At 41.8% G+C, this 481032-nt stretch overlaps 4 protein-coding genes and 1 pseudogene across 14 annotated transcripts; 1 reads left to right on the plus strand and 4 right to left on the minus strand.

Moving 5' to 3' along the window:
- Positions 1-8636: 8636 nt before the first annotated feature.
- Positions 8637-265012, minus strand: FBN1 (fibrillin 1). 6 transcript variants are annotated; one of them, XM_061595358.1, is made up of 66 exons: positions 264993-265012; positions 263985-264356; positions 229370-229452; positions 225955-226053; positions 216716-216811; positions 213210-213305; positions 170844-171041; positions 167542-167667; positions 163263-163388; positions 151900-152058; positions 149453-149596; positions 148586-148738; positions 147737-147856; positions 139242-139367; positions 136951-137073; positions 131583-131705; positions 130198-130350; positions 125658-125711; positions 124927-125052; positions 123402-123527; positions 122283-122402; positions 121395-121532; positions 120669-120719; positions 116500-116625; positions 114912-115139; positions 113625-113750; positions 113315-113443; positions 111359-111484; positions 106840-106965; positions 105367-105489; positions 101299-101424; positions 99200-99325; positions 78665-78787; positions 77199-77321; positions 75146-75271; positions 70772-70894; positions 68782-68904; positions 67591-67755; positions 66809-66877; positions 66563-66688; positions 65377-65499; positions 62137-62295; positions 60278-60349; positions 59352-59477; positions 57281-57403; positions 53362-53487; positions 51956-52072; positions 46844-46972; positions 45863-45982; positions 45078-45203; positions 39934-40083; positions 38155-38220; positions 36329-36445; positions 36005-36124; positions 35080-35202; positions 34195-34326; positions 32665-32790; positions 31836-32042; positions 30017-30142; positions 27723-27845; positions 25631-25747; positions 23899-24027; positions 21358-21477; positions 16111-16342; positions 13116-13293; positions 8637-9915 (listed from the first exon to the last, which is right to left on the minus strand). In XM_061595358.1, exons 2-66 carry the CDS (start codon positions 264194-264196, stop codon positions 9526-9528), a joined length of 8643 nt encoding a protein of 2880 aa, XP_061451342.1. In that variant the 5' UTR covers positions 264197-264356; positions 264993-265012; the 3' UTR covers positions 8637-9525. The 6 variants fall into 6 exon arrangements, with proteins under 6 accessions (XP_061451342.1, XP_061451339.1, XP_061451341.1 ...); XM_061595355.1 differs by lacking the exon at positions 264993-265012 and adding an exon at positions 264801-264924; XM_061595357.1 differs by lacking the exon at positions 264993-265012 and adding an exon at positions 264704-264776.
- Positions 265013-267855: 2843 nt separating this feature from the next.
- LOC133370092 (5S ribosomal RNA) lies at positions 267856-267974 on the plus strand (annotated as a pseudogene).
- Positions 267975-294458: 26484 nt separating this feature from the next.
- On the minus strand, positions 294459-357965 carry CEP152 (centrosomal protein 152). 3 transcript variants are annotated; one of them, XM_061595449.1, is made up of 28 exons: positions 357766-357965; positions 354855-354967; positions 347781-347872; positions 347497-347566; positions 347001-347330; positions 346278-346443; positions 345222-345362; positions 342924-343063; positions 341052-341252; positions 331397-331544; positions 329549-329640; positions 326180-326331; positions 324256-324454; positions 320211-320318; positions 319727-319857; positions 318683-318811; positions 318417-318552; positions 316203-316394; positions 315486-315731; positions 314705-314836; positions 309163-309816; positions 306440-306614; positions 299609-299788; positions 298727-298817; positions 298459-298562; positions 298021-298177; positions 296534-296637; positions 294460-296277 (listed from the first exon to the last, which is right to left on the minus strand). In XM_061595449.1, the coding sequence occupies exons 2-28, from the start codon at positions 354939-354941 to the stop codon at positions 295286-295288; spliced, it is 5349 nt and encodes a 1782-aa protein (XP_061451433.1). In that variant the 5' UTR covers positions 354942-354967; positions 357766-357965; the 3' UTR covers positions 294460-295285. The 3 variants fall into 3 exon arrangements, with proteins under 3 accessions (XP_061451435.1, XP_061451433.1, XP_061451434.1); XM_061595450.1 differs by lacking the exon at positions 357766-357965 and adding an exon at positions 357742-357755; XM_061595451.1 differs by lacking the exon at positions 314705-314836 and having other exon boundaries at positions 294459-296277.
- Positions 357966-359919: 1954 nt separating this feature from the next.
- Positions 359920-421796, minus strand: SHC4 (SHC adaptor protein 4). Of its 2 annotated transcripts, XM_061595010.1 has the most exons (13): positions 419725-419768; positions 405064-405204; positions 394050-394120; positions 379978-380041; positions 377223-377342; positions 375663-375716; positions 374987-375038; positions 372081-372207; positions 370852-371026; positions 369399-369459; positions 365808-365969; positions 363943-364196; positions 359920-362422 (listed from the first exon to the last, which is right to left on the minus strand). In XM_061595010.1, the coding sequence occupies exons 3-13, from the start codon at positions 394115-394117 to the stop codon at positions 362273-362275; spliced, it is 1287 nt and encodes a 428-aa protein (XP_061450994.1). In that variant the 5' UTR covers positions 394118-394120; positions 405064-405204; positions 419725-419768; the 3' UTR covers positions 359920-362272. The 2 variants fall into 2 exon arrangements, with proteins under 2 accessions (XP_061450994.1, XP_061450993.1); XM_061595009.1 differs by lacking the exon at positions 405064-405204 and having other exon boundaries at positions 419725-421796.
- Positions 421797-436470: 14674 nt separating this feature from the next.
- On the minus strand, positions 436471-479365 carry SECISBP2L (SECIS binding protein 2 like). 3 transcript variants are annotated; one of them, XM_061595181.1, is made up of 18 exons: positions 479192-479365; positions 465236-465414; positions 461740-462061; positions 460222-460354; positions 457666-457889; positions 457556-457580; positions 456671-456786; positions 454959-455090; positions 453870-453953; positions 452224-452391; positions 451637-451778; positions 449268-449437; positions 447733-447874; positions 446744-446906; positions 444451-444671; positions 443136-443290; positions 441521-441737; positions 436471-440388 (listed from the first exon to the last, which is right to left on the minus strand). In XM_061595181.1, exons 1-18 carry the CDS (start codon positions 479318-479320, stop codon positions 439727-439729), a joined length of 3384 nt encoding a protein of 1127 aa, XP_061451165.1. In that variant the 5' UTR covers positions 479321-479365; the 3' UTR covers positions 436471-439726. The 3 variants fall into 3 exon arrangements, with proteins under 3 accessions (XP_061451165.1, XP_061451164.1, XP_061451166.1); XM_061595180.1 differs by having other exon boundaries at positions 460222-460357; positions 479192-479364; XM_061595182.1 differs by having other exon boundaries at positions 460222-460357; positions 479067-479283.
- Between the last annotated feature and the right edge of the window lie 1667 nt (positions 479366-481032).

The following is a 481032-nucleotide window of genomic DNA, read 5'->3' on the forward strand; positions in this document are numbered from 1 at the left end:
TAGAAAAAGAGGAAGGCTAAACAAGAAATGGGTTGATTCCACAAAGGAAACCACAGACCTGAGCTTACAAGATCTGAACAAGGTGGTTTATAACAGATGCTATTGGAGATCACTGATTCATAGGGTCGCCATTAGTCGTAATCGACTTGAAGGCGCATAACAACAACAAATTTCTGAACTGTCATACCAAACGGTGGTTGCCTTAGAACCACTGTGCAGTCTTCCTCAATGATTTTTAGCCATACGAGGAGCCTAAAATTAGAGCATTACATTAGAAAATTGACCATGATGTAAATCACACAAAACTAGTAGAGCAAAAACGAAAAGAAATAAATGATTGCAAGATAACAACAAATTAAATATGCCCTTTCTTTTTAATCATTGACATTAGGCAAGTGCCTTCGTTACATTCTTTTCGGCGCCTGCTTAAAACTTTTTTGTTTAGGCAAGCCTATCCAGATGCTGATTGTGGTTTTTTTTTTGTCTGTTGCTGTTTTTAATTCATTTAAAATGTTTTTAAGTATTTTTAACTGTTTTATCGATACTTTTAATGTGTTTTGTAAAACTCTTAGAGGTTTCTTACAATCTAGCTGTATATAAATTTTTAATTAATAAATAAATACATTCATCAGGATGGAAGTTTTCAATAACTATCAGGGTTTAATTACACAGATTAAAGAGAAATTTGCTAGTCTTAAAAATTAATTGAGGTATGCTTGACATATATGACCTGGAGACTTGGTTTTTTTTAAAATGAATAATAATTCTGCCACTAACATAGGATATTGACATTACTTCTTGTAGTTCTCCATTTTCCTTTCTCTAGCAACTCAGTCCAATAATAGGAAATGCACATGCAAATGCATGCTACATGCATGTTTTCCATCAATCATAAAGTCCAATAATGAAGCAGTCAGGCTATGCTTGGTACCACTTATCATCCATTTAGGGTGGTGGGGGAGGAAGGGAAAGACTAAATCTAGACTTCCATAATGTCCTCTTCTCTGAACTGATGTTCAACACTATTTAACATAATAGCTTGTATCCAATGTATTGAGTTATGGTCCCATCAGTGCAAAGATTTTTGCTTGAGCGATAGGATAGGACGTCCCCCCTCTCCTTCCCCCATTCACCCTCTAAATTTGTTGTAGGGGTTTCCCCAACCCTCCAGAACACATTTGAGAAAGGGGGATATGCAGAGGGTTGAGGTGGAGTATTGTTGTGCGAATGAAAATCCTTGCATTAACAAGATGTGTAAACTGAATACCACCCAATATGATGGCTTTTGAAATGGGCTTCTAAGCAAAGGGAAACACACCCATTTCATCCTATTAGTACTGGAATTATTTTTCTTGTACTGTTTCTAGGGAAGGGGTAGCCAATATGGTGCCCTCCAGGTGGTGTAGACTACATCTCCCATAAACCCTGACAACTGGCCGTGCTGGTTGGGGCTCATGGGAGTTTTAGTCCAAAACAATGAAAAGGCACCGTGTTGGCTAGCCCTGTTGACAGACCCTAGGGGGACTGTCAAAATTACTGTTTTCAAACAATAGCCAACGTCATTTAAATAGTTAGAAACCAGAACCATTAGTTCTAGAAACCTGCCCTTTTAAAAAAAAAAAATGCTCTCAGTTTATCAAGATTATTTTAACAGCCCCTAGATTTTGCTCTCTAGTTCTGGCAATATTCCACAATCCCAGCACAATTGCAAACCATGCACATTTCCATTGCATGACTGGCCCAGAATGGTTAAAAAAAGAGTCCTGTATAGCACAACATGACAAAGTACATGAAAAGAATTGCTGCCATCTCAAAATGAATAATGCTAATCACTATAATTATATTTTTTAAAACTACACAGCTGTGTCATTTGTAGCCCTACCCCAAAAAAGGCAGAAAACAAATTTGGTGTTGGGGCAGGTCAGCAGTGATTACAGGACTTGCTTGTTTCATTATTTCCCAGTTTTCTTGCGCTGTTGACAGAAACAGAGCGGGGGGCGGACAGGGAGGCGAAAGAGCGGGGGTGGGGGGGCAGTAGGACAAGTGCAAAGTTCACCCCTGCAAGCCGGAAAGGGTAACACACACACATACATCATTTTCACTTACCTCCACAGCTCTTTACTTCTATTCTGCAGCTGCGTTCTCCTCTGGCTGGTAGCATTTTTTCCCTCTCTCTCCACTTCCTTCCTCGTGCCTCCTAACATAGAGCACGAGGAAAGAGCGACGCTGCCCAGCAACAGATCGTGGAAGTTACTTCTTTTTGAACTACAACTCCCATCAGCCCCAGCCAGCATGACCACAGGATTGGGCTGATGGGAGTTGCAGTTCAAAACAAGTAACTTTTCCAAGCTCTGCCCAGAAGCCTATGCTTCTGGCACATGCCTTTCGTCCACCAATCAGAGGAGCAGAAGACTTCCCCTGCTCCCTCTGTTAACAACAGGCTCGCAAAATTCTCGAAACTTTTAACAATTGGCTCTCGCAAGCCCGTACGAGGCAGCTCCAGCACACCACTGCCTAGAGATCTACAGTGAACAGTAAGAGCAAGCAGATGTTTTGGCTCTGTTGCTTAAAAAAAAACAACAGACAATGTAGCTGTCTTCAAATAGAAAGGGGACGCAAAATGTGTGCTTCTGTGGTCTTGCCTGAAAGACCAGCATTCATGCAAGAGTTTGAGATAGTTTTACACACAGCTAACTTGCAATGTTTAAACTGAAAACTGATAGGAATCCATGTAGACACATTAAAAATCCATGCTGGCACATTTCAAGTTCTACCTCACTAAAAAAAACAAAAAACCCAGCATATTTCCTTACTATAAAGTATGGATAGAATTGCAGACAGGAAATCCTGCCTCACTCTAGCCTTAGCCACTGCCGTTGGCAGATATGGACTAAACTGCTCTATTTTGCCATCACTTGAATTTGTGCTTCTGTTGCATATGTAAAAAGATACAACTGTCCAAGTGTGCTTATTTTGTACTGGCATCATAGGAGGATTTTTTGTGATGTGTTAGAATGCAAAAAATCAGCTTGAAATAGTTGTCATGTTGCTTCTGCATCTTTGGAATTCTTCCCAAAGGAGGGTTTTTTCTTTCTTTTAAGGACTATGTAGATAATTCTCATATGCATCCTGGGCTAGCATCTTTACTTGAGCATATCAATGAGGCATCTTGGAAGAAGAAAATGAAGGCCTCAGTTGCAAGCAAACCTGGACAAATCACCATGCACTATGTATGCAATTATGCACTATCCATTCAATGTAATACTGTACCTCAAAATTGTAGGTGGACAAAGTACCGTATATTCCGGCTTATAAGACGACTTTTTAACCCCGGAAAATCTTCTCCAAAGTCGGGGGTCGTCTTATACGCCGGGGGTCGTCTTATACGCCGGAATATACGGGTACTTCGCCAACTGAGGCATTGCTGTCTTCTACAAGAAACAAAAGTGGGCAGGCCGAGGAAGGGCTCCCAAACTGACCCCGGAGACGCTTGGCGGGCACGTGAGTCTAAAACATTAAGTCTACGGCCGCAAACGCCGCCGGAGTATCACTGCGCCTTACACCCTACGGGTGGCGCAGTGGTCCAAACACAACTAAGGGAGGAAGAAGCCAGCCAAGGAAGGAAGGAAAGGAAGGAGCGGAAGTGGTTCGCACGCCTGCGCATAGGAGGCGGAGGGGCAGCTTGTGGCTGCCTGTGGTAGGGAGTTAAAAAAAAAAACCAACCACAAACCGGCTCGCCGCTGTGAGGGAAAAAAGCACCAGGTGCCTTGGGCGGCGGTGGCGGAGCCTTCTCCTCCTCCTCCTCCCCGCTTCGGCCATGAGCATCGCAGCGCTGGTTTCTCCCGCGCTGCCGCCGCCGGGGCCTCCGCCCCCCGCCGCCGCCGCCTCCGCTGCGCTGCCCGCCGGCATGGGCCCCGCCGCCGCCGCCGCCACCGCCGCTGAGAGCTTCGAGGAGGAGGAGGAGGAGGAGGAGGAGCTGGACAGCCCCACCGACGAAGAGGATGGAGAGCGCAGCGGCCACGCGCGGGATTCCGACGAAGGTGAGACTTTCTCCTTGTCTCTTTCCCGCCGATGACTGGTGGCCCCGATCCGGTGTCGCGCCGGCCTTCTCGGGCCGAGTTCTACCGGGCTTGCTGCCCGAGTCAGTGTGCCTGCAGGGGCGCCGTTCGGCCCTGCTTCGTCCTGACTTGAGAGTAGCCCCATGGAAACTAGTAGAGGTAGCTGGCTTAGTTGCACCAATTTCAGTGGGTCTATTCTGAGTAGCGTCGGATGCAGCCCTAAGCACCGCCCGGTACCATTGGGTTTACTCTTGAGTCAGTGCGCACATAGGATTTTATCCAGTGTTAGTTCTACCCAGAGTAGACCCACTGAAACCAATGGGGTCTGTCTAACTGAGGCCCTTCAGTTGGTTTATGCCAAGTAAGGGCCGAACCCAGGAAAATCTTCTCAAATGTTGGGGGTCGTCTTATACGCCCAGTCGTCTTATACGCCGGAATATACGGTAGGTACTTTCTGCACCATACATGTCAAATATTTTGAAGTTCAGGGTTCAGGCTGGCCATGGCTGTTTACTGACAATTTTCTCAGTGAATAACAGACCAACAGAAGCTGAAATTGCCATTCCTTGTAAAATATGGAGGTTCCATGTGCAACACAGTAGGACATAATGATGCATTTTAGACTTCCACATAATGACTGGAGGGGAGGAGTGCTCAGTTGACATGGTGCATGTGTCAAGAAAATTGCATACACAAGGGCTTGCTCTGTTCTGCAAGCACAAAGCATTACTACCTTGGCATCCTTTGCACATGCACAATTGGCTAGTGTGTAAACTGGACCTCTCCTCTCCACTTCTAGAACAGGCTGCAGGGATTTGGCAGTCTGATGTATTACAAATGCTTCTAAGGGCTGGTTCACACAAATATAGTCATCATTTGATAACATTTATGTAAGTAATTGCAAATGGGCCCTCAGGTATAAAGACTGCATACACAACTTACATAAACTCCTCAGCTCAAATGCAATGCTCTTCAATAAATTTCCACATGCAGATGCAGTAGTGAAATGTACAGCGAACAAGTACAGAGAAATCAAGTTATTTCCATGCAGGCTTCACTATTTCAAAATCACTAGGCAGACACGTCCAAATCCACTCTGACATACACAATATAAACAGTCAGAACCACATCAGAATGCTAACCTGTGAGCCAGACACAATGCTAAATGATAATCAGTTATTGTTCACCTGAGAAAGGCAAGTTAAATTTGTCAACACGGTTATTTATAGTTAAGCAATGTGTGGAAAATATGTTTTTCACAGTTTTGGTACTGTAACAAATACAATCCATATGCAACATATATGTTTTTAAAAAGCAACTCAGTATATCTCAAATCCCTTTTATACTGTTGAATTTGTTACATCAAATAGCACATTAAATAAAATGTTTCTTGAAAATTATATCCTGCTGATTGAATTTTCAGAGAACATCTCCACACCACAAATTACTGTGGAATGGAATTTAATATCCTCTTACAAATAGCATTGCTGTTCTATAGTTTTGTTCTGAAGAGGTTTAAACACAGTTAGGTCTGGGGCTTTGTCTGGGGATGGGGAGTTATACAGCTCCATAACATAATATTTTCCCTTCTGCATATCTCTTTCTGTAAAGGCATAAACACAGGCGCCATCACATTGCATAGTTCATAGCAAGACAACTTGCGTTTAAAGCTGATTTTAATGGATTATCCCTCCACAATCAGCCTCAATGTATCAGACAATCGCTACTAGGCATGGCATGGACTAAAGCACCTTGAAAACGGTTTTAATATGCAGTTCATTTGAAATGAAATGTACACACTTTTCAAAACATCTTTATCAAATATCTTACTCATCTGAGTTGTTGATTCACAGAGTTATTCCATTAAAATAAGTTCAAATGATATAAAGCTCTGTTCAGTGTTGGGACTCAGGCAGAGATTATAGGGGGAAAGACCTTTGAAATTACCTATTCATTTCACAACATTCTATCACTGATTCAGGTGGTTCTGCCATATTTCTCTAGTCAAAATGAGTAAAGTGTGTCTTGGGGCTGTTATTTTCTGGAAACTTTGCAATGTTAATTTACAGAGATAACAAATGAGTGAATGGTTGATAGAACTGGAATTCCCAACATTAGTGAAAGGCCACTATCAAATTCCGGAACATACATTGTTGACTTCTGAAATCACCTGTCTGAAATCCATTGACATAATAAAGCACATTTACATTTATCATACTCTGTAGTAGCCTTCCCTAAAAGGCTCACTTAGTGCCAACCTTGTCATTGTCTCACCAGTTAAAGACATCTTTGTTTTCCCATTTGGGCAGCATTCTATTGTTTTAAATAGGTTTTTATAATTTTATTACTGTATTCTTTACTTTTTTGTAAATCACTTTGGGACTTTTTAGTGGGAAGTGATATATAAATTTAATAAATCGAAGTAAATTCACTGCTAAATTGTAATTCTGTTGATGGATGTTGTCTAATGGCAGAATTAACCTGTTTGTGTTTGGAAGAGTATAAATTTTTAATTGTCTTTATCACTAATTATTGCTAATGCTGATCTTATCTTTCAAATCTTAGGAGTAGCTATATTTTGCTTTATGATGGTAGCATATTTATAGAAAATATGGAAGGGAGGAAATATTGAGGAGGGAATAGGAACTTAGTTAATTAAACTGCAATTAAAAAGATGGTTTTACTGATGTGAGAGATCTTAAAATGTGTAACTGTATACACATACATTACAGTGCTTGCATTGCAAAGCAAAATATACACAGGGCCTGCATAAATCCATCCCCTATTTTATTTCCAGATGCAGGTTGAGGCAAAAAAGTCTCCATCCTGACTGTCTTTTCCCCTCCCCCCAGCCAATCAGCACTGAAGCAGATAATCAGAGGGCAGAGCAAACTAACAGTGACTTCGGCTGTGGGCACACTAGTTGCCTACAGCAAAGCATTTCCATTGGCTACACCTGGAGGGGCAACGGGTTGATCTGCCAATCAGTTGCAAAATCTGTTTGAAGCTGAATTTAAAAAATGCACTCAAGCTAATCAAACCAGGTTTTAGAGTAAAAAGGGGCAGAGTTTGACCAGTATTGCATGGCCCTGTTTTCAGAAAAGAGAGGTGAGATGCACTGGAACCAGCAGAACAGTAAGTGTGTCTCTACCCTAACAGTGGGCTACCATTGTTTGCACCCATCCACTCTTCCCTAGTTCACACCAGGCACAAAGAGATGCCTCTAGTGGAGACTAGGGAAATAAGCTTATGAGAGGAATTCTCTTAACAGTTCCACTTAGACATTTAGAAAGAAAGGCTGCTTATAAATACAAACTTTCCAATCTATAGAGGGTTTCTTATGCAGACAGCTGATAAAAGGAATGGAATAGCCCAAGGGGTGTTGTATGCCAAATTCCTATGCAAGGACCCAAGTCCAGCCCCCAAAGCTCTCAGCCCTTCCAGTCACTAGATTGGGACCATCCAGGCAGTGCTAAACAAAAGTGGAGCGTTGCCAGTGTTGACTGCATCAGTCATCCAGTTTAGGGGCGGGTGATGAATTGACTGAAGTTGGATCTTGTGGAGCGCTTCACAATATCCAACAATTAGATGATTGTCAGGTCTTGCAAGCCCTTTTGCCCAGCTTTGCAGGCACAGCCAATCGACAGTGCCTGTAAACGTCATTCGACAGAGCCAGGCCTTTACCTAACATCAGGTGTACAGCATGTGGGCATGACATGGCTAAAATGGCTTCATGGGGCAAATGGAAAGGCTTGGTGGGTTTAATTAGACCCACAGGCTGGAGGTTCCTTACCCCTACAATAGGTTATTGGCACTATCAAAGGTGACACTGTTGGACAGAGACATGGCTGCAAATCCTTGCATGCTGCTGTACTTGAGAGATTTTTAGATCAGGATGAAAGAACTGCTTGGTAACTTGCTCACTGCTACCAAACAGTAATATCTAGGAGGATGGAGAAGCAACAAGAGGACATCCAAAACACAATGGTTATTGAGAATCTGGAATATTGGAAGAATGATACAATTAGCAGCACATTTCACAATTGGAGAAAGTACAACAGGTAACTTTTATATAGCTGGTCATGCTTTGTCTCTTGCTGTAATAACAGAAATTATGGTTTCTAACAGGACTACTTATTTTAACTCCTATAATAAACCAATAATAATGTTGGTTCCTAACATGTTGTTTGGAGGAAAAATATTAGCATACACTTTGGAATGGCTCTGTTGTCAGCTATAGCAAGGCTACCCATATCAATCTGAATTTGTATATATATTTTTTGATTAATAGATATATTTATTCTTAACTGCAAATGATTCAGTTCTGGAGATAAATTGTTATTTTATATTTTTACAAAGAATAATGGCATACAGGTTATTTTACTAAATGCAGTATTTACAGTAAACTGCTCTCTCTCCCTCCCCCCCCAACTGCAAACTGATTGGTCCAGGTGGGTTTTGTAGCTTTTATTAATAATTGTTTTCAATGTAAACACAAAAAATGAATATTACGATGAACAGGAATCTAGCTCCTCATATGGTTTTGTGTAACTTTAGCAAGAACATGAAATCACAGAATGAACTAAAAAAACTGTTTTATTGTGACATTTGACATTGAACTCTTATTGATATGAATGATGGTAGGTACTCTTTGACATGTGTTACATTATGTCATGGTGTAACTGTGGATGGCACTGTGTCATGTGACTTCTGAGAATGTTTAATGGTCCCCACTAACCCCAGTGCACTTTGATTGTCACAGAAATGTTATGACCAAATTTGTGTATACATTTAAGTAGTTGATCTTATAAGCACCATTATAAACCCTCACGTCAAGGGTATTATTATTCTAGTTTACAAATGTTTCATGGATAAAAATAGCGTGGTTACAGTATACACACACTTAATTTACATGTACTGTATTATAGATATAACTGAGATAAACTACTGAGATAAACTTTGGTTGGCTGATGTATTTAGATGGAGTAATTGCAGTTTCTTTGGTTTCTAAGTTGTGTATATATTACAGTGCATTTATAAAATCTAGGTTGGACATTTTCTAGCACCAAACTGATATCATAAACGGCTGACCTAATAAGTTGTAGCTGGAGAAGCGGATTTTAAGATTGTTTAAAAAAACAAAACAGAAGAATCCAAGGATGGAACTTCCTATCACTGCTGATAGGATATTGCCTTGGCATCAGTGGCCAACTTCCAACAGCAGTCCAGGTATTCAAGATTCAGCATATCAAGGTAAGTATACTTACAAGAAGCCTGAGAAAGTGGTTGTTGTGAGCTACAGTTTTCTCCCTGTACCTTGCTTATTTCAAAATGGAATAGTGCTCACATATTCAAATGTATTCATGAAAGGTTGTACCTGTGATATGGAGAACCTTATTGGGAAATAAAACATTCAAGTCTCAAATAGCTATCTTTGGCTTTAATTATTTGGTCTCTGTTTGGTGAATTAATGAAGCAAAATTTCAATTTTCATTTTCAGGTTGTCTCCTAGCTCACCACTGAGGTAGTCTTTGTCATGTTTATCTTCAAGCTGACTGAGTTCCTTCTTTTTATAGAGTGGAACACTACTAATCTGTAATGAGTAGGTTCCAGGCACTGGCTTCTTCTTCGTTAAGTGAAGGAAGCTTACTCCTTCTTTCTGATTTATCCTAAAGAAGCCATCTTCATTCCCGTAGTCTATTAAATATCGGTTGTGATTTGTTAGTGTTGTAAGAGCAGGGATCAGTTTCAAGATGCGATCTTTGTTATTAAGATCAGAGATGTTGAAAGAAAGGGTGGCTGGTTTTTCAATATCCCAGCTGGCAAGGCTAACTTCTGCCTCCACCTCAGGCTGATCCTGTAAAAGAATAGACTGTTTTAATCTCTCCCTTCTTGCTTTTTCATGCACTTAGATGCATAATAACCAACACAGATATTCAGATAGTGGGCTGCCTAAAATATTCCGATACTTAGAATACTTATGCAACACAGAAAGTTATAAATTTAGGAATGTGATGTCTTTTGTTGGATTCAGCTTCTGGTGGTACTTCCGTTGAACTGACACGAAAACACCCCATGAATCTTGGTTGGTAATTTCAGATAAATGGTATTGTCACCTTTATACATCAATTGATACTTTCCGCTGGTTTGATCATTGTTCATTGGAATAAGGATGAGATAATTTAGACCAAGGCAGAATATGTGTCTTAAAATATGAATAAAATATGTCAGGTCTGCTTTAACTTGGATTCCTGCACTGAGCACAGGGTTGGACTCCATGGCCTTAGAGGCCCCTTCCAACTCTACTATTCTATGATGCTATGAAATACAATTAAAGGAAATACAAGCTTTTAGCTATTGGTAGTTAAAACTGCTAGAGAAGTACTCCACCATCCAACAGGCTGATTACTATGCTTCGTTCTCAAAAGTGTTGATAAGGATCAGTTCCAGGCGCCTGTAAAGTTTGTATCTGATTATATCTAAAGAATGCTGGAAGAACTAAACAGTTAGAACAGCTTCCACAGGAAAATCCCTAACAGTGGCCAAATTGCTTTAATCTGCAAAACTCAAAGGATTTTTATTGCCATCATTTGACAAAATAAGACGCTGGGAAGAAAAAGGGAACTGTTTGTGTGCTGCAGCAGATTTTTATCTGTTTACTTTCTTATTTTAATTCTTTGTCACCTAAGCTCTGCTGCTCTTTCCAATTAGCTCGTGGTGAGTTCCTGCTGGCCTGAGCTTCCAGGCCATGTTGAGCTAAATCCCCCCACATTTGGTACTTAATTTCCAGGTGAAAAGCATATTATTAGACAAAGGCCACCTTAGGGGAAGAAGCACCCTAACTGCATGTGCCCCTGACAGAAACTTCTTAAAAGACTAAAGAAATTGCTTGAGTGTGCAATCTACATCTAATACAATGAGACATTCTTATTGCAAAGCTGGATGGTACTTTAAGTTTTAGTGCTGACATGACACAGGAAATGAGCATGTAAGTGAAAACCTATGAAAGCTGACCCCTCTCAACAACTGGCAACAGCTTCAGAGGAACCCCACTGATAAATGCAGCTGCCACAGCATCCAAACTTCATTTTCACATACACAAACCCTTTTCAACTGTTTCTCAGAGCTACAGCTTAAAGTCATATTGGTTTAATGTGGTATGAGTTTTACAGACCACAGCAAAATTCATCAAGCTTAATGCATCTGAGGAATTAGGCTTCTAATTATAAATGGTCACTCCACAGTAAAGCAGTGAGACTGCACCTGTACAAACATGAATCTATGGGTCAGATGCACAACAACCCTGTGTCATCTACACTACATATCTTAGTGGGCTAGATAGACCAGTGCTATCATAGCTTTAGGGCAGAACTAGCTATGAACCAAAAATGATTCCCTCACTGCCCTCCCCCCGTCCCAGCAGCCAATAATGTGGAGAAGAAGCAGGGAAGCACAAAATCTAACTGAGTCACATCATGTGTTTCCGTAGTTATATGTCTTGGGAGAGAGGAGGAGGACCTTGACATGGGGCTCATTCACACGGGAGCTGAACTCCGTTTTAAAGACGAAGCTTTTTTCATCGCGATAAGAGTTTAAAGGTTCACACTTCTTACCTTATATGAGCCCTCAATCCGCTGTTTTGCATTTACACTGAAGGGAAAGGGTCAATCACACAGCTTCCTAATGATCACACCCTCTTAAGGTCAAACTACCACTTTCTTTGGTTACCTTGGCAACCGAGCATGCTCAAGTTTGCTCCAGAGTAAGTTTCATTTAAAAGAAGAAAAAATCCTCAAGTGCCATTGTTTGTATTTTCAGAATCCAGCAGAAATACAAATATTTGTTTGAACAGTGTTATGCTTTTTGCACAAGTTAGGGGGAAAGAAAAAAAAAGCACCATTTCCAGCAGGCTTGCAGAATGGGAGTCAGTAGGAAATGACATGAACAAAGGGAGCAGGAGGGAGTGGGCGCGGACTCACAAAAGCATCGGAGCTAAGCGTCAGCAAGCCCTTAGAGATACAAAGCACAGATGGCTTTTCCTTCCCTTTTCGGATTAAAATTGGATTGATTTGCTGCAGATTAAAAGGTAAAAGCAGCTGCTTATGTTCGCCTTGCCTAAAACGTCATGTAAATGCTGCAAATTAAATGGGTCTGCAATTAGTGCCAGATTCACACTAAAGCTTCGTGTCAACCAGCCCATGGAGTTGTCATTTACCATGTAAGGGTCAAATTACTTTTTAATGAATTTCCCTCACAAGTACATGCCAGATCTCATATTGGCCGTGTTCACACACAACGCTAAGCCATAAAGCTTGATTTAGCAAGATATACTGTACACAAACTGCATTCTTGTGCATGCAGTTTGAGTGCTCTCATTTCACTCCTCCCTTCAGATGAGTAGGTAAACAACCCACAAAGGTTAGCTCAATGCAATGTCTGAACTGAGTGTCATGGTTTTGCCCTAAGAAACCACAGCTGCATAATATGGTTTACTAAACCAAGCATTATGTGTTAATAGAGATGTGGAAGAAGTTTGATTCAGTTCATATTTAAAGGTGAAAGCTGAAACATGAAAACCGAAACACAGCCATCCTTTACAATTTACACCTCTCCAAATTTTGCAGTGCTATGCTCCAGCTGAGTAATGTGTACAAAAATGTGTATTCTTGGGCATAGTGCATACACTTGCATAAAATGCATACATTAGTGAAAATAACAAAATGCATTTATGTATGCATTAGGAGAAATTTGCACTAAAATGCTAATGATTTCATGAAGGCTTTTAAAACATAAATTTACAAACTGACACGAAATGTGGAGAACTAAACTTGAGTTGAAAAACGAGAAACTGAGGGAAACTGAAATTGATTCACTCATCCCTATGTGTGAACGTGGACATTGCGAGAACACATTCAAAACATATTTACCACATGAATCTGAAGTGGTAAAGTCACCTCATAGTAATTTTACCCAAAAGTTAACAAAGAAACTGGGCTCAGAAAGACTCTTGGGAAGATACATTAATCCTACTGATCCCAGAAAGGTTGAGTAAGTCACCTCTGCATCAAGGGCATCTGTTTCATTTGTGCTTCGCCGTTTCCTTCCTCTTTTAGGATAGCCGTTGATTTTACAGTCATAGCATGCTTCTGGAGAAAGTGAATTGTCATCTACTTCACTGCTGATTGACAGATCTTGGCCATGACCCTTGCCTAGTCCCATTCCAGAAACACAATGTCTAAGAAATTGAAAGGACAGAAGTCAGCCACAACACTTTCAATACACACAGTCATAAAACAGTAGGAGCAAAATCTATTATGGCATAAGTGTTAATGGACTAAAGTGGACTTCATCAGATGCATGATTATCCTAAGTTGCATGTATATTGCATACATGGTTGGGGAGGGGCCTTGAAAACAGTGAAGTCAGAAGAAAATATAATGCAGAAAAGTGCAGATGGTGTTACCAACAGTAGCCATCGATAATAATGTAATTATCATTGTCTGTACTTTTCTGTGTCTCATTTCCTTCTCATCTCTCAGTCTACAATCCCCACCCCACCCCAACCATCCATTCGCAATAGGATAACACTTCATGCATCTGGCAGTAGTCCATGAAAGCTTATGCCGAAATAAATGTGTTAGTCTTTAAGGTGCCACAAGACTCTTTATTGCTTTTGCAGTAGAAGATTAGCATAATTGCTCCTCTTTAGCTGCTCTTTGAAATTTAGTGGGCGGCCTTTGTATTCATATTGACCGGACCACTTTGATTTCACACATTATACCTTCCATACAGTAAATAAATGGAAAGTATGCTTGAAAACAGAGTGAATGATTTGGATGGTAACAATCTGGAAGTCACAACAGTAGGTTTTCAGATGGCAGCCTCTATTTATTGGACATTTAGGCTGCAATCCTATGGCCCCTGGGAGAATGTCCCAGATCTCTTTCTCCAACTTTTGCAGGAGAACTCTTGACATCAGAGAAGGAGATCCTATGTTGGATCCTATCGAAACATCCCTGTCTCTATGACATTGGAGAGGTGTGAGTTGGGGTGATTTGGAGATCTGCTGGGGCAAACCAGGAAAAGACACGGATCCAAATGATTCATATCATTTTCAACCCCTTGACAAGCCCCTGCACCAGGGATAGATTTATATCAGCTCAGGAGCTACTGGAGAGATTTACAGCAGCTCAGGCACTGCCATAAATCTATCCTATTAATTTTTGTCCCTTTGCTTCCAATGGAAGGGGGGGGAAACAGGTGAAAGAACAGACTACTTCCTTGCTAGAGAAAGTCCAGCAGGGCTTTGGATCACACAGTTAAACCTCCTTCAGCTCTCTCCATCCCATCTGCCTTAGGATTGCAGTCTCAATGTTGCTCATCTGGGCATGCAAAAACTGAGGATATACACTAAAGACATCATTTTTAACTTTTCAGTTAAAGAATCTCATTCCACATTTGGAAGGCAACCAATGCATGTATGCTGTTGGTAACAGTTGCTTTTCATTTGTTGCAGTCTTTTCATCTTCACTCTTGTGGGGACAGAACATTTTCTCATTACTGGGACTGCAATATCTTACCAGGAAAAATATCGGTTTTCTGACACTGAGCCCATTTCCCCCCCTTTCTTTTTATACGTATACTCAAGGCAAAATACATGTGCAATTCATTAAGTAGGAAGGCTACATTTATGTAGAATTAGGCACATACCTCTTTTTTAAACATTGGAAATAAAACCCAGTCCCTACCATTCACTTCATAGCTTAATCTCCAGAATATGATCCCAAATATTCTCACTGGCACATTTCCCTACCATCCTTGCATGTTATGCTTTGTAACAATGCATTCACACAGGCCCAGTTCAGGTGCTCTAAAATCTTTCATGTTAGACAGCCCTATGGCTGCACCTGCAAGGATGGAAAGAAAGCATGAGCCACCACGTATCACAAATATACTTCCCTGCAGGAATTCGCATGAGCCCTTAACCCCTCAGTGCTGCATAAGTAACTATGAGTGGCTCTTCTTGTTTTCCATCAATCAATGACTTGTGTGTTTCACCTAAGGATGCAAACCGGTCTGGGACCAATGCTTGTTTTCAAGGATCGTGACTCAGCTACTGACATGCTTCTCATCTCCAGAAGGCCTTGGTGCAACTTTATACCTGCATAACACCTAAGCAGCCTCATTTGAACATCTGCTCCCTCATCCCCAATTCCATTTTAAGATTATAAGCAGATGCAGACTCCATGGCTTCAACATCAGCAAAACATTTTTTTAAAAACGTTTCCCCCTCACTTGCCCCACCCACGGATCTGTTTATCACCTATCCTGATGAAGAGGGTTTTTTTGTGATATTTTGATTGACCTAATAAAAGTGTTTACCTAATATGGACACTGGAAATTTTCTTATGGGACAACACTGCTACCTTTATTCTTTTATGTGTCCTCTTGTTATGCTGCTTGAATATGCAGAGAACCAATGGAATGAGCATTTGCTTCCCTGAGGCCTTCCATAGTATGAGTTCATAAATTACTCCACTGACCTTCAAAGATGTTCCCTTTCTGCTTCAGTTCTACTGGTCCAGTTTCTAAATAGCCACAGCCTGCTGAACCATATGATTTAGGTATACTTTATGACCAGTTCACACATACACGTCCCTCACTTATTGATCATAGTTACAAGTGATGACTTGTATGTGAGATTCAGCCATAACAAATTAAATCATTGTAGGCAGAACTTTCATTAACATCCACTCTCTGCTGAAACACAGTACTTTTCAATAGAGGTAGTTTACACATTTACCTGAGAGCCATAACAGATCATACATACATTAGTGAACCAGACCATATTATACAAATTCTTTCATTGTCCTCATGGCTGTGCCTCACCACTGCCGTGGACACAGCTTTGATTAAAGCATTAGAGCCTCTATAGTCTGTCTTTGGCTTATTCAACTGCAGCATCTGCTGATACATTAAACTCAGAGAAATTTTGTAGCTCTATTGCTGCTATATTTAGAACCTGCACATTTCTAAGTAAAATGCTTCTTACCCTTGTCCTATTCGGAAGTACCCAGGTGGGCATCCACAGACATAACCACCTTCTGTGTTTGAGCAACCATAGCTACATGGGGCTTGTGAGGATCCACATTCATTGACATCTTGGCAACCTCCACTGAACTGTTCAAAATGATATCCAGTAGGGCACATGCATTTGTAGCTCCCCAAAGTGTTGTGGCAAGATGCTCCGCCACAAACATGGGCACTGAGGCATTCATTTTCATCTGGAACAGAAGCAAAGCAGATAAGACAGTCACCTTTATAGTCTTGGGAAGCACACTTCTCACACAAAGCTACTGTGGAAGATTTGGAGTTTTCTGGTATAGAAGGTTTATTTATTTATTATTTGATTTATATCCTGTCCTTCCTCCTAGCAGGTTGACCCAAACATCCTTTTCACTAGAAACCATAATAGCCTAGATGGGCTGCATTAACTTGACTGTGTCATGAATTGCTTTATTATTTATTTAAGACAGATATTAGCACTCTTCATCTTCTATGGTACTGAAACTAGCATACAACATTAAAATAAAATATTTTTGTAAAAAATTAGTGACATTTGGTTACTCTAAAATATTAGCATTCAAAGCGATTCACACACATTATCTGGTTCCCCATCCATCCCCAACATGCCTCTGAACTACTCCCTTTTTGGCCCAACCAACATGAAGCTCTGATGATGGTCAGGCCAGAGCATTGGAGGCGTTGGCAACAGGAAGGGAGGATGACATTGGAGCCCTGTCTTCAGTGTTGGACAGGAAGATCCAATCTGTCCTTTGGTCCCTGGGATACCCTACTAGGGGGCATAGGATTGAAGTAAAGTTAGCACTGATTTGCAAAGCAAGATTCATATTTGTTTTTCACCCAATATGGCCAAATACAAAATTGCCTTAACTTGGTGATGGCAAAATCCTTTGGCATGTGCTAAACAAATATTGGCTTCTGATAATAATTTAGGACACATCACATACAATGCTGAATTTAACACTACAATTTCACAAAATATCTAACATATTGACTACATTTGTAATACTTTTCAGAGATAGTCATATGACAGAGCGGTGTCGGAAGGCAGAGCTGGGGTCCCAATCCCGGGGAGCTGGATCCCGGAGAGTTGGGAGAAGAGTATTCGGATGGATGGCAGAGGGAAGGGGGAGGAACTTCCCCCCTTTGGAGCGAAGACGAAACAGAGGAACTGCCAGTGATAAGGTTGCTTAGCAACGGGGAGCCTGAGCCCTCCCTGGACATTCTCACGCCTCCCCCTCTTTCAGGCTCAGAGCAAGAGGGGAAAGAGGGAGGGCTGCTCACAGCCGAAAAGCGGGGAGGCAGTTTACCATCAGCCCCTCCCCTATCCCCCATCCTGGAATCGGAAACTTCAGAAGAGGAGGGGGTGATGCTTCCCCCCTCACCGCGCACACGCAGACAGCTGAAAAGACAGGAGAGAAGGGGGGGAAGGCGGGCAGTACCTGAGGGGCAGTTAAGGAGGAGCGAAAGATTGCCCGCCCGTTTGGCCCCTTCTTAAAGAACAGGCGGGAAGAAGTCCCTTGCTCTGTCAACTTTCTCCCAATGCCGCAGGACCTGTATCCCTGTATTGCTTCATGAGAAAACGCAGTCTTTGTTTGGACATTACCCTAATAAAACACGAATTAACTACAGCCGTTGGTCTGGTTCCTGAGTCACATCCTGGGCCTGACAAGCATATGCAAATTCCTTAAAATGCTTATAACAGGATTTATTCAAAATATGCTCAACTTGTGGAAAATTACAAAATTCAATGGGACTTGCATGCAAGACAATCCTAATGGATCGTGTCCCATTTCTGTGAGCCAGAAACCGTGTCATGATTTGCTTTATTATTTATTTATGAAATATATTAGCAGTCTTCCTTGTCTATGGTACCAAAACTAGTATACATTAAAATAAAATATTTTTGTAAAAAATTAGTGACATTTGGTTACTCTAAAATATGAGTGTTCAAAGCGATTCACAAACATTATCTCAATTTCTGTAACAACACTGTAAAGTACATCAGTATTATTATTGCCTTGTTATCATTGAGAGGCTGAGGTAGCAGCCTGTATAAGGCTACTTAATGAGTTTGTGGCAGAGGTCTGAAGCAACGACAGAAGGTCTAACTCTAGATCAACATTCATGGACAGCCAAAAGAACTGAAACAACCACAACAATTGGAGAAGCCAACTTCATTTTAATTTCTCCTGATTTTTATGACTTAAGCATGCATATTTGAGGAGAAATGTGAGCAAGTACAAAGAGAACATTCCATGAAAAAGCAGATAGCAGTAAATTTACCATATAAGAAGGCTACATACTTGTCTCTGGTTTTAAAACAACAACAAAAACAACACTGTTTTAGCTATATAAAGAAGCTTTTGCTGGTCTAACAGTATCATCCTGGAAAATATCAGGTTCATTTAAAAGAACAGAAGAATTTTGAACTGTCCAAAATAACTTGAGAAGCTCACAATGCCCCCTTGTTCTTTGGTGCTCCCCTATTCCCAATGATAATAAAATCAGAAAAGCATGAAAAGGGCAAATTAAATTTTTAATTTAAATCATATGTCCCCTCCTAATCCAATCTTTCCAAAAATAAAAGCAACTTTTGAGTAATTGGCAAATTCCCCCGTTGGAGCTGAAGCATCTACATTCCCGAATGGAGGATTGTGTAAAAATGTCAGCAAGTTTTCTTAAGCATAATTAAAAGCAGAGACCTCCCTTAGAGCAGCGCAATGATAACATGGAAAGGCATTTTTATATGCTTTTGAAAGCAAACAATGGCAGGCACATGGTAGATTAGTATGAGTCACTATATATTTCTCCAGGAAAGAACTGCATCTCCAATGGACCAGTTATATTAGATACTGGAAATACCTCTAAATGGATTTCCTAATGTCAAAAATTGGTACTGGGATATTCATGCTGCACTGCAGCAATACAATGAAAATAAAAAGTGGTTTCCCACGACTTTCGAGATACATAAGGACCCAACCCTTCCTGTCCTACACTTGAAGTAATCAGTAACTTTCTCCATGAGCAACATTATTGGCTGAGGTGCAGAGGCAGAGATCACCACAAAGGGTTGTATAAGGAACAAAAATGCCTTTGGTTTGAGCAGATGAAATTGTTTCTTACCACAGAAAAAAAAACCCAAGGGCATTTGGAATACATGATAAGAAACAGTGGTAGGTTTGCTGTGAAATTAAAGGAAAGCTTTTTCTGTCCGATATTAATATGCCTGGTGACTACTAACAGACCTACTTGCATTTACGCAATTCTAAGCTCTGCTGAAGATTAGGTGGAGAGTGAGAACCAGCAACATTTGCTTTTAAATAGAGACATCCAACATAATAAGCCATCCATCCATTGCGTCTAAGGGGTGGATTTGTCAAAGTTTTGTTATTCATAAAAACATGAAGATAAAAAGGATTAAGAATTCAGTTTTAAAATTCATATAACCCCTGTTCTAAAACAGTTGGATTGATTGACTGTTCGTTTCCAGGTTCAATTCAAGGTCCCCACATTAGCATTTAATGCTCTAAACAACTTAGGGCCCAACTATCTCAGAGACCATCTCCTCCCTACAGACCCTTTCGGGTATTAAGATCAACAGAGGGGCCTTCATGCTAGTTCCGCCACTCTCAGAAGTTCAAGGAATGCTGGCCCAGGAGAGAGCTTTCTCTGTGTCATCCCCTAAGTTGTGGAATTCCATCCCTACAGAGGTGTGTCTGACTCCTTCGCTATACAGTTTTCAGTGAATGCTAAAGACACACTTCTTTACCCTGGCCTTTGGCTCCTGAGATGTATGATTTCAGAAACCACCCTAATCTTATGACTGAAATGTGTTGCAACTCTTGCTAATATATTTTAGATTTTGTAGCCCACCCTGAAACAATTGGTGAAGGGCTGGCAATAAATTATTGTTATCATCGTCATCGTCATCATGGTCATCAACTACTTCTCAGTACGGTCTGAATGGTGACAGGCTATAGTTCAGTGGTAGAGCACCTGCTGTGCATGTAGAAGGTCACAGCTTCAATTTCTGGCATCTCCAGGGCTGGGAAAGGCACCTCATCTGAAACCCTGGAGAGCCACTGACAGTCAGCGCAGACAATACAGAGTTAGATGGACCAGTAATCTTATTCAGTATAAGGCAGCTTCCTATGTGTATCTGTATTAGGGTTGCCAGGTTCCTGGCCTGAGACTGATCCTGTATCTTTAGGAGAAGAGAAAGTTAGTCAAGTGCAGGTGTTCTTGCAACCCTGTAATGGGAAAAACCACAAGGTGGAATTCTCCCTTCTTCCTCCACAATTTTTAAAGATACAAAAGACCTCTTGGAGGCTGGGTCTGGCAACCAAGAGGTCTTCTGTATCTTTAAAAGTTGTGTAGGGGGAAGGGAGAATTCCACCTTGTGGTTTTTCCCATTACAGAGTTGCAAGAACACCTGCACTTGGCTGCCTTTCTCTTCTCCTAAAGATACAGGATCAGTCTCAGGCCAGGAACCTGGCAACCCTAATCTGTATTATATGGGATGTGTACAGCTGACTTGCACAACCTTCACTGTGCCAATCAGTTATATATTGGATGCATAAATAGCCTATGCAATCTGTAATGCAGATGAGCACAATTTTGGGGTACAATTATGGTGTTTCATTTGCATTCTGTCAGGGGTGTTTTTGGCACTGGATTATACCATCTAAAAAGGTATGTTCTGTCACTGAAATAGTTCCTCTGAAATGGCAGTTTCAAGTTCATATAAAGTATAGCTGAGGAATGAGTGACAGATAAATAATGATGCACTGCCTTTTTTCAGCTGAGTAAAGGAGTTGGCTCTTTTACTTCCAACTAGTCACAAGGACTCCTAGCACCCTGTTGCCTTTTACAGGACTGCACATGTCAAGGGTCGCCAACAGAGCAACTGCAGGCACATCTACACCAGCAGAGGCCTTCCCTGGCAGCCACAGGGTCCCTTCCCTTCCCCTCCTGGTGAAATTATGTTTGAAATAAGCATTTTATTGTATCAAATAGAACAAGTTGCAGTGTGTGTGTGTGTGTGTGTACGCCCTTCACAGTTTCTCAACAAAAAAAGTTGGTGACCCTTGGCATACAGAACGTTTCCCTGAACCTACAAAATCAAGATGCACCCAGTAATCAACAATACCAAAATCTTATTGCTAATTCAGTAACGGTCTTATTTGCTCAGACAATAAGAAATGAGACTTGCCGACACACTGGTTCCACTGGTAATGCTGGAGATATCCCTGCGGGCAACTGCACCTGTATCCTCCAATTATGTTCTGGCAACCATGTTGGCATCGATGATTTCCATCGCACTCATCAACATCTATAAAAAGAAAACACATTTCTGAATTATTCTCTAGTCACTGGGAAAATCTGTATCATAACCAGAGCTCTGAATATACTTTGTATCTCTTTGTGCGCAGCGCAGCCATCCCTGTATACATTGATTTAATTCACAGTGGGGAAGATCATCCTTTAAACAGAATGCACGTGCACTTGAATGACAAGGTGTCATACCCTTGTTACTAAAGGCAGCACTGAGAATTTCCTACATGGGAAGCACAAACATGTGAAATCTGCATGTAGAGGCTGCTGAAAGCAACACATTTCCTCTTTTACAGTCTATAGGCAACTCTGGGAAAAAACAAGGAGGGCCAAATCAAAACATTAGGCTTATGACGAAGGCCACTCTGTTTGGTCATAAGAAGGTATGCAAGGGGATTTTATAGTCCCTCCTACTGCTTGGCAGGCAGCAACCATGTCATAAAAATAAACTGCTGTAGCCTTCCCTCCCTAGCGGAGCTCTGGTTCCATTCCATGTCTGAGCTGATAAAAGAATCTTGGATAAAACAAAACAACTGACAGATAAAGGGGCTGAAGATGCCAGACAGAGAGAAGTAAGGCAAACAAAAAATATGAGGCCGAAATGAGTGAAGCTTGGCTAGGACTGGATGCCTGGCAATGTGTTGGATGGGACTGAGAAGCATGCCTACTTGAGTGTTGGAAGGTTTGTATAAATGGTGTAGCCTTGAGTACCTCCTTAAACCCAGTAAGAAGAAACCTTCAGTCCAGTATTTTCTGTATTGGTCATAGGAGATAGCCAAGTGAGATATGCTAAAGCTAACCTGAACCAGGGGGGCGGGGGGACCAAACAAAGAAGGCAGCTGGACATCCATCTGTCGGGAATGCTTTGATTTGGATTCCTGCATTGAGCAAGGGGTTGGACTTGATGGCCTTATAGGCCCCTTCCAACTCTACTATTCTATGATTCTATGAAACTGTAAGCAGCCTAGAATGGGGGGGTCCTAACCCACTGTCCATACCCAGCCCCCCAACAGCTTTTTGTGCCCCTCCCAAAAATGTGCCATTTTTATTTGCTATTTTTTTAATTTAAAAAAATGACTGACTGCTCCCGTTGGTGCACCTCTGTGATGCCAAAAGGTTTTTTGTGCCCCCTGACAAAGTTCATCCTTTTAAAAATAGCAGTAAGTTTTAAAATAGTGTTTTTGAAACTGACAACTACTGAAGTGATTCCAAAAGGTTATTGTGTAACCTCAAGACCCCTCCCCATATTTGTCCTTTAATTGAATTAATTTTATGCTTGCTAAACTGTTTATTTTTGTCTTATTGGAATGTATTGCTATGTTTTGTAAACTGAGTTCTCTCCCCTACCCCGGTGCTTTTATTTTGAGTGTTTGTTGTAAGCCACTGTGGGCACAGGTTACTGTGGAAAGGTGGCATATAAGTAAACCCAATCAATCAATTTAAAAAAGAAAAAATTTGGCCATGCCCACCGTGACATGTGTCCCCCATAAAACTGACCATCAGTCAACACAGGCCTTGGCTCCCAAAAAGATTAGCCACTCCTGGCCATCAGGGATGGGAGGACATACTGTATTACTCTCCTCTCAAAGGTGGCCTTGGCTGATATGTACACATCAACCTTGTAGCGCTGTGTGAACATGCTGAATGAGGATCAAGTGGTCGCATAAGAGATTTCAGATACTGGTTCATTGGTGGAAAATGCAGCCATTATATTGAACTGCATTTGCCATTTTACTGCCCATGTAGCCAGTTTGGAGAGATCCATTTGGATCTCCTCACAATCCTTTTTTATTTTATCCACCTTGAACAATTTGGTAACAGCAGCAAACTTGGGTACCTCACTGCTCACCCCTAATTCTACATCATTTATGAATAAGTTTAAAAGAACAGCTCCCAATATTGATCCTTGGGGAACTCCACTTTCTACATCTTTCACTGGGAGAATTGTCTATTTATTCCTAGTCTCTGCTTGACCTCTCCTCTTATTCCATGACTGCTTACTCAGGAGTCTTCCGCGAGGTACTTTCTCTGATCAACAGAGGTCCTTCCAACACTGCTACCTGCCAGGAACTGAGCGCTATGTCTTGTGTATGAAAATAGTGTGCTCCACCATTGAACCTTATACCCTTCCACTTTAAACTGAAATATGAGTGCTAAAAGGCAATGTAACACCTGAGAGAGGGCATGGAAGGCTCTTACATATAGCTGGGCAAAGTCAAACCAGAATCCACAACAGGTGTTTGTTTTTTTTTAAAGGTGAACCAACTCAGAGGGAAGAAACCTGGTTACCATATCTTTTGTGAGAAACAGGGATATTAGATCTATTACATTCGATCTGTGTGATTAATACGTGGGATCCATTAATAATCACACAGTAACAGATAAAAAAAAGTAGAACATGGGAGTCAAACATCTGTACCTTCACAGCTGGCACCGGTTTGGTCAAGTGAAAAGCCACGCTGGCATTCACAGGTAAAGCTTCCAGGTGTGTTTTGGCAAATACCCTTAGATCCACAAAGATTAACATCAGTAGCGCATTCGTTGTTATCTAAGAGGATTACAGATGGACAAGTCAGCTGGTGTGCTCAGTTTTTGTTCAGCTTAAAAATGACTACTAAAGAACCTCTATGGTGAAAAGCTTTGAATAAAGCTCAGATTAAAGATTTATCTCATGAAAAGATTCCATTATTCATCTTTCATTTTCAAACCCTAGAAAACAAATAGTATACAGGATTTATAGCAGATATTATCTGAGAATACCTTTTCATTCGATATTTACTTTGACAACAACACATAGTGAGTATGAGGCTGGATTCAAGATCCATCTTATAGTACTGGATAGACTTCAGTGAGAAACAGCTATGCATTATATTAAATGGCATGTATATAAAGCAAATGTTTAGAATTGATATTTTGCAAGTGGGATCAGCAACAAAAAGTTCCAGTATGTAGTGTTCCTCTTTGGGGTCTCAGCCAGACAACCATGCCCTTTCCCAGATACGCCGTTCCATTTGTCCTTTTCCTCAGATTTCCACCCTCCGCTTGGTATTCTGTGGCCAGTTAGGAACCTGTGGTCAGATCTAGCTTGCAGACAACTGACAGCTGGCCTGCGATTTACCTCTGCCTATGGGTTCAGAAATCCACTTGCTATGTTGCCAATGGCAACTACCCATGTCCTGAACAAAGTTCCCCTCCTCTGAGTTCTCCACAAACTGCCATCAACTTGGGATAGGGTGGATCTCTAGCCCTTCTAGGATTTTATAGAAGCCATTCAGGAAGCTGTTTCTGCCTTCCACTAAAGTCAGCGGTGTCACTAGCAGGAGTGGGGGGGGTGGACCTCCAGCGCGCGCCCTCCCAGGGGCATGGACGAGGTGGCTGGGCTTGCGTGTGCGCACGCTTGCACACACACGCTCAAGGCCAGCCACCCCCAGAGGAGCACCCAGCCGGAGAAGGCCTGGGAACGCCGGCGCACCTCCCTCGCCCCGCTGACGCTGCTCACGGTCTTGCCCGCCTCCAAGGAGGAGTTGGAGCAGCCTTGCCGGGCAACAGCGCGGGGCGGCTCTGGGTGTCACCTCCCTCATGGTGACACCCGGGTGCGGGCCGCACCCTCTGCACCCCGGTAGTGACGCCCCTGACTAAAGTCCAGTATAAAAGCAGATTATCACCTTTCCTTTTCCTAAGTCCTTTGACATTCTCTGAAAATTTGTAGGACAGGGTTTCCCCAAGTGCTCTGCATATGCCACAGGATTTGGAGGAGGGGAAGGGCTGGTGGTGACCATAAATAATAACTGGCTATTTAGGCAAGCCAAAATTTGTGGAGCTCTGACTTTGCCTATTGAAAGTGAATCCTCATGTGCCTCCGTTCAAGTGAAAAATGCCAGACACATCTGAGCTTTATCACAAATGCTTTTTTTGTAGTTCTTTCTTCCTTGAAAGCACAAGTGGTGCTAAAAGATCCAGACCAATCATCAGCCAGCTATGAATAAACTGGAAGAAACATGTAACGGGGAAATTCAACCATGTATTCTACTCTAGACTGGCCCTGTGGGCAATCTTGTTGCCAGCCACTGTCATACATTACGATATTGTTGTGTGTGCAGCAGCAGAAGCCCCGAAACAGAAAAAAAATCTCCATCTTCCTTGTTACTCACCAATACATGCTGAATGATGTTGAGTAAATCCAGGAGGACATTTACAAGTGAAGCCCCCAATGGTGTTGACACAAAGGAATTGGCAGTTGTGTTGCTTGGTTGCACACTCATCAAGATCTAAAAGGAAAATACAGTATATGCATTTTCATTTCTGTTCTTTACAAAGGCAAAGGAGCAGAGTGTCAATTTGCAGGACCATAAGAGGTACATCTATCCAAACAAGAGGCATTCAGGAGCATTGCCCTTGCTATATTTGATGGGATATTCTTTCTATTCTTCTGGGCCTGATAGAATTTATTTATTTATAAAACATTTCTATGCTGCTTTTCAGTTCTAAAAAAGAGTCCTCAAGATTATTTACAAATGCAAAGCCAAAACAGGGGGAGTGTGACCCTGTTATTCTTACTTGATCTCTCAGCTGCTTTTTATATCATTGACCATGGTATCCTTCTGAGCTGGCTTGGTGAAATGGATATAGGAGGCACTGTTTTACAGTGGTTCTGATCTTATCTCTAGGGTCATTTTCAGAGAATAGATGTGGGTGATTGTCTTTCAGCCCCCTGGTAGCTGTGCTGTGGGGTGCCGCAGGGTACCATCTTGTCCCCAATGCTGTTTAACATCTATTATGAAGCTCTTGGGAGAGGTCATCAGGAGATTTGGGGCAAGGTGTCAGCAGTACGCTGATGATACCCAGCTCTATTTCTCTGAACATCTGAATCAGGTGAGGGTGTGCAAGCCCTGGACTGTGGTGGGCTGGATGACAGCCAATAAACTGAGTCTGAATCTTAGCAAGATGGAGGAGTTGTGGGTTGATGGCTCCTCAGTTCAGATAATTGGTCAATTGCCTGCTTTGCGTGGGGTCGTACTCCTTCTGAAACAGCAGGTTCGTAGTCTGGGTGTGCTCTGTTGCTAGAGGCCCAGGTGACCTCCGTGGCTAGGAGTGTATTTTACCAGATATAGCTGGTAAGACAGCTGTGTCCATTTCTGGACCGGGATAGCCTGACCACTGTTGTCCATGCACTGGTAACCTTCTGGCTGGATTACTGTAATGTGCTCTAATGAAGTTGGTCCGGAAGCTGCAGCTGGTGCAAAATGTGTACAAAGCCCTGTGCAGCTTGGGACCAGGATACCTGACAGATTGTCTTACCCCTTATATACCCAGTTGATCACTGAGCTCTGCAGGCAAGGGCCTCCTGCAGATATCATTTTATCAAGATAACATGCATGTTATGCATAACATAAGAAGCGGACCTTTAGTGTTGTGGTACCAACACTTTGGAATTCCCTCCCCTTAAATATTAGACAGACACCATCTTTTTAGCACCTATTGAAAACCTTCCTCTTTCAACAAGCCTTTTAAATTGAGACCTTATCCCAGTCTGCATCTGTGCCAGAATTGCTTTTTAATAAGTTTTTAAAGATGTTTTGCTTTAATATGTTTTAAAGTCTTTTGTTTTTAAGATGTTTTAAAGTGCTTTTAGTGTTTTTGTTTGCCACCCTGGGCTCCTTCTGGGAGGAAGGGCAGGATATAAATTTAATAAATAAATAATAAGCAAACAATGCACTTGCACACTGGCACATTTATCTTGGGATGTGTGTATTCAATTAGTTGTGAGGTTATTCACACTCAAGATTGCTTCACATTATTCTCTTAACATGTACTCAAATATTAGCAAGTTAGGGGAGTAATCCTGACTTTTTCACCATACATGTGGGTAATCCACACACACAAACACACACACATGTGTTTGTCTTCTATAACATGAAGACACAACCCCTGCAGGTGCTTGGGTAGTTTTATGACTATGCTTAAGGTTAGCAACTGGACATTCCTGGGCCAAATCCAGACTCTTGAGAAGTTCTGTCTCTTCTCTTACTTGCCAACTGGAGAGGAAAAGTGGTGTGGAGAAAGTGGAATCTGTGGCAGTAGAACTTGCTGTCAGCCACTTTAGTAAGTGAGAGTTAAAATATTGTCCCATCACCACTTATTCCCTTCTCAAAACAGACTTGCAAAAAAACAAAAAACCTAGCTCTGGACAAGAGGTATGGATACATCTTTCAAACACTATTTCACACTTAGAGCAGTTTTTACCTTTGCAGCTTCTCCCATCATCCTGCAAGATGTATCCTTTTGGACATGAGCACTGATAACTACCCTCTGTATTTTTGCAAATAAAATTGCAAGGCTTTGGAGACAGGTTGCATTCATTCAGATCTAAAGTTAAACAAAACGAAGACTTTTCACTGATATTAATAAAACTGTGGAATTAATAATTTCACCCCCCCCAAATTATATACTGTCCTTCAGTGTAAAACTATCAGGCCAATTTACAACATAAAAATAAGAGAATCATCAAAATACAGTAATAACCAACAATCCATAACACTGCAGAATAAGAACATCAGTACAAGACATGAAAAATGCCTCATATGGTAAAAACTTGGAAATGTCTTTTAAAATGTTCATCAGGCACCAAAAATACATTAAAGTGGGCACCAGATGAATGATTTCTACAAATAAATGAGAAGGCCCTCTTCCCAGTTGTCACTCACCACACAACTACCTAAAAAAGAGTTCCTTCTACATTTTAGAATTAAGAAAAGGCCTTTACTAATTTTACATTTGCATATTCACTCCTCAATGGCTGCACCATGAAGTGATGACTTGAATGTGTGCAACATCCATTACAGATTACATACCACTGACAGAGCATTTTGTACCAACTTACATCACCTGCACCTGATAAGCAGGCAGTCCACGCTTTCAGCTACATGAAATCAAAGTAAATGGCACGGGGTGATGTACATGCATGTGTGCATCAGCTGGCATCTCTACTCTCCCTATAGTAGTTTCACTTGAGACTACTCTACTTTTCATTAGTTTTTATTTCCTTACTTGTGCTCTCTGCAATCCCCACAAGTTCAGCTTCTGTTGGTTTCTTATGTTCTTTTGCTGACTCTTGTGACTTCCTGCTATGTTACCTAGGCAGGACATAACTTTCTTCTTCTTCTCTACATGTGATTGTTGTTTGGGGCGGCTCTCCATATGTTGCTGGACTACAAGTCTTACCGTCCACCATTGACCATGCTGGCTAGGGCTGATTGAACCTGGAGTCCGGCTACATCTGGAGGGTCAATCTTCCCCACCCCATTTTAGAGAATTCCCCCTCCGACCCTATAAAGCACAGTTCTTTTATAAAGCTTTCTCTCCATCACCACTCTCACATACAAATCTGCTATCAATTCCCTCATCGCAATCTCCCATATCATCCTCACCACCACTTTTTCAGGCCTTGTCATTTCTGCCTTAGGGCTGGCTTATACAATATGGCCATCACTAGAGAGCCACCTTAAAATTCATTCATGTGCCAGCTAACCCCCCAGATTGGACACTACAAAAGTGGGGAAGATTTGTGGTGAAAACCGGCTAATCTGCACAGCAAGCCACTCACAACAGACATGTACGATTGCGAGATCATGGCTGGCACATGATGCGACTTAAAATGGCCTCTGCATGTAGATCTGCAGAGCAACTTCCAGTTCAGCACTTTAGTCCTAAAAAAAGGGGAAAGTGTGGCAAGTGGACCTTCAAAAGAGAAGGTACAATGAGGTGAAGGGGATTCTTCCCATTGTATGCTGCACTGCTGTGCGCCACAACCCACAATTCCCAACTCTAGTGCTGTGAGTATATCTAATCCCTGAACATCAGGGAAGCACCTTTATGTCCTCTGGGAAGGGGCCATGTATTTCTATGGTAAACTGCAGCAATACTAAGTTGTTAGAGCAGCCTTTTAAATAAGCCCACTATTAGCCTACTAAGAAGCTAGTTCAGAGGGTGGCCACCTCCAGTCTGCAGGCCTAATTCAGAGGGCCAGGCCTCTGAATGCAGCCTTCACATCCATTTTGGGCAAACCACATCCACCCGTCAGTCACCTGATGTCATATGACGTCAAGTGGGGATGTTATCTTCGATCTAAGTGCTAAGATCACAGACGAGGATTCTCTTATCTTCCATCTTAACACTAAGCATTACAGTGCTAAGACTGGAGCTAAGCCTCTGCCTGCTCTTCATCAGTGAACTGCTCTGTGAAATGTGGCACACCCAGATAAATTTACTGTCGCTGCTGGTGGTCATATCACAAGACAGAAAAGGTATGGAATGTGGCAACTGATATTATAACAGGAAATACCAACCTAAGAATCTCTAAATGTTATTGTTAAGCTACTTGAGTGACGTCATCTTAGAACTGGATTTAGAATTTAGCGTGAAATAATTCAAAATTGCTTCACGATGGCATTCAAATATCCCCACATAAATGGATATGGATATGGTGGAAATGGTTAAATTGATAAGCTGAAGCATATGATACAAAAGCAGAAACCTACCAATACAGAGTGTGCCTGTTATATCTGTAGTGTAGCCCTCTTTACAATGACAGCGATATGATCCTCTCTCATTGATGCATTCTCCATTCCGGCACACATCATGAATAACCTTGCACTCGTCAATATCTGCAATTCAATAAATAGGACTATAGAGAAGGCAAAACAAAAGAAAAAAACAGCATGCCTGGGTTCAGTGCTACTCTTGTGCTTTCGTAAGAAACAATAAACAGCTTATCAATGAAAGGAAACATTGATCCTTCGATTTAGGAGGCTTGTAAAAAGAAATTACTGAAGATTTTATGCCATTTCACAATGAAAGAAGAAACTTTGAAATGAGATGGAACAAACGAAGCAATAACAGACTCAGGAGTTGTCACTGAAAGTTTGGCAAATGCTGACCTGTCCGCTTGGCTTGCATCCTGAATGATGCGTTGAGCCATAGCCATGAAATCTCTTCTCCCAGCTAGACTTGGGAATCACACTGTGTGCTCAGTGATTATGCTCTGACCCTTAAGGCCATATTTTCACTTCCTCCTGCTGCCAGTGTGAACAGCAGGAAGGCAGGGGAGGGGGCACAATGTGCCTCAAAGAGCAAAGAACATTATTGTAAGGGACATTCCAGCATGTGTACTGTTGCAGAACCCAGTGATTCCCTAGCTTAGATGTACATAGTCACAAACACCCAACAGAAATAAGCTGAAGGAGGTAACAATTATAAAGGGTTCTGCATCCTACCATCCTATATACGTTTGCATTGTGATCAAACTGTGAAGATGGCATTCCATCGTCACACTTGCAGTGAATCTTGGAAGCCCTAAATCTGGCCGTGTAGCTTCTAAGGTTCCACTAAGGCTTCCTTCACAGTCCTCCTCGCATTCCAACATCTATGTGAGCCAAGCCCTCCAACATATGTGCTTGCTCTCTCAGCTCTGGTCACCACTCCCAAAAGTCTCCTATTCCTTCACCTGTATCTGACACCACCAGCCCCCGGCTCACTGAATTCATTGCTTTGCCCTCTCCTGCTACTTTCAGATATACACCGCCTATTGCTTGACTGTTCCCTGGTTCTGTACCGTTGGACAATCTATTCTTCCTTTAGCCTTTGCTGTCCCTGAGCTACCAACAGCATGTAAAGCACGGTGGCACTAGGGAAGGAAAGCCTCTTTCATTGGCTGCTGCAGGACAAGCTATCACACAGTGTTAGACCTTGAAATGGAAATCACCCTTTCCAATCATTTTTCTTGCCCTAAGAACAGCTTAGATTGTATGGAAGAAGCAGTCCTATCTCTCTTCCCTCAAACCTCATTCACTTGGCTCCCAAATATCAGCACTCATCTCTGAATGGGCAGGCAATGCTTAACCCAAGGAGTTCTTTCATGGCTAGCATTTGAGTTTTATTTATTTGATTTATACCCTGCCCTTCCTCCCAGCAGCAGTTCTTGGACTAGTGTCACCTGCTACAACTTGGGCCAAACTACATGTCACATACAAATGTGACCTTTTATTTAGAAAAATAAAGATAAAGCCACTTTAGGAAGCAATTTAGGGTGGGTAAACAGCAGGCATGGAAAGGATTAAACACACCATTAGCTTCACTGCTCTCAGCTGCCCCTTCTCAAAACAGTTTAGAAAACAAAATAGGCTGGCATGTTACAATCTGGCCCTGTGTATGCTACTCCTGTGGCCCATATCACCAAGCTAAATTAAAGAACTGCTACATTAAGAAATGTCTGGTTTAATCAATATTTTGGGTGCTTCGGTTCCTTAAACAGTCTTTGTTCTGCTGATTTCCCCCACAAATTTTACTGAACAGTTATACCTTCTCCAGTGGTCGTATATCCGTGGCCATGAGGACAAAGTTTTTTAAAGGCTACAGTGCCCAGGAAGGGGCAGATCTCACAGTTGGGTCCCCATCCTCGCCCACCATCACAGCAGCATTCCGATTTGGTCACGGGGTTCCTGTTGCTTGATCCAATCTGACACATACTCTGTAGCACTTCAGTGAAGCAGTAGCCTTCTCTGTTGTCTGCAAAGCAAGTTAATGTTACTTGAAAATGTCAGCATTGAGGACATAATATTGGGGAGGAGGGGAAGACAAGGACTGAAGCAGGATTATAACAGAAAGAAGAGCATACTTAGCCATATTTACGGACTGTAACAGAGAGAATGAAAACCAGGCAGCAGTAAGAAAGAGGGCATGATTTCTGAAGGAAAGAAGCAAAAGACAAGAAAGAAAGGATGAAGAAATGAATAATCAGAGTTAGAATATTCTGAAAAACTGTTAGATAACAACAGAGTAATTCAGTGATGATATAAAAACAGAAGCAGATTAATGGCTAGATTCAAATAATCCTGGCCCTCCTAAACCTATCCACATTAATGTTTGAAGGAGTCCAAACACTGCTCTGGCACTCCACTTCCCATAATTTTTCCATCATTTAGGGGCCTTCACTAGTTCAAGGGCCCCTTCCTCTACTGTTCCCATAACAACCCAGTAACGCATTTAGCTACATAATGAATTTCAGTTCAATTTAATGTGCTCAGTTAACTCAATTTATGTGACAGCAAGAGATGTCACAAACAAGAGATCAAAAATATTTACTGCTGTCACTCCCTCCACCATACTTTTATGTGATCCTAACACCTACCTATGCATTCATTCTGAGCTTCATTGACGGTGAAACCATCCTGGCATTCGCATCGGAAACTTCCTTGTGTATTTAGGCATCGTCCATTTTCACACAATCCGGGTTTAGTTTGGCATTCATTCTCATCTGCATATTTTGAAGGATATGACCCAATATTATTATCATTAGTTTATGTATTGCCACATTTACCTAAAGAAGCATAAAACTGTTTACTTGATTCCAAAGCAATATATATTTATAGAGAGATTTAAAAATACAATGAAAAGATCTGTTAGAATATTAATTAAAATAAATTATTTCAAATTACCATTACATTTAATTTCTATTGCTTTCTGAAGCACAATCTGTAGTGATGTTTTGTTACCTTAGGGCCAAATCAAATGAGTTGTTGACAATCTGTAATCAGATCTCTTGTCTCTTTTAAAATCAACTGCCTAGGGCAGATGGGCAGAAGCTGAACTGGATCTTTCCAATTAGCATACTACCAGCTACTTTGAAAATGAAATTAAGAGAAATGGTCATCTAGTTTTACTCTGGAGGATCTTAACTCATTCGTTTTGTGTTTATGTGGCATGTTAAAGTGTATATTTCTCCCTGACCACTGGAAACTGCTCGGGTTCCTTCATAGAATCACAGAAAGAGAATAGTAGAGTTGGAAGGGGCCTATAAGGCCATCAAGTCCAACCCCCTGCTCAATGCAGGAATCCAAATCAAAGCATTCCTGACAGATGGCTGTCCAGCTGCCTCTTGAATGCCTCCAGTGTCGGAGAGCCCACTAATTCTCTAGGTAATTGGTTCCATTGTCGTATGGTTCTAACAGGCTTCCTGCAACTGGAGCCCATTATTCCATGTCCTGCACTCTGGGACGATTGGGAAGAGATGCCGGCCCTCCTCTGTGTGGCAACCTCATCCTTCTTATACAAGCTTCACTAGTAATTGCTCTAATGTGTTTTATAGGTTTCTCTCAACACAATAAAGTCTGTCTGCCTTTCTTTCTATCTATCTAAAGAAATGTAAGCTTCTGTAGGTGCCATATGCCAGATCACATGAGAGAGAAAATCTCATAGATAGGGTGAACGCACCTGAGCTCTGGATACATCTTTCAATTGTGGAATTATGAGCAACTTTCTGTCCAAATGTGAAAGGATGGCACGTTTACAAGTATAGCAAGGAACAAATTCCACATATGAGCTGTTTACACATAATATTTGCATCTGAGAGGGATCATCCTCCGTCTGGAAGTGAAATTATATAAACTGGCCCTTTAGGCTTGGGGACTTTTATGAAACACTTTGTGTTGTATCCAGATGAAGTTAGTTGCAGTTAGGTTCCATGATTTCAATGGGATATGAAGCCACGACTTAAATCCCACTACTAACTATCTTAACTTGGATCCAGCCCCTGTATCTACACAGCCAGACAAGAAAGTATTTTTCTGAATTCCTTTACTGTTAGTTATATTTCCACCTGGACATGAATCTGAAATGAACATTGACCAGAGGAATTTGTAGAAGACTCATCTTCACTTACCCATGCAACCTTCACCATCTGGTCTAGGCTGAAATCCTGGTCCACATATACACATGTATGTGCCTATCAGGTTTTTACATATCATTTGCTTTGAGTCACAGTCATGAATTCCATCTTCACACTCGTTCTGATCTGAAAGCATCATACATACATTGTTGGTAAAACAACTGAAGTAGCTGGTTCTTACTAATAAGCTTATCTCTGTAATCCTTTGAAAGGATTTGTGTACATCAGAAAAACTGATTATCATTTTTATACTGCTGATTCTGCATAGAGGTACTTATGCTCCACTCTGCTTCCAGAATGGCACATGTGGCTGGCACCTTGAACAGCAGTGCTCCTGTTAGGGGGTGATGACAACAACAATATATTTCACTGCAGGTCTCACTTGCATTCAGTAATTACTGTATGGCAAACTTTGTTGAAAATCTTTAGAAAAACAATTTCCCAACACAAATTTGGAGGAGGATGTGTATTTCCAATCTTGGTGAAATTGGATTGTACCCAATGTTAGTTCTATTTGGAGCAGACCTGTTAAAATTAATAGACATAAGTTACTTAGGTCCATTAATTTCAATGGGTCTACTCTGAATAGAACTTAGTTGGCTACAACCCATTGTGTTTTAAAATAGCAATGGTGAGAAAGGGAAGATGTGTTTGTAGTATTTCCCATTACAATCTACATTTAACAATTAATGAGCTAGCTTTTGTATTTATTAGTCTTCTCATCTGCATGTACGGAGAAACTTTGCATGATTGTGCCAAACTAGGAATAGTTGGTCTGGAAGACAAAAATAGTTCATCTTCACATACCCACACAGGTTAAGAGGAGATTTTAACTGATTGGCAGTATTGTATAATTAGCAGGTTTCTGAGGAATCTTACCTTTGCACATTCGCTTGTCTTCTCTGAGGATGTAGCCTGCAGGACATTTGCATTCATATGATCCAAACGTGTTCACACATCGGAAGGCACAAAGAAGATGATTCTGAGCACATTCATTTATATCTGCATAAACAAACAGATAAACAAACATAAAACCAGATCCAAAATGAACCACTCATGTTGGTTCATCTAACAATTGTTCATCAGCGTCTAACAATTGCTGTACCCCTTCATGCCTTCTTCCCTGCTCTAAAAAACGGCAACAGTTCCAGGTTTTAATGAGACCTTTCTACCAAAGGATCTGAAATGCTCCCTCTCCTTAAACCTTTCCGGCAAGCAGTGAGGAGGCTGAATTGGGGCTCACACTGTGCCCTGCTCCTGGCTCAATGTGCCCTTCAACCATCCAGGGCCCCCAGGAACAATACAGCTCTGCAGAGTGCTACTGCCACTCATTCTTTTGATATCTCTACTCTCTTAAGATTGCCTTTGCTAAAGTAATATCTTTGTCGTCACTCATCTGCCCACTCCTCTCTCCAAGCTCAAGAGAGTTTGCCTATCACTACCATTAAAGGCTAAAAATCTGAAATCTAATTCTCACATTTCCCTTTGTCCCCTTTCTCTTTCCACTCCGAGCATTTGCTGTCTGATTTGTTTCCCTCTATACCCATGCTGTCCTGCTTCACATTATGCCTAGAATGGACTATAGGGCTTACTGATATCCTACTAATGAGAAGAGAATTCTGTAAACCCAGGGGACTATATGTGCTAGTGACAAGAATGATCTACCCCCCCACTTTTGTCCTAGAGACAGCTATCATTAAAAAAAAACCATGGTTCCCTTCATGATGACAACAGAAGATTGAGAAGCATGGATGTCAGGATTGAACATGCCTTCTGAAGATCTCTACTCAGTCCTTCTACTCACCTTCGCATGTCACCATTGGTCCTGGCTCAAACCCTTCCTCACAAGTACATTCAAAACTTCCAATAATATTCGTACATGTTCCATTTCCACATGGGTTTCCTACAGAGCATTCATTAGTGTCTGGGAACATCAAAAACAAAAGAAAAGCACAGCATGTGTTAAAACAGTCTGAAACCTGCAAGTCCAGCAACTTGCTGGATATTGAGAATCACAAATATTCATTTGAAAACAGGAAACGTAATTTTAAACTAGATTTCCTTAGCGCTTATAACTTGGCATCTAAGCAATACCAATGGCAGAATAAAGAGTGGTGCCGTGACTTACCTACACATTCAGATCCCTGCAGTAGGTAACCAAAGGGGCACTCACAGCGGAAGGAGCCATCTGTGTTGATACACTGTCCATTCTTACAGTTATCTGGATCCAGACACTCATTCGCATCTTAGCCCCAAAATTAACCAAACAGAAAGATGGAAGAAACATTTACAGATGAATCCTGTACTGAATCAACCCAAAATTGCATTATATCATCAATAAATGCAAGATGAAAAGCAGTACAAGACAACAAGGTAAAGATCAGATAGGTACTTAAGTACTGGACACAGTTCTCAGTTATGGATGAAAAGAGTCAGACTTACACTCATCTTTGAGTCTAATATACATAAACAATATGTCTGTCTTATGCATTAATAACAGGCAAACACAACAAATTATTTAAGTTATTACAATGAACAACCAACACCCCCCACATACAAATTACCCAACCTCAAATCAATGTAATTATGTGACACAACATCAGTAAACACCAGCTTCTTTCACAGTTCTTTTATGCTGCAATTCTATGCACACTTAATTGGAGGTAAGCCCCAATGAATAAACAGGCACAGGATTGTGCTGCCATTCTACCAGCACTATTGTTTTGTGACCATTTCTCCCTTCTTTCTCATGTCTTGTTCATCCACATTCTTCTCTTCTCCTTCAGGTCTCCATTGTTCCTTGTCTTCAGCTCTTCTCCCTCCCTTCGAAAGTGTACCTTTCCCCAACTTCCCTCCTCTGATCTCTCTGTTGTGTCCCAGGTTTCATGGACTCGGGTCCTGCTTGCGGGCTTCCCCCAGGCACCTGGTGGGCCACTGTGAGAACAGGATGCTGGACTAGATGGGCCACTGGCCTGATCCAGCAGGCTCTTCTTATGTTCTTATGTTCTTATGTCTAGGCTGTAAGCCCCCTGAGGCAGGGACCTTATTCTCTTTCTTTGGAAAGCACCATGTATATGAACAGAGCTAATCTTTGGCCCTCCAGATGTTGCCCAACTACAACCCATCATCCCTGACTATTGGCCATACTGGCTGTGGTTGCTGGAGTCCAACAACATTTGAAGCGTCATAGGTTAGTCACCTCTGCATTATGCTTACTGGTGCTCTTCACGTGATTATCTGTGCAATCATACATATGCATTCTGCATCCTCTCCTGTATCCTATATCAGAAGATGCTTCCCAGGGATTTTTAGTTCATACACACTAAAGGACATAAGAAGGTCTCTGCTTGATCAGACTAGAGATCAGTCTAATCCAGCACCTTGTTCTCCATAATGGACAACCAGATGTCCGTGGGTGGGAAGCCCAGAGATATGCCATGAAAACAGAAACTGTTAGGAAAGACCTTTTGATATAGAAGGATTTTCAGTTGTGACCCCTTATTAAGTCCATTTCGAAACACACCATGCAATTCATTTGCATCACTACGTTCTTCTCCGCCATTTGCTTGAAGTTCACTTCTCTCTTTTTGAGAGGCAAAAAGCTTTGAGAGTACCTTCTCAGAGCTGCTGTTGTCAGTGGGAAGAAGAGAACTGAGCAGGCAGGTGCTCACTTCACCCTTCAAGACATTGTGCAGAGAGTCAAGCATCACTCCTAGCAGAGAGGGGGCAGGGATGCCAGCTCCCAAACTAGAAATCTAAAAGTTTCAGTGAGATTATCCTGTGCAAAACCCACACATCTTGATCCAGCAGGGTATACATTAAAAAAAACAAAGGAATTGCACAGAGACTACAAAGAAGAACAGAGATTTTATCTGACAAAAAGGAACATTCTAAAAGAAGAAAAGTGAGGGAAAGCTCTAGGATGCAATAATGCTCCAAGCACTGATTACTTACCAACTGGTTCGCCAGCAGGGCCAACCAGAATGCCAGATCCGAATGGGCATATTTGACTATAAGCTTCTATAAGACAAATCAGAAGAACAAACTTGTTTTGCATTGTTACTCTTTGCCATTTGGTACATAAAGATGCTTATAAATTTGATCAAAACCTTCCAAAGCAGGGGTTGGGGTTTTTATTCTGAATTTCCTCAGGGCTGAATTTCCTCAGGGATAAAAGTTCTACATCAGGAGTGGGGAAATGGATCTGACCAGCAGGCAGACCATCTTTGACAAGTGGCTGCAGTTGTCACTTGTCACTTATGTGATATCATTATCACGTGATGTGGACCCTTTAAAGGCAAGCTGACAGTAAGCCTGTCAGTATATTGGCACTGAGAGAGTGCCTTCAAAGGGGCTTGCTGTAACTGCCAATCAGGTGATAACAGGTGTGGGGGAGGTGGGCATGGTTTTGGGTGAAATAGCCTTGTGGTGCAAACTGGGAACCATGCTTGGCCTAATTCCCCACATTTCCATGTAGGAATTTCACTCATCTGCGGAGCACTTATATTCCAGTCAAGGCACATACTGGGGGTTTCAGGAAATAATTTATCTGTTCCTTGGCAATTGTCTGTGCCTTATTCTTTGAGAAAATGTTGATACTGACTGAACCATTTACAGTTTTAAAAAAATTGCTTTGCCACATAAAAACATTTCTGATGAGGACATGAAAATCCTCTAAAGCAGCAATTGGGAACCCCATTTCTCTCAAGGGCTACGTTCCCTCAGTGTCAGAGGTGGGTGGGACCAGAGCCAAAAGTGGGCACAGTTTGCAGCACTGCATAGCTTGTTCTTTCTGAGCCATCCCATCTCTACCTCTCTCTACCTCACAGAGGCATGGTGTGGAAGGGAAAGTTATATCCAGAGAGATAGCTCAGAGAGCAAGAGTAGACTCACAGTACTTGGAGAGCCACATGAAAGTAGGTCACATCTGCACCATGCATTTAAAGCAGTATTATACCACTTTAAACAGTCATGGCTTCTGAGCATATGAAGTGCTATAATAGGAAGGCTCTATAGCAGTTCTCATGCCTTCACTTAAGCAGGCAGAACATCGCCTTCGAATTAAGTTTCATTTTTTCTGGACAACAGTCTAGCATGGGTATAAAACAGATTTCTCAGACAGAAGAATGCCTCCTGCATATGGAAGGGCAGCTTTGGATTCAGCCCAATGTTCAAGGAGGCCCTAAATGGTGACTTCTATATATCCCAGTGGCACTGCCTATATCTGGGTAGAAAAGTGACAACTGTTCTGTGGGGAAATGAGCTGCAGATGTTAAAGCACATTATTACTAGTCTATATTTAAAGACAAGATAACAACTTTACAAATCACCACTCCCCGCCTGCATTATTATTTTTTGTTTCTCAGAAAATCATTTATTTCTCATTTCTCTTACAGACAGGCATTGCAACTATCATTGAGGTATTTTCTTTTTCAACAAGCCTTTTAAAAGTTGAGAGCTATCCCAGTCTGTGTCTGTGTCAGAATTGCTTAATATGTTTTTTAATAATGTTTTTAACCCTTTTAAAAAAGTTTTTAAAATGTTTTTAACGCTGTTTTGTCTTAATATATTTTAAGATTTGTTTTTATGATGTTTTAAAGTGTTTTTGGTGCCTTGTTTGCCGCCCTGGGCTCCTGCTGGCAGGAAGGGTGGGATACAAATCAATCAATCAATCAATCAATCAATCAATCAATCAATCAATCAATAACAACAATAACAACAACAACAACATACCTTCTCCTTCTTCTGGGCATAGTTCACATGGGTCACCCCACCCTTCCCCACGCATATTGCAGCAGCACTCTTGCTTAGAATGGTTTCTGGATTTTGGAACTGAACATTTCCCATCTTCAAATTTAGTAAAGCAGTAGCTTACTCTCAAATCTAAACAAATAAAAACATGGTATATGTTAAGAATTTTTGTTAAAGCTTGTTGAATGTACTCAAAAAGGTCATGCAAGTAGCACAGCAAGTTTTGATCAATACATAGGTTTGAGATGTCAGTACTAAAGATTTGTGTACATATTATGGATTGTCTCGAATGCTAAATCCTACTCAGAGTAGATCCACTTAAATTAATGAACATGACTAACTTAGACACATTAATTTCAGTGGCTCTTTTCTGAGCAGGATTTAGTTGGCTACAGTCTTATGCTACAGTCTATGATATTTAGCCAGAAGTCTTCTGGTTTCATGCTACAATAGAGGAAATGTTTGCTTAACACTCAAATATGATTGTTTACTGAATTGCCTCTACTTATTTCGTACAAGTAGATTTGCAGCTACCTAGAAATTAATGAAGTAGATAACTCTGGTACGGTATTCAAGTAGACAACATAATATGTGCAAGGCCTAAGGGTGTAAACTGATTTTTAAAGTATTATCTAGCATTTACTCACATGCACAGAATTCATTATATTATAGAAAGATAAATGGAAGAAAAAAGGCTGAACTCATTTAAAGTCATATTCTGAAAAATTATACTATAAATATTAATTCTAAAATATTATGAAAGAAGACCATATAATTACATAATCTGCACATCTTAGCATGCATTCTCTGGTTCTGATTAAGCAAATGAGTTACTTTTTTTTCAGCATTCCAAAGCTTTAACAATCCATCCTCAACAGCTGAAATATTATGCAGTTTCCAAGTAAATGCCGGTTCTAATTTTGCTGTAGTATCTGATATACCTGAAAGGTACTTCCAATTGAAACTTTAAATACACCAGGCCAAAGCGGAAAGAACTGTAGCAGAAACTACCTTACCTACTTTGGCAATTTTACTTCTTAGGACAGGCCGTGTGCCTTGTCATCTGCATTGACTAAGAATTTCCTTGAACAAGCAGGGAAGCTTTTATAAATTGGAAGAAAGATACATTTCTTTTATTTCAGGCTTTCAGTGCTCTACTGTGGAGACGCAGCATTGTCACTTTGCCAAAGTCCCCAAATAAGGAAACAAGGTCCACAAGAGGGAAGGCTGAGTGGGGAGAGGAGCAGGAGGGAAACCATAGCCCGGGGGGGGCAGCGGGGGGGGCTTATTCCCTTGAGCCAGAAGAAAAACAGCCTGTGTGTGACATCAGCAACAGCCTGTGTGTGACTAAAAGCTTACTCACAAACAATCAAGGCAAGTGAGGTAGGAAACAGGTGTATAAAGAGCAAAAAAAGAAAGGTACTCTGTGGTTCTCTTTGGACAGGGAGAGTACAAGGAGCAGGGTCTGAGTAACTCCCTTCTCTAGTTGAGGCAAAATGGATCTAAACCTTGTCCCATGCTCAGCCACAAATGACTGACATTAGCATACGTGGGCTGGTGAGAGACCGTGTCTGAGTGTGAGAGAGAGACTGACTTTCAACCTTATTTGGAAAGTTGATTTAGGCTGCAATCCAATACACACTTATCTGGGAGTAAGTCCCATTGAACCCAATGGAGCTTACTTCTGAGTAGACATGTATTGGATTGCAGCCTTAGGGTACTTTTATAGAAGGTAAGACCCAGTCTTACTGTCTGCATGATTTGCAAAATACATTGAACAGGGAGCAAGAGGGGTCAACCTGACATGTTTGCTGCTATTTCACATATGAATGTAATATCGCAGACATGGATAAGTATAATTAATCTCTCTTACTTTAATTCCTTGATATTTCTTTAATTTGTTCCTAGTCTATTGATATAATTCTGATTGATGTAATAATATTGATACTATTATCAATATGAAAATATTGACATTTATATGATATTATAACATATATGATATTAACACTATTAATATTATTACTATTACTAGTAATAGGAATACAATTAATATTAAGTATTATTGATAATTAATATTAATAATAAATATTAATATTAATACTATTATCACTATTAATATTATTACTATATTACTATATTGCTATAACTATTATTACTACTACTATTACTCTAATATTGACTTTAAAATATATATAAATACTACTGATGTAATAATATTGATGTTGTAATGACAACAGAAGATTTATGTAAGTTTAAAGTTGACAATGAGGACACTGAACTTGTCAAGGATTATCAGTCATTAACCAAAATGGAGAAAATAGTCAAAAAATCAGAAAAAGGCTAGGACTGGAGAGGGCAGCTATGAGAGAACTAGAAAAGGTCCTCAAATGCAAAGATGTATCACTGAACACTAAAGACAGGATCATTCAGACCATGGTATTCCCAATCTCTATGTATGGAAATGAAAGTTGGGCAGCGAAAAAAATGGATAAGAGAAAAATCAAGTCATTTGAAATGTGGTGTTGGAGGAGAGCTTTGCACATATCATGGACTGCAAAAAACACAAATAATTGGGTGTTAGAACAAATAAAACAAGAACTATTACTAGAAGTTAAAATGATGAAACTGAGGTTATCATACTTTGGACACATCATGAGAAGATATGATTCACTAGAAAAGGCAATAATGCTGGGAAAAACAGAAGGGAGTAGAAAAAGAGGAAGGCCAAACAAGAGATGGATTGATTCCATAAAGGAAACCACAGACCTGAACTTGCAAGATCTGAACAGGGTGGTTCATGACAGATGCTATTGGAGTTCGCCGATTCATAGGGTCACCATAAGTCATAATCGACTTGAAGGCACACAGCAACAACAACAAAGTCTGTTGCCAGAACAAGGCTTGTTAATGAAAGATCAAATCAAAGCTAAGGGACAGGTTTTCAGAGAGAAGACCAGAGCTTGGAAAAGTTACTTTTTTGAACTACAGCTCCAATCAGCCCAATCCAGTGGCCATGCTGGCTGGGGCTGATGGGAGTTGTAGTTCAAAAAAGTAACTTTTCCAAGCTCTGGAGAAGACAATGCAATACAGAAAAAGAATATTGAAATGGCAATTGTCAGTCCTGTCCTTTTATCCCTTCAAAGGAGTTTGCAAACTGCCTGAAGTTAAGAAAGAACATTATTGGTTTTGTATCACCATACTGTGCTATTCTATGTTGAGTAATCTAAGCACTGGAGCAGAATGGAAACCACAAGCATCTAAGAGACAGACAGCTGGCAGCTTCTCTTACTGGCAAAAGAACAGTCTGAGTGTCAGCTGCAAAACCAGCTGCTCATCCAGTTTTGTTGAATGGGAGATTCACACCGAGCAACATCCCAGGCTTTATAAAAGCTTTCAGTAAAGAAGAAGTATAACCTCCAGGACTATTAATCTTGTTATTTATACTGAAACAATTACATACATTTAGTTAACTAATATTTTTCCATTTAACAAACTGATTAATTTTTAATAAAATTGATATTACCATAACTGCAATGTAGCTTTTTTGTGAGATACAGAAGAAGTGTAATATACTTTAAAATTTAATAAACAAAAGCTACCACTCTTAGTTATGAGAGGCCAATCCATTCTCCATCATAGGAACACACTGGAACCAAATGTCCTCAAAAATAAACTTTTACCCATCATTTGTTGCCACACCAATTCAAATTTACTAGCACCAACAGATCATTAAAGCTTTACTGATTAAAGCCTACAGTCTAATTTGTGCATCAGTTATAATCCTGCTGCTGCCATAAGCTCAGAGATAGAGATAACAAATTTTTAAAAATCAGTGGAACATCTTTTTTAAAATACACGCAGACTGTGTTAAAATGGATCATAAAAGATTGAAGAACTTTACTAGCTGTGCAAAGAACTGGATACCGAAACAAATATCAAAGCAGAGGATCTAAAATGGATTGGCCACCTTTTAAAATGCTTTCTGAACAACAAGCTTGACCAATTTTAGAAGGATTAAAACAGAAAACCTCCTTGACAACTTGGATGAAAAGGCATCCACAATTAATTTAGAAAGTTGTTGTCACATTTACAGACTGGAAGAGACTCGAGTATGTCTAAAAAGGGAAGAATGGAATAGATGGTTACTATAGCAGGAAGGTGCTGTATGGTTATTTCTTATTACTACAACTAATGAAGATTTACTCAGAACATTTATCCAGGACATGATAGCACTCTTCAAATACTTGAAGGGCTGTCACATAGAAGAGATCAAAGATGTGCTGTCCCAGAGAACAGGCCTAGATCTAATATGAGCACAAGTTATAGGCAGGTACTTTCAGATGAACTTGAGAAAAAACATATTGATGGTAAGAGACACTTGTTTATGGAAACAATTACCTAAAGGACTGGGGGCTCTTCAAGCACAGGCTGGACAGCCATCTGTTGGAGATGCTTTAGCTGTGAATTTCCTGCATAAAGCAGAGAGTTGGACTACAAGGCCTTCAAGGGCCCTTCCAACTTTGTAATTCAGTGAATTCACTGGTTGTTGCACATCTTTATTCCCACTTTCACACTTGAAAGAGTTGAAACCATTTAATAAATCTGCTTCTGAATAAAAAAGGAAATCATGGATTCCTTAAGCAAAGCAAATGAAATTATTTTGAACAACTTTCTTTAGGGGAGTAGCAATTTCAATAAGGAAAGGCTAAAGCCACAAGTATAAAAGATATGACATATCTAATTTATACAGTTACAAAAATTATACCACAAACACTCCTCCTTTTTTTTTCTTCACCCAAGTAAAGGATGCCAAACCACAGAGTGGTTTTAGAATTCTGATAAATGCTTGTTCTAGGCAGAATTAATCACACTCTCTATGGGAAGAAGGAATCATAAGCAGCTAGCCCCAAGCATGGCTCCACTGCTTTCAGAATTTTAAGGTGGAGTCAACAGTCCAAGTTCCTGGAAAGAGTCATGGCTTCTCTTCTACATCTGCAAGAGCAGGAGGCAGAAAGAAGGCCCATTTGCAGTTCCTCTGTGAAAGAACTACGACTAAAATCTAGAATTAACATCAGAGGTGTAGCATCTATTTTAAATAAAATAATCAAAATATTAGAAAAGCTTACCTTGACATCTTCGTCCAGTTGAGGATACTATAAACCCTTCAGGGCACAGGCAAATGAAGCTGCCTGGAGTATTGCTGCATGTGCCCAAGACACAGAGCTCTGCCTCTTCCACACACTCATCAATATCTGTAAGGAATTTATACTTCAGTGCTATAAAACTGAGGCATGAACTACAAAACATACTATGAAGGAAGAGTTTTGCACTATACACCAAACCCATTGTAGTGCTGCAGGACATTGGTTTACAGGTTGGCAGTGAGCTCCACTCACACACCCATAGGGCATGAGAGTCACTTCTCAACTGCACACCTCTGAGAATTGTGTAGCTTCCATGCCACTGTGGATGCATGTGAAGGGGACCATGGCTTATACCCCCTGAACTAGGAATAGTGCAGTGCACAAAGCTGATATAGGAAAAACAATCTGGGGGAGACCTAATCAGTTGTCATCCAAACATACGTTACCCAAAACTGTTCTCACTTGAACACTATTAGTGGATACAAATGAAAATGCCATGAATTACCACAGAAATTCTAGCTTTCTTCTGGCATGATTTGATATTTGAATGTTATTCCTTGCTAACAATTTCTGATATTTTATTAACATATGAAAATATATACCAATCAGTTGTGACTCTTTTGGTCATGATGTATATTTGACAAATAAGTTTCTCGCCACTGATTTAAAAGGAACGGTGACTGTTACTCTTTGTCCTATCAGGTATCCTACCCTGCTCCTCTTTTTATTTAGAATTCCATTGTGGTGCATGAATTATCTTCACATACCACTACAGCTGTCATTTTGTAGGATGTATCCAGGGGGACAGATGCATCTGTATGAGCCATCCAGATTTTGACATGTACCGGGTGAACATTTACCAGGATGCAGTGCGCACTCATTGATATCTGTAAGAAGATACAAAGAAAGTGATAATTGGTTTTCACATATCCTAACCCTGCTTCTTTTATTTAAAAGTTTATATTTAATTTTAAAATTAAAACAACGGGAAGACATTTTTGAACTATGTATGGCCTACGGCAGGGGCCTTCTCTAATGTGTGGCCACAGAGGCCTTCCCTGGTGCCCATAGGCCCCCCCACACACACTGAAATTAGGCTTGAAAGCAGCATTCTATTGTAACCAATAGAATAAATTGTGTTGTGTGGTGCCCACAACTGGTTTGCACATAGCCCATGTGCTCAAAAAGGTTTGCAGCCCCTCAACTAGAGATCAAAAGGTTTTAATATAATGATATAAAATTATAATGCACCAAACAGAAGGTTGCTTCTTACTAGGTTTACATCCTCATAGGAATATGTTGAGGTAGATTATTAATATTAGGAAGGATCAGGGATCATTAACTTTCATTAAACAATGCAATCAAAGATTGTGCTTGTGTCCTTTTTGCCTCAAATTGGAAAATGTCCTAAAACGTTCTGATTAGAAAAGCTCTAGTCTGCAAGTTATTAGTAAAGCTCAAAAATGATTGATGGTATTACTTTCTTTATGAACAGAATTCCCTAAAGCCCTAGCTTGAAAGTTTAACAAATAAGCACAGCATATCCACCCAATAACATGAAGGAGAAATTTGAGAAGATAATCAATTGCATTCCACAATGAACTAGTTTCTATAAAGATTTGCGGTTTCAGCAAAATGTCCAGTCTACTCTATGTCTTCCACACCATTACACACAGTATCACCAGCTACCTCATAACATATTAAAAATAATATGGCAATCAAATACTGCCATTAAGTTTGTGACATACCAACACAGATCCTTCCATCTCGAGACATCTCATAACCATCATTGCAGACACACTGGAAAGACCCAACAGTGTTGATGCATCGGCCATTTCTGCACAGATTTCCATTTCCAGTGGCACATTCATCAACATCTAAAAGGGAAAAAAATATAAGAAACGCAAGGGTCAGGGAAGAGAAAGAGAGAGAAAGGGGGACAGAATGGAACACTGGGTACTTACTGTAAATATTCTCTTTGGGGAGTGTGCAGCAATAAGCCAGGGAGAGTGGGTTATCAGTCCCCACTACCCAGGCTAGGCTCTGCTCAAGTTCTGCCCATAGCAGAGCTGGTCCCAGAGCATTAAACCTGCACACAGAAAGAGAAAACCAGAGAAGGAAAAAAACCCTTCCTCCTAAGCGGGCATAGCAGGCAGGCAGAGAAAGTGAAAAAAGCCTAATCAGATTATATCCCTCTCAGCTATCTGCAGAGATATGCAGCTGGCTTACTCTAACATACTCCCTGGAAAGAACATTCATGGAAGGATTTGGTGGAGCATACTCTGCTCAAAGGCAGCCTTATTACTTATCAATTTTATAATACCATAGAAAGGAACAAGCCAAAGCCCCAGTGTCCAGCCTACAAATATCCTCCAGAATAAGTCACCATGTAGCCACTGCTCTAGTAGAATAAGCCTGAATATGGAGTGGAGAAGAAAGTGTCTATACAAGCTCTAAACTACCTAGCTAAGGTAGATCGGTACACCTTCTTGCCCAAGGAGGTGGGGTTAAAGGAAACAAATAGCATGTCAGATTTTCTGAAGGACTTAGTACATCTAATGCACATTTTAATACCCTCTAGAAGTCAAGTCTGTGTCATGTTCACTCAGAAAGAAATGGTGGATCAGAGCAAAAGTTGAGTTCTTGAGACCTGTGAGTCCAAATTTACTTTGGAAAGAAAAGAAGGATCTAACCGAAGCAGCATGGTGTCTTTGTGAAAGATGCACAAATGTTCCTTAGTAGAAAGTACAGCTAGCTCCAATAACTTCCTAGCAGAGATGTCAAACTTGTTTTCATATTTTAGATCCAAGGTGGTCCTCCAGCCCTACCTTTATTAGGGGCCACAAAGAAAATGGAATAAGTGCCACAGAAGTGTTCTGGATTGTCTACAGCAGCCTTTCCCAACCAGTGTGCCTCCAGATGTTGTTGGACCATAATTCCCATCTCTCCTGACCATTGGCAATGCTGGCTGAGGCTGATGGGAGTTGTGGTCCAACAACACCTGGAGGCACACTGGTTGGGAAAGGCTGGTCTACAGGAACACAGGAACTGGGACCCCTGTCCACACAGTCCCTGAAAAGGATATCTGTTGTCTTGTTGTCTTTAAAAAAAAAAAGGTGGGCATTGCCTTCTTTTTAAATTTTGTTTCAATCAGGACATCTTTCAGGGACGCCTCCCCAAATAGATGGGAGTTTCTAAAAGGTATGGTTGCCAAATTGGAATGTGATGCCACATTGATATTCCGGTGCTTCAATCAAACAACTCTGTAGTCCACAGTATTTGCTGCTAAGGCCCAAGCAACAATGTGGAAAGAGCTATAGAATCTAGGGAATTAGCTAGGCGAAGAAGAGTCCTGTACAGGAAGCCCTCCTGAAGGGAGGGGTCAGCCAGTAAATCTTTTACTGACAGCAATTAAGCCTGGTGAAAACTGAGGAAGTACAGGTGGCTCTAACTGAAGGGCCTCAGACTCATGTGTCTTTTTTAATGCTAGGTCAGACCAATGTTCCCCAGCCTTAGGAACTACAGCACCAGACAAAAAAGAGCAACTGGGGCAGTAACTAAAGGCACCTTAAGCCAATCCATAGTTTAGTCTAGTAACACACCGAACTTACATGCTATCCAATAGTCTTATTTCCTTGAAGAGGGACAACCCATTCAGATTTTATCAGATCCTTGAGCAGTGGGAAAAGATACCTCCCTTATTGCAGTCTTAAATAAAAAATAGTCTCCTACCCCAAGTGGTAGGTCTATCCAGAGGCTTCTGCCTTAAAGACTACTGAAGACTAATATTTATTTACATATTTATAATCCACACTTTCATAAGAATATATCAAGGCAAAATCAGTAAAAACAAGTGTAAAAACATCATTAAAACCATCCAATATCAATAAATACAGATTGGTTAAAAAGAGAAAATTCAAACTGCAACGGCCTGTTTAAACAATATAGTTTTCAAAAGATGTCTGAAAGAAGAGAGAGTTTCTGCTGAACATCTACTGGTAAGGAGTACCACAGAGCAGGGTCACTCACACCAAAGGCTCAGTCCCTGGTGAAGGCAAACCAAACCTCAGGGTCATGGGGAACCACCAAAAGTGCCCCATCAGAAGATCTCAGTGATCAAGGTGGTGCTTGTGGAATCAGATAGTCCTTAAGGTACTTTAGGGCCAGGTTGTTTAGGGCTTTGTGAATTAATACAAGCTATCAATGGCACATAATCATCAGCATTAAGTAGGATGGATGAACCACAATCCTCCATAATAGATGATTCTGAGAACTCCCCCTCCTCCCTGTCCAAAACAGATGATGGGGGAATCCACCTGTGCAATGGGAGGAGAATCCCTAGAAGATCAAGATGGCCCAGAGCCAGCACGACTATGTTAGGATATGAGTTGTCTACTCACAAGGAGATAGGAGTCAAGTGAATCCCCATCCAATTCCTCAGAGGAGTACCTAGGTACATTCTGTGATGCTTTGGTTCCTTCTGTTTTGTTCAGCTTGCTAAAATCTCCTTTCTTGTTTTTTGAAATCTTAGCAACCTGCTTTAGGGGAGATGGCATGAAGTAAGATGAAGCTTAAGGCAGTCTGATACACTTTTGAGCCCAGGAAGAAAGGGAACGGCTTATATACTAAGGGGTGGCTTTCTGCAAGAAAAACCCTGCTGCTACAAATCAGCCAACAACACATCTTTCATCTGCAGAATAAGATGATCACACAGAACTGTAAGCACAGCTAGCTATAAGGGATATGTCATGTGGCACTTTCTCAAACTTCTTCTCATCCTAGCTCCCTAGCATGGTCAAAACAAAAGCTGGTCTCTTCAAGGCCACAGTCTGAAACAAAGAGGGCGGGATGGTTCTCCTCTAATGGCTGCTGCCGTCTGTGGACTTTGTGAGGGAGGGCAGGTGGGGAAAAGGTCTTCTAATGGCCACAAGATGGGATCATCACCAACTACTCCATTCAAAATGGTGATGCCACATTTCGGTGGAAATCTTCCATTCTTCCAAAATGGCCACCATTGCTGAGTGAAGCACCAATGTCCCATGGGAAGCCTCTGCTGTTTTCCACATACCTACTTGAAGGAATGCAGTGCAAATTATGGCAGGCACTCAGATTTAAAGGCGGAGGCTCATGTGATGACAAGGTGAATTCCCTTCAGGCTGCAAAAGAACCCAAAAGGCAGCCTGTGCTGGCTTGCAGTGGAAAGGGAGAGACCTTTGTATTCTCCACAGTCCAGGGTTTCTCTTGGTTCTGGGAAGAGCAGATACTTATAGCGTTGGCCACTGGTATGGAAGGGGTGCAAAAGTGGATCCATCTCCCTGTCAGGGCAAGGCTCCTCAGAAAGCAGGGACTAATCAGAGTAATTGTGCTCCAGAGAGGAATCATGCAAAGGAAGTTCCTGAGAACGTTTTTCTCCTTTCTACTTCTCTTAGCACAGATCCTTTTACCCCACTGGTGCCTCAACCTCACAGAGGGAAAAAACAGAAAAGGAAGGAGGCAAAAGGGAAAGCAAATGACACAGAAAAGGGTCTTTAACAAACAAAAACAGACCTACAGGAGAAATACCAAGAGCAGAAGAAAAATACAAATAGGAGCTAGGGGAAAATAAATGGGTGCCAGTTTCCAAGTGAGACAAAAGAGCAATAAAAGGAAGAGCAAAGCTGAAGTGCTCTGACCCAGGAAAGGCAGGAGAAAGCAACTTGTTAAGTCAAATCTGTGTCACATGATCCTGCCTTGTGTCACATGATTCTGATAACCACTCTTCCAGGCTTACTCCTGCACACTAACTGGGGAAGTAAATATTTTTTAATAGAGCATCCAAGAGGCTGAAAACAACAATTGTCCTTATGAAAAGAGGGCTCCACCAACATCACAATACTGCAACAGGTTAGGGTTGGCACCTATATTTCTTTCTCCAGTATCAGACTCTCCAAATGCTGTCTTAAACCCTCGAGAAAGGCATTCTTGATTTCGGCTATAAGAGCTTGCAAATTCATCCTAGGTTATGGATGGAGATACGTCACAATTCATAACCAGAATAAGCACATTCAGAGTAGAGCAAATGTAAGTCTGTGCTGCCTCTGTTTGTTTCTGTGTGCTATCCTGGGGTTGGCAACAAAAAAAAAAGTCTTAGAAACTACTAGCAGAAAAACCAGGAGTTGCTTACCCTAAATTTGAATTCTGGAAGCCTAAACAGATTAGTGGTGTAGAGTTCCTTCAGGACTCTGCCTCTCTGGCATGAAGCAGAGCCACTCCAGGGGCTCAGGACTCTTCCACCAAAGGAGACAATAGGTAGTCCTGTCTCCTACTGTTTGAAAGGCAATCCTTGAAGGATTAAGAATGCTCTCCTGTCAACCAAAGAACTCAAATATTTGTTTATTTAATTGTGTACTATATTACAATATATAGTAGTGGTCCTATTCTAATAGTTCACTATACATAATTGCACATGTAGGCAATCCTATGTGTGAGGCTGCATATCTGGCTAGCTGAGTGTCTGCACAGATTAAGGCTATAATCCAATACATGTCTACTCATAAGTAAGCTCCATTGGGTCCAATCTGATTTACTCCCAGGCAAGTGTGTATTGGTTTGCAACCTCCATCACCCAACTCTAGCCTCCATTTTACCCAATTCTGTGCTAGCTATATTTTGCATGATGCAGCATGTGATGTAGGCTATTTCCAACTTAGAAGCTCCATCTTAGTCTCTTCTGCCCAGATAAAACTGGGCCTGCTCATAAGACATCACCATGAGGCCATCATATTGCACTTTCGACCTTCTCAAACAGCCAAGCAATTAATACTGCTGCACTGTACAAAAACCAGAAGAGTCTCGGCTGCATTACTGGAGGGCTTCCTTACCTATGCAGTCATTATTGTGAGAGAGTATGAATCCTGTATGACAGCGGCAGTTGAAAGAACCAACCGTATTCATGCATGTGCCATTTCCACATGGGTCTCGTTCACATTCATTGATATCTGTAAACAGAATAAGAAAATCAGCAAGTGTCTTTCATTACTTATTAAGAAACACAAACCTACGTACATCCCCAAGTCACGTTAAAAGAAAGAGGATGAGGTAAAGAGCAGAGTCATTCAGGACCACCAGTTTCCCAGAAAACAGGCTGTGAGGAAGGACATGACCATCCATGATATAGAGAGGTTTGTTACCTGGACCAATCAGGACCCAAAATGGAGCTGAAAGAGGTAAAGGACCGTCATTGATAGGGATGCGCTTTGAGAAAAAATCCAACTTGTCTTGGTCCCACACAGGACAGAACTAAAGTTAGTCTCGGTCCTGTTCAGGTTTTTAAGGATAAGTCCACATAAATCCTAAAAAGCCCGCAGGGAAAATATGTATTTTACAATTTTTATTTTTTTTTAAGAACACAAAGTCATCCAAGGCCTGAACTGCTGCTACAGATATATGGCGTGGTCCAAGGGCTGTCTCTCTTTTCTCTTGCAATGTATTTTTAAAAAGGATCCAGCCACCTGGACAAGTTAGCTAGCTAGCTTATGGAGCTCCTGCTGCGGCACACATTGAAAAGGCTGTAGCAAGTACCCCCAGGAATGACAGGACTTGATGACATACTGTCACTTTCAAGAAGATTTATACAGGAAAAAAAACTGAGGGGGAATGTATAAAGCAGTCCATCACTGAGACCCATTGCTACCAGAGGGACTCACTGCAGACTTTCCAACATGCGCTGCAGCAAGAGTTCCATAAACTAACCAACCACTTATTTGGGCAGCTAGAACCTTAATAAACTGTAAGAAAAGAGAGAGAGAGGCAGGTCTTGGACCACCTTGTATGAAAATCCATTAAGTGATGGGGAAATCCAGGAATGTGCAGATTCTGGAGCGCCTCTCTGATTCAATGTGGATATTGACCTGGGTGGGTCACATCAGGTGAGCCCATTTCAGAAACCAAGTTTGTCAGATTCCTAATCATCCCTAACTACTGATAACTGTCCATGCTTTCTTAGGAAGACCTATCTCACAAAGAGATCTATAGCCCTCAACTGGCTGTGAAGCCAAGCCAAGCAGAGGGACAATGAGTAAAATCAATGAAATAACTTGGCATGACATCATTAGAAATATTAGCAATTCCTCACCAGCAGTGAATCAAGGCCTCAAAGCATTTTTGCATGGATGGAAGGTGTCCTGAAATATTTTTGCATTAGACTAAATGTGCGTATCACATTTTCAAATACACACCCTTTTTCCTTTTATTATTCAGAGAGGTAAGAATCTTGTTTCATACATACCCATACACATAGTTTGGTCTTCATTGGTTTTGAATCCAGTATGGCAACGACAGATGTAACCTCCCTCTATGTCTTGGCAATCACCATGACTACAAATATTGGGTATCTCTAGACACTCATTGCGATCTGAAAATAACAGAAGTTTTGAAAATTACTACATAAAACTACATAACTGTATGAACCTATCCATTACTCCATTTAGCTCAGTAATTTCTACTCTGACTGACATTGGCTCTTCAGGGTCACAAGTAGGGGGTCTTTTCCAGCTTTGTCATCTGACATCCTTTAACTGGACATGTAAAGGATTGAACATGGGATCAAAGCCATGGGCCCTCCTTTAAAGAAGAAAGATTTGGACTTCCTACTGGGGAATGGGTGAATCTGTGAATTTCTATTACTCTTCTCAGTTACTCATTTTTACAATTTTCAGTTCTCCATATTTCCACATCAGTTTGTGAATTCTTTTTTTAAGTCCTCCTAAAAATCAATCAACATTTTTGTGCATATTTCTCCTAATATACACATTCTGTATGCAATATACACATTTTTGCAAACTGTTTCCCCTACTATACACATTATTTGGTTGGAAAACAAGCACTGCAAAATGCAGAGAAGTGTGAATTTTGAAGGACAACTGCATATTGATTTGCATATTATTTCAAGAAGTGCAAATTAGGTAGAATCACTTTTAAATGCAAGCTGAATTGAATTTCTTCCCCATCCCTACTTGCTACTAAATGTCACACCTGCTTTCATCACAAGCAGATATTCCAGCTCATGGGTTTTGCCCTCTCCTTATAGTTGCGAGGCTCACCTTTGACCTTTAGTTGGAGAAAGTCTCCAAGCTACACTATTATAGCATATATCAAACAGTGATATGGGTTTATTGAGGAAATTTCCAATGACCTAAATCAATTGGAATCTGATGTAATATGTTTGCCTTCTATTTAGTAAACAAAAGTAAAGAAGTACATTACTGGTAATTTTATATAAATAAACTGATTTGCCCTTAATAACCAAAAGTAGCATGACTAAAATATTTGACTAGTAAAAATGCAAGAAAGGACACATAACGTGGTTTAAATGTTATATTCAAATTTAGAGGTTTGCTTTGAAAGCTTTACTTGTAATACATAAAGACACGATAACCCGATATTATAAACTGTACTTACATAATTCCTTCTACTGGGAGGAAGGGTGGGATATAAATCAAATAAATAAATAAATAAAATTATAAATTAAAAAAAACAAAAAGGCACAAAAAATAGTTAGCTTACTAATTTTAACATCCCCAAAGAGATGTGTACTGATATAAAATCACTAACAAAATAAATACTATTAAGTTGGGACTGTAAAAGATGACCCCAAAAGTCTCTAGGTCATTTGTTATAGTTTTTATTGTTTTATACTGCATTTGAATGTTTGGTTTTTAAAATACTTTTTGCTTTGTGAGCCACCTAGATACCTTATAGCTGGCAGAGAGAAGCTGTACTGTGGACCTGGCAGTGGCATCACAGCTACATACCGGGACAGTGAGGGGGCACACCAGCTGCAAAGTCAGGGTGGCTTATCATCCTTCCCCACCAGTCAGTCCTGGCAGTTATATAAATACAGATTTATTTACTTTTTACATGAACTAAAGTACTCAGGACTGAGACATCAAATTATGTGCATGACTATGGGAAGAAGCTGGCACCCTGCAGTTTCTACTTAATGCAGGATAAGAATGAATGGACAAAAATGTCTGTAAGAATGAAGGAATCAGTCAACTTTCTTCAGCATGCCTATTGGCCTTGAAGGGTGAGCACGGCTTGTCAGATTAACAAAAAGGAATTAAAGATGAGATTGATAGCCATGGGCACAATCCTACTTGCACTGTGCATGGAGACCACAGCATAGAGTAAATCAACTGTGTCAGCATAGCCCTCCCACATAATGACCAGCTACCATTGCTCACTAATATGCCACATCACAGTTAGAGCTTTCACTTTCAGAGGATTCTTCCTTGTACCTCATGCAGACATATTCAACAACGTATGTGAGTATACAGAGAAAGCAACCTTGTATATCTGTATCTTTCCTGAACATGGAGGCATGCATAAAATCTTCTTATTTTACACTTTATAATATAGGATAGATTTGCTTTTCCCAGCTTAAAGCATGGGCCCTGTCACTGTAACTTTCTCCTAACTGTCTTTGTCAGTCAGGAACACGACGGCTAAATAGGTTTTAAATTTGAGGACGGCATTAGGAAAGAAATAAAATAACAGTATTTGCCATCTGAAGAGCTCCATGAAAGTATTACAAAAAAAGAAACAGCTCGAGCAACAGTTATGGCAGATTAAGGATTTATGTGTCCACAATGTACTATATGTTTTTCAGTGTGTTTTACTTAAAATGGCACTCTTATCAACTGGCTAACATTTGCATCTTATTTTATCTTCCTATGAAAGCCAAAGCAAAATTCAGGGAAGTAATATTTGTGCCAACATACATTAGGGCATTGTTGTTCATATCAGCACCTGCCCTGGATCTTCCTGTTTCTGTTTCAATGAAGGTCTTTCAAGAACAATTATGTTAAGAACATGCTCAGTAATTATATGTGCCCAAGCAAAACAAGACTTTTATTCTAAAAGTGAAATTTCACTTCTGCGTCTACACCCTTTTCCCCCAAGGACCTCATAAAACAATGTAAACCTGTACTATAGGAAAATGTGCTCTTCCAAAAACTCAAATCTGTGGAACAGAAAATCCCAGGAAAACATTGCTAAAGTCCTTTCTAATTGCTATATTATACAGAAATGTACAGTTTTTGCATTTGTGCACATAGGGTTGTAGCCAGCTAAGTTTTACTCAGAGTAGATCCCACTGACATTATGTCCATTAATTTCAATTGGTCTACTCTGAGAATGGCTAACATTGGATACAATCAACTCATACTTTTTTAGGGGAAGGGCAATGTTTCATATAATTTAGATTTAATTAATCCTTTTGTTTGATAATGTCATTTTGGATAAAGCGAGGTTGATGGCAGCCCTAGAGATCACTAGTCACCCAGGGACAGAAGAAGTTGAAGTGGCCAGTAAGTTGGATTGTGAGTCCTTCGCTGTGTGCCTCCTTCAACAGATGTTTGGAGGGAGGCAATGAGGAAACGGCCCTTTTCTGTGGTAGTCTCCTAATTATAGAATCTCTCCTCCAGGAAGATTGCATAGCATCAACATCTTTTGGGCGCCAAAAATATTTGTATTTTTCTGAGCATTTGAACAGTATTAATGGTGTGGCTTTTAGTGGCCGGTTTTGGTGTTAGTTCCTTTATTGAATAAGAGTGGATATTCTTGATTTTGGTGATCTTGGGTAAACACTTTTAGTATGTATGTATTGTTTTTATTGATATTTTATTATAATTTTGTATTTTACTTTTCACGTAAATCACTTTGAGAATCATTTCAGTGGTGTGAAGTGATAGATAAATTTAATAAACTAAACTAAACCTTCAAATGTGCATTAACAAAGCATTATGAGGCTTGAGCTATAAATTAGGTAAGCCACATTGCTCTAGGGATAAACACATTACCATGTTTATACAAAAGTTCCTAAAACAGCTTATGCTGAAGAGCATGCCTGCAGTACAATTAGCAAAAGAAATGGCTTCTGTTATGGCTAGATTGTTCTTGAACTTTCCAGATCAGAAAAGTTCACAATTTTAAAATGTAGGAAGTTTAAGTTTCTCTAGCATCTTCATGAGGAAAAAAAATATTGCGGATTCAAGGTCAAAATATAAGACATTTTTGGTAACATATCTTCTCTTTGTTTAAGTAAGTGCCAGTAGTATGTCTTTGCAAAAGGCAACCTTGTTTCAGCAATTAATCAACGTAACCACAAATTTAACAGGGTGGTGCATTGGCTTGAAAGTACTTACCAACACACCGGCCTACTGGTGTGAACCGATAACCAGGCTTGCAATCACAGCGGAAACTGCCAGGTGTGTTGACGCATTCTGCATTTTGTTGACACACATGTGCATTTTGGCATTCATCAATATCTGTTAGAAAAAAAGAACAAAATCAGTTTTAGAATTATTTGGGAAAAGAATGCTGGCAATGTTGAATTTATCTGCATTTTTGGTATACACTTAAAAAAAAAATTTAAGTATACACCTAAAGATATAAGCTATGAGTGAGATTAACATGTTTGGAAAAATTATGCATCATACTCAGTGGAGAGCCAAAATTGGAAGCAACCCCCTGCTAAATATACACTCAGTGGCAAGCCCAATTTTGATCCAATGTAATGTATGTACAGGCCCTATAACTTGCTCCTATCAAGGAAGCTACCAGAGATATCCTTAAGTTTCAAGCTTGTTTGTTTTTCAATAGTAGACAATCTGCATTTGAGGGTTCAACTTAGAAAAGATCTGCATTTTCTCATTTACCTTTAATAAAGGAATAGAGTCTTAATGGAAGTATTGGGACCTTGGAACCAGGTGATTGCTTGAGCCTTGCCTCACTTGGCATCACTGGGATAGTTTTTTGCTATTTATGTGAACTATGGTGGCCTCGCCTGAAAGTCAGCTCTGACTCTGCCATTAAAAAATCACCTTGTAGAAAGCTGTAACCTTGTTCAATGCCTTTGGAGACTCTCAGCCTCTGATGGCTCCAGAGGTTAGGCCATTATATCTCATCCAGACAGCACAGGCAAGGGCTATACAGAAAACTGCTATCTGTGATGAAATGTGTGAGCACTACAAATATTTGACACTCAAACATTAACAGATGCTCAGGTCAATATACTACTGCTGTTGTTTCTTCCTCCAGATGATTTGGACTACACCTCCGATCAGCCCCAGTCAGAATAGCCACTGGTTAGGGATAATAAGAGTTGAAGTCCAAAACGTCTGGAGGGCGCCTGATTGGGGAAGCTTGCTGTAAACTATCCTCCTCACCACTCCTTTAGTATGAGAACTAATAAGCTAAATACCGTAAAACAACTTTGCCCAATAAAATAATTTACAAGTCTATTATGCAATTATTTAAAGTTCAGAAATCCATTTTTAATAAGCCCGTTGAGACAAAGTTAGCATATCCATTGGTTCTAATTCAGAAGTGTTACTTTTTGAAATACATTTCCCCTTCTTTTTAAAATTTTAGTTCACAGCTCATTATAAGGTCCTATTAGCATTACTTTTATTTGACCTAGTTTTCTTTCCTGCTGACTGGGAGCACAGCATATGACCAAACGGTACTTTTTAAGTCTAGCCCACAGTAATGCATTTTAGTAAAACTCCTCCATTTATTACCACAGATAGAGGCATGCCAATTTAAAACAGCTGCACTCTCATACATAGAACTCCTAGAAGTAAGCAAGAGCTGACAACTTGTTTCGGTGAAGAGAGACATATTAGTCAATCACAAGGATGCTAACTGAGCAATGACTGTGGAAATTTTTTAAAATACTATGATGATCCTGTTGCAGTTTATAACAAGTTATCAGAATTAGACATTAATAGGCTTTACTGTGAGCTTTTAAATTTGCTACTGTAAACAAGTGTATGAAGACAATACATGTGAAGAGGAAGAATAAGGAATCAGATATAGGCTGATGAAAGAGTTCAGAAGATGCACTGAAATATCTTTGTCCAAGTCTTTTGTTCAAACAGTGGTGTTCTCAAAAAGTGTGTGGGGAAGAAACACTGGAGGTCTGTTCGTACACTAGCCTCCTCTACTTTGTGGCTACAGCATCTGTAACTGCACGTCAGCTCCACAAGCAGAGCTTGCAGGGATCATGGAAAATGCAAGAGAGCTCTTATCTCAACACAAAATGTTTGCTGGCTGTCAGAATGATGCTGGGAGGTACAAGAAAGCAGCAAGAGCCAGTGCAGTCTCACTGTGCCCCTGAAGCTATCTGCTCGCATGCACCAGCACACATGTTCAACAGGCCACTCTATCACCTTATCTACCCCATGGGCTTAGCCCTGAGAGGAAGCCCCTCACCTTCACAGATCAGTAACTTGTCATTATAGAAGAACCCCCCTGGACATTCGCATCTGAAACTGCCAACCAGGTTTATGCAGATTCCATTCTCACACACACCAGGGATCTCACGGCATTCATCGATATCTGCATTAAAAAAGTAAGAAAGGTTGGGTTGCGTGAAGCAGAAGTTGACCCAATTAAAAAAACAATAAAAAACAATCACTTTTAAAAGACAAATCAGACTTCCTTTTAATCTCTGTTCTTGAACATATTGTACAAATCTGCTTTCTGTACTATTTAATGCTCCAGTTTGCTCTTCATGTGAGTAAAAACAAGAAAGGGACAAAAGGAATTCCGCCTAAGAATACTTGGCTCCTTCTCCATAAATCCCTCCATTTTTTCCTCTTTGGGACTGAAGTTTCGAAATCTTGGCTATGAAACACCTACACACTTTCAGCGTGTGAAAAACATTCAGACTGAATTCCTTCCCTACCTCCTCTTAAAATGCACAGAAACAAAAAGGATTTCCCCACCCCCTTAAATTTAATACCCAGGAACTAGCGTGAAATGTCAGATAAAAATCTGTACTTTAGCACACACATGAAAAGCCTCCCCTTCAAAGCCATTGCCGATTGGCGGCCATCCCAGAACCTTTCCACCCTTCAATACCCATGGTCTAACTAACTGAAGTTTAATGACAACGTCCTCAGAACTTTATGTCGTCATCTTCATCCCAAAGAGTGGTCATCACAGCTTTAAGCTCAGTGGACCCAGGAAGAAGCTTGGCATAATCTGAGCAATTACAAGGTAGAAGTTGAGTTCTCCTGCATTGTTTAGTCTTCATCACTTCCCGGGAAAAGACAAATCATGAAAACAAACATTCCCTTTCCCCTAATACATACCATATGGAATTAAAAATAAATAGAAATAGAAGTTTAACTCACCAACTGGTAACCCTGTAAAAATGTCTATGAGGAAACCAGGCCTTTGACTTCCACAGAGGGTTGAAAATTCATCTGAAAAATGAAGTAAAGTATAGAAAAAGTTAAATTTCACTGAAGTCACAAAGTAAGAAGACTGATTCAAACTTGAAGACAATGTGGCCATTTTACTGTTTTAATTTTTAAAATTCATGTAACCTGCTCTCAGAACTATGCTGAAATTGTAACAAGGCTTAAAATACATAAATAAATAAACAACCTAGCCTCAATCTTTAATCTATGCCTCTTGAAGGCCAGGTTTTCTGAGTGGCGCATATCATAAGATTGTAGGTTGCATTGGTGGGATAAACTTCTTTGTTTGTAAATTTTCATCCCAAGTTCACCAATATCCTTCCAAGAAGTGTATACTAACTATCAGAGCAATCCAACTCATGGGAAGCTGGAAGAAGGTGTGCCAGCAGAAGAGGAGCCAGTAGGAAGGTCTGCGGCATCCAATTGCCATTCAGGAGCTTCTGGGCCAGTTGAATGTGAGTTCAGCTGGGAGCTGTGCACAGGAACCAGAAAGTAAAACCCAGCTCTCACAACTGGGGAGTAAGCGCTCTCCATTGACTTTCCATTGAAATTATTTTCTTAGACCGACCTTTTTTGTGCCGTAACTTTGGCCAGGATTGGGACCTGCAGGAGTACTCCAAACACAAATAGGATGTGGCCTTAGTCCCACCTCATGGCCCCTCCTCTGACATGCCCATGGAATGCTCTTTCCAACAGCTTCCAACAGGTCCCCTTCCACCAGGCTGGGCTTCCCCACTGGACCTCTGGGTGAGCTGGCAGGGTCCCAGCTCTTCCACGGCTGAGCCAGGATGAGGGGCTTCTGCCAGCAGAGCTCGGCTGCGCTGGGACCCTGCCAGCTCCACCGTGGTCCACCAATTTCAATTCCCCTCAGCCTGGCGTAAACAGCAGTTGGATTGTGATCTAAGATGTGCTCGCAAACAGTATAATATGTATACAAATATGCAGATGTGTGTTTAAAACTAAACTAGTCAGATAAATGTAAAAAGACATGGCAAAATGTATCTTTTAAAATAATCTTGGTCAAACCTGAGATGTTATGTTGGTTTAACATTTATGGTTCTCACCTAATAGAAAACAAAGTTATATCTGTGGATACAGCTGTCAGATATTCTCCTATGTAAAAACATATCCTGTGGATGTCATAACAACGATGTTTTCTTATGCTGTGTTTGTTATAACTGGGTTTTTTTGGTAACTTTTAGAAAATTGAGTTATTGTACACCACAGAGGTGATTGTGATTAAGCAGTATTTATTTATTTATTTATTAAATTTATATCCCACCTTTCCTCCCAGAAGGAGCCCAGGGTGGCAAACTGTTAAAATAAATAATAGTTATATATCTACTATGAGACCAACTTATTGATATTTTTGGAAGAAAGAGAGAATGGTGGAAGAGTCCCAAAGGCCCTCTGCAGCCATAAGGCAATATGAAGGAGATTTGGCCATGGAAGAGCCTACGCATTCCATGGGGTTTAGCACTGGTTTTTGAATCAAATCATAGCTTAGACAATTCACTGTCACCTAATCACATCTCTACATCATGGGAATTACATCCAGTTGTGCTAGATAAAGAAAAATAGTTTATGGTAGTAGGATCTAACAAACATAGCATTAGCGCAGCACTGGGGACTTTGCTGACACATTTGTGTATATGCATATGTAGCAGTCAAACAGGGTTCAGAATCAAGGTCAAGCTGTATAAAAAGCCTTGTGCCACATTTTTACACAACACCTTTGGCAACACACTCTGCTAATAGCTTTGATATTTTCCTCTAACAAAAATACAAACCAGTTTTTGGGATTGGGCATTGTTCACAAGGCCTATTCCAGGCTCGACCAATGTTGTAGGAACAGCAGCACATTTTTTTGGTCATGTTAAAGAGAAGCTCTCCATCACAGGTCTGATTGTCAGCATAAAAGTTTCTGTAGCATAGACTCCTCCTCATATCTGCAATGGGAAAAAAGAAAGACGTCAGCATCTTGGCACAATTTCATCATGAATCTCCTTTGCACCAAGGGATATAAATCAAATCATCATCATCATCTGGCAAAGAGAGAAGACCCCCTGTTGTGCCATTAAGAGCAGAAGAATTGGACTACTGAGGCCCAATTCACCACTTTTTAAAAGAATATTTTTATTGTGGCTTTAACATTATAAGGAACAAAGAAAGAGGCAGGGAAAACATCAGACAAAATGCTTCATATCAGACAAAATTACAAACAATATTCAATAAATTGTAAGAAGAACTAATAAAACAAGGTAGGACAGGAGTTACTAGGTATATAACCTAAAAACCAAATTAGAAAGAGAATCAGGGTGTATAAAAGTAAACAAGCTTCAGCGATTTTGTGTTACTTTACACTGCCATGTCCAACCTTCAATTCCAATGAAAGTATCATACATTATCTAATGGAATGGAGAGAACCAATCTACCATTGTTGATTTAGTGTGCATTTGAGGAGTATTAAAATATCTTGGCCAGACTTTAGGCAGATATTGAGTGCTATGAAGGTTGGTGAAGACAGGGACAAAAACTGAATGGAGCACAATCCTCTTGGAAGATCTCCTTTGCAAGCCCCACTGAAATAGCACAAGAGTAGTGCCCTTGTGCAGATCCCACTTGTTTAAATGAGATTTGCACAGGGGATTTCCCCAGGGGATTTGTTAATCAGGCCATTGCTGGACCCTATATATTTACATATGGCAGTTGGGTTAGAAGTGGATGCACAGAACAGAGCACCCAGAGTGAAGCCATGATGAATCAAGGTGGAGGACATTTCTGAGCTGTGTGTGTCATTTCTGGTTGAAGGCTACTTGTAGTTCTGTGAGCATTGCACTTTCTGCTGCCAGAGAAGAGCAGGTAGATAAGGAGTTGGTACAGAGATGCCAGACAGCCAGAACAATATCGAAGTGAAAGAATAATACAAATGTGTTATTGAAACTCTGCCAAAGGTGCCAATGAAAAATCACTGATGCAAGGGTCTCAGGTACTCATTTTATTCCCCTCCCAGACAGATTACAGTGTTTCATGCCCTGTATATTTTGGAGGTCCATCCTCAATTACTAAAATTCATGTTCAGTTATTGGATAATTCCAACCTCCTGATCCAAGTTTGCTGGGTGATATCAAGGTATGTATTTACATTTAGAAAAAAGCTGTTCTTCAGCGGGCGGGTGGATTGCCTTTGGATTACATTTTCTTGTTTTCTTGCTGCTATCTGCTCTGCTCTGCTTTCACATGCTTTGCCTAGCTGAAGGCTTCAGGCCTACCCACTCGCAGGTAACTATGTCTTTCTTTAATTAATATTCCAGGAAATTTAGAGTACAGTAGGGCCCCACTCATACGGCGGGATACGTTCCGGACTCCTGCTGAAAAGCAAAAACCACTGAAAAGCGGAACTCATTGAATAGAATGGCACATGACACCCAAAAACCGCCGTAAAAGCAGAACAAGAGCCGTATGAGTGTGGCTTTAGTCTAATTGCATCTAACTGAGACCGCCGCATTAGCGAAGTGCCGTAAAGCAAAGCGCTGTAAAGCGGAGCCCTACTGTAAAAGTATACAAGTAATGAGCTGGAGGGGGTTAAGAGCAAAATATATGATTTATTCTGTTAAACCGTATTTTTATTGTTTTCATTAATTAGTTTATGCAAATGTATACATCACATGCTTTAAGATGTTTTCTACATTATTTTAAGTTGCTGTAGTTTCAGATATCTTTGTTTTATTTTCCATCAATGCTGTAACATTATTAAACTTTGTACATCAATACTATGCATTTGTTTCAGCTATAATTTGGAGTTTGTGATTTTTAGGAATAGACTGTGTTTTCTCCCTGTTCTACTGGGTTGCTGCTGAGCAAATAGAACCAGGGTGATGAAGTGGCAGTGTATGCATTGGATCCATTAATTTAGAATTTAGAACTTAATTTTAGGATTCTGCTCCATGTTAATTTGGAAGGAGGGAAAACATTTGGATTTCTCATTTTTTTAATTTTAAGGCACCAAAGCGTCTTCAGTTACCCCTGCTTTTAAAGACAGAATATGCTATCTCTGTGTTGTAGTAGTAAGGTATTTGTCTCATGCCTCATTTTCTTTTTGGAAGGAGTTCTTGAAATCCAGTGCTCTTATGTTACAAAGCTGACAGCTATTGTGAAGTTGCATCTTCATCTATGGAAAAATATCTTGCAGCATTGTCCAAAATCCCACGAATCCCACTTGGTTTCATAACTGTAAAACCCAGAACATATTCATCAAGAGCTTTGGCAGCAGTTCACATGCTAACCTCAACCAGTCATGGGTTCTTACTTAAAATCTTGTTAAATGTGTGATTTTATATCATCCTGTTGAAATACTGGAAGATGATGCCCCATTCTTTTGACTTAGTTATACTTAGCATTTTGAGTTCATTTGAGTTTGGAACCTCAGCAGCAATTCAGCAGGGGAATGGGACTGATCTCAGGCCCCATCTGCACTGTGTATTTAAAGCAGTTTTATGCCACTTTAAAAAATCATGACTTCCCCCAAAGAATCCTGAGAATTGTAGTTTGTTAAGGGTGCTAATAGCTATTAGGAGACCCCTATTCCCCTCAAAAGAGCTATTATTCCCAGAGTGGTTTAACAATCAATCCCTCTTCCCAGGAAACTCAAACTGAAGATAAACCCTGGAATGGTACATCTACAAAGTTGCTGAGTACTATGCACTATAGCCGCTACAAAACTGTTCAAAAGGTCGATTCCAAAGCCCCTGATTTATATTAAGAGGTGTGCTACTGAACCAGCTTTCCTTTTGCCCTAGCTTGCACCAGTATTAAATTTATAAAATAAAAAGCACTCAACCCTTTCCAGAAGTCATAACCTCCAATCCTTAAACTTTCATTTTGCATATGCTACCTTTGCTTGAGTTAAGTTCAACTGTGCTGCCTGTTCCCAGTTCAGAACTGGTATGTCATGCAAACAAGACTGTAAAAAAGTTCATTTTGGTGTGGAAAGGCAGGTTAGAAAACATTTGAATAAATAAACCAACTTACCCATACAATTATTTCCTCCATTGACTTGCATGTAGTCAGGAGGACAAATGCATGTGTAGTTTCCAATGGTGTTGTAACAAGTACCAGGCCCACAGATGCCAGGTGTAGTACATTCATCAATATCTGCAAGAAAAATACACATCAGGGAAGTTATTATCAAGGAGATATATATATATATATATATACAGTTGGCACGGAAGCTATGATGTTTAATCCCAGATGTGTATGGGTTGAGAGTATGAGGAAAAGCCATCTGCACATGCTCAAGAGATGCTTTCTTCTTTTTTATTGCACCTCTGAGTAAAGCCCCGGTATTGGCAACAGGGCAGAGCTTTAGTTAGCTCTGAACAAACACAAGAACAATAGGGGTTTTTTAACAGATTTATTTGGTCCGGCATTTGAGTTAAAGCTTTCTGAATATCACCTGGGAATACACTTGCTGAGGCCATTTAAAAGATTAGAGGTGTTGGATATGAAGAGAAGCATGTGGACAAAATGGACTAGTCTGTAGGCAAGCCTCACAAGTTGAAGTTCACAGGAATAATTACTACCATCTTTCCATCTATTTAAAGTTTGCTTAGTGCAGTCAATGTGCTAGGTCTTATAGAGATTATTATATGGTCTCAAGTCAAGAAGGCTTACAGACTACATTAGAAGGAAAAGGTAGCATTTAATGAGAGGGAAAGGTTAACAAAATGGGTACAGGCAGCTGAGGCTGGTCCATTATGGGGAACAGGACATTGCCCTGCCAACCTCAATTTGCTCTCAGTCAGCCCCCCTCCACCTGCCTGCCTTCTTACTTACAACCAATCCAGGGGATAGCCCTGCCTGTTAGCTTCTTCCTCCTTAGTCTCAGTGTTGCCTTTGCAGAACTCATCAGGGAAGAGGATGAAGACAACAACAGAATTGGCTTTGGCTCTGCCTATCATTGGCCTCCATGCTTCCCATCCTACTAGGCCCTAAGGACACTCGTCACCACTGGGTACAGGTGATATGGGAGACTGCTTGAAAAGATACGTAATTATGCACACAACCTTCAATTAACTGTTGCTTTCTACACCTATACCTTATTGTGACTCTAGTGTATTCTGGAGAGGGACCGTATGGTTTGATGAATTGCATTCTTCTTTCCTATAAAAATAAAAACAACAATTCGCAATACCGAGTAAACCTGAGGCTTACTTACCATCGCATACTCGGGTGTCTTCATTCAAATAGTAGCCAGATGGACACTGACACTGAAAGCTACCAAATGAATTGATACATTGTCCCCCTTGGCAAAGTCCAGGTAGTTCTTGACACTCATCAATATCTATCCAAAGGAAAATGCCAACAGTATATTGTTAAAGAGGACTGCAAATGAACTAAGTTCATCAAATTGATAATTTACTATAACGTTACAGTAAGTAGAAATGCCACAAATATGCATTACCCTCCAAAATAACTGTAATAGGATTTGGTCGGAATCCTTCTCCTCCAGGACACAGCATCTTGTAGTCAGCTGAAAAGTGAGATAAATTTTATGAGCCTGTAATGGTGAAAAGCTTAGCAAAAAAATTAACACGTGGGCAGAGCAAGCCAACCCCTCCTTACACTGGGCTGAGAAGTGGGGGGTTGGATAAGGTGGAGGTGTCCCTACACCCAGTTGCCTGGCTCAGCTGCCCTGCCAGCTGCCATATATGCAGGCAGATGGCCCGCTGGTGAAATCCCCAAAGTCAGAAGCCAGCAGAGCCCCAAAATGCTGGATCCCAAGCCCACCTCACTCCCATCACATAACAGCATCAGCCCCAATCTGGAACCAATCATCCTGCCCCCCCCTTTCCACCACAGAGTTTGGATTGCACCATGTTCCTTTGCAATCTTCTTCCAACTGAGATCCCTCAATTTTGAGATTCCCAGAATGAAATTAACATTGCAATAAAGTTGTCTATGTGTAATCTACCCCCTGTAAAATGTATGGCATTTAATTCCGACTTTATACCAAAAGCAAGTTGAACATTATTATTTTTCAAAAACAGACATGCACTGTTTAGCTCTGGGTGTGTGATGCAATTTCAAAGCCAGCGGATTTCTACAATATAGCACAATCTCCCAGCAATTTAGCACATGACTGTGCTCTGTGGATGATCCCACTAGGCTTAATACACTCTCAAAGGATGCAAATGGACTGAGAAACAAATTGGCCATCATCTTGTATTGCTCTGTCTCACTTACTTGAGTTCACAGCTGGGCACTGTTCACAGGGAATCCCCCAAGCTTTACCAAGGGAACAGCAGCATGATGCTTTAGAAACTCCAACCCCAATTTCATTGCTGCAAGCTGTATCTCCATTATCTCCCCGAGGTTTAATTTCCAAGTAACAGTAGCCAGAGCGTGTATCTAATGGGTAAAAGAATAAGATGTTTCAAGCACACTAGTGGTCTTAGAATTTTAGTATAAAATAAAATTTCCCAACTGATGATGATGATGAAATTACCCGCCCTTCACCAGCAGGTCGTAGGGCAGGTTACAACAATTTAAAATTCAATATTAAAAACAGTTAAAACAATTTATAGTCACAGGAATAGGGTAGCCCCTGAAAACACACGTCTTCAGATGTCAAAGGCTAGGGTAAAGAGGTCCATCTTCAGCACTCACTGAAAACTGTATAGTATAACGAAGGTGCCAGACTAAACCTCTGTGGGGAGGGGATTTTGTAACTTAGCAGCTGTCACATATAATACCCTCTCCCAGGCCACACACACACACATACTCAAACTTCTGAGGATGGCAGAATTACCAAGAGGGTCCCCTCTGCTGATTTCAACACCCAAGAGGGTCTGTAGGGAAGGAGGTGGTCTATCAGATATTTGGGGCCTAAGTCATTTAGGGCTTTAAATACTAGTGTGATACACGCCAAGCCAGTGTTGACGTTAGACTGAACACTCCTGTTTGTGTGAAATTGCATTCTTCAGCTGCACCTGTGCAATCTAACACTTTTTCCTGATGTTTCAAACTGCCATCTCTGTATTTTTTATCTCAATAGCTAAGAGGGTTCAGCACCAAGACCTCAAAAATATCCATTCCAGTTTATCAGTCAATGTCTAGATCATATTTAATTGTAGAGGGTTTTCACTTAACCTCATGGACCCATTTAACCCTAGTTCCACTTAACTTTCAGTCGTACAAAAAGTCTCAAGTTCAATCCCCAGCAACTCCAGGCAGGGCTGGAAAAGACTTGTTCAACATCCTAGAGAGTTGCTGCCAGTCAGTGTAGACAATACTGAGCTAGATGAATCAATGGTCTGACTCTCTATAAACCAGCTTTCTATGTGACCCAAACATACATAAAACAATTGAGAAGAGTCACATGTGTTGTCTTAGGAGGGCATACTCTTGTGATTAGTAAAAGGAAACAATATTTACCAACACATCCAACACGAGTGGGGTTCAGTTCGAAATCTGGAGGGCACTCACAGGTGTAACTGCCAGGTATATTGAGGCAAGTGCCACTGATACAAGTTGTGGGGTCTGCACACTCGTTGATATCTGGACAGGAAACATCCAAGAAAAAACTGAGAGTGAGCAAGCACCCAAAGACTCCAAGCAAATCATCCAAAAATCAACAACACAAGAAAACCAGTTATGCCCATTTCCACAGGTCTTTCTACTAACCTCAAGAGACGAATATGAGGGAATGCCCACCTATGCATTTAAGCATCAACAAACTTCAGTGCTTTGTTCAATACCCACATCCTACAACCACCCTATGATCTAGACATCTCCTTGAATTAATGTTCTTGTCATTACTGTTCCCTTCCCTTAGTAGCCAACCTAGTATTTCCTGGATATGAATTAAATACTCTCCTTTTTTAACATGTGTAGGTTTTTTCTTTAAAAAAATGAACAAAAAAAGAAGAGAAAATGGCAGTCTGCAAAAGTAGACACAATGGCCTCAATCCCAAGGGTGGTGGATGGAATTTTCATCTACACAGCTGGTCCTCTGAGCCTCTTCACCACCACTTTCTTCATGCCAACTTGAGAAGCTGCTTCCAAAATACAGGAGGCATTCAGAATGCCCTGCAAAGCAGCACATGAAGCTGACGCTGACAGAAAAACACATGTATATATAGAAGTGCTTGTATATAGCTAATAACCTCTTGGGTCCTGTCCAGTAGGGCCAAGATACTAAAGCTCATACTGAGCTACAGACTAGACACATCTACTTCACATATAATGCTTTTACATGCAGCAGGAAGAAGTGGTCAGTCCAGACTCCTAAGACTATATTACTGTGTGATAAGAAATATGTACCCACGTTATTGTTTTAGAGCAGGGATGGGGAACTTTTGGCCCTCCAGATGTTGTTCAACTACATCGCCATCATCCCAGGCCATTGGCCATGCTGGCTGGGACTGACAGGAGCTGGTAGAGTCCAACAACATCTGGAAGGCTACAAGTTCCTCATACCTATTTTATTTTATTTTTAAAAAAATTGAAGTACAAAAGACAAACAAACAACCCCCATGAACTATAATACAAAGGAGTTGTATTATAACTTATTTAAGTTATTTGTTTAACCATCAGATAAAATAAACTTCTATATTCCTCTGCATATACATACAAGGTTCATAATATATTCCTCTGTGTATATATACAATATATACAATGTGTATATATACAATATATATTCCTCTGAATATATATACAAGGCTCATAGCATGCAGTTGTATGCTATCTTGAACTTCTTCACACCAAGACACGACTAAGAGACTACATCTTTCAATAAACTGATTATCTTGATGCCTGCCTTCTCTGACTCTTATCAAATTTGTAAGCCTTACCATATAATGTCCCAAAGTTTTATTATCACTCATTAATTTTTGTAGTTCTGACTTTTTTTCCAATTCAGTGATATAACCATCCTAGCCATTGTTAAGAGGTGAATAACTATCTTTACTAATAACTAAAGTACCATATCTTTAACATAACAAAACAAAGGATCTAGGAACAGTCTATAGTTATCATACCTATATTATTTATTTATTTTACAGAATAAATGTTTTGCATTTATATGTAACAGACAAAAAAAAGTAAAGTGCCTGTCAGATTGCCTCAATTTAAGACTGTGAGAATAACATGTGGAAATTCCCATTTCCAAATTTATTTCATTTTCCCAACCCAACAGAAGAGGTAATATAGTTGGCAAGTGGGTTAACTGAATGTGGCCATCTTGTGTAAAGTGAAACTCACAGCACCAGGTAGCCTTTGCCACTCAAGAGAACTTAATCCTGAACACATTTCAGAGAAAACATGAGCAGTGAAGGAAAGAGGCCTAAGGCTAAATCTCTATAATAAATTGCTCAGAACAACACAAGCAATGCTAGCAACCAGATTGGCCAAGCCACATCCTTACCTGTGCAATTACCACCACTTCTGTCCAATTCATATCCTGTCTCACACTGGCATCGGAACAGGCCAGGGAGATTGTGGCAAGTCCCATAGACACATATGTTGGCAAGGGTGCACTCGTCAATATCTTTAAGAAAAGGGAGGGAGTGAAGCGGCAGGCAATGACAATTATTTTTATAAGAACAAGAGTATGACTTTCAGCATTAAGTATTCAAAAAAGTGAAATACAAAACTGGGTGACAAAAACACCTGCATGTTCTTTAACAACATATGTAGGCCTGTACAAATTCAGATAACATGGAGATTGCTCCTGCCCTCTCTGGTGGTGACTGTTCCGTTCCCTAGATGGCCAAGCACAAAGATCCTTTCTCCAGGTTCTTCATGAATGACTGAGGATTCAAGGGGCAATCTTTCACTTAATGCTCAGCTTTTGTGGAAATAGCAAGAGAAGTAGGTGCTTCTGTCTTCTGCAAAAGGTATGCAAGTGTGAGATAAGACCCCTGAGGGTTCTCCCACACACATCTGCACTTTGGAAAAGGAAAAATGACAGGAGTAGAACCACTTGTTGTTTCTTCCTTCCCCAGATACAAAGTGACTCTCTTTCTCAAAGAAGCAGCGTGTCACCTTAAAGGCTAACAAATTAATTATGTCTATGCTTTCATGGACTAGATATCACTTCAATATCAGGCACTGGCGAAGGAGAAACCAACCAGGGGGCTCTTGGCACTTCTCTTTCTCCAAAGCAGAGAAGTTGGCATCTTTCAATGAAGGTTCAAGATGTTCCTATTAGGGCTATGCACCAGATTTGGCCAAAGCCTGAACTGAATCAGGCAGCTTCAGGGTTTTCCGAGCTTCAGGGAGACAGGCCTGGATTGCCATGGGTTGGTTGGACAGCCCAGAGCAATCCAGGGTTGTCAGGGGATGGTGTGTTGAAAAACAGGCTTCAGGCAAGAAAAAGGAGAGGTTGGGCGGGAAGGAGGAGAAACAGCGAAACAAAAGGCCTAGGAGTGTAGGTGGGACCTACCTAGAAGGTAGGGGTAGTGATGGTGGATGCCTTTGGGTGTATGGTGCTCCTTTCCTGCCAAGGCCCTATCCATTGAAGCAGTACCCTGCTGGAGCAATTCCTCTGCTAAAAAAGCTGTTATGTGGACGACTGGATTCTGCTGGGTGCAGGGCATTCAGCACCCAGCAGGATTGATGCCTCCATTGCACAGGTGTTGCACAGAGGCATCAATCCTGTGGGGTGCAAAGTGCTCCTCCACAAGCACACCTTCCCTGCAGGGAAGCTGCTTGCGAAAGAGCAGCCTGTAGAATTGACAACCCCCTCTCCCACTCTCAGAGGAGATGCAATGTCTCCTTCCCCAGCTCCCTTCTCAGCCATATGTTTCATTAGGGTTTTTTTGTTTTTTGTTTTAAAACTAATTAAACATCAGTCCCACCTCCAAACTCATTTGGGACCAGATGCAAGGTGAGGCAGGTGGCCCCCAGGATGGCCCAGGGCCAGGAGGCCTGACCTGGGGGGCCTGGATCAGGGCTCTGGGGTGGGGAAAGCTGTGTTCAACCTTAGTTCCTGTTTATCCAGGCATTTGGAACATAAATTGTATTGTTTTGTCATTATTTATTGCTGTTTATTGTAATCTTGAGATTTTATTGATATTTTATTTGTATGGACTAATAGTTTTCTGTCTATGTTAAGCCACTCTGTGCTCAAATATGAAGGGTGAGGTTTAAAAACATTAAAATGCATAAATAAATAAAGTGATATAAGAGTCCTTCCCTCTCATGAGTCCCCATTAGAGATGTGAAGGCCTGGAAAAAACCTGGGAAAATTCAGAAGTGGGGGGGGGTTCTGTTTTTTCCCAAAGCCTTTCTAGTTTTGTTTTTCTGAAAAACTGTGTGTGTGTGTGGGGGGGGAACAACATGTTTTCCCCCTACTATTTTTTTCCCCAGGCCTTCACATCTCTAGTCCCCATTCTTGCCAGAAGGCATGGGAGGGAGGTCTGTTATGTCAAATCCCACAGGGCTTTTGCAAGTCCCTCTCAACTGTTAAGCTAATAGCAGACTCTGCCACTTCCTGCAGATGGATGACGGGTGGGGAAAGAGTGACCACAAATGATGGTTACTAAGCCAAGCCTGCATTTGTGGAACCCTGAGAATAAAGTGATTATCATTATGATGATGGGCAGGCCCTGGGTGGAATCAAGAAGAAAGGGTCTGCATAAGACAGGAATCCCTGGAAGAGGGTGGTGGAATGGATCTCAGAGATACTGTGCTTCATACCAGCCCCTAAGTAAACTGCATTCGGTTTTCTCCTTGAGGAATGAATGACAGCTGTTCAGTTATCTGGGAGAAAGTAAAGATGTGTACTCAAAAGCACTGTGGAAGGCTAACCCGTCCCTTGTCTCTATCGATGCCAGTTTCTGGGGGAGAGTAGGGTTTGCTCCCCCCATCAGGTTTCCTGACTACAGCTTGCTTGCTTTGTCCCACAGAACTTAATATGAGCCACTGAAAATGACTGTGTACTTTGTATTTTAATTATGGATGTTTATGTTTTAAAGCTAGGTCATTGGTTTTTATACTTGTAAACCTCTCAGAAGGCAATTCTGAGATTAAGCAGTATCTAAATTAATAAACAATAACAACAACACTTAATCCAGCTCCTATCTGTAAAACCTCATCTCATTATCTCCATAGTCCCATCCTGGGTTCAGTTTCTTGATCACAACTGAGTGTGATGCTTTTATGTATTATGTATATGATACTATTCACAGAGGCTTAGCATCACTATGAACTGGCAGTACACTGTGACAGAGAAATCAGCCTTCATAATCAACTGTCTGCTGAAGCTTCTCACAATTTTTTCTCAATATCTTTATAAGCTAGAGTCAAACAAGAATTTAGCCAGAATCAGACTTGGGACTGGACTTCCTGATAGTCCGCATGTCCACTCTCTTTGCAGACCAATCCTGAAGGGTTTGAGTGTCTGCAGCTTTTCTCAACACCGGAGGATTTTCTTTGCAGTGACTTCAAAAGCTTCAGTGAGATATCTCTCTAACTCTCCCTGTTTACTTTATCTCTGGAGCTAGGGGAGGGCAGAAGCATCCAATGAGATTGATATGAGGCAGGGCTATAGGATGTCTCCACCAGCCTCCTGCCTGCCTTCCCCCCTCTAGCACATGCTAGGGACTTCTATAGAAGGCATGGGAGGGCTTCTTAAACCTCTCCCAAAGTGTTGCTCTTGAATTTCCAAGGAATGACAACACATGACATTGCCCTGTTCAACTACAGCTTTGCTGGGCTCTCAATAAATGCATGCAAAATGGTGTTGTTACAACACACACGACATTTCTTCCTTGTGCAAATGTGACTCAAGAATGGGCAGCAACAAAGCCCAGTTCCAGGAAGTGAGGCAGCTGCATGTGGGAGACTTGGCAAGTCAGGATCTGGGAACTCTGTGTGTGTGTGTGCGCACGTGCCTTATGGACTGACTACTCTGAGCTTTATTTGCATTTATTTTTCAACTTACATCTTGCTGCCTTCTCAGTCTAAACTGATCAGCGAGAGGCTGGAAGCACAACATTTAAAAAGGTAACACAACATAGAGATTAAAGAGGGACTCTCCTTTTCATCTCTGTAGCATTAAGCATTTAAATGTCCTTATTTATTTATTTATTTATTTATTTATTTATTTATTTATTTAATTAATTAAGCTTATATACCGCCCGACTAGCGAACAGCTCTCTGGGCGGTGAACATAAAAACATACACAATAATAAAATTACAGGATCTAATACAACAAGTATATAAAAGTACACCATCTAAAATAAAATTACAACATTTACTCAAAGTAACTTAGATTAAAATGCCTCAGAGAAGAGAAAGGTTTTAACCTGGCGCCGAAAGGATAATAGTGTCGGCGCCAGGCGTACCTCCTCGTAAACAGAACCCGATGAAAGCAAAACTTTGCAGAAACAAAGGCAGGATAGGACTGCAATCCAGTTTGTCGGAATGCAATCAGATTGGACCAAGTGGGTCCCAACCCTATTAGAACCCATTAAATATTTCAGAATTATGTATTAAGATGGGCCACATTCTATTGTTCAATTAGTTTGGAAGTGCAAGCAAAATAAGTGACAATATTAAAAGTAGCCAAGAAGAAAGATGCCAGAAGCACCTTTTGATCATCTGTCATGCCAAACAATAGAAAGCCAGAAATTCCCAAGTTGGCCCTTCTTATTGTTTCCTTGGGAGACAGGCCTTTGAATTGTTCTTTAAAAAAACCAGGAGACCTGAACCAAAAAAAGGGCAAACAATTGCCTAATCACATTGGATTGCCAAATTAAGGTGAGTGCTGCTTATATATAATGCACTGAATTACCTTCACAGGCTTTCCCATCTGCGCTTGGCAAAAATCCCATATCACATTCACAGCGATAACCTCCTGGGGCATTGAGGCACTGACCATTTTCACAGAGATTCAAGTTTTCCGAACATTCATCAATATCTGAAAAGAAAAAGAAGCCACATTAATGTAATCGTGCTCCCCCCTGTTTCTGTCTTTTATGCAACAATATGTATATCTCCCAAGGCCTGAAATTCTACATTATCTACAACAGAAAATAAAGTATGGGCATATGAACAGTTGCAAAATGGAAAGGGAGAGAGCATGTTCCCTGCTTTGGAAGATATAAAGAGGTAGGACCATAGCTCGGGGGGGGGGATAGATAAATTCTCAGAAATCCTTAAAGCAAAGTGGGACAAATCGTTAAAGAAAAGTGGGACATGCAGCAAAATGCTGCCGTGTATCCTCCCTCTCCAGCCAGCCATTCACAACTAAGTAGAGCATTCCACTCTGCCTCTCTGCTCCCCAGTGTCTTTCTTTCTCAGCTACTATGGCTACTGGGCATTTTCAGTCCTCTTGGGGCTGTTCCTTCCTTGGGCCTGTGACCCTGGAGAGATCACAATAGGTGTGGGCTTCCCAATATGGCACCCGAGGACACCACCATACCTTCAGACACACCCTTAGCACCTGGTTAAGGCTCCCTGCCCCTCCCATTTTTTTAAAAAAATTGGGGGGGTTTGGAGGGTTGCTGGTTTTGGGGAGGTGTTTCTGGCATTTTATTTGTGTTTTATTTGTTGGGGGGTATTTCGCCTGCTTGGGGGGAAGTTATGAATATTAGCATTTTTTCTTCTGTGAAATGAATATTTTTGTGGTGCCAATTAAGTTCCTTAGATTTCCAGATGTGCCCCCACGCTCAAAAAGTCCTTGAATAGACAATAATGGGCTAGATGGGCCAACAGTCTGAACCGATGTAAGCAGATTCATACTTCAAACTGTTAGCCATAACACTATTAGCATATGAGCAGTACAACAGTATATCACATCTCACATTTTAAGATCATTTGGTGTGATGATTTCCTTTATATATATATATCTCACAATTATTATAAAGGTGTTCACACTGCAGGGAAAATGTTAACCTTGCACCCCACTAAAATAAAAAGATTTGGGTGCTTTGGCATGCATGCCATGTATATAGGGATGCTTGAGGAATTTGATTTCTGTGAATTCCCATGTGAACTAATCTGTTTCACATCTCCTGGACTAATGTGCAGATTGGAATGTAATTATCTTTTGGATTTCTCATTTCTCCAAAATTTGCAATACAGTTCCTAGCTCAAAAAAAGCACCACAAAGTATTAAAATTGATATTTTAGGATAAAAGATGTTAAGAAATAGATATGTATTCATTTATATTGTGGATGGAGGAGAAATTTGTTTCGTCTGCATTTGTAATTGAAGTAATTCGCACTTCCTAGACAGATCAGACCACAACCACCTTTGAGATTTTGCACTTCCCCAAATTCTGCAATGCAGTTCTCAACTCAAAACACAGAGCAGAATGCATTAAAAAATCAGGATTAAATACATGCATTGAGATAAAATATGTATTTCAATATGTATCTTGTGATAAAATACTACTCAAGTACATATTTAATTATGAATTTTCATACACACGTTTTAAAAATGCAGATTAATGCAGAAACCGAATGGAACATATGTAATGAATAAACACATGTGAAACTGACATGGACCATCCATCCCTAATTTAAATATGTGTATTTGTGCTTTTTTTTTAAATGTAGATTAAAATGGAAATGAGATGGAACAGAATTATGCTCCATCGAAAAACTGGCACAGAACAGAGAGATCCATCTATCCCTACTTACCATTTAATTGTTTCTAACAATAGCCACACATTAAAACCAGTCAGATGGCCAGACAGATATGTATTCCTGAAAAACATGTTCATATGGTCAAACACTGAGCTGGGGGGGGGGAGGAGGAGACAGCCTAAACAGCACCACTGCAACCTATAAGAAGTATGGGAGGATTACTTTCATGTGTGTATCTTCAAAGGAAAGCTCACCTGTACATGTGAATCCATCCCCAGTGTACCCTTCTTTACACAGGCAACGGTATGATCCCATGGTGTTTTTGCAATCAGCATGTGGGCTGCACATGTGCGTCCCATTGGAGCATTCATCGATGTCTGAAGAGAACAAAAAGCGCATTAATAAGAACACAACTATTTATCATTGCAAACTTAAAAGCTTAAAGGCTGTGGGGGGAAATGGCAGACAATTCATGGGACAATTTGAAAGGTGTAATATAACACAAACTAAATATGACACTACAGCCCTCCGTGGCGCAGAGAGGTAAGCGGCGGTAACGCAGCCGAAGCTCTGCTCATGGCCGGAGTTCGATTCCAACAGAAGGAGGAAGTCGAATCTCCGGTAAAAAGGGGTCGAGGTCCACTCAGCCTTCCATCCATCCGTGGTCGGTAAAATGAGTACCCGGCATATGCTGGGGGGTAAAGAAAGGCTGGGGATGGAACTGGCAATCCCACCCCATATATACGGTCTGCCTAGTAAACATCGCAAGACATCACCCTAAGAGTCGGAAACGACTCGCACTATAAGTGTGGGGACACCTTTACCTTTAAATATGACACTTAGCAATGAATCTGATGGAAAAACAAAAGGTGGGGGGTTGGAGGAAGACTGCTGTCCAGAGGATGCAGAAACATTATATTCAGCACCCTGAAAGAAACAGTGCCACAATATAGCATATGGATTAGGTCTAAAGCATGACGTACAGGGAACTGAAGATCATTCAAGGAAGAGTAATGAGCCTAAGGTTCAAAGAGTTACTTAAGCTGCACCAAAGGCCTTGTGCAATCCCAGTTAAAGCTTTTAAAAAACACCATACATTCATACCATATCAAAATTCTGCTCTGAGAGTAGATTTATACAAAATTCCCAAGTCTAACTAAATTCAGATAAGTACTTAAGATGAAGACTACCAATTGCTGTATCAGCCAGCTCATCACCCAAACATTGCAGTAAATGAAAAAGTTAGAATTGATATACCAGGAACTTAAATCAAAGATACTTAAAAATAAGCTTATGGAAGTTACTATAGGTTAAAAATAGCTGCTATGGTACATCCAAATACTTCACAAATTGTTATTACAAAAGCTGTAATAAAGACTGAGAAGAATTGTTTATGCTCCCAGGAAGGGAAACCGAAGTTATTTTAGGTTGGGAAAATAAAAAATTTAAAATCATCTGGGCAACAGTACAAGAGGTCTAAAGCAGCAGCAAAATTTCCTTCTCTAGAAGTTTTCAAGGAGCAGTTAGATAAAAAACTATAAGAGGTTGCTAAAGTCAATGAGATGTCTGCACTGGTGGATAAAGTTGGATTTAGTAAGTACAAGGTCACTTCCAGATAAAATGAAGCCAATGGATAACAAAATGATTACTGTACTTTCAGCACTGACATAGATATATTTCAAAGGTTAAAAAAAAACCATCCAGAGTTCCTCAAACTCACCTGTACATTTGATACCATCTCCAAGCCAACCTGGGCTGCAACTGCATTTGAAACTTCCAGCTGTGTTTGTACAGATAGCATTCCGGTCACAATTATGGGCTCCAATTTCACACTCATTAATATCTGCGGAGAGAAAAAGTAAAGTCTAAGGCATGCATGTCATCATTTTCTCAGAACTTCCTGGACAAACACTTTTTTCTTTAATTACTTTATTTTCTAATAAACAACTGGCAAATCTGTGAGCACAGTATTCAAGCATCTAATAAACAGATTTGAACAGCTGGAATGATTCCACAGAGAGCATCACCATCATCTTGTCATTGCATGGTTTGATTGTGCATAGATGAGACATTTGGTCTTACCGTGAAATGTTCTGTTTAAAGTTTAAACTTTACAGTTCTGTTTCTTGTGGCTATTACCTCAGCTCAAAGAGTGTTTGAGTTGAGTCTGATTCAGCCGGCCAAGATAGTGGCACGTTCCACAAGGGCAGCAGCCACGGCAGCCACTTTTTCCCTCAATGCTTCTCTAAAGGAGATATGCAGAGCAGCAACATGGGCTAGTCCTAACACATTTATATAGCATTACAAAATTGATGCTTATGCGTCGGCCGAGGCTGCATATTTTCCCATGACATTAATGTAGTACAGCCCAGCTAATTCCAGCCCTACATGGATCAGGTTTGGTATGTCCACCTGAGATCATCTTTCCATGCATCTTTCCATGCATCTTTCCATGCACAGGAGAAGAGACATTTGGTCTTACTGTGAAACGGTCTTCTCTGCACGTCAATATGATCTCAGGGCCACCTATGGGGTGCTGGGTTGCCAACACTGATTCTAGCTTTCTCTTATTAGCAGACAGTGTGTAAGTGCTGTTCTGTTTTCTGATTTCTTTGGTCGCTGTTATGTACATTTTCTCGTCTAGTTGGCTTGTTATCAAAGAGCTGTAGCAAGTAGCTAGGGAGAGTGAGAAGTCCCTGCAAAATCGAACAGCACTTTTTCTGCCTTCAGCCACTAGGTGGAGCTAGTTACCCCACCTGAGATCATCTTTCCATACACAGAATACCCGCAGAACAATGAAATGCCAGGAAGCCGGCAGAGAGAGGGCTGGGGGAGGAGCTGGCAGAAAATGCCACGGGATCCTCCTCCTGCTTGCAAGCAGCCGGCTTGCCTGAAGCGCCGGCTCCTACAAACAGCCTCCCAGGGAGTAAGCACTCCCTGTAGTCCATGGAAAATGGAAATGGACTGCCTTCAAGTCAATTCCAACTTATGGTGACCCTATGAATAGGGTTTTCATGGTAAGCGGTATTCAGAGGGGGTTTACCATTGTCTTCCTCTGAGGCTGAGAGGCAGTGACTGGCCTAACGTCACCCAATGAGCTTCATGGCTATGTGGGGATCTGAACCCTGGTCTCCCAGGTCATAGTCCAACACTCTAACCACTACCCCACACTGGCTCTCCACAAAAACAAAAAAGCCTGCCTAAACAAAACTGTCTTAACAATGGAAACTAAAACTTGTTTGCGGCAGGATTGAGACCAGGGGGAGGGCTCTGAACCCGAGGAGGATCTTGCATTAAGTCCCCCCATGGCTCCTCCCCACCACACCCCTGAACACCCTGTTTTCAGGGCTTCAGCTGGTCCTCTGTCTGCTCAGCTGTCTGTCCCCAGCGGACTTGCACAGAGCCCAACACAACCAGGAGCCTACCGACATAGCCCAGGCTCCTTAGCATCCAACTCACCCAGTCCAGTGGAAAGATGAGTTGGATTGCACCCCAAATCTTTTAGATTACTTACACTTTCACTCACAGCAACCTGTATAAATCAACTTCTGTATTACCAAATGACTGCAGAACAGGTGAAGACGAGGAATGAATGAGGAATTTTATTTCTGTGAATTCTGATGTGAAGTAATCTGATCCATACTTCCCAGACTATCTTGCAGATCTGAATGTATTGATTACAAGACCTTTCATATGGAATCTTGACTGGTTTCAAAACCTTTCATATGGAGTTAAATCTGCATTAATTTTCCTTCTCTAGGTTTTTTTTATAAAATACCTTAATTGAAAATATTGATACCATTGAGATCTGTAAGTTCAGTTACTGTAACAATTCTCCCATTCTTCAAAATGTCTCTCTTGAAATATAAATCCACATTACCCAATATATAGAAAAAAGATTGCAACTTTGTTGTGTCAATACATTTTTAATAATTATTTCATACTCAAAATGTAGCTTCAATACTTACATTGGATTTTGAAAGATGTTAACTAGTACTCTGCTTTCTTACAAATGCCCATGGGAAATATTCATGTGATATTTTAGTATATGTCTGCATCAAGCTTCATATTGGAATATCATGTTCTCTATCTTTTCATTATGCGATCAATTTAATCCGTATGGCATCATAATATAGAATTAAATCAAGGCACTTCATGTGTCCCTTATTACAAGGTTTTTGTAACATTATAAATGATACTCTAGGGTGGTTATTTTCCGTTAGACAAAAAAAGATACCAACAGCTTTTGCCACTTCTTCAAAATTGTTCGTGATGTTGATACAGTTACATTTTCAAACCAAAACTTTGGTATTATATTCATTTTCAAAATGGCAAATCTACCCACCCAGGAAGTTACTAGCTTGCTCCATTTTTTAAATCTTTTTTTTCCAAAAGGAATACAATTTGCCCAAAAAAGCTCTTCAACAGGTGAAAGTTACATGCATTCCAAGATACCTCATAGAATGATACAATCATAATTTCTTGTATAGTTTTATTGTCTCTCATCTTAAATTGCTAAAGATTCAATGGCAAACAAGATTACCCACAATGGACAACTGTCATGTACTACAAGCCATTTTTAAAAAGCTAGAATAAATTTTAGGTTAAAAATAAAAATTGACCATTCTTTGGGACTTCTGCTGTGATGTCATGATGCCAAAAAAAGTTTTTGTGCCTCCCTTCCAAAGAATTTTGTATGTATTTTTTTTATTTTAATTTTAAAAAACTTTTTTTTACTGACTGCTCACATACATCCCTCCCATGTTGTAATTCTGTGATACCAAGAAGTTTTGTACCCAAGAGACAAAACCCTGCCCGTTTGTTTTAACTGAATTTAATAACACAAACTATTTAACACAGTGTAGAATATCTGATGGGAAAGCCTTTTGGAAGTCAGCTGTGAGAACTGCAGTTCTCACCATGCCCTCCTTTTATACTTTGGCCACATCCACTTTGACTTGTGGTCCCCAAAGGCCTGATCATGGGTCAATGTGGCCCTCAGCTTGAAAAGGTCTACACTAAAAGTGACTAACCAATCTAACAAAGCTTTGTGTAGCTATTCTTTGCAACACACTGGATATATTTTTTAAATGCTTAAAGTAAACCTTCAGGAGAATGCACACACTCAAAGGCATGCTTCCAGATTTGATTTGATTTTTTGCTCCTGACTAAAACAAACGTTTCAGGAATTTCTTGATACAGAAACCCATGCATTTTTAAAAATATATATATATCCCTTTTATTGGTGTATGTCCTTCATTCTGTTAGTTCTTCCATCAAATAAAAATCATACTCAATTCATCACAAGTTGTTCTAGTCCCTTTATCTAGTACATTTTTTACATTGCTCATGCTTTCCTGCTAAGGCTGGTCCCAGGAATAACAGCTGGCTGGGGAGGCAGGGGGAAACAATATGTGAGTGACTGAATTTGTAGTTGCAGATTTAGTAGACCACCCAGGATGAAATTCAGCCAAAGTCAGTGCTACCTGATGTGAAAGTACCCCAAAGAGTTCCACTTCCTATTCAGCTCAAGACCGTAAAATACACAGATATTTTCATAGGTTCAGCTGATCCTAAAATAGCAGAATTATCTCCCCAAAGGCTCAACCCATGAAGGGACAGATAAATACTGTAGAGCCATATATATCTGTATATTTGTTTAGAAAATGTGACATCTTGACCTTCAGTGCAATTTCAACTCTTGGGGTAGCTTACAGTTATAAAACAAAATCAGCAAGGGCCGGTGAGGTGGTTCATGGGGTGAAACTGCAGGAGGTCGCTGCATGGTAACAGAGCAGGGAACATAATTTCTGCTCTCACCTTTCAGTTCCAGGGGGTGGGTGTGCCACAGCTAGCATGGCACAAGTACACAGGGTTGTATCCAATCATATTCTACTCCAGGTTGGATTACTGTAATGCGTTCTATGTGGGGCTGCCCTTGAGGTTGGTCCAGAAGCTGCAGCTGGTGCAAAATGTGGTGGCACAACTAATCGCTGGGGCAGGGTATCGCCAATATGTCACCCCACTGCTGAAAGAATTGCACTGGCTGCCCATTAGCTACTGGGCCAAGTTTAAGGTTCTCGTTTTGGTATACAAAGCCCTATACAAGCTTGGCACCAGGATACCCGAAAGATCATCTTACCTCTTATAAACCCAGTCAGTGAGGGCCTCCTGCAGATACCATCTTATCAGGAGGTCCGTTCTGAATAACATAGGAAGTGGACCTTTAGTGTTGTGGCACCTACCCTTTGGAATTCCCTTAAATATTAGACAGGCACCATCTGTGTTATCTTTTTGGTGCCTACTGAAGACCTTCCTCTTTCAACAAGCAGAGACCTTATCCCAGTCTGTGTCTGTGTTGGAATTGCCTTTTAAGATGTTTTTGATGATTTAAAAAAATGTTTTGTTTTAATATGTTTTTAAGTCTGTTTTTAGATGTTTTACAGTGTTTTTAGTATTTTGTTTGCTGCCCTGGGCTCCTTCTGGAATGAAGGGAGGGTCATCAATTTAATAAATAAAAATAAATAAAAATAATACTCAGAGTAGACCCACTGAATTAATGGACCTACATTAGTCATGCCCATTAATTACAATGGCTCTAATGTGAGTAGGAGTCATACTGGATGCAACCCACAGTTGCTTAATGGATAGTTGGCTCAACATGGATATAAGCTGCTGAAGTCATCAAGGGCAACCATCCAATCAGCAACCCTACACTCCGTGCTGGCTGCACCATACACATACATGTCCAATGGTGACTCCCAGCACTGGAAGCTCTATTATTTTATTTTAAGAAAGCACCAAAAGAGCTGCTGAGGGGAGAAAGAGTAGAAGGAGGACACAGTAACAGTCTTCAGGAGGACATTCCACACTGTTCCAAAGCTGTCATTTTGTGCCCTGAACATTTTTTGAAGGAAACTAAGTTTGCATAGCTCTAGTTTCAGTAAGAAGAAAGAAGGAGCCTTAACACAGTGGTTTTCAAACTGTGTCAATTTGGTCCCCAGATTATGAAATCAAAATAAAATTAACTTTCAACTTTCCAGCAATACAAAGAGACCAGGGGTTGTTACCCTATCAAGTCTCTTGAATTCCTGCAGAACCACTGTGAAGCAAGCTGCTACGCAGCATGACTAAAGATAACCAGCACTGGCTCTAAAAAGAAGAGCAAAATATTCACTGACTTTACTAAAAGCAAGAGTACAGTGTCAAGACTGTATAAACATTTTCTCTATCTATCCCCTACTTTTCTAATCTTGTTTCCTTGCAAAGTTTCCCTTTGAGTGCAAAGTTGTGGCAAGCCAATAAAAACAAACATTCTAGCCCAAGGCTGACCCTGCATCCTCAGCCAGTCTCACTGCTTCTTCTTACTAGAGCACATGTCTTCTTATCTCTGCAAGTAACTTCGATTAACATTATGTGAGGGCTCTGCTTTATTTTTTCAGGCCAGTTTGCATCACACACATAGGAAGCAAGTTTGCCTTGGCTAATAAGTTGCAAGCACAAATCACAATTCATTTCACTCTAAGAAAGTTTGTAGTGGCCTGCGACACTCTCTACAAACTATGAGCATGATACAATCCAAGATTAACTTCCCTGTTTTTAAATTTTTTAAATATTTTATTCTATCTAAGACCTATACAAAGTTCAAACGAAAACAAGACCAAAACTATATTAATGAGGCAGAACACACAAAGAGGTCATGTGAACTGGTCGCAAGACTGCAGTATTTAAGAGCAGACACTGAAAAAGAGCTACATTCTGGCTCTCACACTGAACTTATTTTATCTCATTGAACTAAAGAACATAAATCACTCTTGAGGGCCATCAACCCAACAGCAACTATCTGCTCAGCCTGTGGTATCCATATACATTCCAATTATGTCTGGGTAGGATTCATATTGTTGTGAATACTTGAACTGAAGGAAGGCATGTAAATAAATAAATAAAATGTAAACAGCAGAAACAGATGGTGGTGCATTTGATACGAACGCACAGAATCCAGTCTGATTCTGTGAGGAAATGCACTGTTTAAAGTTATGGACTGACCCATATCCTAGGTCCCCACACCTCTGTGACTTGTAGGTCAAATTCCTGCTGCTATTTGCTTTTTCTGAAGGCTGCTTTGCACATTCCACAGGGGCAGCAAGGGAGAAAGAAGTAGAAAGAAGTTAGCAACTTGCACTTCATCTGTCCCCCAGCCCAGAATCTTGGCGAACGGAAAATGAGAGAACAGGTAGCAGCCAGGAGATCAGCATGGGCAGGGCATTGCTCACTTGGCTTCCCAAATGCCACACACTGCAGCCAGTTATCAAGAGAGAGAGGGGCAAGGCAGCAGAGAGCTTGGCACAGGAGTGTTGGATTGGCTCCACCACTGGGCCCATACTGCACCAAGCACCCTGCTGCCTTGTCCTTCTCAGTAACCGGCAGCAACAATGGCAATGGGAGGTCGGGTGAGCAATGTGGGGCCCCTTCCCACTACTGGGGAAACATTTATCTTTGTAGGGTTGTGTATTCTGTCCAAGTCAGCCTTGATATCTAGGATGATATTTTACATGATGTAAAGTCAGGATCATTCAGACCATGGTATTCCCGATCCCTATGTATGGATGTGAAAGTTGGACAGTGAAAAAAGTGGATAAGAGAAAAATCAGCTCATTTGAAATGTGGTGTTGGAGGAGAGCTTTGTGCATACCATGGACTGCGAAAAAGACAAATGATTGGGTGTTAGAACAAATTAAACCAGAACTACTACTAGAAGCTAAAATGATGAAACTGAGGTTATCATACTTTCGACACTTAATGAGAAGACATGATTCCCTAGAAAAGACAATAATGCTGGGGAAAACAGATGAGAGTAGAAAAAGAGGAAGACCAAACAAGAGATGGATTGATTCCATAAAGGAAACCATAGACCTGAACTTATAGGATCTGAACAGGGTGGTTCACGACAGATGCTCTTGGAGGTCACTGATTCATAAGGTCGCCATAAGTCGTAATCGACTTGAAGGCACATAACAACAAAAGTTGTGTCTAGTTTTTCTCTCTCAAAGTTTGTTTTTAAAAAACAAAATTTGGCCTCAGAGGCTGTTGGCTGAAGTGGAAAACCCACTGGGGAGAGGATTTTAACCTTCCCTTTTCAGGTGGTTTTTCTACTGAAAATGACCCCCCCCCAAGCTTTTCCCCATGACAGAAAACATACATGTATCCATACTTAATTGTTCATGTTTCCTCTTGGCGCTGAGACCTTGGAGAGTTGCTGCCCGTCAAAGCAGTCTTGTCATAGGCAGCTTCCTATCTTCCTAGCAGAAATGTAAATGAGTTGAACCTGGGAATTTGTTGTTGTGTATGGCTGCACCAAGAGCCGTTAAAGAAATATTCTAGGAGGGGCCCAAAAGCCTCTACCTGCTGAAAGGGTAAATGATAAGACTCAGGTCAGGATGGGGTGGCCAAGAAGACAGCCCTTGAACCAAGTCCAACTCTCACATTGGATACCTTGGAACTCTTCCAATAAAGTTCCAAAAACAGGGGGGGAGAGCTTCCTTTTGGGATCATGCTGGCTTGTGCTTCCTGCAAAGTCTTTACTAATCCAAACGTAGCTAAGGAGCAGGGTATGGGGAGAGGTGGCAAAGACAAGGGATCTAGCTAAGTTGAAGAGAGGTTTTCTCTTGGCACAGTAGGGCAGGCTTGAAGAATAGAAGCATGGATAGAAGCATGAAGCACATCACTGAAAGGACTGGACAAAATGAGACTGACAGTGGTCACATTTAGTACAGAGCTGGACAGAAGGGACATTCAATGACAAAGGAGCAGAGCTTGGAAAAGTTACTTTTTTGAACTACAACTCCCATCAGGCCCAGCCATGCTATGCTGGCTGGGGCTGATGGGAGTTGTAGTTCAAAAAAGTAACTTTTCCAAGCTCTGCAAAGGACACAGGCTATGGTCTACAGGTACAATACAACTTTCCTGCCACAGAGCTGCAAGGTTAAGATGTAGCTATTTTGCACAAGGAGGCGGGAAATAAACAAGCCAGACACATGTATGGGGTAAACTAGGGCCACTTTATTAACTACAGCTTAAGAACATATGAAGTCACGAACTTATAAATCTCTGACTTCTAAAATGCATAGGGAATTGAAACATGTGTGGGAAATCCATCAATCCTTGTCAGGCTCCTAAGCCTGTCATGCCCGGGCGAGCCAATTTTCTCAGGCATTTATGAATTGTTAACTCAGTTGTGTAATAAGGGAATCAGATTTTTGTTTTTATTTATGGTTTTATTCGCTTTTGTTTTGTTAATGGAACATATTGTGGTAGCCTGCCCTGAGACCAATTTAATATAGGCCAGGTCATAAATATTTTAATTAGTAATTAAAAAAAAATAAAACATGTTGTTCACAATGAGCCTCTGGCCAACCAGAACTTACACCCAAGTGACTGAGGTGTCACTTTTGGGAAAAGGTGAAGTTGTTTTCCAAGAAATGTACATTTAGATTTAACCCAATTTCCAGGGAGAAGATGTTTGCTGGAGGAAGCCTTTTTTGTCGTTCCCCCCCCGCCCCCAGCTAATGAATAGCTAAATACAGATATAGAGGTACATACTTGCATTATATATGGCAAAGGATCTGAAGACTAATCAGGCCACTTATGTTGTGGTCAATATAAAAGATACAGCTATGGGAGTAGGGTTGGCTTAAACCACTATTGTTCCCTATGATTCTTCTGCAATGGCACAGCACTCATTGCCCACAGCAAAGTCAAAATATATAGTTCCAGGGCATGTGCAGAGTTCCAACTGAACCAAGCTTCTCGATAACAGACGCTGGAAGGAATATTTTGACATTTGCCAGTGGAGGATGGGTAAAATTCATTGAGGATCAGATGTCATGAATACACGAAATCCGAAGCTTTGATGACATACAACTCGCTGGAATTGGGGCAGGGTTTTTATGCAGCGCTGCTCTGGACTCCCTGCTCCCAACCTCCTTCTGTGTTGTATTCCTCAGTCATGCAATATATGCACATAGCTCAGCTGATCCAACTCACTTTCTTTTCCAGATAATTAAAGATAACAGCATCAATCCCACCCAGATTTCTGTCATTGGTAATGTATATCTTTTCATAAAACCAAATATTTCCCTAAACTCTACCCACATTCTTACTGAGAACTGAAGTGAAAACAGATTAACATCTGCATAGAATGGGACTGCATGTCAGTGGGTGGGTTATGAACAAAGTTAAATGACTGGGGGGGGTGAGGGGGGAAAACATGTTTACTTGTTCAAATGGAAACAATCAGTCATGACCAAAGAGATGAAATATGTAGATGCAACTGTCAGAGGACATTATGTAGTTGTTCTCATGAACAAAGAACTTACTCTTCAAAGTTGTGTTCACATTTTTGCAATTTCTAAAGAAGAAGAGTGTTGGGACCTTTGGCATGGCTACAAGACAGTGCATCCCCCATTGTCAAGCTGTTCAGCCCAAATGCACACATTTTTAATACTGTCACTAAATACTGTGTCACTGGGGTCTCCAGTCTGGCAATAGGAAACAGAGCTCTTGGCTCGGTCTGAGCAATAAAATAGGCACAGACATTTTAACAAAGGAATTTGGAGAACTGGAATAAGAGGATGACCCCTGTTCTGCTTCCAAGGGCAGCTGCCAATACTGTGTTAATGTTTAGGTGAGCAGTAAAAGGAACACATACTTCACACTGCCTGCCAGAATTATAAACTTATGATCATTTCAATATACTAATGAAAAAACAGTCACATTCTCACAACTGAGATCCTCAATTCATCCTATCCGTTGGGTCCCATTACACTACTGCTGCACGCTCATGCTGGCCTTACAGATGGCCACACGTCCACTGCACTTCTTGCTATCCCATCCTTATGTCCTTGGGCTCTCCTGTCAGTTTTCTGATCCCTTCCTGGTATCATCAGATGCTCTCTTCTTCCTGTTCCTGAGTGGCAGAAGTGCACCAAGGCAATACAAGGAAGACAGGAAGGCAATGCCACCTTCATTCTCAGTTGCAGCAAACGAAGGTTACAAGTTCCCATTCCTGAGAATCTATAGATATAATATTTTTGTAAGCCATCATGCAGCATTCCGGGGGGGGGGGTGAGGCAAGCAAGGACAGCAGACCAGTGGGCAGGTGAGGCAGGCATGAGACATGCAAGCAAGGTGGAAGAACGAGGCGCCTGGGTGAGCCACAGAGGAACAGTCATGCCAGCCTGGGGTACCTCCTTATCAACTGCCTTGCTGTATTGTTGTTCCCCCGCACCTCACCAGCAGCCTAAGTGGCAGAAGGCAAGGAGGAGGCAAGTGGCAAAAGAGAAAGACAGTTGCTAAGATGCTGCCCTGGCCAAACCCCACTGTTCCTGTATCGTACACCTTGGCCAACCACCTCCCTTCTCCTTGCAGAAGAAAGTCAAAAGGGGAGGAGAAGAGGAAGCTTGGTGATGCTTGGGGGGGAAGGGTGACCCATTTGGGAGTCCCTGTGTATGTGTTTGGGAGTCCCATGGAGGATGGAAGTTTTTGTGTGTGTGTGTGTGTGTGTGTGTGTGTGTGTGTGTGTTGTGGAGTCCTTGGCTGGCAAGCAGAGCAGCACAGCCCCCCTCTTTTTATTGTCAAAGACATGCAGCTTTATTATGAACCCTGTTCTCTGGGCTAATTACACACTTGGAAAAGCATGGGGTCCAGTTCTTTTGGGCTGTTCCACTTTAAAATGCAGTTGGGGGCTGTGTGAGAGAAATATTCCCGTGTCAAAACCTTTCTACCCCTGGAAAGCTAACATACAGGAGGAATGATTCTGGCCTACTATTCTCCCTGACATGCTAATTTTTCTACAACAGCCTTCGTGTGCACAGTAAATCAAAAATTAAGGTTAGTTCTTGAGCTGTGGTTTGTTTGGAGTGAAACAAACCACCATCCATGGTTTGGATGTAGTAAGTCAGGGATCATTTATTGCTTCTGTTGTGAAGAGAGTAGGATACGGTTACCCATGACATGTGAAGTGTGCCTTTGTGTAGGAAGCTTTCTGTGGTGGAGAAGGAGCATGTGATGTTCCTATATATTAGTGTACATATGGTAAGTGCTGGTTGTTTAGAGATACATGGTAAGTGGAGTGAAAGAAGGGGAGTGAATGGGCAATAGAATGCTTGATGATTGGCTGAATGTTTAAAATGGCTGACAGTATAAATGAAAGGATGACAGGTAAATCTGGGTGAATGTGAGGGAGTGGGAGTGGAATAGGGGGGAGAAGAGAAAGAGTGGATTGCTTGGTGGGGTTTGAGAGAGTTGTTTGCCAGGAGAGAGTGAAGAAGGAGGGAGGTGGAGTTCGGATTAGTATTGAGTAAAACCATATGCTTATGTGCCTTAAGAAGAAATCTTGTTAATCTTGTTAGCTTTGTTATCTGTAATAAATACTTAATTTGGTTTACCAAAGGCCTGATCGTTGGCTGGGGTTTCACAGACCAGAAGGGAGGGTAAGGTAATGACCAAGGCTGAAGGGGAACTGTAACAAATGGTGGCAGCGGTGAAGAGAATAACAATACCAGTATTCAGAGTCTCTGGGAATACTAGTATTGGGACGTTACTGGTAGTTGCCTAGCAGGGGGATCTGTTGAGATCTGTGCTAGAGCGGATAGGTAAACCATAAGAGAGTGCAGTCCAGACTGGTGGAGTCCCTGGTGGTGCCTAGAGACAGGCAGTAACCACGAGCAGGTAGGAACCTGACAGGGAGAGCCAGGGAAGGACGCATCACATGTGGTGGCAGAGGTGGGATACGAACAACAGAGAATCCAGATACGAATACTAGAGAATCCAGAACAGTGGTGTGGCAAACAGAAATAACAAAACAAGATTTCTTGTGAGAGTGACTGGCAAAGAGTGTGTGGCAAAGAGTGAGTGAACTCAAACACCATGGCTGAATACATAAAAATGAAAAGAGAGGAGCTGGTGGAGAAGTGCATAACATTCAATTTACCTCATGAGGGTAAAGGGGTAGATGAATTGAGGGTAGCACTGATAGGATTTGCTACTGCCCAGCAAAAACAACCTGTCAGGGAAGAGACCCCAGAAGGATATTTAAGCAATCCCGCTTATATAGAGTACTTGAGAGAGAAGTTAAGATGGGAGGCTGAGGAAAAAGACAAGCAGAGAGAGTTGGAAGCTGAGAGATTGAAGATGGAAGCTGAGAGATTGAGGATGGAAGGTGCAGAGAAGGAAAAACAGAGGGAGTTGGAAATTGAGAGAATGAGATTGGGGTTTGAGGAGAGGGAGAAGCAACGAGCATTGGATGCTGAATTACAAGTAGAAAAGTTAAAATTTGATAGAGAGAAATTTCACTCTGAGGAGACAAGGAAAGACAGAGATGGAGCAAAAATAAAAATTACTCCAAAGGACTTTGCTGTCCATGAGCCTGGTCAAGATCCTCAAATTTACCTTAGCACCTTTGAAAAAGCAGCTCAGTGGTGGGGGCTACCTGAAGATAAATACATGCAGTATTTATCAAATCTGATTAAAGGGGAATTGGCTGAGGTATACCAATATTTCCCCTCAGACAGGCCCGTCACCTATGCTGAGTTTAAAGAGGCAGTCTACAAAAGATTCAGACTGGGGTCTGATCATTTTAGAAAGCTTTTCAGAAACTGCCAGATACAGACAGGGAGGTCTTTTGTGGAACTGGGAGCAAAGTTGATGGATATATTTGGAAAGTGGATGAGTAGTGCCAAAGCTCAGTCAGTGCAAGAGGTGAAAAGCCTCATGATACTGGATCAATTATACCATCAGTTACCACCAGAAATAAGGCTCCTGGTCAAAGACCGTTCCCCTACATCTGTGCAGGAGGCCACAGAGTTGGCGGATCACTTCGCCTCCAATAGAACTGGCTGGGTGGGGAAAACATCAAGAGAGTTTAAACCCAGACCATATAGTGCTGGCAGAAGGGATGTGGTACCACAGCGAGTGAGTCCTCCATTAAAATCTGAAGGGCACAGGACACCCCAGAGTGGATCTGTGTACCCTAAAAGTGAGGAGAAATTATGCTACAAATGTGGTAGACCGGGGCACCTACGTTTTCAGTGTGAGGTTGCCAACCCCATTAGTAATCCTGCTCAGACAAGGGCAGTGAAAACAGAGCCCAAGGCTTTAGAAGCAGCGAAAAAGGTTCAGTTTTGCCAGATAAACTGGACAGAAGTAACAGACCTGGATTCAAGTCTGAGAGAGGAAGTGAGTGTACAAGGGGCAACTTATTGGGCATTGCTTGACACTGGTGCCGCTCAGACGTTACTGAGGCCAGATTTAATAAAATCTGAAGAAATATTACCTCAGGAAACAGTGACTATCCAAGGAGTGAGGGGTCAACCAGAGAGTTTGCCTGTGGCCCTAGTGAAAATGGAATGGAGAGGCCGAAAGGGCCAATATAAAGTTGGTATTAATGCCCAGCAACAAGAACCAGTAATACTGGGAAGAGATGTTATGGGGGCACAGGGGAAAATATATGTAGTGACCAGACAGCAAATTGGTAGAGAAAAAGAAGCCATATTAAGGGGGGCTGAAACAAACAGGGTGGAATCTGTTAACCAGCCTCAGGTCACCATAGCAACCACTAGCAGGCCTGCTGAAGAAGACAAACTGTATCAAGTGGTCTCTGGGGAAGAAGCAGATCAATTCAGGGAAGAGCTGCATAAAGATATAAGTCTGAAGCAGATAAAGGAACAAGCGCTGACCCAACAGATTCCTTTCACTGACAAACTGAGGAATCAAGTTGTGTGTGAGAATGGGATTTTATATAGACTGTGGATGCCTGCTGAGAGAAAGGATGAATGTGAACCAGTGAAGCAATTGATAGTACCTAGCAAATACAGAACCAGATTGCTAGAGGTAGCCCACGATGTCCCATGTGCAGGACATCTGGGAATAAAAAAGACCAAGAGGAGATTGGCTGCACATTATTATTGGCCAAATATCTCCAAGGATGTAAAACAACATTGTCTATCTTGTGGAATATGCCAAAAGGTGGGAAAGAATGGAGTAAAGACCAAGGCACCCTTAAAGCCCCTTCCTATAATTGGACAACCCTTTTATAGAGTGGGAATAGATTTGGTGGGCCCTTTTTCCAAACCCATAAGGCATGGCAAGAAATATCTAGTGGTGGTGGTGGATTTTGCCACCAGGTACCCAGACGCAGAAGCACTGAGATCTGTAGAAGCCCCTGTAGTGGCAGAGGCTTTATTAAAAATCTTTATGAGGCTGGGTTTCCCTCATGAAGTGCTGACAGATCAAGGCAGTGTATTCATGGGAGAAGTGATGCAATGTATGTGGAAATGTTGTGGTCTAAAACATCTAAAGACCACTACTTACCATCCCGCCACTAATGGGCTAACTGAGAGATTCAATAGAGTTTTGAAGGGCATGATAAGAAGCTATGTTCAAGATCACCCACAAGACTGGGATGAACGGTTGGGATGCTTCTTATTTGCATACAGAGAAGTCCCTCAGGAGTCAACAGGCTTCTCACCCTTTGAACTCATGTTCACTAGAAAAGTGAGGGGACCTTTGGAACTGCTAAAAAATTCATGGGAAGGAACTCTGGGAGAGTACAAAACTTCTGTAGTAGATTTTGTATTGGAATTCCGCAATAAATTAACATCAATGATGGAGGTGGTGAAAAAGAATTTGAGTCATGCACAGGAGAAGCAAAGTTACTGGTATGACAGAACAGCCAGAGAACGTGTGTATGATGTGGGAGATATGGTTATGGCGTTCATACCCAGGAAACATGACAAATTACAGGCTAACTGGGAAGGACCATATACCATTAGAGAAAGGCTTGACACAGTGACATATGTAATCACCACAGACCAATTAAACAAAAGCAAAGTGGTTCATGTAAATATGTTAAAGCCTTACCATACCAGGGATGCAAAGGTGTTGCAAGTTACCTTATTCCCTGAGGGAAGTGGGCCTGAACTTCCAGATTTGGTACAGGAAAGCAAAGACAAAGGAGGGGTAGATCAAGTGGAATGGTCAGAGGAGGTGAAGGAGGAAGTAAAAGAGGAGATTCTGAGAGTTTTGTAAACCTATAGGAATCTCTTTAGCAACAAACCTGGCCGAACCAGTATAGTTATACATTCCATTGATACTGGAGATCATGCCCCAATCAGATCTGTTCCGTACCGTGTGAATGGGAAAGTTTTGAATGAGATCAAATAGGAGGTGGAAGAGATGCTGGAATTAGGAGTGATCAGGGAATCCATCAGTCCCTGGGCCTCAAGTATTGTCCTGGTTCCGAAAAAAGATGGAACGACAAGGTTTTGCATTGATTATCAACTAATCAATAAAATTACTGTCCCAGATGCGTATCCTATGCCTAGGGTAGACGCTATGTTAGAGTTATTGGGGGCAGCAACCATTATCTCTACACTAGATCTCTGTAAAGGATTTTGGCAAATGGAACTAGATGAGCAATCCAGAGCCAAAACTGCCTTCAGTACACCAGATGGGTTATATGAGTTTGTGACCTTACCCATGGGACTAAGGAACTCACCAAGTTCATTTCAGAGGCTAATCAATACTGTGTTGCGAGGCATGTCAGATTTTGCAGTGGCCTATATCGATGACGTGGCCATTTTTAGGAAGTCGGTGCCTGAGCATGTCCAACACCTGACAACAGTATTGGAGGCCTTAAGAAAAGCAGGCCTCACAATAAAAGCTAAGAAATGCCAGTTTGGACTAAAAGAAGTAATCTATTTAGGACATAAGGTGGGGAGTGGGAAAATCACCCCCTTATGGAGCAAGGTGGAGGCAATACAAGCGTGGCCGATCCCCTTAACCAAAAAACAAGTAAGGGCATTTCTGGGTGTGGCTGGATTTTATAGGAAGTTTGTGAGAAATTTTGGGGAAATAGCAACCCCCTTGCATGAATTAACAAAGAAGAAGTGTTCTGAGCGTGTGGTATGGATGGTTGAATGTCAGAAGGCTTTTGATCTACTGAAGCAAGCCTTGTGCCAAGGACCCACATTAATAGCACCAGACTATGAGAAACCATTCATCGTGGCTACAGATGCGTCGGACCTCGCGCTGGGAGTCGTCTTGCTGCAGGAGAGAGAAGGCACCAGACATCCAGTGGCGTACCTGAGTCGCAAGCTGACGCCGAGGGAGAAAAACTATTCGTCGGTCCAGAAGGAGTGCCTAGCGGTCGTGTGGGGACTGAACAAGTTGTGCCCATACGTGTGGGGATGAAGATTCACAGTGACTACAGATCATCGGGCCTTGTTATGGTTGCAGACTATGAAAAACCATAACACTATGCTGCAGAGGTGGTCCTGGGCCCTACAGGACTATCAAGTGGACTTCCAGTTCATAAAAGGCAAGGACAATGTACTGGCCGATGGACTTTCCAGGCAAGTGGATGGGACTGCAGTGACGTGACCAGACAGAGGAACAAAGAAAGACATTTTCCCCATAGAGACTTTTATTTGTTAACGCGACGTATAAATCCTGGAACAGGAATAATACTCTGCAGTTGTTTAAGGGGGGGGGAATGTGATGTTCCTATATATTAGTGTATATATGGTAAGTGCTGGTTGTTTAGAGATACATGGTAAGTGGAGTGAAAGAGGGGGAGTGAATGGGCAATAGAATGCTTGATGATTGGCTGAATGTTTAAAATGGCTGACAGTATAAATGAAAGGATGACAGGTAAATCTGGGTGAATGTGAGGGAGTGAGAGTGGAATGGGGGGGAGAAGAGAAAGAGTGGATTGCTTGGTGGGGTTTGAGAGAGTTGTTTGCCAGGAGAGAGTGAAGAAGGAGGGGGGTGGAGTTCGGATTAGTATTGAGTAAAACCATATGCTTATGTGCCTTAAGAAGAAATCTTGTTAATCTTGTTAGCTTTGTTATCTGTAATAAATACTTAATTTGGTTTACCAAAGGCCTGATCCTTGGCTGGGGTTTCACAGACCAGAAGGGAGGGTAAGGTAATGACCAAGGCTGAAGGGGAACTGTAACAAATGGTGGCAGCGGTGAAGAGAATAACAATACCAGTATTCAGAGTCTCTGGGAATACTAGTATTGGGACGTTACTGGTGGTTGCCTAGCAGGGGGATCTGTTGAGATCTGTGCTACAGCGGATAGGTAAACCATAAGAGAGTGCGGTCCGGACTGGTGGAGTTCCTGGTGGTGCCTAGAGACAGGCAGTAACCACGAGCAGGTAGGAACCTGACAGGGAGAGCCAGGGAAGGACGTTTGGATGTAGTAAGTCAGGGATCATTTATTGCTTCTGTTGTGAAGAGAGTAGGATACGGTTACCCATGACATGTGAAGTGTGCCTTTGTGTAGGAAGCTTTCTGTGGTGGAGAAGGAGCACTCCCACGTCTATATTCTAAAATGGTACCAACCCAGAAGGACTTTTTTGAATGTGTATATCTATCTACAGAATGCTGGAAGGTTAGTCCAAAAGGGAAAAAGTAAGGATAGCTTAGATCTACATTAATTCATGTATTTGTATAGAGGAAGACAGCTGTTACTAATGAACAGAAATACACGATGTTCCTACACTGTTCTTACCTAGAATCATTTTCAAATATTTTGATGTGAGCTTTACAACATCAATTTTAGTTTCCTTGCAGGTGACTTATTGGCTGATGTACTTGTCTCAGTTCGGACTGTGAGAGTTGCGCTTGTTCTAAACTTGCACTAAAAAAATAAATTAACCATATGCTTGTGTTATATTTTAGACAATAGCTATGATTTGGAACCCTATCACTCAAATACCAACATTATGTGTTATTAATGCAACTGGCCTTTCAGCTTATAAGTTTGAAATTCAGTGCTTTGGGCTGGTAGATGATATGAAAATCGTGTACATTTTGGTTTTGCTGATGTATCTTGATATAATTCATTTAAATCAAGGATCTGTACTGCTGTCATGTTAAAAGCAGCAGAAAAAAATATTTAAACATATACTATTTGCCAAAACAACATTTGGAAAAAGAGTCTGCTATTTGCAAACAGAGTGTAGAGTTACCAAATCCAAATCCAAAATGGTCTTGTTGATGTGGTCCATGGTGGTCTTGTCATGATGCAGTGAATTACATGCTGTGTACGCTAGCCCAGTCTTGCTTACAACATGGAATTCTGCCAATAACTTAGGTGGAATAAAACTTGACATGAAAACTTCGCTGAAGTAAAGCACGGTTCTCATATTACAACCTTCCAGATGCAGGAGACATTCCTAAGTTTGTATACACAGTGACTTTGTTAGGCAAAACACGAGTCTGATTCAATGGCCCAGTTCACATGTAACAGCAAACCATACTTAAAAAGTCAGGAGCGGGAGAGCAGTGAAGCAGGGACTTTTGAGCATGCTGATCATTCACAGTTATCCATATTTAATGTTTAACTATAGTTTAATGATAGTGAAAACCAGGCTAATATATGCAATCCAGGATTACAAAATAGGCTCAGGATTTTATGAATTTCTCAGACAGCTTAATCTGTTCATTATCAAATCACACAATGGATCCAATCAAAAGACACCAGGAGTTTTGGTGTGCAGTTGATGATCCTATTTATCCAAAAGCATCTTTAGTCATGTTAATGACAAAGGCCATTCAAACATGGCATGTGGACAGATACAGGAGTGTTTCCTGCTTTTACAAATATGCAACTTGGGACCTCACTCTGAAAATCTGCAGTCCAAGACACAATCGAGCATGGGCAAACCTAAGCAATGTTGATGGTTGTTAAACATAACTGGGTGCAGGATCGTGGCAAGCAGACATGCCATTTCTAGACTGCAAACACTTTAGAACCAAGAGCAGCCTCTAATCCCAACCTAGAATGTGGCAATTTTATCATATATATCCATCTTCTCTTAAAAATAATTAACCAGAGAGAGAGAGAGAGAGAGAGAGAGAGAGAATATGCAAACTACCCTAGATCAAGCAGTGATTCACCAACTGAACAATCTTTTAAAATCTTATCAATGATTATTTTATCTTATTTATTAACTTTTTATCCCACTATTCCTCCCGTAGGAGCCTGGGGAAGCGAGCAGATGGTATTTTGAAGAGGGAAGAAGCAAAGTATTGTTATGGGTTTGGGGCTGAGATGATTTCTATGGGTCCCTTTCCAGCCTCTGATTTGGAACCCTGCACTTGGAGGTGGGCTCTGCGGCAGAAAAACCTGCTCTGCTGGTCAGATGAATCTCTTTCTGTTAATCTAATAGAGTGGCTAGGTGGGTCTATCAATACCCATTAACTGGCAAATGGGCCAGGGAGATCCTATTGTTATTTAAACTCTTCAGGAGAGCCCCCCCCCCCGAGGCTTAAGAGAAGCTTGTGTTTTTAGTTGAGTCTGTGGAGAGGCTTGGAACTGGAGACACGCAGAGAGGCTGGCTCCCTGCACCATGGCTTTAGGGTGCCTCCTGTAAGCCTGATGGAAAAGAAAGATCTATTGGACTGCTGATGCTTTGAACCTCTCCATCTTAAGCTCAGGCTGGGATGTGTGTATATAAATACACATATTTCATAAAGATAACACAGTCTCAGCTGACCTTCTTTCCAAGGAAATCAAACCCTGGGTAAGCACAGGGACCCCTGAAGATCTATCACCACTCGGAGATTGGAGTGGTGCGCAACAGTATTTAAAAAAACTCTTTTGTACTCATGTCAGATACTGGAATACAATTGATGACTCTCAAATCACTCCTAGTTGCAAAATTCACCATCTATGCAACCCATCCTAGATCAAGCAGTGATTTATCAACTGAACAATTATCATTCTTATTAATGATTTTTTAAATTTTGCTTTATTTATTAATTTTGTATCCTGCTCTACTTGCCAAAGGAGCATAGGGCAGCAAGAAGATGGCATTTTGAAGATGGGAGAAGCATTTAAAAAACCTCGTTTGTACTCATGTCAACAATTGGCAACTCTCAAATCACCCCACAGTTGCAAAATTAACCATCTCTGTATAATGTAAGCAGCCAGTTTGTTGAGCAACTGCCTGGCTAAACGTCAGCTAATAAAGGTCAAAAGATGCATCTTTCTCTCTCAAGTTACCTAATCTTAATTGGGTGCCACAAAGAAATGTGTGACACAAATAATGTACATGGGAGTTTGGTAAAGCATGGTACCATGTTTTACCAAATGAACAGACAGCTATTCTACTGATGACTCTTTACATGTAGTTTTAAATGAATAAGACAACTACTTACATATAAGCATAAAACACATATACATACCCGTGCAACCAGTTGTTCCTTTTTTGCCAGAATAGCCCATATCACAGTGACAGATAAAGGAGCCTTTTGTATTCTCACAGCTTCCACTCAGACAGATGTTTGGGTTCAGGTCACATTCATTAACATCTGGTGGAGGGAATGAATTTATATTTGTAAAGTCTTTAAGAAACTGCTATTAACATTTCACTCTAGATGTAAGTATTGCTACTATGGCATTTTTGGCAGCAGAAGGATATTGTTTTGGAAACAGATCCATATAGCGCTGTGAAAAGGCTGGAGTCTAGGTCTGCTACCATTTGGAAAGTTGATACTGGGATGCTGAATTCCATATCTGAACCTTGCCAAGTAAGAACTTGTCAAGCTTAGGATGGTATTGTATCCAGCTCCTTGAGGATAAACTCAAAAGTAGTCACCTGGGACTATGCCTCATGGAAGGTTTCCCCCCTCACCTCGGAGTTTTGATGGGAACAGAAACAAGCCCTGAATAACTTCAGAGGGATCTATCTACGTCGACCCTCTGATGGCTGTCCCTTATGCAATTGAGTATGAGCATTCCTTCTACTGCTTTTCTCTAACATTGGCTCTTAATTCATAATTTCCACTTTCATGAGCCCCACATTTCTCATGGTGAACAAATTTGGCTTATGTTTTCTTACAATATATTCTTAATGGATTTTTTCACCTACTACCAAGGTCTTCTGCTATTGGAGGTTGCTGATTCATTGGGTCTCCATAAGTCGTAATCGACTTGAAGGCACATACAACAACAAACCAAGGTCTTCATGTTCTGCACTGTCTATTTGTGTGGAACATCTGCAGATTTCTCCCTCCGTAGGGTTTGAAATGATTCCACTGGAATTCCAGCCCTTTTTATAAGCCTTCATTTCTGAAGATTTGCACTTCAACTTAGGCTTTCTTAGACTGTTTTATATTAGCCACCTTATCAAAGCACTCTAGAAATGCACAGAAAAGATTTTCACTCTTGATAGGGATCGCATGCATGAAATCTATAGCTCTATTCAGGAATTCTGAAAAGGGCTTAACTAAACAAGAGGAGAGGTAGCGAGTGTGCTACCTCTGCCCGTCATCCCAGAGGGGCATTCGTGTAATAGTGGTGGTGGGGCTGCATTGCTGATGTGGCTCCCCAATGCTGCATGTTGCTCCTGGTTACTGAGAGGGAGAGGGACAAGGCAGCGGGCAGCCAAGAGCAGTGCCATGCCAAGCTCCCTGCTGCCTTGCCTCTCCCTCTCTCACTAGTGGGCAGCGCCATGCAGCATTGGGAAGCCAGGTCAGCAACAAAGCCCCATGCTACCCTGCCGGCCACTACTGCCTCTGCATGCTCCAAGGCAAGTGTATGCAGCTGGGAAGCCCTCACATGTTTAGGAAACCTGGAAAATCAGGGTTCCAGACATGTGAAAGCTTCCATGAGTAGCAAGGAGGCTTCCTTGCTGCAGACAGTCACCCTGGGACATAGGAAGCTGTCTGTTATTGAGTCAGAGACTGTTGGTCCATCTAGCTCAGTACTGTCTACACTGACTGGCTGCAGCTCTCCCAGGGTTTCAGGTAAGGGATACTTGCAGCCCCACCTGGAGACACTAAGGATTGCGCCTGGGACCTTCTGCGTGTAAAAAAAGATGCTCTGCCATTGAGCTATGAGAGGAAGGGAGGCAGAGGTAGTGTGTTCATACACACACTCTTCTCTCCTCAAGTGTTTAGTTATGCCCTATTCAGAACACCTGAACAGGGCTTACATGCCCTATTCAACAATTACCTAAAAGAAAACAAAGTATGTTTTTAACATTTTGTTTTATAACAAAAATAAAACAGAAATGTTGCTATGTCTTTTGAAGGCAATGCCAGAATGGAAATTCTCATTTACAGCCAACACCTTCCAAATATCATTAAAACCAAACAACTGACATTAAGTGATCTTGATATGTAGTGACAAAACAACCAACTGATTACAGCCTATCATCCACATTAGTAACATTTCATAAATATTATTGCTTGCTTTCACATTTTAAACAAATCACCATCTCCTTTATTTCCATCACAGACAGGTTTACCAACAAGATTAGGATAACAGACTTTTCACTTGCCTAAACAAGTCTTCATATCTTCAGATGTCATGAATCCATCATAACAAAGACACCTGTATTCTCCAGGTATGTTAGTACACTGTCCCCCATCACAGATGTTAGGATTGTCTTCACACTCATCAATATCTATAAGGAAATATAACAAATTCAGAGTTAGTTGACTCCCAAAGCTATCCTTTCTAGTTGAGTATCGTCTATTTCTAGACTAAAGTACATATTGTCACAACACACCTATTAAAGATCAGAAAGTACACATGTAGATAATACCTTTCACATAATAATATTTTATTATAATATAATATTTTAGACAAGTTTGCATCTGCCATCTCTGGTGGAAATAACTTTGCAATATTTAGCATTTAAAATTTATCCATACCCCTGCTTATTATCAGTGACTGATTTAAGATACTGGAAAAGTCTATTCTTTTTTGCCTAAATTTATTGTACGATATCCAATGATAGCCATACTCAGAGGAGACTCATTGAAATCAATGGACTTAATTCCACTGATTTCAGTAGGTCTACTCTGAGTGTAACTTACTTGGATATCACCCATTATATATATATATTCAATCTCAGTGTGTTTTATAAATTTGTTTTATAAATTCTCATGGTTTTTTTGCTGTCAAATACACCACATACCAGCTTAAGATCCAAAACTTTGCTTGGTTACTCAAAGGAAATGTTTGCAAAACAAAGAGCTGAGCTGAGAACCTCCTCTCTTTGGAGAGAAAGGGTGTAACTCATCAGGAGATGAGTCTATTGTGGCTTTTAGGAATTATGCAGCTGCAGAAAACTTAACTCATTTTAACTACTGAGTCCAAGAGTTTTCTGTCCATTATTCATTTTCCATGTAGCCAACACCAAACAAACAGAAACTGTTCTAACTGTTGTTTTTGTAAGTAGATGCAACCTGGAAGACATCTCTTGCTGGCTACCGCTTTTTTTATTAATCACATGGTGCTATCACACTGATCAGCAACTTGGAACTGGAGTCTTAGCTGGCCTGATATGCAACCCACACACACACAATTCTTTGTAAACCACATATAAACAATTTATTTCAAGACTGTAAAGAACTGTCATTTGCTAGCTTGATCATATGGCACACCTATTACTACCCCTTGTACTTCATGGCGGTCTGACCCCGCTTTTTGCATCCTCCCCCACCCCAGCTATTCTTCTTCTCTGTACTGATGCGTGCATGTAACTGTCAACTAGGGATGTGCTAGAATTCCACCCAATTCAGATTTGGTACCGAATTTTCCATTAATTTGCTTATTCTCTATAATTGCAGATCAGATTTTTATGTAGGGTTTTTTCAGCTATATTTTAAAATATTGATATTAAATAAAAATACTGATATTCAGAATGATAACTGTATTGATATTTCCTTTCGTTTATTAATATTTCCTTTCAAATTATCATTATTAATACAAATAGTTCTGCAAGGGGGGAAATGGATTGGTAAAAGCAGCAGGTAGCAAACAAACTGAAATCGATACCAGCCTGTTAGGTCAACAGAATGCTTTTGAACTGGCACAGGCCAACAGATCCCGTCCCTACTTTCAACCTAGGATACCTCTTAACCTAGGATAGGAAGTGAGATCTAATCCACAAAACCTTACAAGACAATCAATTATTCGCATGTCTTTAGAGTGTCACAGGAATAATTTTGTTTTTGCTACTTGCAAACTAACATGGTCATCACTCTAATTTAGCTTGCCATTGTTGCTGTTTTTTAAGACATTAATGCCATATTAATGACATTAAAAAAAGTTTTCAGAACTTTTTGACCTGAAAACAGCTTGCCATTGTATTATATTCAGACTGAGGAATGGAGGAAAGGTCTGTGGCAAAGAAACTTCTATTCCTTCTTGCTGCTAAATTATAAGATTGCAAATTAATATCTACATTTCCATAATTTCCTGATCCTCCTCCTCCTTACTGCACATTAACTTTCTGCTGCCATGGAGGGTGTCACCTAGAGAGGAAAAAGTTACTTCCCTCTACGGCAGACATAAGAACATTTGAGAGTAAGAACATGTATTACTCTTTTCCTGACACAGGTTATTCTCTTAGGGTACAATCCAACTAGTATTTATGCTGGGCTGGGGGGACTTGGATGTGGCAGACCCCTGGCTGAGTTGTCAGGCTCCTAGCAGCACCAGACTCCATTGGGCACCACCAGCAGAAGCCCCTTATCCCAGCTCAGCTGTGGTGCCACCGGGACCCTGCCAGTGCAGCCGGGGGTCTGCCAGGGATGGCCAGCCCAGCGGATGGAGAGCTGGCAGAAACCAGTGGAAGGCCCCAAAACAGAGCATTCTGGGGTGTGGCAGAGGAAGATCTGGGGGGGGGCTTATGCGGCATCCTTCTCATGTTCAGAGTGCTCCCACAGATCCCAATCCGGATAAAATTTCTGCCAGCCTATTAGCCAACAGAGTAAAATAATTTCCATGGTGGTCAATGGGAAGTGCTTACTCCCCATTAGGAGTATTCGAGGGAGCCGGCTTTTGTTTTTCCAGCCCCCACATGTGGTTGCTAACTGAGCTGGCGTTCAGCCAGCCTGGTGGCCCCTGAATGGGAAGTAGATGCCGTGGAGTTTTCTGTCAGCTCTTCCTTTGCTGGCCTCCCCTCCTGCTGGCTTCCCATGATTTGGATTGCTCTGCCATTCTAGATTATATAATATGTAATAATTTGCTCCTAGTTCAGCCACAATTCTGAATCTGACACCAATTGCTGACTGCAATTAATTGCACCTTCTTGTTGGGGAGACTGATTCAACCACAATGGTCCACAGTTACTAGAAATTCAATTTCATGCACGAGTATACATGAAAGTCGACATAAAAGTTACCCTTCTACTACACTAACTGCATGAACAGAACAGAATTCAGGGATAACAAATCTTGCTAAATTATTTTATCCCCAAAACGTAAAGGTATGGCATGTACACACATCAAAGCCTTTTACTGACTTCCCTCATCTGCAGTCCTCATACCACAACATGTGATTTTTATTTTTAACCTGAAGGAATTTTGGGAGTATCTTATGATGTAAAGTGGGCAGGGGTAGATTGTCAGTAAAAGAATCCATTGGGCATGCAAGGAGGATACCCTGCTCCTGTTTAACTCCTCATCAAAAGAGAGCAGGATGGCATCATTTATAGAAAGAACAATTCAGTCACAGTGCCTTAGTGACATCCATATTAGATTACCATAATGGGATCTTCATGGAACTGCCTTTGAAGAACTTTCACCTTAAAATTCAAGTACTCTGGCATGATAGCTTTGTGGATTATGGCTTCCTGTTCCAAATGCTCATGTGTACAATTAATTGCTGATGAAAGTGCAGTAATACATCTGTAAAAAGAGGCCACTGCAAGAAGCTAGAAAACTGAGTATTTCTAAAGATAGATTTTTAAAATAAGAAAGTTGTGTGTATGGAGGATTATTGCCAACCCACATCCTTCCTGTAGAATCTTTGGGCTGCAAAATAATATGTCTGTGCCCCAATTGCATAAAGAATTATGAATATCAGTGCCTTGATTAAATTAAGGCACAGTGATTTAACTTGAAATTTTTGTAAGGTTTTGTTTCTGAGTCCTCCGCTTCTTTAACCTCCAAACCAGCATAGTATAGCAGTTATTTATTTTTCATTTGTTTATAAAATTTATACACTTATTTATATGCCACTTTTGGGGGGCATAGCCCACCCATGACAGCCCACAGAATAATAACACAAGATAAATGCAATGATGTAAAATAATTTTAACAAAGACAGCAGGATTATTTAAAAGGCCAGTTAAAATAGTTATACAGACTAATTTTAAAAATTCCTGCTGCGTGTAGCTCCCAAATTTGATAATTAGGGCTGTAATCCTATGCATAATTACACATAAGTACCACTGATCTCAGTGGAACCTCTGAGTAAACATGCACAGGACTGGGTTGCAAAAATGGCAAAGACAAATACGTACAAAAAGCAAGAAAAAGGCACAGATACAACCAATTAATCATGAGCAGTTTGGCAGTGGCTAACAGTATAAATGCTCACAAATTGACTTTACCAGTGCAGGTTCTGTGGTCTGGCATTAGCGCAAATCCTTGTCTACAGCTACACTCATAGCTGCCTTCTGAATTTGTACAGGATGTGTCACAGCCACCATTCATTATGCTGCATTCATCAATATCTAGAAAGAAAAAATGACCATGTAAAGCATACATCATTACAAAAAAAAATTCAATGCCTCTGAGACTGTTCAAGTTTCATAGTTCTCAGTGTGCTTTAAACTGTCTGTGAACTGATTAGTCTATTTAGGACACTCCAAAGTGTTCATAGCAATACATTGGTGAAAATATGTTCACAGACAGGGAAATCAAATAGTGGAATATCACACTTTTGGGTTTACCGTAGGAAACAAAAAACTGATTGCACAGTTTGAATGGTTTCTGATGTGTACATGGCAGCATCCATGTAGATTTCCTGCCCCAAGGGGATTACAATCTAGAAAGAGGGGGGTGGTTTGTGGCTTCATGCTCTTCATTATACAACTAAGCAGCGATGGACTAACTGCCCTGAGCACAATTCAAAAATCTCAGGGGGCAGTAGCTTTAGTTGAGAATAGTAAAACAAAATCTGAAGGTTTTTCCAAGAAAACTTTTTAAAAAAATGGTGAAGAAAGCTACCTTGCAGTTCTTTCCACTCCTTTCTGAAGATGCTCAAGAGCCGTTTCCTGCTAGGAAGTGTGGGATTTGTAGCTTTCTCTGAATCCTGGATTTAATTGGGAGGCAGAAGAAACTACAAATCCCATGCCCACCAGCAGAAAAGTGATGGTCCTCAGCAGTGTCAGGAGTATCATTTCTTCCAATGGCATAATTTGCAGGTAAGGAGAGACTGGAAAGGTCTCTTTTGACTCTAGCGAGGCCTTTCTGCCACCAAGTACTCCCTTGACATAGTAAGGTAGGGACGACTGGCAGCAACAACCAGTTACCAGCAGAGGCAATTCCCATTTTGAGCCAGTCCTGAATTTAAAGGGGCCTGAGCCCAACTCAAAATATGGTAAGGCTTTTCAAAATAGGGGCGTTTGTATTTTGAACTCCCTGAATTGTGTTCTCACCTCTTCACTAACTGAAGGATTTAACTCCAGCCCTTTCCTATAAGATAGAGATGGCAATTTGTAGTGTTCCAGATGTTGTTGGACTCCAACTCCTATCAGGTCCGGCCAGAATGACCAATGGTTAAGGCTGATGAGAGCTGGAGTCCAACAATATCTGGAGGGCCACAGGTTCCCTGTCACTCCTATAAGATATCTGAACAGCAATTGTGAGGATAACACGACGTGAACATTTGTGATAAACACTAGAGTGCATTCAGCTACATGCTGGCTTTCTACCCTCATACCATAGACTTTTAAGGTTATTTTCTTTTAATCAGGTCCATTTGGTGTAGAAATCATTGAACCAATTAGAAATAAAGTGTTTTAAAGATGAATTAAAAATGATCAGCTACTACTGACACATGTGGAAAACAAAGTTCTTACCAACACAGAACAATTTGTCAGGCGTGGACTGATATCCAGGATTGCAGGCACACTGGTACTTTCCAATGAGGTTGACACAACGCCCATTTCTGCACAGATTTACACTCAGGTCGCATTCATTAATGTCTATTTGAAAAGGGAAGAAAGAAAAAGAAAAAGGACATTTTTATTTATTAATTACATTTATACCCCACCTTTCTTTTCATGATAGAAACCTAAGGCAGCTTACATCTGGTTCCCACGCGGTCTTCCATCCAGGCACTGACCTGACCTGACCCTGCTTAGCTTCAGGAGGGAGCTGGCCTTATGTGCCCTCAGACCATAGCCTGGGACCTACCCCAAAATACTGCCTTCTGTCCTCCTTGAATGATAGTGTAGGAGCTGTCTTATACTAAAGTCAGACCATTGATTCATCAGACAGGGTATTTCCCCAGCCCTACCTGCAGATACTGGGGACTGAGATTTGGACCTTCTACATGCAAGGCAGATGCTCTACCACTGAGTTATGGCCCTTTCCTATTAAGATGATAGTGTATGCTGCTATTTATGTCAATGGTAGTATTGAGGACAAAAATGAAGATCTGGCAAAAGCAGTGAAAATATGAAATTAACGGAAAAAGGGGTTGTGTTCTTGTGACCTAGGTTACGAAAGCTGACCAAAGGCCAGTAGCTGAACTTTGGCTGCACAGAGTTTCATTCCTGCCATTGAAGCTCTTGCCAGGGACTTCAAGCAAAATTCCTATTCTCAGAAAGGTTAAAAGGAAAAGGAAAGGAGGAAAGAACTGCAATGTGGTATAGTGGTTAGAGTGACAGACTGAGACATGGGAGACCAGGGTTCAAATCCTTGCTCAGTTGTGCAGCTCACTGGATGACCTTAGGCCAGTCACTGCTTCTTAGCCTAACCTACCTCACAGGGTTGTTGTGAGGATAAAATCAGGAGGGGGACAACCATATTTGTACACCACCTTGAACTCCTTGGAGGAAATGTGGGATATAAAGATAATAAAAATAAATAAAATTCACCTGAATGTCATACTTGGGTGCATACCATACATTTTAAGCACATTTTGCACCCAAAGAATCCTGGGAACTGTAGTATGTTAAGGGTGCTGGAAATTGTAGCTCTGTGAGGTGTAAACCACAGTTCCCAGGATACTTCGATGGGTACTTTAAATGTATGGTGTGTACACAGCCTCAGTTGACTTGCATCTTTTTAATTACATGGAAGGATCCACACCAGATGGGCAGAACTTAGACACTACATAAATCATTCTAGATTGGTTTAGTCTGTTCAATGTTTTGCACAAGTCTGAAACTGGGACACCACAGGATCTACAATCAGGTGGAGAGGGACCCTTTAGGTGAACTGAAACAATGCCGAAAGATTCTACTTAGGAACACAGAAACGCTGCCTTACACTGAACCAGATCCACTGGTCCGCCTTGCACAGTATTGTCTACATTGACTGGCAGCAGCCCTCCATGTTTCACACAGGGATTTCTTCTGGTCCTACCTGGAGATGCTGCGCATTGAACACGGGACTTTCTGCATGTAACACAGATGTTCTACCACTGAGCTATGGCCATTCCCCTAAAGTAGTTTCACTTGTGGTTAAATGCAAGTCTTATCATCTAAGAACATCGCAACTGACGGGGGTGAAAAAAACACCAGACCCATTGAAATTAATGGGCATGAGTAACTTAATTTCAATAGGTCTACTCTGAGTAGGACTAGCACTGGACACAGCCCTAAGCTTTGGGAAGAAGCAGACAAGCAAGCAGTTACAGACTGCAATCCTGCTCCCCCACTAGTGTAACTACTGCAGTGGGATGGCAAGGACATCTGCCCTGGACATATCCCTGGAAAAGGTGCAAAATGGCTATCAAAAACAGGTGTTACAATTATGTTGGACTATGTAATGACATCTTGTTGGGAGAGGCTTAGTAAAGGCAGTAAGGCAGGCCAAGCAGTAGCACTGTAACTTCTCATTGGCCCTGTGACTGCAGCCTATCCCGTTCCGTGCCCGGTACCTGCCGGGCAAAGGGGCGTGTTTGCGGCTGCTGCCGAAGCCAGGCCGCCATCAAGGGTGTGTCCGTGCGCACGTGGCGCGCCAGCGCGCCGTCGTGACGCACAGTAAGGAGGCGGGGCAGCTGAAGGCCATTTAAGGCCACTCCACCAGCCTCCCGCCCTCCTTTGAATTTTGGCGGCGGAGGCCTTGTGGCGGCGGCTGCTGCGCGCCGCGGGGAGCCTTCCGGCCGCGGCGGGCCCTTTGGCCTCCCGCCCTCCTTTGAATTTTGGCGGCGGAGGCCTTGTGGCGGCGGCTGCTGCGCGCCGCGGGGAGCCTTCCGGCCGCGGCGGGCCCTTTGGTGCGCTGGCCTAGCGGGGGCAGCGGCGGCAGCGGGACGCGAGGGGCCTTCGGGCCGCGGCGAGGCTCGGGAGGCCTTCCGGCCACGGCGAGGCCTTTGATGGGCCGGCCTCGCGGCTGCGACGAGGCACATGGGGACTTCCAGCGGCGGCGAGGCACGGGAGGACTTTCAGCCGCGGTGAGGCCTCTGATGGGCCGGCCTTGCGGCTGCGACGAGACGCGTGAGGACTTTCAGCCGCAGCGGGGCACGGGTGGCTTTGAGACTAAGCAGAGGCTTGTCCCCCTTTTGTGGCAAAGAAGTGCGGGAAAAGGTTTAAAGGGAAAGGGCAGCTAGGTGACACCTTTAGGCACCTTTGGGGGCGATTGGCGGTCCGGGGGCCTGCAGCTCAGGGCTATACGGCCCGGGGGGCAGAACACGGGCCGCCTTTGGGGCCAACGTGCCTCATCCGCTCGGAGTTTCACGGCTCCGGGGGGCGGTGATGCGGGTTGGACCCCCTACACATCTTCTGGGTGTGGCCTGAGCTGGGGGTCTGGCACAGGGCAGCCCCGGGCTCAGGCAAGGTTTGATCGCCCTATGGCTGCAAGCAGGCTTTGCCTGGATCATCAGAATGCTCCCGCACTTGATTTCCCCTCTGCAGGTTCATTATTCCAATTGATTCCGTTTAATAAAGTGGCCCATGATTTAACCCAATGAATGGTGTTTGTGTTTTATTTCGGCAATAGGCCGCAATCCCGTTCCGTGCCCGGTACCTGCCGGGCAAAGGGGCGTGTTTGCGGCTGCTGCCGAAGCCAGGCCGCCATCAAGGGTGTGTCCGTGCGCACGTGGCGCGCCAGCGCGCCGTCGTGACGCACAGTAAGGAGGCGGGGCAGCTGAAGGCCATTTAAGGCCACTCCACCAGCCTCCCGCCCTCCTTTGAATTTTGGCGGCGCCCGCCCGACCCTCCCTCTACTGCAGTGTGATTCATTTGGTCGCTACGGGGCCGACTAGGAATTTTTGGCCTGCCTGCCTCGCTTTGCTGGCAGGTTTCTTTTGCCTACTCCACACTGTGGTTGGGGGGACGGGTCAAGGGTTAGCACGGGTGCCTTTGGGGTTAATAGGCTGATTGGTGTGTTTTTAGCTTCAATATGTCAACGGTCACTTGTGGCAAAGAAGTGCGGGAAAAGGTTTAAAGGGAAAGGGCAGCTAGGTGACACCTTTAGGCACCTTTGGGGGCGATTGGCGGTCCGGGGGCCTGCAGCTCAGGGCTATACGGCCCGGGGGGCAGAACACGGGCCGCCTTTGGGGCCAACGTGCCTCATCCGCTCGGAGTTTCACGGCTCCGGGGGGCGGTGATGCGGGTTGGACCCCCTACACATCTTCTGGGTGTGGCCTGAGCTGGGGGTCTGGCACAGGGCAGCCCCGGGCTCAGGCAAGGTTTGATCGCCCTATGGCTGCAAGCAGGCTTTGCCTGGATCATCAGAATGCTCCCGCACTTGATTTCCCCTCTGCAGGTTCATTATTCCAATTGATTCCGTTTAATAAAGTGGCCCATGATTTAACCCAATGAATGGTGTTTGTGTTTTATTTCGGCAATAGGCCGCAAACACAGTAAAGCACATTCAGTCTTAAACACTACTGGTGGGGAAAGAGAAAATTGGGGCACATATGACATTGGGCAGCAGCTAGTAGGACTTTTTGCACAGCGGTTTCCCGATCTGCAACATGGGACAAAATAAAACCGATCTACTTTACAGGTTGTGGCAAGGATTATGATTAGATAATACGTGAAACACTTTGAACACTTGAAAGTTCTACGTAAATGTTAGATAGTATTATTAATAAGAATAACAACAATAATAATTTTTATAAATATGAGTGGGCTGATTGACCAGCAATGCCCACAGGGATTCCTTATCATTCTTTTCAATCGGGCCTCATTCTTAACTCATCCCTATACCATTTCCACGCAGGGTGGGGAAAGGAGCCTAGTTTGGGGAAGCCTTTCCTCTGCATGAGAAATACTGTGCCTACTGAAAGGCACAATGATATCAGAGCAGAGACTGTACTGAGATGATGCTGGCTGTGTAACGCTGTTCCTGCAGAGCAGGAACAAGGGCATGCAAATGTAGAAAACTGGAAACTTTTGTCCTAATGCTATTTTCCCTCCACCTTACCTATACACGCAGAGATGTTCTGAGCCAACTGATGACCTGGAGGACAATCACATCTGAAGCTTCCTTCAGTGTTTATGCAAACGCCGCCTCTGCACAATAGAGGATTTCTTTCACATTCATCAATGTCTGAAAAACAGAACAAAAATGGGGGAAAGAATGCATGTTAGAACCTTAAAAGTTTCAGCACGCCAAAGAGACTGAAGTGGTGGTGCTCAGCCAAGTGTTTGCTTGACCTTTGGAACTCCGCATGCAAACCAATGCATCTCCTCCCCAAGCATCTCTTCCTCTCCTGCCAGTAACTGTTCTAAGCATCTTCCAGCTGCTGTTTCCTTCTCTCTCCATGCCACAAGAGACAATGTCTCTTCCCAAATATCGCAACCCAACTCCCACAGACAGCACTCACAACTGGGACTTCTCCTTACCCAGTGGGTGGTTTCTTCATCCCCCCCCACCTCTCTGTTTTCTCCTGTGCCGTCTTGGCCAGCCACAATCTACTGATTTTGTCAACATGAAGTAGTCAGCTCTAGACCACAGCAGTAGAGAGAGCCTGGATTTTGAGTGTGTGGTAGGGACCTGGACAGGGGTCTAATATATATCAAAGGCAGGGCTAAGGGAAATGTTCATAACAGCCATTTACTACAAGCACAAATTCACTATGGGCTGAAGACACAAGCCTTGGGGATGTCTTACATTACACATTTTCTACACAGAAAACATTTCTGTGTATGAACCCTACAACAACCACATGTTCCAATGAGTAGTGCATCCACAAGTCAGAGAAGAAGGAAACTCCTGTGTGTGACAGAGTGGGACAATGCAAATTATTTTCAGAAATGTTGAAAAAGCAATAACAGGAACTATTTTTATTTGATCTCACCTGGCATTCTGAATAGAACACTGGGCTTGCACACAGGAGAAACAGGTTAAAATCTCAACCGTGAGACACTCTGCCTTTGCATGCTAACTCTCTCACGCAACCTCCAAGGTATTTCATAAGATTATAAATAAAAATGAATGGATGTGCATGCCATCATCCAGGATGGTATCCAACTAAGTCCTAATCAGAGTAGACCCATTGACAATTTAAGTTAGCTCCGTTCATTAACTTCAGTGGGTTTATTCTGAGTAGGATTTGCATTGGATACAACCCTCAGTATAGCAAACACTTCACAATCTAAATTTAAACAGATACGGAAATATGAAGAGAGTATTTTGATGAGAGAGAGCAAAGATACTGGAGGAGGACAAAAGAGCCTTCCATTCACAAATAGTGTCCCATTTATAGGCCTGTATGAAGGTGAATTCTGCTGCCACACATACATTTTACGCTCATAAGAACTTTAGAAATTATCATGGCTCATTATAAAAGCTATTACTAATCAGAGTTAATCACAATAAGGGGAGACAATGCTGAAATGTGTAAGATGGAAATCTTGTAGATGAGCTTAGAACCATTTCCTTTGTGAACTGGTATTATTAAAAGGCATCAAGTTTTATTCTTAGGGTGAAACCAAAGCTCCCACCTAGGGACCAGCCTTCAAATCAAGCTAAGTAACAACAGTTACTTTTCATTATTTAAAATTGAAAAGTCTCAAGCACAAAATCCTACGAATGTGTACTATGTTGGGATAACAACCTTTTGAGTGGACCCAGGCCAAAAACCAGCATTTTCTCAACCATACTCTATTTCCCCTATCCAACTTTTGAACTTTGATGGTATGGTGGTTTAACTCCCAAGATCCAAATGAACTAAGGAGACTTTGGTAAATCCAAAACCAGCCCGAAATTCCCCATTAGATTTAGGAAACAAAGTGACTCTTCCTCCCCCTGCCCTGCCTTTTTCACAACTGTTCCAATAAAAATGGAACCTAGATGCAAACGAGCAGTTACTGGCACAGCAGTGACATCACAAGGCTTGATTTATGCCCCAGTGCAAATATGCTTTGAGTAACGTACCCATGCAGTTTTTCATCATCATAAATCCACTTTCATAGCCCTCAAAGCATTCACAATAGAAGTCTCCAGGGGTGTTGACACAAAGTCCTTGGCCACACAGATCAGGAGAGATGCGACATTCATCAATATCTGCAATTTAAAACAAAAAGGTTATTTCAAATGCAAACATATTTTTAAAAAAAGAATGTTATTGGTCAACAAATATGCACTAAAATTAATAAAATGTAAATTTTAGAAGTTCAGCTATAAATATAGTATTCCATTTATATTTTCAGTGAATATCACACACAATACAAGCTATGGAATTTACCTGTGCAGTTCCTCTCTTCGGAATCAAGTGCAAACCCACTGTCACATTTACATCGGAAACTGCCAATGGTGTTTCTGCATTTTCCATAGGTGCAAAGGCGTGGAATCATTTTGCATTCATTGATATCTAAGACAGAGACATAACCATTTTTAGAAGCAGAACTTCAATGCAATTAACTGTCATTTCATAAGAATCATATCAGTGAAGCCCAAGTAACTGTGCAGTTTAAAGCCTTTTTATTACTATAGTGGATGCAACACCCACTGAGTGTTCAAAATGCAGCGATAGTTAGCATTTGTGTAGCACGTCTGTGAATCTGAAGCTGAACTCCCATTCATTGAGCTATCCTTACTAAACATATATTTTTTAAATTTCTTCTGTGTCTATGGTAGAAGCAGAATTTATGACCATGAGGGCTGGATACTTAGACTGCAATCCAAAACACATTTACTAGGAAGCAAATCTCATTGAATACAGGATGTCTGACTAAACATTCATAAGACTACACTACCAATGTCTTTTTTTCTCCTTTTTTGATTTGTTTTGTTTCATCTTTAAAATCCCCTTCAGGTCATATCCACCTCCTCCTCTAGTAATTATTTGTTAATTCAGTTAATTCACAGTAAATGACTCTTTAAATATATTAGCAGCTAAAAAATTCTAACATTCCATCTTTATAAAAGGGTGAATTAAAACAAACAAACATTAAAGGCTCATTACAGACCAACACTCCTGTTTTGGGCCACAGGGAAGGCTTTACTCATAGACCCTTCCCTCATCCTTCACCATTCTTATTCCCAATTCTCTCCCTACTATGTGAGCTCTACAGATACAGGTCCAGCAAGCCTGACTGCCAGCCAGAGTCTACTACAACAAGCAAGAACATCTATGCCCTTCCTTTGTCTCCATGGATATGATGGGGATGTAATGGCAGTATCAGTGCTGGGTGCTCCTTCCCACGCCCAGCTTACTTGGAACACAGGGAAGCAAAGAAGAGATGCACAGAGGTACATTAGCCACTTTGGCATTGTCACTTCTCAGTATGACCAAAAACAGGAAACTGATTACAAACACCTGGGATAGCCAAGTTCCAGTTTTGTCTCTGTACCTGTGATAACTGTTATACCTAAGTTACAATTCTCGCATGAGAAACATGAAGCCTGGGACTTCACCGAACCCCAGTTCTTGCGTGTGTTATGCAAGCTTATTCTGAGAAAAGAAAGTAGCAGTAACTAAACAAATCCACTCAACAGAACTTTTCTCAAAATCAGCGGTCACTTTAAGTACCTTTGAAAAATGGTTTTCCATTTATTATCTCTCCTCTGGTAGAAAATCCGGGCCCTCTTGGGCAAAGTGCTTCATATTCAGGTGTTGCCTTTGGAGGGCATTCATCACAGTCAGGGCCCCACGCTGCACCAACAGAACAGCAGCAAGCATCCATCCGATGCCGCCCTCCTATTGGCGACGTGCAGTCTTCATCATCGTGTTTCAAGTAGCACGTCTCCAAACGAATATCTGTTGAGATTATTTTAGCAATCAGTGGATGGAAAAACAGGTAACTGACACCAGGACAGCAGAACCCACCCACCAAGGAAATGTTACAATATGGAAACCCAGCCCAATACTCAGTATAGCACATACAGTACAGAGAAACAGAGACTCTTTATACAGCGGACACCCCTGGAGGGGTGTAGGGTGTCTCCATTTACTTTCCACCATGGAATACCTCTTAGTGGAGGCTGAGCTACACAGCGTCACAGACATGTTTTCCTTCCAGCACGACAGTATTCCCTTTGCAGTATTTTACTCTCATACCCTCTATTAATCAGTCCCAGTTTTCCTGAGGCTGAGCAGATTTCCCTTTCTGCCCAATCCTTGTAAATTCTTTACCCAGTGGCAACATGACCCTGAGGAGGCCAAAGTCACATCCCAAGAACTCTCAGGATGCAGGGCGAGGCATCTTCAAAATCACACACCGTCATCTGGTGGCTCTATGGAACCCAGCAGATAAGGGGGTCCTCAGAAGACCAGAACATCATCCTGAGGTTTCTTTTCAGGCAGCAGCAAGACTACTCAGAATCCACTTGCTCAGGAGTTCTTATAATTATTATTCTCTGTCCAAAGACTCAATGGAAAGCAGAGAAAGGGGTTGCTCTGCATAGATCAGGGGCCAGGAACCTTTTCCAGCCTGAGGGCCACATTCCCTCATGGGAAACTTCTGGGGGTCACATGCCAGTAGTGGGCAGAAACAGAGGCAAAATAGGCAGAACAATGGATGTGACTCTTACATTTATACAGTAGGCCAGCCTTTTCCATCCTCTGGGTCCCTGGTTGTTGTTGGACTACAACTCCCATCAGCCCCAGTCAGCATGGCCAATGTCCAGGAATGATGGGAACTGTAGTGCAGCTACATCTAGGCACCCAAAAGTTAGGAAAGGCTGCAGTTATAGTACATTTCAGCCATGCAAAAGTCAGAGGTTTCTACACAAACACACACACCTCCCTCTGGCATCAGGCAAGCAAGAGGCATCATCACAATTCAAGGACACATTCAAGCCACTCAAAACTACTTGAGGAGGATGCAGAGCAGGGCCGATGAGGGGTCTGGCCTGGAAACAGGCACAGCCTTGGAAGAATCCCAAGGGTAGATAGAGAGGCCTGGAGGGCCACATTTGGCCCTCAGGTCAGAGCTCCCTACTCGTGGTACAGATTATTGGTCTTTTCTCATATCTGTGCAGGCTCACACATTTTCCCAGGGGAGCACTCCCTAGTTCACCGAAGAGAACAAAGAAGCCCCCACATAACATGAAATCCTGGCTGAGTTTTGCAGCCCAGGGATCTTATGAGATTGGAACAAGGGTCTTTTAATGCTTACCAATACACCTCCGTCCAGTTGCATCCAAGGTCATTCCATTGGGACACTGGCAGACAAAGGATCCCATAGTGTTGAAACACTGCCCATTTGTGCACACTCCAGGAAACACTTCACACTCATTTACATCTATTTTTTTAAAAAAAACATTTAAAATGTCAACAAAGACAAAGCAATCCAATATTTCCATCATGGTATGCACAGTCTCTTTAAGCATGAGAACACCACATTAATTTTCATTTTGGAATCTTACATTTAGAAATGGTTCACCCAGATGTATTCAAAGCCAAAAGGAAACCATAAACCTTATATACTATGGGCTGCATAGTCTCTAAGCAGATTGGTTCACAAAAGGCAAGCACAAAATCAGAATTCTTGAGACAGTGGGTACCCCAAGAACCTATGGAATACTCACTTGTGGAAATGTTTTGCCTTTTAAGAACTTTAAAATTAACCATGTTTTTCCATAGTGAGAATTAACTTCATTTCCCTACAGCTAGGGAAATACTTTGACTCAAAAAAACAAACGTTAGCCACAGTAGATGGAACAGGATGGCTACAGGAAAGGGGACACTTTAAAAGGGAACTAAGGCAGCAACCAGGAGTATGGAAGAGTTTTGTTGTGTATGTAATAATTCTAGTAGAAGAAAAGAGAAACATGGAAACATAGGAAACTGCCTTATACTGAGTCAGACCATTGGATTCTCTAGCTCAGTACTGTTTACACAGCTGGAAATGGCTCTCCAGGGCTTCAGCCAGGGGGTGCTCCTACCCCTACCTGGAGATACCAGGGATTGAAACTGGGACCTTCTGCATGTAAAGCAGATGCTCTCTCACTGAATAACTAAGTAAAGTAAAATGTTATTTTACTTCCTGTTATAGCAATATTTACCTGTTTTACAAGGAAAGATGCATTTACGTTAAGGTTAGTCATATATTTTATTTATCATTTTTATTTGTGATTTTTGACATTGTATGAAAGTCTTTTAAACGTCTTAATGTTTTGTAAGCAATGGTCTTTGGACTAAACAATAAATGTATTGACTGATCACTGAGTTGTGGCCTGTCCTCAAATTTGCAACCACAGGAAAGGTAGCAAGGTCGGTAGACAAGGATAACTGACATCGACAGGGGTTTTATATGAAGCCATTTGGATTATTGCCAAACAATTTGGGTAAAAGTAGAGTGGTCGGCTTTTCAACCAACCCCTGTGTTTTTCACTGCAGCTTGATATGCAGACATTAAAATGTAAATGTACTGCCTTCAAGTCGATTCCGACTTATGGCGACCCTATGAATATTTATTTTATTTATTTATTTATTAAATTTATTAATCACCCATCTGGCTGGTTTACCAGCCACTCTGGGCGACGTACAACATAAAAACATACAATTCACATTAAAACCTTAAAATTCCAACAATAACACTAAAACCTAACCCGCCCCAAAAGCCTGTCTGAAGAGCCAGGTTTTCAAGGTCCGGCGGAAGCTCACCATGGAGGGGCATGGTGGATGTCATTTGGGAGCGAGTTCCACAGAGTGGGTGCCACGACTGAAAAAGCCCTCTCCCTAGTTCTCACCAGTCTAGCTGTTTTAACTGGTGGGATGGAGAGAAGGTCTTTTGAGGCTGATCTTGTTGGGTGGCAACGTTGATGATGCTGGAGGCGCTCTTCCAGATAGACTGGGCCGAAACCATGTAGGGTTTTAAAGGTCAAAACCAACACCTTGAATTGGGCCCGGAAAGCAACTGGTAACCAGTGCAACTCCTTCAGCACTGGAGTGATGTGGTCTCACCGGCAGCTACCTTTAATCAGGCGAGCCGCCACATTCTGTACCAGTTGCAGTTTCCGGACCGTTTTCAAGGGTAACCCCACGTAGAGCACATTACAGTAGTCTAGGCGAGAGGAGACCAGGGCATGTACCACCAATGGGAGCAGATGGTTTGGAAGGTAGGGGCGCAGCCTTTGTATTAGATGGAGTTGATACAACGCCGCCCGGCTCACAGCCAAGACCTGAGCCTCCATGGACAGCTGGGAGTCAAGAATGACCCCCAGGCTGCGGACTTGGTCTTTCAGGGGCAATTGTACCCCATTAAGCACCAAGTTAACATCCCCCAACCTTCTCTTGTCTCCCATGGGCTTTCATGAGGCTGAGAGGCAGTGACTGGCCCAAGGTCACTCAGTGAGCTTCATGGCTATGTGGGGATTTGAACCCTGGTCTCTCAGGTCATAGTCCAACACCTTAACCACTACACCACACTGGCTCTCATGCAGACATTAGCAAGTGATAATATTTATAAGCAGGTAGAAAGTGCCAACTAATGCTCCCTGCACATCAAGCTGCTGTTAAAGAACAAAAGCAGGCCAAGTCAGTCCAGTTTCGTTTTTTTGCTCAGCAGGCAAGCCATAGGAACAAATAGTTTTGAGGGAATTCCTTGAATCATCTTCTCTGAATAATGCTTATACTGGCTGAAAGCCTAAGGGGTTCTTATCTACATGTTAGAAAGTAGTGGAAAATGAATCAGGTATATTTGGGTGCTAGAAAATATTCTGAATTGATCCATATGAAATAAATGCAAGTTATATGGGAGAAAATCCTGTGGCCAATATCTTGGAAAAATGAAACTTTCCATCTCTGAGCACTGAAAAATGTTCTTGTGATTTGGACCAGGTGGGGCAACATTTATTCCTCTCTTGAGATTGGATAAGTTACGTAGAGTGGATCTATGGTAGAAACTTGTCCAAAATATTTGGTCATTATTTGGAAAGAAAAAAAAATGTGACTAGGGAGAAGGTTGGGGGAGGGGGAGAGAGTTGTTTCCTCTTACTCTTATAATTAGAAGACGCATATGGGAATAATTTGTTTTTCAAATATTTCTGCTGCTGTGTCATGTCAGGTTGTGTTAGTCACCATAACCCAATACAATATAGAGCTCTGGGAACTTAGAGACGGGGGATAATGGACAAGACTTTGGCTATCATTTAGATATCATGTATTCAGCTATAGTTACTCAGCACAGTCACCAATAATAAGTGACACAAGTAAAGGAAATGCCCCCTCAAGACACAGGGGGAGGGGGCCAAAGAACAAGACAAACAGCTCTATCAAAGAGGGAGACATCATGGAGGAGGCAAGTATAAAGCATCCCTTTAGCATCCTTGGGCATCTGCCACTTATCACAGTGGAGGGTATTTCCTTAGCGCTTCTCTTGACTGCCTTCCATGCCTCCCTCACATCTGCCTTTTATCAGTTCACTTCTTCAGCAAGCAATTCTGGTTAATCTCCTGTTCCTCAACCCCAGGACCTTGTTCTGATGGCTTCTCCCAGATCCCAATGCATATCTATTTCTCACAGCTGTCAAGGGTTATTTGCCAGCTCTCCCCCACTTACCATCCAGATCTCTCTCTCCCCTCCCCCAGCGCAGTGATACTCCCATATCACATACATTAGGCAAAGTAGTAGTGTGAAGGGCAGTCTACAGCCTGATCCTATGGGTGCCTGCAAAGGGTTGTTCACACAACATATTCTAAATGTAATGCCACAACTTGTCACATCAAACCCTTCTCCCCAAAGTGATTTGAGGAACGCTTTGCCTGGATCATTGTTACTCTTGTAGGAAGAGAGCAGTGTGCAGGTGTGCATGATCGCATCTTTATGGCAGGGTGTGAGATTACATGGCCATCAGCTCCATTTCCAGCTCTATAGGTTAACAATCTAGTATCCATTGACTTCAATGAGATGTAAGCAGCCTAAAGATTGCAGCCTTGGTAAATCTGAAAATTCTCTAAATACAGTTGAGTGCAGGCCCAGTGCCATGCATACTGAATAGAATAGAATAGGACTAAGTACACACACATATATACCTACACAAGCTCCAACAATCAGCTGATTGTCGGAGCTTCCATAGCTCCATGAATGGCTCTATGCCCAACAATCAGCTGATTGTCTGCATGGGCAAAAATTCATCATTGTGATGTCAGATGATTGACAGGTGGGTGGTCCTTCCCACCTGTCAAACGTGGGCCATGGGGGATGGGGAAAATAAGGATCCAGCCCACTGGCCTGATCCAATTGCCCGCCACAGCTGTATGGATTAGTTTGGCACTGTGGTGTTTCATAGAAATATGAGAAATGTCATTAAAATGTTTCATGTTCCAGTGCAATAATACATACCTTCACACACTGTTCCTCTTATCCTTGAGAATCCTTTTGAACAGATTGGATCTATAAAAGAGAAACAAACAGAACACTGCAGTTCAAAAATCTCAAATGCCTTTAACTGAACATGAAACTGCATCTGAAACACAGGACAGGCCTTCCCTGCATGAAAGCTTCCAAAATAATATTTATTTTTTATTTTATTATATTATACTTATATCCCACCTTTCTTTCATCAAGAAACGCAAGGCAGCATACATGTGCTCGCCACGTGGTCTCCCATCCAGGCAAATGGAGATTATGCAAAATGGCCAGAGAATGTCAAAAATTCAGTCGAAATCTGCACATTCCCCAAGGCCTATTGAAGAGTAGGTATAGGTAGGGAAGAGTAGGGTGGTCTGGAGATGGGGGGCTGGATGTCACCCCATTGTCATGGCCAGACCACTTCCTGGTGATGTTTAGACTTATGGCTCCGATCCTCCCTTGCAGAAGTGATGAACAGATTAAGATGGTCCGCCCCCAGAGACTAATGGAATCCACTGGATTCCTGAATGCCCTGCAGCAGTTCCCAATATATAGTCTTGCCATGACAGCGGAGGCTCAGATTGAACCTTGCTTGTGGAGTGAGTACCCAGCTGTCCCCCTTTAAAACTTCCAGAGGTAATTTTACACTTCCTACTGTATTCTTACTTCTAATGCTCAAAATAATAATTTGCCAAGGATATGGCAAAATGGTCTTACCTCGGTCACATGGAACACAGGGACTACCCCAAGCAGCACCCAGCGAAGAACAGCACTCAGATTTTAGAGTGGCCCCATTGATATTTATCTCACATCTCCCATTCACAATGGTCTGCCAACATGTGCCTTTAACAGTTTCTGTTACGGTAAACAAAGTAAAATAAAAATAAGATGTTGCCATATAGCAATATATCATGTATCTTCACCCAGCGTGGATACCAGTTCAGTTATTCTCATAGGAACCATCCCAGTGAGGCAGGTTGCTATTGTTACCAACACCCCTTACTCCTGAGACTCCTATTTACTTTTTACAAAATAAAATCGCTGCACCAGCTTCTGCCCTTTCGCACCTTCCGTATGCCTCTGAATACCAGTAGCTGGGGATAATGAGCAGGAGAATGATGTTGCACTCAGATCTGCTTGTGGGCTTCCCATAGACATTTGACTGTGAGAACTGAATTTTGGACTGGAGGGGGGGGGGCTTTGGTTTGATCTAACAGAGCTCTTTTATGTTTTCCAATTCAAACCTAGTCATTGGGAAGGGAACCACCACACTCAGCTCCCTGTCATCTATTCCCAGACTATGGAAACTTAATAAATTTGCCATCTCTTTTCATTCCAGCTCAGTATGCCAAGTCAGTCTTCTATTACCTGTGAATTCACTCCAATACTTCCTCTGCAATTTTAATACAATATGAAAGGATACTACATATATATTTTTAATATGTTCTTGTTAATGGTGAAACAATGATGAAAACGCTCTTTAATTTTATTTCCTTTTTATTTCAGAGTTATTCCTAAAAGCTATAGCAAAATATGGTATTTGCATGTCAATTATAACAAAAAAACATTTCCAGCCAATGCAGACAGCAGAGAAGAATAAATTACCAATGCAGATGGTTTTTGATGCATCCAAGGAACTTTCAGGGGAACATTCACAGACAAATGAGCCAGGAGTATTTTTGCACACTCCATTAACACAGGGGCTGGATTCACACTCATCAATATCTAGATGAAAAACAGTGAGAATTAGTGGCCAGCAAAGGTACTTGAAGATTCAGATGGTTCCTTTCTGTCTGGTTATCTAGAAAGAAAATAATTCTCTGCCATTCCTATGCCAGAGTGAATGATTACAGCCACAGCGCATTGATCCCCAAACTTTCTGCCCTTCGAATGTATTTGTCTCCTGTGACCTTAAGCAGCAATAAGGGACCATTGCCCCAAGCAAGCAATTTGGTGTCTTTCCATAGCTATCAGCTTGTATGCAGGACACCCTGCAAATACTTAAGCTACAAGCAAGTGCGAAAAGCGTACCATCAAAAAAGCTTTAATCTTATAAAATCAAACTTCATTTATGCATATAGTGAAAATTCAGATCTATTCAGCCCACTATCTACCCCAAGTTTCAAAGGACCTTACCACAATCATTCCTGCAACAGTCTTACAACCTAACAACACTTCTATTCCCATTTAAAGCTGGGGAACCAAGGCTGAATGGCAGCAGTGTGATTGCTGGTGCTCATTGACTCTGAGGACCCTTTGGGACTAGAACCTAGATCTTCCCAGTCTCCACAATTGACTCTCAAAAAGGTCCGAGGATCAACAAGAAGAGTCCTTTTCCTGGAAACATCTAACACCTAGCTGCAGCTTAATTCCCACCCAAAATATCCTTTGAGAAAGCATATGGTATGTTTTTCCCTCCTCGTGTGTAATATCCAAAGTCAAAATGGATGTCAGTCACCTTCAAATTCTCAGGGAACTAATGATGACTCCTTTGTTTGGAGTGGTATCTTACATTAAGCTTTATGCTCCAGTGTGCTGAACTTAAAGTCTCAAGGCATACTTATAAAAATACAACAGTTCCAGTCTGCCTTAAATGGAATTCATCCCAAATGTTGGCAAATAAGCCAACATATTATATGATCCAAATATAACTCCAGTGATAGGGTGATTAAAAAAAATCAGACGCTCAGAACAGCTAGAACATAAAAGGATGTTTTCAATTACCTTCACATGTTTGTAGATCAGGCTTGTATATGTATCCCTTGGGGCAGGTGCAAGTAAAGCTTCCAGGGGTGTTTCTGCATTGTCCATTGTCACAAAGCAATGGGTTCAAGAAGCACTCATCAATGTCTGCAAAAACAATTAAGAATGTCATTAGAGAAGCTAAATAAGATTTTGTTCTCATGGGAAGCCATAAAAGAAACCTTTTTACCAGCAGATATGTTTCACTGATGGGGATGTTTTCCTACTTGTTCCAAGAGAAATGCTAAAGTCAAATATTAAGTCACTGGAGAAGGAACAAATATCAGGGCTTTTAGTGGTTTATAGCACTAGTTTCCAAACATTCAGCATCTGCCAGGAAAATTTATATTTCCTTGTGACAAAAAACAGCAACAAGAGACCCCATGTGCCATCAAAAAGGTATTGCATATTAAGTATTTTTTTTCTAATGCCATCATACTTTCTTATGCCATATGGATGAGATGCAACCATTGGGTCAGCAGGGAAGCAGAATGCAGTCTTCTCATGGTCTTGGATGAAGAATTATCCTTGTCTCATATCAAAGCAGGATGGTTATAGCTCCATTTGAAAAGAGGAGGGATTGCATTCTACTCCACCAAGCACCAAATCAAATAGCACATATGGTCTTCCTCAGTCCACACTAGCCTTGCCCCTACCTCGTATCTGGTCTAGATAAAAGATGGGGAACCTGTGGTCTTCAATTCCTGTCAGTCCCAGACAGCATGGCCAGTGGTCAAGGATGATAGAACCTGCAGTCCAAAAACATCTGGAGAGCCACAGGTTCCCAAATCCTGCTCTAGATGTCTTTGACCACAATTCTCATCATCCCCGACTACTGGCCTTGCTAGCTGGGGCTAATGGGAACTGGATTCAAAAACATCTGGAAGGCATCAAATTGGGGAAGGTTGGTGTGCACTAACATCTATGAGATATCAGAATATATTACATAAGGCATAAACACAGAGTTTGCAGAAGTGCAGGAACATCAGTTGTCAGTTTTAGAGGAGTTTTGCAGTAACATCACAGATGCTGCAAAAATATTAAATCATTACGGATGAATTGGAAAGGAGAACACACTGAATAATCAAACATACTATCCAAAGACAAAACATGCCAGCCTGCATCTCCACCCCAAGTCAGTGCATATGATCAAAACCACAAGTAAAGAAGAGGCACACCATAGAAAAGTACCTGCAAAGGAAATAGCTGCAGGAGATTCAAAGAATCCAAACCATACTCTACAGGGGAAGACATGAACATTCACAACCCCCCTAGTCTACTTTACCTGTGAAGGGAGGAGAGCCTCCAAAATATCCATAATGATCAAATTAGTATCTGGCAGTCTGATAACAGGAAGAAACAGCAGACAGGATTACAAAGATGGGGAAAAAATTAAAAAGTCAAGAGGAAACAAGACAGACGAATCAGAAACACTACATGAAACTAATACAGAACAACTAGGAATCATCTAGGAATGTGTTAGATAGGAATAAAGAAAACATCTCACCTAAGCAGTTTTTCCCAGTTGAATCTACTTCATACCCAAAATTACAGATGCATTTGTATGTTCCACGCAGATTTTCACAGTTTCCATTGGGACAAATGTCAGGATCCAATGCGCATTCGTTGATATCTAAAAAATGGCAAATGTCATTATTAATTTTTGACAGAGTTGGAGGATCATTTTGTTTGGTCCATATTTTTAAGCAAACTGTCCCTAATTTGCATATCCCAGACTAACACATGGATTGGAACATAATTATACCTCAGATTTTGCATTTCTCTGAATTTTGTGGTGCAGTCTTAGCTCAAAAAACACATCATAATGTGTAAAAAAATCATATTTTAGGGTATTTATATATTTTCTGATTGCTTTATTGTTATGTACACTGCCCAGAGAGCCCTTGGGCTTAGGGCGGTATATAAATTAAATTAAATAAATAAATAAATAAAATGTTTCAGAAATGTGTACAGTAGAATAAAAATGAATTTTCATATTAATTTTCATATTAACTTTTTAAATTAAAAAATCAGTTTAATGCAGAAAAGGATCAGAAGGGCCTTATGAATAACAGATACAAAACTGACACACACCAGAAATAACAGACCAGAAACAGACTGATCTATCTATCCCTAATTTTCCCCCCCTTCAGAACATTAAGTAAACTAATTTATACAATATTTTATTCAGAGGATTCCCCTGCAATGCCAAAACTCACTTGTTTTGAACAATCTTACCTTTTCCTGTTGCTGTAATACCTGGCCCACTGCTGCAAAGAGCACGATACTCATCTAGAAAAAAAATCAAATCAAATAACTTATTTTTAATACTTTGATAGATTTATTTAGTTCTTTCAAAATAATATCTAGCAGAGGTCCAAGATCCCTTCAAAGAACACCTTTCTCTTAAAACATCCTTAAATTTGCATAGTTTTCAGTGCACTGAAGGTGGCTATATTTTGTAAAATAAAGCACTGGTACTTCTGCATTTTCCTCACCTATCAAACTCATTGTGTGGCATATTTAATTTTCCTGCAGACAAGCAAGAAATATTTTAGACAATTCCAAGAATTACTGAGAGCTGTTCAATGTTATCCTGAGGGGTTTGTGAAGGTATTTTTCCTTTCCTTTTTTAAAGAGGTGATGTTTAAAACCATGACGTCTCATGAACTATGAGCACTTCAACACACAATAAAACCAGCATAACATTATAGTTATAGACCTATAGTCATAGAACATGACTAGTGATAAAACCTTTTTCAGCCTGGCCTGGGATAAGTAAAATAATAAACCGGAGGAGGAACATTTTGGGAAACACCTCATGCCGTCCTTTGTGGAATCTTTCCATACCTCATTTATATTATTATTATTTAAGAACATTTATATTCTCCACTTCCTAACAATAAAAAGAAAATTCATCAAAATACCAAGTAAAACATGCTAAAAATACACCATAAAAGAAATCAACAGCCCTAAAAACAAAGGCTACACTAAAAAGCAGAAAATAAATGCATTAGTCAATTGACAGTTCATTTTTCATGTGACATCTCATACACAAACACACACAAACACACATATATACAAGCAGAATGCGGGGTGGGGGCAAGCCAAACTTCCCAAGAAAAGGATTTACAAGACCTTTGCCAGGCTTACTATTGCTTCTCTGACATCCATCACCACTACTTCCTCAATCTATCTAATAACTTACTAAGTGGAGGGATACAGCATTCCTTATTGCTTTTTTCATTGGATGAGAATGGACCGTTGGTCTCATCTGAAAGGTGGTTTTCCCAGGTATCATGCCATCAGGAGGGTATTAGTGCCACCTAGTGTCCAAAGGCAGGAATGCACAGGAGACAAGACTTATGAGGTGACGCTAATACCCTTCTGATGGCATGCTACCTGGGGAAAATAGGGATATACAACATCAGACAGTCTGATGAAGCCTTTGGATTGACGAGGCTTGGTATAAATATTAGGAGCCTATTCTTTTGTCTTCTTTGATCCACAGAGCAATATTTTCTGTCTACTGCACTTCAGCCTCTAGCTCAAGCCCTTACTCCAATCTCAAGCTGAAATACCTGCAGCTCCAGCAACAAGCCTCTGGGGTCCCAGGTTCGAGAACCCACCCTCAGGTCCTGGATTCTATTATTTATTAATTAATACATTTATAACCCACCTTTCCTCCAATGAGCTCAAGGCAACATTCCTCCCATGAGCTCAAGGTTTCCCTCCACCTCTAATCCTCACAACAGCCCTGTGAGGTAGTTTAGTATAGCTGGCTCTAGCCTGGCCCTGGCCTTGATCTACCTTACAGGGTTATTGTAAAAATAACCAAGATAATGTATGTGAAGTCCTCTGAGCACTCACAAGGACGGATGAACAGACAGAAATATTTTCATATCTATATCTAGTCTATCTATATAAGTAGTAATAGAAGAAGGAAAGCAGGTCCACATTTTGAAGTATTTGCTCAGGTAAAATATGAACAATGAGTGCTAGGTCACATGGCCAGTCTGTTCATAGCTGACTGCTTTTCCCTATATCTAATCCAACCACTGCTTGGCATGAGTACAAGCTGCAATGTTACACACACCACCGTAAAAATTTCCTCTGTGGGTTGAGTAACGGTGGGCAAACATTTAGCTCTGTGCTTGCACAGAATGATTGAATCAGCCTCCAGTCTTGACATCAACACATTGTGACCTCAGAGAAATGTACCACAGATGACATTTAGCACCATATGAAACTATGCTCACTACCATCTAAGCTTAAAGGGGGCTTCTATTATATCACCACCACTATTTATATAGTACCATCTATGCAGCTTAAGCACAAAAAAGGCAGGCCCCTGCCTCAATGAGTTTACAATCTAGATTTTGTGTGGACAGAAAACAGGAAGAATACATTCAAATAAACAGCCCTACCGAACTGAGTGAAACTTACTTCCAAGTAAACACACTTGGAATTGCACTGTTATGTGTGTGTGTTTTTCAGCTGAAGGACTGGGGTAAAAGATGTACTTCTACTGTTAACCCAACTGGATGCAGCTTTCGCAGTGACTATGCCCCTAAGCTGCTGTCTCTTCCAGCCTCCTACTGCCCTGTGGCTTTGGGACTGAAGGCTTCATGGAGAGCAGAGAACACCTTAAGTGAGTGAACAAGAGTAATGAGTATGGAAGTGAGAAAAACAATGATGTCAGAATGCGGCTTTTATAACACCAAAATTCCTGTCTGAGGCTGGAACTGGTATCCCAGTCTCAAACTCCATAGCTAGATCCACATCCAGAACAATCGAGCACAGAGACAGGTAATTTCTGTCCCATGGGTCTACTTAGGTCACCCAGGCCTCAGAGGTTGTCCTGCTAGTCATTTTGGGGCAAACTACATCCACCTTTCCCACACCTGTTGTCAAGCTGCAGCTAAAATGAAAAAGAATTTGATTCCGACTTTGAATTAAAAAGTCTGAGCTTTTTGAATTTGGTCGGTTTTTCTGTCACCCTAGCATGTTGGAGACAACAACTGCTGCAAGGTCACACAACAATATGCATCTCCTGTAAAAAGTCAGTCTTCCAGCCCAAAAATCAAAACCTGAAAGCTGTCCTGTATTTTACCCTCCATGAGCTGGCATCTTTAACAATAGGAGAGGTGTGCAGAACAGCCCAGAAGAAATTGCTTCCACATGTGTAAATGTTCTGTTAAATTAATTCAAATACAAAACAGAAGTCAATGGCATTGAGCCATTTACATTTACAAACTGTTTCAGCTCTACCGTGTACTCCACAGAGGGAGAGCAGATAGCAACAGACAATGCTGGCAATGCCTTTTCCTGGTCCTACAAGTTTCCAGTGTTTTTGCTGGTATTTGAACTAACGTGGCATACAGTAAAACAGTGAAAATTCTTCCTGCACATCAGCTAAAGCCAGCTTAATTTGTTTCAAGTGATCTTTATTCTCTGTCTTAAAACTGCCAATTAAAATAAAGGTTAAAAATGTACATGCTTCCCAGGGTACCTTTTCCTAAAAACCAGCAAGCCAATTTCAGAACTAGACATTCCAGAATATTGTTTTTCCTGAGGTATTTGGTCAAGAGATTCCAGTGTTTTTGTAAAATAAACAAAAACGAAACAAAACACACACAATCTGAACTGATTTTTTAGTAAAAAAAAAATTTTTTTTAGTAAAAAAAAATTAATTTGCATACATAACTTGCTAGCATAAATTTGAATATATGTAAATTATTTGGCTTGTTCCATGACCCTAAAATAAACTATAAAACATTTTAATACATTTCCCCTTTCTTCCCCTTCCTCTGTTGTCTCCTGTGTCTAATTTTAGACTGTAAACTCCTTAAGGCAGGGTACTGAGAAGCTTACAATCTCTGATAAGATAAAGTACCATGCATGTTAATAGGGTATTACTGTGGTTGTTGCCCATTTGTAGAAATGAAACAGAAAGTGTTGGGATAGGAAGTCAGGGACAGCGGCTCACCCATGTGCTCTCTGGGGCTACAAGCAGTTCTGACTGAGGCCTGATACCACATTTCAACTGAATACAGGTCTTACCTCTAACCTAACGCCTGCAAGTGCTTTGACTAATGAACACCATTGTTGTATTTACCAGACAATCTTGGAAATCTGGCCTACTGCAATAGGTGATGATACATCAGACTCTTGGCCTACTATGGTATCCAGACACATATCAGGCTGAGATTTATTTCCAAGTACAATCAGTAAACTGACCACAAATTTGGGAAGCGTGAACATTTTGTGCAACTGTAAGGGAATGCAACATTTCATACATAGGAAGATGCCTTACACTGAATCAGTCCACTGGTCCATCTGATTCAGCATTGTCTACACTGATTGGCAAAGGATGTCCAGGGTTTCAGGCAGGGAGCCTCTCCCAGTCCCACCTGGAGATACCATGGATTGAACCTGGGACCTCCTATATATATTTGATATCAAAATGTAGAATTTTCAACCACAGGAATTCATACTATAACATTCTCAAGAATATTCACTAACGGAATTCATCCAACACAACTCATGGCCTGCAAAGTTCCACAAGCAAAGAGCTTTCCCCCTCTGCAGCTCAATACACTAAGCTGGTTTTTTAAAAAATGCACTGCAGCATCTGTCAGACATATGAGATTTCAGTTTTTTAAAAAAGGGAATCGTTCAGATGTTCATGGCATGCAGCCTTCTGTGGCAATTCTGAACACATTTTAAAATTATGAATGAATGACACAAATGTCATGCTGGATAAATCACACTGTACCTGAGCTTAGTGCAGGACAAGGTTGGCAAGGTTCTCCAAATGCATAGTCAGTGCTGGCGCAACAACATTCTGATTTAGTAACTGCTCCAGATAATGGTTTAACACATTGACCTCTCCTGTATTCACCATAGCATGTGCTGCGCATATGTGTATCTAAAAGACAAAAATATATTATTGCTATTGGAAGCATTCAACAGGACACTACTACCACTAAGGTAAGATTTTATACATTGTGGAACCAGAGTTCTATACACTGCCCACCCCACAAGAAACCCACAATTCCCCCTCCCGAAGCCACGGATAGTAGATAGGGAAGAACAGTTTTACCCTCCAGCTTCTCTCCTCCTACACTGAGCCCACCCCTGACTTTCTAGTGATAAAAGGTTGAGCTATGGAAAGCATTCATTATTGCCAAGCAAACAGTCTTTTTATTTTCCGCATTGATCTTAGTTATAACCCATGACTTCTTGAAAAATATTAATCCAAATCTAGCAATGCTAACTCTGATCCATTTCGAATAATCCCAGCTACAGTAGAAGTGAAAAAACCTTCAAACATAATTTAGCTCAACTTTAGATGTGTCAGATTCTTTTTTAAGAGATACAACCTCTCTGAACACTTCATACTCTGGTTAATAATAAAACAATCCAGCTTCTTCACTATACAAGGCTATGAAATGCAAGAGACAAGATAGTTTTGCTTGGTTATAATCTGCTAAAGTATGTTAATATGACGCAAAGCCACTAAATATAGCTGACAGAGCAACACTAACCTCCAATCCACACTGCTGGAGTTGTGGTGGTGGTGTCAGAACGCAGCAGAGGTTTCCCTCCACCTGGCTCTGCCAAGCTTCACCAACAAAATAAATGACTACAAAAAATTGGGATCTGCTGATCTTGGATAATGTAATACAGAACTTTCAGTAAGGGAAATGGAAAATAGACCACTTCCTGGAAGACTGGTGGCCAGTACTTATTTACTTCCTATTATCTTTTGGGGGTGGAAATCAAGCTGTTGCTTTAGCCTCTAAATTTCTGAACAGCTTCTTCAACAGTTAGGTCCCAGGGTATGGTCTGAAGTCATATGAAGCCGCCATCACCTGGCTGAAGCAAAGGAGATCTAGATCTGGTCACAAACTAAATTAAATTAAAATCACCAACCATGTTCTTGTTCAGACAGCAGGAGCACAAAAACATGCTCTCAGTGCCCCCCTCACAGTTATGAGACTCCCTTCTCATAGAAACTTGCCAAAGCCAGATCCTAGCACAAAGTTCTTCTACCTGAGCTAGCTTATGAGTTACAGGCAGGTGGCACTTTCCAGAGTCCCTTCATGGTCTTTAATCCAGCACTGAACCATAACTGTCAGCATAATGAACCTATCTTACCAACACACACGCGCCCATCCAGCCCAACAGCAAGGCCAGGGAGGCATTCACATCGGAAGGAGCCTTCAGTGTTCACACAGCGCCCGTTCATGCATATTCCAGGTGTCTCACACTCATCGATGTCTGCCAAAGAACATAATAGATATCATCAGATATTAAACTGCATATTCCATACTGCTTGTTCACAGTATATCCAGATAAAAGAGGAAAGAGGATTCATTCAATGAACTGTTACATAGCAAAAGTAACTTAAAACAACATTAGCTCATCCCATGAAACAAAAGCATAATTCAGAGGGAACTGTCCCATTCCCTGAATGGGATAATTCTAAATCCTCTAAATTGGATGTTCCTCCTTTACAAAGAATACAATTTCATACAATCCCAGGAGAATGCTAATCGAAAAACCATTTATACATACGCAAGAAGATCATGGGAGGGAGGGATAAAAAGCATTTGGACAGTGTTTCACAAGAAGGCAAAATTTCTTAATTACCAAATCGCTTTTCTGTCAAGCCTCACATAGAGTCAGTTCTCCCACAATTGGGAAGTCACTTTGTAGGAAGGACTGGCAGACAAAAAAAGTTAGAATCCAAGAGAAAGGAGCCAAGGAAGGCTACATAATATCATTCTTTGAGGTTTTTAAAAAAGAGTTGAAGCAGGAACCTGTCAGGACTCATGCCTGAAGTGGGCCCAGAATGTGAGGGAAGCAAAGCGTGCCCTACCACCAAGGCCTGACCAAAGGAGGAAACCATAGCCAGCCACACTAGCAAGAAAGTCACACTTACTACACTAGCAAGGAAGTCTCTGAGCAAGGATACCTAAAAGATTGTCTCACCCCTTGTATACCCAACTGATAACTGGAGAGAACCTCTTGCAGATACCATCTTAATAGGAGGTCTGTTCAGTATGATATATGAATTGGGTCTTTAGTGTGGTGGGACCTACCCTTGGGAGTTTCCTCCCATTACATATTAGACAGATATTGTCTCTGTTGTCTTTTCAGTGCCCACTGAAGGCTTTCCTCTTTCAACAAGCCCTTGAAGTTGAGATCTTTATCCCAGTCTGTGTCTGTATTGGAATTATTTCAAACTGTTTTTTATAGATGACATTTTTTAAAAAAATGTTTGTATTGCATTTATATATGGACTTATTTTCAATTGTTTTATCATGGAGCTGCTTTTGTTTTTACATTTTGTTTTATGGTTGCAACTGTTTTGTTTTTATATAGCTACATAGACAGATACAGACATAGGTATAAGCACTGGAACCTTATGATAAAGGACAGATAATAAACCTAATAAATAAATATATAATAAAAATAAGAAGCTACAGAGGGCCAGGTGACACCCAAAAGCTTCTGAGCCAGTTTTGTTCATTAATCTAAGCAACTACTGTGCAATTTCTGCTGCTGCTTTTAAAACTAATTTTATTAAATGGTTTTACTTTGCGCTACTTTTTAACGTTATTTTTGTAAAGTGCACCTTTTACTGATGTAAGCTCTATGAACTGGTGAGTGCTCCACAAGCAGGAGAGTAAGATATAAACAAACAACTTGCAGAGACTACTATTGCTGTTCCTTTTGCTGGTTGTAGACCACCTGTGCCTTGCCCACAACTTGAGGAGCTGGGTCTGATTGCATCTGTCACAGATAGCAGATTAGTACCAGAGTTACAATTCTGGGGCAGAATCAAAGCTTAGCGGTAGAGCACATGCTTTGCACAGGAAAACAGGAAGACATAGGAAGCTGTCTTACTTCAAGTCAGTCCATTGGTCTATCTAGCTCAGTGTTATCTACACTGAATGGCAGTGTCTCCCCAGGGTTTCACACAGGGGTCATTCCCAGCCCTACCCAGAGATGCTGGGGATTGAATCTGAGACCTTCTGCCGGCAAAGGATATTCTGTTTTGGACAGGTGGTTTGGCTAGATCAGGGACAGCCAATGTGGTGCTCTCCAGATGGTGTGGACTACAACTCCCATCAGCCTCAGCCGACACGACCAATAGCCAGGGATAAATTGAATTGCAGTCCAAAAAGATCTGGAGGGCACTACATTGGCTACCCCTGGACTCAATGATGCCTTCCAGCTCCATATAATTTTATCTTTGTTCTGCAACACTGTACTGCACAGCATGTACAAAACTGTAAGACTATTTTGTACCAATCAGCCTTTGAATCTATATGCCAAATTATTCAAACTTTTTTTAAAAAAACTGTGTCCCAACAAGAAGTACCAGCATTTTTTTCCTGCTATGGTGATCAACTATTTTTTTAAAAATTGAGGATTAAAGAAGGGAATTTTTAAAAAATATTGTGTGGGAGGATGTGTAACATTTCACAATGTAATCACATCATAACAGCTCGCCTTAATATACACAAAAATCGGCATGTGTGACATTCTCTTCTTTTCACCCCTCATCCTTAAAAGGGCAAGTAGAGAGCAAAACACCTCTGTGTTTTACTTAGTTTGTGTTGTTTGGCTCAAAGTGCTGCTTTCCTGATCCAAGAGTTGGTGCTCTGATTGTATGTTAAAATAGATATATATCTATGACACATTAGCATCGAGTCTCCTGTCTTGGGCCAGAAAGGTGAACAAATCAGTGAAACCCTTCCTCGGTTTCTAAATTGATCCTTAAAATAACCTTTAACTTTTAATTTCCCTCCATTCAGACAAAACATGTAAGGCACATTTAACACACATGGCTTCCCCCAAAGAATCCTGGAAACTGTAGTTTGTTAAGGGGTGCTAAGAATTGTAGGTCTGCGAGGGGTAAGTGCTTTAATTACATGGGGTATATACAGCCATAGATGATAAGCACTAGGGCCAAATGAAATTTATTTATTTATCTATTTATTTATTTATTATTTGATTTATATCCCGCCCTTCCTTCCAGCAGGAGCCCAGTGAAATGTGACAGGAGCCCCCATATGTGCCTCCTACATGTATAAAACAGAGAGCCAATGTGGTGTAGTGGTTGCATGAAACCTCAAGCGCAATTCAAGCTAGTTTTGCTGCAGGATTTCAAACCTGTCTTGTTATCAACAAAGCTTTCTATTGATGTCTCAATCCCTGCAGCTAAAAGTGTCTATATAATTTGGCTCAATGTTTGTTTACTCCTTGCTTCCGTTTCTGGTTTTTGCTGACAAAGTCTGCTGATTTAGAATTACAAATGCTCTACAAATGCTCTATTCCTTAAGGGATAAGAACAAATGTACAGTGTCTTCCTATGTAATATTTTTGTAAGTGTTAAGCTACCATGCTTTTGCGCAGGCACAAGCCTGCGCAGAAGCATTCAAGCATAGCATGATGCTGCAAGGCAAGGCAGAGCAGCAGTGGTGGCAATGCTGCTCGCTCGAGGTGCCTGGCAGCTGCAGTGGGGGCAAGTCAGAAACAGACGATGAGTTGTGTGGGTCACCGGGCAGGGTCACACAGGTCACCCAGTGGGGTCGTCTGGCGGTGGTGGTGGCAGTGGCAGCTGCAGCAGTGGTGGCATACGGGTCACCCAGCGGTGATAGACACCTGCGGCAAGCAGGTGAGTCAGAGAGTGGGGTGGCAGCAGAGGTGAGCAAGGCGCCCAGCGGTAGCTGGGCCTCACCAGGCCTGGCCCTTGGTGGGTCAGTCAGTGGGTGGGGTTAGGGGGGAACCCAAGGGATGGATGGTGACCCATTTGGGGAGTAGGGAGAGCTGGCGACCTGTGCAGGGTCAGGAGGGAAGAGTGTTGGTGACCCATGAGGTAGGGAGGTGGGAGCGCTGTCGACCCGTGGGGGGTGCCCCACCAACCCATGGGGGTGCACTGGTGACAGTAGGCAGGGTTGATGAGCGAAGCCCCTAGTAATTACATAAGGTAGCATTTATTTGTTTGTTCTCTAGTCCACTGTGGGGAAATGCTTAACTGTTAAAGCAAAAGGAGAGAAAGCTTTTATGATGTCACATCTTGCTTGGAACCTGAAATGAGGCTCTTAAGCAAGGAATTATATGTTGAAGGATGCAACTGATTTGTTTTACCTTGCAGTCATCATACCATCTACATGTGGAAAGATCCACTGAGGACTGCAAAAATGCAGTCTTGATTTGACCATACGTATGATTACATCAATGCACAGATACACTTGTGAAATGGTAGAACACCACAGAAAAAGAATATTGACAAATGTATATATAATCACATAAAGTAATTTCATTATGCTTTATTAAAGCACAACGTGTTTCTATGCATTTGGTAAAACACAGCACGGAAAGAATCTTGATGAAATCACATCTATAATCACATTAAGATTTTTTTGGCAGCATTTGTTTAATGCACACATGCACATCAATGATGGGGGGGCGATGTACAAAGAGACATGGAAGCAGAGGCACACTCTGCATGCATAAGCACTCTGTACACAATTCAAAAATAAACAAAGAAGGATTGCAAATGAATCCATTCACATCAGAAACAAGGCTAGGTAATTCAAAACTCTGCACTCTCATAACCTCCAAGTTAGATTATTGCAATGCATTATATGTGGGGCTGCCTTGGAAGAACAGTTTGGAAACTGCAGCTGGTGCAGAATTCAGCAGCCAGACTGTTTACCAGGGCAAGACAGTCCAAACACATAAAACAAGTTCTGGTACAACTGCACTGGCCACCAATTAGTTTCCAATCTCAATTCAAAGTGCCGTTTTTGACCTATAAAGCCTTACGCAGGATGCGACTCAGGACTCTACCAACTCAATGCCTCTCCCCACATGAACCAACTGGAACCCTGTGTCTTCATCTGGGGTGTTCTCCATGCGCCCCCTCCAAGGGAGGTATGAAGGATGGTGACATAAGAACAGGCCTTTTCAGTGATGGCTCTCCACCTGCTCTTCTGGCTTCCAAACCCAGCTGGTCACTACCGCTGACCAAGAGGTGGAAAGCTTAGCACAGTGCAGTGGCAGGAGTGCTGGACTGGCTCCGCTGCATCGTGCCGAGCTCCCCGCGCCTCGTGCCTTCCCTTTTTCCTTTTCGTCAGGGACAACCACCCGCCGGGTTTGGAAGCCGGGAGAGCAAAGGTGACCCACCCATCCCACTTCACCGCCACTACTGGCACTTGTTAAGGGAGAAAAGACTCTTGATCAATAACAAATCATTTCAGGAAACTAAACGAAAACATAAGTATCCTTTTGCCCAGGTTATTCCTCACATCATCATGGGAAGCCACTAATGGTCTGATGTCAAGTCATATGGACTGATGGAAATCAGCCTCAGCTAAAGTACCTCACTGCAGGAGTCCATTCAGGACATCAAAACTGCTCACCCTATAATTAAAATCATCATATCTCAGCATCATATGTCTCATCACAGATATATAGTGCATTGTAACATTTGCAGTTGGATTCTTACCTCTACAGTAACGTCCATCTGAAGCTAACTGAAAACCAGGTTTGCAAATACACTTAAAACTTCCATCTTCATTGATGCACATGCCGTTAAGACACATATTCCGTATGCTACATTCATCCATATCTACAAAACACACACGAAAAGAGACAGATACTCATCATGATGATATGGCACAAAGGTCTGTTTTTTCAGATGATCTAGTTTGCTCCAGCATAGGGTAACCAATGCCTGGATTTGAAGAGTGCTCCCGTTCTTTAAAAACTACACAGCAGGAAAGGGCTTAGTGAATCTGGTTTCTATTGGCACCCAACCTGCCAAACCTCTCCTTGCCTTGCAAAGAGTTTTATAGACAATACCCTGGCATGGACTGCTGTACAGCACATTGGTTATCAAAGAAGAAGCCAACCAGGAGGGCCACTGTATGACAAAATACAAAAGAAGTTACAACTTTACAAGATTTATAGTGATATTCAATGCTAGTACTGCTAACTTAGGTTCATTAATTTCAGTGAGTCTACTCTGAGTAGGACTTAGTTGTATACAACCCTACGACCTGATCCTCTGCATGCTTACTAAGAAGAAACGCCCAATGGATTCAATGGGGCTCCATATATTCAATGGATTAAATATATGCTTGCACTGGGTTGTAGCCCTTGCTGGTAGTATTTCACATCTTTCCATTTGGCCCTTAAATTTTAAATAAAAATTAGATGAGCTATAGAAAACCACTTGGTCAAAGAAATAAATTTCACAATGTAGATCAAATTAACGGCCAGACACACTTGACTCTTACTATCTTCATTTATGTACTGTGTGGCGTTAGACAGGCATACTCTTGAATATGAGCACGGAAACTGAGCCATTATAGTGTAATAGAGACAATTACTTCAGAAGCTGATGCAATTCAATATGCTCACAGACATTTTGGCAGCATTCTTAGTGGAATGAAAAATGTTTTAGCAGATTGTTCTCTGCATTGCACTGGTTCTTATTACTGTTAACACATGGGATTTAGGGGAGGGGGATACGTTAGAATGAAGGGCTATGATGAATTTCCAGATATAGATTTAGATGACATGGATATGTAGATATGATACCTAAAAGCAGCCTGAACTTTTAATCATTCCCCTACAAAAGGAGGATGAAATATGGATCCGTAAAAAGTCTGTCTCTACCTAGGATTAACAAAAATTACTACTAGCATTTATTGCTAGATCACAGAGACATGAAAACTTATATTTGAGATCAAGATACTACCCTTAATATTGCAGCTGTCTTGGATTGAAATTACAGCTCTAGACATAGCATGTTTACTTTTCACTTACATTCTAAATCAGACAAAATATGATTTTTTAAATGTGTATCTATTCAAAACAGGAATGTTGGCATTAAATCTTCAAGCTGAATCACTGAGATAATATCCTGCCAAAAATGTTTCTATGACCAGTGCTTGAAATTCTTCTGAACATATGAGCAGATCACTGGAAATCGTCCCAAGGACCTTGGGAAATATGATAAAAGAACATTCTCTTTTCTTCTTTTAAAGGTTAAGGGTCTAGGAGGTAAGAACACATCAAATTATGTTTACATTTCCTAAAAGAGAGACAATTCTTTAAGGGTCAGGAAATGTTGCAACAAGATCCCATCAGGCATGTTAATTACCCAATATAACTATGACTTCATGATGCTGCATGCAACTAGAACAGGGCTCTCAGAAACAACCACTCCTATAGTACAAACTCTCCATGATAGGATAGATGTGCCATTTGTCTTGCAGACATCACATCAGGCATTATCAACAGGGCCCTATAATTGAGCATGCAGTTATAGAGCCCATCTTTAACTTTATAACACCCCTGTATTTAACTATGCACCATCAACCTACTCTGACCAAAGGACTGAACTGTAGGAGGACAAGAATGCCACCAAGGAAGTTCTCTGAGTCTTGTAAAAGCTTCTAGCTCCAGCTTCTTTACTGACCTGAGCAACTAGGAAACCTACTGTTGCTGTCTATAGACCACTGTCATAGGAGCCTGGTCAGACAATGATTTATTGCCTATCCCTTTCTGGACTTTTCCTTATTTTCTCACTGATGCAACCACTGAGAAAACATCTGGGGGGGGGAAACATTATTTGGAATTGGAGTGAAGATGGAGAGCTTCTATGATGAACTATGTTTCCAAAGGCTATATAGGTTTTACTATCAAGCTATCTTTTTCACCAGCAGTCGGACAGCACATAAACACACTCACACAGAGGAGAGCGGAAAGCACTCAAAATATGACTCTAACCTTCACAGTTTTTCCCATCAGCTGTTACGTGAAAGCCAGCATTGCAAACACAGTGGAAACTGCCATCTGTGTTTACGCACCTCCCATTGTTACATATCCGTCCATTCTGCAAGCATTCATCAATATCTAGAAGAGAAGAAAATGGAGCTGTAAATCTAACAACAGTGGTATTTTTTTTTTAAAAAATGAACAACTTAGATTGCTTGGGTTGAATCTATCGCCTGGAAGCTACAAAAACAATCCAGCCAAAGTTGAGCACATTTAAGTTCTCCTGGCTTATATGGGAGAGATTTGAACATGTGCTTTAAATCTTTCCCACTTGAATCAATAGGACTCTGAAGAGTTTAACTTTGGCTACAACATGCACATTGTGAAGGTGGAAATTGGGCCTGCCCATCCACAGATCTAAGATGGCATCAAGAAGTCAGAAGCCTTCCAACTGCTGCCACTCCCAATACCAGCAGTAAGTGGCAGCATTTTAGCCCATCCCAACTGGTTATTCTGTCAGTCAGTTAGACAGGAATTATGTTCTATTTGTGTTGCAATAATCTCGTCTGTATTGCATCCTTCTTTTACGTTGTTTAGGGCAACAGAGATGAGACTATCCTCAATAATCATATAGAGATGTGAAGACCCAGAAAAAGAAGAGAAAAATTCAAGGGTTTTTTGTTCATTCGTTTGTTTTTTGGTGGGGGGGGGACTGGAAAAATGGGGGGGGGGTAAAATGGTTTTTTTCTATTTTTTTCCAGACCTTCACATCTTTAACAGGGTCTATAATTACCAGCTCCAGATCACTGAAAGGAAAGAACAGAATGAAACTGCCAAGTCCAGTTTCTGTCCAGGAGCGCTCATAAAGCTTGTGGTGGGAAAGTTTCATCAAATCATATGTTCAAAACAAATGATATCTGGTATGTGAAAAAACAATATTCAATAGTTGATGACAGATGTAATATTTTTTAGAGGAGTGGGGCACTCAGAGACCCAAACATATCTTTCCACTCCAGGGTCAAACTCTGAAACAAACTGTTGCAGGTTTGTAGCAGAAAGCAGCTATGGATGACACTAAATGTCATGAAGAAACCTTTCCCCAACCCCAGACGAATTTAAAAATATGTTTTTAAACATTAATAATAAAGAATGAACGGATAGATGAATAAATTTACACCCAGTGCTTTTAATTTTAAAGTCTGCTAAAGCATGTGAGGCAAGGGGCAATACAGGCGTTTGAACCAGAATTTCTTTTGCTGATGGTATGTATGTCTCTCCAATTGCAAAACCAGGAGGAAGTTAGGCTCACGCTGTTAATTTAATTGCCTCTTTAATGGTCTTTAAATCTATGTTTTATTCTATGTTTTGATGAAATAAAAAAAAGTAGAATGTGAAACAGTAAACAAAGCCAGTTTCCACTCCCAGTAAGAGAGATTTAACTTCAAATGGTTGAACAAACCATACACGTCCGAAAGCAGCATTTGGTAGGGGTAAAGATCCTTGGCCATGACTCAATTTTACTAGCTATCAGATTGTTAAGCATTCCTTCTGTGAATCATAACCACCTGAATAATCATGTGACATGTGAATGCATTCAACTAAGAATCTTACACTAGTTACGTTACTGCTTCAATAAAATGTATTGACAAGTTCATCAGGTCCTTCTGAAAACAAAACGCATTTCCAGTTTGTGAAAGTCTTGTAAGTATGCAATAGCAGACTTCACATCAATGAGAAAACCTACTGAAGGGAAGAATATTTCGTATTTATTTATTAAATTCATATCCCATCCTTGCTCCCAAAGGAGCCCAAGGTAGCAAGCATGTCAGTAATTAAAAAATGCAATCAAAACTTCTGAAACAGTTAAAACAAATTTCTTTTTTTTTTTTCAATAATTTTTATTCAGATTTTCACAAAACACACAAGACAAAATCATAAAACATTCAAAGACAAAAAACAAAATCAAAAATAGTCAAACAAAAAGAAAAAAAGAAAAAAAAAACAAAAATAAAAAATAAAGAGTAAAATATTGACTTCCCATTTGTCAAAGATCAAATCAGTTATAAGTCTATAATATATAACAATCCTGTCTCTTAAGTCATATTATAAAATCACTTTCCTCCAGTAGTTATCTTACTTAATCATCAAATCTCATAAACATTACTTTATTCTTTCCACAAAAAGTCAAAGAGAGGTTTCAATTCTTTAAGAAATATATCTATCAATTTTTTTTCCAGATAAGCATATCGATTAATCCATCTCATTACTAATTATGATAATCTTATTGTCATAACCATAGTCAAAATAAACATTTCAATTAATCCATCACATCAGAATCTGTTAGGTTCAATAATTTCAGTAGCCATTATTCTATTATCTCTATTAGTTCCATTTTCCATCTTCCATCTTCAGTAGTCTTGTTAAGTCCAGTAATTTCAATATCCAATCTTCCATTATCAGTATTCCATAATAATCTTGCTGTCAAAGCCATAGTCATATAGTAAGAGTCTGATGGGAATTACCTCTATCCCAAATATTTTCTTGCCATCCATTCTGAATAGGTTGCTGAAATACTGCTGTAAAATCATATCTCTGTTCTTTTTTTCAAAATGCACTGGGTCATCTCTTAAAAGTTTTTCCATTGTCACATGGCTGCAGTTAATTCCATAGATTTTCTCTATATTGGGCTCCATCACATCATTCCAGTCCAGAAGATTATCCATGCCATTGATAACTTTATCTCTAGAATCTTCATTCATTTCTTCAGAGATAACATTGAGTTCCAAACAATAGATTTTATTTCTAAAGTCCATAGACTCCAAATCTTGTTCCTGTTCCACGTTGGTTCCAATCTCCGGGATCTCCTCTCTCACAGGGACCCCTATTCCAGTCTCCAGGGTCTCCTCTCTCACAGGAACCCCTGTTCCAATCTCCGGGGTCTCCTCTCTCACAGGGACCCCTTCCAGGGTCACCTCTCTCACAGGGACCCTTATATCTTTAATCTCCTGCTTCATTTTACTCAATTCAATTTTCGTTATCTCAATCTCATCCATTATTTTCTGAAACATAGTTATTTCCAGATTTTCAGCCACTTTCTTAATTGCCATTTTAAAAGAAAAATATAGGAAAACCACTTCTTATTTCAGCAACAATTGGGTTAATACTCCAAACTTGGTGACATCACAGTATAAACAGTGCAGACAGCCTTATCTCTCCAATAGTTAAGTAAACAAAATGCAGTTCCCAGGATCGAAACAATTAATGGCAATCGTCAAGAAACAGATTCGTCAAAATAAAATAGACCAAAAAGAGAGTAGTCTCAAAACAGTATAATATTTTTCAAAATAAAAATCTGGAATAGAAATCCCTCTTCTGTGTATATCTTTAGAATGCAAATCCAGGACAGCTTTTTGCAACAAAAACAGAGATAAGCTATTAATTAGTGCGTAGCAGAGAGAAGTTATGGCTCCCCAGTGAGATGTCAAAAACTGATCAATCTGGCAAATCTCTTTTAAACAGCAACAATTTAAGTCAAGTAAAAGAAAAATATAGAAAGAAGGGTGCTTGCCTGTTAGTGCGTTCTCTCTTAGAAGATAAGATGAACGTTCGCTTTAACAGATAGAGCTTGCTGTTGAAAATCCGTCCCACCTTCGTCGGCAGGACCTCGTCCCATAAATTAATGAGATCTGGTCGTCCCAACAAAAATAGGCTTTGAGGTTAATCTCTTCGTTTCTCCCTACCCGGGAGAAGTTTAATCAGTCAAAAAAAAAAGAAAAAACTGACTGATATATCTGAATAAGCTTCTTTTGAGGCAGGAGCCCGTCTCAAAAGCAGGCACAGGCTAAGTCACCCTTCCCGGAAGTCCCTCTTAAAACAAATTTCTAAAAACAATTTAAAAGTTCTAAAAACAATTTAAAAACTTCCAATACAACAAGAAGCATGGAGCTCTTGGCAAAAACAGCAGCTGCGTGTTGAGTTCTCCTCTGGCCTCTGTAATGTATAATACAATTTATTTGTGTCCTGACATCTTTGTGTTGAGCATTTCCACACCAATATAATACTAATAGTAGTAGTAGTAGTTGTTAACATTTCATCCAAAGATTCCAGGGTGGGTTACAACCATTTTAAAACACAGCATTAAAAACAATTAGAAACAATCTAAATTACAAAATAGGGTGGGCCCTAAAAATATACATCTCAGGTGTCAAAGGCCAGGGTAAAGAGATGTGTCAAACTGTACAGTGAAGTTACCAGAAGCACCTCAGTGTGGAGGGAGTTCCACAAATTAGGGGCTGATGTGGAGAGGAGAAACATAGATATAAAGACAGAGGGATACAAGGTAAATTGCGTAAATATTAGGAGACAGGGAATCCAAAATTCTGCCCATGAAAACAACACACAGAAAAAGGTATGTAAATAAAGGTAGAGTACCATCCGCCTTGAAGGAAGTGATGGTGCTTCCCCTCCTTAAGTAGTCCTCCCTTGACCCAGTCAAATAATTATTGCTCAGTGGCAATATCCCTTTTTTGGATAAGGTGCTTGAGAAGGTAGTGGCGGTCCAACTTCAGGCATGCTTGGAGGAGACTGAATATCTGGATCTATTTCAGTCTGGCTTTAGGTCCGGTCATGACACTGAAACTGCCTTTGTCGCCCTGGTCGATGACATTTGTCAAGGAAGTGATGGGGGGAGTGCAACCTTGCTCATTCTTCTTGACCTCTCAGCAACTTTTTATACCATTGACCACGCTATTCTTCTGCAGCGACTCAGGGAGGTGGGGGTTTGGGGTACTGTACTTCAGTGGTTCTGCTCCTACCTCCAGGGAAGTTTCCAGAAAGAAGTTATGGGAGGCTTCTGTTCAACATCATGGGAGCTTTCCTGTGGTGTCCTGCAAGGTTCCATCTTGTCCCTCATGCTATTTAACATCTGTATGAAGCCACTGGGAGTGGTCATCAGGAGTTTTAGAGTGAAGTGTTACCTATATGCAGATGACACTCAGAAATACCTCTCTGTGCCACCTGAATCAGGAAAGGTAGCTAAGGTGCTAGAGAGGTGACTGGAGGCAATGGTAGGCTGGATGGGGCCAACAAACTGAAGCCAAATCCTGAAAAGACAATGTTATGTGTCCCAGGAGACGGAAAGACAGCCTGTTCTGGATGGAGTTGCACTCCCCAGGAAGGAGCAGGTTTTGTAGGTTGGGGGTACTCCTCAATCCAGCATTGCCAATGGAGGCTTAGGTGGCCTCGGTGGTTAGGAGCCTATTTCCAGCTCCGGCTGTTTTGCCAGCTACAGCCCCTTTTGGACAGAGATGACTTGGCAACAGTACTCCATGTTCTGGTAACTTCCAGACTGGATTATTGCAGTGCACTCTACGTGTGGGGCTGCCCTTGAAGACAGCTCAGAAATTTCAACCCTCCCAAAATGCAACAGCCAGATGACTGGCCTGGGCTCCTTTTAGAACTCATATAACTCCTGTTCTAATTCAATTGCACTGACTGCCAGTTCATTTCTGGGCTCAATTCAAGGTGCTCACATTAGTGTTTAAAGCCCTAAACGACTTAGATCCCAAATATCTCAGAGACTGTCTCCTTCCCTACAGACCCTCTTGGGTGTTAAGATCAACACAGAGGGGCCTTCTTTGTAGTTCTGTCACCTTCAGAAGTTCAAAGAATGGTGAGCCAGCAGCAGGGCCGGTACCAGGCATGACTGGGCCCTTGGGCACCAACCTGCCCAAGGCCCATGGTGCCCACCTGCACCTACTTCTCCTGCTCCAGTAAATGCTAGCCACACTGCACACACTTTCTCTGTGGCAGCCCCTAAGTTGTGGAATTCCCTCCCTACAGAGGTGCATCTGGCACCTTCGCTATAGTTTTTGACAAATGCTAAAAACACATCTCTTTACCCTGGCCTTTGGCTACTGAGATGTATGTTTTCAGAACCCACCCTATTCTTGTGATTGAAATTGGTTTTAACTTTTTTTAATATTGTATTTTAGATTCTGTAACCCACCCTGGGACCTATTGGGTGAAAGATAGGTGAGTAAGAATAATAGAGGCCATTGTCAAGTTTGAGATCCTATCCCTTTCTTTCCTCTCTTGGTCCTTACAATTAATCCGAGGTGGTTATTCATATATCCTTGGCCCATTTTCTGAAGGCTCCACTGTAAAACAGTTTCTATGGCTGTTGCTCTTTACATACAGCAAACAATTCGACTCCAGTGCTGGTATTTTTCTTTTCAGGCTTTTTGGCAAAAGGGCATGTCATTGTTGAGCCTCTCCTTCACTTACAGCCGGTAGTGCTTAGACTTGTTTTCTCTAGGCCTTGTCTTTTAATTCTTTGTTTCTCTTTCAGAGCTCCTTAATCCTGCAGATATTTCTAGAACTGTGCTTTTCCTCTACATGTCTATATTATATTTTGTTTTTTAAAAAACCCAAACATATGATTCTCCTAATTACATCTTCAAGCTTCAAACATAAAATCAACAGGAGATTGTTTCATTCTGACTTCATATTTTTACTGCATGGCTACCCTTTATTCTCTTGCCACGTAGATGGTATAAAATAAGCCAGTACTTTCCACCTAGAGGTGACTTCCTCTTTCATACATAGCAGAAGAGAGTAATGGTAAGGAAGATACCCAACCCTTGTTTCTTTAACTGCTCAGCACTATATTTAGACTGAAGATTGGTGCCCCAGTGGTGGCTGGTGCTCATAGAGACTGGTAGGGCGGAAGGGAGGGAGCCCAAACAGTAGGTGAAATCAGATCCAATAAGAGGCCCCATTTCTGTTCCCATCCTCTTCCCTACTGATTTCTACAACAGCAACACTGAGACTAAGGAGGAGAAGGAAGCTGCCAGGAACTGGTGCGCCTGGACTGGTGGAAAGAGGTCAGGTAGTTGGAGGCTGAAGATAGACATGGATTGGTGGGACAGTGCCCCACTTGTTCTAATGGAAAAGCCTCCACTAGGTGCCCCAATCTACAGGATAAAGTAATCCCGACCTACAGGAGGGGAAATTCCTTCTATCCTGAAAGAGGTGTGGTAAGGCATCCTTCCACGGATCGTTTTGATCTCAACAACTGCAGTCAAATTTCTAACCTCCACTTCCTAGCCAATAAAGTTGAGTGCGTAACAATCTGTTGGCTCAGGTTCTCAAGGATGAATTGGATTTTTGTGGATCCATTTTTGTCTGTCTTTCAGCAAAGTTTCAGGGTTGAAAGTGCTTTGATCACCTTGGTGGACAATCTCTGCTGGGAGAGATACAAGTGAAGTGTAACCCCATTGATTCTCATTCTCTCACTGGTTTATACATCCACTGATATATTACTGGCAGGAATTAGGAGTAGGATGGTACTATTTTGCAGCAGTTCTGCTCTAACTTTTCAGACAGATTCCAGAATGGTTATATTCTATGCCATTTAACAACCAAAAGGGCAACCAAAATGTTCAATGGGAAGGAGCAACTTCCTTATGAAGAAAGGTTACAACATTTGGGCTTTTTAGTTTGCAGAAAAGATGAGTAAGAGAAGATATAATAAAGCTGTATAAAAGCATGCATGGCATGGCAAAAGCGGACAGAGAAAAGTTTTTCTCCCTCTTTTATAACACTAGGCCTCAGAGACATTCAATGAAGGTGAATGTTGGAAGATTCAGGACAGACAAAAGAAAGTATTTGTCCACACAGTGCCTAGTTAAACTATGGAATTCACTCCCACAAGAGGTAGTGATGGCCACCAACTTGGATGGCTTTAAAAGAGGATTAGACAAACTACATGGAGGATAAGGCTAGAAATGGCTACTGACATGATGGCTACTGAGAATCACAAGTAGGGAGAGTAGTACTGTTGCATACAAGTCCTGCTTGTGGGCTTCCCAAGGGAATTTGGTTGGCCAATGTGTGAACAGAATGCTAGACTAGATGGGCCACTGGCCTGATCCAGCAGGCTTTTCTTATATTCTTATGGAACATTATATAAAACTGTGGGGAGAACAGTTTTGGGGTAAAGTATCACCATTACGCAGATGACACTCAGCTAACCGAAGGTGTAGCAGTTAAGTACCTGTGTGGAGTCAGACTGGATGAGAGTAAATAAATAAACTCAATACAGATAAGATGGAATTGCTTATGGTGGAGGCTGAGGGACCCAACAAATTGGGCATCTACCTGACTCGCAGTAGATAGAGTGCCCCTGAAATAAAAGGTTTGCAATTTGGAAGTGAACTTCAATCTGGCCTTGCTCATAGATTCTGAGGTGGCAGTCATGTCCAGAAACCTGTTCTGTGTTTTTGCCAGGCCTTTTATTTTATTTAGTATTGTTCTTTTATTGTCTATTATGTTGGCAGTTTTTTTTAACTGATGTAGGTTGCTTTGGAAACGTTACAGTTGAAAACTTGCATCTAAAGGGAAATTAAGAAGAAGCAGCAGCAAATGACCATGAAAGAATAGCAAATATTTTTCCCTCTTGATATGTCTACAGTAGGTTGTGCATTTATACACAAACTATATTCTACCTCGGCATTCTGTTCTCATCAGGGTACTTTGATATCCAGGATGACACTTGCATATATAGGAACCTTGCGTATTCACACAGTCTCCACCAATACAGGGATTCCTCTCGCATTCATCAACGTCTGAAAGATACAGAGAGTATTTTTAGTAGGCTTTCGTTTGGCAAGTATTCAGGCCTGGAAGTTTCTTTCAACAGTTTGTATTACATAGGCAAAACAAACTTTTAAAACAATAATAATAAAACAAACTGCTACGTAATACTCAAACTTTAAGGACTTCTTTCCCCATCATCATCAATGTATTCTATGTTATGCACCATTCCTGTTGGAAAATTCCATACACAAGATTTGGAAAGCATGCTAGTTTTTTTTTTAAGGCTTATCCAGATGAACTTTCAAAGCGCGCCTCAACCACACTGTTTTCTTTTACACAACCTTCCAAATGTCCTTTCCAGAACTATGTCTAATCCCCACAGAAAAGGATATGGATTAACAAATTTCTGAGCAAGGCATTTTCCAGTTTCACTTTCTAGCTTCACAAGGAAAACAAGAGATTGAAATGTACAGGGCGTATGCACTACTGCCTTTGAGAGGGTGAGCACACAGTCTCCTAAAACAATTAGCTTTTTAAAATGTAGAGGTGGGGGAGATGAACAAGTCTATGATATGGCACTATTGCTATTGTGGTGGGAGGAGATAATCTGGCTGGTATTTACCATTTTTTTAAAAAGTAACTAGTCAATAGCCATTGTTTTAAATAGCAAGTATCAGCATTTTACTATACGCAAGGGGAAAAGGTATTTTAGCAAGTAGCTGTTTTTGAAACTATAGAAAGGAAGAAAAACTACATACCAATGCACTCTCCTCTAAGGTCCAGTTCAAATCCTTTCTTACATTCACAGCGATAACTTCCAGGAGTTGGGATACACCGTCCATTAACGCAGAGATTTTGATATAACTGACAGATGTTGTCCAGAGGTCGAGTGAGATTGACTGTTCCAATATCTGAAATGAATTTTTTTTTAAGGAAAGGTTTAAAATCCTATACACTTTATGTGCCAAGTGTAACAATTATATATACCCTTCACTAATACAATACAGTATTATTAGATAATTGTTTTTACTTTGGCAAATTCATACAACACCCTTTTCACTACAACTTGAATTGTCACTGTCACTCTCATGGGAAAGGTTTGTCTACAACACATTGCATCTGGAACAAATGTGGTTTGCTCTGCCATCCTCTAATGCAGATATATGCAACTTATGGAGCCTGGTTTGAATCCCATAAACACAAGGCCTTTGAGCCACATTCATTCCACCCATCTTTGCTTTGGCCCAGTCACCGAAATCTACTTGGTTTCTCAACTGATTTCATCTTGCAGTCCTCAAAAGAAGCAGGAGAAGATTGTGTGGGGCAGGTGAAAACATTTAAAAACATTTCAAATTCCTAAGCACCTATATCAAAGTTTAGGAGAAAACACTGAAGTTCTAGGGACCAGCCCTGTGCAGGTGCAAACGGCTAGCAAGTACCAAAAATTATTACATGCCACTATCAAATTTTTAGGATATCAAGGCACTTGGGATTTTTCCTGCCCTGCACATGCTGGTAAAGGACAAGGAAATCAGTCACAGCAGTCAGATAAATTCACTAATTTAACAAGGGATTAAATGTAGGGCACTCCTGGGGAGAAATAAAGGGTTTGATTTAGTTTTTACCTGGTATTGGTCTACGAGATGGCACAACAACATCTGGTGGGAAAACTGGCGGATATCTATCAGGTGGAAAGACAGGAGGAATGCCAGGGACTTCTGGTCTTGCAGGCATCAGACCGGCAAACGCACACAATTTGCGGAACTCCTCTGAAAGGAAACACCATTTTATCAAATGAAAATGTTCTCATTATATTATGCTGACTTTTTATTTTTATTTTTTTTGTTTAACTATTTTTGATTTTGTTTTTTGTCTTTGAATGTTTTATGATTTCGTCTTGTATGTTTTATGAAAATTTGAATAAAAATTATTGAAAAAAAAAATATATTATGCTGACTTTACAGCCAGTTTAGGATGTACAACAGTGTCTATGAAATATAGTTGTAAAGCAGAGTTATTAATTAAGTAGTCCAAGTAAAACTATCTGCTACGTTTGTGCATTGGTCTGACTGCCTCCATTACTAAAAGGCCAGGAGATGTGTTGATATTTGCCGCCTCTAACTGCTGTTTCCCCAGACGTGAGTCATGTGTCTTCTCTTGCTAGAACTACGGACAGAGGTGAATTTCACTCAGTCCAGAGTTCAAAGCAAACCAACCTAATTCACATTTTCAGGACTACTATGTACACTGATATGCAGTTACCATTCGGACTTTTGTGAGGCAGTTTCTGTTAGAAAATGTGTTTTAAGAAGAGTATTTTATGGGGAACTACGTACAAAATGTGTATTTTAGGGAAAATATATACAAAAGCACACAAAATGCTATTTTAGGTGAAAATGCAAACAAAAATGTGGGTTGTATTCTTTCTTAAAAAATAAATTTATTTATCATATGCTCATTAACTAGGTAATTACATATCAAAAGCGCAAGAAAATATTTTAGCAACCCTCCCCTCCCCCAAATCTTGTGTGTCTAAAAAGGTATCATATGGTCTTCCCACTCATGTCCATAAAGTTATCTTGACCAACATATTTCCTTCAATGTGGGTTGCATTGAGTTAACTTTTACTCAGAGTAGATCCATTGAAATTAGTGGCCATGACTAACTTAGATCCATTAATTTCAATAGACATACTCCCAGTAAAAGTTAGTTCAATACAACTCTTTGTGTTTTAGGAGAAATGTGTAGAATTTGAATATTTTTTAAAAAATATATGATTAAAATCAACTGTTAATTGAAAAACAGATTAAAATGCATGTCAGCTTCCACATGTCTAGATAGGCTTGCCTAAACAAAAATGTTTTTAGCAGGTACTGAACAGAGTACAGTGAAGGCATCTGCCTAATGTCAATAGGCAGGGAGTTTCCAAGTGTGGAACTGATCTAAAAGATCAGTTTCTTACAAGTGTGGAACATATATTCTGTGGCACCTGTAATAGTTCCAGTTCTACAGTTCAAAGCTGTTGAATGCGCATATATGGAGTAAGATGAACCCTCATGTAAACTGGTCTCAAGCTGTGAAGAGCTTTATAATTGTAACACCCTGAACTCTTTAGGAATATCTTCATGACAGTATGAGATGTTCAACTGTGAAACAGACCAGACGGTGGTGGACTCTCCTTCACTAAAGACTTTGAAGCAGCAGCTGGATGAGATGTTGTGGATTTCTTGCATTGTCAGGGCGATGGACCGAATGAACTTTGAGGTCCCTTCCAACTCGATGATTCTAATTGAGCAATTGAGGAGCAACCACTGAGGACACATCTTCGCATGTCTTTGTAGTCTTAGTTCAGTATGCATTATGGTAAATTTATTGTGTTTTTGTTTCACAAATGTTGGACCACTTCAGAATCCAGTGAAACAGGAATATGGGTGGGGGGGAAATCCAGTAAGCAGATAAACAAGCGTAAAGTGAAACTAACTGTGATGTAGGAGATACATAAGTGTATCTCTGAATGGCTTTTACTTCAAAAAAGCTGGGAGGGGAGCGGGAACTAGATCAGGGCTATTGTTTTTTAACTCCTTTTCCCATGCTATTTCCCCAGTCAAAATCCACCTTTGAAGACCTAAAGTGGCCGGGAAGGGGGGAAGAGAAGTAGACTATATTTCAGTTCCCCACTAAATTTGATTTGGGACTATACCCTTCCCCCTCCTGGCTACCCCTCCCCCCCAATTTCCAGTTCTCACTCATCTGTCAGGCAGACTATTGACAGCTGGGCTTGGATTTGATGTAATATAGCCAACAGTAATGATAACTGAGCTACTTTGGCTACCATGAAATTTAAAGTAGATAATTCAATTACGACATAGAAAATTCATTCTCACTGGAGAGCTGGCAGCAATCTATAAGAGCCTTCCCCAAATATGTCCTCAACTACTGAGCAAGTCTTAGTTCTATTCAGTCTTTAAAATGCTTTTCATTCCAAGTTATAATTATTCCCATAAGAGTTCAACAGAGTCTACACTGCAAAAAATAGAACAGTTATATGCTTGGCATATGATTGGTTCCATACCAGTGGCACGAATGGGACACATTTCTGGGGCGCTAGTTGCTCCAGGAGACCAGCATCGTCCAGAATCACAACAACACTGTGTTTTGGTTAACACCTGCTGGAGCTGGTTGCCACAGCGGCCATTGGTGAGAGAAGAAAAGCAATATCCAGGGCGTACATCTGTTACAGGGGAAGAAACAGACACATTTTTCAACTCTTGAGAACAGTCCTTCAATTGTCTAAAAACATCTACTTGCACATACATCTCTTTCAATGCCGAATGAATCCATTAAAGTCAGTAGTTTGCTAAATGTTCAATATTTGATATTAATTATATAATGTTATTGACTAGTATATTTATTTATTTCAACAATTCATATAATGTTTAACACTTTAGTCTCTAAGTGCTGTATAGTAAGGTTAAAGAAATACAATAAAGATAAAATCAATTAAAACTAACCATAAAATCAGAAAAGTTACTTTAAAAGCCTGCTGATTTTTTTTAAAAGGTCTTTGCTAGTTCAACAGAGAGGAAACCATTCTGATCTCAGCTGTGGGGGAGTTTCACAGAATTGGGCATATAATATTGAACACACAACTCCTGGAGGAAACAACCCATACATCCATGCCATGGGGGACCACTAACTCGACGTCACTGTTAGATGTCAGTGATCGGGCAATAATATAAGGAATATGGATTACTATCCCCACTCTGTCTTTTTACCATTGTCTCTCTCTCTCCACTCCTCTGATTCTGCATTACTTATTAAGTCACATGGTTCCACTTCCTGATAGCCCTTGCTTGTAGCACTGGGACTCTTCACCCATCCCCCAACTGATTTGGGTTTGAAGGGTGGAGGGGAGCTTGCTTCCCCTCTGTTTTGGCCCCCAAGGCCAAGGGCAACATGGAAAACTGCATTCATCCCCAGTCCAAGTCTCAACAATTGGTTGCTAGAGCAAGCCATATCCACCACTTCCACTCTAAACCTATCACAGCAACGTTTGCTGGGTTGAAGGAAAACAAACAAATAGACATTGGTTTCCCTTCAGCCACCCAAACTTCCAGCCCCACCTAGCTGAGCTTCAACCTGTGTGTCACTCTCTGCTCCCAGATAATTTTGGAAGCTGGCTTCTAAATCCTGGCTTGTTTGGAAGCAGTTAATTATACTTCCTGGTTCACACATAATGAGAAGCTATGGTTAACTGGCTCCATGGTATTTTCCCTACTTACACAATGGGAGGGAGGAAGTAGGAGCAAAGGGCTGCATACAGAGGCATGAAGGTCATGTATGTCCTATTTCATTAAGCCAGGATTCAATCATGCAAACGTGGTCAGATTTGGCTGAAGCAGCAGAGCAATTTGGCAAGCTATTAAGATTTAAATTTTCAAAAAAACATATACCATAACTCCCACTGATTTCAAGTTACCCTGGTTTTTAATTTTTGAAGATGTTCAGATATGAAAAGGAAAAGTAAGCTCAAAAACTGAAGCCAATTAAAATGAATTAAAATAAGCCTGCTGAGAACAGATAAGTGCCCATATTCTCGTGCCTTGAAGAGCAGTTTCTGCTGAAATCTGCAGCTAAAGCTTTTCACAGCATGGAGATACACCTGCTAATAGCTGCTGTTAAAGACATAAGAGCAAGGGCCATTAAAAGAAGTGGCAACCCCAGCAAAGTCCCTCCAGCAATAACAGATTAATACAAATATGAAAACAGAAGGATATAATTTTTAAAATATTCTAAAGCAACAGCAGCCAAACACACAACAGAATGCTTCAAAGCTGCCTTTCTGCCCTGTGAGATACAACATGCTATTCATCTTGCAGGTTCTTAATAACCTGGCAGCAATCCCAGTGAATGTCATGCAGTACTCTACTTTTTATTTTTTTAAGGTTGGAGAGAAGATGCTAAGGCTCAACTCTGGCAGACAGCCATGAACAAGAATAGTATTAATGCCTGGAAGTCAGAGAAATTCCTGGAAATGCAGGAGCTGGACGTTTTCTTTCCTTTTGTAGAAGGAATCGCAATACAAATATTATTTGTTTGATTGTCACATGTATAACTCGCTTTTCCTCCAAGGAAAATACATGGCCCTCCCCACTTTATCCTCACAACAACCCTGTGAGGTAGGTTAGCCTGAGAGACAGTGACTGGCCCAAGGTCATTCAGTGAGCTTCATGGCTGAGTGAGGATTCGAACCATGGTCTCCCAGTCATCCTAACCATTACACCACACTGGCTGTTATGAATGCCTCAGGCCAAATCACCTTCCCTCGCATTAAGCTGTGGCAGAAGCATCAAAAGCAAGGAGATTGATTGACTGACTGACTGATCTATTATTTTATTTATTTGTTTCTTAGTTGCCTCACGCCCACTGGTCTCTATACAACTTACAATACATTTTGAAACATACACTGTAATATAAAACAAATGTAAAAACATACAAAATTTAAAAACCCAACAAAAAGGATTAAGACAGCATACCAAAGGCCTGAGTGAAAAGGAAGGTATTCGCCGAGTGCCTAAAGATGGATACCGAAGGTACCAGGCATGCCTCCTTGGGGACAGTATTCCACAGCTGGGGGAGGGGCACCACTGATTGCTTTTCAAATGCAACAAGATGGCAGCTTTGGGAGCTGGACAGATGAACCCTGTCCATAGGGTCAGCTCTGCCAGGCAGCAGGATGAAGCAACCTGCTTCAGGCAGCATTGCTGGGAGAGGATGGGAATTAGCGTGTTGACTGAATGGTGAAGCAAGCCTTTCAGTTTTTTTCTCTTGGGGGGCTGGGGATGCCGTTTGGATTTTGCTTCGAGCAACAAAATGTCCTAGGTCGGCACTGCCCAACTAATGTTATTCAAAACTGTAAGGCACCTTATTCCTGCAAGAAGTACTATGCCACTTCAGCAGAAAGGCTATTTACATGAATGCATGAATAAACTAGGAATGTTTAAGAATTTTATCTTTGCAAACTCCTATCCAAAACGACCTGCCCTCCACTTACCGTGGACTACTGTGTACATTGGAACTTGGCTATCCACTAGATTTTGCACTTTTCCAAATGCTGCAACACAGTTCTCAGCAGGGCTGGCCTCACCATTATGCAGAGTGAGGTGACAGATGTGCGTATGTGTGGGGGAATCATTCGTGGTGTATTCGAGGACAGAGCTATGTATGCCACGTGGTCTGCTGTCCACCTTCTAAGCTAGTGTGTTGACCTTATGAGCAATAGAGAACACTGCTCCATACCCCAGCAATGATGTATGATTTATAGATATTTACGTATCTTTATCTGTTGTAAATCACTTTGAGATACAGATAGTAAATATAAGAATATAAATGTAAGAAATAATAATTGCCAGTTCAATTCACTTCTGTACGTAGAATCTTGTTCTTTGCCTCAGGCAGTAAAATGTCTTGGGGCAGAGCTCTCATTCTAAACAGGGTGTATCAAAATACATATTTAAATATGTTTTAAATATACGTGTTTAAATTACACATTTGAATCCATTTTAAAATACTATAATTTTTGAGATTTTTTTAATTACCAGATTAATGTGGAAATGGAATGGAATTATGGCTAAAGTGACATGCATCAAGAAGAGGTAGATTCACCGGTCCCTAGAACAAATCCTTAAAATGCAGCATCCAATGATGCAGTTGTTTTAGGTTTCGCCTAAAGTGGAAGGAGGATATAGAGCAACGAGGCTCCTGTGCTCCGTTCACTGGGCGTTCATTTAATTTTCCCATCAGTCCTGGCTTCCCCCACCAAAGAAATGACTGAAACGATACAGGCTGAAGGGCAGACAAGAATACAAATAAATCAGTGCCCATCAAAATTGTTTACAGAGATGGGTGGGCTCCATATCTAAAATTGCACTGGTATGCGCTGTCCAGAGAACATAATGTACCCAAAATTTCTCACTCAAAATTAGAGCCGTTCAGCAAAGAACTCCATCTATTTTGGAAGCATATGGATGAGAAAAAAGGAGAAAATAAGACCCTTTTATAAACCCACAATACAATCTAAAAGTTTGAGCAACTATTTCACAATGAATTTTTTCATGTCAAGGTTAACACAACAAGCTATAGTGCGATTTGATGCTGAGTAATAAAACAAGCCTGCTTGTTTGTAAAGAAAGACAAAGGTCACTGTCAAATCTTAGGAGGAAAGAATTGCATATGTGACCACTTTATTGGCAGGCTACATCCATCTTAAAGAAACAGATACTGCTGTTGGAATAAAGAGTCACATATATAATTTATCATATTTATATCCTGCGTTAGTGTAGTAGTGTTGTAGCAACAGTAGTGTTGCTGTTGGTGCCCCACTCAAGGGGAGTCTCTCTCAGGCACAGAAGGTAATAGGGATGCACAACAATGGCCTCTCCAATTTAAGATTTTGGATTGGCCAGGCCTGTATAAATACTAGGGAGCTGGCCTTCTGCGTTTGCCTAGTCAACAGTGCAATCCATATCTTGCTGTATTTCATGCACCATCTTTTCCAGGTCAAGTCACTAATTTCAAGGATCCTAAAATGAAGAACATGCATTCCAGACCTAAACCTAGCTATCCCCGCTCTGCGCCTGGGACTTACTGGGCTAAGGGGTGAGTTTTGCAGCCGCAGCCAAAGCAGGAGCTGCCATCATGGGGGGTGCGTGCACGCTCAGTGCTGATGTACCGATGCAGCACACAGCTAGGGGACGTGGTGGCCAAAGGGTATTTAAACCCACGCCACCAGCTTCCCGCCTTCCTTTGAACTTTGTTGGAACCCGCCCAACCCTCCCTCTGCTGCAGTGTGATTCATTTGGTCGCTACGGCACCAACTAGCAATTTTTGGCCTGCTTGCTTCACTTTGCCAGCAGGTTTCTTTTGCTTACTCCACACTGTGGTTAGTGGGGAAGGGTCAAGGGTTAGCACGGGTGCCTCGGGGGATAATAGGCTGATTGGTCTGTTTGGTGTTAATACGTCAATGGTCACTTGAGCAAAGAAGTGTGGGGAAAGGTTAAAAGGGGAAGGGCAGCTAGGTGACACCTTTAGGCACCTTTGGGGGTGATAGGCGGTCCGGAGGCCTGCAGCTCAGGGCTATACAGTAGGGCCCTGCTTATATGGCGGGTTCCATTCCGGACCCCCGCCGTAAAGCGGAAATTGCCGTAAGTTGGAACCCTATTGACTTTAATGGGGCGCATCACACGAAGATGCCGCAAAATGCGGCAAAATCGTCTTTTAAAGAGGGGAGGAAAGCCGCCGCATTAGCGGAACACCGGGAAACGGAGCGCCAGGAAGCAGGGCCCTACTGTGCATCCCGGGGGCAGAATACGGGCCGCCTTTGGGGCCAATGTGCCTCATCCGCTCGGAGTTTCAGGGCTCTGAGGGGCAGTGACGCAGGTTGGACCCCCTACACATCTTCAGGGCGTGGCCTGAGCTGGGGGTCTGGCAAAGGGCAGCCCCTGGCTCAGGCAGGGTTTGGTTGTCCTATAGCTGCAAGCATGCTTTGCCTGGCTCATCAGGATGCACCCTCACTTAAGCTCCCCTCTGCAGGTTCATATTTTAATTGGATTAGGCTCAGTAAAGTGGACCACGATTCAACCCAATGAACGGTGTCTGTGCTTTATTTCAGCAGTAGGCTGCAATAGCTTTCCTCAGCCCTAGCCTGACTGTAACAAATACATAGGATTGGCAGACAGTTCCAGGAACTTTTTCTTTTTTATTGCTTGTGCTGTGTGTGTTTTAACTGTACAGCTATTTTCACACTTTCTTACATCATCCTGGAATCTTCTAGGGAAGGTTGATTAAGAAATGTTTTAAATAAATAAATATTAAAGAGTCTTCCCACCATCCCAAAAGACAACCTAACCACCCTAAGCCTAAAACACATTTGCAGTAGTCCCATTTATTAGGTGTAAGAGATTATATATGGGCAGGGAGCTCCACTACATTTGAATGGAGGAGCCTGTTCAATAAGGAACATGTGGATCAAATCACACAACTTAAACAAAGGGGGAAACCCACACTTAATGATATCCACATACAGATCCTTGGACAACCTCAATTATCACTCTTGATAATCACTCTTGCCTAAGCAGTTGGAACTTGCTCATGGGGAGAGTACTCAACTGTTCCAATCTCCTCTTCAGGTAATCTCCATCTACCTTTAGTAGAGTAAACCCATTTCCAAATCAGGGGATGGGTTGCCCATTCCAAAATGCTTATCTTTAAGAATGTATCAATGCTTTATCTAGTCTAAGCAAAACAATTCTGTCTGAATACAAGTCAAGGTCTTTTTAAGGTTACTTGTAAAGAAGACTTCAGTATTACCAAGCCAAAGGCAGGTGGTTGTTTTTCCAGAGAGCTGAACATGGTACTAAAATGGCATCACTGCCTGTAATGCGCACTTAAATATAATATACATACAAACACTTTAATATCCCATTTTTCTTCCATGAAGGAACTTAAAGGTGGCATGCATAACATTCATGGACGGTCTACCATCAAAGCACTGATAAGACCCACACAACTATTTTGCCATCGTATTTATTCACAAGTTCCACAGGATTTTGCAGTAACTCAAAAACCTATCAAACCTGTTTGACCAACAGCAAAACAATTATTGTGTGTACCGGCAATTATGCCTCTATCATACCATAGCTCTCTTAAAATCTATTGTCTGCCTCCAGTTCCAGTCTCTTGGACTTGATCTGGTCCAGGAGGAAAATATTTCCTAGGCATTCACAGGTTCTTCAGATAGAGTTACTTTCCCCTCTGCCCGCCCCCCATCAAAAACAGGGGGGAAGGGAAGCTAAGAAGGCCACTATGAAAGTACGTATCAGCTGAGAATCTTGCCAAATGTGGAACAGAAAAAGGAAGAGAGAAATTTTTAAATTAAACATGCATCTAAGCCAACACAGGCTGTGCAGCTGAACTGCAGACACAGAAAATGCAGTAAGTCTTGTCCTGTGAAAAGCGGCCCTAGCCTCATACTAAAACTAATTCCAGACTAGATATTTTGCCCAGTTCCATTAGTTTTGGCTAGAATCATTTTAATATTGCAAATGCGCAGCTTGCAAATCCAGACTGTCTGTGGATAATTAATAGCGTTTTCCATCTAGCACGTTTTGTCTTGAAAATGATGCTGAAAATTAAGAATGGCTTAGGGCCTGGATTACCACTTTCACTGGTTTTTGTCATCAATCATTAAATTAAAATACTTCAGTATGGAGATGCTGGAAGAAATGACACCATATTTTAAATCTGCAAAGGATTGTTTTGCAGGGGTGCTGTGAGTGCAACTAAAGCAAAATAAAGACATATTGATTTGATGTTAGAGCCCCAGGCTGCTAAACCATGCAAAGAATTGCATCCCAGGATCTTTTGCAATATCACAGAGAATGCTGGGGCACAATCTTTTACACTGCGCACAGCCTTATGTGATCTGAGAGTTGTGCCCAGAATTATCTGCAACACTGCAAAGGATTCTCAGATCATCCACTGCTATATTGGGTATCCTAAGTAACCACTTGGTTTGTCAGTGTAGGTGAGCTGGACCTAACTACAACTCATTCACACCCTGGAGGTGGAAGGAAAGACAGAAACAGGCAGATAGATGATATGCATTCAAAGCTTCACTTAAAGCGCGGATGAGGAACCTGAGGCCTTCCAGAAGCTGTTGGACACTAACTCCTGTCAGTCCCAGGCTAATGGTCAGGGTTGGTCAGGGATGATGCACGTAGTCCAACATCTGAACATGTTCACCGCCCAGAGAGCTGTTGCTAGTCAGGCGGTATATAAGCTTAATTAAATAAATAAAATTAAATAAAAAACAGGTTCCCCATCCCTGCTTTAAAGGAAGCAACTTCAATGAATAATGTGAAAAATTGTGTGCCATCTTGCTGGTCTCCAAAACAAAGATGAGAAAGGGGTAAAGAATTGCCAAGGTACTCCCAGTGGGTCTGGAATACTGGACAGGGAAGCATTTGCACATCCCCATGAAACTGTTAGTATGACCTTACAGAGGCTTGTGTCAGAACCATAGATAAGCAATAGTGCAATTGGTTGAGCAGGAACTTAAAACAGCAGAATTTTGACTGTAGCAATTCTATAAATCAAGTTCTGGGGTCTAGAAATCCAAGTAGTAGTGAGTGTTGAGGTCACATATTTCCTTCCCCACTCCTTTGTGTACTCAGATGAACTTGCTTTTCAATCATCCCAGAGTGCAGGACACAGAATAATGGGCTCAAATTAGAGGAAGCCAGATTTTGGCTGAACATCAGGAAAAACTGCTAGAGCAGTATGACAGTGGAACCAATTACCTAGGGAGATGGTGGACACTCCAACATTGGAGGCATTCAAGAGGCAGCTGGACAGTCATCTGTTGGTACGCTTTAACTTGGATTCCTGCATTAAGAAGGGGTTTGGACTCAATGGCCTTATAGGCCCCTTCCAATTTTACTATTCTATGGTTAATAGCAAACCATACTTTGATGTTGCATCCGAAACAGTGGACTATGGTTTGCACTTGCCCTACAAATTAAGAGTTTGAAACCATATTCAGCAGTCAAGTGTTGGTTCAAATGGTGTGAAGAACTCGCATACTCAGTCCATTAGTTACATGGTGGTTTGGCTTGCGCTTTAGAAGCATAGAAAGCTGCTTTATACCAAGTCAGGACATTGATCCATCTAGCTCTGTACTATCAAGGGCTTTTTCAGTGGTGGCCCCAGAATTGTGGAACACCCTCCCAGAGGAGATACGCCTGGCGCCAACATTACTATCTTTTCGGTGCGAGGTTAAAACTTTCCTCTTCGCCCAGGCATTTTAATCATTTTAATCATTTTAATTATTTTGATCATGTTGTATCTATTGGAAGTTTTTATTATTATTATTATTATTTTAATATTGTGTATTTTAAATTGTGTTTTTATATTGTATATGCTTATGTATTTTAATGTTGTTCTTGTTCTTGTGCACCGCCCAGAGAGCTTCAGCTATGGGGCGGTCTATAAGTTTAATAAAATAAATAAATAAATAAATAAGTATCAACAGCCTCCAAGGTTAATAATGGGAAATGTATATTTTATATCATTGAGAACAGAGAATTTTTTTATGTTATAAAACAGAAGTTCCCAAACTTTTTGCCCATGGACCACCTGAAAATTGCCGAGTGCTTTGGAGGACCACTTAATGATTTTTCTGTCTGTTGTAATGCACTGTGCTGGGAGCTGTATGATTTTTAGTTGTATTTTTACAGACATGCCATGGACCATCTGAATGAAGCTCGTGGACCACTGATTGGGAACTTCTGCTATAATACATATAAAATTTTACATAGGATAATCAGCAAAGAAAGTATATTGTAACATGCTCTCAGTGATGTCTAAACTGCATAAGACATTGAAAACAGCCTTAGACACATTAAAAAAAAAACACTTGAGTCACCTCCCAGTATATATCTATTCCAGATTTCTAAGGAAAAAGTACATTTTACAACATTAGTTCTAACTCTGTGTCCGTTTTGCTCTGCCTTTTCCCCTCAAATGAACCCATTTCACATGGAGTGCTATGCAGAGTTTGCATTTGGGATTGTGTGTATATCATATTTCAAACAGACACACACGCACATAGAAACTGTCCAGACTTAACAAAAGAAAGATGTTAAGTCACAAGAGAGGGATTGTTATAATCCCTTCTTTTTGCTAAAGGGAGTGGTTATTACTTCCTGCCTTCTTCTCCCATGAATACTTTTATTCTCCTCTTCATATTACGTCTTTTAGTATACCCCAGTGTATGACAGCCAAAACTAGCACATGAGTATGCAATCTTATTCTTGCAGACTGCTGAACTGCATGACTATATGAACTTTTTCAAAAATGCACATGCTTTTGAATGGTTTTTAAATATAACGTGCTTTTGAATGCTGTACATTTCAATGCAGGAACAAATGGGCTGAACATAGTTGGCAGTAGGGATGCTTGGATCCCTACCTCACTGTCCTGTGTGCAGACTTTAATTCCCCCACCCGTGTCCCATGCTGCATGGGAAAGTAAGGTTCTGCAAATATTTTTTCCCTATGAACAGCATTTTTTGTGCATTGTTTTTGCAATGTTTATCACACTTACGTTTAGATGTTTTCATTATGCTTCCATTACATAAGGAATCATGTTCAAGCAGTGCCTACTTTAATCTTAACTGTTTAGGAGGAGGATTGGTCAGACCAGTTTCTTTTGTGTAATAGATAGCCAGGCATATTCCCTTTTGCTGGGAGAATGGGCCTTTGCATAACTAGAATTGGACAAGAACAGGTGATTTGTTGCCATAGTAGCAAATGGTCAGAGATGCCCTTTGGAAGCTTCCACATAACAAAATAATAGGAGCATATAAGATGGGGGGCAGTTAGTTCCAGAGCAAATTTTGGGGTGCTGGAACAACTCCAAATCCATGCATACATATGAATTTGGATATTTTTTTCCTGACATCTTTAGGTGGCATTTCCATTATAGTGTTTTGTCCCTTTATACCTGTTGTAGGATAATAGCTGACTCTTACTTTTTGCATAAATGGGCCATATTATAAATATATGGAAATTACAGAGGGAAGTCAAATGATGACATTCTAAGGAACACTTAAAATGGCAGTTCTCTGAGGGTGCTTCAGATATTACTTCCCCCTTCCACCCTAGGTGCTGTGGGGATTGGGAGTGGGTCTTAGATGCATATATTTTTAAAGCATGCATTCAAAATCCAGGCTCAAGTGGCACCACACATTAAAATAAAAAGGATCTGCCAATTCCTGTATGCATTTCTATGTGAACTTAGGGGAGATGGAGGTGTACAGAAAGAAAATATGTGAGCCTAAGTATTTGCCTAAATCTTGCAGCCTGTAAAGATGAGGACAGGAAATATGAACAGTTATTTTGTGAAAGCTACCACTGGAAGGGAATATCGCTGCACAGAAAAATATTAAATAATTCTGCATTCTAGGCTTTCATTTTAAAAAAAAATTAAACGCTTTTATGGGAAAACAATCTAGCTGATAATATCTGTCCATACAGCAGATCATTCTGCTTCAGATTCATCCTGTTTCAAAGAAGCTTGTTTCCATGTACTGGGTGGAATCGAACAAAGAGCTAACTCATGCAGGGATTTTTCCTTGCACTACAGAATGTTCTTCCCCTCTCCTCCCCCTTGGGTGCCCCCTAAATCTGCTCTAGGGGTTCCTCTAATCCTCTGGAGCAGATCTGGGGGAGGCATGACAAGGATGACAGAAGGTCGCATTGTGCAAGCAGAAATCATTGCCCTGCCTGGACACAGTGAATACCGCCCACTCCTATTCACAGACTTATCCATGGCATTACACATTTATCATGTCAACATTTGCAATCCCTTACTCACCTATGCACCTGGAGCCATCTGGGGCTGTGTAAAATCCAGAAGGGCATTTGCAAAAGTAACTGCTAACTGTGTTGGAACATTCTCCCTCTTCACAGATTCCAGGGATGGTACTGCACTCATCAATATCTACAGTTTTTAAAAAAGAAAGTGATTTAATTGTGTCAGAATGATAGGATCAAAACAGCAACATTATTCAGAAATATATATTTCTTGATACACATCAATTAAAGCTATTGCAATGAAGAGCAGCCTCACACAATAGGCAATATATACACCATGCAGGGAAAATGTATGGATCCTGCAGTACCGTATGTCCCTTGGCCCTAATACCAAGCCTACAACATAAAACCAGGTTTTTAAAATTCCGAATTCCACAACCACTTTTTCTTTCAATTCCTGATTTCTTAATCTATGCATCATGTATATGCACAGTTTGAACATTTTGGGGTAACAATTTTATCTCATTTTGATAGTTCAGCTCCCCATTGCATTCCCCCAGATTTCAAGTCAACAACTTGATATCATCATTGTTTATTAAGATTTTAAGCAATATCAATAAATCACTAATCTTCTTCAGTTTCAAGCTGCAAACTGGTTTCCCACAGCTCTTCTAAAAGTAGACATATGCCTCCATTCTTTACTTTTATTTAATGCGTTTTATGTCTCTAAGGCCATGCTTCCTTCTAATGGCAACATCTGATGCAACATGATCACATGGGCTAGTCTGGCAATATAATTATTTCCTGGCCAGATAATGCTGCCAAAAAGACGACCAGAGGGAATAACCAAAGAAAAGGCCGACCAAAGTTGGTGCATCTTTCCTATAAGGAAAAGTGTTTGGTGGTGGTTTTAGTTTAGAAAAAAGACTAACAGAACAATCCTATGCATGTTTACTCAGAAGTAAGTCCCACTGAGAAGCACTTTCTTTTGTCTGTCCTGAATTAGCAAAAAAAAAAAAAAGTAAATAGAGTCAGCAAAGGCTGGTTACATTCCAAAGGTCTAGGTAAACAGAACATTTTTGACCTTACATCTAAATGAGGCCAATTATGCCAAGTGGTGATCATAGAATTATAGAATAGTAAAGTTGGAAGGGGCCTATAAGGCCCACACATTCTGAATACTCCAAAAGTTTCCAGCAGCAACTTGTGAACAACATGTAATTTATGCCTGGGTTCAACTGTGGCGTAGTGGTTAGAGTGTTGGACTATGGCTTGGGAGTCCAGGGTTTGAATCCCCACACAAGCCATGAAGCTCACTGGGTGACCTTGGGCCAGTACCTCAGAGGAAGGCAATGGTAAACCACCTCTGAATACCACTGACCATGAAAACCCTAATCATAGGGTCGCCATAAGTCGGAATAGACTTGAAGGCAGTCCATTTCCATTTTCAACTCCAGAAGAATAGGTGAAAATGGTCTGGGCAGGTTCAGAGCTTGGAAAAGTTACTTTTTTGAACTACAGCTCCCATCAGCCCAATCCAGTGGCCATAATGGCTGGGGCTGATGGGAGTAGTAGTTCAAAAAAGTAACTTTTCCAAGCTCTGTGCAGCAGCAGAGTACATTTTCCTCACCAATGATTAGAAAGAGTCCTCACAAATCATGAAGGGGTGTGGTTACCCAATCAGAGGGTAGCATGTCTAAATAGATGCTGAGGCTCAAATTTCTTTTTCTGTGAATGAAGCTGCAAGCAAGAGACTGGCCATGTCATAGGCATGCAAACAATATATGAGCTAGACCTTAGTTTCTAGCACATAATGTTTTAAAGGGCTTACTTTTTGTCTCCTGTTGCTAATGTCTGGAAAGTCATCAGCCATATTTGCCGTTACCTCAATGAAACCAAAGTGCTTAAACTGATGACAATGGTATTTATAATAATGTCATCAACACTATAAACAGTGAAAGGCTGTTTGGGTTAGTCTCAGCCCTAAAATAAAGCCTGGAGATTTTGCTTTCAATACAGCCAGACCTCTGTAAACAGAGGCAACACGAGCTTAAAGATAAACAGTAGGGAACTTGAGTCAGAAAATACATGAATTTTATCCATTTGCAACTACACCCCTCCCAATTAATCAGGACTCAATTAACACCAAACAGTCTAATTGCTACATTAGATTCTTATTTTTGTTGCTGAGATTTTAGGGACACCTATAGGATTATGATTGGTTCCAGGATCCAAAAGCCACCCAGCACGGCACTCAGGAAGAAGCCAGCAAGCGGTTTTGGCACCATATTTGCAAAGCCAAGTATAAAGTCCCATCTGACCTCTTTTATATCTCCATTTTAGCAGATTGTCAAAATCAAGAGTCCACAAATAGCAATGTCCAAATCACCAGTGATTGCCAATGAGAAATGTAATACAAGCAGGGAAACCTTCTGGTAAATTCCATCAGAGAGGTAAAAATTCTAAGAGTCAGAGGCAACAGAGGGTGGCAAAAGGTGCCACACTCAAAATGGTGCCAGGCTGTGTCTTATTTTGGGATGCACAGCACTCAAATGACAGGAGGGATAGATGGAACCCAATCCCTTTAACTTTGTGACGGTCTCCTTAAGCTACTGTTTTTGGAAGGCCAGAGGGGAAACATGATTTGGCTAAAACTGGGATTCCTGGCATGGGACATAGAGACTTTATCAAAGTCTCCCCTATCTTCTCCCATAATTTGAGTACTGAGGATACAGTTTCCATGACACTGGTTGCACTTGCACTGACTTAACGTTATCCTTTACACTCCTGTAAGATCAATGAGCTATTAAAAAGTGCTAAAGACAAGTCAACAGCTTCTCAAACTACACTTCTATCTGTTAAATAATGCATGGATAGAGTACTGGCCAAGAAAGGTATAACTTGCCTTACTGAATGAATAACTCTTCATTGTTGTCTCAACATGCCAACATCTTAATAAGAATTTGCAAACAGAACATCCATTCATTTCAAATGAAGCTCTGGTACAGCATGTACATGTACATCTAACATAGTTGGTTATTCCCAATACTATTCAGCCTATGAGAACTGAAATATAACTGCAGTGCTGTTTACTCATTTTGTGACATACTGGACTACAGCTTTGCAAGCATGAATGCTTTAAGGGAGATCCAAGTTCAGCATCCCACTTGCTCTCTGAATCCTAACAGCCCTATTAAATGAGAGATTCTAGATTTAAGCAGTTTTGAATCAACAGGACTAAATTATCTTAATTCCACATAATCTGCTTTAACTGGTTTCTGAATTAGGATGATGAATCACTTCCAGTGATGTTTGAGAAGTTGCAACTTCTACCTTTGGCTGCCCTTTTGCCAACAGCATTGGCAGACAGCATGGAAACCTTATTTGTCTGGAGCAAATTCTTTGCAAATTGGTTTACATAAGATAATATGAAAATGACAAAGGAGTTGTTGTATAAAGATTATCATTTTAGCTAGCTTTTAAAAAAAATTCCTGCTGTAGAGCACCCAGTTTGCAGAGTCTTAAAAGGATCTTACATTCAGAATAAAGTGTGTAATATTACAACCTTAAGTATATGCTTTACTTATGTATAGTTCCCTTTCACCGTTATGGACGATTTACCCAAGGGGAACACTTTCCTTCATTCTCCTAAATAAAGCCACTGTATCACATGTACACTGCTGGATGTTAAACAAGCTACAAAGCAGAGTCCCTGCCGAATGTTATTTTATTGGGACGGAGGAGTACGGTAAGATCTGTGGATTTTCAGAAAGAAAAAAGAATGGGTTAATTGAACTAAAAGAGATACTGTCTGAGAATATGCATACATATATGTATGGCAGGAGGCAAGGGAAGGGAGAGGAAGCACTGTTTGGATGGACCTGCCTTTATGTATCAATAATCGCCAAGAAGAAAATGTACCCTAGAGCTGTGGGGATACAAAATGTGTCAGCATAGCTCTCTCCTTTCCCAGCATTTCATCCAGTTCCAAATCAAAATATTGCCAAACTATGTTATCCGTTAATTTCATTCTGACCTACTGCTCCAGTTTTAATAGTCTAGTTTTTCACATAAACAACGCTGGAAAAGGATGAAACACAAGCATTTAAGTGCCACAAAGAGCTAGAAATGCAACAGATTTTAGGCAGAGAGAGAGAGAGAGAGAGAGAGAGAGAGAGAGAGAGAGAGAGAGAGAGATGATATTTAATGCACTTTGTGCAATTAATATTTGCACATTTGTGTGAAGATTTGAAAAATAATGGCCACTTGCAAAACACAGTTTGCATCAAAGTGTGGAAAAGTTTTTCCTTTTTTCATATAAAGGTTCTGAAAGGACTTACCATCACATTTTTGTGTCACTTCATTAAACTTGTGTCCAGCAGGGCATTTGCACTCAAAAGATCCAACAGTATTAATGCAATTTCCTCCTTGACAGATCCCAGGGATAGCTTGGCACTCATCCACATCTATCATGCAAAAACACACATGAAGAACTGTTAACAATTTGTCTACACAAAAATTAAAATCAAGTTCACTGATCCCACATCATATTGTACTTCTTGCAAGGAAAAAAGCCCCATTTATTTGGAAATTAAATTTGGGAGGGGGGGGGGAACAGTTAATTTAAATTAAATAAATTTTGACCGTTGCTGCGTTTAAGTTTATACCATCAAACTATATGGAGTACAAAATATATGAAGTACAGATAAATTTGAGCAGTCCAGGCCCATTGCTTAGCATCCTATGGACAGTTTTATTCCATCAGGCTTGCCAAGGAAAACAAAAACCAATGTCAAATTTAATTCACACTTTACATATTGTACTCAGCTATAAAAAGTACCTCAATATGGCAAAGTACCCACATCATGCCGCCCAGTTGTTAATGGTGCATGACCAGTTTAAACAACAAGAACAATAGGGAGATATGATAGAGCTTTATAGAATTATGCACGGCCTGGATAGATAACTTTCTCCTCCTTACCCATAATACAAGGGCTCAGGGTGAGCTAACAAAACAGATTGAGAATTGGCAAAAGAAAATACATCTTCATACAACATGTAATTAATTTATGGAAGTGACAATGGCCACTAACTTAGATGGCTCTAAAGAGAAGTTCAATAAATGCATGGAGAATAGGTCTATTAGCCATTACTGTATAGCTAGAGGGCCAATTCTACCATTAGGCAGATGAGGAAGGAGCCTGAGGAAGTAGATACTGAGGGCCAAAGAGCAGTGGGAAGGTGCTGAAGGACAGAGCTGTGTGCTCCAATATATGACCTGCCTAAGCCAGCATGCTGCCCTAAGACACAGAGGAGGATGCTACACAATTATAGTGTTGAAGTAAGATTCAACTATCAATCCAGTGAGATTGTTTACAAGGTTTGTGTACACGCAGCATCTTATGCTTTGCCTCAGGCGGCAAAATGTTTTGGGCTAGCCATGGCTAAATAGAACTTCCAGGCTCAGAGGCAGATGTCCAAAGAATACCAGTTGCTGAAGGGGAACAGCAAGGGAGGGCAACTGGCTTCACCCCCACTTGCCGGCTTTTTGGAAAGTATCTTATTGTCCACTGTGGGGAACAGGATTCTGAACTAGATGGACCTGTGATATGGCTCTGCTCATGTTTCAGTGATATGGAGAAGAAACAAGTGATATATTCTTCACTCATTGCATGGCTTTGCTTGGGTATTGCTTAGCTTTAATTTGTCTTTGTCCTTTGCTTTCTTTCTTGCTTTTTTGTTCTATGATTTGAGTGAGTGTGTGTGTGTGTTTAAAAGCACTTTTTAAAATAAATTTACTTCCAATACAATCATGTAGTGGCAAGAACATTACCAATAGAAACTTTTCCACCATCACAAACCTACAAACCCTCAGAGCCAGTGCCGGAGGGCGGCCAGGTTGGGCCCTGGCTGACGGCCCCTGAGTCCCAAGGGGCCCCTGAAGGGCCCCTCCTTAGGGTGGCTGGGTAGTGCTCCCTTCCTCAAGGAGGTAGGTGGGGCATGCAGGCGGGTGTTGCGGCCTGCGCAGCAGTAGGGGGGGTATCTGGGAGCTCTCTCTCCACAATCCACAGCAGGGTCGGGAGCCGACGCTGCCACGGATCATGGAAGGTAGGTAGGGGGGATGTGGGTGCAGGTGCTGGAGCCCGGGGCAGGCTGGGGCCCAACGGCCCCGGCATGCCTGGTGCCAGCTCTGCAATCCCTTACTGAGAAGAGAGGGGGGAAAGTAAAAACATATTTAAATATTTTACTATTGATTTACTATAAATGACTAACCAAAGTTAATGCCCTTTTCAACTGAACATTTTTAACTTCAATGGAGATAAGTTCTCAGGAGGAATTAAAAGTATAGTGAAATATGGGAGCCTATCAGACTTTGCCAGATTGATTTTGTAAAATACTATAGGGATGCTCCTTTTGAGACTGAATGGCAAGCATCATGCAACAATTTGGTCTAAGAACTATAGGATGTCACTCACGTATTGATATGTGTAAAACTCGATTGGGCAATGTTCTCATCATACTAGACTTTAGACAGGGGCCTGTACTAGTTCAGGACGCTGAAAGGTTAGAAAGTGACCACACAAATTGTATACAAGTAGTCTGTGTAGTTTATAGAGCAAGCCCAGCTGTTTAAAGACATGAGAAAGGGCTTGGTTTTTGCTAAACTAAACTTTCTAAAACAATGAAATGCCTTGAGTTCATTGTGGGAGTTTTTAGATTATAAATCTAACACTATTTTGGTTAATCTTTAGTTCTTCTAGACCCACAAACTACTGTACCTCAGACAAAGTTTTAGAGAAAGGTCTAATACAAATCCTCCCAAAAATGCAGTCCTGGGAATATAAATCCACACCAAGATTACATAGCTATTGCCCCTGTTAACTTTCTCCTGCTTCCTGCCAGACATCCAGACAATAAAAGAATTTATACAGCTGGATGTATTCGAATAAAAGCCAAGAGCCAAAAGCAGCGTAAGGGCTTTCTGTTGTGAGGCATGCTCAGGAATAAAGTAAGCAATGTCTTGATGGACATTAAGATTCCAAAATAAAATGTCAATAGATTTAAGTTACTATGGGTTGTATTCAACTCAGTCCTACTCAGAGCAGATCCACTGAAATTAATGAACCTTAGTCATGTCCATTAACTTCAATAGGTCTATTTTGAGGAGGACTAGCATTGAATACCATCCCTAGATTACATAAAATACATAGAAGGCTGTTATAAATAGTGCTGCCTAAGAGTTGTCTCCAAATTATAGGGACCTTTCTTAAAAAAGAAAAATCAACGTTGTTGTTTTTAATTTTTTTTAAGTGAAACATTTATTGTGTCTGAGATATCACCAAAATCTGTTTTATTTTCCTATACACTCACTGCTTCTCAGTGCAAGAACATTTCAGAATGGAGATAGTGCCTCTTGAAGGAACTTTCTGGCACTAACAAATTCATCAAGATTCCTGGTGCTTTCCTACAAATACCATTACTATACAATCTACAAGACCATGAAGCACTCAATAGATGGTTAAGTGATAGATCTGACACTCATGTTCCTCTGTACAATGCTGGCATGTGATTTCGAACAGCAGAATAAGTTGGTAGCAATTAATCTATTAACAAAATTTCAGCAGTTCCTACTGCACCATACCTTGACAGGCCCCTGTTCGTATGTTTGGAATGAAGCCCCGGCGGCAGGGATGAGGCTGAGCTGGACACATTTCACAGGGGTGGCCCCATGCTCTCCCAACAGTTGCACAGCAGAGGGTTTTTGTGCAGACTATCCCACTGAGCTGTCCCTGGCACATCTGGTTGGTTACCATCGTGAAGCACGGGCCTGTCCTATAATCTGGATGAGAAGAAGTAAACTTCATCAGTATTAAATTAGGGGTGAATGTGAACTCAAAACACCAATATATGAACTTGGAAGATTACTCTGCACACTGGACTCTGGCCACCATCACAAAGGCTCACAGAGCCAAGCACCCTTTGAACTCTGGACCTGCTAAGTCCATACTGTGGTACCAAAGCAAGTGCATAGCAAAAGTGAGAGAAAGGTGAGTCAATAAATTATGTCCCTTAAATTGAAGGAGAGGGAGGAGTGTTTCCTCATAAATGGACTACCAGTTGTCACTACCTTTTATTCCAAAGGAGGGGGGGAATCCAGGATTCAGGTCCTGGAACCAGAGAAGACATGTTGCCCAGCCTAATCCTTAATTCAGGGGTCACCAATATGGCACCCACTATTACCTCATATGTACTTATGCCACTTGCAAATGGTCCCAGTAAAAATAACTCTTCACAATGCATGAGAGATTTTGTTCTTCCTGCTCAGTCCCTTCTACATTTAAAACATGTCCACATTTCATCGGCTGCTGTAATTCAATTTATAGGATTATATTCAACCAAATCCTACTCAGAGTAGACCCAATGAAATTAATGAACCTAAGCTAATCCTGATTTTTAACTTCAATAGGTCTACTCTGAGTAGGACTAGCACTGACTATTACCCTTACCCTCCCACCCGTTCTGAACAAAGAACAGATGCAAAGGGCTTCTCTTTGTGAGCAATTGCTGCAGTGACTGATGTATGTGCTGTTTTCCCATTGAGTGAGTGCTGATAGGGGGGCATGCCCACAATATTTTGTGGTCCTGTCTCTTCTTACACTCTTTTAGATGTGTCAGTATGTTGTGCTATGGCAGCCATTTTGTGATTGGTGTCCAATGCACTTTCTCAAAATTTCAAATGTGCCTACTGGCTCAAAAAGGTTAGCCTCCTCTGCCTTAATTAATGAAGACTAACACTAGTAAGGCAGTATCCCTAGTATCCCAAGGTGTAAGGATCCCTAAGTAAGGGTTTTGTAAAGTGCAGTGAGAGCCTGTTCACATACACATTTTATCTTCAGGCTTTCCTTTCAATTTTCAGATCTAAAAGCGGTACTAATTTGCAGAACCCCATGTTTACAATGTAAAAATTGAAGAAAATTTTATCTTATTATTTATTATTATTATTATTATTTATTACATTTATAGACCGCCCCATAGCCGAAGCTCTCTGGGCGGTTTACAGCAGTAACTTCCAAGTGTAAGTCTTTCCCATCACTTGCCCCCCAACTAAATATATCAGGGATTTAATTGGAGAGTCAAAGGATTCGACCCGAGACAGTTTTCATGCAAAAAGTCTTTGCTCTTCCACTGAACTATGGGTCTTACCCCAAGTGGAATTCTGCTCAGTAATTTGCATAATTTATACAGAAAATCCAATTTAGTGCCTTTTTTAATTTTAGTGTGGAGCACACAGTTTAATAGCATCAGAAGTATTGGAGAGTCTTGGGCTGACCTTTCTGCATTTAAAACAGCCAGATGAATTAGCAAGAAAGTTCTCCCAGAATTCTTTTTTAAAAATAGGTCTGACACAGAGTTGGATGAGTAAAGGCCTTTGGCAGCCATATTTGTTCCTACTTATATTACAACCCTGTGTAGCATCACACAGTATTGTTCTGTTCTTTGTCCTGTGTAGTCTACCCCCAAAACTGTGACTATGCGGTCTCCTCACATTTTGTGTATTAAGGAAACAATACTCTTTCTGATCTTTAGAGAACTGTCAAGGACCCTGTCTCAGTAGAAAAAAAAAGTATCTCTCTTTCCTTAAGGATATCCTCAGTTACATTGCAGCAGGCTCCAAGTTTATCCAGGCCTTCCCATATAGCATTCTTAACCTAATGATTAATCTTGCCCAGAGCACAATACTTGTATCAGTCAGCTTATTATTTTTCCCGCCACTGCATTTAAGCGATCCTCAAGGACTGTAGCTTACAACAAAGTTAATTAGGGGCAATTTTCAGTGATACACAGACACAAAGCATACCCCATTTAACTGTGGGCAACCTTTGTAGCTAAACAAGAGGGCATGTGGAACACATCTGCTTTGATTTGTTTATGGTAGGACAAACTATTTATTCGAGAGACAAAATTAAACTGGGACGTTAATAAAATGTTCACTTGTATTTTGTTCCATTCTCCCACAGCAACAACAAAACAGTGGCATAGCCAACTCTCCTGCACGCACAATCCCTCTTTTTTCTCAAACGAACATCTGTCACCTTTTCTAGGTTTTCCTTTATTCATGAAGGGAATCGTGGATACCCTCACAAAGAATAAATATTCTCCCTTCAAATGCTTTTCTCACATTATATGGGGCACCCCAAGCATGCTCTCTAATTCTAGGCCCTTGACATGGATGTGATTGTCACATTCACACTTTATATCAAGGTTTCCAAAACTTCTGAGTCCATTGATCCCTTGATGAGCTTATAAAGATACCATCGACCCCAACTCAAATTCTTAGGAATGTAAATGAAATAAGTAAAAAAAATCAATATATAATTAACATTTGTTAATCATTAATCACCTGTACTAGGAATCATAAAATGTAACAATGTACTGGGGAATCATCTTACTAAATACAGAAGTTCCTCACTGGCAATGGAGGTATACTCTGTACATGCCCATGCCCTTTATTTCTGACGCTCATAGTTCCTAATTAAATATTTCACACAATGCCTTGCAAACTTATTTTCCACCCCTAGGCCCTTCTGACCCCCTTTCAACCCCTAGATCTTTCTTTACCTACCTCCCCCCGCACAGTCTCACTGACACCAGAAGATCAATACTGACCATTTTGGGAAACCTGCTTTACATTTTTAGACATACACCCAAAGAAGCCCTTAGCAGAGGCACAGCTGGCCCAAATAACAATGACACACACACACACACACAACAAGCTAGGCATTTTTTTTATAAATACCACTTTATATTATTTATGTAAACTGTTTAGATATTTCATTATTTTTATTAACCAGTCCATAAATTGTGTTAGTTAAAATAAACAAACTTGGATCATCTCAATTGCAAGATGCAAACATTTGATCATCATAGGATTCAAGCTGTATTTGAGATGATTAGGTCACACTAGATCTCTCATGTGACTCAGCAATTTGTGTCCAGGTATTTAGCATTAGTTGGTGCAAATAAAAGTTATGTGCTGTGTTTTCCGTCTCCCTTCTTTCTCTAATCCCTACTCCAGTTCAGGCTTCCTTAGACTTGTCAATAGCCTACTTGCCATCAGTGGCAAGTAAGAATTGCCTCCAAATGACAAAACAAGGAAAGTTTATAAACCTTGTTCCCCTCTCTCCCCACCCACCCCCAGCAACCACCTTTAAAGTCACACAACATAAATAACTGCAGACATATAGGCTAGTTAAAAAAAATGAGTACTAGTGATATCTCTGAAACTCTCTCCAACTGGCTCAGATAGATCAGCCTTGCAAAATAGTTTGCAGAATGCTAGATCAACCTTGATTGAGGTTCCTTCTAAAACCATGGAGACACTGATGCTTTCGTTCAGTTTTGATATAACAGTCTCTCTATGTATACTTTCGTCATACACTAATCTCTAAATCCAAATGCTTATGTACTTATATATTATAATGTTGGGATAGCTCACTTGTGATACTGGCCTGCTGTAGGGCAATAAATTCCCCTTCTACCAAAAACAGATGTAGTTGAGAGACCAAAATGCTTGGACACATTCTTCTGCTTGGGCATCTTTATAGAAAGGCTGTCAGGATATATTATAATAGCCTATCATATCCACTTGATCAGGATCTCAATTGTTCTTGAATATAAAAATTACCATGGAAACTGGAGGGATCACACTGATCACATTTATCGATGGGTGGAGAGGTTGCCCTCTAGGCCTCCCTATGTGGCCCTCAGAACTTTCCCCAGGCCACACCCACTCTACCCCAGCCATGCCCCTCACCATCCCTGCTGGAATGTGCTATTAAACTATAACAACACCTCTTGCTTATGGGCAATAATATATATTAATATATTTTAATGTCTGTTTTTATGATGTTATAGAGTGTTTTTGTTTGCTGCCCTGGACTCCTATCGGGGGGCAGAGTGGGATGATGATGATGATGATGATGATGATGATGATGATGATGATGATGATGATGATGATGATGATGATGATGATGATGATGATGATGATGATGATGATGATAAATTGGGGTGGGGTGAAGAAAACATTGGCTTTCCAACAGCTGGAATGCAGCCTACTGTGAAAGGATAATCCATTGATCCACATATTTTTGCATCTGGTCCCAAACTCTTTTCTGCCTCTAGCTCCATCCACCTGACATGTGGTCCCTCAAAGGTTACTCATGAAGGAATATGTTCCTTGGACTGAAAAGAGTGTTCCAACCCTGTAAACGCCTTGCAATAAGGATGTACCTGCAAAGAGTTTTCATTACTGTAATTTGCCTCTTCATACATCTATCTGTGTATTTTCACCTGAACTATTTTAGAAATTAGTATATATGTTAGTGTGACCAACATAAAGCCTAAGCTATTAAAACCACACACACACATAAAAAGCCTTTAACATTAACTACTTAGACCAATGGAAAAGTGGAAGGAGCCTCACAGAGATTGTTGAACCTTAGACCATTGGCAGGTTTGTATCTAAACTAGGCACAGTGCTGTAATTATCAACAATACTGTAGATCCAAAGTAATATATGGAACAGACTGAGCTAACGAAGCCATCCACAGAAATCACAACCCTGGAAATGTTGGCTTTTGCATTGGTGTGCTTATTTTTCAGTCAACCTTTTCGACAGCAAGGGCAAATTCTCCATCTGCAAAACAGAGAAGAGAAGCGAAACAGCCCTGTCCCATTGCCTCTGCTGCCATTGGCTCTCCACAGCCATCACATAGCAGATGCCATTCCATCACGCTGTAGTGCAGAGGGAGTGAAGAGAAGCAGGGCTATTTCATTGCCTCTGCCAGAGGCCTGCTACCTTTGGCCCTCCCTCAAATGGCAACAGGCTACCTCACCTGTTTCCTTTCCAGGTGATGGTTATAAGAACTGTAATTTTAAGAACTGGTGTGTATCGCAAGGGGAAAGCTTGAAGGTAGGGACTGATACATTACTGATCCTTGTAAGCTGCTCTATGAGCCTTTTCAGCTAAGGAGCAGGGTAAAAATGCTTTAAAAATATAGCCTTCTAAGCAATAAATTGGCTATACATAGCATTGATGTAGGAAGTATTTTGCCTCATGTATGGAAACTGTTCCATTAAAGCAGAGGTGGGGAACCTCAGGCCCAGGAGGAACGAAGCCCTCTAGGCCTCTCTACAAGGCCTCAGGACTCTGTCCGGGTCACACAACTCACCAGTAGGGTTGCCAGGTTCCTGGCCGGAGACTGATCCTGTATCTTTAGGAGAAGAGAAAGTCAGCCAAGTGCAGGTGTTCTTGCAACACCGTAGTGGGAAAAACCACAACGTGGAATTCTCCCTTCCCTCTGCACAACTTTTAAAGTGTGTTTAGGATTTCAGCCTAAGCCAGTTAAAGCTTGCAGCCCTAAAAAAGGTTCAATAAAATCTAATACATGTTAAGTGTTGTATCGTTAATATACCAAACCACTGACTGAGCAAAGAACCTTAATACATCTTGGAATTCTTCATAGTTGTTCAACATTCCTGAACTTCCATATGATAGCCAAAACATCTACATTAACAAAATACCATTTAACCTCGCAGACTTGTACAAAATGTCAGACTTTCAGAGTAGACTACCACACTTCCATGATGCAAAAAAGTAAGGCGCTGGTAGAAAATAAAACTATTATGTCCAAACTGTGTAAGAAATGTTGCAAAATGCTTTGTTCTGTTTTTTTAGCCATGAGAATGGCATGTATTGCAGCACATAAGATCAGTTGCAAGTTCTTGATATAACATGTCAAAAAATGTACTTGGTTTAATAGATTGCTTAGAAAAGACACAAGCTTCAGGTCAGGCTGCCATAATTAATGAAAGCACCAGACATCTGGATCTGGTCATTAGATTTAAGTATTTCCCTTTTCCAGAATGTAAAACACAACTCAATTTTAACTTCTCTGTAATTTCATTTTCCTTAAGAGCATGCTAAGACATAACTTTGAGTTTCCTAAGAAGTCTGAGCATTGAGCCTGAGGCTAATCTTCAGCAAGTGACTATCCATGAGGCAAGACAAAAGGCAACCAAGTGCTAAGGACTGGCAGTTGTAATACAAGACAGTTAAAAGGAAACTAGAGTATGTGTTTGGTTCCATAAAGGAAGCCACAGATCTGAACTTACAAAAGCTGAACAGGGTGGTTTATAACAGATGCTATTGGAGGGTGCTGATTCATAGGGTCGCCACAAGTCGAAATCGATTTGAAGGCATATAACAACAAAGAGTATGTGTGTGCCTACTTGAGTTTTCCTTCCTAAATGCTGTATGCTTGCAGCAGGATACATCTAACCCCTGTGATCTTCCCAGCATTACATGCTTCCTGCATGGAATTTATTATGTTCAGCAATGCAACAGTCCACAGAAACCTAATTTTTAAAAGATCAGGCTCAGTAAAACAGGCAATTAAGAATATATTTAAGTACATTAAACAGGCATATGCACAAAGCTCCTAATTTTATACCTCCTTCACTTAGGACACAATTAATTAATAATGATTTCTATGGCATGGCTGTATCTCAAGCCAAAAGCCATTGGCTTACTACAACATTTCCTATAACACAATCCTAAAGACATATAAAAGTGTGTCAAATCACAATTTTAGTGTACAAAATATCGTGCAAGCCTTAGCTCATCCATTCTCACAATTCTCCAAAGTAGGGTCATATTATTTCTATTTGATAGATGGGGAAACTGAGGCTGATAGCGCCTTGCACAAGGCCAGTCAATGCGCTTAGGGCTGAGCAAGAGTCTGAAGTCAAATCTTCCTCATCCAAGCACTACACTATCACTGGACGTGCTGGCTTCTATACTTTCAACTGATATTGCATTTGTGTCAACATGCCAAACAATCCTGCTTTTGGCCACTGAATGTGTAGAACCAGCTTGCTGTGGACTAAAGCAAAACTGTGCAACGGTTTTCCTGTGGCTACCATGTGCCCAAGGTCAAGTGGCCTACAGCTAATTATTATTATGTTCCCAGCATCTTTATAAGACAACTTATTTTCTTCTACCCATTTTTATTAGTTTTTTTAAAAAAATATACGAAGTCAAAATTATCAATACAACATAATTTTTATTCTGGAATATCATTCTGAATAAATTCATTGAAATAAACAATACAAATAATAATAAAGAATAACAACAGTAAATAATACAAGGTCCATTTTTCTATTTCCAGCTCAACGTGCTACACCTATTTCTACTGTTCAATTATGTCCATTTTATAAATTGCAATGTTGCAAATTAAATAACTCAATAGTTCCAAATGCAAGAATAGATTATACAGAACATCCCACCCATGTGTCAAACTGCAAAAGCCTGGATGTTTTCCATTTGCATTTGGAACCCAATAATGCATCTCTCTACAGTGTGATCATTCTAGAGTCAGGGCCCTGCCATGGAGAAGGCCTTTTTACACATCCCCTCACCTTGAATTCTAGCAGGGACAGTAGATCTTAAAGACTGAGTTGGCTGGATATTAAAGGTATTGCAGATATTTTGGTCCCAAGCCATGTAGGGTTTTGTAAGCCAATTAACACCTTGAACTGAACCTGGTAGTACACCAGCCACCAGTGCAGAGCTTTTAGGATAGGTGTTACATGATCCCATCTCGCTGTGCCAGTTAACCTGGCAGCCTCATTCTGCACCAGCTGCAGCTTCTGAACCATTTTAAGGAGCAGTTCCACACAGAGTGCATTGCAATAATCACTGACAGCAGGCTTTCCCGGTCTAGGAATGCATGAGATTGTGCTGTTGAAGCAATTAACTTTGGCTGGATCATGTCCAACATGAAAACAAGTGAACACAAAAATACAAAATTTTACACTTTTTTTAAACGCAAGACAGGCACAGCAAGGTCAGAAATTTGCTGTTTTGTTTATTTTAAATCCTTCCTCAGCAGATATACTTTTAGCTAAAGTTATCTACAATTATTGTATAATTAATATGTAATGTTTTAAAATTTTTAAGTTTTTTAATTGATTCTTATTTTGTATTATGTTAATTGCCTTCAACAGGACGGGTCTTTGACCGCAAATAAACTATTGATTGATTGATTGTATAATTAAAGTATTTTTAAAAAAACCTGTTTATGAGACACCTAAGCCAACTTTGGTAAGTTCCTAAATGTCTCCCCAAGAGGATTAATCAACAGAACTGCCTTTCCACTGGAGCACTTCCTAAACTGGGAGTTCACCTGGCCTGCATTTCTTGGTGCATCACTATTTCATGTTTGCAGCCTGGAAATTTATTCGCAAGACTCCAGACTTCTGACTCATCATTTGGAAATCATTATGCTCACTCGGGCTTGTGAAACCTGTGACCCACTAAGCTGAATGCAACCCAACATGTAAGTATAATGCCCTGCCAGATCCTTACCTCCCTCCCCCCCCACTCCCCCAGGTTTTGCATCCCTAACAGCAAAACAAGAGGCTTATGGAGAACCTGATGGGCTGCCATACAAAGCCTGTGGTCTGCATTTCAGCTGGCAAGTTACATGTTGTACAGGCCTGTCCTAATAGCCCTTCATATCAGCTATATTTCATGTAAAGCAGCCTTTCCCAACCTTTTGATGTTGTTGGACTGCAGATCCCATAATTCCTGACCCTCAGCCATGCTGACTAGGGCTGGAGGGGAGTTGTAGTCCAGCAACATCTGGGGACCCAAAGATTGGGAAAGGCTGATGTAGAGTACATACTTGGGCAGACTAAGGTTGCCAGTACCCAGTCTTGATGGATATTCCTTTGCCTGTAACACATATGGGATTCAACACGTATGACTTTTTTAGGCATTACACCTTAACATTGATAGGTGTTCCTTCCAAATCTCCCTCAGCCAAGTGACTTTGCAAGGTCCAGAAGCCCCTCTGAATCAGGCACTGATCTCCCTAACACTTTTTAACAGTATTTGAAAATACACATTCAAGAAGAAAAAAGTGAATCTTTTCAAAATCCATTTTGTTCTTGCAATTGACCCACTTTTTGATTCCTCTGGTTGGAAAAGAACAAAACAAAACAAAAAGTAACATTCAAGAATTGTTTCTGGAGTGATTTATTATGCGTACTCAAATCCAACACACAAACTAAGTTTTGTTGTTCCCAGTTGCGATCAGCAGTCCAAATATATAAAACAGTCCCTTTTTATTTTCCACAATGAACAAAAATAATAAACAAGGCAGTTAATGAAGAAGTTTGCATATGATTGTTTCCCAAACTGGCACATTTTTACACCTAGTCTACTCATACATTCTAAGACTTTTGCTAATGCAAGAGCCACAGTCATGAAGACTCAACATCTCAGCTGCTACTCTCTACTTCTGTAAGTGAAAATGGAAATGGACTGCCTTCAAGTTGATCCCAATTTATGGTGACACAAAATAAAGCCAGTGGGATTCTGATAATTGATTCATATGTTACACGTTGTAACCCAGTAATCTAAGTTGCTCTGCTTATCTTCAGATAGAAGAGGATATAAATGCTCAGAAATCAATGAACAAAATGTACTGTGGAGGCAGACTTCACAAACCCTTGGAAGAAATTAACATGAATTTATATATTTCATAGCAACAAAAAAACTGATACTTTGTCCATCTTGGGTCTCTGAATGTTGTTGGACCACCAATTCCCATAATCCCCAACCAGTTTAGCCAATGGTCAGGAACTGATGGAAACTGTAGTCCAAAACATCTGAATAACTCACAACAGAGCCATTTTTTCCTGTTTACTATACACCATGTGTGTGGAACCTTGGGCCCGCAGGCCAAATCTAACCTTCGGACTTTGCCTAGACCACGCCCATGCCCTCTCTCTGGCCACAATACACACCTCCCTCAAATGCTTTTGCCTGACTGGAATGTGTCCTTGAGCGGCGCTAATGCCTCTTGCTTGCATAGACCGGGAGATGTAAGTGGGTGGGGTTATAGAAATCACTTGCTATTGAATGGCTGGAATGTAACCTATTGTATAAAGGTAAGAGCCACAACTGTTGCTCTGCCCACTTTTGCCCCTTGGCCCCACCCACCATTGACATTCTGTCCCTAGAAGGTTGCCCATGAAGGAATGCAGCCGTCTGGCTAATTTCCACCTGTGGTGCAAGGCATGAGCTCTCATAGGACACACATGTACATTAGAGTACTATGTGGGGATAGGTGGCTGCATTTACATTTGCAGTGTACCGCATATGCATGTTCTGCGATTCCAAATGCAGATGCGATACCATAACACGAAAATTGTGAAAATAAAGTAAGATCCACACAGAGGTGATGTATGCTGTCTTACAAGATGCATTTAGCAGAAGTGTGTTCTGAATGCTGTTTTACCAAAGGCTATTGAAAAGAATCTGGCCAATCTAGAGCAGAGCCCAGCTCTTTCATCTTCAGTTAAATGACTGCATGCCATTCTGTCCTCGGATTCAGTTGTGTAGCACACTCTCTCAGAGCTTGGAAAAGTTACTTTTTTGAACTACAACTCCCATCAGCCCCAGCCAGCATGGCCACTGGATTGAGCTGATGGGTGTTATAGTTCAAAAAAGTAACTTTTCCAAGCTCTGCACTCTCTCTAAACACACAAAACAACATTCCCTCCACAAAAGAAAAACACTGTGCATATAGACTCAGGAGCACTTAGAAATCCCCGCTCCTTAGGAATCACGAGAAGCTATCTTATAGCAAGTCAGGCCATAGGTTAATCTAGCTCATTTTTGTCAACAGTGATTGGCAGCACCTCACCAGAGTTTCACACAGGGGTTTCCTAGCCATACTTGGAGCTGCCAGGGATTGAAGTCCTTCTGTATGCAAAACATGTGCTCTTCCACTGAGATACAGCCTTTTCCTTTTGACAACAGTCAATTTCTCTTGATGGAGACTAATTCTGAACATGCTCAGAAGCACTTACCCTGTGTTGTAATTCTTGAGAAAAAAAATCCTGGATCTTGATTAATATGCATATCATGCTTTCCCATGAAAAAAAAATAGTATTTTTCAACATGTGAGTTTGTTGTGGAGATTAAAATGCTCTAGAATTCTACTTGTACAAATACCCTTTAGCTATAACAGAGAAACCAGCATTGCAGTTTTGTATAAGGGGGATGATTGACATCATTCAGCACCACAATTCATTGCCAAACACACACACATACACAAAAAAACCAGAGACTGAAGCCAACAACTTGTCTACAATTTAAGAATAGTGCAGCATAGCAGCTTAAAAGCCAAACAACATACTATTGGGCGAGCATCTACCCTGTCCACATATAAGGAGGTCTCCTCTTGATATGAAAAGGGGTTCACAGGGGAAGGAAGCAATACCTGTCTGCCTTCCCTTCCCTTCCCGAGCTCTGTTGTTTTAAGAGTTTTCCTCCAGCACATTCCAATAGTGGAAGCAGACAGGGAGAAGATAAATATAAGGCAACAGAGCACAAAAAGGTATGGGATAGGACTTGGGTTACATTTCCCTCCTCTGTGTGCTTTTCTTTTCATATAATAAAGTAGGCATTCCATGCCCACCTTACATGAAAACAGGGCAGACACATACATAAAATATACATGTGGCAGCTCTACATATCTAGTTTGGCCTTAAATGGCTGAACTATAAGAGTGGGTGAATCCGTCAATTTTGGTTTCTCACCATTTCTCATTTTTCCAGTCTTAAGGTCAGTTCTCTGCATTTCCGTATCAGTTTGTGGTTTTTCTAAGTCCTCATGAAAATTTGTCAGCATTTTAGTGTGAATCTCCTAATATACAATTTTTGTAATATAATGGATTTTTCTATGTTATTTTTACCAGTATATGCATTTATGTGCAGTCGTTAACACAGTATATGCATTTTTGTAAATATTATCTGGCTAGAGAACTGCATTGCAAAATTCAGAGAAGTGTGAAATTTTGAAGAATGGCTGTGTTCCGCTTCACATAATGCCTCAAAAAGTGCAAATTAGGTAGGTTCGCCTTTAAATGTGAAATGAATCAAATTTCTCCCCCATTCCTACTGAACTGTAAGCCAGGATGGCCCCAATTCAACTCTCACATCAAAGGGAAACCTTTGGCAAGCTGCTTTATCCCTTTTCTCATTTGGGAGATATCAGCCTGCCTCACAGGATTGTTTTATGGATTACTGAGACAATGTATGTTATACACTTTCAAGGAGGAATAAAAATCACACACACACACACACAAATACACAGAAATTTGGCAGCAGACTGGGGAGGCATTTTGGTTATTTTTTGTGGGGCACAAAAGTTTGCAATAGTTTGGGGGGCTTTGCTGTTGATGTGGCAGGTATTCTTTTTTCTTCACTAGGTAAATTTACTTTTCCCTAGTTTCAGCCCCTCCTTTTCATCACTTCCTCCCTAAATTCTGAGCCTAAAGTTCACAAAATCAAACTTTCAGCTGGGCCCTACTTTTAAACACTGTAAAGTGCTAATGGTAAGCATTATTTTTACTTTCATCAGTAACAAGCTGTATACTTTTTTCACTTTTAAGAGGCAATGTTGCAAGAGTTTTACATCCCTATTGCTTTTCACACACCTAAAATATCTCTGCAAAATATTGAAAATGTAAACACAGATTAAAGAGTCAGTACCAGTCAAACATACACACTTATCCCAGAGTATATTCTGAAAGGCACATGTTCCATCACAGGCCATTCTACAGTCAGTTTTGTATTGGAGTCAAAATCTGAAGTCAACTCAATTGGCAGAACTGCTCGTAAGATTTATCCCAGCATCAATGAGATCAGAATGCAGCTTGCAATGCCCAGCCAAGGTTCCAGGGGGGCAAACCAACTCATCTATGAGAAACAGCTTAGCCTTCTTCCCACAAGTGTGACATATATAGGCCAAGCAGCTTTGTCACAAATTTAAAACTCTGCTAGTGACAACACAAGAAGGTTAAGCATGGTTTGAGAATCTAATTTCTCAAAAATCCATATTAGGACAATATCTTTATTAGGCAAACCAAAATATCACAAAATAGTTATCACAAAAGGATTGCAAAACAGATTTTCCTCCCTTGTGGAGGCCAACATATCTACTTTTATTTTTTGTGGCATTCCCCCAAGTATCTCAATGAGGTTTATTTTTGCGCAACACACATAGTAAGGACAGATTACATTCTTAGTACCAGCCCAAAAACGTAACAGGAATTCCTGCAAACTTAACTACACTGGCCCTAGAACTTAACAGGGACTCATGCAAATGTAAAAAGGTATTAAATTAAATATGTGTTTTGGGCTATTTATAATGCTCTTTTTTATCTATTTTTTTGTTTCACTTTTGTTTTCGTTATTCTATTTTTGTCCGTTTATTATTACAATAAAACCTTTTTTAAAAATTGAATAATCCATCCCTTGCAATAAATGATTCCTCCAACAAAAATGACATATAGAATGGTATCCATGCATACAACTCCAAGTTTTAAATGCTAGTTCCAGGCTTGACATGTTGAATTATTTCCTCGCCAGCTGGACATTACACTGAATTTGGTCTCAGACATGTATCTTGGAACTTTCAGTTTCTTTGGTTATTTGTTGCTATATTTTGTTCATGTTTGTTTGAATTGGTATCGGAATGTAATGTATAACAAACCTTGTTGTGACATGAAAAATTGATACCCGCAGAGAAAACAAATAAAGTGTTTACAAAAACAAAAAGGAGACCTGCTAGCCTTCTCAGCAACATGTGTACCAGAATGGCAGGAAATAATGGGTCAAGCCTCATACAGTATATATACCCTTTGCATTAGGCTTCCCAATGACATTCTGGAGAATATGCCAAAAAACAACAATCCAGGCCACTTCTGCCTCTGAGAACTATGCATGTGTCATCCCATCAAAAGGTGAACTTTTTTCATCTGTTGCCGTGACAATTATTTCAGTGTATCAGGACAAATGTGTACAACATCTGGAACGAATGGGATAACGAAGCCACTCAAGAGTAGTAATTCACTCAGCATGAACATTAAGAGAAGCTATAACACCATTTTTGCTGAAGAGCAATTGCAGTTTTGATACATTTATAAACATTCACATATCTGTATATCAGTTCTGCCCTGACTGTGTTATTAGTTCTTCGATAATTGTAAGATGTCATCTCTGTGTTGTTACAGCATAGGTCATAACAGAAACAGGATTAGATACAATGGATGCTAAAAGTCATGAATGACTAAAACAGATTTTTCTGTGCTATGTCTCTCAAGCTCTAAATGATGGTTGAGAGACACTCCAGAGTTATCTAGATATTAGTATGCCTCCCTCTGCAATTCTTTTTTCTCTGCTCAGGATCAGCTAGTTGGTATGTGTGATGTTCTATCAAGTCAGGTGTGATGCATAATGGCTAATGGGTTGCAATCTGTACAACAAAAATATGGTCAGAATTCAAAGTATGAAAACTAATTAAAATCTCTAAATGGGAGATTCTAACTTTGTATCATGACAGTATTATCTGTCACTAACATAGGAACATAAGAAGATGCCTTATCCTGAGTCAGACCATTGGTCCATCTAGCTCAGTTATTGTCTACACGGACTGGCAGCAGCTCTCTACCAGTTGCAGCTTGTAACTAGTAAGTAGTAAGTCCCTCAGACTGATCCTGTATCTTTAGGAGAAGAGAAAGTCAGCCAAGTGCAGGTATTCTTGCAACTCTGTAATGGGAAAAACCACACGTTGGAATTCTCCCTTCCCCCTGCACAACTTTTAAAGATACAGAAGACCTGTTGGAGGCCAGGCCTGGCAAACAAGAGGTCTTCTGTATCTTTAAAAGTTGTGTAGGGGAAAGAAAGAATTCCACCTTGTGGTTTTTCTCATTACAGCGTTGCAAGAACACCTGCACTTGGCTGACTTTCTCTTCTCCTAAAGATACAGGATCAGTCTCAGGCCAAGAACCTGGCAACCCTACTAGTAAGGGAATTATCATCATGAAACTTTTTATCCTACTAAAATCCCACCCACACCAATTCTCACCACCCTATGTCTCAATGCACTGGTTGATTGTCAGTTTCTAAAGACCTTGAGAACAATTCATTGGGATTTTGTGTGTTATGCCAGTCACAGAGTCAGCAATGAAGCACATTCCTTAGAAGAACTCATGCAAAATCAATCAGATAGTCTAATTAGTTTTCCAGCTGACTAGACTTCCCCATGTTCAATTTTTCAGACAGAGAGATGTACCTAATCTAGCCATTTCATGCAAAGGAAACACTAGAGTCTAGGTGGGAGCATGATAACATGGGAACAGTAAATGTACAAGGATTAAAGTATAACATGGGAGATATCAGCAGACTCAGCTGGTACTGAGAACTCTCTTGGAGATGAATTTGATTTTGGATTTCACTTCCGAAGCTTGTTAACCATGGGATGCAGCACAGTGGGTGGCACTGTTGACCCCATTACCAAGCTTGGACATGGCAAGTCCCACAGTGCCATTAACTCACAACAGTGGGGTTTGGATACTGGAATGAGATCTAAATGCTGCTTTTTCATTATGAAGGCATGTATTTGGATTTGTAACCTGCCTTTCCCTACAGGGCCCATGGGCAGGGAACATATAATTTCACAATACAGTTTAAAATAACAATTCTTCAGTTAAAACCATAGTTAAAGTAGTAACCAGCACTGCAACACAGCAGGAGAGGGAGAAGCAGCTGGCAAGATAATGGTAACATGAACATAGGGCTGAAAGGTTGGCACTAGTTGAGAGAGAAAAAGGCCCGTGAAGGAGCCATATTAGAGAGGTGAAAATGTCAGGCTGCATCTCCTGTCTTCCCTAATAACATCTGCTCCTACAAAACACATGATGTGCCATCACTGAGTTGTATCTAACATAGGCTCTCGTGCTAGTGGACAGAGGAGTTTTAACATTGTGCAACAGAGGAATCCAGTGCAACAGTTGTGCTAGCAGAAACTCTCTGAACAACAGACTGCACAATCTGCTGCACAACAAAGTTACCAGCAACCTGCTTATGCATTCTCTTGTGCATCAATGTGCTGCTGGTTCAAAACATTTTGCCTGGGCAACAAGCATACCAGTAAGCGACTTCAACTTAGTGCAACGTTGGATGCAACCACTGTATTTCACTTCCCCTGTCTCTACAAGAGGCAGCCAATAGAGTGGGGTAGGAATGGAAAACTGACAGTCCAATACTGTCATGTCACATGTTTTCTTTTACTAGACAGACCTTTGGGGAAGGGCTATAGCTCAGTGGCAGACCATCTGCTTTGTATGCAGAATTGTCCCAGGTTCAAGCCCAGGCATCTCCAGGTAGAGCGGGGAATGTCTCCTTCCTGAAACCCTAGCGAGCCACTGCCAATCAGTGGGGGCAATACTGAGCTGGATGGACTGATTCAGTTATAAAGCAGCTTCCTATGTTCCTAGACATTAGATTATTTGGTGCCAGTTCCTCTTCAAGCGTCCTCCAACTATGCAGTAAGTGTGCATACTCAGACACACACTTCACACATCACCAAGGCATGCACAGAGGTGCCTCCCTGCTTCAGTGTTTGGCCTGTGCACTCCTGTGGGAACTGAGGCTGCCATGCATGCAGTTAGATGCAGGTAGGGAAGGTTTTGTGACTGATGGAACAACTGTTCCTGCCTCATTCTTCCTTGCCGTCAAGGATGTTGCCCAGCTACCGCTGCTCCGTTAAGGAGGCAGGACCTGGAAGTGGACTTCTAATGTCAAGCCATCACTGATGACTAATATAATGTATTCCTAATGTTACTGTCACTAATACATGTGTTTTATGCACACTTTATAGCACTATATGCAGAAGATATTTTTCTGCAATTTATTTTAAAGATTTACATGGCTTTATCATATATTTATACATGCTGTAGACAGCTTTGATTTTTTTTTATCAATAGCAGTATATAAATGTTTTTATTAAAATTTTATATCCAGCCCTTCCTCTCAAAAAGAGTTTTGGTGCAAAACCTCTGGAGGGCTCCAGATTGGTATTACAGTCATGATACAATGGAGAAAGCTTGGCATAACTGAGGTGGATGAAGTTACAGCGCACTTCAGGGATGCTTTAATCCAGCTGCAACAGTGAAACAGATCATTTATCACAAGGTTTCCAGCTATGTATCTTATACTACCAAGAAAATCTAAACAATTTTCATCAGTCAGCAAATGAAAACTGGAACTATTACTATACCACAAGGATGTGGAACCCAAATGTGGCCCTCAGGGCCTCTATATCTGGCCCCTCACCAGTTTGTCTCCCTTAGGAAATACACCTGACCAGCCTTGCTTCGCACTCTCCTTGAACATTTTTGCATGCCAGGAATGTGTCCTTGAACTCTAATCATGACTCTAGCTTAATTAGTTGGAGGACAAATAGGAATGGGTGAGTGCTGTGTAGAAACTAGTCTACTGTACAAAGGTAACATTTATGTTAATTGTTCCGTCTGCTTTTCCCTCTGGTCCCATCCACCACTGGAATGTAGCTCCCAGAAGTTTCTCCAGATGGGAATGCAACCTTCAGCTGAAAAGGGTTCCCCATCCTTGGCATAGCATGTATCAACACGGATGGAGGAAACCTGTGACCCTCTGGATGTTGTTGGACTCAAGCTCCCATCAGCCCCAGCTGATGATGGGAGTTGTAGCCCAACAACATCTAGAGCAGGAGCATGAAAAGTCCAGCCTCTAGGCCAATCGTGGGCCACAAGGGGTGCAATTTGACCCATGAGGTCATTTTCCACAAACCACAACCAACTAGTGACATCAGTTGATGGGTGAGAGGTCAGGGTTTTATCCTGCCTTGGCTGTGTGATCCTGTTGCCAGCCAGAATAAGATTGTGCCGCTAAGGCAGCAGGATTTACACCCTGCTCATCAGCTGAGTGGGGTTTAAAGCCTTGTGCAAGAGAGCCCTTTGAAGAAGCTCACACGAGAGAGCTACTCAGAAGAGGTTCTTGCAAATGCCTTAACAGCACTCTTTCATTCCTATTTGCTCAAACAGGAGTGTGGGAGCTGTTTTAAAGTCTTTTCCAAGTCTCCCTGTGCTACTCTTAAGTCTCCACAATGAGAGAGTTAAAAGGGGATGGGCGAGACTTGCAAAAGCCTCTTCCAAGTCTTTCCCATCCCCCTTTAAGTCCCCGATTGTGGAGAATTAAAAGGGAAATGCAAGGGATTTTGACAAGTGGGTGTCTCCTCATAACGATCTGGCCCATGGAGCCAAAAAGCTTCCCCACCCCTGATCTAGAGAGCTACCGGTTCTCAAGCTCTGACTTGCACCTGTCACGTGAAATATATAGGTTTAAAAAGGAAAAGGTCAGTTATTTTCAAAATGAACTATGCTGCATGGGTTGGAAGACCCATGTTGTATTAGATAGGTTATTCTAAATTTCTAAATATTCTCACACTTCTCTTTTCCAAAGGACAACTTAAATTACTGTGCCCATGACCATTTAATCCTTAATAGTTGAAGAGAAAAAACTATAGACCATAGCACAGGATATATATTGTCAAAAGCTTCTCTGCAGGAGTTCTGGCATCTGCCTAAGTTGCAAGACTTAGTAATATCTTTGCCAATTTAAACTTTTGCTTAGAAGTTTTTTAGTTTATGTATAAAGAGAATATTTGGAGACCTAGGGCAGCGATTCCAAAAGAGAGGGTCATGCCTCAGTGTTTTATATGTTTTACTTATTTTATTTATTAAATGTATATCCTGCCCTTCCTCCCAGAAGGCAGGGGTGTTGATCACAGGAACTTGGTACAATCTGGAGAAAGTTTATGTTCCACTGAAATAAATAAAAACATTACAATTCTAAGAGATTACAGTAATGTAATATCACCTATATATTGTAAATGACATAACCACAGAACTGAGACTTTAGCTTGGCATGAGGACTTGGTTACAATTAAACAGATGGAACTGATTGAGACGTTGGAAAAGCTGTGGGTTTTTCCAGAAAATATGTGCATCTTGGTTATTTTTTTGGAGGTGTATGCCATGGAGTGCTGAAACGAGGGAAGAAAGATTTATGTGGCATCTCTATCATTTTAAGTGGGGTCTCCTTTTGTTTCGGACAGTTTTTAACAATGGGGTTTACAGGCAGTGGCCTCTCTTCTTAGTCTTATATGAGCATGGGTTGGCTGTGATGTATTAATCCGAAATATTTTTATTGCTGGTATTAAGATTGCAATCATGTTATTGATATTTTATATGGATTTAAATTATTTTAAACATTTTAAGCCACTGCAGGAAAATACCGTGTTTTGAACACTTTTGTACCCCGTCAGGCGCTGTGGAACCCAGGCAGCACTCCTGGTTTTCAGGGGACTTTTGGACAATGACATAAGAACCCCCCTACTGGATCAGACCAAAGGTCTATCTAGTGCAGCATCCTGTTTTCACAGTGGGCAACTAGATGCTTATGGGATGTTCACAACAGGACCTGAGTTCAACAGCACTCTCCCACTTGTGATTCCCAGCATAGTACCTCTGCCAGTGAAGGCAGTGCACAGCTTGATCCTCCAGGAATTTGCCTAATCCATTTTTAAAGTCATCCAAGTTGCAGGTCATCACCACATCTTGTGAGAGAAATTCCATAGTTTAACCATGTGCTGTGTGAAGAATTGCCTCCGTTTTTCTCAGTCTTCCAACTTTCAGTGTCATTGGATATCCCCGGGTTCAAGTATTATGAGAGAGGGAGAAAAACCTCTCTGTCCAATTTCTCCATGCCATGCCTAATGAAGCAAGCCAGATGGCTTGAGTGCAAGTCTCATTGCAAAGACGACTAATCACACACAGGTGAGAACATATAATTATGCTTACTGCATGGTTGTGATGGCGGCAAAGAGAGCTTATTTTGCCATCGCCATTGTATCGATGAGTAGCAGTCCAGCAGATCTTTTCTGAGAATGAACTGGTGAGATTAGGCCTGGAACTAGAATTAGAAAAGTAGTAATACATTTTCAAGCCACTCTAAGGGTAAACGTGCTTGCCTTCACTATGAACTGGATGCTGCTATTACAAATCTGGAGGAAGTGTCCAGTGCATCATTTGCACACTGCATCATTTTCAGTTTTTATGGCCTAAAGGGGTAGACAAGATGCTTGATGGAGTCCAATCAACCATGTATGCTCTAGATCAGCCTTTCCCAACCAGTGTGCCTCCAGATGTTGTTGGACCACAATTCCCATCTTTCCTGACCATTGGCAATGCTGGCTGAGGCTGATGGGAGTTGTAGTCCAACAACATCTGGTTGAGAAAGGCTGCTCTAGATCCTGGATAAGAGTGAGCCAGAGGCTTGGTGGATCCAGGCAGAGGTCAGCGCTTCCTTGCATGATGAGATGATGCTATCTGCCTTAAAGGAGGAGGTCGAAGCCTTCCTCAAGAAGACCTTCCTGCACCCAGAGGATTGTGACAACTACAGCCCATTTACAAATATTCCCCTTTTTTGAGCCAAAGGTGCTTGAGAGCATGCTGGCCATTCAACCTCAGACACACTTGAAGGAAGTGAGTTAAATAGACATATTCCAGTCTGGCTTCAGGCCTAATTAAGCACTGAAATGGCCTTGATTGCTAAAGCGCATCCCTGCTGATTTCTTGGTGGCTTCTGATACCATATTTCACTGTATCCCTCCAAAACAGCTTAGTGGGTTGGCAGTGGTTCAGTGTTGTTTCCAGAAAGTAGCATTGGGGTACATCTACTTGAACCTATGGCAATTGTGCTGTGGAGTCTCACCCAATACATGTCAACATACTTGTCGACAGCTAAATTGTCGACTCAATCGAAAAAAGCCATCAGGAGATTTGAGACACAGTGCAATCAATATGCAGATAACGCCTACTTCCATTTCTCCTTGTCATCACAATCAGGTAAGGCTGTGCCAGTGTTAAACCAGTGTCTGGTGGCAGTGATAGGCTAGATGAGGGCCAATAAGCTGAAACTGAATCCCAATAACACAGAGGTGTTGTGGGTAGGTGGCTATGTCCAGGAATTAAGAAAACAGCCTGTTCTTCTGGATGCTGCTGCAGTCCTCTTGAAGGATCAAGTATGCAGCTTGAAGGTCCAGACAGCCTCAGTGACATGAAGTGTCTTTTTACGGCTACATCTGTTCTTGGACCAGGAAAGCCTAACTGCAGTAACCCTGGTAACCTTTTGAACAGATCAATGCAATACATTTCATGTGAGGTTCCTCTTGAAGACAGCCCAGAAACTGCAGGTGGTGCATAATGTCACCACCCAAACCCTGAGTGGGTCACTAAGGCCAAATTATAGAGTAGCAGTCTTCAAGGTTTTGCACGAACTACCAACTTCTGAGCCAAATTCAAGGTGTTGACTTTTAACATACAATGCTCTGAACAACTACATGCCCAGATACTTGAAGGATAACTTCTCCTTATACCTATTCTGCCAGCCTTTTGCTGGGATCTGATGTTACATTGTATTGCATGCTGCTTGCTATTACTGCTATTTTATTGCATTTTTGTTTTAAATGTTACTGTTTTATTATTATACTGGGAGCACAGGAAGCTGCCCTACACCAAGTCAGACCATTGGTCCATGTAGCTCAGTACTGTCTACACTGAGTGGCAGTGGCTGCTCAGGGTCTCTACCAGTCTTGCCTGGAGATGCCAGGAGTTGAACCTGTGACCATCTGCACACAAAGCAGATGCTCCATCACTAACCAATGGCCCTTGCCCAATTATATCGTTTTAATGGAGTTTTATCATTTTCTGCACCTTGCCCGATGATCATGAAATTGATGAAGAGCAGGACATAAGTGCAAATAACTAAATAAATTAAATTATCTGCCAATTGGAATAATATTATTTATTAAGTACCTAGGAGAAAACTAGATGTTGCCTTCAAAATGGTTTCAAAAGAAACCGCCCTGTCCGCAGGCTTATAATGTATATAGTGCTTACAGCAAATCATTTATTTGTAGGCTTCTGTTGCTTTTAAGTCTCTGGGCTACGGCTGGGGCCTGAGCCATAAGTTTGCTTTTGAGCGATTCTGCTTTTATTTCTCCAGTTGATTACAGTAAGCTGTGTAACAGAGGGTGGAGGCCTTTGGTTGATGTCCAAAGAAAGTGAGTAATAATTGACCTAATGTACAGAGCATATGAAGAAACTATTCTTTTGCTAAGAAACTTATGTTTTACAGGGTGTGCTACAGTTCACATCCCTCTTTTTTTCCATGTCTTCCAAAAAAGTTTAAAATGCTCAGCTGCTCAATTAAATTTCTAATTCAACAAAAGACTCAAATGCAAAGAATGCATTAGATAAAGCACTTTGAGTTGAATCCAATCACTGGGAAAAGGAGCTGGTCTGTCTTTAAACAGCTGTTTAGAATTTTTAATCGAAATAACAGCTTCTTCCATTGTGGTAGTTCATATCAGACCTAAATAACAGAACAGTTTACTTGGTGAAACTGATGAGAAGACACTGCAAAGGTTCAGCTTGTCCTCTGGATACATACACAAGGTGTTTTGCTTTACTGTGAGGAAGGGAGCTGACTTTGGTCTCCTTCTCAGCTGGCCTCCTGAGTACATTCAGTACATCTCCTCTGCATATGTATGAGTGCTGGCATAGTTGCAAAACAGTCTCCCTGTCTGAAATACTATTTAAAATAGCAAATCAGCTGTTATCTACGAATTCAAAGAAATTGCAAGGTATATTAACTTGCATGCTTGAAACATAACTTAACACTTTACGATCCAATTGCCATTTGATCAGCATCTCACACAAAGCCCAGCTGTTGTAACTGTTTCCTTCTCTCTACCTTTACACAATAAAAAAGACCTGCAGGGAATAAACAGTGTACAGCCAGGCAACAGAAAGGCCAGCTACCCTTGCTCAACAGCAACCCTGAATGACAGCTACTGTACCTGGCTTCTCTGTCTCTGCCATAGGACATTAAATACCTGTTGGCTGAGACTGATGGGGGTCCGGAGTTCAGCAACATCTGGAGGGACTAAGGTTCCCTACTTCGTTATTAAAAACTACCATACGCTATTGTGCATATCTACACGCACCCAAATGCTCTGGTGCAACAGTACAGAAGAGGCAAGAAGGAATAAAAGTCTGACTCTGGGCCCTACGTAGATACATGGCCTCTCTGGATATGCCACAAATTTGCTCTCCCTGTTGCTTCTGGCACCTGTGCTAGAGAGATGGAGAGCCTATGGCCCTCCAGATGTTGTTAGCCTCCATCTCCCATCAGTCCCAGCTTGGCCAATGGTCAGGAATGATGGGAGTCGTAGTCTCACAGCATCTGCAGGGTTACAAGTTCCACGCCTCTGCTTTAGCCTATTTATATATTTATTGCATTTTTATCTTTCCTTTCCTCCAAGGAGCTTAAGGCAGCATACATGGTCTAGTCTCCTCTAATTTGTGAGGTAGGTTATGCTGAGAAAGAGCTTGTCCAAGGTCTCTCGGTGGGCTACATGTAGAATTCATAGAATTGGAAGGGGCCTATAAGGCCACTGAGTCCAACCCCCTGCTCAATGCAGGAATCCAAATTAAAGTATACACGACAGGTGGCTGTCCAGCTGCCTCTTGAATACCTCCAGTGTCTAAGCAGGGATCTGAAATCCAGAGGCTGAAATCCCCACTCGGTCCATTATTTGATGGAGGCAAATTTGAAAACAGTAGTACTCTTAGGTTACCATAAGCAGGATGTGGGGGGTGGGAGCAGGATTAAAGATAACCCTCCTTTGTAGAATCATAGAATAGTAGAGTTGGAAGGAGCCTATAAGGCCATCGAATCCAACCCCCTGCTCACTAACTTTTGTTTGTTAAACTGTAGGGTATCTTCTTTTAGTATCTCTCAGAATGCCTCTATATCCATGCATGGGTAATACCCACATTAATTACTTAGCCTGCCATAAAAGAGCTGCCATCTGCAACCTGGGGCCTTTCAGATGTTGTTGGACTACAACTTCCATCATCCCTGTCCACTGTTTTCTGGGACTGATATGAGTTGTAATCCAAAACATCTGGATGGCACCAAATTGGGGAGGGCTGTCATACAGGAATCCACCTAAAACCAACGAACACCTTGCCCCATGTCTTTTAACAACACAAACATCCTTACAAAAGTTATGAATTTAATGGGATGTACCCATTTATAGATAATGGTAACTTTTTGTAAAGTCATAGTCAAAAGTTCTCCTGCCTGGATGTCTGACATCAAGAACTGTTTTGTAATTACCACTATTAAGTGCATAATTATCACTGTCTGCACTTTTCTGCATTTCATTTCCCTCTAACCTCATGTTTTTACAAGAACCTAACCCCCCTCCCCCCAAAAAGAAAACCCATGAGAGTATATATACCTATCTCAGGATAACACTTCATGCATTCAATGAAGCGGCTCATAATCCTCAAAAGTCTAATGACATAATGAATTTGTCCTTTTTTAGTCCACAAGACTCTGTTTTTGCTGCAAATACCCAGAAACTCAAGGCACTCTTTTGGCAGGCTAATGAGTTAACTTCTAAATGCATCACCATGAACAGTTACTTGGCATGTTTCTGATGAAGAACTAGATCAAGATACAGCACAGCCCAACTTGGCTTAAAGAACAACCAAAGCACTTTAATAAATCAAAAGTTACAGAAAAGCAATTCACACAAGATAATAGTATCACTAGATAAAGCAAGTCTCCATATATTCCATGATTCTGTGAAAACACAGGAAAACCATGGAGTTTGGTAATTATTGAAGAATTCTGTATACTGAGAATTATCTACTTTAGTTAGAGATGCACATACATGAAGTTTCTAGTTCTTTTGGCTATGATTGTAGGCTTCAATGTGTGAGTGCAATGCTTGAATTCGGGGGGGCAGGGTGGAGAACACACTGAAGCCAGAGCAGAATTTGCCTCACTCAGGGTTTCAACGCCCTAAGTAGCTCCTTGACTCTTCCTATAATTTGCAGACATGAACAAATTAAACTAATTATGCAAAATTAGCAAAATCTGTGCACAGTTTGCATAATGGATATAGATTGCACAATTAAGCTTCACAATTCACCACACACAAGGGAGAAAAGGTGGCTGTGGAGAGACCATGCAATGGTGCTTGCTGTTGCAGATCACCACTGATTCAGGGGAAAATCTGTTAGAACTTGCTGCAAGAAATGGCAGGCTCCCACCTTCTACTCAGTCAAAAAACATCTTGGAAGCCAGAGGATGGGCTAGGGAGCTGCTAAAGGCAGCTTCCCATCAGTCTTCTTTATAGAGCATGCCTCCTACCGACTCAGGAAAAATGTAAGTAGCACAAGTAGGGATGGAAAGATCTATCAGGGTCTGATACAATCAAATTCACCTTTCCGCTGGGCTGGAGTGAGTAGGATGCCATGGATACCCAGCTGGGCAGGCAGACTCCCAGTTCTGCCAGCCTCTGCTGGGAGCAGCTGTCTGCCATGGCTCAGCTGTGGCACCTCCAGGGGTCTGCCAGTGCCGCCAGGGGTTCACCAGGGATGGCCTACCCAACAGATGGAGGGCAGGCAGAAGCCACAAAAACAGGGCATTCCAGGGGTATGGTGAGGGAGAAGCTGTGGGGGCAGGACTTATGCGAGATCCTTATCGTATTCAGAGTCCTCCCCTGGGTCCCACTCCACCCAAAAACTTGGCCGGCCAAAAGGCCAGCACAGTAAAACAATTTCCATTATGGCCTATGGGGAGCACTTTCTCCCCGAAGGCCTATTCGTGGGAGCCAGCGCTTCCTAGACGGTCCATGTGCACGGCTCCCGACAGAGCCGGCATATAGCTGGGCCGGCAGCTCCCGAGCAGGAAGAGGATTCCACAGAGCTTTCTGCTGGTTCCTCCTCCACCACCCTGTTTGGATTGGTCTGCCTGTTTCAATTCTCTCAGTTTCTAATTTTTCCAATCTTTACTTCAGTTCTGCAGTAATTCGCAATCTTTTTTTACAAAAAATCCTCATGAAAATTCTTCAGCATTTTAGTGTGAATTTCTCCTAATAAACACATTTTGTATGCAGTTTTGAACACATTTTGTCATGCAGTTCCCCCAAATATAATGCATTTGTGTATGTTATTTTCACTATTCATTTTTATGCACTTTCCCCAAAAAACTCAAGACTACCTCTGGCTTGGAAACCCTGCAACCTAATCCCTGATGGGAGGACAAGCTTTCTGGGTACACTATAGTTGCACCCTGGTGCTGAAAACAGATTCTGGGGTGACTAGGTAAGTAAAGAAGTACAAACCTGAGCAACATTTTGATACATGATATAACTTGTGATATTGTTTCCAGTTGGCCACTCATCTCTTCTTCAGTTCTGTTTCTTCCCTTGAATCCCAAAGCAAAATTGGCATGCAGTCCAGTCTTCTACATACTTACTCAGAAGTAGGTCCCATTCAGCTGACTGAAACTTACTTCCTAGTAAGAGCTGATTGGGACTCTGGGCTTATCCACATGGAAGCATAACTTCGTGCTAAAAGAGGCTGTTTTTACCTCTGTTTTCTGTTTGTCCCATCTACAGTAAGGAATCAATGCCAGCTGCAAGCATGGTGTTTTCTAGTCACACTTGAGGGGAAGCATCAATCAAGCAGTTTCCTAAAGACCACGCCCTCTAATTTAACATTTCCACTCCCTCTGTTTACCTGGCAACCAAGCATGCTCAGTTTGTTCTACCAGTAAGTTTCATTTAAAACAACAACATGGAAGTGCGATTATTTGTATTTTCACTGGTACAATACAGATGAAATACAAATCTTTGTCTGAGCAGTGTTATGCTTTTGTGCACAAGTTAGGGGGGAAAGAAAATAAAGGAACCGTTTGCAGCAACGTAAAAGAAGCTTACAGAATGGGAGAGAGAAGCTGAAGTTTCATCCCACAGGAAATGAAAGAAGGGAGGAGGAGGGAGTGGGTATAGAGAGGGGAATAATTGACACACCCACCTAAAAGCATTGGACAACAGCATCTGCAAGTCCTAGAGATATGGAGTGGATACATTTTTCCCTTCTCTTTTCAGATTATCAGAGGATTGGGTAGGTACAGATTTACAAGGGGGTAACACCATGTGAATCGTGCGAATTAAAAGGGGGTGCAAGTAACACCAAACACACAGTAAAACCCTGTGTAGATGAATCCTTACTCCCTAATTAGTGTGTTTATGTTTGCATCCTTACGGTGCAAAGTTATGCACACTTATGTAAAAGAAAACTTATTGAACTCTAATAAACTTATTTCCAAGTAAACCTGCCTAGGATTGAATCCTTAGGGAGGTACATTTTCACACTGAATTTTTTAAAAGAAGGGCTTCCAAAACTAATGACTGCAATATCTAACAACTCTTTATCACCTCTAACTGTTATGTTGTAAAATATTATTCAGCCATCTTATAAAACAGGAGGAAATTATAAGAGAGCTTAGAGGAAGGGTCTGACTGCAAGGCAAAAAGGCAAGATGAGGTCATAGTTAAAGCTGTAGCTGGGAGGATTAGGGAGTTTCCCAAACTCAAGCCTGTAAAATGCATAAGGATGTTCAGCCAGTACAGTAAAAAAACCTAGTGCAGGCTTTTGAGACACAAACAACAAATAAATTGCTAGACAATATAAACATTTGGAAGCTGTTCTTATTCTCCCAGATCTTAGGGGAACAAAACTAACATCTCCACCCTTCTTAGTTGTTTTAATACCTTGGCACAAATGAATTTTCTTTCCTTCTTGTATGCACACAGCATTGCAACTTGGGCCAACTTGGCTCCAAAGTATTGCCAGTATTTTGGAGGAGGGATCTGAAAGGCGATTTAAAATTGAAATGTCTCTCTCCTTACAACTGTAGCAAGTGTCAGTTCAGAACAAGAGAATCACACCTCCAGATGTAAGTCCTTTTGTGCATACACAGAGTCTGGTGCAGATGCCTCTCTCACTCTCTCTTGGTGAAGAGGATAAATAAAGTTTCCTCGTAAGGTGAATTGCTGGAATAGGCATATTAGATTTTGATGGTCAAGCATTAACTCTCTGAGAACTCAATACAATTTGTTCCAAATACCCAAACATTTTTGCCAAATGCTTATGCTCAAATATGCCCAAATGTTTCAACCAATAGTTAAAGACCTACAGGTAGTTTCCCATAAACTCTAGGGGAAAGACTCCCTTCCCAAACATAAGTACAATGGAAAGGTCTATCTAAGTGTCCCTAATATAGTTCTTAATGCTTTACTCAAAATAGTCAGGCAGAGCAATCTAAACTTAAATCGGCACTCCTGGATGGGTGGGGTTAGGATGGAGCAAAGGCTTCACTTCACTCAGCTCCACTGACAGGGCGACTCTAGTGCCAAAGAGGACCCCACTGTGCCCACCAACAGTGCAAACTATTGATAAGCTACCACCAGATGTGGTCTTACCAGTGGTACCCAATGTGAAGCCCCAAAATAGGGGCAGAGCAACGCCAGCCAGGTATTCAATAGCTCCTAAGCTGGTCTAGCAGCCAGAGAGGGACTCAGTTTCAGCCCTTCTGCTGTGCCAGCCTGGAGATCAAAAGTGAAGAAAAATTATTTTCCTCAACTTTCCACCTTGGCCAGGCTCCGGATATGGCTTCCCTGCTCCATTCAGTTCCACTGTTCCCTGGCCAGGAGTTAGGACTGCTCCCCAAATCAGGGATAGAGAACCTGTGACCCTCCAGATGATGCTGGACTACAACTCTTGTAGTCCATGTTGGCTGGGATTGATGGGAGTTGGAGTCCAAGAACTTCTGGTAGCCAACAAGTTCCCTATCCCTGGTCTAAATTCCCTAAGGTTTGAACGCCCAATGTTCCCTTCTCAAGGCTTCATTAGAAGAGATTTGGTATTGTCTGTGTGACATGTGTTTTTTCTTGGCAGCCCAGCATGAATCAACTTCAGCACACAGACTCAACAGATGCCGCATGCAGTAAAGAAAGAACACAAAACATTCAGAATTGGGAGTACTTTGACAATGCAGGCATTAGATCATTTTCAGATGGCCAAAGCTCTTGAAAGGACACAGTTTACTGGTTTTACAAATCATAAAGATGTATATGTTACAAAGCTAATCCTTAAAAACTTGCTGCTTAGAAATAATCCTCTCTTTTCTGACACACTTTTTGGAAACGAATACATATTCTTCACATCTTTATGGTAGATATTGTTTTAACTGAGCTGATATTGATGGATTTCCACGGGTGCCATTTAGGGAAGGCAAGTCCTGCCCTCCCCATTTTTTGTCTTTTTTAAATTTATTCAGCATTATCAATTATAACAAAAACAAAATCCAAAACCTGGGATACAGACAGACCCAGTTCACATGTAACACTAAGCCAAACCATAGCTTAGCACAAATGCACAAGAGTGCAGACTCCTAGAGAGGAGATCACGGCCACTTTGCTTCTCCTCTGGCTCTGCTGCTGTTAGCTAAGCATGATCTGGCTTAGCATGTCATCCAAATCCAGGCTGATGGTTTGTCTTCAACAAGACAAACCATGAGCTGTCACCAAGGTTTCTTCTTGGTTTACAACTCTTGCTTCCTATGGACGAGACAAAACACAAGCCCAAGTTTGGATGACACACAAACCAAACAATGGCTCAGCTTACAGCAGTGGAGCAGGAGCAGTACTGCAGCTCTTTTTAGAATGTTTTCAACTGTTTTTAGATTTTTTTAAAATATATATATTGTTTTGATTGCCCTGAGCTCCTTTGGGAGGAAGGGCAATTGACTGACTGATTGATTGATTGATTATGATAATAGCTAAAGAACCAATTCAAAGTTCTGAAAGGACCTCAAAAATGTTAAGGTTTGAGCTTTCTATCAAAGCTTTTTAATGCAAGGATTTAATATTACTGCTTTTAGCAAACGTTTAGGAATATAATGTGAATGAATGCAAATATCTACACTGGTGTCTTTGAGTTGCATTCAACTAACTTTTACTCAGAGTTGACCCACTGAAACCAATAGGCCCAAGTTAGCCATGTTTTATCAATTTCAATAGGTCTATTCTGAAAAATACTAGCATTGGATATAGCCCTTTGTTTTCATATGAGTGGCAAGGGCAGGGCATAGACCAAAACGCAAGGGAGAAACCCACCACCCTAATTCTAACCCACTTACAAGGTAGTCCCGGTATGATTAATTGATCTTCCTTCCAAGTAAAAGTACTCAAGTTCACAGCCTAACAGCACAGTTCTTTGCATCTCTGCTCAGAAGTAGGGGAGAAATTTGATTGACAGTTCGCAATTAAAGCCAAATTTATCAAATTCACACTTTCTGAAACAAAATGAGAACTGAGACACAGCCATTCTTCAAAATTTACACTTACCCAAATTTTGATATACACTTCTCCAACTATGCAATGTTTGAAAAAATGCGTATGTTAAGGGAAAGTGTGCATAAAAATGAATATATTCGTGAAAACATTGTACAAAAATTTATTACTTGCAAAAATGTGTACATTACTCAAAACTAGATACAAAAATGTGTTTAGTAGGAGAAATTCTCACTAAAACACTGGAGCATTTTAATTAGGTTTATTTTTAAAAAATATTATGAAATGCTGCAGAAATATAGGGAACCAAATTTAACACTGGAAAAATGAGAAAGGGAGAGAACCGAAATTGACAGATCGTTCCATTGCTACTCAGAAGTAAGACCGAAAGTTTATTACAAAAAAAAGAAGAAGACCCACTGAGTTCAATGACAGATACTCCAGGCAGGGTTGGCTCCAGGCATGCGAGGGGCCCTGGCCATCAGCTTGCCCTGGCCCTCCAGTGGGTGGGTGTGCGCACGTGCACATACGCCCGCACACATGGTCCCCCCGCGCGGCCTCCCCATGGCCCCCCACCTGTCTAGTCTTTACCATTGCCCTTAATGAAGATGGTGGCCACGGTTTCCCTAAGGGGAATGAAGCCTCCACCGCTATCTTTGTTGATGGCACACGTGCGTGCTACATGCGCACATCTCTGCCATCAGCTAAGATGACGGCAGCGGTTTCAGTACCTTAGGGAAGCTGCGGCTGCCTTCATTAAGGGCAATGCTAAAAAGCCAGCTGACAGGTAAATGGGGGTGTGGGGGGCGTGGATCACGGAAGGGGAGCGGAGGGCCCCTCAGGGGCCCCTCAAGAGCTCTTGTAGCTCCGGGGCCCTCGGGCCAGTGCCCAACCTAGCCGCTCTTTAGAACCGGCCCTGACTCCAGGTAAGTATACATAGGACTGCAACTTAGATCTCCCTTTCTAAGATTTTTCAAGCAACCTTTACCTTTTAATCCAAGCAAACTTATGATCTAAAGTAGATCTTTGCCTCTACATGAATTGAATAAAAAAAATGGATTCTCTGTTTAACATTTTCCAACCAAGTTGTTCTCTTATATCATCCACTTCCTTCTTCATACCTTATTTAGGCCTCTTTCCCTACAATCCAATTCCAGTGCCAAATAGAACAAGCAGTCACAAAAGAAATACATAAAACCGTTTTGTTTCTTACAAAACTTCCAGTGATCAGCTGGAAGTGTGAACATATCCACTGCAAATGTTATTAATCATTTTTGAATAGTCATTTCCGCCTTACAAACATACCATCTCTGCAACTTGTATGCTAAATATAACAAGAAATTCTATTTCCTTTTTATATTTCTTTTTATTTAATCAAAATCATGATTCAACAACATATAAGAAATAAGAGGAAAAGAAGAAACAATGCAATTGCATGAAAATTAAAACTAAACACACAGATGGGGGGGGAAATTTGGATCGCTGCATTCACAAACCCTGGGAATAATAATTATAATTGATACTGGAGGGCATTAACTTGTCCTTTTTAAATATTTGTTATATTTGCAAGTATCAGGAATTCTATTTCCCAATACAAAATCATAATCAAATAGCTTTTACAAGTTAAATATTTGTTATTTCTGATGCCTCAAAAAGAGCTCAAATCTCTCTCTCACACACACACACACGCACAAACACCTGAATCAATTGCTCGTATGCAAATTAAATAGATGGACAGAATTTAACCATTATCATTTGTTGTTGTTTTTTGTAACCGTGGCCTACTTTGGTTACAACCTTAGATAGCCAAAAAGCAGCCAGGAAAAATGAATACCGTTCTCTCTGATCACCAGACAAAACAGACAAATTGGTTTTAAAATGGGAAAATTCAGCCAGCTGAATTTTTTAAAAAATCAACACACTTCTAGTTGTGTTGACACTTCCTCCCCAGCTATTCAATGGCCCATCTAAGATTACATTCTCAGCATGTACATACTGTAAGAACATTAAGAGCCAGATTGATTAGACCAATGGGCCATCTAGTCCAGCACTTCTGTTCCCAGATCAGATGCCTATGGGAAACCCACAAGCAAGAAATACGCATAACAGCACAAGGACCTGAGCACTCCCCTGTCTGCAGTTTCCAGTTCAGAAGCATACTGCCTCCAATGTCATGTTCGGATGTCACAATTAACTATGGTTTACCAAGATGGAAATGAGACTAGGTAAGCTTCAGCTTCACATGCTCCCACTTCCTGCAAGGAGGAGTTCAGAGATTTTGACACCAGGAGAAGGAGAAGGTAAGGAATGAGCCCAAGGCATGCCAATACTCATTTTTATTATTTATTTATTATATTTATGTCCCACCCTGCTTCCCAGGAGGAGCCCAGGGCGGCAAACATAACACTAAAACATTCTAAAACAATCTTAAGAACAGACTTGAAAATATATCAAAACAAGACATCTTCAAAAACGTATCAAAATAAAAAATCTTTTAAAATATCTTTAAAAAAAGCTTTAGAAACATCTTAATAAGCAATTCCAACACAGATGCAGACTGGGATAAGGTCTCTATTTAAAAAGCTTGTTGAAAGAAGAAGCTCTTCAATAGCTGCTGAAAAGACAACAGAGATGGTGCCTCTCTAATATTTAAGGGGAGGGAATTCCAAAGGGTAGATGTCACAGTACTAAAGGTCCATTTCCGATGTTGTGCGGAACAGACTGCCTGATAAGATGGTATCTGCAGGAGGTCCTCACCTGCAAAGCGCAGTGATCGACGGTATATAAGGGGTAAGATGAACTTTCAGGTACCATAGTTTATCATGACATCCAAATGTCATCATTCCAAGCTTCATAAAGAGTAAAGCTGGAAATGAACACTGGCTCCAAGCCTCTTTTTGTGTGCCAGCTTCAATGCAAAGATCCTGGCTTGTATTAAGCCAGAATTTCCCCAACTGGAGAAGTCTGGCTTAATGTTGGTTAGCAAGCCAGGAAAATAAGCTGGGATGATTTAAGAAGCCTAGGATAATTATCCAAACAAAGCCATTATGTATTTTGAAGGAAAATAAATGTACTGCAAATGACTTGCATAATTGAATTGTTTTATTTAGAAAGGCTCTAAATGTTTTAGAAACACTCTCAATTGTTTTATTTGGAAATACTCTATTTACACTTAAATTAACAACTATCTCTGAAGTTACAAAATACTATTGTAAAAGCATGAGTGCGGTCATCAGGAGTTTTGGAGTGCGCTGCCACCAGTACGCTGATGACACGCAGCTCTATTTCTCCTTTTCATCTTTTTCAGGTGAGGCTGTCAATGTGCTGAACCGTTGCCTGGCTGCGATAATGGACTGGATGAGAGCGAATAAACTGAGGCTCAATCCAGACAAGACTGAGATGTTGTTGGTGGGTGATTTCTCTGATCAGATGGTGGATATACACCCTGTCCTGGACAGGGTTACACTCCCCCTGAAGGAGCGGGTTCGTAGTCTGGGAGTACTTTTAGATCCTTCCCTGTCACTCGAGGCTCAAGTAGCCTCAGTGGCACGGAATGCATTCTACCAACTTTGGTTGGTAGCCCAGCTACGTTCCTATCAGGACAGGGATGACCTCACCTCAGTTGTCCATGCTCTGGTAACCTCTCGATTGGATTACTGCAATGCGCTCTACGTAGGGCCGCCTTTGAAGACGGTTCGGAAACTACAGCTTGTGCAAAACGCGGCGGCCAGACTGATAACGAGGACCAGGCGGTCCGAACATATAACACCTGTTCTGGCCCGCTTGCACTGGCTACCTATATGTTTCCGGGCCAGATTCAAAGTGTTGGTTTTAACCTATAAAGCCTTATACGGCGCAGGACCACAATACCTCCTGGAACGCCTCTCCCGATATGAACCTGCCCGTACACTACGTTCAGCATCGAAGGCCCTCCTCCAAGTTCCGACTCACAGAGAGGCTCGGAGGATGGTTACAAGAACTAGGGCCTTCTCAGTGGTGGCCCCCGAATTGTGGAATAGTCTTCCAGTTGAGGTGCGCTTGGCGCCGACATTGCTATCTTTTCGGCGCCAAGTTAAAATCTTTCTCTTTGCTCAGACATTTTAGTTTAAATATGTTTAAATTGGTTTTAGATTTGTGGATTTTTATATATATGTTTTTGTACTGATTTATTTGATTTTATTGTATATACTTCCTGTTGTACACCGCCCAGAGAGCTATGCTAGTGGGGCGGTAAAATTTTTTAACAAATAAATAAATAAATAAATGATATCCTTTACTTTCAGAATCTCTCACACACAAAAAGACAATATTGTAGCCATTTACGCTACTGCTAGGGTAATACTAGTGTGGTCCATATTGTTGAGGTCTTTCTCAACAACTGGTGCAACTTTACTAGATAAAAGTTTATCTCTTTCGTTTAAGCTGAAGTTCAGGCAACACAAGTAGCCTCTTGAGGCCATACTTTTTTTTAACATTATATTATAAAAGCAGATAGTATAAATAGTGACGATAATTTATTTATTTATTTGATTTTTTAGTCGCCCATCTGGCTGGAATACTCAGCCACTCTGAGCGACGTACAAGGCAAAAACATATAAAACATCAGAGCATCAAAAACAACAAGAGCAATAACAATAAGAAAAACTACAGCTCATTTTTGCTGCAGTAGTAATACACACGTATAAGTGTCACAGGACTACAGATAATACAATACATGACTGTCAGCAAATGCACTGCTCAAACACTGTTCTTCAGCCTTGGGCCCCCAGATGTTTTTTTTGGACTACAACTCCCATCATCCTTGGCCATTGGCTAAGCTGGTTGAGATTGAAGGGAGTTGTAGTCCAACAACATCTGGTGACCCAAAGTTGGAGAACAGTGGCTGAGAAGACAGTTCCAAAAAGGGCTTTGAAAAAAAATTGCCAGTGATTATAGATTATAATACTAGTTAAAATGCAGCACAAGTTTTTGAGAAGGAACTTGTCCTTTTATCTTAACTTTGTTGTTTGATTTCCACTTAGACTCATACTACAGATGGGACGTAGAATCTTTCCCACAAATACTAATTATGCCAGTTATACCTTTCTAAAGCAGCACTGTTTTAAATACCGCCCAATTTGCACTTTTGCCAAAGTTTTTTTTATCACAACATTTATATCCACAGCTTTTCTTTCATCATTGATGCCGCTCTGGGCTCCTACTAGGATGAAGGGTGGGATATAAATCAAATAAATAAATCATTGAACACAAGATGGCATACATGTGGTTTCCAAGTGGTCTCCCATCGAGGCACTGACCAGATCCAGACCTGCTTAGCTTCAGCAAGGTGATGGCCTCCTGTGCTTTCAGACAATATCCTGGGCTGAAGTTCTTGGATAGTATATTTTTATGACAGACACAAACCTTAGTAGATTTAACTGGCAGGATATGTAAATTTATTTAAGTTGATCAATTAAAAATGCAGGTTAATCGATTTAAAATTCTTTAAGCAGCTTGACAGCCCTAATTTTTACCTTTTGCATTTGCTAGACACAGACACTGTTCAAAATTTTCATTGAATTTTATATTCAAAATTTTGAATATAAAAATATATTGCTATAGAGAAAGAGAGCTGAACAGGACTGACGCTGTGAAGGAAAACCAGACATTGTTTGCACATGGAGTATGTATATACACTGTGCATGCTACAATCTTAATATTTGAAATGACTGGAGTCCAAGCTTGCTGTCATCTGACTCAAAAGGAAACTGGATAGGAGCACAATTCTGTCTGTACTTTCCACCACGTTTAGAAATGGAAAGAGAAGAATCACAAGGTCACTTTGAAACACTGAACTCAGGCAAATGATTGCATGGGACAACCTAGAGGTACCACTGGCACTAAAGTACCAATGCTGCAAGAGAAATCGCACCAAGAAAGTTAGCAATCTGCAGTATGAAATCCAGGTGTTCACTGCACATCTCTCCACATATGATGCAATATCTTACATCAGTAGCACACTAGCATGCGCTCAAGCATATTTGCTTGTCCAGGACACAACCCTTATGCAAATATTACCTGCAAGTATAGTCCACTTAAAGTCATAGAGTTGGAGGGAGCCTGGTAGGTCTTCTTGTCCAACCCCCTGCTAGATACAGGAAGTCAAGAGCTAAAGCATCCCCAACAGATGGCGGTCCAGCCTCTGCCTGAAGACCTCCAGTGAGGGAGAGCCCACCACTCCTCTAGCTCATTGCTTCCATTGCCCAACTACTCTTACTGTTTTCTCCTAATGTTCCATAAAAAATCTATCATCCTAGAACTTAAGCCCATTAGAACAAATCCTGCCTTCTGAGGGAACAGAGAATATAGAATTACAGAATCACAGAATCATAGTATGGCAGAGCTGGAAAGGGCCCATAAAGCCATCAAGTCCAGCCCTCTACTCAATGCAGGAATCCAAGTTAAAAGTTTGCCCTCTTCAATACGACATCCCTTCATTTGAAAACTGCTATCATATCCTTCCTTTAGTCAACTAGAGATAGGGAACAAATTAGATTCAGTTCACATTCAAAGGCAAACTTACCTAATTTGCACTTTCTGAAACAATATGTGAACTGAAACACAGCTATCCTTCAAAATTCACACTTCTCTGAATTTTGTAATGCAGTTCTCCAACCAACTAATGTATACAAACTATTGCATATACCAGGGCAAAGTGTACATATAAGTGCATACATTAGTGAAAATAAAATACAAAAATGCATTATATTGGGCAAAATTGCATACAAAATGTGGAAATTAGGAGAAATTCACACTAAAACGCTGATGAATTTTCATTGGGTCTTTTGTTTTTAAAAATCACAAACTGATGTAGAGAACTGAACCTAAGACTGGGAAAAATGAGAAATTGAGAGAAACTGAAATTGACAGATTCATCCATGCCTAATGCAATGTTGGTGAAATGATGTCGATCTATTCCTATGATAGCTCTGAGAGAAATTCTGTTCTTATTACCAAATCTTAACCCGTTCCTAATGTCATTCCCCTTTTGCTATTTACATTTATGTCAAGTCCATCAATTTTAACATCCGCATAAGCATTTATATTCTAATAAGCACTACTTTTATATTCTTATAAGCATTCCTGACAGGTATTTGCCTATCCAATGGCTACTGGCCACGATTGTTATGTCGCTCCTCCATGGTTGGAGGCAGTATGCTTCTGAATACGAGTTGCTGGAAACTGCAGGAAGGGAGTGTGCTGTTGTACTCTTTTCCTGCTTGTGGGCTTCCCACAGGCATCTGCTTGGCCACTGTGAAAACAGGATGCTAGGCTAGATGGGCCATTGGCCTGATCTAACAGGCTCTTCTTAGGTTCTAAAGAAAGGGAGATCAACAGTAGGTGGAGCCAGAGCCAATGACAGGCAAGACATCTCCACCCTTCCCTACTTTCCTACTTTCCCTACTCCACCCTACTTTCATCTCCACCCTTCCCTCTGTTAAATACTACAAGGACAAGACTGAGACTAGAGGAGAAAGCTGATAGGCAGTGCCACACTCTGGACTGGATGTAAGTAAGAAGGTAGGTCAGGCAGGTGGGAACTGGCTGAGGGCAGGCTGAGCTTGGAGATATAGTGCCCCATTCACCCAAATGGAGCAGACTCCACTGGTAGGGAATCCCATTATTCAGTTCTGTCCCTCCTCTACCAGCCTGTTTGGTAGGAGACATTTTTACTAGCCTGATAAGAGGCTACAATCCTGAGTTCCCATGCTGGCCGCTACTAACTTTTGTGGGCTTATTTACACGCCAGTATGAAATGGAATTGCTTCCATCCAATAGCTAATGATGTGATTCATAGGCAATCTCATAGGTTTTTGTAATGAAACAGAAATGTCATTTGCTGAATTTTGCTATATTAAGTACTTTGAGAAGTTTTTGTTTAAAGGCAGCATATAAATATTGTAAACAAATAAAATATGATAGAATAAAAATACATCTGCATTAACTAAATGTTTGGAAATGGGGCACAGTGTATCTGTGAGCCAGGTACAGTGACTGAAACACTTCTGATGGGATGCAGAGGTGATGTACTCTCATTTCAGAATGGTGCATCAGCCAGCATTGATGTGCACAGGTGACTACAGATGACAACTGTCAACAAGTGTCTGCTCTGGAGTTATCAAAACTTTTCATTCTATTTAGAGGTTCGGTAACCTACTCTGTATCCACCAAAGTCAACTCCTACAACTTTAATAGCTAAACAGCAGGGTATCAACAACCATCAGGCTAAAATTGTAAATCCCCTGGGACAAGTGTGGATATGTTACTCTTTGCAAGACCAATTGGTAGAATGAATTGGAAGTCCCAAAGAGCCAATCCCGTGCAACCATTTACAATATATCAATCACATTATTTGTTTTTCACATAATGGTTTGTGAGCCAATACAACATACTTTCACCTTTGGTGGTCATGTCCCCAAGCTTATTCATTCTAGATCATGGTTCACAAGGAACTTTGCAATATTACCAAAGAAGCTATACAATGTTCCTATTATCTAAATTCATGGGTCCTAATTTAGATGCAAAGTTTAAATCACCCATATCTTTCTTAATACTGGCCGCTAAGCAGACCATGGCCCCAAATAAAAGACTTTGGATGGACTGAACAAGGCTTCCTGGTACAGGAATGTGTGGTGTGTTGCACTTATGGAGAAAATCACCTATGAGATATGTTTGTTGCAAGGTTTAATAAAGCCTCAATCCTTCAGTGCCACATGGTGGATGTTTATCAACTATACGGCACAACACAACCTGCATGAACATTTATCTACTGCTGCCAAATCTACATGGACTACCTGAACTTCTGTGTTTCTTATATTTTATGACATCTCTATGACAGAGCTCTGCTGACCCCAAGCTTCCTTGGTTGGGCTTCTTTATTTCAGTTTTGAATATTCTGTTTGTTATCCTGGGGATTTACTTTCCCCCCTTTATTTTCTTTGTCTTTGTATGCATATCATAAAAATCTTTTTTAAAGAAGTAAGTCAACATGGGCATGATCCAGCCTCATTCAGCATTTTTATGCCTTGCTAATTTCAATGCAAGAAGTTCAAGCATGGGATTAACTTCCCTACTAAAACCAGCTGGACTCAAAAATGCATAACTCTGGCTCAAGTGTGTCCCATCATATTAATGCTGGGTTTGAACAGCAAACACAAGATGGGAATGTTCAAAACTAATTACATTGAAGACTCTGCTCACAGCCAAGTTGGGAAACATCAGTTATTTCCCACTTTGTAGCTGAACACAGTATAAACAGTAATATTTTACCACCCCTTACATTTGGCTGCTCTGAGTAACCAACTATTTTTCCAGTTAACCATAATGCTGGATCCAATCCTACCTGTCACTGTTTGCATTTAAACTAGTGGATTTCTCCCAGTTTAGGAGGCTTGAACATAGCCTATATACATACAAGATAGAAAGTTGGATTTACTTGACCGAATATATAATAGCCTACTCTATATGTAATCTATCATTATTTATTAAATTAAATTATTTTTAGCATCTTAGTATGCTAGTATATTTGTATTTTAGTATGTTTAATTGTTTTATAAATGGTTTTAATTGTATTTTGCTGTCTTGCTTGTTGTGACCGCCCAGAGAGCTTCGGCTATGGGGCGGTATAGAAATTTAATAAATAAATAATAAATAATAATCATATGAATTTTCCAGACACCAAATTAGCCCATTTGTTCAAATTAAAACATGTGTTATCTGCAGGAGTACAAAAACAGCCGAATGATCATTACAGTTAAACAGCTCTTGCTGTCATCCCTCTCCAGAACACTGTTGAACTTGATTTAATTTCCTTAAACTACTTCACCACAGCAGATAAGCAAGGCTGTGTTCTCCTCTGGAAACAGCTGTGTGTGTTGCTATGGCTACCCAAGCAAAAAGTTCAGAAAACTGATAAAACTCATACAGATTTTACGAAGAAGAACTCTGTAAAGCTAGTCAAAACAAAGCTCAAGACATCAGGAAGGGCAAAGTATAACTTTGGTACTTAAGTGTAGCTCCAGTTGCCAGAATATCGCCCAAGACATTTTTGTATATTCAACAGCAAGCTAAAATGTACATGATTATATTTCTTTTACTGGCCAGCTTTCACAGTTAAGTATGAGAAATTAAACAAAACAAACTCCTAAGTTTCATGTGCCTTTCATCCTTATTCCCATCTTTAAATAAAACATACATAGACCTCCAACAGCAGCAGCACTTCTAAGTTCCAGCAGGAGTGGTCTCAAGTCAGTGTTAAAACTGTACATATCGCTACATCTCAAAAGGTTCTGAAACGCACATTCTGTCGAAGTTCACAATGGGTCTCCCCTTCATCAACATCACTATTGTTAATAAAGCCTCACTACAGCCTTTCCCAACCAGTGTGCCTCCAGATGTTGCTGGACCACAACTCCCATCTTCCTGACCATTGGCAATGCTGGCTGAGGCTGATGGGAGTTGTGGTCCAACAACATCTGGAGGCACACTGGTTGGGAAAGGGACATACAAGATCAACCACACATGTGGCAACAATGTCACAAGCAGGGACAGATGAATCTGTCAGTTTCACTTCTCTCAGTTTCTCATTTTCCAATCTTAAATTCAGTTCTCCACATTTCTGAAGCAATTTGTGATTTTTTTCCATGAAACTTTACCAGTATTTTAGTGCAACTTTCTCCTAAGAAACACATTTTGCATGCAGTTTTGAAAACTATACCTATTTTGCAAGGAAGTTCCAGTAATATAATGCATTTTATGTTATTTTTCTCTAATACATGCATTTATATGCACATTACTTGGCTGGAGAACTGCGTTGCAAAATTCAGAGAAGTACAGAGTTCAAAGGATGGCTGGGTTTTGGTTCACATATTCTTTCAGAAAGTGCAAAATAGATAAGTTCGCCTTTAAATGCAAATTTGAATTTAATATATCCTCCATCCCTAGCCACAACTATTGCTATGCTCAATGTACACCAGTGCCTTGTTCCAGATAGGAGAAAGCATCGCCATATTCCCCCCCCCCAACAATAAGAAATTCTGCTGCATATCTGGGCATGGAGCTGTAAATGAGGGCAAATACTACTTATTGAATTTCTGCCTCTCAGGCAGTTGCTTAAAGGCACAGAATCTACATAAGGGGGGGAAATGGCAACCCGAGTGGTAGGTAAAAGAGGGAAACACAGGCAAGTTGTTTAGCAACCATGGAACAGGCGTTAGTGCCCAGAAGTAATAGAGAAATGAGGGTACCTCCACACAGTGCAAAAAAAGTGGGGAATATGCCAAAAGGAATTTGTGGGAATGAAGAATACAAGTTACGTCTCCTCACAGGCCTCTTCTGGAATTAAACATTATTCCTCTGCGTGAATCCAGCAGAGGGCTATAGAGTAATACAAGTTACCATGGAAGTGCACGAAGCACAGTTCACACAACTTTCTTAAAACCATTTTGTTTTAACATATAAAGCAAACCATAATTTTCCTCGCTCCATCACCCACAACATTTCCCCTCCTTTGCTTTCTGTAATCAGATTTTCTATAGTTTCCCAAAAACATATTGCTCCTTCAGCTTCATCCATCACACTAAGCGAAAATTCAAAAGATTAACTTATACTGACTGCACTTGAAATTTACCATCATCATCATCAATGACCTTTTACACAACACATCGAAGTCCACAGTCATCGTCTTTTTAAAAATATATATAAAGAAAAGGAAATCCTACCTACCTCTTTCACACTGAGGTCCAGTAAAGCCATACGTGCAGGCACATCTGTTTGGTGCAACACATCTCCCACCGTTAAGGCACCCACCTTCACAGACAGCTGCAAGTGAGTAAGCAACAGAGTTAACTTGATGCTTCCAGAACCCATGTTTTCATGACAGAAAAATAATTTGTGGGTTTACCCAAGCTCATAGTGTGCCTCACTCTAGACAAACCACACGCTGTAACCAAGGTTTGTTCCTGGGTGCACAGCTCATGGTTTGTCTGGAGGAAACGAACTACGAGCCTGGTTTCAGACAACACACTAAGCCAAGCCATGGCTTAGATCAGTGGTTCCCAACCTAGGGGTCGAGACCCCCAAGGGGGGGTCACAAACAGCCAACAGAAGAATTATTTATTAATTTTTAAAAATAATGAATGGCTGGTCTATGCATCACCAACTTGCGAGCCTGCACTGCTTTCGCTTCCCCTTCCTTCCTTCCAGCTGGCACAGTCAATTGCCGCCATACAGGGAGATTAGCAGCACAGCACTGAAGCAGGTACATCAAGAGAAGGAGCCAGCTGGGCTTATTTAAGCTGCAGGTCCTCTCCCCCCTCTCTTTTGTCAGCGGCAGTGAGGGAAGATCAATTGAGCTGATTGGGTCTGGCTGTAGAGACAGAGGGACCCTTGGGGGGGGGACTGCCTGCCAAAAAAGTAACAGGATGGAGACCCGGAGCATCCCCCCATGAATGCACACCTGGGCACTCATTAAAAATTCACTGTTTAGTTAACTTATAGTACAGTGTGTACTTGTCTACTCAGAAGTAAGTCTTTATATTTAATGGGGCTTACTCCCAGATGAATCAAATTGCAGTAATTAGACCAGACTAAGATTCTGTTAAAGCGCTGAAGCTGTATTACCTTTTGGGGGGGGGGGCATGGGGCTATATAGTACAAAGATGCATCATTCTGGTTAAAGGAAGTAAAATTTTATGTCTATAATACAGGGACTTCCCCCTCTATGCAACACGAGATAGTGCTGTAAGATGAGACCCCCAGGTCAGATGGCACTCACCAAGCTACTGGGGAAGAACAGTGGAGTAGCACTGTGACTAATGACACAGCTGGGTCAAAGCCAAAAGGAAGCCCAGAGGCTTATGTGCACAGATGCGAAAGAAGAGTTCGGAGTTGTACCACGCACACAATAGGAACAAGCCACAGAACTGAACTTAGAAGATTTGAACAGGGTGGTTTATAACAGATGCTATTGGAAGTCACTGACTCATAGGGTCGCCATAAGTAGTAATCAACTTGAAGGCATATAACAACAACAAATACAAGGACTTAGCTGCAGTCCTAACCAGGTCTACTCAGAAGTAAATCCTATAAAATTCAATGGAGCAACAGCCATATGAGGTCTGACAGCTAGTGGCTGACCCAAGGCAGTAAATGAGGGGGGGAAAGATGGGTAGAGTAAGTTTTAAAAATGTGAAATTGCACATGCTCAGTATATTTTTGTTGCTGTTTATCAAGGCTTTGAGTGTGCTTTTGTACAGATGTATATATTCACTTTAAATATATTTTTAAATATTTTAAAATATGTTAAATTGCCCACATTTTGCCGTTTTTGTTCTTAATTTGAATTCTTTGCATAGTTTAGGGTTGGCATTGTGGGAGAACAAGGCTCTTACACCTTTAACAGCTGTGTGGCAGGCAGAAATTAAATTAAACCTTTTCTAGTATGGAAATACAATTATGGGGAAAGCTTCGCCTGTTGATATTCTGTCTGTTAGCATGTTATTATTATTGTCATATGGAGCTTCCTGAGCCGAGTGCTGAAGAGGAGGCATCATTGTACACAAGTGGAACACTAAGAACCAGAGTCCAAATGCCCTGGCATCAACCAGGCTCTGTTCACCATTCTAGGCAGTCTACTTTTATCTCCTTCCTTTCATTGCCTTCAAAATTTGTTAAAAGTTGTTTATATTGCCGTAACCCACACTGAGACCTTCTGGTGAAGGGCAGGTAATAAATATCATCATCATATTTTTTGTTGTGATGAATAAAAAGTGACATTATTTAACACTTCATTATGTATTTTTTCAATTAACAAAGACTAAAATTACAACAATTAGCATGTGGGCATCATGTTTTGGGGTTACAAAGGGGGTCCTGTACTCATAAAGGTTGGGAACCACTATCCTACATATATAAAGCCTTTAAAGTCTGAGAATTTTAAGAATGTAACAACTGCAACATCAGGCAATATCCAATTATTATGAATTTGCCAGATGCTTACTTTAATTGTTCTAGACAGAAAGAATTCTCCTGGCATCCATTGCAAAGTCAAGCGTTAGCTCTAAAAATTCCATGGCAGTCAACCGGCAGCCTGGAATTTATTGAATACAATGGATTTGTTAGTATCCTTGTGGTTGAATTCTACATTTTAAACAGTGTAAAGTCAAAAATTGTCCTCTGCCCCCAGAGTAACATGAATGCTGGGATCTGAGAACAGCCACCTGTCATGTATGTTTTAACTTGGATTCCTGCACTGAGCAGGGGGTTGGACTCAATGAACTTATAGGCCCCTTCCAACTCTACTATTCTATGATTGAGCTCAAAACAGAGCTCCAAGTTTCACAACAGCAGTGGCAGCAAGAAGACATCTTCCCAGTGGCTGCCACTGTTTTTCCCCTACAGTGATCTGGAAACAACACTGCATGATGATGACGTAGTGTCATTCCCAGATTACTTCTGCGAGGACATTAAACATTAAATTGTCCTTTTTATGAAGCAATAGGAGGCAGGATGCTGGGTCAGATTATTGTCAATTTCTCCGGCTCAGAAGACAATGTAACACCTACTTGTTGGAAGATGCATTTCCTTATGTCAGCTATCAAGTGGCCATTTTTACTCTTTTATCTTTTAAATCAGAAAGAGATCTGCATTTGCAAATCCTACTGTAGGCTTAGGAATTGCCCTAGAATCTGGACCATTTTATTAGTGTTGTAACTACCATTTCACATTTTGAATTCATAGTTTTATTTTTGTTTTATTTTTGGATGTATGATGTTTTAGTGCTTTTGAATTCTATTGGGTGTATGATGTATTAATGTTCTTGTGTATGTTTTGATTTGTTGTATTATGACCTGCAATGGGAGCTGGAATCCACTCCGGGTTTTAATACGATCTTTCAAGCAGCTCCTTGAAAGTTCAGACTAAAACCCAGTGTGGATTCCACTGCCTCACTGACACAGAGCCACGAGCTGCCACTGATGACCTGTGGTAATTAATTAAACTTACTTACTTACCTGCAGATTATTTCTGAGCAGAAAATGGCAGCTACCAATTGGAAGCCACCAAGAAGAGTTCTTTCAGCTGCCACTGGTGCTACCAAGCCCCCCACTGCACCCACATTTTCTCCATCCCTCTCCTCCCCCAAAAAAGTTTCCAAAAGACATCACTTTGCACAAATAGGATGTCAAACTGATGGGAACTCACCCCTAAATGAATATTTTACATTTACTTACGCTGTCCACAATGTGTTCCTGTGTACCCTTTCTGACAGAGACAATGGTCATCGCTGCACGTGCCTCCATTCATACACCTGATGTTGCAATGTTGCACTTTAAAAGAAAAACAATACTTTACTCAACTGTGTGATCTAGACTATCTAAACAGCAGATGGCAATCATTTTAAATGCTTAATTCTGTGAAATGCTGGCCACAACTACCATCAAATGGAAATGCAGAATGCTTCATTATATCTCATAGCTTTTTGAAGATCTATGACACAGGGAAACCCCATGAGAGAATGGCAGAAAAGAACAGGCTCGGAAAATGTAGGTCATTGGGAGAATGTGCAGCCAAGCTTTCTGATAGCAAAAGAGCACAAGTTCTGAGAAGAGTATTGTGTACATCCTCTAGTACAGCCTTTCCCAAACTTTGGGTCCCCACATATTGCTAGACTACAATTCCCATCATTCCTGACCATTGACCATGCTGGCTGGGGCTGATGGGAGTTGTAGCCCAGCAACATCTGGGGACCCAAAGGTTAGGAAAGACTGCTCTAGTACTCTGTATTTCAACCTTGGGTCCTCAGATGTTGTTTGACTACAGCTCCCATCATCCCTTGGCATTGGCTAAGCTGGCTAGGGATGATGAGAGTTGTAGTCCAGCAAAAATTGAAGAACAGTGCTCTAGGAAGAACCACCCTACTTCTTTACTAGGACTTCCAGCTTCATCTAACAACAACAAAAATGCTCTTATGTTTTTAAATTTTTGTAGGGATATGATGGTTGGATCCTCCTCACTACATTACTGCAATATTAGGAGAGCCTGCACATATGCAAAGTGACCCTTGGTGTAGAAGCAGCATCACTTGTTTAGACTGGACTGCTACACAATCAGAACCTCCAGAGCTAAACCGAAACCCACCATAAGCCATGACACTCTGAATGCAGATAGAAGCATGGAGAAGCACTGCCCTACTCCTTCATATCTATAGTAGTTGCACTGTATTCCTGAAATTGGCTACTACACAACCGAGTTCACTGTAATGCAAGAAAATGCACTGGGGCGGTTTGATGAAAAATATGGGAGTTATGCTAAACATCATCCCTCTTCATACAGAAAATGCTAAGTCATGTCACGATCTATCCCATTTAATCCCATGCCACTAACAAGTAGCCTGGATGGCAGAGTGTAGATAATAAGAATGACATGGGAAAGAACACTTAAAACCTGGGTTCATAAGTTTCACAATTTGAGTTTGTTGCTTGCTGTAAGAGACCAGATGGCAACTAGAGCAAATACCATAAATATGGAACCAGGAAATGGAATCCATCTCAGCAGGAACCACATGAAAAAAATGCCTCCTGAGATAACCTGAGAAAAGCTCAGGTTAGCATTCTGTTTATTTTCAAAGGGAACAAAATATCCAATGTGTTGGCAATGATCAAAAGGACACTGATATGAATACAGCAATAAGGAACCATTGTTTTTTCTGGACAGGTAATAAGCATTCACTAGGCCCAGACACCCGAAAAAAACTTATTGCCAACATGATGTCACAATCACTTCAAAATGATAGCACAAAGCAGTCCCCACTGACTCTTGAGATGCAAACGTTAGTAAATTTCTGGAGTTTGATTCTGAAAACAACCCACTTCTGTCAATTAACTAAACAGTTAAAAACTAGTTATATTTGCTACATTTTAAAATATTTTGATAGCAACTGTGACTCTGTTGAAAACTGTAAAAATAATAAGCTATATCCAACAAAGCCAAACGCAGAGTAGACCTATTGAAATCAATTGACTTGATTAACTTAAATTCATTTATTTCAATGGGTCTACTCCGAATATTACTTGGTTTTGGATACAATTCAGTGATATTATTTCCCAACCAAAGGGCACAATGGTGGGGGGAATAAAGCAATAATAATTACCGACTTCTGTGGAAGAGTTGCCCAGCTCTCTGCCACTGAAATCAATGAGATTTAGGGCCAAACTATACATAATATTAAACGTGTCTTTTCATTTAATGTAAAGGTTTTCTAAAATTGGTGCCAATTAGGAGAGGGAATTCTTCCCAATGCAAACAGAAACTTTGAAGTATCAATTTTTGGGATGTAGACAACTAAAATTTACTCAGAGTCTACTCTGAGCAGGACTAGTATTGGATGCACCCCGTTGACAAGACTGCAGCAGGTAAAGAAAGGGTTACATTTCCAACCCATTCATCTGCCTGCCTCAGTCAACCATACACCTGCCCAATAACTATAAGCCCTCCAGTGGTTCCTGCTTGGTATTAAATAAGCAAACCTGCATGTTAAATGTAAAGACTTCTTTAAAAGGGGCTTAACTCCAGCTAGATTGTGCACAAGGTATCTACAAACTTTCTACAGGGTCCATTAGTGGATGGAGTCTTTTATACACATAGGAACATAGGGAACTGCCTTATATCAAATCAAATCATTGGTCCATCTAGCTCAGTATTGTCTATATTGATTGGCTGCGGCTCTCCAGGGTTTCAGGCAGGAAATATTCTGAGCCCTACCTGGAGATGTCAGGGATTGAACTTGGGACCTCCTGCATGCAAGGCCAATGATCTACCACTAAGCTATGGCCCTTACCTAAGTAGATCTGGAAAAGGTGGGCAGTGTTTTTAAAATGTATGGTCCAACTTTGCTTTATTAAACCTTAGGAAAACAGAAGGGATTAGAAATCACATAGGAAATGATATCATCTGTCAGGCGGGGTAGGAACTTAAACCACAAACTGATTTCAATTAAGAGTAAAGCGTGCCAAAAGCTAACTTCCATTCCCACATGATCACCAAAGCCATTTACACACTTTGAGATAGTAAGTTTAGCAGTAGCTTAAATACAGATATTTTTTACCTTACTTTTTCAGCCTTATAGGCTGAGAATATTTCCTCATTTTAGGCTGCAATCCAATACATGTCTACTCAGAAGTATGGTCTGCTGTGTTCAGTGGGACTTACTCCCAGGTAAACATATACTGGATTGCAGTCCTAGTCTTCTACACAACACTGTCATGCAGGGCTGGGAGTGGGAAGCTTCCATAGTTTGCCTTAATTGTTTTCAAACAAGCTTTTCCAAAGTAAATTATTGCTCATTCAGTCTTAATTATCTGGCAGGCTGGAAACTTAAATCGTCATTTTTTTGTGGAATTGTTTTAAGGCCTGGGTGGGGTTGCATGTAGTCATAAAGTTGAAGCTTTTACAGTTAAGGTTTTCCATTTTCCATTTGAGCAGGGTGGGGAACCTCAAGCCAAGGGGCCAAATGCAGCCCTCCAGAGCTCTCTTATCTGGCCCTTGGGATTCTGCCCAGACCACACATCCCTCACCAGCCACACCCTCGTTCCTCAAGACACACCACCATTGTTTCAAACCCTTGTTGAGTGTTTTTTGCCCATCTGGAATTTGTCTCTGAACTCTGACAATGCCTCTTGCTTGTCTGGATGGAGGATAGAGACTCTCTCTCTCTCTCGTGTGTGTGTGTGTGTGCACGCACGCTACTGTACAAAAGTAAAATTTATATTCATTGTTCCATCCACTTCTGCCTCTGGTCCTACCCACCAATGGCATGTGGCCCAAAAAGGAATATGGCCCTCGGTTTGAAAAAGATTCCTCAACCCTGCTTTATGGACAAGCAGCAAACACAGTGTCAGTGCAAAACAGCTTAGGGATGGGCCACAACTTAGTGGCAGAGTACATGTTCTAGATACATAATGTTCCAGGTTCAATTTCTGGCATCTCTGAAATGGAAATGGGCTGCCTTCAACTCAATTCTGACTGATGGCGACCCCATGAATAGGGTTTCCATGATAAGTGGTATTCAGAGGGGGTTTACCATTGCCTTCCTCTAAGGCTGATTGGCAGTGACTGGCCCAAAGTCACCCAGTGAGCTTCATGGCTGTGTGGGGATTCGAACCCTGGTATCCCAGGCCACAGTCCAACACTCTAACCATTATACCCACTAGCTCTTTCTGTCATCTCTAGTTACAAGGAACTCAATAGCAAGCCAAAACCAAATCATCTCCATCACAAACCTGCCCTGCAAGACAGTGGAGGGTGGCTATCAACCAGAGGACACTACTAGAAAAGTCTGTGGGCCAATATAAATGCCAACACAACCAAGAGTCTTGTGGCATCTTAAAGACTATTATAGCATAAGCTTTTGTGGACTTTTTGTCCACTTCAACTGATTCATTATGAAAAAACATTTTTGTTTTAAAAATATTTGTGTATATTTTGCTTCACAAAACACAAACAAAATACAATAGGAATATATATATATATATGTTAAAACATTAAAACCATTATAAATTCCCACCCACTGTAGCCAGCAATAAGTATTATTCCAAGCTGGGAATGAGGAATGGCCTGGGTAAACAGGTATGTCTTAAGCCAGCATCAAAAGTTCATGCCTTATTTCAAAAGGGAGGGAATTCATACAGCAAGCACACTACAGAAAAATAACTTCCCTCGTGTCATTGCATGCTATGCTTCAGTTCCCCTGATGACTGTAACAAATGGGCACGTTTCTGCAAACCACTTAGAGGTTTTATTCACAGTTAAGTGGTATACAAATTTTGTTAAATAAATAAATGGGAGCAAGCATTCCTTCAGCTATCCAGGCCCTGAACTATATAAAGCTTTATACGTCGGCAAGATCTCCTTAAATTGGTCCAGTAGCAAATTGTCAGTCTGTGCCACTTTTTCAAAATATGATCATAGTAGACCATCCTTCTCAGCAGTCCAGCCACCACATTCTGCAATAGTTGCAGTTTCCAAACCACCTTTAAGGGTAGGTGGAGTTACCTACAATTCTTCATCAGGCAAAATGAAAAAGCTAGCCAATTTCCAGCTACATTTGGGGGGGGGGGAGAAAAGGTTTATTTATTTATTTTAAATGAGCAATCTTGGTAGCAAGTTAATGGCCTAGTCCCCAAAATGTTTAGTGCTTCAAATATGTATTAATAACACACTGACAGCAGGAAAGAAATCTTGTTCTTATTTTTTGTGTAACAAATTAGGAACTACTATCTGCATTCAAAAAAGATTCCAATGCAACGTGAAAGCTTGCATATCCCTGCAGCCTTGTAAATAAGTCCACAAAAGTTATTAGTTTGCTGCTGCTTTTTTGTTTTACAACCCTGGCTCCAGCATGGAAATACAGGCTACTAACTACTAGCCTCTGGGTTGTTATAGTTTTTAAAGAAAAGTGTCTTCTATCAAGAAGGCTGGCAGAGGAGGGACAACTAGCTCTGTCAGACTGTCAGCTTCATAAGAACATCTGAAGAACCCTTATGTTCTAGATCAAGCCAAAGGGAGCCCATCCAGTTCAGCATTCTGTCCTCACATTGGCCAACCAGGTGCCTATGGGAAGCCCTCCAGCAGGGCCTGAGTGCATCAGAACTCTCCCCCACATGCTTTACATTTTGATTTTTCCTTCCTTCATGGCTACCAGTGAAAGCAAGCAAGCTGGAGCTGAAGCAACAGAACAATCCATCTCTTCCAGCGGCTCACTGCTTTTCCACACTGGCTGTGGAAGAAGAGGCTTCCCTTCTTCCCTGGCCAGCATGGAAACTAAGCAGGCTGGAAAAGGAGTGATGGCATCTCTTCTCTGCCTGCTCATTCACTAACCCACATCGTGGAATTCATGTCACCTGTGATGGCCTGCCGAAATGTTAAATTATTTATTATCATTTTATAATTTATTAAATTTTTTATCCCGCCCATTCTCCAAAAAAAGGAGCCCAGGGTGGCAATACAAGGCTGAATTAGGAGACCTAAACTTGGTCCAATAAAACACATAATCTTATAGGAATCCAATGTTTGTATGAACAATTGTTGTTTGCATAGGTAAAAGTCAAAAGGAAAAAAGGTGGGTGGCATGGAATTGAGTATTCTGTATTCACCTGTCTTCTGGAGACAAAGCAGAAATTGGAATGGAATGGAAATCTGGACAATACTTGGACAGCAAGGCAATTCTTGCATTCTTAGCAGATAAATGGCAACCCTTAGTATCAAAATGATCTGTTGTATATATAGCTGCCTTGATCTCAGATTCTGCAGCCTTCAAATTACATTTTGTTTGCTGCAAAAACCTCTTACAGCGCAATCCCGTGCATGGTTACTCCTACTGTTTTCAACCAGCCTTATTCCCTAGTAAGTGCAGTTAGGATTGTACCCTTAAATCTCTGGGTGAGCCAGGCAGGTGAAAGTACTCAAAATCTGCAAGGAAAGACATCAATGTGTCAGAAAGACCATCAATGTTCTAATGTGTTCTGCCAACAAGATGGCTTAAGAATGCTTTGAAATGGGATGAGACAAATTCACACAGGACAGGCCTATCAAGAGATAATGACAGCTAAATGGATCCTCCAGGGTCAGAGGCAGTATACCTCTTAATACCAGCTCTTGGGGGCAACTGCAGGGATGAACTATTGCCTTCATGTCCTGCTTGTGGGCTTCCTGGGAGTATTTGGCTAGCCACTGTTGAAAACAGGATGCTGGAACAGGTGGACCTTTGGCCTGATATAGCAGGCTCTTCTTATGTTCAAGAGAGGGTGGCTCCATTCCTGTCCACAATCTCTTTGAAAACCTTCATGAAGAACAAAATTGCCGGAAAACATCTGTGAGGTCTAAGAGGACAAATGCAGAGGAGGATCCGGAATTGTAAAAGACATTCGAAGCTGTCTTCACCAGCCATGTCTCAGTGTCGAGCCTCAAGCAAAGAACAGATGTAAGGTGCTAAGCAGCCTGGGCTGTTGCTTAGTGGAGTGGGAGAAAAAAATCTCTACTATGTTTAAGAATCTTATTTATCAATGAATCATTGAAGAGGTCTGAGGTTGAATAAGAAGTAAAAGAAAATGCTAAATTCCACTGGAAGCATTCGTAAATAGGGCTGTCCTGAGAACAACAAGAATGACTTGAGTGTGGTTTCAGTGAGCTGGTGCTTACAAGCTTCAGTCTAGTCACTCTCTGGTCACGGGTCACTTTGAGTGAAAAGGTCCCATGTTCAGTCTCAGACATCTCCAAGTTGCAGGGCTAGGAAAGACTAGAGAGCTAAAGCCACACAGAGTAGGCAATACTAAGCTAGATGAACCAGCACCAGCTCAATATAAGGCAGCCTCCTATGTTCATGTTAAAAGGCTTGTAAATAGCAACATGCCTGGCTTGCTGTCGCAAAGAGGAGCCAAGAATGCTATGCCAAGGTGGGCAGCTTTTATCAGGGTGGGTACAGGCTAGCAATGGTTGCAGCTGAAGCCAGCAGTGGGCAGAGCCAAGTTTAACAGAGGAAATTTTAAATGACAGGTAACTCACAACTGCCCACCAGCAGGTCAAAACCACACTGTGGGCAACAGGTGGACAGCTGTCCAAAACTGCTATGTGCCAACACCATCCCAGTTCAGGTGGGATCACTGTACCCATATGTGCCCACTCAGCTGCTTAGATCTGTGGAACTGGCCCTGCTACAGGTGCCACACTTGTAAGAAATCAATCTTTGGAAATTCCTGCCTATTGACATCAGGCAGGCATCTCGCTATACTCTTTTCCACACCTGCTTAAAACATTTTTGCTTAGGCAAGCCTATCCAGTCACAGAGATGCTGATGAGTTTAATCTCTTTTTAAGTTTTCTGTTCATTTTAATTAACTTTTAAATGTTTTAATTACTTGTTTTAACTGTTTTATTGGTATTTTAATGTTTCTTGTAAGCCACATAATTACAATCAAGTGGCATATGAATGTTATCTTTTTTTAATTAAATTTTTAACACCATCCCAGATCATGTGTTCAAGTGACATTCAGTCATATTTCAGCAAATTCAAGTTGCACAATTAAAGTTCTCTTGAGCAACAAATCTGCTTCTCCCCAAAAATCTGAGTTTCTTTCATAAGGAAAGCAATAGGGGGATGCGCTGGAAAGTGTGGCATAACAACTGCTTGACAGAACATCATATAACCTCCCCACAAACAAATTTTTATTATTTATTGATTGATTTGATTTATATCCCGCCCTTTCTCCCAGTAGGAGCCCAGGGTGGCAATCAGGAGGAATGCTCAATAAACAAATAATCTGGAAGCAACTTCTGACATTATCTTATTTTTTTCTTATTTTAGACATTTATTTAACACTTTTCAAAAGCTATAAGCAGTTAACAACTTTAAAAAAAAAAAACATCCTACAGAAGATCTGATGCTGCAGTAACATTGGAAGGCTTAACTCAGTGTGACATAAAAATTTTTAAAAAGAACTGGGGAAAGTAAAGTCGCTGAATGCACATTCACACAGTTCTGGTTCATAACATCTTGAGAAATTTTCAGAATTGTGGTTTTATTCAGGACACAGTGAGCTCTAATCTCAGTTTTTGTTGGAGAATTCACAAAATCTCCAGCCTGGATTACTGTAATGCGCCTTACACTGAGTCAGACCACTGGTCTATCTAGTTCAGTATTGCCTTCACTGTCTGGCAGCAGCTCTCCAGGATTTCAGACAAAGGTCTCTCTCAGACCTGCCTGGAGATCCCGGGGATCGAACCTGGAACCTTCGGCATGCAAAGCAGATGTTCTACCACTGAGCTATGGCCTTTCCCCCTTCAAACTGCCAATCACTGCCAAGCAACATGAGATTTGGCAATACACACAACCCATGTTGCCTGTGTTTGGGGTTGAGTGCTGTTCTGAAAGTTTCTGATATTATTTTACTTGTTATAAATGTTTACTCTCACTGCCTAATGGAAGTCTCAAACCCACTGAAAAGAATAGAAACCAATTCCAGAAGGGCAATACTATTCATAAAAATATTTCAGCTGTAATTAATACCAAACATCTAAAATCCAGGTATTTAACTCCCCAAAAGCCATCCTTCTCTGTCTGTCCTGGTAGCTTTCCAAATGCCACAAGGACATTCATAAACACAGCAAGAATACCCAGCACCTCCTGTTTGTCTCAATAATTTAGATGGCTGTTGTCAGCATGACCAATTTTCCAAAGAAACATATAGCAATTGGCAAGCCAAATGCAATTGCCAATATTTGTATGGAATTTGTTATTTTTAAATTAGGCCATAAGGAATGTCTGCAATAGCTAGAACCCGACACTACATTGCCTTAGTTGTGGTAAATGATTAATACTGAGTCAGTGTTTTGTTGTCTGCACTACCAAGTTACTTTCAAGTTAAAACGCACCATCTTGGCAGCTCAAGAGCATCAGGACTTCTAGCCCTAGTACATACCTGACTTGGAGCCACAGGATGGGGCAATCTGGCCATTTGGACATGAGCACATGTTCGGTCTTGAGCAAAATCCATCTCCACAGGAATGTCTACAAATTGCTGTAACGAAAAAATCCCCAAAGAGATATCAATAGAAGAATAAGGTATAAGGATATTAGCATGCATTCTGATGGCTTTTAGGCACTAATGCTGAATGCCTCACATCACTTCTGTGCCACACTTGCCCTCTCTGGGATGACAGACATTTAAGGGCACTTCATCACACCGAGGGTCAATTCCCACATTATATTTTACATATCCTCAGGTCTATCTCTGCAATGAGGAAATGGCTGTGCTAGTGCTTGTTTTTTTCTCAGTTCTGAGATGGGAAATGAACTCTTACATTAATTTTGAAAAGTTTTAACATTTTCCCTTAACCCCACGTTTACAGATGCCATTATATAGAAGCATGGTCTGAAAACTATAAACAGGAGAACCAACACCTAGGAAGTTTTTATATCAGGACTCTGGTTGCCTTTTATAAGAATGCCCTAAGAAACAGATGAACATGCATTTCAACTGTGAAATGGACAAATATATACTCTGTGGTTGCTGGCTAATCACTCCTTTCTGAGCTGGTTAATAGCCCATGAGGTTTGGTTCATTAGCTTTTACTGATAAAACATTGTTTGTTTTAAATGAGAGATCTGTTTTACCACTGCTGTGTTATTACAACCCAGAGGATCAGTGGCATTAGTGGTTAAGCAGGAACTTGTGCAGGAAGTGCTTGCCAATGACTCATTCGTTGGGCAGATGCAGGCTGCAGCTTTATATGTAACTTTAGCACTTTAAACTTGTTTCTAGGTAGAGTAAACTGAAGTTGATGTCTGTAGGGAAGAAACTGCTCTCTGGGGATTTCTCTGTGTGCCTTCATTAATTGTTTTCTTAAATATATTTTTAATAAAGCAAATATTACAATAACACCATACGAATGTTGCACACTTTTCACTTCCCTGAATAGCATCTAAGAAATATCAGGTTGAGCCTCTTTCAGACGAGAAAGCACTGGTGACTTATAGTGTTTTTGCAACATTTGCTTTCTTTTTGCAAATACACACATAGGAACAGAAGTAGAAGGCCAAGAAGCACTCTTTACAATCCAGCAAAAACATGCAAGACACAACTGTTTGCCCTGTTTTACAAGGAACATTTCTCAGAGCTGTTTCTCAAAATTATAGCACTGCTGTGAAATTGCAACCCAGAAGATCTGTGGCACTAGCGGCTGAGTAGGAAATGCTCACTGATGGTCAGTCAAGAGTAGGTGAACATGGCACACTATTCCTAACTAGGGATGGAAAGATCTGCCAGTTTCAGTTTTCTCAGTTTCTCATGTTTCTACTCTTGAACTCAATTCTCCACATTTCTGCAGCAATTTGCAATTTTTTATAAAAGAATCCTCATGAAAATTCTCCACTATTTTAGTGTGTATTTCTCCTAATAAACACATTTTGTAGGTAGTTTTGACTAATGTACACATTTTTGCAAGCCATTTCTCATCATATAATGCATTCCTGCATGTTATTTTCACTCATATATTCATTTTTATACACACTTTCCCCTAATATATGCATTTTTATAAACCTTATTTGGTTGGCAAACTGCACTGCAAAATTCAGATAAGTGCGAATTTCAAAGGATGGCTGTGTTTTATTTATTTAATTAATTACATTACATTTATACCCTACCTTTCTTTTCATGATAGAATCCCAAGGTGGCGGTTCCCTGGCGGTCTCCTATCCAGGCACTGACCAGACCTGACCCTACTTAGCTTCAGCAGGGTGCTGGCCTCATGTGCCTTCAGACCATAGCCTGGGACCTGTTTTAGTTCTCATGTCGTTTTGAAAAGTGCAGATTGGATAGATTCAGCTTGAAACGTGAACTGCATCGAAATTCTTGCCCATCCCTCTTCCTAACACATCCATCCTCCATACAAGTGCTCTAAAGTTTAAAGTGTCACACTTAAACACAAAGATACAGCCTGCATCTGCCCAAAGAGGGGTGCTTGTGTTCTCCCCTCTGGTGTTGTACACTAGGAGATGTCATGTGTGGCTTAATAGTAATTTTTACTGGGGTAGTAGATACACTGCAAGTGTAACTGAGCTTTATCATAGTTGCCCTTTGGTAGACCACTTCAAAGAGGGTATTGTCAGGGCCAGCTCCAGGAATGCCGGGGCCCTTGGGCATCAGCTTGCCCTGGCCCACAGAGTGTGTGTGTGTGTGCAGCACCCCCCCAACCCCCGCCTACCTGTCTCCTGTCTTTTACCATTGCCCTTAACAAAGATGGCGGCAGCAGTTTCCCTAAGGGGATGACGCCTCCACCGCCATCTTTGTTGATGGCACGTGTGTGTGCTATGAGTGCACATCTCTGCCATCAACTAAGATGGCGGCAGGGGCTTCAGTGCCTTAGGGAAACCGCGGCCACCATCTTCGTTAAGGGCAATGGTAAAAGACAGCAGACAAGTAGGTGGAGGGGTGTGGGGGGCGTGGGGGGCCTGTGGATCGCAGAAGGGGAGCAGAGGGGCAGCTGAGGGCCCCCCTGTAGCTCCAGGGCCATCGGACCAGTGCCCAACCTGGCCGCCATGTAGAACAGGCCCTGGGTATTGTAGAGCTGGAAAAGGTTCAGAAAAGGGCAACCAAAACAATCAAGGGGCTGGAGCAACGCTCCTATGAAGAAAAGTTGCAACATTTGAGTCTTTTTAGTTTAGGAACTAGGGAAGCTCTGCCTCCAGCTCACTCTGCTCGCCAGCCTCCCCATTCCCTCACTCCCCTTGCCACCCTCACCCCCCAGACACCCACACTCCCCCCTCCAACCCACTTGCCTCACTTGTCATCCACCCTGCACCACCGGCGCCCCAGACAAACTCTGCCACTACACACCTAGGGTGAGATGTGTGGGTGGAGACAGAGAAGCCTTTGACTTTTGCATGGCTGGAATGTACCCTCCTTTACAAAGGTAAGAGTCACACCTGCTGCCTCCCCATTTGCCTCTGGCCCCACCCACCACTGCCATGTGGCCCCCAAATGGTAAGGGAATGTGGCCCTCAGGCTGAAAAAGGTTACCCGCCCCTATCATAGACCAATGAAAGATCAAAGGAGATCAATGAAAGAATATGGGAATGGTACTGAAATGATGGGAAGAATTTAGCTGTGTATATGGGAAAGCAGGCACAGATGGTTGTTGCTGTTATTCGCTTGTTACCCAAAGCTCTCCAAGCGAGTTACAACAATGTTAAAAACAAAACAAATTTATCATTGCTACAGAAACAAATAGCAAGATTTCCTTGTAAAAAATAAACCGACATACAAAACCTCTACATACATGAAAAAGTGAGTTGGTTAACTATATACCTAAAATAAATAACAAAGAATGACTTACGGACTATGCACTGGTTTCCACCAGGTAATGTTTTCCATCCAGGACAGCAGTAGGCATTGTAACGTGATCCACATACATTGGGTCTACAAGACAGATACAAATAAAATTAGCTGTCTATCATTGCTACAACAAGCATTCAGCATTCCTGCTAACATATGGTAGACTTAAGGGAATGGATACATATGTTATCATTTGAGCTTTAGCATCACATATAATGGTGTTGCATATGTCTGTAAGTTTCAGCTTGCCTGCCTTCTCCTCCTGAATCACTTTGCTGGAGTAGAGGCACTGCCATTAAAGAGAGAGAAAGAGGGAAAGGAGGCAATTTTTCATCAAGGACAAAACTCCCCCAAATGCCTCCCCCTCCCCAGGAGCCACAGACAGGACATCAACTGACCAAAAAAACTATTTAAAATGAGCAACCCATCTCAATGAGTCCCCTACCCCCTGCATTTCTACATACAGTCACTAGGCTTCCATGGATTTTTCTAAAAGGATTAGACAAATTATATTACTATTTTTTCATTTATGAATCACTTCCTATGAAGCATCTCAAAGCAATTTCACAATGTAACAAAAACATTTCTAAATCAATTGTATAACATATAAAAACAATTTCAAATCCAATATAGATACTGACTGGGATAAAAAATCTCCACTTAGAAGGCTTGTTGAAAGAGGAAAGTCTTCAAAAGGCATGGAAAAGACAACAGAGATGGGTCCTGTCTTATATATAACAGGAGGGAGTTCCAAAGGGTAGGTGCTGCCACACTAAAGGCCCCATTCTGACCTTGTGCAGAATGGACCTCCTGGTGAGATGATACCTGCAGGATGCCCTCTCCTACAGAGCACAGTGATCATATATAAAGGATATATGGTTGGGTATATAAAGGATGACATCTGGTATAGCACAGTGGGGAGGAGAGCCTGGCTGGGAGTCCAGAGTCTGTGAGTTCAAATGCCCGCTCGTGTCTCCTGGGTGTCAAGGGCCAGCTAAAGATCATCCCCACAGTGAGTGGCTCAGGGGTTATGTGCCCTGCCACCTGTGCAGCTGTGGGCAAGCTGCATAGTCCCAAGGAACCCAGTTGCCCCCCAGCTGGCAGTTGTGGACAAGGAAGGGGCTGGCTTGTGCAGCTGTGGCAAGCTGAGCAGGCCCTAGCCAGCTGGGGAGGACTAGCCTCAGAGAGAGGCAATGGTAAACCCCCTCTGAATACCGCTTACCATGAAAACCCTATTCATAGGGTCGCCATAAGTCAGGATCGACTTGAAGGCAGTCCATTTCCATTTCATATAAAGGATGAGACTATCTTTTATCATCCCAAGCTGTACAGAGTTTTGTATACCAGTACCATCACCTTGAATTTAGCCTGACAGCCAATGTAATTCTTTCAGCAATTTCTGTCTACCCCAACGAGCAGTCAAGCAGCCACATTTTGCACCAGTTGCAGCTTCCAGGTCAACCTCATAAGTCCTACATAGAAAAACTGCTGTAGATGTCTTTCCAACCAAATCTGGCAAAAGGGACTTCTAGCCACTGAGGTCTCCCCAAGAGAACCCCAGACTATGAACCTGCTCCTTCAGAGGGAGTATGACCCCCATCCAGACTCAGGAACTCCTCACCCACATCGCTTCCATGTCGCTAGGATTCAGACTCCGTTTCTTGGCCCTCATTCAGCCCACCACGAGACCAGGCACTAGTCCAGGGCTTGCAGAGCTTCTACCAGTTTAGATGTTACATAGAAACAGAGTTGGACATCATCAGTGTACTAATGAGACCAAAATCTCCTAATTACTGCTCCCACAGCTAGAAGGATGTGAAGGCCCAGGAAAAAAAACTAGAGGGTTTTTTTTCTTTTTTCCCCCCTCTCCCCTCCCCTCCCCATTTTTTCAGAAAAGAAAAACCAAAGAAGGCTTCAGGGGAAAAAAGTGTTACACACACAATTCTCTTTCCCTTCCCCCCCAAGCCTTTACATCTCTACCCACAGCGCAACTTTCAGAGGACTGAGAAATAATTACCCAATGCTGGTCTCTGAAACCAACCCCAAAGATAGGACCAGAACCACTGTAAAATAGTGCTCCCAATGCCCACCCCTCGACAATACTAAAAAAAATCCAAAGGATGGTTATTTGATGATGCAGTGAAGGCAGAGAAGCAAGCCTTCTTTGTAAAGCATTCTTTTACCAAGAACTATTAGCAATGATAACTAAAATGGAACTTCCATGTACGGAACTGGTATACCTCTGAATAAATGGTAGAGACTAACCACTGGGGCTGGCAATCTCCATCCTGCTCAACTTGCAGGTTTGCCAAAGTCATCTCACTATCCAGTCTTAGAGACAAGGGTGGTTAGCTGGATGAATTGCTGTTCTGAACCAGCAGGACAGTTATTAGGCCTCTGTGCCTCGGTATTGTTGTGACAGAGTGTGATTTTTTTTCCCCTGCGTAACCTTGTGCCAAAACTGTACCTAGCAAGAGCTACTGCTAGATTCTAGTGGCAGCAGGCAGAGTTGGTGGGTAAAGGACACATTTCCCATACTGCATCCTTCCTAGGCATAACGTATTTGCTTCAAATGCAACAGTACATCACACTCCATTCACAAGTACAATTCAGAAGATCTGTATGCTAGCCATAACAGGTTCCACTGTGTTCAGCCACACTCCCTCACAACTACAACACCATAAATACATCTGTAGCTACCCCCTTATCAGGGCCAAACACTGCTCCAAACCTTCATGCCAATAAGGTAAGGAAATATTTCATGCTGTTGTTTCTTGCCACAGGAAACAAGATTTTATAAATACAGGAAACAGTAATTGTTCCTGGCTGCTACTGAAGGAATACAATTTGCAATCAAACACATGAAGAATAACTTATGGTATACTTTCAGATGCAGGGTGCTAGACTGCAGTGGTGACTGGCCCCCCTTGGAATTGGTAGAGCAGAAAGCAGGGAGACCAACGGTAAGTTGGTTACCTGAAAGACCATCTTCAGTAAGGTAAGGGCACCAGTAAAGGCATTAAGATCACCAAATGGAACCCGGTTAGTTTTGCAACAGCCAGATTATTATCAGTTTATGAAAACGTGGAGGCAAGCTTTTTCATTGGTGGCACCAGTGTTGTGGAATCCCCTCCCTGTTGAAATACAAGAGGCCCCATCAGTACTGCCATTCCGTTGGCTCTTGAAGACATACCTTTTTAGGGAAACATTTCCCTAAACTTGAACTTCCTGATCTAATTGCTCTTTTAACCATTTTAATTGTTATACTTTTTAACAAGGTTATTTTATTGTAAATGTTAATTACAGATGTTTTTGATGTTATGAAATTGCTTTATTGTGTTTTTCAATTATGTATGATATAATTGATTTTATACTTGTACAACGCTTAGAAGCCATTTTGGCATTAAGCGGTATATAAATTAATAAATAATAATGTTTTCTTAATTTAAAAAAAAAAGACTGAAAGAGGGGGAAAGGGAAAAACATAACATCTTTATGAGATTCAGGATTATATAGATTAAAAAACAAGTATGTTGAACTAGCTTTAGAGTAGAGGAAAGTTGCTATTCCCTCTGGGGATAACATATGTTCCTAGAACCATTTTAATTAATCTACTGATTTAAATAATTAATCTTTGTACTATTTAAGTATGTTTATATAACTTATCTTATTCCTTTTTAATTTGTAATTTGTCCTTTTTTAAATGCTTTTCTTGATGTATATTATTATTATTATTTCCATTTATAGACCGCTTACTATCTAAAAGTTCTCAAAGTGGTTTACAATAGAATACATAAGGTACAATAAAAAGTATCAAATTAATTTACAAAGCAAAATGCATAAACAATATCCATATACATAAACATATACATAAACACAGTATAAAAGTCAGAATTCACCAAGGAAAGCCCGTAAATTGCCCTCCCCACTCTATGAAAGTGTCAGAAAACTGAAATTATGATGGCCATGGAAGAGGGCGACAAGCAGGTAAAAGGTTATCTCTCCCCTGGTGAGGCTTGCTGCCATTTCTCTTGCTCTCCTTTTGTATATGCAAAAAGCCTGGTTGGCTACTGTGCAATAAACTGAAATGAACTGTGTCTTGAGCATTTCTCATGTTGCCTTGGCTCTCAGAAGTGTTTGAGATTTCTCGCCCTGCTTCCCCCAACATACACCATTAGCCAGTTCTTCCCTTGCTCACACACAGTTGCCCTCTGCACAAATTCCATTCAGAAAAATCAGGGAGCTTCTCTAATCCACACCACACAGGGCACCGCTGCTGCAGGATTCATAACAGGAGAGAACAATGCCCAACTGTCAACTCAGATAAACTTGCCCCTGAAAGCTGAAGGTCCCGCAAATGAACGTTGCAATGTCAAAACACCACTGCCCCATCGTTAGGGTTTGATGATCACTACAACAGACTAGAGGAAAAAGGGGCTTTGTGGGCAAGGGCACTGCTTGAAAAGAGCACTGAGCAGCCAAAGATCTTGTGATCTATTTCATCAAGTGACAACAAGCCAGGAAAAAGTATCACTTTGCATCATCCTCTGGAAGCCAGTCCAGTAGCAACTTTCAAGCATCAGCTTGCCTGCCAGAGAATCCCTCCTTGTAGCCCAGGGAACCCCTATGGATTTCACAGGATTCTGCAAGACTAGGACACTCACACTCTGTTTATGAGGGGCATTGCTGGGAGTCATCTCATCTATACTGACAACATGCAAAAGAACACACCCAATACTCACAATAATTGTGGTGGGCAGACCTGTCTTCCAGCAAAACTTATCTACTACAACAGGATCTATTGTGACCAAAGACCCGCTGCTAGGATTTCAGGGAATCCTAGAACACTTTGAAAGCTACTGCTGCAAAACAACCTGGTTCAAAAATGGCAAAACAAGCAAAATGGTTCAAAATCTGAATCTTTCTGCAACTCAAGAGAAGATGGGTGATTAAAACATCACCAAAAGGACTCTTCGGGGCACAGATAGCCCACAGGAAATGTTGTTTCAGACTGTCCTGCAACTGCCCAGGCAATGACCCTTCCCAACCAAGCAGAAACCACATTCTGGGCAAGAGACACTGCCCATCTATCAGCTCCCTAAGGAGCGATCACTGGCACGGCTGCAAGCATCGCCTAAGGCAAAGGCATTCCACCAGAAGTTCTGGCACCTGCTGGCTAAAGCTGGCAAAAGTGTGGGAGTTAAATAAATTAAGGCTGGGAGACTAAACAGAATGGAAAGAGCATGTCTGAGAACTCAGCAGCACACACAGAGAGAGATTAACTGATAGATGAGGCAAGGATGCAGTGAAAGTGGTTCTTTATAGAGTATGCAAGGAGGTGGTGGCTGTAATGGGTACATAAAAAGGGCTTTTAAAAAAATCTACAAATATGTGTTTGGAACATTTCAGAGGTAATTGGAATTGGTACTTACTAGGGGCCCTCTGTCTACAAAATAATACATTTTGCCCCAGCAACGTCTAGCCATTTCCCACTGTTCAAATATCAAAATTCTCAAGCTACCCAAACAGCACTGGCTGTTAGTTGCAGTCAATAACCTGACTATTTTAAACCAGCTAAACAGCCATGGTCCTTTTATACTTTTTAATTTCTAAAAAGTAAAGATAAGAGGTCATATTCATCTAGAATCTAACATGGAAGCCCCTCCCCACTCACCACAGATGTAGGAACTGAGTAAGACTACTTGATGGATGCACACAGAAGATTTAAAAAAAATTATGGTTACCTCACATGCCCTATTTCTAAGTCTTTTATTAATAATTTTAATGATTTATTCTTTTTGTAAATCACTTAGAGGTTTTATTACAATCAAACAATAAATAGATTTTGTTAAATAATAAAAAATATGTATTGGCAAAGAAAGCAATCTCCAAGGTGCAAATTAAGCTCAACCAATTATTCCAGGAAAGAACTTGAATGCACTTTCATCAGTATCTTAACATTTGCAAACTGTACACTTCAGAATGCAAGAAACACATTCAAATGTTAAGCATATACAAATGTTAACCTGAGTGGCTGCTCTTGTGAAACTGGCCTGCTGAACAGTGCTTAACTTGAGCAGAAACTCACCCCTGGAAACTTACACACAAAGGCTGTTAGCCCAACCATAATTATTAGGAAGGAAGGATAATGAAAAATCAGTTGGCCTTAACATCATGCTTAGAATTGGGGGAAAGTGGGGACGGTGGGGACGGTAGTATAGCGGCAAATTCAGAAGTCCAGGGCCCCTCCTTGCCACCTCACAGCATACAACCTTCCAAAATTATAGAATAATCTGGCCAGGCGTGAATACTGCTTTCTTCTTCTCTGTCACTGTCACCATTTGACCCCCCTTTCTCACTGTCAGAGATATTGCTTGAATTACCAGGTTCAGTGTCTACTGGTGCTACCAAACTACTTGCTGATGTAGATGGGATGCCATCATAAGGATTCACTGTCTCTTCTTCTGCAATTACAGAATTCTCATTCTGCACAACTTGTCTTAGCTTTTTGAAGTAGGAACTAATAAAGGCTTCCTTGCAATTGACACTCATTGGGACTCTTCTGGGTGGCCAGCGCACTACTCCCCTTTTATGCTGATGAGCTCACTGGAGAACAGGGACCCTGCTGAGATATAGCTTACAACAAAATAAGGGGTCTAAGACCCCCTGGGACCCCAGATGACTACATCCCAGGGGGAAATGTTATGTCATATCATATCAGTGAATTTTAAAGCTGAATGGTAGCGTTATATTTATTCTATACTGCATTAAAATCTAACCTTAATGTTCCCTTATAGTCAACCTCTTGTAAAGCTTACCTTGTTCCTCTCAATTCACATTTTAAAAATGTTTCAACGTTGAAACCTGCATCTGTACACCATGCCATCAAACCTGTTAGTCCCTTCCCCTGACCCAGCTTTATGAGATCCAGTTTCAGGCATTCAGTGTTGAAGGAAAGGCCTCTCTGCACATGCTCATATACTCTCTCATTATTGCCTCCTATTTTCCACCATGGTCAAGTGCTGGCACTGAAAACAGGTTCCAAGATGAAGCCCTGGTGAGCCTTGGCTCAAATTAATTCCTGCAAGAACATTCAGTTCAAGAAACCAGAAATATTAACAGACTGTATTTGAAACTCACCCAAAACAAAGCAAGCTACAAAAATTCAAAAATAGAGCAGGCCTACCCACTCTCTGCCATGAAAGATGCAGATAGAGTGCCCAGTCCAAAGTTCTCATCTGATCCAGTCACTCAGAGGTTGATCAACATGAAGGAATGGCTTCAGACAGCAGACTCCAGAAAAGACAAACTTCCTGCTTCCATAGCAACATGAAACCTGCCTTATACTGAGTCAGACCTTTGGCCCATCTAGCTCAGTATTTAGCTACACTCTGACTGTCAGCAGCTCTCCAGAGTTTCAGGTGGGAGTCTCTCCCAGTCCTATGTGGAGATGACAGGGATTGAACCTGGGACCTTCTGCGTGCACAGCAGATGCTTTACCCACTGACCTACAGCCTTTCCTTCTCTGTGCCATTTTTTTAAAAAAGAGGGAACAGGAATGGGTGACTGTTCATTTCAAGTTTTAAAAAGTGTCCAAGTCTGGCACTGCATTCGCCATATGATCACAACCAGCACTGCAACAGTGCACTGGGCAAGACCTTGGGTATACCAAGCTCTGATGCTAACACAGAGCTCCTGGTAAAGCACAATTTTTCCCGCTCACTGGAAAGTCATGAAAAATTCCATATGCACTTCCACTTCACTGGTAGAGTGGACCCCAAAACTAGCAAAAAGCCCAAAGCTGTTTCAATGCACACAAGTTGTTCTGGGTCAAGATGTCAGAACTGGCATGACTGCAATGATGAACGTTTCTTGCTTACATTTAAGAAAAGCAAACTATACATTTAATCAAAACAATTTGTCTCCTTGTAATCTTGTTTCTGTGCATTACTACAACAAAACCAGCCTTTTTATATAATTACAGTAATTGTACTTGATTATGGGATGAAATCTGGCTCTCACATCATTATGACATAGAGTAATGAGTTTCTGGAAGGTTTGAGAACCACTTAATATAGGCAATGTTACATAAGAAAAAAATAACTTATATGAGACAGCATTTGATTTTCCGGACAAGCAAACCAGACCAAGTTCCCACCCACAGTTAAGCAAATGCTTATCTTATAAAGGAGGTAATGATTGCTTCTGTGTCTCCTAAAACCTTGACCTATTTTTTTATAAAAATACAAAGTGTATGTTTGCCATGTGAAAATTATCTCTGTGATTTCGCCTTTCTCTGTTCCTCCTTTGACTATGCAAAATTGAGTTTGAAATTTCTGTAACTTGCTTTATTCTAACTTTTGTAATTTTATTGTGCTTGTCATAATGTATAAAAAGAGGTATAGAAATATTTTAATTAATTAATTAATAAAACACGACAGAAAATTATTTTAAACATATTGTCCCAGTGCAGACATTAGGGTTAATGGTTAGCAGTAATCATAGTTTGTTGCCTTTACTCTGGCTAGGATCCCATACAGTGAAACCATAGTTTAGCTAGTCAAGCAAAGTTGTGCTCTTAGAGGAAGAGTATAAGAAGATAACAGTGAGAAGTGCCTGTCACAATACACACAGAGAGAGCAGAGAGGCAGGTAAATTGCCTTAGCCATGGTTTGCTTGGTTCAGATGTAACACTTAAACCTGGTTAATGCAAACTATGGTTTGTAAACCCATTTCAAGGGGAGAGTTTGTCGCTCAATGGTAAAACACATGCTTTCTGTGCCAAATGTTCATGGTTCTATTCCTGCCACATCCATTTTAAAGGCTGGAAAACCGGTGCAACCCCGGGGAGCTGCTACCATACAAGAGCTTTGAGTGTGAGAAAATCTTCCAATCAGAAGGGAAACCTTCAGACACACAAGAGAGTCCACATTGGAGAGAGACAATCAAAATGCATGGAATGGGGTGGGGGGAGAGAGAATCAGTCAGAAGAGAGACTTTGCCAAACATGAAAACAAAATGCACACTGAAAAGGAAACTGTGTGTGTTATAGCCACCTACTTTCTTTGTTGAATAAATTGTGATGCATATGATACTGTTGAGCTATCACTCTGAAATGGAACAAGTAAATATCTCTCATTAGACATATCACAGTATTTTATGCATTTTGGTATCTGAAGGTATATAAGGAAATAGAAAATAATAGTGAAATGTTATGTTATTGAACTTGTCTTCCCAATTTCATGTTTTTATGGGAGCAGCTGGGGGAGGACTTTTTGCCTTGAAAAGCAACCTAAAAATATTTCAGATATATCACAGTGGGGAGGAGAGCCTGGCTGGGAGTCCAGAGTCTGTGAGTTCAAATCCCTGCTCGTGTCTCCTGGGTGTCAAGGGCCAGCTAAAGATCACCCCCACCGGGAGTGTCTCAGAGGTTACGTCCCCTGCCACCTGTGCAGCCGTGGGCAAGCTGCATAGTCCCAAGGAGCCCAGTTGCCCCCCAGCTGGCAGTTGCGGACAAGGAAGGGGCTGGCTTTTGCAACTGTGGCAAGCTAAGCAGGCCCTAGCCAGCTGGGAAGGACTAGCCTCAGGGGGAGGCAATGGTAAACCCCCTCTGAATACCGCTTACCATGATCCCTATTCATCAGGGCGCCATAGTTGGGATCAACTTGAAGGCAGCCCATTTTCAAATAAAATACAAATTCAAACCATGATCACTTATCTGCCCATAACAATTAGACAAGACATTTCTAGTAGAGATTAATGTTGTTCTACAAGTCACTAGTAAGGCCATATCTGGAACCCTTTGCCTAGTTTCCATCAATTGTGATCAGCATGGATTAATTCTAATAAGCAATGACACAAGACAAACAGACCGAAGATACAGGCTATTGAAAACATTTCTAGCCTAAGTCCTATTGAAATATGCACAGGAGTCGGGTCAGAATAACAGGATTCCAACAGCCCTGTTCACTTCAATAGGGTTAAATATGGTGTCAGTAGATTGCTTCTGTTAGTCGTGTTGATTCAGCTTTCTCCACTTACTGCAAGAGAGTGGTGAGCCTGGGCCAAGAACATAACAGAACTTCTCACTATTTGACAGTCATGAGCAAATGCTGACCTTCATCTTCCTTTCCCTCACTTGCTCACTCTCACTTCCTCCTGTGCCCTTAATGTCCCTATTTACCTTTTTGCTCCATGAATAACAAACAGGCCCAAGAGGTAATACTCAAACCCTTGACTAAGAATATGGTTACTGCTGCATCCTGCCTCAGTTCAGCGGGAAAGAAAAAAATTAAGAAACAGAACAGTTTTGCAAATGGGAATTCTGCAGCTGTTAGGCCTGGATGAAAGTCAGGAATTTGAAATGACATGTAGCAACGCCAAACACTTTACTGACCTCAATTTCGATCACACTGAGAATAGTCAAATACGGTAAATGATATTACTCAACACCGGGGGACCTCTGCAAAATTTTACAGAAGCTTCCTAATGTTGCTGGAATGAAAAGATTTCACGCAATCTGACAGAGGGGTGCCATTCTCACTTTAAGTGGAAGACATACAGAACAATTCCTACAAGCACGTTCTTTTGTTATTCCATGTGCCAATATAAAAATTGTATTTGACCCTATGTCACTGTAAGAACAAAAACTGGACTAGGTGGCTCTTTCATTTATCTGGCAAGGTTCTTCTTCTGTTCTTATCTTGACAGACTTCTTTTACCACAGTTTTTTATGACTAAAGTATAGTAAGACTAGGATAGTCTAAGCTATTTTATAAATAAGATTAATTTCCTTATCAAGAGTTAAAGCAGAAAGCAGATCTTTGAGGAGCTATTCTTTAAAAAAAAAATCTGGGGCTGCTACTGGTGAAGTACCCAACTCAGTGCACTGGCTATTTCTTTTCGTCTACAAGCCAGTGTGGTGTAGTGGTTAAGGTGTTGGACTATTACCTGGGAGACCAGGGTTCGAATCCCCACCTAGCTATGAATCTCACTGGGTGACCTTGGGCCAGTCACTGCCTCTCAGCCTCATGAAAACCCTCTTCGTAGGGTCGCCATAAGTCGGAATTGTCTTGAAGGCAGTACATTTACATTTAGGTGTACCCAAATTGTTTCTTCCATCCCATTACTGATTCAGTGATGTTGGGGTATTCTGTCACCACATGAGGCCATTACAGGATGACTTATTAAGGCACCTACAGGTAGAGCTGGGAATGTTCCTTGTTTGAAACCCTCAGTGTAGACAATATTGAGCTAGATGGACCAATGTTCCATGTGGGTTTATAGTATCACACATGGATCACTCTTTCCAGCCCCTACCTGTAGTTGCCTGATGAACAGGGTTTAAAATCAAATTGCAGTAACAATTAAGGCAGCCTAAGGCAGTGTGGTGTAGTGGTTAAGGTGTTGGACTATGACCTGGGAGACCACAGTTCGAATCCCCACACAGCCGTGAAACTCACTGGGTGACCTTGGGCCAGTCACTGCCTCTCAGCCTCATGAAAACCCTATTCATAGGATCGCCATAAGTTGGAATCGACTTGAAGGCAGTACATTTACATTTTTACAAGTCTTTACCTCATTTACACAGACAGAAATCCTTATTATGATCTTTGCAAAACCGAAGACTGCAGTAAGAAGTACAATCCTCTCCAGTGCTGGACATACAAGAACACAGGAAGCAGTCTTAAACCCAGCAGTGGCTGATGCCCATTGGGGCAGGTGGGGCAGAAGGCAGGGAGGCCAAGGGTAGGTGGAGCCAGAGCAAATGGAAGGTGGACCAACTAGTGCTGGCTTTGTCCTACCCTGCTGAGTTCTAAAAGGACAACATGGAGACTAAAGAGGAGGAAGCTGACAGCCAACGCCACCCCTTGGACTAGTTGTGAATAAAAAGGCAGGCAGGTGGGGCTGGGTGAGGTTGGTAGGGCAGTCCCCATTCGCCCAATGGACCACTTTCCACTGCTTATACCACGTCACACTATTTGTCCACCTAGATTCTATCCCAGCACAATTTGCTCTGACTGGGAGTGGCTCTCTAGGGCAGCCTTTCCCAACCAGTGTGCCTCCAGATGTTGCTGGACCACAACTCCCGTCTTTCCTGACCATTGGCAATGCTGGATGAGGCTGATGGAGGCACACTGGTTGGGAAAGGCTGCTCTAGGGTCTCTGGCAGGGTCCCACCATCAGCTGCCTAATCTTTTTAGCTGGAGACTTCCAGGGATTAAACCTGAAATCTTCTGCATGCAAAACATGTGTTCTGCCACTGAACAATCCTCACCTGTCCCCAGATTTATACTCCTTTTCCCAAACCAGTTTCCACAGATTAGATGGACAGAGTTCCTAAGCAATTACTTCATACTCACCAAAACAGATTAAATGCAATTAAGATTTTTCTTGAAGATTGGGGTTTATTTATAGAAGACTAGGAAGAAAGATATAAACATGTAGATTATACATAGGCTTGCTTAAACAAAAATGTTTTTAGCAGGTGCCAAAAAGAGTACAATGAAGGTGTCTGCCTAATAGGCAGGGGGTTCTAAAGCAGGTGCTGCTACACTACAGGATCAATTTCTTACAAGAGCAGAAGAAGTACTGTGTGGCATCCGTAACATTCAAAGCACACATTGAGCTTGGCCTAGCAGCAAATTGGCAACCAGTACAGATTCAGAGCAGAGGTGTTATGTGCTGACAGGGTCTGACTCATGCCAGCAATCGTGCCACAGCATTCTGTACTAATTGCAACCCCAGGGTCAGGTTGTACTGCATGGAGATTTCTGTGACCTTGACTGACTGGCTGCCAGGATTTTTTTAGTTTTGGTTAGGAACCCTGACTGGTTGAGGGACGCTGAGTTTTCTGCGTTATTCATAGGAATCTTGTTATGCTTGGTATGGTATTATTATTATTATTTATTATATTTATACCCCGCCTTTCTTTTCATCAGAGAAACCCAAGGCAGCTTACATATGGTTCCCAGGCGGTCTCCCATCCAAGCACTGACCAGGTCTGACCCAGGAACTGGCCTCATGTGCCTTCAGACCACAGCCTGGGACCAGCATTTAGGAAATCTTTTTCTTTTTCTATTTGCATGTTGTATTTGTTGTATTTAAAAACATTCAAAATAATAAAACCAACAATTAGTTGAAAACAGATAAAAAGCATAATAGCTTCTACATGCCTAGGTAGTCTTGCCTAAACAAAAATGTTTTTAGCAGGTGCCAAAATGACTACAATGAAGCACCTGCCTAACATCAATAGGCAAGGAGTTCCAAAGCGTAGGTACTGCCACGCTAAAGGATTGATTTTTTACACGAGCAGAACAAGTACTATGTGGAACATGTAACATGGAAAGCACACCTTGAACTTGGCCTGATAGCAAATTGGCAACCAATGCAGATTTCAGAGCAGAGGTATTATGTGCTGATAGGGTCTCACTCATGTCAGCAATTGTGCTGCAGCATTCTGCACTAACTGCAGCCCTTAGGTCAGGTTGTGTTGCATGAGCATTTCTGTGACCTTGCTTGACTGGCTACCAGGGTTTTTTAGTTTTGGTTAGGAACCCTGACTGGTTGTGGGATGCTGAGTTTCCTGTCTTACACATAGGAATTTTGTTGTGGTTGGTATGGTATTGCATTTAGGAAATCCTCGCTGTCTTTTTTTTTTTTTTTGCATTTCATTTATCTCCCTCACATCCACAGAAGCAACAAAAGTGGTTCCATGTGATCAGCTCAACCCCCTTGAACCTACTGATGATGCACCTTGTTGTTTGCATGATGGTTTGTTTCTTGCCCAGTAGTGGTAAAAGAGAATTCACATATTGGGAAGTGTGGCTTCAGCTGCTGTTGTTCCCAAGCTACTGCCTATGAAAGTAGAACAAACCGTGTGTATTTTCTCTATGTCAATTATTATTGACTGGAATTGGGCTGGCTGTCAAAGTGAGTTTATAGCAGCCCACAGGAAAGGGTAGAGAATCAAACCTCTCTCTGCAATGAAGAGTCAAGTGTATAAAGAAATTTGAAGCAGCCACGTTAAAAGGCAGGTAGGGTATTCCCTCAGGGGGTTTCCAACCCTGCTTTGATATCAATATCTTTGCAGAGGATCCCTAGTCAAGCCTTACCAACAGTACAATCCTAGCCATATCTACTCAGAAGTAAGTCCTGTTGTGTTCTAGGGGGCTTAGGCCCTTAGTAAGTGTGCTCAAAATTGCAGCCTTCAGGAACATTCATCTTTACTCCCAAGGGCTCCCATCTAATATCTCCACAACACTAGGCTCCCTTCTTCCTACAATGGCCTTCTGGTGACTGGCCTGGTCTGAGGGCACTTAAACCCTTCTTGCCAGAAGCAAGTAGGGTAGCTTAAATGTTCCCTACCCATGCTTTCTAAGCAAATGAGAAGGAACGATCCCATCACTTCAGTTGGGCCTGGGAACACCCTCATTTAGCTAAGATTTCTATCTTAATTTCCAATCAGAGAATGTTTTTTGTTTGAGTGGTATACTCCAAGCAACTGTGGTTGATGTTTAATGTATTGTGTTTAATGCCATCACTAGGGCCTGCCCCTGTGACATCACCAGGGTCTGCCTCCATGACATCACTAGGGCTCGCCCCTGAATTCTCAGGGTTTGGGATGCATCTGCCCTGGCAACCCTAATGCAAACACACATAAGTATACCAATGCAATTATTGACATGGCCACCAGTTAAACGATATCTCTGCCAGATTTATGGTAGTTGAGAGTGGAAGGATTAAAATGTTTGGTTGTCTTCTTCTCCTTCTCCCTCTCTCTCTCTCTCTGTTATTATTTGTCATTTATGGCCATTAGGTGTGGGGAATCTTTTTGGCCCTCCCAATGCTGCTGAACTACAACTCCCATCAACCCATGCCATTGGCCATGCTTACTAGGGCTGATGGGAGGTGTAGTTCAGAAACATCTGGGGGGTTAAAGGTTCCCCACTCTTGCATTAGGATATGGATCTATATAATTTAAGTTTACAATCCTATATCCCGTTACCCTGAGACGAGGTTTAGCAAGAGTAAGCCACACTCAGTTGGACTTAACTAGTAGACACATGCAGAATTGTGCTGTAAGGCTACACTCCCACAAACACTTACAAGAAAGTAAACCCCACTGAATACAGTTGGACTACTTCCAAGTAGACAAGCCTACAAGTGTGCTACAACGTTTTTTAAATGCACAGAGTTTCATGTTCAAGTAAGGAAGACACACACCCCTGCCCCAAGCTATATACAATATGTATGATTCTACTGAACACATATAGCTATAAAGCATGGAGCTTTTATCGGCTTTGATATGGAAGCAGATGATCACTCTCTGTATCTTCACTGCATAAAATATACAAGGACATAATAGTGACCAGATTTAGCTTAATAGGATTCTGTTGCTTAGCTGCACCCACAAAGACACTCGAGTGAGATGTATGTAACACAAACAAGGAGCACAAGTAAAATTTGTACTAAGCCAACGAGAGGGTTGAAAGAAACACGTTGCTGAGTGGCCTGCTGCCAAGGATGGAAGAAAAAGACCCTGAGTAATAAATAGCGGCCTCAAATGTTACTCAGTGACAGCTATCGTAAAAACAAGGCAGGCAAGAACATCAGCCTTGCAAAAAAAATAAATCTATCCTGCATTGAGCTAAGCCTCTTCAGAGAGAACGGTCCCAGGACATGGTCTGAGGGCACACGATGCAGTCACCCTGATAAAACTAAGCATGCCTGGGTCTGGTCAGCATGTAGACGGAAGACAGTCTGGAAATCCTTGAGTTCCATGATGGAAGAAAGGTGGGGTATAAATGTACTAAATAATGATTTGGAGGCTGAAGTCTTGCCTTGGAAGAACAGGGCTCTGATATAGGCACATGGCCTCAACTTGGATTCCTCTCATTTGTTCCCCTTATTCAGTCAAGCACTTGTAGGCACAGTTTGAATCAAGAGCATCAGATCTGAGGACAACCTGGAAGGCAAATCTTCTCTGCAGCATCGGAAACAATATAAGAAGAGCCTGCCGGATCAGGCCAGTGGCCCATCTAGTCCAGCATCCTGTTCTCACAGTGGCCAACCAGTTGTCTATGGGAGGCCTGAAAGCAGGACACAGGCACAACAGCCCTCTTCCCACTTGTGACTCCCAGCAACTGGCATTCAGAGGTAGAAGACCATAGCCTTTGTGATTAGTAGCCACTGATAGCTTATCCTCCATGAAGAGGATAGTTGAAAGCCTGTATCGAACAACCAGCTTCCTTTTGGTGACAGCAAGAATTACAACTGCACAATAGTAGAAATCTCAGACAGGCCCTATGATCAAAGAAGAGGTTGTGCAGGTTAGGAAATGAATTCTGCCTGAGCAGTGACTAAATAGTATTTATTAATAGCATCACAACTGAGCTAGCGCTGCCAGGTTCAGGGCCTGAGACTGATCCTGTATCTTTAGGAGAAGAGAAAGTCAGCCAAATGCAGGTGTTCTTGCAACACTGTAGTGGGAAAAAACACAAGGTAGAATTTTCCCTTCCCCCTGCACAACTTTTAAAGATACAGGCTGGGCCTGGCAACCTGATCAGATGTGTTTAGGATTGCCCTGTTAAGGATGCATCCCCTGCAACACCATAGCGGGAAAACAGAACCTCTCTCATCCCACGGGCCACATTCCCTTCTGGACAACCTTCTGAGAGCCGCATGCCAGCATTGGGAGTCATCATACAACTTGAAAGAGGCTTGTCTTTGAAGTCCTTTTAGCAGTTTCAGTACAGCTGATCGGCAATGAGACATCACTTTGAAGTCCCTTTGCAAGCAGTTTGTATTGAAACTGATTGCAAACGGGCTTCAAAGGCAATATGTTTCCACATTGATCAGCTAATGGGAGCTGAGAAACATCATTTTGAAATCTTTTTGCAAATAGTTCCAATACAAACTGCTTGTAAACAGACTTCAAAGTGGTGGCAGTCATGCCTTTACATGCCTCACACCTGACATCATATATGACATAATTAGGGAAAATAGCTTTGTGGGCCAAATTAGGAATCCTGCTGGATCTAATTAGGCTTGTGGACCAGATATTTCCCACCCATTACTTAGACCATCATCAGTTGCCCTGTTCTGGATTCCCCACCTTCAGAGCAGCAAGTTTAAGCAGGTGGCAACTAGAGTCAGGTCCTACTTTGTGGTGGCACCACATATTTGGAACATCCTCCCCAGAGATGTCTGCTCAGCAACTACACTGTAGTTATGTAAGCCCTGCCCAAAGACCATGCATACTCCCAGGATTCTGTTTAAATCATATTTAAGTTTTACTACTTAATATTGCTTTGCATGCCATTTGTGAAAAAGGTAGATAGAAATATTGGACTGGGCATAGCGTGGAATTTTCACACACCCACTCAGTTTTATTTTTATTTATTTGAAATGGTGTAGATCTACACTCAGCACAATCATAGCCATGCGTACTCAGAAGTAAGTCCTATTGAGTTAAAGGGAGCTTACATCCAGGTAAAAGAGGTTAGGATTGCAGCCTGGATTAATTGAATGGGTCCCACTGAAATATGAAGTAATTATTAACATGTGCCATTTATTTCGATGAAAACTTAAGTTAAACTATAATGCAGAGCAATCCATGGTTACTTGGATCAGAGCTTGGAAACGTTACTTTTTTTGAACTACAACTCCCATCAGCCCAATCCAGTGGCCATGCTGGCTGGGGCTGATGGGAGTTGTAGTTCAAAAAAGTAACTTTTCCAAGCTCTGCATCAGTGGTGGCTGGTACACAACTGGGATCATCGGGGCAGAAGGCAGGGAGGCCCAACAGTAGGTGGAGATAGAGCCAACGGCAGGCAGAGCCAACTAATTCAAGTTTTGTTCCTATTATCCTCCCTGCTCAGTTCTACAAGGGCCACACTGAGACTAAGGAGGAGGAGGAAGCTAACAATCAGGACCACTGCCTAGATTGGCTATAAGTAAGAACGCAGGCAGCTGGGAGCTAGCTGAGGGCAGAGTGAAGTTGGTGTAGCAATGCCCCATTAGCCGCAATGGCCAGCCTCTACTGCTTGCAATCAAGTCCCATTGTGTTCAATTACCAGTAAAGTGTTACAGCATTGCAGCCTTTCTCTGGCTCCAACCCATGTGCAAATAAATAAAATAAAAGCTTACGTTGTGAACATTTCACGCTCCGTCCATTGGGCAACACTACTCTGTTGGCAAAGAAAGAGTGCCTGAATGTATTTTTCCACAGCAGAGTTACAAGGCCAAGAAGCACAGAGTCCGTGCAGATCTCAAGGACAAGTATCCAAGGCAACCAGCTGGCCTTATCTATAAGACTTAGCAGATCTGGCCAGTCGGTGTGGGGGTCGAGGAGTTTGTACAGAGAGAGAGCTTGTGATATATTCTATTGTCAGTAAAGTGACTCTTAAAACTTATTACTTGTCTGGCTCATTGCTTCAACTGGCATCTAGCCTGTCACTATACTGTTCTGCATCCTGGGCATCTGCTTGCACCAGATACAACATCCAACAAGTGGTAGCAGAGGATGGTTACCTGGTGCTGATGGTTACCTGGTGCTGATGGTTACCTGGTGCTGATGGTTACCTGGTGCTGAGGATTGCAGAAAAGCGGCAGAGAAAAGCCAGAACTGCAGACCAGCGAGAAAAACAGCAGAGAGACGGAGAAACCGAAAGCTGAGCTAAAAGCTGTGAGAGAGCCGTGGGAAAAACTGACTGAAGGACAGAGGTGAGAAGCTCTAATTACAAAGGCGGTGAACTGTGAAAAGTGAAAGTATGTCTGTTACGTTATCAGCCGGGATTCCCTTAGAAAGGCTGACAGGGAAAAATTATGGCACTTGGAAACAGAGAATGCAGGCTTTTCTAGTGAAAGAAGACCTGTGGAAAGCTATCGCAGAAGACCCACCCGCCGTGGTGCCAATTCCAGCAGATTGGAGAAGGCTGGATGAGAGGGCAAAGGCGTTAATTGTTCTTTCTATTGATGATTCTCAATTACTGCACGTGCGTGATGCAACAACAGCTAAGGAAACCTGGGAAACTTTAAGAAATATTCATGTGAAAAAGACTGCCAGTTCTAAAATATATCTTGCCAGAAGATTGTATCAGATGCGCTTATCTGGAGATACAACCATGTCAGAGCATTTGTTGGAAATAAACAGACTGTTTACTGAGTTATCAGAACGTGAAATTGAACATTCTCAAACGCAAAAAGTGTATATCACATTAGCTTCACTAGATTCCAGTTATGATGCTCTGGTGAGTTCTATGGAAGCAATGAATGACGCAAACCTAACCATGGATTATATTGAAGGAAAACTATTACAAGAATTTCAAAGAAGGCAAGAAATGGCAAAGCAGGAAAGGACTGAGTCTAAACACAACTTGGGAAAGCTGAACAACAAAGCAGCGGAGGAGAGACTGTATGGACAAAAGGCGTGTTATTTTTGTGGTTCCAGGCAACATCTTCAAAGGAATTGTGAAGCAAGAAGAAGAGAAAGAGGAAGAAAACCACTTGTACAGGTGATATGTGCTAGCCGAAACATGTAAAGTAAAGCTAATAACAATAAATGTGATGATGTATGGGCTCTTGACAGTGGGGCTACAAATAGCATAATCAAAGATAAATCAATGTTTCATACATATTGTGACGTAGAGGATCATGTAACAATGGCTGATGGAACTAAGAAACTTATCAAAAGTAGGGGTACAGTGAAATTAGCAGGTTTTAATACGATTATGACAGATGTGCTGTTTATTCCAGACGTTGAAAGTAACATAATGTCAGTTTCTAAACTTAATGGAATGGGGTTCAATGTGTTGTTTCAAAGGGGCTCATGTCAAGTCATGAAAGGGAACAAAATATTCATGAAAGGGATAGTAAAGAACTCATTGTTCTACCTACACTTGAAACAAACAAATCATGTGCTTATGTGTGCCAATGAGAAACCCCACAATAATTGTGTACATTTATGGCACAGAAAATTGGGACATATAGGATATCAAAATGTGGTGAAAGCAACTGAAAATAGTAAAGATGTGACATTAAGAAATTGTGGTAAATATGTAGCCTGTAATGTGTGTCAGCAAACCAAAGCAATTGTGTCAGCAAGAAACACTGAAGTTAGTAATGAACAAGAACAGGCAGATACAGTACCAATAAAACAAGAAGAAACAGGCAGCGGTAGTGAATCAAGTTGTAGCTCTGAGAGAGAAACTGAGGAATCGCCTGACACAGACACAGACACTAAGGCAGAAATACAACCACGAAGATCAGAGAGAACAACCAAAGGTATTCCACCTGTTAGATTTAAAATAAATTCCATTAAGCATATAGACTTCAGTAACTGGAAAAAGTGGGATGATGGGAATCATGAAAAATAATTGCTGAAAGAAATATAATGAAAATGATGCTGAGATTGCAATGGAGTAACTGTATTACAAATGATGCTGATGTAAACTGAAGTAAAGAAATGTAACTGTAATTGTGATAACAAAAGTTAGAAGAAACATGAAAGATGTAATGTAAATGATAAAGGTTTATGCTATGGAAAAATAGGTGGGGGGTGTTGGCAAAGAAAGAGTGCCTGAATGTATTTTTCCACAGCAGAGTTACAAGGCCAAGAAGCACAGAGTTCGTGCAGATCTCAAGGACAAGTATCCAAGGCAACCAGCTGGCCTTATCTATAAGACTTAGCAGATCTGGCCAGTCGGTGTGGGGGTCGAGGAGTTTGTACAGAGAGAGAGCTTGTGATATATTCTATTGTCAGTAAAGTGACTCTTAAAACTTATTACTTGTCTGGCTCATTGCTTCAACTGGCATCTAGCCTGTCACTATACTGTTCTGCTTCCTGGGCATCTGCTTGCGCCAGATACAACATACTCCTAGGCCATTGTCACCATAGGAAGCTGCCAGTCAGATCACTGGTTCAACTGGCTCGGTATTGTTTACACTGACTGTTTACAGCAGCTACAGCTCTCAGCCCTACCTGGAGATGTTCGGGATTGAAGGTGGAGTCTTTTGCAAGCAAAGCAGATGCTCTGCTATTGAGCCGCTGCATCAAACATTACAACACCACTAAGTAATATGTTGGAACTTTTAAACAACTACATGCTTGTTCCAAAAGCATCGTGAGGAATTTCTCTAATGCAAGGAAATAAGGTTGGAGCCTCCCCAAATGGGACTAACCCTCCAGGATCTAAGAACCCAGATATAGTTGCTTTAGTAAAACCCAAGACTGGCAAATAACATACTACAGAATGCACATCAAATTTAAAAAATCAGTTATCCAAACATTCTAGCTATCCAAATGCAGTATGAACCCCTTACAAATATGTGACTGATGAACACTGTCAATTTCAAGGAGCCAAAATTTATTTTTATTTCTGCTGGATTTGGTGCAGAAATCCTTGTTTTTCACTTTGACGGAAGTACATGTCATAAACACAAGGCTACTTCCTGACAAACTGTTCATTGACAACAAGTGGGAGTCAAGTGAGAACATGCATGCACCCTTTCTGGCATTCATCTGACTTCACACATTGGTCCTGATTCAAAGGCACCTTGCCATCCATTTCCACCCGGGTACATAACATGGCACGGGCAGCAACAAAAAGAGTCAGCCAGGTGCATCAGCCAGAAGCTGAACGAAAGTGTGTCTGAGGTTTTTCCAGCCTAAACCAATATTTACCAGTATGGTAAGTCTGATTTTCTTCAACAGGCTTTTAGTGGTAAATATTGGTTGGATTTGAAGAAACCCATAAGCCTTAATTATAAATTGGAATATTAGAGTTACCACTGAGATATTTGAGAGACTAGCCCTTAAAAAAACAAGTGGGATTTGAACCACAGAAGCGAGAGGAGCCTGCATTTCAAATTGCATTTTTGGAGAGAAAAGCAGGACAGTATGAATTAGAGAAGCGTAATATGTATTATATTTTCTTAATTTGTATTATTTATTCTGCTGCTACTAATCATAAGAAGGGCAAGGAGCCATAAAGGGGCGAGAGTCCCCTCGGACTTCAGAAATTTTACCACACTTTCCAAGACTTTTTTTGACAGACAAAGGGATAGTAAACAACTTGTATTTACTAGGATTCCTGAAATGATTAATATTGCACCAAAATCCATGTTTTATCTAGGGTTGCCAACTTTTATATCAGCCTGTGGCTCCTGTGCCTTTATCAGCAGCTTTATCAGCTGTAGTTTGGTAAGAGTGCTGAGAGTTGTTAGGACACCCCCTTTTCCCCTCACAGTGCTACAGTTCCCAGAGTGGTTTAACAAACAATCCCCTCTCCCAAGGTACTCTGGTAACTGTAGCTCTGTGAAGGGAATAGAGGTCTCCTAACCGCTCTCAGCACCCTTAACACACGACAGTTCCCAGGATTCTCTGATGAAAGCCATGACTATTAAAGTGGTATAATAGTGTTTTAGATGTTTAGTGTGGGTGTGGTCTTAATTTCTTTACTCTCCTCACCCCTCCAGTCCAGCATTATTTTGACTGAACTTCATAAATAATATTTGTTTGTTAAATTTATATCCCGCCCTTCCTCCTAGAAGGAGCCCAGCGCAGTAAACAAAAACACTTAACATCTTAAAAACAAATCACCTTTTTAAAAAGCTTTAAAAACATCTAAAAAAGTAATTCCAACACAGTCGCAGACTGGGATGAGGTCTCTACTGAACAGGCTTGTTGAAGGTCTCCAGTAGGCACCAAAAAGATAACAGAGATGGCGCCTGTGTAATATTTAAGGGAAGGGAATTCTGAAGTATTAGTGCCACAACACTAAAGGTTCACTTCCTATGTTGTGCAAAACGAACCTCTTGATAAGATGGTATCTGCAGAAGGCCCTCACCTGCAGAGAGCAGTGACAGACTGGGTATATGAGGGGTAAGATGATCTTTCAGGTATTTATTATTTATCTATTTATCTTATTATTTAATTTGTATCCTGCCCTTCCTCCCAGCAGGAGCCCAGGGTGGCAGACAAAGTGCTAAAAACACTTTAAAACATCATAAAAACAGATCTTAAAATACATTAAAATAAAACAGCGTTAAAAAGATTTTTTAAAAACAACTTTAAAAAGGGTTAAAAACATTATTAAACAACATTAAGCAATTCTAACACAGACGCAGACTGGGATAGGTCTCAACCTAAAAGGCTTGTTGAAAGAGGAAAGTCTTCAAAAGGCGCCGAAAAGATAGCAGAGATGGAGGCCTGCCTAATATTCAAAGGGAGGGAATTCCACAAGTATCCTGGTCCCAAGCTGCAGAGGGCTTTGTATACCAAAATCAGAACCTTGAACTTGGCCCAGTAACTAATGGGCAGCCAGTGCAATTCTTTCAGCAACAGGGTAACATGTTGGTGATACCCTGCCTCAGTGAGCAGTCGCACCGCCTCATTTTGCACCAGCTGCAGCTTCCAGACCAACCTCAAGGGCAGCCCCACATAGAATGCATTACAGTAATTCAACCTGGAGGTTACCAGTGCATGGACAACAGTGGTCAGGCTATCCCAGTCCAGAAACAGCCACAGTTGTCTTACCAGCTAAAGCTGGTAAAAGGCATTCCTAGCCACTGAGGTCACCTGGGCCTCTGGCAGCAATGATGGGTCCAGGTACACCCCCAGACTACAAACCTGCTCTTTCAGAGGGAGTACGGCCCCATCCAAAGCAGGCAATTGAGCAATTATCTGAACTTGGGAACCACCAACCCATAATGCCTCTGTCTTGCTAGGATTCAGGCTCAGTTTATTGGCCCTCATCCAGCCCACTACCGAATCCAGGTACCAGTCCAGGGCTTGCACGGCCGTCTCTCGATTCAGATGTTACAGAGAAATAGAGCTGGGTATCATCACCTCACCCCAAATCTCCTGATGACCACTCCCAAGAGCTTCATATAGATGTTAAACAGCACTAGGGACAAGATGCTACCCTGCAGCACTCCACAGCACAACTGCCAGTAGGCTGAAAGACAATCACTCAATGCTATTCTCTGAAAACGACCCTGGAGATAGGATCAGAACCACTGTAAAATAGTGCCTCTGATACCCATTTCACCACGTAGGCTCAGAAGGATACCATAGTCAAGGTATCAAAAGCCGCTGAGAGATCAAGAAAAAATAACAAGGTCACACTCCCCCTGTCCTTCTCCCGATAAAGGTCATCCACCAGGGCGACCAAGGCTGATTCAGTCCCATAACCAGGCCTGAACCCAGATTGGAATGGGTCAAGATAATCTGTTTCATCCAAGAGTATTTGCAATTTATACACCACAACCCTCTCAGTTACCTTCTCTAAAAAGGGGGTATTTGCAACAGGGCGGTAGTTTTCACAAACCAATGGGTCCAGGGTGAGCTTTTTCAGGATCAGTCAGATCACTGCCTCTTTCAGGGTGGCTGGCACCACTCCCTCCTGTAAAGATGCACTGACCACACCCTGGATCCACTTGGTCATACCCTCTTGGCAAACTTTAATAAGCTAAAAAGGGCAAGGGTCAGGAGGACACATTGCTGGACACACTGTCATAAGCACCTTGTCCATGTCATCAGGCAGCATCAACTGAAATCGATCCCAAGAAGTTGCAGCAGACATTGCACTGGATACCACACTGCAACTATAGTAGATGTGGATAGGAGGACACCAAGATTGCTATAGAGGCGAGCAAATTTATCCTCAAAGTGCCTTGCAAATAATTCATAGTGGGCCTCTGAAGGGTATAAAAGTCCATTTCCTGGAGTTGATGTCAACAGACCCCTGACAATACAAAAAAGCTCCGCTAGATAGATCAAGGATGTGATGGAGGCAGAGAAGTGGGCCTTCTTCACCCCCCTCACTGCCATGCAGTAGGCATGGTTATGATGTTTTACTCATGCCCGATCAGCCTTACAGCACGTCTTTCGCCACTTGCACTCTAGCCATTGTCCAGCCTGTTTCACTGCCCTTAGTTAACTGGTGTACCAAAGTGCAAACTGGGCTCCACAATGCCAGAGAGGGCACTCAGGGGCAACTGTGTTAACTGCTTGACGCATCTCGTTGTTCCACAGCGTGAGAAGGTCTTCACCAGGCTCACCAGTTTCTATCTACTAAAACTCCCCCAGGGCATTGAGGAATCCAGTGGATTCCATTAGATTCTGGGGGTGGACCATTTTAATCTGTCCACCACCCCTGCAGGGGAGGATTGGAGCAGTAAGTCTAAACTTCACAAGGAAGTGGTCTGACCACAACGGTGGGGTGACATCCACCCCACCCTATCTCCGGACCACCCCTTTCTTCATCTGAAGCAAAAACCAAGTCAAGGGTGCATATTAGCATCAATATTGTGTGTGTATGGTTAGCGCAGCCTTGTATTTAACAACTCACATGGCAGTCATAGGCAACCAGGAGTTCTGTGCAGATGAGTTAATGCAGGCAAGTGAGCAGGCTGGTGAAGGAAGTCTGGACTGCTCCATCCCTCCCAACCTGCTGAGCACTGGAGGCATTGTCCATTACGGGAAACAGGGAAGTGTCCCACCAACCTCAGTCTGCCCTCAACCAGCCTCCACCTGCCTTACTTACAACCAGACCTGGCTATCAGCTTCCTCCTCCTTATTCTCAGCTTTGCCCTTGTAGAGCTCAGCTTGGAGGAGGATGGAGGGGAAACTAGGGCTGTAAACACATTACGTCACCAGATCAAAGCGATTCCATTAGCCTCCTGGAGGAGGAACGGTTTGATCTGCCAATGAGTTGTGAACTCTCTTTGAAGCTGAATTTTTAAAAAGCACTCAAGCTGCTACCGCCAAGTTTTACAGTAAAAAGGGGTGGGGTTTGACTAGCATCGTGTGTTCCCATTGCCAGAAGAGAGAGGTGAAGACGCCAAGAACTGGCTCTGGCTCCACCTACTGTTTGGGCTTCCTGCCTTCCACCCTACCAGTCCTAGTGGGCACCAGCCGTCACTGCAGCTGAGGAGGAATGAAAGGGTAGAGGCACACTCCCTGTTCTTCTGGTTCCAGTGCTTCTCTACCTCTTTCTTCTAAAAACCAGGGCACACAACGCTACTCAAACATTGCCACTTTCTCCTTTAAACCTTGTGGGAGCTGCTTGAGTGCATTTTTTAAAAATTCACTTCTAAGAGATTTTGCAACTCTAACGCAGATAACTCTTGCAGATAAACCCGTTCCCCCTCTGGGTGTGGCTAATGGAAATGCTTTGATCCGGCGACTAGTGTGTTTACAGCCAAAGTCTCATCCTCCACAACCAGTTTGGAAACGGAGAAGGTTGGCACAAGATGGACAGATTACTCTGTCTGTCCTTCACCAGTCCACCTGATAGAATTTTTTACTGTAGCCTGCTAAGAGGCTAGAGGCCTATATTTCCATGCTATCCATGGAGGGGGGCGGCTTCCCCTCTTCCATTGCCAGAATGGAAACAACATAACCTACAAGGCTTTTAGGTAAAAGGTAAAGGTGTCCCTGCACTTATAGTGCAAGTCGTTTCCGACTCTTAGGGTGACGTCTTGCAACGTTTACTAGGCAGACCATATATATATGGGGTGGGATTGCCAGTTCCTTCCCAGGCCTTTCTTTACCCCCCAGCATATGCCGGGTACTCATTTTACCGACCACGGATGGATGGAAGGCTGAGTGGACCTCGACCCCTTTTACCGGAGATTCAACTTCCTCCTTCCGTTGGAATCGAACTCTGGCTGTGAGCAGAGCTTCGGCTGCATTACCGCCGCTTACCACTCTGCGCCACAGAGGGTCTTTTAGGAGGCTAGTAAAAAAAAAATCCTCAAGGCAAGTAACTTTTGAGGACTTGTTTACAAAGCTATGTTAGAATGCTGAACAGGGGAGACCCAAATTTAAATCCACACTTAGCCATGAAACTCACCAAGTGATCCTGGACCGGTGACTGTCCCTCAGTCTAACCTATCTCACAGGGTTGTTGTGAGGATAAAATAGGAGAGGAGAATCATGTGTCCTGAGCTCCATGGAGGAAAGATGAGACAGACATGTTAATAAATAAAAACAAAGCGTCAGAAGCTCTCATTGTACAATATCGCATTTAATGACACCAGACCATTCATTCCAAACATCCTACAACACATCCAATACTTTTGGATAATCGTGAAGTTAAACCGAATATGAGGTCTTGTTTCATTAAGCAACACAGGGAAAAGATTAAAACAAAATAAATTTGGATCAAGCTCTGGAGTGGAATTTTGCACGTTTGCTGCAGCAATCTCCACTTATCTAAACACAAAAACTTACATCGAGGGGAAACCTGTGCCCTCTAGTTATTGTTGGACTACAGCTCCCACCAGCCCCTGCCAGCATGGCCAATGGTAAGGGATGATGGCAGTTGTAGTCCAGCAACATCTGGACTATTATTGGTTCCCCTCTCTGCCTTACATGGACAAGGTGTTCAATCAACATTACCTCTACAGCTCACTGTACGCTTCTAGGAAATGATGTACTCCAGCCAGCTCAGTACATCAGGAGACAACAAGCCTACTATTCTTTCCACAATTATCTAAAGATAAGCTGTCACGTAAACAAAAGGCCTGACCGGACAGTACCCCCCACAACCACCCAAGACCTCCACAAAGCCTTCAGGAGTGTACTTGCATGCCTCCTTCCTACCCTCCTCTCGCATCTACAGAGCTAAACCCTGTGTCAGGATGTCTCAATCTAACTCCACCATCCAGACCCTGCTGTGAAGCAAGTTTTACAGTGCAGGGCCAGGAGACCTCCACATTCAAGTGAACACCAATTCAGTCATTCTTCTCTACACATAGCAAGGTGGTTTAAAAACCTGACCAGATTTGACACAGTTAAAAAAAAAATCACAGACAACAATAACAGCAAACATGAGATTTAAAATCTTAATTCCTCTGAAACGTTTCAAGAGGCTCTTCTGTTCATATGCTTTAGAGTCAAGTGAGAAAACTTTCTAAAAACAGATGGAGACTATTCCCCCCACCAATCCTCCCGCTACTCTTTCTATCCAAACTACAGTTACATGAAAATAAGTCTATCCGCATCTGCTAATGATTTATACTGTAATTCTTAGGTCTCAGAATATATTTGTACTTTGGAGAAGAATGAACTCAGGGAAAAATAAAAAGTGTATGCATCCTCTTACGAAATTTGAGCAGAATACAAAGTCAAACATTTTTTTAAGACTCACTGATTTCAATGGAAAGGGGAAATAAGCACATGCTTAAAATTCCCTATCCCCAAAAGGCATGGGACATTACACATGATATGTTCTATGGGGCTGAATTGTGTCCTGTGTTTTCTCACCCTGTTTTAATTCATTTTACACAGCACTGAATTTATAACTGTTCATATTATCTATTCATAATATTTTTTGGTGACTTCAAGTCTGGATTACTGCAACGCGCTCTATGCACTTAGTCTGGAAACTGTAGTTAGCAACTGTGCTGCAGTATTCTGCACTAACAGGAGTGAGACCTTGACAGCATATAACATTCCTGTTCAGAGGTCTGCACTGGCTGTCGATTGAGACAAATTCAGGGTGTTACTATTGGTATATAAAGCCCTTCACAGCTTGGGACCAGTTTACTTGAATGTTCACCTCACCCCATATATGCCCACTTGACCACTTCAATCTGCAGAACTAGCACTTTTATAAATGCCACATAATGTTTGTTCCACACTTGTAAGGACTTTTAGGCTGACAGCTCCTACACTCTGGAACTCCCTGCCTATTGACATTAGGCAGGTGCCTTTGCTGTATTCTTTTTGACGCCTGATAAAAATATTTCTGTTTAGGCAGCCCTACCCAGACATGGAAGGTTTATGTGCATTTTAATCTGTAATTTTAGTTTAGAATGTGGACATTTAACTATTGATTTTATTTATTTTGCTTTTTTATTTTTTTAACAATGTTTTCTATTTAGAATTTTAATGTATATTTTATATTTTTTGTAAACCACTTAGAGGTTTTACTTATAGTTCAGTACTATATACATTTTGTTAAATAAAATAAAAATAGTTGCTTCTACTTAAAGTAACATTACACATTCTCAAAACATTATTTCATCAAATTGGCCAGTTAGTTTCAACTTAAATCATTATAAATTATCTTCAACTTTGTTCACTCAAAAACACTCTCTCTAATAAGTATTCAGGGTTTCTGTTACAACTGAGGAAATTCTTATATCATCTAATGCTGTTATCTGCCCTCAAGAGTATTACTATGTTAGAACTGATATATATTCCCAACTGTCAGCTAAATCCAGTTAAAAAGTAATGGGTTGCATCCAATGCTAGTTCTACTCAAAGTAGACCCACTGAAATAAATGAATCTAAGACAGTCACTTCCAATAACTTCAACAAGTCTACTCTGTATAGGACTAGCATTGGACACAATCTATTGTCTAATCCCGACAACACTGTCAGTTGTAAAGTGTCCAAAGTACTGGCTCAACTCCTCTGGGAGTAGTAAGAACAGGCTTGCCTTAAAAGGGGAGGGAGGTTACATTAGGCTCAGGAGTCAATCAGGCAGTCTTCCATCTGTTCTCTCTCCCAAACACTGCCTCTTAGTGTCCGCCTTTGCCATTACAGAGGGAGGCACAGAGTGCTGCTGACACTGCTTCCATGAGGCCACTCAGCCCCAGGATCTCTGGACATGGGTGGCAATCATGGCAACTGGTAAGTCAAGGAGGAGGAACCTGCAGCACTCCAGATATTGTAGGACCAGTACTCATCAGCCCCAACTGGTCTGGGAAATGGTCAAGGATGATGCGAGTTGTAGTCAGACAACATCTGTTGAGCCACAGGTTCACCAGCCCTATGATAAGCCTTTTTTCAACAGAACCATGTGCCAATGGGACTCACAGCTATGGGCGTGACACACCATTATGTTGCACCGACTCACTGTACTAGCAGCAACAACCACAAAGTCCTTCTGCTATCAAACTACACAGGGCCAGACAGAAAAGAGATCTATGTGGAAAGCTGGGGGCGGGGAGGGAAGAGAGAGAAAGCAAAGGTGCCAACTTGGACTCGGTGGATGCGTGAATTGCCTGGAAAGCCAAGATCACATGAAGCCATTATAAACCCTGAGCACTTTACATGAACTCTGAACATCTCAGACATTTCTGCATTAGATCTGTTAAAAAAGGGGGGGAGGGTAAATTGCACTTGAGACATCGGAACCTCTGAAATCAACCCTACTATGATGACAATACTTTCCTCAGTGGTTTATTTTATTTTATTATAGTTATATTGCACTTTCCTCCAAGGAGCTCAAAGTGGCATACAAAATTCTCCCCTCCTCTTACAACCATCATGTTAAGGATGATAGGCTGTGAGACTGGGACTAACCCAAGGTCACCTAGGGGTTTCATAGCTGAGTGGGGATTTGAACCCTGGTTTCCCAGGTCCTAGTCTAACACTCTAACCACTACACCACACTAGTTCTCCTTCCTTGCTTAATTGATACAAGCATTCTTAAATTGATCTGAAAGATACCCACAAAAGAATACAGAGCATACCCAAAGAAACAGAAGAGGAACAAAAAGGAGAAAGAAACACAGAACGTAACATAACATTATGCATAAGCGGCTCATAATGAAACATTTTACGTACAATCCTGTCAAGCCCCATTAACAGTAATGTGCAAAAGGCAGACTTAAATAAACGTATGCATCACTTTTGTCAAGGACTGTAGTGCTTTAAGCAATTGTCTCTTGCAAAGTAAAACAACTACAGTAAAGAATATCACTTTCCTGCCTTTGTTTCATCTCAGTAATGTTTAAGGAGGCTTAAATCATTTTTCATGTTCAGCTAAGGTGGCTTCCTCTTGCCAAAGTTTTGACATCTCTGGGGACAAAAGGAAATGGCTCTGGGAAGACAACCTGAGGGCTCATTTGAAACATCACATCACAGAGGTACCAAATATTCGCTTGTACAGCCCCATTACATATTGCACAGCAATTTGGTAAGGCAAAACTAAAAGGTGGGTGCACAATACTGGAAGTACACTATGCCGATGCCCATATATGCAAAAGGGAATGGACAGCACTAAAGCAGAGATGGGGAAACTGTGGCCCTCCAGATATTGGACTCCAACTCCTATCAGCCCCACCCATCATGGTCAATGGACAGGGATGATGAGAGCTGTAACCCAGAAACATCTGGAAGGCCACAGTCCTGTTTCCCACTCCTGCATTAAAGAAATCCCAAAATATTTTTACAGGGGGTCCATCAAAGGTATTACCCGGAAGATAGCAACCAACATTCAAAATGCAACACTAATTAACATCCATGCCCATTAATGTTATACACGCTCACACCATATCGCAGCCTCGCCAGCAACAACTTCCCTGCACTAAAATCCATAATTCACAATTCTGATCAAACTGAAAATGTCCCACAAGGTCCCACCTCTAGACAGACTCTCTGTTCTTGAAAAACTTGCATGAAGCACACGTTTGAAAACTCTCTTTCTCACACACACACACACACACTCCTCCCCTCTTCAAAAAGCCATCTCTGCTTTGAGTTTGTTTTGCAAATTTCACAAACTATCAAACAATTAGCACCCAGGATGCTCTGCAGGATACTTCCCTGTTCTGGCACTGCAAATAAGCCCTTAGAAGTCAATCCTTCTACTCTGCCCTCCAAATACAGAACAATGTGACTGTGTGGGCCCAAAAAGTTAATCATACCCAACTAACTGGCCCAAGTCTAGAGATGCTCTACATACAAGCCATTTACAGTGCAATCCTACACATGTCTACTCAGACATAAGCCCTGCTGAGTTTAATGGGGCTTCATCCCAGGTGAGCTTGCACAGGACTGGAGCTTTGGTGTTCAGCCAAGATAGTCAAGACCACAGTATGCCACAAGAGGAGAAACTAACAGAATGAGATGCAGGGATGCTGTAGCTTCTGGCAGAATAGACAGCTGCGGTTGACTCCAGCAAATGAGCCCAGCCACATTTTGAAGGGGAAGGAAGGGGGGAAACCCACCCCAATATTATTTGCTAATCCAGTTTGGGGTAAGATTAATTGCCAATCCACCGGGAAGTTTTCTTGCACAAGCCATACTGGGATGGTTTGGTTCTGTGTAAGACCACTCCTCCATAGCCAAAGGATACAGACCTAATGCATCTGCCCCTAAACATTTGTGCCAAGTTGCATTGCTCCAGTCTCATTCAGTGGTTGTGGGGAATGTTAAAGCAACATTGCAACTTATAATACTGCCGCAGCAGTGCATTAAGTAGTCTCTCTCACACACACACAGCTTCCCCCTGCCCCAAATATATTTGCTGGCATATTAGGTATCCAAATTAGGCTGTATGTGTCCAAATGCAAAGGTGGAAAAACAGATACACAGTATGTGAAGCTAAACTGCTTCAAGCCTACAATTCTCTGTGGATTTAAAAGGCAAGGGAAAGTGGCATGGTTTAGCAACATGCCTGATGGCCCAGATACCAGTCAACTTCTCCCCAAACTATCCACCCAGAAAGTACACCAGGAGTTGCTTCCTCCATCCACTCCCCATCCCGTCACTCCCTGAGTATAAACTCTGTCCCCTAATCAACACAGGAAACTCCTCTATATCATGTCAGACTATTTAGCCCAGTACTGTCTGTTCTGATTGCTAGTGGTTCTACAATGTTTCACATGACCTGCTCCGTGATCCTTTTAACTGGAGATGGCAGGGATTGAATTTGGGACTGCCTGCCTGCAAAGTACATCCTCTACCACAGAGCTATGCTTTCTTAATCCCAGACATATAGGGACAACTTTGTAACGGAGCAATGAAAGGAGGAAAAACATCCTGTACCTACTCAGGGAATCTTAATCTATCCTTGCTAAGGTTATGTTCCAAGGATCAGCTCACAGACACAAACCTAGGAATGTAGAAAGCTGCCTTATACTGAGTCAGCTCAGTTGGTCCATTTAGCTCAGTATTGCCTCAGTATTGCTAATTGGCAGTAGCTCTACAGGGTCTCTGACAAAGAGACCCCTACCTGGAGATGCCTGAGATTGAACCTGAAACTTTCTGCATGCAAAGCAGATGCTCTCCCGCTAGGGATGGAAAGATCTGTGAATTTGGTTCTCTCAGGTTCTCATTTTTTCAATCTTAAATTCAGTTCTCCACATGTCTGCAGCAATTCATGATTCAAAATAAAATCCTCATGAAAATTCTTCAGCATTTTAGCACAAATTTCTCCTAATACACACATTTTTGTATGCATTTTTGACTAATGTATACCTTTTTACAAACAATATCTCCTAATGCAATGTAATTTGTATGTTATTTTCACCCATATATGCATTTTTATGCATACCTTCCCCTAATATATGCATTTTTGTAAACACTGTTTAGTTGCAGAACTACATTGCAAAATTTGGAGAAGGGCAAATTTTGAAGGATGGCTATGTTTTGGTTCTTATACTATTTCGAAAAGTGCAGATTTGATCAATTCGGCTTTACATGCGAACCACATCAAATTTCTTCCCCATCTGTCGGCCACTGTGCTTTGGCCCTTCCCCTGAGCCTCTCACATGCGATGGGTTCATTCTAACAAGGCAGGCACTAGTCCAGTGGTGGAGAACCTGTGGCCCTCCCAGATATTGCTGGAATTGAAGTCCCATCAGCCTCAGCCTTCATGGTCAATGGTCAGGGATGATGTACTGTAGTGTAGCATAAGACTGGAGGGTTCCCCACCCTTGCTCTAGCCCATGACAGTTCATGCCATCATAATAAAGACTGCCATAAGAGAGCCTGGCTGGGAGTCCAGACTCTGTGAGTTCAAATCCCCACTCGTGTCTCCTGAGTGTCAAGGGCCAGCTAAAGATCACCCCCACAGGGAATGGCTCAGGGGTTACGTGCCCTGCCACCTGTGCAGCCGTGGGCAAGCTGCATAGTCCCAAGGAGCCCGGTTGCCCCCCAGTTGGCAGTTGCGGACAAGGAAGGGGCTGGCTCGTGCAGCTCTGGCAAGCTGAGCAGACCCTAGCCAGCTGGGGAGGACTAGCCTCAGAGGGAGGCAATGGGAAACCCCCTCTGAATACTGCTTACCATGAACACCCTTGCCATAAGGCAGACCATTCCATTTCAGATAGGAACAGAGAAAGGAATCGCTCAGACCATTAGTCCACCTAGCTCAGTACTGACTATACTCGCATTAGAGGTGAATCAGGCCGTCAGGTACCATATTGCCTCCTCCAGCTAGCAGCAGCAATTTCCCAACGTCTATGGCAAAGGGGATCTTTCCCACAGCTGCTAAAGCGCTCTTAGGTCAAGCTGCCCGGAAACTGAACCTGAGCCCTTCTGCATGCAACGCATGTGTTCTGAGCAAGGCAAACAGCCAGCCTCGGCCAGTCTTGGCACTTTGCAAGGAGTGGGATCCTAGAGGGCGGCCCGCGACTGAGGCCGTAGACCACACGCTTTGCACGCAGCAGCTCTCAGCTTCAAACCCCGGCATGTCTCCTTTTAAAAGGATCCCGCCATGGGAGAGCCGTCTTGGCCCAAAGCAAAGGGAGCAGCAGCCCACCCTGGGCCAGATGGGCAAACAACCGTCCGACCTGGCCTAAGGCAGCTTCTTACGTCCCCTCCCCTCCCCCTGTCAGAGCAACCGTCCCGCGTCATTCCGGGCAATTACCCTTTCAGCGCATCGTGCCCCGCGGCGCCTCCCGCCTGCCCTCGCCTCTTGGCCCTGCTGGCTCTGCTGTTGGTTTCCTTAGCGGCGGCGGCGGCGGCGAAGTCCGTTTCCAAGTTGCCATCAGCAGCCCCTCCGCCGCGGGAAGAAGAGGCGGCGGCCAGCAGCACGGTAAATCCCAGGGCGAACCTCAACAGCAGCCTGCCCAGCCGCATCTTGCCGGCAACCGTGGCGGCGGCGGCAGCTCCTTCCTCCTTCGAGCTTTGCGCCCGCCCCGCTTGCACTCGGATCGCGCCCGCGCCGCTGCAAGGGGGCTCGGCTCCCTCCTCTCCTCCCGGAGCAGCTCGGGCTCGGCAGAGGCTCTCCCTGGCGAAGCTGAAGAAAGCGAGAGAGAGAGAGAGTCAAGGGACCGCTCAGCGGAGGCAAGCGGCGCCAGGCAGCATCGCCGCAGCGCCAGCGGCAGGCTCTTTCCCGGGAGAGCCAGCCGCCGCCACCGCCGCGACCCTTTCCCGGCTGCCCTACTTCGGTCACGCAGGCTGCTCCCCCCCTCCCTCCCTCCCTCTCCCCGGCCGCTCCCCCTCTGGAGACTCGCAGAGGAGGACCCCCAGGCAGCCTCACGCCAGGCAGCATCCAAGCGCGGTCTGGAGAGCGGCGCCCGCCCGCGCCACCAGAGCTACCCAAGGTCTCCTCAGGCGGGTTTCACGGAGGCGCCTGTCACTTACGAGGCGCCTCTGGGGACCGTCCTTCAGGCTCCCCGCGTCCCTCCCCCCGCCTTTTTTATTTTTATTTTAAGGAGAGAGTCTGAAACGTGTGGAGGACCTGCGCCCCGGGGAGAAGCTACTGCCGGTGGTGGTGTGAGGGCTGCTCTTCCACCCGTGGCGGCTGCATCCAGCACTGCCTGCCGTCCCCTTCTCCCTTCCTTCCTTGCTCGCCTCAGTCTGCCTTCTCCTCCTCCTTGTCCCCTCCCCTCATTTTTTTCCCTTTCCCCTTTCCCTCCCCACTCTCTCCCACCTCTTCAAGTATCGTCTGTGCAGCCTCTTTCTTGCTTTCTTTTTTTCCCTCTCCCCTTTCCTTTCTCGCGAGAGAGAAGGGGGGGGGGAAATTAAGCCAAAACAAAACCTAGTTGGGGAAAAAAAAACCCTCACATACACACACAGCGCGTCTCCTCGCATTCCTCTTCCGTCACAACATTCTGGAGGCTTCCTCCCATTTTTTTTTCTTTTGCGCGCCTTTTACCAGAGCGCAGCGCAAAGAAAAAAAAAGGGGATGGGGGGATGAGAGAGATGGGAAGGGGCGGCTGTTAGCGCGAGTGCTGCCCCCCACCTCCGGCTTGGCCCTGCCACCTTGGCCTCCGTCAGGGCGGAGCGGGCACCCGGGGCTTGGTACAGCCGCAGATGGCAGATTAACCTTTTCTGTGACCCCGAAAGGCTGGCCTACAAAGTGAGGGGGACACACACATACATGTTCAGAGAGCCACACAGGGTGGGCTCTCTCAACCTCTTCCCTTGAAGGGGCAAAGGAGCCTGTAGTGGGGATGCCCAGGCTTGTTTGGGTCTCAGCAAAGAGAATGTGGGGTTCATGTGCGGGATGGCTGAGCAGAAATCTTTTAAAGCCCTCTTGTCACTCCTCAGATAGGCAGTGTGGTATAGTGGTTAAGGTGCTGGACCACAACCTGGGAGACCAGGGTTCGAATCCCCACACAGCCATGAAGCTCACTGGGTGACCTTGGGCCAGTCACTGCCTCAGCCTCAGAGGGAGGCAATGGTAAACCCCCTCTGAATACCGCTTACCATGGAAACCCTCTTCATGGGGTTGCCATAAGTCAGGATCGACTTGTTGTTGTTGGTGGTGTGCCTTCAAGTTGATTACAACTTATGGCGACCCTATGAATCAGTGACCTCCAAGCGCATCTGTCGCATCTGTGCACATCAGCCTCTGGGCTTCCTTTCGGCTTTGATCGAGCTGCGTCATTAGTCACAGCACTACTCGTACTTGTCCTTTGTTCTTCCCCCGTAGCTTGTTGAGTGCCTTCTGACATGGGGGTCTCATCTTCCAGCACTATCTCATGTTGCATTTTGGATACTCTGTTCATAGGATTTTCATGGTAAGAGGTATTCAGAGGTGGTTTACCATTGCCTTCCTCTGAGTTTGGGTGCGTCTTAGTCCGGTGTCTCAGCTTTGACCATTCTGCCTTGGGTTCCCCCGCTAAGAGTCTACCCTCTTGGCCTAGACTCCTGACGGCATTGCTCTCAGCTTCTTCGACACTCTCATAGGCAGTTCCTGCTCCCCACACTGTTATATCATCACAGCAAGCCTGTGAGGTAGGTTAGGCTGAGTCATGATTTGACCAGTGGCTCGAGGTCACCTAGTGATCATCAGCACCCACCTTCATACTTTAAGCCCGTGTGTTACTTAACAGGTCCCTGGAAAGAAAAACGGAAAGAAAACATTTTCTTACAAGCTGAAGAAGAGAGTTTGGGTTACATCATGCCTTCCAAACACTAGGCAGTACTTGCCAGTTTGGTCTCTGTTGACTTCTTACCTAGGGCACCACTTCATATTATTTACTGGTGTTGCTAATATAAAGACTATTGTGTTTGTCTTGATCTCTGCCTCACAAGGCCCCTGTATGTTCCACCTAATGCTGGAGAAAGAGCTAACTACAAGCTTTTAAAAATAAATAAATTCCAAAACCGCTAAGTAAATCAACAAACAGCTAATCCAGGGGTGGGGAACCTCCAGCTCACAGGCTGAATGTAACCCTCTAAGCCTCTCTGTGCAGCCCTTAGGACTCAACCTCAGACCACACACCCTCTCTAGCCCTGTTCAGCACCACCACCACCACCACCCTTGAGCAACACTGTAAAGGCAACTGCATAAGTGCAGGGTCCCTTCACAGCCACACACACACTTTTTGTTGCTGGGTTGAGAATGAGATCCTTGTTAATGCCTTCTTCCACAACAACAGCCGTTCCTAGCAGCCAATCAGCATGAAAGGAGAGAGTGCTAGCTACTGAAAAGAGTCTTCTCAGTGGCTGACTTGCCTCCTTTCACTCTGATTGGCTCCACTCAGCAGGAAAGGAGGAGGAAGCATTTTAGAAGAATCTTCTCAGTGGCTAACACACCCACTTTTCATGCTGATTTACTTATAGCATGTTGGAGACATAGTGACCCTGCTCCTGAAAAAGTAAGGGGTCTAAGACCCCCTGAGACCCCGGACAACTACACTCCCGCCCTTGAATGTTTTTACCAGGCTGGAATGTGTCCTTGAACTTTATTTATTTATTTATTACATTTATAATGAGGACATTGAACTTGTCAAGGATTACCAATACCTTCACACAGTCATTACCCAAAATGGAGACAATAGTCAAGAAATCAGAAGAAGGCTAGGACCGGGGAGGGCAGCTATGAGAGAACTAGAAAAGGTCCTCAAATACAAAGATGTATCACTGAATACTAAAGTCAGAATCATTCAGGCCACGGTATTCCCAATCTCTATGTATGGAGGTGAAAGCTGGACAGTGAAAAAAGTGGATAAGAGAAAAATAAACTAATTTGGAATGTGGTGTTGGAGGAGAGGTTTATTCATACCATGGCCTGCAAAAAAGACAAATAATTGGTAATGTAGATTGCAGTGTAAAGATCACTGAAAATTTGTCCTCAAAGTTCCATGACATAAAATCACCAGAAACTTGTGAATTAATATGTGCAGTTTGCCATCCATGGGAAATATACTGTTGAGTTTTTTTAAAGTTTTATTTTCATCTAGAAATAATATAGTATTAACATTAAATCCAACAACCATAAGAGCAAGTGTCAGGATCATCATCTGGAAAGATACTGTTGATTATTGGGATTTTACTTCTTAGGATGCTAGGGCCATACTACCCTGAACACACCGGATCTTGTCTGATCTTGGAAGCTAAGCAGGGTCAGGTCTGGTTAGTACTTGGATAGGAGACCACGTGGGAATACCGGGTGTCGTATGCTTAGAGGAAGGCAATGGTAAACCACCTCTGAATACCTCTTACCATGAAAGCCCTATGAATATATCCAAAAAAGATTCATAGGGTTGCCATAAGTCGTAATTGACTTGAAGGCATATAACAACAACAACAACTTCTTAGGATGAACAACACCCAAACTCCATCTATATGTTTTCTATTTATTATGAAGCTTCCAAAATATGAATATATAAGAATTATTAAAAGGTGGCAACTCTAGAGTATTCCTGTCTTTCCTAACCTTTGTAACTATCAGTATAGATCCAGGGGGTCATCTTTGTAACCTGATGCTATGTACATGTTAGTTTCTCTGCTGTAAGCCCCATTGTGTTTAGTGGAGCATACCTGTTCCTTAGGTTTGGAGTTAAGAAGTCCTTCAGTTTTAACTCTGCACATGTCCTTGAAACCCACAGATAAATCCTCTCTCAGCCTTTCACAGGATTAGTGTGAACATACAATGTCACTCTAAGCTCCTTGGCAGGATACTGATTTTTGGCCCAATCCAGCCATAGTTAAGTTCCACCAGTGTACAGTAGAAATTTGAGCATATAATTATCCCATTTAAATCAATAGGATTTAAAATGCTTTACTTTGGTTGGATTGCGCCGATCAGCACCATCATTGCACATCATCCCTTACATGTTAACATAAGCAAAATACTGGCCCAAGGGAGCTTACAAATACTGGTCTTATTCCATCTGCATACTCATGTATGTGAACAATGGGCCAGAGGAGGTTTTACTTTTGGATTTTTGAAACCCCCAGTCAGCCCCAATTATGTCACTTGCATAACAACACAATGAAATTTTCTGTGGCCATTTACCATACAACACAATGAGTTGTATGAGTTCCCACCCTGATTTAGGGGCCTGGGCATGCACTGAACTCTGTCCCATGAGATCAAGCTTTCAATAGACTATCAAACAGCTTAGCTGTCTGTACGAGCGTCATTTACTTCTAATGGCTATATTCCCAATGATTTAGATTCAATGGGACCAGGAAGTGCCCAAGAAATCAGAGCCAACAATTGCTTAGAAGCACGGGGGAAGCTAATGTTACATTCTTCCAGTCTTTGACATGGGATCATCCTGGCTTTTCAGCAAAGTCTGGTGGCTTTTCTACAGCTTTGTTCTGCATTCAGTGGGTTTATCCAACTAACCTTTACTCAAAGTAGACTCACCGAAATTAGTGGCAATGACTAACTTAGGTTCATTCATTTCAAGGAGTTTGCTCTGAGTAAATGTTAGTTGGAGACAACTCAATAAGTAAATGGGATGGTAAATGGGATAGGAAACCCTTTTCAACCCGAGGGCCCCATTGCATTCTGGGTAACCTTTTGGGGGCCAAATGCCAGAAGTGGACGGGACCAGCAGCAAGGATGGGCAGAACAATGAAATATGAAATTTACCTTTGTGCAGTGGACTGGTTTCTTCACACCTCATTCATCCCTCTCTATCCTCTACCCAGGCAAGCAAGAAGCATTATCAGGGTTCAAAGGACATTCCAGCCAGGTGCACTTGATGAGGTACAGAGCAGGGCAGATGAGGGATATGGCTCAGGAGGGTATATGATCTGGGAGAGTCCTCAGGGCTAGATAGAGAGGCTCGGAGGGCCGCTGTAAATCTAGAGGGGCTGGTGTAGAGATACAATGGCTTTGGAGTGGACCACAGGTTTTGTGTTTCTCGACAGAGCCACTTTCCCCCTCCCCACTGGACCATGGTTGAGGCAAACAAGTTCCCTCTTCTTAACCAGGGTTTGCTAACAAGTTTCAGATCATGTTTAAATGGGGGATGGCTTAACTCTCCACCATTCGTGACAGTACTATCCCTTAGCCTTTAGGGCGGAGCGGGGAAATCATTCCAGGGAGTGAAGATATAACCCAGCAGATGATACCCACTCTCTTAAATGCAGCTAAAGAGATCAGGTGCATTAGGTCTACACCACCACAAATAAGATAATTGTGATCTTCCCTAAGAACAAAATTAACAAGGCCAGCAAGCTAATACTCATAGCTGGTTTCACTGAAGACAGAACTCTATTATATGCTACGAGAGCAGGGGGGGGGTTGCAGGAAAGAATATATGCATATCAAATTAAGACCAGTACTGTAAGTTCCCTGTGATAGAGACGGGGTGTAGTCATCCAGGGTCTCAGAGGGTCTCAGATCGTTCACTTTTTCAGTAGCCAGGCCCCAGCAGGGTCTCCAGCATCTTATGAACAAATCAGCATGAAAGGGGAATGTTAGCCACTGAAAAGAGTATTAACATGTAATCTAGCCTAGAGGTTACCACAACTTATTTATTTATTTATTTATTTATTGAATTTCTATACCGCCCGACTAACATAGCTCTCTGGGCGGTGTACAACAGAGAAATATAAATATACACAATAAAATCCAATAAATTCAGTACAAAGAACATGTATATAACAAATCTAAAATCAAATTTATAATCAATCCAAAAAATTTTTTAAATCAATTAAAACATATTTAAAAGACTAAAATGCCTGAGCAAAGAGGAAGGTTTTGACTTGGCGCCGAAAAGATAACAACGTCGGCGCCAAGCGCACCTCATCGGGAAGACTGTTCCACAGTTCGGGGGCCACCACTGAAAAGGCCCTAGTTCTTGTTACCATCCTCCGAGCTTCCCTATGAGTCGGAACTCGGAGGAGGGCCTTTGATGTTGAACGTAGTGTATGGGCAGGTTCATATCGGGAGAGGCGTTCCAGCAGGTATTGTGGTCCCGCGCCGTATAAGGCTTTATAGGTTAAGACCAGCACTTTAAATCTGGCCTGGAAGCATATAGGTAGCCAGTGCAGGCGGGCCAGAACAGGTGTTATATGTTCAGACCGCCTGGTCCTCATTATCAGTCTGGCCGCCGCATTCTGCACAAGCTGTAGCTTCCGAACCGTCTTTAAAGGCAGCCCTACGTAGAGCGCATTGCAGTAATCCAATCGAGAGGTTACGCATGGACAACTGAGGTGAGGTCTTCCCTGTCCAGATAGGGACGTAGCTGGGCTACCAACCGAAGTTGGTAGAACGCATTCCGTGCCACTGAGGCTACTTGAGCCTCGAGTGACAGGGAAGGATCTAAAAATACTCCCAGACTACGAACCCGCTCCTTCAGGGGGAGTGTAACCCCGTCCAGAACAGGGTGAATATCCACCATCTGGTCAGAGAAACCCTCCACCAACAGCATCTCAGTCTTGTCAGGATTGAGCCTCAGTTTGTTAGCTCTCATCCAGTCCATTATCACAGCCAGGCAACGGTTAGCACATTGACAGCCTCACCTGAAGAAGATGAAAAGGAGAAGTAGAGCTGCGTGTCATCAGCATACTGATGGCAGCGCACTCCAAAACTCCTGATGACCGCACCCAGCGGCTTCATATAGATGTTAAAGAGCATGGGAGACAGAACTGACCCCTGCGGGACTCCACATTGGAGAGCCCACGGTGTCGAGCAATGTTCCCCAAGCACTACCTTCTGGAGACGACCCGCCAAGTAGGAGCGGAACCACTGCCTAGCTGTACCTCCAACTCCCAACTCCACGAGCCTCTCCAGAAGGATACCATGGTCGATGGTATCAAAAGCTGCTGAGAGATCAAGGAGAATCAACAGAGTAACATTCCCTCCGTCCCTCTCCCAACATAGGTCATCATACAGGGCGACCAAGGCTGTCTCAGTGCCGAAACCGGGCCTAAAACCCGATTGAAATGGATCTAGATAATCGGTTTCATCCAATAGCGCCTGGAGCTGGCCAGCAACCACTCGTTCCAAGATCTTGCCCAGGAATGGAACATTCGCCACCGATCTATAGTTGTTAAGATTTTCGGGGTCCAAGGTGGATTTTTTCAGGAGTGGTCTCACTACCGCCTCTTTCAAACGGCCAGGGACCACTCCCTCTCGTAAAGAGGCATTTATCACTTCCCTGGCCCATCCGGCCATTCCATCACTGCTAGTTTTTATAAGCCAAGAGGGCCAAGGATCTAGAGCAGAGGTGGTTGCACGCACCTGTCCAAGCACCTTGTTCACGTCCACTTATTTTAATATATGAGGAACATAAGAAACAAATCAGGCCATTGGTCCATCTAGCTCAGTACTGTCTACACTGACTGGCAGCAGTGTGCCAGGGTTTCAAGCAGGCCTCTCTCCAAGCCCTACCTGGAGACACCAGAAATTGAACCTGGGACTTTTCCCATGTGCTCTGAGCAACTGTCCTTCTCTGTACTCATAATTTGGTAGGTTTGTGATGACCAACATAAGATATACATGAGCAAATGAACAGGCATTCAAAAGCTCCTCTCCTTTACACCACTTGTTCACTCTTACGTTTCTTTTACCTTTTTTTAGCATGCTGTGCATTTTTTTAAAAAAACTTAATTACTTTACTGAAGAAATGGGCATCATGGTACAATGTGTGAGATACCTTTGAAAGTTCACCTCTTTGCTGCAATCATTAAGATTCAGTGAATTTTTAAAAAAAATACCATTTTAAAGACCGCTTTTAGCATAGCCTACCTGAAAAGAAGCAATCATGTTCCACAATGCATGCTAAGTCTGTCATTTATCTAGAACATTGGTCTTCAACTGATGGGTCAGGATTCACAATTGGGTCATAGCCTGATTTTAGATGGGTCACAACAGTAGCACTACTGCTGGTATGATTAGATTAGATTAATAGATAGACAGATCCCCCAATGTGTTTGAGTTAAAGGTAGGTCTTGGGTCTAAAAGAGTTGAAAAGTACAGAGGAAGATGCTATAGAAATAGATGTATTATTCAGAGAGAGGCAGGGATCCTTCCAATGATCAGCAGTGTGAAGTTCCAGCTCCTTTACAAAATTATCCTCTCCCATGATGGGCAGGGTTTTGAAAAGATTCATAGATGCACTGAGTTTCTGCGCCTATCCAACTTTTAAAAATATCAGTGTGGAGTTCTTTGCTAGTGCCCATCTCTGTTATGTGCCTTCAAGTCAATTATGACTTATGGCGACCCTATGAATCAGCGACCTCCAAGAGCATCTGTCATGAACCACCCTGTTCAGATCTTGTAAGTTCAAGTCTGTGGCTTCCTTTATGGAATGAATCCATCTCTTGTTTGGCCTTCCTCTTTTTCTACTCCCTTCTGTTTTCCCCAGCATTATGGTCTTTTCTAGTGAATCAGGTCTTCTCATTACGTGTGCAAAGTATGATAACCTCAGTTTCATCATTTTAGCTTCTAGTGACAGTTGTGGTTTAATTTGTTGTAACACCCAATTATTTGTCTTTTTTGAAGTCCATGGTATGTGCAAAGCTCTCCTCCAACACCACATTTCAAATGAAGTGCCAGTCTCTAACACTTACTTATACCAAGGCCTTTCCCTGAGTGTCTTCTTCTGCTCCATGCTTTTCAGCGGAGAGCAAATGTTTGACACTGTATGCTACAGTGGATTAAGTAGCACCAGATGTGCACCTAAGTTCTGTGCCACATCTTCACTGGCCCTAGAGCCAAACCAGAATCATAGCTAGAGTTTTTGTTCTGTTCAGGGATTTGTAGGGCTCTCGCCAAGGCCAGGAAAGACAGCAAAACGGCACTTGCAAATGTAGCCTCTGATAGGAAAACAGACACTGTCACATTAACATTTGATGTAATGAATTATATGTAAGCAAGACATTTCCAAATACTGAAAACTCTCAAAAGGCCCTGCATAATAAATGTCGGAAGTCAAAAGAAGCAAGTTCAGACTTTAAAAAAAAATAGCCCTTGTGTAGCAAAACTGACATTCCAAATAGTTTGCTGCTCCATTTTGTAGACAAGAAGCAACACTTCCCACTCACTAACCATTGCCAAAATACCCTGCCCTAAGTAGGCGAAATATATACAGCAAAGGCCTGCACGATGTGTGACCCAAACAGAGCCCACCAGCCATGTCTGGCATTGTTTTTTGTCCTGCCTGCCTGGGACTATAAAAACCACTGAGGTTGTCAAACACCTGCCAGCAGGACATAAAATACATCTTAGTAATATACTTGTATGACTGAACTCTAAAATCAAGATCATTCAGACCATGGTATTCCCAATCTCTATGTGTGGATGTGAAAGTTGGACAGTGAAAAAAGTGGATAAGAGAAAAATAAACTCCTTTGAAATGTGGTGTTGGATGAGAGCCACAGACCTGAACTTACAAGATCTGAACAGGGTGGTTTATAACAGATGCTATTGGAGGTCACTGATTCATAGGGTCGCCATAAGTCATAAATGACTTGAAGGCACATAACAGCAGTATACTTTCTGATTGGCCAGTTGTATTGTGCAGCCTTGATAGTACATTTAAGAGCAATGCTTAGCATCTTGAGGTAAATGGAGGGATTGTATGACATCTGAACCACAATTATGTGAATGTAAAATCAAGCCTAAATAGAATTTTTTAAAATACAGTATGGCTTTACAATGTTCTGTAAAGAAATAATTAACACATTATCATATATAAATGAATTGTAGGATTTAATTCAATAGAAGAATTTCCTATTTATATATGCAAATACATAGATGGATTTTTGTCCTTTTTATTAAATGTACAATCTATACAGATGTATATGTATTCTTATGTATAATTTGTTTTAAAATAACAGCAAAGCAAAATAAACTAATACTCAACACCATTTTCATTAAAATCAGACTCAACTTTTTCAGAATAATGATTCCCAAATAATTACACTTTGGTTGTTGCTAATGATAGCACAATTTTTCTTGGATTTTTTTTAAAAATAGATGTTGTTGTTATGTGCCTTCAAGTTGATTACGACTTATGGCGACCCTATGCATGAGCGACCTCCAGTAGCATCTGTCATGAACCACCCTGTTCAGATCTTGTAAATTCAGGTTTGTGGCTTCCTTTATGGAATAAATTCATCTCGTTTGGTCTTCCTCTTTTTCTACTCCCTTCTGTTTTTCCCAACAAGGAGAAATAGTGCTCTTGTTTTTAAGAGTCTCTCTATACTGTTTTTAGTATTTTAACAAACACCACTACATTTTAACCTGCCCTGTGTAAGCTGCAGAGCAGCATAGTAGTTAGAGTGCCGGATTAGAACTCAGGAGACTTGGGTTCAAATCTTTGTTCAGCCATGTGTGGCCTTAGGCCAAACACTATATCTCTTGGCCTAACCTACCTCACAGGACTGTTGTGATGATAAAATGGGGAAAGGTAACAACCATGTACACCAACTCCTTGGAAGTAAAATAAAAACACCAGGATATAAATAAATGAATAAAAATAAATACAAAACAAAAGCAAGAGAGTTTTTGAAATATTAAAGTAAATATTAAAGTAAAGCAATTCAGTTATTCCCAGAGAGAAAACAACCAATTAATGAAGGCAACAATCTCAGCAGTAATTAATTATATTGCATTCCTACCCTGCTTTTCTGCAATACAGTTATAAACTAGCCACTTGGGGAGAGGGGGCACCCAGGGCCAAGGGGAAGGAGAAAGGCCTAGACTCCTCCTGTAGCACACAGTGGAGGTTGGTCCATTAGGAGGAATGGGGTGCTGCCCTACCAATGCCAGCCAGCCAGCCTCAGCTAACCTCTACCTGCCTGCCTTCTTACTTACATCCAGTCCAGGGGGTGGCCTTGGCTGTCAGCTTCCTCCTCCTCCTCAATCTCTTCAATCTCATTGTTGCCTTTGTAGGACTCAACAGAGGAGGACGGGTACAAAACTAGAGTGAGTTGGCTCCGCCTACCACTGGCTCTAGCTCCACCTATTGTTGGGCTCCCGGCCTTCTGCCCCACCAGTTCCATGGGCACCAGCCACCCCTATTGGAAAGGTAGAGAAATAGCCAAGATCAACAAAACAAAGTCTTGTGGCATCTTAAAGATTATTTTATTATGGTAAGCGTTTGTGGACTGTCCTAAATTGGTAAGTTGTATATACATCTGGTTATTGGAAGGGGGGGGAGTACAAGCAGTAAGGTCAGAGGGAAATGCTTGAGGGAATGCTGGAAGAATAAAAACAACATCTCCTTAATACATCTGCTGGGATGGCAGAAAGCACTTTACATTGTCCAATGTCAGTTACCCAATAACCTCGTTGCGGGACTCATAGAAATCATCTATCTCAGCTCCCAAATCCATAACAACTTCAAGAAGCAAGAGACCAGGAAGAGGGGTTTCTTGGACAACTTGATGGATCCCTGGGGAGGGGGGCTCTCCTGTGGAAGCAGCACATTAAAGGCTTCGGGGTCCATGATCTCCAGAGGGGAAATAAGTTCAAATCAAGCTCCGAATGAGGACTAGACAAGCCAAGTTCACAGTAGGTACAGGATCAGGCCCCCAACCCCTCCCCCCACTCCCTCCCAGGTGGTACAATCATCACTTCCCAGCTGTTCCATCCCAATAGCTCCTTTTCCAAGGCTTCAGTGTTTGGGGAGTGAAAGGTCTAGATTAGGGTCGCCAGGTTCAGGGCCTGAGACTGATCCTGTATGTTTAGGAGAAGAGAAAGTCAGCCAAGTGCAGGTGTTCTTGCAACACTGTAATGGGAAAAACCACAAGGTGGAATTTTCCCTCCCCTCTGCACCACTTTTAAAGATACAGAAGACCTCTTGGTTGCCAGGCCAACACTCTGCCTTTGCTCTGAGGCCACCTCCAACGGCCATGTCCTCTCAAATCCTAGTCCAAGAAGGCCTTCTCCATCTGCTTCCCTGCAAATAGAAGGGACTGTGGCGGAACCAAGAGAAGGTGGAATCTGCTCCCCTCTCTAGGAAGCCACTTTCCAGCCCTCCTTCCTCTGGGAAGGCTCCTGATACCTTTATCAGGCCTTTGTGGTAGCAGCTGCTCCCTGCCCTGCCTTTACTAGGTAAGCAGCAGCAGTCTTGGCTCCTGGAGAGGGATATTGAGGCTGCTTTCAAGGGAAAGTCACAGTAAAAGCTGTTCCCCCTGAGGGGATCCTCACAGGATCCTCACAATCGCCCATAATCTTTTTGGGAAAGGCTGGGCAGCAGTGGAGGCTGGCACATTAAGCCTAATGGGCAGTTGTGTAGTGGCAAATTCAGAAGTGCAGGGTCCTTCCGTGATAGTCACAGCCAAACCCTTGAGCCCCCCCTCCCTTTTGTGCTGCTGGGTTGCAAATGAGATCCTTGTGAATGCCTTCTCCCACAACAACAAAATGTCCCTAGAGGCCAATCAGCATGAAAGGGGAGAGTGTTAGCTACTGAAAAGAGTCTTCTCAGAGACTGACTCATCTCCTTTCCCTCCAATTGGCTCCAATCAGCAGGAAAGGTCAAGGAAGCATGTTAGATGTCTCTTCTCAGTGACTAACACTCTCCCCTTTCATGCTGGAGACATAGGGACCCTGCTCCCAAAAAAGTAGGGGGTCTAAGACTCCCCCCCCCAGAGCCCCCATATGACTACACCCCTGCTAACAGGGCACTGCCCCAGCACCTTCAGTCTGCTCTCAGCCAGCTCCCATCTGTCTGGTTTCTTTCTTACAACCAGATCAGGGGGTGGCAGCACCAGCTGTCAGCTTCCTCCTCCTTAGTTCAGTGTTACCCTTGTAGACCTCAGGAGGGAGAAGGATGGGGACAGAGCTGGAGCAAGTTCATCTCGCTTGCCATTGCTTCTGTCTCCACTCACTGCTGCTCTCCCTGCCTTCTGCCCCACCATGTCAGATGGGCACTAGCCCCCACGGCTGGCTAGGATTTTACAACTTTGAGAGGGACTTCTGAAGCCCGTCAATTGGCAGTGCCCTTTCTCTTTCCTCCCTTCCTCCCTCTTCCCCCACATTTCAACTTATGCATAGATTACATGTCCCACAGAGCCATCATGTAGATACAAAGCGAGTTTCTCTTTTTCACACAGAGACATTTTGCTTTTCACCCTCAGAACAAATGCAACACAGTACATTATGTTTACTCTTGCGGAGGCCAGCATTCCATTCATGTTATTTTGATAAACAAATTTGTCAAGGAGATGAATGGGTTTTTATGTTTGCAGAAAATCCATTTCAGCCCTGTAAGTCAAGCACACATTCCAAATATCTGCGGATTTCAGAAGAGGAAAAACATCCACTTACAGGACAAGTGTTCACTTATAACAAAGAATAAATATCAGTCCAGTGGACAAGAAACAAGGATGCATTAATAATAAATCTTAAAACAAACATGTTGCACACTACATGATTCTTCCTAAAGCCGACAAGTTCAAATGTGCATGATCAGGCCCCTGGTGGCAGCTTGGATGTGTGAAAAAACCACATTCCCATATTAAACTGGTAAGACACTTCTTGCATATTACCCTTGTCAAACACAATGCTTTTGAGTCCATTCATTCAGCTGCTAAGTCCTGCTCTGAGTGTACCACTGGACACAATCTATCGGGAAGTTCTTCAGTGCAAGCCCTAATTGGAACTGTACAGGAGCACTACGTATAAAGAGGGGGAAACATTCAGCAAGGGACAGAATGGAGAAGATTTTGAGTGGAATCGTTACAAAATCTCTCTGGGGAAGGAAGGAGAGGAAGCACACTCAAGCGAGCAGGGCTTGCACATTGTGATGTTCAATGAGACACACTCCCAGGTTCTAAGACCACTGTAGTGTACTACAGTGGGTGAACGGTGTACTTTTAAAAGTAGGCTTATATTCATTTAGGCTTACACTTCTCATATTTGAGCCAGACCCTTTCTTCAGCTGCTGAAGAGTAATCCAACTTTAATTAGAGTCTCATGACTTTTTAAATGTCCAGTGGGACAATTGTGATGATGTATTTAGCCGATTCCTTATTTCGCTGCTACAGCAATGCGGATTACAATATATGAGATAATGCTACAGACATGCAGACCGCCCATCAATTAATATGGTGAACTATGCAACACCTCATCAATTTCTGTTGCATGTTTTAAAACAAAACAAAACAAGGGTCATTAGTTTACATGCTGAAAGGGAGTATTAAACTTTCATCGTTGAAGCTATTGTGCAGCCATCATCACATACATCGTGTACATCACATAGCTCTACATGTCTACTTAGAGTCAGTTAGCAGGGTTTACTCTTGGGTAAAGAGGGTACTAGGATTGCAGCCCAAATTCATTTCACCATTAACCCTCCCCCCCCCAAGTGTCTCAAACAAAAAGACAAACTATAAAAAAATTACCTCTCAAAAGCCTATTTAAGAGGATGTATGAAAAGGATAGTCAGTTGAAACTGATGTGGCCTATAGCTGAAGGGGGATAGATTGATTTTAGAAAGGAGGTTAGTACTCCTTATTTATATCAAGAATATTTAAATAGAGATAACTGATAATCCATTGCCCTGCATAACAAACAAACTGGCAGGATTTAGGCTGAAAATAAATGAGTTAAACAGAAGACTGGAAGGTTTATACATGCACCTGATGACTTAGAGGGGCCGTAGCTCAGTGGTAGAGAATCTGCTTTGCATACAAAAAGTCCCAGGTTCAATTCCTGACATCTTCAAGTAGGGGTGGGAAAAGCTTGAGTCTGAAACCCCTGGAGAGCTGCTGCTCCTTAGCATAGACCAGTATACCTCAAACCTTTGTTCCCCAGATATTGATGAACAACTCCCATCATCCCCGACCATTGACCATACTGTCTGGGGATGATGGGAGCTGTAGTCCAACAACATCTGGGGATCCAAGGTTGAAGATCAGTGCACTGGACTTTACTGAGCTAAATGAACCAATGGTCTGAACAGTATAAGGCAGCTTCCCATAACCTGATTCACCTAAAATGAGTTCTTAAAGCAGAGAACAATATTAAACACAATGTTTGTGGCATCCAAGGAAAAATGTGACCAAATCAGCCATCTGTCTCAATGGGAAGAATGCAAATCAAGCTGGGTTGCAGTCCTGTTATATTTTGAATCTGCTTTAGAATCAGGCAATAAAGATTCACCCATCCCTTCCAGCTTTGCAAGCCATCCCTTTCCTACTTGCTGTGCAGTACACCTGGTCCAGCTTATCATGGCAGGCAGTGGAAGAGGGCCAAAAGAGCAGTGGTAGGGGTTAATGTGGGAGAAATCGTGGATCCGCTCGGAGAGATTATACGTAAGTTTGGAGTTCGCTTTCATCAATATGCGGACGATACCCAACTTTATTTTTCTTTTCCCCCCAATGTCAAAGAGGCTATCCAACCTTTAAATCTATGTTTGTCCGCAGTGATGTCTTGGATGTGTCTTAATAAATTGAAATTAAATCCAACTAAAACTGAAGTACTTTTGGTCAGTCGTAGTCTGGATTTAACAATTGAAAATCACCCAATACTGGATGGAATTACTTTGCCACTAAAGTCACAAGTCCGGAGCTTGGGCGTCCTCTTGGACTCAGCCTTGACTTTGGAGGCACAGGTCTCGTCAGTCTCTTGAAGTGCCTTTATCCAATTAAAATTAGTTCGTCAACTTCGCCCATTTCTGGAGACTGCTGATCTAACTAAAGTGACCCATGCATTGATCACTTCTCGTCTAGATTATTGCAATTCTCTTTATATTGGGCTCCCCCAAAGAATACTACAACAACTTAGAATGGTGCAAAGAGCATCAGTTTTAATGATAACAGGAGCTAACTGGCAAGCCCACACTACACCGCTCCTTCAACAACTTCATTGGCTGCCTGTTTCTTACCGGATACAATTTAAAATATTAACTTTAACTTTTAAAGCGCTACATGGTTTGGGCCCCTCTTATTTAGCTAACTGGATCTCTTCTTATGAACCCCCTTGGCTCTTGAGATCGGCCCTAGACTCGACCCTCACCATTCCTCCTTTTTCCTGAATTCATCTGTCCAATGTTAGAAATAAGACGTTTTCTGTGATTGCCCCTACTTTATGGAATAATTTACCTCAAGAAATATGCCTTTCTTCTTCCCTTTTAATTTTTCATCAGCAGCTGAAAACCTTTTTGTTTTGTTCTGCTTTTAAATTGTGAGATACTGTTTTATTTTATTGTTTAATATTAATTGTTTTATGACTGTTTTGTAAATGCCGCTCTGAATCCTTTGGAGAGAGAGCGGGATAGAAATTTTTTAAATAAATAAATAAATTGTATCTAATGTTAGTCCTACTCAACATAGACCCCTTGAAATGAATGGACACAGCTTAGGTCCATTCATTTCAATGGGTCTACTCTGAGTAGGACTAAGTTGAATGCCACCCTGTATCAACATTGTCTCTTACTCCAGAAGATTGAAAAGTAAAGACAGATTTTCTACCTGGAAGGTGGACAGTCATCACACACTGCTTGCTGTCTGACCCTAATGGCAGGTCAGGATGGTAATGGCCAAAGAGAAGCGGCCTGATATAAGGCCAAATCAATGGTGTGTCCAGCACAGCCCTGTAGTCTGGCTGATGGTGGCTGTCCAGAATCTCTTCTCCAGCACATCTATACTCTTTTCAGCACCTGTTGAAGATGTTCCTCTTTCAAACAAGCCTTTTCAGTGGAGTCTTTTATCCCAGTTGGTAACTGTGTCGGATTTGAATTGATTAAAACAATATTTTTTAAATTATTTTCCAAAATAGTAAACAAACCAAATAAGAAGGTAACTATAATAGAACAATTAAAAAGCAAGATGAGTTCTGTGTACACAGGCTCAAATGCCAACAGAAATAAGGGCCCTAAATGGTTTGACGATGAATGCTTATCGCTCAAATGCCAACTAGCACAAGTTTATTTAAACTATCGTCAGCAAAACTTAAATCATCTCCCCCCAATTTACTATCAAATAAAACGAAGATACAAGGCTACTTTAGCAAACAAAAAGAACATAGCAAAAATAAAGGAGTGGAACAACCTCATTAGTGTGTCAAGGTCAAAAGACACTAAAAAGTTCTGGACAATAATCTCGAATGCTTTCAAACCTTCTCGCCCTGTATTCTGCAATATTTCTGCGAATTCTTGGGAATCTCATTTTAAGAAGTTACTCAATAATGATTACCCCAGTCCCTCCACCCTTTATACACCCCTGGTCCCTCTATTATCTACACCTTGGCTGCCTGTGAATCCAGATGAAATTAAGACCCTAATTACTAAACTAAAAACGGGTAAAGCTCCAGGCCCAGACAACATCTTTCCGGAACTTTTAAAAACTTTCCCAGATTGGTGGGCCCCGCTTCTAGCAAAACTTTTTGCTAGAATTAACGACACAGGTCTTTTCCCAAGTTCATGGAAAGAAGCAATTATGATTTCAATATTCAAAAAGGGGGATAGAGAGGATCCCTTTAACTACCGACCTATTAGTCTCCTTTCAGTAATTGCTAAGTTATATGCATCCTATCTGAAAGAAAAGCTTCAAAAATGGATGGACGAACAAAATATTCTTGGCAAAGAACAGGTAGGATTTAGAAAAGGTTCGTCGACTCTGGATCACTGCCTGATCCTACAACATCTTGCTGAAAAGTACAGCAAACAGAAGGGAAATGGTCTATATGTCGCCTTTATAGATCTAAAGGTGGCATTTGACTCAATCCCTCGTAATATTTTATGGTCAAAATTAGCTAAAACTACTATTGACCAAAGGCTTTTGTTCCTGATATACCAGTTGCACCAACAGACCTCCCTGCGTATCTGATGTGGAACAGAGGGTGGTTTAACAAATTCTATCCCAACATCTACCGGAATAAGACAAGGTTGTATACTTGCCCCACTACTTTTCAATCTTTTTTTAAACGACCTGAACGACTGCTGCCTTTCTTACGACTTTCATATCCCAAAGATCGCAGAAGAAAGATGCCCTTTACTTCTTTATGCTGATGAAGCTGTAATTCTTTCATTATCAAAGGTTGGTTTAAAATGTATACTAAGGGCCTTTATGACCTATTGTACAGCGAACCATTTAAGCATTAATTTTACTAAAACAAAAATTTTAGTATTTTCAAAACGAATAAGAACCCCGTTTTGGAAAGTGAATAACCACCTTATCGAACAAGTAACACACTACAAATACCTCGGCATCAATTTCCACTCTTCTATGAATTGGTCATTCCATTTAAAAACAACGATTAGGAAAACAAAAAGTTCTCTAAATAACTTGATCCGATTTTTCTATTATAAAGGGGGACAATTCATCCCTGCGATCATACAAATATTCAAAAATAAAATCATACCCCAAATTTTATACGGAGCCCCAATCTGGATTCATTCTTTGGATCCCCAGGTGAAACTAGTTGAATCAATTTTATCCTCCTTTCTTCACCGGCTGATAGGTGTTCCTAGATGCGCGCCATCGGCGTCGCTGAGACTTGAGTGCGGGTTCCTGTCCATGGAATGCCAGGCTTGGTTGGCATCTGTCAACTATTGGATCAAAATTTCCACTGATAATAAGTCAGGACTAATATCCCTATTTTGGAATGATAATTGGCCCTCTAAATGGAATTCTAATTTGGAAATGAAACTTCAACAAATGGGCCTTTCAAAGGAGTTTCTAGTGTCTCAAATGCCAAATGACGCACTAGCAATAATGTGTTCACGAATCAAAGATATTGCTTACCAAATTACTATGTCTAAGGCATCTAAAAGATGCTCCCCAATGTATCTGAACATAAATCTTCCCCCTGAAAGGATTAGCATGTACTTAGATCTACTTACAATTCCAAAGTTTCGTTTAATGTTCTCCAAAGCGAGATTTAATTCTTTACATTCGGCGGTTATGGAAGGGAGATTTAAAGGGATCCCATATGAACAGCGTATCTGCCCATGCAGTGCTGACATTGAAACCTTTCCCCATAGTATTCTCTTTTGCTCTTTGTAAACTCAGATTCGTGCTAAATATTTGGATGTGATTCTGACAAAAAATCCCCGTAAGTCTTCTGGAGCATCTATAGTTTACCTACTATCTGGGTCAGATAAACAAATTACCTTACAGACGGCTAAGTTCATATACGCAGCTCAGCAGATTCGTATTACTCTCTCATCAGTATAATGTAGATATGTATATAAGGTTTAATACTGTTTTACTCTCCTACTTCCAATGTATCATGTATGCTCACTTATTTTTTTCTTTTTTTGGGTCTAAGACTGTAAATAAAGGTTGTTGTTGTTGGCAAATAAAAATAAGAAGGTAATTGACAGACAGCTGAGATGACAACATGTTTCATGCAGATACATTTGAGGGGTTGGTAGTACAAATATTGCAGAAATACAGTTTATGTTCATACGACCCATAGGTTTTTAAATGCTTTCAAGCACTGTTCTGTTATGATGGGTGGTATGCAACTACCTTTTGGGGCTAGTGCAAGGGGATTCCCCCTCTCCTCCCCCTATGCACAACCTGCACTATCCCCAAATCTACTCTGGAGGGTTGGGGGAATCCCCAGAACCGATTTAGGAAGCATGGGTGGGTAAGAGGGAGAACTCATTCTGTTGCGCGAGGATAAATTCTTGTGCTGACGGAACAATCTGCTCAGCACTATGCTGAACACAACCCTGTGTGTTTTGTTTGTGAACACAATAAAGTGCCACTACTCTGCTGCTTTCTCTGTTTTTCTTTTTTGGTGGACTCTTAGATGCACATAGCTTTTGGTTAAGTTTTTCTATGAGAGCAACTTCCCAGATTTTATTACATCAAATTGGTTTTATATATGTGTTGTGGCAGTTTTAAAGTGTATGTACTTGTTTAATTGTTCTCATATATGCAAGTGTTTTGGCTGTTTTTATGTATGAGTTGTTCTGTGCATGCTTTTATTGTACTGTGAACCACTTCAAGATGCCTCATGTGAAGTGATCCATAAACGAAATAAATCATCGTCATCTACAAAGCTAGTGATTATGGGTACTGAGCCTGTGATCTCCTGCATGCTGCAACCTCGCTGAGACCACACCATTCTACTCCAATAAGTATTTTGAAAGTGGGTGGGCTAAAAATTGAGGGCTTCTGTACCTTTTGGATTTTTGTAGAAGAGACCCCGGAAAATAAAGTTTCTCTTGGCCTTGAATGACAAGGTACACCCGCAAAGACAACCCCACTCTTCTACATCACAGTTAAAAGAGTACTTGCAACACAACAATTTCAAATGGAGGCATTCAAAGCTACTCCTACTCAGAGTAGACCCACTGAAGTTAATGGGCATGGCTAACTTAAGTTAATTAATTTCAGTGGGTCTCCTCTGAGTAAGACTTAGTTGAATACAACCCAGATTTGCAGAGGAGTCTTGTCTGATTGGAGAGCAGGGAGTTCATAATCCACCTTTCTACATGCACACAAGTTAGCCCTGCTATGGAAAAATGCAGGCACCATAAAGGTACTTGTATTGATCCCCACTCCAGGGCTAATAGCAGTTTTCAGGGTGCAGGTGGAAACCAGCGGGGTGGGTGGGTTAAAGACCCTTTCCCTCACAGCACCAGCCCAAATAAATTTGGAACCCTCTGGAGCCCCTTTAAAGTTAAAAGTAAAAGAAATCAATAGAGCCAATCATGGATCTTCTGCATCTGGTGTGGTGTGGCCCAAAGCTTCATAGATCAGCAATCTGAAGCCAGGTCTACCCCAGACTAAATCCAAAAATGTATTTGCTGTCCCGCAAAACTAATCTCTTTAAGCCTATTTATACTGTGACGCTTCTAGGCAGTGAACATGTACTTCCTCTATTATGTACAACATTTTTAGTATGTTGCCCATACAAATGTCTTTGATGTTAAGAATTTTCAGAGGGGTAGCCACGGTCATCACAAAAACAAATCTCAAGGCAACTCAAAGACTAACAAATTTATTATGTGCCACAAGACTCATTGCTTTTCCTGTAAGCAAGACAAGCAGTTAATTACCTTGACCAGTTCCAATCTCTCCTAAGTTTTGCACCTGATCACTTTGAATAATCTGGATCATTCAGATTAGTTTTCATCAGTTACCACCGCATGATGATACATACCAGTAAAGTCTAAATTTTATTAAAATTTGCATGCATTGACGTACATAAATTATTGGTGCCCATCTTTGTCAGAGCAGGAAAACTCTCAGTTTGTGCCATACCTTAAGATAAATTGCTCGTGGCTGGGACACAGCATTGAACAGTCTTGAAACTCTTTCCCCCCCTCCTCCCCAAGTGGATGTCATTACTGTACAAACAGAATGTGGGTCAGCCAAGTTGGAGCTATGAAGTAGGAGTTCCTTGGGTTTAGTTCCTGCAAACCCTCTTGTTGATCTGAGGAGTGGCAGCTGCAGAATCAAAGCTTGCATTCCTTAAAGCAACATGTCAGTTGTGGGAATAGGCGGTGTGGTCTCTCTCTTCTGCCCCAATCAGTCCCCTGATAATGAGATATTTCAGCTGAACGGGAGTGTCCCACTGATGTAGTTTAAGTAACATCTATGGTATTGGTGGACAGGAATTATGATGGACCCACCTCACTCTGGGAACAGCTCTCTTTCACGTCCACCCTATCCCATAATGGAAGGGAACATTTTCCTGAATTGGACTGCTCCAATTCTAGATAATGCATAATAGAACTAAAAACTTTTGTCAACACGTAGTTTTAAAAGACGTTCCTACAGGACCTGATGTGCCCAAAGGTGGCATTCCCTGCAGCGATGATAATTTGTGTAACCCTCTACTTACAGCATGTGCTGGACTGATTGCATGGAGGGTTTTTTATGCAAGTAGCCAGTGAAACATAAATGGGTCTGATTTCTCTCTGTAACATGGGATTGGCACATATGACTTACAAATGTTATCACCTCCCATGTGGACCATATTCAGTCTTATGTGCCTTCCAAAATAATTTAGAGCCTCAACTGTTGTGCTTCCACTGTAAGACCTTTATTTGTTATATTGATCCTTTAGAATTTTGCACAAAAAAGGAGTTACAGCAACTAAGACCCAAAATACGCAACTGGAAACACACACTGCCACAATATTTGTCTAAATGCACATACAGTGTTCAGATTGATAAATCTCATTGGTTCCTTCCCCCCATTCTAGTGGATTTTCATGCCAAAGTATTGGGTGGTGGAAGGGATCATAGAATAGTAGAGTTGGAAGGGGTCTATAAGGCCATCAAGTCCAACCCCCTGCTCAATGCAGGAATCCAAATCAAAGCATGCCTGACAGATGGCTGGTCCAGATGCCTCTTGAATGCCTCCAGTGTGGGAGAGCCCACTGCCTCTCTAGGTAATTGGTTCCATTGTCATATGGCTCTAACACAGCCTTTCCCAACCAGTGTGCCTCCAGATGTTGTTGGACCACAACTCCCATCAGCCTCAGCCAGCATTGCCAATGGTCAGGAAAGATGGGAATTGTGGTCCAACAACATCTGGAGGCACACTGGTTGGGAAAGGCTGCTCTAACAGTAAGGAAGTTTTTCCTGATGTTCAGTCAAAACCTGGCTTCCTGCAGCTTGAGCCCATTATTCTGTGTCCTGCACTCTGGGGCGATAGAGAAGAGATCCCGCCCTCCTCTGTGTGACAACTTTTCATGTACTTGAAGAGAGAAAGCGCACTGAGTATGACCCATTAGGGCAGGGATGGAGAACCTGCAGTCCTTCAGATATTGTTGGACTCCTTCTCCCATAAGCCCCAGGCAGCATGGTCAATGGTCAAGGATGATGAGAGTTAGGAAACTGCCTTTGATCCATCTAGTTCAGTGTCATTTACAACTGGCAGTGGCTCTCCAGGATTTCAGACAGCCCTAACCGGAGATGCCAGGGATTACACCAGGGACCTTCTGCATGCAAAGCAGATGCTGTACCACTGAGCAATGGCCCTTCTAAGTCCAATGTTTGGAGGGCCACACGTTCCCCATCCCTGAATGTGGAGTTGAGAAAGGGCAGCACCATCAAAATTTCCCGTTCAAACTACCATTGGGACCTCCAGACATTGTTATATGCTTCTCTTAAGGCTAGAGTCCTAAAATGCACACACTTCTAAGTGTGCATGGGATTAGGCCGTAAGACTTCTGCTGCTCAGAACAACAGATTTCTTTTATCTTCCTCATGAAGTTGCAGCAAAGCAGAACACCTGCTCTACTCCCACTCAACTTATTTGTGGCTCATAAAAGGACTTGGGCAATAACTGAAAGGGTGCAGAATGGCCAGACACTGCAGCTTTTCAACAGGGGAGAAATAAACCCTCCACCACAATCAGAAGAATTAAAGCTAAGAAGAACTTGGATCCAGCTGGAAGATAGTGAACTCCAAACATTTAGCAACAAGTACGTATGCTTAATCTTTGAGGGAAGAACTATATGTTCAGCAGCAAACAGAATTGCTTACCCTGTGTTTGCCACAGACAGGCAAAGTAGAGATGGGGAAAGGCACCTTTTCTGGAGAAATGGTAGGCATGTGTTGTGTGGGCGGGTGCTAAATCCTTCCCCTACCTGCCTCTTCCCCTTTGCACCCTCATCCATTTTTCTTCACTTGACCAGCAAAACATTTGTGGACCATGGCTGCGGATTCCATAAACTGGATGGTAGAGAATTCATGGCCAAGATGTGAACTATACCCAGGATAAGCCATAACCATTAGCTGTATTTTTAGATTCACTTCACACAGGATGACTTTCCACACTAGAAACAGCATGCAATAGTATACAGTGTATACCATGGCATATATATCTGTGTTACGTTGGGAACCCTTCACTAATTGGGGCTTCCTACCTTGTGTAAAGGAGGAAGGTGGAGAGAGGCACTGATGCACAGATCTAGAGTAGCATGAGAACAATTACGTAGGGAATCAGAATATGCAGGTGAGCTGGGGCACAGGCAGCTTGCTCATTGCATAACATATGTGACCCATGACAGGGCCTTCTCAGTGGTGGTGCCCCATTTGTGGAATGCCCTCCCTAGGGAGGTGCATCAGTCTCCCACACTAGTAACTTTTAGGAGAAATTTTAAAACATTCCTGTTTACCCAGCCATTTTATAGCTGAAAGCCCTGTCCCTGGCAACCTTGAAATTATTAGTTGGAGAGCAAGTGATTGCTTTTAAAAGTTCTTAACTATTTCAGAAGGCTGTTTTTGACTGTTTTTAGAAGTTTTAATTGTATTGCTTTAGTATTAATATGTTTGCCACCCTGGGCTCCTTTGGAAGAAAGTGCAGGATATCAAACAAACAAGAAAGAATTTCCATGTAACTTTCTACATGGAAATTATCTGTAATGTGGCCCTTAGAATCCCAAGAGTTGAAGGGGGCCATGTAGGCTGCCTAGCTTAACCCTCTGCTCAATGTAGGAAATTATCACACTCCACAAGGTTTCATCAGGGACTAAGGTCCCAGTCCCAAAAATATCAGCCTGTCACTGAAATACTTACCAGCACAGACAGGGTTTCTGGTGCAGCACAGTCCAAACAAACCAAGGTCAAATACAAAGTATCCATATAGGTCAAAACATGACTCAGAAACAAGGTCAAGAAACAGTCCACAGTGAATATCACAGGGCATTCCACAAGATACAACACAGCAAGGAGTCAGCAGCAAGGAATAAGACTACAAAGAACCAGAGACCAGTGATGTTACCAGTATCTGGAAGTTGCAACAAGGTAGCCTTATATACTCTAGCCTCATAAACCACACCCTCACCACAGCTGCTGGAAGTGAAGGAGTATCAAGGATTGCTTACTCACAGGTAGACCTTACAAGTAGACCACCAACTCTGGATCTGTAGATGTATACTATGCCATTGCTTTTCAGCCTAGGACTGAGGGCAGTTCATTCTTCTTCGATGTTTCCAGAGGTTGAAGTATCAACCCCAGAGGCCTCCTCAGAAGGATCCTTAGCATTGGATTTGGGGGGGGAGGCTCTGCATGCTCCTCAAGGTCTTTGACCTGTGGGTAGGGTTGGCAGGTTCCTGGCCTGAGACTGATCCTGTATCTTTAGGAGAAGAGAAAGTCAGCCAAGTGCAGGTGTTCTTGCAACCCTGTAATGGGAAAAACCACAAGGTGGAATTCTCCCTTTCCCGTGCACAAATATAAAGATACAGAAGACCTCTTGGTTGCCAGGCCCAGCCTCCAAGAGGTCTTCTGTATCTTTAAAAGTTGTGCATGGGGAAGGGAGAATTCCACCTTGTGGTTTTTCTCATTACAGAGTTGCAAGAACACCTGCACTTGGCTGACTTTCTCTTCTCCTAAAGTTACAGGATCAATCTCAGGCCAGGAACCTGCCAACCCTACCTGTGCGGTGTCTTGTTTTTCCTCAGAGGACTCAGGGTCTGGCACCAGGTCAGTGCCAGGCAACAGAAATCCAGAGATAAAACACCAACGAATCAGTCATGGAGAACCTCCAGCCCACAGGTCTAGTTTGGCCGGCCAGGATGTTTTGGGCAAACCATGCACACTTTTCCCAGGCCTAATGTCATATGTGATGCCAGGCATGGGAAAGTTCAAGCTGCAGCTAAGGGAAAGAAAAATCAGGAGCACGCTCAAACCGGGGATGCAAACAGTTTTCCTTTGCAGCCCAGGTTAGATGAGCCGTCCCTGCAAAATTGTGAACACACTTAAAAGAGTTTGCTCCAGACTCCTTCCTTTGAAGTTGAGTCACCTGCCATGGTGACATCAGATGATTTCCAGGCAGGTGGCCCCACAGACTCAATGTGGCCCGTGGATAGTTGGGTGGATGGGAGCTCAGGATCCAGCCCAATCGATAACTGACTTCCTGAAGACCTCCAGTAAGGGGAAATCTTTGCCATAGACTTTAATCAGATATTTACACCACCACCACCACCTCACAAAGCCAAAGGGAATCAAAAGTACTATGGCAAAACAGAAATCAAGCTTAAAAAAGCAGTATCAATGATTTCATTTGTGTATTGAATAATCCTGTATATTGCCATATTACTTACCTTTAGAATATTTTTTTAAAAGTTGCTCAGAAATTATTTATTTATTTGATTTCTCACTTGCCCTTTATCATAAGGGTCCCGGGCAGGTCGTTCTACTCAGAGTAGACTCACTGAAATTCATGGATCTAAGTTAGCCATGTCCATTAATTTCAATGGGCCTAGTCTGAGTAGGCCTAACACTGGACACAACCCTAAGTCACACACACAGTTTTAAATCGGATTGGAACAGAAATGTGATCAAAGGAACTATAAATTAGCACCAAAAGTGTGGTTTTATGTGGAATGTACTGATATAGAACATACTCTAAAGTAGTTTTTTAAAATAGCAATATGTACTAATTATTGATTCTCAAGAGTAAAGCTATTAATGAAACAGGAAACCTAAAATTGATCTGAAAGGAAGATGTTAGACATTTAAAGCCACAATGGGCCGACTAAGTAAATAAACAGCATCTGTAGTGTTTATGCAAATATGTCCATATATGGTGTTAGTTTTCATCTTAAAAATGGAAATGGACTGCCTTCAAGTCGATCCCGACTTATGGCTACCCGATGAATAGGGATTTCATGGTAAGCAGTATTCGAGGGGGTTTACCATTGCCTCCCCCTGAGGCTAGTCCTCCCCAGCTGGCTAGAGCCTGCTCAGCTTGACACAGCTGCCCAAGCCAGCCCCTTCCTTGTCTGCAACTGCCAGCTGCGGGGCAATTGGGCTCCTTGGGACTATGCAGCTTGCCCACGGCGGCACAGGTGGCAGGGCATGTAACCCCTGAGCCACTCGCTGTAGGGGTGGTCTTTAGCTGGCCCTTGACACCCAGGAGACATGAGCGGGATTTGAACTCACAGACTCTGGACTCCCAGCCAGGCTTTCCTCCCGATTGTGCTATAACAGCCCCCTTTAAATTGCTTCCACACTGCTCTGGATCCATGTCAAGTAAGAATCAGCAACTGTAGGTCCCAAAAGCAAATCTGGCTCCTTTGAGGAGCAATAGCAGGTCACCTACATAAGAGCCTGCTGGGTCAGGCCAGTAGCCCATCTAGTCCAGCATCCTGTTCTCATATTGGCTCACCAGATGCCCACATGGAAAGCCCACAAGAAGGACCCGAGTATAAGAGCACTCTCCCTTCCTGTGGTTTCTAGCAATTGGTATTTGGAAAGCATTATGCCCTGACTGGAGGCAGAGCATCGTCATAGTGGCTAGTAGCCTTGGATACCTGTGTCCTCCATGAATTTGTCTAATCCTCTTTTAAAGCCCCTGAAGTTGGTGGCCATCACTGCCTCCTCAAGGAGCAAATTCCATAGCTTAATTGCACTGTGTGAATAAGTACTTTCTTTTATCTGTCCTAAATCTGCTGGTTGCCAGCCCAGAATAGGAGCAATGGGTGTGATGATGAGACTTGCTAGAAGGGCAGGCTGGCTCACAATTCAAACCCTCTAAATAATCCTCCAGTGAAGTGGTAGCTGAACAGGGTTTTAAAGGCTTCTGCCAATATTAATTCCTTGACGGTGTGTTTAGTGCATCATGCAAGAGAAACCACTGACAGAAGAATGGGTGGAAGCCTTCACACAGGCCCAGACTGTTGTGGGAGTGCCACAGCAATTGGTGACAAGGAGCCAATTTAACTGTAGACATTACCAGGAGATTGGGTGTCAGGGCCAAGCTATTCCTATAGCACCCTTTCCACATTCTATTAGCAGGTCACTTCCTCCACAGAAATAGCAGCCACATCTAAAGGACAATACTTTTGGCATAGGGAGAAGATAGCCACAGGGGTATCTAAAGAAGCGTGAGCACAGGCATATGATTTACAGAGACACAAACAAGGATACACAAGGGTGAGATGCAGAGTGGACACTTTCTGATGGGAATCACAGTATCTGGGTGTGCAACTAGTCATTTATTTATTTACAAAATGTATATCCTCCAACAGCATACATTTATATTTCCAGTGGTTCTGATATGCCAATACATTTCTGGGAGAAATTCAAAGTGCTGTGAATACCTATAAAGCTCTAAAGGCCTTGGGCTGAGGGGGCATAAAGGACTACCTCTTCGCATACCATCCCTGCCTGCTCCCTACTATCCGATGGAAAGGCGCTTCTAAGACTTGACACTGATCGATGCAAGACTAGTTAGGATGCACAAGAGGGCCTTCTCTGTGGTCATACCCTAGCTGTAGATTTCTCCTTTCCTGGAGGTTTCCTAGAGAATCTCTTGTTCTCTGTTTTCCAGTTAGGCAGTTAATCTTCCAGTTAATCTTTATTTAGATGGGCCTTTAATTGAATTTAAAAGATTGTACGGCTGACTCATGGTTTTTAATATCTCTGCTGCATTTTTATGGTTTTTAATTTATTGTTCTACTCTGAACTGCTTTTAAAATGCAGTAAGCTGCCTTGAGCCGTTTTCAGTGGAAAGGCAGGATATAGATGTTCTTTACAAATAATTATAAAAGGGGGTTGATTCTGCTACATTATGCCATGTTCTGCAAAGTTCTCTGGTCGAAAGGGACATTTGGAGGACTCTTTTGCAGGCAAATGGTTGCAGATTCCCTAAATACATGCCTTCTATTGTCAGCTTTTTTTTTAAAGCTTACTCTCTCACAACAGCAAAGTGGTTGTGGAAAAGGCAGATGGAGTCGCAGACACATTTGACCCAATAGATAATGTCTCAGATTACTTCCCTTTACTATAGGATTTAAATTTTGAAAATGGTTCCATGCCATCTTTCCTTTACACTGTCCGACTCTGCTTTCATGAATTATGTTACACAAAAGACATCCTAACAAGAATCACTAGGGGGAAGTAGAGTGCCATTAAACTATGAACACTTTTTAAAATCTCACACGTTTTTAGCTTAGCTGAACAAATTGCATTTGCACAAGTTGTAATTAATGGCTATAGCCACAGACCTGAACTTACAAGATCTGAACAGGGTGGTTTATAACAGATGCTATTGGAGGTCGCTGATTCATAGAATCACCATAAGTCATAATCGACTTGAAGGCGTATAACAAAAAAGGATTGGTATGGTATACCAAACAATTGAGAGGAGACTGCAGTTGCTTTCTAAAAAAAATAATGTTGAATTATGTGCAGGCACATTTCTAGATCCTTACTACACACTAAACACCACAGACTTCAGTGGTAATCCTCATTGCCGCATTGGAAGAAATTCGATCAAGAGTGATCAAATGTGCTCAATGTCCTCACTACCTGGAGAAGTGGCAGTTGGTGAAATGGAGTGCCACTGGGGCACAAAACCCACTTGGAAGAAAAACACTCCCTTAAAAGGCTTTTACTGTGAGTCACTTAGCACCTGGTCATGCTAAGGTAGTGCATGTAGCTAATACACTGCTCTTTGCTTGCTCCATCCCTGGAAAATCTAGATTGTTGTGACACCTTAACTTAGGCTCGTGGTCTGTTTTCTCCAAGCGGATGATCAGAAGCCAAGGGTTTTTTTCTTGGCTTACCACTTGGACCTGGTTTGTTTCTTGCTGGTGCGGCAGCAGCACAAGTAGGGGAGGAGCACAATGAGCACTGCATTAGTTGTGTACACCAGCACACACTTGTTCACATTAAATCATCATTTATTTTAAACTATGGTTTAATATTACATGCAAACAAACTCACTAAAAATACCTTGTTCCTCATTAACCATATGATTATTTACATACTAAAGCAGCTTGGTGTTGGACTGTTGGCCATTTACACAAGTGGTTTTGAGATAAACATGGTCACATGAGTAGGACCTTAGGTATAAGTGTAAATTAAATTCTATCACAAGAACGTCGGGCATCTCCTCAGTCCTTAATGATCTCCAGTATCTGCTTCCCAAGGTAGTTTCAACAATATACACAATATAGAGAGATTCCTCTGAAGAGAATTGCCCTTTCTGGAAGGACAACCCCATTTGTCCTTCTGTGACTCTGCACTGGGGTTTGCCAGTACAGGTATACTTCGGGGTTTTTTTGTTTTTACATACCATATTTGAAAGGAAGTATTTAAGAATGCATATTGTGGTATTTTTAATATATAAGGCATGGTCTGGAGGCACAGGATACAGCTAGCTTTGCTGAAACGAAGTGGGTTTGGGTCTGGCTGCTGCCCAGCTGGAAGACTGCCTTGGAACCGTATCTACACCCCTTTGAGCTCTATGGAAAAAAGGGAGATAAATGTACTAGATAAACATAAGGAGCCCCCAACTTTGAAGAAAGTTCTACGACAATTGTGCATATGGACCACAAAGTGTTGGTTTTATTTCTGTATAAATAAAAAAAGCTTGCATTGGACTGCACACTAATCTTGAGGTATAAAAACAGATAATTTCATATGCAACACAACACACACGCACACACAGGGACAATCTATACACAAATCTAAGTCAGACAGCTAAGACATATCCCACACCTGCATAAATATTTATGGTTTGTTCATGTAACAGTCAAAAAGGGAAGTTAAGAAATAAAAACACTTGCAAGACTGTCACAACAGGCTTCCTCCATAGTTTTCATTTAAATATTTTAAATTTATCTCTTTGCGAGAATGTTCAGAGAGTCCTTGATGTTTAATCAAAGTTGATTTGTGGACTGTCAAAGCCACTATCTTGTTGAAAAGCCATAACATCTCTTATCTGTTTCCTTGAATTCAGAGGGTTATAGCTTTTTCCTACTGTTGAATACAACACTGCACCACTCAGACAGGCATCGGCAGGGCTTAATTTGTCCACATTCAAACATGGCATACAACTATGATTCACAGCCAGATGGCCTTGATTGCAATCCATGTCTTGGCTCTTTGCGATAGTTGTCTTGTCTTTGTGACCACCAGGTTGTAGGCAAAAACCCGAACTATCTTTGCTGGAGTGGGAAAAGGTATTTGCCATGCCAAACTGTTCACAGGGCTCTACTGGTGCACTGGAATGCGCTTTCCGAACAGGATACAGGGGCACATCACTGCTATCCACGTGTAAAGTCTCGCTCACCAAGCTCCAATCAGAAGAGCCTCCTTCATCCCGCACAGGAGTTTCTTGAATGTCAAAGACTTGTGTTTTCTCAGATGTCTTCTGATGCCTAGCAGACTGGGTACATCCAAGTTCTGACATGACTGGTCTTTCATTTAGGTTCTTCAATCTTACACAAGCTGCCCCAGAGTCAGAAACTTCCTCTGTACAGGTAGTTGGATGAATGTTTTGGAGCTTTGCTTGAGAAGCACATGAGGGAGGTTTCTGGAATGCAGTAGCATTGACTGAATGGCACTGACCTTTGTATGCACTCTTGCTTTCATCGAATGCCACCATTGATACAGCACCAAGTGAAGTATCATCCAGTTGTTTAAAAACTCTTCCGCCAACTTGGGTATGGGAAATTGCAGCCGATTCAGTTTCAACATCGAGCTGTTGTCTTAAACTACAAGGTAAATGTTTCTGGGCAGCTGGGTTGCTGGATGTTTTGCCTATGTCATGAATCTGGTTTTCTATCAGGGTTGGTCTAGATTGTTGAATGTGATTTCTTTTAGCTTCCTCAACCTCAGAGAGCAGGTTGGAATTCTGAGATAGGGCTACAAAGGTGGGATGGAAAGTAAAACAAAATTAAAATCAAGCACAATTTTTTTTTAGGAAATGAATTAGTCCATCCAAGTTCTCAGTACTCCTTCAATGAGTTCAAAGTGCTTTACATACACTGAAGTCTCATCTGAAGGTACTGTAAGCCATACAAGATTGTAGCTTGTATACCAACAAACATGACTTTCCCTCATTAATAATCAAATGGCACGTATTAAGAACAGGAGATAGCCATCCTTCACATTACTTTACCTGAGTGGAAGGTTTTGCTCTGGGATGAGTTACGAACAGGAGTTTCTAGTATTTTAGCCATTGTTGCAAGTTTGCCAGCAGCACAGATTATTTTCTTCTCAGCCCTGCAGGAAAACCAGGAAGAGGTTTTAAAAGCTCAGCCCTTCCTAGATTAATCTGATTGGCAAAGGTTTAAGAGTAGTAAATTACAAGGGCCTTTCCAGCTACCTGAAGTTCGGACCAAGAAAAGACAAGACCGGGGGGGGGGGTAATTAAAAAAAAAAATCAGAACGGTCTCTCTAAGTTCTGGCTACTCAAAAGGTTCCCTTGTGGCTTCAGAGATTGAATGTTTTTTGAGTGGCCAGTCATTTTAATGACTGTTTTGTATTGTTTTAAAATATTTTTATGTTGCTGCACACCGGCTTGATGTTTTGTGAGAGGGCAGTATATAGATACTTTTATAATATAAAATAATAATGACATGGAATTTTGCAGAATCCTTCACCACTGTATAAAGAATTACACGATAAGGATGAGATTTCAGACATCTGAGAATAGAACCCATGAACTGTGATCCTGCCCCAAGTGCAGGCTGGTAGAGCAGCTAGGGCAGCCTTTCCCAACCAGTGTGCCTCCAGATGTTGTTGGACCACAACTCCCATCAGCCTCAGCCAGCATTGCCAATGGTCAGGAAGATGGGAGTTGTGGTCCAACAACATCTGGAGGCACACTGGTTGGGAAAGGCTGAGCTAGTGCCTCCCTTAATCAATAAGCTGAAAAGCAGAAATAGAAAGATTTTTGTTGCGTAGCAAGCAGGATACTGACTTGGATAAATCGCACTGGTGCTTTGAGCAACCTATTCCTGCTTGGCAACAAGAGGCAGCCTTTTCTCCCCTCCACATTTCAGCAAGCAACAGTTGTGACTGGAGACAAAAAAACAGTCAAAAAAACCAACTGATAGCCAAGTCACCAAAAGAGCAAGAGGCTACTGGGCTGTGACAAACTACTCTAATTTGATGGAGAGCATTAAATGTTTTCATCGGTTCAGGGAGTGACATGGTTCGTTTTACACTGCTCACACAAGTAGACCGCCAACTCTGCCACAGGAAAACCGACAAGGACAAAGAAGCACATAGCTCTCCCGTGATACTCCCACTACATATCTGCTTGGAGAGTATTGCCACTGATGGAATACTACCAATGTGGAAGATTAAAAATAATTTCCATAAAATTAAGAGGTGCATACCTCCTCTCCCTTCTTCTGTAGCTAATCTTTAAAGGCATATAGGATGCCATGTGGATGGATGTGTCTGTCTGCAAGAAGAATGGTGTTGATGCTGCAGGCAGAATGGTATTGGGGGACCCTCCAAAGCAGAATGGAGCGGGGGAGGGAGGAGGTAGCAAAGAGAAAGTAATGTTGCATGACTCAGTGTTGAGTATTAAGCATAAATCAGGAAATCTACAAAAAATAGTTTTCTTCTCCTCTAATGTAATTAGAAATATCTCACCCATCATGTTTTCCATCATCAATCAGAAGCTGCTGAAGACAAATGAGGTAATATTTGCGCATTTTCCGGGCAGTCTCCTGACGTTCTCTTAATACTTCTGCTTTAATAATTTCTGCAGCTCTCTCTTTACTCTCATGTATGTAACAAAGCATATCACCTACAAGAAGCATAGTATAAATGTATATGAAATAAAGCACATATCCTTCAGAGATATATAACTGGAGTTTCCTAAATGAGAACTCAGCAATACAAACACAAGACCATGTTTTTTCCCCTAACATAATAGCAGGAAATATAGTACAAAAGAGACAGGAGGGGGAGAAATACCCAGAGAACAGCCTTTCAGTTTTACTGGCAATTTGTTTTGGTTCCTGAGGTATAAGCATTCAGATGGAGACAACTAGTTACTGAACAACTGCGAACTTCTTCAGCACTTACTCTTAATTTTGCCCACTGCTTTAATATACTGAGAACGCATTTCTTCCAAGGCTTTTCTGTCACAGGAAGTGCAAGGCTTTGAGATACACCCCTCTGACGATGATCTATCAGCACACAAAAACATAGTACACAAACTGAGAATGAAGTTTGAGAACTGCTTACAGGTTTCTACAATCAAGTGGTATATAAATTTTGGTAAATAAAATAAAAATAAATAAAAGTTTCAACTGTTCAGAAACAATTTGCACTCCCTTCTCCCCTTAACTACCTTGGGGGAGCAGCTGTTGCTTTCAAATCGTCAAGTTTGTTCTTCATTGCAGAATTTTCTTCCATTAAAGTCTCTACAATTTTTTCATTTTCTAAAAGATAGAACCAAAAACAAAATAAAAATATAAACAGTTAATTTAATTAGCGGTGGGTTCCCCCCCCCAGAATTTTCCCATTATCTAAAACTCTGCAGAATTTTTCTGGCATCTTAACTTGTCACCATTGCCAGAATTTTGTATAGCACTGAACTTAATAATATTTTAAAATCCTACAGAAAAATGCAGCATAGGCATTTCAAATTTATGACAAGAGCACACATTACAGGCATACCCCGCTTAACGTCGCCTCGCTATAACGTACATGCTCCATATGCTGGTATTTCTCCAGAAACGCAGCGCAGCAGCAGAGGCTTTAGCGCATGGGGGTGGAAATAGACGCGATCGCACCACCGCAAATCAGCTGGGAGGCGCGATCGCGATCAGCTGGGAGGCCCGGCAGCGCAGCAGCAGAGGCTTTAGGGCGGGGCTTTGAGGCTCCGCATGAAGGAGAGGTTAAAAAAAGTTTTAAAACGTAGTGCTTCACTTTAAGGACATTTTCAGTTTACGTACTCGCTCTGGTCCCACTGAGTATGTTAATGCGAGGTATTACTGTAGTCATAGTGCTTATTATAGCAGGAGTGTGTAAAATGAAATAGTAATAGAGAATACGAGGGAAGGAGATTTGAACACTTCATTTCACACAGACATGGTAAAAATATGAATAATAAAATGGAATAATCACGTCTACCCCAATCTTCTGCCCTTCAGATGGAATACAACTCCCATTATCCCTGCCTGGAGATGATATAATCCAGTCATAATTCTTGACAAATAAGGGTACAAACCTTGGACTTCCTCTGTCTTTGCTTTGTGTTCCTTTACTGCAAGCTGGAGGTGTTTGCAAGCTTTATCAAGTTTCTTTTTCAAATCCTGACATTCTTTTTCCTTTCTTTCAAGCTGCTGGCGACACTGTTCACAGCAAATGTCTTCTCGGGACAACAGATTTCCTTTCTTACACTTTAAATCTGAAATTAATCAACACAAAAATATAAAGGAAACCTGAAGAACCCCCCCCCTATAAATTGGTAGTTAAGATACATTAGACCAGAAGCTACTGTTTTCTTTTCTTTTTCTGGGACTTCTGTATGATTTCAACAGGTCCCTGACACCTAAGAACATAAGAACATAAGAAGAGCCTGCTGGATCAGGCCAGTGGCCCATCTAGTCCAGCATCCTGTTCTCACAGTGGCCAACCAGGTGCCTGGGGGAAGCCCGCAAGCAGGACCCGAGTGCGAGAACACTCTCCCCTCCTGAGGCTTCCGGCAACTGGTTTTCAGAAGCATGCTGCCTCTGACTAGGGTGGCAGAGCACAGCCATCATGGCTAGTAGCCATTGATAGCCCTGTCCTCCATGAATTTGTCTAATCTTCTTTTAAAGCCATCCAAGCTGGTGGCCATTACTGCGTCTTGTGGGAGCAAATTCCATAGTTTAACTATGCGCTGAGTAAAGAAGTACTTCCTTTTGTCTGTCCTGAATCTTCCAACATTCAGCTTCTTTGAATGTCCACGAGTTCTAGTATTATGAGAGAGGGAGAAGAACTTTTCTCTATCCACTTTCTCAATGCCATGCATAATTTTATACACTTCTATCATGTCTCCTCTGACCCGCCTTTTCTCTAAACTAAAAAGCCCCAAATGCTGCAACCTTTCCTCGTAAGGGAGTTGCTCCATCCCCTTGATCATTCTGGTTGCCCTCTTCTGAACCTTTTCCAACTCTATAATATCCTTTTTGAGATGAGGCGACCAGAACTGTACACAGTATTCCAAATGCGGCCGCACCATAGATTTATACAACGGCATTATGATATCGGCTGTTTTATTTTCAATACCTTTCCTAATTATCGCTAGCATGGAATTTGCCTTTTTCACAGCTGCCGCACACTGGGTCGACATTTTCATTGTGCTGTCCACTACAACCCCGAGGTCTCTCTCCTGGTCGGTCACCGCCAGTTCAGACCCCATGAGCGTATATGTGAAATTAAGATTTTTTGCTCCAATATGCATAATTTTACACTTGTTTATATTGAATTGCATTTGCCATTTTTCTGCCCATTCACTCAGTTTGGAGAGGTCTTTTTGGAGCTCTTCGCAATCCCTTTTTGTTTTAACAACCCTGAACAATTTAGTGTCATCAGCAAACTTGGCCACTTCACTGCTCACTCCTAATTCTAGGTCATTAATGAACAAGTTGAAAAGTACAGGTCCCAATACCGATCCTTGAGGGACTCCACTTTCTACAGCCCTCCATTGGGAGAACTGTCCGTTTATTCCTACTCTCTGCTTTCTGCTTCTTAACCAATTCCTTATCCACAAGAGGACCTCTCCTCTTATTCCATGACTGCTAAGCTTCCTCAGAAGTCTTTGGTGAGGTACCTTGTCAAACGCTTTTTGAAAGTCTAAGTACACTATGTCCACTGGATCACCTCTATCTATATGCTTGTTGACACTCTCAAAGAATTCTAATAGGTTACTGAGACAGGACTTTCCCTTGCAGAAGCCATGCTGGCTCTGCTTCAGCAAGGCTTGTTCTTCTATGTGCTTAGTTAATCTAGCTTTAATAATACTTTCTACCAGTTTTCCAGGGACAGAAGTTAAGCTAACTGGCCTGTAATTTCCGGGATCCCCTCTGGATCCCTTTTTGAAGATTGGTGTTACATTTGCCACTTTCCAGTCCTCAGGCACAGAGGAGGACCCGAGGGACAAGTTACATATTTTAGTTAGCAGATCAGCAATTTCACATTTGAGTTCTTTGAGAACCTATATATCTTAACTGGAAAAAAAATCAACTAATGGGCCAACCACAGTCATATTTATTCCACACTTCCCAGATACTTGGGATCCTGCTATGTGTAAAATTCTGGTGCAGAGTTGGGGAACCTATGGACCTCTAAATGCTGTAGGAGTACAACTCCCATCAATGCTAGGTCGGTCGTTAATAAAAAAACCCTTATCCACGATTTGATTGTGGAGAAGGGTGCCGACCTTGTGTGTATTACCGAAACCTGGGTGGGTGAGCAGGGAGGAGTTGCCCTTTCCCAGCTTTGCCCACTTGGGTATTCGCTGCAGCACTGTGGTAGATCTGAGGGCCGGGGAGGCAGGGTTGCTGTGGTCTATCGGAGTTTCTTTCTCTCTCACTAAGCACCCTGTCCAGGCGGCGACTGGTTTGGAGTGTCTTCATCTTGTGCTGGGCCAAGGAGACAGATTGGGAATACTATTGGTGTACCGCCCACCTTGCTGCCCAATGGCTTCCCTAGCTGAGCTGACAGAGATAGTCTCGGAGGTATTGTTGAGATCCCCCAGACTTGTGGTACTGGGGGATGTCAACATTCATGCCGAGGCTGTCTTGTTCGGGGCAGCTCAGGACTTCATGGCCTCCATGACAACTATGGGGCTGTCTCAAGTTGCTACTGGCCCGACGCATGTATCAGGACATACTCTTGATTTGATCTTCGCCACTGGTCATGGAGATGGTGATCTGAGGGTGGGGTATTTTTCAACTACTCCATTGTCATGGACAGATCACCGCTTGCTGAGCTTTAGACTCACGGCAACCCTTTCCCTCTGCAGAGGTGGGGGACCTATTAAGTTGGTCCGCTCCCAGAGGCTTATGGATCCTGTTGCTTTCCAGAGCGCTCTGGGAGTTTTTCCGGCAGATAGCACTGGCGCTCCTGTCGAGGCCATGGTCGATCTGTGGAATGCGGAGATGACCCGGGCCATTGACATGATCGCTCCCGCGCGCCCCCTTCGGTGCAGAACTCAAACAGCACCGTGGTATACCCCGGAGCTGAGAGTGATGAAGCAAGAGAGAAGGAGGCTAGAGTGCAGGTGGAGGCGAACTCCTGACGGATGTAGTCATTCTTTGGTGAGTGCTTCCACTAAGTTGTATGTAAAAGCGGTTAGGGCGGCAAAAAAGTCGTATTTTGCTGCCACCATTAGATCATCTCTTTGCCGCCCAGCGGAGCTTTTTAGGGTGGTACGAGGGCTTTTACATTCTGGACCTCCTGATACTAAGGAAACATCGGAAGCTCGCTGCAACGAATTTGCGGAGCACTTCCAGGATAAGATTGCTTGCATCCGTCGGGACTTAGACTCTGATGTTATGACAGATGACTCCATTGAAGTGTTCAGAGCGCGGTCTTGTCCTTCATTGTTGGATGAGTTTCAGTTGGTGCAGCTCGAGGAAGTGGACAAGGTGCTTGGAATGGTGCGGGCGACCACGTCTGCCCTTGATCCTTGCCCATCTTGGCTGGTGAAGGCCAGCAGGGCTGTAACCACCGGCTGGGCCAAAGAGGTGATAAACGCCTCCTTGAGAGAGGGAGTAGTCCCTGGTAGTCTCAAGGAGGCAGTAGTGAGACCTCTTCTAAAGAAACCTTCTTTGGACCCAGATATTTTGAACAACTATAGACCTGTGGCGAATGTCCCTTTTTTGGGCAAGGTCCTGGAGCGGGTGGTCGCCGGCCAGCTCCAGGCGCTCTTGGATGAAACCGATTATCTGGATCCGTTTCAATCCGGTTTCAGGCCCGGTTTTGGCACTGAAACAGCCTTGGTCGCCCTGTATGATGACCTTTGTCGGGAGAGGGACAGGGGGAGTGTGACCCTGTTGATTCTCCTTGATCTCTCAGCGGCGTTTGATACCATCGACCATGGTATCCTTCTGGGGAGGCTCGCGGAGTTGGGGGCACTGCTTGGCAGTGGCTCTGCTCCTACTTAGCGGATCGTCGCCAGAAGGTAGTGCTTGGGGAACATTGCTCGACACCCTGGACTCTCCATTGTGGAGTCCCTCAGGGGTCGGTCTTGTCCCCCATGCTCTTTAACATCTACATGCAGTCTCTGGGTGCGGTCATCAGGAGTTTTGGAGTGCGTTGCCATCAGTACGCTGATGACACGCAACTCTACTTCTCCTTTTCACCTTCTTCAGGTGAGGCTGTTGATGTGCTGAACCGTTGCCTGACCGCGATAATGGACTGGATGAGAGCTAATAAACTGAAACTTAATCCAGACAAGACTGAGACACTGTTGGTGAGCTCTTTACCTGCCCAGATGGTGGATGTTCATCCTGTTCTAGATGGGGTTACACTCCCCTTGAAGGAACAGGTTCGTAGCTTGGGGGTCCTTTTTGACCCTTCCTTGTCGCTTGAGGCTCAAGTGGCCTTGGTGGCACGGAATGCGTTTTACCATCTTCGCTTAGTAGCCCAACTACGCCCCTATCTGGACAGTGACGATCTCGCCTCAGTTGTTCACGCTCTGGTAACCTCTAGACTGGACTACTGTAATGTGCTCTACATAGGGCTGCCCTTGAAGACCGTTCGGAAACTTCAGCTAGTGCAAAATGCGGCAGCCAGGTTGTTAACGAGGACCCGCTGGTCTGCACATATAACACCTGTCCTGGCCCGCCTGCACTGGTTGCCTATTTGTTTCCGAGCCAGATTCAAGGTGTTGGTTTTGACCTATAAAGCCTTACACGGTGTGGGACCACAATACCTTGTGGACCGCCTCTCCCGCTATGAACCTACCCGTTCACTTCGTTCAATATCCAAGCCCCTCCTCCGGGTACCAACTCATCAGGATGCCCGGAGGATTGTTATTAGATCTAGGGCCTTTTCTGTGGTGGCCCCCGAACTGTTGAACAGCCTACCTGTGGAGATACGCCTGGCGCCTTCGGTACTTTCTTTTAGGCGCCAGGTTAAGACCTGGCTATACTCCCAGGCATTTTAATGTTCAATGTGTTTCATTTAATTTTTTTTTTTCGTTTAACTTGTTGCTGATTTTATTGTAATATTGTATTTTAATCTTGTTTTGTTCACCGCCCAGAGAGCTATTCGCTATGGGCGGTTTAAAAATGAAATAAATGAAATGAAATGAAATCATCCTTGACCATTGGCCATGCTGGCTGTAGCTGATGGGAGCTGGAGTCCAACAACATCTGGAGGACCATAGGTTATCCATTCCCGATCTAGTTGAAGTAAAAAGGAATTTTTGGCACTTACTGAGAAGTTTCTTTCTGCTTTGAGGTAAATGGGGCATCCAATAGTGTGGGATGACTCCTCCCACCACCGAAGGAGGAAGGGAATACATGACCAAGCTTTTCAGTTAAACCTGGTCACTCAAGACTCCTCCCTCATTCCCTTCCATGGCCAGGAAAACAGATTTTACCGAGCAGCAAGAATGTGGCAAGAGCTCTTTCTGTCAGCTGGGTGAAGAGTCTAGAGCAGCCTTTCCCAACCAGTGTGCCTCCAGATGTTGTTGAACCACAATTCCCATCTTTCCTGACCATTGGCAATGCTGGCTGAGGCTGATGGGAGTTGTGGTCCAACAACATCTGGAGGCACACTGGTTGGGAAAGGCTGGCATAGAGACTAAGCTGGAAAGGGGAAAAGCTTTCTAGGCTCTCCAGGTACTTTCCCCCTAGCTATCGCTGAGTATGTATCAAACTACTTGGCGTACCTATTAAAATGATGGTCAGTGGTGTAATAGGATATGGTTTGTGGGATGCAAATAGGGCCAGGGGTTGGAGTGCCAAAGTGTCCCTGTGGCTTCTGAAATATTGCTAGAGACAGTCTCCACTCCCCTGGGTCTACTGATTGCCATCTTAGGAAGAATATAACAAAGGTGAAGATCTCCTTTATGTACTGGATGGAGATAGACAGGAGATTTGTCTCTACCCAGATGAGCAAAGCTTCTGCATCTTTGTGGAGAGAAAGGTAACCAGTGCCCCCCCCAGTTGACTGATTTTCCTGTTGTATTGCCTGTCTTCACCAACACATCCTGTTGTTGAAGGAGGGGCAGGAAGGAGCAATGCTACAGTGACTCACATAATGAAACACACAAAATGAAAAAAGGCCAAGCACCCCCACAAACACCCACTGAAAGAACAATACAAGCCTGCGATCAAAGTGGACAGAGGTGGGGTGTGAAACACATCTGCCCTGTTCCAATACAAGAGATGGACTGGGGGGCATGCCCAACTGACAAAGACCAGTTTGTGTTTCCTGCCTCCGGCCATGACAGGATGACATAATCCCACCACGTCATGTGCAGTTAGTCCTCTCCTTTTCTTCTTATTTGCTTCCCTCCACATAGTGATCTGTCTTAATTCTTGCAGAACTGAAATTAGGTAACTGCCAACAACATGATGGCTTCTTAAAAATTATCACAAGTTAGGTCTAACTACACAGATAAGTTTGTATGTAGGCTGTGGCCATGCAGGATGCCTCACCTTCAACGTATTTGTGCAACAATCAGAAAGCCAGGGAAGCAGAGCAGAGAGAAGGTTACAGGCTACTACTCTCCACATGCTTAGGACATGTCTGATGCTATCACATAATGGAATAGAGGGAAGTGCACAAGTAGGTGGCCAGCAGTCGAAATATCAAAGCTAGGTGAAGTAGGGCCTGATCATGCTCAGTTAAAATATGTTTTTATTTTTAAAACTATGGCCCACTGTCCATTAAAGTGATTTATGTTCCTGGAACATAATTAGTTGCAGCACCAGGAGCCGCTCACATGTTTCCAAATTATATTACAGTATTTGTACAATGCTGTTTGTATCCAGTTACTACTATAAAAACGTTATTTTACATGAAACACAAAGATCAAGTTTAAAGAGAGAGATAATACCAATATCCTTTTCAGTTTCCTGGAAGGGTGGCTGCTTTCTTAACATTCTTTGTAGTTCTACTTGCTGCCCAACATCATACATGAAAGGCCTTGCTTTGTCCCCTGTCTCTCCTTCACTGCTTTGCATGCAGGAGTCCTCTGGACCTTTGAAATTACAGTCCAAGTCTTCATGTTTCTGCAAAGAACAAGATGAATTTAAATTCCAAGGGAGAGGTAAGAAGATTAATTTCTGTTTCAGGCATATAAAGCATTTTACAATTCTGTATCTTCACAACAACAGGCTAGAAGGTTACTGGCCAAGACCACCTAGCATACAGAAATTAATATCTAGGTTTCTAATGGTTAGATTTTATGTAATATCTTCTGTACCACACTGTTTAAGAAAGTATATTTTTAGATCCAGCTTAAATGTTCCTGTTTGGCTAAAGACTTTCCTAAAAAAACAAACACATACATTTTTGTAGTTTCTATAGTGTTCTTTACATAGATTAATTTGTGTTTATGCATATGTTAGAAGACAAAACTTGTTTGCAAGGCTTAATTACATCTAGTCCAGGAAAGTAGCCCAACTATTGTGTCACTACTACAAAATACAGCAGTATCTCCATGCCAACATAGTTCCAGGATTCCACATTTTAAAAGCATTCTGAAGAACCTCTCACCTTGCAGACAGGAGTAAGGCCAACAGCTACATATAAAGTTATAACTGCCACAGTAGTCAGAATAATACAGAGGGAAATGTGATCAAGGATGACCCACTCTTGAATCCTCTCCACAATGAAGCACTGACAAAGGTCCCTACGTTCCTCATCTCCGGAAATATTCGTGGTGCTCCGCTCTTTTTAAATTTTCTTTTGAAGCGGATCTTCTGTCCTCCTTGGCTTTGCCAAATTCTACCTGCTCATCACTTTTTGCTCGGAGAACAGATGGAACGAGGTTTCTCCACAGTGAGGGTCTCTTGCAAAGTATAATTCACACACCCACAACAGAAGAAACTTAATTGCCACCATTGATTTTCTTCCCCAAAGTAAAGAGCAGCACAGTTTTAACTTGAGAATACATTCAAATGTAACATCAGTGGAATCATCCTAGCAACAATAAAGAGGTTTAGAATGCAATGAGTGTGTGGAATATAGTGACATCAGGCACGTCAATCTAGCTCAGAGGAATGACTCAAGGCTTTAACTGGCTTTTTACCAGTCTTAGTATGATTATTCAATAGTTGTTAAACAGTGTTATACTTGGTTTGTCTGGGGCATGATGAGAAATAGGATGAAGAGCTTATCTCACAGCCGGAAAACAATTTAAAGCTTTTTTTGTGAGCTGTAGTGCTTTATATTTTCTTTAGATGGTAAGCAAACTCTGATAGTTCCTCCCTTTTTTGTTTTATCATTTTGTAGTTATGTACCAGTAACAATAAGAGGAGAAAGGCGGGGTGGGGATGCTCATTAAATTTACTTATTAAATTCACCAAGGAATAAGACAGGAGTGTATCCTTGGAGTGGTTACAAAGGCATGCCACAAGCAGCATGCATAATTGAATAAAAATACAGAAAGCAATTTCATTTAATGTGAGCAATGGAAAAATTGATAGTGCTTCCTCAATAATGATCAACGAATTGGTAATGATTGAATGAAATTGCAATTTAAACAGGCTGAGTAAAAAGTAAATCATCTGAGTCCCTGGATGAACTCCTTGGACTTCTCACCAGTTTCCTGGCTGGAAATGTCCCATTACTACTGGGGTCCCCAGTGTGGTGCCCATGGGCACTTTTGTGCTCTAAGACTCCACCCATGGTGCCCACCAGGAACCCATGCCGTTTTTGTAAAATTGAGGGTTTTTTGTCATTTTGTGTGTGTAACGTTTGGGTTATTTGGGAAAGATTACCTGGTTTTTTCCAGGAGTTGGCCTGCTTTGATTTGGTTAGCTTTATTTCTTGGGGGAGGGGGAGGTGTTGGCCCAAGCCATTTTTGTAAAATTGAGAGGATAAGCCCTTGTGCATGTCATGTAATCTAAGAGGAGTTCCCTGAACCAGAATCCTGTCTTCATACTGGTGAATTTCATTTTGGAATCTTTTTGCTTCCTGAGCTGCCCATTCTTGCTGCTTTTGTGCTCCAAGACTCCACCCACGGTGCCCACCAAGGACAATGCAGACAGAAGCGGCTTCATTATCAGAGACTGGGGTTGCTAGGGATTTAGCCTCCAGAACAAATGACATTCCTTAAGGAACCCTTTATTTTTGTCATTAGGACAGCATGTCATTCATTTACAATGAGAAATGAACTTGCCATCCACTCCTGAGCATTTTGTACCCCACTGAGATATCCCATGGGAGGTGGGCTTAGATTACAAGTGGTCCTGTGCAGAGATGCACTTCATGCCCCTCCATGGGCCTCTGCAGGCTCACTCCTCTACACATACCATCATAAAGTCAGGCATTTTGCAAATGTTGATATAGAGAGTAACAAGTGAAATACCTAGTTTGGAAGGACTGCACTTATGAAAACATGTTTCATCCTCCCTCTTTACATGCATAGTTAACCGATTCTATAATATCTATAATATTTTCAATTTCAGTAGGTCCTCCATCCTTTTCCCAGTTCTGAAAAAATACACATCCCCGTTTTTCTAAAAGCTGCACATAATCTGAGTGTGAAAGCCAAAATGCAGATTGTTTTCAAATCAGGCCCCACATTTTCATTTAAAACCACATAAATGTTACCTCATTCCACTCTCGTTTGGCTTTTTCCACAATAGCAGTGACAGTGGCTCTATATGCTTTCTGCAGACACAACGTCAGTTTCTCTTTGAACTGGAAGTTGACCTGAATGGCAGGACTGGTATTCCACTTGAGTTGCCCAGAATGCTCATCACTAGTGTGTTTGACCAAATCCTTGTGCATGTCATCTAAGAGGAGTTCCACCTGAACCAGAATCCTGTCTTCATACTGGCAAATTTCATTTTGGAATCTTTTTGCTTCCTGAGCTGCCCATTCTTGCTGCTTTCTACCCAGACACATCTTCAGTTCTGCTTCTTTTTGATCAAGCAGTTCTTTCCTCTCCTTTGCAAAGTCTTCTTTGGTCTTTGCAAGCACCTCATTGATTTTATTCCTGTGATCATGTAAAAAAGAGTGGTAATCTTTTTCATTTTGGTCTTGTATCCTCAGAAACTCTTCTTGCTTTTCCTTGTTCCACTGAGTCCGAGCTTTTGCCAGTTCTGCTTTAATAATAGCAGGGATTTCTTCTTTTTTCAGTTCCAGTTCCCTTTTAAGGGAAAATATCTTATCTTCAAGTTCTTTGGTCCTTACTCTAGCTTTATCACTGTTTTCAAGTTCCTTCTTCCACTTCTCTTCAGCAGCCAGAAGAGCTAGGGATACCTAAAGAGTGAAACACATGACAGCTTTGTCAGCAATGCCCTGAAGAGTTCTAACAAGGTAAAGACTACAGATGGCTTGGTGCAGGCATAACAATGCCTCATAATGATGGCAAGGCAATCAGGAGTGCCACAAGCTTCACAGTCCTCTGCTCCCCATTTGTGTTAGTACTTCCCTCCACCCTCTTTCAGCTTGGGTAACTATGGTTAACGTTATCACTACATCTGCTCTAGTGTGTTTGCTAACCATAGTTCATGTCCAAACATAGCCATGGTTAGAAGCAAACCTAAGGTGAGTGTGCAGGTGTAATGCTAGTCCATCTCTGACACCAAGATGAGACTGGGGGAGAAAGAGGAAAAGAGCTCCACCTGAACGACACTGCAGATCACACAGCCATCATTAGTAGATTGGACAGCTTGACATGTGCACCAGCCAATATTAATCCATTTGAGAATATCAGCACTTGTACCAAGGTCCTTACTTTTGTTATCGGGGCGCTCAGTTCACTCACTATAATTACATAATGCAAGCAGAATTGCAAAAACCTAGGATATTTGGGAAGGATGAATAAAATACCCTAAATAATACAGAAAACATAGTCAACTGTGTTATAGACTTCAATACCTCTCTTTGGTGGCAGAAAGGAACTTTAATCACTTACCATGAATGGACCTTATAGCTTGGCATTGGGGTACAAGATGAGCCTTGACTGTGGTTTTATTGTCAGGGTGTACCAAAAGATGTGATGGGTGAAGTAGGTACACAAAGGATTTTATGGTTAGATGGACTGCCCTAAGCTCAAACCAACTGTGACTCACTTCCGAAGAAGTCCAGGTGCCCTAAGTGCCTGGTTCCCAAGCCCTGAAGACTGCCATCCATTGGCAGGATGATCTTTTTTGGATCCCCAACTGCGACTCTTCTAGTAAGGTTGGTGCTGTTCAGCCACCGATAGAAGGAATGCTTGAGCGCAGGTGAAAGATAGATCTGAGAGTGGCATTTATTGGAGATGTTCACCAGGTGGGGCAGCAAGGCCCACTGGAGTGGACAAGAATGAAATCTTAACTCAAGGAACAATGTCTATATATGAAATCATCATGCCCAGGAGTTGAGATCAAACCATGAGGTCTGTCAGTCATGACCTCAGAACAGGTAGTACAATTAGATGTAATTTGGAGGTTCTGTCCATGAAGGATGCTAGAGAACTCCAAGAGGTGTCAAATGACTGCTCCCAGGTGGGTAAGTCTATGTGTAGGTGATAGTTAGCTTTTGATAAGTTTCACAAGCACGCACTGTCAGCATGCTAATTTGTTGGTATCAAAGCTCAGAAGGAAAGGACAGCAATCTGAAGATATCATCTAAGTAGAGGTAGAGATGTCCTATAGATGAAGATGTGGCACTAAGACCATCCGCTTCAAGAAGACTCAGGGAGAGGAGGTTGGGAAGGACTTGATACTGGAAGTGGTGATTTCTGTAGGTATAGTGTAGGTATTTGTGATGGTCTAGATCAGCCTTTCCCAACCAGTGTGCCTCCAGATATTGTTGGACCACAATTCCCATCTTTCCTGACCATTGGCAATGCTGGCTGAGGCTGATGGGTCCAACAACATCTGGAGGCACACTGGTGGGGAAAGGCTGGTCTAGATGAATGGGGACATGAAGGTATCTTCTGTCAGGCTGACAGAGCACAGGTAGCTGTTTTGCTGAATGACCTCTTTAATGATATGAAGCATTTCCACGCGGAATTTCTGCTATTTCACCAACTTGTTGAGATGTTTTAATTGTTGGATGACCTTCCAGCCTCTCCCTTTTCAGGCACTATGAAGGTTTCCTGAGCCTTAGACAACCTGGATAATGACCTATGCAATTTATCTCTAAATCAGGATCACTGAATAATTCCTTGAGCTATATGGGGCTGGCTCTGGGAAGAGGCAGTTGCTCCATGTAGGATCAAGGCAGAGGATTCATGTGCTATCCTGAGTGCCGCATCAGCTTTTTTCTCTCCTGAGCATGGCATCTCCACTGCAAGTAAGGGTAGCTCCAGGGGGAAAAAAGCAACCACTTCAAGATGTTCACAGTTGCCTGGACTAGGACAAAAGACCTCTAGGCATAACTGTGATTTATTAGATTTATATCCCGCTCTTCCTCCCAGTAGAAGCCCAGGGCAGCAAACAAAAGCACTAAAAATCCTATAAAACATAATAAAAACAGGCTTTAAAGTATATTACAACAAAACATCCTTATTAAAACAAAACATCTTTAAAAACAGCTTTTTTAAAAAAAGCTTTAAAAACAGCTTTTAAAAAAAGCAATTCCAACACAGATGCAGACTGGGGTGCAGACTACCAACGGGTAGATGCAGACTACCAGTGGGGTAGACAACCCAGAAAGCACCAAATCTTTAAATGGCTGAGCCAAACCTTTATCTGTGCAGCAAAAGCCCAGTGCAAAAATTGCTTTGGTAATTAAGGGCATATAATCTGACTCTTAAACAATCTAGAAATAGGGGACTCTTCAGAGTCTGAAAAAATTGCTCTGTTGGCCCTCTTCCTTACCCAACTCAACAGAGTAATTTGCCTCTGGATTAGGAGGCTCCTTGATAATTACTTCTCTTGGATCTCTGGAAAGGGGAGTGGATGGAACCAAAGGTGGACTGATTGGCCCTTGAAACAGTGCCACAGGATCTGGAGAGTCACAGCCAGATAACTTGGAAGGGAGGGGCTGGGAGGGCTGTTTGGGCTTTGGTTTGCTTGGCTTTTCCCCTTTTTTCCTCTCGAGGGCAGGAGTAGGAGGGGAGTCAGAAGAGGAAGAATGCATTTGGCCGTGTTTGGATTTCATTTCCTTGGAATTAAAGGGGAGGGACTGTACCTCAGTGGTAGCAACTGCTTTGCATGTACAACAGTGGTTCCCAACCTGGGGTGCTGCGAAGTAATCCAGAGAGGGCCAGCAACAGTAAAGAAATGAATTATTTATTATTTAAAATTATTTAATTATTCAAAAAAAGATCTTCACTCCCTGGACACTCTCTGCTTCCCACTGCCACTGCAGATGATACCTCCCCCTTGCTCCAAATGAGAGGGGAGTACTTTTGCTGATGCACCAGAGCATCTTTCAGGTACACCGAGGACAGGCATCTGCCTATAAAATACATGGCAGACGCCAAAGGAGGCTGAGGGTAGAGTTACAGTAGGGCCCCATTCATACGGCAGGTTAGGTCCCAGACCCTCGCCGAAAAGCGAAAACCGCCGAAAGGCAGATCAGCTGTAGCGCGTGAGGGTCTGGAACCTAACCTGCTGACCGCGCCGGAGGAGAAGATCAGCTGTAGTGTCTACAGCTGATCTTCCCCTCCTCCGGCGCAATCAAATCAAGCTCAGTAGTCTGATCACGGCAGGAGATCAGCTGTAGCGCTCTACAGCTGATTTCCCCCTCCTTCAGTGAGGTCAGCTGGAGAGCAGGCAGCTCCAGCCCCCCCTCCAGCTGATCGCCCCGCTGGCACTGTATTAGCGGAACACAGGGAAGCAGGGCGCTGAGAAGCGGGGCCCTACTGTACCAAGAAGAAGAGGGGATTACTATCACTGACTCCTGTCTCCTCGCAGTGCTACTGCTGCTGACGCCCTTGCTCAGAATGAGAGGAGAGGGCTTTTTGTGGAGCAAAAAGAAGCAAGGCTGCAAGGAAAGGCTGCTCTCACCCTTCCTTCCTGGCAGCCAACCTGCCTCCCTGGGTGTACGGGGTCACAAAATTTGTTGAGTTTATGAAGGGGGTCCCATACTCATAAAGGTTGGGAACCACTGATGTGGAAGGTCCCAGGTTCAATCGCCAGCATCTCCAGGAAGGACTGGAAAATACTCCTGTTGGAAATCATGGAGAGCTGCTGCCAGTCAGCATAGACAATACTGAACTAGATGGACCAATAGTCTGACTTGGTATAAGGCAGCTTCCTGTGTTTTGTCTTTTGGAAATAAAGGATGGCAAGGGGAGACTGGATTGATCAAGCTCAAGAGCTAGCATATTAGAGAGAACTTGCTCCAATTCTGCAGGAGACAGCAAGGGATCAATTTTATCCATTATATTATCTTCCTCCTCAGGGCTAGGACTGCACGACCACTCCCTCTGTCTGGTATTCAAAGGAATACCTGCAGCTTGCTCTGAGGAAATGATGGTTTGTCTTCTTGCAGCACTGTTGTTTTCATGCTCTTCCAGTGAGAGCATTTCTAGAGACTATGAAAGAGCGGGGAGAGGCACAACCATTTGTGCTGAAGAAAACATTCCTAGAGCAGTTCTGGGGGCAATAGGGTGGGGTGGGAGTAGTTTGGGCACACAAAAGCCCGTCTTAGTTGTTTGGTTGAGAGCAGACAACCTTAATATGCTGAAACATCTTTCTTGTTCTAGAGCCCTCCTCTTTTGTGGACACCATGCCAAAGCAGCAGGGAGGAGGAGAAGAAGGAGAAGTAAAGAGGACTGAGTAAACAACTCTTTTAAAAAATGTTTAAGGTAAATGGAGGAAGAAGAGACAAAGGAGGGAGATTTAAGGTAAAAAGAGGGAAGCTAGGGTAACAACAACAACAAAAAAGCATCAAGAAGAAGCCTGAGCGCTTGAAAAAAGAACAGAAGAAACTATGTCTACTTTAGGCAACAGCAAGGGCTAAACAGTTGGATGAGCCTAAGGGTGGAAGTGTCAGCAAATCAACTGATCGCACATCACTGGCTTTGGTAAATCATAGGACACAACTCATCATCTGAATGTATCCTATGCCAAACGGAGACCACTGGTTTATAAAAACCAAGCAGATGTTCAGATACCTTTCTGACCTAGTGAACCTAGTTTTGTAACTTTTCCAGATTGAACCTAGTCTGCTGAGGGACAAAGGTGCTAAAACCTAAGCTCTCCACTACCTGTTTTGCTGTGCTGATCTCACATTCTTTCTCCCATTTTTCCTTGGCTACCTTCAGATGAGCTTTGTGCTCCTCAAGCTCAGTCAGTTCTTGCAGCCACCTGGCACGAGCTTTTATTAGAGCTGATTCCACCTACAAATGGGTAAATGGAGGTAAACAGGAAGCCACTGATTTCAGTCCAGGTTTAATCAAACACAAAATGAAAAAAGTTCAGTTTTTGTTTAGGTATTTCAGCCACAAACTTGCCTGTGCAGCTGCTTAAATCCCACTGAAGTCAATGAGTTTTAAAGCAGCCTACCTGAGCCCAGGATTAAAGCAACAGATACTGGCCTTGTTCACAGGTTTAAAAAATCTGGTTGGTTTCAATATAAGCCAACTTCAAATTCAGTAGAATGGATGGGGAGACAGGATAATGCCAGCCTGAGGCTGCACTCAGACTCAATTGAGCTCATGCATATAGTCCTAGAGCATAGTTTAGTGTCACAGCCCAACTTGCACACTGAAAGCTATATAACTAGCCTGTCATATGAAGGTTTTGAACTCTGAATGAGAAAATTAAAGTGCAGGCAGTCAAATTCATCTTAAAACCTTTTAAAGTTTTATTTTAGAATGCTGCACTATTTAAAACTGTTTATTGATCATTACCTAGTTGTCACCGATTTAAGCCTAGTGCAGTTGACTGCGTCAATATTATGATTAACTCTGATTTATCTTGCAAATTGCTTTGATCAATATTTGGGGTCTGCTAAAAACAAAGCAGTGCAATTTGTCTGCTTGTTACCTGACTGGCAATGCTCTCATGATGTCTTGCTTCACGCTCTCTCAAGGCCTTTTCCTTTTCTTTCAGTGCCTCCTGAAATAGGAATGTCTGCTTTTCAACTGCCTCTGCAATCACTTGGTCCAGTGATTCATCTGTTTGGCTGCAATGATCTTTGAGTTCCACTACAGTTCTCTTTGTTTCTTCTAAAGCTTGATCCAGCCTGTGCTGCCACTCTTTTTCAACTTCCTGAATAGCTCGGTCTTTTATCTATATGTAACAGAGGAGCAGGGTTTTAGGGCAGACTGTGTGCATATAGACCCCTAAATTTACTATCAAACTTATCAAGCTAAATTTCTTATGGACAATCTCTGAAAGAATCAAAGTGAAATTAAGATTTAGGGTTTTTTCTTTCTTTAGAAGCAGAAAGAATGGCAGCTTTCCTACCAAAAATTTACTTGCCACAGTAAAATGAATAACACCATGTTTTCTAAACGTAACAGTAAAGTCCCCTGATTTCCTTAAAAGAAAAATCAGGATATGAACACACACACACACAAACATAAATACCACCAACTATAACAAATACATAGATCTATTTTATGGCTATGCTTTTAAAAAGCTGGAAATAAATGCCAAGTTTCTGCAAGATCCAAAGGGGTCAGAAGCCACCCTTCAGTCTCTCCATAAAACAATATTTCAAAACCCCTCCCTTGTGTATTAGTACAAATCCCAGCACACCTCTTTCTGCTCTCTCTCCCAAACAGCTTTGATTATTGCCACTTCATTCTCAATCTGCTGCTTCAGTTCAGTTTCTTTTTCTTCCATCCATTGGCTCTTGGCTAGTGCCATGGAATTCCTGTATATCTCTTCTAGTTCAGTCCTCAGCTTGTTCAAAGATGCTTCTTTTTCTTCCAATAACTCTTTCTTGAGCTAGGCAAAATATAAGAAGACTGCTAAATGAATAGCTTTTGGATAAAACAGTTGCTTTAGAGCCTGATGGTTTTCAGCTTTTCAGCAAAGAAGAAAAGTATTACCAGTAAAATTAGTGTAATTGACACCTCACTGGTTGTTCTGTTCTGTTTTTAATTTAATACTACCACTATCATCCAAATAAATGTGTGTATGTTATGAGATAGATAAGAGTTTTTGAGACAGCACTGTAGTCTATTTTGCATCTGATGTGGTTATGTTAATCTAACATTTCTTACTCAAGGCCTCTCTATTTCTTTGCTCAAAAATCTCTTAGGCTAATATCTTACACATACTTACCTGGGAAAAAGCCCCACTGAATACAGTGAGATTATTTCCAAGTACACATGTATAGAATTATGCTGTTATTTAAAGAGCTCCCTGCATTTTTCCTTGCTATTGCTATGTCTGGAATTTCCTCCTTGAATTCTACTTCATGCCAGTTCTCCAAATCCCTCCTCAAAAACCATCTTTTCCATGGAGTCTTGAGCTTAGCCTCTCAATCCTTACTCCCAACTAAAATGAAGCTTACATACATGTTAGTGCATTTGCTTGTTTTTATCCCATGTTATACTTGCCAATCTCCCTGCCCTTAACTTGTTCATCTTGCTTTATTTTCGTCTGTTAACCCTGGCTGCCCAATAGCTACAGGCAAAGTTCAAGGTTTTGGTTTACAAAGCCCTACGCAGCTTGGGACCAGGATAGCTGAAAGACCGTCTTATCCTTTATATACCCAGTCGATCACTGTGCTCTGCAGGTGAGGGCCTCCTGCAGATACAATCTTAAATGAGGTCTGTTTTGCACAACATAGGAAGCAGACCTTTAGTGTTGTGGCACTGACACTTGAAATTCCCTCCTCTTACATATTAGACAGGTACCATCTCTGCGATCTTTTTGGCACCTACTGAAGATTTCCCACTTTCAACAAGCCTTTAAAGTAGAGACCTTATCCCAGTCTGCATCTGTCTTGGAATTGCTTTTTAAGATGTTTTTAAAGCTGTTTTTTTAAAAGATGTTTTTAAAAGATATTTAATATGTTTTAGAGTGATTTTAGTGTTTTTGTTTGCCGCCCTGGGCTCCTCCTCCTCCTCCTTATTATTATTATTATTATCCACCATTGTCAAAGTTTAGACCAGCCTTTCCCAACCGGTGTGCCTCCAGATGTTGTTGGACCACAACTCCCATCAGCCTCAGCCAGCATTGCCAATGGTCAGGAAGATGGGAGTTGTGGTCCAACAACATCTGGAGGCACACCGGTTGGGAAAGGCTGGTTTAGACTGTAAGCACCTTGAAGCTGCCCTTTGTTTGTGTGCATGCTTATATTATTCTACAAAGCAGTAATCATTGATGGTACTTTGTCCAAAATAAAACTGAAAGCTAAAGAAACTCTTATTGCCAGAGTCATAAAGCAGCCACTGAATAGGACTGATGTACAAAGATTAAATATGAGCACAAGTAGGAGCAGCTACTTATAATTTCACAATCCTAAGCACACAAAATTTCCTCAACAGTCCTCATTATATATTTTAAGATTTTGATCTTGCAAGTGCCCAATGCATACCTTGGTAATACTTCACAGAATCATTAAATGTATGCAAAACTCTGCCATCTTGTAGATTAAGCACAATGTAGCTCATCTAAAGAGGTGCTTTCCAGCTTCAAACTCTAATATGCAAGCATGGTTGGATAGGTGCAGACATGACGTCACATTAAAGGCCAACAAGAGAAGAATAAGAGCAATTCATGCTTGAGGGGCAAGACACTGGTGGGAAAGAATGCTGATTCTACAGCCTGTCCTCCATAATTTAACTATGGTTAAGAAATGTTTGGTGTTATGCCTGCTCTGCTCCTAATTCAGGCATCCCCAAACATTTTACCAATATAAACCGCCAACAGAATTCATTTTTGTTCAGGATCTATATCTAATATAACTGCTTTGCAATCCTTTTCTCTGAAGTAAACTGGGGATATTTTTGCATCTACCTTCTCTTCTTTCATTTTCTGCTCTTGTTCAAATGCTGCCTTCAGAGTGGCCTCCTGTTCATCTCTCTCTCTGCAGACAGTGATGTAATATTCCTTCACTGAAACCAACTCTTTGTTCAACTCTTCAATATCAGCCCTTGAAACGCATACAAGAAGTTGTATTTAAAAACAAAACAAAACCACGGCTCCCTCCCAATAAAAACTGTGTGCCTGAAAGAGGCACTGTTTCAGGGAACGGAACTTCACAGGGCAAAGACAAATCTCACTTTAGCTGTGCAATCTTTGCTTCATGAGCATGGATGAGTTTTTCTTTTTCTGCAGCATGCCTTTCTTCAAGCTCTTCACAAAGCTTTTTCTTCATATTCTCATAATGTTGCTGATAGGTTCTTTCACATCTGGAGAGAGGAAGAGAAACACAGCGTAATAAGGTAATGTCAAGGTGGCGTATATCGTTCTACTTCTCCCCATTTTATCCTCAAAACAACCCTGTGAGGTAGGTTAAGTTGAGAGAAGGTAACTGACCCAAGGTCAGGACTGGCCCAAGAACTGTTGTGAGGACAGAATAGGAAGGTCCTATTTAAACCACCCTGAGCTGCTTGAAGGAAGAGTAGGATACGAATGCGATTCATAAAGTGTCTCTGAAAGTCAATACAGGTATGGGAGAAAGCACGGACTCAAGTAGAGCACTGTTGAAGTCACATGTAGTGGAAGCAATAAAAAGCAAAAAGTACCTAAGCCAACAAAGCCCACATTGTGTGTGTGTGAGAAAGTCTTGCAGATGCTTTCCCATTCATTATTTACCTTTCATCCAAATTTCAAGGTAAGTAGGAAAAGAACTCTAGCAAAAAATAATAAGGCAATCCTAATTATGTCTACTCAGAAGTAAGTCCTATTGACTGGGCCTTACTCCCAGGTAAGTGGGGTTGGGATTGCAGCCTAAGTTATTTTCCAGTAGATTTCAGAACACTTAGGGCTCCACATGTGTGGGCAGAGATAGATCTGTTGTACACTGCTGTGGATAGGATGATAAGGGAATAGTCATTTAGGTTTATTAGAGGGAAAGAAAAGGCCATTTGATGAACAATGTTGAATAAAAAAAGATAATGGGGGAAAGCTAACATATGCAGAACAAGACAAAGTGGTTCTAGCACCTGCAAGGGCTGAAACACAGTCATCATAATTTACCAACACTGTCCCTGTGAGTGCCCACAGTGCCCCCCTCCCCAATTAGTTATCTATCTCTTCTCTCCTTTATAGAGAAAATAAAATGCAGGGCAGTGTTAAGTTAGCACCCACCTCCCCCAAGTTACCTGTCAAGGGCTTCTTGCTTATCCCGATCAGAGTCCTGAATCATCTGTCTCATTTGACTACATAGCTCCCGATTTGCATTTTTCAGTTGTTCCTGGTTTTCTATTAATTCCTGAATACGTGCATTATGGCTCTGTCCAAACAAAAAGTAAAAGAAAAATGATGGTAACCGTAAAGTTCAATTTAAAAGTCACATCATGCTCACAACTATTAAGAGTGTCTTGCGTTTTAAGGTGAAATGAAATATCATAGGTAACGCTACCAAAAGCGACATCCTTGTACCAAGTTCTTCTCTCTCCCATAGCATATGTGAACATGTGTAATCTAACACTGTGTGAATCCTTGCTCCTTCCAGTGGCAGCCAATGATATAGGGTGGGAAATGCACAATGCAGTGACATCACAGGGCAAGTGTTCCCACACATTCTCCCTCTCTCCATATGATCCCTTAGCTGGCGAGAAAACTGACACTTTAAAAAAAACCCACCTCAGTTTCTTGTTGCAAAGCCTGATTTTCCTTTTTGAGTCTCAAGATTTCTTCAGACATATTAGACTGTAAGGTATCAGGTGGCTTCTCTGTGTTTCTTCCTCTGGGCTAATAGGAAAAACAACAACAGTGGAATAAGTCAAGACACTTTTTTTTTTTGATATTACAAACTAGTTCTGTGTTGCCCCAGAGATAAGACGGCCATTACCTAGAAGACAACAGTTTGAAGTACCAAGGGGGGGGGGAGAAAAGAAGAAGAGGTTGGGAGTTCACAGTGATTACTTTAAAACTGCTCATATAGCAACAAATTCTCCAGTCATGACAAATTCTGCATGGGAAATAGCTGCCAAAGAAAAAAAATTCATACAGCCACTTATCAACCCACCCAAATACATGCCATCTGTACAGGACCAAAGCCACTGTTGAACATACATAATGAATAAAAAATGAGCATATATAATGGATCAAAAATGAAGTGGGAAGCTTTCCAAAAGCTAAATAGGTAAAATTACCATTTTACTGTCATCCGAAAGGTTAAAAATGTAACCCTAACATGCAGCTGACTTATCTTTGACACAATGAACATGATTATCATGTATATCGGAGATGGCTAAATTGTGGCCCTCAATATGTTGTTGGACTGTAACTCCCATCATCCCTAACTATGCTCATGGAAGTTGTAGTCTTACAATATTTGGAAGGCCACAGGTTAGCCACCCCTGACTTAAATCATTAGCAAAAAATACAAATCACACAGAGTACCAAAATGTAGCTAACCTGGAAGTAAATCTCCCTGAAATAAGTGGGATTTACTTCTAAGTAAATACAGATATGACTGTGTGTTAGATACATGCCTCACTTATGTTCAGTCAAACAAAGTCATGTTTGTGGTGCACAATGCAGAGCTGTTAAATTATGACCTTACTACCTGCTATCCAAGAATCTGATCTTAAGTGCCTGCACTTTATTTGCTAAGGCAGATAAAGCAACATTAAAACCTGGCAAGTAGGGCACACTTGTGGAGTTTGAGATTTAGAGCTAGGTGGGCAATTTTGGCACAGGAATAACTAGGACAGTACTTCCTACATGATTTCTCAGGTCCAAACACTGTCCAATGAGCATGAGAAGCAATCAGAAGATTCATATAACAGTACTTCCAAGTAAATATGTTTCATCATCAAGGCAAAACTTTTAACATATCCACCACACTCTGTTTGCCAGCCCTACCATATGCTAGCCATTCTATCCTAGGTCAATTGACCAAGCTATAGAACTTGTTACAAAACTCTTATCTTGTTCTTAAGCAGCTCTTTTGTATAAGCAAGAACATCACATACAGACCATCCCTTCAGTTGTTAAGTACAGGGAATGTATCATATGCAAAAAACAGGGAGTTACGAAAAAAGTTTAGTATGTATAGTTGTAATAAGAGATTCAGAGATGTTCTCTAACTTCCACCAAAAGGACAGATACCAGTTTCTTATGAAGAAAATCAATTGCTTTATTCTTTATTATTGAGGCCAGAGCCTCTAACTACAGTAACTCCAACAGCCATCTTCACCTTCACCTTCACCAAAAGGGGCTGCTTTCAATGGCCTTATAGGCCCCTTCCAACTCTACCATTCTATGATTCTTCCCATGCTCCATAGGAAGATGACTCCTCCAAATCTAGACTCTCAGTAGAGGTTCAGAGGTTGGCAACACAGGAGATCAATCAAAAAGTAGGGCAGAAAAGGTAAGGTGATAAGAACATAAGAAGAGCCTGCTGGATCAGGCCAGTGGCCCATCTAGTCCAGCATCCTGTTCTCACAGTGGCCAACCAGGTGCCTGGGGGATTCACTAGAGTCTGGGATTCAAAAGTCATGTGCTGATCCATCAGCTACCAGACCTCAACTAAGAGCTTGTATATTCTGATGTGCCAAACTCCACCCACAAACAGCTGCAAGTACTTAGTCACTGCTCTCCAAGAGGCATTTGTTCTTGAACAGCCCATTACTTACAAGTAGCATTGTAACTTTGGGCTCTTAGGCACATGCTACTTCACCAGGTAGCCACCTGAGCCTGAACTTTCTGGTAAACCCATGATGGGGTTGGAAGGTTGCTCAGAAGGAGGCTCTTTTTTTGCAATTGAGTCAGGGGAGCAACCTCAATGGTCCATCCAGAGCAACCTCTGGAGACATGCCTGATGAAGTCTCCCCCTGAATGCTAAGGTCCTCCTTATCAGTGTCAGAGGTTTTTTTTGGGGGGGGGAGGGTTTTGTCTGCTCCCCAGGGTCATCTGGTTCTGGGCAATCAGGGTCTTTGTTGAAAGAAGAGTAATCTGAGGTCAGGCCATAGTCCAGCATGACAGGATCCTGAATCAGAGTGCCCTGGTGGGATCCAGCCATTGCTGAAAGGATCAGAAGGCCTAGGATGGGCAAAGCACCCTCTTTGAGGTTCTTCAGAGTATGTCTGTCTTGTATGGTAAGAAGAGCCACTAGAAAGGCTAGGGTGTAAATTTGGGTCACAAGTTTAACGTGTTGCAAACCAGTAGAAGGTTGAATGCCTGAAATACAGTTCTGTCTTCTCGATGGACAAAGGAAGATAACTCAGTGTTTATGGCAGCTCCTAGGCGTTGGGTGACTTTTCTGGTTGTTTGTGAGCGTGCAGATCCTAATGTGCTTTTTGTCTCTGACAGGGATAGGTGACAAATCTGTTCACATATTTTAAATCCAGAATGGATCTCTAATTTCATCCTTTTTCTGACAACTATAAAAAAATATTGAATACACTCTGAAAAACCTTTCTGATACAGAGATTGGTCTATAGTCCTGATTTCCAGGTGCTGGAAGTCCTGTTGAATGATGGCCTGATTTGTTTTGAGTCTGGAGGTTGTGGAGAGATGATGTTTGTCTGGTGGCCTTGATTGGAACTCTGCGAAGAGGCCCTGCTGCATGGTGCAAAGGACCCAGTCATCTTTTGCTAAAGTCACCTAAACAGATTATGAACTTTAGTCTTCCTCCTGCCAGAAGGAACATGGCATTAGGACTGTTGTCTACTGTAACAAGTTGCTGTGCAGGAGGTAGAGCAGGAAGGAGGTTGATTTTATGGTCTGCCTCAGAATCTAGTTATATTCCAGACTGGCTTGAGGTTGCTATACTCTAGAGTAAAAGGAGTATCTGTTAGAGCGAAAGAAAAAATATGGGCATCTAGGCTGTCTTTTTATCATCCTTTATGTAAGATGAAGATAGTCTTTTTCCTATCTTTTGTTTCTGTGAGGACCTCTTTAAGAGCATATTCCCCAAATATATGTTCTTCTTTGAAAGAAGCTGATATAAATTTGAATGTAATGCTGCAGCAACATTTCAGTAGTTGTAGCCCTCTGTACTATAGTTGAGGCAGTAATAACATGAGTTAAAAACTACAGGACATCCATTATAGCATTTGCAACGAGTGAAGAGGCATTGGCTCCTTATAAAGGTCATCTAGGTCATTGTTTTGCTTCAGATCCTCTACCTAAAGAAAGATGGCTCTGGCAAAAAAGGAGGTGGAGACAGCTCAGAGAGCTAAGGGAGAAGCATCATGATTTTAATAAAAACTCTGATCTACTTTTTCTCTGTGGCCTCTGAGAGAAGAATCACTATCTCAGGGAAAAACAAAGGCTGTGAGCACTGCTGCCACTGCAGCATCTACCACTGGGGTTTCCATAAACTTGGCAGGAAGAGAATAATGCTTTTGAGCTATGAAGGCTAGCAACACAAAAGAGAAAGCTAAAAAGAAAATCCAAGAAACAAGAAAAGAAGTTGCACTAATCCTAGAAAGAATAATAGAGAGAATAAGAACATAAAAACCCTGAAGGTGCTAAGAGAAAAAGCTCATCCCAGGTGAAAACAGGAAAGAACTGGAGGAGGAGCCTAGGGTCACAGGACTGCCCCAAAAGTTTCCCTGACTTCCTGGCCAATTAGTAGATACAGTCCAGCATACTGGATGTCTCATCACTCCAGTTCAAAGACAGAAACCAAAAGTGTATCAATATTTCTAAACAAACAAAACAATTAAAAACAAACCTCATGCACATTTGCTTTCACCAGCTGCTGCTTCAGGTCTTCTATTGTTCTCTGGCAATCATCAAGTTCATTTTGTAACCGAGAAATGCGGTTCCTCTTTGTTTTGTTACTGTTGAGTAAATGTTCTAGTTCAACCTTCAGCTGTAAGACGATCTCATCTTTAGAAAATTCTCTGTCTGCTTCTTTAGTTAGTGCAGCACTGTTGAACATTGCCAAAAAAGGGGTGGGGGGGGGGAAGAAACTTGCTGTATTAGTAGCCTAAAATTATTGGAAAGCTTTGAGATTTGGAACCACCTGGAATTATTTTACATACTAAGGCTTCAGTCTTAAGTTCCACTGAACTCAGTGAGACTTGCTCCCAAGCAAACAAGTAGCATGAGGCAAACAAATTTATTTTTATGTATCGTTTGCCTGTCAGGCTTACTATGATACAGCAATAAAAGCAAACCTGGTTCTTGGGCAGAGTATCTAGCCCTGCAATTATAAGTGTCAATATAGCTGTTTAAAATCGATACACAATTTTTAAAAAAAGTTTAAGACAGCTGTTTACTCAGTGTCAAAGTACAAATGGAGTGACTGTAAGTTCACTTTACATATAGCTATTATGCAATATACATATTACCTTTCAGCTTGGTTTATGCCATTGGGGCTGTGATCAGCATTCTAACTTTTCCCATAACTAATTATAGCAGTTTTCAAGGAAGAGCTGCAACCATCATGTGAAGTCATCATACACCTGCCTAGTCCTTTCCCCCTCAGTTTTCCCAGATGCTACTGAAGATCACAAGCCTTTGATTTGGAGTAATCTGTACCATTTCAGGACTATTATCTAGCTTTTTAAAAAAGACTAGTCAAGTGCAGTAGTGGAAAGGGGGGAAAGAGAAAACAAGGAGATCACTCTGTAACTGACTGAACAATCAACTGAAATTGAAATAACCCACTGCTTTTGGACCAGCCTATTATCTAGCTTTTTGACATCTTGTTTTGCTTTGCCGCTGTTGTTTTATTTGACATTTCTATTGCTGTTTTATCGTAATTTGATATTTTATTGCATGCTGCTTGGGAGCTTATCCAACACACGGCTCATAAATACCAGACAAACAAACAGGAGCAAAAAAAATTTGCCCTAAATTGTCTGTTCTACCACCACAGACAGCTCAAGCTGTACATTTGGGCTGTAGTTTTGCATACCTTTACGCTTACTTAAAATCAGCAAAACATCACATTGCATTGCAGCTTGCATTGCAAAGTTTGCACTGGGTGTTTGAGAGTCTGGGTGTTCAAGAGTTTTTTAAACACAACTGCTACAAGTTCATTCTCTTCTTATGAAGAAAAAAAACCACGACTACTCTGGAAGTAATATATGAAAGAAACATTAGAGAAGAAAACTTTAAATTTTTAAATTGTGTTTTGGGTTGTTTTTATAAGATCTGTTTTGAACTGTATTTGTTTTGATGTTTTGGGTTGCTGTGGACCGCTCAGGGAGCTTCGGCTGTGGGGTGGTATACAAGTATAATAAAATAAATAAAATAAAAACCTCTAATGGTTTGAAACAAGTATAAAGGTATGCAAGAAAATGTAAGGAAACATTTTTAAATGGATGGCAAGAATGGCTGCATTATATATAAAAAGTTAAATTATCAGGCCACTTAAAGGGATAAAATGGAAAAATGACAAACACATGTATCATACAGGTATATTACTCAGGTGCCTGATTTTAAGGGTCCATGGTTTAGGATGGGACTACCTGATGCTCTATCATTACTAAAGCAGATGTGGACCTGTTCAATTCCTTCAATAAGAGGTCACTGCACAACCCCATGAGAGAGCAAGATTTAATCTTTTTGAAGGGATGGGGAGATATGATATGGGCAAAGTTTCAGTATTTATTCATGTTTGAATTAGAAAGGTTTTCACCCAGTACCTGTGAAGTCTTGTTTTCTTTTTAATACCCAAATCTACATAAGAATCAGTCATGTCTACATTCAATTCTCCACCTGGGTCACTGAGAAACACACCATGTTTTGCAGCTGATTCATATAGAACAATTTCTTCTTTTAGTTCCTTTAGCTCTTCCTAAAAATACAGTGGGGGAAATTGGGAGACAGATTAAAAATCCAGAACAGGTTAGGAACATAGGCTTGCTAATCCCAGAAATTACCCAGATAACTGAACTACCCTAAAATATGAACTTCTAAAGGCTATATCCAATGTTACATCACACATGCATCCTACATACCTCTTAAGACACAAACTAGTCAAAGTTGAGTATGAAGTTATGCATCTATTTTGTTTCTTAAAATATTTAGTTATCTTGATAGCCCTACATTATATAATAATGTGTAGACCAAATAAGTTGAAACTGGTAAGATATTTATCATCCTCCTACCCTTCTCCCATGTTGGGCACCAGATGACCTTTGATCAAAGGAACTGACCAGGTCCATACCTATTTCACTTTAGCAGTAAACAACTTCATACACTGCCAGTCACTGGCTGAGTTGGGAGTGGGAGGTACTGCATTGCAGTGGTTCCGCTCCTACTTGGCAGGTCGCCTCCAGAAGGTGGTGCTTGAGGAACATTGCTCAGCACCCTGGGCTGTCCCGTATGGGGTTCCGCAGGGGTCAGTTCTGTCGCTCATGCTGTTCAACATCTACATGAAACCGTTGGGTTCGGTCATCCGGAGCTCTGGAGTGCATTGCCATCAGTACGCTGATGACACGCAGCTCTACTTCTCCTTTTCATCTTCTTCAGGTGAGGCTCTTAATGTGCTGAACCAGTGCCTGGCTGCGACAATGGACTGGATGAGGGCTAATAAACTGAGGCTCAATCCAGACAAGACTGAGATGCTGCTAGTGGGTGGTTCTTCTGACTGGATGGTGAATGTCCAACCTGTCCTGGATGGGGTTGCACTCCCCCTGAAGGAGCAGGTTCATAGCTTGGGGGTTCTCCTAGAACCATCTCTGTCACTTGAGGCTCAGCAAGCCTCGGTGGCACGGAGTGCCTTCTACCAACTTCAGTTGGTGGCCCAGCTGCACCCCTATCTGGACAGGGATAACCTGGCATCAGTTGTCCATGCTCTGGTAACCTCCAAGTTAGATTACTGCAATGCACTCTACGTGGGGCTGCCTTTGAAGACGGTTCAGAAACTGCAGCTTGTGCAAAATGCAGCGGACAGATTGGTAACAGGGACCAGACGGTCCAAACATATAAAAACAATTCTGGCCTGCTTTCATTGGCTGCCTGTATGTTTCCGAGCTTGATTCAAGGTGCTGGTTTTGACCTATAAAGCCTTACATGGCTTGGGACCACAATACCTGGTGGAACGCCTCTCCCGATACGAACCAACCCGTACACTACGCTCAACATCTAAGGCCTTCCTCCGGGTGCCTACTCCGAGGGAAGCTCGGAGGGTGACAACAAGGGAGAGGGCCTTCTCAGTGGTGGCCCCCAAATTATGGAATGATCTCCTTGACGAGGTGCGCCTGGTGCCATCACTGTTATCTTTTCGGTGCCAGGTCAAGACTTTCTTTTCTCCCAGGCATTTTAGCATGTGTTTTTAAATTGTTTTAAATGTTTAATTTGTGTTTTAAATTGTTTTTAAAAGATGCGTTTTAATTTGTATATGTGTTTTTAGTGTTTTTAGGTACTGTAAACCACCCAGAGAGCTTCAGCTATGGGGCAGTATAGAAATACAATAAATAAATAAATACAATAATTCTCTGGACTTCATTGTGAAAAAGTTTCTAGTGCTGTATTTTACAACAAACTGCTTACTGGAAGAATCCAAGTAAGATACTCAAGAACAATATATGTGAATTCAGAGACAAATGCCTAGCAGAAAAAATCATTTGGTTCCTGAATTTCAAGAAGGTGGGTTCAACGCAAGAAGTGACCCTTTAATATGCAGATTTCCTCATTGGGCATCCAGAAGTAATAAAACCTCACTCATTAATATTCTTAATGACAGCACACTTCTGACTACAGATATGTTGTTAAATTGTGCCATTTTTCCTATGGAATAAATACAAATGAAATTTTAAAGTGGGTTAAAATTCCATTTCCACAATGCATCGAGTGCCTTTGGCATGTCTGCATGTCCCATCCTCCTTCCCCATTTATAAAATGGAACAGCCTCATGGTGTGGTGTAAGAACAAGGGGGTTAAGGATTATCAAGTATTTTGCACACTTAGAAAAAAAATCCCATGCATATTTTCTCAGTTATAAGCCCTAATGAGTTTAAAAGGATGCTCTCTTGTAAATGAAATTAGGATTGCCATCTTAAAAAGCTACTCAAATTAGTGACAATAATAAAAATAAACCTCTTTCAGCCTACTCTCTCCACAGTGGTCCCAGTACACATAGGCAAACACTGACATTATATATTTTATTAAGATGTTTATAAACCACTCATTCATCAGGACAGCGAAGTATAAAAATATAACCAAAAATGGTCATACAGCCATGAAATACAACAAAACAGCATTAAAAAGGTACTAAGGACACAGTAGACAAGCTGACCTACTTAAAATGCCTGGGGAAACAGTAACATTTTCCACCTGGCAAAAAAAGCATTGCAAGGTCACTGCCAGTTGCATCTCCAAGGGAAGGGTGTTCCGCAAACAGGGCACCATAACAGAGAAGGCTTTTCCCCTAGTTAAAGGTACTTCTGAGAAGAGCCTCCCCTGCACAACCAGGCTGGTATAGGGAAAGGTGTTCCTTCAGGTATTTGGGCCTCAAGCCATTTAGAGCTTTAACAGGAAAGCACCTTGAAATGGCCCCAGAAGCAAATAGGCAGCCAGTACAGCTCGCTAAGAATGGGTTTAAAAAGAAATTTATAAATTCTAGCAGCTACATTCTGCACTGACATGTAATTCCTGGCAGCTGTGGCACAACTATGATGCTCCTTTCCTGAGCAAACATTCACACAAACACGAGACTGCAGTACATGAGAATGCAGCAGACTTCTGATCTCCTAATTGCTGTGAGGAGATTGCTAGCATTATGTTTGTTCTGGGCTGGGGTCTACCAAAGAAAGTAGGATGTGAAGTCAAATAAATAAAAATGTTTTTATTTAGAACAATGGAACAAAATAGTGATCCTGTCAATTCACATCATATCCTCTACTAGAGTCAAAAAATTAAAGGATTGTTTTCAACTAACTTTTAGTTAGAGTAGACTCATTAAAAGTAATGACCATTACTAACCTAGGTCAATTAATTTCAATGGGTCTATTCTGACTACATGTTAGCTGAATACAACCCAACATATTTAAAGAGGATAATAAACCAACCTGCAAAGTCTTATTCATTTCATTGCTTATCAGTTGGGCAGACTGTGCTTGCTGAAGCTGCATGCGTAGCTGATTTGTCTCCTTCACCAAACCTGGAAAGGAAGAACTGGAATTAACATATCATGAATATACAGTAAGAACTGCTAAGTGGGGCGTGGTGGGGCGAGGGGAGTGACCAAGAGTAAAGATCAATTGCCTATCTTGGCATTAAGTTTTATATAAATTAATATTAATAAGGTGGCAGCCACATTTTAAAATGTACCATGTTTTAGATGTACCAAAATGCTAGACTTCTCTACTACAAGAGGTGCCTAGAAGAGGATGTGGACATTGTGGCTATATATTAATGGAAAGTATTTAAGTTCTCAGTTAAAAAAAAACATTTTCCAGCACTTGAGACTGTGGTAGCTTTATTTCCTTTGAGTTTTTCCTTGTAATTTAAAATAAAAGTAATGATGAGTACATAAGACATGTCCAATGTTTGCTTTTCTTTAGGTCACCCGGAGCTAACGGAAACGGTGAAACGCTGCCAGACGAACAGGATGAACAAGACTGGCTTGGTAAAAGAGTTAAAAAAAATTCTTTTAAAAGGAGTAAGATTTTTAAAATGTACATTTAATGTCACTTAGAGAGGTATTTCACAGTATTTCTTTAGCCAGAAGGAATATTTTTCAAACTAGAGTTGGCAGGGTATATGTCACTTGAGTATCACCTGTCACATTCATCATCACTTATTTACTTTATTATGCATGGTTCATTTAAAAGGAAGTTTTCCTCTACTGCAACTTTCCATCTTTCCCTCCTTACAAGAGGCCTCTCTCCACCTAAGTGCATCAGACGTTTGGTCCAACTGCTTCTTTACGTTGCCACTATAACAAAAAGAACTGGCATATGGTATAAGGCATAATGTGTCAGTAATCCAGGATAATTTAAGATGAGGGACTTTCAAGTTACCCTATCCTCAGAGAATCCTTTTTAAATTGATTTGTTTGATATCTTTACATCTGCCATGGACTCCCATGTGTTTTTCAGAGAATTCTAGAGCAGGTGTGGGGAGCCTTTGACCCTCCAGATGTTGCTGAACGACAACTCCCATCATCCCTGGCTATCGGTCATACTTGCTGGGTGTGACAGGAGTTGTAATTCAGCAACATCTGGAGGGCCAAAGGTTCCCCATACCTGTTCTACAGCTTGCATGGAGTTTGTAGGATTTGCTAGCTAATCTTGTAGAGCCAACTTTTCTTCCTCCACAAGCTGAGAATGCATCCTAGAATGCCCCCATTATTCATCTGCAGGTGCATACTGAAGAAAAAGGATTAGTAATGTGAGAAGAGAAACTTATTGGGCGTCTGTCATATGCCTTGCCTGCCATAGTTGAGGTTTTCATTGAGGAAACCTGGGGTTCCTCAGAAACAATTCAAAAACCGCTGACTTAATTGAGCGGGGAAATGCTCATCTGATAGCTAAGAGCATTAAGCTTAAGATCCATCAGAACAATGTTTTATTTTATTTATTTATGATTAATATCCCGCCCTTCCTCCCAGCAGGAGCCCAGGGGGCATTTTAGCTGTGAAAGTAGTAGGACAACGTTACCTATCCTGTTTATCCTGTTTCTCATAAGAGTGCTTTCAATGCTGAGAAGCTGACATTTTCTATACTCGGCTTCCTAACGTTTTGTGAACCATCTACCCAAAATCTGCCTCAAAGAAACAGACATTTTTTCATGTGCATCTGCACCAGCTTTCCTCTAAAGGTGACTGTTTCAACACCATTGTGATGTTCTTATTCAAAAATTCAGGAGTCCTTCATCTTATGTTTTGCTGCTAAAACAATGCAAAGACAACAAACCGGTTTGCAGCAGATCTGCACACTGGTTCTGGCTTTCTTCTAGACTTCTTGAGAGCCGATTGATCATTTCATTTTTTTCTAATTTGCTTTCCGCAAGAGTTCTTTCAAGCTGTTTTACATGCTCCCTTAGGTGGCAGCAAAGTTCTGTCTGATAAAAGATATTGCATAAAGTTACAAATTAATATTTATTTATACACCATCTCAAAGTCAACAATAATCCATCATTAAAACACAGTTACCAGACTAAATCTAGCATCACAAAACAAGAACACAAACGAGCCTAGCAAAATCAAAAGCTTGTTAAAAAAGAATTGTCTTCAACACAAATAAAGAAGAAGGTCTGCTCAGGAAATGCCACCACAATTTGTGTTCATATAGTTTATGTGGTCAGCCAATCAAATTTAACGTTAACATTAACCATATCTCACTTTTTCCGACTTACGTAACAGTTGGGTTTAAAACTTTTTTTATCAACACACAAACATACAAAACAATTTGCATATTAAAAATTAAACAAACCAACAAAAACAAATACAGACTTTTCACTTGTTGTCTCATTCCATTATAAACTATCTAACAGCTATTAGATGTAAGCTATTTTAGATTTATACCAGCAGTGAAAAAGTTTTAAATAGTTCCAAATTCTACTTCATATAATTAGTGAAGGGGAACCAAGTTCCCTCAAACTACTATTTGCTCTGACATTCTTCTTTTAGTATCGTCTCAGTAAGCTTAGACATCATGGCAAGAAACCATTTTTTATTAATCCACTCTTGTTCAGTTGGGATTACTCTTTTGGTTGCTATCAACATTTTTGCTTCAATTAGCAATTTCCCATCAAATTATGATGTTCTGATTGTATATTACGTTTAAGATACAAACTATAGCTTATTAAATGAGGAATGAACTGTTGCATATGCAGGTGAACTGCTTGTTCCTGGCTTAGTAAACTAGGAGTCACTTAAGGCTACAGTTGTGGCTTTGTGAGCCTTTTCTAGTGCTGAGTCAACTTTCTTTTCTCCCATGTCCTTCAAAAAGGTGCCTTCATCATTGGTCAAGATGGCTCCTGACAGGAGAGTAGCAACTAAGGCATTAAGGAGGTCCATGGAGAGCTGGTCCAACGTATAATGTCTTTGGGCTCAGCTATTAAGACTTCCTACTACTACTCAGAGAGGTTGTGCACTGATGTTACTATGTTTCTGAATGTTGCAGGAAGGGGGACTAACTAACTTATTTGATTTATATTTGTCCTTTCTCCCAACAGGAGCCCTATTCTGGGAGACCTTCAAAGGATGCAGAACCAAAGCTCCTTTGGAGGGTGCCTGGACCACACCCGATTCTGGGGAATGCAAACCTATTAAGGAAATAAACTTGATTAAGGGTGACCAATCAGCATCCTGGTCCCTGGGGATTCCTGACACTGAAGCTCAGAAGCCTTCCTTCTTCTCAGGTTTTTGAATGGAGGCAGTATCCACGATGGGCAACTCTGGGTTCTGAAAGGGGGGCAGCTTTCCTATAGGACTGACTCTCTAGCAGGCTTGGAGAGGGTTTTGTCCTTGGTAGAGACCGGGCCTTGGTGAGCCACAATCAGAGATATCAGATGAATGGCCTGAAGAACCCTTAGCCAGGAACTAGTGGTTTTCTTCCCACTGCACAGAGCGAGAGAAAGCGCTTCGGCTATGGGGCGGTATACAAATGTAGTAAATAAATAAAATAAATATTAACAGGTTTTCCATTTACAATGTCCTCTGAGGGCCTCTGGTGGTCAACCTAGGAACTGCAGTCCAAATTGTTAAGAGAAAATGGCTGCACTTGAGTGGCGGGGCAGGAAACATAGCTCCAACAGGGGCATTGGTTTCCATGCAGGAATGTCTGGTGCTGGTCAAGGTGGACGACCTGTTTGGGTCGCTCTTTCCTAGATCTCCCTCCTGGCAACAGCCCAGAGCTGTGGGGAAAAGTCTCCAATGCCTGTTCAGAAGCATCTTGAAGCTTGAATAAGCTCGGCAAGGTAAACATCTTTCGTAGGAGCCATTTTAGCACAAGAAAGCTGCTTTGGAGACTTCTTCATTTTTTCCAACTGAGTTTGTTTTAATTTGCCTGCAGGAGCCACTGCAGTCAGCAAGGAAGAGAAGAAGAGGCACCAAGAAGATAAAGGAAGAAGGGGAGGGTGGAAATAAAAAGATCCCTCCCGCCCTCCAATTAGATAGACAGAAGGGGAAGAAAGGGAAAGCAACAATAAGACAGGGAAGCTGGAGGAAATAAAGGATAAGGGACCTTAGCACAAAAGGCAGAAAAGCCAAAGGCAGGGACTAAAACTATGAGAAAATGAATTGCCTTTGGGAGAGTCAAGACACTCAACTTTTAACCTGGATGCCTCCCATGCCAACCTGATAAATTTTCCTCCTTTTTTTGGGGGGGGGGGGACGACCTGTAGTAGATTTTTCTGTCTCCAACCTTCAAATTTTGCAGACCTTTTACTTTAGAGAGGAAGCTGCATGGTCTGTTCAGATGTATGTCAACTGGGGATCACAGCCCTGGAGTGTAAATAAAAGAAGCCAAGGGACCCCTGAGTTTTTAAGGAGAATGGTCCCTTGGACCCACCTGAAGGGTGATTTTCACAGGTACGCCTGCCATCAGATTGGGTAGTACTGCCATCTAGCATCCGAAGGCAAGAATGCACTAGAGTTAAAACCTGGGGCTCGAGCCCCTCCCACTCCAGTCTTCATGATGACGAGTCCAAAGTGGTAATCTGAAAGTAACCAAAGGGCAAAAGCCCCAGCAGCAAAGAAAATATACATAGCAAATATCATAGAACTTGCAACATAAGAACAGGTTTTAACTAAAGAAAATCAGACAGAGCACGAAGCACATAGATTGAACTATATACGAAATACTGAACGAATTTCCCCAGAAATCCCCCACAAGGGAGGGACGTGACGGCAGGCGTACCTGTGAAAATCACCCTTCAGGTGGGTCCAAGGGACCATTTTCCACAGGTAGCCTGCCATCAGATTGGGATGTACCAACGTAGCCCCCTAATAGGGAGGGATTCCTAGGAAGTTACAAATCAGAAATAACGTGTTGCAGGACACGTCTCCCGAAAGAGGCGTCAGCTGAAGCATAGCGATCAATCTTATAATGCTTCACAAAGGAGTTAGGGGTAGCCCATACCGCCGCTCTGCATATGTCTGTAAGAGGAGCATTAGTTAGGAAAGCCGCCGTAGTGGCAGCAGACCTGGTCGAATGGGCCGTGATGTTAGACGGCACTGGCAAATTAAGTGACTGATATGCAACAGAAATACAGGCTCAAAGCCAACAGGACAAAGTGGATTTGGACACCTTTTTTCCCAAAGATCTCGGATGAAAGGATACAAATAATGCGTCTGTCTGACTAATATCCTGGGTGCGAGAGAGGTAAACTTTGAGTGCTCTCCTAACATCCAGCAAATGCCAGGCATTTTCGAGGGGATGGACCGGCTTTGGACAAAAGGATGGAAGTACAATGTCCTGGCTACTGTGGAAGACTGAGTTGACCTTAGGACAGAACGATGGATCCAGCCTCAGGACTACAGAGTCCTTATGGAATACGCAGAGATGACGGGCCGATGACAGGGCCTGTAACTCCGAAATCCGCCTCGCTGAAGTGATAGCCACGAGGAAAAGGACTTTAAAAGACAACAGTCTTAGAGGCACTGAGGCAAGAGGCTCAAATGGAGGTCGCTGTAATGCCTGCAAAACTTTGGAGAGGTTCCAGGATGGAAAGTGGTGACGTACCGCTGGAGAGAGGTGGGTAGCTTCTCTTAAGAAGCGTTTGATGAGCAGGTGAGTGCCTAGGGGTGCTGTCGATGAAGAAACAGACAGAATTGAGGAGATGGTGGAGGCCTGTCTACGCAGGGTGTTCGGTCTGAGTCCCAATGTCATGCCTCTGTATAGGAACTGTAGAACGTGCTGTACAGTGGCTTGGGGTGCTGAAAAACCTTTAGAAGTGCACCAGCTGGAAAAAGTACGCCAAGTACTCTGATAGATTCGAGTAGTTGACGGACGCCGAGATGCTAAAATAGTGTTTATGACCCCTTGAGACAGACCAGCAGAGATCAACTGTGTCCGCTCAAAAGCCAGGCTGTCAGTCTCAGCCAGTTCGGGTCCGGATGCCAAACTGGTTCTTGGGAGAGAAGATCCGGCCTGATTGGAAGAGTCCAGGGAGCCGCCATTGACATCGAGAGGAGGTCTGAAAACCAGGGTCTGCGAGGCCAGTAGGGTGCTATGAGTAAAATCCGTGTCCGTTCGAGTCGGAGTTTTGTCAATGTCCTGCCTAGGAGTGATATAGGCGGGAAGGCATACAGGAGCCCGTGTGGCCATGGTGTCGTCAGCGCATCCACTGCTTCCGAAGTTGTCTCTAGGTACCTTGAGAAGTAACGAGGCAGTTGGCAGTTTTGGCTGGAGGCAAAGAGATCCAGTGAGAGGGGGCCGAACTGCCGCTGAAGGAGGGTGAACACAGCTGGATGAAGTTTCCATTCTCCCGGATGGATCGTTTGCCTGCTGAGCCAGTCGGCCGTAATGCTTAGCGTGCCGCTGAGGTGTTCTGCTCGTAATGACAGGAGGTGGGACTCGGCCCAGTCGAAGAGTCGTGTCGCTTCCTCCTGTAGAGCCCTGGACCTTGTGCCTCCTTGTCTGTTGATGTGAGATTTCACACAAACATTGTCCGTGCGAATTAGGATGTGTTGTAGAGCGAATAGTGGCTGGAAGTGTCTTAGAGTGAGATGAGCAGCCCTGAGCTCCAGCCAGTTGATGTTGTAACTTAGTTCCTGGGTTGACCACACGCCTTGGACAAAGGTGGAGTTGCAGTGGGCTCCCCAGCCGGACAGACTGGCATCCGTGGTGATTAGGACCTGGTTGGGTCCCGGAACGGTGTCCCCTTGGTAAGGGAAGTTGTGGATACCCACCAGCGGAATGATTGCATCAGAGATTGGCCCAGAGGAATTACGCGATGGTTGGACTTGGAGATGTCCGCTTGAAAGGGTAGGAGAGCCCATTGTAAAGGTCTGGAATGATGTCGGGCCCACGGAACGATGTGGATGGTGGAGATCATTGCCCCGAGAAACTGGGCCAGAAACATGACATCTGCTGTGGGGCGATGTAGAAGTAAGTTTGCCATGGCTGTGATGGAAGCAATACGGTCTGGGGACAGAAAGGACATGGCTAGGGATGTGTCCAGTATTGCCCCTAAGTGCTGGAGGCGCTGAGTTGGTTGTAGATGACTCTTTTCGGCATTGTTCAGCCAGCCGTGAGAGTGTAGTGCCTCTAGGGTGAACTGGATCTGCCTGTTGGCCAAGTCCCGGGAGCCTGCTCGGAGGAGGAGGTCGTTGAGATAAGCATAAATATGGACCCCCTGGAGGCGGAGATACGCCAGCATGGTGGCCATCACTTTGGTGAAGACTCAGGGGGCCGAGGAGAGGCCGAATGGAAGGGCCCGGTATTGAAAATGGAGGTGGCCTAGTGCAAATCTCAGGAACCGTCTGTGACCCGGGCAAATTGGGATGTGTAAGTAAGCGTCCTTCAGGTCGATGGATGCGATAAAGTCCCCTTGTGGTAGAGCCTCTACAATAGACGCCAGATATTCCATCTTGAAGTGGCGGTATTTGACGAAGCGGTTGAGGCCCTTGAGGTCTAAGACCGCCCTCCATGAGGAGTCTCGCTTGGGGACCGTAAAGAGGACGGAGTACACGCCTTGTAGCCGTTCGGATGGGGGAACAGGCTCTATAGCGGCTATCTCTAGTAGATGTCGTAGTGCGTCCTGCATGATCTTTTTGCGTGCCCTGGAGACGGAGGAGATGCAAAATTTGTCCGGTGGTGTCCGCCAAAATTCTATATTGTAGCCCTGGATGAAGAGAAGTCTGACCCAGGAGATGTTTGTCAAGTTTAGCTAGATGCTGGAGAAGAAGGAGAGTCTGCCTCCAATGGGGATGGAGTCAGAACTGCCTGCGTTGACGATTTCCTCTGCCATATGCCTGCCTGCTCTGGTATTGGCCCCTGTATTGTGATCGTTGTCTGGACCAGGGTGCCTTGAAGGGACGGAAATTTGTAGGCCTGGTGTCCCGTCCGCGTCCACCGGGTCGTCCTCTCCAAAAGGGTTGGAAGGAACGGTAAGGGGTAAACCGTCGTACGGGTCTGCGGTCGTCTCTTTTGGCCGTAGCTAGTGCAGGTTTACGACTGTCCTTGGGGTCGACAAGGACTGCTTTGAGAGCGTCCTCGCCGAAGAGCATATTTCCCGAGTATAGAGCTAAGGATAAGTTGGTTCTGGCAGTCGAGTTGGCGTCCCAATGTTAGAGCCATAGAGTACGACGAGCTACAATTTCGGCTGCAAGGGCGCGTGCACTGTGATGGGAAGCGTCTAATGTGGCGTCGGCCACAAAGGCAGCAGCCTTGTGTATCTTGAGGATACCTTTCCTTAGTTTGGCGGGATCCGGGTTGGGTTCGTCAAGGATATCCTCTAACCACATCATGGAAGCCCGTGAGAAGATAGAGGCAGTAGAAGAGGCCCGGATGGAATGAGCGGAGGCCTCATGGATCTTACGGAAGACAAAGTCAAGCCTCCTCTCATAGGGGTCCTTGAACAGTGATTCGCCTTCCTTTGGAAGGAGAGAACGGGATACAAGATTGGAAATAGGTTGGTCCACCCCCGGGACGTTCAGAAAGGACATGGATTCCGGGTCCAGGGTATAGAGCTTGTTGGCTAAGGAGGAGGAACGACGTGGACGAAGGGGACGGGCCCATTCTTCTCTGGTCAGTTTTTTAATGGGGTCTGGCACGGGAATGAAGTGCTGCACTGATCTGGGGAACTTGAGAACTCTGGCACCCTTGACAGGAGGGACAACCGGTTGAATAAGTTCTGGTTGAATGCCAAGAGTGTCCATGACTCTACGTGACAGACGAGAGAAATCCGCCGGGTCAAACAGGCGATAGGAGATCTCTTCCTCCTGGTCAGATTCCCCACTCCATTCATCCAGGTCAGTCTGAAAAACGTTCATGTAGTCATCAGACTGAGATTGTTCTACGTCCAATCAACCCCTGACCACCTCATATGGGTTAGGAGAGGGTAGTGGAGCATCAGTATTGTCACCGGGTTGTCTCGCAGAGCTGGGCTGTCGCGAGGTTCCGGGCTGAGAAGACAAATGTAGAGTAGGCTGGGGATGGGATAGGCACCCCAGCAGCTCTCGTAGTTGTTGCAGGAAGTCAGGGGTCAACTGTATCCCTGGGGGAGTGGAAGAAGGTAGTGCCTGTTCCTGAAGAGGAATTTGAGGCTGCCCATGCGGAGTTTGAGGAGCTTGACAGGGGAATCCTTCAAACTCTTCCTCTGAAGACTCAGAAGGAGACTGGAAAAGTGCAGGAACGGCTGCATGGCGAAGTTTCTCTGGGAGTGATGATACGTAGCGTGCTCTCTTGGACGCTCCGTGATCAGACAGGTGTTTAGTCTTTGCTTTTGCCTTGGCGTGTTTATGTTTAGCTGGCTGGTGTGGGGATGGACGGCCTGCTTCAGGGGATATTGTCACCTCAGGGTTCAAATCCACCATGACAATCTCTGAATGATGCCCACAATGGGGAAGGAGCGGTAACAGAGCCAAGGTAGAAATAGTATAGGACAGACTAGAAACAGTATGACAGGAGTGAGTACGCCCAGTACGAGAAAGGTAACAACTCGGGTAAGGTTGGCGCCAAGCTAAGTACACGCACACAATGGGGAAGGTGCGAGACCGCTAGTTACACTGCCAACTTGGCCTTGAGCTAAGTACACGCACACAATGGGGAAGGTGCGAGACCGCTAGTGACACTGCCAGAGAGGTAAGCTTTATTTAAAAATCGCAGTGTGGCCAAGGTTAGATACACGCACTCAATGGGGAAGGTGCGGTACCACCAAGGTGCACAGACTAGTCAATTGGATGTGCACCTACAAATATACACACACACAATGGGGAAGGTGTGGTATAACAGGGCTACTGGATGTGCACCTACAAATATACACACACACAATGGGGAAGGTGTGGTATAACAGGGCTACTGGATGTGCACCTACAAATATACACACACACACTGGGGAAGGTGTGGTATAACAGGGCTACTGGAGGTGTACCTACGAATATACGCACACACAATGGGGCAAGTGTGGTATAACAGGGCTACTGGAGGTGCACCTACAAATATACACACACACGAAGAGGAAGGTGTGGTATAACAGGGCTACCTGATGTATCTGAAGGGAATACTGATTAAGTGAATATAAATTTGATAACCGGAGACTACACAAGTCCCACAACAGGGCTACTTGCTGTGTCTGAGGGGAATACTGAATAGGTGAGTATATGTTTGTTAACAGGAGAGCACACAAGTCCCAAGTGATTAGAAAAGAAAAAAGGCGGCAAAAAACGAACAAAATGGCGGCCGCGATAACGGAACCTCTCACTAAGACTCTAGCAGGGTTTGAAAACGGCCAGGAGTCAGCTGGGAGGCTATGCCACCGGAGGGTGCTAAAAAACAGGCGAGAGGGGCGATATCAGTAAGCGTAATTGAGCCCAAGCCGGGTTGAATGAACAGCAGGGCTGAAGGGCTTCTGTAAAAAAATTAATTGCAATGGCGGCTGCCGAGGGAGCCGCAGCCGCAAGCTTCCCTAAGGACAGAAATAAATAACAATGGTGGCCGCGATATCGGGGTTGGCGGGAAAAATGGGAGCGCTACAAGAGGCTTCAGAACGGGCGGGGTGTCTACGAGGGAGCCGCAGCCGCAAGCTTCCCTATGTAGAAGCTAAAATATAGACTGAAATAAGGAGGGGGGAGACCGCAGCCGCGGAGCCCCCGCTAAACGAAAAAAAAAAAAAAAACAGCAACCGCTGCTGTTGGAGCCTAACAGCCGCAGAGCCCCCGCAAACAGGAGAGAGCAGCAGCCGCTGCTGGAGGAGGCTGAGAAGGCTGAGTAATAAACGGCAAAAAAGGGGGAGGGGGGGACCGCAGCCGCGGAGCCCCCGCTAAATGGGAAAGAGCAGCAGCCGCTGCTGGAGGAAGTTCTGAAAGCTGAGTAACAAACGGCAAAGAAAAAAGGGAGGGGAGGGCAGCAGCCACTGCTGGTGAAGCCTCAGGGAAGAACCCCGAAGAAATCAAGAGGTAAAAAGATAAGAAGAGTAACAGAATGGAAATAAGACTTAGCTACGCTCTGTCTAAATTCAGATCTGCCTCGGACGGAGGCAAGAATGAAGACTGGAGTGGGAGGGGCTCGAGCCCCAGGTTTTAACTCTAGTGCATTCTTGCCTTCGGACGCTAGATGGCAGTACTACCCAATCTGACGGCAGGCTACCTGTGGAAAATGACTAAGCTGAATTTGATCTTCAGCATTACAAAATCAGTTTAAAGCAGGGCTGTGGCTGGAAGCCAAAAATGTGAGGATGGTTCCCCTATATGTATCAGTTTTAAAAATAAAGAAAAGGCCATTCAACACAATTGAGCTCTGTGATTTTATAGTTTTCATGTATTTTGCAGCTCATCAGTATATTTTCTTTTCTTTATATGTGTATTATGAGGGTATTTCGAATCTCTGTCAGATGGAAAAAGCAAGACTTCACCAGCTTACATTCCTTCTGGGCGATATTCTCATATCATCTCAGTCTAACCTGCTCCTGGAGTGCTACAGTCCTAGCATCCAGTTTCTGCTGCAAAGACAAGGCTTGTTCTTCATGTTTCTGTTTGAGTGCTGTAATAATGGCCTCATGCTGTTCTCTTGCACGCTGAAGAGTGTCAGAGCGCCTAAGTTCCAAGAGCTGCTGCTGCATGCTTTCCATCGCAACCTCTGCTACTTTGGATTGTTTGACCAGCTACCAAAACACAAACAAATCACCAAACAAGAATATGTATTAGTTCAAAATGATTCTCATTTTTCTCTTTTTAAAAGAAGTTTATTTACATAAATTCTCTGGTTACCAAGTGTTCCTTAAAGTCATATATGGATGAGATCATATCTCATAGTTATTAAGCAAATTTTATCCAATTATATTACGCTGAGAATATCTATAGTTATCCCATCAGGTTTTATGTTAATACATAATAAAAGGCCAGCAGTTTTGTTGGAAGATCTAAACTGTTTGTATTCTTCCTTCCAAAAGCCATTTATAGCATGTAATTTTGTTCTTGATCATAATGTTGCACACTTTCCTTAGCTACTAGTCAATTTTTGGAAGATTACTGTTTCTCCAAGATCTTGCTACCTACCATTATCTGGGCTGTTATCAACAAATGAGATACCAGAACCCTTTGATTGTTCTTTATCAGCTGGTTAATATGATCTAGCAACATTGTAATTGGATTCAGCTGCAGACTGTATCCTGTAATTTCCCTTATAGTACAGCGCCTTGCAAAAGTAATCAGACTCTTGGCCAATGCTCTCATATTATTGAATTACAAATGGTACATTGTACTTTCGTTCTGTATGATATTTTATTTTGAAACACTGAAACTCAGTATCAGTTACTGTAAGGTGACATTGGTTTTATGTTGGAAAATGTTTGTAAGAAACATAAAGAACATCTTATGCTTTAAAAGTTAAAGATGTTTCACTAGTACAAAAATCCGCTAGAAAGGAAGCTACTATAATATTCAGCTAGCAAGCTTGACACCCATCCTCAGAGGAAAAAGTTAAAATCATACCAAGCAGAGATTATCGCACATGTACCAGCAGGAGTTAGTGGCCACCTCTCCCCCCCACTCCTTCTTTGTTGAATACATCAAAAGCAAACTGGACTGTGCTGGTTTGGCAATTTGTATTACTAACTCTTACTTTAAAACCCTTCTTCACTTCCATCCCCTTCCCATGCTCGAGCTCCAATGTGATAGAACTGAACTGGTAGAACCTTCCCTTTCTGTTCCTTTTCCCAGGACCTGGGTAGGAAGAAGAACGGGCTTTCCAAAATGGGTACATGGGTCAATGGGCAATAGCCATAGCAATCTACTATGCTCCAAGTCCAGACACTTTGAGTCTACCACTACAAAATATTTCCCCCAGATACTGAGAAAGAGCTGAGGACCAGGAAAGGTGAAAAAGGAAAGCTGTGTAGCAGTGTGATGTTGTATGGCCTCCTTTCTCATCAGCAGCACTTGGCTCCAAGGGGGACTGTGTGTCGAGCACACCTTAGGGCGGTGGTGGGGCAGAGAGAACTCTTCCCACCGTGTTGCTTCACCCTCCTCTCTCAGCAACCTATTATCTCTCTGTTCACTACTCAGAAAAGAGAAAGCATATTCCGTGTTTGGTTTGCAAGTGGTGATGGCTGCATGTGTGTGTTTAGGGAATGGAGAACAGACAGCTCTATTCTCCACAGTCTGGGCATTTAGCTATATTATGTATTGCACTCATCGCAAGTACCACAAAGTTCCAGCTCGCACTTTACAACTTCCAAGAACTTTTTTTTAGAAAGAGGCAGTTGCACATACCTAAAAATGCAAACTTTTGACAGAACTTTTAATAACGATAAAAATTAAAATAGTTACAGTACCTGCTCCTCGTTGGCAGCTAGTGTCTGAATTTGTGTTTCAAGTGCTTTTATTTGGCCTTCCAGCTGAATTTCCCTTTCTTTTCCATTTTGATAGAGTTTCTGACTTTCCTGGAGACTCAGACACACACCATCCTTTTCATCTTTTTTTTTTTAAAAGAAGCAAATATTTGAAATCATTGGATTAAGTTCTTTTTTGAGAGCTGCAACACACTCTTATGTGGGGGGAAAAGGCCTAGGACACCCACCTGCCAAAATGGCAGGTAAGGTGTTCCCTGCCCCCTAAGATCTTGCCGGCTGGCCAGATCCTATTCCCCACCCCTGAACTAGAGAAAGCTGTCTCTCACCAGAAATGTAAACACTGATACAAACGCAGTGACCAGTAAATAAAAAGATTGTTATTTCATAATAATGAAATAACATAAACTTTGGATCTGGATCAGTGTAGTTTAACTAAATGAACATAAAAAATCATTATAGTGCAGACAATAAAAGGAGAGGGTGGTGTTAAATGGTAGTCCTACTCAGAGTAGATCCACTGAAGTTAATAGACATGATTATGAGTACGGCTTAGTTGAATGCAACCCAGAGACTCCATTGTCTGGTGCTTCATTTATTATTTGTATTTAACTTTCATATATCTTATCCTATTATTATTTTTCTGGCATTTTGTTAACTTTGTTATTTCTCAGTCTAACACACCTCAGCCAGGAGTCCCAGGGACCTCCCATCCAAGCACTGATACAGTCTGTACCACCTTAGTTTCAGCACTACAACACTGGAGTTTCCCAGGCCAATCACAAGGTCTCACATCTGAAAGCCTCATCGATACAATATTTTAGTATTCTAAGTGAGTTCCCTCTCTCAATTCAGTGGTTCCCAAACTTTCCCCCCAAAGAATCACTTGAACATTGCAGAGGGTCTTGCAGACCACCTAATATTTTTTTCCTGTCTATTGTAGCAATTGTAATGCATTGTGCTAGATGCTGTATGACATTTAATTATATTTTTATTGCTTTTCATTGTATTACAATTTAAATTCCACAGAGTTCTATAGAATTCAGATTGTAAGTGTTCTTCACAGACGCACCACGGACCACCTGACCAAGGCTCATGGGCTACTGGTGGTCCATGGATCACAGTTTGGGAACCCGTCTTAGTTAATTCCACTCTATTCTGTGTCACACTGCCACATCTCTATGCTGTGACATAAAAGACAAGTTAACAGCTGCTGGGTGATGTAATATAATTACTTGTAATTTGCTGCCTAAACACACTTCAGTGAATGAACAACATTTGAAGATATGCTCTCCATATAAACACACAAACTAGGAAACACACATACTATGATAAAAGTCCCTGTTCTTCTAGACAGGATATCACCACCTGAACCCAGAAAGCAGCCACAATCTAAAGAGACTCATTTTAAGAGATGGTGTCCACAAAAGCCTGCTGGTTACCAGATGGTTCAGACCCTGTGGCCGCTCCCAGTACTGTACTTGAATTATCCGGGGTGTGGGAAGATAAGCATCCTGGCTCCCCAAAAACTGCTAGGAGGAGAACAGTCTGTGGATTTCTTTAAGGGCTCCCTACCTTTTCCCACCATAATTCAAGCACCGTTAGACACACACCCCACACCATCCAGAAGACTTAAACATGTAGGAAACTTGCATATATACCATAACTAGTCCAGATGACCCCACAGAACAGGGGTGAGGAACTGGATCCAGTCAGTGGACCAAATCCAGACCTCCCCCAACCCATGTGGGCCACCCATCTGTCAATCACCTGACTTCACCATAACGTCAGGCGAAGCATTTTCCTTTGCCCATATGATTTGATTTCAAATTGTGCAGGCAAAGGAAGTGTTGCCCTTTATGCCTCCTTTGTTGGTATGTTTTTTTTGGGGGGGGAAACCATGTGGGCAAAGGAAGGTTTTCCCTGCAGGGATTGGCTGTACTGCAGAGTTTCTGACTGGTAACTTTGTGATGTAGCCAGTCACAGCAGAACTTGCCAAGGACTTATCTGGAGCACACTTTAAGGCTCCCAATTGTTTCTTTACAAGTATATTTTATCTATCCTATACCTGACATCACATATGCTGTCAGTTGTGGGGCAGGTGGGCATTGTTTGGGGGAAACAGTTTTGCAGACCAAATTAGGACCCCTTCCTGAAGGCTGGAGGTTCCCTACCACTGCCATTTACTATATAGAAGTAAATCTTTTATTTCCATGGAGCCTAGAATCCCACATGGACCAAACACACCCTGTGCAGGTCCCTCCCCAGGATCCAAAAATTTACCTTTCACAATTGCAAGCTGATGAGACAGATACCTAATTTGCTGTGCTTTTTCTTCCAGCTGATTGTTAAGTTCTTCCAGTTTTCTTCCTTTTGCTTTATTAAGAACCTGAAGTTGTAGAATCTGCATGTTGTCTAAAGAATCTGTCAATTCAGATACAGCTGCTAAACGTCATATATTAAAATATGCATGCCTTGCTTCACTAATATAAATTTCTAGGAGGAAGGGAAGGATATAAATTTAATAAATAAAATAATAAATCTGGTCATAAAATAAAAAGCGTGGGGGAAACTTAAAAATATAAAGTTTTACTAAATGCACATTTTCTTCCCTTTTTAATTTTGTATTTTGGTCGACTAGGTGGCAGAACCAACTATGAAGCATATCTCCAGGATCAGGATACTTCAACCCCAAAGACACACAAATGAAATCCCTGCTTCTCCAGAGCCCTTGATAAGCAACCTAACTCTACCTACAACATGAGGGACCTCAAGCCACCCGGAAATAGTACTGCAGTTGCCTGCAATGTAACCACGGAGAATCTAGTTGTTGGATGAGTATGAATTTGTATGAATACAAGTTTTATACCAATACATAACTAGTAAAATTAGTAAGGTTTTTTATTAGATCACAAACTGCACACAGAACTCGGTTCTATGCTGCTTCATGTTCTTTTATGTAAAAAGTAATTATTTGGGACCAACTTTAATTATTTATCATGATTTTTTTAAAAACTTTCCCCTAACATTCTAGCAAGCATTGCACAAACTTTACACAGCTCCTCCAACAGGAAGTCACCCATTCAACAGCTTCATTTTTGCAACTAGTCCAATGAGAAGTTTCAAACAATTGGAATACTGGTCACTTACTGAAATGGGCCTTCTTTGACAGATAAGTGAGCCTGCCATTGTAAGTTATGCTATACCCTATATGCCCAAAGCAGAAAATGTATGATCCTAATTTACGTGGACTTCAACCTTTCTGGCTCCCATTCAGTTGGATGTCTCCTATGCCATCCTGAGAAAATCAATTCTTAGAATAATTAATGAACTACTTACCCTCACCAGTACCCAGAAATTCTTGCTGCATCTCTTCAAATCCTTCATTTCTTCTTGTTGCATCTGGAGAAATAGCAACAGGCTGCTGGATGTTATTCTGGTATGGCTTATATACTACTTTGTAAGGCTCCACAGATTGGTTGTTAGTTGCGTCTGAAGTGCCACACTGCAATCACAACAGAAATGATAATTTTAAAAAAAATTCAAGCTGCTTCTTACATTTTTTATAAGGGTTCTAATGCCCAAGTACAAAATATACATGTATAGTGCCACATATAAAGGAAACATATTTAAATTCCACTTTTCCATTTAATACCTACAAGTGGATCCTCATTCCTTGCCTCTCATCACTCACATGTACTCTAAAGGAAAACACTTCCTATACAGCTTATCACACACATATTTCGTACTTTGATATCAGGACTCAAGTGACAAGTGAAATGCAGTACACCAAGACCTTAATTTGGAAACTATTGCTTGGAAGTAGCCCCTATTAATTTTAACAGAGCTTAGACCCAACTGTACCACTTTAGGATTTATTAACATCTAACCCTTCCCCAAAAATGTCTGCTTTATATGAAAGTTACAAACTGATTTAATGTTGAGGCTGTAATTCCATTTAACTTTGATTTTGCAATGCCACTCGTTTTTACAATATAAGCAGATGAATTTCAGGAAATGAGAAAAGAAAATAATTAAGAGTTTTAAAAACAATCTACATACCTTCAAGTGTTCCTTCTTCGTATCAAAGTTTGCTATTTTGCTGTGTTGCTTATTGAACTCTTGCTGGTGGCCATTTGTGTATGGCCTAAAGTTTTCTGGAAGATGATAAATGTTATTTTGTTGGTAGTGGCTAGGTGCTTTATATCCATCTCCTCCCAGGTACACATCATCAGACCCATCTTCACTGGCTCTACCAGAGATCTCATACATGCTTTTATCTTCATCTTCATTGTGATGGTCAGGCCAGTCACTGCCATGCATTTCACCTTGGAAGTTGCCTTGATCATACAGAAAGCGCTCAGCATACAAATTCTGACCCTGTTCATAGTCCTGTGAATAAAATTAGTTAGGACAACTGGGCACTATTTATGTTACAGCTAGCCAGTTTCAGACCACAACTTTGATAAAGACTTTGCTATCTATATTGCAAATCTCTACAAAAATAATAAATAAATAAGCAAACCATTCTGATCTACTATATGCTCCACTAACTTACACTTTGTGGATTTGTTGCAACTGGATGATCATTCCATCTGGTGGCATCCTGATCCCAGGGTTCATGTGCTCTATACAAAAAAACAAACTGAGCTATAGGAATCATGTTAGCATATGTATCATTATTATGATATATATGGAATTAGCTGGATTCTTTTCTTTAATTAGCTGTCTTCTCAAGCAGTTAATGTTGTTCATACAGTTACTTTGAATGTAATTTTAATATTTCAACACTTTCCAAAGTGGTGGTGGTGGGAAGCGAATAAAAAGTGTCAGGTTCCTTACTGTTCATGGTCCTCAGGTGCACTATAGTCGGAGAGGTGATCTCCACTGTCTTCCAGCATATCATGGGGAAGGTCTGTCAATAGCTGCTGCAACTGAAATAAGACATATTATAGTTACATAAATATGAAGTGCGTATTCATTAGCTAGATTTGTGCATATGCCAAAAGAGCCTTTGGTACCTTCAATACCAGAAGAATTAAACTGATGAAACAGCATGCTGCATTGTTCTGAAAATTCCATACCGTTACAATATTGTTATCATGGCAGACAGTATTCTTTCCTTGCTGTGCCATGAACATTTGTGCAAACAAAGAAAGCATTCTCTCTCATAGACAATACAGGTTGGAAGGAAATGAATCATAATAGTGATGTATCCATTTATGAAAGCTGGCATGTTGCACAAGCAGCACATATGTTCTTTTGAGAGGCATGCTTCGATTGATGCTACTCAAAACATTAAGCAAGATCAGAATGGATCGACTTGTTCAGCACAAAGTACCATATCGGAAATATATCATGAACCACAAGATTGTCTGCAGCAGAACTGTGCTAACTGGATGCTTCCGTAGGCAAAGTGGAGAGGAGGAAGCAACGTTATTATTTCTTCCTGAACCTCCTTATTCTCCACCCCTTCCCAGCAAGAATCTGCTCCGGAAAATTCAGTGACCCTATGGAACAGTGTATGAAGTGGTGCTGGGGGATGCAGTGGAACCCTCTGTTGGATCAAGTCCTTCCAGTGAATACAAGGAGCCCTTCTGTTTGCATAGTAGACATTGGATCCAATCTGATGCCTAGAACTGACCAGTTCAATCTTGAAAGTAACCAGGAGCGATAGGTAACCCAAATACCAATGTATTTGTATAAGCTTTCCCCTGCTTTTCTCCAGAAATTCCCAGAACAGAGTGGGAGTAGCTATCACTCTCCTTCTCTCATGCATGCACACAACACACTGTTCTCAACTCCTAGGAGACCTGGAGGAGCAGCTGCTGTTAGTGTTGCAGTGTTTGCCTCGCACACCAATAGAAAAATGTTGAAGACAGTATCAATCATGATATTTTATTGGTATGCAAAGCTGTCTGAGGGAAGAACTGAGTGGCAGGACTTGCCCTGTCCTCCTGGGCTGGACACTGTCTCCTGCACTGCTTCTGGGTCTTTGTAGGGGAGGAGAAAAGAGAGCTTGCGGAAAGGGACTGCTCTCAAGGATAAAATATCTAGAACCGCCACTGACATCAGTAAGGAGTTGCTGCTCTTCTAGACAGCCCAAATCTGTGTAGACAGTACTATAAAACTATATTATAAGAACTGTAACTTAAAGGACTTTTTGCTTTCCCTCTTCCCACCTTTCGCTCTTCCTCATGTGTCATGTCTTTCTCGATTGTGAGCATGAGAGGAGGGGCCGTCTTAGTACCGATTTTTGTAAGCCTTTCTGGGAGTCTTTTTCGCTAAAGCACAAAGTACAAAGGCTACAAATGAATAAAATGTGATGGAACTAACAGAACTTGGGAACAGAGATAAACCCTGTAATTCTCTTTCAGAGCTGGAGTGGATTCTAACAGTGCAACACTGTTTCAGCTGAGGCATGATCGCAAAGCAATACTGCACTTCTCTAAACGGATAACTTCTTTAAAGCCTGAAAATATTGTGGATAATGCATTACGTAAGTCTCCCACAGGACCATTCTTTTTGTGGGGGGGGGGGAGCAGCAGAGCAGCTACTTCTCTTAGGATACCTCCCCTCCCCAATACTTTGTCTATGGACATTGCTTTTCAGTAGCTAAGTAAAAGAAACTTTCTTTACTTACTTGGAGCAAGGAATCTTGTATAGAATGTACCTGTTCTTCCAACCCTTCAGTGAGGTTTTGGTACTTAGAATGGATCTCAACTGATACGTCTGTGCAGTACATTTTCTCTTTTTTTCACAATGTTACTAGAAAGCTATATACAACATTTAAGGCGTTATTGCACTGAAATCTGACACCCAATTTTTCTTCAGCTCCACACTACCAAAGCCTATACATGTTTATTAACAAGAAGCACCAGCCTACAAAAAGGATGATGGGCAAACAGGAGAAATAAACTCTCTCGGGTGTGTGTGTGTTACTATATTACAAAAAAGGGGGTAACTACATAAGTAAGACTGCACCAGAAAAATTACAGCTCTGCTTTCTGACATGGCAATCAAGCAATATGTAAGTTTCTACAGTAATCAAATATACTACACAGGTGGTCACCTAAATGTTCTCAGACGTTCCAAACTATGCACTAGCAATACCTTTTTATTCAACAATGTTTATTATTATTGTTTCTATACAAACTAGGCCTTCAGCGCAACACAAATATTGAGGTCTTAAGATCTGGTGGAAAGTAGATGACTTTCTCCTAAAGGTCTACTCATAAGGAGCAGCTGGAGAGTGGGTGGGTAGAGTGGTTTCAGGACAAGAGAAAGGATTAATTTTAGCAGCAGAATGCTAGACAAATGAGAGTCGACCCAGGTGAGACAACAAAAGGCCAGAAGAGAGAAGACATCAGTAATCAAAGCAAGAGATGACCAGGGCACTGAGATGAAGGAAGAGGAAGGGCTGTAATTTTGTCACAGGAGAAAGATTATCCCTCTTATTCAAGGATTCCAGATAGACTCTATGGATTGGACCGGGGTGGGGAGCCTCAAACCGAAAGGACAAACGCAGCCCTCCAGGCCTCTCTTTCTGGCCCTTAGGATTATCTGTCCTCCCTAGACCTGCTCCGCACCTTAGGTGCTTTTGCCGGGCTGGAATGCTGTCCTTAGAATATAGTTTATATCAGGGCTGTGGAGTCGGAAGCAATTTTGGGTGGAGTCGGAGTCAGTAGAAATGTACCGACTCCGGCCTCAAAACAAATTTTGATTGACAACTTTTTTAAAATATAAATTCAAAATGTCAAAGAAGCTTCCCGTGAAGTCAGCTGTACTTGAGCATTTCACCATAACTCAAGATGGAAAACATTTTGTGTGTCAGTGTATGACACAGGACCCAGATGGACAAATGCTGTGATGCCAAGATCAGCGCATATTCGGTCAGCGATAAAAATGCTCCTATGAGAGCTTCCAATTTAAAAAGACATTTACAGCCCTTTCCAGGGCTGTGGAGTTGGAAGCAATTCTGGGTGGAGTCGGACAGTAGAAAAACAGCGGAGTCGGAGTCGAAGGTTTGGCGTACCAACTCCACAGCCCTGGTTTATATAGTAAAAGTAACACCTATTGCCCTACATCTTTTCACCTATAGCACTGCCACGCAGCTCCAGGAAGGTTCTCCATGAGGGAATGCAGCCCTTAGGGTGGAAAAAAGTTCCCAACCTCTGGGTTAGACAAAATAACACAAGGCCTAGTTTTCACTGGAGGAGGTTAACCCATGTGTGCTTGGGCTGTGTCACTTCATGCTGCAGATAATAAAATCTTACAGATGGGGGAAAAACCTGTCAGGGAGAAAAATTCAAGCATGGAATCCTTCCTCCTGGCACGGTTATTTCAGAGGTCTAAGGTAGGGGTTGAATAGAACATTCAATCACGTCAGCCCCCACTTGCAGTATGATGTGGTGGTACAGCCCATAAACATGTTTACACCTCAGCACAATTTAAGGAAGTATGTCACCATAGTGGTGGAAGGCAATGAAATGATTTAGTTGCTAATCAATATACCTAAAGGAAGGAAAGTAAGTTGGGAGTTTCTGCACAGAAGATTGTTTAAAAAAAAAAAAATCAAAGGTCTGGTGGATTCTACCAAATTCTGAACAATGGAATGCTTTCTGGCAAATTATTACCCAGTAGCTTACTTCTTTGAGATACGTATCTGTGATTCTGTGAAAGTAGCAAGGCTCAGGGGGTGGGAAGAGAAGCACACAGAACACTCTTCCTTTTTAATGACTATATGCGTATTATTAAAATTAAACAGGAAGGAAAACACACTCTATGCTCTTTAGCATGAATGAAAATGACAGGAGATTGTATTGGTCAGCTGATGGTAGTGTAAGACTTTGTAATTCTCTGGGACCAAACCAACACAAGCATCTTTGTTGTAATATAATTAATTAACCAGCAGTTTCCTTGACCAGCCCATTTGACAAAGCTCCATCTTAAACATTAGCAGATCCAAGATTTTTTTCTTTCCACAAAATATACTCAAACTCCCAATCCACAGCAAAGTTAGTTAGGAGTGCAACAGGCACTCTAAAACACTGTCTATCACACAGAATAAAGTGAAATTTACGAGAAACACATACTAACTTGCTGCATACAACACCAGATAGTCTCTCTTCATAATGGAGAGGCACCCACATTCCTAAATACTCCAGATAAGAGAAGGCATAATTCACAGTCCTGCTACAACAACTGATCCCAACATATACAGAAACTTGAGATAAACCAAATGGGAGAAGCACTTTATTTAAGGGTTTTAAAAAAAAAACAGCCACACTAATAAGGGGCTGTTTCGGTGACATCATGAGACACTAAGGGATAAATTCAAGCAGATTATGATGTCACTAGAAATCTCTTTCCAAGACAACAGTATTAGCCTTAACAGAAAGTATCTGGTGGTGGTTCCTGAAAGACTAACTTTTCAAATTGGGACTGCATATTTATGACAGGCAAAGCATTTGGTGACTGACAGAATTGTTAATACTCCTGAAGATATGACAGTAAAGTGGAACTCTTACCGAAACTAAGCTAAAGGTCAGTTGAACATAGATAATACCAACATTCACTGCACTGATAATGCAAATATTTAAAGCCATAAAATTGTTGGGCCTAAAGGAACATATTGTTGCTGTCTGTAGCCTCCTATCCTTAAAATTCATGCCAGATTAATACCTATCTTCCAAATAATCCTATGCCATTTGCAGCAAAACTTGTGCGCATATTTACTTGAAAGTAAGTCCTGCTGTATTCAATGAGGCATCGAGAACTGGGAAGCCTTGGCCCATGAGCATCCCAATTGGAGGTCGGCCATTATCAAAGGTACTATGGACTTTGAAGAAGCACGAGTACAGGGCGAAAGCGACAAATGAGCTAAGCAGAAGGCACGTCAAGCAAATCATCGTGACCATCTTCCATCTGGAAACCTATGTCCTCACTGTGGGAGGTTGTGTGGATCCAGAATTGGCCTCCACAGTCACTTACGCACCCATCGTTAAAGACCTTATCTTGGAAGACAATCTTACTCGGCCACGAGTGATCACCAATGATGAATGAATGATGACTCTCAGGAAGTGTTCATAGGATTGCAGCCTTAGATATGCTCTGCCAGAAAAACCTACAGTACATAGCTCTTAAAAATTTTAGTTAAACATAATCTGTAGGTTTTCTTGCTATCTAGCAAGCCACCCTGAGATGGCTGAAGACACACCTCTTTACCTTGAGACGTATATTTTTAGGACCCACCCTATTTTGTGATTTTGGGTTGTTTTTAATGCCCTATTTTAAAATTGTTGAAACCCACTCTGGAGCTCGTGGGTGAAGGGCAGGTAATAAATGTTGATGTTGATGATGATTATCCCCCAATTTGGGAAATGTGTGGCTGTTACCCAAGTCTGTCTGCATCTTTAGGTGAAACACACAGGTTCCTTGGTAGGTGGAAACATGTGGAAATCAGGATTCAAGAGAAACTAGGCTGCAGTAGCCAAGGTGGTACCCTCTAGGTAATTTTAGATTCCAACTCCCATCAGTCCTAGTCAGCATAGCCAGTAGTCAGGGACAACAGGAGTTGTAGTCCATCATCATCTGGAAACCAATAAGTTGGCTACCTTGCACTAGGCAGTCTTTTAAGTTAGCAAAGGCGGAAATAAATTTTAAATAGTGTGTGAGATAAAAAGTCAATGGAAGCCAAACTTGGATGGCTTTACCTAGTATCATGAATTATCGTACCCAGTGTGTCCAGACAAGTTTGATTCTAAATTAAAGATTGAAAAACTAAAATTCAAAATTACATCTGTCTAAGAATACTATGCCATTTTAACAAGAATATTAAGATATTATTTAGAAGTAAATTGTAACAGTCATGATCAATTTCTATCAAATTCTAATTTTACAGTTACACAATCCAGTGTAACATTATTTGCCTAAAATGAGAATTCATGTCAAAGAATTTAATATTTGTTTGTTTTTTTACATCAAAGATAATTTTCTTTAAGGCATACCATGAATTTTTGAGAAGGTCATCCTGTTTCTATTTTTTCACATCAAAATCTAAAGCTTTCATAAGAAGAGGTATGGACTATAAAGTCCATGTGGCACTAATGCATTTTTGTGTGACCTGCAGACTGTTATGAAAAGATAAACACTCCTTTTTTCTTTCAAAAAGAAGCAGGGTTACCTTTTGCGCAGCGCATAGAAAAGCTCATGCATGTTGATAGCAAGCTCAAAAACCAGCAGCAAAGTAAGCCTCAAATCAATATTATTTAGATCTTAGTTTCTGACTCAAGATTTCAGAGTTGGGGTCCAGTTCCAGGAAAAAGAACTCCACAAATTGTCCTAACATTTTAGCTGTAAACATGACGTGCTAGGCCAGTCATGTTTTAGTCATAAGCTTTCCTGCTCAAGATTCATTGGGTGTGCTCAAAAAGGATACTGTAGAGCTGGAAAAGATTCAGAAAAGGGCAACCAGAATGGTCAAGGGGATGGAGCAACTCCCCTATGAAGGAAGATTACAACATTTGGAGCTTTTTAGTTTAGAGAGAAGGAGAGTAAGAGGAAATATGACAGAGGTGTATATGCACAATATGGAGAAAGGGCCATTGCGTTCAGGTCCTGCTTTTCGGCTTTCCATAGGCACCTGGTTGGCCACTATGAGAACAGGATGCTGGACTATATGGGATATTGGCCTGACCCAGTTCACCCACTGAGCTTCATGGCCTAGTGGGGATTCGAACCCTGGTGTCACAGGTCCTAGTCCAACACTCTTAACCACTTCACCACACTGCCTCTCTTATTCATTTCCAATGTGGTCCTTAGTACTGTACAAGTCATTCTACCCCAGTGAAAGAGAAATAGGAAAGTGAGCAGCAGAATCAAAACCCTGATGTTTAGCCAAGTCTAAATTTTTACCTCTTGCTCCCTCGCATAGTCCTCTTGGTCATATTCTTCATCTTCATGTTGCACTTGCAAAGCTGCACTGTCAAAGTCAAGTGACATATTTGCAAAAATGTTTCTTGTTTTATCTGGGAGGGAAACAAAAATTATACAATTCCACTTGTAATTAATCTCATAAATACTTGAGAGACTGCCTTATCCCTTATATCCCCAGGTCATGGCAGTATGTGGGAGAGGTTCTCCTAAAGATTCCAAAGAGATCAGAACCCCACTCCACAGTTAACTTGGAGCAGGGCTTTTAGCTGGCTGCCCCTGTTGTTTGGAAAAGCATAGCTGTGGTAGAAACAACTGAAGACATTTTCAATAGAAGCTTGCCCAGCTGGATGAATTGGTCTCTGCTATGAGTGTCTACTTGGTATTTTTTTTAATTCATTTGCTATTATTTTCTCAGCTGTTTTTAAACTGCTTTTTAAGCTATTTTTTGTGTACATCACCTTGAGACATGTATGTAGAAGTAAATTATTATTATTATTTATTAATAACACTTTACTAAAAGGGAATACGTTCCAATTAGACATTTCCAATACAATGTTTCAGTCAACCAGAATTTGACAATACTTCTTTGTTTCCAAAAATTCTTTGATACTGAGCAACTGGTTTTAAGGGAACTTTGAGGAAAGCTACAAAATAGTCAGCTGGCCTATGTTACATCAATTTCCAAGACTGGACACATCCCCCACTGACCCAAATTGATCATATTCCTTATTGAACGCCAAGAGCCAATTTTGTTCCGTTATATTACTGTGGCTGGAGGGCTTGGTATTCTAAAGCTACCCAGCTTCAATGATATGTTTACTAGTCAGATACAAACAGTGAATCACTGTACAACTTTGAAAACTGCCCTTTTTAGTCTCAAATGAGCACCTCACCAAGCCTCCCAATTACCACAGAATTTATTGTCTGCCTATTGTTTCAAAATTAATCTCCAGATCTGCTAACGAAACGACTATTCTGCCCATCTGTCATCTGCCTTTCATGAGTTCTGTGAATGTCAAATAGTACTTGAGACTGAGAAATGCCTTTATATTCAAGTTATATTTTTATAGATCTATCACAGACACCTGAACTCTTCATTCTAAAAAACTAGTCTCGTCCAAACAACTTGCAAATATAAACACCTATTTTAGAGCTGAATATCAATGTCTGCAGAAGAATGTGTAAATTGACAGTGCGCAGTTTACTTGTTACACTAGGAGATGAGATGCGCTGGAGATGGACCCTGGAGAAGTTAGCAAGTCCTCTGCTTCTAGCCTTTCACACCGAGATTAAACTCCTTTCCCTGGAGACCCTGAAAGAGGCTAGAATCCATGAACCTGTTCTCAGCCTAAATTAAGAGACTGGCTAGCCTTTTTCAACCTAACTCCAGAAAGATTAGTTTAGGGAAGCAATTCATGCTACACAAGGCCTAACATACTGCAACTGAAACTTAGCTGAGCAAATGACATAGCAGGAAATATTTTGTGAAGTACCTACTAAACTTACAGATCTTACGAATGTAAAAAGAACCCTGTTGGATCAGGCCAAAAGCCTACCATAGTCCAGCATCCTATTTTCACACTGGCCAACTGGATGCCGACAGGAAGTCTGCAAGTAGGACTTGAGTGCAATGGACTCATCCACTAGTGATTTTCAGAGGAATACCAACTTTGACAGCGGAGGTAAAACATAGTATCACAGTTGTCACTGATAGCCTTATCCTCTGTGACTTTGTCTAATTGTTTTAAAGCTTCTTTTAAAATCATCCATGGGAAAGTCTTCTGCATGGAGTACAGAATATTTAGGAAAGGGCCATCTTTCTCAGCTGGCTTTTGGCTTAGCAAGCATGGAGATAGGGTTTTTGTCAGGCATCTTCTGCAACCCTCTGGCTATGGTTCTTTTTGTTCTTGCAACCTATCCGATACATGGGATGTGTTTTATAGGGCGAAAATCCAGCTGGTTTCCCAATTACAAGCACTTCTGTTGTTTGAAGATTAGAAAGTGCGATACTGCTGCTATTTAAAATGGTTATGGTTGACTGCATTGTATTGTATTCTGTATTTATATTGTATTTTATTAATTTTAATGTGTACGTCGCCTAGATTGGCTTCGGCCAGATAGGCGACACAAAAATTAAATTTTACTTACTTTTTTTACAAGCCGCTTTGAACTATCAGAAAAACAGCCTAAAATGCTCTACATAAGGAAGAAGTGTACGTGAAGTACTTTTAAAGTCTGGCATGAACGCTAAGTTTAAGAACATATTTATGCAGCACAACCTTATAAATGGCTACTCAAAAGTATGGCTTATTGAGTTAAGTCAGGTTTACTTCTGTGTAGACATACATGTACAGGGTATAAAGCTGCATCCATTTATGAGGAAACAAATCTCACTGGGGCTTACAAGATTGCAGCCTTAGTAACAAGCCTACTTGGTCACATTTGAGCACACGAAGCTGGCAACACAAGAGTGCCTCCAGATTAATGTGTTCTTCTTTGCCACAGTGAGGAATAATAGTGCTTGTGGCGCTTTTCAGAAGAGCGAACGGTACTAGTCCACGGTAAGGAATGCCCTACACAAAGAAGATAGACGTATTTAACTCATATTTTCATAGACATTTAACAAAAAAAATTTTTTTTTAAGTTCGCCAGGATTTAGCGGCTAGGAAACAATGAACGGGGGGTAGAAAAGGCGTGCGAGTGCCGAAAGGGAACAACACAAGCGATTTCCAAGTCTAGGCCCGAGGCGCCCCGTTTCCATAGCAACGCCCAACAACCACCCTCCGGGGCGCCCCCCGCCCAGCCCAGGCGCCCGCTGCATCGAAGAGACCGACCTCCGCAACCTACACAAGCAACCAGCACCCACCTACATGCAACCAAGACCTCTCACCTTTTCCCCCGACGATTCACATCCCTCCATAAAAATCAACCCCTTTTCCCTTCCGTGTGACAACTTAACCTCTTTTCTTTCTTTGGATGATTGAAAAAAGGCCCAACCAATCAGCAAGGAGGCAATCTTTACGGACAGGGCTTTTGAGAGAAGCAAACACGTAGGCGGTCGGCGAAAAGGAGGGAGGTTTTTTGCTCGCCTACTTTTACAAGTTCGGTTGCGCTACGCGCTCATTCTTGTTTAAAAGCTGGCGCGGATGGCGGCGGGAAGGGAATCTGCTCGGCGATTGGGTGGAGGTGTTCGCCAATCGGGAAATGGCCAAGAGTTTGGCTGCTCTTTAGCAACCCGCAAGCTTACCTGTGGGAAGGTGGTTGGTGTCTGCAGAGGCGTTGGTTGCGGCTTGGCCGATCGAAGGACCGGTCCTCCACATACAATTTGAGAGAGGAAAAAAAAAAAAACCCTCCCCTGCTTTTAGGGGCCTGTTCACCCACTCATCTTCGAATGTTTCTTTTTCTTTATTTTGTTAAGCTTCTATCTCGTCCTTCCTCCCAGAAGGAGCCCAGGGTGGTAAACAAAGGACAAAACTCTAAAAACATTGAATTTAATGGAGCTTACTTGTGAGGAGAGATTGGATTGCAATGTAAGTCGATTTAAATTGAATAAAAATGGAGTGTGTCCTTCACATATTTCATGTGGGTTGACGTGGCATGGGAGAGGAAAATGTTATCACGGCAGCATTCGGAGTAGTTTATGTGAAGATGTATTTTATTATTTATTTATTTAATAAATTTATATCAAGCTCTTCCTCCCAGAAGGAGCCTAAAGCGGCAAACAGAAACACTAAAAGCACTCTTAAACAAAAGGCTTTAAAATAGATATTAAAAAAGTCTTTTTTAAAAACTCTTTAAAAGCAATTCCAAAACACACAGACTGGGATAAGGTCTCTACTTTAAAGGCTTGTTGAAAGAGGAAGGTCTTCAGTAGGCACCAAAGAGATAACAGAGATGGTGCCTGTCTAATGTTTAAGGGGAGGGAATTCCAAAGGGTAGGTGTCGCAGTACTAAAGGTCTGTTTCCTATGTTGTGCAGAACAGGCATCCTGATAAGATGGTATCTACAATAGGCCCTCACCTGCAGAGCGCAGTGATTGACTGGGTATATAAAGGGTAAGATGGTCTTTCAGGTATCCTGGTCCCAAGCTGTATAGACCTTTGTACATCAAAGCCAGCACCTTCAACTTGGCCCAGCAGCTAATGGACAGCCAATGTAATTCTTTCAGTAGTGGGGTAACATGATGATACCCTCCCCCAGTGAGCAGTTGTGCCACCGCATTGTGCACCAGCTGCAGCTTCCAGACCAACCTCAAGGGTAGCCCCACATAGAGTGCATAACAGTAATCCTGCTTGGAGGTTACCAGTGCATGGGCGACAGTGGTCAGGCTATCCCAGTCCAGAAACAATTGCATCTGTCTTATCAGCCGAAGTTGGTAAAAGACACTCCTAGCCACTGAGGTCACCTGGGCCTCTAGCAACAAAGATGGATCCAGGAGCATTCCCGGACTACAAACCTGCTCTTTAGGAGGGAGTATGACCCCATCCAAAGCAGGCAATTGACCAATTATTCCGAACTCAGTAACCACCAACCCACAGTTCCTCTGTTTTGCTAGGATTCGGACTCAGTTTATTGGCCACTGGAAATCATCTGCCCCTCCAGCTTCTGTGAGTTCACCAAACATTGACTACACACATTAAAACATTTCTTCATATCCATGAGGGCTAGAAACTTTTTTTTAAAGACATCTGACATTCTCAAGATTATCACTCTTGTCATTCAACCACTGGTCCTGTAAGTCCATTGTCATTCATTTCTAGAGCTCATTCATACCACAACCCTGTCATCCCAATCATAATCCATTATTCCCACTTTCATTCCACTTTACACCTTGAATCTCACTGTTGTTTTATTGAAAGCTCCCTCCATTAACCCAGAGCCATACCACATCCCTCTAGAAATTAGTCTACATCACCTGACTATTACAAGACTAGTCACCAACAAGCTGTCTCAAGCTGCAAGACTTTTGCCAAGCTGATGACCTCAGCATTTCCCAATGTGACAAACACGGTGTTGAAAAAGAACAGAAACCAAACATGTAAAATATATTTGCACAGACAAAATTTATTTTTAAATGTCATTATTTTAAAAGCTAGCCTCATTCCTTATCTACGATTTTCATATATCCAGTGTAGGGAATCCAAGGAGAGAATCACAGTCTATCGCTCTGCCAACTTGTTCAGCTCTAGGAAATGTGATTTTGATGGCATTGTGCTAATATATAAAAAAGAACATACCCTGAGAAAACTCTCCCTTCCATGTGCAGTGCGGTCTTACATATGTGTACTTGGAAACAAGTTCCAGTGACCAGGCTCATAATGATCAACTCCTGGCTTAATAAACTAGCATATTTATTATTTATTCATTTATTATTTGATTTAGATCCCGCTCTTCCTCCCAGCAGGAGCCCAGGGCAGTGTATAAATGAACTTCATGCACCTGCATGCAGTTGCTTGCAGGAGCAAAGGGTGCACAAAACTCATGGATAGGGGTGGTGGAGAAATTTGATTCTGTTCACATTTTAATGAGAAACAACCTAATTTGCACATATAGAACCAATACATGAACTGAAACACAGCTATCCTTCAAAACTCACTCTTCTCAGAATTTTGCAATACAGTTCTCCAACCAAACAATATGTTCACAAATGTATTATAGTAGAGCAAATGTTAATAAAAGCACATACATGAAAATAACATACACAAATGCATTATATTAGGAAAAGTGTTTGCAAAAATGTGTATATTATTAAGAACTGCTTTCAAAAATACTTAGAATTTCACACTAAAATGCTGACAAATTTTCATATTTTTTTTAAAAAATCGCAAATGGTTGCAGAAATGTGAAAAACTGAATTTAAGACTGGAAAAAGGAAAAACAACTGAGTAGATCTCGTCCATCCCTACTCATGCATATTGTGGCACATCAAGTCAGGATTTGATCGTCTGAAGTGTGCCCATCAAGTACTCTTACTTCCTAGAGTAAGTGTACTGAAGAGTACAGTCTTTTTTTCAAAACTCCAAACAGATAAAGCACAGAATTGCTCCAGGATTCATTAATTTATAGAATATTTAAGATTGATAATAGGTACAGGGACAATGCAGCATGAATATTTTCTTAACTTTTTAGGAACAAAAGAAATCAAATAGAGCTGAAAAAGGGGAGGAGAGAAGTATACAACATGCAAAGTTTAAAAAGAGAAAATGAAAGTTACTGGTTTAAAGAGTTTTCCCGGCAAATTAATGTATAATTGTTTTCCTTTAGGTTCTCTATATTGTGATTGATGAGAATAATTTAATAAACAAAATGGAATTTAATGTTATTTCTGATGCTTGTTGGCATTATTAGTAAAATCATACAGTATTTGAGACTCTCAAAAATATTACCATCTAAGTAGGCTTACCATCAATTTTATGCTTTTTGCTGACCCAGCTCCTCTTCCTTTAATAGCAGTGTGACATGCAGAAGTTGAGCAAATGAAGGTTTACCTATCACTTTAACATGCCAGTAAAACGAATATGTATCACGTCATCGTGCTGTTAAAGGCATAGGAGGAGGGCTATTTAAGACGTTAGCAGGCCTAAATTTAACTCTTCATCAGCTTCTGTTTCAAACCTATACTTAATTTACATATCTAGATTTAGCAAAAATTGCACAATCATTAAAAAATTAGCAACCTACAGCTAGGCCTGGAAAGAGAGATATTATTTATTACTAATAACAAATGGATCTGATAGATTTCTTGAATATTCCATGGAATACTTTTTAAACTATGGTCTTTCTCTGAAGCATACTTACACTTCTCCAAAATTAATCAAATAGTCAGTTCTGAAGTAGCCGTCAAAGATTAGAATTTTGATATTGAATTTTTTTGTCATTCTATTCTAATTGATCTGGGGGTTCTTTTTCAGCATCATGGCTTTTAGACCTACACAAATTAATCAACTAAATGAGAAAAAAAGTCCAGTATAAAGTATCTTTATTTCCCCATACCTCCTTGATTAAAAGGCACATATTACTAACATTCCAGCAGTTTCTTCAAGTCAGTTTCGCTTTTGCTTGTGAAGGTTTGCTTGTGCTTATATATTTCTTACTGATTCTAAAAAATCTTTAATAAGCGATTCTGGTGCTTGAGATCTCCCCATTCTCTTGCTCTCCAGGATTTCATTTTGCTAAAGTAAAACTGTTCAGATGGCATTGTACAAATGTTAAGTAAATAAACACACTGGCGAGTAGATACCACACACGCAAAACAGAAGTCTTCATTCTGTAACAGCATCTAGAGGCATCCTCTATTCTTTGTAGAGCTGGATTTGTAGGAACCATGTTTCAAAATAGTCACTGGGATTTTTATTAGGGAAAAAGAATTGCCTTGAGGATGATGTAAGCCAACAGAATTATTTGTTATATTGCAGGTGCCCAGTCCCTTTCCTCACAGGCTGCTTCAGATTTAATTCACTTCCAGAAGAGATGATTGGCAACTTATTTTCCATGTGGTAGCGAATAAGATGATCCACACTGTCGAATACGTGATCTTTGGTTCTAACCTAGAAAAGGCAGCAAAAAAATTAAATGTCAACATTTGTTTGCAGTTATAAATTGACCTTTGTGTGCCAATAAATGGCTCTATACCTTAACCCACTATTTTGTATCTGTCTTCGTGCCTTCCTAGACACAGGTTTTTCTTCCTCTGTTAAGATATTTGAAGTCAAGGTCATGATGGCTATAAGCATCATCCAAGTAGCGGCTGGTGGGGCTGGGTGGAGTGGCTTCCCAGCGCAGAGGTCGCTGCTGGTAACTGAGAGGAGCAGGGGAAAAGCAGTGGGGAGCACAGTGCAGTGCAGCCACCGCAATGGAGCCAATGTGATGGCCCTGCCACTGCTCCTGCACCACACCAACCTCCCTGCCACCTCTACCTCCCCCACAGTTACTAGTAGCAACCTCTGCATTGGGAAGCCAGGTGAGCACCATTCCCCTACCCTGTTCCATCCTATTGCCTACTTCTGCTATATCTTGGCTAGGGATGCTGAAAAATTTCAAAATAACAATGTGGGTGTGAGCTCTGCAGCTGTTCACTTGTTGGCCAATCCAGCGAGCCAGCTGCTTTCCATGTAAGTGCTAGCAATCTTTTACAATAATGGTTTTTTTAAAAAGATGAACTTCATGACACTGTTTTCGAACCCAGCACATATTTAACAATGATTTCTTATACTAACATTACTCTGTTGTCATTGTTTTGGAGTTATGCTGACGATTGAGGTGATGATGGTAGCCATTAATACTCACTGTTACATTTCTTATCCTCTATAGCAGCCTTTCCCAACCAGTGTGCCTCCAGATGTTGTTGGACTACAACTCCCATCTTCCTGACCATTGGCAATGCTGGCTGAGGCTGATGGGAGTTGTGGTCCAACAACATCTGGAGGCACACTGGTTGGGAAAGGCTGCTGTATAGGGTGGTGTGTAAAGCTACCACCCTATGCAGAATTAGGCACACCCATGTGCCTAGGCCCAGCGAAGTCTGCATAAGATTGGCCTACCTAAGGAAAGCCTTGACTCTAGCCAATTGATTCCTCTGGCAGCACAGAAATAATAAACTTTGAAAATCCATAGCATATAAATGTTGAAAGGAGGTAAATTGACCGATCCAGATATTAGCAGCCCTGCTATACCCCCGATACCCCAGGCTATGGTCTGAAGGCACATAAGGCCAGCTCCCTGCTGAAGCTAAGTAGGGTCAGGTCTGGTCAGTGCCTGGATGGGAGACGGCCTGGGAACCATATATATGTAAGCTGCCTTGGGTTTCATGAAAAGAAAGTCGGGGTATAAATGTAATAAATAAATAATAAATAAATTGAATATATCTCAACCCAGATTTATGGCAGCAATGGTTAATTTCAAAAAGAATGGCTGCTGTGGCTCAGGCCTGCTTGGAAGCCATATCTACTGGCCAAGAAGTCTTTCCTTGAAGCTCTTAACATGCAGGCGTTGGATGTAGAAAGTGGCATTTTGAACCTGGCAGGGGTTCTGTTGTTATTACTGCATCCATATCCTTAAATGTTCCTACCTTGCCTTCAGGATCCACCAGTAGCAAATGTTTTGCCTGTCCTCCTTGCAGCCCACTCAAAACATACTGGCCAGGTGACGTTGCACTTTCGCGCACCAAAAAATCCCCATCATTCACTAAAAGGCAATCTGCTGCTTTCCTTGTTAACTTTCCGTGGTAGCATTCTTCATTCCACAACTGTTGCTTTATGCCTGCAATGCTTCCAAGACTAGCTATATTGCTAGGAAGATTCTGCTCAATATTTTCTAACAATTCTGAAATTAAAAGAAAGAAAATGTGCATTACACAAGGCCCTGCTGGTGCTGCTGGCATACAATAATCCACCAATAATCTAAATCAGGAGTGAACTGACTTCAGTTTTGCTTGGTTTTTTTGGACAAGGATTCCCATCATTCAGTGATGTCTTTCAAATTTACAAAAGCATATTTAAGACCCTTTAGCTGTTAAGACATAATTAATCTGTGTGAAATGTTCCCAAGCATGTATGCACTCCTGTTTTAAAAAATGTGCATTGCTGCATCAAACCAAGATACATCTAGTTCAGCCAGCATACTTTGTAAGAATGCCATCAATCAGCAGGTGACAGAGCTCCACCAGAAGTTCACCAGTGACCCTCAGCCTACCTTCTCCTGCCCATTTCTGCTGTAATTCCCATTGTCAGTCACCAAATGAAAAAGACAAGTTTTCTTATTGTATGTGTGTTATGTGCCTTCAAGTCATACGCCTCTTCCCTTCTAAATCCAGCTTGGACATCTGGCATTTCTAGCTCCATATATGGTAAGATCCAAGCTGGATTCAGAAAGGTAAGAGGCACCAGAGATCATATCGCAAACATGCATTGGATAATGGAACGGACCAAGGAATTTCAGAAGGAAATCACCCTGTGCTTTATAGATTAAAGCAAAGCCTTTGATTGTGTAGATCATGAAAAACTATGGAATGCTTTAAAAGAAATGAGGGTGCCACCGCATCTGATTGTCCTGATGCGCAACCTATACTCTGCACAAGAGGCTACTGTAAGGACAGAATATGGAAAAACCAAGTGGTTCCCAATCAGATAGGGTGTGAGACAGGGGTGTATTTTATCACCCTATTTGTTTAATCTCTATACGCAAAACATATCATACAGAAAGCAGGATTGGACCAAGATGAAGGGGGCTGAGATAATGGACAGTTGTTGCCAGACAAAAGAGACAATACTTGACTAGTATGATGCAGTGGTTAGTATGTTTGACTAAGACCTGGCAGTCCAGGGCCTACACACCCACTCAACCATGAAGCTCACTTGGTGTCCTTGGGCCTAACCTACTCAGCCTAACCTACCTCACAGGCTTATTGTGAGGATAAAATGAGGAAGGGAAGAACCATGTACTGTATGCTACCTTGATCTCCTTGGAGGAAAGGTGAATTATACATGCACTAAATAGTCAGACATGGTATAAGACAGCTTCCTAAGTGTATGTTTGGGTGGGCAGAAATCAGAGGAGCAGGGACGTTGTAAGATTCTCCTCACCACCTGGCAGGATAGTCATTTTAATGATTGATTTGTATTGATTTTAAGTGTTTTTATTTCACTGTATGCCACGCTGATGTTTTGAGAGAGGGTGGTCTATGAATACTTTTATAAATAAATAAAGGGGGGGGAGGCACCAGCTTACAAAGTGGGCACATGTACACCATGCTGAGCAATCATTTGGCTAATGGCCATCTGTTTCCACCCACAATTTTCATTACTTCTAAATTTGGCATTGCTCATCTTGAGTCTCACATCAAGAACAGATGCTTAGCACCATTACAAAAAACCGCAAAGAAATTCATATTTCTTTTAAAGCCCCAATGAACGTATTGCAGGAATGTGAACATACTTGAATGATGAACTGGGCTGCCACAGCTTCTGGTAGTACAGGATGTAGTCTGTAAATTTTGAGTATTGATGTATCGAGGGTCATCAAAAAGATCCAATTTGCTTGCATTTTTCAGCAAGGCAGCATCTTTCTTTGCTCCCTGCACTTGTTCACTGCAGTTATCTGCAGTTAATTGCAATAGAAAGAGACTTACTTCATTTTTACAAGAAACATTACAGTGAAATGTAAAACACTTGAGACTTTTCAGATATATCCTACCAAGACAAGAAAATGTACTGTTATCAAATAATTTCAGCACTTAAGAAAAACCCAATTTCTATCATGCCAGGTTATCCTACATAAACACCAATATAAAACCATGATAATATGACCTGATTTCTACCACTATAATCCCATCAGCTCACAACCAAAGTAGGGAAGAGAATATATAATGTCCCAGGCTCAGTCCCCGGTATCTTCATCTTGACGTTCCAGTAGAACTCTCTAGGCGGCTCATGGAGCAAGATCAAATGTTCCATATACGTTACAAAATTAAAAGTCCATAAAGCCAGCACAACTCATACATGGCTTCTCCCAAAGAATCCTGGGAACTGTAGTTTACCTCTCACAGAGCTACCATTCCCAGCACCCTTAACAAACCGTAGGTCTCAGGTTTCTTTGGAGGAAGCCACATGCTCTAAAAGTGTGTTAAATGTGGATTTAAATGTATGGTGTGAATGTGAGGAAGGAACATAATGCCTTACATGCAAAGCCAGGTACAAAAAAAAGTCCAATACTTTTCTAGAGAAAAGGAGCTTCTGGAGGGGAATATAGAGAGGAGAGCATGAATGGAGAAAGTCAAGTGTTAGGAATCTTTCCCCCATCTCTGCCCCAAATCTCTCTCTCTTGTCTAGAAAAAAACAGCTGGACTTTTGTTACCTGAATTTGTGTGAAATGTCTGTGTTAGGGCTTTCATGTCATAAGGATCTCAGATAACAGGGAAAGAATGGTGTCTGGCTGACAGCCACTGGCAGGTACCAAACAGGGCCAGCATCATATGTCGACATCATTGGGCATCTGCTGAGGCCTGCTCTCCTACAGTGGGCCCACTACTAATTTCTGGTCCTGTTGTTCCTTTTCCTTGCTGCTACTGCTTGTTCACCTGCTATCTCTAAGCATGCAAGAGTGAGGAGGTGGAGCAGCATTAGCTGCTCGCCTTGCACTTTCCCTCTGGGTGACTGTGCAGATTGGGCCTAGACAGAGAATGCAAGTGAATAGGCAGGGGTGACAGTGGTAAAGAGGAATTGGGTCCATTCAGAGATGAGGGCCCACTAAGGGCATCTTGCTGAAGGTTCCCCAAAACCTGGAAACAAGACTGTACTTCAAAAAAAAAAAACTCTTTTCTAAAATATCAGAATTTCCTTTAAAATATTGATTTTAATATATATATATATAGCATGGGAAAACAACACCTGCAACTGTAAAAACAGTGGCTAGTAGACAGGGCCGGCGCCAGACATGCCTGGGCCCTTGGCGCTGTAGCCCAACCCCTCCATACAAGCGGTGCGGGGCAATAAACCCACCTGCATGTCCCACCTACCCTTATCCTCCCTGTAAATGGCATGCATGCTGTGCTTGCTTGCCTGCCATCAACTGAGATGGCGGCAGGTGCATCAGCCCCTTAGGGAAGCCTCCACCACCATCTTGGTTGATGGCAGGCATGCATGCTGCATTCACAGGGATGAAAAGGGTAGATGGGGCGTGTGTGTGTGAGTGCTTACTGAAGCCTGCACTGACTGTAGGGGGGGGGCTGGCAGCTCCCTCTCCGTGATCTGTGGCAGGGTCAGGAGCTGACACTCCTGCAATCACAGAATGGGAACACTACCCTCTCCTGGCGCTGGCCCTGCTAGTAGAAAAAGAACAAACTGAAATCGATAACATCTTATTAGGTCGACAAAATGCTTTCACACTAGCACCGGCCAAGAGATCCCATATTTATTTATTTATATCCTTCCTCCCGGCAGGAGCCCCCGGCGGCATGTACACAGCCTGACAAATGGTGACCATGAAGAAAAGCACTCCAGGACACTTTTTAAACAAAGGGCTAATTCATATGTTACCTTCTTGATGGGCAATGTGAAATCAAGCCCTCTTCTGCCTGTACCTGCCTCGGTTTTCTGTCTTCCTCTACTCAGTGGCTAATGCAGGGAGACATAGCTAGGGTGCCCTCCTTTCTCCCTTTGTCTTCCTTGGTGATCCAATAAGGATATGAGTCACCAGTACCCCTCATTTACTCACCCTAGATGGAAGGCTAACGCTTTATTGCTGGAAGTACTCTGTTGTCCAGGCAATGTTTCTCTCTGGCTGATCCTAATAAGAGGAAGTGAGCAGCAGCAGCAACTTAGTACTAGACATGATGTGGAGAAAGTAGTCAGTATTTCAGCTCTTTCTGCCTGTATTGGATTACCAGTAGGGATGTAAGGAGCTGGCGATTTCTGTCCTGCCCTGTGTTTGTCACAATCAGCCCTGTTTCCATTCTGCTGCAGTCCAGCTTCTGCTAAAATCTACATTATTTGTCTCGCTATCCACTGTGGCTGAAACTAATTACATAATTAATTTCAATTATTTTTGTAACCTTTGCAGGCTAAAAAACCAACAATATCAAATGCTGCTCGTTTTCACTTGCATGATTCCCATTCTTGACCTCCTACAGACCTGTGAAGTACAGCAATTTCTGCTCCCATTTCTGTCTCCAGGCAAAGGGGAAAGGAGAGGCAGAGGCAGGTTTGATTGTAGGCAAAATGGGGCTTGATTCTACCTGTTCCATTCCTTCATGAAGAGGGTAACATGCTAATTAGGGACTCATCTACACGGTGGTTTAGTGTGTGTTTGGTGCTACTCACATCCCCTTTTAATTTGCATGGTTCACATGATGTTACTGGCAAACAGAAGCTATCACGCAGTTTCCCCCCTGTAAATTCATACTAACCCAGTCCTCTGATAATACGAAAAGGGAAGGAAAAACTATCTTCACTCCGTATCTCTAGTGCTTGCAGATGCTTTGCTCCAATGCTTTTAAGTGGGTGTGTCAATTGTTCCCCTCTCTATGCCCACTCCCCCCTCATCCCTTTGTTCATTTCATTTCCTGTGGGCTGACAAACAACTTCCGGCTGCTCTCCCCCATTCTGCAAGCCTTTTCTATGTCCCTGCAAATGGTGCCTTATTTTTCTTTTCCCCCTAACTTGTGCGCAAAAGCATAACACTGCTCAAACAAAGATTTGTATTTGAACTGTATCATACCAGTGAAAATACAAATAATTGCACTTCAGGGTTGTTTTTTCAAATGAAACTTACTGGTAGAACAAACTGAGCATGCTAGGTTGTCAGGTAACCAGAGGAAGTGGAAATGTTAAATTAGAGGGTGAGGTCGTTAGGAAACTGCGTGATTGATCCTTCCTCTCAGTGTGAATAGAAAACAGTGTTTGCAGCTGGCATTGAGCTCTTACTGTGGACAGTGCAAATAAAAAAGGGAGGTAAAAACAGTGTCTTTAATACAAAGTAATGCTCCCATGCGGATAAGCCCTCAGTCTTAGGAATACACAGGTTACTTACCTACTGCCTCGGATTCCTCTGGGCAATTTTCATAAATATTCATGGATTTGAGGCTCCCAGTCTGAAAGAAGCAGAAACTAATCACAAAGGGTGTTAATTGCTATTAGTCTCCAGACAGATCAAATCTCACAATGCTCATTTGGATCAAAACAACTGGGCCCTCAAATCATTCATTTATTTATTTATTTCCCGCCCTTCCTCCCAGTAGGAGCCCAACCATCTGGATTAAATAGATTTGCCAAACAACTTACAAATCACCTATCCTTGGAGCTGGGCTTATGGCAAAAGTAGGAAAATGTTCAGAAAAGGGCAACCAATATGATCAAGGAGTCAGTGCAACTCCCCTATGAGGCATGGTTACAACATCTGAGGCTTTTTAGTTCAGAAAAAAGGGGAGAAGACATTATACTAGATATATAAAGTTTTGCATGGTGTGGAGACAGTGGGTAGACCTCTCATAATGCTATAATCTTGGTCATTCAAAGATAGTGACTGTTAGAAGATTGAAGAAAGACAAAAGAAACTACTTCTTCAAACAGTGCATAGTTGATTTCTGGGTTTATTTATTTATTTATTATACTTGTATAATGCCCCACAGCCAAAGCTCTCTGTGCGGTTTACAGTAACTAAAAACAAATACAATTTAAAATACATCTTTTAAAAAAACAATTTAAAACACAATTTAAAAATTTAAAACAATATAAAACACATGCTAAAATGCCTGGGAGAAGAGGAAAGTCTTGACCTGGCGCCGAAAAGATAACAGTGTTGGTGCCAGGCGCACCTCGTTTTGGGTTGACCAAGCAAGTCTGATCAAAAGATAAATGTCAAGAATATGACATTTTTATCTTTGCTGGCTCACTCTAGCAGGTCTCTTTGTTGCTGTTCTCTTGGGAGACTCTAGCCCAGCCTTCCCCAACATGGTGTCCTCCAGATGACTTGGACTACAACTCCTGTCATCCGTGTCCATTGGCCATGCTAGCTGGGGCTCATGGGAGTTGTAGTCCAAAACACCTGGAGGACACCAAGTCGAGGAAGGTTGGTCTGGCCTCTTTCTTCAGAGCTTCTAGCTTTCCTGCTTCCTGCCTCTTGCTCTTTTCCCTTGCCTAGCCCTTATTCTGATAATATTTCCAAGAAGAAGTACCCAACTCCTGCATTTCTCCATCTCTAGCCTCAAACAGCCTTGCAAGTCCCATCTCTGCCCAAGTTCCATACTTGAGCAATGCCTCACAACCTGCCTGTCTGCTCAGTCCAAACTTCCCCAATGTGATACTTTCCAGATGTTCTGAACTACAACTACCACCAGCCCCCGTCAGCATGCCAATGCCAGGGATTGTGGGGGCTGTTGGCCAAACAGACTTGGGGAAATCTATTTCTAAAGAGTTATCCCTTCTAATATAGATGAGATTCGGTGCAAGGTTCTAATATAGACATCAATAAGAAACACACTTACCGGACTGTATTGCTGTTCATAGTGCACTGGACAGTTTGTTCTTTGTTCTGTGGGCACCTTCAATCTGGCATCTAATAGTCCACCTGTAGGAGGTTCTTTCCCTGGGATTTCATTATAGTATTCATGATCCTTATCCTGAATATTCCATGTAGATTCACTAAGATTAACCACTTCTCTGTACAAAATTAACCAACATTATGAAATGCACATCTTTCATATTTGTCTCCTGAAAGTACACTTGTTTCAAACTACATTAAATCAAATCTGCCAGTCAGTGTATTGGCATTGTATTATATATACGCCACTCTTCTGCTCATGGAACCCTCAGAATGGCTTCACAACATAAACAAATACAAACAAGATAAATACATACAAAACAAAGCAATTAAATTAAACATTAAAAGCCTGCCAAAAAGTAAACATGTTTAACTGAAGACAAATATAATTCATAGAAAGAACCTGATGGATCTCTGTGGGAAAGTTATTCCAGACCTCCGACACCATCACCAAAAAGACCCTTATGCTCACCGCGTACTCAGTTGTCTGAGATTATGTTATAGATGATGGGGTTCCCCAGACTGATCTTAAAGCCCAGGCAAAATGGGAATTTTAAAATGAGAACGTAGCTCTTTAAAGTGGGCCTTTTCTGTAGTAGTGCTCCTGTTTTGGAATACCCTCCTGAATGAAGTAAAACTGGTGCTGATATTGTATTCTTCAGACAATGTATTGTCAATGTGGGGAACTTCAGGCCTGGGGGCCAAATGTAGCCATCCAGCAATCTCCATCTGACTCTCTGAACTCCACCCAGATGACACACCCTTTTTCCAGGCCACACCCCTCTCTGGGTCTGTTTTTCACTCTGTGTTTTTGCTTAGCTGGAACATGGCCATAGCTCAGCGGAAGAGCATCTGCTTTGCATGCAGAAGGTCCCTGGTTCAATCCCCAGCATCTCCAGGTAGGGATGGGAGAGAACCCCCTGTCTAAAATCCTAGAGAGCCACTAGTAAGTGTAGGCAATACTGGGCTAGATGGACCAATGTTCTGACTTGGTATAAGTTAGCTTCCTATGTTTCCATGAGGTCCTCAACCTTGACATACAGCTGTCTTTGTGAATGGGAAGATATGGGACGGTGATGGAGATGAAGAGGAAGACATTGAATTCATTTTGAAATCAGCTTGCAAACAGCAGGAAAGCAATATATTAACAGTATTTCCAAACACCATGCTGACCTTTCATTGGAAGCAATCAAAGCAGAAGGATTCTTCAAGTATTGTTTGAAACGGAGTTCAAAAGCTTGCCCTATGGTATTTATGACTTCCTGGGCTACTCTGCTGGGACATTCCAATATGTGGCAGGCTAAACGGGGGAGACAAATGAACTGATGTCATCTATTAGAAGGCTTCATCATCTGATAACCGAGTGTGCTATCTATGCATGTACAAGTGCCACTGAAGTGATGGTTAGAACAGTTTCCAGGGTAATACAGCAACACAGGAATCATATATAACAGGGGTTTTCAAACTTTCAAGCTGAAAGGGCTAAAACTAACTGAGGCCCTCCAGTCACAAAATGATGGTGCAGGGGTGGAGCCACTAACAAAATGGTGGCAGATGGAAGTGGGAGTTTGGCATAATCAGCTGGCAATTATGGACATCATTTTCTACTGATATCTAATCCCTCTTTGAAAATTGCTAAATTATTTGCCACAGTGATTTCCTTGCAGCATGAAGTCCCATAATTCATCTTTCCTCAATGTACAGAAATTAGCTCTGGAGGTACTGTCACTCAGAGAAGGCTTTAATCATTACTTCAAATGCTGACTTCGAAGCAAGTCCTATGGATTTACTTCTTTGTAAAGATACATGCAACACAATCTTATGCATTTTTGAGAACCAAGTTCCAATAGGTTCAAGCTTAAGCTGCAATGCTTACGCATATTGCTCATCTGGACATTAGCTCCACTGAGCACTCTGAGACTTACTTCTGAGTAAACTTGCACAGGATTGCACTATTAGGATCACAGAGAACAAGTCTTAAATCTTTCAGCTTTTCTTCACAACAGGAGGTATTTTGCACACACGTGACTGTTTTGGCTGTTTTCCAGCTCTGATGTTTTTGGAATCTCTGGAGTCATATATAGAATTCTCCAGATGCAAATACAAATTGATTTGTAGATTCACATTATTTTCTTTTGTTTTACTAATGAGACTCTTAGCTGAACCTTTACAGGCATCGCTCAATTGCTAGCCACACTTCTCCAGCTTAGCCATCAGATGGCACTTTGATACCACTCTGCTAAGCAAGCTGTCCACTAACAGACCCAAGAGTTGCTTATGCAGGTGTACATAGGTCAGGAGGGAAAGCATGCACAAGCAATGTACACTGTTATATGAGAAAACCTCACACATCTTTTTCCCCACAGATGTTCACATATTTGGAAGTCATTGCCTGTGGTAGAATAAACACCTTGACTTAATCAAACTTAGATGATATGGAAATGCCATCATGCACTTCACTTAAAAAGAAAAAAAATAGCTACTCGGGTCGGTGGGGGGGACTGAGTCAGACTGGAACTGCAGTGTGGGGAGAGGAGGTTTAACTCTCTCTTCCCCATCCTTCCCCCTGTTTTCCTATCCTGGAACTAATGAAAATTCCCCAACTGCTATTTGCCCCAGGATGGATAGCAACTTACCGGGGTGGGGGGGATAGAACCTAGTGGGGCGGGGGAGGCAATTTTTATTATGAATTAAGTGCCATATACAAAATATAATTAAAACAATGTAAAAACAGTTAAAAACAGCAGAATGTGATTTTTAAAAAATGGATACTCATGGGCATGGCAGAGACCTATTCATCTAGCTGGGAAGGCTTTTGGAACAAAAATGTCTTAAATTGTTTCTGGACAGTGCAGATAGTGTGCATCTCTCATATCTGAAGGGAAATGGGACAGTGGGGAAGGATTAAACACCTCTTCTGCTGTGACACAGTCCTGATCCAGATTTGAGGTCGGAGGAAGCACAGCTGCCGCCGCTGTTGTTGTTGCAGTTAAAGATATAAAAAACTAAAATAAACTATGTTAGAGAATGCACTTTTTTGACTGAAATGGGGAAGCCCATATCAATTCTGCATGCTCCAGAAGAATAGCACCAACTCAAAATGTGCAGGGCATGTAATTTTTGGATAAATCATTCATGTTACATGCCGCATTTTCTCCCCTGAAAATAAACACTTGGAACAATTTTCTCATAACTCATTGATAGAGTATCTGCTTTGCATGCATCCAAGATTTAATCCCTGGCATCTCCAGGTAGGGCTGAGAGCAACTCCTCTCTGAAATCCTGGAGAGCTGCTGTCAGTCAGTGTAGACAACACTGAGCTGGATGTACCAATGGTCTGAGTTGGTATAAGGCAGCCTCCTTTGTTCCTGTTCTAGTATATACAAGACAATATGCTGAGACTGGCCACAGACTGCGCTTCCTCCTCCCCAGTTGCCTCTCTGTTGCACCTACTTACTCCTGACAAAGCAGCAACATGGGCACTCCCTATCTGATTCTGAGGAAGGGGTCCTTCCTTGCTAGGTATTGTGGGTGAGGCTGCCAAGAGAGTGCCTCTGCTGCCGCCACCTGCCACAACAATGTTAAATTACTGTTTATAATTAGAGGTTCCCAAAATCAGCATGTGTTTATTACATATTTTAATTGTTGCATTTGTACCTGTTCTTCATCCAAGAGGGGGTGGTCTCACGACAACATTTCAGGGTATTTATTTATAAAAGTATTTCTGTGCTACCATATCATAAAATATCAGGTTGGTGTACAAACTTGAAACATAAAACACCAAAAATAAAAATACTGATAATCATTAAGGTGCCTGGCGAATCAAAAATAAAAATTAAGCACCTGCAGAGGCCGGTCAGGATAAAAAGGTCTTCAAGAGACGCCTGAAAGTCAGAAGTGAGGATGCCTACCAAATCTTTGCTGGGAAAGAGTTCCACAGCATGGGACCGGCAACACTTCTAGCTGAGACCAGTCAGGCTTCTGTAACACAGGGGACATTGACCGTGAACTGTCCAAGATCTCCCAGTCAGGATAATTTTCTTTATATGTGTAGCATTACCAGAAATGATTGAGCCTACCTCTTTGATTAACAGGATCTTTAGCAACATAGGCAACATAATCTGTTGTATCCTGAAACACACAAAACCAAAAAAGGGGGAAATCTTATTTAATGAGTTAAACCACTACAAAGTGGTCCATCTACTTTACAGCAGATTTTTTTTCCTTTCAAGGAAAGCAGGCAGGGTACTAAGGGTGCTTCCAGACTGTGACTATATTCAGGTAGGGCAAACTCAGGTTGCACAATTCAAGTTGATTAGCAGGCCTTGCACAACAATGCCACTTCCTCAAAGGATGAGTCCTTTTATAATAAAGTGATGGTAAAATGCATGGGAAAGTGTGGGATAATACTCACTTTGAAGCAACATCGTCTAACCTCCCCTCTAACAAATCGCTCATTAAATAGTAAACATAATCTAGTCTCCCTGCAAATAAATCAGGATGAATGCTCAATAAACAGGTTGTCTGGAAGTGCCCTTAAACACAGAGTGACAATAAATCATGATGGTTTTAACAAGGAAGGAAAAGTGAGCCACAAGCTTCTTCGTGTGAAGCAAATTCCTCATCTATCATTTAAAATGAGCTATTCCTCCTACTCAGAAAGACAGGAGAGCCAGAAACATGGATAACAATTTAACTTGGAAATGGGTCACAGGCAACTGGCAGAAGTATTTGTATTTAGACGTCTGTACTTACAGGATCACCTCCAGAGGCAAATGAAATGGACTGCATGTGGTGACTGGCAATAATCTGAAAAATATAACATCATCATTATCTGTTTGTATGACACTTTCCCACAAAATTGTGCCCATAGCGGCTCAAACATCAAATGAACACCAACAGGTATAATTCCTTATGTTTAGGTGCTGCATGTCTAAAAATCACCAGTGAATTACCCTGCAGAATTTATTGCAAGCTGGAACTGAAATATGCATAGTGTATCATAAGATAGTGTATCCATCATGGGTGGCCAACTGTGGCCAGAGCTTGGAAAAGTTACTTTTTAAAAACTACAATTCCCATCAGCCCTAGCCAGCATAGCCACTGGATTGGTCTGATGGGAGTTATAGTTCAAAAAAGTAACTTTTCCAAGCTCTGCCTGTGCCACACAGATGGTGAAATTATGTACCTCACCTGGACAGCTGCATGAAGGCCTGTGGGCCTGGTTATGACAAACTCAGAAGGGCCGTTGCTCAGTGGTAGAGCCTTGCATGCAGAAGGCCTCGGGTTCAATCCCTTGCATCCTCAGTTAGAGCTGGAAACCCTGGAGAGCCACTGCCAGTCAGTGTAGCCTATATTGAGCTAGGTGGACCAAAGGTCTGACTCAGTATAAGGCAGCTTCCTGTGTGCCTGCGCCTGTCATGTACCGTGCTGCTGCCTGATTCCCGGCTTGGTGGTATAACAACAGCAACAACTTCTTAACATTTGTATAGCATTTTCAAATGTTCAAAGTGCTTCAGATGCATTGCCTATTAATAACAACATTTATCAATATAGCACCCTCGGAATGCACAGCATCTTTCAGAGTTTCAGAAGACAAGTCCTTGCCCCACACCCTAACTCCTCCCAATTGTTTTAGCCAAGTCATGTTTCCCAAAATCTCTGAGAAACAGTAGCTAGGGAGAAAACACAAAAAAATTAAGGGTGGTGATGGGCCTTCAATCCTCTCCAGTAAACTGAACTCTGTGCCTTGCTCTGAAGCACGCTTTTTAAAAAATCCACTTAATACTTTGCTAGCATATTCCAAAACCATGCATTTGAAAATGAATATTTAGGCCCTAAATATTAGGGTCAGATTTGTCTGAATATTGGCTTCAAAATTGATAATGCTTGAACAAAACAAAAGTGGTATGGCTGTAAAGCGCAGGCATGGGGACAGTTTTGAGACCAAGGGCTGCAAACCCCTCTAGGCAGACTTCCAGGGACCACATGGAAGTGGTGGGTGGGGCCAGAGGTACAAGCGAGTAGAGCAACATGCAAACTTTTTCTGTTTGCAATAAGCCATTATTTCTATACACACTTACACACTTCTCTTTATCCTCCATACAGACAACCCAGAGGCATTATTACAGTTGAAGGACACATTCCCATCCTGCAAAGACAGTCAAGGAGGGCATGAGGGATGGGTGACGAGAGGTGTGACCTGGGGATAGTCCTGAAAGCCAGACAGTGAAGCCTGGAGGGCCGCATTTGGCCCGCAGGCCTGAGATTGCCCATCTCTGATGTAAAGAACAGGGGGGAAATGCACCAGCCTACCTGCTGAGTCTCAACGTTCAGGAGAGTAAGGCTGGTTGTTGAGATGGTCAGTTTTGTATTCATGCCAGAAAACTGAAGATTCCTTTTACCAAGTACAGGAGATAGAAATTTAGCTGGAGGCTATAAAGACAATAAAATGCCTATTAGTTGGTCTTCATATTTCATTAGAAACAAAGAAGAAATGAAATTAATTAATTATTACAAGGCCATTATTATAACACCTGGACACCTGGGAAGGTTTTGGACATACTAGACATTTTGCTAAAGGAACTATGTGGGTACAGTATTTACAAAGATCCCAACTGGCATGATAGCAACCATTAGGTTTGTAGTAACTATGCTGGTTAAGGTACATCAAAAAGAATACTTTAGATATAATTTTGATGGTGCAAAAATATAATTTTCTATTCTATTTGGGAAGACACAACAGTATGGAAGATATTCTGCTCTGTCGCACCAAACCAAATGTGTTGTGTTGGCATAATCTACTGCAGTAGATGCTATTGAGGCCAGCCCAACACATGAAGGAAAGGTCAAGTCACAGTTGCCTTTCTACATGAATATGAAACATGAGATTCCAACCCTTCCTTTAAAACAGAGATGGGGAACCTGTAGCCCTCTAGATGTTGTTGGACCACAACTCCCATGATTGCTGACCATTGGCCATGCTGGCTGGGGCTGATGGGAACTGGAGTCCAACAACATCTGGAGCACCACAGGTTCTCCATATCTGCTTTAAAAGAAGCTGAGCGACATATACTAATGCGGGGTGTGTGTGATGAAACAAGTGAAGAGTCGGAGTCGGCCCCCACTCTCTGGAACTCCCTCCCATTCGATCTTCGCCATGCCCCTTCCCTGAATATATTCTGCCGGGCATTAAAAACTTGGCTTTTTGGACAGGCCTTCAGGAATTCCGGGGAGGGCTATTTTTTGGGGGGGGGGATATTTTATTATCTATTGATCGCCCTAACTGATTTCATGCTGCTATGTTTAATGATCGTACTGATTTTATTGTATTTTATCTGTATTGTATTGTAATTTACTGAATTTTAGTTTGCACGTCGCCTAGAGTGGCTTCGGCCAGATAGGCGACACAAAAATTAAATTTATTATTATTATTATTATTACCATAGTGTTGGGTGAGAGGGCTAAATATGACTTCTTGTTTCAGCCCAAGCTACCTGGGAAAGTCTGGAGAGGTGATCAGACAAACCTCTTTAATCTGCAGTGAGAGTACATGGGATTGCCAAAGGTGTCCAGTCCCAGTGCAATCTTCACTGTCATTTCTAGTATGACACTGAATTTATTTGCCAATGGCAGTTACACAAGTTTCCACCACACAAATTTAGAGGTAGTGGATGAAGATACCCTTGTTTTTGCCCATAACACATCATGTTCAATGGCAGCTTTCAGTTTAGTACCAGAAACTCAGGCTCTGTATCATAGTACTCTCCAGATGCAGGTGAAATGATATGTCAGCACAGCTAGTGACTGCTTATCAAATTATGGGCACTTTTAAATAAATGCAAACTTTACTTAAAAGTTATTCAAGAAATTTATTTTGTCTTTGTCATGCATGTTCCTTGGTTAACTGCCTCTCTCGTTAGATGCACATATATGATCATATAGTTAAAGCCATTCTGTTTAGTTATGGAAAATGACCCTCTCTTTCTAGGTTTGTGTGTGGCACTAGCATGGCATGTAAACCAATGCATCTTTCATTGATAGCAGCTATTCCCAGTTCTTGGAATGTACACATCCACTTGCCTGAGAGGGAGCTGGATTGGCTAGGAAAAGAAAATGTCACTCTTAGTTTTTGAAAGTAGCTGGCAGAAGCAGTCTTATGGCTTTGGACATGTTGCTGTTGCTTTAGAAATGCTGCTACAGTGAGATTAGCCATTCCTGATTGCTCAATCCCGGTTCAATTTATATCTTCCTATATATTTGTATAAGGCTGTAGTCATGCTGTAGTTCACGGGGCCACTGACAGTTTGTGCTTCAAACTACAGTATCACAAGAGGCCAGCAGCACTACTGGCCGCCTTCTTTCTCCCCGGCCACCTGGCAAAAGGGGAAGGTCTACGTCTTTCTCCCCTTCATTCCTGCCCACTGCCACTGCTGCAATCACCTCCACCAATGGAGGAGGGCAAAGCGATAAAGTTTTTCTCCCTTTTGTCCTGCTGTGGCTGCTGTGGCTGCCATCACTGGTGCTGGAGGAAGGGGGATGAAGACAAGAAAAAAATTCTTCCCTTCAGTCATCCCTCCCACTGCTGCTGCAACTCCTGGCATGGGCAGTGTCTTTCTCTTCATTTGTTCCCCCCCCCATTGCAGCTGCTGACACTACTGCTGCAAGAAGCTTAAGAAAGAAGCTCAGGCTTCCCTACAGTGGTAGCGGGTGTTTGGGAACTCCACAAGGGATTTTGACAGGTTGGTGGGACAACTCACCTGTCAATCATGTTGAGGAGTGGCTTGGCAAAGTCTAAGGGGAGGGGGGTTTGGTGAGGTCTAAGGGGGAGGCGGTTGGTGGGGTTGGCGAGTGAAGGAGGCGCAACCTCTGGTATATTAATACTCTCTCTCTTGGATTGCCTTCAAGTCGATTCTGACTTATAGTGACCCTATAGTAAACATTAAATTTCCAGTGTTCTCTCTTCTGACGGAAAGACCCTCCCCAGTTAACCTGATATCCTTCTGTCACTCAAGAGAGGCGGAGCAAATACAAAAGAAAACACTAATGCAGCCAGGTGGTTAATATTTACCTTCCGCTTTTTTACGGCTCGGTGTGTTCCTGGCACAGCTTCACACAGCCGACTTATTGCTTCCCTTTAAGAAAGAATAGCACAAACAATTGACTATTGACCAACGTGGCTTATTAATGCAGTCTCAGCTTCAAACAATGAATATTTATTTTGGGGATTTAAGTCCGTTTTTTTTGTTTCAGGACAACCATTTTCCAGAAAATAACTATTAGTAGCTTACAAGGGTAGGATCAGACTGACTTTAGATTAGTGGGACATTTGTCCTAGGTGCCACTCCTAAAGAAGCTAATTGCTCCAACCATTGAACATGGCCATTGCCTCTCCCAAGCTCATGGTTGCTGCACCCAGGAGCAAGGTAACAAGGAAGACAGCCGGTCCAGGACATGTTGGCACCTGAGAAAAAAATTAAAACAACTTCTACTGCACCATATGAACCTAGTCCTCTACAGCACTAGTTGTGCTTTTGTACTGATGCAGCAATATATTTGTTTTGTACTCTCTCTCTCTCTCTCCCTCTGTTTGGTTATCATATCAAAATCAACCTTTGTGGTAATTCTGGAGATTTCTCCCATGTGTTTATTATTTATGATTTGTAGCCTTGTCTTTTACAAAATTAATAAAAATTAATTTAAAAAGTGTATATAACTCCAGGTTGTATAAGAATTAACTAAAAAGTCAGGATTTGGTGGCATTATACGTACTTTGCATAAGGAAGGTCCCTGTTTCTATCCCTGAGGTCTCCAGTTAGAGGTATCTGGGACCAGAAGACTCTTCTCTGCCTAAGACCCTGGAGAACTCCTGCTAGCTGGAGCAGACACTCTTGAGCTAGATGGACAGTCTCACTTGGTATAAAGCTGCCTCCTATATTCTCTATATGTTAATCAGATACTATTCTAAATATCATGTAACAGAACATTATCCAGTTCTAAACTGATCTAGAATTTGATTTCCTCTTCTGTAAAAATACTCCGCGTCTGGGATGGAGTTCACTGTATATTCTCTCTCACTGAACCAACGTAGTGCAGCAGCAACTGATTCAGAGTTCAGTGCAGGACCACTAGGCTCAAATCTTTGTTTAGTCAGGCGGCTCAATGGGTAGCCTCGGACAAACCAGTATCCATCAGTGTAACCTACCTTGCAGGGTTGTTGTGAAGATTTTAAAAACGTGATTGATTGTAAGGTGCCTTAAGCATTTGTTGGTAAGGGAGGATGCAAAACTGGAAATTAATTTCCTTTCCACCAAATTTAAATGTATATCTTCCTCTTTTAATTATTCTCTCTATGTGCAGATGGAGGGAAATGCAGATGGCTAATAAAGTACTTACGGCGCTTAATGGCCTACATCAAAGACAGACAAATTACACACCATATAGTCAAATGACATGCTGCATTCTGCTCCCCAATGCCGCCAAGGCTCAACAAAGAAACTTCTGATACAAGATCAGTCAGAATCTCTGTTTCAGCATGCATTTCATTATTCTCATCACGGTTTTGCCGAAGGTCACTGACTCTATGCATCTGAAGGGTTGGTGTTTGAGTACAATGGGAGAGTCCTTGGAATCTAGATTGGGCTCTTCTGGTAGATCACTGAGTGATGTGCAGTAGATCAACAAGGGTTTTTGACACCCAACTGTCTAACAATTAAAAGGCTTCCCCGCCACTGCTCTAAATTAGATTGTTAAAACAAACATAGCTGCTGGTGGCAGTGGGGAACCAGAAGTGGAATTTTGTTCTGGGCTGGCTAGGCATGTTCTCAGAGGCACCCTGTTCTTAATTCTAAGCATATGTCTGCCCTCCTGTTTTCAGTGAGCCACGTGAATCTCCACAGGGAGGGTATTCACCAACAAGAAGGCCCTGTTACTCGTGCTCAGTCAAATGACTACTTGTGATGATGGCACAGAGCACTTTTTTTTAATCCATAAAGAAAGGAAATATTACAATGAATCTCCAATCCTCTTTCTTCCAAAAGAAAATAAATGCTGTAGTACTAATCCCCTGCTGAAACAAAGATTGTGTGTGGGAGGGAAAAATAGTTTGAACAGAGATAGGAATACAAAAGTAGCCCCACTGCTATTCTATCCCATAGTCTTTGGCCTGTGGGGTACCACAAGGTTCCATTTAGTCTCCAATACTTTTCATAAGTACATGAAATGCCTGGGTGAGGTCATCCAAAGGTTTGGGGCAGTGGAGGCTTGTCCATTATGGCGGATGGGGCACTGCCCTACCAACCTCAGCCAGCCCCCAGGTAACCCCCACCTGCCGGCCTTCTTACTTACATTTGGTCTAGAGGGTGGCACACCCTGTCAGCTTCCTCCTCCTCCTCAGTCTCAGTGTTGCCTTTGTAGAACTCAGCAGGGAGGAAGAGGACAAAGCTAGAATGAGTTCGCTCTGCCTGTCATTGGCTCTGGAGTCAGTTCCAGAGTGCATGAGGGTTAACAGGACAGCGTTACTCCTCGATCCTGGATGCTCAGGTGGCAGCAGTTGCTAGGAGTGCCTTTTATAAACTTCAGCCAATACGCTAGCTAAAGACTTACCTGGAGGAGGAGGACTTGGCTTCAGGCATCCATGTTTCTGTTATGCCCATACTGATTTGTGTTGATGCACTCTACATGGGGCTTGTCTCTGAAGCCAGCCCAGAAGCTTCAACTGATCCAAATGCAGCAGCCAGACTTTTGTTAGGCACTCACAGGCCAGAGCAAAATCACTCCAGTCTAATGTCTGTTCATTAATTTAGCTTCCTCTATGCTTCTGGGCTCAGTTGAAAGTGTTGATTCCAGCCTTTAAAGAACTAAACAGCTTAGCACCAAGTAAGCTACAGGACTGCTTGGTCCCATATAGGCTCGACCGGGAATTAAGACCATTGTCGGAGGCCTTGTTCTTGGTACCATCTCGGGAGATTTGGCAAGTGAGCACAAAAGACAGGGCCTTCTCTGTGGTAGTGTCACAACACTGGACTGTCCTCCTAAATGAAATTCACCAGACTCTTTCTCTGTACATCTTTCACCAGAAACTCAAGACACTTTTATTTCAGTTGGCTTTTATAATGTGTAGCTTTATTGTTGCTAGTAGCTTTAACATGTAATATCTGTTTGTGTTTTGCTTTGCTTCAAGCATTGATTGCATTTTGATATTGCTCTCATAAACTGTTTGTTATACTTTTATTTTTACTGATTATATAATATCGTTTTATGATTGTATTGTATGCCATTCTGGGTATTTGTTGTAGCAGGAGATCAGGATATAAATAAATTATGAATTATTATTATTTTAAATTCAGTTGAACTCCTTCCCGCAAACAATTAATTGGAGAAAAACTTCTTGCCAAACTCCCAGCTACTAAATTGGCCTTTATAAGGATGTAAGAACTTCTCTTCCAAGCATATACAAGGGCCCAATAGTGAATAAAACAGAGTGGCCTGTTATGTAGGGAAAGCACACTGAGAAGATGAATGAAATGGGGGTGGGGGGAATGAGAAGCAAACTGAAATTTGGCAATAAATGAATGCTCAGCTGCTTTGCCCAAGATCCTCTGGGTAGAATGAATAAGTCCAAAGCAAATACAATAACAAGGGTTCTCATTCTTGAAAGTGGAAAAATAGCAGGACTTCAGAACAGCTACCCACTCCAGTAATTTCCCCCCCAGGGAGAAGTCAAAGTTTGCTACCAATTGGACTCCATTATCTTTACTGTCCAGTGGGAAATACTTTGCCTAACAGCCCAAAATCTTTACATCCCTAGAAGCATTTTGGCTATCTTAAGAGAGCTAACAGAGTCTGAACGACAGTCTTGGGTTCAAATCTCTTCTCTAACTAAGTGGCCTTAGGCAAACTGCTCCTTTTCTCTCTCACTTAGACTTAGCCTTGTATATTTAATATTGAGATAAGACAGGCCTACTTTACAGGATTGTTGTGGCATTCTAGTCCTTATGGCTGCAGAATATAGGTTTGAAAAATGAAGCTGGCCCTGCAAGCAAAGCTATCAAAACAGCAAAGGTTTCACTGTAAAAAGAAAGAGGCACCAGCAAGAATCAAAAAACAAAAGCTGTAACTTTGCCTTCATAAAAAAACTGATGGAAGAAAATAGTTTTCACCATCCACTGTAAGGCGAAAAAGGATGGAGTCAGATGCAAATATCAGAAAGACTTGCCTCCTTCCCCACAGACCCTCTCAGGTGTTAAGATCGGCAGAGGGGACCCTCTTGGGGAGTTCCACTGCCCTCTGAGATCCAGGAGGTAGCAGCTCAGGAGAAAGGCTCTAAGCTGTAGAATTCCTTCTATCTGGTACCTTCCTTGTATAGCTTTTGCCAAATGCCTAAGATGCACCTCTTTACCTTGGCCTTTGGCACCAGAGAGTAAGACCCACCCTATTCTTCTGATTGTAAATCGTTTTAACATATTTTAAATTGATTTTTAAATTGCAATTTCATTAAGAAGAAACAAAAAGGAAAAAGAAACAGCAAGGAAAGAGGGGGAAATCCCAGTCAGCTCACATTAACAAAACCTTTAAACATCTATACATCCATTTAGTTTACACATATAGATCAATATATCCCATGCAAACCAAGTTGGTGTTTATAGAAGGTACACTCAAATGCAGCAAGGGTGTGCAGGTCTTCAAACCGTTGCATAATAGTTGGCGAGTATTTGTCCTTCCAGGCTTGCAGTATGAGTCTGTTAGGACCAGTAGGGCATATAAAGTTCATTCTTGTTTTAACTGATCTTAATATTGCATTTTTACATTGTTGAAACCTGCTTCAGGACCTTATGATGAAGGGTGAGTAAGAGATCTAAAAAAAACCCTCCGCCACAGCAACCACCACCATCTAGAGAAGGGAGTTCCAAAGTTTAGATCCCACTACCATCAAAAAGTCTCTGCCCACATCTTTTCAATGTTGGTCACATTCACACCATACATTTAAATCACATGGCTTCCCACAAAGAATCCTGGGAACTGTAATTTACTCCTCACAAAGCTACAATTCCCAGCAACCTTAACAAACTACAGTTCCCAGTATTCGTTGGGGGAAACCATGTATGCTAAATGTGTTTTAAATGTATTGGGTGGATGTGACCCTAATCTCAGAGAATGGGGAGCACAGACTTATCCAAAGATCTCAGATTATGTCAAGCCCCAATTACTCTAATAATTTTCTAGAGAAATTGTGACTCTTTTTTGACATGTATGGAGTCAGTGAAAAGTTTTTGTTAAAAAACACACATACTGAAATTCTGCTCTATACTTCTCTATTAAGGCATAGTGATGCATCCTGTTGATTAGCTAAAAATATCCAGCTTTTCTGTTTATTACCACTGGTATCTTTTGTCAATGCCTATCACCCTTGTAGTTAAGAATGATAATGCAATTTTCACTCTCAGTTCTATATAGTTTTATATCTAGCTAGATATGTGCTGGTTACTTTAGGAAACCTGGAATGTATATGTAGGAGTGCATTTATAGCAGAATCAGTAAAAATAATTTGCTTCTCATCAAGATCGAGGAGTGTGACCAGAGTTAGAAAAAAATATAAGCTCAACATTGAGAATTCCATCCTAACCTACAGGTCTACTCACTCCAACCCAAGCTATTCTGGTGTTCCTCCTTGAGAGTTGTCCCCAATTGCAGTTCCTTTCCCCTATAACTGAATGGAGCAAAAAGAAGGGGCTGTAATGAAGAAAACTATGGCTGGTGTGGACAACATACCCTGCCTCCCAAATCACTTAATTGTTTTATCTTTTGTGGATTTCTACAACTACAGTCTTTTTCTCTCATTCCATGTGGATCTACTCATTAATTTGTATGGAATAAATTAAAAGAGGATGCGGTTGGGAAAACTGGAGTGGGAGGGAACACAATAGACCTACATGTACATACTTTTAGCCCCTGTTGTCTAAAGCAGGAGAGGAATTGGGATCCCCTTTGAGGGAGTTATTGATTAGCCTTCAACCCCTGCAACTGTTCTGCCCCCTGACAGCTGTTTACATTGTCTATTGAGTTGGGCCAGCCCTGGCAATTGTACACACTGAAGAAAACCAATTAGACTCTACCCAGCATATGAAGAATTTGCTACTCCTATTGCCCTGAAACCGCATGAAAACAGCCATCTCATGCTGAAAAGCAACTGAAGCTCTTTTGGGTGTCAAGGAACTCGCCAGCCCCGGAGACTGCGTTCTTCTAGACTGTCTAGAAAAGAATGTTGTTAAGGAGGAGAGGCAAGCTTGCAACAAACACTGGCCCACTTTGTTTATTGTTTCTCCAAATGAGACTGAGAGCAAGGAGGTGGGCTGATGTAAGTGAATAAGAATGCTGTTGAAGATTCGATTTTAAGCTTCTGAGGCCCTCCCTTCACCCACAGAACAGAAAGGGATTGTATCTATCAACAAAGTAGAAAATCTAATAATCAAGATAAAGTCAGCCTTATCCGGTCAGCCCCACAATTTCAGAGGCCTTATAACCCTGGCTGTTTTGCCTGGCCATTTACAATATTTAATGCAGACATCCAACGAGGTATAGATCCCACCCTTGTCAACCTGTAAAAGTCCCAAAACAATCATCAGCAAGATTGGCCATAAGAGGACATAAGGCAGACAATTTAGTAAAACCATTAACTGGGTGTGCCCTTGTGAAACAACAAAAGGGAGGCAGCTAGCTCACATGCATATTTCGAGAAAGACTAAGGCTGCAATCCAAAGCATGCTAACTGTTTATTTTTAATTTGGTTTTCAAATACAGTTACAAATCTTAACTTCCGTTCTCTACATTTCCACATCACTTTGCAATTTTTAAAAAAGTCCTCATGAAATTTCATCAGCACTTTAGTGTGAGTTTCTTCTAATATACACATTTTTGGGTTGTATCCAATTAAATACTACTTAGAGTATTAATTGAAATTAACCCACTCTGAGTAGGGCTAGCATTGAAAATTTATTCTTTCAGATAAATGTTTCCTAATATACACAGTTTTGCAAAGCAATTTCCCCTGATATCATGCATTTTGTATATTTTCACTAATATATGTATTTATATGCAGACTTTGCCCTAGTATATGCATTTTTAACACACTAAAATTTAATTAATTAATTAATTGCTTGGCTGGACAACTGCATTGCAAAATTCAGAGTAGAACAAATTTCAAAGGATGGTGGTTTTTCGTTTCATGTGTTTAGAAAAGTGTGAATTCAGGTAAGTTTGCCTATAGATGCAAACTAAATTGAATTTCTCCCCAGTCCCTAACTGTAAGGAACATATATTGAATTATATATATTATTCTGTGACACTTGTAAAAAAAATGCTTGTGTATATACTTGGATATCCATACCATTATTAAAATGTAAAGTGAAAAGTGCCACAGGGTTGCATTAACAATCTGTATATTAAACCCTATGCAGATGTTTGAACTGTGAACAGGAAGCGAGAGAGAGAGAGAGTGTACTGGCACTAGGGTTGCCAGGTCTGAAGCATCCCAAACCCTGAGATTTCCGGTCCAGGCCCTCATGATGTCATAAGGGTTGGCCCTCGTGATGTCATGAAGCATGATACATACATGATCAACTGTGGTTGATGCTTAACCACAGTTGCTTGGAGCATACCACTCAAAAAAAATCTGACTAGAAATTAAGATAGAAATTTTAATAGTCTCTTCCAGAGATTGAATTTTGGACCTTTGTATGCAAAGCATGTGCCCTACCACTGAGCTACAGCCCTGTTAAAAAAAGTATATTTTAAAATTGTTCTTTTCAGTTCACTAATGAATGCACAGCATACTAGGGCAGATCCACACCATGCATTGAAAGCACATTCAACATACATTTGAAGCACATTAATCCCACCACGGAATCATGGGAACTGTAGTTTCTTAAGGGTGGTAAGGGTGCAGGCACACTTTTATTATAACTGAAATTGTTTACTGTGTATGCCCACCAAGATCCTGCTGTAATCTTCTGCTATAGTGCAATCCTATACGTTTACTCAGAAGCAAGTCCCAGTCCTGTACTCTTTATGCTGCTGAGAGCTATATATTTACCGAATTCCTGATATGAGACAAGCAGGAAAAGGAAACTGTTCTCAGAACTTGAAATGGGGTTTAGCTATTGCTTGGGGAGGGGTGTCAACAAATCTTGTCAATCACACTTCACTTGTCAATCAGATCTTGTCAATCACTTGACTTCACTTATTGGCTAAAAAGCTGAAAGGGCGGGGATTAGAGCAGCTGGTACTAACAGAACTTGTGGGGGGGGGAGCTAACATTTTGTTTTACATCTTTTGAACCAGACCATCTAGACACTTTTTTTAAAAAAATGAAAGCTGAGATTCCGGAGATTAAGGCGACTCACCTGGAACCTGGAAAGGACCTCCAAAAACCAGAGTCTCCAGGCGAAAACCGGAGACCTGACAACCCTAAGTGGCACTGCAGTGGCAGGACCCCTCCTCAACTTAAACATGCTCAGTTTAACATCTGCATAGAGATTATGCACATTTGGCGTCTCTCTGAGCCCTCCATTGTGTGCAGAGAGCCCTACACAACTACTGTTGTATACAACTGAAACCTGGAACAACAGATTGCAGTGTGGAGAGGTTCTGTTCAGGATTCCAGGCACCCAGCCTTGCCCTTTTCCAGGACACTCCATTCTGTTCCTTCTTCCTCACCCAGGTTTTTCCATTTCCCTCTCACTCCCCAAAACAATCAGCATTCTGGGCCCATTGACCATGCTTCGTTCTTGGGTTATTTGGGGGGTCTCCCCACCCTTTAGAGTTTTCCCCAAAGGATTTTTTTGTAATTTTCCATAGCTTGGGCTTTCCCCAACTCCACTGATATCAACCCCTTGTATATGAGTGGTGCTGGCGGTGGTAATTGGAATAGAGTGGAATATCCTTGTAGAGACTATGTCTGGGTGGCTGGAGCACTGAACAGCATCACTTCACACACTGTGACATTTTGTTGCAGATCCCACTTGTACTGAATATCAACTGTGGGGAGGGGGGACAACAGTGAAGGGGAGCTACTGCCTTCATGCCCTGCTTGAGGGCTTCCCGGAAGCACCTGGTTGGCCTGTCTATGACACAGGTGTTAGACTAGACTTCAGTTTGCTTCAGCAGAACTTTTCTTGTGCTCCAGTGCAATATGAAAGAGCCGCTGTGCAGAGCTTGGAAAAGTTACTTTTTTGAACTACAACTCCCATCAGTCCCAGCCAGCATGGCCACTGGATTGGGCTGATGGGAGTTGTAGTTCAAAAAAAGTAACTTCTCCAAGCTCTGCCACTGTGGTATAGTGGATAGGGTGTTGGACTAGGACCTGGGAGACCTGGGTTTCAGGACCCACTCAGCCAGGAAGTTCACTTGGTGACTTTGGGCCAGTCACTGTCTCTTAGCCTAAGCTCCTTCACAGGGTTGTTGTGAAGATAAAATTGGGAAGGCGAGAAACAGGTATGCCACTTTGAGCTCCATGAAGGAAAAGGTGGGATATAAATGTAATAATTTTTTAAAAAATAAAAAATTGTGCTACTGTTGTATCGCATACTATATATATAATATGGCACACTGACGGTTTTAAGTACATAGATAAAACTAAGTTTCAATGGGCAAGCGGTAGCTGAATGCCTACCTTAATTTCTTTTCTTTTTGCCTTCCAGAATTAGAGTTTGCTTCTCATACTGTATGTTTATTTAAGCGTTGGGTACACAATCCTTTTTCGCAACTTAATGATATGCATAAGTTAATTGCAACAGCAAAAAGCTTCCGACTCCCAAGTATGAGCAATCCATTAAAGCTGCATTACAGCATCTTGAATGGGAGCGATCATGACTTAATCTTTTAACAATTCCTTTTTAAAGGCATTGCTTCAGCTTTAATGCAAACGCCTCTTTTAATAACTAGACACAATCTTAAACCCATTTTAGCAGCTTCTTTATCGATTATGGAAATACAAGAGACATTTGTCTCACCTTCCCCCTATATTCTCTTTCCATTAGTTGTCTATTGCTCTGTGCTTTCTTGGGTATCTTATCCAGCAAAGGAGATCCCTCAGACAGAAGCATTATGTACCACTTGCTTGAACCACAGTGTAAACCAGATATATAGTAACATGTGCATGGGAATGTGAGTGTTGTCTCCATCCTAGCATCCCAGACACCAAAACGAACATAATTATACAGCCACGAGAGTGGCTGTATACTATAGCCAGCATGGATTTTTGCATTCCCCATGTGGCCTTTCTGGAACTGAATGTGGATGATGATTAATTTTTTAATCAATTTAATTAATTTAATCAGTTAATTAGTTGAACTTATATCTCACCCTTCCTCCCAGAAGGAGCCCGGGTGGCAAACAAAAACACTAAAATGACTTTAAAACATCTTTTTTAAAAAAAGTCTTTAAAACATATTAAAACAACAGTTTAGGATCTTGACCCCTGGTACCCTGATGGAGACCTCTGCCCACTGTCCAGTACATGTATGCAAACATGGACCTTTTGCAAGTGACTCTGAATGAGTCATTTCTAAATGTCTTTAATGTGAGTGATAGAGAAAGTAAAAACAGGCCTTTGGGGAAAGGCCATTGCTCAGTATTACTTCAGTTCCTGGCACCTTCAGTCGAAAAGGATTAGGTGATGAGGAAGCCCTTTGAGACCCTGCAGAGCTGCTTCCAGTCAGAATATATAACACCCACCCGGCTAGATGGAAAAACAGATTGATCTGGTATAGCTGCTTCCTATGCTGTGCCTCTGCCTTCTTTTTTTCTGTGCATTTATTCCCCCCACCCCAATTTATTTAATTTATAACCTGCCCTTCCTTCCAAAGCAGCCCAGGGTGGCAAACACATCTATAATATTTTTAAAGCATTGTAAACACAGTTTAAAACATTCTAAAAACAGTTCAAAACATCCTCTCACCCAGTGATTTCAGAGTTGCTGGGAACATTCTGATCAATGGGGCTTTCCCCCCCGCCCCTCCAGTCAATTAAGGGCATAGGAAATACAGACGCCAATGCAGCTTAAGACTTGCTGCTCTTTTTTCTTCCTGATCGTGCTGTCTCATTTCTTTTTTTTTCATTCAGAGACAATGTTTTAGGTTTCAATAGAGTGGCAAAGAGATCTCAGGGAGAGAGGAGGGGAGATTCTAAGCAAGGTCCAAAGCTCTGCTCCTGGATATATTCAAGATGAGCTTCCTACAGCAACCATTAAAGAGCATTCATGGTGTTTAGGTTTTATATACTTCACAACATTCAAATGCAGAGATGCTATTTAATCCCCTATAGTCTGAAAAGTGGGAGGGAAGGAGAGTAACTGCTCCCCCTGCTGTCCTCTAAATGATGCCCCTTTGCTGACATCAATTTCCCACAACTGTGCTATGTGGCACACAAGCCAAAATATATTAAGAAGCTGTTGCCCCAGACTCCTGCGTGCCAGAGCACAACCAACTCCACTAGGTAACCCCCCCCCCCGCTAAAAAGGCATCTTGAAAGACGCAGCCCTGCTTGACCACAGTCTGGAAAAGCATGCGTGTTCATATGCAAGCGAAACACAAGAGCAGTTTATCCCAATGTTGGGTTTCACAAAGGAATGCAGTATCTGCCCTATGATTCCTTGCAAGTATAGTACAGCAAAAGATCTGTTTGCAGAATGTACAGAGGAAGTTACAGATCTCTCAAGATGACATACAGCACAATGTAGTTCATGCTTAAATAGCCCTGAGGGAACCATGAGTTGTCTTTATTGCTTCCTGCTGAATGGAAACATTTTATGGTATTCATTCATATGACTGGTGGTGGCCAATATATTAGTGGAATAATATCTAGCTACAGACTCTTCACTGCTTGCTAAGCTGTGGCCTGAGACTTGCTATACTATAAAATAAAATGCATTCGACATCACCCATTGAACACTATTTCCCTTCCAATATCGCTTCAGTAACTAGTACTGATGTAAACTGGGGCTGTGCCACAATAATACGGTCTGCATGACAACTTGACAGACAAAAGGGCAGCCAAACATACTTCCTAGACTAATTTGTTTCAAACCGTGCATGCAAAAGCAAAAACAGAAAGGGGTAGCCATTCAAATGGCCTGGTGCCCATTGTAAATGTCAGCCCTCTGTGCCAGATGTAGTTGCATGCAACTGGGCATCTACAGCTACTAGATGTCTTGGAAGAAGATGTACATCGCCATCTACATCAAAAGATGCATTCAATGTCACTGCAATAGGGCATTCAATGTTGTATCAGGTATGATCCTGCTTTAAAAGTATACTACGTGAAAGCAATTAGTATGGACTTTAAAAAAATGTAAATAGCTGTTGTGGAAAGTAGGGAGACGAGCAAGATCAAGGTGGCGGATATAACCCTTCTTCCCCCTGCTGCTGCCAAAGGTGTTTTTAAATCTAGGAGGGACATGCCCATTGGTGCCACAGGGGACTTGGGAGAAAAGTGCGGTCTAGATTGATTGATTGGCATTTATGAGACACCTCATGTAGTAACTTCTCTGGGTGTCATACAAATAAAAAGAGAATGAAATAGAAAAATGCTATAATAAAACCACAACCAACATAAAAAACCCAAATACAAAACCAGTTCAATAAAATATTACAACAGAGGACTAAAACAGCTATCAGATACATTTTGGCTGCAATTCACCCCCTGCGTCCTTGTATCGGGATCGGGGGTGTAGTTGTCCAGGGTTGTGGGATGTGTGTCATAGACCCATTACTTTTTTGGAAGCAGGGTCCCAGCTAGGTCCCTAAGTACAAGCCAATCATCATGAAAGGGGTGTGTTAGCTACTGAGAAGAGTCCTTATCCTTTCATGCTGATTGGAGCCAATCAGAGTGAAAGGAGGTGAGTCAGTCACTGAGAAGACTCTTCTCAGTAGCTAACTCACAGGTTCCCCTTTCATGCTGATTGGCTCCTAGGGGCATCTGTTGTAGCGGATGTGGACTCGGATACAATACGGCAAGCAACGGAGACAAGAGAAAGTGGAAAAGGGGTGTGGCTGTGAGGGGGCATAGCTGTGACTATCATAAAGGGACCCGGCAGTTCAGAATTCAACACTACTCATTGGGTTGTGTGGGGTTTGGATTGAGCAGCAGCATCCCTCTGCTCACTTCAGCCACCTCACTTGGCCTCACTCTGCCAGTGCAGGCCTCCCCCATTCACCCGCCAAATGTCCGGGTGGGCAGGAGGCTCACAAGCGGTATGCCTGCCAGCAGAGTCTGGTGGAAGGCCATGAAATGGGGCATTCTGAGGGTGGGGCTGGGACTAAGCTGGCCCGATCTTCCTGCCCCTTCATCTTCTGCTGTTGCTGCCGTGAGTGGTTGGGCACTGAATGCTATTCTGGAGAGCTGTGGCAGCTGCTGCAACAGGTTAGAACTGATCTGCTGTACTTTAAAACCATTACATAGGAAGCTGCCTTCTACCAAGTCAAACCACTGGTCCATCTAGCTCAGTATTGTCTACGATGACTGGCCGCAGCTCTCCAGGATTTCAGACTGAGACTCTTTCCCAGCCCCACCTGGACATGCCAAGGATTGATCTGGGACCTTCTGCATGCAGAGCAGATGCTCTACCACCAAGCTACGGCCCTTACCCTAACTGAACTGCAGGGACTAAAATCATATCTTCAGAGACCTATGGAAACCAAAAAGTCAAACTGGTGTGACAAAGACAACAGTGGGTACCAGGTGGGCCTTCCTAGGGAGAGTATTTCATAGCCAGGAGGCCACCAGCAAAAATATCCTCTCTGTTCTTTCATTTACACTGGAGTATAGTGATGATAAAACAGTGGTTCTCCCTCTTCTCAGAAGGGTCTCCTACTTTTTCTTACCTTCTACAATGCCTAGTGCCAAAAGAGGATGGTGCCCCGGGCTCTGCTCATCAGAGAGTTGCAGGGAATCAACCTAGGTGATTATATTTATGGATGCTTGCATTTCTTAGACTTTGTGAGCTGCTATTCTAACCTCAAACAAGACACTCTACAGCACAAACAGAACTGCATAAAAAAGTCAGTAGAATTTGAACATTAACTTCCACCTGCAAAATTTACAATTCAGTATTTGGTAAGATGCTACTTTCAATCTTTAACCACTTACCTGGTAACTTGTGTCCGAGTGCCGAAATCCAGAGATCTCATTGACTGCAACACTTCAATACAGCCCATATACTAGAGTAAATATTGAAAGAGAAAGAAATCACAGCTGTTTAAAAATTATCTAGAAAAATAAAGAGAAAGAGGTGCCAATCAGAATACATTTAAAGGATATGCTTCTTCATTTAAAACGATAGTGTAGAAACACATAAACCCATCGCCAAATCTCCCAATTTAAAGAGATGTTTGGGGGATGTCTTTTACAATAAAAATATTTTCTCTCACACATACACTAGAGTGGGAACTCCATACATAGGGCTGTGCACAATGTTCTCTGTCTGCTAGCGCAAGGGGTCTTATGCTAGCAGACAGGTGAGTTTTTATGTTGTGCAACCGAGAAACCGAACAAAGCAGTTGCGCTAGCGGGAACTCATTGTGCAACAGATTGCACCATCAATTGTGCACCAAGTTACCAGCAACCTGTTTATGCATTCTCTTGTGCAACAGCAAAACATTTTGCCAACAGAACAAGTATACCCCAGGCGGTTTTAACTTAGAGCTACACTGGATACAACCTGTAAAAAGTATAAAGAGCCAGTGTAATGTAGTGGTTAGAGGGTTGGACTTCACTGGGGATGACTGGATTGAAATCCCCAGTTGGTCATGACGTTCATGAGCTGAACTTAGGCCAATTATTGTCTTTCAGCCTAATCTATCTCATGAGGTTGCAGTGGGGATAAACGGGGGCCACAGATGCCCCTCTGAGCTTTTAAGAGGAAGGGTAGGATATAAATCTAGTAAATAAATAAAATAATAATAATAAATTAGAATGTAATAAGTTCTCTAGGTTTTAGCCTCCTCCATTTGTGTACATGTGTGCATGTGTGTGAGAGTGAGAGACAGACTGATTTTTTAAACAAAGTTAGTCTGTTTGCTAGCACACCCATTTCCAGAGTAAATACTGTGCAGACTGTTGCAGAGGAAATTAGTAAAATGTTCAGTAGGCATAGAAGAGCCTTCAGTAAGGCATAATGGGGGCAGGGAATGCCTCGAGCCTAGTGATGGTTGGATGTCAATTTTGGTCTCTCGGTTTTTCATTTTTCCAGTCTTAGATTGAGTTCTCCACATTTCTGTGGCAACTTTTATTACAAAAAATAAAACTTACTATGCAAATTTGTCAGCATATTAGTTTGCATTTCTCCAAATAAGAACATTTTTCTATGCAGGTTTGACTAATGTACACATTTCTGTAAGCTATTTTCACTAATATAATACATTTTTGTACACTATTTTCACAAATATATTCATTTTATGCACACTTTCCCCTAATATATGCATTTTTGTATACACTGGCTGGTTGGAGAACTGCATCACAAAATTCAGAGAAGTGTGAATTTTGAAGGATAACTATGTTTCAGTTCTCATATTGTTTTGAGACATACAAAGCAGGTAGTTTTTCCTTAAAATACAAAGAAAACAAAAATGTCTTCCCCATCCCTATTCCTGCTGTTTACGCATCGCCAAAAAGGGGGACATTCATCACCAAAAAGAGGACAAAAGGGGATAAAAGTAGGGTTACCAACTGTACTCTTTTAAGAGTACATGTACTCTTTTTGAGATGGTGCAACAGCATACTCTTACTTTTCACTTATCGAAGCCAAATGTACTCTTTTTGAAATGACAAAATGATGGTAACACTAGATAAAAGAGAATACAAATTTGCATGTGCTTAAATGGAAGCGCAGTCCATTTTGCTGTATTGGAGAAGACTGTGCCCAGGTGACCTATGTGCCTTCCTGGTCCATCTTTTGCTGTCCAGCTGTTAATTGTTGATGAGCAACTTCCCAGATCTTCAGATAGAGGAGTGACATCTGTAAAGTAGGACATATGGCCATCCTATTCCCCAGCCCACATCAAACATTCTTAACTATTATACCACACTGGTATATGATTATGTACACAAAATGATATTAAGGCAACATAAATAACAAGAAAAAAATATCTTGGATTCCACAATGACTGTTGTTGATATTGACTACATATTAGCTGCACAGTATTGAAGAGTTAAGATAAGGAGCACCCAAGTCTAAAATGCAGATTATAAAATGAGGATATTTGGGAAGGTTTAAAAAAAAATTTAAAAAGAGAGAGAGAGAAAGACTTTGCAAATCACACATTTGAAAATTCCCCTTGAGATTAGATATCTATTAAACAGCATTTACAATCTATGCCCTGAAAAGCAAGGCAACAGTGTATTTATATGCATGTTGTTTTCTATTAAGAGCAAAAATCTTGTAAACCAGCTGGCTGTGCTGTGCTATCCTTGATGAAGCCAAAGATTCGGAGGAGTAGGTGAGTCATAGTCTGCGATCATATGACTGTGAGTAAGATCACCCTGCACATATGCGTGGGAAGCTACACTGAGCAAAGACCAGGTTGGGGGGAGGATTGGAGTGGATAAGAGGGAAGAGAAATCAGTACCAGGGGTTTGCCATAAATTATCCTGAGCAGAGTTAATCTTATCACCATTTCACAACGGCCACTTTTACTTAAAAGCTTGAATGGGGATAATGCATTAATACAGGAGCTTCTCCTAGACACTGGGTTTTTAAAAATATCGATGGGTGACTCCAGCTCCTTGGATTGTTAATGCCTGTACAGTTTCCAATAGGAACTGAGAGAAATGAGTCAAGCTGGCTTCAGAAGGCAGCAAGGTGGGGCAAATGCCAGTGGCCTTGAGGAAGTCTGAGAGTCTTAGGCAAAACTTTAAAGACATTATGTGACCTTTGGTTTGCTATCTGACATCGTTGTAATCACCTCAGGTTGCAGCACGTGGGAAGCAGGTCCATCCCATTGGCTCTGCTGAGATGTCAGTTCCTTTTGGCTCCTCCTGTCCCTGGTGGTTATTATAGGACCTTTGTACATTTAAGAATTGGTATCTGAGTTTTCTCCCCCCCCCCTTTTTAAATTAAATATGTTCATTCTAAAAAAATTGTTCTAAGAAAACAATTAACACTCTTGTAAAGCAAGTGTGCCTCACATAAACTAATAGAAGCATCAGATGCCACATTATAGTATGAACATCAGCTAAGTCATCTGATGAGGACATCACTCCAGAACAAGGTATGAAATGCAGACGTTCTCACTCCACTAGCACTACAGCTAACAGTTGGAATAAATGGACACCATACTTCCATAAATGTATCCCTTTCCAGTTCCCCCCTTGCCCTTTTACATTCTTGCCTAAACTTCCCATCCAGGACCAACTGCCCAATTACGTAGAGATAAATCACCTAGAGCCTTCCAATGTGTCTGAGTTTTTCTCTTCCCTCCGCATCCTGTTTTTCTTTTGCATCATGGATTTTAGATTTTAAGACTGAGAGGATGCTTTATATTTTATTGATCTGTGGGTCACTCTAATTATGACTATAATTATAATTATTTATTCGATTTTTAAATTTGTCCCTCACCATAAAGTCTCAGTATAAAAGTATTTGATATAAAAATATTAAAATCAGTTAAAACAAATGCAATCAGAATTCACTAATAGGCAAAAAAACCTTGCGGTTTAAGAATGTACCTATAGTCAACAGATATTTCTGAGGGGAGAAGGAGGAGAAGGGGGAAGGAGGGGATTGGAAGGGCATGGGGGAGGGAAAGGGAGGTGTGAAGGAAGGGGGAGGGAAGGGGCAAGAGGGAGGGGATAGGAGGGAGGAGGAGGGGAGAGCAGGTTTGATCATTTGCATGCTTTTTGACTTAAGTGGGATTTACTCCTGTGCAATCATGCTTAGGTGAAACTGACCTAGGGGAGGGGCAGGGGGAGGAGGAGGGCAGGAAGGGGAGGGGGAGAGAGGAAGGGGGAGGGGAGGAGATTGGGTGGGTGGGCATTGGGCAGAGGGGAAGCCCCTTTCCTTTCCAAAAGGAAAACATGGTGAACAGTATCATTCTTTTTCAGGGTTTCCCCTATCTTTTTATTCAGCAGCAGGCCCATGTAGCCTCCCACCCAAATTTAAACCAAAACTATCCCTGGCCTCATCCACACCAGACCTTTATTTCACTGTAGACCAGCCTTTCCCAACCAGTGTGCCTCCAGATATTGTTGGACTACAACTCCCATCAGCCTCAGCCAGCATTGCCAATGGTCAGGAAAGATGGGAATTGTGGTCCAACAACATCTGGAGGCACACTGGTTGGGAAAGGCTGCTTTAGACAGTCATGGCCTTCCCTAAAGAATCCCGGGAAGTGCAGTGAGTGAAAGCTGCTGAGAGCTGCTAGGAGATGCCCTGTTCCCCTCACAGAGCTTCAATCAGAGTGGCTGACTGTTAAACCACTCTGGCCACTGGAGCTGTGTCAGGGGAATAGGAGTCTCCTCTCAGCACCCTTCACAAACTACACTTTCCCAGGATTCTCTGGGGGAAGCCATGACTGTCTAAAGTGAAATAAAGGTCTGGTGTGGGTGTGGCCCCCTGATTAGGCAAGCCCAGCAGCTGGGAGTCTGGCTTTTAGAACACTGACAGTTGGTTCTTACTGAGCATGCCTGACATTATCATTGAGTTCAATGCAAAACTTCTTAAATTGATGAAACATCAGCCAGGCATTTTTTTTAACTTTTAAAGTGCAGAAGATGAAAATCAGAGTATGGGGCAAGGTCAGTAATATTATTACAGGTACTCTGTGAACATGGCTGATTTTTAATGAATTTCAACAAATTATGAGAACTCTGACAGAAAAAACTCCAAAAGGGGACTGGTTTTTCTCTCTCTCTTTTTACACTTTGAACTCTCAATTTTCTCTGACTGTTTTGTGTATTGCCATGAAAATTTAGAAGGTTGTTAAGCAAGCATTTCTGAGTTTAGGACTATATGTTTTGTAAGGTGTTGTTTTGAAATGAGCTTATGGGAAGCATCAGAATGGCATGGGGGGTATTGTCAATTTAACATTGCGGAATGCAAAAAATCCGTGCTGACTATAGTATACAGCCACTTTTGTGGCTGTATAATAATAGGGTGGGTTCTAAAAACATCTCAGGTATCAAATACCAGGATAAAGAGGTGTGTCCTAAGAATATGACAAAAGCTATAGAATGAGCGTGCCAGACTCATCTCTGTGGGCATGGCCACTGGATTGGCTGATGGGAGTTGTAGTTCAAAAAAGTAACTTTTCCAAGCTCTGCCGCAGGCTCCTGCCCAAGGGCCCAGTCTTGCCTGGTGCCGGCCCTGAGCTCAGGATCTTTCCCAGCTCTACCTGGAGATGCTGGGAACTGAGCCGGGGACCTTCTACATGCAAAATAGATACTTCACCACTGACCTACGGCCCTTTTCCAGCTGGGCCATATATATTTACTTATTTATTTATTATTTGATATCCCGCCCTTCCTCCCAGCAGGAGCCCAGGGTGGCGAACAAAAGCACTAAAAACACTTTAAAACATCATAAAAACAGACTTTAAAATATATTAAAACCAAACAACTTTTAAAACATTTTTTAAAAAAGCTTTGAAGAGATCTTTAAAAAAAGGTTAAAAAAACATATTGTTTAAAAATAAAGGTTTAAAAATATATTAAAAAGCAATTCCAACACAGAAGCAGACTGGGATAAGGTCTCTACTTAAAAGGCTTGTTGAAAGAGGAAGGTTTTCACTAGGCGATGAAAAGATAACAGAGATGGTGCCTGTCTAATATTTAAGGGTACGGAATTCTACAGGGTAGGTGCCGCCACACTAAAGGTCTGTTTCCTATGTTGTGCAGAATGGACCTCCTGATAAGATGGTATCTGCAGGAGGCCCTCACCTGCAGAGCGCAGTGAATGAATTGGTATATATGTCTTGGATCGACTATATTATCGACTTGGCTGGTATAAGTCAGCCACCCCTGCATTCACTAACAGAGAGAAGCTCTTTCCACCTCCTCTGTCCAGAATCAGAACAGATTGAAAGGTGGATGTCCAGTCCTGCATCCAATGAAATGCAAGCATGTTTAGTGTGGGCAAGTTCAATGTAGGAGAGGCTGAACCAGTGCAAACAGGAACTCAGCAGGAACAGCAGTCTCTCGTGCATTGTGGATTTTTAATGGGATATTTACCTTTTGTAGGCATTATAGGAGGCAATAGCGCGCCCACCACATTACTGACCCCTGCCATGTTTGTTTTCTGTCCTGCTTCTACTGACCTCCTCCATAGCCCTCCTGATAGCCTCAGAGCCCTAGTATCTATGGCGCCTTGCTACCCTCTGGAATTGGGCCTGATGTGAAATTCCATGTCCTTCTATCATGCTTAACTAACCCGCTTTCTCAATGCACTGGCCACTTAGCTATTCAGTAAGGGATTCAGTTATGAATGGCAAGGAACAAGCACATCTGGTAGGCTTCTGTGCCAGGTCAAGCACCCACGGGATGCCAAGCCACAACGGCTCATCAGGAGTAATTATAAAGGAAGTGAATGGAACAGCTGCAGCCCGCTCTCTTCATCCATCCCTGCAGACACCTGTGCTCTCAAGTGTCCCCTCCCAAAAAACTTGGATATTATAATTAAATGTTTGTACCCAGTGCAGTGGATCTAAAGGAGAGGGAGAAGCTAAAAATATACTCCCCAGCTCCTGAATCATAGATGAGTTTGAGAAACACTGAGTCACTGAAGTTCATTTCCTTCCCATAAGGATTTTGGACGGATAGAAAGGCAAAAATACAGAAACCATGCTGAAGCTATGCAGGGTTAGGTCTGGGTCTCTGGTGGCACTCAGCACCCAGAAGGGAGACTGCCTTGGACCCATACACATTCTGTCTTGAGCTCCCTAAATAAAAGGTGGGATAAAAATGAGAAAGAGGGAAAAAGTGTCTCTGGAGCAGTGTAATCACGCTTCCTCCTACCATGCCATGTTTCCTGTACTGATCAGTGATCATACACAAATTGTTCAGATTAAATGGAGGGAGGGAGAGCCTGGATGCATGTAGAAGAGACTTGCTGGGGTGGGGATGGGTCACATTATCTTCTCCCCTGCCCTTTAAAGTGATAGAACGTGGCAAAGTACAGATGGGGACCTTGTGGCCCTCCAGATGTTGCTGCAGTGCAGCTCCCGCCATCCCTGACCATTGGCCATTCCAGCTGATGGACGCTGGAGTGTAACATCTGGATGGCCACCGCTTCCCCACCCCTGCAGTGGAACATTTGTCTCCAAGTAGCGCATAGCCTCCAACACTTGCAAATTAAAATAGGGATGCCCTTATTAAACCCCTTCTTTTCATACCCTTTTGGTAAGAGACAGTCCCGGGTTCAATAGCTGGAACTTCTAGTCCAGTGGCTCAGTTAGCAGGTAATAGGAAAGACCTCTGCCTGCCACTCTGGAGAACCGCTGCTACAGACGGCGATGGGCTAGAGCAGCCTTTCCCAACCAGTGTGCCTCCAGCTCTTGTTGAACCACAACTCCCATCAGCCTCAGACAGCATTGCCAATGGTCAGGAAAGATGGGAATTGTGGTCCAACAACATCTGGAGGCACACTGGTTGGGAAAGGCTGGGCTAGAGAAACAGCCTGATCTTGAACAAAGCAGCTTCCTATGTATTGCCTAACACTGTCCTGTCCTGCAAGAAGGAAGGGCAGGATATAACTCTAATAATAATAATTAGACATGCCACAGGTGGTTCTTCTCCTGCTGAATGCTACATATATATATATAAGACAGTTTAGAAAGCAACAAACAGAACTTCACTCAAGCTTGCTCTGGATCCCTATAAGGATACCGTTAATCACCTAATATATATATATAAACGTAATTGTGATTAACCAAACAGAGGTTTTTATTATATTAACAAAATGTTTCAGCTTCCGCCTTCATCAGCTGCCAACATACAAATGCTGTTACCAAGGTGGCAGTTATAGAGCTTTGAGGATGGAATGCTCAGAGGGGCTTCATTTGCAGAAGCTAAGTTGTGGTGGTACTGTCCTCCAGGTTCAGGCCATGTGGTGCCAATATATATAAGACAGTTTAGAAAGCAACAAACAGAACTTCAGTCAAGCAGCTGATGAAGGCGGAAGCTGAAACGTTTTGTTAATATAATAAAAACCTCTGTTTGGTTAATCACAATTATGTTTATATATATATATATATATATATTAAAGGTTGTGAGCACAGTAGCCGCCTACAGCAAAACGTTTCCATTGGCTACACCTGGAGGGGCAACAGGTTGGAGGGGCAACAGGTTGACGTGGCAATCAGTTGCAAAATCTGTTTGAAGCTGAATTTTAAAAAAAATGCACTTGAGCTGATCCGATCAAGTTTGGGCTGTAAACACATTAATCGCCAGAATAAAGTGTTCCATTAGCCACACCTGGAGGGGGAACGGGCTGATCTGCCAGTCAGTTGTGAAATCTCTTTGAAGCTGAATTTTAGAAAAACACATCCTGCTCCCACCAGGTTTTACAGAAGACCTCTGGGAGGCTGGGCCTGGCAACCAAGAGGTCTTCTGTATCTTTAAAAGTTGTGCAGGGGGAAAGGAGAATTCCACCTTGTGGTTTTTCCCATTACAGGGTTGCAAGAACACCTGCACTTGGCTGACTTTCTCTTCTCCTAAAGATACAGGATCAGTCTCAGGCCCTGAGCCTGGCAACCCTAGTCTCTATGGACTTAGCCTGCCCTTCCCAGTTTTAAAATAATAATAATAATAATAATAATTTAATTTATGTGTCGCCTATCTGGCCAATAAAGCCTTTGTTCTTCAGCTTAAAGATATGCTGGGGGGAGGGGGAAACATGATGGTGTCCTACAATCTGCTGTCAACAGTTCAAAATGAGCCTCACCAGCATGTGAAATGGTAGGGTTTTTAATTGCTGTAAACTGCCCAGAGAGCTTTGGCTATGGGGTGGTATATAAATGTAATAAATAAATAAATTGCCTGTGGGGAAAAACTACCACTAGCATATAACACCTTGCTTGCAGGACTTGCACCGGTTGCCAATCTGCTACTGGTCAAAGTTTAAGAGGTATATAAAGGCCTATACAGCTCAAAACCAGGTTACTAGAGAGACCGCATTATCCCTTATGTACCCAGGAAGTCACTGCGGTCTGTGTGAGAGTTTCTCCTGCAATTTCCAAAGATATCACACACCCACTCTGCAGTAACTCAGAGCAGGGGTTTCAATGTAGTTGCCCCTGTTCTGTGGGACAGCATTCCTGCCGACATAGGACAGGAACCCATTATCTGTTCTTTCCAGAAACAGTTGAAGACATTTTTGTTTTGACAGGTTTCCCCAACTGGATGAATAGGTCTCTGTCAAAGAATTGTTTTAAAAATATATCTGCTCTTGTTTTCTGTGTTGTTTTTAAAAGATTTTTAGCTGGTTTTATTGTATCTTGTACATTGCCTTGAGACATGTGTGTGAAAGAAGATAACGTGAATGAATGAATGAATGAATAAAGAAATGGGTATACCATGGCACTTTAGCTTTCATGCATGTGTTGGTTTCTATGCATGCTTGTTGGAGACATGAACCGCTTTAATTTTCTAGAGATCCTGGGGAGGTAGCCGAATTCTTAAGAATGAAAGTGCCACTGGCCAAACAAGACACAGTGTTAGAAGCGTATGGACTCGCAGCCTCTCAGATTAATATATAAATAACCATCTGGCTGCCCTGGCACGTGTTGCAAAACACTGGCAAATCACACCAACAGAATTTTAAGAAGGCATCCACAAAAGGCAAAAGCAGGTCAATTTACCAGGGATAGAAACCAGAAAATAGGAGCATAAGCTGATGGGTTGGTTGGGACTCGCACCAGTGGCACTACATGTGACATTTTTAAATTGGGGGGAGGGTTTAAGAGAAGTAGAAATTTGGTAGAGTGACAAGAAAGGCGAAAGGAGTATGCCCCAGACATTTATGCAAGTATTCTGCTAATTAAACTGTCATGGGTCTCTTCCACCTATCCCAAGCCATAGGAATTATTAGGTGGTATTCAATGCTAGTTCTACTCAGAGGAGACTGTGACGATCCCACCAGCTGGCTCTACCTGTGAACAATACTGCCTGAGACTTCGCCTTTAGTCTCCTTCTGGCTTCTTGTTACTATGTGTCTGAGTGTCCTTGCCGTCCACAACCCCCCTTGTATCTTTGTCTATAAAACATACAATCCTGGGTTGCTCTATATGCTTGATGATGTTACAATATCTCCCTTCACCGCTGCCACCATTTGATATTATTTCTCTGCCTTTGGTATTACCCTGCCCACCCTTCTGGTCTGTATCAACCCCAGCCAAGGATCAGGCTTTTGGTAAACCAATAAAATATTTATTTATAAACACCAGGAAATAACAAGATTATATAAGGTAGATTTAACAAGCGTATGGTTTCATACAGTGTCACTCTTTATGTTTCTGGTCATATATAATTTGCCTAAATATCAGCCAAATACAATCCAGGCCTCCCTCAGAACTCTGCCAACCAACTCATCCAAATAACTCTCCACTAACGACTCTCACGACTCTCACGACCCCTCAACAACAACTCCCCCGACTCAACTGTCATCCTCTCATTTATACCTTCAGCCATTCAAACACTCAGCCAATCATCATCCAACATTCTCCAGCATTCTAGCCCATGTACTCCCCCCTCTTACTCAGTCACTTACTATATATTACTTAATAAACCCACACTTACCATATTTACAGATATTAAAATACAGGGACATCACATAGACCCATTGAAGTTAATAGACATGACTAATTTAGGTTCATTAATTTCAGTGGGTATATTCTGAGTTGAATACAACCCATTGTTTAGTATGAATACTAAGAATATAGGAAGTTGAAGAATCAAGTGCTTGGTCCTTCTAGCTCATTATTATCTGCACCAGGTGTGGAGAACCGTTAGCCCTCCAGATTTTGCTGATCCACAACTCCCATCAGCCCCAGCAGGCATAGCCAATGACAAAGGATGATGAGCAACATCTGGAGGCCAAAGGTTCTCCACACTTGATCTACATTAAGTAGTACTGGCTCCCCAGGGATTTAGACAGGGTTTTTTCTAGACATACCTAAAGATGCCAGGGATTGAACCTGGGACCTTCTGCCTGCAAAGCATGTGCTCTGCCACTGAGCTACACAGTCCTTCTCCACTTCCATTAGAGATCTTGAACCCTTTAGGACACACAAAGAATTGCAATTCCCAGAGTTCCCTAGAGAGACAGAATGACTATGTTAAACTAGTATGTTTGCAGTATAGATATGCTCTGTGAAAGACAAAGAGAAAAGGAGACAATGAGAGGGAGAAGACAGAGAGAGTCATGTTAAAAACTGGGTCTCATGGTACATCTTGGGGTTAAAGGTGTGGCGAATCCAAAAAGATTAAAGACCTCAGTGTTAGAAAACATAACTAGGAAAAGGGGGGAAGAGGAGTGGGTAGTGGAGGCTGATCTATTTGGGTGAATGGGGCACTGCCGCACCAACCTCAGTCTGCCCTCAGCCAGTCCCCATCTGCCTGTCTTCTTATTTATGTCCAGACCAGATGGTGGCAGGACTGGCTATCAGTTCCCACCTCTGAGGGCTCATCTACCTGGTGGTTTACTGTGTGTTTGGTGCTACTAACATCTCCTTTAAATTTGCATGGCTCACATGACGTTACTGGCAAACAGAAGTTATCATACAGTTTCCCCCCCTCTAAATCCATACTAACCTAATCCACTGATAATACAAAAAAGGGAAGAAAAAAAGCTTTCCCTCCCTTTCTCTAGTGCTTGCAGATGCTTTGCTCCGATGCTTTTAGGTGGATGTGTCAATCATTCCCATCTCCATGTCCACTCCGTCCTTCTCCCTTCATTCATTTTATTTCCTGTAGGCTGACAAGCAACTTCCATTCTACTGGCCTTTTTTATGTTGCTACAAATGGTGCCTTTATTTTCTTTTACCCCTAACCTGTGTGCAAAAGCATAACACTGCTCAAACAAAGATTTGTATTTCAGCTGTACCCTACCAGAAAAACACAGATATTTACACTTTTGTTTTGTTTTTAAAGGAACCTACTGCAGCTGGTAGAACAAACTGAGCATGCTCGGTCACCTTAGCAACCAGAGGGAGTGGAAATGTATAATTAGAGGGCGGGCCCACTAGGAAAAAGCAAGACTAATCCTCCCGAGAGGAATGCCTGTTTGTGTGAATGGGAAAAAGCGATTGGCAAGCTAACATTGAGCAGGAACTGTGGACGATGCAAATGAAAAGTGAATAAATGCTCCCATGTAGATGAGCCCTAAGTCTCAGTGTTGCCCTTGTAGAACTCAGCAGGGAGGAGGATGGGGATAAGACTAGAATTAGCTGGCTCTGTCATTGGTTCTGCCTCTGCCCACTGTTGGTCAACCTGCCTTCCGCCCTACCAATCCTAATGGGCAGCAGCCGCCACTGCAAGGCTGCAGCATGTATCTACTGGTTACATGGTGCAGAAGTTAAGGCAGGCACATTAAGGCTGTGAACACACTAGCTGCCTACAGCAAAGCATTTCCATTAGCGTTGATCTGCCAACCAGGTGCAAAATCTCTTTGAAGCTGAATTTAAAAAAAATGCACTCAAGCTGATTCCATCAGGTTTTACAGTAAAAAGGGTGGGGTTTGACTAGCATCATATGCCCCCATTTTTAGAAGACAGAGGTGGAGATACACTGGAACCGGCCCAACAGTAATTGTGTCTCTACCCTAACTTATAATTTCCAGGCTTGTGGGTGCATGAGTTAATTTTTAAGTCCTTAACTCGAATGTCCATCTCATGGGCCATATTTATTTATTTATTCAATTTATATCATGGCCTTCCTCCCAGACTGGGGTCGTCATTTGGCTTGTGAGGCCATTTCGCCCAGTAATGCTCAACTGCCCTACACCTGGTATTATGTGATACATATTATATGATATGTACCTGGTATTATGTGTCCTGTGTGGTGCAAATAAAGGTACAGTTGCAACAAAGTAATCAGGAGTCTTCAAGTGTGCTCACCTTTTAAATTTGCTGCCAAATGCAAGCCTCACTGGGATGAGCTCCTCTTGGAAGCGCCCAATCAGAGTTCAGGAGTGGAGGTGAGCACTGGCTCAAGCAGTCCTTCACAGTTAAATTTGAGTTCAGCACTGAAGGCAAGCCAGCTGGAATCAGTCCCAGTTGGAGATCCCAGGAACTAGACTATTGATTGAGGCTTCTCACCTCCATTCTGGTGGAACTGACTGAGCTTAATGAAAAAATACAGTTGGACAAGTATAACCAGGATTCAGTGTCCGGCTAGAGAAGAAGAACTGTGAGTATTTGCAGCCTATCGCTATTGCCAATCACATACCAGCAAATTCAGGTTGCACCATTATAGCTGACTGGCAGATTTTGCACAACAAACTCCCTTCCTCAAAATATCAGACTTTTTGTGTTAAAGAAAGTGATGGGAAAAGGCACGCTTTGGCACAACATCATCTAACCTCCCCACAAACATATCAGAATGGATGCTCATTAAATAGCCAATATAGTCTAATTTCCCTGAAAATTAATGCTCAATAAACAGGTCATCTGGAAGTGCTCCAAGTCTCCAGAGCATTTTGGGTGTTATTCTCCTCCCCACATTCAATCAAAAGGAAGAGCAGAGAGAAAATATATTTGGCAGAAACCCACATATTCTAATTTTGGAAAATGCCTTGTTTTGCACATAGACTCATCCATCTGCAAAACTCTTTGAAGACTCTGCTCACCTCTACAGGGGTGCAGATGCCAACATTCCTCCTTCAACTCAACTGTTTAGATTACAAGGCCATGACTGCTAGGCTGAGAATATCACATGTACCCCCAATTTGAGCACCCCTGATCTTTTAAGTGTACCTAAGTCTATGCAACTGTGCCTAATTTTTCATCGGGCTGAAACCAGAAACCTCAAATATACTGAAGCCTGAGGTTAGTGGTGAAATGGCAAACCAGGACGGGTTTCAGGACTGGTCACGGAACTGAAACAGCCTTGGTCGCTCTGGTAGATGATTTGAGGAGGGCATTAGATAGGGGAGAATTCTCCTTTCTTGTCCTCCTCGATCTCTCAGCGGCTTTTGATACTGTCGACCACAGTATCCTTTTACATCGCCTGGAGGGATTGGGAATTGGAGGTACTGTATTGCAGTGGTTCCATTCCTTCCTCTCCGATAGGTTTCAACAGGTAGCATTGGGGGAGGAGGTTTCAGACCCTTGGCCTCTCAATTGTGGTGTGCCACAGGGTTCTATCCTCTCTCCCATGCTATTCAACATCTATATGAAGCCGCTGGGGGCAATCATCAGGAGATTTGGGCTGCAGTGTCATCAATATGCAGATGACACTCAGCTCTATCTCTTGTTTAAATCTTCACCAGAGTCGGCTGTGGAGACCTTGTCCAAGTGCCTGGAATCCGTGAGTGGATGGATGGGAAGGAACAAGCTGAAACTGAACCCTGATAAGACCAAGGTGCTGCTGGTGGGGGACAAAGGAAGGTTGGGAGAAGTTGACTTGAAGTTCAGTGGGGTGAGTTTACCCCTGAAGGACCAGGTCCGCAGCCTTGGGGTTGTACTTGACTCCAGGCTGTCCATGGAGGCTCAGATTTCGGCAGTGAGCCGGGCAGCCTGGTGTCAACTACACGTCATACGAAGGCTGCAACCCTACCTTCCTGTTCATCAGCTCCCAATGGTAGTACATGCCCTGGTCACCTCTCATTTGGATTACTGTAATGCGCTCTATGTGGGGTTACCCTTGAAAATGGTCCGGAAACTACAACTTATACAAAATGCGGCGGCTCGACTACTTACAAACAGTCGCCGCCGGGATCACATCACACCAGTGTTGTTCGATCTACACTGGCTTCCAGTTGTTTTCCAGGCCCAATTCAAGGTATTGGTATTAACCTTTAAATCCCTATACGGTCTCAGCCAAGTTTATCTTACGGAGCGCCTTCAACGCCACCAATTATGCCGCCCGACAAGATCAGCCACACAGGGCCTTCTCTCAATCCTGCCGACAAAAACAGCCAGATTGGCGGGTACTAGAGAGAGGGCATTCTCAGTGGCGGCCCCCACCCTCTGGAACTCCCTCCCACAAGATCTACGGCATGCCTCTTCCCTAAATACATTTCGTAAAGCCTTAAAGACCTGGCTCTTTCAACAGGCCTTTGGGATTCCCGGGGAGGGTTAATTACTAGATTGAATTGCCTCCTACTGTATTGTATGCTGTATTGTTTTTATACTGTTTTTATATTGTACTGTTGTATTTCATTATGCTGTGTTTTAACTGTTGTACGTCGCCTAGAGTGGCCATAGGCCAGATAGGCGACACAGAAATTAAAAGTTATTATTTATTTATTATTACTTAGACAAAACAGGTACATGAAAAATCATGTTTGACTAGATGTCTGTGGCCAAATAAATTTAGCCAAAGAAGTTCTCCACCATTTACCTCCATGACAGGAATAGCTTTTCCTGTGTAATTTCGGCTCAACAGGTAGCTGTGAAAGGAACGGGAACCTGGCCAATCCACTTCCCCAATTTCCCGTTTTGACCAGTGATGATCTACAAAGATTGGCATAGTCCCCTTGTAGGTTGTTGCTAATACCCAGAAGGACCCTCAGTCATAAGAGCATAGAAGCTACCTTATGCTGAATCAGGTCACAGACCCATCTAGCTCAATATTGTCTACACTGACTGGCAGTGGCTCTCCGGGGCTTCAGACAGGGGTCCCTTCCAGCCCTCCCTGGAGATGCTAAGGCTTGCACCTGGGACCTGCTCACAGCTTGGAAAAGTTACTTTTTTGAACTACAACTCCCATCAGCCTCAGCCAGCATGGCCACTGGATTGGGCTGATGGGAGTTGTAGTTCAAAAAAGTAACTTTTCCAAGCTCTGGACCTGCTGCATGCAAAGCAGTTGCTCTACCACTGAGCTACAGCTCTTCCTCGCCCTAAGAAGAACCCTGCTGCATCAGACCAAAGATCGGTCCAATTCTGTATCCAGTAGCCAATCAGATGCCTCTGGGAAGCCCACAAGTAGGACATGAGGGCAATAGCCCTTGCTCCTTTTGTTGTTCTCCAGCAGTGGGTATTCAGTGGCATACTGCCTCTGAAGCTGAAGAGTCATATTCAGCAGGTGTGGGGAACCTTTGGCCCTCTGGATGTTGCTGAACTACAACTCCCATCAGCCCCAGCAAGCATGGCCAATGGCCAGGAAAGTCGGCAGTTGCAGATCAGTAACACCAGGAGGGCCAAAGGTTCCCCGCATATGATATATAGCATGGAGCAGAGGTAGGGTACCAGGCTCAGGGCCTGAGGATGATTCTGTATCTTTAAGAGAAGGGAAAATTCAGCCAAGTGCAGGTGTTCTTGCAACTCTGTAATGGGAAAAACCACAAGGTGAAATTCTCCCCCCTGCGCAACTTTTAAAGATACAGAAGACCTCTCGGTTGCCAGGCCCGGCCTCCAAGAAGTCTTCTGTATCTTTAAAAGTTGTGCAGGGGGAAGGGAGAACTAGTCAAGTAATTTGCCCCATAATATACCATTAGTAGGTCCTTTTTTGTGACAGTACTCACCATTACGGAGTACCAGCGTCTCTTTTTTTGCTGCCTATGCCAGCCATTTTGTGCTGTCACCCACAATACTTTATCAAGATAGGAGAACCAACACCTCATTTTTTAAAACCAAAAAAGCATTGTCTATTAGTGCAAGGTTATGAAGATTTGAAAGGAACCAGTATTTATCTTCATTTTCAATTTCTTTTTCTCTTTGCTCATCTATTTATTTTTAAAAAACTACCTAGCTCCTTATGAAATCCCATATGTGCAACTGCACAAAAATGTATTTCACATTGCACATTTTTTTGACATTGCACAAAATGTGTCCAGCTGCACAGTAGAACAAACCCTGCCAGGAAGGTTGCCTAGAACTTCAGGGTGAGGATTTCCCACCCCAGAACTAAGGAGTGGAGGATAAGGTAGGTGGTGGTGGCACATACAGTTCTGTCCTCCAACACCTCACTGGTGTCATCCGCCCCCCATCTGAGGCAGATCTCACTCTGCCTAACAGTAGGGCCGGCTCTGTTCCTTGAAGAACTTTTACATTAAAAACTATAATTTCATATTTTAATCAGTTGCAGTTTGAAATGTTTTAAAACCCCATCTTGAACATTCTGCCAGAACCCATATTGGGAAAGAAGTATAAGTGTAAGGAAGCTTAGACAGGCAGGGGGTGGGCAAACAAGGGAGGGGAGTGGCACGGAAAATGTGGTTCTCAAGAAATCACTGATGCAGCAAAGTTTTTCCTCTGCCAGGAAGTGAAAGAGAGAAACGATGTATGCAAATAAGGTTAGCTGGCTATTATTTGATGGGGAATTCCACCACCAATAATTTAAATATATTTTAAAAGATCAGCTATATGCACAAAGATTTGAACTGATAAAAATGATCAATTTCTTCTCAATCTCATCCTCTGTATGCTGTTCAGTAGAGCTTTTTGGGATGACCCAGGCTCTATTAAAGGCTGACCCAAGGGAAGTGATGGAGCCATTTCAAGCCTGCTGTGATATGTTAGTGAGGCATTTTGATAGTACAGATAGTACAGATGTTTGCATCTGCTGGAACTGGGACTTCACTATTACTGCAGGTGAATCTGGCAAAGTCTTGTTGATTTTTTTCGGTTGATGCAGGCTAAGGATGTGGACAAGGTGCTTGATCAGCAGGCCCAAGCAACCACTTGTTTGTGGGATGCTTGCCCCTCTTGGCTAATAAAATCTAGCAGAGAGGGGATAGCCGTTGGGCCAGGGAGGTAATTAATGCCTCTTTATGAGAGGGGGTGGTCCTCAGCCCCCTGAAAGAGAAAGTAGTAAGACCACTCCTGGATGATTTTAGTAATTTCAGACTGGTGGCAAAAGCCCCTTTTCTGGGCAAGGTTCTTGAGTGGGTGGTTGCTGATCAGATCCAGACACTCTTGGATGAAATTGATTTTCAGGATCCATTTCAATTGGGATTCAAAAACAGGCTTGGTTACCCTGTATGATAAACTGTGTCAGAAGAGAGATGGGGGGAGTATAACCTTGTTGAGTCTCTTTGATCTCTCAGTAGCTTTCAACACCATTGACTTTGGTATTATTCTGGAGCAACCGTCTGAGTTGAGTATAGGGGGCACTGCTTTGCAGTGGTTCCACTCCTTGTTAATGCAAAGCAGGGGTGGCGAACCTCAGGCCTGAGGGGCCAAATGTGGCCCTCGAGGCCTCTCTGTTTGGCCCTCAGAACTATCCTCAGACCACCCCCCTTACTGACCCTGCTTCACACCACGAGTGCTTTTGCCTAGCTGGAATGTGTCATTGATACTGATAACGCTGAAAAAAAATTCCCACCATGATGCAAAGCATGCACTGTATCACTGACACATGGTCCCTCATGCAATGAGTCCTCAGCACTACCCAGGGTTGTTTTAAGGATTACTGCAATAATACACGTGAAGTGCTTTAGCAGGTTTTTAAAAAAATAATACCATTTTTATTAGATTTTTTTCAATAAGTAACTAGAAACAAAATACTGAGAAGAAAAAAGAAAAAGAAACTCTCAATAACTTCAAAAGGGATGGTCGACATAACTAAAGAGAAGCAAAACCAGGATCAAGAGTTCCAAATGTCCTGAGATATTGATGGAAGTTGCTGTTGTAATTGATGTGTGAAGACATATGAAATAAAATCCTACCAAATGGTGCAAAAAGCGTCAGGCTTGGCATGTCCTTGAAGTGAACATATAGAAAGTGCGATTTTTTTCTAGAAGAGTGATAGTTCAGGTGTTCTCGATTATCTAAATGTTTCCATTTTTGAATGATTGACAATAAATAGGTTACTTAATTTTTAGATGATATGTCTAGATTGCAGCCATCAGAAACCAATAACAGGGCCAATTGGTGACTATTTTAATGTGAAATTTAACAATTTAAGAGATTTCCTCAAAAACTATTAACCAAAAAGAGTGAACCTTAGGGCAGTCCCACCAGAGGTAGAAATAGGTACGCCTGCTTCCATACCCTCTCCAACATGTTGGATAGGAGCTCGGACTCACTTTAGAAGGTTTGAAGTACTGTATAAATTTATTTTTATTTTATTTATTTAAAACATTTGCGGTCATAGACCCGAAGTACAAATAGACATCAACAGTACAAACAGATTTAAAACTTTTAAAATAGAAGATTCCTAATTTGCAGTCCGAGATAATAAAAGCTGCCTTTTCCGTATAATTTGAGCTATAAAAAGAAACTTGGCCACTGTTTTAGTTATAATCTTATCATTATCAGACATTAGTAATTGGAGGAGCTTCTTATGTGAGCAGCCAGGGAAGGCCTTAAGAATTGGAGATATAAGCCTGGAGCGTAAATCCAAATAATAAGTGCATACAAACTATATGTGTGCAATTGTTTCAGCCTCTCCCTGGGAGCAGGGACACAGCCGCAGCTCTGGAGGAATTCCTCGAAAGCGGCCCTCTGTCATCGCAGAGGGGAGACAGTTGAATCTGGTTTTAGAAAATAGAAAACAGTAATGGGGAATTCTCAAATTTTCAAGATACCCTGCAGGTTTTAAAAACGAGAGGGTCAAATAAAAAAAAAGAAGCGAACAGGAAGTACATGCACTAGCTCTTAGGTATTGGAGTCAATATCCTTAAGGCGCTGTGATATATTCCACTTTGCTACTTCTAGAACCCAAATAGACAATGTTTCCAGTGAAAAACCCATACGATTTATCCTTTCATGGTAAAAACTAGACCAGGAACTTACAAAAGAATCCTTCCATAATAAATTTGGAAAGCCTAGGGAAGGTCCAGCATAAGCCACTTTGACCCAATAATTAAAAGCCCAGAGCCAAGCTGTACATTCCAATGATGCAAAACCCACCTCAAGTCAGAGCCCAGCTGAGGATGCACAGCGAGGCAGACCAAATAAAGAGCGTAAAAAATAGGATGCCACTGCCTCAACCTTGGGGGTAAAACTCGTATAACCCAAATGGGTATCCCATATAAAAGTTGGGGGAGAATTTTGATCTTAAAGATCTGGAGAGCCGCTGGGATATACTGACCACCCCTAGAATAAAAAAACAAATAATTGCTTTAGAAGCGTTATAGGCAGATAAAACTGCAGCCCGACTATGAGCAGCCCATGAAAGTGAAGAGCAAAAGAGTATTCCCAGATACCTAAACTTCTTAAACTGCTCAAATCTTTGTCCATTTATAGTCCAATGGTGTTTCCTTGAACTGTGTGAAAAAACCATTATTTTTGACTTGGTATAATTGATGACAAGGAAATTTTTATCACAGAAAGTCATAAATGCGCGAAGGAGGCGTTTAAGACCAACCTTCGAGTAGGACAATAATACAGCATCGTCTGCATAAAGTAATAGGGGGCATTTCACATTAGCTAATTTAGGGGGGTGGAATTTATCCGCAGAACAGTAGCTATTCAAATCATTGATATAAAGATTGAAGAGAGTAGGGGCTAAAACACAGCCCTGACGAACCCCAACATTTGCAGGGATAGCGTTGGTAAGATTACCGTTTGGCCCACATCTAATCCGAATCATGGTACTCTGGTAAAGGCGGCTAATAAGATAAAGAAGACGTTTATCTATCGATGTTTGTGATAGCTTAGCCCATAGTAATTCTCTTGGGACTGAATCAAAAGCTGTCTTAAGATCCATGAAAGCCGCATAAAGGTCCCTCCTTGAGAGGTTCATATATTTTTCTGTTAGGTGTCGTAGCACTAAGCAATGGTCAATAGTTGATCTGCTCCTGCGAAAACCTGTCTGTTCCCTCCCTAAAATGTTCTCCTCCTCAATCCAGGTCTGTAGTCTCACATTTAAAAGACCAGCATATAACTTACCTACCACTGAAAGAAGACTGATTGGCCTGTAATTTGAGGGATCATCCCGATCTCCTTACTTATATATTGGGATGACCACCGCTTCAAGCCAAGTGGTAGGGAGCTTCCCCGTGAGATTTATCAAGGTGAAAAGATTTGCCAAGAGGGGGGCCCACCACTGGACATGGGTCTTTACTAGCTCCGGAAGGGTTTTATTTATTTATTTTTATTTATAATATTATGACATAAAAATACAAAAGAGCATTTTAAAAAAGCAAAAGTCTTAAGGAAAATACTAGGATGACATGTAATAATTATGAAAATAATGCTTAATAAATATATTATTTTTTCTAATACAATTCATGCCTTTTCCAGAGTCATAACATTGATTTCTATCCCTGAAATGATGTATTTGACCACAGAATCCCAACTACGTTGCGTGTCCTTATACACCTGCTTTTTCATCTTCCTTAGTTGAATTATCCCCGGATGCTCTCATAACTTTCTAATCATTTCTATTTTACTTGGTGTTCTGCAGTATTAAATTCTAAGCGTTATGCTTATGCTCTCAGATTATGCCTCAAAATTAACCTCTGATATGAGAGAGAGAGAGAGAGAGAGAGAACACCTCAGACATCACTTCTGTCCATCAACATCATAGAAACGTGAGTGATAGCGTCACTTCTCTTTTTGGTGAGTGTTTGCTCAGTTTACAGGAAAACATATTTAGGCTGCAATCCAAAACACACTGACTTGAGAGTATGTACCATTGAACCCAGTGGAGCTTACTTCTGAGAAGATGTATTGGATTGCAGCCTTAGTCTTGCACTGTCCATCAGCTCTCTCTTCCCCCATCAGACATACACATTTCTGTAACATATGCGCAGAACATCTGTCTCAAAAGCGGAATAGGCTAGAAGAATTTATTATGGTTTGGTTCTGTCATCTTAAAAGTATGGCTAATTGAGCCTGGAAAATATTCTTTTTACTCATCTTGGTATGGCCCTTCCCACATACTCCTGTAACCTCAGTGAAAGTTGGTCACCTTCATCAAGCTAGGTCAATTCAGGAAACAAAATCTTCACTCATAACTTGCCCACCTGAATGGGTACTCACATGCACCATATGCTTCTTGCACCATGTACACCCTATCAAACAGATGGCTAACACTGTCAGCTCTGACAGCAACAAGCACCTGTTTTGGAGGCAGTGAATTGATGCCAGGCACCCCCTTCCATTGTAACAGATGCTCGGTGCTATCAAAACTAACAGCCTGGGCTAGCTGTTCAGCAGGGGAGCTCTCCCCCACAGTGGCATGCATGGCAGTGGATGGAACCCACAAAGATATCTGGACTAGGGCCAGCATGTTGGATGGAACCAATTTCCAAATGAGGCAAAATAAAAATGACCCTTGAAAGGAGTTTGGGTGCACAGGTTTTGCTCAGATCTAACTGACCTCCACCCAGAGAGGAATTTTCTGCTAGGCCAAGATGAGGAATTAGCCCTAGTTTTCTGGATCCTGTGTTTCCTTTAAAAAAAAAAATCCCATGAGTATGTATTTTGGCTCACTAGCAGGACTGCTTGTTCTGCAAGCACCTTCCTGAAATGGGTACAGTTTACTCCTGTGCACAGATCTGTTATACATTTTGCAGTGGCAGACAATTCTGATCGATGCCAGCTCCAGGCTTTGGAGGGTCTTTGCCTTAGGTGGACCCCTTACTGCAGATGTGATGAGCGTTCTTCAGCCCAAGGACCACATTCCCTACTGGGCAACCTTCCAGGGGCCACATTCCAGTGGTGGGCATGGCCAGAGGCAAAGTGGGCAAAGTAGCAAATGTAAATCTTATCTTTATACAATCGGCTAGTTTCTGCACACACAGTCACACACCCCTCTCTATCCTCCGTCCAGGCAAAGAAGAGGCATGATCAGAGTTCAAGGGCAGATTCCAGCTAGGCAAAAACACTCCAGAAGGGTGCAAAGCAGGGCGGGTGAGTGGCTAGGGAGGGGTTGTGGTGTGAGCAGAGTCCCAGTGGCCAGACAGAGAAGCTTTGAGGGCTGCATATGAACCCTGGGCCAGAGGTTCCCCCAGTCCTTCCCCAGGGCCACCTCCTCCCTTCCATTCCTACTTCCAAGAGCTTGGAAAAGGTACTTTTTGTGAACTACAACTCCCATCAGCCCAATCCAGTGGCCATGCTGCCTGGGGCTGATGGGAGTTGTAGTTCAAAAAAAAGTAACTTTGTCAAGCTCTGCGTGACTGGCCACTGCTTGCATGCTCAGAGAACAGGAGAAGCTGCCTATTGGTCCATCCAAGCTCAGTACTGCCTACAGTGATTGCCAGTGACTCTCCAGGGTTTCAGGCAGGAGATATTCCCTGCCCTTACCGGAGATACCAGGTAGTGAACCTGGCACCTTCTGCATGCAAGTAAATAGGCATCAAGGAGGAGGGGCAAGGGCAAGGAACTTTCAGCAGGCAGCACCTCCCGTAGGCTGCAATCCAATCAGAGCTTGGAAAAGTTACTTTTTTGAACTACAACTCCCATCAGCCCAATCCAAGTGGCCATGCTGGCTAGGGCTGATGGGAGTTGTAGTTCAAAAAAGTAACTTTTCCAAGCTCTGAATCCAATACATGTCTACTCAGAAGTACGCTCCATTGGGTTCAATGGGACTTACTCCCAGGTAAGTGTGTATTGGATTGCACCCTCACTCTCTCCCTCCATCCCTATATATCATGCTTAAATTCTGTTTACATCGTTTTGAATCCTACCTTAGTCATACCTGGGGTAGGCCCACTGAAATTAATGGGCATGTCTAACTTAGGTCCATTAATTTCAATGGCCCTACCCTGAGTAAAATTTAGTTGGATACAACCCATATTATTGCCCCCACCAAAACACAAACCCTCTACTAACATTAAAAAAATAAATATCAAATATAAACAGGCTCAGTGTGTCAAGTACTTCATGTGACAGTCTTGTGTTTTCTGTTGTAGAGGGGGAAAGCGGGTCTTGAAAGGCAAAGAAGGTTTCCGAGTCCATTTACAGGTTGGCTCCACTTTGAAATGTTTGAGAAGCAATGAAACAATCCATCGTTTTTGAGCAATACATTTTCTGGGTGTACCCTCTGCAACCCTTGCTCCCTCTTAAGCTGAAGTAAGCCTTTATGCTAGGTATGAGGAATCCATGGCCCTTCAGATGCTCTTGGACTCCAGCTCCCATCAGCCCTATGCAGCATGGCCAATGGTCAGGGATGATGGGAGTTGTATTCCAAAACATCAGGCAGGCCACAGGCTTGCCATCCCTGCCTTATGCCCCTCATGCCCAGGAAATCCTTTTAGCCACAGCTGATTCACAAGTAACCAACAGATGTAGTGTTCCAGATTTGAGGAGTTCCTTGAGCAACCTGCCCTCTGTAGGCCTTTCACATCCTTGCCATTATTATCACTGCTCATTTACTTGCCCCCTTCCTCTGGGCCTGCTACACACTATGGTCCAAAAAAGGAGATCAAGGTGGAGACTGCTGTTGTTTCTCCTCACCCTTGTCACCTGCTTGTGCACTTGGAGAGGACAGATGAACTGGCAGCAACAGCAAAGAGGAGGTGCAAGGCCAGGGAGGTTAAGGGACTGACAGTGGGGGCCCAGCTGCCATGGGGGGGGCTTGACAGGTGCCTGCAATGCCAACCTCAGTGCCCACAATGCAGACCTCAATGCCAGTCTTACATAGAAGTCCATACTGCCTATAAAATGGACCCTGATTTTCCCCTCCACAAGGATTGGGATGGAGGTGAAGGGGAAAATGTGACACAAGGATGACTCCATCTGCACTATACATTTAAAGCAGTATCGTACCACTTTAAACAGGCATGGCTTCCTCCAAAGAATCCTGGGAACTGTAAGAGTTTTTCAGTGCTGAGAGTCGTCAGAAGACTCCTATTCCCCACACAGAACTACGACTCCCACAGTTCCCTGAGAAGAGGGATTGATTGTTAAACAACTCTGGAAATTGTAGCTCTGTGAGGGGAATAGGGGGTCTCCTAACAACTCTCAGCTCTCTTAACAAACCACACTTCCTAGGATTCTTTAAGGGAAGCGACAACTGTGTAAAGTGGTTCTACCCTGCTTTAAATGTATAGCGCAGATTGGGCCATACTCCTGCACAGATTATGTATTATTGCCAGAGGGCAGGTTATTCCAGTGAATCCAGTCTGAACTAGGACACCTCGTACTGTGTCTTAAATGCACTGGCTGACTGGCTTAGCCAATATGCATTACTCCCATAAGACTGTTTTCTCACATGACACATTTGTTGTTACATTTCCCACACACGTAACTCAAACATAAAACATTACACTGACTGAGATGTATATCTGGTTTAAAAATAATTCTATTCTGCTTTCCTGCATGAACAAGGGGGCAGGGGCGGGTTTAAAGACTTTTGCCGGCATGTGTTTGGAAAAATGCCCTAAGAGTTGCATGGTTTTCTCCCTAGCTTTTACACTGTAATCCCACCTATAAAATGTGTTGGGCTATGCACTGGTGTAGGATAACAGCTAGCGACTGAACTATCAACCAGAAAAATTCCACCATTTAAATATGGCTAACTCTTATCAGAAAGTGGCCTTAAAGAAGCTACCCACCCAGCCTCAGTCTCCATATCTGCAACATGGAGTAATACCACTGGTGTATAATAGAATAGCTGCAAGGATTAAGGTCATTCGAACTGAAGTGCTTTGAACTCTCCTTAATACACTATATAAATTCTGTGTTGGTGCTGTCATAAAAAAATCTACATAGCAGAAATTGATAATAGGTAACCCATCATTTCAAACATTAGAAGAGAAACATCTTGGGAAGCAACTTACTTGGACGGCGTACGTTATCCCAGTCTCCAAACTGGATTCATCCCTCTGCCGGAGGTCTTTGTCCTGTTTAGATAGGAAAGCCAATTCTTCAGAGCCCGACAAGGCACTCTCCTCTTGGATGTTTGCATTTGCCTTGGTTGGCTTGCCTGGGTCTCCCCGGGGACAAGAAGCAGCCAGGCAGCAGTTGATTTCTGGCAAGGTTGAGCTGCTCGGGACAGTTGCGCATTCTGTGAGTTTAATTCTTGGCACCTCTTTAGTCCGTAGGCAGAAGTTCCTTAAGCTTGGTAAGGTGGAAGGGTTGGCCAGCTTAACGTTAGCCATGCGAGGTATCAAGGTGCACAAAGTGATGGAGCTGTCTGGCATCCCTATGGCGACATCTTCGATGGGCATGTTTGGTGTCGAGGAACAAGAAGATGAAGAGCCTTTAAGATGCACAGGACCACTCTGCACATCTTCCTCCAACGATGTGACGGATTCGTTTCTAAAACGACTATACTTAGCCCTGTGAAGCATTCCTGGGTCTCTCAACAGTCCTACATAGAGTATGTGTCCACTGAGGCTATGTGGAATGCGTTCTCTCATAGCCTTCAAAGTTCTGTAACTGGATTCTCTCTCCCTCCACCCCTTCCCCTAAACTGATGGCTTTCTTATGAATAAGAGAAAGTAATATGGAATTAGGCAAAGCAGAACTATTTTGAAAAGAAAAAAGACAAGAGCAGGTTTTGTTGTCATTGGTGTTCTCAAGTGGTTCCCAAATGGCTTCTTCCTCTTAATAAACCCAGCTTCGTTCCGTCTGGACATCTGGCTATTTGGAATTGAATCTGAATGAACTGTACGTATATATATATATATATACACACACATGCAGGTAAACCAAAGAAAGCTACAGCAGTTTAATCTGAAGAGCTGTTCTCCATCACCAGGTTTGCAAGCAAGCAAGCAAGCAAGCTCTAAATTGTTCTTAGCTTTGAACACGCACTACTATAACCCTGTTTCAACAATGGTAAAACCCTGGCTGCAGTGGGCATATCTATCTAAATAGATATAGATATTTCAAAAAGGAAAAGGAAAGCACAATTTCATATCAAAACAGTACATGAGAATTAAAATCTCTACCTTTCCTAAGTCAGCAACAATAAAAGGAGATTTTTCACTAGCCTTGTCCTTAGCATATTAATGTTGAATTTCTCTCTCGGGAAAAATATTTGCAATTTTAAAAATTCTTTATTCACACAAATGTAGGTGAGAAAATCCCACGTTAAATAATTCTGTAGATGAAACTCAATTTCTCTCAGTGAAAACCTTGTTAATTCTTGGAAGATCCTTTAGCACCTCAGTAAGCAAAAATACTCCACGCAGATTTATGATCCGGCACAAATGGACTTCAAATCTTCATATTTACCAGTCAGTGGAAACATTACAGTGAAGCCTCTCTGGCAGCCTTTTGAGTCATCCGTAGATTTTCTTCAGTAGCCAGGTCATGGTAGCTTATTTGTATGGAAGATTAGAGAAAGAGAATGTTGCAGTATTTATGAATGAAGTTTTCTGAATGAATTTCATTCTGTGCAAGCTAAATAAATCTGTGAATGAAGCTGAGAATGGCTGTAACTGACTGACAGTCCCAGGGGTGTTTAATTTTCAACCAATCAGGAGAAAGCTCAGTGACTCATGCACCATAAATACACTAAACTAGTAGCCATGCAAAATGTGACTTTTAGCGATGGGGGCAGTTCTTAATGTACTGGGAAGTAGTGAATGGATGAAGACATCAATAATTACACTGCCAATACGTCCAATTCATATATTTTTTTCTGTTGAGAAAAAATATGTGCCTGTGTGCTGTTATTTCTGCAATGCAGCATGAGAAGGTTAGTAAAAAAAAAGAAAAGAAATAAACATCTTTTCCACTTACATTAGTTCACATGGTATAAAATGGAGGGGTGGAGGAGTGGTGATGTACCATTCTTAGAAGCAGAGTTCCTTTTCATTGACTCTCAGTTCAGTATCTAATGACATTTCCTATGCCTATCAAATTTACTCTGAAGACATGAGAAAAACTGCAAAGGACTGAGCACACAGGAAGTGAAGATCTGACTCGGCAATGCAATAAAGCACATTGCATCCACTGAAATTGCTAGCAGCCTTAGCCATTAGCGAGAAATACAAAACTGCATTAAGGAGCGTGGCTGACCCCATGATTTAATACTTATTCCTCGGGCTCTGTATAGTATGCATTCTTTTAAAAAAACTATATTCTGGAATTAGTGACCAATGTATATTATGGAAATGGAAATGTATTTACTTGCTTTGTATACTTCTGTATCTGATAGTCAGGGTGAGGTGTAAGGAACACAGGAAATCGGATCTGGTGTCAGGCAGCTGTTTGCCCATCTAGCCCAGTATTGTCCACTCTGACTGACAAGAGCTCTCCAGGGTCATAGGCAGAAGTTTTTCCATTACTTGCAACTTCCTTTAAAAAAAGAAAAGAAAAACAGCTAAAGTTACTGACAACTGAACTTGGAACCTCTGTATTCAAAGCACATGTCTACCACTGAGCAGTGTACAGGAGTTTGAAGGGAACTGTTGCCTCATTTCTTCACCACTGGAAACCCTGCTGAGCCTCCAATGACTTCTGAGATTTCATCAGGCATTGCCCATGCATTTTCAAGACTTCCTTCCCAATGGTAGGGGCTAGAAACATGGTTTTTAAATTCTCTGGACTCTGCATCCAATTTCAGTTTTTGCAGATCAAATAATACACATAGCTCTGATTTATATCTGCACTATCATCCTGTCCAGGTTTACTCAAAAGGAAGTCCCACCACATTCAATAGGGTTTATACTTGAGTAAGCATATATAGGATTTCAGCTCTAGCTTACCAGTCACTCTTGTTTAATTTCTTACCTGTGAGCCTGATCCCATAGCATGCAACACAGGTGTGTAGGCTGCTACAGTCCATGCTTGGCACTCTCAGTCCAAATAGCTTACAGGAATAAGCATGGAACCAGCATGGGATGTGCAAAAGACACATCTGGTTTCCCATAATCACTTGCAAAGAAATAGGTCAATTACACTTCTTGAACTTCTGGGTTTTTGCTATAGCATCAAGTCAATACCATGGGAAGGCATGGCCTACACAAGTCTTTATTGCCTATTGACAGTCAAAGAAAAACCCACACAGTGTGTTTCAATGTACATTTGTGGTTCAATAAACTCCAATGAACTTCAAATGATACTCCTGATTGATAAAGGCCAGTGTGATGTTGTCGGCCAGGTTCAAATGTCCACTCATTAGGTGACCTTGAGCCAGTCACTCTTTCTTAATGTTTTTCTCTGTTGGTTCTCTGCAGCCTGCAGTAAGAATCAAACACCCTGATTCTCTGAAGTAGCAAATCAGGTGCTGCTATAGCGCTAAGTAGCAAGACTGGGAATATACCATTCTTCAGCTGGACTTGGGTTTCATGTAGGGATGGGAGAGAATTTTGATTCAGTTTGCATTTCAAGCAGAATTTATCAAATTTGCAATTTCCGAAACAATATGAGAACAAACACAGCCATCCTTCGAAATTCACATTTATTAGAATTTCGGGATGCAGTTCGCCAACATTTACAAAAATGCATATATTATGGGAAAGTGTGCATAGAAATGAACACATGAGTGAAAATAACCTGCATAAAGGCATGAAATGATGAGAAATGGCTTGCAAAAATGTGTCCCTTTGTCAAAACTGCCTACAAAAATGTGTTTATTTTGAGAAATTCACACTAAAATGGTGGAGAATTTTCACAAGGATTTTTTTTTTAGAAAAATTCACAAATCACTGTAGAAATGTAGAGAACTGAATTAAACATTGGAAAACTGAGAAACTGAGAGAACTGAAATAGATAGTTCTTTCCATCCCTAGTTCCAGGTAAAATATATACATGTCAAGCCTGACAAGACCTAGTGGGAAGGAACAAGGAAAGCAGATGCTTCCAAGAGAGTCCAGCCTTTAGTGGAGCCTTTACGTATCTGAGCAGAACAGACATGACGACCAGAGCTTTACCCCCTCGAGTCAAGTTGCAGGAAATTTAAAGGGGTAGCACTCTTGCCTGAAGCCTTGGCAGTGTAGTGCTTTTGAAATGCCGCAGATTGCGCTTTCTTCTTCCGTCGGGACATCTTACCTTTCCTTGGGGCTGCCTCGGATGCTAGACAGCCAAATTCACGCTCTGGGAATCCTGAACTACCCCTCCTGGGTTCAGAGCCCAACAAATCATTTTTTTCCTCTAAATGTTTTCAGGGAGTTCCACTTAAGACACCAGGTCAGGCCAATTCAGTAGCTGAGATGAGACACCTCCAGGACACTGGGTCAATTTATTTTCTAAAGGGAGACCCTACGCAAGCATCAGCAGTGGGTCCCATCCAGGGTTTGGGGGCCCTGGCAGGTGCTCAGCACCTGGTAATAGTTCACATAATACATATGGATGACTGGGCCATTTGATGCCACAGGCCATGAGTGTGGTCAGATCTCTTGTGCCTTCTTTCAATCTCTGTCTCTGACCTCTCTCTCTTCCTCTTTCTCTATGCCCTTCTTCGTTGCTTCTGTGCCCTGGCCATGCTGATTTTTCAAACACTCATGTCATTGCTTTGTCTAACATACCATAGAGAGATGTGGCAGATTTGCCATACACATACTCCTCTGGCTGCCACTGGCTTGCTTGCTATGATGTCATATCAGGCCGACAAGCCAGTCTTGACCTAGCGTTAATTAGGAACGGGTATCTCTTTGGGAGCTGAATTCTGAGGTCTGAAAGCAGCCTTTGTGGAATTGAACAACACCCCCCCTCCGTCACATGTGCAGTACTCCATGGGCTTTTAAATGACACCTTGTTGGTTCAGAACATTTTTATAAAAGCACACAGATTTCACTCTTTGCTTTTCAAATGATAGGCACCTTAACGTTTCACATTGTGAGTGTGATGCCTCAGTGTGGGTTTTTTCTACAGCACAGTTAACATGATGGTCACTCCTGTGATCTTGGATGGGGTTCACAGGATACCAGGGCAATCAGACAACTTGGGCTTTGTTTAAGGCACTAAACTCCATGCTGTAATTCATATGTAAGGCCTTTTTGGAAAAAGTCTTCTTTTCTCATCTAATGATGTTGGCATGAAAGGGGAATTAAAAGCATCAAAGGAAGACTCCCCTATACCAGTGAGTGGGCTTGTGGTGTAGGAGGAGACACAGCATCATAATACACTCTTTTTGTAAGTCACAGGGTGCTGCACATGTGAAGCGAATTTTTTTTAAAAGCTGTTTTAAAAAACACACACCACACAATCAGAAATAGAAGCTTTCTATATCAAAACAGGGGGGAGGAAAAACAAACCTTAGTAGAAGTAGGTGGAAATGCACTGGTAAAAAGCTAATTTTTCAGTTTATTTACTGATTTTTTTAAAGCAAGTTGAACTTTAAAGTGGGCCTAGTTTCCCCATGCAAATATCCTGACATCTCCCTCAACTTAGCTCATGTCCCTCAACTTAGCTCATGTCCTCACTGGTTTACAAGACTGAGGCAGTAATTTGAAAGCAATCAAAATAAAGTGAAAGGGCCCCCACATCCCCAATCCTAATCTTGCTTGTTCTCAGCCTGGATCTCTGACGTTTTGCTGGCCTTTTCAATTGTTTCCTCACCTCTGTGTATATCTAGAAAAACAAGAATATGGCGTCTGATGCAGAAAAACTCAACTGGAGTATCCTTCAGTACTAACTCTGAGGCAGGTCCTAGCAGGGAAGGGGCCATGGTCTCAATCCCTCTGTTTCTGTATTTGTAATAACATGTGGTGGATAATGGAGCGGAGTGAAAGGTTTAAATTTCACTGTTTTTCAGTCACATTCTTCCACAACCTTCTTCATACAAGCTCCTCCTCCAGTGTCATGTGATGAGGCGGAGACTGAGGCCGCATTCACACCATACATTTATTCCACTATTACTCTCTTTAAACCGTCATGGCTTCCCCCAAAGAATCCTGGGAAGGGTAGTTTGTGAAAGGTGATTAGAGTTGTTAGGAGACCCCTATGCTCCTCACGGAGCTAAAATTTCCAGAGTGGCTTAACAGTCAGTCCCTCTTCCTAGAGAAGTCTGGGAATTGTAGCCCTGTGAGGGGAATAGGGGATCTCCTACCACCTGCACCCTTCACAAACAACATTTCCTAGGATTCCTTAGGGGAATCCATGACTGTTTAAAGTGCAATAATAGTGGAATAAATGTATCGTGTAGATGTGGTCTAAGCAAAACATGGAGACACACTTCCCAGGTATTAACATCCAACACAAAACTTATTTTCCTTCCAGAACGGTCTTTGAAAAGCGGGCTGGGGCTGGGATACAGTAAGGCACAATAAGGTCTCCCTTCCTCCGTGTCATCAATATTATTTAAGTTTGTATACTAAGCTAAGAAGAGAAGACCTCTGCCTTCGAGATCAACCACAAAGACAAGGTAATACAGGCGGGCCCCGCTTATACGGCGGGTTCCGTTCTGGACCCCCGCCGTAAAGCAGAAATCGCCATAAAGCGGAACCCCATTCACTATAATGGGCTGCATCGCACGAAAATGACACAGAAACGTCGCAAAAGAGCAAAAAATACCTTTAAAATTGAAAATGAAAGCCGCCGCATCAGCGGAACACCTTAAAGCGGAACGCCATAAAGCGGGGCCCTACTGTAGTCATCTCTTATCTGGGTATAAATTTGTAGCTGGGTATTTTATTGCTAGTGATGGTACATAGGCACTGCCAGTGCTGCTGCTACTATTCTTTATGTCATGGCCCCGTCAGAGGACTCCTCAGACGAGGATGACTCGGGAGTAACAGCAGCAGACCCAGAAGGAGAAACGGAGGAAACTCCTGAGAATCCCGCTCCTTCTCCCCCTCAGCTGCAGAGCACCCCAGACACAGCTGAAGCCCTTCAGCCAGACGCAGCCAGTGAACAGGATACTCCCCCCTCACCTGCAGAACGTAGACAGCAGAAGGTCAGGCAGAAGAGGGGCAGGCCTGTCCACTGAAGGCCAAAACGCTGAGGGCTCACACCTGCTGACAAACCTGCTCCTTAAAAGTCAAACCTTGGCTTCAGCTTGCTGCTGACTACAACGTCAGGCATGGCTTCGTGTGTTTCTAGTTTCCCTGAATCTTATCTTGGACTGATCCCTTGGCAATTGAACCCGGACCTCTACTGACCTCGCTTCTGGACTTCTGGCTTGGCACGTAAGCTTAGGAAGGGCCTTGCCCTTATCATGCTTCATCCTCATTAGCCTGGCAGATTCACGACCAGACTGCCAGCTAAGGACTTTCCCGCCCTGATAACTACCCAGGAATTTCCAGCCCCCACCGGCACTGTTGTCTCAGTGCAGAGCTGACACTTTATAGGCTAGGGCTAGAGAACCTTTTTCTGGCAGGGGGCACATTCCCTAATGAGCAGTCTTCCAGGGGCCACATCTCAGTGGTGGGCAAGGCCAGAAACAAAAATGGAAGGAGCATTGGATGTGACCCTTTTGAACAGCAGGTTAAGTTTAAGCCACACAGAAGATTTCTACACACAAACACACTCCTATCTCCATCCAGGCAAGCAAGGACACATTCCAGTGGGGCAAAAACACTTTTAAGGAGGGTGTGGAGCAAAGCTGGTGAGGGGTGCGTAATGGCAGGGGGCATGGCTTAGTTCCAAGAACCAGACAGAAGTCTGAAGGGCTGCAATTCAGTCATTGAGCCTGAGGTACCCCACCTCTGATGTAGGCCCCAAAGCCTGCAACTTCCTTTGGTCAATTATGAGTTGAATGTTGGGTGTTTTCTACTCAGATCTTAATTATGCCCATAGTGAAGCACCTAGGAAGTGGCCAAAGATGTGCATTTTGATATTTTGAAAGCAGTGGTGGGAAACCTGTGGCCTCCAGATGGGCCAATTTCTATCAGCCCAAAGCAGCTGGTAACCAACCCCTACGATAAAGATATCCAGCTGGTTGCCTCATTCCAGCTAGGGTCCACAGAAATACTTCTGCCCATATGGTTCTTTTAACCATGGGTTCAAGATACAACACAATACACCTCCCAAAGGGCAAGGTATAGAGAAATCATGTCAGAATATCTTTACATAGGCCCTGATTAGTGTAGTCACAATTACAGAAGCAGTAGCATCCAAGCCAATGAGGATAAGCATGGAGTCTTAGTTGTTTGATATTTGCTGCCCTGGAAGGAAGGGCAGGGTATAAATCTAATAAATCAATCAATAAAGAAAGAAATATTTGCTCCTGGATCTGCTGCCAGAGATCTGGAATGTTCTTACAGGCCCCTATTCCCTTTTGCCTTCCCATTCCCTCCCTCATTGGGTTCTGTATGGTATGGTAGAACAGATTTGGAGCGTGTTTCCAGGCAATATGGCAACTCTACTACTGCTTTAATCAGGGCCGGCAACAGACTGCAGCAGGCACTCGAATGTGGTGGCGGTGACACATCAGCAGTAGCGCCGCTGGGGGCTTAAATAGGCCTGGACGCATCAGTGTGCTGTGCATGCATGCTTGCCATCACCCAAGATGGCAAACATGTGCACACAGCGTGCTGACATGGCAACACGATGATACAAGAAGTGGTACATTAGCCAGCCCATTCCAGCATCAAGAGTGTTATCTGGGAGGATAGCTCCCACTCTGCAATCCCTACCAGCATTGGGTCACAGGGCACACGCTCCACAACCCGATGCTATCATGGATCGCAAAACAGGAGCTACACCTGCCTAGCCCCAGCCATCAATCAACCAATCAATAAGTTTATTACAGTCATAGACCAGAATAAAATAAGATAAATATCATTAAAAAGATAGAATGAGCAATACAAAACCACATTGGACAGTTAAAATCCCATTAAAATTCATTCAGATTAACAATCAGCTTAACAGTGTTCTTCTACAGCGAATAGCGGCTGCACAGTAATTAGCTACCTTGAGGGAAATCTGTGGGAATTGGTCTGATAAAAGAAATTCAACATAAGAGGCCTCATCCCTACCAGGAATGTTTTGTATAATTGGGATTAGTAGCTCGGTTCGAAGGTCATGGTAAAAAGGGCAGGATAATAACACATGGCCCACTGTTTCCACTGCGCCCTCGCCACAAGGACAGACCCTCTCCTTATAAGGAATATTATTAAATCTTCCCTCCAGGAGGACCGAAGGTAAGATATTAAACCTGGCCAGCGTAAAAGCTATTCTAAATTTTGGAACAGTCAAGTTTGTTAAATAATGGGCAGGTAGGAATGACCTTGTATTTAATCTATATTTTGTTGCCATTGACTGCTGGTTCTGAAAATCATTGTCGAGGATTCGTTTAGAAATACTCTCTTTTGCCTTAGCATAGCCCAAACTGAGGATCATGGGAATAGAAAACCCCAGACTTAATATTTTGGCATTTAATGATTCCTGCCATTTGGAGTGGAAGACGTCAGTTAATGTATAGGGAGCCAAACCAACTGGAACAAATATCATTTTTAACCAAAGATTAATTCTACAAAGCCAAATACGGGATTCTATTGTGGGGAGCCCCGCTTCTAGGCGTAGGATATAATTGGGAACACAACATGGAACGGCAAGTGCTGATCGTAAAAACTTTGTTTGAATTATTTCAAAGGGGGCACAGGTAGTATAGGCGCAAAGTGGAGCGCCATATAGCAGCTGTGTGATAACTTTAGCCACGAAGACCTGGGTAACTGCATGAAAGTATTGGCCCCCTTTAGTAAAATAAAAGGAAAGACATTATCTATAACAGACTTTACTTGGAGACACCACACTCCCGATGAATGAAATATCCCTAAGTATCTAAAGGAGGCTACTTGATCAATTAGATGTTCATTGATCTGCCACCAATGCTTCTTTCTCTTACTAGAGAAGACTAAGACTTTTGTTTTATCGTAATTAATGATCAGAGATTCGGTTCCACAGTAGTTAGCCAGGGCCCTCAGCAGGCGCCTTAGTCCAATACACGACAGTGATAGAAGAACTATGTCATCTGCATATAATAAGATGGACAGGGGTCTCTTAGATATTCTGGGTGGATGTAGACCAAACGGTATCAAGGTTTTAACTAAGGGGTTAATATAAAAGTTAAACAGTAGAGGGGCTAAAATACACCTCTGCTTTATACCCTTAAAAATAGGAATGGACTTGGATAGGTGTCCAGCACTGTTACATCTTATACACAGGTATGTATTGTCATATAGGCCTCGTATTAGTAAAAGGAGGTGCTTCCTATGCTAGTAGCCACGAGTTTCTCCCATAATCTATCTCTAGAAATCGAATCAAAGGCCGATTTCAGATAGATAAAAGCCGAATAAAGGGCTCCACCGGAGTTGGCTGTATATTTGTCCCCCACATGTTGCAGGACAAGGCCATGGTCCATGGTGGAATGCTGAGATCTAAAGCCGGCCTGTTCGTCTTCTAAGATGCTTTCTTGTTCAAGCCAGTCTTTCAACTTCTCATGGAGAAGCATATAGCTTACTAATCACATTTAAAAGGCTAATTGGTCTATAGTTAGAAGGATCACATCTAGAGCCTTTTTTGTAGATTGGGATAACTATAGCTATACCCCAATCTTCTGGAATATAAGCAGAGTGGTTGATGCATGTAAATAAAGTCGCTAGCGTCGGGGCCCACCAATCTACATTAAATTTAAATACCTCCGCAGGGATGTTATCTGCCCCCGGGGCTTTGTTCAATTTCATTTTAGCAATAAGGTGACAAATTTCCTTAGTGGTGACAGGTGGCCATTCAGGTAAGTCGTTTATATCAATTTTAGGCATAGGTTGTTGTAACTGTTATTTTGCATATAATTTGTTAAAGTACGACTCCCAGATATTCGCTGGGATGTAACAGTCCAGCATAATTGATGATTTAGGCCACCCCTTTGCTACCAGCCTCCAAAATGTAGTTGAGTCTTTTAATCTGGAGGCTTTTTAATAGGCATTGCCAGTTTTCTTTTTGTGCTAATTTCTTTTTCCGAGAGACTAAATACTTGTAAGATTTCTTCAATTCTAGATATTCCATGCGTAATGACTGAGAATTATTAGTCCTGTATGCTTTATATTTTGCAATAAGTTGTTTTTTCATCATTACACATTCCTGGTTAAACCATGGTTTAGATTTACGCACAATCTTATAGGATTTGTTCTTAGATTTAGAAAACAGGGCATTCCATAAGGCCGTAATTAGTTGTTGAAAAGCCCATATTACCATAGAAGTCGAGGTCCCAGAGACCACTAGTTCGCGAAGACAGAGATATTTATCTGAATTCAGTATCTCATGAAGGTCGCTTTCTGTATTAAGCGACCACTTAATATGGGTAGTAGACCCAGCCATAGGAGCCCTCGGCCAGTGCCCAACCTGGGCACCTACTGGTGCCGGGCCTGGCTTCAGTGCAGACACCAACAGAGGACTTTGGACATATAGGCACCAGTCTGCAAGCACACAGCAGCCCTGTTAGATACTCTGAATAAACCTGAACAGTGCATTCTGAGGGGTCAGAAGGGAAGACTAAAACCACTTTGAGACTATCTATTTATTAATAATTAATCCAGATTTGTTTGCACAAAATTTGGAGACGTTAGACATCAGTTATTGAGCATTCGTTCTGATTTGGTGGCAGGGACATTGGAAAATTGCATCAAGTAATTGTTAACCACACACTTTCCAGTGCATTTTCCTGTTACTTTCCTTATTGCAAAAAGTTCAGGGTAGTTTTTTTTTGGGGGGGAGGGGGGTTTGTTCCACAAGAGCATTAAAACAGTTTTGATTGTGCAACTTAACTCTGCCAGTATGTGATGGAAAAAAGCAACAATGGGCCAAGAACAAAGAAATCAACTCTGAAGTGCAATGAGTTTGGGTGAACCCTGAACCAATTTGCCACAGAGGGTTGTGCCTACTCAGAATAGACCCACTGATCTGTTAAATCTGAAAGTGCAATGTACCAGATGATGTATTGTTTGTTTTTCTGTTAAACAGTTTTTAAAAAAGGGTAGACCCATTGAAATGATTTAACCTAAGTTTGTCATCATGCCTATTCATTTCAAACAGGTGCACTTTAAGTATCATAGAATATTAGATTTGGAAGGGGCCTATAAGGCCATTGAGTTGGACCAACAGTAGATACAACTGCAGATTTAAGATAAGGAAGATTGTCTTTGCTACTGTCCTTTACACATTGCAGTAGCAATGTTGCATAGTGAATTTTATTATGCACACTGTGAGGTTACGATATGGTTTGTTTTTAATACTATGGAACAATGGAAATTGCAATTTGTGTTTTGTTTCTTCGTTAGCATCTCACACTCATTACATACTTTTTCTTCCCCTTAGTAGCTATGAACAAGATTTTTTTGCAACTGTGGCAGTGGGGACCATGAATTGAAGGAAAGTGGGTACTAAGATTTAGGCATGAGACTTTATTGAAGTGGATAGTCTGTTTGCTAGCTCTGGTTTTGAACTCCTCCTTCCTGCAAACAAATTTATACCAAATACCATAAGATTGCAACTTGCTTGTCTGAAAGAGAATAAATCCTCTCCCTTCTCCAAAAGGCATATATATATCTGTATCTATAATCTCTATACACACACAAAAACAAACACACAGTTCCCACAAGCAGGAAAGCAAGCAACAATAGGCTTTATTGACCTCTTCCTCAGGAGAGCTTTAAACTGCAGTGGATGCTTCCTGTCACATGCACTTCCTCATGTTAATTCTCAGCGTGTGGGTGAGACAGACTGCAGTCACATTTGCTGCCTTGTGAGTGAGGGGCGGAAAGGGAACCGAGAGGCATGTGCCGATGCCAGTGTCGGTTTCGCTCAATGCAGAAGTCCAGAATCACGTTAGGAGCCTGCCCATATAAAATGCATCACTTCTGGAAGTCTTTAAAAAAAGAGAGAGAAAGCTTTCAAAGGGAAGCAATCGTGATTGCAATGACACGTGCTATCGCCCTGCTGAGGAGATGGGGAAATTTAGTGCACACAGGCATCTGTTGTGGCTTTTCAGGCACAAGCAGCATTAGATTCTACCAGAGCCCGTTTTTTTTTACTAGCCTAAAGAGCAATTTTTATTGCTACCAGAAGACCTCCAAGATTCAGCTTTCCTCGTAGCCCTGTGCACCTACCCTCTCCTCTCCCAGCATCCCTTCCTCCTGGCTATATCCTCAAACCCACCCCTGTAATCACAAGTCTCTCTTCCTAATTTCTGCACCTGCTTCAAAGCCCAGCTCGCTCCAGATCTTCCTCCTGTTCCTCTAACAATGGTCTTCAGCTGATAGGCCATAAATCTCAAGATGAGGACTGGTCTGATGTAAGGTCAGGTACACCAATGACACCACCACTGTTTTCTTTTCTTTGCTGCTCGTGGTTAAGGAGAGAGGGGGAGAGAAGCGAGATGACTAATAAAAAGATAAGGCAAAGAAATCCAGAATGGCTGGAACTGGCTCCCAGCTAGGCTACATGGGGTAGGGAGCAGGAAGCTGGAAAAGAACCTTAGAGAATTAAAATGGTTGTCAGGTTGGAGCTAAGGATTGGCCCTGGCGTGGAAACGCTGAAGACTTAGGGGAGCATAAGAAGCTGCCTTATATGAGATGAGACTGTTGGTCCATCTAGAACAGTATTGCCTGTCCTGACCGGCAGCAGCTCTCCAGGCAGAGGTCTTTATCCTTATCTGTACCCAATCCTTCCAACAAGAGACATCAGGTACTGAACCCGAGACCTTGTGCATGCGAAGTATGCACGGCTCTACAAACCAGAGTCAGCCAGAGACATTTTGCTGCCCGAGGCAAGAGAGAAGATGGAGCCCCCGTTCCATGTAGAAAAGCTAACAAAACTGGCAACTCAGACTTACTTCAACACTTAAAATGAAACTATGTCCTCCATTGCATTTGAAAATGCAGAACGGATCGTGAGGCACACACAGCTCTGATGTCTAACAGAATGTGCAAGGGGCACAGGAAAAATACCAGCCAGGGGGCTGTTGCTGCTGCTACCCCCACATCTCTCAGCTCAAACTGCATGGGGCTATTGCCTCAACTATGCCTAATGGTAGGGCTGGGCCTGTCTACTACCATGCTATCATCCCCTGCTGCTCCAAACCATTCTTAATTTCCCTAGCTCAATCTACACTCAGGTTTATGGAGACAGTATAGCCTAAAACAATTTGCACACTCATTGATAGCACATGTACAGAATTTCCTATGGGAGCAGGGAAACATGCAGACTTCTTAGCATATAAAAACACAAGAAGAGCCCTGCTGGATCAGGCCAGTGGCCCATCCTAGTCCCAGCATCCTTTCTCACAGTGGCCAACGAGATGCCCATGGGAAGCCTGCAAACAGGACCTGAGTGTCAGCACTCTCCCCTCCTGCGGTTTCCAGCAACTGGTTTTCAGAAGCACATTGCCTCTGTTAATGAAGGCAGAATACAGCCATCATGGGTAGTAGCCAATGAAAGCCTTATCCTCCATGAGCTTGCCTAATCTTCTTTTACAGCCATCCAAGTTGGTGGCCATCACTGCCACTTGTGGCAGGCGAATTCCATAGTTTAACTATGGGCTATGTTAACAACGTCCTTTTGTCTGCCCCTGCTCTTCCAACCTTCACCTTTGTTAGATGTCCTTAAGTTCTGCTGTTATGAGGAAGAAAAACTGTTCTCCATCCACTTTCTCCATACCATGCATCCTTTTATACACTTTTGTCATGATGTCACCTCTGAATCAGTCTCTCTGAACCCCAATTTATATATGGAGTGGTGTGTGGTACCTATATATTCCTCCTTTCAAGCGGGTAGTGATAACTGGACATAAACACACACTTCTACACTCTCTCTCAACAGACTTTTTTCTGGTTATTCCAGTAACATTATCTGGGAGAGCCACAGGTTCCTCATCACTGCTCCTCCTTTTCCTTCCACTCTCCTTCTCTTGCCCAAGTCATATATCCGAGTGGAACTAGATTTCGGACGCAGGAAGACGGACCTGAGATGCTGAAGCCCTGGCAAATGACTGACCGCCACCATTGGCCAAAGACTGAGCAGCTGCAGGGAGTTTACTCCACCCACCACCCCACTATGAGAGAAGACCCCACTCCCAACTACTAAGTTTTCAGAAGAAATTAGGCAAACCTTTCTGGTCAGGATAGTCACACCATTGCCCTCCCCCATTGGAAAGGTCAGTCTGGTCTCAAACTGGATGTGGATGCCCAATAACATCCCATCACTTAGTTCTGACAGTGTCGATTGGCTCTCTCTCCTACGTGCTCCTTCTCACCCTTTATTCCGTGTCTCACCTGCAGGTGAGGGCCTCCTGCAGATACCAACTCATAGCAATCAAGCCTTTAGTGTCGTGGCATCAACCCTTTGGATTTTCCTCCCCTCAAGTATGAAACAGGCACCGTCTCTGTTGCCTTTTTGACACTTGCTAAAGACCTTCCTCTTTCAACAAGCCTTTTAAGTAGAGACCTTATCCCAGTCTGCATCTGTACTGGAATTGTTTTTAAGATGTAGTGTTCTGTCACTTGTTTGCCACCCTAGGCTCCCTTTAGGAGGAAGGGTAGGATATGCATTAAATAAATAATAAATCTAAAGGACCTGTCTGTTTTCTTTTAATGTATATACAGTGTCCCCAGCAGTAATGTCTATTATATAAATAAAGCTGCAAGATAAGGGCAGGATTTTAGGGGGGCAGGGAGGTGGGTGGTTTACTAATTTCCTCACAGGAAATAAAGTGTTAACTAACCTAAGGAGAGTAAGACTTTGCTTCAACAGCATTTAAACTTGAATATGCCATACATTTAACAAGGGACAATTCACTTACATTCAATTTATACTCCCACCCCCCTCTTGCTAACATCCTTACAGTTTATATCGGGTTCCCGAACTGTGGTCTGTGAGCTTCATTCAGGTAGTTGCGGCAAATCCACATTAAATATTCATATTGATTTTTTTAATTGTATTTTCATTGCTTCTTTTATTTATTTGTATTTTATTGTATTGCAATGTGAATTCTTGGAATGCAAACTGTAATACTATAAAAATACAAAATAAAGGAAGTGAAAAAAATACAATTAAAAATCATGCAGCATCTAGCACAGTGCATTACAATTACTACAACAGGCAGAAAAAATATTAACTGGTCCGCCAACACCATCATTTTTCAAGTGGTCCATGGGGGAAAAAACATTTGGGAACCATTGGTATACTGCAAGCTAACAAAAGCAGACCTCTATAGAATTGAAAGCTAATAAAAAGAACTCTAATGGCTAAGTCACAAGTGGCCAAACTGTAGCACAGGTGTTACATGAGAAAGGCTGCTGTAAAACCCTAGGCAGAGAGAAGGGCATCAAACAGGATGATTGTTTTTGCCCAGTCTCTTCTATGCTTGTTACATAAGAACATAAGACGACCCTGCTGGATCAGGCCAGTGGCCCATCTAGGGCAGCATCCTGTTCTCACAGTGGCCAACCAGGTCACCTCCTCCCCAGCTCAGTAGAACTAGTGAAAACTGATGGCAGAGGCAATACGTACTTATACTGTGTGCAAGAATGGCATTCCTATTTTGGAGTTACGGCACACTGTCCCCCAGTGCCCATTTTAGCCACCACTTTTGAATACAGCCAGTTGGAAAATTTGATTGGATTTTGACACGATGATCTTGACACAGAGAGCGTGAACAACAATTAACAGCTTGGTGTAAAAACCACACAGCCACCTTTTTATAATCATTTTTATTCATTATTGAAGAACCCCCACTAGTATTTACATAGTGCAAAAAGCTGTTATTACTCAAAAAGGTATGGTAGACAGAACAATTATCCTTTGTAAAAGAAAAAACAGACAGAACCTGTTCATGAAGTAATTTCATAATGATTTTCTATTTTAAACCTACGTTGTTTCTACAAATGTAAAGGTATCAAAGATTAACAGACATTACTTTATTATAGTCTTTAAAAATACATTAACCACATATGAACATTAATTGGGCTGTGCCAGTTATGCTGATGTTTTAAACTGTTAATTGGTTTAAGATTAGACATTTTCTGTTTCTGCAGGGCAGGTCTGGGTATATAAAGCTGTATGATTTCCATTTATGGCTTCGTAACTTTTTAAAATCTTCCTATTGAATTAGTGACTAAAATTTGGTAAACTGAGCAACTTGATTAGTTGGCACAACATCACACATACAAAATATTATGACAATTTCAGCAAACAGCAGCTTTTCAAACAATACTTTTTGTCTCCATGCTATTAAAATTTAAGAGCTTCCAGCTGAAGAACTGGTCTCAACTACACTGTGTACATTCACCCACCCAATAAACGTTCCAAGGTATCCCAGTGTTCTATTAAGTTCAAAATTCACAGAAGTGCATTAATCAAAAGGACCTTTTCTGCCATTTAAAAAAATAGCAGGTCAACACACTACACCAGTCACTGATCAAGCATCTAGTCTGTAAATACACAGAGATTAAAATTTAACCCAGGGGAGGGAATAAGTTCAATGGGGTTTACTGGTTGCCACAAACTCTTAAGAATTGAGCGCTGTATTATTAGCGGCCTACAAACCCCAAGCTCTTGTTTGGCCTGCCAAAGGCTCAAGTGCATTAGCTCACCTTGTGCTCCATTTTCCAGGGCAAGCTATTTTTATTCAAATACTGGACAGTTTAATAAACACTTTTCTCACATAGGCACCTCAAACCAATCATTTTAAGGAAGTTCGATCCTGTTACACTTCCTCACACCCTGTAACTCTCATCTTCTTCCACTAACCCTAGTAAAATTTGCTAAACAAGTTTTTCAAAGAGCACAAATATTTGCTGAACTTGTCCTACATTTGTACCTACATATGATAGCTGAAACAGGCTTTTACAGTGCATAAGAATCTACTTTTAAATGCCAGTATAAAAATTGTGCTAATAAAAAACAAACCAACCAGGAACTATCATGGTATTGAAAGATAATGCATCAAAAGGAACAGAACATGGATGCTTATTACAGAAGATGCTAGAATTGCACAGCTTCGGTCTACTACACCAGAAAAAAACCTTAATACTAGCCAACATATTTTACAAGCATACAAATTCTATTTCCAACTGGAGGCTCAGATGCCACTTTTCAGAATGAACATTTTATAAAGGATGGCTTCCTTCCACTAATGTCCTGTTTGCCCTAAGATGATCTGCTGCAATTTTTGCACAAGAAATTTCTGGACAGGAAATTTTGCATCTGGTAGCAAACTGGGAAGAATTCATTGACTGAATTTGAAACCAACAGCTGAAAAACTGGATGTACATATATACTTTATTTTATGTAAACTGCCAAGGGACAAAGCAGGTTCAGAAGAAAGACAAACTTTTTTAAAAAAGGTACTTAATGTGTGTTACTAGCACTTATAGAGGGGTGGAGAAATGTCAATCTGTGGACACCCTGAAAAAAAGGACTACTTGCATCCTGTCATATCAGAATTTCAATTTTCTATTTAACATGTACTGTGCCACATATATCAAAGAGCTATGTGCACAAATACTCAAACTGGCTTTTTCTGTTACATTCCTTGATGACAATATGAGATTCTAAGACACTATCAGATTTTTGTCTGTAAAATATAAAAAGCTAGTTTTGAAGATGCTGAAGTTATTGGTCCTAAATAATTAAGTGAACAACCTAACTGTGAAATCCTTTATAGAAGTCCGCACTACCAATGAATTTACAACCCTTCTACATTCACCACCAAAGATTTCTTATTTTCCATGCAGCTTTTCCAGGTATAGTTCATAATCTTCTGCAATGGACAAAGTTGGAAAATTCAAATGCAGCGCATGCAGAACTTAGCATCAAAAACAAAAGATTTGCCTAACAGTAAAGAAGCCTGACTTTGTCCCCTAAATCAATAGATTTCCCACCCAGCCCAAATCACTTCTACCTCTTTACTATTATGACATTATGCTCTCTTGGGGCAAATTGTTACAAAAGAGTTCACAAGAACCAACTTTTTATTACTGATCCCAAGCTATAAACGAAAAGAGGTGATCAAGAGTAACACATACTAATGCACAACGTCCCCCTCCCTTCCCCCAATAAACCCAAGCCCCAATGCAAACTCACATTCTGCTGAATTTTCAATATCCAATTCTTAAACTTGAGTTCTTACATTTAGATAGCATTTATAAATTTATACTAGCATTCCTGAGATGTGAAAACTGCAAAACAGTCAAAGAACTGCAAAACAGTAAAGTTTAAAAAATCAAACAATGAAAAGTCACTGTGATTAATGGGTCCCTTGCTGCAGTCCTTCAGGCATGGTGACAATGTTAAAGAAGTGAATCAAAAAGGAATTTGCTCTTTCCCAAAATGCCTTGCCAAATCACTTCAGATGGTTACAGCCAACATCTGTAAAGTGTATCTGTGAAACACATATCCTAAGAGGCCAGTAAGAAGAAGATGTTCACGTTAAGTTACTGACTGACGTGCATCTTTCTAACTCTTTTCTTAGCTAGGATTCCAATTAGGTTTTAGGTATCTTAAAAGCCCCCTGAAAAAATTCATTCTGACCCAATTTCTGGTACACTAAGATGTGATCAAATATCTTCAAGATAATATAATGACAACGCAAACATTGGTCACTATTGCCAGGCTAAAAAGTGTAAGAATTTTAAAGTTATAGTTTGAGAATAATTTTGCTTAAAAATGGTCATTTGCAAACAGTTTTCTTGTACAAAAAATGCTTACTGACAGTTTCAACACACATAATCGGTTCTGGGAAAGATATAAATATTCATTATACACACATGCACATACACTCTAGTTCTTAATGGAAAAAGTAATGACAGCTACAAAAATATTTGTGAATTAAATATGCATATTAAATGTTACACAGTGCAAAATGCTGAGATGAAGCACATAAAGCAATGGCTGCAATCCTTACAACAGATAGTTTTAAAATATTAAAGTTTCCTGAGTTTGTGCTTGAGTTTATGGTATATAATTTGAGTCTGTATGCTTTGTATCCAGGGAACTGCAGACGGATGGCTTCTGCTGGGCTTTACCTGCATACTTATCAATTGTCCATTCCTCACTGTCAATGACCAAATCAACCTGCTCAGGAGTTTCAAGTTCTTCCTCCTCACTTTGTTCAACGTTCTCATCCTCTGCACCACTAAGGGTCTTCCCAAGCTGAAGCGTTTCCATAGTCCGTTGAGTCTCTGAGACCCAAGATTCAATTCTGCTGTTGAGTTGAACTTCTTCAGATATAGGTTCATGGGTGTAGTCCTCGTCCTCCTCCTCCTCGTCCTCCTCCTCTTCTTCTAGCATTCCTGGGACAAGGGTACTGGTTGTACTGGTCATGGAGGAGTTCAAAATATCCCTGCAACTGCCGTCCAGAGATCCTGTATCTGTACTTTGCTGCGAGGCCCATTCCAGATTGTCATCTGGCTTCGCTTCCTCTTTTCCACCTAGTGCTTTCCCATGAGTTGTGACTGTGACGATCCCAACAGTGGCTAGAGGAAGCTGCTTATCAGCAGAAGCCTTACTGTTGCCAGGTTTTTCTGGAGCAGCAGCCTTACAAGAGGCCTCTCTTTCATTTTCAGACATTTCTAGTCCATCTGATGTTTCCACCATGTTCCTCCAATTTGTTTCTGAGGGGGGGAAATCAGAAAGGTTTGGGAATGATAGACATGGAATGAGAGCCATAGTTTTGCTTTTAAGAACTTGCTGTATACACATTTCCCACCCAGCCCCATACAAGTGGGAACAGTGAAAATTTAGCACTTTTCTCATAGGGTATCAGAGAAAAGCTTTCTTTGAATTTTTTTCAATTCAATTGCATCATGCTTGGGGTGGGATGGGGGAGAATGGCAAGAAAGCAGAAATTGCAGTCAGATATGTCGTCACTTAGAAGGAGAATAGGTTAGGTTCCATGTACTACTGCCACCTACCTAACATTAAGAATGCAGAAGAATGGAATACATACAGGCTTCCAGATAAATGCTTTAAACACTAATAAAGAATCAGTTAAATGAAAAACATCTCTCCAAAGAAAACCAAGGGGTTCATATAAAATGATAAAACAATTTGAAGTATTATTCTAGTGGATAGAACCGAGTTTGGGAGGAAGTAATTTAACTTTAACCCAGGGGGGCTTTCATATTCAATTCCTTTTGCTACTGACAACCACACTGTTGATGAATGCAGTTCAAGATAAAGTTAAGAGCTGGCAGGGACCTTCTGCAAGCACAGCATATGCCCTGTCACTGAATTGAGGCCCATTGTGCAGGGCTGCAGTATTTTGGAAAAAGGGACTCTTTATTTTAAATAAATCAACCAAGCTTACATTTACAGGAATGTAGACTTATATGGTGGTGTTGAATGTAGAGATCATCTAGTCTAGCATCCTGCCAAGAGGTCTCATTCTGTACATGTCGATCCATCCCCAAAAATAAACCCTTATAGACTAACTAGCGTGCCACAAAAACAGCACAGGAGCATGTTAGGTAGCTCACAGCTGAAGGCGACTCCATAATTAAACTGTTTAGTCAGACTATCCAGATGCCTCTAGGCTACAAAAGACAGCAAAAATTCCCCAGAGCCACTTACCAATCTGACCAAGGGGCAAGAAAATTGCTTCATAATAATAAAATCTAACCATTAGATCATGAAGGATCTGAAGGATATAACCATCAGATCATTGAAGGAAAAGGAAAAAAGTTGAAAGCTAATTAATTCTTAGAAGATTCTGTTATAGAAGCATGGTTTTGAAAATGCACTCACCATACTCTTTTTCATTTACTTCTGAAATGGGTTCTGAAATGACACTGCAAAATGAAATTGCACTTGCTGCAGAAGGATTCCGAGAATGTCCCATATGGTGGGGCACTTTCTTAATGTTCTTCAAAGCCTCTTCCTGCTCTTGTTCCATTGCTGCAACCATGTCTCGGTATGCTTTTCTGGCCTCCTCAGTTAGTGACACCAATTTATTGAAGAGATTCTAAAAAAAGACCCCAGCAAGAGATGAAAGCCACCCCAAGAAACCACTCTGTCTGCATCCATTTATTTGAAGCTCTCATAGCTTCAAGGAAGGACTTGTTCCCATAAATCATATTTTGTCAAAGATTAACTTGAAATAATACACTGCATTATAACATAGGTGGCCAGGGAATTTTGAGATGAAGGGGAATCTTCTTTTTTTCCAACCAAAAGACTGCATCACAGCACCTCAGATGGAGATAGTTGCAACGGCAGCAACCTGATCTGTAGATGGTCTCAAGATGTTAGATCCACAGGGATTGTGGATGAAAACTGCACACTGACTAGGAACTAAGAGAGGTAGGAGATGCATAGATCATGCTGTGCTCCTAGTAGGGATGCTTGGGAAATTCTTTTGGATTTTGAACTTTCATATCACAACATTTGGAGCTCTCAGTCCCCCAAAATACATTAAAAATGTGTAATTTAGAATTAAATAAAGGCAGAAGCAGGATGGAACTGGTTTGTAAACACTTGTGAAACTGACATGGACCGGAAGTAGACTGACCCACCTGCCCCTAGCAACCAGCCACATGAAGGTATCTCTTGGCTGAAGAAATGCATCAAGCAGGTGTTCATAGTGGCAGCAAAAACGATTCTGGTTGTGTATTAGCTGAAATTCTGGGTGCAAACTAAAATTATGGATGGTAATAAGGTGTACATCAAATAAGCACCTTTGATTACATCTGAATTATAGCAATTTGATTTGAAATTTGGGGAAAATTTGACGTTTGTGTGTTGCACTGCATGGTTACTGTACTATAAAATGGGAGTGTCTCTTTAACAGAATGCTCCCTAGTAAATAAGTGACTTCCAGTTTGTAAAAACATTGTGAGCCACTTTCCTTAATATTTAATGAATATGACATTACTGGCTCTCACTCCAATTTGTCTTCCAATTAGAGAAAACGATACTGGCCATGTCCCATATTCAGGCGTCAAATGGATAACTGATTTTAGTGTTTGTTTTAAGCCTGGTGCTTTTCCATGCGCATTCCAAGTCATTCCTTCACAAATGTGAAAGAACCTATTATATATCTCTGTATGAGTGCTCATTTGGAAGCAGGAGCCTGACCCTACTTCTTTATGGCACTTGTGTATCATGTTTGAGACAGGCAGGCACTGCTGTACTCTTCAAGGTTTCGAGGTATATGATTTTGTATGTGAAAACAACAATTTTATATAGTCTACTTCATAGATTTGGAAATGAACAAAACACATATCAAGTTCAGTAATGGGATATTAACACAAGTCATTTAAACCCACACACAGAATTTTGATTCAGACATCATCACGAGTAATGCTAGGAACTCAGTGAAATATCAAGAAAGTGCACCATAGGTGAATTCTATGGCTCTTACCTCAGCCTCTGAATAATTGAAGATTCCTACTACACTAACAGGAACTAGCTTGTTCACACAGCGGCCAAGTGCTTTACGTCCCAGGGCAAAGACAAAAGGGATTTCTTGTTCCCGTGCCATTGCTATGACGTTGTACAGAGCTTCATCCAGTCCGCCTTGGTACATGCCGGGAGGACAGCAGAAGATTAAAATGTGAAGAACTTTCTCATAATTAGCTGGACATTTGAGTCTCCTACTTTTACATCAATAAGCAAATATTTAAGGCAAACTAAACATTTCCAATGCATAGAAACTGCACGTATGCTGTACATAAGAGCACAGGTTAATGAATCAAAACACCCTTTACACATGATGCTTCAGCGCACACCAAAAAATGTGTGGATGTCACAAACCTTTGCAACACAGAGACACATTAAATCAAGAAGCTGGTTCTGGCTGTTGCTCAAAACCCAGGCAATGTAGGAAGTATAAGAAAACAATGTTTAAATATAATTTGCCAGTTTTAAGATGCTACATATGCAGGAGTGAAATGATGAATAAATTGCTACTTTAAACAAGCCAAGGTTCTCAAAGAAAAAAAGTCTGAAGGCCTCAGATAGGAAGTTAGTTAAAAGCCCTCATTAGCATGTAACTCTAAAGCCAAACGATGGCTTAGCACAAATGAACAAATGTGCATGCTGCAAGAGAGATGAGAGAGCTGTAAGCCATATGGCAAACCTTGGTTATAGCTTGCTGTTTGTCTGAAGAGTGCTAAACTATTAGCCCAGGTTCAAGCAACACACTAAGCCAAACCATGTCTTAGCACAGCAGCAGAACCACCAGAGGAGCAAAGCAGCCGTGATCTCCTCTCGGGAGCCACACATTCATGCTGAGCCATGGTTTAGGTTAGCATTATGTGGAAATCGGGCCAATGGATTGCATCCAATCCCTCACACAAGATGAGTGGATTTCATGACATGCACACACTCTTCATGCATTTTCCACTTACACAAAATGCATGAAGAGTGTGTGTGCATGTCATGATATCCACTCATCTGTTCCACCCAGAACCCCTGCAGACTCTATGCTACTTTGCAGGCCATTCTGAAGGGTCTTCTGACTCTCTTCAGTGGCTTCCTCAAAAGGTGAAAGGAGCTGCAGGAGGAAAGGGAGACAGAAAAGCCCCAGTGTGTGCATGCTCTACACACAGCTCTTTGAAAGCCACTCAGTAATTGACAACATAGGACAGAAGAAATAAAAATGATTCCATATTTAAGTATACAACTAGATTTAGCCTGATCAGAGAAGGTGGCCCACAAGAGATAATCATTAATACCTTTTGATTGGATTTTCTCACAGTTGGGAGAAATTATGACACACTTGATCTTGCTTAACTTCATATGTTTTGTCACCTCACGCAGACCCATCACAAGCCTCCTTTTTGCTTTTGCTCTCATGGGGTCCTTTTGGTAAATTCGTTCTTGGAAGCTGACAAGCTCTTGCAACAGGAGAGTCACACACTCATCTATTTCTTTACTTAGAACTTGATTACAGTACCTGTGAATTCAAAAGGTACACAATAAGACCAAGTTCATGAAGACCAATTTGCTTTTATTATCTTTTGCTCAAGAGTTTTTACATTTTCTGAAGTCCTTTGGCTCATCCTTGAAGGGCTCATGTTAAAATATCCTGACACTTTAATCAACTACACAGCATAAAACTATTTATTTTATTATTACATTTATACCCCCCCACCTTTCCCCCAAGGAGCTTACAGTGGTATACACGGTTCTCCCATCCCCATTTTATTCTTTCAACAACCCTGTGAAGTAGGTTAGGCCCAAGGTCACCCACTGAACTTTATGGACAAGTCAGGATTTGAACCCTGCTCTCCCTGGGTTTCACTGCTAGATCACCTTAAACCTTTCCCTCTACACTGCAAGCAGTATATCTGTGTGCTGCTCAAGCTCCAGTCACACAGTATGAATGCTTAAAAAGGGATTTCAGATTTGGCATATTCACTTTGACATTGTATTTAAGCAGTCACCCGGTAGCCACAGGCAATAAGGAATTGCATGCCAGCAAGTGAGCAGGCTGGTGGGCAAGCCATGGAGTGCTCCATTTCTTCTCTTTACCCGGCATAGGTACATCGGGCTGCTGGGGAAAGAACTGAGCAATCTGCCTCTACAAGCCACCAACACACTAATAAAACATTTTGCAGGCTAGTAACTTCTGTGGTCTTATTTAGAAGGCTGCCTTTGATACAGGCCTTCCATACCTTTACCATGGGCTCCTACTGTGAGGAAGAGCTCTCTGTGTGTGCGTGAATGTGTGCACATATATACAATAAATTTAGCTCATTATGTTTTCCAAAGGCAGGACGACTCTAGTATCATATGATGGTGTCAAAGGAAAAGCCAACATATCCCAGGCTTCCAGTCCACTTCTCCTGGGCCTGATGCAGGTTCAGTTGGGGGAGGCTCCTTGATTCCACCTTGCTATTTGAATCCCAGGTGGTGACAGCAGCTATGAGCATCTTTTACCAACTTAGGCTGATGAGCCAACTGGGCGCCTTTCCTCTCTGATCTGGTCTCAATCACCTGTGCTTGGATTACTTGTCCATTTGGACTACTGCAGTGCGTTACCTATGCCTGGCTTTTGAACACAGTTCAGAAGCTGCAGCTGGTACACATTCCTGCTGCGCATTTGCTGGGCAATGGAGAATGAATGCATCTTGCCATAGCACAACTGCTTTGGCTGACTAATTGCTTCCAAGGCCAATTTATGGTGCTGGTTTTAAAGCCCTAAATAGGCCAGGCCCTTCATTCCTTAGAGAGAGCTTTGTCCTATATATTTAGTTCAGAAGGAGGGTGATGCTTTATGTTCCATCCTTTATGAAGGTGAGGTTGAGAAGAATGCAGGAAGGGGACCTTAGAATTTTTGGAATTCACTTCTATAGGAGAGCTGCCTGGCCTCCTCACTATTGGCTGCTGAAGCATTCCTGTTTTTAAAAGGCTTGTCGATAGAGCTAGTATTTTTTTCTCTTGACATTTTGGGGAATGTTTACCTTCTTTAATTTTTATGGCTATAACTGTGTACAATTTTAGAATGGTTGTTTTCATTTTGCAAGTTGCTCTGAATTTCAAAATATCAGAGAATATGGCAGAGAAGCATCCAAACTAAGCCTACATGCCACTTGCTTCTCAGTGAATCTGTAGAAAAGCAACACTGCCTTCAGCCTCCTAAACTAAAACATCTCCCCAAAGAATTATCTCAAAATCATTTAGAATACCAAAGACTGGCACTTAAAATTAAAGCTATAACTAAGACAGGTGGTATACAACAGAAAGTTGAAAATTTCCCTCTCATCAAAATTGGCTAGTAACATTTCTTTTCCCTTCTTTTGTAGTTGGACCTGACTAAGCTATCCAAAAGATATTTAGGGCGCAGGTACCTTCTATCTATGATACACTATGTTTAGGATAGTTAGAGTTTATTTACGAGGAGCTGCCGTGCTTTGCAGCATGGGTTGAACGTGGATAAAACATTTTGGTCCAGTTCTAGTTGGACTTTAAGAAACGTTTCCTCAGATAAGTCATGCAGGATATTGTTTTTTGAACAGCTCTTACTCTCGGAATCTCTTGCTGTGAATTTTCGTTATAGTTGAAGATGCCATTGGGCTACCTATCCCTGAACTGGCAGGTGAGCCTTGGGATACTGGAGTCATGCAGTAGGGAGAATTTTGGCTTGCTGGAGAGAGTGAGGCATCACTTGGCACACTCAGGCCAGTTTCTGTAACAGGAAAAATAAAATAAAATCAAGAACAGTACCCAAAAGTTCATCTGCATCCATCGTTAGAACATCGTTCCTTTTTAAAAATTTCTTTCCTTCCATCATGTAACCCAAGGTGGTGTACATGTGGTTCCTAGGTAGTCAACCCCTTCAGGCACTTAACAGACACAGAGCTGGTTAGCACCAGCAAGGTAGTAGCCTTGTATGCACTCTAGGGCCTTTCATTCCACTAGACACTTTTAAAAACAGTAAATGGTCTACATGAGTGTTATTAGCATTCACTAACTGAAAGCCAAACAGAATTTTAAAAATATCAACATTGTAAACCAGATTAGTCCATCGTATGTTCTGACAGAACCTGCTTTTGCAAATCAACACAAATCTTAGATTTATAGAGATATGTGCACTTATACCAGTAGTCCTACAGTAGTTGTTTTTTGGGGGAGGGAATCCTAAACTACAGCCACCAATTAACTATAATGGCATTTTTTAAATTTACAGGCTGAGATCTTGAGGGCCCTATGCAATTCACCATGTCAGCATGACGGCTCTTCAGCTGCCTCTTCCAAACTTCCTATCACAGTCTCCTACTCCCCCTGAAAGGCTAAAAGAACCTCTGGAGTGGCATTCCACTTATAATTTAGACTAAAGATATGCACAAGAGCTCTCCTTCTGGTCCAAATTCCTATTACCTACCACAGGCAAGACACAGAACACCTGGTTTATTAATGGTACAATGTGCAAGGGCACATGAACACACACACAAACTGTTAAGGATATTACGGCAGCTAGTAACATATTTTAGTTTGATCTTTATGGTTCTGACCTTCTTGAGATGCCAGTTCTTCTGACGGATGAGAAGTCAGATTCAGATTCACCTCCTCCACCTCTTGTTCTTCATCAGCTCCCAGAATAGTATGATCCACAGATAAGCGTCCTTTTTTTTCTTCTCTCTCTTTCAAGATAATCTGAAAGACACACAGTTTAGGATGCTATGAGCAATGCTAATTTTGTCTGTAAATTAACAGAAAAAATGATACCAAATTTAATTCGGCTCTTTTGTTTATAGCCTATGTTGCTTTTAGTAGAGTGCATGGATGGTTATATTTTGGACAACAATGGGGCAGTAAGGAGACATGGTATTTTTTAAAAACACCAAGGCAAAAGAGAAATAATCCTTGACAAAACAAAATTAAGAAACAACGTAAAAGTTAGGAGTATATTACAATACACAGGTTTTTTTTACTAAGGTTACTTTCAGGTGTAAATGATCAAATATTTAACAAAACAGTTATTTAAAATACAAAATTTAACCACACTGAAATATAGATGATAGTTTGTAAACAAGCAAGAGAATAATAATTTAATTGCCAATATTCAGGGCAACTAGCAATTTCAACTGCCAGATGCTTTTCAACTCTGTAATCTTCTTCAGTGGCATGTGTAATTTTTTTAATTTAAAAACATGATCCCTGAGGCATGCAGGCTTGAATCTTATTCTACTCTCGGAGAGCTAATCCACTAGTTGCATTTATATGTATATGCGATAGTAAAATGAGCCCCCGCAAATTATATTATTTTGTATTATACTGGGTATGATCCAGACTGGAGCTTACATAGCAAGGCTTTCTGGGTTCCTTCTCCCCACTACAGCCCCCTGTGCTCTGCCAAATGCCACTCCAGAGGATCAATGAACCCACAGAATGGTGTAGCATGGGGCTCTGGAGGTGGTAGTGAGACAGGGAAGAATTGGGAGAATTCAGCAGGGCTGCCTTGTGCAAACAGAAGTGCCTTTCTGCTCACATAGGACATCTCTGGATCAAAGTCATTGTTATGCCCGACTTTCTTTGTTTCTTAATTTTTTAAAAATGGCAACATATGAAAATAACTTGAAATTAATGGTGTCCCCCGCCCCCCCAAAAGTTATTTTCTTTTTAGGACACATACTTGCAAGGAGAGCTATGGAACAATCCTCAAGTATTTAAATTCATAATGCTATTATTTAGGAAGCAATTAAAAACAGTTCATGATTAACTGATTCAGCAATTTCAATGTGTTTGGGAAATGGCAAAAAGAAAAAGAAGGGGCAAGTTTCTTAGCATCCCCACATAAACACGGAGGCTGCAAAAAAAGCCATTTGGGCTGGGGACTGCAAATTAAAGCATCACATCCCACACAGTTAATAGGACTGACATTACCATTGTTATACTCTCTGGTACAGAGATGTGATATGGCTAGCATCAGATGTAGCCACCTGGGAAGGCTTTCTAGCCACCAGGAATGCAACTCATTAAGATGCACGATTTCCATTTCCACAGACCACATTGCTAAAAAGCACCGCTACCTCTGGAGGCTGCGTACCTTTTTAAGTGCTGTAGGACGCTTCAGTTTTGAGAGTTCTCTTTCTTTTCCTCGTTTTACTTTGGGGGCAGTGGAATCCAAAGGATTGAGGCAACCCACTGATGGCTGTCCTTTCGTTAAATATTTTCGGTTTGCAGGTTCTTTGGTATGGAAAGGTGCAGCACTGCCAACTAAATGTAATCAAGACAACCATTACTCAAACCCACACTGCTAAAAGAAAACTGACATTCTCAAGTTTTCCCCTGCTAGTCAGCTCTCATTACAAAAACCGTTTCTCCTCTCACTGGAAACAAAAACAGATGACAATGAAAGGAAAGTTACACAATGGAATGATTCTACCTCCAGATGGCTTTAACAAGTCTTCCATTCAGCCTACTGTCTTGAGGAAATACTTTAGTTGGTAAGAAAATAGAAATATGCTATATGCCAGCCTTAAAAAGATGATAATCTCTTATTTCAGTTGGTAGCTGGAATCTAAGCGCTAAGAGAAAGGAAACTTCCTTTGGCCAGCATCCAAAGAACTGCCCAGCTAGTTGCATACAGTGAAGGGGAATTTCAATAGTATCTTGAACCACATCCTCTCATGTCACATAGCAAGCAGCTTTTGAAACTAAGGGACCTTTCAAGAGCAGTTTGTGACCTGGCATGGGAGTCTGCTATTCGAAGCAAAATAAAGAACATCACTGCACATACCCAAGCCCATTAGAGTTTGAATATCTGGAAAATAAATTCTCAACACACAAGTGTGTCGTTTGCATACTTAAGTCACAACAGACAATTAGGAAGACACAAGCAGATATTCCGCAGAAGAGCTGAGCCGCTGATGTTGGTGAGGGAGGAGCGTAACTCCATCAAGCCCCTTATGTGATATTCCAAGCGCCAACAATTTAGCTGTCTGGGGGAAGAACTGTGTGGCAAGAGTTGCCCTACCCTCCCGGCTCAGAAACTGGCACCTAAACTGCTCCTAGATCTGATCTTGAAGAGGGATGGATTTCTTCTGGGATGGGGTAACTCTCCAAGGCAGAACTAAATGACTGCATGATGAGAACTGGTGCTTGCTTTTTCCATCCTCCATGCGTTTCATGTCTTTTTGTAGACAGAGAGAGTCCCTGCCCTCAGGCTTACAATCTGATTGTAGTAACCTGCTCCAGGAGCCTTTTTGGCTAAAGGGAGAGATAAATGCTAAGTTCTTATCTGAAAATGCAGATCCATTCAAAAATCATTTTCAGAAGTTAAGTGTATATTTCAGTAAAAGAAGTAAATTCACATTACTTGGTTGCCCACGAGAAGTGTAGAGAACACGAGTTTAGAAGGCCAGGCCAGTCTAATAGCACACTACACAAAATCTTTAACATTTCCTGTTTCAAAACAGAGCCAACAGGCCTTCAACAACTCATTTACATCATGTTACTGAAGGGTGATCAGACATCTATCTGGCTTCACAGAACTAGATTCTGCTGACAGAATAATTTCATCACCCCAATATTTGCGAATGGGTACGCTATGTTTTGAATCTCATTCCATGTCTAGGAAGCATTCTGGCTCTGTACGCTCACCATATTTAGTACAGAGAACAGCTATCATTAATCTCCTATGGAGATGTCTATCCCACAAAAACGTCATGCTCTACATCTTACAGAGAATATTGCCCAAGGGAGAAGATCCGCAACAGTTACCAAGTTTGATTCTAAGGTATTGGCAAGGCTACACTTGCGGTCCACCATAAAAACTGTTCTGCTCAGAATTAATACATGAATGCACTAGCACTTTAGATCAAGGGTAGGGAATACTTGAAGATGCCCATCTGCCTATATCAATCCACCCGGGTCCTGAGATCAGCAGGAGGTGCCTTCTGAAGGTCCTGCCAGTAACTATAACACACTGGGCAGTGACTCAAGATAGGACTTTTTCTGTGGTGGCACCCTGGCTATGGAATTACTTCCCATCAGAAATATGACTAGTATCTACATTGCATGGGTTTCAACACCAGTTGAAGACATTGCTGTTCACCAAGGCATTTAGGGGCAGCTGACCAACATTCCCCGTTTGTAACAGGGCACTGCTCTCTGCTGTTGGCTTGGTATGGGTTTTAGTACTGGCTTTAATGTGTCTGTGTTATATTTTTTCCAGTTTTAATAGTTTTATACATGCAGGCCACTTTGATGCTGTTTATGGCAAAGGGTCATACTGACATTTATTGCACATAAATAAACCTACATTATTCATGACCACTGTGCATCCTGTCTGGGTCTGATGAAAGTTGTAGTCCAACAACATCTGGAGAGGCACAGGCTAGCCATCCCTGCCTTAGACAGAAAACAGCTGAGAAATGTGTAGCTATAAAAACTAGCCAAGTAAGATGTACCTACCTGTATAGGAGAGGGGCCTTGTATTTGTGATCTGGCGAGCTTTCATAGCTTGCTGCTGTTTTTCAAGAGCTGCCAGCATATCCCCCAAGTCTAACTGCACAGGGGTTTTACTCTTTTTCCCAGCTGCTTTTGAAACAGCTTCCTATAATCAGAATAAAAGTAGCACAGTTCACCTTTAGTGGCCAGAGGCATAATTTAAACCAGATATTATATCTTCCAAAATCTCAGGGTTTACTCTATTCTCCCGACTGTAGCAGGGATCGGGGGCTGAAAATATATTTTGCCACATGAACCAACCTCTTTGCAGACGGTCAGGCTCCATAATAAGGTTGGTTCAATGTAGTAGCAAAGGTCATTGTGCTTACAAATAAGTCAGGCGTAGCCAAAGCGGTTCATACAAAATCTAAAAGAGATGTAACATTTGGGGAATATCCTGCAACTTGAAAAGGCTTCTTTTACGTGAAGCTCCATGAAAACTTGGGACAAGATTACAATTGCTCTGAGGACTATATCCTGCCATAAGTTTCCAGCTGGCTATCCAATTTGAATATACAACCAATCTCAATTACATCATCAAACTAACAGACCTGGAGTTTCCTCTGCTCCATGCTAATTTCTGAATACTCTTGAGCTGTGGCCAGTGCTGCTGCCAGGGCTTTCTTCTTTTGGCTTTTTGCCCGTTTGGGAACAGAAGTGGTGATTGGAATTGGAGTCTGCACTATACTGATTGGAGAATTTTCAGGTAAACCATCCAACTAGAGTGAAAAAGAAGAGTGCGCACAGTTTTAAAGGTGTTACAACAGAAATCACAGCTCATCATCAATTTGCCACAGGTGACCTTGCTTCCCAAGCTACCTCAATTGCACCAGCACATACTTAGTATTCATATAGCACTTCCTAAATGGTCAGAGCACTGCACATATACGGTACCTCAGTAAGCCTAACGAATTATTTTATTTGCCAAATTTGGTCTTCTACTAATAGCTTTTAAGTCACATGAAAAGAGTCAATTTATAAATAATCTAGACACTCAAAATATTAGCATGAGTGATTTAATCCAGAAAGGGTAGATCTTTTTATCTGATACTGGTATATGTCCCAAGCATGTCCCTCAGGAACTTGATCACAATATACTAAAGCTGTGGTTCCCAACCTGGGGGCTGGGACCCCCAGGGGGCCTGCGAAGTAATCCAGAGGGGGCCGTGAACAGTAAAGAAATGAATTATTTATTAATTTTTTAAAAAGTCTTCACTCCCTCGACACTGTCTGCTTTCCACTGCTGCTGCAGATGACACCTCCCCCTTGCTCCAAACAAGAGGGGAGACCTTTTGCTGAAGCGCCAGAGCATCTTTCAGGCGCACCAAGGGCAGGCATCTGCCTATAAAATACATGGCAGATGCCAAAGGAGGCTGAGGGTGGGGCTACCACCAGGAAGAAGAGGGAATTACTATCACTGATTCCCGTCTCCTTGTACTGCCACTACTGGCAACGCCCTTGCTTAGAATGAGAGGAGAGGGCTTTTTGTGTAGCAAAAAGAAGCAAGGCTGCAAAGAAAGGCTGCTTTCCCCCTTCCTTCCTGGCGGCCAGCCTGCTTCCCTGGGGGGAGGGGGTCACAAAAAAATTTCAGTTTATAAAGGGGGTCCCGTGCTCATAAAGGTTGGGAACCACTGGGCTAGATACACACACTAAATAAAAAAGTTAAATTCTACACTCAAATGATCCAAAACCAATACACCTGGCGAGAAAAAGAGCAAAGTTATCTATTTTGCATTAGTTTTTCCAATTATTATGCCAATCATGAATAATTAGCTATGCAAAGTGTTGAAGCTCTGCCTCTAGGCATTGGGAGACTTACTCAACCACACTTCAAGCTTTTGATATTTCAGCAAGCATCACTCACACACTTTCAGGCATATTCTCCAAGCCATAGTACTAGAAACAGGCTTCTTTTAAAATGAAAGCCACGCTAACATGTTTTTAATTGTTAAGTTTGTTAATTGTTAATAACTGTTAAGGCCCTGGGACCTCTTGGTGAAGGGTGGGCAATAAATGATGATGGTGATAATCATCTTAGGAAATTGAGTACTGTATCCTGTAAAGCATGTATGCTTTTTCTCCCCTTTACAGAATAGCAGCATTCACTATTACATTATCATTAGTCAATCAGAATATCTACAGAAGAAAAATAGCTAATTAAATCAGGATTCTATTTCTGCTTTCAAGAGCCTCTTACCACTTTGGGAGCATGCTTCAGCTGCATACTGCCACCTTTTGAATTTCCATTTTCACTATTTAACTCTGGAAATTCATCTTCATCCTGAAAAAAAAAATCGGAAAGTTGTAAAATGCATTATCGACCTGAGATTTGCAAGGCTCTATCCCTATTGGGGATCTCAGCATCACTCAAGCCAATGGCAGAAGTTAGCCAATACCACACAGGAATACTTAAAAAGAGTAAGTTGCCCAATAATGAGAAATTCATCATGCAAGAATCAGAGTAGGGAAGATGCTGACAGCAAGATGCCGGGACACACTTCAAACTGACATAAGAAAATTCATCAATAGAATTTTGAAAGATGCCTACTATGCAAGCCACAAGAACCTTGTTCGCACATAATAATCTAGGAACGGGGGACATTTTTCAGTTGAGGGCCATATTCCCTTCCAGGCAAACTTCCAGAGGCCACACACAAAAATGAGTGGAGTAACAAACAAATTCTGCCTTTGTACAGAAGGCTAATTTCCACACACACTCACAACCCCTCTCTATTCTCCATTCAGACAAGCAAGAAAGGTTATCAGACTTCAAGGCCATTCCAGGCAGGCAAAAACTCAATGAGCCCCTAGGCCTGAGGTTCCCCACCACTGCAATAATCCACAGTCAGAAATAAAATTATGGCTTACTCTGAACGAGCAGCAGGCTGGTGCATGCTGGTCAGTCATACAGGCTCCACACTGCCTGTCTCCAGGAGAAACAAAGAATGAAGCTTGGCTTATGATTACATGTGAACCAGGACCTGTGGTTTGGTTGCTCCAAACAAACCATGAGTGGTCAGCCAAGAACAAACCTTAGCTTCAGCTCATGGTTTGTTTACAAACAAGCAAACAAACCACGAGCATCGCTTCACAAAGTAGCGCTAAGGCAATCCTCATGGTTTGCTTTTCCTGAAGGCAGACAAAGTGAAGCGGAGCCAGTTTGTTTCTGATGGTGGTTTAGTGTTACGTATGAACTGAGCCAAGAAGGCTGCTATCATCCATGCAAAAATTTCAGTGAAGCTTTGTGTAATGACAATTGCTATAAACAAATTAATGAAAAGGCTACCTCAAAATAGAGGGGCTCAGGACTCTGCTCTGTTCTGTTTGACTGGCTTGTGGTTGCAGGCTTGTCGTGTTTCTTCTGCAAGTTCTGTCTTCTCTCTGAAGATGTACTATGTCCTCTACATCTAAAGGCAGGCTACACATGCATGAAAGAAAAAAAACCACACAACCTACTATAGACTGGTACTTTTTACAGCTTTATCATGAAAGCACTTCTGTAGGATGAATTCAAAATGCATGATACATATACTAACAGGTAGCTACATCTTTCTATCTTGTGAGGTTCTAACTTCTATTATGCAGTTACTGAAATGAGACAAGCAGTATAATAAAGAGTGGAAGGCACATCACAGAGAACTTTTATGGCAACAATTAGAGAGCTACATGACGAAAGGGCAACCCAGAACTGGAGAAGACAATGAGCCCAAACTGTGCTTAAGCAAACATGGACTGGATGTTATAACGATGCTTTGTAACACTGATTCACACAGCTGCCTAAAGTTTGCTATATCATAGATACAATCAAGCTGGGATTTTTAAATTATATGTAAAATGTAGGGGGCCTCCCCTCATTTATAAAAAATGTATAGACAAGTATAGAAACAATGCTTCTTGAAGCTTCAGAAGCAAGAGGGGTGGGCTAAATAAGATTCAGTGATTGAGAGTGAGCCTTCAGTGTCCTTCCCTCTCCAAAAACTAAAACTGCAGACATTTCCATAATTATACAGATTGCGTTTCTGCATTCCCTGGCACATAATTTATTTGCTTTTAAAACATAGGATCACAAAGGTCCCTCTCAGAGAAGTAATGAACGACAAACTCAGTTTTGCCTAATGCTTCTACTTTCTTTTTACCCTATGCATTCATTATTTGAACACACCCACATACATATACACATACACCTGAAATACTGATTAAACCCTGCAACTTTAGATTTACTGCAGAGCACTCACTATATTGATAGGGAAGAAAATCTTGCAGGATAGCTAATAGGACTTCACAGTACAAGGACATTTAAGGGCCAATTCTAAGAAAAAATGTACTCAATTGAAAGATTAGAAGGGAAGGGGACAATAGGTATTATTCAATGCTAGTCCTACTCAGAGTAGACCCACTGAAGTTAACAGACATAACTTAGGTTCAGTGGATTTATTCTAAGTAGGACTTAGTTGAATACAACCCAATATGTCCATTGGCCATCACAACAAACAGAATGCATAGGATCAGGCTGCAGATGGACCTTGGCCTGACTGAGGAAGACATGTCTTGGATTCTTAAATTACCTTAGTTATTAAGTTCTATCACCCTTCTGGAGATTTCCTACTTACAGACTTTTGCTTTACCACAGTCACCTCGCACCATTAACTACTCTTCAAAGACAGAGAATATATTTATCCTAAATGCATAGGTAGAGCATTCAGCACAAAAAGCACTTAAAACCTAAAGAACTTGAAAGTAATCAACATAACTATGGCCCAACAGATTTGGACTTTTTTGCTAATGGTACCTCCAGCATGAAAATTAAGTAGTAGTATTGATTAAACAGTTATAAATCTCATATGTCCTTTAATGGTGCCCCCAAAGTCTAGCTATAGACCTGATTCAATAAATGGAAGAAGTCTGTCAGCTTTATCTGTTTTCTAGCTTTTATCTTTTAAATACACTTGCATGGGCCTGCTTAACTTACAAGACAGAGTTTTCATAATGAAAGATTACCTGTGAATTACTACACTGTTCAGGTTGCCTTCCACCTCTTGAAAAAGCTGGCGTTCTCTCTATCCAAGGCTTTTTCTGAGTTGCTTGGGAACTGACACTTGCCCAGCTGATGCCAGCTGAAAGAAGCACCACTGACATTTAAGGAAATACTTCATGTATTAAAGAAAAACTAAGTGTAAACAATTATCAGCTCACCAGAAATACAGAAAGCTACATACGTAAAAAGAAAGCTAGGTGCAAAATCTAGCTCAGTATATATACAAGGTGAAATTAGTTAACTGTGGTTTTCAGCAGTTCTAATAGTTCATATCAGAGTTACTCTTGAGTGGCAGTGTCTTTTTATAGCTACTAGTCCCATGTTTGCTTTCTACCAAGTACAACATGTTTTCTTTTTTATCAAGCATGCATTTGTTCCTCCACTGTATGTTACTTGTGTTGTATTAACAGAAGAAAGGTACAATTAGGAACAAAGCCTTATATGCAGTCTTGTTGAAACTTACAATCAGTTCAAGCCTGAAGTATTTGTCAAACAGGAGGAAAAGAAAACAGGTGGTTTAGAAGTAGGCAGATTTTTGGTCACTGGTGCTGCATCAAAAGGACGACCATTTTTTAAAGTGTAAAGATCATATTGGTAAGGGTGAAAATGGTTAGGGAAGTTATCAGTTAAAGCATGAGTATAGGTTCATGTCACACTTGAACTCCGACTATATCCCGGTCAGATCTTATTACAACAACTTGGGGAGGCAACTAATTGCATCTGCTACACAAACAGATGGAAGCTCATAACAGCTTTATTGATGCTTTTAGGAAGATAGTAGTGGCAAAAATAGCAAAGCTTTCGTGCTTCAGATTTTCCTAATCAATATATATATATAGGAGCTTTACCTGGATTTACTGATGGTTCCATGATCTGAAAATTAAAAAATAAATAAAGGTGTTTAGATTTTGCTTATTTTGTGCCATCTTCAACCCTTTTAACATTTTAGTTTACCTACATTTGATGCAGCAGATTCTGCGCTCCTTGAAGTAACACCTTCAGCCTGGTTGCTGTGTTTAGGACTGCAATAACCACTGTCACTATCAATGTCTGCTTCGCTAGCCCCTTGCTCACTGGAGGATTCTGCAGGGTGGGAGGTTCGTCGCCGCCTGCTTTTTTGTTTCCAGTGCATTGTGCCCACACTCTCAGACAGTGACTTGCTTGCTATCTCTGACGGAAAATCTGCAAGGCAAAGGAAGTGAGATTACTGAAAACCAATGGTTGTTGAAGTGACTTAGTCACTTATAAGAATTTAGGAAGAGCTGCCACAATAGTACCAGAATTATCAGGTACCCTAGATGGCTCTCTAGGACTGCCCTCTGCAAGAGATTTTTACTTCAGGTGCAGATGGCAGAGATTTTCTTTTCCTATTACTGCCTTGGTACTTGAGTTTCTAGAGTGCACAAAAACAAGTAAAGGGTAAAATGAAAGAGGCACTTAATTACAACTTGCTATAAGGACTTCAAAAAAATTCACAAGAACAAATAAGAACAACATGCTGCAGTGTTGCATGGTACTGTCACATATTCTAGCCGGCTATTCTCTTTTTCAGGATACTCCATTTCCTCTCCCTTGCTTTCCAGTTCCCCGTGCCCATTCCGTGGCCACTGAACACAGTCATGATCCAATATCATTTTGGGAGTATGTCCCTCCTTAGGGTTTTTTTAAAAGTTGATTTGGGAATTTCTGAAAAACTTAGGATTCTCCAAAGCTTGCTGATACCTCCCTCATGTGTGTCTGTGGTGCTATTTTGGCTACATAAGGGGCCCACACTTGAAGAATGAGTTCACTATAGGAAATGGGATTTCTAGATTTTATAATAGTGAGACCAAGGAATCGAGTTGAATACAATCTTCAAAACTTCTCATTCCACTATTTTATGAAGCAATTAAAACTATTATCATCACAGGCTCTGGTAAAATGTTAGCAATGTGGGTTTTTTTAAACTCACTCAAAAATTGAACTACAGATTTTTCGTGTTTTGCACTACACACCTTTTTTTGCTGCTACAAGTAATCTTTTTTCATAACAGTATTTTCTACATATCGGATGACAATTTTTGGAACTTAAGGAACAATATATACTGTTATTTCTTGGGCTATTTCTAATTATTTCCAGAAACCAGTCCAAAATAGATGAAAAAGATCTGCAGCAGAGTACTGATAACTCCAACGATTATCTTGAGCCACGTTACACACACAATCCATTTGGTCTGTATAGTAATTGAATACATATAGCAATTCACCTTTAAGAACTGATCAAAATAGAAATAGCTTATTATCAATCTTTCTACATCACTCCGGGAACCTTTTTTGACTGTGTAAAAAAAATTCAGCTAAATAATATTGAACTTTAATCCTTTGGACAAAGGCTGGTAAGTAGTTGTACAAGCAAAGGATGTTCTTTGCAAATTAAAGAATTATAGTGCAGACCTCACCAGTAGTAAAGACTACAAACAAGAGGGGAGCATTAAGGGAACATGTTAAGTTCAGCAGCTGAGAGAGGAGGCAAGGGCAGACTGCTCCCCCAGGTTTTGACAAAAAATCCCAGCTCCCAAATAAAGAAGTTCTCCAACTAACAACAGGTACACAGGTAGAAAGCCAGGAAGAGTGTGGGAGCTTTGCACAAAATGTCACATGTGCGATTATCTGCCTGCTTGACAGATCTTATGGATATGTGCTTGATACAATGAGGTCCTGCCCCTCAGGGAACAAGTTTGTACCCTTGAGGCTAAGGTAGCTGACCTTGAAAAGCAGAGAGAGAGAGAGACAGGGGTTTGTGGACGAGGCCTTTGGGGACATAACAGCATCTCACTCCCACGGTGACAGCTCCTCCAGAGTCACAGAAAGTGAGGGTCTTAGAGAAGAAGGGTGTCACTCCAAGGAAAAAGGGAAGAATAAGATACTCCTGGGGGGACATTGAGGGGGCATTGGGTGAGTCAGTCATTAGGAAATGGATAGCTGGGTTTGTCAGGTGTGCAGACTGCATGGCAACTTGTCTGTCTGGTACAAAGATTGCATATGTCACGCACTGTCTAGATAGGTAGACAGGGCTGGGTAGGAGTCAGAGGTTTTGGTGCATGTGGTCACCAATAGCATGGGGAAATCTAATTTTATGGTCCTGGAATCAGAACTTAGGTTACTAGACTGAAAGTAGTAATATACTGTCAGTCATGATTATAAAACTGAAGATGTTCCCAAAAAAGAATTTAACAAAGACGTTTGGCTAAAAAGATAGTAATATACATATTAAGAAAGGAGCATCATTATCAGAATGCTGCCTAACAGCCAATGAAAACTCGCACAAGGGCCAAGATACATTAATGAGGCTTTTCTTCTAGTCCATACTCTACAGAATGGGAGTGTCACCCAATATTTCCATTACAAATATTCCAACATGAAAAAAATAATATTTTAAGTTACATAAGGACCATTTCACGTACAATTTCATTTAAACCTGGGATAGGTTACAACACTAACTGGCAGACACACATTCACACAAAATATTATTGTACCTGTTTGTTGACAAGCATCCACCAGCAGTACAATTTTAGGTCTGCTCTCAGGGCCTGATGCACTGGTCTCTTTCTGAGTAGCAACACTTTTCACTGGGGGTCTTTTGCTTTTTATGTGGATCTGTGGAGGTTGCTGCTGTTTAAATGGTTTAGCCAAGAAAACAGATTAGGCAGTAAGTTAGTGACCCTTGTTTAAGAAAGACAATTTTACAGAACCCCACAAAGTACCATTCAAAGGAAATGACTATTTTTGCAACAGAAGATTGAGTATTATCTGCGAAGAGCTAACTTTAGATCAGTACTTTCTTCTTCAACATACATTCTGTAAGAAACAATTAACAAATGCTGAGCATCAAATACAATACATTGTTTAAAGATTCTTCATATTCTACTGAGCAGGCTTCATCTATCAATACCAATGACTAACAAGCTATGATTTATATATATAAACACACACACACACACACACAGAGAACCTTTTGGCAGTTGTCAAAATATGAACATTAAGAATTGGAAATCATCCATCAATCCTGGAATGGAAGAAGGTATTAAGGGCAACACAAACAGGTAAATTAACTGCTTTTAATAGCTCTTAAGCAGAAGTTAGGCAACACTAAGACACTATTACTACAGCAGACATTAATTTCCTTTTGGAATATGCCAGTTATGTGATGGGAAAACAGCATTTTAATTTTATGGTGGTAGTTTTTACATAATGCTATTTCTAATGTCGTGTTTGTATGGCTGTCTGTTTTTCCAAGAGTGTCATTTAATATGTATCTTAACATTAAAATATCAAAAACATGCTTGTAAGTATGCCACCTATTCATATTTGCATGATGTGGCATAAAAGTGGAAACCAGGATGAAGGTTTATGAAATGCATCAAGGTGAACACCACAAGCTTACCACAACACTTCAAAAACACCACAACTGAATTAGGCAGACATCACACCACTTTTTTATACAACAGTGAATGTTACAACCTCTGCCAACCCCTTAGGGACACCTCTGGTGTCATCTTGGGTGATGATAGGCATGTGTGTGCTGTGCGCTGACACAGCAACACAGAAGGTAGGTGGGTGGGTGGGTTATTTAAGCCCGCATCTCCTGTACTGGGGGCGTGTTACCTGGGAGCTTCCTTTCTGCAATCTGTGACAGTCAGGAGCTCTACCTTCCCAGTCTAAGAAGGGGCCCTTCTGGGCTCCAGGGGCTCTCGGCCAGAGCCTGACCAGACCACCCACTCATGCCTGACCTGGAACAGAGCCCCGATATACCTCCATACATGCCAACTGCATAAACACGCTGCATTGAAGGGCACTAATAAGAGGTTGTCCTTTATGTTGCCCAATTAAGGCACATAGAATGCAAAAGGTTGTTTCTTTGTACAAAAATATTTTCTGGATTCTTCTATTTTTTCTTTTTTAAAAACTATTTTCATGTTCCAAACAGCCATTAGTGTTCAGCTAACCATTTATCATTTGATTACTGCTGCCTGTCAAGTGCTCAATGGGCTTACTTTTTGCGCAACTGGTCCCCTATTGGAGCTTCTAGTCCGCTGGCTACATAACGGAAAGACTTGATTTGGCTGGGTTGGACAATCTGTGCGTTCTGTTGCAACTGTATTTATGGCACTTGTCTGAAAGGGAGCAGAGTAAGGTGCTGGGAACGGATGATAGAAACCCATGACTTGAGCACATGGTGCTGGCATCAATTGGTAATATGTATATTCAGCAGAAACAGGTGGTTGGGCAGAGATAATGGGATAAGCAAGGTATGGTCCAGCAGAGTTTGGGCTAGGCTGCTGCCATCTGATGTCATTATTATACAGTGGAAGTTGCCTGAAAAAGAAAAAGAAACATTTCTGAACAGTTTGCCAGCACCACTTATTTCCTTTCAAATCAAAACATTTTGCAAATGCTAAGTGCTGTCCATCCCATATACATTTTTCCTTGTGTTCATATGGCTCCACATCTCTAAGAATGCAGAACTAATTGTGCCAAACACTACTACACAAACATCATAAGTATTACATTATTTTTAGAGATCAAATGTTATAACAGCATGGCAAACCTATAGGTAAATTTACAGATTTTATAGATAAAATTTACAGCACAATCCTCAACATGTCTACTCAGAATTAAGTCCTATTAAATTCAATGGGGCTTACTCCCAGATAAATGGAGTTACGGTTGCAGCCTTAAACATCAAAAGGAGACCTGAAATATATGATGTTAAAGAGATCTCATCACAGCCCTGTTCTCAGTGCAAATTAGAATAGTTTTCTGCCTTTCATCTATTCTCAGCTGCTATGCAAAGGAGAAAGCAGAGTGGTAAGCGGTGGTAACGCAGCCGAAGCTCTGCTCACGGCCGGAGTTCGATTCCAACAGGAGGAAGTCGAATCTCCAGTAAAAAGGGTCGAGGTCCACTCAGCCTTCTATCCATCCGTGGTCGGTAAAATGAGTACCCGGCATATGTTGGGGGGTAAAGAAAGACTGGGGGAAACCACATCCATTTGGGAGGAAAAAAGATGGCGGCCGGGGGAAGGTACTGTTTTACGAGCTCCGTTTCCAAGTTCATAAATTTGCTTTTTAAGGGCTTCTAGCACCACGAACTTTATCAACTATAATGAATTCCAAACTCCTGTCTCACTTGTGATAAATTTAAAAGCAAATTAGACTCTGGCAGAGTGCCTGTTGAAGAGTCGTGTTTTGAGTGCTCTACCTACGCACATCTGTTTTGTAATCTTCTCTGGCTGAGAAATCCCCGTCTGAGCTTTCTACAAGCAAATTCTTTTCACAAACGTAAAAGCCTCTGTGTATATTAAGTTTGATTGTTTTGTGCAGTTTTCCTCATATTACAAGGAAACATTTAAGTGCTACTAGCTTTGAGCGGTGAGCTGTCTTTTTAAGATTAGCTGTGTTCTGGACTGTTAACCCTTGGTCAGCTAAATCTTGGGAACCGTAACCACTCCATCGATGCTTCCAAGTTTTTTGAGACTCCTTTTTTCTTTTTCTCCTACATTTGTCCAAAAGTAAAACATAATCGGATGAAACTAGAGTGCCTCACTTCAAGATAAGGACTGTTACATAAAAAGTCAAACTCCAGGATACAATTAGTGGCTCATTTTAACCTAAACATAACATCTACAATCTAGGGCTGTATAGTCAATAAACCTCTTAATATTCTACAAGATGGTGCAAACAAGGAATAAGTGCTATGATATAGTTAACAAAATGGAAGAACTTTCCGGGGGTTCTAGTAAAGGACTCCAATCAAAAATTACACAATTTTTTCCAATAAAAAACCTCTCAAAGCTTAAAAATAACATCAGAGTTTCCAACAATTCTGACACACCGCAAACAAATTTGTCTTGCTCCAATTTAAGCGAGGATTTCAGAGCTGGGGATGCTGTTGACAATTGGGATGATGAACAAATTCCGGTCTTCCTCTATACCCCATCCCTACAAACAGTCCCAAATGGTGGTCAGCAACTGGAATCAGAGGCAAATCTATCGCAACTTTCGACTGATCCCAATAATCCCAGTGAATTAAAAAATCACTCCATTTCAGATAGTGAGAGCTTGCTATCCTCTCACCAAAGTAGAATAGAGAGTCTTCCATCAAGCTCAGACAACAATTTAAAATTTCCTATAGAATGCCAAGGTTCTGCTTTAAATATCTCGCGAACAGACTCACTGTCAAAATTTTTTTTAAGAGCTGCAGATTCAGCAGCAACGGAGGACCTAGGTCACAAACTACTGTTAACGGGGCAGCAATGCCTGAAACTCAAAATGGACATTGCAACTAAAGAGATTGAGAATATTAAAAACTACATTACTGAGGTAAATACATTATTAATGCTTCTGTTGGAAGAGCAATCTTCATTAAGTTTGTTAGTAAAAAACCTTAGGCCCCCACATAAAGGGGAACAACATCAAAAGGGACCAAAAGGAAAAAATCTTAAACCGATTTGCAAAAGAAAGAAACCCAAAAATACCATTAAAGGAATTTCTAGAAGAAAGAGTAAGATGAATTTTCAGAGGCTCTTTAAAATACTAGACAAGGAGGAACAACTACAGCAGTTGCTACCAAAACAGTGTGGACCTAAAGCAAAAGTGTCATCTCCTACAGACATGGAAGCTGCTCAGGATTTACAAAAAGAGGCACCTCCAGCCTGCTCTTCTGGAAATTTATCTGGAACTACCTTAAACAATCAGACCCAGAAGAGTGTTCTTCGGAAGACTTTGAGTCAGAGCTCTGGGAATGTTTCTCGGTCCAATACAGAATCAGTTTCTTGGAATTTAAAATATAACTCTGATAAACTGGCACTACTGAACCTTCCTTGGTCTAGAACTAAAGTGAGCCCCGATATTTGGAAAGAAAAAATCTGCAACTTTCTTCTGTCATTGGGGATAAGGATCATCCGGCCAGATGACATTACAAACGTGAAGTTTTTATACAATTCATCTCCAAATTCATCAGTTATTCTCACTCTCAATTCTTTGGTTATGGCGGCCCGACTGTTTGCCAAAAGAGCCTTCCTAGACAATTATGGAATTTCGGTTCAGAGATACTTTACAAATATAGCGAAGCCTCTCCCCCTGTTTATTAGGAATGTCTCTTCAAACAACTCCTCGATTATAGAAAAGAAGAATTCTTCTCGGAGGTCAGGAAATGTCTCCTCGTGTAATAAAATCTCTACAATAAGTAAAAAGCAATTGTCAAATATAAATCAAACTTTATCTAAAAATCCTCCTAAGTCTTCTTTGCCAAAGGAACCAAAGAAACCTGCTGCCCCTATATTGCCTTTATCGTCGAGGCAACTTGAATTTGCAAGTCCAAACTCTATAAATTCCATCGGCTCTAACTTCCTCACTATTGATGCGACTACTTTCCACTCTTCAAACTCTTCTATTGAAGCCTCACTAGGTTTAGTGCAAAAGCTTCCCAGTATTTTAGGGAACATTAAAAAGCTCTACAGAGAGGCAGATTCATGGGTTATATTTCATTACCTATTGGGCTGGTTTTCCTGAACAAATGGGTAGCAAGTAATCAGGTAGCTGGGAATAGGAGCTGGTTCCATGCCATTAACACCTCCACTGTCAGTAGGTAGCGCCATAGGCATCATCTGTGAATCCAGACCCTTCTTCTGAGGAATGAATGGTTCTACTTCAGCAGACAGTTTCACATTCTGAAGAGAAAAAAAAACACCTTAGCATGGTAGGGAACATAAACACTGACAACCAGGAAAGTGTTTTAGGTATGTGTTAGTCACTAGGCTGTATTTTCATTAAGTTTACATTGTTACGTCTCTAATCAAAATTATTCAAGCAAGATTTGCATTTAAGTTCAGTAATCCTAAGGCTGGAGGAACTCTACACAAACTCTACAGAATGCAGATGTTTGCAGATCAGTTCCTTCTCTATTTTGACCCTTATTGCAATAGGAATTGTGATCCTGACATTACTAAAAGTCATTTTACCCTCTCAAAGGAACGTTATTTCAACTACGAAAAGACCCCAAATGGGTGAAAATAATGTTTCAACATTACAAAAAACAACAACCCTGCAGGTGTAAAAGGCTCTTTCCGGATGCAACAATAACATCTTCTACAAGCAAGGTCCTCTCTCCTCCTTGGGCATGGTTGCAAGGAGGTGTTGGGAAGCTTCTGTTACGGATTAAGTGCAGTTTGTCATGACATCCAGACTTCAATAGTTGAAATAAACCAGCTACATAACCCATGGTTTGAAGCTGCTTGTTTCAACAAACCATCGTTAGGAGTAACCAGTTTGCCTGGATTTGGATGTCAAGACAGCTTGTGGTTAATCTAAAATAGAACAGAAAGCTTCACTGCTCACAGCCACACCAAAGGAGAGGAAGAGCATTTAAGCCCAAAGCTTACTGAGACTCTTTCCTCTTTATAAACCAGGGCCAATTTAAAGTGTAAAGTGGCTTAGGAGCAGTTTATCTGAAATATTGCCTCATCCTACATATGCCTACCTGAACCTTAAGATTCTCTTAGAGGCCATCCTCTAGGTCGCCCTCAACAGGTGAAGTGAGGCAGGTGAATAGCAAGGAGAGGCACTTTTCAGTAGCAGCACCTCAGCTATGAACAGCCTCTCCAGAGAGGTTCATATAGAGCCGTCTTTATGATATTTTCAGTGTCAACTGAAGACCCGTTTATTCACTCAAGCTTTTAAACTGTTTTAAATCTGGGATGTAATTGTTTAATGTCTCAATGCAAAGGTTTTTTTGCTATCTTTTCCTGTTCACTGCTTATTAATTATTGCACACTATGTTTTTTATATTTTGTTGTAAGCCACACAGGGATTCTTTAACTGACTAACTACTACATAAATCTAATAAATAACAATAATGATTATAGTAATCCATAGTCTATTGCTATGTGCAATGTGTGTTTCTTTTTCAGGTTTAGTTTGAATGAAGTATGGCTTTTGATTTCAGAGTGATCTTTTTTTTATTATTCACTGTTTTCCTTTCTATCAGAGTATAGATTACACAGGGACCTTAAACCAACATGCACACTGATGACACTATATAACAATTAGTACTTACATATTCTATTGTTTGTGTTAAGATATTTGCTTTCAAAGCACAAGATTTTAAGACTTACATGACTTTCATTCAGATTTTACAGAATGTATGGAATAGCTCATTACATATGTCTCCCTCTGACAATTACAATTCTCCCAAGACATTTTACAGAAAGGCACCTTTGTTTTCAATATAAAAGCTACTGTATTCTTTAGCAGCTGCAGAGACAGAAGATGGCACTAGCAGGAACAGACTGGTAAACTTTGTCGTATAGTAACAGCACTGTGTTTAATCTTTAGACTACAATATACAAAAAACTTGTAGCGGACATTCATTATTACCCATTAAAACAGAACCCATGCTGTCCCTCTAGCAGCACAGTGCACATGGTTGAAAACACCTTGTGTAATTAACACAAGGCAGATGCATACAAATTACGTTTCAAATACAAAATAAAGTTGGAAATACAGCTGGAAAAGGATGCAGCCTGGTTATAACAGCAACCTTTTATCTTCACACAATTTGGAAAAAAAAGTATGTTTTTAAATTGAGAATCTTTAGCCAACAAGCACATAAGAACTTACACTTTGCCTATTTTAAGAGTACTTTCGTAAACACAGACGTGGCTGTGGCTACAATTAGAGAACTCAACTCAATGCAATCTTAAGTAATGGAGAATATGCTAGTTGACTAGTAGATAGCAGGAGCAATCTTACGCAAAGTTATGTCTTACTTTGGGACAGGTTGATAACTCAAGACTTTTGATCAGTGATGGGATAGTAAATTTTCCACTTTTAGGACTATATGCATTAACATAATATATGAACATAATAAAAGTTATATTGGACAAATGGAACCAGCACAATACTAGTCAAGTCCAAAGCAAACTTTTCTTCAGGAGCCTATCATAGGAAGCACATATTTAAGTAAGCAGCACTGCAGGCATGCTAAAATTAGTAAGTTAATAATTTTCAGCATCTTCCTTTTTGTCCCTTAGGCTGCAGTACTAGACTTACTAGAGAGTTGGCTCTATGGAACTCCAAGGGGCTTAATTCTGAGTAAAAATGTGTAAGACTTTGCTAGTAAATCTAAACAGTTTAAGGGGAATGTAAGCTAATGAATTGTCATATCTTAACATTTTCATTGGAATATCTTTAAATATAAATTTCCAAGTAATGTTTTAATATGAATATTTAAAACACACTAAGTCTATGGCATTATTTTTTTGACCGTCTCATATTTCATTGCAACTACTTTTGGTTATTGGGGGAAATGCAGACACTGCTTAGTGAATGCAAGTCAAATATACATGCTAAATCAGACCTCCACTTACTTAGGGGAGCAGAAAACTTTCCTATTCAGTTTTCTGGCAAACACACAGCACTTTTTCAATCTGTTCCAGCTTAAGTGTCAAACAGAACATTTTACAGTTCAGCGTGCATAACTTACTTGTTTTTAAAAAAAGAGCATCCATGCTGCTTAATAATCTGAAATTTAGGTGAATGAAAGGGGTTTGTTTTTTTGCAAGATACACAAAACAAAGCAAATTCAGACTGGGAAAGAGGGGGAAATGGGCATACCAAGACATGCAATCCTGTGAACTCTTACACAGGAATATCGACAAAACAGTATTCAGTGTATCCATTAGGAGAATTATTTTACAATCAATTCAATACTGCTAATATGAATTTTTATTTTTACCCTGCCCTTTTTCCAAAACTGGAACTCAGGGCGGCTTACAAATAAAAACTACACATAGGTAAAAAAAACATACAAAAATATACAATTAAAATAGAATTAAACTATTCATAACATTAAAACCATGAAACATACACTTAAGATACTAAGACAATTTAAAACATTAAGAATAGGCTTCAGGCCTGGTTTTGGCACTGAGACAGCCTTGGTCGCCCTGTTTGATGACCTATGTCGGGAGAGAGACAGAGGGAGTGTAACTCTGTTGATTCTCCTTGATCTCTCAGCGGCTTTTGATACCATCGACCATGGTATCCTTCTGGAGAGGCTTGCGGAGTTGGGAGTTGGAGGCACTGCCTGGCAGTGGTTCCGCTCCTACTTGGCAGGCCGTCTCCAGAAGATAGTGCTTGGGGAACATTGCTCGACACCGTAGGGTCTCCAATGTGGGGTCCCGCAGGGTTTGGTTCTGTCTCCCATGCTCTTTAACATCTATATGAAGCCGTTGGGTGCGGTCATCAGGAGTTTTGGAGTGCGCTGTCATCAGTACGCTGATGACACGCAGCTCTACTTCTCCTTTTCATCTTCTTCAGGTGAGGCGGTCGATGTGCTGAACCGTTGCCTGGCCGCGACAATGGACTGGATGAGAACTAACAAGCTGAGACTCAATCCTGATAAGACTGAGATGCTGTTGGTGGATGGTTTCTCCGATCAGATGGTGGATATATACCCTGTCCTGGACGGGGTTACACTCCCCCTAAAGGAACAGGTTCGTAGTCTGGGAGTCGTTCTAGACTCTTCCCTCTCACTTGAGGCTCATGTAGCCTCGGTGGCACGGAATGCGTTCTACCAACTTCGGTTGGTAGCCCAGCTACGTCCCTATCTGAGTAAGGAGGACCTTACATCAGTAGTACATGCTCTGGTAACCTCGCGTTTGGACTACTGCAACACGCTTTACGTAGGGCTACCTTTGAAGACGGTTCGGAAGCTACAGCTAGTGCAAAATGCGGCGGCCAAACTGCTAACAAGAACTAAGCGGTCTGAGCATATAACGCCTGTGCTGGCTCGCCTGCACTGGCTTCCAATACGCTTCCGGGCCAGATTCAAAGTGTTGGTGTTAACCTATAAAGCCTTATACGGCGCGGGACCACGATATCTGTCGGAAAGCCTCTCCCGATACGAACCGGCTCGTACACTACGGTCTACTACGAAGGCCCTCCTCCGGGTCCCGAAGCATAGGGAGGCCCGGAGGGTGGTGACGAGATCTAGGGCCTTCTCAGTGGCGGCCCCCGAATTGTGGAACAGTCTCCCCGAGGAGGTGCACTTGGCGCCGACACTATCATCTTTTCGACGCCAAGTTAAAACCTTTCTCTTCTCTGAGGCATTTTAATTGTAGTTAAATGTTTGTAATTTGATTTTAGATTGTGTAGTTTTTATATGCTTGTTGTATTAGATTCTGTAATTTTATTGTATTTTATGTTAACCGCCCAGAGAGCTATTGCTAGTCGGGTGATATATAAGTTTAATAAATAATAAATAATAAAAATAATAATAGAACAATACAACAGACCTTATGAGGCCCTACCTTTAACATCTTCTAGTCCAAAAAAGCCTGTCGGAATAAAAAAGTCTGCCTGCTGACAGAAGGATAGTAAGGAAGGGGCCATTCGTGCTTCCCTAGGAAGAGAGTTCCAGAACCTGGGGGAAGCCACCGAGAAGGTCCTATCTCGCGTCCCCACCAATCGAGCTTGCGAAGGTGTTGGGACTGAGAGAAGGGCCTCTCCTGAGGATCTCAACGCCCGGGCAGGCTCATATAGGGAGATACGGTCTGACAAATAGCCTGGACCTAGGCCATATAGAGCTTTATAGGTCAAAACCAGCACTTTGAATTGTGACCGGAAACAAACTGGCAGCCAGTGGAGCTGTCGTAACAAGGGGGTTGTATGGTCCCTGTAACCAGCCCCAGTTAGCACTCTGGCTGCAGCTCTTTGTACCAGTTTAAGTTTCCGAACAGTCTTCAAAGGCAGCCCCATGTAGAGCGCGTTACAGTAATCTAAACGGGATGTAACTAAGGCATGCATTACTGTAGTCATATGACATCTCAGCTAGGTAGAGATGAAAACAACTGAAGCACATGGCAGATAACACATAACTTGTTTTTATCCAAACAGATAAGCTACAAAACATGGGATTATGAATGTACAATAGCACTATCATTTCACAAACGTTCAGGTACCTACATTAAATACCCAACAGCTTTTTCACATGAACACCTATTCACAACTTTCTGACCCGATTCCCTCCTCCTACACTGTGTTTAATTAGCTCAATGCAACTGCCAGGATACCTCCCCACAAATTTAGGGTGGAAGTAATATAAGAAAAGCAGCTCAAATTAAACACGGTGTTACTGCTTCAATTACCTGCTAAACTGGGTCAAATATTTTCAGGAATAGGATGCAGCTCTACAGACAATTAACTGGGAGTAACTTCCACTGAACACAGGGATTTGCATCTGTATAAACATAGGATTTGACTGTATGTTTGTCTTCCTAAGCACAATTACTTGGGTGCAAATCCTGCTAGGTAGCAGGGATTCGAGTTATAAGACTATCAAAGATCAATCATATTTAATTTTTTTCTTTATAATCTAACTACTGAAGTTTGTTATCTGAGGATCTGTAATATTTGGATTTAATTATCAGAATACTACTACTCCCTAGCTACTAATATTACCCAAGTCTATTTTAAATAGTTTAGAATATACTATTAGAAATAACTGCATTATAAAACTCTGTAAGAGCCTATCCTCTCCAACCTTGATTTCACCAAGGCAGATGCCTGGCCCTACATTAGAAGATATGTTACCCAATGCACATACTCTCAAGAAGAGAGAAAGCTACTGAGATTAGAAATTGGCCTGATTCACATGTCAGCCCAGTAGAACAGGGGAGGAGCAAAGTGGCCACAATATCCTCTTCTGTAGCCCATGATTTCACACTAAGCCATCGTTTCTCTTAATGGGACAACTTAAGGTCAATGTGACACCATAAGAAACATCTCTTGCAACTTGTTCATGTGCAGAACGGGCTGTTAAATTTTGCAACCTGTTTCCTAATTTTAATATAGGGCACTTGCGGCTTTTAGCATACTTGTTACGTTTGTTAAGAGCAAATGATTACCTGTCACTAGTTTGGAAGTATTTTCATAATGAGAAGTGATATCATTTAATGTAAAACAAATAAAAGAATATGTCATCCACATTTCCGCATGTTACTCTTAGTTTTACAGAAAATTCAAATAAACTGCAAAAAGACAGAAAAGATCATGACTCCAAATGGATAGGACAAACAATTACAAAGCATTCTCTACTAGCATATCTCATAAGCATTTTTTAGTGTTGCACAAAGATATGTAGGAACACTGTTCTAATCTTCTAAAGGAACTTCAGTTGTCACCCTTACCTGTACATTTCTGGGCCACCAAGCACCACTCGTCTCTCTCAAACATTCATATTGTTTGTGAATTTGTGACTGCAGTGGCTTCTTTGTTTTTACACTTTTTAGTTATGGTTTTTATATACACCACCTCAACTTGGAAAGGCAATTCAAAATATTTTATAAATAAATAATAAGTTTAAAGGTCAACACAAGTTCTGCATTGTCTTTCCTTGCATTACCTTACTTGGCCATTGGGAAAAATGAGAAATCAAAGCATCATAATATGTAATCACTGTAGCAGGAACTCATCAAATAATTTATTCTAGAGTGGTTTTACTATGTTTATTTACTTGGAAAAATGTATAGACCATTTAATTTTAAAAAAATCTATGTGGCGCATGTAATCAAATAATCATCCACAAAGATAAAATCAGCAACACTTAAAAAAAACAAATATAAATTACAAAATTGTATGTCTATGCAGGCTTGCAGAAATAAAAAAGGTTTTCAGAAGTCAGCTAAAACAATATAGGTATTATAGAACTGTTTGGGACTACATTAGAGTAAGGGCTCAATCCAACTGCTATCTACATGGGGCTCAGGGGACTTGGATATGGCTCCGCCAGCAGAAGCCCCTCATCCCAGCTCACCCACGGCAGAGCCAAGACCCAGCCAGTTCAGCTGGAGGTCTGCCAAGGAGGCCTAGCCTGGCGGAATGGGAGCTGGCAGAAGGCCTGAAAAAGGGATGTTCTGAGGACTTGTTGGAGGAAGGGCTGAGGGGGACTTACACGACATCGAGGTCCCAGTTGGCTCCCTCCCATGGACCTTCATCACAGCAACACGTATGCCAGGAAAAGGGGTAGCGGAAAGAAATCTGTATTTTCTTCCTTTTTGCTGTGCCATCCTGGCACAGCCAGCATCCTCCCCTCCAAGAGGCCTCAGAGTGGCAGCTGAATGTGGTGGCCCCTTCTGCTAGCTCCACTTCCTCTGGCTTTGCTCCCGCCAGCCTCCAACAAGTTGGAATGGTCTGCCTACAGTTACGTGAATGACCCATTTAAAAAGTTCTCCTAACTTATACATAGTAAGTTACAAACAAGGGCAGATCTATATAGACTTTCTTTCTTTAAGGAATTATTTATTAATTAAATTTATATCCCACCCTTCCTCCCAGAAGGAGCCAAGTGCAGCAAACAAGCAACAAAACACTAAAAACATACATAAAACAGATTAAAACAAAATAGCTTTGCATGCAAGTGGCCATAAAACATGACACATTCTTTTTCCTGGTATGGGAACTTAAATCCTAAAAACAGTTATGCATTATAGCTCTCATATGGTAACACAGGGATGGTTGTGCATAAACCGGCTACCAAGTCCAATTTATTTTAGCATGATTTATTTCCCAGTAGATGTGCTGAGGATTGCAATTGCTAATCCATAAACTAGTTAAGCCAAAGCATTTGAATTCAAAGTGATTTAGTTCCATGTTAGTTGACCGACATCACAGTTCTTGCGAGTTTGAAGTGAACAGTTTATTTTGGATTTGCTCCCTTAAGTGCCGTTCCCCTATCAGGCTCCTGCCCAATCTTGTCTTTGGTTCATGACATCTGTCATGAGCCAAAGTACAGAGTAAAGCAAGTGACACACAAGAAGAAAAAACACCTTGGTTTCAGATAATTTTTAGTCAGGATTTCCAGACTGAATACTAGAAGTAGCTCTCTTTCCTCACTTCATTTGGCAGACAGGTGGCAATTCCACGCACACTTGCTTGGAATTATGTTCTGCAGAAGTCATAATTACTTCTTTCTGTGTAGACATGCACTGAGCTATTAGTGTAGCCAAGCTCTCAATCTGTACAGCAAATAAGGTTTCCAAGTTTTACACCAGAGAAGGGGCTGAGAAAAACAGGTAGCTTCTTTGGTAACAGGAAGGGAGGCATCATGACAGTTCAGCCAATTCCTTCGACATTTAGGTTTTTCCTCCAGATTGTCACCTGGCAACCATAATGATCTTGTGAAGGCATGGGCTTGATGCCCAACCATACTATGCAGCAGACCAATTTAAGAGGACTAAAACCCACAATACCCACCTACATCCTTTTGCTCCCGGAAGAAAATGTTGGACAAATTTTATGGGAACATAGAAAAACTGCCTTCAACCAAGTCAGACCACTGATCCATCTAGCTTACTACTGCCTACACAGACTGACAGTAGCTCTCCAAGGTTTCTCAGAGTCTTTCCCCTGTACTACTTGGAAATGCTGGAGAGTGATCCTGGGACCTTTTGCACTCAAAGCAGGTGCTCTACCAAGCATTTGAAGTGAAAACTTCCCCTTGAACTGTGGGTCTGTCTCCAGCTTTTCGCTCTTCATACCTATCCATGCCTAAATGATGGCATCCTGAAAAGAACTGAAAATACAGGAAGATATTAGAAGAACGCAATGAGGCAGTAACAATTTCATGAGGTTAGCTAAAGACTACTCACAATCCTTACTAATTAACTACAACATCTTACCCAACATGGTTTAGCAACAATTTCTTAAGAAACTATTTTAACTGTATTCCTAGAAACAACAGGCAACACACACACACAAATCCATGTTAAAACACAAGAACAACCCAGTATGTAACCCGAACAGACATATAAGTAACAATTATCAGACTTCTTAGTGATTATCAGAGTTAACTTAGTGAGACAATAGTCAAGAAATCAGAAGAAGGCTAGGACTGGGGAGGGCAGCTATGGCAGAACTAGAGAAGGTCCTCAAATGTAAAGATGCATCACTGAACACTAAAGTCAGGATCATTCAGACCATGGTATTCCTGATCTCCATGTATGGATATGAAACTTGGACAGTGAAAAAAGTGGGTAAGAGAAAAATCAACTCATTTGAAATGTGGTGCTGGAGGAGAGCTTTGCGCATACCATGGACTGCGAAAAAGACAAATAGTTGGGTGTTAGAACAAATTAAACCAGAACTATCACTAGAAGCTAAAATGATGAAACTGAGGTTATCATACTTTGGACACATCATGAGAAGACATGATTCACTAGAAAAAATAAGCTGGGAAAAACAGAAGGGAGTAGAAAAAGAGGAAGGCCAAACAAGATGGATTGATTCCACAAAGGAAGCCACAGACCTGAACTGACAAGATCTGAACAGGATGGTTCATGCTGTTGGAGGTCGCTGATTCATAGGGTCACCATAAGTCATAATCGAAGGCACATAACAACCACCTTAGTGATGTTGTAGAAATTCAGATTTATGAACATATGAAGTTGCTTTATATCAAGTCAGATCACTGGTTCATTTAGTCTGGTAGTGTCTACTGAGCAGCTCTCCAAGATCTTATGTAAAGGTCTTTTCAGGATCTATGGCCTGAAATCTAGGCTGGCTCCACTGAATATGGGCCTTGTAGTCACTCCTTCTTCCTGTCGCTCCCCTTTCTTCTCATACATACACATATAGAAGCAACAAATGGGCTGACATGCCTGGGGCTCACTCCTCTCCCCAATCCCTTTTGTATGAGAATATATGAACAGAAGCAGCAGCTATTCTTCTCACCACAGGTTACCAGCATTGACTCATTATCTTTTTTGGAGAGCACCTCAAAAAGAATATCGAAAAGGTGCAGGGCAACCAAATCATCACAGAGCTAGAGCAATTCTCCTAACGAGAACGCTTGGGGGGGGGAAGACTTTTAGTTTAGAAAAAAAATCAAATGGGGGGGATATGCTAGAGATATACAAAATCATGCATGGTGTGGAAAAGATAGGGAGATGTTTTTCTCCTTCTCTCATAATGCTAGAACCCAGGTTCATCCAATGACGCTGAAGGATGAGAGATTCGGGACAGACAAGAGAAATAATTTTTTCACACTGCATATATTTAAAATAACAAATTCACTTTCACAAGATGTGGCAATGGCCACTAACTTAGATGGCTTTAAAAGGAGATTAGGTAACTTAAGGGATAATGGCTACTAGGGATGCTACCTCCAGGATCAGAGGACCCATGGCTCTGAATACCAGTTACAGTACTGGGAAACAAAAGTGAGTGTTGCCCTCGTGTCCTGCTGCTGGGCTTCCCATATGCCTCTGTATGGCCACTGTGATAACAGGTTGCTGGACTAGATAGGCCTCTGGTCTGATCCAGTGGGGCTCTTCTTACGCTGCACAATCTTCTTGCTGAGCATACACGCTGTGCAATGGAAGGGATTGAGTAAATGAACCTGGATGGGTAGAGAACTGTGGATTTGCTCTTTCCAAACTCTTGATTATTCCACTCCAATACTAAGAGCCCCCTCAAGCCAGCCCAGGCACTACGGAGACTGATTAGATAACTCCTAAGCCTGGCCAGTAACTGAACCAGGTGAATAACTTACCTGTGGGCTCCACAACCATCTCACTTGAAGCACCGACACTATATCCTTCTCTCTCCACAACCAAGGTCTGCCTGAGCTCCTTTTAAGTTGCCAGAGAGTGAATTCCAGATCTTCTGCATGTAATCTAAGCAATGGCCACCCCAAGTTCTATGTTGAACTACAAGTGTTGCACAGGAACGGACATCACAAAATACATAAACACTGAAATATTACTTTTAATTTATAATTAGGAAGTTGATATCGGTTGGACCAATTTGTAGCCTGAAGAGGAGGTCTACTGCAGACAAAAGATAAAATTATTGTCCTGCTACAGTTAGTGATCCAGTTCGGATGAACATTTCTCACCTAAATATACTGCAATACACACAAACCTTTTGCCCACATGTGACGCCCCTTCATGGCATGGCTCGATAACCCAGGAAGTCTCTAATTAACCACAGGTTCCAGTTTAGTTTCCTAGTTCAGGTGATATGGGAAACTATGTTAGAGACTTAGAGGCATACAGTAAAGGGAGAAGCAAATGCGCAGCTTACAAGGGCAAAAATGTGTTAATATCTTGGCTTAGTAAGCTATCTGAATACAGCCACTATCTGTTTGCCCTCTGCCTAAGGGGCAAATTACATATTACAAGCAAATGTGTGTTCAATGAAACGCTATTTCTTGTCAACTGTTTTTCCACTCAGAATGTACTCCACCAGCTGCTTCCTCCAATGTTTGCCCTTTGGAATCCTGCAGAAGGAAAGGTGTGGGGCAGGGGGAGAGTGAGAGAAGAGAAGCCCAATTTTGTGATAAGAGCCAGCTTGTAAGGAAAAGTACAGTAGGGCCCCGCTTATACGGCAGGTTCCATTTCGGACCCCCGCCGCAAAGCAGAAAATGCTGTAAAGCGGAACCCCATTGACTTTAATGGGCTGCGTCGCACGAAAATGGTGCAAAATGTCACAAAAGGGGGGAAACCCTTTAAAATTGAAAATGAAAGGTGCCGCATCAGCGGAACGCCTTAAAGCGGAACGCCGTAATGCGGGGCCCTACTGTAGGCACTCCTCTGCTCTAAATCAAAGCTTTCTGCAAAGAAAAAAATGTTGTTGCTTCATTTATATGTCAATGTGAGTCATATATAGTTTGCCCCTTAAAAAATCAATACCTGAAATTCTCAGGGCCAAATTTACCTCTCTGAATTGAGGAGACGTGTGGAAAATAAAGTGTAACAATACCTGGTTGCTGGTGGCAATTCAGCTTTATTAGAAAATTTAATCTACTTTAAGAAAGAAGTGGAGGGTATCCCATTCTCTCCATCAAGCAGGTCAGTGATCAGGGCTTTAGCCTCAAAAAAACTATGAGAGAGGTGCCTCATACTCCTTGTTTTTCCCTTTTGCACTCCAAGGATGCAGCTAAGTTCTCCTGCTATATTTGCCAACCTAATTCTTTCCAGTCCAATGCCAGGAAGATGGTAATTTGTCCACATTATCATTCCCTCCCTCCCTCTTCAGGTTCTAGGCTTGAGTACTGATACAGCATGGAGGGGAAGTTCTCAGTTCAAACCTCACAAAGTGGCATTAGACAGATCACTATTCTTCCATCACCGGCCACCCTCCCAAATAATTTACAATATGGAACGAACAATACTGGTCTACCATGCTAGTTTTAAGTGTTACTGAAACAATGCATGGCAAAAGCTTCTTGAGCCATTGATATTTCTATCTAAGGAGCTCATTTTTATCCTCACAAAAACCCTCTGAGGTAGGTTAGGCTAAGAGACGGTCTGGCCCAAGGTCACCCAGAAAGCCTTGTGGATGGGTGGGAATTTGAACTCTAGGTCTCAGAGGTCCCAGCTGAACATTCCAATCACAACATCACACTGAAATATACTTTCAATCTAGTATTATTATTAGCTATTATTACTTCCTCTAGCTAGCACTACCCATTCACCCTTCAGACATCAATAGCAGGCAACTTAATCTTCACCCCTTCCACATGTACACACACCCATAACTATGCATAAAGTACCTATAACACCATTTGCTCATGTTCATCACTCGCTCTCCTTGCCTTTGCCTCCTTTAACTTTCTCTCCATAGAATTTAGATGGCAAGTTCCTTGGGACAGGGAACCATATTTTTTTATTTTAAGTTTTTGCTTATTAAAACTTGTAAGAACACCCCTTACACGTCGAGAACAAGAGCGTTGTACAAATGAAAAACGTCTCCTTACAGAGCTCCAATAAATTTTTTTTAATCCCTCACTGCCTGCCCTGTCAAGATCACTTAATCCCTCTCAGCCTGCCCCTCTTCCCCACTCGGGGTGGGTCTACGACGCAGCCTCACAGCGCTCGCCTCTCCACTCCTTCGTTATCGGGTCAGGAAGCATCCTCTCCGTTTGTTTAAGTATGACGGCCTTTGTAGGCCACCTCACAACATAAAGCTCTCTGAGCAGCTTACAATAAATAAGACCTACAGTCAACACACACCCAAAAAACAAAACTCGTCAACACCCCCGAATTTAAAAAATAAAGAAACCCTGAGAAACCCAGATGACACAGATGCGTTTCTTTAGCCCCTTTACACTCATAATGCCACACTATTAGAGATAGTTCCCCCCTTCCAATTAGGCACCCTCTCACTCGCCTCATAGGCGCTACGGCCCAAACAGACTTCCTCTCAGGATGGGGAAGCCCCCCCCTCTGGTCCACCCCCCACGTTGCCTAGCAACCCCTCAGTCGGGGAGGGAGACTAGAGGGGGATGTACGGTGGGCTCCTTTCCCGGGCTCCTCCCTACCTGGCCACCGACGGCTTTGTCCATGGTTCCGGCGCCGAGACCAGAGAGGGCCGGTGCCACTCCTAGTAGGCACAGAGGGAATAGCGGGCCGCTTCCCCCATGGCTCCCTTTTCCCCTTCACTGACCGGCTTCCGTTCACCACCCGGCGCGGCAGCAGCTGACGCGGCTCCCGAGCAAGACCCGGCTACGCCACTATCGACGGCTTGAGATGGAGGCGAAGAATAGGAGGGGTGCAGCAGAGAGGGAGGGATCATCTGGGACGGAAACCGGCAGGAGCCACGCGACGCACGAAGCGTTCTTTAAAAGAGGACGCTCTCCGGAACAGGACGGGTTGCCGCCCATCTCCGCCGCCGTTGCCAAGCAACGTCGGGCCTGCCGAGCTCCTTTACTGACCAGCTAAAATCCAGGGGGAGGATTCGTGGTGGAGGCGCTAGTAGTCTGAGCTCCTAATTACAGTTTTTAGGCTGTAATCCTATATTAAAAAAAAAACACGTCCACGTGAGTAAGGCCCATTGTGCACAGTGGGGCTTAATTCTAAGTAGACATGAAAAGGTTTTGCATCGTTCAACGGCTTTAACATTACCTAAAGTGAGCTGTCGTTGACCTGTGTTACGCGACACACAGTGCAATCCTATAGTATGCATGCTTACTCGCAAGTAAGGCCCACTATGCTCAATGGGACTAACTCCCACCCGGTAAGTAGGTATAAGATTGCAGCCTCACGACCCAGGCCACATTCACACCATACATTTATTCCATTATTATTCCACTTTAAACAGTCACGGCTTCCCCCAAGAATCTGGCGAAGGATAGTTTGTGAAGGATGCTGGGAGGTGTTAGGAGACAATCCCTCTTCCCAGGAAACTCTGGAAATTGTAGTTCTGTGAGGAGAATAGGGGGTGTGCTGGAAGATGAGACCCTCAGGTCAGATGGCACTTAGTGAGCTGCTGGAGAAGAAGAATGGACAGGAATGAGTACATGATGCAGCTGGGTCAAAGCCGAAAGGAAGCCCAGAGGCTGATGCGCGCAGATGTGAAAGGAGAGTCCGGAGTTGTATGACTACACAATAGGAACATGGAATATTAGAAGCATGAACCAGGGAAAAATAGAAATTGTCAAGCAAGAAACGGAATGTGTTAACATTACAATGCTTGGCTTCAGTGAATGAAAATGGACGGGAATGGGACATTTCCAACCAGGCAACGACAAAATATTTTATGCAGGAAATTATAAATGAAGACGAAATGGAGTTGCTTTAATAGTGAGAAGTGATGTAGCGAAAGCAATTAGGAGCAATAACTCAAGGTCCGAGAGAGTGATATATCAATGAGATTAAATGGGAAACCTATCAACATAACCATAATCCAAGTCTGTGCTCCAGCAGCAAATAAGAAGAGGAATTTCAGAGATTTTATGCAGAAGTACAGGAAGAAATTGATCACACACCAAAACAAGATGTTCTGATAATCATGGGGGACTGGAATGCAAAAGTAGGGAACAGATAAGAACTAGAAATTGTGGGAAAATGGGGTTTAGGATGTAGAAATGACGCACAAGGACTTGCTGAGTTCTGTGAAGTCTAATTTGTTTCTTGTAAACACCTTTTTTGAGCAACCAGAAAGACGACTGTACATCACCATATAGGAATCAAATTGGTTATATAATTGGAAGCAGAAGATGGAGAAGTTCCATACTTACTGCGAAAACAAGAACAGACTGTGGTACAGATCATGAGCTGGTAATATCGAAAATCAGAGTACAGCTAAAGAAGAACAACAAAGCAACCATAATGCCAAAATACAATTTAAATAACATCCCAGAAGAATACAAAGATCAAATAAGGAACAGATTTGAGGCTTTAAACTTAGTTGTTGGAGAACCAGAAGAACTATGGAGTGAAGTCAGAGACATTATCAGGAAAGAATGCAAAAAGACATTGCCTGTAGTTTAAAAAAGAGAAAGACCT

This window comes from Rhineura floridana, chromosome 14 (assembly GCF_030035675.1).
Source record: "Rhineura floridana isolate rRhiFlo1 chromosome 14, rRhiFlo1.hap2, whole genome shotgun sequence".
Lineage (NCBI taxonomy): Eukaryota > Metazoa > Chordata > Lepidosauria > Squamata > Rhineuridae > Rhineura > Rhineura floridana.

What these genes read in the sequence shown, in the direction of transcription:
- FBN1 (XM_061595358.1), bottom strand. Translation starts at nt 264,196, where the DNA reads ATGCGGCTGGGCAGGCTGCTGTTGAGGTTCGCCCTGGGATTTACCGTG. An exon ending in AGGAACACATTGTGGACAGC is followed by an intron (nt 213,306 to 216,715) that starts GTAAGTAAATGT and finishes ACTCACTTGCAG; the next exon opens with CTGTCTGTGAAGGTGGGTGC. An exon ending in ATGCCCAGAAGAAGGAGAAG is followed by an intron (nt 38,221 to 39,933) that starts GTATGTTGTTGT and finishes TTTGTCTTATAG; the next exon opens with AAGCTTATAGTCAAATATGC.
- CEP152 (XM_061595449.1), bottom strand. Translation starts at nt 354,941, where the DNA reads ATGTCACTTGACTTTGACAGTGCAGCTTTGCAAGTGCAACATGAAGAT. An exon ending in TCAGCTTGCAATTGTGAAAG is followed by an intron (nt 343,064 to 345,221) that starts GTAAATTTTTGG and finishes AAAAAAAAAAAG; the next exon opens with ATGAAAAGGATGGTGTGTGT. An exon ending in GAGCAAAACCTTCCACTCAG is followed by an intron (nt 296,278 to 296,533) that starts GTAAAGTAATGT and finishes CCACCTTTGTAG; the next exon opens with CCCTATCTCAGAATTCCAAC.
- SHC4 (XM_061595009.1), bottom strand. Translation starts at nt 420,306, where the DNA reads ATGAGAGAACGCATTCCACATAGCCTCAGTGGACACATACTCTATGTA. An exon ending in GGATAACGTACGCCGTCCAA is followed by an intron (nt 394,121 to 419,724) that starts GTAAGTTGCTTC and finishes TATTTACTCTAG; the next exon opens with TATATGGGCTGTATTGAAGT. An exon ending in TGAACGTTGAGACTCAGCAG is followed by an intron (nt 375,717 to 377,222) that starts GTAGGCTGGTGC and finishes TATATTTTTCAG; the next exon opens with ATTATTGCCAGTCACCACAT.
- SECISBP2L (XM_061595180.1), bottom strand. Translation starts at nt 479,320, where the DNA reads ATGATCCCTCCCTCTCTGCTGCACCCCTCCTATTCTTCGCCTCCATCT. An exon ending in GGAACCATCAGTAAATCCAG is followed by an intron (nt 456,787 to 457,555) that starts GTAAAGCTCCTA and finishes TGCTTCTTTCAG; the next exon opens with CTGGCATCAGCTGGGCAAGT. An exon ending in TGAGAAAATCCAATCAAAAG is followed by an intron (nt 443,291 to 444,450) that starts GTATTAATGATT and finishes GCATGTACCAAG; the next exon opens with GCGGACTGGATGAAGCTCTG.